At 37.1% G+C, this 517,756-nt stretch overlaps 4 protein-coding genes, 1 long non-coding RNA gene and 1 other non-coding gene across 12 annotated transcripts; 2 read left to right on the top strand and 4 right to left on the bottom strand.

The window, feature by feature from the left end:
• Window positions 1-22,708: 22,708 nt before the first annotated feature.
• Window positions 22,709-33,437, bottom strand: Pgap4 (post-GPI attachment to proteins GalNAc transferase 4). 3 transcript variants are annotated; one of them, XM_020179234.2, is made up of 2 exons: window positions 33,323-33,437; window positions 22,709-24,529 (listed from the first exon to the last, which is right to left on the bottom strand). In XM_020179234.2, exon 2 carries the CDS (start codon window positions 24,450-24,452, stop codon window positions 23,241-23,243), a length of 1,212 nt encoding a protein of 403 aa, XP_020034823.1. In that variant the 5' UTR covers window positions 24,453-24,529; window positions 33,323-33,437; the 3' UTR covers window positions 22,709-23,240. The 3 variants fall into 3 exon arrangements, with proteins under 3 accessions (XP_020034823.1, XP_073907457.1, XP_020034821.1); XM_074051356.1 differs by lacking the exon at window positions 33,323-33,437 and adding an exon at window positions 33,186-33,322; XM_020179232.2 differs by lacking the exon at window positions 33,323-33,437 and adding an exon at window positions 32,833-33,079.
• A 21,809-nt stretch (window positions 33,438-55,246) lies between these two features.
• Rnf20 (ring finger protein 20) lies at window positions 55,247-81,165 on the top strand. Of its 3 annotated transcripts, none has more exons than XM_020179226.2 (21): window positions 55,247-55,398; window positions 55,574-55,720; window positions 56,407-56,561; window positions 62,229-62,396; window positions 62,511-62,658; window positions 62,812-62,994; window positions 65,520-65,638; window positions 68,062-68,208; window positions 68,379-68,456; window positions 68,649-68,768; window positions 71,428-71,607; window positions 72,489-72,624; window positions 72,951-73,072; window positions 73,186-73,556; window positions 74,689-74,806; window positions 75,473-75,622; window positions 77,675-77,887; window positions 78,687-78,812; window positions 78,973-79,113; window positions 79,752-79,853; window positions 80,111-81,165. In XM_020179226.2, exons 3-21 carry the CDS (start codon window positions 56,433-56,435, stop codon window positions 80,285-80,287), a joined length of 2,928 nt encoding a protein of 975 aa, XP_020034815.1. In that variant the 5' UTR covers window positions 55,247-55,398; window positions 55,574-55,720; window positions 56,407-56,432; the 3' UTR covers window positions 80,288-81,165. The 3 variants fall into 3 exon arrangements, with proteins under 3 accessions (XP_020034815.1, XP_073907447.1, XP_073907448.1); XM_074051346.1 differs by having other exon boundaries at window positions 55,298-55,416; XM_074051347.1 differs by lacking the exons at window positions 55,247-55,398; window positions 55,574-55,720; window positions 56,407-56,561 and adding an exon at window positions 59,568-59,658.
• A 4,924-nt stretch (window positions 81,166-86,089) lies between these two features.
• On the bottom strand, window positions 86,090-252,527 carry Grin3a (glutamate ionotropic receptor NMDA type subunit 3A). Its single transcript, XM_020179227.2, has 9 exons — window positions 250,864-252,527; window positions 197,188-197,792; window positions 179,673-180,720; window positions 136,777-136,922; window positions 132,687-132,802; window positions 123,668-123,819; window positions 96,537-96,701; window positions 95,617-95,693; window positions 86,090-90,361 (listed from the first exon to the last, which is right to left on the bottom strand). Exons 1-9 carry the CDS (start codon window positions 251,560-251,562, stop codon window positions 90,019-90,021), a joined length of 3,351 nt encoding a protein of 1,116 aa, XP_020034816.2. The 5' UTR covers window positions 251,563-252,527; the 3' UTR covers window positions 86,090-90,018.
• Ppp3r2 (protein phosphatase 3 regulatory subunit B, beta) lies at window positions 107,107-107,619 on the bottom strand. The gene has a single exon (XM_020179228.2). The coding sequence runs from the start codon at window positions 107,617-107,619 to the stop codon at window positions 107,107-107,109; it is 513 nt and encodes a 170-aa protein (XP_020034817.1).
• Window positions 252,528-253,426: 899 nt separating the features above from the next.
• Window positions 253,427-506,312, top strand: LOC141415634 (uncharacterized). 3 transcript variants are annotated; one of them, XR_012440624.1, is made up of 13 exons: window positions 253,427-253,578; window positions 295,072-295,113; window positions 299,244-299,330; window positions 325,875-326,016; window positions 340,366-340,539; window positions 342,642-342,867; window positions 369,346-369,549; window positions 369,645-369,729; window positions 379,362-379,514; window positions 380,799-380,966; window positions 487,914-488,054; window positions 488,703-488,740; window positions 506,031-506,312. It is a non-coding gene; the product is annotated as an uncharacterized lncRNA (long non-coding RNA). The 3 variants fall into 3 exon arrangements; XR_012440626.1 differs by lacking the exons at window positions 487,914-488,054; window positions 488,703-488,740; window positions 506,031-506,312 and adding an exon at window positions 487,749-487,888; XR_012440625.1 differs by lacking the exons at window positions 487,914-488,054; window positions 488,703-488,740; window positions 506,031-506,312 and adding an exon at window positions 398,777-399,052.
• LOC141416055 (U1 spliceosomal RNA) lies at window positions 379,359-379,522 on the bottom strand. The gene has a single exon (XR_012440981.1). It is a non-coding gene; the product is annotated as a U1 spliceosomal RNA (small nuclear RNA).
• Window positions 506,313-517,756: the final 11,444 nt, after the last annotated feature.

Raw genomic sequence — 517,756 nt, 5'->3', positions numbered from 1 at the left:
ACATACAATATAACTCACCTAGCTTTAAAAGCTCAGAATTGGAGGGCGTAAATAGTTTTAAGCACCATAATGGGACTTGGGGACAACATAAGAATGGAAGAGTCAGGTTTGCCTTCCATTTCTTCATGGTAAATTTTTAGACACTACATTGCTGAGAAATCTGTACTCTACACTGTGAGAAGATTGGAGTACCTGTGTGTTGAAGTATCCAGGGTCAGTGAATTTAAGAGTATCCATATTCTAGGGCTTAGAGATCCCACCTCCCTCCATACAGAGACTGAAACGAAACATTGAAATGAAAGAACTCTCATAAAAAAGGCCACATCTGTGCAATGCAACTGGAAGAATCATGGCTGGAATTTAAAATATCTTTTCCAACTTGTGATACAGGTATCTCTTTATTATAATCTTCTTTGATGGTTGAAGAAGTTTCAAGACTCTGAAATCAGAAGTCAATTTCATCAAGAATTTGATGTTTTCCTTCGTCAAGAATTCATCCATGGAGCCAGGCACTGGTGGCTCTCACCTGTAATCCTAGCTACTCAGGAGGCAGAATTCAGGAGGATCCAGGTTTAAAGCCATTCATCCATAGGCCAGGCACAGTGGCTCAAGCCTGAAATCCTAGCTACTCAGGAACTGGAGATTGGGAAGATTGTGGTTTTTGCCCAGGCAGGGTAAAAAGTTTGTGGGATCCCATCTCGACCAGTGGCTGAGTATGGTGGCATGTGGCTGTCAGCACAGCTATGTAGGGAAGCACAAATAGGATAATGATGGTTTAGGTTGGCTTGGGCATAAAGCAAGACCCTCTCCTAAAAATAACCAACACAAATTTGAGGGTTTTTTGAGCAGGGCAGGATGGCATAGGCCTCTAAACCTAGTACTTACAAGGCAGAGGATGCTAAGTTTGAGGCCAGCTTGGGCTGCATAGCAATATCCTATTTGAAAGAAAGGCAAAAGGAAAGAGAGAGAGAGAGAGAGAAGGAGGGAGGAAGGAAGGAAGAAAGAGAAGGAAGGAAGGAAGGAAGGAAGGAAGGAAGGAAGGAAGGAAGGAAGGAAGGAAGGAAGGAAGGAAGGAAGGAAGGAAGGAAGGAAGGAAGGAAGGAAGGAAGGAAGGATTGGAAGTTTTCTTTATCTGAGGAAATGGGTCCATGCAGTTAGGATGCTATAAGAGCAGAGTGTCTAGGAAAGAATTTTAGAATTACTGAGGTACCAGTATTTAGCTGACAGGAAAGAGTTACACTATGGTCTTCAGCAGCCTCCAATCCCCATGTTCACATGTCCCCTCTTACTGGGTTATTTACCACCTTGTCAGTGTTCTCTCTTTGCCTTTTGCTCAATCATCTCAAAGTCCAATTTTTCCCTCACTATCTAATCAGGGTGTTGGTTACCTATGTCATTTATGACCCCCAGACTAATATTTCTTTCACTATTTCTTATCTCTTTGGTAAAACTGTTGGCTTTTAGTTGGAAAGGGATTGTGTGCTGAAGAAAAAAAAAAAAAGATGAGGAAACATGAGGTCTGGGTGCTGGGGCCAGCTCTGCTCCTGCCTAGCCAAAAGGACTGAAGAGTCACCTCTTTCTAGCCTCCCTTCCCTGGTGTGTAAAGTGGCCTAAAAATGTCACTCCTGTCCACCTTCACTGGGCTTTTGCATTGCTCAAATGATGCCATCTAAGTGAGTACTTTGAAAACTATATAGCCCACATAATTAAATGTTATCAATTTTGTTACTCCACAGACGCAGCTGCTTCTGTGCTCCTATGGTAGACACACACAAGTTTGAGAATCAGAAAACAAGATTCTTCCCTAACTCGGAATGACATTGCTCACTAACTAACTAGATGACATTGCTCACGGAAGGGCATTACCATTCCTTTTGTACCTACTCTTTACAGGGACTTCGCTGGGCACTTCCCATAGAATAAATACATTGTTCAATCCCCATACATCACCAGGATAGGCAATGTTATGGAAAGGAGGAAAATGATCTGGTATTTTGCCCAAAGTCACACCATCAGAAAGCCATAGGGCAAGGACCAAAACATAAGTCAGTGATTCTAAAGCCTACCTCTCCCCAGGCCATCTATGTGAAGGAAGGTTTCTCTAGTGATATTCTATAGCATTTCCCCTGAATCTGCATGTTTCTGAAGCACAAAGCTGTCCTAGAACAAAGAAAATCACTTAAGACAATAAGAAGCTTAGACTGGACAATACTTTATAAAGTATTGTAGGTATGGATCATGTACTGAGTCTTACCCAGAGATCTTCAAAATGTTGGCATACATGGAAGAAACAGATAGATGATTCTAACTTCTTGCCCCCTCCCATATACTCTTATTATTTATTTCTTTTTCTTTTTTTTTTTTTTTGAAGCAGTGTCTTGTTATATAGCCAAGGCTAACTTTGAACTCACTATATAGCCCAAACTGGCCTCAAACTTTTGATCCTCCTGCCTCTGCTGCGATTACAAGTGTGTACCATCACGCCTGGCCCCCTACTCTTTAGGTTTGCTTCTACTCTCCTCAGCACTCTTTAGGAATGAAGAATGCCAATCTGACCAGGTCCAGATTACATTTTCTTGAAAGGCTGAGTAGAAGACTCAGGCTGATGAGAGGCAATCAGTGGATGGCACAGGCAGTACTAGATCAGTCTTTTGTGCAGCGGCCACCTCAGTGCCATGCAGTCCTATTAATTAATTAAGTCTTCAACCAGTTCAACCCTCTGCCTTTCTAAAAGTCCAGCCATAAATTTTCTTGGCAAGTAAATATAACTTACTCATTAAGGAGTTAGACTTTGTTGGTTCAAATTCCAGCTCACAGTTTTCTAGTTACATTACTTTGGGAAAAATCCTCTAATTTTTGAGCCTCCACAGCAAAAGCTAATAGTAAAAGTTATACTACAATGTTGTTGGAGAATTGAGTTAAATAATGAATCAAAGGGTTAGGCAAAATACCTGTCAAAGGGTGTGAGCCATGTAAATAACAGGTGTTGTTGCCATAATCATCATTCCTTCCTCCTTTCCATATTTTCCAAATTGCCTTCTTCCTCTTTGCCACCAAAGAGGAACGTTTGCTCACACAGTACCCAGCCTTACTACCTCCTGTATTTTTCATCCAGAATCATCCCATCACAGTCCCACCCTCAAAAGATTTCTCCCTGGAACATGTAGAAAAAGTAAGCTGGACCCAGGCCCATCTCAGAGTAGCTTACCCTCCCCCGTGAAGAGGTACCTCCCCCAACTTGGTAGCAAGGGGCTGTAAATAAGAAGTCTACCACACAAACCACAGGAGACAGAAAGAGGTAGAAGCAGGCTTGAGGATAAGAAGAAAGTGGCCAAATTATTGGTAGAATGAAAGAAGGGAGATGAATGAAGAGATAAGGCCATGAATACATGCTTCTGAGTCAGACCTAGTGGTGGGAAGGGCCAACTTGTCAGGCAGACAGAGAAGCTGACTTCAGCAGCAGCACCCTGCCATGTTACTGGAGGTGCACGGCTGGGCTGCATGGGAATGTCATGTCCTCTGCTGCACAGCTGATGCCTAGGTGCCAACCCCCCTGCTGGGCTAATAGATGGAGGTGTAAACAACAGGCTGGAACAAGTTATCTCTGTGGCCAAGAGCAGGGAAGATTTGCTTCCAATCACTCGGAATGATCATGACCAGGCAGCAAACACCCTGGCTACCTTAGGGGAGTTTATTCTGTTTCCTACCCAGGTCCTGAGGCACTCCTGCCCTCTTATGCTACTTATTTAAGTGACTCTTGTTTGAGTCATTTGCCAATGGAGAATAGAGTCCCCCTGATTCCAGGGAGGAATGTAAAAGCTGTCACTTTAAAAACTGGGAAGAATAAAGAGGCAGCCATGAATACATGCTTCTTATCCTTATCCTTATTAGAGGATAATTATACTCTGGGTGTTGTATTCATAGAAAACAAACAGCAGTCTTATAAGCTCTTGCCCATAGTGGATGAAGAGAAATTTGCCATTTTTTCTAGTGCCTCGGCCCCTCCTCCAGTTCCCAAAGACCCTGTCTCTGAGATCTTTTTTCTCAAGGTGCTCATTCTCCCTCACCTGCCCTGAGGGAAGATGCCTGTGGTACTTCTAAAAAACATGAAGGTCCTCTTGATGCAAGTCTAGTAGGGAAGAGAAGGCAAGGTCACAAATGGGTACATAGCTCAGAGCTCAACTCTCTTTGCATTTTAGGTCCAGGGAAGATTGGTTCAAACTTGCATTTTAGAACTTCCAGAAAGTCCAATGTCTTCCCCCAATGGTAAGCAAATTTCTAGGAGCAGCATTACATTATTAAGATCACTCACTTTTTTTTTTTGTTTTGAGACAGTGTCTTGCTATGTAGTCTACAACTTGAACTCACAATTCTCCTGCCTCAGCCTCCCAATTACTGGGATTACAGGTGTGTACTACCATGGCTGGCCCTGGCTCAGAGCTCCTCATTTCATTCAGTCAGTTCAGTCACATCTGTGGGTCATCAACCCAGAACCATTACACTAGTCCTGTCTTTGCCATGATAGGAAACAACTCCTTCATTTGCTTTCCATAAAAAAATCTGAAACAAACTGGAATTTCATTTGCACAAATCTGTTGTGTAAACTTAGGTAAAGGTTTTCAGAGAGGAATGGGTGTTACATGATGGCAAAAAAGGTATTTAAAATTAAGCATTAGTCATCCCTATTCCTAAAGCTCCTTTGTCCCATATACTGCCGCAAAGTCTACTTCTTTCCTCTCCCCTCACAACTCTCCTCCTGACTTCTTCCTTCACAGATTTCCCTTACAGATCCCAATTGCTTGTTCTCTCTTAGGCAATACGGCCTAACTCAGCTCTAAACCTTGCATCTCCAAACGAGTAAGCTGACTGGGCCATCAGGCAGGGCCTCCTGCTCTGCTTTTAACAAGCCATTCACAGAAACCTTGAAACTTCCTTTGACATGATCCACTGTCCTTAAAAGACACTTGGTATTACATCCCAATTTTGGTTTCTTTGTAAAGTATACTCCAAGTTTGCATGGGGAGGGCCACAGGAGAAGCAAGGGAGAGCATTTTGAGTTCAGAGACTCTGAGACTGTGGGGAAGAATCAGAACAAGGAAGCTATGAACAGAGAGTTGGGAGTGTACTGAGTATTTCCTGCTCTGAGATAGAACTTTTGGCTCTCTCTCTCTCTCTCAGTCTGTGTGTGTGTGTGTATGTGTGAGAGAGAGAGAGAGAGAGAGAGAGAGAGAGAGAGAGAGAGAGAAAGAGAGAGATGGAGGATGGAAATAGCCACCAAGGTTTGATGAGTATTTCTTCCATCTGTCTGATTCGTCCCTTGCCCCTTTGCGCTGTGACTGGGAGTGGAACAGAACAAGGAAACACCAGAGCAGAATTAATAAAGTGCATGCGTTCCTTTATACCCAGCTGATGTAACTTCATTTTCGTAATCTAGATATGACCAAAAGTCACATATTGAGGTAAGTCGCAGAAGGGGCTACAAAATTTGTGAGTCCCAGTACAAGATGAAATTTGGGCCCTTATTCAAAAAGGAAGGGAAAGTTCCATTAAATATAGGAAAATATAAATTTTTTCTTTCTTCTATACTCTCTCTTTTGATTTCTCATGGTATTTTTACTGTAATTTAATGTTGTTCCAAGTAAAGAAAGCTTAAATTTTAAATCATTAGCATGACTCTTACCACTCATTTTTATATGTACAATCCTAGTTTAAAATGTAGAAATAAGAATATTTAACTTCTGTGCAGAATCCCCAAAATTACACATTTGTGTTTTGTAGTTCATAAATGCATGAGTATTTCATTTTTACCAGAAGAGTAGAAATGTTGCACAAAATAACCCAATGTTTGCATTTCACTTCTTGATAACACATGTTCTATCAACACTCTCTACCTTCAACTTGCTGATAAGCACAGAACTCCAGGTTGCTCCACCTCCCCCACCCCCCTTTTTTTCTACATCATCATTTTCAAGTTAAGTGGCTAGATAATACAGGGAAGTGACACAAGGAGAAGGATGTGACAGGGTTCTTTTGTTGTTCATGTTCCTTACCATTCTATTGTTTTCTTTCTGGAATAGAAGCAAGTTTTAGTTTGAATTGAAAGCTTGACCTCTCCAAACTGTCAGTGTCCTTCCCAAACCCTTACTTAAGACTCTGTCTGAACTCCCATCTGTCATGGGCCAGCTGGAAATCTGTGCTCAGAGAACATTGCCAACACTGTATGCAGACATGGTAGCAAGGAATGACAGACACACATACTATGTACCCCATTGCTTAAATGCATATTCTACTGTCGCATTAGATTTTATTTAACACAAATTCAAATACAAAATTACTAAGAGTTTCAAGATGGTGACAGCAGAGCATTAAACCAACTCTTGAGTCTTTCTGAGTGTGGGGGTCCTGTGTGACTACTCAGATCAAGCACTCATATAGCCAGCCCTGGATAGCAGAGCCCTAGACTGCCTACCTCCTGGATGTTTCATGAGGATGAAAAGCATTTCTACTTGGCTTAGGTTGTTGTATTTTGGGGTCCCTTTATTTCCTGGCTAATGCAAACACTTTTAGTTCTCAAAACACATTGCCAGACTGCATAAACAGTAGAGAATATCTGTGTATTTGGTTTGTACCCCATCAGCTGTGTATATCCACAATTGCTTCACTCTGCTTTTGCTCTTGTCATCATTTTGATGTTTTGCCAGTACGTCTAACTTGAAATGCCCCAAAATGAACATTTCACTTTCTACATCAAATATAGACACAAAACAACTAACAATTATTTAGCTTTAAACATGTAGCAAACATTTTATATATTTATTTTACTTAATAGTTATCATCATCATCATTTTCCAGATGAGATAATGGATGCTTAGACAGTTTATCTCACTTATTCAAGGTCACACAGAGCTGAGACATGATCCCAATATTTGACCCCAAAGCCTACATGCATAATCAGTTTTCTTTACTTAACCTTTCGATGATTGTAAGACAATTCCTATAGCAATGGCTGCGAGTATGATTGGGAAAAGAACTATCTTCCTTTTCATCTTGTAGCAAATCAGTGCCTATAATAAATCCACAACCCTATCAGATAAGTCTGTCACCCCTGCCAGTATCAACAAACACCCTGAACACTAGTGTCTTCAGCCTAGAAGAGTTTGCTCAGAGAAGTTTGCTTTTATCCCTTAGTGACCTCCTGTGGGTAGAGAATGCTCAAACATGGACTAGTGAAAACCGGCTTCAAGGGAAGAGGATAAGGGAAGGGATGTCACTTACTCTTACATATGCTGACATTCTTGGAAACAACCATAGGAAAAAAAAAATCATCATTCACCATTCCAACATGTGTTGGAATAAGCCAAGGAAATATGTAAGAACACTGGGTTTTCTGTTTCTTTGACTTGACTATTGTTTGTGTCTCTCACCATTGTATTGTTTTCTTTCTGGGATAAAAGCAAGTTTTAGTTTGAATTGAAAGCTTGGCCTCTCCAAACTTCCTTTTCTCTTTCTTAATTTAGGTGAGGAGAGAATGTTGTAATGAAGCATCAATCAGATGAGAGAAATAAATAATGCTGTAATAAGCCTTATGGAATAATAGTATGCACAAGAGTGTTGACTAAAGTGCCTATTTTAACAGAATATTTTTAAATAAAAATATTAATCAGTAGGAGATTTTACATGATTGTATTACCATTTACTCAATGCATCGAGCTACATATGAAAATGTACATAGATATACATACATATGCCACATTCACATAGAGTTAGTGTTTCATCACTGTGACAAACATCTAAGAAAATCAGCTTAAAGGGGGAAAGATTTGGTTTTGATTCATTGTTTCATAGGTTTCAGTCCATGGCCAGCTGGTCCCATTGCTTTGGCCTGAGGTAAGGCAGAATATTACGATGGCAGGAGTGTGTGGAGGAGGCTGCTCACATCTTAGTGGCCAGGAAGTGAGAGAGGGGTGCAGGGAGCCAGGGCCAAATATACTCCAGTGACATATCTCCTCCAACTGGGCCCCACCTCCCAATAATTCAATCAAGTTATGAATCCATCAAAGGTTTAATCCACTGATGAGGTTAGAGCCCCACTATCCAATCACTTCCCCAAAGCCCATCAGTCTTGGCAAGAAAGCCTTCAACATAAGAGACTTTGGGGGATCATTTCAGGTTCAAATCATAACAGGAAGTAGGGGTAAAGAAACCAAACAAAGACAATTTATATCTTGGTTTTGTAATGCCAGGTGTGGGTTTTCATGCAAACCGAAGATAATTGCCCCAGAATAGTATAGATTTTAAATGTTTTCTTGACATTTTTTCTATATTGTTATCTTAGAAGGTACATTTAAAGCCTATTAAAAATCTGAATGCTTGACCCCCTCTAAACCAATTAAGTCAGAATCGTTCCAGGTGATGCTAAGGTGCTAGTGGGTTTAAAATTCGGCCAGGTGATTATAATGTGCAATCATGTTTGAGCATTGGTGTTATTTTGTTTGGTTTTACAGTTACTGATCATTTTTATAAAGTAGGAAAAAGGGGAAGTCAGAGAAAGTTATATTCATTTTGCCAAATTATGTGAATGAAAATATATAGGCTGTCACAGACAAACTAAGGTTGGAGCTAGCAAAAAATCCAAAGGAAAGCAGTACAGTTGCCTAACTGATCGGGAAAACCTAGCTTTGTTTTTGTTGTGCTATGAACCATTGAGAAACTCACTTCATCTATTTGAATGTGAGTTTCTTCTCTAGGGAAGTCAGGCACAGATATCTGCCTCCATGGAATTGAGAGAATTAGGTGAAATAGTGCATGTCAAGTGCTATATGTGTTGCTAGTTATAATATAAAATGGGGGTAAAAAATAGAAGAGAGGAGAAATAAATGAGCATTGAAAGATAAAATACTGCCATTCCAGTAGTGTTAGTGATTTGTTCCTCATGGGTGTTACATTTCTCTATCAAACATAGTTGTTGCATGTCCATGATATCTGTTGCCAATAAATAGAGAAGACCTAATGATAATTGTGTTGCCCTCCAGGGGCTTGCACGTATAAGGAGATGATGAGCTGTAACACATGGTACAAAGTGGGAAATCCTGTCAGAGAGGTGTGCCAGTGCAGTAGTAATGAGGCTCCAAGCTTCAGCTGCAGAGTAGACACACCTGAAAACAGTGTGGCACAGAATGGGGAGGTGCTGCAACATGCTTTGTCCTCTAGAGGGAGCTCAAGGCTTACACCAATGATGACTGTGCAGGGGTAGACCCAAAAGTAGAACTGCATCCCTGTCTTGACAGTCCCTTCTTTTAGTTGCTTCTTACTGAGTTGCTTCCTTCTTTGCTCCCATGCAGCTGGTGCTGTAGGAGGACTCTATGTCACTCTCCCACTTGAAATGTTTGCTTTCTTCACTTAGAAAACTAAGCAAGAACCAGAGTGAAGCTCCACAGGCAGAAAAAGGACTCATCTAGGATACTTGCTCTAGCCTAACTCACAAGGACAGGTGACATGATACTTTGGGGGTGATTTCTACCATAATCTGTCATCTGTGCACATATCCTAAGCAGTGGTGCTTGCCAAAGTAGTGAGAGGAGGTGGAAGGATGGAGTATAGAAATTTGGGACCTTGATATACTTATCAAATTCTCTACCACTAACAGATAAGTATAATTCTTATTTTCATTAATATTTCATGACTGTGCTCTGGATTTGAAGTTTCAAGATACTCTTGAATCTTGGAAGGAAACACTCAATTTATAAATTTTCTAAAATTGCTCTTATTTGTCAGAGTAACTGTATTTCATTGGAAGATACTCCTCTGACTCCTAGGTTGATTCCCTTCTTTTGATCGCCTATATCTTTTATCATCTGTAAATATTTCCTTTGCACATTGTACAGAAGGTGGCCAAGGATAAGTTTCTGATTTTCTTGCTTAGAAAATTAAGGAGATTCATGGAGTTTACGTGATGTCCATATGAAGGGAGATATGCCATAGCATTCATTATAATGTAGTTTTCCTTTGCCAGGTAGGCATCAAACTGTCTAGGGATAGTATGGGAGGAGCCAGACCCAAAGGCAGCTGTGGCTAAGAAATTCATTTGTATACCAAAAAACTTTTATTTCTTGCTGCAGTTTCTTGGAAGTAACCTGGTCCATGCTTTTATTCTTTGTATGGTAAGGTTGACCTTGTTAGATACCAGTGTTCCGAAATAACTCAATCACAGTTCATGAGAACTGACCTCAAGATGCCATGAGATGGAAAAGAGGCAGACAGATGCAGGCTCACACAGAGTATAATATTGGGGAGACTTATTGACAAAAAGGTGGAAGCAAGAGCAGGTGATTCTTTGCAGTTTGGGTCAGGAGAGATGAGTATATTTGTTAGGATAAAAGTGTCTTCATCCTAGCCATAATGCACCTGGTTTCTCATAAACCAATATCAAAAGTCACACATATTCCTGGTGCCAGAGTCCACATACCACTTCAATGGTTTTTTTCTATTTATAGCTCACTATGAAACTATGCAAGAAAAACTGACTGGAGTTACATTGGGACAATCATGGCAGTTACAATTCAAGATAGATTCTTCACGTCAAGTTGAATCCATACAATCAGCCAAGGTAGTGCCTTGGATATTTGCCAAACATACTGTCAGGCATGCTGACAGTAACTGATGCTGGAAGAACCTGCTTGAGGTGGGTGTTCACAGGAGGGGAGATTAGGTAAGAATGTTGATGGTAGATAAGAATGTTCCCAGATGTTTTCTTCTGAGCCTTAGTGGAGGATTCAGAAAATTTCTGCATAGCTTCCCATCACACTTAAAGTACAATGTCAGCTCCTTAAGGTGACCTAAAAGAGCTTCCTTCTGCCATCTCATCTCTGATCACTTCCCCTTTCTCATTGTACTCCAGTCATATTGACCTATGGTTGATGTACTTTCTGTATAAGAGTGAATGTAGAATTTTTAAATCTGTTGAAATTACCATAAGAAGAGGACTAATGTAGAAAGGAGAAAAATAGAGGGGGTGAATTAAGTTGGATTAAAATGCATATATACATGGAAATGTCACAATTTTCAAAAATGGAGAACAGGCAGGTAAAAAAAGTCCTGTATGGGAGCTGGTACCAGTGTGGGGGGGGGAGGATATAATGAACAGATAAAGGAGGGTGAATGTAGTGGAAATATTATGTACTCATGTATGAAAATGGAAAAATGAGACCTGTTGACACTATTACAGAAAAGTGGGGGGGATAAAGGAGAATGATGGAGGGGGTGAATTTACCTGATATATTGTAAGAACTTTTGTAAATATTACAATGTACCCCTAGTACAACAATAATATGATAATAAGAAGAAAAAAAACAGGACAAGCTTGTGTCCATCTCAGGACCTACACCACTTGCTACACTCTCTGCTTTAATCCTAACACTCCAGGTTTTTACATAGCTCATTCATAATATTCATGGCCTTGCTTAAATGTCAGTTTAGAGACACCTTCACCATACCTTATCAGAAACTGACCACACACCTTCTACACCCTTCAACAGCTTTGCTTTTTCTTATAGCACTTACCACCATCTGACTCATATTATTTTTAAATTTGTATACTTTTCAAGAATTTGTTTTTCTTGCTACAATATTAGTTCTATGATATCAGGGACTCTCATCTATTTTGTTCCTTGCTCTCCGTAGAACAGTGCCAGGTATTTAATAGAATTTTATTGAGTGAATGAATAAATGAATGAAAGTCAACTCACATTTTTAAGAGTTAAGCAGATTCTGGCTACAATACCAGCATCAGGTAGTCTTTGGAATCTGGGAACAGAGAAAACCCACATTGAGAAAGCTGTCTGGCATTTTTGTGTATTGCGTTTTCTTTAAGGAGAGTGCTCTTGAGACTAACCCTGGTACTGACACCACAACCTGGCCACCTTGGTCTTATGGAAGGGCTGGCCCTAAACACCCCTTTCCACATGCCAACCCATACTGAAATTGGAACATATGAGTAGTGTACTTCGAATGTATTTCTTTGGGTTTTCCCCCTTAAGAGCTTTTAAGAAAAGTTAGGAATATGGTGATTCTTTTGTTACTGAGGGGCTGGCAGACTGGCTCAAGCGGCAGAGTGTCTACCTAGCAAACATGAGGCCCTAAGTTCAACCCCTAGTACCACCAAAAAAAAAAAAAAAGGAATGATTGTCTTTTGTTACTGAGAGTAACTATCTCCAAAGAGATAATATATTACAAAATCCCTTACTAACAGAATGTTAGATCCATAAAATGTAATAGCTAGTGGGCATTAATGATCAGCTGATCCAATGGATCTTAAAGCCTTTTCCATTTTTTTTCTTACACCTGGCCTTTTTTGAAAACATTCTTTAGGGAAACTGTGAACAAACCAGTAGTGACAGCCACCTATCACCATGGGCAATAGATAACCCAGCATGCTCACTCCTCTCTGCTAACCTGAATTTTTTTTTTTTTTTTGATACTGGGGCTTGAACTCAGGGTCTACACCTTGAGCCACTCCATCAGTCCTTTTTTTGTAATGAATTTTTTTGAGGTAGAGTCTTGCAAACTATTTGCCCAGGTTTGCTTCAAACCAAAATCTTCCTGATCTCTGCCTCCTGAGTAGTTAAAATTACAGGTGTGAGCTATCTGTACCCAACTTGACCTTAAACTTTTAAAAAAGCTTTTACAGAGTAATTTGAAACTTAATCAAAAGATTCAAGCAAGTTTTTTCATCTCTAGTTGGTATAAAAACACTATAGAAAAGTCTTATTAAGTAACAATTTTATGACTTATAAGATGCATATATATGTAAAGCATAAAATTTGATAACTTTTGACACTTGTACACTTGGGATGCCACACTTTATCAAGAATTTAGGCATACTAATCATCCTCAAGAGTTTCCTAATGTACCTTTCTAAACCCTTCCTCCCTACCTTACCTTACCCCATGCTTATCTCCAGGCAACACTGAGTTGCATCCTGTCACTATAGAAATTAGTTTGCATTTTCTAGATTTGACATGAATGTCGTCACATGACAAACACTCATTTTTCTGTCTTCTTTTACTCAGCCTAATTATTTTGAGATTTATCCATGTATTGTATGTATCAATGGTCCCTTCCTTTTCATTCCTAAGTAGTATCTCATTGTATAAATAGTCCTCAATCTGTCCATTGACTGCCGATGAACATTTGAGTGGTTTCCAGTTTGGGGCTATTAAATAAATCCCTATTACTATTCATGTACAAGTCTTCATGTGGACATATGCTTTCATTTTTCTTGGGTAAATACCTAGGAGTTAAATGGCTGGGTCTGATCAAATGATAGATGTTTAACTTTTTGAGAAACCACCTATTGTCTTTCATGGTGGCTATACCAATTTATATTTCTGCCAGCTGTGTATGACAGATCTGGTTGTGTCATGTTCACCAACACTCAGTCTGGTTAATTTTTAAAGTGTTAGCCATTCTAGCCAGTGTGTGATAGTGTCTCATTATGGTTTTAATTTGCATCTCTCTAACGACTATGATGTTTTGCATCTTTTCGTGTACTTACTTGCCATCCTCCATGAAGTGTCTGCAACCATAAATTATGTTTCCAGTTGCCTCAGGTTTTTTTCTCATAAAGATTCTTCTGTAGTGAGAATGTTTTGAAGCATCATGTACTCTCTTTGTCTATTCTAAAATTTGGTTGACAAAACCACTAGATAAACAGCACCAGTAGTTGGAAATGAAGGAGATCTATATTAATCTAACAGGGAGCTACCTAAACAAGCTGGTATTTATGGCATAGTTAGAGACTATTTACACCTATTTAGGCTGACAAAAGTGACAGTGAATGGGGGAAATAATGGTGTAAAATTAAGCAACAGTAGCACAGGCTAAAAGAGGCCCAAGAAAGATTCCTTATTTTTATTTTCCATAAAAATACTGATTTAGTTCCATCCAAAGTCTTTCTTATCACACTCTTTACAGCATAGTCAACCATTCACAGGCCACCATCCCCCACCTTAAGTTTTTCTTTTCATTATTATGGTTGAACTTTTTTTTTTCATGAATAAAAGATTTAATTTTTTTTCTTTTATTCATTTATGCATACAATGTTTGGGTCATTTCTCCCCCCTTCTCCCCGCCCTCTCTCTTCCCCCCTGCTTCCTCCCTCTCCTCCCTTACCCCCTCGCTATCAGGCAGAAACTATTTTGTCCTTATCTCTAATTTTGTTGAAGAGAGAGTATAAGCAATAATAGGAAGGACCAAGGGTTTTTGCTAGTTGAGATAAGGATAGCTATACAGAGAGTTGACTTGCATTGCTTTCCTGTGCATGTGTGTTACCTTCTAAATTAATTATTTTCAAACTAACCTTTTCTCTAGTTCCTGGTTCTCTTCTCCTATTGGCCTCTGTCACCTTAAAGTATCTGCATTAGTTTCTCTGCATTGAGGGCAACAAATGCTATCTAGTTTTTTGGGTGTCTTACCTATCCTCATACCTCCCTTGTGTGCTCTCACTTTATCATGTGATTCATTAGCAAACTGTTAATGAATGGATACTTTAGCTTAGCAGTAGTGGTAAATTGCCAATAATTTTCCACAGTGGGCTACATGATCAGAAATCCATGTGTTGGAAGAAGAAAGTTTATATAGATGCTAATATTAATGTATAGTGAGTTTTGTATTAAAAAGAAGACAATGGACTTTATGTGTACAAAAATACAGCTATAACCTAGAGTTTGAACTTGTCTGTCAAGTAAGCAGGTGTAGTAGAATGAGTACACCAGTGTAGACTGGGGTACTAAGAGGTGGGTTTGTCATGGAGTGGAATAGGCATGAACCTGGGAAAAGGACTGAAGAGCTGAGGCAAAAGGGGAATGAAGATTGCACTCAAAGTGAAGATGAAGAAGGGCAAAGCACTAGCTGTGTATGAGGGGAGGAGGAGATGGAAAACTGTCAGCCAGCTTTCCTTCCATTTCCACTTTGGCCTATAGTGGGATAGGCATTTCACTCTCCAATCTGTCCCATTCCCACCCCTCTATCTACTATCCTAAATAAATTCTTCCAGAGGGAGAAGTTGCTCAAGTGCTCAGAGCACAGGAAAATTACCAAAGCACATTTTACCACAGGAGAGTGTGGTCATTGTCTGCATATGTACTGTGTGTGTACATTGCATCTGCTCATTTTCAGACCTTTCTATCACCCGGAAAAGAAGTGATAAAAGCCACCTTTAGGTTCTAGGCCTAACTATCATAATCTGATTTTGTTTAACAAAGATCTCTGTAATGAAAGATAACTGGATACTTACTTATCAGTTAATAAAAAGGTATTTTATTTTCCACTTGGTTATTGTTTTCATGTGCATATTTCTCAAATCTGAATCTCTGAAAATATCTGAGTAATAGAGTTTTAGCTCTTAAAAGACTCTGATATTCCCATTAATCATTTTTTTATCCAAAAGGAGCCCAAAATAGCCCCCCAAAATTGTAGAAGAACTGCAAGTAGGGTCAAAGTGACAGAAGATCATAGAGTAAATGAAAATGGAAACTTTTGTTGCATCATCTGCAGGTAGAAAGGAAACCATCACCCACCCATCCATCTCTAGAGAGAGTTAGAGATTGGGATAGATGCTACATTTTCTCCCACCATTAGACCATGTTGAAGCCCCAATGGAGATAGAAATTAAAACTAAACAATAGATCTTACGCATAGAAAATCTTTGAGAGTGGGCATAAGTAGTTCTGATTTGAGGATCAGGTGACAAAACAATGCCACAGTTAGAAAGAAGGTTGTTGTTTTCACTTTTTCCTTGAACCCAGTAATGATCTGTAAAGTAGGTATTACTAATATTCACCAAAATCTGTTTTCCTTCCCTTTTGTGTACTTGGAAGGCCTCTTGCACTTTTTATTCTCTTGCAGTTAGTAGAGCCAGGGTGATCAGTTCTGGCCATTTGCAGTTTAAGCAAAGAGCTTGTGAGTATCCATTATGCTCTTTTAGCCCTGCTTGGTTGACCATGGAGGCTTCTTGCTCCTAGTGAAACAGCTGGAGGACAGTTAACTACCCCTTAGCCTAAATTGATGAGTTACTACAATAAAAGCAGTTGCCGTAACAAGTTGTCTAGATCTTTTTTTAGATTTTTGTGGCAGTGAGAAATAAACTTTGTGATGGTAAGCCACTGAGATGTTGGCATCTAGTCTTGATGCATCTAGCCTAGCCTGGAGAACTGGTAGCTGGAGAAGCATTGAAAGAGTCTTGTTGAGGGCTGCGGGTGGTTGCACCCCTATTATACCCCTATCCCTGTGGTCATAGGTAGGAGGATATGGACAAAAAAGCACAAGGCCCTATCTGAAAAATAAATAAGGCAAAAAAGGGTAGACTCATGACTCAAGTAGTAGAGTGCTTACTATCAAGCACAAAACCATGAGTTTGAAATCCCAGTACCACCAAAACAACAACAATAGCAACAACAAAAAGGCCTTTTGTCATAGGCAATGGTATTCTCAAAAAGGGTTATGAACACTTTAAGGTTACTTTGCAGGAAATATGGAGCCACAGATGAAGACAAATGCTGTATGATAATTGTAGTTAGCAAGGTTCTTTATGAGTACAGACATAAGGTGCCTTTTTGTAGACTCCCAGAAATATTTGAGTGCAGCTTTTGGGGCTTTGGTGCTGTCAAGATGGTAAGTCACCTACGAACAAGTAAAGTTCTTTGGGAGTCAACTGCTTCTGAAAATAAATGTCTGTGCCAAATGTTTCCTTTGTTAGCAGGAGACTTCTTCAGTGTACCATGTTGTCCTTAGCAAAAGAGGAGTCGAAATGAAGTTTAGAAAGTTTGGGCAACTTAAAATTTCAGTATTTTGGGGAAATTTATAGATAGCACCCTGTGATGCTGATGTCCTAGGATGTATCCCTGCCTCTACTGGACACCACGGTTCTGAAAGGAAGAAAGCAGGTGTTGTCCATGCACCTTTGTATTTCTATCAATCAGTATAGAACCTACCACCCTGTAGACACTCAGTAAACAAATTGATATGAATTATAGAACAAAATAAACTTGTCCTATGGGCCCCTGAGATGCAGTTGTAAATTTTACTGTGTGTCTGCCTTAGAGAGAATTAATGTTTTAAGTGTCAGGGCAGTTTCACTGAAACAGTTCTTTTCTTTCTGTGGTATTATTTAGTAAAATGAAAATGTGATTTAATCTCTTCAAAGCCTTTTCTGTTTCAAATATAGGACTTTGTTTCTGAAGAGTAGGGCATGTCAGCTAATAATCCAACAAGATTAAAAAAGAAAAAAGCTGAACTCATCTGAATGAATGTCACTAACAAGACTTAGGCATTCATTAAGATGGGGATAAACTACTAAATTTAAATTTATTTATGATCATTTGATGTATTTCCTTACAGAATAATACGTGATCTATAATTTTGAATGTGACACAGACACCATACTTTATTTATTTATATGACTTTTAAAATTTAGAGGTTGCTATGATTTGGATCTTAAATGTCCTCCGAAAGCCTGTTTGTTAAAGGTTTGGTAACCAGCTTGTGGAACTTTTTTGTGGAGCTTTTAGGAGGCGGGGCCTAGGAGAAGAAGATAAGTCACCGAGGGCATGCCCTTGAAGGGTATATTGGGACCCTGGCCTACAGTGCCTTCCTCTCTCTCTCTCTCTGTCTCTCTCTCTCTGTCTCTCTCTCTCTCTCTGTCTTCCATTCCTCCCCAAACTGCCCCCCACCATGCCACTGTTACATTCTGTGCCACTACAAGTCCACAGCAACAGGATCAACTGACCAAGTACTGAAACTGTGAGCCAAAATTAAACACTCTCTGTTTAGTTATCTCAGTACTTTGTCCCAGTGATGGGAAGCTAACTTCTGCCTCTCTTATCACAGACCTCATTAGAGGGGGAGCCAGGCTTTTGCAGAACCCTGGAGCCTATGGATTTTAGGTATATTGGGATTAGAGAGGAGTTTGGTTGTGAAGAACAAGTGGAATTGCACAAACATGTTGCTAGAAAGAAATCCACATAGACTAGACGACTTGAAAATAGACCTATCAGCATTGTCTTGCCCTGCTTCAGGTTAAAAACTATAAAAAAGGGACCCCATCTTTGTGAATAACATGCCAATAGGAAAAACATGGAAACCCCTGATTCTGTGTATTTCTTTTTAGGGGGATTCAAATAGCAGCTGAAGTTTGAAGAAAAAAATACACACATAAAAGGGGAATTAGATATAGTAGTTTGCTTCAAAATTGATAACTAATTTTGCTGTCTCTTAAATAGAAATATTTAAAATGCACACTCTTTTTGTTGTTATTTAAAAGAAGATGGTGGGAATACTACAGGGACAACCAAAGAATACAAATTTGACCAGCTCAATATAATTTACCTTAGATGTACTCCTCACTTCGGAGGATTTATTTAATTGGTAACCTAACTGGGATGTAGAGGCATTTTTAATTGGAATTGATTACTGTGGGACTTTTATTACGCTATGCTGCTGTGCTGTGAGTTACAGCACCACATGATATAAAATTGGATGACTTTAAGCCATAGAACAATTGGATATTTTTATCCCTAAGACAATGGAATTTGCTGAGAAATGCTCATTAATTGAAACTATTTTCTGGGCTGAATAGTGTTTGGAAAACCTTTGGAACTTTATCAATGATAGTTGAAAATTTAGTATAAATGAAGGCAGAAAAACGTACTTCGTATATTAAGAACGGCGATGGGGATGTGTTAGGGCTTACATGTTACCCTGGGAACTGGCCTGCAGCATTGCTGTGTATCATTACTCTGCAGTGAATGGAATTATTTTGCTTAGAATTTGACAAATTTTCCTGCTCTTTTCCTAGCAACAAACAGACAAATATGGGAAAATTAACTGACTAAAAAAGAAAAAAGCACCTTTGGATAAAAAAAATACAGATGAAAATCCATAGGCAAGTGATGAATTTTTCAAAAACAAAAAAACCAAGAACAGATGGCATAAATATTAGGAATGGGGTAGCTAAAAGCTGTCAGAAAGGTGGGGGAAGAAGGCAAAGATGTCCAGTGATGCTAAGAGTCTCCACACTTGTCACCTATTCTCATGTATCACACTCTTCATGTCTCTTAGGTATGACCGACTGTTATGAAATCTTTACATAATCAGCCTATGGAGTGCAAAGGAACTAAACAATGTCATCAATATTCCACAAAAATAATTCATTAACTTTCTGGAACTTGGCTTCCCAATGCATTCAGAATAAAATTCAACTACCTTCAACATCACCCAGGCCTAATGTGATCTGAGCTCTGCACATTGACTTGTCTTACCACAGCCCCTCACACTTCAAATTCCAGCCAAATTGGATTCCTTTCACTTCCTTGGACTTGATACTTTGGTTCTTATTATAAGGCCTTTGTACCATCTGTAATGTTTTTCCTTTGGCTGAATCTTACCATACAATTCAGGCCTAACTTCAATTTTAATCTCCCCTGCGAGAGTTTCCATCCTATCTAAAGTAGCAATCCCTGGCCCTGCTCCCAGGTGCATTTGTGCCACTTCCTTCAAAGCTCTTATCATTGTTTAAAATTCCTTTGCTGTTTTGTTTTTTCCCCTCCATTTTCTCCCACAGAACATAAGCTCCAGTGTCAGGGGTCTTCTGTTTCTTTCACAGCTCCTCCCCAACACCTTAGAACAGTACCTGACTCCTAAGAGGCTGTGGATGAATGCATGAGAAAAAGGTGAAGGGACCCAAGTGACACTGCCTAGAAAAAAAAGAAATTTGAGAAACAGAAATGAGACTAACGGAGAAAATTAGGAAGAATGAAGAGTGAGGCTCAGGTGGTAGAGCTGGTAATGGTATACTGTTTTGGAAGTTTTTTATACACATTCCATGCAGACGGAGTGAGATGTGCAGAGAGGAACTTTCACAGCACCAAACATGGCTACTTTTCCCTTTGCTGCTATGATTTTATCTTCAGTGTTTTGGGGGTCCTGTGTTTCACTCATGGGAAGGCTAAGATTTCTCTTTTGGACTACAGGTGATGGCCACATCTATCTTCCTGGTGCTCCACACAAACACCACTTGTGAGGGCCTCACAACCTATTTAGGACTTTTAAGCTAAGAGGCAGGTAAGAGAGTGAAGGAATGGATCACCACAAAGTACGAAGTTTTTGTTAGTAAGATGGTTTGGTGGTCCCCATTTTGTTTATATCCAGAAAAATATGTAAGCCCTGGCATACAGTGGTTGCTTGTACAGTCAGTATTTTGTTGCGGGGGGGGGGGCAGTCCTGGAGTTTGAACTCAGGACTTTGCACTTGCTAGACGGAGGCTCTACTGTTTGAGCCATGCTGCTAGTTCCTTTTGCTCTGATTATTTTGGAGATAGGGTTTCACTTTTAGTGCAGGCCAGCCTGGACCACTATTCTTCTTTTTCATGCTTTCTGCTGAGGCCAGGATAGGCCACACTGAGCTTTTTTATCAGCTGAAATGGGGTCTCACAATTAGTTGTTGTTGTTGTTCAGAGTGGTCTGGAACCAAGATTCTCCTTGAGCAAGGAGTATAGGCAGCCAGCCAGCATCCTGTACTTTTGATGGCTACCTTAGGACTCTACAACTATGTGTATGTGTGTGGGGAGTTACTATTTGCCCCATCAGAAAAATCTATCCATAGAAAAGAGAATGACAGAAGTCTTCTTAGGAAACCTCAGCAGAATGGGTGCTTTTATTTTAACTAGCATGTTGATGCAAATACAGTCACAACAGGGAGCTTCTTAGGCCTGACTATAATGTAAACTCTGAAATGTTAAGTGAGATTGTCAGAGACCTCCACCATCATGGTAACCTATGTTCCTGGTATGGGAATGCTATTTCAGTTCTCCTGCAGCCTCTTGCTCAGGACTTAAAATGACAGCTTTGGTATAAAGCTACCAGATGCCTGAATAGAGGATGATAAAAGTTAGATTCTAGAAATAAGGAATAAAATGGAGGAGGGTCTAAAAGTAGATGAGGATAAAAGGGCAGAACTGAGCCAAAGATGGCAGACCTTGGTTAAGATAAATGGGAGAAAGCGTCTTGGGTGTAGGCAGAGAAAGTGGACAAGGATGGTCTGAACCACCCAAAATGGAAGACATGAGGAGGGATATTTACATGTAGTGGACAGCTGAATTAGGAAGAGCAGAAATGTAAGGCAGCAGTGATTTACCATCTTGGGCCTGGTTAGTGTACTGACTCTTGTCAATATTCACAAACTTTCCATGTGGAGAATTCCAATCCGGAGGTGGTTCAGTTCTAAAACCTGAGGGCACACCAGTTACTGGGGGAGAAGGAATGATGGAGCAGAATATGGACATCATAATAAGTCATCTAGAAGCTCTGATCACTTCGGACATTGCTGGGATACATAACAGCTCACTACAATAACAGAACACTTACTTAAATCTATTTGCTTCCTAAGACTAACATAAAAATGGGATTTCTAGCTTACTTCTCAGACATTATTTAGTCTAGGTTACAACTGGATTTTACAAGGGAGTTTCACCACATAAAATTAAAAGTACAGGGGCTGGAAGTCAGAAGAGCTACATTCCCATCCTGAATGCTGTTATTAGTGAAACTGCTTAACATCTCTGGGTCTTGTGTTCATCTGTAGAGCATGGGTGACCAATCCCTACATTCTCCCACTGTTCTGGAGTAGATTTCAAGGAGGTAGCTCATTTGGGAACTTTACAAGCATTGAAACAAACTACACAACTGCTTGAAATGTATGATATTATTGTCCACTCCCATAAAGGGATTTGCTGGCCACTAGTTTGAGAAGTATTGTCAAAGGACATTTATTTGTAACCTTTGAGAAAATTAATTTTTAGATGCTAATCATGAAATAAGTTAAATAGGTATCTCAGTTCATTTCCAGTGTGAATGAACAATTCTTATTTTTGGCTTATTGGAGGTAGGTAGGGATCAATGATAGCCGAGCTGTCCAACCTTTTAAAGCCACAATAAAAAGCCAGGCTTTTTTTTTTTTTCTAGCAGTATTTGGTCTGGACCAGGTGCTATACAAGCATCTGGTCCATGTCACCCTTTAAAAAACATCACTAATATCTTTATCCAAAATACACTGGGGATCTACATGCTTATTATAAGAGAGAGAAAAGAACACCTGCCAAGCATCCCTTGTGGGCTAAGCATTTGCTAGGTGTTCTAAATACATTGTCATTTAATCCTCAGGGTAACTTTAAAATACAGGTACTACTGTCCTCATTTTACAGATGAAGAAATGGACATGTAGAGTGGTTATATAACATGTCAAGGTCATATCATTTGGGCATTGAAGAGATCTGAAATAAAAGTCTGGGTCATCTAATTAGTACCTGCCCTTTCTTCTATCATTATGCTATCAGAAGGAAAAAAAATGAGGGTGAACTGTTAGCCAGCAAAGTTAGGGAAATGAATATGCTATTAGTACACAGCTCACCTATTTGGCATCCTCCTGAAATGTCCAACTGCCAAATAACCAGACTATGACAGAAATATTCAGTATTAAATCATTATAAGCATAAGCAATTGGACTGTTATGATTCAGAAAGTTCTTCTAGATTTTACTGTGCCTTAAATTCCTCACTAACAATATTGACAATTGGTGCATTTACATACATATGGGAAAAGAAAATGCTAGGTCACAAAAAAGTCAGATCACCTGCCTCCAAGATGCCAGGAACTACATGGCTTTTATCAGGTTTTTATTATGTCAGGTCAAGGAAACATCAGAATACATCAACATGGTCCTGCCTCTCTGGGCATAGATTCTAAATATACATTCATTTTCATAACCAATGAGAGAGACCCATTCAGAATGATCTCATCTTTCATCAAACTCTACCCTTAAATCCTAAAACAGTCACTTATCACTGTGCACAAGATTTTTAGCAGTCACAACCTCTATTACAGGGCAGAGCTCACAAACAACTGGAGAATATAAATGGTATTTAAATACACCCTTATTGGGTGGGGAGGACTGCGTGAGGCAGTGTGGCTGTGTGGAGGGAGAGAGGTCTGGACCTGGAGCAAAGTGCTGCTCCTGTCATGGGTTACCAGAGCCCAGGCTCTTGACTTCTGTGTGTTCCTCAGGTGACCCAGTGCCTTTCCTCCTAGCAACACCAAACAATGGAATATCTGCAAGCAACCATGTCTAAATAAAGAGCTCAATATGTGAATCTCCAGGAAGTGGCCAATCTCAGAAAGGCATGTCTTGGCACCCTAGAGCAGACTGGGATGAAAGTTGTACCGGAGGCTGGAGAAGAGCCCAATGTGTTTCACAAGGTTGGGCTCCACCACATAGGCCCGCTCTCCCTTGGCCCTCAACAGTGAGTACAATGCCATGTCCTTGCCAAAGCCCTTGTGGCAGTACACCTGGGACAGGTAGGTGAGAGTCCGACGGGCTGCAGGGGCAGGGAAGAGCATGGCTGGGGTGCAGCACTGAGAGGCAGGAACCACACTGTACAAGGAGGGACTCAGGCGCCTCAGTTCCAAGAAATAGTGCCGGCCTACCAGCTCTACCAGCCCCATGCTATACAGGGAGAAGAAGAGCATGACAGGCCAGCTAAACCCTGGACGGCTGGCAAACCTCATGTATATCCAGGTTAGCAAGGGCCCTAGCAGCATGCCCACACCAACCCACTCCAGGATCCGCATGGGCTCTGGGTTGATGTAGTGCTGGAGCCTCTCAGGGTGATAAAGCTTTAGATACAGAGCATCTCGGAGGTGTGGCTCAGAGAACCGGGCCCGCAGTAGGTGTTCCAATACTGGGAAGATCTGCTCTTCTGGAATAGCATCATCTTCCACCATCAGGACGTAGTCTGGGTTGTAGGTCTGCAGCGATGACTCCAGGCAATAGACATAGTCCTGCTTCTCTTTCTCAAATGAGTTGGTGGAAGGGTCATCACCATAATCATCCTCAGTGCCCTCATAGCGGTTAGCCACGGGGACATACTTGGAAAGTAGCTTGGCGTCAAAGTGGCTCACACTGCGCTCCACATTGCACAGGAAAAGCTGGTGGCCCTCGCACTGGGGGCCACACTGCTGCAGAAGCCGGTGAAATTGGGACACCACCTGCAAGACATAGTGGAAGCCAGGCTGCCTGTCCACAGTGATGATGGTGATCACAAGCCAGGGGCGAGGGGTGGCCTGCCAGACTATGGGCACAGAGCCATTGGCAGAGGGCAGCTCCTCAAAATAGTGGAGGGCAGCCTCCCCTTCCTTCAAGTTTTGCTGCAGGAACTCTTGGCTCATTTGATTCAGATGCCAATTGCGCAGGTAGAAGTAAGAGTGCAGAAGCCGGTGACAGGCCAGGGGAGCCAGCAGGCCAAATGTCACCACAGTTAGGATGAAGAGTTGGACAGCAGTGCTGCCCCAGGAGAGTCGCCGCAGCCTCCGGAGGAGCATGGCAGCTGGAGAGGTTGGTGTGCTCATGAGGTCAACTTTTGGTCATGTCTGGTCCCAAGAACAAATCATCCTGGAATTCAGGCCAGAATCATTGCAAGTCAAACCTAAAGCGGGAGGAAGTAGAGAATGGTAAAGAAAGTTTTAAAAAAATGCAAAGACTGAACCCAGAACATATCCAACCAGAAATTAGAGTTCAAAACGATGTAGTTTCTAGAGACTTTACAGTATTTTCTGTAGTGAACTGTTCTTTGGTTGTATCTGCTAGTGCTCTCTGGGATACTCTTATTACATCCGTAAGTAGGTCTATCTTAGTGCATTCAACCAAGTCTCCATGCCCAAAGATGCTTAGGTCAGGTTTACAATGTGCTAGAAAATCACCAGCTAGGCTGGTGAGATCATTATTTCTATTCAACAGCTATATAGACACAAATGTTAAAACAGACACACATAAAAGACAAGGCTTGATATAGAAAAAATGCACACATTTAGAGCAAGGTGCAGCATAAGCACACAGTAAGTACTTGTTTATCAACTATATACAGTAATTTATGAAAAGTGTCTTTTCTGCATACTTCAAACAAGAAAAGCAATATTTAGGATTTTCTAAAAAGAAATATTTATAATTCTGTGTTATTTAATATCATCTTCCATTCATATTTCTCTAATCTCATGTAACTATACTTCAAAATGCATATTCATTTAGTCCTGATTGTTCTATTTTATTTTTATAGAACTATCATCAGAACCAGTGGGAGAAAGTACTTCCAATATGCAAGGAATAATAATATGGTGAATATTAAACAGGTTAGTAGTGTTCAAACTCAAGCAATATTTTAGGATTACTGAGGTCTAATGTTCTGATAGAAAACAGATGGGTACCAAACAACAGTATTAAAAGCCATTATAAAACCAGTAAGGTAAATGCAATACTAGGTGATGTCTGTAGACTTGAATATAAATGTCTTGTCTTAGAAGTATGCTAAAATTTGGACATACTTGGAAGAAAATGGACCAGCTTGCAAGTTACTATGAAGGAAGAATTGTCCGGGTCTCACATGAGATTGTGGTGGTGCAGTCTGCCCGTGCTCCCATATCCATCCTCTCCCCTTCTCTGGCATACAGAAAACTCATTTCCTAACCTGCCTCCTTCCAGGCAGAGTCATGTGACTAGCACTTGCCAATAAAGTGTAAACAGAGTGACAGGTGTGACACCTGGGCCAACGTGACGGGGAGATGTGCCCTTTCCGCTTTCTCCATTCTAACCTGCCATCCAAGTGGAGAGCCTCTGGGGATCTAGAGAAGGGTGGAGTCACCAGATAGTGAATGCCTGGATCCTTCTCACTACCCATCAACCCATACCCTCCCAAATGAGTGGTCTGTGTTGTGAGAAATACACAGACCATTGTGTCCACTCGCTGATGATGTTTGGACTTGTTTACTACAGCTGCTACCCTGCCCAGACTTCTACAGTCCTATAGAATACCAAACATCTCTTTATAGTATAGTGACATAATTCAAGGCAGCAGAGAGACAAATCTGGTTTCAGTGACAGAAATGGATGATACTCTGAGGGACCCCAGAGGTGAGACAGACTATTCCAGTACAAGTAAGAGACCTGGAGAGTACTCAGAGAAAGAAGGGAGGAGAAGTTTGGACAGTATGTAACCCCAGGCTTCTTGGTTTGTGAACTTCCAGGGAGCTACAGACTGGTTGTTTCTGTGATCTGCTCAGGTCAATGGAGTTAATGAATCATGGGGCTGGGTTTCACAGTGACCTCACCAGTTTTACATCATAACTAGTGGGCCCTAAATACTAGAACTGAGCTGAACTCATGCTCCTGGTACAGTGGCCCTGGGAGCAGGGACATTTAGGTGGCTTCCTGCTCACACTAATCTGACTGCCCTTACTATTAGTCAAGGGAGGACCCATATAAAGGACAGAACTAAACAGAGCCAACAAGATCGGGAAGGCAATTTAGAAAATGCCTGGTACACAGTAAGTGCTATGTGCTTACAATGATAAGGCAGGTAGGGCAGAAATGGGAGCACCTAGATTGACATAAAGAAGACCTTTAATCCCAGGCAATTTTCCCAACTAAGGGCAATAAAAATCATTAACATCTCACAAAGTTCCTTACTTAAAAACTGTGGCTAGGTGACTGCTATTTCACTAACAACCAGGGAGGGGAGGGATTCAGTTCAGAGGCCCCAGGGTCCCAATGAGCCCCAAATCTTCATAACTTACAATAATGACATGCATTTCTTTCGCACATTCTGTGAATAGATGTGGCCCAGCTGCATTCAGGACCAGAACAGAAGCAGGAAGCAGATCATTTGACCTGCTTCTCCTTCTGGATCAAAGTGCAGATCCATGCTCCTACACTGGATAGAAGCTGAGGCCACATCAAAACATGCAGATATATTTACAACCTTGCTTTAAATGTGAGACAAATCAAGTCCACTCTTCAAATCCGCTGGCCAGAGCAATGGGGCAGGGAGATTCAATCCTCCCCACAGAACCAGGGAAGTTAAAACAACAACAACAACAAACCGCCTAAAAAGCAACAGGCCAATTTATAGTCCCCAAGAAGAAAATAAAGAATCTAGCAATCTGCTCAGAGAAATATCTAATATGTTCACAGGGCATAAGACCCAGACCGCCCCCATCATTGTACACGGTATGAGTCAGAAAGGGATTCAACAGTGATTACAAAATCATCTGGATTATAAGAACCATGGTGGTTCTTTTCATTTTGTGTTTTTAAAGATGTGACAAAAGAAACAGTTAAGGTACCTGTGACTGCAAGAAACAACAAATATCTTATTTTAAATAAAGAAGAAATTTTAAAAACACATGATAGTGTGGTTATATTACTTATATTATTAGTACCATATTATCTTACATATATCACTTATCGTTAGTCTTATCTTACTATTGATTCTTAAATATAGTCTAGTCCTAGAGTACATATTAATTACTTCAAATTTTTTTTAGGTGTATACATGAGCAGAGAGAGAGATATCAAGAGAGACTGGGAGAGAGAGAGAGGGAAAAAGAGAGAGAGAACATCCATCCATTTCAGAAGCAAACTATCTAACAAATAGATTTATCTGCTCACATTGATTAAGAATAAAGAGGGAAAAACTCTTTTTCAATTCCTACAACCCCTACACAATATATTGTTTTTTCTTTCTTTTTTTTTGTTTCTGTTATTTAAGATCCAAGGTTTAATTCTTGCTCACGTTATTCACCCAATTGTGCCTCTGTCCTGTGAATCTACAAGTTACTTTCAAAGCTAGTACAGAAGAGGCTGTGTCTACATGATCACCAGTGATACTGTGGATTGAAGAGTGACATACATCATTTCCACTCACATTCCACTGGCCTGATCAAGTCACCTAATTACTCTCCAATTCAATAGAGCAGCTTTGCGTAATTTTCCGCAGAAGAGGATAGCAAAGGCCTGAAGTCAACGATCAGAAACATAACATATCTCCAGGGAGAAGCAGAGAATATTTTGAATAACAATGTACCTAGCACACCCATCTTGGACCATAGGAACTGGGATTTCATCCTTCATTCAATGATTGCATGACTGGTTTGACAAAACCCATGAGTCATGTAAGCATTAAAGAGTATGTTCTTGTTTGCCTTTTAAAACATTTTCTTAAAAGATTTAAACAATTGCTGCACAGTGGGGTGTGGTGTCCACAATCACCTCTCATTTCGTTTACTTTGCTGATCTAGTTCTATGACAGCTGGCCTTAGAGGAACAGACATAAAAACATAGGATTTTTTCCACTGGTAGTTTGGGGAGAAAGTTCTTTGCTCACCTCCCACTTATAGGGGTAGTACAGAAGAGGCTGTGTCTACATGATCACCAGTGATACTGTGGATTGAATGCATCTGTAAGTTGGCCCAGTAGCAACTGTACCAATTCTATGGAATATCACTTACTAAGCTCTTATCTATTCCTTGAAAGTGCACCTTTAAACACAACCATTCCCTAAACTGGATTCTGCCTATTGCCATGTCTAGGGTGTAGAACCCAAGGAAAACAGTAAAGGACAAAGGCTCTGGGAAATACACATGAACTAGGGCCTGCCTGAATAAATGGAACGACAAAGACAGTCACATTTTATGGCAGCTCCTGAAAACTAAACTGAAGGAGCCATAACGGTACCTAGCAGAACACCAGCTAGGTGTCAGAAGATAAGCACCTGAAAACTGTCCACATTTCTCAAACCCTCCCTCCTTCATGACACCACCTGCGTCTCAACCAACCACCTGGGTCTAAGAGACTGGCAAGTTCTGACTACACCTTCCCTCCAGTCGCTTCCCAATTCCACCTCCATGTTCTTTTTTATTATGCCTTTCTTTATCCTCCTTCCCAGGTCTGCCTCATTGCCACACCCTGGCTATTCCTCATCACCTCCAGCCAGTTGATTTCAACAAGCTTCTATAAGTAGGCTCTAACCAACAGCCTGAGGGACAGATTAGAAGTAAAACAAAATCTGTGTCCAATTCTGGTTCCCATAATCTTAATTAGACTAATTTGTATGAAGAAGTCATTTCTTTCCCTGAGCTTATTTTGTCTCTCTGTGAAATAAGAAAATAAAAAATATCTCATTAAGGAGACATTAGATAAAAAGAGACTGGCAAACATTGCCCTTCGTCAGACACCAGACACTGTGCAAATGATGGTAAGATTTTACATTACCCTCTGATACTCTGAAGCCCAGGTCAGAACATGGCACTCTTTTGTGTATAACTGTTCAATGATTCTCCAATGACTGTGGGATGAAGTCCAAATTCTTTGACGAGACTCCTCACAGTCCAGTTCTACCAATCTTTCCAGCACCATTCATTCCCTTCACACATGCTGACTCAACCATGAAAAATCAAATCAAAAGGCACCTCTTCTGAAAGCCAACCATGATGTTCCACATCCAGAAATGAGCTCTTGTGTTCCCACGTTTGGGGCTCTTTACATAAATCCCTTCCCCTCAGGCATTTATTTGTTATGTTCTACTTGAGATCACACACCTGTGGCTCAGAATCCATGGAGGTTTGGTTCTAGAACCTCCTACCCCATATCCAAATCTGAAGATGTCAGCATCCCTAATATAAAATGGCACAGTATTTGTATATTATATATACTCATCCTCCTGTATACTTGAAATCATCACATAATAAAATGTGAATGCTAATAGTAATTATATTGTATTTTTCAGGTAATAATGACAATAAAAATAGGTCTATACATGTTTGGTACACATGCAATTCTTTTTTTTTTTTAATATTTTTGATCCACAATTGGTTGAATCGACAGATATGGAACCTAAGATAGGGAGGACTGAATGTATATATTTATACTCATCACTTACTAAGCGCCACTACATATCCTAGAGTGTGCTAGACCCTTGAATCTCTTTCTTCTGACCAAATTAGCAACTCTCAAAGATACTAGAAAATCTAAAGCAGGAAACTAAAACACAGGACAAGTCTCAGAGCTCATGTGTGACTGAATTTATGACCCCTGACTTTTGCCCCAACAGGACTTTCAAATCCCTTCTTAGCAGATTCAATGTGACTTTGATATCGCTCTCCCACCGGCACTCTATGCATAGAAGAGGTTGAAGGATTGTTAAGCAAAAAAAAGATCATAATACATTCAGTCTTTTGACCTCTATGGGCCTTAATTCCTTTGCTTTAGAGTAGGGAGTATCAAAAGAGCCTGATAATGTGTGGAGACCATCTTTTTTGTAAATATTTGCTGGCATCACTTATGTGCCAAACACTGTTCTACATCTCATTGATCCTTGTAAAACGTCTATGAGAAGTTATTATTCCCACTTGATAGGTGAAAAGCCATTTGCACCCAAGCTTAACAAAGCTTTTAAGTGGAGTGGTAAAACTTGAACCCAGAGAGGCTTAGAACCCTGTTGTCAACCAACATATACTATTGCCCAAGAAAATCAACTGAAAACCATTAGAAATGGTAAAACACTTTGGGAATGTGGTAGGTAACAGATTTAATATAAAAAAATGTGTATATACATTATCATTCTGATTGCCTAATTAAATGCATACACACTATATACTTGTAATATACATAAACTAAATGCTTTCATCTAATCAATAAAAAGTTAATTTATGTAATAAAATATCTCAGTAAAAATGGAAAAATAAAAACCCAACTAAAACACTTAGAAATAAAGTTAAGAAATATGCAGAATATACACAGATACTACAAAGGGCATTTTAAAAGTCATGAATAAATGGAGAAAAGAACATTCCCCAATCTGGAAGATTCAGTAACAGAAAGTGGTGCAGGGGGTGGGGGAGAGGCTTTCTCTAAAATTAATGTCCAAAACAATTTCAATTCACTTCACTTCAAAAGGGAGTATGGTTCAATAAATGGGCATTTGAGTATGAATTGGTGCCATCTTTGGAGGTACTGCTAGAAGCATCCCTCAGACATAACAATTCTACTTCTAGGACTATATCTAGCAGAAATGCCAACATATGCTACCAAGGATGGACAAAGTATTTTCACTAAAGTGAAAAGATGGGGAGAGGAATGGAGGGATGGAGGAAGGAAAGAAGGAAGAGAGGACATATAGAAAGGAAAGGAAAATATGTCAATGCAAACTGTAGAAAAATGTACATGGTATGACCATTTTATTTTTTAAGTGGAATATAATTTAGTGAGAAAAGATTAAGAATATGGGGGGGGGTCCTGTTGTTCTTTTTAAACTTCTGCAAAAAACACATATTTCTTTTATGATCCTTACTCAGCATTCAATTCAATGAATCTTGTGTCAGGCACTGGGATAGTGAATATGACAGGGAGCCTATGTTTAATTTTTATTACTAATTTAAATCGTTACTGCTATGATATATTAAATTATTGTATATTTGCATGCTTGAGGATTTAAAAAATATTTTATTTATGCATGCAAACATATATACAGTATATATATGTATATTTACTATGTAGTGCAGGTTGGCCTGGAACTCTATCCTCCTGCCTCAGTCTCTCAAGGACTGGGATTACAGGTATGCACTATAATGCCCAGCTCCTTGTGGGATTTTTGTATCTCTGTGTATTTTGGTGCCAGCACCACATTATTTTAATTACTAACGCTTTGTTATTGAAGGTTTTAATAACTGGGCAGATTCTTTCTCAGGCTCCAGCATAATTGTCCTGGCTTTTTTTTCTAAAATCAACTTTATATGGCATACTTTACATATAATAAAATTCACCATTTAATTTCAACTAGTTTTGTCAAATTTATGCAACCATATAACCACATCACAATTTAAATATTGATGAAAGTATTCTAAAGATTATCCAGAATTAGAAGAAATAAAAACTACTAAGAACTCTCTCTTTGGCACAACATGTAAGACAGATAATCACTACTTTAATGTGTCATACATTAAGAATACTTAAAAACGAAGAGAAAGACACTCCAATTGAGAAATGGGCAAAAGAATTAACAGTCAATTCACCCACATAAACGCCAAAGCCGAATACACAGAGGAATAGGTATTGTTCCCACGGGTAATCGAAGACCTACAAATTGAAACAAGATACCATTTTTTGTTCATGTTATTTATTGATCTGAAACTTCAAATGTGTGTAGGTAGAGAAATATTTAAGAAGATATCCAGAAAATCTTAGCCATCTAGAAGATGGAATTTTAAGTTATCTTCATTTTCTCTTTTTTATGTTTTTGGGTATCTTGAATGTTTTGTCCTTGAAAAACAATTCTAGTAATTCTCCTTATAGGTGTTAGGCCAACATAATGTCATCTCAGCTCATAAAATATCTAGAAGTGTAGCCCTAAAACAATTATTTGCCTCTACGAGGTTTGGGGGGGTCTCTTGGAGGAAGAACACATGCTCGCACACACGCACACACCTCCAGGTTTTGCGGATGGTCCGCATAGTGAGATCATCATTGGAGCCACCCTGCACTCCCTCGGGATGAGCGTGGCGGAATCAGGAGATGCCCGGGTCACACCGACCTGCAAAGGCCGGCACCGTGGGCGCAGTGCGACACCGCCTATAACAGGGAAGGGACAAGACCCACCCAGGGGTCCTCATTATCGCTCCCAGGGAAAGAACCTGAATGGAAGACCAGAGACCCACGTCCAGCGTCTGCCGCTGACCTTGGGCCTCAGTTTCCCCACCCGAAGGCGAGGTCTCCATCGCCTGGCTGACCCCCTTCAGCGGGTGCTTCCGGTAGCCAGGTCACCTTCCCCGGTGAATCCGAGAAACCGAGGCTGCAGTGGCGCCCTGGGCGCATCCGGCCGACCGGAGGGGAAATGCGCGGCGAGGGTCCAGGGCTCGTGGGCGGCCATTAGGCGGCCGGCCCTTGGCTCGACAGGGGTCTTACCCAGGCTCTAGCATGTGCAGCCATGTCCTTCTGTCCCAACAGCGCGGCCGGCGCTGACGAGGGTTGGAGAGGGGCATCACCATGCGCTGCCGCCGGCAGGGCCTGGCGCGCGGGGACCGCCCCGCAGCGCTCGCTGCAGTCCCCTGGCAGGAAGCGGCCAGCGCAGTGGGCAGGGCGTCGGCGAATCCAGCAGGCGGGGGCGCACGCCCTCCCAGGCTGCGCCATCCACCCCTGCCCCCAACCCCATTGCCTCTCCCGGTACCAGCCTTGGACCCCCACACCCCTCGCTCTGTGGTTTCTGCGCCTAGGTGCTCCGACCACCGTGCCAAAAAGGCTGCGCAGCTGAAACCTACCCGGCGGAGGCCGAGGCCGCCGCTGGTGTCGCCCGGGCTGACAGGCTGGCTGGCTGATCTGGGTGGAGGCGCCATCGCCTGACCCCAGGGTTTGGGAGGAGCAGGCTCAGCATTGCTTGGGTGCGCCTGAGCCTCACCTTTTCCTACGGCGCAGCTCCAGCGCAGGGTTCCCCTCGCTCTGGCAGGCCATGTGACCTGAGAGCTGCGGAGCTACTGCAGCCCCCAAACCTGGCTTGGGGTGTGGGGGGAGGAGGAAGGAGGATAGCAAAAAGCGCCAACTGATGGGCAGCAAGGGAAAGGCAGGGGTAGCATCCAACTTGGGGGATCATGGTGAGCGTGTCCCTTTAGTGAGGGAAAGAGAAGCCAACATTTTATTTCATGAGGTGGGCACATGGAGATCGATTCACACTAATGAAACATCTTTGAGTGTCAAACGCTTTCTATTCAAGTGGAAATGGCCCAGAGGGAGAGAGCAAGCCAATGGAGATATGAGAAAAATATGTGCATTGGGCTAGAACAATCTCTGAAGAGCAACACAAAAAAAAGATACGCAGTGACCCAAGGGAGGAAGAAATGAGCATGTTGAAAGAAAAGGAACAACATTCTAATCCCACCTTCTTGCCAGGATTTTCACAGCTCAGTTTTGTTGCCTTTCTCATTGCTTGTAAATTCTAGGTCAGTTTGCCTGTTTAGGCCAGGACTTACCAAATTAAAAGAATATTTTGAGATGTGAACATTATATGGAATTTTAATTTTGGTGACCATAAAGTTATACTGGAACACAGTTATCATTTACATATTGTCTATACTGTCATTCAAGAATAGCAGACTTAGTTGTGACCTATAACTCAACAAAACCTAAAGGATTTACTATCTGGTTTCCCAACACCTGCTCTAAAAGGTCTGTTTAATAGTCAGAAGGGGAAATATTAAAGTCAGCAAATGCTCGTATGATTTCCCTTGTGTATGTTAGTATGGTATGTTAGTATGTGTTGGTCTATCCACCCAAGCATCTGTCCTCTATTCTTTCAGCCAGCTTTTCTTGAAGAATTGTTCTGACATAGTCAGCACTCTAGGTAAGAATGAAATGTGGGTCTTGCAACTCAGGAAATTTATTTTTAGGAATGTTGAAAAGCCTATACAAGTCAGGGTAGCAGGAGAGCTGAATCTGGCACAGGAAGGGAGCTTAGAAAGGTGTTCCCATTTCCTGGAAGACAGACTACCATTCTCATGCTCAGAAATCAAAAGATTATGACAAAATCAGGTCCCTACCAATGGCCCAGTGCTGGTTCCAATCTATTTACTGGCTATGATAAACTACTTCTTTGTGCCTTGGGGTCCTCATCTGTATAACAGGGATAGTGATATGTCCTTCATGGTTTATTTGAGAGATTTTCATGAGATAATATACATATATTATATATAAAAGGTACGTTAGCATCAGGTATGCTAAAATATTTAACATTCAATAAATGGTTGGTAGCTATTCATTTGTTTAAGAAAAATTTATGGAGTACCCATTTATGATGTACCAGGCAATATCTACGCTGTCCAATCTGGTAGCACTAGCCATATACAGCTATTAAATTTAATTAATTAAAATGAAATGAAAACTTAAAAACCAGTCACATTCCCAATGCTCAGTACCTACCTGTGGTTAGTGACTACTGTATTAGATGGTGCAGAAATAGAACATTTCCTTCATCACAGACGTGCTGTTCTAGACACCAGGGATTCAGCAGTGAACAAAATAAAGTCTTTGCCTCTAAGGAAAGACTTTACATTGCATTGACTATAGATAATGAACAAAGAAATGCATCATCACTCAGGTGCTAATAAATATTTTAAATAATGAAATCATTTTTTAGAACGTTCAAGAACCCATGTTCCTGCAGGTATGGCCACTTTGTACATGGGCCCATTAAGAAGCAGTGAGATTACTAGAAGAATCTAACATTACAAGTCAGGTCATATTGTTTACCTGATTCAGGTAAAAATATTCTCAAACTTTTCTTGTAATTTTTTCCTTAACATATATTATTTAGACATGTGTTTTCAACTTTGTGAATATTTAGAACTTCTCTACATATCTTATTTTCATTAATTTCTAATTCTTTTGAAATCAGAACTTTTCCTATCAGATTTTAATCTTTTAAATGTGTAAAGACTTTTTTTTAATGGTCTGAAATATAAATATCTTGGGGAATGTTCCCTGTGTACTTGAAAAGACAGTTCATTCTTCAATTGCTGGTGTTTTTTATTTCTTCCTTTAGTTGTACAAGCTTTTGTTTTGTATATTTTGTTGCTTTGTTATTTTAGGCATACATCCATTGATGATTGTTCTATCTTTAGTCACTCCAGCTTTCTTGCACTCCTTTTTTTCCCCATATTGCTATGGTTTGAATATGAAATGTCTCCAACAGGCTCATATGTGGAATGCTTGATCAACTAAGCATCAGTGATCACTTAAGCATTTCAGCAGAAACTATACTCCTCTCTGTGTTTCCTTGCTTTTGTAGTTTCCCTCTCTAAATTGCAATCTGCTCATCTCGTTCCAGGTTCTGACCTCTGATACCTCAAACAAGTAAGCTTCTATGTTGAGCTGCCTGAACTGTGCACACTCAGACCAAAAAATTACAAACTTATAAATCTCAGTCAGTGCAGTTTTAACTTTCAGACCACTGTTAGTGGAATCTGGAACTTAGGTATTTTATAACCACTTCTATTTCACTCATATGTCATACAGGCAGAAGGTTATGCAGATAATGCTTGTAAGTAGCATATTTAGTAGCTGATAACACTACTGAGCGGTAATTGTCATTTTTTAATTTGTCTGTTTCCCTTGTTCTTCTACAAACTGAAATATTTTTCTAAAATATATGATTTACTTTTGATCCAGATTCAGATCAGAAAGAAAGCTTCAAAATATTCACTGAGAGTAGAGATACCAAGCTTTCATAGGATGATACTAAAAATTTTAGTATACCAATGATTTTAAGGACTAGCAGTGTGGATATACTGAATTAGACATAGCTGTCAACCACTAAGAGGCAAAAGTTGATGATGATGCTGGAAATAGGGCAGAGTTAAATTTCATGTAGGCCACCTGGTAAAGGAATAAACCAGTAGTTCTTCATTTAGATTATAATCGCTGTGGTTCCTAATCATACACATCTGGTATTTCTTTCTGGAAATAAGAGGGTAACTACTCAATATGCATCCAATGGAATGGCAGGGGGAGAAAGCCAATGAGTTTTAAAGCAGATTGTCTTAATAGCCCACAAAATGCAATGAAGAAGCAGTCTCTGGGATCTACACGTACAAATCTGAGACTCCAAAATGATGGCCAGTATCACTGATGCTGTTTGTTGAAGATAGAAGAGACTTGTGTATTAATAACGGGGTTCAGTTACTATGAGCCTTCCTCTCTAAGTAGTCAAAAAGGATCATGTCATCCACTGTTTTCATCACCCAGGTTCACTTTTCTTGCAGAAGCAGGTGAGAAACAGTTTACCTTTACAGGCTGGCAAGGCTGGATCTGCAGGGAAAAGGAGAGGACAACCCACCCACATGCTGACAGGTGTGCAACAGAGGAGGCTGTGGGGAGTATTGCATAGGATTTTTTATGAGCAGAGTGCAAGTATAGGCCAGGAGACCTGCCAGGCCTTGGTAAAGGCTGCCAAAAATCATAAAACTGCTGGTTGCAATCAAATTTCTGGTGAAATCACTAGAAGATCTCGCTGCATTTGATGCTGTTTCAAAACATCATAGCTTTGAGGCTAATATCTAGATTTCAATATATGTAGCTTTTTATTTTTAATTAATTTTAGACTTAAAGTAAAATAATAAAAAATTTTAAGTCTAAAATGTTCCAAATTCTCCAAAAGCTAACATGTTGCCCTGTTTGTGTTTTCATTCTATATCTACATATACATTTTATTAATATCTGTGTGTGGGAGGTGGCTCCCTCAGAATAAGTTGCAGACATTCTGTCTCTTTATCCCTAAATATTTCCATGTCTGTTTTTTAAACACATAAACATTCTGTACAATCCCAACAGAGTTCTCAAAATTAGAAAATTAACATAGTACAATATTATTAATCTAATTAGCAGTCCTAATTTAAGCCTTATCAATCATCTCACTAATATTCTTTTGTTAGAAAAAGGGGGGAGATTCTAGTTCAGGATGAAGTCCAGAGTCATAGTTCATATTTATTTGTTTTATCTCTTGAATCTCCTTTAATCAAGAACTGTTTTTCTTTGTATTTCTTCCTACTTCAGCCATCACAAATTATCACAATTTTAGTGTCTTAAGTGCACACACACACAAACACACACACACTTACAGTTCTGGAGGTCAGTAGTCCAAAATCAGTCTCAATAAGTCAAAGTCAATGTGTTGGTAGGGCTGTTTTTTTGTTTGTTTATGGATGGTCTAAGAAGAGAATCAGTTTTCTTAGATTTTTCAGTTTCCAGAGCCTACACACGTCTTGGCTCATTGACTCCCTGACTCCCTTGGATTTTTTTTTTTTTAACTTCCATATGTTATTACTAACTCTGGCTCTCTTGCCTCCTTCCTACAAGGCAGTTTGTGGTTACATTGAGCTCACCTGGGTAATCCAGGATCATCTCACCTTCTCAAGATCCTTAATCTAATCACATTTGCAAAGTCTCTTTTACTGCGGAAGGTTACATACTCACTTCGAGGATTAAGAATTAGATAGGCGGGGTGGGAGATTAGAGAGTTTACCATAGTGTTCATGATACAGTATGATTTTGTGTCATTGTAAATCCATTTTTCAAGAAGGTAGAAGGAAATGAAAGGAGAAAAAAAGACAATGAGTGGGGAATTTAGAAAGGCTCAGAGGAGAAAGTAGACTGGGAGACACTGTTGGGAGTCTGGATTTCTAGTTTGGCAAGTTGCTCAAGATGTAGGTCCCTATCTTGATGGGGGGGGTAAGGAAAAAGAAAAGCTGTCTTTTTCTGGACCCCCTTTTTAAGTGCTTAAATTTAGCAAAAAAGTTTGATGCTTCTTTTGGAATACTTGTCATGAGGAAAAGTGAATTCTGCTTGACTAAATTCTATCCCAATGTATTGATTGGTTATTTTCAAAGAATATACACAGTGTATTTCTATGCTTTTTTGTTTTAACAAACCTTATTTCCTTCACAACTCAATATACAGAAAGTAACTGATTTATGTGGAGTAGAAATTGAAGCTCAAAAAAAAAAACCCAAGCCAAGCATGGTGGTTGGTGCATGCATGTTTTCCCAATCCTTGGGAGACAGAGGCAGGAGGATCTGGAGTTTGAGGCCAGCTTAGGCTACCTAGTGAGTTCCAAACCAGCCTGAGCTAAATAGGGAAACCCTGTGAGAGAGAGAAGGAAAGGAGGGAAGGAAGAAATTCAACCTTTTCTCTCCAGGACAGCCATCATGAAATAACATGACTATACTTCCCTGTTTCATCTATACATCTGATGTTCTCACAGGATGCGGTTTGATTCTTCTTAGGGTTTTGCAGTCTGTACCATAATTGTTACCATAGTGATGCTGTAGCAGCAACAGCAAAATGTACTGTTAGAATTAGAAAAGGTTCAGTGTCTGAGCTGAGATGAACCTGATGGCTGAACCACAGCAGTACCACAGAAATTGAAATCCATCCTCAAGCTGGAATAAGAGTCACAAGAAAAGAAGATGAGCTCTCAGATTTCCACATTCAAGTTCTTTGAGCATCAAGCTGGATAAGGATATTTAGTCTTGGATCACAGAGCAAGACACCCACACAAATTAAACAAGATTCTTCTTTCTCATTCCCATCTGTCTAGCTCAGAACTTCCTTATTTTACAAATATCAAACACATCTCCTAGTATCTCATTTCTTGTAGTCCCTCATGTGTGTAAAATCCTTGGTTCTTCAGATAAATTCCAGATGGGTTGGGTCTTGTCCATTTTATGCTGTAAGAAGAGAATGCCAGAGACTGGGTAATTTATGAAAAACAGAGATTTTCTAGGTCTGAGAAGTCTAAAATCCAGGAGCATTTGATAAGTGTCTTCTTGTGTCGGGAAAGTAGAAGGGTAATACAGAGAGAGAAATGGAGAGAGAGAGAGAGAGAGAAGGGAGGGAGAAAAGGGGCCAAACTCATCTTTTCATTAGGAATCCACTGCTGCTATGCTCTACCTCATCCTCCATAAAGAGCCCTCATAACTTATCATCTCTTAAGGGCCCTGCCCCTTACCACTCTTGCATTGGGGATTAAGTTTCCAGCACATAAATTTAGGGAACACATTCAAACCATTGCAGGTTGGCTTGGAGGCACCTTCCTTATAAATCCTAAATAGTCTGCTGTTGCTCTTAATCTAGAGTTTTTCAAGGTGAGTAGGAAGCAATATGTAAAATTTCATACCTGTTTCAAGTTTGAACAGCTTCCTGTTAAGAAAATACACCTATCTCCAGTGGAGTATTCTTTCTGGTTTGGGGCATTCTAGAAGCTCCAGATGATGAAAACTGTAAATGGCTGAGTTCTAGTGGAAATTAAATACTTAAAGCAGCTAAGATGGAGGTTATACCTCTGTGATTGCAGTGAGGAGAATCCTCCCTCCTCTCACAACCAAATACCTCCAATAGCTTGCAAAGTAGGGAATGAGATTGGATATTGTGAGTTGAACTATAAAACAAATGTCACCCCACCATCCCAACACCACAAGAAATCCAGTCTTTTAATAGAGAATTAGGAAACCATGATGAGTGCAGAGGATAAATTGTCTGTCTTTACATTTCCTACTAGGGCATCTTTCCATCCCCAGAGAGTTTTCTTTGTATGTCCCTTTCTCTTATCTCTCTGTTATCTTACCAGTGTTCAGGCCACAGCATCCTATGGGTCAGAGATTGGAGGTGTTAGCTTCTCCAGGAAAGAGCATCTAGAAGAAAGACAGATACCTCTTTTTACCTGTATTGATGACTTTTCAAAGTCATAGCTTTGATGTATAATGGGCTAAAAGTTCCTTTTATTCATGAAGAGTGGAGACATGAATGGGTAAGAATAATGGTGTGGGTTGATAAAAGTTTTTTTTTTTTTTTCAGTGTTGACCAGCATAAGACTGCTGGGGGTCGAGCCAATAACTACTCCTACTTTTCTTGTTTGGTAAGAGGTCTCAGAATGAAAAACTATGTTACCCATCACTTTTCCTGTAGTAGTGAATGAGATATAAACTAAAGTAGCTCTGTGAGTTTCCACGGTAACTTGTCCCTGATGCCTGGAATACAGAAATGAAGATTGAAACTCCTCTGGCCATCGTGAAGCAAAAAGGGGTCTTCCATATTAAGATGGCAAAGTAAGTAATAAGTATTCTGGATCCCTGATCACTAGGGAGCCACCTTGCCAATTCCAGACCTCCTTTTACATGGGACTGTTAAAATTTTTTGAAGTTATTGTTTAATTGTATGCCACTAAATTTAATCCAATATAGGTTATGAGAAGAAAACACAATTATTTGAAGCTGTTTCACATTCAGTTTATTAAAATGATATAAGGTTCTAATTTCCATATTGGATAATAGTTTCAAGAATGTTTATTGTTATTACCTTATATGGCTGTTATTATGCATATATAATAACTATTCTCTGCCACAGGAATAAAAGGGAGCCAGATTATTTTAGATTAAAACCTAAAGTAGTAGGGACATCAAGCTCCCTTATAAAAGAAAATGAACTGAGAAGTTCTGGGGGAAGGTAAGAGGGGCTGTGACCTGGGAAAGCCTGGGAAACTTCCTGAGAAGACAAATTTGTAGGATTCTGGTTCTCATCTGCTAAGCCTCATTTTGCATTCTATCCTAGCCACCTCCCTTCCCCCAAAAATTCCTTAGGTTACCACTTAGAAGAGGGAGGTGTGTTTCTTTGTTTTGTTTTCTTATGTTTTAAAAATTGGAGATTTTAGGATGTTAAATATAATTTATAGGAGGCCACTGTTTTGGACTGGACTCCTGTAATAGTTCCAACATAACAAACTAAAATGGAGTCACTCATGCCAGGTGCCATGTAATCAAACTGAAACTTTAGCCACAAATGGTAGTGCATGCCTGTAATTTCAGTGCTCAGGAGGCTGAGGTTGGAAGATATGAGTTATAGCAAAACCTTTGTCTCAAAAAAGCAAAACAAACAAACAACATAAAAACCAGAAAACCTCTGAAACATTAAGGAAAAAAGAAAATTCTCAGAGAGATCAGTTTTGCCTAAAAAGCAAGAAATTTGCAGCAACCAATCAGAAAGGGCCCAGTTAACCTGAAAGTAGCATGAAAAAGATGTTGTTTGTTTCAAGCCTTATATGAAAGTAGCATGGTATTCACCAATCCTTTTTCTTCTTCTTTCTTTTTGAGGGGTGCTGGTGGAGGTGGTATTATCTTATTTTCTTGTTTCTGCTTAAGCTACCTTACAAAAACCAGCAGTTGTTCTAGGGGCATGGCTCAAGTGGTAGAGACCTTAACTGACAAGCATAAGACCCTGAGAACAAACTCCAGTACTGGGAAAAAAAAAAATCCAACTGTTCTGCCATGTTCAACAGGGTTCCCTCTATTTCTAGATGAATTCTTTATTTAAGAATTGCTAATAAAAGCCAAGTATATCTTTAAACTAAACTGATTAATTTTTTATTTAATAGGGCACAGAAAGAAATGAATCATAATTCCTTTTTATTGTGCTGGGGGTATAATCATAATTCTTGATTCAGAATATTCTCTTATCAAATATCTATGTAAGGACTTCTCTTAATAATAATGTCAGTAGTAATGTAATAACACTGTTAAAAACTGCTCCTCAACATACAGCCAGAACCCTGACAGTAACTTCCACCTCTCTATGTGGCCCTTACTCACTCCATTCTTGTGGCTGTCAGGGGAAATATTTGCATCCCATTCTTTTTTTTTTTTGGTGGCACTGGGGTTTGAACTCAGAACCTCATGCTTGCTAGCCAGGTGCTCTACCACTTAAGCCACTCCACCAGCCCCATCATTCCATTCTTTTAATGGAGAATGAAAAGCAAAGCAGCTTGGTGGGTTTTCCATCTTTCAAATGACTGAGAGTTTTTCAGAAGCTTCTAAGGTATGACTTACCTCTTGAGGACTGAAGCAAATTTGTAGGAGCACTAACCATGCATATTGCCTGCAAACTTCAGTCTCTTTGAACAAGAGAGCCCTGTGGCTGCATTTGTCACTTGTCATAGGCAGAAACATTTTCATGAGATAGGAAAATTTTAACTTACTTTATTAAGACTGTTGTTTTACCAAAATACTAGGAACATTTCATCAAAGACACACACCTATATAGACTGTGTTGAGAATTCACAGTAACTTGCCTGAAAACCCTTGGTTTCCTTCGTTATCCACAGTAAGAAGTATCTCAGTTGCTCATCTCCCTAAAGCTGACAGGACACTGGTCTTATGGTCTTTCTCTCTAGCTATCACCTAATCTTGTGATTCTTCCCATTCACAAAAGAAAACAACCAAAGAGCAGAGACTATTGGGTAAGTCCAAAAGCAGACATTCCTACCTATTTTTGTTATGGTAAAACTTATTAACCAGAACTAACATTCTGAATTTAGGAAGGTTATCAGAGTTTTAGGGCAAAAGCCCTAGCTCTGGGAGTCCCAATGGACTAGTCTCAGTCCCCACCCCAACCCCACCCCAATGCACCAATCAAAGCAAGGAGCAGTGGTAAAGGGGCAGAAAAAGGAATTTTAATCAATGAGGTCACATTGGGAAAAACAAAAAGGTTCAATAATTCCAGTCTGTTTTAAGGCACTGACAGGGTTTGAAGAGCTGGGGATTTGCTGAAAGAGCAGGTAATCTTGGTCAGGCCAGTGATCTGATTATTCATCGTATCTGTGGTTCTGGAGAAGTTATCACCGAGGGAGGCAATCTGGTTCTCATGAGATGCTCTGGGGTGCAGCCTCACGTTTATTCATAGGGTAATTAGTCCCACTTGTGGGCGATCTCATCATGGGATGATAAGCAAGGCTTATCATTGGTAATTGTGGTTCCTTGTCAAAGATGTTTATTGATCAATCCTATCATTTCTAGAGTCCAAGGTAACTGCACAATAGTGATTCAGGAGGAAAATAAAAAGTTAAAGAGGCAAAACAAAGCCTGAGAGGGATAGAATGAGTCAGTTATGTCAGGGACTTAGATCTCCTTTAGGAAGATCCAGTCCACTCACCTCACTTTTTGACAGAAGAGCATAGAGAGGCAAGGATATCATCACTCACCTAGTAATTATCTCCAATCTCATGCTTTTTAGCTTTTGGTGTCTAAACACATCTTCTAAAGTCTACCCCAGTGAGTTTTCTAAAATGTAAACCAGATGAGGTTCCTCTCCTGTGTTGAAAACATTCCTCTAGACCAAAGGTTTGAACTTATTTGCATGACATTTAAAGCAATTCATAACCTGGTTTCTGCCAATAGCCTGGCCTCCTTGCAATATTACCTCCCTGGAAAATGTACTCCATGTAGGTGTGGAGATAACTTGTCATACAGCAGGTACCTATTATAATGGGTGTTTTTGAATGAATAAGCAAATGAAGTTGATTTTTGTTGTTGTTGGTTTTCAACAGTACTGAGGGTTGAACTCAAGGCTTTGCACTTGCTAGGCAGGTACTACCTCTTGAGCCTCACCTCCAAGCATAGTTATTTATTGATTGATTTATTTACTTTTGCTGTGGTTATTTATTTATATAATCATTTTTTGGTCATACTGGGGTTTGAATTCAGGGCTTCATGCTTGCTAGGCAGGAGCTCTACCACTTAAGCCATTCTGCCAGCCCTGCTGTGGTTATTTTTGAGATAGATTCTCACTTTTTGCCTTGGCTGGCCGGGACTACAATTTTCCTATTTTATGCTTCCACTGTAGCTGAGATGACAGGTGCACAACACCACACCCAGCTTTTTCTGGTGAGATGGGGTATTGTGAACTTTTTGCCTTGAATCACAATCCTACCGATCTCAGATTCCTAAATAGCTAGGATTATGGGCTCGAGCTCATATGGGCTGAAGGTACCTTTTTAAGTAGCTTCTGAACACCACCGATTTGAGGTATCCTTGATCAGGTAAAATCTCCAGTCGGTTTTTTTTTTTTTTTTTTGGTGGTACTGGGGCTTGAACACAAGCTTCATGCTTGCTAGGTAGGTATTCTACCACTTGAGCCACTCTATCAACCCATTTTGTGTTGGGTATTTTCAAGATAGGGTCTTGCAAACTATTTACCTGGGCTGGCTTTGAACTGTGATCCTCCTGTTCTCTCTGCCTCCTGAATAGCTAGGATTACAGGAGTGAGCCACTGACATCCAGCTCCAGTTGATTTTTGACATCTGTAAGCTATAATTGCCTAACAACATGTTACTGAGTAACAGCTTGCTGCCTGATGAACATACTATGGTACCGGTTTTTTTGAAAAAAAGAAATTTTATTGTAGGGAGACATACAAGAAAATAAGAAACATTCTCAAATCTGTCTCCTCGATCAGAGGTAGTAAAGGAATTTAGCTGGCCCCAGGTAAGGGCAGGGAAAGTAGAGAGCTGACTGGTCGTAACTAGGAGTCTTGGTGGAATAGTTTCCACCCTGTAGGCAGGACCAGAGGGAACCTGTGGATGATTCCGGTGGGCCTGCAACTGTTCACTGCACCCCTCACTTCTAATCTAGGTCTGTGAGACCATGTTTTTGGCCCCCAGGTTCTGCTCCATGGAGACTTTTGGTCCTGGTGGACTTTCAAGGTCATTTACATCAGGTCCTAGGGTTCTGTGTCTGTGTCTTGAAAAACACTTCAACAATTTTGGGGAACAGAAATTTCCTGTTTATGGCTCAGTTTTAAAAATACCTGCTGGTACTTTTGCTGGAGGTTTAATTTTAAATTGTACTTACTGCTTGATATTTTTATTGGTCTGTCACCAAACTCAGTTAAGTCCTCCTCATGGTGGGAATCTAATCAGAACACCCGGAATAGCTGTCACATAGAGGGAAGTTTTATTTGTAGCAAATGAGGAGACCTCAGCAACTGCTCTCCAAACATGACTTCCCAAAGCTAGGGCACACTGCAGTTTATTTGGGCAGCGAAATGTACACTTAGCAGGGGGAAAGGCGTCATGACAGGTGTGGGTAGGGACGATCCTGCAAAGGCAAAGCCTGACAAGTGCTTCTTCATGCTTCCTATGTTTTGGAAATGAAGTGTTAACTCTTCCCTGGGTGGAGATTTGGCAATATAATGAAGTAAAGTTCGCCTTTTGATCACCTGCACATAATAGTTTAGAATAGCTTGGGGAACACTATTTCTGAAACACAAAGGTATGGAAATTTGTTTGGAAGCTCAGGTACTGAATGGGAGAGACAGTCTGCACCCTGCTCCTCTGCTAACAGGTCCAATTTATTTTACACCCAGAGTTCATGGGTGATAACTTATTCAAATTTCTGGGAGGATATCAAACTTGATTGGCACACATTTTTCTCTTAAAAACTTCCTGTTTAAATAGCTCCTATCATTACATTTTTAAGATTAGATTTTGTTTTATTGTTGCTTATAAACAACAATGTGGTAAGTTTTTTATGTTGTTGGGAGATAGCTCAGCTTTTGTGGTTAGGAAGGGCTTTTTACAGTCATGTGGATTGAATATTAATAGTCAATGTATTAATTTTGAAAAATTTTAAACGTACTTTTTCTTCAACCTATATAATTGTTATAAACCTATTTTTCTATTTATAAACCTAGTAATTTTATATGAAGACAAGCAGTTTCACTTTTTTAATTGATTTTAAATTGCATTTGTATATTTAAGTATCTTTACTTACATTTTTTCACTACCTTAAACTCAAATAAGCAAAACTGTACTAAGCACTTAAACAACACTTGAACATCTAATGCATTTCTGAGTAGTTGACTCTCGAACAATTCAAGAGTTAGGGGCACCACCTTACACAGTAAAAAAAAAAATCCACAGGCATCTTTAGACTCCCTGAAATAGTAAACAGGAGGTAGACAGGAAATTATTACAGTAGCAAAGTTTGTGCCACAAACCTATTACTTGGCAGCCTTCAGTACATATTGTTATGTCCTCTACCTGTGCAGATGTGAAGTATCTCAATATTGTTGACTATCATTCCTTTCTACTTTCCCTCCTCCCCTGGGTTCCATAGTGTATTTCCACTATTGCCAACATATTCTACCTGTAGGTGTGTGTATGATCATGTTTGTTTTTGTGTATATGCTTATCTTTTGGATCTATCTTCCACATATGAGAGAAAATATGTGGTCTTTGTCTTTCTTAACCTGGCTTACTTCTGAACCTGGAGATATTTTTATAAGCCCTAAACTGGTAACACATTGGTTGTAAATATATTTTAAAAAATTCTTATAAAAACAATTTCCATGCATATATTCCTGTAACCTGCTTAACTTACACAGCAATACATTATAAGAATATCTCAAGGTCAAGAAATACACTTCTGTAACAATTTTAGTGGCTATGTGGAATTCATTATGGACATGGTATGATTTAAGTTTATTCTAAAATTTTTTAAAGATAACTAGTACTACAATAAACATTTTTCCACAGTCATATTTAAACAATTTGATCCCATTTTCTTCAGGACCATTAGATATGACATATTTTAAGGTTTTAGTATAAACTAACAAATTGGCACTCATTTAAAAAGTTGGATAGTCTTCATAAGACGAAAAAATATAAAACAAGATATTCTTAGTACTCCAGATATATTAGCAGTTAGCAGCTTGAGCCTGCCCATCTCTTTGATGTTATTCTAAATGTTAAGTTCACATTTCATTAGAAGAGAGGAATTAAAATGTCTCATCAGGGATGTAGCCTAGCATGCACAAGGCCTTGGGTTTGATCCACAGCACTACAAAAAAAGTAAAATAAAAATAATTTTTACAAATTTTAAAAAGTTTTACCTACAAGAAATAATAAAATTTTAAAGTGATGGAAATGAAAATTACCTTGAGTTGATCACTACCTGATGTATATGTGAATCAAAATACATTATGCCTCATGAAAATCGATAAATATTATGCATCAGTCAAAAAATAAATAAGCCAGGCATGGTGGTGCACATTTGTAATCCTAGAACTCTGAAGCCTGAGGCAGGAAGATCACGAGTTCGAGGGCAGCGTAGGCTAGTTAATGAGAAACTGTCTTTAAAAATAATCAAAAAAAATTTTGGTTGGGGTTGGTGGAGTGGCTCAAGTGATAAAGTGCCTGTCTAGCAAGCATGTAGCCCCAAATTCAAACCCCAGTACTGCAATAAATAAAGAAATAAATAAAAAATAAAGGGCCTTATGTTTGCTAGGCAATCATCCTACCACTTGAGTTACATCCCCAATAAAAATATTTGTTTTTTTATAAAGACAAAAGATTATATTTCAGTCATGATATATCAGATTAATAAAAGTGTACACAAGTGAGAAAAAGAGAATCTGGATTTTTTTGAAAGAAACTAGTTTTCAAAGTTAACTAAACATTTGAAATATCAATATAATGTCAAAATTTGCTCCATGTCTTAGATATATTCAGGTAAAAGTATCTTCTCTATCTTTTAAAATCCCCATTTTTCTTGATACCCAGTAACTTTTACAGCTTTATTCAATTATAAGTTTCAAATGAATTCAGTTTTTAGACTGGTGCATAAATTATAAGGTTTTAGTTCGGTAAGGGGACATATGACTTCTTCCATTATTCCATGGTGAATGTTCCCAACTAGAACTATGCTAGCTTGGAAGAACTGGAAAGAATTGTCAGGAAAGCCCTGAACCCTTTCCCACTAGTTCCAAATAAGAAATGTAACCTACTTCATAAATGCCTTCAACAGAAGATATTATGTCATCCTGCAATAAAGATCAAGCTTCAAATGTGAACGAGCTGCCTGCAAGAATCAGGACATCGACTTGAATTCATAGTGTGTTAGTATATGTACATTTAGGCTAAAGTGTTTCCTGAGGTTATGATAGTGAGAAGAGAGCTGGCTGAGTGCCACAGGTATCAGGGGGCTGATGGGGATGGCAGCCCACAAGAGCTGAGAAACTAGAGGCAGTCTCTGATGATTTCACAGTCTTATAGGTAACTATGTCAGTTACCTATAAATGTAAGCAGTCTTTTTCTTTGCTCTGAAGTGGAGAAGGGATTCTAATGAGGGAAGATTCCAAGCATTCATGAGTTCTTGCCCATACACTTCAGCTTTAAGATTTTCTTTTAATTGATTTTGCCATATGCCTTCAGACATCAGAAATTCATATCTAAAGACACTGGAATGTATGAGTAATATCTTAATATGTGTACTTGGTTGAAATACATAAATGTTTAATTGATATAAAATATTATACTGATATCAATTCTCCCTTATTGATCCCATAATAATTTAAAAGATAAGGAACGAAAAGACTAGACATAACAATCATGAACCACATAAGACAAGATGCATACAATTTAGTAATGTGGTTTTCAAACTTACATACAGACCCCTTTTTAAGAAATATAAATCCCACCTGGATCTTTTAGTGCTTACTTAAATTATTTTCATTATAGTGCTAGTTAAAAATATATGAACATAAACTTGGTGTAAATGCCTTATGTTTATACTGCTATACAAATCAAGACATCCTGACAAATTAAATAGGGAACAAAGTTACAAAGCCAAATAAGATTTAGTGTGACACAATGTTATCTTGCTTAAATTAAGACCCTACTTGCAGTATCAATACAGTGTGATATACATTTTTAGAGTTTGATGATACATTTCAAAACTTTTGACTATTGGGAAAGATGCCTGATCTCTATCCATGTGGAATCTCTTGAGACTCCTGTAAACTCCAAGAGTAACTGAAAGGGGTCATGGTAATCTAATCAATGGCTATTGTCCTAAATCTGTCCTCAAAAGGATTGAACTAAGCAAGAATAATTAACCAGAGCTGGGATAATGATTATTGAATTTTTAAAAATAAAGTGAGGTCATGGGCTTTGCCCATGGCTTCTGTAGACCTTTCTTGTTCTCTTTAGTCCTGGAAACCTCCTTTCTAAATGCTTTCTGGAATTCCAAATCAGTCAGCAAAAATATTTATACCAAAGTTTGAGGCAATTTTCTTTCAATTCTCTTAGTGTTGGGAGTAGTTATTTCTATTTTAATTGCATGGGAAGGGACCTCCAGTATGCACCCTCCCTGGTATGCAAAGCCTCCCTGGGCTTTGTCTTTGTCCCTCTTGTCCTTCAAGGCAATGAAAACCTAAATTCTCCATTGTCCAGTATGAAAAATGTTTTTAAACTGAAACTCAGCCTTTGAATTTCTGAAAGAATCAGTTTGTTTTTTGAAATATAGTCATGCAACATTGCTGGGATGGAAATTTTAAGTTTTACCGTTGTTGTTATGCTTCATCCCACCACCCTGTTGCTGAATGCAAGCATTTCATGATGTGTTTTAGCAAGATGGAAAAGTGAACCTAAGTAGTGAGAATTCACAAAGACAACATGGCTTCTGCTTTCCAAATTCCATTGTTTCATGAGGAAGTCACAGCCAGCACAAACACATAATGGGAATAAAAAAACAAAAAATTAGGAACCTAAACATAGAATGTGTCACAATATAAGAATATAAAAAGACCAAGTCCTGACTGTAACATAAACACCTCTCAGCTTGTTAGGACAGTGTAATATCAAGTGAGGCTCCTTTAGAACCCTCTTACACTGTTGGTGGGAATGTAAATTAGTACAACCACTCTGGAAAAAAATTTGGAGGCTACTTAAAAAGCTAAACATTGATCTACCATTTGATCCAGCAATACCACTCTTGGGGATATACCCAAAAGACTGTGACACAGGTTACTCCAGAGGCACCTGCACACCCATGTTTATTGCGGCACTATTCACAATAGCCAAGTTATGGAAACAGCCAAGATGCCCCACCACTGACGAATGGATTAAGAAAATGTGGTATCTATACACAATGGAATTTTATGCAGCCATGAAGAAGAATGAAATGTTATCATTCGCTGGTAAATGGATGGAATTGGAGGACATCATTCTGAGTGAGGTTAGCCTGGCCCAAAAGACCAAAAATCATATGTTCTCCCTCATATGTGGACATTAGATCAAGGGCAAACACAATAAGGGGATTGGACTTGGAGCACATGATAAAAGCAAGAGCACACAAGGGAGGGCTGAGTATAGGTAAGACACCTAAAAATTAGCTAGCATTTGTTGCCCTTAATGCAGAGAAACTAAAGCAGATACCTTAAAAGCAACTGAGGCCAACAGGAAAAGGGGACCAGGAACTAGAGAAAAGGTTAGATCAAAAAGAATTAACCTAGAAGGTAACACACACACACAGAAAATTAATGTGAGTCAACTCCCTGAATAGCTATCCTTATCTCAACCAGCAAAAACACTTGTTCCTTCCTATTATTGCTTATACTCTCTCTTCAACAAAATTAGAGATAAGGGCAAAATAGTTTCTGCTGGGTATTGAGGGGGTGGGGGGCAGAGGGAGGGGGTGGAGTGGGTGGTAAGGGAGGGGGTGGGTGCAGGGGCAAGAAATGACCCAAGCCTTGTATGCACATATGAATAACAAAACAATAAAAAGAAAAAGAAAGACAAAGAAAATGAGGAACAATCGGAAAGGAAATTAAAATGTATGATGCTAAATATTTAGTTCTAAGGTGAGTTGCATTTTCATATTAATTGAAAAAAAAAGTGAGGCTCCTTTACAATTTGTGACTAGCCTGTCAGCTCTCATGTTTCCATAGACCTTGCTGGGACTCCTTGTCTTCATTCTCCCAAGTTCTAGCTCTCTGATCTCCAGAAATCTCACAGTAAGAAAGGGGAGCATAGTGTAGCATAGTGGGCCAGGTGATCTGGGGAGGAGGAGGCAAGTTCTTGGAGATGGAGAAAGGTGTGGTGAGTGGCTATAAGATAGCAAAGACTGAGGACAAGAAGAAAAGGTTGGCTTCTGTAGAACACTCTCAGTTGGAATGGACATCATCACCTAGAAGAGTTCCTCAACTGTGCCCAGAAAGAAAGCATAATACAAAAGGAAGAACTTGCACTTCCAGAAAGCTTTCCTCTGGAGGTTCTGATTCAGAGTCTAAGGAAGGATTAATGGAATCTGTATGTTTCTGTTTAACAACTGATTTCATGCTAGGTACACTACAACTTGCCTAAAAATAATGATAAAGAACTTCCAGAATTATGTTTAGTATACAATTAACTCAATCCAGAGTTCATGAAATATTGGAATGCCTGGAGGTAGAACAACAGAATTATACGAGAACTTTTGCAGGGAGCATAGAAAAAATGGTAAGTAAAATTCCAAAATATCTTAATTTTGGTCTTTATGAGAGCATTAAGTGCACTCTAAGTAGTTGTGCAGATTTCTAAGAGTCACGGCATGATTAATGAGTGAGAACAGTACTCTCAACCAAAGCTTTAGTAAAGGAACTGGGGCCAGGTAGTAAAGGAACTGGGGCCAGGCATGGTATCTCACACCTGTAATCCCTACTACTTGGAAGGTGGAGATTGGGAAAATTGAGGTTTGAGGCCAGCCCAGGCAAAAAAAGTCAGTCAGATCCCATCTCAACCAATAAAAATCTGTCATTTCAACTACATTCCAGAAGTGCACATAGTGGGGAATCATGGTCCAGGCCTCCCTGGGCGTAAAAGGGAGACCCTATTGAGGGTGGAGTTAATGAAAGTAAAAAGGGCTGAAGGCATGACTCAAGTGGTAGAGCATCTACCTGGCAAGAGCTGGGGAAGGAGACATGTCACGGGCTGCCACCTTGTGGCAGATTGTGTAATTAATGATGATAGGTGGAAGACGAAGAACCTGGGTCCTTTTAACAGATATTAATAGTAACTTGGGAAATTGCCTACTTTACTATCTTCTTAAACAAGGGATTATTACTATTTTACTGCAATTATAAGGTTGAGATAAGCAATAAGAGCTTTAAAAGAAAAGTGAAATCAAATGTTAAGTACTCTTTTAGCATTGCTAATGTTGTTCTATCTTTTAAGTGAGCGGAAAACTTAATTGTCCTAGGGTTATTTGTTCATCTCTTGACTAAGATGAAGAACAGGTAATGGCTGCTCAGAAATGGAGAATGTGGTCAATGAGAGAGATCGCTATCATTTTTCACGTCATCTATTCCATGTTTACAATTCTCTAGCACTACCTTCAAATCAGGACAAGCTACTGTGAGGATGTCAGTGTCACTGAGGCTTTTAGTAAAGGCTGATAAAAGTTTAATCTCACCAGTATCTGGAGAATTCAGTTACCTATTCTGATGGTTAGTTTTCTGTATTAACTTGAGTGGATCATAGTGCCCAGACATTTGCCCAAATATTATTCTGGATGTTTCTGAGGTGTTCTTGGGATTAGATTAATACTTACATGGTGGTATAAAGCAGATTGCCTCCTGTAAGGGAACTAGGCCTCATCAAATCAGTTGAAGACCTTAATAGAACAACAATGGATACCCTTTCCTTCCTGAGAAGAAATTTTGAGAGCAAACTCCTTTTGGCCTCCAATTGCAACTCTTCCCTGGGTCACCAGTCTGCCAGCCTACCTGAAAAATGTGAACTTATCTAACCACTACAATTTCACAATCCAATTTCTCAGTCTCTCCCTTTTCTCCTTCTTCCTCATTACACATATCACACACACACACACACACACACACACACACACACACACACACACACTGTTGGTTTTCTTCCCTAGAGAAACTTGAGACCTGTAAAGGAGATGACTAGTTGTGACTTCTGAAAACAATAATCTCACCAATAGCTGGAGAGTGTGATTATCTATGTGGTGAGAATTGTAAATTTCTAGGAAGGTCTTATTTCCTAGCTTCTTCTCTAGCACACTGAAGTGAGGGTTGAAGTTGACGGTGACCTAACTCAGTTCATCTGGTTCCATTTCCCTGAGATTCTCTTGGTTCTGACCACCCCTGTGTGTTGGCTCCATTCTTAAGAATGGTAGCAAGAAGGCTCCACAGTTTCAGATGTCATACAAGTAATATTTTCCAGAAGAAAACTGCTCAGTCCTAACATCCTAAGAGATTCACCAGATTAAACTGTCCATTGCTGAGATTAGGATTTTGGCTTGGGTAATAGAACTTATTATTTATATTAAGACAATCTTTGGAGCTTCCCCAAGACATAACCAAGAGGGCTAAGTGGATACATGAATAAAATCCTGGTTCTATTCTGAACCAAAAGGTGAGGGAAGGGGAATGGATACTGGGAAGGGAACCAATTATGCCACTGGACACCTAGTATAGGTGATTAATTTTTCACAATACAATACACAGTCAAATGAAATGCAACCGGTACTAGGTAACTGACAAGGAATATCAGGAATAATGATAACTACAAAAACATGACTCATGAATAAAAGAGGAAGGTGCTACTCTTCTCTAAGTAATGTGACCATACAAGGACATAATCTTGATGTTGCTGGATTGTCAACATTTTTGAGAGAAGTTGATAAGATTTTTATGTAAAATATCTGTGTTTTAAATGTTAGTAACAAAGTCAGTTTCTATTCTTGTTTTTCACCATTCAGGATAGCTAATACTATCCAAAAAACAAAGTACATGTCTGTTGGCAAAATGCAGCCTGGGAACTTCTAATTTATAAACTTAGAGGTATAAGAACCATTGCTTACTAAGCAGTGGTTTTTGTGGATACAATGCTTGCCAAAAGTAGAATAGTTGAAAGAGGAAGATCAGAGAATGAGCCTTATTGCCTCTTCCGATGCATTTCAACAAGTGGGTTATCATACAGTTCTCAGATTTCTGCATCACCAAATGGAATGTGAAGTCAGTTTATAGATAATTAATTTTTTCTGGGAGAGGCAAGTTATTCTGGTACCAAGCACCATGAAAATTTGTTTTCTCATTACTTCATGTGCAGGTAAGAACTCGTAGGTACAGGGACACATCAAAGTCCTCACACTACTACAAATCCAGTGTGGATTAAGTTTGCTTTTCTCCAAACATGCCTACATTTCATTGCTTTTTAAAGGTACAGCCATCATTCTTCTATTTCTGGACTTGTATCTGATGTCATTAGGCAGTTTTTCAGTTTTGGGAGGCATATAGCTTTTTACTGATGGGTTGGATTGATCATCTTATCATTACACATTTAGTTTAACTAAATGGGAAATAGTTTATTGTTAACTAAAAGATCAATGGTTGATTAGCTTAAAATAGACTAATATTGAACTCAGAGACACCTAATTAATTTGCGCTTCTCTTTTCCCTGGTCAATTTCTTGTTCCCACAAAGCACCAGAGCAGCAGTTGTCAATCCTGTTCGCATGTTAGAATTTAGATGGTGGAGACAGGTGGGAGGAGGGCTTTTAAAACGGAGGGGATGAATTGAATCGGCGTACATTATATGTATATATGGAAATGTCACAACAAAATTCTCTGCACAACTATTATAAACTATTAAAAATGTTTTTAAGTGTTTTTGTCCAGGCCCAGTCCTAGAGGAATTAAAACTTCCCAGATGATTCTAAATTTGTAGAGTACTAAATACCGGTTTCCCGTAAAAAATATCTACAAGACTTGAAATCCATTAAATCCCTGATTTTCTCCAAAAGTCGACCTCAGCACCAAAGGGTTCTAACATTTTCCTGAGGCATCAGCTTTAGCGCCCGCCTACCGGAGATTGACAAGACCATTAGCCAGTCGGCAATCTGTACGAGTTTCGGTACGGTATAACTAGTAACGGGCTACACAACAAAACGCTTTATCGTTGCAAAACCACTTCGCAGTAGAACTGGGCAAGTTATCTTACTGCTTGAGCCACTCCACCAGCCCTGGCCAAGTTATCAAAAGACAAATGTCTCTCGGTCCGGCGTCTGTGAGGCTCGGGTACTCCGAGAGGTCTTAAGTCTGTAGAAGCTCCTGCTTCTCCGAAGTGTGGCTGTTACTTACGCAGGACGGCCTGCTCGCCTCGCGTCACTTCCGCCCGGCTACAGATCACGGTCTATCAGGCGGAGCTGAAGCAACTTCCGTTCTTCGTACCCTTCTTCCTCTCCTAGACCCCGCCCTCCGGAAGTTGATTCCTTCTTTGCGGCGGGTCAGAGGTGAGGAATGGGAGGCCTAAGCCGGCCTAGGTGAATAACTGACGCGAGTTGTGCTCCCCCGCTGTGCCAGTCGGAAGAACCAGGTTAGACTGAGGCTTAAGGTACTGCAAGGCAGTGCGTGCCCCGAGGACTCTCCTCCCTCCCCGGCTCTGGGGCTCCATCTCCCGGCCTGAAGTTAGGCACGCCGGAGGCGGGGGTCTTTGGCCCCTTTGAGCCGAATTGCGGCTCTTGCTCTGCTCCGGTCTCCTGTCTTTACAGGCGCGGTTCGACCGGGTTTGCTGCCATCGACCTGCGCTCCTCCTGCAGCCTGCAAGGCTCGGCGATGGCACGGCTGCTTCCTGAAGCTGCAAAAGTGCTTTAGCCCCCATTCCGCCTGCTCTTGAGCTCCGACACCCCGGGAATCAGGTAGGGGGGACGAGAAATGCATTTATTCTCGGCTGTACTAATGAGGAAACAGAAGATTAGGCGAACTCGCTCATAAGACCTCGTAACTGGGGTTCACACCCAGGGATGACTTCTCCAGGGTTGCCACCCGCCCCGCCCCGCTCCAGTAGGGCGAGAGCATTTAGGAATATGGAAGGAACTGCAAACATTACAGGGAGAGCTGTTTAGCGAGCATTATGTCAAGTCCTTTTTGTACGTATATCAAACATTTCTTACCATAGGCATATTGCTCCTGGTTTAGAATCGGGTTCTGAAGTAATAAATGCCTATTCCAGTATTCATGACAGATAAACAGCTTTAGAGTTAGCCTCTGTCGTAATCAAACTATTTGGGCATTTCAAGAAGTGAAGTTCCTGCAATTTATTCATAGCCTCTTTGCCCTTTCATTGCCTTAGTTCTTATTAACACCTTATTTAAAAATCTACAGTGGTGTCAATTCAGCTGTGATTCTCACTCCACGGTTTAGTTTTTTTCTTTCTGAAGGGGAGTTTGGGGAGAGTATTGCTTGATGTGGAATTAATGGACCCAGGTTAAAGGGTTGGCCAGAAATATTTGTAGTTCTTTTATCGTAGATGGTTTCTCTTTATTTTTGTTCTCCTTGGATATCCTATCTCAGTTTCTGCTTTTTTTTTCCCCCTCCCCTTCAGAAAAAGCACTATCATCTTATGCCAAAATGTCAGGGATTGGAAATAAAAGAGCAGCTGGAGAGCCTGGCACATCCGTGCCTCCAGAGAAGAAGACAGCTGTTGAAGATTCAGGGACCACCGTGGAAACAATTAAGCTAGGGGGCGTCTCTTCAACGGTATGAGGAAGCAGTGCTGTGAAAGTGAACTTTTGTTCTGTCAGTTGCCTGAAAGTAAAAATTTTTAAAGCCTTCTGGAGTAAGGGGAAACCATTTGAAAAGAAGTGGGAAATAAAACAGGTGGAAGTAGGTGAAATGTAGTGGGAGTTCTGGAAAATAGGTATATTGACATTTGATCTTTGTTCTCAAGGTTGGTGCCTGACACAGCTTTGTGTACAGTTATTTAGTGATGGAAATATGAATATAGTAAGCCTCTTTATTTGCAGATTTATTACATGTAGTTTTGACCAGGTGTGGTAAAAAAAAATTAATGAATTAAAAATCAAAAGAAATTTTGGAAACAAAAATTTTAAGTTCTTTCACACTCAATACACAGCTTAGTTGATGTAGAGAAGGTTATAGTCAGTCCCCTGTTACTGCAAGTTGTGTTTAAATTGTTCTGTGATCTGCTGAGTGTTTCCCTGCCCTTAATGTTGTGAAAACACACCTCACAAAAAGCAAATGGTGCCTTAAAAAAGCGTGGTAAAAGTTAATGTGCTTAATTTAAGTGATACAGTGAAAATTTTAGCATTGTTGAAAGGCAGTATTAGGGGAAAAATGAATCAAGCATCCCCAGTACAGTACTGAACTCCATGCCCACTGAGCATCTGTGGTGCTTTCCTCTCCTGGGAGCCATACACTCGTGGTTACAAAGGGTCTACTGTGCGTTTTTCATTCACTGAAAATTTTGATGTCAAGTTCTAAGAAACAGTATAGCCAAATTGTTGAGAGTGTCATGAAGAGTGAGAGTCAGAGACCATACTGCTGGGGAATTATTGTCAGCTGCATCTCTTCCTAGCTCTATGGCCTTGTGCTATCCTTCCTTTGCCTCTGTTTCCTTGTCTGTGAAATGAATATATAGTAGCTATCACATTGGGTTATCATGAGAATAAAATGAGAGTCCCTGTTAAGAATGAAAACATTACTTTTGACATAGTAAGTACTCATAAAAGTGAGCCATCAACAATTATTATTGGATTCCATAACATAATAGTTAACAAAATTGGCATTATCCTTTTATGGAGTAAAGGTAAATGTTCATAGTGATCTTATATATCATATAGACATTGGGAACTTAAGAGTTTTTAATCTAGATCAAGATTCATGGGAATGCCATCTTTCAATGCTTTCCATTTGTTTTACTTCTTTATTTTGAGGCTGAGGTTCAGAGAGGTTGATTTTTTTTGTTGTTGTTATTCCTATTTTGTCCAAATAGGAACATTCATAGTAAATTGTTGATGAACTGTCATTTCTGGACTGTCTGGGATTCTAGTACTCCATATAGCTGCCAGAAGGTGATTTTTAACTTACCACCGCCTCACATCATGCACCCCAAAAGCTTTTATTCAAATACACAAATACAGTTATTTGTTGAGCATCTGTTATTTCCTGGGAACTGTGCTTCTAAAGATAACCTTTGGAGTTCAGTTTGTAGTGTGGCACTGACCCAGGAATAGACCGTTAGAATGGAGTGTGATATATGCCACTGATAGGCACACATCCTAGCTTGGACTTTATCCAGAGTGCAGAAGAAGCCATTGGAGGGTCTTGTAGGAGAGTAATATGTTCTCATTTACATTTGGAGAATAGACTATATAAAAGCAAGGGTATAACAAGAATCTAGTTAGCAAAAGGTTCCCTTGCTCTTTCTCACTCTCTCCTCCCTACAGCTCCATCTCTCCAAAGAGGTTCCTATTCCTGCCATATTTGATTGAAGGTTATTCTTATAAAGACAGTAACTCCATCTGTGCATTTTGAAGTTGCTATAGCAAGCCAGCTGAGATTTGGGGGACAGAAAAAATGAGATTCCAAAGTATGAAGTGGAAGCACTTGGCAGTAGGAATGGAGCTGTCCAACACAGCCATTCTGAAATCTGGCAGGCCTTCTGAACATGACACAGAAGTATTTGCTACAGGAGGCCTTTGTAGTAGTTCTAATGAGGGATCATGGTGGTATGAACCACTGTGGAAGTAGCATTGACAGGATTTGTTGACAGATTAGATGACACATAGGAAAATTGGAGGCCTTTGTAGTAGTTCTAATGAGGGATCATAGTGGTATGAACCACTGTGGAAGTAGTGATTTTGGAATTAATCAAGTTTCTCTTACTGAGCTAGGGAGGAGTAGGAGAAGAGCAGATTTTTGGGAGCTATGGAGGGTGAATCATGAGTTTGGTTCTTGAAATTTAAGATACTTATTAGACCTCTAAGTTGGTAGGTAATTAGATATAGAATCTGAACCCTGGAGAGGTCTGGGCAAAAGTTATACATTTGGGAATCATTATTTTGTAGATGGTACTTAAATCTGGGAGATAAGAGATGCTCCCTTGAATAATAAGCATAGATTAAAAAGAGGTCTGAGGACATCTTGGGGCCTGGCAGCATGTTCACATCAAGGAGACAAGAAGGGACTAATTAAAGGGATTAAAAAATGGAGGGGGAATAGGGGATGGGAGGAGACCAGTGAGGTAGAGGGAGAACAAGAAAAAGTCAGGTCCTAGAAACCAAGTGAAGACAGTTTCTCAAGTAATTGTTGATCAGAACTGCTGATGGGTTGAGTAGAGTGAGTGAGTTTAAGGCAATATGAGAGGAGAGAAATTAGGGAAAAGAGAGTAGAGGCAACACATTGGAGGAATATTGCTGTAAAGTAGAACAAAGAAGATGGGGGCAGAGGGATATGTGGGATCAGGGAAAGTTTTTTTTAAGGCTGGAGACTGCAGGATATATTCCTATTGATTGAAATGATTTGGCAGAGAAGATAAAATTGATGATATAGCAGAAAGAGGAGACAGTTACTGGTGTGATATCTTTGAGTAGGTGAGAGGGACTATAATGAATTAACCTAAACCAGGAGCAGAGACAGTTTATCCATGGTAACAAGAAGGAAGGCAGAGGGTATGGGTTCAAATGTAGGTAGGTCATTATCTGTGGCTGTGGGAGGTTGGTGTGGGCATTCTCTTCTGATTGCTTCTATTGTTTTTTCAGTGAAATCAAAAGCAAGACTCATCTGGGAGTGAGGATGGGGGGCCAGTTTTGGAGGTTTGAAGAGACAGGAGAAGGTATGAAGTAGTTTTGAAGAGAATGGACTAGAAAGACAATAGTGAAGCACTGGGGGCCCACTTGAATTTATGCACATGAGTTCAAAGTATGGTGTTTCTTTTCTAGTCACATTTAGATGCATGGGTCTAGGCTTGGAGTAGGTGGAGAGTTGGATGTTACCAGAATTGGGGTTTTCACTGACAAGTATGAAGAAGCAAGGAAGGAGAAAGATATGTAAAAGCTGTTGATTATAATGACTGATCATGGAATTTAAGTTTGATAAAGAAGGAGATGAGGATAGGAAAGAAATAAAGAACAGAAAGGTATAGGAGCAGTGATTGTAAATTCTGGAGGGGTTGAGGTAGGGAACTGGAGAGAGTGAGCTGGGAAAATAGGTGGGAGTAAGGGAGAATAAGCTTATGAAAGAACTCTTCATTTTTGAAGAGTGAGAATAACTGGGAGTGGGTGACTGAGAGGTAATAGGACAAGATCATTGATGGAGCGGAGGTCAGTGACTCGATTCAAGAGCAGAATGATCATCAACGTGGAAATAGAAATCGTTGCAAATGAGAAATGTGGGGAAATGACCTGAGCCTTTATAGATGAGTTCAGCAAACAGGATGGTAAAGACTAATGGCATAATCTGTAAAAGTAGGCGTTTTTAGGGAGGCAGGTGGGATAATGGCTTGGAAGTGGCAATGGAAAATAAGGAAGATACCATTTGCCTCCAGGTTAGGGCTCCAAAGACCGGGAAACAACTGCCACTGGAGAAGTCTACTGGGAAACAGTATTCTTATGCAGGTTTCAGTTAAAGCAAGAAGAGGAAGGCAATGTTCAGAGAAGAGACTGAAGATATTGAGTATTAGTAAACTATATGAACTGATTAATGGAGAAACTGTAGACTAATTTGGTTAACCAGATTGTAAGAAGGGAAGTAAAAGTTGGATAAGAAATTGGTGCTCTATTATAAACAATTCTTGCTTTAAAATATTCGTTTCATTCATTCCCAGGTAAAGTGAGAATGTAAACCTTTTCATATGCTGTTTCTTTGCCTGTGATATTCCATCTTCCTAGCCTCTTCCCAACTAGAGAGAGGTTAAAGATAATGAGATGGGTGTAGATCTGCTGATGGAGTGATGCTTTTGCAGAAACAGAAGAGAAAGGATCCCAAGCAAAGGTTGAGGTTTTAAGAATGTGTGCATAGGTCAGTGAATTGTGTGAATTGGATCATGGAGGTAGGAAATTGAGGAATTTCCCATCTGATGACTTGTATTTTCTTGTTAAAATAGGAAGCAAAGCTATCCGTTTAATGTGATATGAGAGAGGGCAGGGCTTGATGGAGTTTGATATTGCTTTGATGGAGAATGGGAGCTCACTTGTTAAAGAAATGTTTCTGGACGAATTACAAGATCTGTTCAGGTCAGGAATTCATTTTGTGAAGTCACCAGTCTTCTCCCTGAATGATTTTTATCTGGAAGTCTAAGCATTACTAGGTATAGGAATGGAGCAGTCAAATGTCTGGATTAATTTAGATTGGAGTTTGTTCACAGAAGTAGAATAAAAAGATTAAAGGCAGAGAATTGAAGAGTCTGACAGGCAGGTGTTTGAAGGAGTATACTGTAGTATATTATCAGAACATAGAAGGTAGTGGGTACAGAAGGAGATTGATCAAGAAGAAAGGAGAGAATTCAAAATTCTGAAGGTCTAAATGAAATGAAAGGACTAGTATGATGGTATAAGGACATGAGATACCTGAAAAGATACGGTTTTATTCAGGGAATGGGAATTTAAGGTTTTAGATTGAGCAGAGTTCCAGATAATGACAACAATGTAGGTTTTGGAATGCATGGTTGATTTGAAGCAGTGTGAAGGAATAGTCATTTGGCATTAGAGAGTTCAAAATACTGGAAGCTTAGATGCTAGAGGATTAGATGGTTTGTCCACACAGTATATTTAAGTCACCAGATACATTGTTAGTGACTGGGATAGAGAAGGACCCAGGTGCCAGTGTTACATGAATGAATGAAGGGTAGTACTTAGGAGATAGAAGGCAATGTCCTGGATAGTGGAGCCTCAATGTAGCATTACTTTGTGAAGTCCATGTGAGTAGAAAGAACAGTGAGATGGGTGAAGTTGAGGTTCTGGTATATTTGTGTTATTTGTGTGTTATTCTTTTCTCACATCATCATACACTTATTCCTTTATTTCTTCTACCATTTTTTTTTCATTTTTATTAGGATTTATTCGTTGTATGGGGGGATTCATTGTGACAGTTTCAAATAGGCTTACATTGAATATTGGTCAGATTGTTGATCTACTTATTTTTTTTTCCTGTTCTTTATTTTTTTCCCCCAGTACTGGGAATTAAACCCCAGAGCCTTACACTTGTTAGGCAAGCATTCTACTATTTGAGCTATGCTCCCAGCTTTCCTGCTTCTTATCTAATTATTTGTTGTAGGATTTCTTAATTTTTTAATAAATACCTTTGTTCATAAGAAGTAATCATTGAACTAATGTGACCTTGTTGAGTTTGACAGCTTATCTGTCTAATTTCTTTGTGGAAACTACTAATACTGGTTTCCTGGGGCAGGAGGAGCTAGACATTCGAACACTTCAAACCAAAAATCGCAAGCTAGCAGAAATGCTGGATCAACGGCAGGCCATTGAAGATGAACTTCGTGAGCACATTGAAAAACTGGAACGACGACAGGCCACTGATGATGCCTCACTGCTGATTGTCAACCGGTACTGGAGTCAGGTGGCCAGCTTGTTTGTTCACTCAGATTTGTATGAGCATTTTAGTCGTTAGTACTGTTTTCTTTCTAAAGTTATGTCTTTTTCTTTTTTCGTAATTCTCCGTACACCTCTCCAGTTTGATGAAAACATCCGTATCATCCTTAAACGTTATGATCTGGAACAGGGTTTGGGAGATCTACTCACGGAGAGGAAAGCCCTTGTTGTGCCAGAACCGGAGCCTGATTCTGATAGCAATCAGGAACGCAAAGATGACCGAGAGAGAGGCAAGTATTTGTGAGAGATTCTGTCATATCATGTTATCTGGGTTTTCAAAAGTGAGCCTTGTTTTGAGGCTCTCCATTTGAGGGGAAAAAATGGATTTTGATATTTCCAGTTTTATAATTTTGGAGGGCTTCTTTTTTCCCCCGTGTCCTCAGGGGAAGGGCAAGAGCCAGCTTTCTCTTTCCTTGCTACTTTGGCCAGCAGTTCCAGTGAAGAGATGGAATCTCAGTTGCAGGAGCGTGTGGAGTCCTCTCGTCGAGCTGTGTCCCAGATCGTGACTGTCTATGATAAATTGCAAGAAAAAGTGGAGCTTTTATCCCGGAAACTAAACAGTGGAGGTGAGGCAAGAACCTAGAGGCTAGAAGCAATGTACATAGAATAAGAACCTACCTTTTTGGGGCTTGGGGTACAGCTGAGTGGTAGAATGTGTGCTTAGCATATATGAGGCACTAGTTCAGTCCCCAGCAGCAAAAAGAAAAACAAAACTAACTTTTGCATGCTGATTTGTAGTTTGCAAATTTACATATTTACTTTTAATTAAATTCCTTAGAATCTTAATCTTTATTACCTATAATGTCATTACTATGGCATTTTAGTATTTTAAGATCATTCACAATTTGAGCCACATGACAGTTCTTCAAGATTCCAAGGAAAGATTTTATCACTTCATTTGGTAATTGTTATTAATTAGATACTTTCATAGTATCAGAAATAATTTTGACTTTTGACTTCAAAGAATCAGTTTTTAATATGTTCTTATTTTTTGTTTTTCTTTTATCTTTAATGTTTTCAAAAAGTTGGCTCAGGTTTTAGAGTTGTAAGATGATTTCTATACTTAAAGAAATAGAAAATATTATGTGGATGGAAAGGTGCTTAAAATTATTACTCGGTTACTTATTTTAATGAGTGTTAATATACAAATTAAATTAAAAGTGATAAAATACAAATTAAAGTTAAAATTAAATATTTGTGTAGTTACATTGCATCTTTAGTCATTTGTGACATAGATTTCCTGCTCAAATGCAAATAAATACCTTGATTTCACGTTTTCAGTAACTTCCCTGATTATCATTAAGATAATTAACCTTTCATCTCTGAAAGAAATAATTTCATTGTAATGGAGGTTGGACCATTGAATGGGCAAGTCAGAAGTATGTTGTTCTGTAATTTTATTTGGTCTCAGTAATCACCAGAATTAGGAAGTATGTATAAGACTTGAAAAAATTTTATGGTCAATTATTTCTTTCGCTATTCTGTTAGTGTTTTTGTGTATTTTTGTATTTTATTGTTAGTATAAGAAATCAGTGGGGAATGAATGGATATGAATCATCCCTGTTACCTATTATAAAACAAGCTGTGTGTTACTTCTCTCTTAGCTCTTATTGAATAGTTAGAAGGTTTGATAAATCCTGATAATGTAATATATCACATATAGAGGCTATGTTCATGTTAAATTTGATATTTCAAATGAAGAGCAAGCAAAGCAATGGCGACATTTGTAAAGGAACAAAAATGAATAATATATCAATAATACTTTAAAATAATTCTTCTGGAGGACATGAATTTTAAGATTGGGTTTAAGTTAAATAAAACATTTATTACAAATTATAAATAGCTAAGCTATTATTTCTACCACAAAAGGAAATTGTCATCTATCAGCTGAACTTTCTAAGAGAGAAAGATATATACAGAATGAATTGTAGTATCAACTAACTTTTTTGGGAGTTCATTTTTACCCCATCTATATTTGGTTTTTGATTCCAAAAACAGTTGCATTTATGGCTTATTTGTCAACTCACTGAATATTGAGCTCTTATATTCTAGGCTGTTTTCACAGTGCTTAGGATATGGATAGAACTAAAATTTAGCCCTTAGTTTTTAACTTGGGTTGTGAATCAGTCACTTCATAGTTTTCTGAGGTATGCTGTTTTTTGACCCTGCCCATGGAAATTCTTATTTAGTAGATGTGTGCATGTGTCTTATGGAAATGTCTACTTTAAAAGTTCCACAACTGATTCTGATGGGCAAACCTAGATTGAAAAACCATAGAAACCCACCACATGACTAACTTGTTCTGTGTTGTTTCTAAGAGTGATGACTATAGGTGGTATGGGCCATTTTTTTTTTCTATAATGACTGCAAAAGGTATTGTATATCCTGAGAGTACCTGATTCCATTGATAACATTTGTATTTGAACTATACTAGTTGGGACTCTTAATTTTAAACACATGAACTTGTAAATTATAAATGCTGAACTACCTCCTTTGTAAGTAGTAGTATACATTTTGGTTTTTGAGCTTCAGGAATTCTCTAGCATAGTAAGTAAATTATGTTCTCTAGAATATGGTAAGTGATTTTATACTCTTGTCTTTGTTCTTCATGATTTTATAGGTGCTTATTTGAAGGTGGAAAGTCTCCCTGCCCCTCCTCTGTCCCTTTTTCATGTTGGTGTTAGTTAATAGTGGGAATTCATGATAGCTTTATAAAATAGAATTAAATTGTTACTAATTCTGATACTGATTAGAGATCTTGTCTTCAATTCTAAAATGTAGTTTGTTGGGAGATTGTACCATATATAAATAAAATTATATAACTTCCATTTCTTTCTTAAGGCATTTTAACTTTATACAAAGGGATGAAGTTAGGTGACCTATGCTGCAAGTTGACTCATTTAGTTAATCAGGTCACTTAACCTTTGGCTACTTCATCTGTCACAGGAAATAATTGAAACAGGTCTCTTACTTGAAGTTCTGAGGAAAGTGAAATGAGGTAGCGTGTTAAGGCTTTGGTGGTAGGATACATGGTTTTAATTAAGATTTGGCACTATAGATACTAAATTAAAGTGGAGCTCTTCTTCCTCAGATAATCTGATAGTGGAGGAAGCAGTGCAGGAGTTGAATTCCTTCCTCGCACAAGAGAATATGAGGCTGCAGGAACTGACGGACCTCCTCCAGGAGAAGCACCGCACCATGTCTCAGGAGGTACTTGACCAGGATGGAGGGATGGCTGTTACTAATGGCTTTGGCAGGCATTGACTCAGAATTTGGTTCTACAAGGCCTTTTATATTAGCACTCAGGATAGGGTAAAGCAGCCAGCTCTGAGAAATCAAAATCTATGGAAAGGTTAGGGGAAGAAAATATTTGAATATTTCTCCTTGATTGTGCCTCTGTTTAAACAGATATTTTAGGATTTTTATCTTTAGGAGGAGGTGCCATTCTTTTGGATTTATTTTACAAACACAGCAAAAGTTGCAAACCCCCAAACAGTGAACTACACTAAATGTAGAAGACTATGAGTAATGTTACCAAGAAATAGCTTAATTAAAATTCAACAGGTAACTATGGGAACTCTACTGCATTCATGATGTCCTAGGAACTTGAGGAATGTGAGTTTTTAGTCCAAACTTGGGAATAAATAGTGCCATGACCAAACCATACCAAGATTTGGGCATTTATTTATATAAAATGCATATGATAAGTGGTAAGGGTTCTTAAAAGACTCTTCTGATTTTGGTTTAGTTCAAAAGATCTCTATTGGAAAGTGACTTACCTTGATTTGGCCATAAGTTTTCACATTGATTAGTGCCTAGCATGAATATTATCACTAACAGTAAAATAGCTCCTGCTTTATTATTAGACAAATGAATGAGAAGCGGTTAGCGATTTATCTGAAGGGAGATGGCTAGAAAGTAATTGAGTCATACTTTGAATATAAATCCGTCTAATCTCAAAGCCATGTTCTTTGTACAGTCTTGTTTCCTAAATTCTAGTGATAAGGTGCATGCAAGTCTGGTTGCATGAGAATCATCTGGGGAGTATATAAATACATGTCAGTTTTCATGTACCTTCAAAGGGTCAAGGTTTAGCAGTACTTATAAATAAATTGAAGTATAGTAAGAAGATGTAATAACCTGTTGTTTTTTGTTTTGTTTTTTTCTGTTTGGTGTTTTTTGCTAGTATTGGGGTTTGAACTTAGGGCTTCATGCTTGCTAAGCAGGAGCTCTACTGCTTGATCCAGGCTTCCAGTCCTTTGTGCTCTGGTTATTTTGGAGTTAGGGTTATCACTTTTTGTCCAGGCCAGCCTGGACCATGATCCTCCTCTAGTTTAGCAGGTGTGTGCTACTGGGCCCAGCTTTTTCCATTGAGGTGGGTCTCACAAACTTTTTTGCCCAGAAGTGGACTAGACCCATGATGGAAATGTCTTTATAGCCCTTTCCCAGATCTCAGCATTACTAAGCCAGAGGGCACATTGTTATACTGAATCGGGTTCATTTGCTGTTGGAAGCACAGCTTAGTTTCTTGCTAGAATGCCTGTAGGTCACCTCTCTCTCATTGCCAGTCTCACGGTAGTTGGATTGCTTACATGGAAGCTGAATTTTTCTAGTGAGCATTCTAAGAAAATCAGGCATAATCTACCTGACCTTGCCTCAGAGTTACATAGTATTATTTCCACTGGATTACTTAAGTTGACCCAGATTGACAAGGAAGAAACCATACCCCCCCCTTTTTTTTTTTTTGTGGTACTGGGGTTTGAATTCAGGCTAGGCAAGTGCTCTACCACTTGAGCCATGCCTCTAGCTCTTTCTGCTTTTAGTTTAAGTTTATTTTTTAGATAGGGTCTCCTACTTTTGCCTGGAGCCAGCCTTGGACAATGACCCTCCTACCTCCCACATAGGTGGGATCAGAGGCATGCACCTGGTCTGGTTTTTGAGATAGGGTCTCTAACATTTTTTGCATAAGCTGGCCTCTAACCAAGACCCTCCCATTTCTGCCTCCCACATAGCTGGAATTATAGATGTCTACCACTATATGTGGTCCTAGTTCCCACCTTTTGATGGGAGGACTGTCACAGAACTTGGGGGCTATATTTTAGAACAGCTTTATGTATAGAGTAATGTGAATAGTCTTATAATTAAAATACTAAGTAGCATTAGCTGGCATATAGCTCCTAAACAGAGAAAAACAAAGATTTTTGTGTCTTTATAGTATCTGACTCTAAATTGTTCTGGGGTCAGCTTAAAAAAAAAATGAAAGTTTTCATTTTGTTCCATATGGATCATCATTTGTGGGAATGTGGGGAGAGAAAGTTGGAGGTAAAAATAATTGTCTTTGTTGAATTTTTATTTTCAGGGGTAGAATATTTACTGAATCTTAAGTGATCTTTTCCTTGTGTACAAGTTCTTATGGACTTCTACAGTTTTCATGATTGTAACTAACTCAGAATTGTTAAAATTAATCTGTGGCTTCATTTTTACACGTGTTTGTTGAGTAATATTTTCTATAATTGTATATAAACAATGGTTAATATTGTGGGATTTGGAACTAAGCTAATGATGTAAGGTATTTCTTTTCTAACTTTGCCTTTTTTGCTGTGTTTTTCTGGATTTCAATTGTTGGGATTTAGTTCTCCAAGCTGCAGAGTAAAGTGGAAACAGCTGAGTCACGAGTGTCTGACCTGGAGACCATGATTGATGACTTGCAGTGGGATATTGACAAAATTCGAAAGAGGGAACAACGACTCAACCGGCACTTAGCAGAAGTCTTAGAACGGGTCAGTGCTGTTTTATTATAGGCTTGAGACTAGAGTCATCTTAATGAGAATTCAAAAAGGATTGCTTGGATAGTGGTGTTTGGGGAAAAAAATTGATCCTTTGAAAGTATGTTGGTCATCAGACTGAAAATTTCAGGTCTCTCATTAAAGAATTTCTATCTTTTCTGTAGGTGAATTCAAAAGGTTATAAGGTATATGGAGCAGGGAGTAGTCTCTATGGTGGCACAATCACCATCAATGCCCGGAAGGTAAAGTTACTCACTCAAGATGCGGTGTTTGACTGGTGTCAGGCCTTGGGCATAGGGACTTGGATTGGTTCACAGGTGACAAAGGTTTTGTGAAAAGAGTGGATCAGTGAATATGGAAAGCTTAGAAATGGGAATAATCTAAGAAGAACTCTTATCCTTACTCTAATTTGCTATTTTGCTGCTTCTGTCCAGTTTGAGGAAATGAATGCAGAGCTTGAGGAGAACAAAGAGTTGGCTCAGAACCGCCACTGTGAGCTAGAGAAGCTCCGGCAAGACTTTGAGGAGGTCACCACACAGAATGAAAAGTTGAAGGTAGGAGACACGTCTCTGGAAGAGTGGTAAACTAGACTGTTTTGTGGATATATATACTCATACTTGTAAATCCATATAATTTATGAAGGAAGATAAAAATATAGACAAAAAGTCAATGTCATTTCATGATAAAACTCAACAAATTAAGTATAGGAGAAATGTACCTCCACATAAAAAAAGGCTATCTACTACAAGCCCACAGCTAACATCAGACTCAATGGTGAAAAGTCGAAAGCTTTTCCTCCAAGGTTAGGAACAAGACAAGGATAGCCACTCTTGCCATTTCTACTCAGTACAGTACTGGAAGTCCAGCTAGATCAGAAAAGTGTAAGAAATGAAAGGCTTCCAAATTGGGATGGAAGAAGTAAAGTTGTCTCAGCAGATGACATGATCTGACATATAGAAGATCCTAAAAAGTTGTTAGAATTATAAATGAGTTCATGAAGTTGCATGATAAAAAATCAACATGTTTCCAAATATGAACAGTAAATTATATGAAATAGAAATTAGGAAGATAATCTCATTTTACAATAACATCAAAAAAGAAAACCCAAAAAACTTAGAAATAAATTTAGGTAAAGATACAAGAAATTTAGGTAAAGGTACAAGATCCACTGAATGGATCAAGAAAATGTGGTAATCAGATGGAGTATTATTTGGCTTCTAAGGAAATCCTACTGGATGTGGTGGCTCATGTCTGTAATCCCAGCTACTTGAGGCAGAGGTTGGGAGGTTCTTGGTTTGTGGCCAGTCTGGGCAAAAGGTTAGCAAGATGACCTCCCTCCCCGCCCCCCATTTCAGCCCAAGCATAGTAAAGTGTGTATGTGCTACCAGCTACATGGGATACTCTAGACAGGAGGATCATAGTCCAAGGCCAGCCCTGGGCAAAAATGTAAGACTCTACTTGAAGATTAGCTAAAGCAAAAACAGACTAAGGGTGTGGCTCAGGTGTAGAGCTTCTGCCTAGCAAGTGCAAGGCTATGAGTTCAAACCCCAGTACCATCAAATTAAAAAAAGAAAGAAGAAATCTTGTCTAATGTGACAGCATGGATGGACCTAGAGGACATCATGCTAAATGAAGTAAGTCAGACATAGAAAGACAAATATTGCATGACCTCACTTAATGTGTGGGATCTAAAACAGTGTAGCTCATAGAAGCAGAAAATAGAATGATGGTTACCAGGAACTGGGGAAGGGGACAATGGGAAGACATTGGTCAAAGGGTATAAAGTTTTTGTGTGGTCCGAGTAAGTTTTGAAGATTTCATGTATGGTGTGATAACTATAGTTGATAATTCTGCATTGTGAAAATATATTGTAAGAGAGTAGATCTTAATTGTGCTCACCATTCAAAAAAGGTAACTGTTGATTAGCTTGTTTTATCATTTCACAGTGAATATGTATATCAAAACTTGTACAGATATGTACATCTTTATTTGTTAATCATACCTTAAAGCTGGAGGGGGGGTAGAAAAATGTATCTTTTGTTGATAACACTATTTATTTACATATTTACTTTTTTTTAATCTGAACTGTGCCTTTTTTGAAAAAAACTTTAAAGCAATGTATTAAGATTGACAGACTAAATCAAGGTATTCTAACTTGGGAGTTGTTGAGAAAATTGAAGAGGGTCAGAATTCAAAATAGATATTAAAAATGATTGTTTATAAGTTGTGTGAAAGGAACGTATATATACTATGGGAAGAGAAACCAGTACATGTCATTTTTTGCAAAACTGGGCCACAGGTTGGGCTCTCCATTTTCTTGCTGCCAAAACAAAGGAAGAAACATCAATGATCCACTTGGTTTCCAAACCTGCCCGTTAGATTTTTCCTGCTCGGGGTTTTAGGGGAAGAAAGAAATTCTAGAAGTCTTCCTTATTCCTCTTTCAACCATAGACACCTGTCTTTTATAATTTAATTTATTCCTAGGTAAGTAAATAAGAAAAAAGATGTTTGAACTAAGAAAACAACCTAAATTAAATCAATTAAGATGTTGAGTAATTAAAGAAAATAGCTGCTTAGGAGAAGTATAATTATTTTTACTATCATGTCAGAAGAATTTTATGTGACTGTTAATAAAGAAATTAGTGACTGAGGTCTATAACCATGTTGGTTTTGGTGGAGGGGGTGGTACTGGGGTTTAAACTAAGGGCCTTGCACTTGCTAGATAAGTACTCTACTACTTGAGCTATGCTCCTAGACCTTTTTACGTTATTTATTTCCTTTGAATAAGGTTTCTTCTTGTTACCCACATCAGCCTGTGTAGTTGGAATGACAGGTGCTTGCTACCATGCCCAGGTTTTTTTTGATTGAGATGGGGTTTTTATCCCCAGGCTGGCCTTGAACTGCAATCCTCCAGACCTCTGTCTCCCAAGATCCTGACAAATTTCACAGAACTCTTCTAGCAGCTCTTCTAATGTGTTTGGCACTTGGTTGAAACAAAATACATATCAAAACAGTCCTTGGTAGTCTTTTTTAATTGGGGGTGGATTTTACATAGAGGAATAGGCAGATGGGTTTCATATTCTTCATAATGATTGTTTCATTTCTCCAGGACAATTGAATTGTGTTCAATATTTTATTTCCTCTTTATCTAGCACCTGTGGCACATATGCTAGGTTTTGCTTCCAACTTGCTTTGTCTTTGGGACTTCCTAAGGTGGAGTTGAGGAGTGCAGTGGAAGAAGTGGTTAAGGAAACTCCAGAATATCGCTGCATGCAATCGCAGTTTTCGGTCTTGTACAATGAGAGTCTTCAGTTGAAAGCACATTTGGATGAGGCTCGGACCCTGCTTCATGGCACCCGGGGAACCCACCAGCGCCAGGTTGAACTCATAGAGGTAACAGTCTTGCTTTGTTTCTGTTTTTCTTTATCTGCCTCATAAATTTTATAATTTTACTCTCTCACAATGCAGTCATCCACAAACATCTTTGGAGTGACTGTGAGTCTTTACTCTGTTAGATAGTGGCCATAACAAAGATGAGACAACAGAATTCCTGCAGTTGACTGGGAGAATGGTATCCATTAGAATTCAGTGTGGTTAATAGCAGTATATCCAAAAGGTGTGATGGAGGGTATAAAGCTTCTGATTTAACTGTGGACCTTCCTGATTTCATTTGATAAAATGAAATGTAAGTTTAAAAGATAAATAAAAGTAGGAAAAGTGCGTTCCCAGATCTTACACCAACATGTGATATTTACTGTAGTTGGAGTGTATGTGTAGGAGAGAACAGTGAGTGGAAACTACATCACTACTTATTTGCTATTAGGCACTTAATAGCACCTGTAGATAGAGGCAGAAATTTTTATTCCTGTGTTCCATTTTGTATCTTCCATAATCCTTAAGATGTTTATAGTTGGTCTTTTCATATATGTCAGCCAAATGAATTTAATCTTTATAGGTATGTATATGTTGTTTTATGGTTTAGTTCTCCAACTAAATTGTATTATTCTCAGAATTAGAGGCCATTTCACTTCTTTCTTCAGTCTCCTGCCAATTTCTGAGTCAGTTTTTCTAAACTACTGTTTCTAAATCTGTATCTAGTATTCATTAAGTTTTGAATGAAGTAGAAATTTCCAGAGCAGTCCATTTTTCTTGGCATATTCTTTTCTCTTTTTTTAGGTCTTTACAGATCAAATTTAGGAGACAGAATACTAGAGTATGATTATATTTTCACATTTTGATAAAGAATTTTTTTTTTGGCTCTTTTTTTGATGTAGCGAGATGAGGTTAGTCTTCATAAGAAGTTGAGAACTGAAGTGATCCAGCTGGAAGATACGTTGGCTCAGGTCCGCAAGGAGTACGAAATGCTGAGGATAGAGTTTGAGCAGACCCTTGCTGCCAATGAGCAAGCAGGTATAACCTCCTCATCCTGTAGTTCTTCTGCTGGAAGTGCCTTTCTTCAAAGATACAACATGATTCCTTGGATTTGTTGACACTAACTTGAACTCAGAGGACCCTAAATTCTATCATTCATTTTGGGTCACAGCCCAGACATTTGTAATTTAACTCAGGTTGATCAGTTTCAGTTTTTATCTTCTGAGAAAAAAGATTTCTTTTGGTAATTCTCCTTGTTTGGGATCACGTTAATTGAGGAAGCTCCTTATGTGTTCTCCACTTCCTCTCCTTTTGCTTTTGCCCTTATCATGGTTCCTCTTAACATTGCTATTGGTATATTTAAGGCCCTATAAACCGGGAAATGCGCCACCTCATCAGTAGCCTCCAGAATCATAATCATCAGCTGAAAGGGGAGGTCCTAAGATATAAGCGGAAATTGAGAGAAGCCCAGTCTGACCTGAACAAGGTAAGCAGGAGGAGTAGAATCAGCATTATTTGCTGTTACGTTTGTAAAGCTGTTTTCAACTGATGTGGTTCCCAGAAGTGATGTGCACCTTTCCTTTCTTTATTCTCAACTAGACACGTCTGCGCAGTGGCAGTGCCCTCCTGCAGTCTCAGTCTAGTACTGAGGATGCTAAGGATGAACCTTCAGAGCTAAAACAAGATTCTGAGGACTTATCCACCCAGTCCTCAGCATCAAAGTCATCTCAGGAAGATGTCAATGAAATTAAGTCTAAACGGGATGAAGAGGAGCGAGAACGAGAAAGAAGGGAGAAAGAAAGGGAGCGAGAAAGAGAAAGAGAGAAAGAGAAAGAGCGAGAACGAGAGAAACAGAAACTAAAAGAGTCAGAAAAAGAGAGAGATTCTACTAAGGATAAAGAGAAAGGGAAACATGATGAGGGAAGGAAAAAAGAAGCAGAAGTTATCAAACAATTGAAGATCGAACTCAAGTAAGAGCAGTATTTCAGTGTTTCTGATTCACAACCTAGGGTTTAGACATGATGAGTGAAATGAAATGTTCGGTTCATGGCATGGTTCATCTGATTATTGTATCTTAGATGTAACTAAATGTACAACTAACGTAGTCTCAAATCTTGATCAAATATATACAGCCAAACTGGCCTTCCTGGCTATTTGAGTTCCTAGTCTACGTGAGTAGTTAGAGTTCAATAAACCACATGGGCATAGCTTTATTCTTCATGAATCCAAATGAAGAGAAAGAAGAGCTATCTTACTGAAATAGCACATTGAAAATTATTGGAAATTAACTACTGCTGGACTTTATTTGAGCTGGACAAATTGCTGGCATTAGTTGTAGTTTAAGTTATACTAAGTAGAGTATGTATCACTGTAACTTGAATATGACTAATTTGTGGGTATGCCAGATCAAATTAAGATTTCTTAGGTTTACTCCTGTAAAAACCCAAACTCATACTTTTGTCAGAACCTCACATGTTGCTGCTTTCTTGTGCAACCAAAAATTTCTCTGGTAGAACTAGTTACTTCTGGTTCCCCGTTTTTCACTGGTGACTTTGTTGATGGAAAGGTGGAATTATAAGATGGAATTATAAGAGATTACTGAAATTAAAATACTTAACTACAGTAAATGCACTTAAGAGACTTAATAATGTAATAAGAGGTGAAGTGTTAGTCTTTGGCCCTGATGATTAATCATTCAGTTTTTAAGCCTAGGATTAGCAGTATGTTTTAAACTTTCAAATTTTCCTCCCCCTCCTCCCTTCTTGATGTCTTTAAGGCAAACTTGGTTGTCAAGTGTAGTATTTTTCTGAGTGATTTGTTTAATTATTTCTTTGGACCCAGACCTGCCGAATCTTTGTGTCTGATAGTGGGACCACAGAAATTTGCCTATGTAGAATTGCCCAAACTTTATGCTGGAGAACTAAAGAGAGAAATGATTCATTTGTTCAGGTTATTTTTCTGTATTCTCTAAGTATATTACAGAAGTCTATTTTTCCTTTTAGGTATAACATAGAATATTCAGTGCAACTCAAAATTCCCTTGTTCTGATGTCCTTTATTTTCTCATTCCATCATTCCCCTCCCCCCTGCCACCCTGTCATAGGAAGGCACAAGAGAGCCAAAAGGAGATGAAACTATTGCTAGATATGTACCGCTCTGCCCCAAAGGAACAGAGAGACAAAGTTCAGCTAATGGCAGCTGAGAAGAAGTCTAAGGCAGAGGTAATCCACTCTGCCATTGCCTATCATTGTGGTGAAAATCTTTATTTGTGGGCTTTCCCTTCATACTTCTCAAGGATGTAGTTTCTTTCTTTATTTTTAAAGGTAGTATTTAATTTAGCAACATTTTGTACCCTTTCCAAGACCATCTGGAGATTTAAATATTCTCTGCAAGATTGTAAAATACATCAGAATTACTGGCAATGGGATTTTTTAAACTTGTAATTCCCCGTGTTTGCCATATAAAGCATTGCTTGTGTGGTTCTTTTTATATCAGAATTACTGGCAATAGGATTTTTTAAACTTGTAATTCCCCAAGCATTGCTTGTGTGGTTCTTTTTCTCTGATTACTTTTGGGAGAAATGTCTTATAATCTTAAAATTTTGAGGCCTAGAGGGAAAAAAGGTGGAAACCTGTATTCTAAAGAAAGGCATATGTGTAATTGTCAAAAATGTTGCTCATTGAAGCACAATATGTAGAAATGGAGTGATGTCAAAACAGTGTTGTAATATATATTGTTTATAATTATTATGCTATTTATCTTGTCCCATAATTTCTGTATTCTTTTGGTGTTATGGGTGCTCCATCTGTGCACAGTTTTAATAGGCTTTTGAAAAGGTATTGTAAGTTTTTAAATTTTATTTTTATGTGATTCTTTTCCTTTTGTAGTTGGAAGATCTAAGGCAAAGGCTCAAGGATTTAGAGGACAAGGAGAAGAAAGAGAACAAGAAAATGGCTGATGAGGATGCCTTGAGGAAGATCCGTGCAGTAGAGGAACAGATAGAATACCTGCAGAAGAAGCTGGCCATGGCCAAGCAGGTGGGCAAACTTACTTTATTTGTATTTGTTTAAGTAAGTGTTACCTAACAAGTAAGTTACTGTCAGTGAAATTTGTTCTTTCATTGTAGTCTTTTTATTGTTTGTATTCGCTCTCTCTCTTTCTCTCATTTGCTCGTTTACTTGCTTTTATATTGAAGTCTTTCATCCTTCCATTATTTTATTAGTGTATTGAGAGGCAGAGAATTTATTTTTATTTTCAAATGGAAATAAAACATTGTTTATTAGGGATCAGTTCTTTCTCTGCTAACTTGGAATTAGGGGATAATGGAAAAAAGGATACAAGATTTTATAATACATTATGATTATAAATTTGTGAAACTAAGAAATATATGTTTCCTAAATAGGTTATAAATAATCAGTACTGGGTCATAGAACTATAGAGAGACTATGCTTCTTTTTATAATGCTGTGTTCCTATCTACTCTGGAGGATCCCAGTTCAAGACCAGCTTGGGCAAAACAGATTGTGAGACTGTCTCAACTGATAAAAGCTGGACATGGTGGTATGTGCCTATCATCCCTGTTATACAGGAAACTTAATAGGAGAATTGCACTCCAGGCTTGCCCGGGCATCAATATGGGACCCTATCTCAAAAATAACCAAAGCAAAAAAGGACTGGAAATGTGGCTCAAGTAGTTTAGAATGCCTGCCTAACAAGCACAAGACTCTTAATACCACCAAAAAAAAAAAAAAGTTAATTCTTTCTAAGTTAGTGTATAAATTTACTGTGATTCCCAACAAAAGTACTATTTTTTTTTTTTTGCTTTGTTTGTTATGCTTTTGTTTGTTTTGGTACTAGACAAATTTTTCTTCAAGTGGAAAAGTAAACAGGAGTGATTAGAAAAACTAAAAACAACAGCAACAGGGTCTCTTCTAGACACTAAAACATAAAGTTTCAGTAGGTAAAATAGCTTGGAACCATTGGAATGACTATTAGAACTAGATAGGAAGGTTCAGAAATAGCTCAAAGTACACATGGGTTTTTAATATACACTAACACTAACAATGTGGTTTAAATCCTTTGGGAAAGGAAACACTGCTGAATGGAGTGGGCAAAAAACCCAGAAAAAAGTAGGGTATATTCTTGAACATTTCACTAGTATGATTTCAAAATGGATCATAGGTGTGATATTAAAAAGCTGAATCTATCAGAATGTGAAGAGAAAGTAAATTCCTTTGTAAATTTAGAGTGAAGACGACTTTTCTATTAATAAAAGCCTGGAGGGCTGGGGGCATGGTTCTAGTGGCAGATCATCTGACTAGCAAGCACAAGGCCTACAGTTCAAATCCCAGTTCCACAAAACAAACAAACAAAAAAGGATAGAAAAATGTGAAAGAAAGATTGATAATTTTAAGAAAAACAATGTACAATTTCTACATGGCAAAAACATTTAGCAAAGTCAACAGATTAAATGACAAAAAGAAAAAATTACTTTTATTACAAAAGTGCTTATCTTTCCATAAATTAAAACCTGAAAAATATAGGAAAAATCCAATAGAATAGATAAAAGATATGAATAGTACACAGAAAGGAATTCAAATCACTCTTAAACATGAAGAGATGCTCTTATTAGACAAGTGTAAATTAAACCCATTGTTATATACTATTTGACACCTATCAGATTGTTATGGAATTTAAGATATTGTAAATGCTGATAATTCTATAAATTATATTCAGTATAATTGTGAACAAGTAGGAGAAAATGGGACATGATGATATAAGTTCTCTTACCCAACTGCTACTTGGTCACTTTGCTAGTTTAAGGTATGTATAATTATTGTTTGTTTTAGCAGACTTCAAGTATGGATGAACTCATGAGTTTCAGAGCAAGTGGTGTCAAAGCTTAGATAATAGGACTTCTATGTTCTCAGGGAACTCAGTGACAAAACTAAGCTTAAAAAATCTTATTAAACTAAGTCTCTCTGTAAGTAACTAAGTTAATTTACATGTAAATGAACTGTGGCAATATTTAATCTCCTATGATTATTCTTTGGAACTAGAAGAGTCTACTAATAGGGTTCCTTGTTTTAGGAGGAAGAAGCTCTCCTTTCTGAGATGGATGTCACAGGCCAGGCCTTTGAAGACATGCAGGAGCAAAATATCCGTTTGATGCAGCAGTTGCGGGAGAAGGATGATGCAAATTTCAAGCTCATGTCAGAGCGTATCAAGTCCAATCAGATCCACAAGTTGCTTAAAGAGGAGAAGGAGGAGCTAGCGGACCAGGTTTTGACTCTAAAGACTCAGGTAATTAACATGAAGAGAGCTTTCCATTTGGTTGAAGGAGGTGCTTTGTACATGAAGATGTGAACATGACCATCATGGCATTTTTTTGTGATAGGAAAAAACCCTACAAACTAAATTTCTGTGATTAGGGCACTACTGGTAAATAAATCACTCATGCCTACAAATGAGTGCAGTAGAGGTGTTAAACACATGGATTTCCTAACGTGGAGAAACATCTAAAATATATCAAGTAACTTATCCATTTTGTGTTAAAATGAGAGTATGTGTGTGCTAAATTTCTGGAAATCTGCGAGGAAACTATGAGTGATTTCCTGGTTACTTCTAGATTTTGGCACAGGAAGTTGTAGGTGAGGGGTTAGGAAATGGATGTGTGATTTACTCTTTAATATTGTTTGATTCTACTTTGTGCATTAATTTTAGGAAAAAGATTACTTGTTCTTCTTAGCCATTCTAAAAGAGATTCACTTGGACATTTGTTTGAGTCAAAATGTGTATGTTCTAGTAGGAATTGCCAGGTTTTAAGAATTCATATGACTGTAGAAGGTAGATATCTATAAGTGTAATCTCCTTTGTTCTTGGCAATTGGAAAAATAATCTTTCCCAGACCCTTTAAATCACCCTTGATATTTAATTTGAAAAATGAAACTTTAAATCATAATCTTGGATTTTGAAGAGTTCATGGGTAAAATCAGTAATAGTTTGAGGTTTCTAATGTACTCTATTTTTGTGGGCCTGTGACTTAAAGCATAACCAATTTTGTCTTCCTATTTATGTTAAAATCTGATTTCTTCCTCCAAAGGTTGATGCACAGTTACAGGTAGTAAGGAAACTAGAAGAGAAGGAGCACCTGCTGCAGAGCAACATCGGCACAGGGGAGAAGGAGTTGGGTCTTAGGACCCAAGCCTTGGAGATGAATAAACGCAAGGTAGGATGGATTACTTTGTAATCTAAAGTGACTGTCAATCGTGAGGAGCAAAGAAGTAAAATGTGGATGAGATTTTAAAGTTCATTTTGCTCCTTGAACTTGGGTTAACATTTTTGGATATAAGGAGTGATCAGATGATGTTTTTTGTACATTCACATAGGCAATGGAGGCAGCTCAGCTTGCAGATGACCTCAAAGCACAACTGGAGTTGGCTCAGAAGAAGCTTCATGATTTTCAGGATGAGATTGTAGAAAACAGTGTCACCAAAGAAAAGGATATGTTTAATTTCAAACGAGCTCAGGTAAGAGCAGTTCTCTTATATTTCCTTTCAGGTATTTTCTGAGGTCTAAAGTAACCTATGTAATGAGTAATGAATGTTACAGACTACTAGCTTGAGTTCTTTGTGACAAGAGATTAAGTCTGTTCTCTTCAATGTCATATTCCCATAATCTGTTGTGCCTGCCACCTACTTAGCATGAAATATTTGTTACATAAAAATTTGTTAATGAATTAGTGAATTGCTAAGTAGCAGCCTAACAGAATTTCTTCCAATTATAGAATTTCTTATATAATTTCCCTGTGTTTTATTATGTCATCTGTTTTCAGAATGCTTTTTTATATTTACTCATAAATTTGTAAATTGTTTTAATTTCAGTTTATCCTTACCTTACTACAAAATAAAGTGGCCTATTCTTTAAGTTTTCAGATTGTGTTCCACGGGCCTGAATTGTCTATTATTGATACAGTTTAAATTTGGGAATTTGATTATGGTTGCCTGTTTTGAAGCAAAAGAGAACATCTTTTGAAGTACTCTACATTCCTAAAGATAATTGTACATAATAGGAGATCCTTTGTTTCTATAACGGAATATTCAAGTTGGAGGAATTATTTCCCTCAAAACAGAGAAGAGTGTCTAATGAGTCTGCTATCCTACCACAGGAGGACATCTCTAGACTTAGAAGGAAGCTGGATACCACAAAGAAACCAGACAATGTACCCAAGTGTGATGAGATTCTAATGGAGGAGATTAAGGATTATAAGGTTAGAAAAACTGCCTTAGTGATTTCTCTGTGTATTTTGTTAAGGCTTGAAGTGTTTTACTAGTATACCAGAAGGATAAACACTGAATTTTTTTTTTTACAGGCAGGGAGATAACCAGAGAATGGTTTATTTGAAGGGGATGGAAATGATACTCTTGTCCTAGTTTTTGTGCTTTTCTTTTTGTTTGCTTACATACCATAGACATTTGGCTTGTAAACCTTTATGGTTGCTCAGACTCTGACTTCTTTCTTTTTTAGGCACGACTGACCTGTCCATGCTGCAACATGCGTAAAAAGGATGCTGTACTTACCAAGTGTTTTCACGTTTTCTGCTTTGAGTGTGTGAAGACACGCTATGATACTCGCCAGCGCAAATGTCCCAAGTGTAATGCTGCTTTTGGTGCCAATGATTTCCATCGCATATACATTGGTTGATCCAAGTCAAGAGAAGAGGAGCTGACTAGACAAGCACTTACTTATTAACCACCAAACTTCTACCTCTTCTCTTCTTGATAGTCTGTCAACTCCCTTCCTCCACAGACTTTATGTCCAGGCTCTCTGTCCTCCCCAACAGCTAGATGACTTTAGGGAAAAAGACTGGTAAATGTAAGTCTTGGGCTTTACAATGAATTAGAAACTACTCATATTTGTCTCCCTACCAGCTTTGTTTATTTCCTGCTTTTAGACCTTTCATCATTATCTTCTTTGGGCCCATTCTGTACTCTTGTATTGTTCCTCCTAAAGAATTCCAGTTGATATTTTACAAAGAGTAGAATAATGATATTTTGGGGGTAGGGGTCACCTTTTGGAAGTAAGCTATATATGGGCCCAAAATTTTCTTGATTTGGGTACTATATTTTTTCTATACTTGGATTATAATATGGGTATAATTGTGCTACTCTTTCCTGGATGGTTTGAGGACTTAATGAAAGTATATCCAGGACAATTCAATCCATTTCCCATTTACTAGCAAAGTAGCTTCAAAGGCATCTGGATTTCTAATTAAACTTATTTAAGTTCTGAAAGTTCAGCTACTTAAACTCTTTAAATTTCTTGAGGCCAGAATAATTTCAAACAGTATATCCCCTGTTGACTTCTAATGAAATAAAAATTGGACAAGATGAGGAATGAGACTGAGATGGTGAAGAATCTTCTGGATACTCTGGGAACTTGCTAAGAGAGCCTTGGTGAACTATGAATTACTCTCATCCTCTCCACAGGAGTTGTTGTGATCCCTCTTTTCCAGAAGATTCTCTGTAAAGCTTCTGTAGAACTTTATACCTCTAGCTTCAATTAAAGCAGGATTCATTTTGTTTTTGTGTTTGCGGTTTTCTTTGAAACTTTTTTCTTTGTTACAACCAGTCAGTTTTATACCTGCTGTTCTAGAATTCTCTTGAGCAGAAATAATGAGCTTAGATTAAGAGGCTGGCTATGTTTAAAGTATTTTGTTCTTTGATTAATTGAAGTAGTTTTCTCCCAGTGGTTTTATTGACTCTGTGTTGAGGAGAGACTATGCCTAAAAGATGTCAATTGATTTGCCCACTCAGTTCTCTCCAATAGTTCCCCATAAGGTAAGAGACTGTGATTTGTTTCTCAGGGAATATAACACTGCCTGGTGCTTGAGGCTGAAAGTTCTTGAATTATTAGTTTTATAGTAATCATCATACCAGAGATTGTCTCTCTCTAGTAAGGTGTTGTCTAAAGTGAATCCCGCTTGATCAACACCTGTCCTAGACAGTGATTAAGGGCAAATTCTATGTCATTTTGTTGTCACCAGCTATAACTAGTAGGACTTACAATGAATTCCACAAAGTCATGTGATAAAGGATTTAAGAAATGAATGTAATTGGGTGATTTTACAGGTCATCCGGAGAGGTCACAGATCTGTTGATCCTGCTGCCCAATACACATATACAGAGCCATGGTGAAATTAAGCCCTCCTCCTAGACACAGTACATTTGCATTCAAAAACAGGATACTCTCCCCTCATGCTCTTCTTACAGAGCAAGTGTGAGCATAGTTGTTGATTGAGGGACGGGTGGTCTACTTGGCACAGGTGGTCTGTGAGTAACTATGACAGTTGGCTGAGAGCTGCCCTGGGCCGTGAGACTGTGGGGCCTGTGGGTTGTTGTGGAGGAAAGCACTAATCCCATGGGAACCTCCTCTAGATGAGAAGTTGCGGGTCCTTGCTTCAGAGACATTTTCAGATGATTACGAAACGTGGAGGTGAGTTTTTGGCAGTCCAGTTTCTCTCCCAGAAGAGGTCAGTTAATGGGCTTCAGGAATACCCTCAAATTGCACATTAAATTTCGGTATGCACATTGTTTCATTATTTACAGTTTTTTTCAAATCCTTGAAGGAACTTAGAAACTTCTCATTTGAAATCATAGCTCTAGATCCAGAGGATCTTTGAAGAGTAATCTCTTTACTGGAAACCTTCTTAATTTAAAGTAAAACATTTTTTATCTTTAGGGATTATCTCTCTCTCTCTCTCTTTCTCTTTGTTTTGTGGTTAATGAAAATGTCTTAGTGATTTTTGCCAAAATTAAGTGTATTCTAAGGCATGTATCTTAACTACACAACTTAGCTCTTTTTGCTTATTATACAGATGTTTTTTCAAAGGTATTGTGCTGTTTGTTATCTGTTGTGTTCTTCATGAATTTTCACTGAATTCCTTGTTTTTTCTTATTCTAAAGGAGCCAGAGGTATCCTTTTTCTTCAAGGACAAGAGTTCTGTACTTACAGAATAATGTGCATGCCACTGGAGTGACGAGTGTAATTTGATATTGGGAAGACAATAAAGAAATGATCATTTGTCTTCTATACCTACTGGGATGGTGATGTTTGTTCTTGTAGGAAGTGATATGGTTTCTGTTTCCGTTGTTATTTGCTTATATGAAATGCTTTAAATTTTGTTCCTTAAGGTTTTTTTATTTTTTATTTTTTTTAGGGCTATCAGTTGATTGATAAATCCCAGTGGGTCTGCATAGATTTTGACTAGTTATTACTATAAAAAGTCTTCTTGATTGACTTATGATAAGAGTAAGTAGAGATTAAGTAGAGAATTGGTGGGTTGTATGTGTGTTGAATTGGATTTACACAATGAGAAATCTCTGGCCTAGAAATACTTGAAAATTTCCTAGCTCTTAAAGCTTAGAATACTTAATTGTCCCATCACAAATTAAAATTAAGTGTTTCCTTTTGGGGATTTTTGCCTGTTTGGTCCACTCCTTAACATTAGCTATTGAGGTTTTATATGTAGTATACTTCAAAATTACTGAGATTAGGATTTGGAGAGGACCATGTTTTAATAAGCTGATCACAATATCTAGCAGAGGCACATAGTACTCAATAAAGGTTTCCATAACTAAGTTATGGAAAACCTAGGGTATTTAAGTTAATTTAGCTGTATGTTTCTGTTGTCATAGGCCATTATATGAATTCAGATCTTTTTCTTACCCCTAAATTGAAACAACCGTTCCTTATACATTCAAGTAGATCTTCAAGTTTGAACTATCCTAACATTTATGACTGAAATTTTAATTTGTGGTGGTAACAAAAGGAATTATGGATTTTGACATCTCTGCAGAGGCAGCCCATTACTGCTGAAGGTTATTGTAGGTTAACATTTTTTTTTTTGAAATAAGGTGTAGATGAAATTGGAACTGAAGGACATTCATATTAATAAAATGCTGATATGCTCAGAGGATTTCAAGTTGCTGAAATCTGTGTAGTGGGATGATATGAAAGGTAGGATGTAGCCAGTTACATTGGCCCATACCTGGAATTACAGCACTTAGGAGGCTGAGCAAGGATTGTGACTTTGAGGCCAGCATGGGATACATAGACCCTGTCTCTTGAAAGCAAGCGAGCAAAAGAAAGCCAAAAAAAGAATGAAAAGTAGGTTGTGAGAATTGAAAAGGAATCTCAGTCCATGTTCTTATTTTAAAGATGTGGAAATAGACTTGAGGGTCACTCAGTTTTCTTTTTTTTACTCTTAAATGGAGACCTGTACTAGTAGTGCTTGTGATCAGGGAGATAAGTGAAGATAACTTCTGAGTCTTTCTGAAGACTTACATAAACCTAGGATATTTAAATCTGCGCAGATGGATTAGGACTATTTTTTTGTTTCTGTGTTCATAGAAAACTTGTGGTAGCACACCTTATAGAGAATTGGATCAGAGGGATCTTAGATTTTTCTCTGCTCTCCCAATCTCATTATGCGTTTGATGAGTGCTTATTGTGATTCTAGGTACTGTGTTAAGCATACTTCTTAGGAAGTCAAGACGGCTGCATACAGCTCTGCCACTTTACTAGCAAGTTACTTCGGTACTCTGTGCTTCAGCTTCTTCATCTGTAAAATAACTGCATCATAGAGTTATATTGAGGGTGGAATGAATATGTAGGAAATATTCAGTACTGTGCCTGGCATCTAATAAATGCTTAATAAAATACTAACATTCATTATTGCAAGTAAAGAAACTAATAGGTTAATTTTTCTTTCTACCTGTATTTTCTTTCTATTTCTGGGGGAAAAAAATCCACAATACTGACATCCTTCCTAAAATCTATGCCCCATGTGTTTATCTATGCCTGTCCCCACCCTGACTGTTGTGGTTAAGTATCGTGGCCAAATCATTCATAAAAAGCAGTTAGCTTTTTATGCTCACTGTCCGACAAACGGAATGCATGAGTGATAGCCAGATCCTTAGTGGTAAGGATCCTGCCTTTTAGTATGTCCCTCTGGCACTTAAAATCCTTGAATGTAAAGTTCGTATAGCCTTAGGGACGCAAATCCAATTTAACATGGTGTTACTGTTTGTGCTCTTCTCTTTCCATTCCTTATAGCTTACTTATCACCTGGTGCGCCTTGTGTTTCTGTCATATTAAAATATGTGAAGTTCCCCAATTCCTTGATTGCCATGAACTTTGAACATGATGTTTCTTTTTCTTGAGATACTGGTTACCGGAATTCCAATACACACACACATACAGTGCCTTCTCTGCTCCTTGAGTACTTGATGCTTATTGCTTCTTCAGAATATACAACACATTGTGTTGTCAGTTAGTGTCCCCCAGTTAGACCCAATTAGACTGAGCCCCATGGGTCCACGAGATCAGAATCTGCTTTTATCTTTCTCCAGCAACTAGCCTGCCTGGGTTATAATAGGTACCCATAAATTAAGACTGAATGATGCAAAACATCTTTGGATAAGTTGACAGTTGAGTTAGATTATAGCAAGCTCATGTTTTTGAGAGATTTGACTTGATTATATTTCAAAAGAATGTGAATGAAGAATACATCAAGGTAGCACATTCACAAAGGCAAGTTTGCTAGCACCTCTAACGGCCTGGATTGTCAGAAACTGTAGGACTGATGAGTGGTTTTCAACTGTGTTTGTACCAATTCTTGGTAGGGCTAGAAAGCAAAAAGAACAAATGCTGAAACACTTTTTGTGAGACTGAAGGGTCTACAGCTTTGAGTTAAATGGACAAGTAAAAGTAGTTATCAGCTTCCCTTTCTGCTTTGTGGAGTTGTGGCACAGTCAGGACAGTCAGGAGGCAATAGGACAGAAAAACTAAAGGGGTATTAGAGGAGGAAGAGGAAGGCAGTGACAATATTGAATGTTTGTAATGTTGGCACACTAATCTCTGCTACCACTGTTAGTAGCTGTGTGATGTTAACTAAGTTACTTAATCTCTCTGACTCAGTTTTTCACCTATAAACTACAGATCTTGTTAGCCTACTCTCAACTACATCTGAAGTTCCTGCCTCTTGGTTGTAGTCTTTAAATGTGATCATGGTTTATAATAAGTGCCCAATAAATGTAAGCCACATTTTTGTCTTTTTATAGGTTGCAACAAGACAAATTGTGAGGTCACTGAGGATAGAGACCATACTTGCCTTTTTCACTATTTGTGTCTCTAGCACTTGGCACATAAATGGAAGTATTTAACAAATGTCGAGTTGAATTACCAAATGAGGATGAATAGAACAGTGTTTAGAGAACTGTGGAGAGTGTGGTGTTTTTCAAAACTATCTCTCATGTAAAACCACTTCCTTTCCACTTTTAGATGGTGGGCTTCTGAGTTTTCCCAGTATATCTTGTGCTATTTCCTTAGACTGTACTAAAGAAATAAGCATAAATCATTGCATTAATGGGTCTCCTATTAGGAAGGAGCTGATATTTTGTCAACATTTGAATCCCCAAAGAATGCCAGGAGGACATCCAAAAGTGAAGTTTCTATCTGAACATTTATTTCACAGTCATAGAAACTGAAGATGGAAAAGACCTGAGGGCATCTAGTCCATCCACATTGTTGTACAAGAAAAGTGGCTGGAGCAAAACAGCCCATTCACTTCATGCTCACAAGACAGCATTTCGGTTCTTCTCGGAGTGGAGCAATTGCAAACACATCAAAATGAAGACACAATGCAAATACTCTTCACAAACCTTAAGAAAATACTTAGTCCATTATTTTCATAAATGATTATTAACTAAAAAGAGTGTGAGAATACTAGATTGGATGGATGGCTTAGGTGGGTGAAGGAAGGCGTAACTAAATAGTGTACATAATGAAGTGGTTTTAATGACTAGAAAGCAATTTCTTCTGAAGACTGGTTGGATTTTCTGGTTTGCCTATCAAAATGAATTGGAAGGAAAAGAGGCTCTAAAGTAGTTCTTTTTCCTTCATTCTTTATTCACACCAAGGAAGTGCTTAACTTGCTCCAAGCCTCAAATTGACCCAGCACCAACACTGACAAGTGTTGATACAGCTCCATTCTGCATGGCTGTTGCTGTACTTACCACTTCTTGGGAGGGAAGGGAATCAGAACTTCTGTGTAGATTTTGTACAACAGCAAGATTCATGAGTGGAGAGTTACCTCCGAGCACAATAAAGACCTAGGTCTGTCTCACTCAGCTGGCCCAGACATTCTTCCAACTTGTTTTTATTTGTTGGAGGAGTCCCCTATCTCTTCTACATGTGGCATATGCACTGGGAGGCCCTGTTTGTTATTTACAAGAACGAAGTAGCTATGTCTGGCTTACCCAGTCATATTTTGTGTGTTACCTGTGCCAGGAGTTGTCCCTTGGATAATGGAGTGTGGGACAGTTTGCCATATTCCAGGTTGCCCAGCCCCACAGCTTAGAAGAGAATGGAGGCCTTCCTGATCTCATGAAATGGAAGTGCATGAGAGAAGGCAAGGTAGTATCTTTTAGCTCTTTATAAGTTACCAAAACACAGCTCTCCACCTGAAGATCCATCTTTTTGTTGTTTTGAGCCGAAGGGGGTAGTTGAGAGAACAGAGGTGGAGCAGAACAGAAAGGAGGTTTTGAAGGACCCATCCTTTCATGAAATCTTTTTACAAAACACAGCACACTGTTTCACAAATTGCAAAACACTGTTCAATTACTACCATTAAAAAAAATAGTGCTATTTAACATGAAGACTGCTTCATTTCACCACAAGCAATTATGGTTTTTCTTTATCCAGGACATGGAAACATTTCAAGCAATGTTGACAGCAGTAAGGCTGCCCTTACCTCCTGCTGCTGCTTGCTGTATCCTGGCCACAATTTTGGTCAGGTGGTTCCTCAGAAGATAAGAGGAGTGTTCACTGGTCAGCCGTTCTGGAGAGAGAGGGTGGTCTGGAATGTGATCACCACTGCTCAAAAATGCCTCAGTAGATAGAGAAGCTTAAGGTAAACCCAATATACAAAAATCCAAACTTACAAAACAGATACATTAAGGGATAATTAATTGCATTACAAAAGGGTTTTTTACAAAAGAATTCACCTCTAGGTTCCCTTAAATCGTCAGCTTCTCAAGTACAGTTAGAATATGAGTTTAGTTACAAAAATGTCCATGTACAGCAGGAGCATGGCTGTTATGTGAATTGAGGTACACCTGTACACCAGCCTTGCAGGTTGTGCAGACATCCTGGGTGCTCAGAGCATGGTGGCAGAATCTCCAGGGCATCCTCAGTTGCAGATGGGTGGGAATGGCTAAATGGTATAATCTTCCAAAGGCAGCTGCAAACTTACTTTGGGTCCTGGGGTGAGAATATCTGTGTATTGGGTATTTCAAAGCAATTGTCCTTTTCTGTTTTCAGGGCTCACTTGTTTCCTGGTTGAACTGTTTCATCTGTAAGGTTGATGAAGTCTAATTTTAGAGCCCTTCTCCCTCCCTTATCTCTTGAGTTATCTGCACTTCCAGTTTTTCTCAACAAACTAATCATTAAGATGTTAACTAATCACAGCTTTAACATGCTATCTTTGGGAGGTCTAGGAGGGGGTTTCTTAGTAGGTTTTGGTGGAAATGTAGATATTATATCCAAAAGTAGGGAGAGAAATACTGTGATTGAGACACGTTCCTGATAGTCTGCATACTGGTTGGCACAGTCTGAGCTCATCGTGGACATTCACAATGACAGGTAGAGAAGGGAGTACTGGGAAGATGAAGCAGTAATTGATTAATTGGGAAGTTTACATGGTGTCGTGGGGTCAAGGTGGGAGTCTGGAAGGGGAATCAGCCAATGGGTGCTGAAGTTAAAGAGGAAAACTCACTTCATATCACAAATTGCAGGAGCAGTATTTCTCCAAAAGTAATTTTAGAACCCTGTATGGGTTCTAGGGGTGTTGGTTAACACTAGGTTGCTGAACTCACTTCAGACCCTTGCCTTGCCTTCAAAATCTCTGGGGGAAGGACCCTGATAACCAGCACTTGGATGAGTTCCTTAGATGATTCTTTGTTTGGTTTTTGTTTTTTGGTGGTACCAGGGTTTGAACTCAGGGCCTGTGTGTGCTAGGCAAGTGTTCTACCACTTAATCCACACTCCCGGCCCCCTTAAGTGATTCTGATTTGTGCTAACATTTGGGAACTGAAGTTCTAGAGTTCTAATTTTTTTTTTCCTTTCTAGAAACCCACACAGTTGCATGCAGGGAAAAGAATGCCTAGTCAGAGGGGAAGCTAGGTTACTTACATAAGTTTTTTCAGAGTGACCTGGAGAATAATCAGGGACCAAAACCTGTTCATAGCTCCTCAGAGATGAGTGGGTGAGGGTGTGAGGATGGTAGATTGACCTGGTGATTGTCTGTATTGATATACCAAGCACAGGCAGCTCCTGAATGTTGAAGCTTGTGATGTTTATGTGCCCAGCTTCGCTTTTGGAGTTCCTAGGGCTCAGAAATAGGTGTCTACTGCTCTGATAATGGCCTTCTTTTTTGTGTGCAGAACATTGCACTTACCCTACAGTGCCAGCTCATGAACCCTGTTAAAGGCAATAAGCAGGGGTATTCTAGGTTCATCCCAAAACCAGGTCTTGCTTTATTTTCTTTTGTTTCCTTTATAAAAGGCACACACTATCATAGAGATGCTCAGTTATATTAGAAGTATAGTCCAATTCATGCCTTATTATCTTTGTGGCTCAGAGCTTTTGTTCTAAAAGCACAGTGTGCATTTTTAATGCCTCTTCTGCCTGTCCTCTCTTCCCACTCACCACATCCCTATCCCCTTTCATAGTGGCATGTAAACGTGTTCCTATTAAATGTTAGTCATGATGGGGTTAGTGACCCAAAGTCTTCTCAAGAATATGGCTCTTGCCTGGTGCAGTCAATCCTTGCCTGCAGTGATTCCGAATCATTAAATCTTTAAGTATCCAATGTCCCCCAGGTTTTACCTGCTCCCTGTTCAGAATGTAGGTAAAACTCTAGATTGGGAAGTTGTTCAGATCTTACAACCATGGATAATCCTGGTCCAAAATAAGATTAATAACCAACCCAGTAAGACACAGGTATAACTGACAATTTTTATCTCTTGGTGAAGTGCAGAGAATGGGTTAAAACCCAGAAATTTTTTTGTGACACCAGGTGAAAAGGTAACAGGAGCTGGGGTTGTCTGGTTGTTCACAGATCTCTTGCATGGAGTTTCCTCTTGACTAACCTCAGACTCCTGCTTTGGAAAGATTCCTACCCTGGAAACCTAGGGAGTGAACAAGCTTGGGAAGAGCTGCTGCTGCACGTTAGGTTGGGGAGAGCAAACTTGACCTCTAGAATACCTAGACCTCAGCCTCTCCACACCTTTGTCATTCATTACAAAAGAGCATTATAAAATGTCTCAAGGGCTCAGCAATGCCAGGCTGAGAAAGGGGAACAGCGTGATTGTCTACGACTCACAAGTCCGATTTGTCCTTTGATACTCCTCCAGCTCTGTTTTCCTGCTCACAGCCAACTGCAGCTCCTGGCGGATCACCTGAATCTGCTTCTCGAGCTCTGAGAGTTCTTGCATCACTGAGTTCCGAGCTACATTGAGGGGGTCTGCTTTCCCATTGGTGGCCAGCAAAGCAGGGAGCTCTCTTCTCCTTAGGGGCAGAGGGATGTCTTGGTGGGTCGTCTGCATACCCAGTTGGTTTTGTCCTCCCTCATCACTAAAGATGTATTTTTGTTGGTTGTCATGACTCAGATTGGAAGTATTCCACACCATGAGCTGACGGGGTCCCACATTGGACCTAGAAAATAAATAATTCAGATTGATTTGTCTTCTATTGTACATTCCATCTGTTGGTCATTTCCTGCCTGAACAATAAGGAGATAGGTAGGGACCAACTTAAGTCTTAACAAATCTTTAGTACTTGATTTTGGAGATAAATGCATCTAAGCCACAGGTTTCAGTGAAGTGTTTCTCACTATAGGGATGACTTTATGTGGATTGACAATGACAGGTCAAGTTTGAAAAAAATACAATCCCCTCAACCAAGAAAGCCCCTACATAGGTTCTTGCTGGGATTATGGGGAGTCAAATAGAAATAGATGTGCCATTCTTTCAGGCTTGCATAGTACCATCTACTACCACTGTGGAGAAGTGGCTGTAGAAAGTGCTAGATAGGCACAGGAATGAGGTTTTTTTTTTTTTTGGGAGGCTTAAACAATGGAAATTTATTTTCTCACAACTCTAGAGGCTGGAAGTCCAAGATCAAGGTTTTGGCAGGGTGGGTTTCTTCTGAGGCCTCTCTCCTCGGCTAGCAGATAGCCACCTCCTCACTGTGTCCTCACAGGGTCTTTCCTTGGTGTTTGTGTGCATTTGTGTTCATGTCTCATCTTTTTTTTTTTATTGTTTTATTCATATGTGTGTACAAGGCTTGGGTCATTTCTCCCCCCTGCCCCCACCCCCTCCCTTACCACCTACTCCGCCCCCTCCCTCTCCCCCCCATCCCCTCAATACCCGGCAGAAACTATTTTGCCCTTATCTCTAATTTTGTTGAAGAGAGAGTATAAGCAATAATAGGAAGGAACAAGTGTTCCTGGTTGAGATAAGGATAGCTATACAGGGAGTTGACTCATTAATTTCCTGTGCATGTGTGTTACCTTCTAGGTTAATTCTTTTTGATCTAACCTGTTCTCTAGTTCCTGGTCCCCTTTTCCTGTTGGCCTCAGTTGCTTTTAAGGTATCTGCTTTAGTTTCTCTGTGTTAAGGGCAACAAATGCTAGCTAATTTTTTAGGTGTCTTACCTATCCTCACCCCTCCCTTGTGCGCTCTTGCTTTTATCATGTGCTCCAAGTCCAATCCCCTTGTTGTGTTTGGCCTTGATCTAATGTCCACATATGAGAGAGAATATACGATTTTTGGTCTTTTGGGCCAGGCTAAGGAATGAGGTATTCTTGTTTCTGAAATACACTTTGAGAACTAAATGCAATGAGAAGAGCCATGAGAGGAAGGAGGAGGATTATGATGACCTTTGCAATTTACCACAGGGCAAAACAATAGAAAAACCCTCTTTAATCCTTGTGTTTTTGTTCCCATTCACAGAACTGAATCAACTTTATTGCTCACTCTTACTTGTTCAGGAGAGAAGGGGAGACTGCAGGGGAAGGACAAGAGAAGGGATAATGAAATCTTGATGCAGTACATGGTTGAGAACAAAAACACAAGGACTTAGTAGGATGATTCTATTTCTCTGTGCCCAGTGATGCATTGCGAAAGTGGTCCATTGCTTCCTTCTTTTTATCCATTCACCTCTATAATGTGACTGCCACTCATCCCTATCAGGGATGCCTATCCTCTTTCTTGAATGAGGACTGGTCTTATAATTGTTTTTGGCCAGTAGAAAGGGTGGTGCTTTGAAGCCTAAGCTTTTAAGAAGGCTTGCATGCTGCCACTCTAAGCCCGTTCTCACCACAATGTGAACAAGTTTACATTAGCCTGTTGGAGGGTGAGACCATGTGAAGAGAGTCCTCAGGCCTATTAGGTGATTCAGCTGAAGCCAATCATAGATCTCACAACCTTTAGCTGCTTTCCCTTTCCCCCCGAAACTGACTGCAGACATGAGCAAGCCTACTCAAAATCAACCAAGTCTGGCTTAGATCAGCAAACTGCACAGCTGACCTACAGATTAGTAAGTAAATCTCTGTTGTTGAAAACATTAAGTATTGGGATGATTTCTCACACAGCAAAACCAACTAAAGCATGCCCCAGAGCCATTAGAACACCCAAACAATGCTCCAAACTACCCCCATGGTTCTCCAATATTTCTCTTGGTTCAATATCATATAAATGAGCGAAGGGCACGAGAGCTCAGTTTTCCTATGACCTGAGCTGAGTGAAAGCTCTATAATTAACTTACTTATAACTAACTGCTCCACTGAGAGGGAGAAGATACAGTTTCAATTGTTTTTCTAGCCTTGTAGTCTCTTTAATGTTTTACAGTGAATAAATCAAGAACTATACACAAAGTCTTTTGCAATCTCCACTATTTTCTCCACATTAAGTTAAAAAAGGAGCAACATCTGCCTCTGTACTGTAGCCCCAAATTTCACCAAGACTTTCCTCAAGCTCATATGTTAATAATTCATTTAGTCTTTCATTCATTCAATACATGTGCAGCATAGAGGAGGAGGCCAAGCTGTAGCAGGCACAGGTATTTGCATATTCTTCTAAGAGGGAGAGAGCATTTTCAAGCCAGCAAATGTAACTCTTGTGCCATAGAATGATCGATAGTGGGAAAAACCTGGGAGTAGAGCATCTAAACATTTTCTTGGACCGTCTAGGCAACCATATTGATCAGGTAAATAGAGACAGACGGTCTGGTTATCCAGAGCTTTGAATATCTGGGAATATAACATAGAAGAATAAGCAAAAGCTGGACTGTCTTGTGACAAACTCTAGTTGCTATTATAATCTGATAATCGAGGTGTGGTTCGGGCCACCTATGGATGCAAGGTGACAGATGCTAAATGTAAAATACAGTGTCTAATTGGGAGGAATGAGTGTGTTCTACTGGCCTTAGTAATTTTTGGTTGTGTTTTGTATAAGACTTCCTCAGTCTTAGGACTATATTAACACGACCAGTGAGTGAGAAGTATTTAACACTTAAAAATGAACAAAACTGGCTTCTATGGAGCAATTGTGTAACACTGAAGAGACACGATGCTGTAGTACCTCAAACTGATTGTGTTTGTCAGGTTGCAGGTGTTAGGTTGTGGGGAGGTAGACACTGAAAATGTGGGCCCAAGACACTCACACTTATCATTCATAGCAAGAAAAGGGGACGGGCAATATGATTCTTTTTCATGGCTTATATCTCCTCTGAGGCTGCTGCAGTTCCTTCTACCCAGGTTACATCTAGCTTGTCAGAATCATTGCCATTGTCTCTAAGACTCTTTCTAGTCACAGATTCCTCCCCTCACCCCTTCTCAGTATGTTGTGTCCCATGTCACAGTGCAAGTCTCTTAGTGACAAGTCATAGACTGATAGGTTGTAGCCACAAGGACATGTTCTGTGTTAGCTCCTCAAAATAAGGAGTTCAGGAAGTGAATTTGGCAAGAGAAGGGTAAGTTGAGTAAACACATTCAGCTCTCAGTTGAAGTGATATAGATGTAAATAAGAATTATGCCACTATTGGAATCACTGGGCTTCCTGCTTCTATTATTACTGGAAAATAATGTTTTGTCATAGTAAGACAAATCTTTGCTACTATGTCTTCTTGTGTCCCTCTGGTTAAAATTTTATGTTAAAAATAATTATAAAAAAATCTCTGTAATATGACATGGAACACCTGTGACCTGATTAGTCTGTGCCTTGTCACCGACAGACTTGCACTGTGGCATGGGACACCACAGACAGAGAGTAGGGGGGAGAGCTCTGTGACTAGAAAGAGACACTTTAAGAGACAATGGGAATGATTCTGACAAGCTAGCTGCAACTTGGGGAGAAGGGATTGCAGCAGCTGCAGAGGAGATAAAAACCACGAAAAAGAATCATGGTGTCTGCCCCATTTTTCTTGTGTTATGAATGAGAGGTGTGATTGTTAGATTTCAAAACTACTCAGCCCCTAGAGGTTATGAAAATTACAATGAATGCCAATGAAATCTAGAATATCATGGGGAGCACTTTGAAAACTTATATTGTAACTGAAAAATTCAGAAATAGAAATTTTCTTGATGTATTTGACCTACTAAAATTGAACTAAGAGGATATAAACCACTTAAAAACCTATAACAAGCAATGAGATCGAAGCAGTTATAGTCTGTCAACAACAAAGAGGCCAGGACAAAATGGATTCACTTTCAAATTCAACTAGACCTCATTACCTCCATTGTCTTCCTTATTTCATTCAACTGTTTATTTGAATTCTTTTTGAGTTCATTCAGCTGTTTATTTGTATCCTCTTTGAATTTATTTAGGTACTTATACTTGCCCTTTTTAGTTTTGTTGATCATTCTTACCATTTTTTTTCATTATTTTAAATTTCATCTGCTTCACTATCATCCAAGTCCTTTGTTGTGGAATTATTGACTTTTGGAGGAGATACATTGCCTAGTTTTGTTTCATAGTACTTGTATTTCTACACCGACATTTATGCATCTGAAGCCAAGTCATTGGTTGGAAGTTCTAATCACTTGTCTTTCAGTTAAAATAGTTTCAGTGTTCAGGCAGGACAGTGTAGTGACCAGGCTGAAGTGCTATTTCTTATCTTACCACTGGAACTGGGTGATATAGTTCAGTAGCCAAGCACTCATTCACATTCTCAGAATTCTGGGCCTGATTCCTGGCTTGGCTAAGATCAAGGTAAGCTAGCTGGAGTTTCTTGTAGAGTGGCCGGTTGTTCACTTTTGGGCTGTTTTCACTACAGAAGCTTCTTTTCTTTTTGTATTGGGGGCTGCTGTGGACTGCAGGGAGCTTTACAGCCTGTGGGATGAGCAGGTCCCACTTGTTCCACATACCCTCCTAGTTTGCATCTCCAGAGTCAGCAAGAGTCCAAGCCTCAGGGTGACCCTGAATGCATCAGAGAGTAGGGAGAGTAAACAGAGCATTGATTCTGCACTGTTAGGGGGAATGGGTGGGGAGAGGAGAACTGAGGAACCTAATATTTCTGCCTGCTAGTCTCAATGCTTACAGACCCTGTCCAGCAGTTCATCTCTCTGTAGGAAGGAGGAGGTTGTGGAAGCTTCATGACTCTGGGTCCTTCAGTCCTGACTGCCAGCACACGCACATAGGGATGCAGTTCCCAGGATTGGGTTTCTGTGATTTCAGGCCCTGCCTGACAGTTCACCTCTATGGGGATTGGGGAGAGGAGACTGGATGTGATTTGGAGGGTCTGGGCCCAAGGCTCTGACCAACATAGCAGTCAATGCAGACAGCCAGGGGGCTGTTCATCAGAAATTGTTCTGGTTTGATCTGAGTAGTTATTTAAGTATGCAGTTTCAGTCTCAGTCTAAACTTTTATTTTAGCAAGTACAAAGACAGCTAGTATTGGTTTCTTCTTACCTCTTTTCCACACGTTTGGTCTTGAAACGCTGCTGCTTTTCCTCTACAAATGATGTGTTTAATGCTCTATGCAGTCTCTGGTAGAAAGAACAGATTGCCAGGTAGAGATTATTAGAAACACATGGGGCAGGGGACAAAGTATTGCCTTGAGATTTAATGGAGTATCTAGTTGCTACCAACCTTGGTGTCTTCAACAAAATTTCGAGGTATGCTTGAAAATAGATCAATATTCAGCCCCAAATCCCAAGATGACAAGAATTATAATTATAGATTATTATTCTTCCTGGAGAAAAGAATAGTGATTTCATAGAAAGCTTATAAATGCTTTGGATTTAAAATGGTATAAGACACCTTCTGACTACATTTTGGCTCTCTATGACAATTTCCTATAGGGAGAGATGTGCAAACAAGTGTGCCTGAATGGTCAGTCTGTCAACAGTTTCAGTTGTGTGTTGGTGTGTGGCTTATATGAAAGAATTGTGGTCCCGTGAACCTTGATTCTGGTGCTTTGAAAATCTGGACCGGAGAAGAACAGACAGACCAGGGGCAAATGGAGTCACCTTAAGAAACTTCAAATTCATTTCATGGGTTTCAATTTTGGCAAGAAAAGAATCTGTGGGAAACAAATTTTTCATACCATCTCTGATTATGAAATCTGTTTAAAAAACAGTCCTATTGCTTCTATTATGAGCAGTAGTGGAGTATTATAGGAAAGGTAGGAACACTGTGACATACTTTAATTTTTGAGGAAGGTGAATTAATGGACTAGAGGGAGCGCCATCTTCTAATTCAGAGTGCTACACCACCCTCATTCTCTTGATAACTTGCTGTTTGTCAGTCAGACTTTTGGCTCTGGATCCTCCCATCACTGGGAATCCTGAAGTGTGAGAACACAGGAGCAAGAGACCTGCGGCACTCACCTGACTGGTATGTAGCCAGTATTGAAGCTTGGATTTGTTTTTGATTCGTGGTAGCAACAGCCTATACACGATGTGCTCACCAATGGTTGTCAAGATGGATAGGCCAAATCCAATGCACAGCAGCACGAAAAGTCCAGAGAAATGTTTGATGCCCATTTGCAAAGTCTGTGACAAAAGAAGAAAGAGCGTGCTTATTTCCTTCTTTTTTTTTTTTTTTTTTTTTACTTTTCCAGAATTCTGGGTTTGAACTTATTTGCCTCATGCTTGCTAGGCAAATGCTCTTTGACTTGAGCCATATCCCTAGCTCTTTTTATTTTTTTTTATCCTCTTACTTATGCTTCTGCACAGCTGTGATGACAGGTGTGTGCCACCACACACAACTTTATTGGTTGATATGGAGTCTTAACTTTTTGTTTGGGCTGGCCTTAAACATCAATCCTCCCAATTTCCACATCCTGAGTAGCTTTTTTTTTATTTTTTAAGACTCAGATTCCTTTTTCTTCCCAATCCAAAGAAAGCTGGAGACTATTTGTCCCTGTGTTCTCAGTGAACTTCACTGTACTTCACTTCAGTGTACTTCACTGTACTTCACTTCAGTGTACTGTGAAGGAATCAGCCAGGGCAGGACTGAAGGTTGCCTCAGAGCACAATCTCGAGGGTGCTGTTCACATATTAATGTCACTGCAGGAGTAATCCCTGGAATTGTGCCATGGCCCTGGGTCTGGACCATCTAGTATATTAGAGACCAAGTGAGACAGAGACAAAGAATTGAAATGATTTAATATGTTAAAACATTGAATAACTATGAAGGAAAGAACCTCTCCCAGGGACAGATAGTGAGTGAATTTAAGGGGAAAAGATGATGAGGTCAGTAATTTTGGAATTTAGATCTGGAGGGAATGTGGAGATCACCCTAATTCAATGCCTTCGTTTATAGATGAGGAAATAGACAAAAGAAGTATAGTAAGTTGAGCCATGCCACAAAGCTAGGCAGCCATAGAGAAGAAAGTGAAGGAACTTAATACATTGACATCATCAGGGCTGGAGGTGTGGCTAAAGAGACAGAGTGCCTGCCTAGCAAGCATGATACGCTTAGTTCAAACCCTAGCACTACCAAACCTACTAACATTCAGCAAAGCACTAAGTAGATGGGCATTTCTTTCCTTTTCTTTTTCTTTTCTTTTTTTGGCAGTACTATGAGTTGAATTTAAGGACTTGTGCTTGCTAGGCAGGGGCTCTACCACTTGGGCCACTTCACGGGTCCTTTATGTGTTGGTTATTTTTGAGGTAGGGTCTTACTTATGCTTGGGTCTCCTGGACTGTGATCCTGCTATTTGCGTTTCCCCACATAGCTAGGATGACAGGCATGTGCCACTGTGCCCAGCCATTGGTTGAGATTGAGATCTCTCCAACCTTTTGCTGGGCTGGTCTAGAACTTTGATTCTCCTCATCTCAGCCTCCCAAGTAGCTAGGATTACAGGCTTGAGCCACTATGCCTAGTTAGGGCATTATTTTCTTATATAACACTGTCAAGATGAGAAAGAAAAATAAAACTTAGGGTGAGTTATCTTGCTTTAAAACTCATGACTTCTCCCTCTGTTTTCTTGTCCATAAAAATAGTCTCATTTTCCTCTTATTACCTCAATAAAAAGTAGGCTGTATTAAACTTACACATTTTTCTCTTTAAAGTTCTGTTGCTTATACCACATACTAATAGACTAATAGAAGTAGTTATATTTACTTTTAAATTAGGCATTTAATATGCATGCCAGACACCATATAAGATCATAGATGCTATTATGATCTCATAATAATCTTGTAAATTAAGTATTATTATCCTTGTTTTATATTTGAGGGAGTGGATGCTCATAAAGATTAATCACATTACCCAAGATCAGGCAAGCTAATATGTGGGGGGAACCAGGCTGTGGAGGCAGGCCTGTGTGATGTCTAAGCCTGCACGTCCTCTCAAGCAAACACCATCTGCAGGTATCCCTTGCTGTCTGGATTTCACCTGTCTATTCACTATAGCATCTTGCAAAAATTTTTATTCACAAACTCAGCATCTGAATCAAAAATCCACTATAATCTGCCTGTGAGCACCACACAAAATGTTTAAGTTATGTCTGAGTTTGAGTGATAAGATGTACAGCTGACATAACTCAGTCCTTCTCCCCCAGGATCGTGTTCTTTAACTGTTTTATGCGTTAGATATACACATCTACTCCATATCCTCAAGTGAATACTTTTAGTCTAACCAAGCGGAACTTTAAAATTCATCATAGGTTAGAGGAAGAGGAGGAGAAATGATTGGTCAGTGTCAAATCTTGAAAATATATTTAGGTTAGGCAGACAAAATGATAACTGCAGTTGCAAATGACATAAATAAAGAACATTCAAAAATAGGATAAGCCAGTCTCATGTTGTTGAGAGCCTTTTAAATGAGAGTAAAAGAATGCAAACAAAAACACATTTTGAGTTTTTTTTTTTTTTTTTTGGTCATTCCATTGTTTTACTTGCAGTTTCACTTGGTAGCTCACAGCTTCACACTTCTGGAGTCTCAAGGAGAGAAAATTGTTCCAGGATTTAGCTATGGACAAACCTTAACCATTAGGGCTTCACTTAGTCCTTCAAAGTTTCCTCCAGGAACAGGAGGGCTGAATACATCTTCTCTGGGAGGGGGGTTCAGTGGGAGAGGGGAGAAGGTGGGGAAAGAGTGTGGGAGGATGAAAACGGTGCAAAAACTGTGTAACATGTATGTAAATGCAAAAATGAGACCTGTTGTAACTATTCCAGGAGTGGGGGAGGTGGATAAAGGAGAATGATGGAGGGGGTGTATTCAAGTATATTTGTTATATTGTAAGAACTTTTGTAAATGCCATAATGTACCCCCAGCACAACAATAAAAAAAAAAAGTCTTCTTCCAGCAACCCAGTCTCGCTTAGGCAATTCTCTGATCAGTAAGTAACCATTTAAAAATTGCCTTGCTTAATTATTTTTCTAAATACTATTTATACTCATTATGTTTAACATTTTTGTTAGTTTAATTTACATTAATATGTGTTGCATGTGGGAGAAAAACAGTTTGTATCAGATACTGTACTGTGCATGCTGCACTCAGGAATACCCATGAAATATGGCATTTAAAATGCTTTATATTCTGTGGATCATTACACAGAACAATCCAGGCATTGTGCATTAGGTATTAATGCCTATAGATGTCTAACAGTATTTTAGTGGTATTTAAGAAAACTGGTTGCAGTTTTTGAATGAGGCGGGAATAGTTTATTATTTTTCCATAAAAAAATAATGAAAATCCCTCCATCTGGAAATTCACTGGCCAACACATTTCTAGGAACAGATTAGATTCAAATAAAGAGAGATGCTTGTGCTATCAAATGTGTGGCTTCTGCCCAGACCATCAATGCTTCTAGTAAAATGTAGAGGCCAACATCTCCAATTTTATTGTTGCCCAAACCTTGCTTTGCATCTTTCTCAGATGTGGATACTTCAAACATTCGATAGCTGGCTGGATAAGTGAATGGTTCTCAAGCCTCCAGCAAGAAATGCAGTTAAAGCATTTCACTCATTTGCCTTAGATGTTATGAAGCAAATCCTATGCAATTAATCTTCTGTTCTTCCCAATACACACCCCCAACACATAGCAACCATTCCATTTCTTTGGTTGTCTACACAGTGGTCTATATTCATTACTTCCAATTCTTCTCATTCTCTCTTTGACCAACTCTAATCAGACTTTTGTTGGCCCCCTACTCCAATCACCTATCAAACAACACCTGTCAGTTGTCAAATTGCCAAATCCAGTGGCTAATTTTTTATTTTTGTGTATCCACAGTTTGGACACGTTTGACGTCACTTCATCCTCTTTGGTATATTCTCTTCAGCTTGTTTTAGAATACCTCTCTCCCTTTGCTCCACCTCAATCTCTGTTGCTGTTCCTGTTCTTCTTTCTGGTATGCTTTCAATTCTTTGCTATACTCATTTTCTCATATAGATGTATGACTTTAAATTCCACCTATTTTCCAGTGGCTCCCTGAAATTGGGAACTTTTATTTCCCAACTCTCTACTCAGCCTCTCTACTAATAGTAGAGAGTATCTAATAGTCCTCTCATACTTAACACAAAGAGGGAAACTCCTAATTTTCTCCCTGAAACCTCCTCACATAGTCTTTCTCATAACAATGAAATCCCATCTTTGCAATTGCTCAGGCAAAAACTGTAGAGTCATCTTTGATTCATCTTTCTTTAGCATTCTACACTTTGTGTGTCCTATTACTTTTCTGCAGAGGGAAATGACTACAAGAACCCAAGACAGTCATTTTATTTTTCAGTGACTAGTATATTAAACTTTGTACAATCTCCTCTCTGAGTTAAAAAAACTATTTCTAATGAAGAGATAAAGGGGTGATTGAGGCATAATGATTTTAGTCACAGGTAAAGAAAATAATGACTTTTGACACTTGGAAACAGGAAAAGTAAGACTCAAATGCTGTTTCCAATATTGAAGACATTTTTTCCCCTTTTGTTTTCCCTTGAAGAGTGGTAACTCAGAATTTTCAGATTCACTATTGAGCTTATACATATGGCCTGTGGGCTCCAGAAGTACCAAGACAGTTTCCAGAGGAGAAGCATTTGCCTCACTGAAGAGGAGAGGATGGGGTAAGATTGTGCGATATTATCATTTGATTTTGCAAAAATGTAAAAAAGCGAGGAAGAGGTTCATTCAGAAAATTGGGAATTGTTTCATTGGCCATGACAGAGTGAAGGATCACACATAGCAAAGGAAAGAGATGACTTACAAAATCCGGGAGACAGTGCATGAGCCCACGTTAGCGGTACTTACATTTGGATAAGTAGATGCGTTCAGACAGCAATTAAGGGCTGTCAGAGGTTCCCGTCAATTCCAGCCCTGGATGCTGGGTCAACTCTGCTTTCCTTCATCTAGAAATTGTTTAGTGGCACATTAATGTGGACTGCCTAGGTTGCTGAGATGTCTCCCAGCTCCAGTTCTCCAGGTTCCTCAAGCTTTCTAAACTTGGAATTGTCTTCTGTGCTTGTAACTGATACTTCCTTTGCTGCATTAGCTCCATTGTGCACATTTGAAAATTTCAGATTATTATTAAAACAGCTCAGAAAAATATTTTTAAAAAATTTGATATTCCTCACCAATCTTTTATTATAAAACAGTGACTGAATTCTCCCTTTTCTCTTCAAACTATGACTATATGCACTTATAATTTGCATGGTGATAAAAATTATACAGTGTGCTTTTTAAAACCTGCTATTTCCTAACATATTTTAATTATTAATTCTGAAAACTATATTTTCTAAAAATAATCAATTATTAATTTCATTGGATTAAACATATCACTCATTGTCTTATGATTGACTTGACTACTCCCAACTGTCAGTTGTTTAATTGGCTATTACAACTTATTATATATAATAAATACTGCTGTAGTTAAAAAACTTTGTGTTAACATTTAAACATATTATTTTGGATTATTAATTTGAGATCAATATTGACATGGATATGGTAACCAGGCCAAAGGATATAACTGATTTTATGACTGGTGATGTGTGAAATAACCTCTGAAGAGGGCAGAAGCCATTCCCAATGTCCCCCAAAATGCTGCAAAGCATCAAAACCTCATATTCTCACCAACCTTGTTTTGTAATAATTTTTTTCTGGTTTTAAAGTATTTTTTTCTTGGTTCTGGGGATTGAATCCAGTGACTTGCTCATGCTAAGCAAATATTCTACCACCCAACCTATTTCTAGTTTACATTTATTGCATGACTGAGGTTGAATATTGTTCCATGTTTGTTTCATCCTATTTCCCTTTGTATGAATCATATATTTATATTTTTGCATGCATACTCATGCATTTCAGACATGATAAGACTTTTAATTGGAAAAACCATTGACCACTTTCCTAACATGTTATAAAAGTTTTTGTATTTTAGATTTTCCTGTTATTGTTTTGCTAGATTTTATTCTATAGAAATTTGAAATTTTACATGGATATATTTATTTTGCCTATTAGTCATGCTTCTATTTCAGTATTATTTGTTGGGACAAATGTTTTGTGTGAAGTGCTGTATTGCTGAAAAATAGTGAACAACCGAGTCCACCTGGAGCTTTTATGCTAAAGAGTGGAACTATATTAATTTCTCTTCATGCAGGCTTTTAATTTTGTTGCAATACTTCAGAGACCCAATAAAAGACCATTTCCATCCTCGGGTGAACTGCTTCCCTCCTGCTAGTTATAATTTTTATTTAAAATTTTTGCATTTTTAAAATCATTGACAAACATATAAAAAGCACTCTCTTTGTGAGAACAAAGCCTACCACCACCAAAAAAATGCACATTTGTGAGTTAAACTTAAATTTTGAGCTATCACATTGTGTCCTTTGTTCTGTACAGCTTTATTGCTGTAACACTGCAGTGTTATGTTTTTCATCAAAATTGGCTAATTCATTTAAGGTAATGTGACACATGGTTTATAAACAGTCACAGTCACTGGACACTGGCATAAGTATAGTAGCCAATGGAACAGAACAGGGGTGTTCAGAGCTAGGAGCTAGGGTATAGCTCAGTGGTGGAGGGCTTGGGTAGTATGTGTGAGACTCTGGGTTTGATTCCCAGCACCACACATGAAAAAAAAGGAGCCCAAGACTCTCATGCTAGTAGCTGCACTCCTCTACCATGATGCCACCTTATTTTTAAAAGCATCTGAGTATGGTGTAATCCCAGCTACTTGGGAAACAGAGATCACAAGGATTGTGGTTTGGGGGCCAATTCAGGCCATCTCAATGAGAAAGCTGGTGTGGTAACATGTGATTGTCATCCCAGCTATTTGGGAAGCTTAAGAAGGGGGATTGCAAGCCAGACCTGCCTGGGCCAAAAAGATAGGAATCCTTACCTGAAAAATGCTAAAGCAAAAAGGGCCAGGTGTATGGCTCAAATGATAGAGCACCTGCCAAGCAAGAGCAAGGCCTCTGAGTTTAATACCCAATACTGCCAAAAAAAAAAAAAAAAAAGCATTTGAGCTTCTTCCTTTTCAAATCATGCAAATAAGTGAAACCATAGTCAGACTATCCAGAGAGAATCACTAGCATAAGTGAAGGATGGAATTTGTACTTTGTTTTGTAATGTCTGGAATATTTTCTCTTAAGGATGTTCCTAAAGCATGATAGACTTAGAATATAAACCAACTGTGCTAAAGCCATATTTTTTCCCCTCTGTTTCAAAAAGAGTGTCTAGTGTCTTAAAGACTGCAACATATGGTAGAGAGCAGACACAATCCATTAAGGTGGATTCAGAACAACATATTGTTACTAATCTCTGTCTCCCTCAGAGCATATTGGTGACTGTTACCTGTTTAATCTAAGTACTGTCCCTGTTTCTCAAGATGAAATGAAGGTGAAAGAAGGTTTAAAACTGTCTTGTTTAACATATCTGTTTCTTTGAAATGTGCAAAACCAGAAAAGTGGGGACTATGCTCCTTGACGAGCAATTCAGTTCTTTAGGCCTCAGATTCCTCTTTTGTGAAAACTCAGGCTTGATCTGATTACATTCATAAGTCTACCAGAAATAATTTGAGACAGGTAGATATAGGAACCATAAAAAATAAGGAGAATGCAGTGAGGCAGAAACAAAGCTCAGGGTTTATGGTCAGAAAACCTGGTAGAAATCCTTGCTTTGCCACTTTCAGTTGGGTGGCCTTGGAGATCATCCTTGGTCTCTCTACAGCATCATTTGTAAAGCCAAAATGATGGCTCCATCTCACAGTGTTGTTGTGGTGATTAAATGACACAGCAGAAGTTGGGACAATTGCCCAGCCAATGTTAACTGTTACCATCTTAAAGAGTGGTAATAGAACTGAATTTGTTGGCAACTGACCAACTGGGAGAAAAAAATAAAGCATTCAAACTTGGAAGTAAATGGGACTCATTTCCTCAACTATCTGGTCAGATCTTTCCAGTACTGAAATCAGAAACAAGCTCTTAGTTTAAGGTCATTGCCACAAAACTTCAGTGGCTCTGTTAGGTAGTTTGAGCAATTAACTTAATTTCAGCCACTCCAGAAGTTGAAACATTTTTATTTTCCTTGTTAAATTTGAACATGTAATCTATCAGGCTCCAAACCCTTGGTCATAATTTTAAAATGTACATATTTAAAGTGTGTATTGCAAGGTCTGTAAACAATCTCTCTTCAGGAGGCGTTGTTGGCCAGTATGACACGTGCTTACTTTGCTCATGTAAAGTTTCCTCACAGAGCCAGACATGTTGGACTACAGAACAAGAAATTCTCTAAAACGGTCTCTAGTTCTCAAGTCTATTGTCCCTGCTGCAAATGAGGGGGTGGGGAGGACCTTGACATTGTTCCCATTGTTTCCTTTCTGGGCTAGGATTACGCAAGTGTCCAGTTGACTTATAGCAGGTGTGGCTATGTGTTAAGTGAGGGTCCAAAAGAAACCAGTAGGCCTCATGTCTCCTTTATATGTCGATCTTGTAGAAGGTAGGGTTAAGGGACAGGAATTAGTAATGACCATATTGCATTCTAGGTGTTTTACAGATTTCATTTTTTGAAATCCTCAAAATAACCTTGGAATGGATGCTTATTTTAATTAGATGGAGATACACAGAGAGGCTAGGTAAAGGAGTTGTTCATACTCACACACTGGTCAGTGTTCAGAATAACCTTGTCATAACTGAATCCGCACCCAGATGTGTTTGAGTCTTGCAAATGTAACTACCATGTATGGCTATCACACCACAAGACTGGGATTATTTGCTGATTACTTACATTTTTAAAGGACTGAACAAGAATTAAAGGGATAGGGATTCCTTTTCTTTGTGGTTCCTAAGTAATTTATGATAAGTGCCTTGGTTGATGGGTGCCTACCTACCAGTGATTAAATTGATACACGTTTCTTCCTTTCTCCTCCCTTTTTTTTTCCATTCCAGACTAACTGCCATCTTCTTCAAAATGTAACAATAAGTCTCCTAGAAATAGGGGACACCTGAGTGGTGTCCCTTGGCTAGGTAAGTGTGGGAAGAGTACATTTCATCATTTTATTGTTTTGAGAGCCTTAGGCACCCTATATGGGGAGGGGTCCTGTGTAAGAAAGAGGATTGGTATGAAGTGGCAGATGCTGGACAAATACTTGTCCTGTTATTCCGAGGACAGCTGATACTCTGAGAACTGACAGTTGCATGAGGGACCTCAGAGAGCTCATAACATTTAGGGTGCAGGCAGTGATGTACTCATTGTTAAAATGACTCTCCAGAACAAACCAAAACTAATAGTTTTTGTTGTTTTTCATGTGCCCCTCCCACCAAGGCTGATGTCAGGCTACCAACATCACATAAGTGAGTTGGGGACAGATCCAAAGATCTCCTCTAGAACCAGCAGGATTCAGTACACCTATTAGGATGTGAGGAACTCTGGGTTAAAAGTTGCATTAGGGAAAACGCTTTCTGGGATGAGACAGAATTCTCAGATTCTCTGCTAGCTTCCCAGATCTGGCTTTCAAAACCATGTTTAACCAGTGCTGCTGCCAGCATTCACCTCTGTTGCAGAGACGTGTGCACCAATCTCTGCATCTCTGAGCACCAAGAGTAACACTGCTTCAGTATCTCTGGGAGAGATTTGGCTTGAATCTTTATTGCCCCTGCCCTGTGGGAAGACTGGCTATGTATTTGTTCCATTCCTTCCAACTGTGGTGTGCTAAGTGTTGGAGGAGAGGGCACTTTCTAAGAAGGTCTGGGACAGTTCCTATTTGACTGGAAAACCCCTTTTCTGAATAATACTGGAGAGGGTAGCCAACAACGAAAATTCACTGCCACTGAGGCTAACAGTTGGGCTGGACACTTGATCCAGGCTTAGCATTTCTTACATGAGCCCTGAAGCTAGTTTTTATTGGGGAGCTGGAGCAATGAGACAAGATTTCCCCAAACTGGACTCCTACCTATCAAACATGCTGAGGGATTTCTGGATGTATTGTGAGGCGTGGGGCTGTGACCTGCTGCAGAGGAAAATGGGGTTTGTTGACCAGAGAGTGATTAAAAGACATTCAGCAAAGAGAAATATATTTGTGCCTGTTGCTCCAATAGGAAGTTAATCTCAAAGGTATCTGAATGTCACCAATAAAACAGTTTACCTAACACCTAATGCAAACTGTACAGTTTCCTCCCATATACAAAACCATGAGAAAGGCAAACATGTAGATTTTCTTATTTTTGAGTTCTTCTTGAACTTGGTCTCTGAATCAAAACAAAGAACAAGACATTTAAAAATGCCATTTCCTTTTCTTTTCCCACCATGCTTTTTCCCCTGGGTCAGGTGTTATCTTGAATCATTGAGAGGAGAATGAATAACAGGGAATTGGTGATGAACCCCATGTCAGAAATGTAGCTTGGCAAAGAGAAATACTACTGGGTTAGTCATAGAGAGTGTTGCTGGACGTATTGAGCAGATCTTGAGAGACAAAGAGAAGACAACAAAAGTTGCTGAACGGTGGTCTTTAAAAAGGCGGGGGGCTCACACAACCACTACCAACTTCTTGTGGATCTCCATGCCTTTGACTACCGCGCAGAATTCCTCAAAGGATATTTTCCCATCGCCATCTTTATCCAGGACGATAATTGTTTTGTCAACGAGCTGCTGCAGCTGCCAGTCCTTGAGGTTGTCCCCCACCATCATCTTGAGCACCTGGAAGAGTTCCCCGTTGGAAATGAAGCCATCTTTGTCAATGTCGTAGATGCGGAAAGCGAACCGCAACTTCTGGTCCTCGTCTCCTTTGACGCTGAACTGGGAGGTTCCCACGATGAACTCCTGGAAGTCTACCTCGCCATTACCGTCGGTGTCGAAGACATCGATCACTCGCTTCACCAGCGGGTTCTGCTGCAGGTAGGGCAGGGACATGAACTCATCCACGCTCAGCGCACCAGACTTGTCCAAGTCGATCTTCTTGAAGCTCTTGCCCAGCCTTTTAATCTCATCGTGATCGAAGTGGGAGCACATCTCCGAGGGATAACTGGACTCATTCCCCATGGTGGATGTGGCAACGGCTGGCAAGGCCACAGGGTGGAGGAGGAGGGAGCGCGCGCTGCGCGGGCTCCTGGGGACAGTTGAGCCTCCAGCGCGTATGGAGACCAGGAACTGGCACAGGAGGGAGGGGAAGGAGAGGGGGTCAACAGGGTGGGGAGAGAGGGAAGCGGTCAGAGGTAGGGGAAGGGGTTAGAGGTGGGCGTCAGACACAGAGGATGGAATTAGAGGGAGGAGGGGACAGGAGGGAAGGGTAGGGGAGTGTGGAGCTGCTGTTGTCCAGGGGAGGGGAGAGGGGAAGAGAGACAGAGACTTTGGCTGTCTGCCTCTTATCTCTTCTCTCAAACTCCTTGGAGTTTTCCATTACAACCTGGAAGTTATTTTATCTTTTCATTTGCTTCTCCCCCAGGAGAAAGTGTATTATTCACTGTCCCCAGCATGGTGCCTGATATGCAGTATGTGCATAGATAGAGTTTATCTATCTATCTATCTATATTTTTTTCCCATAATTGTCTGGGAGTAGAAGCCAGATTGCCATCTTTCCAGACCTTTTTTAGGATGTGGGGTTCAGAGTGATTGTAAAAGATCACCCAGATGTCACACAGAATTTCAAACATAGATAACCTACAGGCAGTAACATATTCCTGAGAAATACAGTTCTGAATTTGGGGCATTTTTACTCTTATTACCTAGATCCATGTCCTTGTTGTGTGGTGGCTCGCTGTCCCGAAGAGCCTGTTGGAGATTTGCAATGTGCCCAGAGAAAGCTTCTGTGTGTGTTGAGAGTGACAAAGGTCTCTAGACTATCTTGCTTTCTGCCTTTGCTTCCACTAGTTTTCTTCTTTTTGTGAAAGATTTATCTTATAGGCTCCCTCATGTTCTTTCTTTTAGGAACAGCAGATCAATTACTTAATGCATAAGAAATAGATGTGGTCCAAGAGCAATACAGTTCAAAGGGGCTAGTGGGAAGCTCAGGCCACTAAATCAAACTGAAGGGGGCAAACACTCCCTCACTTTAAAACTCCTTGCATGTTCTGTGTTCTTTACTTCAGCCAAAAGATCAGTTTGATGGTTACCATGTGAAATTGGCACAGTTTCACAGGCACCTTATCATTAGGCTGGCCATTTTTATTTTCCTCTGTAAACTAATGATAATTCATTGACTCGTTTTTTAAAAGCTGATCATGGGTATTAAATAAAATCCTTGTCCTCAGCCAAGCTGTAATAGTATACTGGAAACATGTTTCATCTTACTTTTCTGCTTGCTTTCCAATTACTGAGAAAAATGAACAGGGTACAGTTTAGGTTCAAATCAGTCAAATTTTCAGTGTTAAAGGGATTACCTTAAATTGTATTACAAGATGTCTGAGATCAGTGCTGGTCTCTAAATGCTACCAATCACTGTGATCTATGTCCTTTCCAGAGCACAGAGACCTTTCTAGACTCTGGGAGGGAGAATCACAGGCCCTGGAGGTTCCTGATATTGGTTTTCCCATCTAAAAAATGGGGCTAACACATACTTTGTACTGTTTTATGAGGATTTAAGTTGAGATTACTCAATATAATAAATCATTGTCATTACTAATTTTGCAATTTAAAATCTTAAAGCAAGAATACTTGGCAGTCTTAGGCATGTAAATATATTTGTACGCATTTAACAAACATTCTTTGGATGTCTGTTCCAGTCTGCTGCAGACTGTTCCAAATACTTTACCAGCATTAGCTTTGGCTCCTCCAGTTCAGAACTCCTTGAGGACTGATTGTAGACTTCCTGTCTTAGGCTTGAGGACCCCAGCAAGCACCATCCCTAGTCCATTAGGTACTCTTACAGATTCCTCACTGACTTTCTCCTGAGTAATTCCCTGATGGTTGTTATTTATAATCTGTTAGTGAGCTGTATTCTTCTATGTGAGTGTGATATTAGGAGCTAGCAAGGGAGTGGTAGTACAGAGAGCACAGGACCTAAATAGGCCTGGTTTAAGTCTCAGATGTAGATGCTTGGTGAAGTTATCACCCTGCCAACCTCAGTGTCCTCATCTGTAGAGTTGTGTGCATGTGATTTACTGTAAGAGGTGTATGAGGTAGTATAGATAGAAATGTTTATGAGAGAAATCGTGTTATAAGACTTTGGTAATTTAATGATTGGACAGACACTATTGGGAAGACAGTGATACTTCATTGAAATACTTCCAGTGTGCAGAGGAAACATTTTATTCCTGTATTGTGAAGAATGTAACATGATGCTGGAGTTGAATTTTCAGTCAATGTGAAGTTGAGTTCCCCATAGTCTACATTTCATAAACTTTGTAGTTTGGCATTATAATGGGACTCAATATCATTGTTTCAATTTTCTCTAGCCATTATTCTTAGTCATTTGCATGGAAAACTCTATTTGTTACTGTTTGTGCTTATCACTGTGGAGGGATGTGGACTGTAGGATATTCATTGCAGTAAGTTAAATGGGTTGGTGGACTGATTTGGAAGAAACCAGAAGTTCCAGAAGCACTTCTCCATCAGCAAGGCATTATTTTTTCTCCTCAAGAATTTTCAGAGTAAGAGCTATGAGATGGTCATGTGCATAAATAACTGAAGTTGGAAAATAAAACCAACAGAAATGGAAGTGATGAGACCCGAGGCTTTGTCAAACTTTCTCTTTGAAGTTAGTCAGGAAACAAGTTTCTGAGCAAGGTCGCATGGCCAATTTAGAGGCAATCCAGGCGGTCCTGACCTTCAGCTGGAAGTTCTTCCTTTCTGTGGTGCTGCCTGGAACCATATTTAACATCTAACTCTACTGACAATAGCCACAGTGTAGCTGGAGGAGCTACACAGCCCTGAGTTTAAACTGTTTGAGAGCATCAGTTTCTCATTTATAAAGCAGGAATGACATGATGATGTCATAGCATTATCGTAGATATATCTAAGATTTTATCTCAGCTAAAAGTATTTTAAAAGCATCTACAATAGTGCTAGCACACAGTAGGTGCTCAATGTTTTGTATCCTGTCTCATTTTCACTTTTTTTTTATTTGCTTTCTCTGAAGCAGAAATTTGGCACTGGCCATATGTGTTTTATCTTCTTACTTCAGGTTTAAATCCATTCAACAAATATATATTAAGCACGTCCTATATGCCAGACCCTATGCCAGATAATGGAGTTTGCTGTGGTGAATAAGGCACAATCCTTTTGTTGCAGGAAACAGAGAGGGAAACAAAGTCACTGGGACCATTTTCATAGGAAGCAGGGGAAATAACTTCTCAAAGCCTTAAGCCCTGATCTGTGTCAGGAGCTTGATTAAATACTTACAGAGTTTGTCCCCTACCCCCTTACAGAATGTGGTCAGAGTTACAGGAAACACTCCAGAGCTAGCTGGAGGCTTGCAACTTTGCAGAACTAGTAGAAAGCTGCTTGTAAACTCAGAGTGGAGAAAACAAGGTGAATACCAGACACAGTAAATCCCAGGAAAATAGCCAAGCCTGCCCCAACACTGGGAAATATAGTTTTGATATTAAGAAATCTAGTTTAATAAGCAGTATGGCTTTACAGATACAACATTATTTAGTTAGTCTTTTATGTTCATCATGTATATTCAAAAGGATTAGGAAAAATATGCTTGGCTTTCTTTTGTAATTCTTGTACAGTGTTTAATATGAGTTTTGGAGTGTGTAGTTTTAAATCAAAGTTTTGCTATTTAACAAGTCTGTGACCTCAGGCAGAATTAATTATCTGAGTCACACTTTGCTCATTTGTAAAACAAGGGCAATGATTGCTAAATCACAGCCTCAATTCCAGGATTAAGTGAAATAGGACACAACTGGAGAAGCTAATACCTCCTAGCACATAGTAGGTACAAAAATGGTACAGGTTGTAATTATTGCTTACTTTAGGCTTCTCAGAAAATTCTAATAAACTGAATACATATATCCAGAGACACATTGAGCTATTCATTTCTTTTCTCAATAAATATTTATCAAGCATCCATTAGGTGAGAGGAATAAAATAGTTGCCTAAAACTTTCTCTGATGCTTCTGTCTCATGGAGTTTACAGTTTTGTATGGAATACGGGTATTAACCAAATCATTATGTAAAGGAAAGATGTAAAGGAGCCTGTGTGTTGAGTGTTACTGATGAGAGGAACATGGTGCCAGGAGAGTTTGTAAAGTAGGAAACCTATACTGGGAAAGTAATTTTTTAGCCGAAATTTCAAGGAGTAAAAGAAGTTAACTAGATATTCTGGGAAGAGGTGAGTGCTCCATGCAGAAGAAATCCCATGTGCAGAGGCACTGGGGTAGGAAGAACAAAACAAGTAGGAGAATTTAAAGAAGGCTGTGTGACTGGAGCAGGGATGACAGGGAAAACAATGCTTATTAGATGAAATGGAGTGATGGTTTTACCATGTCCCATACACTGAAGAAAGGGTATTTATTTAATTATTTCTTACAAGGTATCATTTAGTCAATCATGTTTCAGTATATAAAGCATTGAGGGCATTCAGAGATGGTCTATTGAGAAAACTTAGGAACTTCTGAGGGAATTAAAGCATAAAAGAGTTATCAATTGCAACTGAAGATGGAAAATTAAAGATGTCATCAGAGAAGTAAGGGTAAAGAGCTGTAAAAACTCTTTTACATGGGAAAAAACTCTTTTTTAAATGGGAAAAAACAGGACGTTTTTTCTTTTTTTAAGGAATGTTTGCTCTTGATGGAGACAAGGCAGACAAGTAACCATGATCACAGAGGTGGGAAAGTGGCTCTCAGAAAGGTGATGTAACATGTGGCTGAAATACTTGAGCAAAGTATCAGAAGGTGGGCTTTAAGAAACCAGATCAAGGAAGGTGTCAGATGTGTGACTAAGGCATTTGATTTCTATTCTGGAAGATAATCTGGCATTGGGAAGTGTGGATTGAGCAGAGGGGAGAGATCTCAGCTGGCAGAGTGACAAAGGAACAAGGACAGCTACATAGGCTTATCTGGAAAGTGAGGAGCTGAGCTAGGATGCTAGAGGTGCGAGGCTGGGCCTATGAGGTTGCTGGGGCTGTGGTAACAAAGCACTAGAGATGTGGTGGCTTAATAAATAGAAATTTATTTTGTCTTAGGTCCAGAGCCAAGAAGTCTAAAATCAAGGAGTTTGCAAGGACCTGATTTCCCTGAAGCCTGCATGGCAATCCTTCTTTGCCTTCTCCTAGTTTCTGGCGGTTTGCCAGCAACCTTTGGCATTCCTGGTATAATCATTTAGCTTATAGTGGATCTGGAATGTTCCACAGAGGCCTATGTGTTAAAGGCTCGATCCCTGCCTTGGCACTTTTGGGGAATGGCAGAGATTTTGAGGTAGAGCCTCAGAGGAGGTGTTCTGGTCATTGGGGAATGGGCTCTTGAAGGGATAGGTTTTGCATCCCAGTCATGAAGTGAGCAGTTCTGTTATGACAGGCATTCTCCATCATGCCGTGCTATCTTGCTATAGGCCCCAAAACAATGGGGTCAATCTATCATGGACTGAAACCTCCAAAATTGTGAGACAAAATGAAGTTTTTAGTAAGTTTATCATATCAAACATTTTGTTACAGTAGTGGAAAGCTGGGAAGCACACTTGACTTGTGGCTGCAAAAATCCAATCTGTGCCTTCATCGTCCTGTGGCATTCTCCCTGTGTGTGTCTATTTTCTCATGGTAGTTGTCATCTTACCAGGATACCAGTCATATTGAATTTGGGGACTACCCTACAGTAGTATCAACTAATCACGTCTGCAAGGATCCTATGCACCAACTAGACCACATTCTGAGACCCTGGGCTGAGTACTTCAGGAATTCAGCATCTTTTTTGGGGACAAAAGCCCACAACACTAGGCTTGAAGTCTAATTGGCTAGAAGAATAGAGGGGGGATGCAAAGGAGAGGCTCAAAATGGTAACGCACTGGCCTCCCTGGCCAACCAGCCCTGCGCTTAGTTGCAGGAAGCCATTCCTGTAAGGGCCCCAAGGCTCCCCCAAAATGCTCAGAAATTCCACCAGCTCTCAATGTTGGATGGGGAGAAAGTGTCCTTAGAAGCCTAGAGGGGCAGTCGGGACAATTTCTCATGTTTTTACATTTGGTTAATGGCACGTATGAGGAACAAAAACTGCTTTTCTGCTATTCTGTGACACCTCGCTCTGGAGCCGCTAGATGGCAATCTTCACCCATTTCTATGCCTGGTCTTCTTTAGGTCAGTACTCTGCATAAGGAACAGAGATCAGGGAGGAGTCCCATTTCAAGAGATCCCCACAGACTTAAGTGCATGGAAGACTGAAAAATGAAGAAAGGCTCTCTCACAACAGTCCTAATCAGTTTGAGCTCTATTCATTCCTTTTAGTTGCATAGTAAGTTGCATTTCATAAATATTTATGAATTCATTGAATTTAACTAGGAGAAAAAAACAAACCCATTAACAGTATGTGGTTTTGGGAGCAATTTATGCACAAGCATCTTCAGGATGTAAAAGAGGAGACCCTTATTCCATGAGACCTGTTTACTTGCTCATTAGCATCGGGGTAGGGGACACTAGCTGGATTATCTTTCCTTGTGTCAGAATTCAAACTTCATTCATTTATCAGAGAGCAACAGAGAAACAGTTCTAACTTTGTGCTGATATGGGGTGAGGGGAAACAAGACTGGAGAATTGTGGGTCCCTGTCCTGCCCACATAGCAATGGGACTTTGAAATACTATTGGGCACATTTTAGGTGATAGTTACTGCTTTCTCTTTAAAGATCAGTTTTAAGGACCACCTAATGGTTTCTGTAAGTCTTCTTCACGTTTTCCCACTCAAACCTAGATGCTGAATTGGAAGAAAGAAAAAACATACTATAAAAACTAGTTTTTAGCACTTTGCAAAATAGAAAACTCTAGAATCATGGATTTCTCAAGTCCTTCTCTCAAAATGCTTTCAGTTTTGTAACATGTAAGCAGTAAGTAAAAGAAAGCTTCTGTTGGAATTATAAGATGTTTGTAATGATATGATGCTCCTCTCCTGCTTTTTTGGAGATGGGTCTAAATGGAGCCAAGAGGGAAGATGTAACAACTATAATTTCTTGTGTGTTGTTATTATTTACCAAATAATTATTCTTCATTGTACACAGTTCTATACTTGGGGAAAGAGGGGAGTATTTTTTAAGCTAGGCATTTTCTATAAACTATTTCATTAAATAGAGTTCAGACTTTCAAGCAGTCCAAGCCTTGGTTTTGAGGGCAAGGTTTGGACTTTCAGAAGTTGCATAGACACACAGTGATGAGCTGGGAGTTAACCCTGGTTGGTCCTCTTCCAGAGCTGAAATTCTTTGTTATTCCTGACTGTGTTCCATATGAAGGCTAGAAAAGACATCCCTACCCTTGAAGAAGTAATAGGGAGGCTACAAGGTAGAACCAGGAAAAGTTAAAGGTCCTTCTCATACTTGCCCTGGGGTGGAGTTTCCCCTACAGAAGGTTACATCCTCCAGGAAGCCTGCTCTGATTTCTTCCTGCTCTTCCATGAGTGAATTGTATCATTGTTTGTGTCACTGCCTTCCTTGTATCTTCTTCTATTGCTGCCCCTGTGGTGGTGTGGAATGGGGGAGGTTGTTCTTGAGTCTGTCTCTTCATTCCTATGAGCTTTGCTTTCATGGCTGCATTGTCAGCACCTTGCACAGGGCCTGGCACACAGGAATTCAATATATGTTTGCTGATGGATGGATGAATAAATTAATGCATAAGGCAGAGGAAGGTGAGGTCTTTTTAAGATTGGCTTCCCTAGCTTCTTGCCCAATTCTACTATACCTCATAAAAGGACACAAGTACATCTTTGTGCTTCTTCAGGTTTCCAAATAGCACTACCTGGATAGGTCTCATCTGACCTTATGCTTGGCTTAAATATTAAACTTAATTACTTAGGCTATTCCAAGGGAAGCACTCAGCTGTCAAGGTGACTCCTGACATACTCAGGTTTTCGATTTAAAGAAATCTACAGTCATTAACTCTCTTTGCTTCACCATAACTTTCATCAGGTTGAGTGGCATTTTAATTTGAAAAGGGAAGGTGAAGAGATGAAAGGGGAAGGAGGATGTTGTGATGTGACTTAGCTGTCAAGAGCAGAAAAGACTGCATTACAACCCGCCCCTCTCCCACTGCCCTAATCACTGCCCTTGGGCTGTTAATATGAATTAAAGATAAACTGGACAGAAAGCTGGCATACATGTTTCAGGTGACTTGTGTGATTCCCTTTGCCTTTCACACTATTTTTCTCCCTTGTCCCCTCAAAAAAATTAACAGAGGATCTGCTGTGGGAAAACTGTATTTGTCTTAGTGGATAAATACTAATAGGTGAGCAAATATTAATATAGAAGGCAGACATTTTGGTGGTTCTTGGGAGTCAGTCTGGGGCAGTGGTAGGGCATAGAGAAGCCAGACTGGAAGCCAATGAGTTCCTTGTCCTCTGCATTCCTTGATCTGTATCTTCAGTTAGTTAGGCCAGGATTGGTCTAAGCAAATACATCTGAGAAGCAAGTAAGCCATGCTGGCCATGCTTCATGACTCTTTTATTTAAGACAGGGAAACAAGTTTAGAAACATTAAGTGATTTGCCAAAGGACATGCAATTGGTTCATGGCAGAATCAGGACAAATATGATAACTACTAAATACATAACGACTATGTGTCAGACACTTTTATGTACATTAAAAGTACTCTTTATTCTAAGCCAGGAACATAAATTATCATCTCCATTTTGAAAAGGAAGGAACACAGAGAGGTTAAGTAATTTGTGTTCACAACAATTTAATGTGCCATTTTGATGTGCTTATTTTGATATCAGGGTTATTTTTACTTTTATACCTATACAGTTCTTGTAAACAACAAGCCATTTAAACTTCACCTTTTAAAATTGCCTCCTAATGAGCTTAACAGGCATTGTAACTCCATCTGTACTGTACAGTTCCATTCCTTAGGGTATAAAGTTCAAGCCTGAGGAGGGCCAAGAATAGGAAGGGTCAAAAATGGATGAAAGTCCAGGTTGGGGTTGGTGGTCACCCTATGGGTGAGATAAAGGATGAAATAAGTTCAGAATGGGCCAAGTTTCCTATTATGCCCTTTCCTTGAAAGGCCATACTAAGAAATTTAACAATTTACTTTTCTACTGTTTCAAAGACTATTTCTTTTCCCCACCCCATGCAAGTAAAGCTTTTGGATTCCTGTGATAGAGCTCCTTTCACTCCAATGTTGAGCCTCTTGCTTCGTACTTTTCTTTTCCTTTGATATTCAATAACAACCCAAGGAAACCCACCACCACTTCAATGAGAAGCCCTTGTGACAACACAACAAGCTATGTGTTCACTTGAGGCTCAGAAAGGTTAACTTGAGGCTCAAGTATTTAGAGCTGCCTCTTCGCAGTGAAGGCAGAACCAGGGTCTCCTGACTCCCAAGGCAAGGATCACTCCAGTGAACTTGGTTGTATTTCCCTCTCCTTCCTGACCAGGGCAAGAAAGGATCTCTCTTTCTGCAGGATGGACCCCTGTCTGAAGGTGCAGGAACTGCACATTCTCAGATACCCAGGGCATCTGAAGTGTGGACACTCTCCTGAAGGGACACTTTTCTGTCCCTCTCTCATCTGCCACCAGTGGCTGTGCTAGACATTCTTTTCTCATCCAGATCCACTCTCTGTGTTGTGCCCTGGGAAGTGACCACAAAGGAATACATAAGAGGCTCCCTTTCCTAAGGCAATGGTAGAAGATGGGAGGCAAGGTATGTGTATGGGTGTGTAGACTGAGATAAGGTATTTGTTCTCTTCTGGTGAGCTCAGGAGGAATGGCTGTGCCTCAGCTCTTAGAAAGCCTTTTTCTATACCTGTCTGGATTCTCAGAATGGCTCTCTCCTTTTTTTTCCTTTAGCCTACATGTGGGAGTGACTACCTCACTTTACCCACTGGGAAGAATATGCTACCTCTATTGATTTCCTTAAACCATACATCTACAAAATGTTCCTTAAAATTTTCCTCTATCTCTTTGAGTATGCTGTCTGTTCCCTGCCAGGACCAGTTTCCTCTTCTTTCTTACCTATTCTCTTTTGTTAAAAAGTGCAATTATTCAACCCATTATTTAAAGGAGACTCACAAAAAAGAAGTATAATCGTATGTCTTAAAAATGCCTTAAAGATTTGGGGAGTCTGCTAAACTGTGATCTGCTGTCTTCCTTTCCTGGTTTGCGAATAACAGATTTCACAAAACTATTGCCCTGGAGCTCTTAAATTCACTCAGGGACTGGAAAAAAAAAATTACATTTTTTTTTGCTGAGTCAAAGGAAGATGAAGGAAATTTATACCTGCCATATGTTTTCCCCAGTGGAACTGATTGACAATGAGTCCATTGTGGCAGAGGCATTCTTGTGCTGGTAGGATAGTGGGGAAACATCTGAGGTCAATTTAAAATTCCTCTCTGAAAATTGCCACAGTCTGCACTGCAGAATTGGATCTGCAATTTCTGGGGTGACTCTGGGGAGCAGATTAGCCCTGTTTTTTTGTTTTTTTTTTTAAATGACTTTATCCTCTAGAGAAACTGCAGCCAGACAGCTCTGGGGTTTTGAAGAGATGGGAGGTGAATAGATCAATGTTCTCACATGGGGCTAAGTATTAATGTCCAACTGCCTGAAATGGAAGAAGCATCGATCATGATTTAGTATAGGTGACCAAATAATTCATTATCCAGATTAGGATGTTCTTTGGATTGAAAGAGGGTGTTTAATTGCTCTGTAGTAACAGACATACTTTGGGATTGTATCTGGAAGGTAACGTGTAATGTAAGGTCAGGAATCAACTGAGGAGTGTCTTTCCCAAACTCAAGAGTATCTGATGGTTACAGTCCACAGCATACCTACTTCTGTGGCATTATACCCTGTGCACTCCCCCTGATGGAGGCAGTAGGAAGGAGAGAAGGGGAAGGGAGAGGGCCATGTTCATTAAACTGTCATCTTATTTACTACTCAGAAGAGCTACCGAGAGCTGAAGATGAGGCTGACCTGGATGAACTAAGGTAACTTGGTGATAGGGGTAAGTTGATGATCAGCCTGAAGTATGGCTTGTCTGATTACAAAAGCCAGCCCTTGTTTCTTTGCACTAATACAGCCTAGAAGTGCTTGACATTTGAGGCAAAGGGAAGGCAAGAAAAGCATAATATGCATGCTTTCTTTTTCTGACCTCATCTGAAGAAAACTGAAAACAAACAAACAAAAACCAAAGGAGGTGGAGATTTTATGTATTGCTGTACTGAGCAAAGGGAAATTCAGCAGTCAGACAGATAGCCTTCACAGAGGAGATCCAGCTCAGCTAATGAACTGGAGATTGGTTTCATTTGATTACACTTTATCTTTAGGTACTGTGAGGATGATGAAGACAAATCTGCCAGTCAGTGCACACCTATATGCTGTTTAAATGCACATAGGTCAGCATCATTATGGAACAGTTTGTTCTTAAATATGCCATGGTGCTTAAAGATATGCCATAGTGCACACCACCATCCCTGAGAAAGAACAGCTCCATGTGTATTGACAACATTCCTGAGCCTGGGGTTGCCCTCCTATCTCTACACACAGATGTTAGAACCTTCTTTTATTTCTGTCTCTGGAGTTCTAATTAAGAACATGCCTCACCTCCATACTCCTCATTCCTACTTCTCTCTTCCAAATTCAGCTGACCTGGGAAGTGGACTCAGATTGTCTTAACCACAACTTGATAACATCCTCTAATTCAACACATTCAGCTGACATCAGATTTCCCAAATAGCCTCTTCACCCAATTTGGCCTGTTAAAAATCTTGGTTGAAAACAGTTGGATGTATATATCATCTGAACAGTCATGCCTTTGCTGATTATTTATTTTTCAAAATCTGTCTCTTTTTTTCTATTAATTTGATTTTGTTTGAAAATGTTGAGAGGCTAAGGCAGGAGGATTTCGAGTTTGAGGCCAGCCTGGGCTACATAGTGAAACCCTGTTGGAAAGATAAAAAGAAAAAAAGAAAGAAATGCTGATAAATCCATATAGCCCTGGGACATTTATAGTGAACCTCATAATCCTTAGAAACATAAGTAAGTTTGGGGTTATCATATTGGTTAATATGCCCAATATTTTAAAAGCAATAATTGATTCAAAATTTTTTGCCATAGTCTTATAAAGTATATATTACTTTTCCCCCAGTTTTCAGAAGCTCAGGCTTAGAATGGTCAAGTGATAAGTCCTGTATCAGATAATTGATAGAGCTGACATTCAAATCTAGCAGCATCTCTATAGACAATGTGTTTAACCATTATTCTATACCAGATAGAGTATTACATATTAAATATTCTTATTTCAGGGTGAAGTTAAAGGAAAACAGGATCACTATGGGAAGGTCCTTTGCAGATGGTGAAATCCAAATTCTTCATTGTGAGTGGAGGTGGGTGGGATGAAAGAGGAAACAACTTTCCCAAGTATACAGAATGGGTATAGAAGAGGCTCCTGGCTGCCTGTCCAGCATCCATTCTCCTGTCTTCTGCTTTCTAGGGAATCCTAATTTTGCTCAGGTCTTCATACTTCCCTATGAGATTATGTGTTTCAAGGGAGGCTGTCTCATTATCAGTCCTAAAGGATGAGTTATGGTTGACCAATTCTATCATGGTGATCCCATTCCCTTACTAATGCTTGGTTTAGATCCGGGCAGATAACATAGTTTGGCCATAAAATATGAAGAAATATAGTGGAAGGCCCCTGGAAATCTTTCTTCACTCTTAGGAAAAGCCATAGGTAGATACTTGAAGATATCTAAGAAGCATAAGAAGATGCCTCTAGATGGAGGGAGAGGAAGAATTAGTACTTCTATTATTTACTACTTACTGCAATAGGTTTCTTACTAGATGCACCTACAAATGATCTCTTATTCTCAGAAAAAATGTCAAAGTTGATTTTATCATAGCCATTCACAGGTGAGGAAACTCAGACTCAAGAGCAGTTCTAGTCATTCAGCTATTAATTGATAGAACCAGGATTCAGATCCAGAAATGGATATTTTCAAACTTATCATGCATAGTGTTACTTTCACATTGGAATAAATTTGTCCAGATTTTTGTTAGTAGTTGTGTTAGCTGGTCTCCAAAAGTATGTTCTCTGCATGTTTAGGCATAGTTAGGATCTGAGTCTGCAGAGCCCTGGGTATGAAGAGGCTTGGCTTGGTAGTCAGGTGGTCTCTTCAGCTATCTTTGTGTCATGATCCTCTGAGATAGCAATAGAGTGTGCATTGGTCAGGAAGGTGACAATCATTCAGTAATACTGGCTGGGGGACATGATTGGGAGGCCCTTTTGGTCTACTGCCTTGCTGTCAATTTTGAATCATTTGGAAATTTTGGCTTGAATCAGCCATGCTCACTATAAATGAAACAATACACCAAGTGATACTTTGCACAATTTAAATAATTGATTCATTTGCTTCCTTCTGAATTTACTCAACTGACTGGTTTACTGGGATAAGCCCAAGTTTATCTCTTATAGGAAAAAAAACTCACAAATCTTCTGAGTAGAGTTTATTTTATGAAATATTTTTATAACTTGAAAATATTACTGTTATTGTGTCATTTTTGAAAATAAGAATTAAATTTTAAATTTTTAGGTAAAGCTTTTCTGGTTAAAAACCTTTCCATACCGTATATATATACATAGACTATGTAGTCCAGGTTGGCCTTGAACTTGCATTCCTTCTTCCTCAGCCTCCTGAGTGCTGGGATTACAGCTGTGTGCCACCACACCTCTTCCAACTCATTTTATATGCCTTTTTTGTCATGGCTCCTAGGAATATCATAGGTAAACTTAAAGGTCAAGGACTTCACTGGCTTATCTCAGCTTCCTTTAATCTCTATCTATCTATCTATCTATCTATCTATCTATCTAATCTATCATCTATTGTCTATCTACCATCTTCCTTTAATAGTTTCTCAGGGCTGCTGTAAAAATTACCACAAACAGGATGGCTTAAAACAACAGTCGCATAGTTTAGGAGGTCAAAGCCTGAAATCCAGATTTTAGCAGGGTTGCTTCCTTCTGGGTGCTCTGAGGGAGAATCCATTTCTTGCTTCTCTACTAGCTTCTTGTGGTTGCTGGCAATCCTTAGCATTCCTTGGCTTGTAGCTGAATATTCCAGTCTCTTCCTTTTTTGTCCTATGGTCTTGTTCACATGGTGTTCTCATAAGGATACCAGTCATTTGACTTAAGGCCCATCTGAATTCAGTATGGCCTCATCTTAATCAATTACCTTTTCAAAGACTCCATTTCCAAATAAGATCATATTATCAAGTTCTGAGTAGATGTGATTTTTTTAGGGAACACTATTCAGTCCAGTATACTGTTAATCTCTCTCCTGCTTTATGTTCTTACCTTCTGCTCCTTGATGTCTATGTGTTTTAAAATGTTAAAATTTATATTATGGCCAAGTCTATGAAATAGCATGAGATGTATGAGATCACAAAGGGAGACATGACTGGTCAGTTTCTATCAGGATCTGAAAAAGGAGACGTGAGCCAGGAGTTTATAATACAAAGGCATTAGCTGAGGAAATGTCAGGGGAAGAGTATAGGGTGGGGGACGCAACAGCATGTGTAGGGACCCCAAAGCAGGGGAAGCCACTGGTATACCTTCATCTAAAAAGCTTATTGTGGTGTAGCTGTGTGCCACAGAAAGTGGCAGAGAAGAAAGTGGCATGAGAAGTGGGCAGGGGCTGGCCTCACATGTCACTGTAGGCCATATCAGCATTTCAGATTTTGAACTAATGAACATGGCTGGTCACCGTGGACTTCTAGCAGAAGAGTGAGCTGCCATGTGAAGCACATGTTAGATGAGGGCAGGGGTACAAGACCATGTAGGACTATTGTAGTTGTCCAGGTGAGGGATGACAGCTGGGATTAGAGTAATGACAATGGGGATGACAATAAATAACATATTTGAGACATATCTCTTATTATGTTGGTGGATGCAAAAGGTGAACAGGGGAGACATTAAGGATTCCTGCCAGTTTCTAGAATGGGTAACTAGATGCACACAAGTATCATTGCCAAGATATGAAGCATGGGGGGAAAGCATATCTAGGAGAGAAGATCAAAGGTTCAGTTTTTGACAAGTGAACCTGAAGATGCCTGAAGGATATTCAAGAGGAGATATACGTCAAATAGGAAGGTGGGTATGTGCTCTGGAATTGAGCTGAGAAGGGGCAGGGTTGAAATAAATATTTGGGAATTCTTGTTAAATAGAGACTATTTGGAATCATTATTGACTTTAGATGTGCTTTTTTTTTTTTCTTGTAACTGTAACATCAGGATGACCTTGTACTTGTTAATTTGGCTCTTCTTTTAAAATATTTGGGCCTGTGGCTCTGGTTACACTTTTAAGTCTCCTATTTTAATAATCAAATTCTGTTTTACTTTGTAGGCTTACTTTTAATTACATTGTAATGATATAGTATTTCAATAGAAAAAAATAGATTTTGACAATATGCCTTAGGCAAATCACTTATTATCTCATAAAAGAAGGGAATTGGTGGTTTTCAGATATGAAAAAATCTACGGTTCTGTAATCTAACAGTTATTGTTTAAGGTATGTCGAGTTTTTAAACCCACAAATCACCAGATAGTCACCATTGGGAAGTTAGCAAAAGTTTCATTCGATTTTAAGGGATATTGTGAAATTCATATCATGACCAGCAATTAACAGTTAAGCCAAACACTGTTATGTTCAGTTCCAGCTATTATTGCTGTCATTTAGAACAGTACTTCTTTTGCACTTGTGGACCCAGGGTTTGGGGAAAAGTAGAAACTGAAACTTTTACCTATCAAAATAGCGTCACATTTAAGCCTAAGATAAACATGTTTCACTGGAAATTCATACAGGAATGGGCACATTTTAAGCAAATTTAGAAGTAATCCAAATACCATGGAGAGATCTAATAAATTAAATTACTTGAGTTATTGATCATGAGGCACAGTAACAGCATTCCTTATATTCTTCAAGATAAAACTACATGAAGTGTCAACATCATCATTAGTCTTTCCATACCTCAGTGACAGCGAAACTTCTCTTGCCACAGGGAACCACCTTGTACCACTTGTCATGCAGCACATCCATAAACCCATGGGACTTGTATTGACTGATTAGCTCAGATATGTTGGACGTCAGTGGAGAGTTGGGTGGGAGACCAATGCCATATCCTAGAAGAAAATTTAATCCCATGTGAGTTTTTCACACCATTCCTGAGAGATAGCCACTATACTCATGTAATATTGCCATTAGATCTGGTAACAAGGGCAAGATGACTTTGCACTATTTAAAGGACTCAAACCTGTTCTTAGATATGATTACCCTTAGATCAACTGCATTGCTGAGTAGATGAGTCTGAAGAGGAGAGAGATGAACTATGTATAGTGTACTTCTGGAACATTTTAAGATAATCTGTCCTTCTCTTCAAGATCTTTCTTAGAAGCAATCTTTGAGGTCTTTAGCAAGGCTAGAATTTCTTATCTGCCTCTTCCAGAACCTATCCTATGGGTTTTAAGTACACAAATTTGGGTTAGTCATAATCTTTGGTTTATCTTATCATTCTTAATGCATGATACTTACTTTTTGATTTATTTTTAATAATGTAATAAGACCATGTGAACATATAATATAGCATGAAAAGTAAAATATATATAAGGACTTGTAACAACTAACTTCAATTGTCAAAAAAGTGATAATACCAAATGTTGGAGAAGACATGGATTAATAGAATAAATCTACATTACCTGTTGAATGCAAAGTGATATAGCTGCTTTGGAAAAAAATTGGCATTATTTTGCACATTGAGCATTTATATAAAGACCACTAGTTCTGCTCCTAAATACAATTCCAAAGAACTACTCCACACTCACACCAGGAAATATGGTCAAGAATGTTGGTAGAGGTACAGTTCATAATAGCAAAAATTGCAGACAACACAAATGTTCATTGACAAGGGAATAGGTAAATTGTGGAATACTTACATAATTGGAATGTTATATGATGTAAATGTATGAATTAGAACTAAATGCAATGATATGGGGGACTCTTAGCAATATACTATTGAATGAAAAGCATCAGTTCCAAAGGATACCTGTGGCACGAATGCATTGGGCAAATGTAAAAACATTCAAAACAATGTATTTTTAGGAATACATATGTACATAATGAAACTGTATTTAGATAAAATCAAGGAGATGAAAAATTAAAGATACAGGATTTTAGCTATGTAGGGCACAACAATCAGAGGAAGGGATGGAGAAAGAGAACAAAGATGGATATAATTGTTGTCAGAGTTTTATTAGTCAGCATCAACAGCATTTTCACACTGTGTGTCTTCACTCACTTCCCACATTGTTAATGTATCTTTGATGAGGCATGTGAAAGAGGCTAATTAGCTACATCTTGGCTTTAGCTATTGGACTTCACAGTCAAAACGATTTTTCTTTTGTCCTCAAGATGATTGAGGAAGATAAATTAAAAATGCGTGAGTACCTTTTTCACAGACAAAGACTAAAAGGCTGTCAAGGATCCAAAGATAGTTAATGGAAACAAATACCTGTGATAATTATTCTGTCTTACAATTCAATTTCAAAGATGTTAGCTTGTTCTTTTTTAAATGCAGACACACAAATCCCTTTTTAAAAAAATATGAGGCTTCAGATGTGTATATAATGAATAAAAAAGAACAGATATGAATAATACCAAACAACTTTTGAGTTTTAGAGTTGTATGATTTTTTTCCTGATAATTTTGTTTGTTTCTTAACAATGCAGAGTCAAGGTAATGATGACAATGTCAAAAACTTGATCAGAATTTTCCATTTAAAGAGTGATTTTTGAGGCCTGTTTTTTGCTTAGAAGTTTTCGCTTGAAAGTCAAGACTGATAAGAAAAGAATTTGATGAGCAGATTTTTCTTCTGCTGATGTTATCATTAAGTGACATTTTTAAATAATGGGTAACTTTTTACAAGGAAGTTACCAGTTTTCTTTAGAAACTTATAATGAGTGTGATTACCAATTCAGTTGCACAAATATTTAGTTAGTACTTATTAACATGTCAGGCACAATACTAGGCACATGTATAATAATGTTCAATGATTTCCTGACTCACACATTCATTCATTCACTCACTCATTCATCCATCCAACAAGTATTTCATTGAGTAAATAGGCATGGTGCTTAAGTCGTTAGTATTTAGCATTGAGAAAGGTAGATATGGTCTCTGTTGTCTTGGACTATACACTCTACCAGGGAGACATATTATACAAGTGCACTGCAGAATGATTACCTTCATCAAAGTTGAGATAGGTGACATGAGGGAGAGAAGCTGGGGCATGAAAGAACTTAGTGTAGGAGGACTTGGAATTATCTGGTGGGAGTGGATTGATCAACAGGATGATTAATTTGGGCCAGGTTTGCTGAATATTAATGTGTTTCTTCCCTATAGCAATAGTTTTTGTCAAGGGCAGTATTTTCTAATATGTATTGCGGACTTACTGTACTCCAAGAACTGCTCTCAAACAAACATTTTTCATACTTTATCCCATTTTGTAAATCACACACTGCTAGACCAAGATTGTGTGGTAGATTGTAGCACACAGTTTGGTTACTCTGGAATGCTAACAAAAATTAGGACATTCTGAGTCATACTTTGTGCTAGACACTATTGCATGTTTCCCTCCATGGACCCATGCAAGAGTATGTATTAAAGAGACTTGGAGATAGAAGAAGTAAACTGACAATGTCACACAGGTAGTAGCTGGCAAAACCTATACTTGAAGGTGTGTTTGATTCTAAAATCAATGCTTTTTCCACCATATCCATTACAACAAGTCAAGGGAATGCATGACTTACTTCCTCCCTTCAGTATGGGCCAGATTTCTGTAGCTATATTGATGTAATTGCTCCAAATCAGGTAACTCATTAAAAAGTCACAATCATTAAAACTTGTGGTTTGTTTTCAGCAGACAAAGATAAGTTGTTCATAGGCAGATTTTGTTTATAAGCTTTTCAATAAGTGGTGTAGAGTCTGTAAGAACAGCCCTAATTTATATGATTATATATGCCGGGAAAGTTACTACAAGGTCTTTCACTAATGATATAATTTTTCCTAAAACTCCTGCTAAAGCTTCTAATCTCAAACCCACATAGATGGAATAATGGAAGAACAGTTTCCATTTTTCATCTGATGAGCATTATTACATATCTATTTGTTTACTCACTAGTTCCACAAATGTGTTTCATGCTTATTCTGTGCCAGGCACTCTGTCAAGTGCTATGGAGTTTACTAAGCTATAATAGACATAAAGCCTATCCATAAGGAGCTTATGGTGGCATGTGGAGATATGGCATACACCAATAACTGCACAACACAGTAGAAAGTTGTATGACTTTTCCTGGAGAAAAAGATGGGTGAGCCACCAATCCAATAGAGGTGACATATAACAACTAAGACACAATGAGGAAGACAGAAAACATTCTATGGTGGTTCAGAGGAAAGAGAGATTATTACCAAATGAAAGAAAATGAGAGGCTTCTTAGATCAGTTCTTTTTGTTGTTAGTGTCTTTGAACTCTGGGCCTAGCCCTTGCTGGGTAGATGTTCTACCACTTGAACCACACCCACTGCCTTTTTTTTTTTTTTCCTTTAGTTCTTTTTTCAGGTAAGATGTTCTGTTTTTTGCCTGGGGCCAGTCTGAGACTGATTCTTCTTCCTACAGCCTCACACATAGCTGTGACCATAGTACCACTACACCTGGCTTGTTGACTGACATGGAGTCTTGCTAACTTTTTACCTGGTTAGCCTTGAACCTAGCATCAAGGATTACAGGCATGAACCATTGTGCACAGCCATTGGATTAATTCTTGATAGTGACATTTTTTGGTAGACGAAACAAAAATACATGACAAAATTTAAAAGTTTGAAATTAACTCATGATAAATCTACATATTATAAGAATAGAATTTTTGTACTACAGCAAAAGTATTAAAATTCTTAAGGAAAAAGCTATGTTGAAGTTACAGAGACATTTATAAAAAGTTGCTACACACGAAATAATAAATATTAAATTACTGTACTCCATCATGCCTAGGTTAATTTGCAATTGACTGCTAAAAATTAGATTACTATTCTTTCTAATTTTCCATTTTAACACATATATTAAATATTGACAATAATTTTTAACATTAATAGTAATAATTATTGTTAGCTAAATTAAGTAAGTATGCATGTATAATGAGGGGAGAAATAAAAAAAAATTTGTTCAAAGACATGAAAATTCATTTCATTCAGAAACAAAATGGTAAAACCTTGAAGGTTTTATTTCCATCCTTCTATCAGTTGCTTTTCAAATTTGCTTGTGTTCATTGGTCAAAGAATTTAAATTGCTGACTCAACTTAGTCTGAGTTGCTTTCATTATCATTAGAAATGTGGCTTTGCAATAAAGACAGGGTTGACTATTTCGTGGTTGACGGATGAAGCAAAATGGAATCCTTCAACCCTAAAGATGAAGGTGTCAGGCACCCTGGAAATTGGATACAGCTTAATAGCCCAAGAGAACAATTTTCAGAATAGAATCCTGATCTTTTCCCCATGGATAAATCAGCTTTACTCAGCTATGAGTAGTGGAAATATATTTTGGCTAGCAAACGTACAGTTAGAAATCATAGACTAAAAGAGTTTTCCTGAAATGTGGCTGGAAAATAGACATTTTGAAAATAAGATCTCAGGTGGGGTTAAAAAGTCTTCAGGTAGAAAGACTCATTCGGTTTTACAGTGTGTCCTTGAAATACCATAGCTAGCTATTCTGGGACAGTGATTGAGAGCATTCTTACTATTCCTAATTGCAAAGGGCTCTTTAAAAATGTGTTCCCCTTTCCCTCAGGCAATGAGATTGTGGAGAGAAGTGTCTGGGAGAAGCTGATATCTATGAAGGCTATCCTGGAAGAATTTTGTAGTTCATAGTCCTCAATTTGTTAATTTAATATACTGAATAGAAATAATTTATTGAGGAGGGCCTAAGAACTTTACATGTGTTATTTTACTTAATCCCCACAACAATTGTATCATACATGTATAATTCATGTCCTTATTATGCAGATGAAGAACCAAATGGGAAGAGCAGATGAAGATATTTGCCAGTTAGTGACAGCAATTGTATGCTAATCCAAGCCCCCAGCTTCCAGGGCTAGTGCTCCAGTCACTGTATTAAATAATTATTGGAAAGTAAGTAAAAGAACAAGCTCAAAAATAGGCAAAGGTCTTTGGCGAAATGGTCACAAGTCATTATTGTGCAGTTACATTAGTCTTTCTGTTTGTTTGACCTTTATTGTCAGGTAACTTCAGTGCATAAATTTGGGACTTATATTCATTTATTTCAACACTTTTTTTTCCCCACAAGCACAATATGTCTTTGTGCTCCTGGTGGATGGCGTTTAATTTGACTAAAGACTTTCAAAATGCTCTTGAATTGTTAATAGTTTTGATCTGTACTCTTTAGTAACAAAAGAGGACTTATGAAAGGGTTTCAAACTCAATGTGGCATGACTGTCTCTCACTGACCTTATTTTTACTTTTTAATTCTAAATAAATGCACAAGCGTAAATTTGGGAGTGTGTTTAGTAGTTATCTTAGTCTGTTTGGGCTGCTATAACAAAAAATCCAAAGGCAGGGTAGCTTATAAACAATACATATTTGTTTCCTCACAGTCCTGGGGAAGTCTTGGGAGGTTCAAGATCAAGACATCAGCCACTTCAGTGTCTGGGGAAGACCTGCTTTCTGGTCATAGATGGGTTGTAGCTGTGCCCTCACATGGTAGAAAGGGTGGGTGAACTTCCATAGGCCTATTTTATAAGAGCACAAATCCCATTTTATAAAGATGGAGCTCTCATGATCTAATTATCTCCCCAAAGGCCCCACTTTGGTTTCAATATGAGAATTTTGGGTGGATGCAAATATTCAGCCAATAGCAGTAGTCACACAGAATAAGTGTGATATCATTACTATATAAAGTGAATGGTACATTCAGCATGAAGTAGACTTTGTTTTCCCTCCAGTCTAAATTCCTGAAATACTTTAAACACAGAAAGTATGTGTAAGTTGTCAGGATGTATTTGCACTTACATTTGTAAGTGAATTATGTACTTATTTCAAATTTAAACTCAGTTATCTAATTGGTAATAAATACATCATTTGTTGCACAATTGTTACATGCCTAGCATTGTCCTAGACCCTGTGAAGGGATGTAGATAGGCACATGTAATGTTCCTGTAAGCTAAACAGGCCAGAAAGTTCTTCAATGATTTTTTTTAATACCTATTCAGTCTACTTTGATAATAAAGCTTATATTTTAATAAGTTAAAAAAACCTGAATGTTATTAATGAAAGCATATATTTTTTAAAGTTTCATAAAAATAAAAGAAAAACTCGAAATATTTTCCTAAAACACCCTTGAGATTAACATTAAAAACATCACATACTAGAAGAACATGTACTAGTCTTTTTGTGTTTGTGGTGCTGAGGATTGAACTCTGGGCCTTATACACACATGCTATGCAGGTGATCTACCGCTGAGCGATGTCACCAAGTCGTTTACTAATAATTATCAGACTTTTTTTTTTCCTGTTGTGCATAATTTATAACTATCCTCCCTTTGTGTTTTTTACAGTTCTGTATAGTACTTTGGCTATTAAATGTTCCCTCAAAGCCCATGCATTAAAGGCTTTGTCTCCAATGCAGAATTATTCATAGGTGAGGCACTGGGAGGTGGTTGAATCTTTAGGGCTTCTATCTCATGAATGGATTAATCCATTTATGAATTCATATCTTAATGGGCTATTGGGTGGTGGTGGAAACTTTAGGAGGTGGGGCTAATTGAAGGAAGTAGGTCATTGGGTGCATGCCCTTGTAATCTGCCCCTTCTTCTCTTGCTCTCTGCTTCCTGGCCACCATTTATGAAGTGAGCAGCTTTTCTCTACCATGTGCTCTTTGCCATGATGTTCCCTTTCAACACAGACTCAGAAGCGGCAAAGCCAAGTGACCATGGACTGAAATTCTGAAACTGGGCCAGAGTAAACATTCCTTCTTTAAAAAGTGTTTATCTCAGGTATTTTATCACAATGATGGAAAGCTAACTCATTCTGTGAACTTGTCGGTGGGGGCAGTATTGAGTAAAATTGTCTGATTTGCACCCCCTCTGTTCTGAGACTACATCAATAGTGATGATAATGCTTTATCCTTTAAATCTTCAGACTTTCTGCTTTCTTGTAGGGAGAGTTCTTCCATGTGCCATTTTTGAGTTTATTCTCTTTGAGAACAATGTAGTGTCTAGAGATGTTAGGAAGTGCAAAACACTAAGTCTCAGAAGCACAGATGGAAATGTAAACAGGAAACCAGTGGGGAGCTAATTGTGTGGCATCTGGCACTGGGGTCCAGCAGAGGCAAACAAGTCATCTTACCACTGTCTTTTGACAAGATAGGGTTACCCCCTGAAGACAAAGGTGGAAAATGGACCGGACCCCCTCATTCTCATGCCCTCTACAGATGATTCATTGTTAGTAGCTACTAATGGTAGGAGAGACCTCAATTACCCTGTACATTTAAGACAGAAATAAAATGTCACTTCCTTTCCATATCTCCAGATGCCATAAAAATAGGAATTTTTCCATTATATACTGAAAGTATACTGAGCATACACTGAATATTCTTTTGTTTTTCTAGCTTCTCTCTCTCTCTCATTCTTTCTTCTTCTTTTTAGTGCTTTTGCTGCCTTAGATTGTAGTCTTAACACAAAACTACTATTACCCCTATTACTATATCTCTTCCTGAGTTCCATTCTTGGTTCAGGTGGGGGTCATTTTGATTAGAGAGGAGACTGATTTCTCCTAAGAGAAGTCTCTAAGAAACAGCATCAGCTGTTCCACTCTCATTTATCACAACAAACAAAGCTGAAGCAAAAAAATCTGTTGATGTATTTAGGGGAGACAGAGATGAACTATGGCTGGGAAAACGGAATCAGAATAGTCTTGATACTCTAGTAAATGTACAGTAAGACAGATTTCTGGAAATAGGACTTGGGCACTCCCGTGAGATTGTTTCAAGTCAAAGTGTTTTGTGACAAGTGAGTATGGCTGTCTTGAGAGCTAACATGTACTGTCAGGGAGGGGAAGCTGGGAATTAGGAGCTGTGAAATTAGCTGGTTCAAACTATAAGTTTTAAATATCAACTGTCATTCAGAAGGAGAGAAGGTACTGACAAAGCAATCTGTCTTTGGTCCTGAAGTTTGATTGATGGGTTGATCTAGCTGGAAGCAAAAATTGCTGCCAATGGGAAAAGGTAAACCTGGGGTCCCAAACAAAGTTTTGTTTAGGATCCTAATGGATACTAAATCTTAGGATGAAGTGTTTTTTCTTACTTACTTTGTAACTAATGGAAAACATTTATTGAGGAACCATGAAATTTGGATTTTAATCCCAGTATTGTCATCTAATTGTATGGTTATGAAAATGTGATATAATGTTCATACACTTTCTTGTGTATAAAATGAATAGATTGGCTTAGATCAGAATTGGGGCTCTTCTAGTCATAAAATGTAATTTTTCTAGTTTTTATATCAGATTCATTTTGGCCATTCAAAAATAGATTAGGGGCTGGGGATGTAGCACAGTGATAGAGATTTTGCCTAGCATGTGTAAAGTCCACATTTAATCCCCAGCACTGCAACAAAACAAAAGCAAAACAAAAATACAAATACAGATTAAATTAAAATTGGACCCTCATGGCCACCATTTCCAGACATCTGAGTCAACATCATTTGGGAAACTATTTTTTGTCCTAACAATTGCATAAATAAATGTTTGTTGAGTTGGTGAAAAATAAATTCCTAACTTCAGCAACTTAATAGCTAAGTGCTTATGAGTTGGAAATGAAAACAAGGGAAGATGAATCACTTTTTGCTTCTGACTTTGGCATTTGCGACTTGCTAGGTTAGCAGACTGAGCACATCCTGAACAAAAGTGAATCAAGAGTGACTGATTAATACCTTCTATGGCAAATGGCTTCCCCACGGTTAGAAGCTTGCAGTCAGCATCTATCGACACTTCATAATCCAGAAGGGCTTTGTCCATGATGAAAGCGTCTAGTTTCTCTGGATCATTCCTATATTTAAGAAAGGAAATGAAAATGATTCATTAATGGGCAGGAGGCTCTAAGCCCAACAGTTGGCTTTTGTTTAGGGGACAGAAACCTAAATATTAAGGGCAGCACAGCTTGCTAGCTGATGACTCAGCTTTGTGGGCATCTCATTGACCAGTATAGAGCAGGAGAAAAAGACATATTTATAAGAAAGCATTAAGTCTTTCCCATGGGTTTATCTACCAGTCTCTTTCATAAAGTCTAAATCCAACATCAAAACCAGAGTGACTCTGAATTGAATAGAAAGGTGCATAGGAAAGGCTACTTCTTTTTTTATATCATCAGAGTGACTTTATTTTTAGTATTCTTTATGTTAGGTATTGTATTCACTGTCCTCAACTTTAGTTCAGGAAATAGATTCTCAGAGAATTGAAGTAACTTGATCACAGTTACATAGGTAGTTAAGTGCTGGAGCCAGGTGGTCTCATCAATCAGGTATTGAAAATTTTATTTCTTTTTGTCATGATCGCAGTCCTAGTCTTCAGAGATAAGGTATTATTTCATATTTAGGAGTAGATATTAAGGAAATACTTAGAAGAGATTAGCACTCTTGGGGAAAAGGAAGTTAGGGTTTCTTTAAGTCCTTGGGTTAGCATTCAATAAATGGAAGAGGAAGCTTATGTAAAGGATTTTAATGACCTAATTTATTAATATATTGACAGAGATTCACATTTTCCTCTCATCCCAGTAGATGATCCAGGCAAAAATAATTTAATGTGGGTGTCCCAGGGCTGTAGTAGTGAATTGACAATGGACTCAAGTTGTCATCAGCTGCTTTTTTTTCATTAGTGCATATTAATTACACAGAATTAATGGGTTTCATTGTGATATTTTCATTCATGCATATAACACACTTAGATAATATCCACCCTCCTATTATCTTCTCTTACTCTCCCTTCCCAGTCTTCTTTCTCTTCTCTAATAGTGTTCCATCTACTAAGAGTCTTTTATATGTTCAGAGTTGTCCAAAAGCTTTGTAAAGAAAACAACTCTTCTCTGTTCCATCTGGCCTCAGTCCTTTCTTTCTTAAAAACCAGGACCGAGGTTGTTTAAATTCAACACAGAGAAGTGGCCTCTAAACTCAGAAGAGAATTTGGCTTATTAAAACTTTAGAAGCGAAAGGCATCTCTAGATACCTGTAAGATTCATCAGTGGGCAGGAAGCACACTTTCACATGAACGACCTTATCTGGACCACACGTGTACAATAGTAAGTAGGTTAACATCTCTTTTCGGTGTCATTACAATTGCTTCCTTTTCCCATGCTTGCAGGAAGTGAAATAAAAAATTCAAAACACAACCCCTTTTCCAGAGTTATTGAATTTAAGTTACAATAATGCATATGTTTAACCAAAATGAAAGTAACTCCCAGATGCATAGCAGAAGGAAACTTTAAAAAATGGGTGGGATATGTGTGAATTATCTCCTGGGAATTGATACAGAAGCAAGAACCTTAATTGAATTTTTACAATGAGGTAAGAATCCAGCCAAAAGATATTTCTCCAATCAGTTTGATTGCCACAGTAGCAGAATGTACCTTGTGAGAGCCACACAGCAACAAATTACTATTTGCCGATATTTCATGAATATTTGTGGTAGCAATAGGGAAATAAAAATATTTGAAGTTGACTCAGTTTTTTTGAACCAGTAATTTTTGCAGCTTAGTGTCACTGGTATCCTTAAGTAACTACTCTTAATTTTGAGCTGCAAAGTGCAGTTAGCTATGATGTATTTCTATTGCACAGGAAGGCAAGAAGCAACAAGCTCACAGACTCCCATGGGACCCTGAGTCACTGGGGTGGAAGTGGCGGGGTGTGATCCAGGCATGAATAGTTCTAGACTGACTTAATCAGTTATAGTTGGCAGGACCTCTAGCTCTTTCTCCTATTGTAGAATCATGTTCTATTTTTTGAGCATTCATTTAAAAAATATTCACACATCACAAAATGTTATATACTAACATACTAAAAATGAACATGTTAATAGGGATTAATTTATTATAAAACTCTCATGTTAGAAAGCAGGGTCCTGAGATAGTAGGACAAGACCTAGGGGAATTTTGATGGGAGAGGGCAAGGACAGGTTTATACACAGCTACCCATCTTATACAGAAGACTTTGGGTGTTGTGCCCTGAAGATCATAGCTCTGGGATGCTGGGGTGTGTGTGTGGGGTAACATGAAGACTGTGGTTACTTAGAATTGTGCCTATGAGCAGCAGTGGTGATTAGGTCAAAGGTGGAGACAGAAGGCTCAAAGAGAAAAAGTGAGAAGACATTAATGATAAGATCTGTCTATATTCCTATTTCATATCAATCAGTGAATTGTCTGGGGAACTTGTTAAAAATTCAGATTCTGATGTAGTAGTTTTGGGCTGGGGCCTGAAATTTTACATTTCTAAATGCCAGATACCACTTGGAACATGGATGCTGCTGGAACATGGACTTTTCTTTGAACTTTCAGGTCCTACTCTTCCATTATGGTTTCCAAATCAGTCTGAAAAAGTGGCTGGAGATCAGAGATCTAGTTATAATCTTGACTGTGCCACTTGTCAGCTGTATTACCATGGAACAATTACTTCTTCCAGGACTTCTTTATCTGTGCTTGCTTTTCTAATGACTGCTTCTTTCCAGGCTAGGGTAGAGTCAACACTGATCATGAGATGAGAACCTTCTGAGGTGAAGCCATTGGAATAAATGAATGCACTGAGTGGATTGGAGCTATAGCAATGGTACATCTCATCCTTGTCACACTGCCAGCAGAGCTGAGTTTGCAGACATTGATATCTATTGGGAACCATCACCATCTCCCTAAAATCTTATTCTTTCCATGCATTTGCCTGAAGGAGCGAATACAGAAGAGAATCTAGGGGGACAACTGAGCTCTAAATGCTGTATCAGAGAGGGATTCTAACTTTTTGTTGTTCTTTCAAAATTGAAAGTGCTATTTCATAGTACTTAAACATCATATTTAATTTTGTAAATCTAAGAGCACATGACTTTCTTCTCCAAGCTCTAGTAAAAAGTTCATAAAGTTGTTTAAGGGGCCTATTACTAGAGCTCTTAAGAAACACAAAGCCCTTATGTCCCATGAAATTCCTTATTTATTTCCTCTCCTTCTTAGAAAAGAATTTGAGGTGGCAGGAATGAATTGATCTCCCATAGGAAGATTATTGCAGCTGACCACAAGTTTCCTGCTACTGACACTTGTAGGGACTGGAGGTTTGGACGTCTTTTATTGCCCTGATGCCATTAGGCAGAAGAGAGAGGACAGCTCACTCTCAGGCAGTGGTGCTTGTCGGGAGCCATTCATTCCCTTCTTTCAGGCAGACTAGACAAACAGACCCGTAACTGCACCAACCTCCTTTGCATTCAGCTTCACTGAATTAAAGGCTCTGATGGTCTGTCATGGCAGTGTGATTACCTTTGATTGCTTCTCATAAATTCTGACGAGAAGGGTGCAGACATGGAAATCACTGCCTTTTATATTTCTTTTCTACAGGAAATCTCTAAGATAAATTCCATTTCCTTGAGTCAAAAGGAGGCATTCCATGTGCTTAGAGATTCACTGTGAAGGAAAGGGTTGCTTTGGGACACTTTATTCTCTGGCCACATTCCCTGTGTGTTTGATCATTTCAGCACCATTGTTTTCTCAAGTGATGTCAAGCCATCATTTGCCTGTCCCACCATCTGTTCCACTAATGATCCTACTGGCCATTTGAGCAAAACTACTGCCAATTTGAGACTATGAAGGTAACTAGTAATCTAGGTTGCTTAAATTAAATGAACGCCATTCCACACTGCCACTTGCATCACACAGGTATGAGGTATCCCTAAACCCACAGTGGGAATATTTGTTATTAAGAAAATGAACAAAATTGTCAGTTGCTAAATGTCTTTCTTTTAGTGAGAACTTTTAGTATTCAAGAGGTTGACACTCACTTCAGATACTGTACTCCATCTGGAGTGGCTGGTACATTGTACCTTCTCATATACTCATGCATCTCTGGGAAGCTTTGCCTTACATAATCTTCAGCACTGCTTTCCCGGACAGTTCCAAAGCGGAAGCCTTGGGAAGGATGATGCAGCTATGAGGGAGAAAAAGAAATTGTTTTAATATATATTGCTCTCAACATTATTTAATATTTTTCTTTTTGCATCATTCTTTGGAGCCTAGTGATAATTTGGAACTTTTCAAACATCCAGAGGCATCAGCATGTACCTAAACATCTGCAGATATAAGACATGTTCTTCACATCCCAGTTTTCACATTACTAGTTGTTCTATCTTCAGAAGCAAACAGAGGGGAACAAACCAAAAATACAAAACAAATTATTTTGATTTATACTAAGAACATAGTAGAGTTGGCATGTATAATCAGCATCATATTATAAATTGCATACTAAAATATATAATTACCATCTTTCTTTGTTAGAACTACACAAAGGGCAAATTAAAACTTTTCACCCTGAGATTACAATATACCTGACCCTATGTTGTGAATATATCCCTTTTATGTTTACCAATCTTAATGCTATATTACATATTAAGTGTGTTGAATTTATTTTTTGTAGATTTATGAAATAGTCTCTTTCCTTTAAGTATCTGAATTATTCTGTAATGAGTCATGCTGTATATTTTTCAAAAGGAATGGTGTGTCAGACGTCGAGGTGCAATGGAGAGAAGGGCTAGCAGGAGTAGCCCTTCAGGACTACTCAGTCCTTCAAGACTCAGGAATGTAATAGGTCTCCAGGATGCAAGCCTTCACAGTGAGGAGAGGCGGGGCACTGGCATTCCTGCTGAGGCTTCCCATCACTAGGGTTAGTAAAGATACACCATCTGAAATATTATTCAATGAAAGTTGCAAAGAAGCATTAATATGGAATCTAAAACTCAGACTTTTTCAAGTGTAAGAATGAACTTGGATTGGGCCATATTATGAAAACATAAAATATTCTACAGTCAGCAATGTATTAGAGATTATATAGTAATCATTAAGAAGATTGTTACAGTCAAGTCTTTGCACTTCTTCTTTCTGCTTCATATTGACATACTTTATATCATTGGTTCTCACATGAAGTCCCAAGGAAAAGGGTCTACGGTTGGATTTTATGGAGTTTATAAGCCTCTTGAAATTTTAGGCAACATTTTATGTAAATATGTGTTTGTAATTTTCTTCAATGGAAGGAGAAAATACAGAGTTCTTAAATAAATATATTTTCCTTTTAAAATTTCCTTTATTCATATGTGCATACAATGATTGGGTCATTACTCCCCCCTTCCCCCTCTCCTGTCCCTTTCCCCCCATCGCCTCCCTCATACCCCCACCCCTTCATAAATAGATTTTCATGATGTTAACCTCCAAAAATCTAAAAACTCAATGAATATGGTAACAAATGCCATGTATTTGAAGATGCATTAATTTTGACCCACACTGAAAGTCTAATAACATGAAAACAGTTAAATGAACTGCAGGACACATTCTTATGGAATGTCATGCAATATATAAATCATGTTCGGAAAATATACTTAAAAATCAAGGTAAATGCTCTATGACAATATAATAGAAATATTTTATATGACATAAATAAAATTAAACATGTTTGTACTTGATAAAATACTATGATTCCCCATAAATATCATATATGTACACACATGCATGTATGTATATTGGAAGAACATATGTTAAGATATTAACAATGGTTGTCCTACTGGTGGTAAAATTATAAATGTATTTTTCACTTTATAGATTAGCTCCTGAAACATGCTTCATGTTTGTAAGTAGAAAAACATTGTTTAAAAATCAGCAAAAGAAATCACTCATCATTTATTCAACATTATTGAGGTCCTACCCTCAAAGTAATGGAAGCCACAAAAATACATATCTGTAATCACTGTCATATGGAAACTCTGATCACCTGGTTGTTCATGATATTTCTTTGGGTGCCCCACTGTTGAGGAGGTAATATGGTTTAATTAACCTGTGTTTAATAGGTTTAATCAATGCACTGAACAAATTCTAACATTTTGTGACAGTGTAATCTTAACTAGGCATAAACAATAATAGCAACAGGTAACATTTATTGAGTGATCATTAGGTGCCAAACATGGTACTTAGCACTTTACATACATTATCTTGTTTAATCCTCATAATGGCTTCATGAGGAAGACACTATTACTGTGTCCTTTAAAAGATTACTATACTGAAGCTCAGTGAAGCAGAGTAACTTGCATAAGATCACACAGCTGAAGTAATAGGGACGGAATTAGAACCCAAGCCTGTCTGATTTCAAAGCTTATGCTGTTATCTGCCACATCATCCTGCCTTCCAGCTGTGGGAACAACTGGAGTGAAGATTTTTATTGGAAGGAACCACCATCCTTTCCTTGATAATCTCTTGAGCCTGTAAGCCCCTAGCAATTTTCATAATAGCAGTTGCTGCCCTATGGCTTGAGCAAAACAAATTTATCAGCATTTTGTCTACCTAATACCTATTCATTTTAAAGGCCTAGATCAAGATTTTCTACTTGAAGTCTTTGGATTTCTCTAATTTCATCCTCCTACTGAGTAATAACAAAAAATAATTAACTTCTTATTTATTTGTGCAGATACAGCATCTTGTACAAACAACATATGTAGCCTAGATATTTATTTAAGCAATTGTTCACATTTTCTATGCATTATCTCCTTTAATCATCCCAAGAAACCCATAAACTATGTATTTCCATTATCTTCCTCTTACAGATAACACCCCCAAATATTAGAGAGTTTGTTATTTACCCAAGGTCACAGAGCCTATAAATGTTGCACCTGGGGTTTTAACTCAGGACAATCTGACTGAAATATTCACACTTTGGCCCCTGCAGTTACTCTGTACTTGTTCATCAAGTTAATTCCTTTATAACTATTCCCCTGTCTTTCTTCACACATTAACTAGTATTCATTTTTCTACTCTCTGTTCAGTCATTACTTCCGTAATTTCTTATCTAGATCAGATCCTCCTTTCATAAGACCTCATAGCACACATATGTTGCAGTTTTAAATTTAATTGTTTGATTAATGTATAGACTCTCAACTCCTTCACTGAGCTGTAAACTCTATGTAAATTAGAATCATGCCTTTCTTAATTCATCAATATATTCTCAATGGCTTTCAGCATGTAGTGACTCAATAAAATGCTAGATGATTGATTAGTTGGTACTGTCCTTTGAACCCAGAGGGAGATGAGAGCTTTGTCACCACATTTAGCACAAAGAGAAGATGGCCTATAAGCCAACCTTTCTAAATGAGCCTTGCCTTAAAGATAGAACTGTAGGATCATTAATCATAGTACTTTTGCCTTACATGTGGAAAGAATCTCTTCCTGGGATGCATTTCCTTACATTGTGCTGTGGCCATACTTTTATGGCCTTTGATCTGTTTCTAGGCAAACTCTGCCTTTCTGGGCCTCATTTTCTCTGCTTAGTGCTTCAGGACATTCTTTCTTTCTAAGGCACTGGAAGGAAGTGGGAGCCAGGAGCCCCAGGTTCAGAATTCCAGTATAGGACTGACTCTTGGACTTTTGTCTGCCATGTGCTCATTGGCTCCCACATTGGCCTTATATAGCTTTATGAAGGCGCTGGTTTCCAGATTTTGAGAATGGAAATTTCCTTTAAGCATTCACAAATGACAGTGACCCACTCTAACTTAGAGGTGTTTTATACGTGCTGCCACTGTCCTAGTCTAAATTACCATCATCTCTGCCCTCACACATTCCCTATCTTCCCCTTCCAACTCACTCAGGAGATCTAAACACTCAAATCTGATCATGCTACTCATTCCCTTAGCACTCACCAAGGGGAGACTTTACTTTTACTTTGGGTTTAAATCCACACTCCTAATACAGCCTCTGAAGTTCATGTGACTTTGCTGCTATTTTTTCTCTCTAGACTCACCTCTCCACTCCCTTGACCCTCCAGGATTTAGTGAGTTTTCTCAGTTATTACGTATACTCCTTGCTTGATCAGAGCTCTTGCATAAAGTCTTCACTGCCTGGGAAGATCATTTTCTTTACCCCTACTTTTCTTTGTCTAGCTAACTCTTAGTTGTCACTTCCTCAAGGAAGCCTTCCCTGACTATTAATATAGGTCAGGCCACATGTAACATTTTCCTATTGTGCCTAAAGTTTCACATAGCACAGATAGCACTTGGAATTATTTGTTAAATCTACCTTCCCTGCCAGATGTACATTTCCACAAGAGTGGGTGGGGACCATGCCTTTCTCATTCATGCATCATAAGTCTTCAACAAATGTTGGCTGCTATCATCATCATCCAAACACACCATGCTTGGCACATTAGAAATGCTTGGTAGATATAGGGATAATCAGTGAATCATCATTATTAACTTGAAATTCTCTTAGATTTGATGCATTGTGAATTTCATACTTTCATCACGTCTCACGCTACCTTTCCCTTAAAATTAATGTTTTTCTTTAATTGTCACTTTAATTCTTTCAAAATGATATCTTTTTTATTTCTGCATGTGACATTCTAAAAATGTAATGGGCTAACTCAGCAGTCACAGAATAATAGAATCAGAAAGAGATCTTATGTAACCCAGTGGGTCAGCATAATTCACCCTGTGATAACTCAAACACCAGGGATGTCAGAAAGTCTGCATCAAGGAGGGAGGACGGAAGTATACAAAGAGCTAAAGGACTTAAGCTGTGTTACAACCACCACCAGGAAATCCCAGGGAGAAAAGCATTTCTTTAAAGTTGCTGCTAAATACTTCCACCAGCCTTCCAATTCTGTTTATGTTTGTAGCAACCTCTCCAGGCCTTGGGGAAATATCTAAGGTTAAACACCATCTATTTGTAAGTGAATTTGTTCAGTATTAATGGAATACTGAACTATACCTAGAGCACATGGAGAATAATCAAACAGACATTTCCCAGAAAGCAGAGAAGTGGCTCAAAATAAGTGCAAGCAAATTCAGGAAATAAACTTCTGTGTCCAAGGTAGATATGATGGTACTTCAGATTAAAAGCAATTCCAGTGCTGTGTATGTTCATTTAAGATCTACATTTGTACCTATCTGTTATTGGTACATAAAATCACAACTGGAATGTATTCACTGGACCTGATACAATGCCCTTTGGAGGTGAATGGAAAGGACCATTTTTAAACTTGTCAAGTGCAATGGGACATAGTAGCTATTGAGGCCATAGATCCTTCCATGACATTATTTTATCCACTTAAAACCTATCGACTCTATAATATCAAGTGGTCTTAAGTCCAAAGGACTTTAAATTATTGATGTACTCTTATTTTTCACTAATGTCTGAATTCTTTATAGCAAGGTTAAATGTACCACCTGGATTTTCTTCAAAATATGGATTCTCACTCTAGGTCTATGTTGGAGCCCATGATTTTGCATCAACAAGCTCCTACTTGATGCTGATGCCATTGTTCATGGACCAGACTTTAAATAGCAACTTTTATTTATAACATTAATTTTAAGTGATGGTAAGTCTGCTTGAATATCACCAGTAACAAGGAATTAATTCCTTTTAGGGGCATAACTTCTGCATATGAAAGGTGACTTTGTGACCCCACTCAGCCAATTTATTCCATTTAAATGTAAAATAAAAATAATGACAACTAATATTTTAAATATTTACTATATTCTAGTATATTAAAACCCAGCAATATAACTTTTGTTATTTATTATTTCATATGAAGAGCTGAAAATTAGGAATTTAGCACAGTGTCTAAGACCCTAAAATTCAATCCCAGAATTGCATTTGAATTTGAGTTTTTCTAACTTGGAACCCATACTTTCCCTTATCTAGTACTATGTTCTGCATTTACAGATTTGTGTTATTGTTCAATTTTGGTGAAATGTTAAATAACATATACCCATTTGTGTTACAATTTCAAAATCATTTTGGTTACTATAGTTGTGGTCATCTAATGGTCATTGCAAATGAGGACATATCTTCAAAAGTGGGCACTGTTGATACTTATACAGGGACACCAGGACTGTCTTTGGCAAACAAGAACACATTCTTGTTCATACTTTGAACATTAGAATATAGGAGAAAGAGTTTGAAAGTGTTTCTGAGCCCTTCCCTGTGTTTTTCTAATGTGCATTCTAAGTACCTCCTATGTTCCAAATCTTTTCTCCATGTTCACTTAATTATTTTCCTGTACAAATGCTGCTTTCTCTATTGCAAGTTAAACACTTCACTGCCTCTCCCTTCATTGTCAGTCTGAATCCTTCTATGTTAGGTCAGCTAATCACTAGTCAACAACATTCTTTGACATCACGCTTGATTTATGTGAGTTTTAGCCAGGTCCTTCTGACAATTTGAGTCATTGAATTAAATACATGTTAGACTTGGGGTCAGCAAACTACCACCTGGGCCAAATCCAACCTGCTACCTGTTTTTGTAAATCAAATTTTATTGGCTCACACCCATGTCCATTCATTTATAGACTGTCTATGGCTGCTTTTGTGCTGCAACATTAAAACCGAGTTCGTGTGAAAAAGAACATCTGACCCACAAAGCCTAAAGTATTTACGATCTTGCACAAACAGAAAATGTTTTCTGGTCCATTGCATAGACAATACAAATGTAACTAGCTCCTTGATTCTCATATTTCAGATTTTCCTTTATTCTAAAATCCCAAAGGAAGGGCTACATGTGCAGATGAATGAGGAGAGGTAGGTGTGATACATCTCAGCACAGGCTACCTGGCACTGACCAGATTCATTTAGTATGATGATACACCTCATTTTTAGCTGGATTGGGGCATGAATCTTCTAACTACTAAGTTCCTTTGTTTCTTTAAGCTCTGGTAATAGGAAGGCTCTAGTCACAAAGCTTCAAATTGAAGCAGTGGTGTGACATGTGGACTAATTTTAAATTCTATCTTGGGAGAGGTGTTTTTGGAGCAGCCTCCACAGGCCTGAGGTTATGGGAACTTGCCAGTGGCACACCTACTCATGTTAGCTGAGTTATTTGTTCTTTCTGTCTCTTTTGCACTTTCCTCCATTCCTCATCCTTTTGATCCAGTCTTTATGTGTCTGCCATCTCTTCAAAGCTGGAGTTATTTATCATTTCTAGGTCTTCCATTATTTCAATAATGATAATAGTTAGCCCTTACTGGGTGCCTCATTCATTCTGGCTGTATGTCAAGATCTTAAATTCATCATCTGTTTAATTCTTATAACACTGCTTTGTAGGATATACAGTCACTATCCTCATTTTAAAGATGGAGGAACTGAAGCTTGGAGTGTTTAAGCAACTTGCTCAAGGCCACACAACAAGAAGTAGAAGATCAAAGAAATAAATCCAGTAACCTGAGAACTTGTACTATTAATCTCTACTTCACTTAGCTCTAGTACATATTATCTCTAGTGTATTATTTTGTATTTTTCCTCTAGTGAAAGCTGCCCTCAGGGAAGGTTTTTTGAGAAACTAGATAAGGTGCACATCCCTCAAACTTAATGATCAATTTAATCCAAATGACTAGTGCCAGCTTACAGAAACAAGATGAACTGCTTATACCCTTTGGGTTTTTAAATAAGATGTTTGTCACAGTTATACCACAGCAGCAACAACAGCAAAATTTGAACTGTGCTATTTACAAAACTCAATCATGCATATTATTCCATTCATGAAGCACAAGAAGCCTTATGGTTTCTGTGTTATATTCAGAAAAGATAAAAAGCAAGCTAAATGGATTTGCTAAGTTCCCTAAGATGAGATATTCACTCTGTCCTGTGGGGTTCAAAGACTTGTTTTCAACAATCTTAGCAGTTGGTGTATGACTGAGCCCTGCTCCTTTCTCCCTAAGACACACATTACCTTGCCTCCTTAATGTACATATTTTCACACACATTTTTGTTGCTATACTGGCAACCTTGAAGTGTTTTTTTTCCATTCTACTTAGTTTACAGATGGCTAGGGAATGAATTACAGGAGAAATGCTGAAGTTCAGAGTCTGTAACAATATAGAGTCCCAACTGGTGGATATATAAGTAGTTGGAGATGATGTTAAGTAATCATCTCGTCCATTCATTTATTTTTATAGATAACAATACAGGTAGCTTCCATTTATTTAGCACTCCCCATGTGTCAAGCATTGTGCTAATACATTAATACAGATTATGTGATTTAAAGCACAAGACAATTATTACTGACTCTCACATAGGAAACTAAGGCTGTAGTTTAAATGACTTGCCCTGGAGAATTCAGTCAATAAACACAAAGGAGAGTTATTTATGCATTTGGTCTGACTCCAGAGCCTATGTATCTGAACATTACACTGTGCTACTTCCTGATCTATCTAAGGAAATTTAGTTCCACAATGAGAAAAGTGAAGAAGGGAGTTGCTTCAGGTCACACATATAATGCAAATGTAAACTTGAAAAGTTCTAACTCAGGCCCAAATAGTATCTGCCACCTCCCCACATGAATGTGGCTAATAAAGTAATTATTCTTTATAATATCCTATGTTCAATAATACCCTCATCTACTATTAATGAAACCATAAGTTTCCAGTCTTTATTTCATTCGGTAAGGAATAATTTCCGGAATTACAATTGCTTAGCAATATCTATGGAATATTATAGCTGTGCTCATTCATTGAGCTTCTGGAAGTCTAGGATATTTCTGTTTTACCTATAATAGTACAAGATTAAGGCCTATTGTCATAGTCTCCAAGTGAAGTGTTAGACAACAGAGAGATTAAACCCAAGAAATACAGAATTTCTACAAAGGCATCATTGCTATTCTGCTGTGAATATTCTATCTACCCCTTTGTTTCCTGTTCTTCCCTTTCTTTCATGCAAGTCATTTTGTTTTGCTGCTTCTCTGACTCTGGTTCTAATGTCTTATTCTTTCCATCCTTTTCAGCTCACTGAGCCACTTAAAATTGCCTTACTGAAAATCTCCCTGATATCCCATTTAAAACTGACATATAGACCACTGGAACAAAGCAGGAAGCCCCAAATAAATCCATGCATTTACAGCCACCCAATTTTTGGCAATGATGTCAGGAACACACAGTGGGGAAAGGACAGTCTCTTTAATAAAAGGTGTTAGAAAAATTAGGTATTCAGACACAGAAAATGAAATTAGTCTTTACCTCATACCAAATACAAAAATTAACTCAAAATGGATTATGACTTAGATATGACTCAAAACTATGAAACTACCAGAAGAAAGCATAGGAGAGAAGCTTTGTGACATTAGTGTAGGCAGTGATTATTTTGAATATCACCTTAAAAGGACAGGCAAAAAACCAAAAACAGACACATGGGATTCTATCAAACTAAAAAAGTTCTGCACAGTGAAGAAAATAATCAACAGTGTGAAGAGACAATCTATAGAATGGGAGAAAAGATTTGCAAACTACCCATTTAATAAAGGGTTGATATATAAAATATATAAAGGACTCAACTCAATAGCAAGAAAACCAATAATACAATTAAAATGGTCAAAAAATCTGAATAAACATTTATCAGAAAAAGCAGAGATATGGCCAACAGGCATACGATGTGGCCCCAAGAATGTATACACATGTGAGTCAATGTAAAAAATGATAAAAATAAAATTAAAAAAGAGCAATTAATCTTTAAAATAAGATTTGAAGAAGCATGGTAAAACTAATCATGGACATAAGGTTAAGTGAAACAAACCAGGCACAGAAAGACAAAAACCTTGTTATCTCACTCATTTATGGAATCTAAAAATGTTGATTTTATGGAAACAGAGAGAAGAATGGCAGTTATGAGATTGGGAAATTGGGATGTGGATTAGAAAGTTGGTGGACAAAAAATATGAAATTACAGTCATAAGAGGGATAAACTCAATAGATTTGTTAAACAGATAATGTGTAACTGCACTGGAGACTATAGCTAATGATGATACATGGTATTTTTGAAAAATGCTGAGAGAGTGGTAAGTGTTCTCACCACAAAAATATGTGAGGTAATGCATAGCTTAATTATCTAGAAATATCAATTCCACAATGCGTATATACTTTAAACCCTCATGTGATATACAATAAAATACATGTGATTTTATCTGTTATCTTAAAAATAAAGAAAAAAATTCAGGAAGAATTCCATTTTATTCTTGATAATCTTATGCAACTAAATCCATTTCTCCTTTACATTGCAGGTTAATTGTTTCACTAACAGTACTGCCACTACTGCTTTTCCAATGAAGCATGGAGTAGTAATCACAGTGGTGATGATGATGGCCTCCCCTTGTGCTAGGTATGGTGTAAATGGTTTATACATATAATTTAAAAAATTCCCTCTTCAACAAATGGTGCTTGGAAAAGTGGTTATCTGCCTGAAGAAAACTGAAACGAGATCCATGCCTGTCACCCTGTACTAGTACCAACTCAAAATGGATCAAGGACCTTAATATCAGACCTGAAATCTTGAGGCTGGTACAGGAAAGAGCAAGGAGTACACTGGAAGCAATAGGTATAGGCAAGGACTTCCTCAGTAGAACTCTAGCAGCTCAGCAACTATGGGCAAATGGGACTACATATAACTAAAAAGCTTCTGCACAACAAAATAAATGGTCTTTAAATTGAAGAGACCACCCACAGAATGGGAGAAAATCTTTGCTAACTATACATCAGACGAGGGACTGATAACCAGAGTATACAGGGAGTGCAAAAAACTAAACTCCCCTAAAATCAATGAACCAATAAAAAAGTGGGCAACTGAACTAAACAGAACTTTTCAAAGGAAGAAGTCCAAATGAAAAACACATGAAAAAATGCTCACCATCTCTGGCCATAAAGGAAATGCAAATCTAAACTGCACTAAGATTCCATCTCACACTTGTTAGAATTGCTATCATCAAGAACACCACTGCCTTGTTCTTTTGACTGAGTGTTGCCTTGGCTATTCGTGGCCTCTTGTGTTTCCATATAAATTAAACGGTAGATTTTTCAATCTCTTTAGTGAATGTCATTGGAATTTTGATGGGAATTGCATTAAACATGTAGATTACTTTTGGGAGTATAGACATTTTTACTATGTTGATTCTACCAATCTATGAGCATGGGAGATCTCTGCACTTTCTGTAGTCTTCCTCACTCTCTTTCTTCAGGAGTTTATAGTTTTCCTTGTAGAGGTCATTCACATCTTTTGTTATGTTTACACCTAGGTATTTGATTTTTTTTTGAGGCTATTGTAAATGGAATTGTTTTCATATATTCTTTTTCAGTTTGTTCATTATTAGTGTATAGAAATGCTAATGATTTTTCTATGTTGATTTTATATCCTGCTACCTTGCTGTAGTTATTGATGATGTCTAGAAACTTCTGAGTAGAGTTTTTTGGGTCTTTAAGGTATAGGATCATGTCATCTGCAAATAGGGATATTTTGACAGTTTCTTTAGCTATTTGTATTCCTTTTATTCCTTCTTCTTGCCTAATTGCTCTGGCTAGGAATTCCAGTACTATGTTGAATAGGAGTGGGGATAGTGGGCATCCTTGTCTAGTTCCTGACTTTAGAGGGAATGGTTTCAGTTTTTCTCCGTTAAGTATAATGCTGGCTGTAGGTCTGTCATATATAGCTTTTATAATGTTGAGGTACTTTCCTTCTATTCCTTGTTTTCTTAGAGCTTTTATCATGAAATGGTGTAGGATCATATCAAAGGCTTTTTCTGCATCTATTGAGATGATCAAGTGGTTTTTGTCTTTGCTTCTGTTAATGTGGTTTATTGCGTTTATTGATTTTCATATGTTGAACCACTCCTGCATTCCTGGGATGAAGCCTACTTGGTCGTGGTGAATAATCTTTTTGATGTGTTGTTGAATTCAGTTTGCCATTATTTTGTTGAGGATTTTTGCATCAATGTTCATTAAAGAGATTGACCTATAGTTCTCCTTTTTGGAGGTGTCTTTGCCTGGTTTTGGGATAAGTGCAATACTGACTTCATAAAATGTGTTTGGCAGTTTTTCTTCCCTTTCCATTTCATGGAACAGTTTAAGGAGGGTTGGTATCAGTTCTTCTTTAAAGGTCTAATAGAATTCAGCAGAGAATCCATCAGGTTCTGGACTTTTTGGGGAGACTCTTGATTGCTGCTTCAATTTCATTTTGTGTTATAGATCTATTCAGGTGATTAATTTCCTCTTGGTTCAGTTTTGGATGATCATATGTATCTAGAAATCTGTCCATTTCTTTAAGACCTGACTTCAAACTATATTACAAAGCAATAACAATAAAAACAGCATGGTACTGGCACAAAAAACAGACATGAAGACCAGTGGAACAGAATAGAGGACCCAGATATGAAGCCACACAACTATAACCAACTTGTCTTTGACAAAGGCACTAAAAATATATGATGGAGAAAAAGCAGCCTCTTCAACAAAAACTGCTGGGAAAACTGGTTAGCAGTCTGCAAAAAAACTGAAACTAGATCCATGTATATCACCCTATAACAATATTAACTCAAAATGGATCAAGGATCTTAACATCAGACCACAAACTCTAAAGTTGATACAGGAAAGAGTAGGAAATACTCTGGAGTTAGTAGGTATAGATAAGAACTTTCTCAATGGAACCCCAGCAGCACAGCAACTAGAGATAGCATAGATAAATGGGACTTCATAAAACTAAAAAGCTTCTGTTCATCAAAAGAAATGGTCTCTAAACTGAAGAGAACACCCACAGAGTGGGAGAAAATATTTGCCAGCTACACATCAGACAAAGGACTGATAACCAGAATATATAGGGAACTTAAAAAACTAAATTCTCCCAAAACTAATGAACCAATAAAGAAATGGGCAAGTGAACTAAATAGAACTTTCTCAAAAGAAGAAATTCAAATGGCCAAAAAACACATGAAAAAATGCTCACCATCTCTAGCAATAAAGGAAATGCAAATTAAAACCACACTAAGATTCCACCTCACCCCTGTTAGAATAGCCATCATCAGCAACACCACCAACAACAGGTGTTGGCGAGGATGCAGGGAAAAAGGAACCCTAATACACTGTTGGTGGGAATGTAAACTAGTACAACCACTATGGAAAAAAATTTGGAGGCTACTTAAAAAGCTAAACATTGATCTACCATTTGATCCAGCAACACCACTCTTGAGGATATACCCAAAAGACTGTGACACAGGTTACTCCAGAGGCACCTGCACAGCCATGTTTATTGCGGCACTATTCACAATAGCCAAGTCATGGAAACAGCCAAGATGCCCCACCACTGACGAATGGATCAAGAAAATGTGGTATCTATACACAATGGAATTTTATGCAGCCATGAATAAGAACGAAATGTTATCATTCGCTGGTAAATGGATGGAATTGGAGAACATCATTCTGAGTGAGGTTAGCCTGGCCCAAAAGACCAAAAATCATATGTTCTCCCTCATATTTGGACATTAGATCAAGGGCAAACACAACAAGGGGATCGGATTTTGAGCACATGATAAAAGTGCGAGCACACAAGGGAGATATGAGGATAGATAAGACACCTAAAAAATTAGCTGGCATTTGTTGCCCTCAATGCAGAGAAACTAAAGCAGAAACCTTAAAAGCAACTGAGGCCAATAGGAGAATGGGACCAGGAACTAGAGAAAAGTTTAGATCAAAAAGAATTAACCTAGAAGATAACACACATGTACAGGAAAGTAATGTGAGTCAACTCCCTGTATAGCTATCCTTATCTCAACTAGCAAAAACCCTTGTTGCTTCCTATTATTACTTATACTCTGTCTTCAACAAAATTAGAGATAAGGGCAAAATAGTTTCTGCTGGGTATCAAGGGGGTGGGGGGAAGAGGGAGGGAGCAGAGTGGGTGGTAAGGGAGGGGGTGGGGGCAGGGGGGAGAAATGACCCAAGCATTGTATGCACATATGAATAATAAAACAATAAAAAATAAATAAAGTGACCTTGAGGGCTGGTGTTGCCCCCACTATAAAAAAATAAAAAAAATAAAAATGCAAAAAAAAAAAACCACCACCGCCAACAAATTTGGTGAGGATGTGGGGAAAAAGGAACCCTTATACACTGCTGGTGGGAATGTAAGCTAGTACAACCAGTCTGGAAAACAATATGGAAGCTTCTTAAAAAACTAAGCATAGATATGCCATATGATCCAACAAAACCACTCTTAGGAATATACCCGAAGGAATGTGACTCAGGTTATTACAAAGGCACCTGCAAACCCACGTTAATTGCAGTACATTCACAATACCCAGTTTATGGAAACAGCCAAGATGCCCACTACTGACAAATGGGTTAAGAAAATGTGGCATTTATACACAATGGAATTTTATTCAGCCACAAAGATGAATGGAAATTTTGTCATTCACAAGTAAAAGGATGAAACTGGAGAACATCATCTTAAGTGAAGTTAGTCAGGTTCAGAAGGTCAAAAATCCCATGTTCTCCCTCATATGCAGATTATAGACCTAAAACAAATGCAGTAATATTATTGGACTTGGGTCACACACTAAGGGGAGACTGCACATAGGAGGAATAGGGAAAGGGCAGGAAACCTACAACTTGAAGGTGGTTGATGTGCTCACTGTATAGAACAAATATAGTAATCGTAAACTGGCAGAGGCCACTATGGGAAGGGGACCAGGAGGTAGTGAAGAGGTCTGGTAGAGATGAACCAATGTGGGTGGTAATACACATATGCATGGTAATGGCACTAGGAATCTCTTTGAATAGCTGTCTTTATCTCAAACTAGCAAAAACACTATGTTTTTCTTATTATCTCTTATGTTTTCAACAAAGAGAACAAGAGGGCAGAATAGGTTCTGCCTGGAAGTTGGGGGAGGGGTGGCCCAAACAATGTATACACATGTAAGTAAATATAAAAATTATAAAATAAGAAGTCCTTACAATAATCTTATGAATCTTTTATTATCATTATACCTATTTTATTGCTTATTTGAAAAACAACTTTTTATGTTGGCCAGGTTGTTCTCTAACTCCTGGGCTCAAGTGATCGATCCTCCTGCTTTAGCCACTTGTGTAGCTGTATCTACAGGTGCATCCAATATGCCTGGCATTATGGCTGTGTTATAGATGAGAATCCTGAGGCACAGTGTTGCTAATTTGCCTAAGCTTGTGGAGTCAGTGAATAACAGAGTTGGCCAGCTTTGTGTGGTTCTAATGCTTATATTCTGGATCATGAGTATACAGTAGAAAAGTTGTTGGCTTTTCCACCTATTCACTTTACTTTTGTGAGCAAGACAGTAAAGTGACTAGTCAAAAGGGTTCAGCCACTGTGCATGTAGCCAACAGCCAATTGTGGCCGTTTAATTGGCCCCTGACAGTCTGTTAATACTAGCATCTACCATTCATTGTGCTGATTATGTACTTGGCTCTCCACATTTGTCATCTCATTTCAGCTTGCTGTGCCCCTATGAGGAAGGTTCTGTGGATAACTCCAATGCATTGATGAATGGAGGAAGTAAAACTCAGAGACGTGAAATAGCTTTCCCCAGGTTCTCCACCCATGCTATTGCAGTGTTGCTGTACATATCAACAGTGCTGATTCTAGAATCCAATTACCACATAAAATATTGTCTTACATGAATTTTCTTTTTTTTTTTTTGTTCAATTGATTTTTTTTTCAATTTTCTTTTATTATACATATGTGCATACAAGGCTTGGTTCATTTCTCCCCCCTGCCCCCACCCCCTCCCTTACCACCCACTCCACCCCCTCCCTCTCCCCCCCCCAATACCCAGCAGAAACTATTTTGCCCTTATCTCTAATTTTGTTGTAGCGAGAGTATATGTCTTACATGAATTTTCACAGGTGATTGTGAACCTAATACAGTTACTTTAGAACCATAATCACCTTTAATCTGTAATTCTATGGTCAGTGGCTGAATTGGGGTTTATACCAGGTCAGCTTGGGTCAGAACCGAGGTTATATAGCCTCCTACAGAAAAAAAAGAAAGGATGTCTTTAAATCCATGTGTTAGAATAACTCTGGCTTTTTGTTTATATAATTGACTTGCTATACAGCCAAATCTTAAGGTGAAAAATGACCTGTGGACTGTGTTACTCAAACTCACTTGAGTCATTGCCCATCACCAGCAGTGTCTGCAGACTAAGCAGGCAGTAAGGTCCTTGCTGAACCTAGAGTCAGCTATTCTGGCCTGATTAAATGCAAATGAATGAAAACAGCTATAAATTTACCTCCAGTCTAGTGATATAAGCCTTTTGGCACAACTCTACCCACATCCTTAGGGTATAGGACTTTTTCTAATGTCAGTTTTTATTTCATTGTATAGATGAATTAAATATCAAAGCATGTCCAATTTGACCTTCATTCAAGGTGGGTTGTATGTAAAAGATAGGAGGTTTAGGGTATAGGTCAACAGTCCCCTAGTGTAGACTCTAGGAAAGCAGTCTCAAAGGGAGGCTGATCAGAACAAACATCAGACAAACAGAAAAGCAAAGTACTGAATAACTGTAAGAAGAGAAATCCTTTGCTCTGCTTTATTTTTCTCTTAGGGTAGCTCTTGGGAGTGATTTAGCTGTATCTTATAATTTCATTTTCTGTGGCTGAGTAGTCTATCAGTCCTTTCTCTAGAGTGTTCAAAGAATTAGTGATCAAGCCATTATAATGGAGGGGCCCTCAAAGATTCAGGCATCTAGTCTGAGTAAGAGCATTCAGGAGAGGACTCCTCTTCTCTCTCCATCTCCCCCATGGCAGCCTGCCTGGAGCATTCCTCTCAGCTTTTCCACTTGAGACCATCTTCTGGTTTATGACTGAGCTGATGTTTGCTTATCTTTCTTTTCTATTTAGCACATTTGCTTCAGTTAAATGAATCACAAGAGCAGCACTAGTAAAGTGGTACTTGCTTTGTGAGCCAAGCATCACAGGGTAGCAGTTAGCTGAGTTAAAAAGGCATTTTCTTTCTCCTCCTCCTGCAAATTTGAGTAAGTTTTCAGGCAGCAATAAAAAAATGCAATGATTCATAAAGTTTGCAGTTGAGAAAAATGAGGATCAGTGAGATTAAACAATTTGGTTAAGATTAGATAGCAAATGGAACTATGTCATAGACATACTTAACATATTGCTCTTGTGAGATGCCTCTGGAACTTAAACTGAATGTTAATTCTGTTTCCACTTGAATAATCCTCACAGCACACAAACTAGGAACATAAAATGATGTGCAGAAACTGGCTAGGTAAAAACTGTAAGAGAGACTAGATTCACAATCTATCTCCCTGTTGGTTAGGTAGTAATAGTAGGTGCTTACTAAGTGGTAGGTGAATGAATATGACCATAATGTAGAGAAAGGAAAAAGTAAAGTTGACTCGGAGCCTACTAACTCATGATGTGAATTAATTCATGTAATTACACAAGTTAAACACACTCCATTAGTTTAGAAAACTAATGTGGGATTGGGGGTGTAGGTCAGCATGCTTAGCATGTGTGAGATCCTGGGTTCAACCCCCAACACCAAAAGCAGAAAACATTTTATTTTATTTTTTTTCATTTTTCTTTTATTATTCATATATGCATACAAGGCTTGGTTCATTTCTCCCCCCTGCCCCCACCTCCTCCCTTACCACCCACTCCACCCCCTCCCTCTCCCCCCCTCAATACCCAGCAGAAACTATTTTGCCCTTATCTCTAATTTTGTTGTAGAGAGAGTATAAGCAATAATAGGAAGGAACAAGGGTTTTTGCTGGTTGAGATAAGGATAGCTATACAGGGCATTGACTCACATTGATTTCCTGTGCGTGGGTGTTACCTTCTAGGTTAATTCTTTTTGATCTAACCTTTTCTCTAGTACCTGTTCCCTTTTCCTATTGGCCTCAGTTGCTTTAGGGTATCTGCTTTAGTTTCTCTGAGTTAAGGGCAACAAATGCTAGCTAGTTTTTTAGGTGTCTTACCTATCCTCATCCCTTCCTTGTGTGCTCTCGCTTTTATCATGTGCTCATAGTCCAATCCCCTGCAAAAAATATTTTAAAAAAGTAATTGTGAATTGGGTAACTATTTGATCATTTTAACCATCACTTTTATATCAAATATTTCATTAGAAAATAATGAAATGTGTTTTATTAAAAAACTTGATGATTTTGGAACTCCCAAAGACCCTTAGTAAGTAAAGCAATCTTGAGAAAGAAAAACAAAGCTACAAGCAGGCATCATACTACATGATTTCAAAATATATCATTAAGCCATAGTGATCAAAACATAATGGTGTTGGCATTTAAAAGCCAGACTCATAGATCAATGGAACAGAGTAAATAACTCAGAAATAGACCCATGCGTATATGATCAGCTGGCTTTGATAAAGGTGTGAGTAACACACGATGGAGAAAGGAGTGTTTTTTCAATAAATGGTGTTGGGAAAACTGTGTATTCACATACCAAAGAACAAAATTGGATCCTTATATGTAGAAATCATCTACAAATAGATTACAGACTTAAATGTAAGACCTGAAATCTTAGAAGAAAACATGGGGAAAGTTCCTTGACACTGGTCTTGGTAATAACTTTATGAATATAACTACATAAGCCAAGCCAACAAGAGGAAAAACAAGAAAATGGGACATAGCAAAGTAAACAACTTACAAAGTGAAAGAGCACCTTATGGAATGGGAGAGAATATTTTCAAAACCAGATGCCTCATGTGGGGCTCATATTCCAAAATATGTAAAGAATTCATACAATTCTATGGCAAAAAGCTAACCAGCCTAATAAAAAATGGCTAAAGACTTGAATAGACATTGTTCAAAGAAGACACATAAAAGGTCACTAGGTATATGAAAAAATACTCAAAAATCACTAATCATCTAGAAATGTAAATCAAAAACCACAATGAGACATCACTTTACAACTGTTATGACAGCTATTATCAAAAAGCCAAGTGATAAATGTTGGCAGGGATGTAGAAAAAAAGGAACTCTTATACACTGTTAGTGGGACTGCATATTGGTAGAGCCATTATGGAAAACAGCATGGATTTTCCTCAAAGCTAAAAGTAGAACTATCACATGATTCAATAATCCCACTTCTGAGTAAATATCTAAAGGAATTGAAATCAGGAACTTGAAAAGGTATTTGTTCTATGTGCTCAAGTAAACTGCAACATTATTCACAATAACCAATATGAAAGTAAACTAAATTTCCATCGATAGAAGGCTGGATGAAGAAAATGTGGTATATATAAAAATAAAGTGGAATATTACTCAGTCCTATCCAAAAGGGAAATATTGCTATTTGTGACAACATGGATAAGCAAAGAAGCTATTGAATAAAGTGAAATAAGCCAGATACATAAAGACAATTACTGTATCATTCCACTTTTATGTGGACTCTAAAAAAAATGACTCACAGAAGCAGAGAGTAGAATTTCAGTGTTGCCAGGGCTGGGCTGGAAAGGTTGGGGAGACGTTGGTCAAAGGGGACCAGCTTTCATTTACAACATGATTAAGCTCTGGGAACTGAACGTATAACATGGTGACTATAGTTGATAATACTATATTGTATACGTGGGATTTGTTGACAGTAGAGTAGATCTTAAATGGTCTTCGCACATCAAAAAGTAGCCCTTTGAGGTTATGAATATGCTAATTGTGGTAAAAGCTTCACAATGTATACAATATATTAAAACATATTATAAACCATAAATATATAATTTTTGTCAAAATAAACAAAAATTAATTTTAATAAATTTGCTTAGTTAATAAACTCTGATTCAACTCTTCCTTTTCTTTTTTTCTTTTTATCATATTCTGATAATTTTGAGATAAGCTGGCTCATTTGCAAATTGACCATTTCTTCTCAGAAGTATAGAAGAGTAGGCCTAAAGTGACATTACAAATTAATTTTAAAACCTTAATTTAGAGATGAAGAGACCAGAATCGAACAAGTTAGATTGACTTATTGAAGGCCAAAAAAGTTGACTATGGCAAGGGTGGAATCACAAGTTATGAAATAAAAATAAAGTGTAAATTAAGGGGTTGAATAGAACCCCTTGAATTGGACAGAAATAACCCTGAATACATGAATTGATGTTTGAACTGTTGAAATGGGAATCATGGAAAAATCTAAGTAGTTTCACTTCATGAAAATACTTAAAAAACATATTCATTTATTTAATGCCACAAGCAATACACAAACCTATTCTCACTACACACTCAAAACAGAAGTTTTGTGGCATAAATGAATATGGTATTATCTCATTTTCCTTTCTGATTCCACTACCTTTTCTAGCAGAAGTAAAAAAAAAGTAGCCATTATTGATGTTTTAGTGATTACTATGAGTATTCCTGAGTTCATCTCACTCTCCATGTGCCCTTCATTTTCTAGGGCAGAGTTTGGTATTTAGATTTCCTTTTTGATTGTAACTTAGAAAATGTATTAGCTTTGTTTGACACTTTTATTTTGTTTTAGGAATAGGGAATAGAAATCTAAGTTTAAATATGTGATTAGCTGGTATATAAACTATAAACACAATGACAAAAGTCAGATTTCCATGATAACTTTCTTTGGTTGTCTACTTATTTTCAGCTAAAGAGCTCCTGAAACACTTTCTATACATTTCCTCCCAACATTCTGGAATATCAGGAGAGAGGAATTGTTCTGTTCTCCATTTATAGGAAAGGAAACCAAACTCTAGAGAGATTAAGAGGGTGCAATGGAACAAGTTTTGATTCATTTCCTTTGGCCTGTCACTACGAATGCCCTCTCTATATAATACTGGTCCCAGCTAGGTGACTTGCTTTGGTCACTGTAATGTTAGCAAGACATGCCAGCACAGTCTTGGACAAATGTTTGCACTTTTCTGTTTGTGCTGCGGTCTCTGCTATCACCATGAGAAGGACATGCCTGGATTAGCCTATTGGAGGTTGAGACCTGTCAAATAGAGCCACATCACTCCAGCAAATTATTGAGGCTATCATGTATCATCCAAAAGCCAGCTGACACTCAAGTGTGGACTAGATTAGCTGAACTTGGCATATTTTTGAGCTACATAAGAGGTTTTTGACATGTGCCACTGACATTTCATGGTTGTTTGCTTTATGGTAGGAACAGAAAAGTGGTACAGTAGTAATGACTCCAAATGAGGATTCAGAAACTGGACCAAGATCTTCACTCACTAAGCCCAGTGCTCATGTCATTTGACCCAATCTTATCTTTTGGAAGTCACGTGCATGCTTACCTTTCCTGGAATTTCCCTTCCCTGTGGTCTCCAGGCAAATACTAATCATACTTTAAAACCTAACGAGGTTCTCCCAGGAAAGCTAACTATCCTTGTGGGCATCGTGTCTCTATTTTACATATTTTTATTATTTCAGCAATCACAATGTAGTATAATTGGTTGTTTACTTGCATTATTTCTCAAGGAAATATGTTTCTCCAAAGTCCTTTGGGGCCTATTGCATTGCCTCTTTTGGCATTCTATTAACAGGTAGAAAAAAGATTTTGGAAAAAGAAATGAATGGATTCTTTTTTCATGGTACTGAGGGTTGAACACAGGGTCTTGCTCTTGCTAAGCAAGTGCTGTACCCTTTGAGCCACTTACCCCAGTATTTCTTGCTTTTAGTTTGTTTTTCAGATAAGATCTCATACTTTTGCCTGGTAGGCTTTGGACCATGATCCTCCTATTTCCACCTCCTGAGTAGTTGGATTATACAGAAGTGCACCACCACATCTGACTTGCTTCTAAGATAGGGTCTTGGTAATTTTTGCTGGTAACTTTTAGGCTGGCTTTCAACTGTCTTCCAAGCAGCTGGGATTGCAAGTGTGCACCATATGAGCAACTTTTGATGAAACATTTCAAGTGTATTTCTGATTGCTATTACTTGCCACCTTAATTAGGATTTATAGATAGGGAATTCTTTGTTCACTAAGAACAAAGAATTAATTCAGTGAATGTATATATATATATATCTATATCTGTCTATCTATCTGTATACATATATACATTTGTATTGAAGGGAAAATGGTATGACATGATATCAAGCCAGGTAAGAAAGCTACTTTTGATCTGGTAAGCAGGGATTCTGACATATTTATTGGATGTCCAAAAGTGAATTTCTCTTCCTAGTTTTATTGCAGTATTTTAACCTTAACTCGATTATGCATTTTCTAGGATAAGTGTATTGTGCGTTATTCTTTGTATCCTCCACAGATTCTATACATACAGAGCTTTTTGGTTGATTTACTATTATGATGAAAGGTGCAAAAAGTTCACTATGTGTGTGCATGCATATGTGCATGTGTATGTGGTGTCCTTTAGATTTTTAAATTCACGCTATTTATTGTAACTCTGTAAATTCTACAAGTCAGTTTCATATTCCTCAATAATAATTCTGGACTTCTTCTGAGATTTCCCATTTATAAATGGCTACAAGCTTTAGTTTGAAGATGTATGTCCAAGCATAAATCCTAAGTGGCATGAATGTGGGCTGTAATTTTTCCTGGGGGAAATAAAGGATGCACTTGGCCTATCATTAGAGGGATGATAAAAAATAATTAGAGTGGGTCTTTAACCAACTCTAGTTTGATATAACTTCTCCTTTGTTCAGCTGGTCACTACAATTCTAAGATTATAGGAAAAAGGAAAATTTGGATTTAACAAATAATTTCAGAGCATCAACATAGATCAGCCACCATCCTGAAGATTTATAATGTATGATTTCATAATTGTCTAAGAACAGTGCTGTGTGTGGATATTCTTTTCATTTCTATTTCTGGGGAATCTGAGTCCTAGAGATTAAGTCATGTGCTCAGGGTCACAACATCCAGTGATGTAGCAGAGACAAAATTTAAACCCGAGATTCCTGGCTTGAAACAGGAGTTAAGGATGTTCCTCCCTTCCCCCTCCCTGCCCCCCCCCCCGATTTTTTTTTTAAAGGAAATGTTTATCAGATGGCATGCTCTGTATTAGGTTTTGGAAATAGAAAGATTGATCCACAAGTCCTGCTGGGGGAGTTCTCATGAGGTGCATTCCATGATTCCCTGTGAACCTCAGAAGAAGAGAGGGAGGAAAGTGGAAGAAGAAAGAACAGTGGGTTTGAGGTAGTCTGGGTAGCAGTTTGTCTATTTAGAAAAGTGACTTTTGCCTTAAATTCTCTGGAGAACTAGTTGTTCCCAACTTCTTCCTCCCACCAGTGACAGAGTTGACAGAAATCCCAGGCTGTAAGCTCTGTACAGTCATCTGAAGCTGTAGTTTTCACGCTTTTTGAACTTCTTTGGACCAGGGGCACCTTGGAATATGCAGCCTAGTTAGCTTTTACATTTGCCTCAGGCAGACCCAGTCAGTAAACTTGCCTATTATGAGGCTTGAGTTTCCTATCAGCATTTAGTTTTCATGTATTCAAACTTTCCTCTAATACACCTAACTGCTGAGAGAAAAAGGCTGTAGAGGAGCCATGAATTATGGCTTTTAGGGGAATGAGCATTACAGTTAATGTTGCAAGATGGATTCCATTATAATTTTCTGTTTTCACATCCCTGCAGTTTTTCTAGGTGGGGGATGGTGTGGGGAGGAAGAATTTTTCTTTGAGCTAAAATTTTCCATGGTTTGACTCAGCCCAAGGTGACTTTTGAAAATGAAACATTTGCACAAATATCTCCTTTTATTATTGTATTTGAAAAATGCTGTTTATTTTACTCCAAGTATTATTAGTGCATAAAAAGTTCAAGTATCAATGACTTTTAAAACTTTTAATCACGTCTCTTTGTCTTAGGAATAGCATCCAAGTCAGATTTTAAAAGAATTGTAATTCCCAAAGGCTAGGTTCTTTCTTTTTGTAACTGTATTAAAGGATTTAGTGCAAGAATGACTAAAATATTTAATTATTTTTAAAGTTTCATTTGTAATACTTGCTTAACACATAGCTTTTCAAAGAAGAATAAATATTTAGATCACTTAATATTTTTGCATTTGTGATGAACTCTAAAGTGATAAAATACATTAAAAATTTCTGTGCTTTTTTGAGCTATGTTAATCAAGCTTTAATTTTTTAGGTCAGTATAAGTGTATCTCTTATAAATGGCATACTGTTCAGACTTTCTCTAAAAATTTTATGTTTTTAGTGAAGCTAACCTTTGGGGAACAGAATTACCCATAATTACGAGAAAGTCAAAACCAATTTTTCCCTACATCCAAGGATCTCTATTTAGAACTTGAGGCACATATTTAAGTAAGTGCTTTGATCTATCATTTTGTGTTTCTAATTGGTTTTCTTCTTCTACTTAATATGACATTGATGTTTGAAGCATAATCTTTCTTGTGTCTCTTTCATTTCTTCTGTATGACTTTAGATGATTTATTTATAGTTGACCATGCTAAAACTATACTGTCAGTATATCTACTAACTAAATTAAGAAAATAAATGATATTATAAAATCTGATACAAAGGAAAATTGTGTTATCACTGAAAATAATAATATGATTTGGTTGTTTGAAATTATAGTGAATTATTATTGACAGATGAATTCTGTGGCCAGTCACTTTTTCTGAGCTATTCCATTTGGTGACAATCTTTGTATTCACCTCCAAAATGAATTACATCTTCACTAGGTAAATGTTTCACATTGAATAACCTCTTGGTCTCTTAGAATTCTGTACCTATTGTTCTATTCAATATAGTATTTTTTGACCTTATCCGATTTTGTCATCATAATTACTCTTTGAATATTATCTCTACAGCCTTTGATTCTTAAATTATTCTTTTTTCTGGTGATTATAAATGAGGCATCTTATACAAAATGGCTTGATGGTTTATCATTGCACATTCTTCTCTGGCACATGCACATACATATGTATGTGTATTCACACATATAAAGTTTACATGCCATATCCTATATTATATATACTTTATATTTCTCATTTTCTTTTTTGTTTTGTTAAATTTTTGTTTTGTTTTGTTTTTTGAGATGGTCTTGTAATCTAGCCCAGTCTGGTATTAAATTCACTATGTAGCCCATGCTAGCCTCTAACTTGTAATTCTTCTGCTTCAAACTCCTGAATACTGGTATTATAGACATGACCACCATATCCAATTTACTGGATTAATGTCCAGGATATACATATATATATATATTTTTTTCTTCTTCTTTTATTCATATGTGCATACAATGTTTGGGTCATTTCTCCCGTCCAGGATATATTTTCTGATTCTTTTCTACTTTTTCCTCTAGCATATCCACACAGCTCTTCCTATCAGACGTCGGATATGGGATCTTTGTGTTCTCTTTTGTTTCCCTCTCATTTATTTTACCCATAAAGAATGAACTTTCTTCTTTTCCTTCATGATTCTGATTAATCATTCAGAGTTCAGTTCTGTGTTCACTTCCTTAAGGGGGCCTTCTCTGACTGTCTTCTGCCTCCTCATCCCTGAGTTGGTCAGTTCCTGTTAATGCATTTGGAATAGCATCTAGTCCTCATCAGAACACTCATCTTATAGTTATGGTCATTTCATGTCTAATTCCCTTGCTAAAATGAAAAATTTAGGATGAGGTTAGAGATCTCACTTGTGTGCTGTTTTAGTCCTAGCCTTTATCTTTGGCCATAATATATGGTGACATATACATATTTATGGAGTAAATAGATGAATGAATTGCCTGCCTGCCTGCTATGCTCATTTAAAAAAATAATTTCTATATCTAAAGTCATTAGTCATATGACTAGGCATTTAATATATTTTTTCCCTATAATTGCTATAGAGGACAAGCTAGTTATGGTACTCAATGGCTGAAAGCCTTTCAACAACTTTTGCCCATGGGGAGCTATAATTTCACCTTATGATATCATAAACCACTCAAGGATTTCATGTAGTTACCAGAACCTTGAGCTGAAATTATAACCCTGAGAGCCCTCACTGCCTATTACTCATTTGGTACATGACACAAAGCAAAATATATTCTACGTTCTTGGACTTCAGTTTGGCTCTCATTGTATTGACTGCTTGATTTCACATTTGAGCTGAAAAATATTCATCCTTGAAATTAGAACTATCTAAAACCTACAATAATTCACAAGTACTGATGTACACTGAGCAGTAATTAAATACACATATTATGAGTTTCCTGTTTGTTCTGATAATTATTTTTCTTAAACAGCATTCTTAAAATGCTGAGCAAAGCTTTGGGAGTTGTGAGCATTCTTAGCATAGTATGTTTAATATCTCTTTCAGACATCATTTAACAGGAAGCATTGCATTCTACTGGAAATGGGGATACATCTGCAATTAGGAAATTTGGTAGCAAATAGCAGCTTGAACCACGGAAAAAATTACTTCACTCCTCTAAGCCTCAGTCTTCTTCACTTTAAATACCCTTTCTGCCTCACAAGATGTGGAGAATCAACTGAGGTACTGCAGTGAAGGAACTTGGGAGGCAATGAAGGGCTTTACAAATGGAGTGTGCCATTCATTATTAGTTATTTTTCCTATTAATGAAGCCAAACCTCAGTTTTCTAAAAGCATGTAAAAATGAAAATTATTGCATTGGGATAAAAACTTACATTTCTGGCATGTAATACTTTTTCCCTTTTAACACTCAATTGCAGACAAGAATCTGTGTGACAGTGTGCCAGATGGTAAAATTAGGGAATACAGAGACAGTGCCTTGCATTTCTCCAGAGAAACTGGAAACAGTGGTTTGTCAGCTGTTTATAAGGTATGATGAGCAGGATAAGAAATGGGTTAGTAATGTTTCAACAAAGAAGCTGATAAAGCTGGTTACTGTCTCCACAAAGGAAAGAGCAAGAATAAAGAAAGGCTCACAAGAGGATTCTTTTTTAAATTCTTTATAGGATGGACCTGTGTGTTGTTGATTTGGCTAGAAAGCACACAATAAGACCCATCAGGTTGGTAGTGGGATTGGAAGAATACTGGGTGTACAATGAAAAAGAGATTGCTTAGGCCCATTATTAAAGATGTCAACATCTTGGCTAAAATGGTAGCTGGAAAGCTAGGTCTCACATGCTGGGAGAGGGCCAGAGCTAAGCAGGATCACAGCATGGAAGTCACCGGAACATTGAGCTTCTTAATAGGGCATACAGGCAACTCAAAGGTAGTAAGGTAAAGCATAGTCCTAGAAAATGTATCAATTAAAGGCAAAAGATTAAGAGTGGAGCCAGAAGCAAAAGGAACTCAATGTGGGGTCATGTAGAAACTGACCAATAGCAGCCCTTCTGATTGTATTGTACAAATGAAACTCAGGGATATTGATGAAATGCAGATTATTGTTCAGAAGGTTGAGAGTAGAGCCTGAGATCTATCCATCTTTCCTCCCTCCTTTTCTTCCCTCCCTTCCTTCCCTCCTTTCCTTCCATTTTTTAAGACAGGGTCTTATTATGTAGCCCAGGCTGGACTCAAACTTTCAATCCTCCTGCCTCAATTTCTTGAGTACTGAGATTACAGTCATGCACCACCATGCTCAGCTTGAGATTCTGCATTTCTCACAAGCTCTTAAAGATACTCAAACTGCTGGTCCTTGGAAAACACTTCTGAGAAGAAAGTATTTAGACAGAGCATCTTAAAGTCTCCTGAGTAAGAATAGGGTTTGAGCCTGGTTGGTGGGGGTGGGGAGAAAGAAGATAAGAAACAGAGCAGTGCTTGAACCTGAGAGAGAAGCAGCCTTACCTATGAGAGGCAGAGAGTGACAGGGAACTTAGTCTTGGCTGGGAGCTGTGCTGGCTGCCTCTTACTTTGGTCTCTTTTCCCATAAATCTGATGATCTGTGTTTTCTCCATAAAACTCATCAAACTGTTCAGTGGTATGTAGCCTCTTGATCTCAATGTAAGCAGAATTATCCAGCCCAAATTAATGGCCCATATAGGAAACTAACAGGAGTGCCACCTCTTTCAGAGAACATTTGTATATGTAGGGGCTTGCTAGAGGACATTTTCTTCATATAAGGAAATGGCTGTTAGGGAATTTCCAGTCTATGGCAGGAAGAGAGATTCAAGGTGACTCTCATTATATTCTAATGGTGACCATCTCTTTACATGAATGACATATCAATAAAATTAAAAACATTAGTAGGATGTTTTGTTTTCACCTCAGATTATATATTCATATCTTGCATAAGCCATGTTTTCAAATTTGTTCAATGTTTTAAATAGCAATACTATATTTTAATGAAGGAATGCACTCTACTTTATGCAACAAATATCTTGATGACTACAGATTATTTTTGGTCTTCCTACAGTACAGGCAATATCTTGATGCCCAGGGAATGATTTAATGCTCTGAACAAAGCTGGGGTGAATTAGTAGTTGGAGAGAACAATGAGGAGCTTAATTGACACCAGAATTCCCACTCAGGTGCTCAAGCATCATTTAGAGATGTTGATGTGCTGGGGTGGAGAAAAAGAGAAGGAAGCTGCCATTTCACAAAGTGGTGTCCAGGGAGTAGGACAGCATCTGAGAATGTGACAGCATGTCACAGCGGTGGTGGATAGAAGACGTTAAACAGATAAATAACTCTTTCTTCTTGGTTTATGAAGTACCCATAAGAGTATATTCCTGCTGCAGTACTACTCTGGGCAGGACAGCAGTGACAGTGATGGTGGTGCTGGAGAGATAGGAGTTAATTGTTCCTGGGTCTGTTTTTCTTGATTTTTCATCCCATAGTGAATCATATACTGTATGTTCACAAATTCAAATGTCATAGCCTCAGCAGTAGTCACTGCCCTTGAATCTTCTTTGTGGTGTGAGCAGTTTTCTCAGCTTAAGTTCAGGGATGGATAATGGACTGTTTGAAATAAATCAACCGGGGAGGACATTCTTATTGCATATATAAATGAAATGCTAAGTAGGAATAACTCATAGCCAGATATTGCTGCATGTGAATCCTCTATATCATTTGTTAGCTACATGGCCTTGGACAAGTTACCTGATTTCTTTTATCCCTGTTTTCTCATCTGTATGGATACGGTAAAGTTTAAATGAGAAAAAAATCATTGAATTAGAGAGCATAGTCCATGCAACATAGTAGGTATCCAACAAATATTTTAATTGTTTGTTGACATTGATATTTATAGTTCCTGTTCCTGAAAGTATATCTAAGGTCTCATTGTGAAGCTAAGATAGTCATGTATGACCTTTGGGATGGTGACTGGTTATCATTTTAAGCACATAAAATCACAGGAGATATATAAACTTCTATATCTATTTATGTCTTTTATGTCTATAGATTAATCTTTATTAATTCTGGGTCTCCAGATTATGCATGTCAAAAAAAACTAGCTGAAATATAATTTAAGGAAACATCTACAAGTTCTGTTTTTGTTGGTATTGTCAAAATTTTCTTTTGTTTTGCATTGTTTAAGCAGCAACTTTCTGATAAAATGCCATGATGAGTGTACTTGTTGAATATGAAAAATATTAGTTGATCTGTCTTCCTGATCTTAAGCTATGAATAACACATATACATCTGTACAATTGGCTAGAGAAAGCTTGTATATAGTTGCAGCTGAGAAAATTGAGCTCTACCTGGCCAGATTTCCCAGACTGAGTTCACAGTGGAGCTGAACTCAGTTAAGATTCCTGACTTGGCACAGAATACACCAATGGTCAGATCATATTAGTTCCTGATCTCATTAAAGATCAAAATATCCAACTGAGGCCAAATCAGAAAAATTCAACATTCACCTTAGTTTACACTGTTTGTGGAGCTAAAACACATTTTTTAGACATGAAAGAAGCCCTTTGGGGAGGCTGCCTACAACTTCTTCACACACACATAAGTATTTATTGGACATAAAAATAAGATTATTCACAGGGCAAACGATCATTAACTTACTTCTAATTCCAAATGTGTGTGCCCATTTAACCTGCATTCACTTTTAAAACAGTATGTGTATCTGTATTTAAACAGTCAATAGACAATGTATGCTGGTAATTGTTAATAATCACATAAGATATATGTGAAAATTTGTAGAAATCCTAGGACATAATCATTAGTATGGAGAGTATTTATGTGTAGAAATAGTGCTTGCTAAGAAGGTTAATAATATAAACAAAGTTATTAGCTAATTTTCTCCTAATTTAAGGGAAGGGCTTGCAAAACACTGGCATATTCTCTGTTTGTATTCAAAGGGAGGAAATGATCTTAGGCATTCATTAAAGCAAACTCAGCAGGACATCTAATTGAAAATACTTTGCTGCAGTTAGTATGAATTACTGTATCTATTTAAAAGTAATGAAACTGCAGTTATTTAAAAAATTCTGTAAAGTTGTCATCTCAAATTGTTGTAGAAGTAGGTAAGGAAATAAATAGATCATATGCTCATTCATTCTCTTTGCCATTTATCAACCAATATTAGCAAAGACTTGCTGGTTTTCTTAAAGTTCCTTGAAAAGAATGGAAATACCAAATTTTCAGTTCTTCTTAATTTTCATGTACTGTTCATCTGAGCCATACTGGACCATTACATAGTTCTGACCCAACTCAAGTGCCAGCAAGCAGACCACCTGGGATGGGGTAACACTGCCTGTCTCATATTCCCTGAGTACCTTCCTACTCAAGTATCCAACATCTCTGACCCTTGGCTCCACTATGCAGATTATGCTCTTAGGTTTTCTTTGCTTTGATGATCTGGGTCATATCAATCTCACTCAAACATCCCAAGTCCCTCTTGGGAGTGTAATTTGTAACTCAGCTGGCTATACCCTTCAGGTGAGAAGTGTTCTCACTCTCTGCTTCTATCCCACTGAACTCATGGTGGCCACCCCTTGTTAGTGACATCTGTTTATTAACCCAACACTTAGCTAAATGTGTGGTTGCCATATACTTAGGCCTTAGAGTTACAGGTACATAACAAAGACGTTTTTCTCTATTGTTATGAAGTCTATAATCTAGTGGTGGGGGCAATGTGAACATCAGCTGGATATTTCACACTCATAATTTCCTTTAATTCTCGCAAATGAGGACATGAGAGGCTCAGTAACTTGCCAAATTTTACCTAACATGTAACTGACTCAGACATCAAACAGATTTGTCCAACAGAGTTGAGTCCTTTGTATCATACTACATTGTCCCCCACTGAGGATTTCTTGCTATTTGTTCTATAGCATCTGATATGAGACTGTTTTTGAAAAGTAATATCATGAGCATTGATTTCAAAGTGGTCACCACAGAATACTCTGCCTTTATACAGTGATGCCACCATTTTATTAATTGAATAACATTTATGGAATACTTACTGCTCACTCAACCCTGGTAGGTTCTAAGGATACAGTGGTAAGCAAGACAAAAATGGAGTAAAATTAATGCACAAATAGATAACATGACAATTACAGATTGTGTTAAGTCCTATGAAGGGAACAGCAGGTGGGAATGAAGATTTGCTTCTGAAAGTCTCTGTGGACAGTCTAGGTATGCTTAAAATGTACATATTCTATTACGGGAATGGCTGTTCATTGGGGAACTCATCATTCCTACCCTCCTTGGACCTGGAAGTTTACAGATAGCAGCAGCCCATATGCAACAAACATAGCTATTAACATTATTGTTGTTGTCACAACTGTTGTCTCATGTCTAAATTATTCTCATTCTCACTTCGTTTATTGAGTACTTACAGGAACACTGCAGAAAAAACACAACAAATATTTCCTAAAATTATACTACGCAGATAATTCATGCTGTGATATTTTATATTCATTGCATTATATACATTCTTTTATATTTCCTTTTAATCATCTCTTCATATATTAAAAATTGGAAATGTAGTATATAGCTTTGCTTATAATTTTTTCTTTAGCATTATATTTTAATTTTTTGACATCATAAGGCTTCTCAATCTCTATTGTCTGCATTTTATAGCACATAGGAATATTACAATTTATTACTTGTGCTATATATTGAACAATTACATGGTTTCCAAGTTTTTGCTAGTTTGACTAAGGCTGCAGTGAATCTTTGCACTGAATTGACTTAGACATGGAAGTCAAGGATGAAAGGGCATGAACCCTCTTAAGGATCTTGATAATAAATGAACAGATTGATTCATGAACATAACAGAAACTTACCTTCCAACAGTGCTATACGATGATGTTTATCTTACTATGCTTCCACCAAAATTGAGAACTATTAATAAAAATTCCTATTTTGATAGGTAAAAATATAACCTCATTATTTTAGTCAGTATTTCTTTGATTACAAGTAAGATTTAACATTTATTGGTGAGTTTTATTCCCTTTTCTGAGTTGCTGTATTACTTATTTACTTGATTTTAATATTATTTAATATATACCTTGCTTCCTTCTCAAAAAGATTTAAGGCAGTTTGAAGGACACAGGAAAAATATGAGACAGCATAAATTAAAATAAGGTGAGCTAATAAACAGAAACCATAGGAAGTCAAGAATGGTGCTTAACAAGAATACCACCATGGGCAATAAGGCTCCAGTCAGTGACAAAAATTTTGTCTGCAAGTTTCTTTCTGGAACTTACACCAGAAAGGGACTCTTTTTGATTATTTACCTAGGTCACATTGCCAGTGTTTGTGTGTGTGTGTGTGTGTGTGTGTGAGTGTGAGAGAGACAGAGAGAGAATGTATGTGTGAGAGAGTGGTGCAAATTGTTTGAGATATAATTAACATTAATAATTAATATTAAAATATGACAAGACTTTTAACTGTTATTATTGTTTTGTACCTTCCAGGTGTCAGATATCATGCAAGGTACATTACTTGGTTTTAGGGCTTGAATACTAAATGTCCTTCCAAGGCTCATGTGTTGAAGGTTTGGTCCCAGCTGATGGTGTTATTGGGAAGTGGTGGAACATTTAAGAGTGGGTTTAAGTCCTGAGAGGAAAGTTTATAGCCATGAGTGCATATATTAAAAAGACTGAAAGATCCCAAATCAATGACCTAATGATATATCTCAAACTCCTAGAAAAACAAGAACAAGCAAATCCCGAAACAAATAGAAGGAGAGAAATAATAAAAATAAGAGCTGAAATCTATGAAATAGAAACCAAAAAAACCATACAAAGAATTAATGAAACAAAAAGTTGGTTCTTTGAAAAAATAAACAAGAACAACAGACCCCTGGCAAACCTGACTAAAATGAGGAGAGAAAAACCCCAAATCAGTAGAATCAGGAATGAAAAAGGGGAGATAACAACAAACACCATCGAAGTCCAGGAAATCATCAGAGACTACTTCGAGAAACTATATTCAAATAAATTTGAAAATCTTAAAGAAATGGATAGATTTCTAGATACATATGATCATCCAAAACTGAACCAAGAGGAATTAATAAACTGAATAGATCTATAACACAAAATGAAATTGAAGCAGCAATCAAGAGTCTCCCCAAAAAGAAAACCCCAGGACCTGATGGATTCTCTGCTGATTTCTATCAGACCTTTAAAGAAGAACTGACACCAACACTCCTTAAACTGTTCCATGAAATAGAAAGGGAAGAAAAACTGCCAAACACATTTTATGAAGTCAGTATTGCACTTATCCCAAAACCAGGCAAAGACACCTCCAAAAAGGAGAACTATAGGCCAATCTCTTTAATGAACATTGATGCAAAAATCCTCAATAAAATAATGGCAAACCAAATTAAACAGCACGTCAAAAAGATCATTCACCACGACCAAGTAGGCTTCATCCCAGGGATGCAGGGGTGGTTCAACATACGAAAATCAATAAACGTAATAAACCACATTAACAGAAGCAAAGACAAAAACCACTTCATCATCTCAATAGATGCAGAAAAAGCCTTTGATAAGATCCAACACCATTTCATGACAAAAGCTCTAAGAAAACTAGGAATAGAAGGAAAGTACCTCAACATTATAAAAGCTATATATGACAAACCTACAGCCAGCATTATACTTAACAGAGAAAAACTGAAACCATTCCCTCTAAAATCAGGAACCAGACAAGGATGTCCACTATCTCCACTCCTATTCAACATAGTACTGGAATTCCTAGCCAGAGCAATTAGGCAAGAAGAAGGAATAAAAGGAACACAAATAGGTAAAGAAACTGTCAAAATATCCCTATTTGCAGACGACATGATCCTATACCTTACAGACCCAAAAAACTCTACTCAAAAGCTCCTAGACACCATCAACAGCTATAGCAAGGTAGCAGGATATAAAATCAACATAGAAAAATCATTAGCATTTCTATACACTAATAATGAACAAACTGAGAAAGAATATATGAAAACAATTCCATTTACAATAGCCTCAAAAAAAATCAAAACTAGGTGTAAACCTAACAAAGGATGTGAAAGACCTCTACAAGGAAAACTATACACTTCTGAAGAAAGAGATTGAGGAAGGCTATAGAAAGTGGAGCGATCTCCCATGCTCATGGATTGGTAGAATCAATATAGTAAAAATGTCTATACTCCCCAAAGTAATCTACATGTTTAATGCAATTCCCATCAAAATTCCAATGACATTCATTAAAGAGATTGAAAAATCTACTGTTAAATTTATATGGAAACACAAGAGGCCACGAATAGCCAAGGCGATACTCAGTCAAAAGAACAATATTACAATATTAAAAGAACTATATTACAAAGCAATCACAATAAAAACAGCATGGTACTGTCACAAAAACAGACATGAACATCAGTGGAACAGAATAGAGGGCACGGATATGAAGCCACACAGCTATAACCAACTTGTCTTTGACAAAGGCACTAAAAATATATGATGGGTGAAAAGACAGCCTCTTCAACAAAAACTGCTGGGAAAACTGGTTAGCAGTCTGCAAAACACTGAAACTAGATCCATGTATATCACCCTATACCAATATTAACTCAAAATGGATCAAGGATCTTAACATCAGACCACAAACTCTAAAGTTGATACAGGAAAGAGTAGGAAATACTCTGGAATTAATAGGTATAGGTAAGAACTTTCTTAATGGAGCCCCAGGAGCTCAGCAACTAAGAGAAAGCATAGATAAATGGACCTCATAATGCTAAAAATCTTCTGTTCATCAAAAGAAATGGTCTCTAAACTGAAGAGAACACCCACAGAGTGGGAGAAAATATTTGTCAGCTACACATCAGATAAAGGACTGATAACCAGAATATATAGGGAACTTAAAAAACTAAATTCTCCCAAAACTAATGAACCAATAAAGAAATGGGAAGTGAACTAAACAGAACTTTCTCAAAAGTAGAAATTCAAGGCCAAAAAACACATGAAAAAATGCTCACCATCTCTAGCAATAAAGGAAATGCAAATTAAAACCACACTAAGATTCCACCTCACCCCTGTTAGAATAGCCATCATTAGCAACACCACAAACAACATGTGTTGTCGAGGATGCAGGAAAAAGGAACCCTCTTACATTGTTGGTGGGAATGTAAACTAGTACAACCACTCTGGAAAAAAATTTGGAGGCTACTTAAAAAGCTAAACATTAATCTACTATATGATCCAGCAATACCACTCTTGGGGATATACCCAAAAGACTGTGACACAGGTTACTCCAGAAGCACCTGCACACCCATATTTATTGCAGCACTATTCAGAATAGCCAAGTTATGGAAACAACCAAGATGCGCCACTACTGACGAATGGATTAAGAAAATGTGGTATCTATACACAATGGAATTTCATGCAGCCATGAATAAGAACGAAATGTTATCATTCGCTGGTAAATGGATGGAATTGGAGAACATCATTCTGAGTGAGGTTAGCCTGACCCAAAAGACCAAAAAATCATATGTTCTCCCTCATATGCAGGCATTAGATCAAGGGCAAACACAACAAGGGGATTGGACTTTGATCACATGATAAAAACGAGAGCACACAAGGGAGATATGAGGATAGGTAAGACACCTGAAAAACTAGATAGCATTTTTGCCCTCAATGCAGAGAAACTAAAGCAGATACTTTAAAGCAACTGAGGGACCAGGAACTAGAGAAAAGGTTAGATGAAGAAGAATTAACCTAGAAGGTAACACACATGCACAGGAAATTAATGTGCTTCAACTCCCTGTATAACTATCCTTATCTCAACTAGCAAAAACCCTTTGTCTTCCTATTATTGCTTATACTCTCTCTTCAACAAAATCAGAGATAAGGGCAAAATAGTTTCTGCCAGGTATCAAGGGGGTGGGGAGAAGAAGGAGGGGGCGTGGGGGGAGTAAGAGAGGCTGGTCAGAGAAGGGGGGAGAAATGACCCAAACACTGTATGCACATAGGAATTAAAAAAAAAAAGAGTGGGGCCTAGTGGAAGGAAGTTAGGTCATGGAGACCATGCACGATCTTCAAGGGGATATTGAGACCTGGCTCCTGTCATGACTCTCTTTACCTCTCTGCTGCTCTGAGGTGAGCAGCTCTGTTCCTCTGTGTGCTCCCCACTAGGACATTTTGCCTCACCACAGGCCCAAAGTGATGGGGACAAGTGACTGCCACCTTTGAAATCATGAGCCAAAGTAAATATTTCTTTCTTTTCGGTTGTTTATCTTAGGTATTTTGTCATGGTCACAGAATGCTGAGTAACATACTTGGATTATTTTAATTAATCTTTGTAATTATTTAATGCAGGGAAGATATATTAACGTCATTTCCAATAGTGCCGAATGGTTATTATTAGAAATATTAAGTATTTTGATTTTTATTAGAATTTCTTTTTGACTGTACTGAGTTTGAAGTTGGACTTGCACTTGTGTTCTACCACTTGAGACATGTCTCTAGCCTTTTTTTTTATTTTTTGCTCTGGTTTACTTTTTAGGTAGGGTCTTGTGAGTTTTGCTCAGGTCAGCCTTGGACTGTAGCTGCTTGCCACAGAACTGGTAGTTGGAATTACAGCATACGCCATTACACCCAGATGATTAGAATCTGTTTAAGCATATAAACTAACCAAAGAAACTTTGACAACTTGGAATATCCAGTAATGTGGCCATTCATTTTATCAAAACCATCTTTTCTGTCTTAGTACATTAAATATTTTTGTCTTGACTAAATTCTTAGAGGACACTTCCATGATCTATTATGAATTTTTGTTGCTGAAGTGAATGGAATGTTTTTGCTATTCTGTTTCTGTCTGGAATTATATGGGGCCCATGGGAAGTCCAGCTCTTCTTTACTATGGTATTTAAGAAATTTTAAGAAATTTTCTCTCTAGGATGTCTGGTGATCAAAGTTCTCTTATCTTGTTACTTGTTCTATTTTTGTTCTTCTTTCTCTGGCTTTCGAATCTCCTAGTTCATGATGGAGGTCAGAATTGTAGCCTCCTCTCTCCAGCTTCAGGACTTCTGCACATGCCACCCCATTACCTTAAAATGCCCTTCTCTAACACCCCACTTAACTCCCCTATAATTCAATGACCTCCTTCAGGCCTTTTCTCTGGCTCTCCATTCAGATCAGGTCTCTTACAAGCAAGCTCTCAGATTATGCTGAATTTTCCTTCACAATAACTTATTACAGTTGAAGCCATTAGATAATTTATGCACTCCCTTGATTAATGTCTTTCTTTCCCACTAAATTCCATGTTGCAAGACATTGTCTATTTAGCTTATTACTAAATTCACAGTCACCTACCAAGGTCCTTGGAATAGATTTTGTTAGTGGATGAATTAAAGAAAACATGAATGAATGGCTTGATGCAGCTTTTCCCCTCCCCTCAAGCTACATTTTCAGTGTCTTGTTTGCCTTGAAGTCATGGCATTCCTTCCTTTTTCATGACCAGCTTTTACTACATGAATTCACGTTTTATTGGACAGCCACATGCTGTTATATGAAGATCAATAAAGGTGGTTTTTATTATTTTGGGATATGCTTCTTATTTCTTACTAGGCTATGCCAGTGCCCTTTAATATTTCTGGTTAATGTTGTTCTTGCCCTCACAGCAGGTGTATTTAATTTTTAATACTGCCTTGAATGGTCACCAGGATTGTTTTTCTAAAACAGTACTGTCATGTGCCTATACAACAATGACACTAGCCTGGTAGTTACTCTAAGGAGCCGACTTTTTCTCTTTTTTTTCATATTAGAGAATCGGGGATAAAAGGGGCATTTTATGTGAGAATCTGGAAAAGAAGAACTAGAAAGTTCATTAAAAATCAGCAAATAGCTCATTTTTAATCCCCACGTGTCCTTTTAATAGAGCCAATTCAACTCTATGAGGGCAGGTGAGGGTTTTTCACTGCATTTAATGATATATGATTGCCTCATTCTGTCTTATATCCCAGCACACTGGATGTCAACTCCTGGAAGTTCCTAAGAATTCTCAGGTCCACTTAGCCATAAACCCAAATGAAGACCAGACTGGATAAAAAAGATGACTAGGGTTTCTATCCATCTATCAGTCATCCCAAAATGCTACAAGAAAATGACTTTGGATGAGGAGGCAATGGGTGCTTGCTTCCATCCATCTACTCTATTTTCTGCATCACCTATAGAGAATAGTGCTAGTTTAATGTTGTGGGAAATACCTAAATAAGCTCAATTAAATATGTCACTCATAAATTCATGTTATTTCATGTTCTTGTGCGTTAAGAGCCTATCCACATTGAAGCATGGCGCTTTCTTACCAGCAGAGTCAGTGTGAGAAGCTACATGTGTTGCTTTTAGTGTAAAATAAATTATTCTGTCAAAAAAAAGTTAAGTGAAGATAGAACCATCCTCTTGAGTTTCATTTGTCCAGTAGGCCAGTTCTTCTCCCTTTGGGTTATCTGTAGAAGCAGCCAATAAGATTATTTCTTTCCTCTGATCTTGTATCAGGGGCAAAAAAAATCCAACCTCCTCTGGCTGATGCAACATTCAAGGAATTATAAATTGGTCTGTCTTGTATGGACTTTTGCTTTTAATTTTATTTCTGATTTACAATGGTTGGATGTAGCCAATAAAACAACTCTGAAGTGGTAATAAAATATTCACCCTCCAAAGTTTTATTAATTGTGCTAAATATATAGGTTGCATTCTAAACAATCATAATCAAGAAGAAAAATGGAGTCATTACATTTGCTGTAAGTTATCTGTTATTAGGGTTAGACATTTCTGTTGCTAAGACTTAATTTGCAGATGGGGTCTATATAAACAAAGACCATTACAAATCCTCCTTCTTAAATTAATTGATTTTTGTTTAAGCACATTTTCCTACAGAAATATTTTGTAATTCTAAGATTGGTATTAGAAAAGCAAACCATAGCCAAAAGTTTGGGCTATAAAAACAAACTGGCTACACAAAAATACAAAAAAATTATTATATTTTAAAACATTTTATGTATTAGAAAATCAATTTAAGGAAAGGGTATATGAAACTCTTGGTAGTTCCTTTATTCAGATTTAGGGTGCTTAAGTGTTCTCTTAAGAGCCATTTTTCAGAGAGGGCTGAAGGGAAATGAGACAGAAAGTGAATCAGAAGTAGAAGAATCTTCAAAGTGTGACCAGTAATACATATAACAAGTTACCTCCAGTTCAGATTTGGGTTATTTTCAGCTTACTGCAGAAAAACAAATGTTCCATAAGAAATCACCAGAGACCAGTGACTTCTATGTAAATGGTAAGTTCTTCATCATCACCAAAATGCTATAAAGTGAATTTGAAGAATGAAAACAGTGTTTTTAAAAATACTGAAGCAAAATCAAATCATATACACCTATTTTTATCAGACATTACTGCGCACACACACACACACACACACACACACACACACATTCTTCCTAATTCTCCCGGTGTGGACTGAACACTGATCCACCTCTGTCTTCTCTGAAAACACTGATCAGAAGCTAAGTATTGCAGGTAGGACAACAGAAATCGTCTCCTTAAAAACTCAAGATTCAATCTACAGAATGGCACTCAAGGGCCTGAATGACTTTGCTAAGGGCACTTTTTCTTCTTTATCTTGTACCTCATCTCTCCACAATTCTTGTCCCACACTGTTGGACTCCTTATTCCTGGTGCTTTCCTTCAAACAGCGATTTCTCTCTCTCTCTTACCTTCTCCCTTGGGGATCTCATACTCCCTTAGGGCTTTAATACACAGTATTAGTTCTCCACTCAGGAATCCCACTAGGTTCAATCTTACTTCTAAACTCTGGTTCCATATTTCCAAAGGTCTGCTAGATTTCATCTGTGTGTTCAAAACAGATTTTAAAATGCTGTGAATGAAATTGACCTGGGCACTATATTTTCTAGTCAATAAACTGCCTTTTCTGCAGTTTATTGACTAATAGTGGTGGTACTTGAGTGGTACCACCATTTTCTCAGACCCTCAGGACTGTGACTTTGAATATGTGACTATTTGTTGTCCCTCACATTTTATTATTTGCCAAGTCCTTCTGATTTAATCACTGCAATCTTCCTTCCTTCCATCAGTGATCATAGCTGCTGCTTCCAAAGAAGTCATTCCGAATGAATACTGCTCCACTTTGCTATTCCATTGTTCATAATTGGCAATGGAGCCCTGTTGTCAGAAGTCTACTTTTCTTTGCTTGACATCCAAGAGCCTTTGTTACTTCAACAAAACTTGCTTTTCTTCAGTCTTGGAACTCACCTCCTTCCCCTGCTGTAATACATGCTGTGTTAAATTGAATTCCTTATGGTTTCCTGAATTCACTTCATCCTTTCCATCTCTATGTAGCTCATTCTGCTTCTATGTTTGGACCATTCATTCCTCCTTGCCTGAAGGACACAACCAGATTCTGATCATTCTCCAAGAATAAGCACAAATTCCACCTGGTTGGTTAAGCTTTTCCCTGATTTACTGAGTTGACAGTGATCAACCTTTCCTAAACTTCTGCAATACTTGATCTCTTTCTAAACTTTGGTGTGTTTATAACTCTCTTAAATTATTTCTCCTTATGTTCATGTCTCTTCTCTCCTACTTGACTGTAGCCAAATTATTTGACTTATTTACCTCTGAATTTCTCCACATCACTTTGTAGAAGAAACAGATGGTGCTCCTCTCATGGGATTTATTGTTGGTAGGAGAGACAAACGCTTTCATGAGTAAGTATGATATACTTAATAATGAATGCTGAGTGACCAAGGAGTATGGAAATTATTTCTTTTCTTACCTCTCTGTGGGAGCATGAAGACATTATGTAGTGTACATGTTACTAAATGAAAACTGAAAAATTCTTAATAGTGATATTTTCTTCCAGATGTTCAAGTGCCGTATATGGCATAACAAATAGTCTGCAGATGGGATATTTTTAACACAGAAATAACAGTAGTACAGAAATATACATTTTTATGAACTTGGTTGGAAATTCATTCATTATTTCAAATTGAAAGTGGTTTAGATTAGGCTTTGCTCATTTAATTAAGAATTGACCTGCTGTAACAAAATTAACTTTGTTTTATTTTGCATACTTTTTCTTGTGGGCTGGGTTAGTTTTCTAAAAATTCCAATTCTTTATTTTGGTGGAGTGAGAGATGGAATGACTATTCCTTTTTGCTTAAAAATTATTTTTCTGCTGTGTATTGTTTAGGACTGATTTTCTTTTTAATTTCCCGAAATAGCCACTGCTTCAGGTTTTTCATGCATAGCATCCATGACTTAATTTTGGCAATTCTACTTTTGATGAATGGAACTCTATTCTTATTGTATTCAGCCTTTTATATAAGATAATGGTCTGGAATCTGCACAGCAGGCATATATTAGATTGTTTTTGCACTAGAATGGACTGAATGGTTTCCAATTTGAGTTTGTAATTTAGAAGTCACATTGACAAGACTTTGCAAAAATCTGCATAAGTCTCTAGCAAGACTGAATCTTCAAGAGATCTACAGGACTATTGGGAAAAGGATAAACAGAAGCTGATAATACTGCTGCAGAGTGTGAATGCCTAGTATGTCACCAAAATCTCTCTTTGGGGTGATGCATTTATTTATGCTAAAGTACTTATTTGCATTCACTGAATTCCAGCTCATAACATAATGCCCTGAGTATTTATTAAGAAGCAACATAATTTCTTGCCTAGTCAGTGAAGCATTGTTAACTACATTGTTTCTTGTGGTTTGTATCACTTATCAGGAGATTTGTAGTCAGGTCTGAGTGAAATTTTCATGTTCATCCTAATCAAAACTGTCTATGAGAATTCTCAGAAGTGGCCACCAGTCACCTGGGCCACATCATCAGTTGCTAAAAATAGTTGCAGATGTGTCATTTGTTGATGCTCTATGAATTTAATTTTAAACGTTTAATAAAAATTTATAGTAAATGTTGCCTGTTTTCTTTCATTCTTTCTTCCTTCTATTTCAACAGTCAGATGTCTAAGATATCAAAGGCAACTTAAATAGATACAATTTTATTGACTCTCTGCACATTCTGATGCGATGACCGGAACCCTCTCCTCAACCCAAGGTGGCCAATTTTAAAGTTTTTCTTGCTCTATAAGGACATTCTGTCCTTAGCTAATCCTATACTTGTTTAGTACCTGTTGAAATTCCTAGCAGCTGACTTTGGTGTATTTATGATAAAATGTTAGTTCTTTCTATTTTATTATTTTTAATGGAGAAAATATGTTTTACTCTTTAAAATATGGATCCTTTTACCTATCCCATTATCAAGAGAAGTGATTTTTCTCTCATGGGTAAAAATGCTTTAGAAGACTATTCCCTGATAGCTTTTCTGGCAGATGGTCTAATGACATTAAAAGCTGCACTAATAGATGTTTCTATAAGGAATACTTTCTCCAGAATAATAACCCCCTAAAATCCCTCACTCTTTTGCTTCACGTAATAAAACAGTAAAAAACATTTAGTTTAATAAGGCAACAGACTTTTGAACTAGTCTCTACAGTTGGCTGAGAGAATATTCTTGCATTAAATTAAGAAGGTAGGCATACTACAGCATAAAACACACCATATGGTGTCATAATTGGTGATTAAGAAAGCCAGCGTAAAATGAAGTATTACCTTAGGGTCATGTATTCCAGAAAGTTCTTCATAGATCTTCTCACCTACCATGACAGCAGCCAAGTTTGCTGTATATGTAGAAAGGCAGAACATACAGAAAATGGCCCAAAGATTCATTAGAAATCTTCCAGTCCAGCATTTTGGAGGTTTTATGGCTGCTGTTCTACCAAACAGAAGGGCATAACAGACATTCAAGGCTGAAGAAAAAGAGAAGACTTTACTTCTATTCCTCCCCTTGGGTGTCATGCCAAAGGGGCTCTTCCATTCATACAGAGTGAGAAAGATGGCAGTGATGTGAAGAGCCACAAAAATCCCCAGCCACATTGTCCAGTGGAGTGGCCACATGAAGGCTCCAATGGGAGCTGCTGTGTCTCGGGTCCTCACTAAAATGCCCAAGCTGGTGGAGAAGAAAGGGCTGGTGAAATCTATCACCTGACTCCTTGCAGTATTGATGCTGAAGGAAGTAACTGCCATGTGGGCAATCCCACTCAGGAGATCACCAACCAGCCCCGTCCAGTGACCATTTTTCCAAGCTCCATACTTTCCATCTCCAACAATGTAGAGGTCAAAGTCAAAGTTCAGGTCTTCTGCTAGCTGTTCCAGCAGATCAATGCAATACCCATAGCAGCACTTCTTGAATTTGATTGGCACTGTATCATTACTGCTATGGAGGGTACTAAATAGACTGTCCAGTATGGAAGAGTCATTAGTCATCGGGTCTAGACAGAGTTGGCCAGCTGGGCATAAGCCTTCATCATCTACCTCCCTTGTGAAGACAAATGGGTGCTCAATCAGGGTCACCACTCTTAAGTGTAGCTTACTTGGGTGCTGGAAGTGGGTTTTGTGCCTCTTGGTCTGCTCTGGCCATATTCCATAGTCCATGACAATTTTCCCCTGCTGCCAGCTGCCCAAGCGAGTCCACATTGGTTTTCCCATAGGGTCATGTTGCAGATTCCAGATGAAAAAGTTGTTTTCTGAACTGATGATGGTGGAACCTTTCACTTTAATGGAACCACTGAGGCCTCTGAAAGTGGTGTTGGCCAGAAACCTGGAGCAAAGGCAAAAAGGAAGAGAGGTTGAGGCCAAAGGCAAGAAGCACTGATCATCTTTGCTTCTCTGTCTTAATAAAAAGAAAACATTTTTTACTGAAGGCTCAACACTTAAATGAGGAGTACACCATAAAATAAAAAGACATTGTCTATGCTTTCTTTAAGAATTAATAAGCTAGACTCTTTCTAGGGGAAGAGTCCTATTTCACTTGACTAATGATATCTGCCTCCCCTCCAGGTTCTAACAGCCTGGCTATGTACTTGACATTGGTTTTACAACAAATCTTTTAATTTATAGTTAAGAGATGTGTATATTGTTTTCTGTTGTAAACTGCTACATATTTTTACAGCTTTCTAAATTTATGGAGGTTCTGAAAAATCTTTAACATATCCCATTTCAACTGTTCAGTATATTTAATCTCAGTGAAATCTGCTCAATAAATATTTTTTGGTGTGGGAATGAGTTTTAATAAGTATACACACACTTTTATAATTGCATAAGAATTACATTCACAGCATTAGGGAATAGCCAAATCTTGTTACCAATGTTTCTCCTTACAGAGTGGAAATAATTAGCATATCTCTCCTTAAGGGGCCAGTCAAAGCTGCATGTTGGATACCATCCATGGAACAAAGAAAAAGATGATAAACACACTTGGAGTTCTCAGGATAGCCTCAGGCTACCCTCCTTTGTCATTAGATGAAAACAACTGGCCCTGGATTTAGAGAGAGCTTCTGCCAGCAGATAAAGAAAGGAAAATTACTAACTAAATATTTGTTTATAACCCTATGAGTTAGGGGATTTTCAATATATATTGTGATACGGACTAGACAAGAAAATGTTTGGTACTAACCTGTCTTTCTTAAGCCTGGGATGATAGGACAAGCAGAGGTAACATGCTTAAATTTCTGGTATCTCTGTACTCTCAATTGTGATCTCATGTTAGAATAAAAGTCCAGACGTTTTCATCATATATATCTTCATTTGAATACTGGCCCAGCCACCTGCTAGTATTGACCGTGGACAGTTTATTCTACCTTCGGCAAAATGGGGAAAATAACCCTTCCTCTATTACAAGGGTTGGAAATAATGCATATAAAGCAAGTAGCATACTTTCTGATATGGAACAAATATTCTAGATATGGAACTGTTATTTAATATCATTCAAATTTTATTTTAATCAATTTTGTTTTAATCAATGCCATCCCCAAGTCACTTTTCCAAGTCTTTTATTAGAATTTTTCTTATTGGACAACAAATACTGCATTATGACAAGCCATAGAAGTGGCTCAAGACACAGTTCTAATGAAAAGGGATTAAGTTGAAATGTAGAATGTAACACAGTACGTATTTTGAGGAACCAGAAGATTCAAGACAAGATTCTCAACAAAGCACATTAACCAATTTCTTGTCACTAACACTGCTTCATAATTTACAAATGCAAATAGAGGTATTAAGAAATTAGTTGCCACAGAAGGGACATGGAAAAATCAGAAAGTATGAAATATGTACTAATTTTCATTAGAGATGAATGTAAATCACTTTGAAGATGCTACTGTTTCTAAATGTGATAAAACTATTCATTTTGGTAGATTGCATGTAATAGCAATTACTCATGCTAGTGTTCCCCAGTGGGACTCTAACTTTAAAATAAATTTTATTTTGTAACAAGCAATGAAGACTCAGCTACATAGACTTTAAAAGAGTTTTCTGCTTCTTTAGACAAGCAGGGAGCCAAATCATTAAAATATACAGATTAATCAATTGATAATTACCTAGATACTATAAAGGAAGGGTGATTATGATTGTATTTCTGATAAGAAATCTAAACTACTTTTAGATATCTTAAAACATACAAATTTGCTGACATGACCTAGGGAATAAAAAAAGGTGGTAATAAGTAGGTTAATTTCATTTGGCCGATTTTGTGATTGGGAAGTAAAGTGAAAGTTGTAGAAAGAGGAGTCTTCATTTTTTAAAGAATATTTGGGGCTTAGTAATCATAGATTTTTAACTTAAGAGATTTTGTCTAAATATATACTTAAACCATCTCAGAAAAAAGCATTAGAAGTCTGCAGAAATTTTTCACAGATTATTCAGCCTCCATTTCAGTAAAGCCTGTTTCTCATTGTTAGAGTTAACACTTAGAATGGCCATGGCAGAAGGACAATGCTCAGTATCATTGAGGGAGGCATTTGTCAAAGAAAGCAAATTAGTCAGGATTTGAATGTTTCTAACTTTCCTAGCCCAGAAAGCCTAGTTCTTATTTCAATGTGCAATTGACACTGAGAAATATGGCCCCAGAGAATCCCCATTCATGACAGATTATTTGTGTCTATTTTATTTCTGGTCTTAGAGCAAGGATAAATTAAAAATGACCTTATTAAAGCTTCTAGTTATACTTATCCTGACTGAGTTCTTTATAAAGTAATGACAATGCATAGGCCAGTATGAATGCTTGTCCTACTAGTTAACAGATTAAAAGGTCAAAATTCTGCTTTTGCCTTAATTGAATTCTACCATTTTCCTTTCTATCTTGCCTAGGACTTTTCTTGAATGAACAAGGAATAATTTCGTTGGCAAGATAAAGTGATATAAATATTTGGTACTTTCTTAGCACTTATGGTTACAGAGATGAAAGACAACCTCGTTGGTCTTGAGGAACTCAAAGTCTACTGTGGGGACAAAGAAAGTAAATGAGCAATTCAAACAATGTGGTAAGTGTGATGAGAGAGGTAAAGCTGATGCTAGTGGAAGGGAGACCAGAGAATCTGTACATTCTATTCTAGGGGTCCAAGGAAGGCTTCTTAGAGGAGAAGGCAACATAGCCACATCTTAAAGAAGAATTACAGTAGTCCAGGAAAGAGAATCTGGAAAATGACACTGTCAGCTCATTGAGACATGTATAAAGACCAGAGATAGAAAGTATAAGCTGTGTGACCATAAGGTGAGAAATAAGGCCAGAGATGAAGGTAGAAAATGAGTGACATTAGATCTGAGACCACAAAGAAGGTAATAGGGAGCCTTTGAGGGGATTTTGTCTAGGGAGGGACATAATCATTAGATTTGATTTAGAATGTTTTTTCTCTACTTGGTAGCAATATAGGACATAGTATGGAAGAAAGAAGTTGAATATAATTCTACATGTGAAAAATAATGCTGTTTCTTGTTTCTCTCACTTCCTGTCTGCCTCAACCTCTGCTTGTATCACAAGTAGCAGAAGTGGGGAGGAGATGGTGTGAGAGATGTATTTAGTCCTTGAAAAGAAAAAGGAGCCAAATGATCAGGGTTGTGCTTAGTTCACAAACTATATTGAAAATGTGTGAAACTCAGCTTGACAAAAGGTCACATAAATAAGACCTGCAGAATTTAGTAGAATATACACTTGATGTAATTCCAGAGAGCACTGTGGGCATGAAAAATGAGTGGAGTAATCTTAAATTATTTTAATAGATATTTAGAGACTGTTTCCAACTTCTCAGGCCTGAATGTGCACTCTAAAAAACTCTAGATTCAGTAATTTTACGTAGAAAGATTAAGAAGATGGAAAATAAAGAAGAGGGTATTAAGCACAACAATCTGATTGAGAGAATGTAGAAAAAATAGAACATAATATAGGGAAAACAGGTTGCAACTAGTCTACAGAGGCCTCTCACACCTGCTTTATGAGATTGGATTTTATTTTAATAGTAAAAAGGGAGCCATGAAGATTTCTGAACAGTGTAATGACACAACCAGAGGTCTGCACTAGAACTAGTGACCTGGATGCAAGTAAAATGTTATATAGCAAGGAAGAGATGGTGTCCCAGAGACCACTTAGAAGGATATTACAACACCTTTGTCACTGTGCAGGGGTCTGAATCAATCCAGGAGTGAGGACATAGTTCAATATTCTGCCTTGCACATGGTAATGCTTAAGAAAGCAGTCTAGCAAACCTCCCAAGATACTATTCTGCTTAAAAGAGTGAGGCTCGTTTGTTAATTTTACTTTATTAAAAGCTCCCAATTATGTTGCTAGTGAAGAATAAGTGCTGATTTGTATAGCAGCTGAGGTAAAAATTTTCACTTTAAAAATTACTGAATATGATTTTGAGACAGTTCAAAGTACAAGCATGATCAATATTTAATGTTTATGATCTATTGTAGAAGCCATATTTGCACACAAAATCTTTACATACTAATGAAAGAATTTTCATATTTATTAAAACAAATAAGCAAAGATGTTACCAAAACAATACAGCATCCACTCACATTTATCCATTCAACAATACTCACTATATGCCAGGCACTGTTCTGGAAGCTAGATAGATAGTGAATGAAGACAAAAATCTATGCAGCTTATATGTAATTTATATTTTGTAGAAAGCGACACAAAATATATGCTAAATAGGAAATATGTATAAATACAAAGGAAGAAAAGTAAAGTAGGGAAAACTCTCTCTGACAAGATATTTTAAGTAAAGAACTGAAGAAAGGGAAGAAACTAGGAATAAGGAAATGTAGGTAAAGAGCATTCCACATAGAGGGGAAAAAGTCCCATGTCATTGAAGTGGGAATGTGTCTGGCATGTTTGAGGAGATGATGAGGGTAGACTAGTTGAAGGTGAGGTCAGAAAAAATTGATAGGGTGTTGGGATTGGGAAAAATAGGCTTTTATAGGTCATTGTTAAATTTTTTTTCCTATGTGTGACTGGTAGATATTGAATGAAGTGTGATGATTTATGCTTTAACAGGATTGTCACATTGCTGTGTTATGAATGGAGTAAAGTACAAGGAAGAAGCAGAAAGACTAGGTAGAAAGCTGCTTCACACATCCAGATAAAAGGTGTTGATGATGTGGACTGAGAGGGTAGCTATGGTATTGGGGAAATTAGTTGGATCTTCATGTTTTGAAGCTGGAATTGACAAGATTTGCTTGCATGGTTGTTAGGGAAAAAAAGAGTCAAGAATGTCACTGAAGTTTTTGGTCCTGAGCAACAGAAAGGATAGAGTTACCTTTAGTCAAAATAAAGGAAACTATACAAGAATTAGGCTTGAGGTAGGGGGGAAGTACCAGAGGCTCAATTTTGTGAATGGTAATTCTGAGATGATTTATAAATATTCAAATGCAGATGTCAATGTGGATCACCTGGAGTTCAGGAATGAGTTCTATGTTGGCGATATTAATTTGGAAACCACCAACCTATACATGATATTTAAGAACACTGAGTGAGACCACAATGGGAATAACTGTGGTGTAGCTAAGTAGAAGTCCATGGAATCATCCTGGAGCACTACAATATTTGGAGGTGGCACAGGTAAAAAACACTAGTCAAAGACACTGAGAAGAATTATTTCTTTTGACTTGTGACAATATATTTAATTTTCTAAGATGACATTTAGAAGTGGATGGAACCAGACTTTCTGAAAAATTTAAAAAATAAACATCTGTTGGAAATGGACCTCTATTCCTGAAAGACAATGATCATTTGGGGTTAAGGATAGGCTGCCTCTTTAGGTGCGGCATGACCTGCTCCCATCCTTACACAATGGGTACATATATACTTATGCCAAATTCTATTCGTTAGTATTATGCAACTGACATTTCAGTTTGTGGCCACTACTTAAGGTGATCATAATATTTAAATCAATTGTGGTAATGTACAAAAGTTTCTTGGCATGGTGTTTAGAACAAATATTTAGTATATAACAGCAAAAATTGCTCTTAAATAGCCTTGAATTATGAAGCAAATACTCTTAGGCATAGAATCAGGTCAGTTGCCATCTTTTTTTCTATCAGAATAGGGCTTATCATTGGAACTATTGGTTTCTTAACAATTCGAAAGACTTGAGCACTGAATCATCCAAGTTAGGTGTAGCTTTGTGATTCTTTGTGCGGTGGTAAACAATTTGAGAATATGTGTTTTAGTTCATTTTTTATCTATTCAAATTTTCTACTTATAAATTTTAGCATTTTGTGTTTTAGTAGAGAATCCTCCACTTTGATATTTCCAAATTTACTATTATTATGTGTATTGTTTCAGTATAATAAAAATCTATTTTTATGTATTATGCTCATTTTCATATCAGCAATCTTGAAAATGAGGTTTTAGGGGATTTATCTATTTTAAATATTTCCTTAAAAGAAGTAGCCATTGGATTTCTTTGATTTCATTATTTTATGCTTTATTATATGGCTTATATGTTGGATCTTATTGTGTTAATCATAAAATTTCTCAAAAGGTTTGCGTCACCTGCTGGCAAGCATGAGGTGCTGAGTTCAAAACCCAATACTGCAAAAAAATTATTTCTTACTATTCATATGTTTATTTTTTCTTCTTAGAACTTAATTATTGAAATCTATCCATTTAACCATGATTATTGCTTTAGTTACATGTAAATTATTTTGATATGTTGAGCTTTTGCTTTCAAAATAGCTCATAACTATATTAAGAAAATGGTTTGAGCTTTGGTTTAGTGTACTTTCACATATAAAAATTTGCTACCTAAGTTTATAGACTATTTTGAAAGATAGAATACTGTCTTTTTTGGGTAAATATTCTATGTTCTAATTGAAGTGAATATACATTCTCTTCTGATTAATTACATTATTCATATTTTACTTGATTTTCACTTATTTACTCAATTTATACATTATTCAATTTTTACTTTTTGTTAACTGGATCTAGAATTTACTACAGCTAAATAAAAATTTCCCACTATAAATAATGTTTTTTTTAAAATAAAGATTTTAAGAACTGCTGTCCCCTGATTTTTCTTTTATCTTATTTGGTATGTAAAGATTTACTAACATGTTTATTATAATCTATATTCTTCTTGTCTTTGAAATAGTTCTGTACTAGTCCACTTGTTTTCAATCTTCATTGGAAATGTATTAATCTAGTTTTGTGTTGTTTAAAGGCATCACCATTGTGAATCTTGTTCTATACCCTAGTTGTTTATAGGTTCTGTATGTATTTCAACTTTGATCTTTTATTACTTATCAACCTGTCTTCTTTGTATATCAAATTTTCCCACTTGTTTTCTGTTTCTTTTAAATTGTCTAATTACCTTTGCTTTTCCCTCCAGCTGTTGCCTTCCATTAGCCATATCTGTTCATGTGACTATCCATCTTTCCCTGTAAAGCATTAAAATTAATTTTCCCCTTGGGAAATTGTACCATTAAACAAAATCCATATCCTCACTCTCTTTTATTTTGAGAAATGAGCTGAATTTCTTTTCCCATGATCACCTCATCATAGTTAATATTTTCCCCCTGAGGAATGAGAGATTTGCTCATCCTCTGTAAAGCTCTATAAATTTTCTTGCCTGTCAGAACTTGATTTTGAATTTTTGCCTTTTCCTGATTAGAAATCTTTGACATACTCTCAAACTCTGCTCCCACCAGCACCACCTAATTCTTGTTAGGTTTATTGTATTCAGTAGCCAGGTTTATTTGTTCTTATGCCATGAATCTAAATATTTATTTCTTGTTTCATTTTAATGCAGCTCCAGCTATACCACTCTTGATACATAGTAGAAAACCTATATGACTAAAATCTTTTCATAGGAGAAAAGGGATATTCTTTAACTTCTCTTCTTTTTCTGGGATAGGAAGGCAAGTTAGGAGATCTATGCATTTTTTTTCATATGACTCATATGTACAGTGGATCTTCATAAAAAAATACCCATATGCTCCAAAGTTCTACATTGTTGCATTTTTAACAAGCTAACACAGTTGTTTTCTGCTCTTTTTCACCAAAGAGGCCCCAATTACTCTTTCTTTGGATATCTTTTAGAAATCTTATACTTACTTCTAGTATTTTACAATCTCCAGAAATTTCCAGTTGTCTGAATACTAGCTATTTATATTTTCTGTTTGTATCTTAACCTATAAATATGATAGCCCTCAGCTTTCCAGGGTTTTTCCATATTCTTTCCTGCTTCCTTAATTATTCTCATTTCCAACCTCTTCCTCAGACTCTAGATTATTTCCCCTCCCTCACATATTTTTAATGTTTCTGCCATAATGAGATAATCTGTGATTATTCAGGGCCTCACACTTGCTAGGTGCTCTACCACTTGATCCAGCCCCCAGACGTTTTTTTCTTTCAGTTATTTTTCAGGTAGGGTATTGCACTTTTTGCTTGGGGCCAGCCTCAGATGGTGATCCTCTGACCTATGGTCTCCTGTATAGTTAAGATCATAGATGTGGTGACACCTGGCTTTATTGAGATGGGAGACTCACTAACTTTTTGCCCAGGCTGGCCTTGAATCAAGATTCTCCCAGTATTTACCTCCTGAATTACAGGTGTGAGCCACAGTGCCCAGCCTGAGGTCTTGTCTTAAGTGACTGCTTAACCACTACTACCTAACTATTTTTGTTATCTAATTCCTCTCTGCTACTCTCTGAAATCTATCTATTTTCTCCTTTTTATTTATTGTTTTAAAATTCTGTTTTATCATCCTACCCTTTCTTCCAGCCCTAGAGGACCGTTCTCTATTTATATGTCATTTGTTACTAGTTCAGCTCGTTGTGGTTTCTTTCACAGATTCAGACCCCTGTGGCATCTGCTTCCTTATATGATAACATGACTCTAGCCATTTTAGCCACAGGACTTATTTATTGCCCAACATCTCTCAGAAGATATTGCTTTGATTTTGTTCTTCATACATGTGGACGGGTCTCCAAAACAAACATCAAATGTAAGTGATTTAATGATGTACATGGAAAGTAACTTCTTGTATGTTCTTCTAATTTTCCTTCCTAGCCTGAAGTATAAGGATTTGGCAGGTGATTAGCCTCATTTTTGACTTTTATAGACTTCAAGATCCTCAAAGTTGTGTGCTATTTTTTTTTTTGACATACTTCACATTTTAAATGCAGCTTCTTCACAGAGTTGCTGTTAGGAATGGGGAAGTCCTCCATTCCCCACTGCTCTGCTTCACACCACTGCAGACTGCTAAGCTGGAGAGACTTCAGCATTCATATAAGCACCAATCACATGAATCATCTTTGAACCTTAGGTACAGTACAGGGCCTGGCCAGGGTAGCTGTTCAGTAGTACTTGTGAAATAAATACAATTAAATACATGTCTTATGCTCACATCACATCTTTATGTTTCTTATAAAGAGTCCATATCTTGCCAAAAGAATGGGTTCAATCAGCCAGGAAGCATTTATACTTGTAATTTATATATTGTTTGAAGCATTAAGATTCTAATATAGTTTTCTTTTGAATAATGTGTAGCATCAAAAGTAGAAATTAGCTCAATAGTAAACCTCTCTGATGATAAGGAATTTGATAGAATTGGAAATGGCTAAATTTTGAGCTTCAGAGCAGAGGGTGCCATAAGCTGTCATCATTGTCATCTTTTAAAACAACACACAAGCCCCATCTTCAAAAAAGATTTCTACCAGTGCATAAGTACTAAAAATACAGAAATATATGTACACATATATGAATCATTTGGATCTACATTTTGGCCATATCTGTAAAATTCAGTTATTTACAAGTACAACTATAGTGGAAGGAGAGCCCCTCACAATCTTGATTTATTTCTAAGAGGAGAAAAATACTAATTTAGTTGAGTGAGTCAAAATGCAATACATGCTTTTATCTGTGTTACTAGTAGTGTGTGTGAGGAGGTGACTTTGTCAAGAACTCAGGTGGATATGCCATCCTCTTTTTCTTGCTTCTATGTGTTCTACCTGTCAAGCTGGCACCATTTCCTCTCCCAAATGTCATGTTTCTTCTCCCAAATGTCACACAGTAGATCTGTTCCATAGCCCTACATCTTTGTCTTTCCTCCTTGTGTTTTGGTAAGGACCTTGACTCTTTTTCACAACTGTGGTCTGTGTGCCTCTTGAACTGCTCTTGGTACTTTGTGTAATGCCCCAAATTAATTCATTCTGGCTCTTTGAACCTGACCCCAGCTCTATTCCAGGTGCTGAAATCCCTTCCAGTAGTGCTATGGCATAGCCCTGGCAATGGGACCTTCCACAGTGTTTGCCAGTCAAATTTGGATATTGAAGTGGTCCCAAGACATACATCTGGAATTCAGAGTAGAGCTGCACCATTAACTTCTATAATTTCACATCTTTTTTGGCATATTTTCAAATTGCACAAGGGATGCATAGAAAGGGAAAACGTCAATGAAGAATCCAATTTCCTCTCAGACAAATAAAAGCTTGGAAGATCCATTAAGATGGAAAAATTCTCCACTTTAAAACCTGCTGGATCCTAGATTGAGTAAATTTGAGTTGAATTCATTAAAATAAGGTCCTAAGGAAATAATACACATTTTCCAGTGTACCTTAATTTAAGTCTCTATCCCATGATTTAGTAAGAATTTTAGACTCAACTAAAATTGTGGGTTAAGTGACTCAGAAGGAGGGAAGAATTCAAAGAATTTCAGCTAACTAGTCTAGTGACAGGGTTTCTTAATGGAAGCATCTAGAAATACAGGCCTTACATGTTGATTCTTGAGATTCACGACACCACATATGTATTTTCTAGAAGCATCAACTCCTCAGGAGCTCTACCAGAGAAAGTTAACCTAGGAGTAACAGCTGGACATGAGAAGTCATCTACAACTAATGTATTTTCCTACAGTTCCAGGGATCCAGTGTCGAATTTCTGTCTTCCATAGCCAATGCAACTGTATTTCTTTTAAATACACATTAAAACCTATAGGCTAACCAGTTTGGTTTGGTAGGATGCTCAATCATGAGCAATTATGCCTCCTAGCTTATGACTGAAAAAATATAAATTACAAAGTCATAGGATCTCAGTTACGGTAGTGTTCCTCCCTCACACTCCCAGGTATTGGGGATTGAGCTCAGGGCCTTGTGCTTTCTGAGCAACGACTCTACCACTTGAGCTATGCCCCTAGTCCTCTTATTAAAAATTTTTTTTGCTTTTAGTTTGTTTTTCAGGTAGGATCTCATGCATTTACCCAGAGTGGCACTGGCTTGAGATCTTCCTACTTCTATCTTCCAAGTAGCTGGGGTAATAGACATATGCTACCACACCAAGAAAAATTTATATTTATTCTGAAATGTGGATTTGGAAACTAGTTTAAAGCATCCCCCAGAAGGTACTATCTGAATGACTTTAGGCATACTACTTAACTTTTTGAGAAAGGTATCCTTATAGTAAGAAAATTAAGGGTTATAGAACTTAAATACCTTTACTAAGGATACAGTGCTGCTATATATAGTTATGGTAGGCAGGAATATACAAAATTAGAATTATGTCATCCAGCCTCAAATTCATCTGGAATTCTTATATCTAGGACTGGATTGGGGGCCATTATTAATTTATACATTGGATTTTTTGAATGGGTATTTGTTTTAGTCTTTTTTTTTTCTCCCAGAAGTTTTCTAGTGCTTCACCATTGCTGGCACACAATAGTTCAAGTATAAAATCAGTAATTAAAGCATTACTATTAATACAAGCCCAGTGAACCTCAGTATTGTTTGATCATATAAGGTTACAGGCAAACCTAGCTTGAAGGAGAAAGAGGCTTTAGTGTGTAAGGATCATGCTTCAGGTTCAGCTGAGAAGGGGACTTAGAAATGTCAGCTAGTACCAGACAGTAATCACTAACAGAATGAATGATAGTTTAATGCAGACTGATTATTAAATAGCCAGGCCAAGGAAAGTAGATATAAGTATGGATAATTAAATGTGTCTATCCTCTGCTGGTGGGAAAATAGAAGAAAGGAATTTTAAGATTCCTGAGAGCAGGGCCCTCTATGTTCTAATTCTTTGTGTCTCCATCCAGGGGCTTGACTTAATATTAGTAAAGTTCAACAAATAAATGAATTACTGCCTACTTGATAGAATTCTTGCAGAATAGATAAATGGAGTACAGAAGTTGTTCATAGAAGACAGGATTCCATAGCCCATTTTAAAGCTAGAATAACTACCAGGCCTATGATTAATTAGCCAAAGGGTCAGGGACTTAGGCCAAGGGAATTAAGATTTCTATGACTGTTTAGACTCTTGGAATTCTTACAGGATAATTGACTTTCACTGGACCATTATTATTAAGCCCTGGAGCTCGTTCTTCAAGAACACTAGATTTATTAGCACATAGGGCCTTTAGGTAAGCTTGGACAAGTCCAAATCCTAAGAGTACCAGGTAAATCCTCAAATTCTTGTTCACTTTCACCAGAGTCTGGTGTTCAGAATGCAGCAAAGGAGGAAATGTAATAACTTTCTGTATCCTAATGGTTTTATAGAATTACTTTCAAGGCATTTATACTGTACTACTTTGACTGGTTAATTTGTCATAGGCTTGTGATTTTATAAAAATGTCATGGCTTCCAACTGACATCCATTATGCATATACAATTCAAACTTCTTAGCCTGGCATAAAAGCCATGTGTGGTTTGTTACCAAATTACTTCTCTGGAATTATCTCAAATATGCTTCATATATAATTAATGCTCCAGTTGTACTAAATTCCTTCCCCAGGTCTTGTAAATTTACATATGCTATTCCAATGTTTAGGAGTTTGCTCCCAACTCTTACTAATTTATCAAGATCCATTACCAAATCTCTGAGACCTGTTAGTGATTTCTTTTTCTGTATATCTGAACTTATCGCTATTCTTAAAAAATACAAACATCACCAGGTGTGGGGGCATGTCTGTAATCATAACACTTGGGAGGTAGAAGGAAGGAGGATCACAAGTTCCAGTCCAGCCTGGGCTATAAAGCAAAACCCTGTCAATAGACAAAAAATCAAATATTCCACCATTTTTTATCCACTTACTTATTTTTTTAACCTTAATACATTAGACTATCAACTCCAAAATAGTAAAAATCAAGTCTTCATTTTGTTTACTTCACTTTAGTTCAACAAATAGTCATTGGCTGGACAGAAATGCCTAGATGTATATATGTATTAATGGAAGTTTTATCAAAAAATAATGACAGCTATAGTTGCTTCAAATAATTAACATTTAATAAAACAACTTGCAAACAAATTGTTAAAGATCATACAAGGAACTTGTCCCCAGTGCTTTTGTCTACATTTAATTATGATGGACATATGCTCTGGGATGTAGAGAATTGAGAAAGAATAAAATCCCTTACACCTGTAATTATGTCTATGTAGTCTGGCATGAGAACTGATTTTTCTACTGTAAAAGCCTATACTGCAAATGCCATGTTTTTGGTGATTTCATTAACATTTAAAAATGTTAACAATTCTGTCAGCCCAAACTGAAAATGACTGTGTGAGAAATGAAAGCTTGCATAACTCTGACACCCGCTAGTCAAGGCTCATTATCCTCCTGGCTTTTACTATGCAGTGAGGAAGTAGGGTCAGCTTTGCAAAATTTAGGAACAATTAAGAAAATTACTATATGCAGATGTGACTTATGGACTGAGAATAACTAACTTTCTAAAAGACTGAATTAAGCAAAAATAAATAAGTATGATGAAAAAACCCAGAGATGTTTTATGGTAAGAGGCAGCTTTTTAAGTTATTCATTATAAAGACTCCTTCCAGGGATTTGCCCACTTCCTGTGACCCTTTCCTGAACACTTTGAAACTTTCTCTTTGACTGTATTCCTCAGGGAGTTGAAGAAGTCCTAAGCATATTGTCTGAAATTCTTTGAGTTCATTTCTCAAACACATCCACGGGGATGAAAATATTGTCCCTGACACTTATACATTGTGAATTGCTGCTGGGCTCCAAACCTCACATTCTTCTTTTACAACTTCAAAGTATGTGGAATAAAAATGTGGAAACAGCCATGAAGGGTAGAGGTTATCCATCAACCTTCTACCCTCCAAAAAAAAAAGTGAGAAAAAAATGAAAAGAAGAAAACTAGACTGTAAGTATCTAGGTAAATTAAAAAAAAATACTGTTCTTAATTTTGGTGTTATTTATCTGTCAACTACCCATTTTTCTTCTACAACAACAGATAATAGAGGGCATAAACAGAAAGTTTTCTTTCTTTTTATGTTGATAAATTCCAATAAATATCTATTAAGTGCCTGCTGTATGGTAGGCTTTGACTTGGCTGAATGATACTGTCTCCACATAATGTAATTTATATTTTAGCTCAGAAGTCAGACACATAGACAGATAATGACAGTAGAATAGGCTAAATGCCATCATAAAATTTGATGCATGATGCGCCATGGGATCCTTGTGGAAGAGGCATTTAATTTTAATGTAAATTAAATCACAGGAAGCCAGAAAGATCAGTTGATCTTGATAAAAGGAATCCCTAAGGTACGTACAACCTAAGTCAACAATATTCCTCCCTGCAGTTTCTCAACATTTTTAGGATCCAAACAAAATGATTTTTCTTGTGCTCTCCATTTTCCATGAGACAGAAAGATACTAAATACCTTCATGTAGTTTTCACAGTGGCTTTTCCTGCCAGCTGTTTATGACTGTCCTTCTAAAATAATGATCGTTTGAAATTATAAGTCAAAGCTTTGCTTATATGTTTCTTATGAAGGAGACTATTTCTTGTTTTAGATAAAATCTTGGGGCTCAGTTATGCTTTAGTACACAAACAATAGATTGAATCTGGGTAGAGACTGTAAAACAAAATAAGCATAGTTTGATTTTTTGAAAAGTCTAGTGTAGTATAGGAAAAATGGAAAGTTCAAATGATGATCGAACATCTAATTTTATTATGAATAGATTTCTAAAATACTCGAATTATTTTCTACTTTGTTAACAACATCCTTTAAGGAATTTATAATTTGTGCTTAGTCTTTAATTATGGCATTTAACATGTTGACTTGCACAAAGTAGGGTGCTTAAATCAAATGTGCATATTTAAACTTAAAATTGTAAGGATTCCCTGAACTTTTACCAAATAGTTCTGTTTTTTTTTTTTAACTGATATTATTGTTGTATTGGGGGTACACTGTAACATTTACAATAGCTCTTACAGTATATCATAGTTGAATTCATCCCCTCTACCATTCTCCTTTAAATCCCCAATTCCTGGAATAGTTTCAATAGGTCTCATTTTTCCATTTTCATTCTTGAGTACCTAATGTTTCCACCATATTTGCCCTCCTACACCCTTTCCTTATATCCTCCCTCCCCCACTGGTACCAACCCCCAGAAAGGACCTGTTTTACATTTTTGAAAAAAGGCATTTTTGTTTGTTTAAGATAGCTCTACAGGGAGTTTCACTCTGACATTTCCATGTATATATGTATTAGAACTTGAAGAGTTTCATCCTCTCTATTTTTTTCCTTTCAATCTTAGTCACCTTCTAAAGGTAAGACACCATAAAGTTTCTTCAATATAGTCAAATGTCACTGTTCAAAGAGGGCCACCTAAAAATGGGATCTAGTTTCAGATAAGCTTTCACCTCTGAAATAGCAATAACTTTTTGACTTGGCCTCCCTGATCATAAGGTGGGCCTTTTCCAGGGGAACATCTAGTTCCCTACAAAATATCCTTTAAAGATAATTCCCCTTTTCCCAAAGATTATGAAAATCATTTCTGTGTAAGGGGATATTCTTTACTTTAAATGGGCTTTTTCATTCTAGCTTCTCAATCAGATTTAGGTATTAACCAGGAAGATGCCTAATTACAGTTATTTAAAATGTAATAATACTGTTGTGAAACTTTTAGTTATATCTAGTCATCTATTCTATCTTCTATCTATCTATCTATCTATCTATCATCTATACATCTATCTCATCTATCTATCATTAAAATTCCATGAGTGATAGGATGTACTTATATCCATTTTACATAAATAGATAAAGAACATAGGAAACCAAAACTCAGAGCAGCTAAGTACCTTTTTATTTTATTTTATTTTTATTTTTAAAATACCTTGGGTGTGTGACTGGGGTTTGGACTCAGGGCTTTCATACTTGCAAAGTAGGCACTGTACCACTTGAGCCACACCTCCAGCCATATCTAAGTATCTCGACCAGGTTATGCAAGGATTAAGTGGCAGAGATAAAATTCTAATCCTGATGCCTTAACCATCAATCAGTCACTTCCTGTGTGACTGTTTCTTTCTTTGTATATATTTAGCAAGATTTGTTCAAGACTATTGAGATGGGAAAAATTAGGGAGAGAAAGTTATTGTGCATTCACTATTCACCAAGCATGGTGTTAGATACTTTTTGTACATAATTTTACGGTATGTTTACTGCAATATATTCTTCTATATTATTCTGATTTACTAGTTAGAAAACTGAGACTCAGAGCTTTTAAATAACTTGCCAAGATCACAACAAGAAGTAAGGAGCTAAGCCGGGCTGAGTGCTCTCTCTTTACCATGCACTTACAAGTCTACAGATCAAAGTACAGATCATGAAATGCTAGCCCTATGCTGTTCAAAATCCTTTCAGAAATTTTATTATAGTTTAAAGCCACTCAAGACAAGAATTCTGCAAAGGAGAAAGATAGGAAAACTTTTACTTCCTGTCAGAGAGCCCTATGGATGAGAATATAACCCAAGCTTTGCATCCTACCTTGATAGATATTGTCCTGATGTGAGATTTGTAGTCTTCACTTCCATACAGTTCATTGTGCTGGGAATGAGAGCAAGTTCTGGCTGGATCATGGTGGCTGTGGCTACTGCTCTTGCAACCAGCTCCATGGCATCTTGTACGTAGTACTCAAAAACAGACTGTGTTGTTTTTCCATGAGCAATGAGCCCTAAGGGCAGACCTTCCGTCCTCAGTTCTTCCACATTCTGCGAATCTCCCAGCACCCAGTGAAGCTCGAGGGGTGTTACCCCAAACTGGGTGGAAATTTCAAAAATCTTTCGAATACTCTCCATGCTGCAGCCGAACATCACCATTGTGGGTATGCTGTTCTTAACACTCTCAAGCTGGACCTGTAGGAAGCTTAAGAGATCCTTGGTGGAGGATAGGTTAGCAGTGATGTTGATGATAGACCCGAGGTGGAACTTGGAATTATTCTGGGTAAGGAGAAGGAAGTCGGTGATGTTCCAGTCTTCCTGGCAGAGCAACAAGCTAAAATTGTACCAGTTGTTCATGGTCAGGATTGAGACAGTGACATCAGCATCAGAACTTAAGGAATTTTCTAAACTCAGTTGTAGGTGAAGGGGATTCTGTATTTAAAGATATGAAAAAGAAGAATTAAAAAGCATTAACCAAAGGCAATAATATAGGGTACTTTTGTTCTCTTATGAGGCTGAATCTTTATTTTTCCTCATGATTTTCAAATACCTCTGGGGTAAAATTCCTATACTTTGGAAAAATATGCTTTCTATCTAATTGACTACTGATTCTTTATCATGATTTCCTGATAATTTTTGCTAAGAATACCAGAGGGCAGATGGCTCTTGGTGTAAATTTGAGAGGTGACTTAGCCATACATTTGTTCTTAGATTTTTATCAGGCTTGTCTTCCTTACAAATAGTTTCTTTGTGCATCCCATTTTTTAGGTTGTGGTTAATAACTCATTTGTTAAACTTTCCATGCAAGTAAAATAATTGAAAGAAATTATTTTTGCTTTAAAAATTAATGGCAGAAAAATCTTAGCACTGGTCTTGTGCAAGGAATTGTAGAAGACAAATAGATCTTAGTTTCCTAAACTTCTAACCCTTTGAGAAAGGCACTTCTGATATATATGGAATAATTTGCAATATATACATCAAAATTAAGTGTATAGTTCAGGGTTAAAGGCTTGATTACATTTCTGTATCTACTGATCCTGGATACTTGCTATAAAAAGTGTACATTAAACACATTTATGTAACTTAAATCACAATTTAATCTACACATGGAACTCAGCAACTCAATAAAGGAAGACCATCTTACTTTTAATGTCATAAATTATTAATCATATCAGTGGAATGTATGTAGGCTTCTGATATTGAAGAAGATGATAGCCTTGAAACAGGGTTGTAAAACATGGTAAACTGTCAATTAAAAGCTGTAACCTCGGACAGAGCTGTAAGGAGTTGCCCATTAGAGCCATGCAAAAGTTTGGGACCAAGATGAAAGGCACCATGCAGAGATAAGCACCCATTCCTGCCTTCCTTTGTCTCCACTTGTAAATAAACTTTCCAAAGCAGGCCTCCCCCACTGCTCTTATCTAAACCTTAGGTCTCTAACCCACTACTAGCCCTACTTTATGGGAGAGCACATTCCTTGTAACCTGATACCCTGCACTGCCTTTTAAATATCCTGTGAATCCTTTGTTCGGGGCTCAGACACTGGTACACGTCTGGGCCCGCTAGCATAAAAATTAAAATCTGAGTTCTCCACTCCTCCGAGTGTTGCTTGGTTTCTTCTCTGACTATATCGCCACAACAATATTAATAAATTTGTCATTTATTCTTATCAGCAGACACTTGACACATTTATTCTTTAACAATGATATCCAGAGAATGTTTAGGCTAATACCTTGTACACATTAGTAGCACAAAAAATATTGATTGAATTGAAGTAAATATGTCCCAGTTGGGAATTATTGAACTACTTTTGAGAGCTTGCCAAATATTCAGGTCAATAATATGTGTCAATCAGTGAGAAGATTAAATTTCAAATCCTTGTATAAAATAAAAGAAAGAAAGAAGTGTGGGCTAGCCCAACTCACCAAAAAATGAGTATCAAGAAATAGGATTTGAAGGGTTGGGGATATAGCTCAGTGGTAGAGCACTTGTCTAGCATGCAAGAAGCCCTGATTATGATCCACAACACTACAGTAAAAAATCCAAAACAAACAACAGCACATGATAAAAGCGAGAGCACACAAGGGAGGGGTGAGGATAGGTAAGACACCTAAAAAACTAGCTAGCATTTGTTGCCCTTAATGCAGAGAAACTAAAGCAGATACCTTAAAGCAACTGAGGCCAATAGGAAAAGGGGACCAGGAACTAGAGAAAAGGTTAGATCAAAAAGAATTAACCTAGAAGGTAACACCCACGCACAGGAAATCAATGTGAGTCAATGCCCTGTTTAGCTATCCTTATCTCAACCAGCAAAACCCCTTGTTCCTTCCTATTATTGCTTATACTCTCTCTACAACAAAATTAGAGATAAGGGCAAAATAGTTTCTGCTGGGTATTGAGGGGGGGGAGAGGGAGGGGGTGGAGTGGGTGGTAAGGGAGGGGGTGGGGGCAGGGGGGAGAAATGAACCAAGCCTTGTATGCACATATGAATAATAAAAGAAAAATGAAAAAAAAAAAAAAAACAACAGCACAAAAGGATTTGAGGTGAACCTTGAATTTTTTTGAAACATTGAAAAAATTCTTTTGACTTAATAAAGAATGGGATTCTGATAGCATTTACAGAAGGAAAATTATGACCACAAACAGGAAACAAGAGCACCCATGATAGCTGGCAGAATGAAGTCTTAAAATTTATTGAGAACTTCATTTTGTCCTTTTAAATTAAACTTTTGTGTGACACTTTCAATGACAAAAGTAGAGTTTGGGGAAGGTCATCTAGGGACAGAATCTAACAAAAGGAGGGATCTTGATTATGTTCTAAGAGTTTGAACTGGGAGCTTGTGTACTGGTAATAGGAAGGAGGGCAATAAGAAAAGGCTTTCAAAATCAAGAAGTACTTAGTGACAAAATCAGATGTAAGAGGCAAAAGAGAGAAAGATGTCAAACAAATGGGACAGTATTCAGTAGCTAGCTCCTGCTTTCCAGGCTTGAGATGCCAGATGAGCGCTCAAGATGAGAGGAACGGAAGCTTCAGCTACTCATTCCTCCTTCTGATGCATAAAAATTGCTCCAGATAGTTTTTTTTGTCTTCCTTTTTCAGCTTTCTGCCTTTCCTTTTTTTTTTTCTCCTTTGCCTTAACCATCTTTCAGCAGAAAAAGACAAAGAAAGGTATACTCTACATTTAGTTGGCAGGAACAAATTATTCCCAGCTACTGTTTCTTGGCTTCAACTCCCCATTCTTTGGCAGTTTTCTTTCTGAAACACAAATATGACCTATCATTCTTCAGCAACACAACCTCTGAATTACCCATTGGACAAATTTGAAAATCAGTAGTAGGGCTGAAGAGGTCATTCCTAGCTTACCCAACACTCCACACATGCCATAGAAGAGTAGAATATGCCAGCCCAAAATATGGCCCTTTGGCATAAGTATTATTTTGGATGATTATTTTGAGAAACTGGAGACAAAGGAAGTGCTGAAAATAGAGTAGGAATTATTTTTCTGTAAGGGAAGTTTACATCTACCAAGGAAATCTTCATTTGTGAGAGTATCTCTTTCTGTGTACCAGGAAGAGAAGGAAGACTAAACCACTAGAGAGTCTTGTCAATAGAGAAGGCATAAATCTGCATTACAAAGATTAATTATGTGTACTGTGCTTTTTCTGGCTATCTCCCCATTACTGGTGTTGCCAGCATCTTTCCTAGTTACAGTTGAAAATGGCCTTTAAACATAAACTTGAAGTCCCCTCTTGGAGATTTACTAACTTTTCCTTGGCTATCTCCCAACTACACATGAGGTACTCAAGATGTTAATTTTCTGTTTTTCTCATGTTAATCTGAATTTTTTTTGTAGAGATTGTCTCAACTAAGAACTATTAAGGATAAAGAGAAAATTAATTTTCCTATCCTACAATGTATGCCAAGTCATACCAGATGATTTGTTTTTCTTGAACCAGGGAAAGTATTTTCATGGCCCAACAATTTAATTATCCTATCTTTTCACCTGGAAATGGATTTGCCTGTGTTCATATTCATCTTTCCAAGCTCAGCTCTTTCATGAACGTTTCCAGAAACTATCTTAGTTGCTGTGAACTTAAGTTCTCTGAAGAAGTTGCATTTATATTTGAGTTCCTGCAGACTGCATGACCTTGTCTTATTGGAACGTTATGATTGTGGACAAAAATGTAGGTTGAGAGCCAAAATTTTCTTGGACTATCTTAGGTACTAGCCATTTACCTTAAGTTTTATATCTGACCTGATATTCTCATGACTATTAGGTAAATTTCTCAGAAAGTATCACTAAGCTTAGTGATCTCTTGACTCCACTAACTCTAAAGCTAAGAATGATATAATGTAACATCTGAAACCTATAGAAAATATTTTCCTGCTGTTGTGGTTTGAATATAAAATGTTTTCCATAGCCTCATAAAATGAGAGCTTCGGTGCCAGCTGATGGGTTTTGGGGAAATGATTGGATTCTGAGGGCTCTGACCTAATCAATAGGTTAATCCTTTGATGAATTCAAAATGTGATGGCATTATTGGGGAGGTAGTGAAAAGTAGGAGGTAGGGCCTAGTTCAAGGAAGTAGGTCAATGGCGGCTTGTCCTTAGGGGTTATATCTTGCCCTGTCCCTCTCCTATAATCCTCCTCCCTGCTTCCTAGCTGTCATAAAGTGAACTGCTCTTTTCTGCCAGCCTTCCCTGCCATGATGAACTGACACTTCTGAAACTATGAGAAAAATAAATCTGTCCTCCTTTAAGTTGATTCTGTCAGATGTTTTGTCACAGCAATAAAAGTAGCTAATATACCTATTTTGCTTTAGCCTGCTTATCTAATGCTCCCACTGATATATTTGTTGAATGTATTGATTTATGTCCTTCTTTGTTCTGTGGGAATAAACATTCATGTAACCTCTTCTTCTGTGGACTATGTCATTCAAGGTAATGTGAATTTATATCACTAGGTCTTGGTAGCTCATGTTTGACTCAGAATAAATCCTTACTTCCTTTGAACCAGAGGTGTTTTTGTATTGGCACATTTTTGCCCTTTTGACTTCATGCACTGGTGAGTTGGAGTTTTGATTATTTGATTATTCCTCTGCTGATGAGGCAGAATTAGTAGTCTCATGTGTGTGCCATGCTGTTTATCTCTTTATTATAGAACTCTTCACACTACAGTGTAGCAAGTGGTTGTTTATCACATATAATAGACTGGAAGCTATTTATTAAACCAGAGGTAGTATTTGCCAAATGGAACTTCTCTTTTATTCACCACAAATCCTGGCCTATGATCATAGTCTGAAAGACTGAAGAGTAAAAGACTAGGGAGAAGACCATTTCTAGCAAAGTTTTAAGACCCATTGTCCTGAGTTGTAACAAAGGCTCTCCCACTACTTCCCATAGATGAACTCATTAAATTGGTGTGTGAGGAAAAAGGATTTTATGGAGGCAAGGATGAGATTGTCAGTCTCTTGTTTTATAGGAAATAAAATTAGCTAACCATATTAGGTATTCAGTACTACACAGAGAAATAAATGCATTTGGCATGAAAGAGCAATATGAGGTTGAAATAAATACCTCTTTTTCTCCCCACTCCCCATGGGTAATTATTAATCTATATAATCACACTCATCCTTACAAACAATTCTACTGGGAAATTCTTGGTGTTGAAGTTAATCCTTTACAGAAAAGTAATAGTTTAGAAGCATCTACTGATATATTACTTATCTAGTAGTCTTACATGCAGCATCTTGCAATTTCTCCCCATGTAATGATAAGGTCTCCCTCACTCTGACTCTCCTTCACACACAGCTATGAAGCTTTGCAACACTAAAATATAAGCCTGAGAGTATAATTTTTGTCAAAATCTGTAGTAAAAAATGAGACAACTCTTATTGTGATAAATTAAGAAAATTTGGAAAAAGGAAAATGGGAGAAGGATCTTGTCTTACAGAATACTAGAGCACATTGGAAAATGCAATTTTTATAAAGCAAGAATAATTTAAACAGGGGATTGTCAACAAATGGATTAACATGGAAGTAAATAGAAAAAATATCAATGTATGTAAAGGGGTCCATTGATTCAATATATTAAATAAATATATCATGCATGAAGAATCATAAAGAAATATAGAAGGAAAAACGAGATTAAGAGTTGAGAAAGCAGACCATTTAGGAAAATAATATGATTTAAATATCTAATTCTATCACATTCAAAGTAAATTTCAGACCATTGGTGAGCTAAATGTACAATATCAAATCATTAAGAATAGACCAAATAGGTAAATATGTCTCAGAAATCATAATGATAAAAAGAAATACATTAAACTAAGTATTATAACACATAATTTCTGGCATAAAGCACCTATCATAAAAAATAAAGGAATGTGAAATAATGAAATATTTGCAGCAAATCTAGTTGACAAAGAGTTTATATTTACAAAATATAAGGAACATTTACTAGTCAATAAGGTAGTGGAATCCTTTACTGAATACACATCCAATCCAGAAAAATAATTTTAACCTCCTACTGTGAGCTGTGCCCTCTGCTAGGCATTTCCTGTTGCCTATGCTGTGAGTAAGAGATAAACAATAAATAAGTAACTAGACAAATAAATGCTTCATATAATTATAAATTATGGAAATTACTATAAATGGAACTAATAGGGTATGGCAAGACTGAGAGACGGAGAAGAGTAACTCAGAAAAGGTTAGTAGGCAGATGAGGATATTGGTACTGTGTAAGAACTCTTTAGAAAAAAGTAAGTGATGTAGTTAAAAACAACCCATCACTTTATAGGTAAACATATATTTGATTTACTATGAAATGATTTATGATGAAAACATAAACATGTCCTTTGGACCATCCATTATTCTTTAACAGTATTATCTTTCTATTCTCAAATAAATGATGGGATCCACCACCCACTTCCATATTCTCTGTTTAATTTTGCAGTGATTTCTTCAGTAGAGTCTATAGTGTTCTCACTTTAAGTCCCAAACTGTCCTTGCTGGTGGAGCCATGGCCCACTGAGTTTTTCTCTTCTCTTCTGAGAGGTATGATAGTGGTTAGGATTCAGTAGTCAGGAGGATCTATGCTTAATTATGTCTCCATTATTTATGATACATGTAGCCATCTACAAGTCCTTCAGCAACTCTTAGTCATACATTCCTCATAGCTAAAATGAGGACAATACCACCTCCTTCCTTACAGATCCATCATAAGAATGAAAGGTGAAAGTATGATAGTACATGGAAAATGTCTGGCATAGAATGAAGGTCCAGTAATTGGCAACTCTTGCAATTTGCATATACAATTGCATCCTTGTGTTGGAAGTGTCTGCAAAAGTGACTGAAACACAGTACATTTCTTTGTTTTGCTATTTCTCCTATCTCTTTTATTTGCATAGTAGCCTCAGTAGTAAACATCTTTTACAAATATCAATTATACTAACTCCTTTGCAAGAAGACAGAAGCAGTCTCTCATGCTGGGAGCAGCTGTTTATATGGAAGATATTAAGTCCACAGCAGAGTCTCCACAACCTCTCTCAAACTCTTTCTTTGGCAACAAGTCCTTGTGTCACTTCACAAATTAAGGAAGTTTTGGCATTGACTGTTGGAAAGCCCCATCAATCTTTTTTTTTTTTCTTTCAGAAAGGAACAGATTTATCTATTTTCTGGGTTAGTAGATGTTTCTGAAACAGGATTGCTTGCCAGACATCTTTGAGATACTACCTGACAGAAGAAATGAAGCTGGTCTACTTTAGGATTGGAGAAAGATGACATCCTTTCAGCTCTTTCCTAGGAGAGCAGACCCAAGTGAAGTGAACCAAAGCTCAGAAAGCTCAAGTGAGCTCAATATTTTCACTGCTTTCAAAAGAGATGAACTAACCTTCCTTTCACAAGCCTGCTGCAATTAAATAAATATGTCAGGGGGGCTCAGAATAGACTTTCCATGCTGCTATCATTTCTCCTCAGCCAAAGAGGCCACAGGAGGTTTTATGTTTCTCATTATTTTATACCTCATTTGACCTATATTATACAGAAGGCCCTTTTTTTCTGAAAATTAAAGCTTATTTTTTTAGAAGCCCAGGCTTTTAAATAAATTAACTGTTTTTATGACTGCATTAAGGATTCAGGCAAACACAGGGCAAATCCCTGCCCAGAAATTATAATCTAATAATAATTATCAAAATGAAGAGCTAATACCTATTGATGTTTCAAGTACATCATGCATATTGTCTTATTTCATTCTCACAAGGTCCTCATGAAGTGACTAGGAGGACTAGCTTCCTTAACAGATGACAGAATTGAGGCTCATGAAGAGTGAGGAATTTTCCCAAGGTAGCACAAATACTAATAAATACAGGCTGGACCTAAAACTCGGATTTGTCGGACTTGGAAAGCTGTTCTTTTAATCACTGCACTATATTGTTCCCTCAGCTTGATAAGAACAACATGTGATATAGGCCCCTGACATTTGTGGATTTAATATTTGCAGGTACAATTACTTAAAAGTAATTCTAATAGCCCATGGAATGAAGTCACTTTTAAGATGTGTCATGACATGCATTTGAATGATGTGCTCTGTGTCACTGGGAGCCCATCTGCTACCCATTGTAAACATAGCCTTACAGTCATTTTCTTCACTCACTGTCCTATGGACAGCATCTCTTGTGAAATGACAATAACAATAAAGACAGTTGCAATATTACCAACATCAGTTTTGTGTTTGTAGAATAAGAAAGTATGGAAAATCTCACTTAAAATTACATTTAGATTCTATTGGTTTTTTTGGACAAAACTATAATCTATAATGGTATTTACATTATTGTGTATGGAGAAGTCAACAAAGGTCTTGGGACATATCCTTCAGCATTTTTAAGAATCTGATATATAGAACACTACACATCAGAGTCATATAATACAATGAGTGCTTCAGAAGGTAGAATTATGGGTGCATGGTGCAGTTGGATAATATAGCTGAGTGAAGTCTGTTTTATTGCAGTGGGGTGGGAAGGGCCAAAGTTGGAGGACCCAGAATGGGGCTCACATCTTGGAATGGAGTAGATGGTAGAGTGGTCCAGTCCCAGTTAGAAGGAAGTGTTGGTGTACACAGCACTTCTGTCTTCAAAGACAACTGTATCTTTGTTGGATGTGCTGAATGCCATTGGAAATATGAGTGTTTGATATGAGGAAAAACTATCAGTGAGAAACAAGGGAATGAAGGAGACGAAGGTGAGGGAATATGGTTAATGGGCTTGCTTCAGATACATGCATGAAATAGAATGATGAAACTTCGTGCGATTGCTTTAAGTGGAGTGGGGAGGGTGTTAGGAGGGGAGATGGTAGGGACAATCTAACCAATGTACAATGTAAGGCTATTGGAAATTGGCACAATGAATCCCCCTGTGTACAATGAGTATATACTAATAAAAATGGAAAAAAGAAACAAGGGTTCAAAACCTTGGTTTGGGGTTCTGAAGTTCTGTGCAATTCCCAGGAGAGTCAAGAGGAGAGAATATAGGGGCTTAATTTGCAGTTGCTCAGATCTTTGAATTATGGTTCCATCATTTATCAGTTGTGTGTGCAGGTGACTTTGTGAAAATCATTTTATCTCACAGTTTCATGTTGCCCTTCATGTGATGAAGTGGATACTACCTACTTTACAAGGTTTGTGAGGATTAAGTGGTATCATTTGCACAAAGCACCAGCACACAGTAAATCTCCACTATCACTTGCTGATGGAGATGATGCTGGTGAGATTAGGAATGTTACCCTAGGAACTGAAGTGTAAAAGCTAGCTAAAGGGGTGATGCATTTAGTTTATTTGGCAAATACTTGAGTACCTATTTTGTGCATGCCATCAGGTACTGATAGCTGAGACTTCAGTAGTAAATAAGGTCAATATGGTCTTTTCTTCAGGCTTTTAAAACATAGAGGGTAATATTATTGGGGCCATGACTCAAATTATCTTGCAGTAGAAAAGAAATGGGGCCCAAAGTTTGAGCTAGAGTTTTAGATTGTGAGTCAAATATGTTAACAGCTTTACTTCTTACCTGTCATTTGGACTAGTTCTAGTCACTGGAGCAAGACTAAGTCTGCAAGTGAAGATCAAGAGGTCAAAGATGAATGGGATGAGAAGAGACTGGAAGAGGATGAAATCTGATGGTTAGAGATGTTTACCATACAACTGACATATTTTAAGTGCTTGGTAAATATTAGCCTTGTTATTACTATCATTGATAGTAATTATCACACCTTTTTGATCAGTCATAATGGACCCTTTCTTTAAGATTCATAGTATTCTGATGTCAACACCAGTCATGGTGCTTGGTGGCAGAACCATGATTTGCTAGGGTCCATAAAGACAGCTGATTTTCATGTTCACTGAACCAAGTGGAGCTGAGCTTGTGGCAATGCTGGAGCTCTTGAGGTTCTTTTGAAAATGTGTTTACTGTTTCCTACCAGTGTCAGTAGCTATTCTTCAGTTTACTCTGTCAGCATGCCAACCTTCACTAATTCTTTGCAGTTGATTTGAATAAACTTTGAGCCAAAATCTGCCACCCCCTCCAAAAAAAATAAAGGAACCTAAATAGCATGCCGCAATTTTGTCTCAAATAAGAGTAAAATACATGAAGGATCCTCCTATGAAATATGAATCAGATTTAACAGTGTTGAGAAGGTCAAAGACTGGCTTTGAGATCAGGAGTCTTCTGGAGAACTTTAGACTTCCATTTTTACTACTGTGACAGGAGAATAATGTTATCAGGCAACCACTTCAGGGCAATGAAGGAACTACCTGCTATGCATATTAAAGTGCTTTATGAAGTGGGATAAAGACAAAAGATATAAGGTGTTTGCCAATCTGTTTCCTGGATGAAAGGGATCAGTAACCTAGGAAGGAATAAAGAGGAATTCTACAGTAGGATATTGAAACTGGATGTGATTTTCAAATTATCTGCCAACTTTTCAAGTTCTACATTACAAAAGACAAAATTATTTGTTAAATTTTAAGAACTTTTGGAGTAAAGATGTTGCTTTAATTTAATTTTAGTTCCTATTTCACCACTTAGGTTTTGGTCAAATTTAATAATATTTGAAGGAACGTACACAATTATATGTATCAGTGGGCAGATGATTTAGAAGATAATTAAAATTTATTGAATATTCAAACTATTGTTATAGGCTTTCTCAGTGACAAACTCGAGCATATTTTCTTATAATGGGAACTATTGAAATATGCACCAAATAATTAATCTGTCTAGCATGCAAGTTAAATTTCCTATGGAAATTTGATTACTTCATGTCAATGCAGCCTGAAACTATTATTAAAAGATGGCTATGTCACATGCTAATTTGTTTCACTGCACTAAGAATGAAAACTCAACTAACTGCTGATTATTTCTTTTTTAAAGTCCCTCTAGAACTCTTACCACAGTTGACATAAAGTTTTTTCTCAATTCTGTAAGTCATTTTTTATTGATACAAGCACATATTTCTAACATTTTTATTAGCATATATTCGTAGAACAAGGGGATTTCATTTTGATAATTCCATAGATGCATATTATGTAACAAGCATGTATTTTATATTTAAATGACGGTTCAACTAATTGTAATGTAATATGCCTTTTATTTATTCTGGTTTACCACTGCATATTGATTTTGTGATTAGTTCAGTTTAATTGCATAATGGCTTCTTATTCTATTTGAGATGCAAAAGATTGTTACTGACTCACATTCATCACTTGCCACTTGCCACTGACCAGTGTAATAGTAGAAATTGTATTATCATGCCTTTAAACAATATCTCTGTACATTTCATTTTAGCACTTATTTCAGAACTTGTGATCTACTAATTATGATTTAGTTTTGCTGCAGTGACATTTTATTTCCTTTGAATTGCTAAGAGAACATTAGCATAATTAATTCTTTGTACCTTTCAAATCCTTGCTCAAAGTAAGAAGGTGATGAGAATGTTGAAAGCAGTTCTGAAAGTCTTTGGTCACAGTTGCAGTACTTTCCCATGAGCACGAGTTACAGATGAAACTCCAAGGCTCTGTAAGCAGTCTGGTGACCTCAGGACAACAAATCCTGACTGAACAGGTCTGTGTTCTCTCAGGAAGGTTTATATGAGCACTGTCTAGAATATGCAATGAAAAAAGGCCCGATTGGCTAGTTTTCAAATTTAAAATTTTGATTGGATCTGTCCTTGCTGTGAACTCGCTTGTCAAATCATTCCCCATATCTACTCAAGTCCCGTAGAATCAGAGCAGAAAAATTCAGTTTGAACAATCTACCAGATGCTAATTAATACACTTATGATTTTATCATTTGGTTTAGAAGGAAACTTGAAGCTCACCTATCCTAAATTCCTGTATGGTTTATAGAATGCCACAAATTAAGGACAGGAGTGAAGCAGAAGCATTTTTCTTTCTATTAAAAAGGCTAGCCTGATTCATGCCTGTAATCCCAGCACTCAGGAAGTAGAGATCAGGAGGATTGTGGTTCAAGTCCAGCCAGGGCAAAAAACGAGTCAGATACCATCTTAAATAAGCTGGGCATAGTGGTGTACATCTGTAATCACAACTATGTGGAAGTCATACGTGGGAGGACTGCTGTCCAAGGCCAGCCCTGGGCAAAAATGTGAGACCCTAAAGCAAAATGGTTGGGGGGCATAGCTCAGGTGGTATAGCACCTGCCTATCGAGTGCAAAGATGTGAATTCAAACCCCAGTACTGCCCCACCCCGAAAGGTTAACATTGTTTAATCAAAGTCATCTGTTCTCATATTTTTTAGCAAATATGGATAAATTTTATATGTATATGTTACCTCTTGCATTTTATGTTTATTTTTATTTTTACCTACTGACTTTTAAAGAAAAGATCTGGCTCAGACAAAACTTGCACACCCTATCACCTCACTATAGTGCCCAACCCTCAAATAAATGCCCTTTATAAAAGAGGTATAACTGATTAATGAATTTACTATTTTCTTCTCCACCGAGACAAAAATATACAATCACATCATGTGAGCATAGAAACATTAATTACTAATATATTTAATGCAAAAAGGATTAAATAAAAATGAATTTTCTGAGTTTACAATTTACTATAAGGACTCTGGAATTAACTCTGGAATTATTTACTGTCCATATATTAATTTTTGAACATTATTTAGCATTTGTTGGCTGATTATCTTTGAAATTCTTGCATAATATGCCAAAAGCTTTTAGGCTTCAAAATGGGAGGAATCTTCCAAGACCCTTAATATGTTTCCTAAATCAGCCTAGGGAGCATAGGCCCAAAAAGAGAACAGGGACCTTGAGGGGTCATTATTATTTCCAGAAAACAAACAAAACAAAAACAAAGAAAATTGCTTACCAGTGTTTACATCATAGTCTACCATCTCAAAATGCTAAATTCACAATATGGATAATTTTTAAGAAATCTTCTTGCTTCAGTCCTGGATAATCTTGAGCACTTGGGATCTCTTGCCTCCCTTTCAGATTACATAAGACCCATCAGAGAAGATATGTATTCTAGTTCTCACATGTCCATTGCCTTTGAAGCACAACAGCAGTGTTACCTTGTCGTGTTTATTCAATTATGTAAATATATTTTATCTTCTGATTACTTTGGAAGCAATTCCAAAAAAATGGGGATTTTCCCCAGTGCTCCATTCCTCGACTCTACTTCTACAGGTAGGAAATTTTCTTCACCTGGTGCACTCTTGACTTCTTTCTTTGTATGGCCAACTCAGTCACCTTTTAGGCCTGTGTTCAGATTTCTTATCTCCAGTTAAACACCCTATCCCTGACCTGCCTCACTCCCAAACTGTATTATTTGTGTCTCTTTTATCTGTTGCCCTACCACACTATACATCCATCCCTAAATCATTTATTGCATGGTATCATCATTATTAGTTCATTTATTTCCTTGCCTGGGTTGTTTGGAGGTAGAGATGCTGTTTTGTAATAGTAAAGTCCCGAGTAATGGTAGTCAGAAAATAACAGACTCACAGTGAAGATGTGATTGTTGAATAAATAAATAAAAGTATGTGTGGTTTGGATTTAGACGAGAGGACTGACCTTTGACTGAGATGTATGTCTGTTTTTTATGAGTCATTTTTCTTCCGATTTGACTAATGTGGTTTCTTTCTACAGACAAGAGTAATTATTATCTGCCTTTCCATAAAATCCTATTCTTTCAGGTGACACAAATCTCTGATGTCAATCAGAAAAGTGGCACCTGAATGTGGAGTGATTGACAGAACTGCTCAATCCAATGCGAGCCTGAGGCGCTCTTTAAAAATACAAGTGAATCATGATATGCACAAACTCAATGCATGTCAGTCATTTCCTTTGCACTAAAAGTTGTTGAGGAAAATATTTATGGTGCTTTATGAATTATTTATAACTGATTTTGTTTAAGTGCTCATCATTAATGTATTTAAGATGCGATTCAATATAAAAAGTTATCAATATTGTGTCAACCTTTCAATTATTTTCTGTTAACTAAAGTGAGGTACCCTTGACCTGGAGACATGACTTTGAAATCTCAGTGACCAACCAAGAATGGCATCCTAATGAAACAGAAAATTGAGGGTGATGGGTGTGTGTGAACATTATAAAGTGCATTTTATATATGTATGAAAATAGCATAACGAAAACCACCAAAAACTGTTAAAAAGAAGTGGGGAGGAAGGAGGGTGGTTAAAAAAGAGTCCTGTAGATAGGGTGAGTTTGATCAAAATACCTTGTATACATATTGTAAATATCACAATGAGACCCCTTTACACAAATACTTTATGCCAATAAAAAAATTAAAAAATGACAATGATAGTAAATAAAGGCAACATTAAGAGAAAGAAAAACATAAGTAAAGGAAGCCATCAAAAGTTTTATCAGGATTTTGAAAGTCAAAATAACATACCTATTATCATTACTCATAAGTAATCAGGCTTCTGCTAACTTGAGTTCTGAGACACAAGTCATGGAAAATGGGGGAAGGAGATCATGGAAAACTACAGTATAAATGCTCCCCTCCTCTTGCCTTGGTTAGTCTGGTTTACCACTAGGTGTATATGTCAGAAATGTGAAGATGCTTATTCTTTTTGTTACTGTTGTTGTTTCCTTGAGACAGGGTCTTGCTGTGTACCCCAGACTAGAGCTAGCCTCAAATTTCCCACCTTCCTTCCTCAGAGTCTTTAAGTGCTGGAATGATATCTGTGAACACCACGTATGGCTCGAATGCTTATTCCTTAACAAAAAAAAAAAAAACAAACAAAAAGTTTACATTGCTTTAAATCTAAATGTGGTGGGTCCCAGAATTATTTTCTGAAGGGGCTGGCAACTTTCAATTTTAACAGTGATTGAGAGTGTTTTTGATCTCTCTCTTTCTTCCCAATGCTCTTGTTGTATGACCTGCACCAAGTTTCTCTCTCTCTTCTCTGAGACCTCCCATCAGCTTCCAAATGTACTAAATATCATCTACTCATCTCTTCCAGCTACTCTTACATATTTCATTACTTCAGTTTAAGCCTCCTTGATTTACCACCTGGACTAAGGTTGTCACCTCACTGGATGCCTGCCACCACCACTGCCTATTAAGTAATCAGTTCAGTACACAGACAACAAGCAGCATGATATTTAAAAAAAAGTCTTGACTGGGGATATAGCTCATTGATAGAGCGCTTGCCTAGCATGCATGAGGCCCCCAGTTCAGTCCTCTGTACCACACACATATAGACCTAAATTCACATTTTAAGCAAATTCTTTGCTTAAAACTCTTCAATAGCTTCTCATTGCAACTGAAGCAAAATGTAGGCACCTTCTCCTTTGTCCAAAGTGATCTAGTCCTGCCTACTGCTCTAGCCTCACTCATTCCACACACATGGTCTCAAAGCTGTGATGGTTAGTGTGCTCTGGGCTCAGGGCCTTGTAGTTGCTGCTCCTGACTGGAATGGCCTTCCTCCAGGTCACCACATGACTAAATCTTTAACATTTAGGTCTCAATGCCTATTTCAGAGCTGTCCACCTGACACAAGCAACCTTCCACTACACTTCCCACCATCTTATCCAGTGTGTTCTTCACATGACACTATATTATCTTCTTTAGAACACTGGGCAAATAAGTTATCTTATTTGGTTCTGCATGAGTTTATTGAATGATTTCTCACTATTAAAATGTAAGCCCCTAGGAGACCCAACCACTGATTTCTCACTCTATTCCCAGCACCAAGAATAATGTCCCATAGTGGTGGCTCACTCAGCATGTCTTTGTACAATGTATTATAATTTATCTTTTTTTTTAATATTAAAAAATTTTGGGGGTGGCAGTGATGGGGTTTGAACTCAGGGCTTTGTGCTTGTGCCAGTGCTCTACCACTTGAGCTACACCTCCAGCCCTTTTGGCTTTTGTTTTTTTTCAGATAGGGCATCATGTTTTTGCCTGGACTGGACTGGGACCATGATCCTCCTACCATAACGCCTGCGTACGTAGGGTTATAGACATGTACCACCACACGGAGCTTGGTGAGATGGGTTCTCACTAACTTTTTGACCTGTCTGACTTTGAACTTTGATCCTCTTGAGCTCTGTCTTCTGAGTAGCTAGGACTATAGGCATGAGCCACTGTGCCTGTTTAAAATTTATCTTTGTACTGGAAACTTCAAGAGTTCATGTCTTGACTGATAACATACTTCTCGGAAATGATAGCACTGGAAATACTTTGAGTTTATTATTAATTAGGGTTGGTCAACTTATAGAAATATGTCCATCCATGCCTGCCTGGCACTCCCTCTGCTTTCACTCTTGCCTCTTTGTCTAGCACCATCCGAATCTTGATCTCTGTCTCTAGTCTCTGAGTCTCTCTATCTAAACATTTTCCTCCTTCTTGGATCTATTTCTATCTTTGTCTCTTGCTTAAACACAAGGCAAAGGGCCTCCTTTAAGATGTTCATTATAATGGCAAACAACTGTTTGCCATTATAACTGAGCATTAGAAACCGTTATCGTTATATTCAAACTGCTTGCTGCATTAGCTAATGTCTTTAAAAGATGAGACATTTTGTCTATTCTTATTCTTATTTTTTTAAAAAAAACCTAATTATGGCAAAACTCTTTATTGCAAAACTGGATATCCTGTGGACCCAATCATGTCTCTTAAAATGTTCTCACATAGAATTTCCTTTTGGAATAAGGCTAGCCCATTCCAGACCTTAAAGTCATGTTACACAGAGACACAACTTAAACCTTTGACCTTTGAGGTCATAGTCACTTCTAGAGTAACTCATATTTCTAGACATTTTATTTTAGATTTGTTGATTTATTCTGTGCATATTGACTGAATCCCTAATATGTGCCAGGCACTGTAACATGTATTTAGATGTGCAAATTCCTGTCTGCAAATAGACATGTGCTCTGTCTTCATGGAGTCAAGAGGGAGGCAGATATTAATAAAATAATGCATTAATAGAATTGTAAACAACAGGTATTAGGTGAATATTTATGGTGTGCTAGGCTTGTGCTAGGTGCTTTATGACTGTTCACTCATTTAATGCTCACAAAATTTCTATGGTATAGTAAACACTAATAGTCCCATTTTACAGAGGAAGAAACTCAGCCCACATGACTGGAAAGATGTCAAGATGAGATTCAAAATCAGGCTTTAGTGACTCTATTTTTAATTGCTATATTCTACTGAGACTTTCTTAAAAAATGAGAGGCAAGAACCATTTCTAGTAAACTTATAACACTAAGTTCTATGAACCTTAAGTAAGGAATATGAAGAGAGTCCACTTCAGAGTAATCTAATCTGGAGAATCAGGGACAATTTTCTTAGGTGTTAACACAGAGATCAGAATGATTTAATTAACTTATGTTTCATTTCCTCTATCTCTGTTTTGCCCTGCCTAATGCTATGTGAACCTTCCTTTCAGAGGAAATGGATAGATGCTCTTCACTGACAATTTGATGGTTAATGCATATTTCTGACCTTCTACTACCACACAATCAGTCTTTATTGTTCAACACAATCGAAGTCAGAACAAATGAATATGGGTTAGATGCACGTAAACCACTCCTGTAGGTGGCCGTGGTCTGTCTTCAGGATGAATGTGAGTTTCTGAGACCTTCAATAGTAACCTTAAGACACGAATATCATTTGGAAAGAGATTAAAGGTGTTTAAAAACATCTTAATCAGATTATGCAATCAGGGCTCTGGAAAGACTAACATTATTGTATTTAATTTACAACACTTCTACAGTGAACCACTTCAGGGAAACCATGCCTCCCCTTTTAAAGCTGGCCATTAGGAAAAAACTTCCTCCCTGTGCATTTAGCAGAGCACTAGAATATACTGCCAACGAAGGGAGAAGGTCATCATAGGTTCTTTTAAAGTAACAGCTCATTTAATTCCCAGATGGGCCAGAAAGCTTCAATTTGTTCCTGGGACAGATTTCATTCTTCACCCTAGCAGTTATCTGAAAATGTAGAATGCTGCACACAAGGGAGACCAGGAGAAAAAACGAGTATGAATGTACTGCCAAATGGCCAAGTTTTATAGTCTTTCAAGTCCAAGTAGATTGATCTTCTTTTTCTTTCCTCTTACTTGCAGATGCAACTCACAAATTTCCAAAAAGAAATCACAGACTTGTAATGAGTTGGTGAGACTAAATCAGCAAATGAGAAGCAAGAAACATCCCAATAGCAATTATTCAACAGCAGCTAAAATTTGCAAAAGATGCCAGTGTCTCCCAGGAGAGTAAATAATCATGACATTGAAATGCCAACTGTGGAAATAACAGGTTAAAAATGCAGTGCAAAGCTTCCCAGCAGTATATTTTGTCTTATGGAGCATAGCATTACACATAGCAGTCCATTAGTAGCTCCAGGGCCACAGCTACATCAGCAGAAAAGTTGTTTCTCTATCCATGGCACTTGTGTATAATGAACTGAACGAGGGACACACTGGATAGCTTAATTTATTATCATCATTTATTGTTTATGTCTGATAAAGGTAAATGATGGAATTTAAACCAAACTCTTTTATGTCCCCATTTGACTGACAAAATTAGTGATCGAACTCTGAGTCTTGCATTTGCTAGACAAGCACTGTACTACTTGAGCCACACCCCAGATCTTTTGCTTTTTAGTTTGTTTTTTTCAAATAGAATTTCATGCTTTTTTGTGCCTGGGCAAGCCTCCTAAGTTAAACTCCAAGTAGGTGGGACCACAGTTGTGCGACATCATGTCCAATTTTTTTTTAACATTTAATTAGTATATGGTAGTTACACATGGGGTTTCATTGTGACATTTTCATATATACACATATCATACTCCAAGTTGGTTCATCCCTTCCATTATTCTCCCTCGTACCCTACTCTCCTTCTTAAAATAATTTCAACAGGATTCAATGTTCCATATTCATTCAGGTATAGAAAGTTCATCAACCATACTCATCCTCCTTTACCCTCTTCATTTACTTTCCCCCTCCCACTAATGCCCTTTCCCTAACATGACTTGTTTTACATTCCTGTCCTTCATTGTTTAAGTGACTGATCATTGTTCAGTGGGGATTTTGCCTTAGTAGTTTACCTGTAAAAATATTGTACTTAAATCAGTCTAACTCCCTCTGTTACTCTTCCTTCCCCTTTCTCCTCTACCCTGTATTGTTCAACAGCTTTCAGTGTGTTTCCTTGTGTCTGTTCCTACACAGGTGTGATGTATTTTATTGTTACTCACTCTATTATTCTTTTCTTCGTTTCCTCCTCAGTCTCCTCTGACAGTCCCACTTTTGAAAGCATGTTCTGTATATATTCATATGTGTATGTGATAGTGCTTGTATTTGTATTGGATTTATCTTCTACAATGAGAGAAAACATGCTGCCTTTGGCTTTCTGAACCTGAATAACTTCACTTAAGATGATATTCTCCAGTTCCATCCATTTACCTGCAAACGACAAAATTTTATTCCTTTTTATGGCTGAATAAAATTCCATTGTGTATAAATACCTCATTTTCCTAATCTATCATCAGTAGTGGGGCATCTTGGCTGTTTCCATAGTTTACATATTGTGAATAGTGCTGCAATAAACATGGGTGTGCAGGTGACTTGCTGTAACCTTACATTCCTTTGGTATATCCCTAGGAGTGGAATTGCTGGATCATATGACAGTGCTATTTTTAGTTTTCTGAGGAGTCTCCATACTGTTTTCCATAGTGGTTGTACTAATTTACATTCCCACAAAAGCAGTATATGAGGGATAATTTTTCCACCCACCCTTGCCAACATCTGTTGTTGTTTGTGTTCTTGATGGTAGTCATTCTATCAGGAGTGAGATGGAATCTTAACGTGGCTTTGATTTGCATTTTCTTAATGGCCAGGGATGGTGAATATTTCTTTTTCTTTTTCCCCTCTATTGTTGTGCTGGGTGGAGGTACATTGTGGCATTTACACAGGTTCTTACAACGTATCAAATATATCATACTTGAATTCACTCCCTCTACTGGTGTTTTTTGGCCATTTGGACTTCTGTGGTTTTGATTTGCATTTCATTTATGGCCAGGGATGTTGAGCATTTCTTCATGTGTTTTTAACCATTTTCATTTCTTCCTTTGAAAATGTTCTACTCAGTTCATTTGCCCATTTCTTTATTGGGTCATTGATTCTTTGATAATTTAGTTTTTGGAGCTCTCTATATATTCTGGTTATTAATCCCTTGTCAGATGTATAGCTGGAAAAGATTTTCTCCAATTCTGTGGGAGACTGGTAACTGTTTCATGTGTAGTTCCATTTGTCAATTCTTAGTTGGAGTTCTATTTTGAAGTTATTGCCTATGCTTATATGTTCCAGTGTATTCCCCTACTTTTTCCTGCATTAGTTTCAAAGTTTCAGGCCTTATATTAAGTGGTATTTTATCCACTTCAAACTGATATTTTTATAGGGTGAAAGACATGGATCTAGTTTATGTTTTCTACATGTGGATATCCAGTTTTCCCAGCAACATTTGTTGAAGAGGCTGTCTTTTCTCTATCGTATGTTTTCTGGGCACTTTTCTCAAAAATCAGGTAGCTGTAGCTGTGTGGACTCATGTCTGAGTCTTCTATTCTGTTCCATTGGTCTTCATGTTTGTTTTTGTACCAGTACTATGTTGTTTTTTTATTGCTATGAATCTTTAGTATAGTTTGAAGTTATGTACTGTGAGACTTCCATTGTTGCTCTTTTTGTTCAGTATTGCCTTGTTTATTCATGTTCTTTTGTGCTTTCCTAAGAACTTGAGGGTTGATTTTTCAATCTCTGTGAGAAATGTCATTGGAATTTTTATGGGGATTGCATTGAACATATACTGTTTTGGGTACTATAATCATTTTTACAATATTAATTCTGCAAAGCAACGTGTCTAACTTTTGAAGTAGGGATTCTTAAACTTTTGCTCAGGGATTGGCTTGAACTGAGATCCTCTGTCTCTCAAGTAGCTGGGATTACAGGCATGCATCCACACCCATCCTTTTTTTTTTAAATTCATTTATTCATATGTGCATACATTGTTTGGGACATTTCTTCCGCCTGCCCCCATCCTCTCCCTTTTCCCCCACCCACCTCGCTTCCAGGCAGAACTGTTCTGCCCTTTTCTCTAATTTTGTTGAAGAGAAGACAAAAGCAATAATAAGAAAGTCATAGGATTTTTGCTATTTGTGATAAGGATAGCTATACTGAGAGATTCCTAGCATTGCTTCCATGCACAAGTGTATTACAACCCAAATTGATTCATCTCTACCTGACCTCTTCACTACTTCCCGGTCACCTTCTCATATTGACCTCTGTTGTTTTAAGGTTACTTTATTAGCTCCTCTGCAGTGGGGACATCAAACACTTTCATATTTTGGGTTTCCTACCTATCTCCATACTTCCTGTATGTGCTCTCCCCTTACCATGTGACGCAAGTCCAACAACATTGCTGCATTTGCCCTAGATGTAAAGACGGCATATGAGAGAGAACATATGATTTTTGTTCTTCTGAGCCTAGCTAACCTCGCTCAGAATGATGTTCTCCAGTTCCATCCATTTACTTGTGAATGATAACATTTCATTCTTCTTCATGGCTGAGTAAAACTCCATTATGTATAAATACCACATTTTCTTAATCCATTCACCAGTAGTGGGGCATCTTGGTTGTTTCCATAACTTGGCTATTGTGAATAGGGCTGCAATAAACATGGGTGTGCAGGTACCTCTGGAGTAACCTGAGTCATGTTCCTTTGTGTATATCCCCAAGAGTGGGACTGCTGGATCATATGGCAGATCTATGTTTAGTTTTTTAAAGAAGCCTCCATATTGTTTTCCAGAGTGGTTGCATAGCTTGCATTCCCACCAGCAGTGTACAAGGTTTCCTTTTTCCTCACATCCTCACCAACACCTGTTGTTGTTGGTGTTGCTAATGATGGCTATTCTATCAGGGATGAGGTAGAATCTTAGTGTGGTTTTGATTTGCATTTCCTTTATGGCCAGAGATGGTGAGCATTTTTTCATGTGTTTTTCAGACATTTGAATTTCTTCTTTTGAGAAAGTTCTGTTTAGTTCAGTTGCCCATTTCTTTACTGATTCATTGATTTTGAGGGAGTTTAGTTTTCTGGTTATCAGTCCTTTGTCTGATGTATAGCTGGCAAATATTTTCTCCCACTCTGTGGGTAGTCTCTTCAGTTTAGAGACCATTTCTTTTCTTGTGCAGAAGCGTTGACTGTTCTTTATTATCTGATTCTTTATTTCTTTTCCATCATCCAGAAAGGCTTTCCTTTACATTGACCTAATGATGCCCTTTTCCTATGTCTCCTAAAATGATCCAGCTTGGAACTTCCTCAAAAATAAGAAATAGATACAAATGGAAATCATACAATTTAAAAGTAAACTAACTTTGAATAGATTTATCTCACTAGTATAAATGCTGCTTTTGTTTTAGCTTTTTACAATTGCTCCCCATAATGACAGAAATATTTCTAACACTACATATGTCTATAATTTTAAGACCTTATTGAGACAGTTGTTTTCACTCTCAACTGTGGCCAACAACTCATTATAAGGATTCAGGATTAGTGGATAGTGAATTTAAGCTTCCTTCTTGGAATACCAGTGTTACTAAATATCTGCAGGGGTTTGGTTCCAGGAGTCCATGTGAAACCAGTATCTCCAAATGGATGCTCAAAAGCCCTACATAAAAATGGTGTGGTAACTGAATATAACCTTCTCACATTCTCCTGTATTCTTTAAATCATTTATACATTATTTATAATACCTAATATGAAGTAAATGCTACGTAAATAGTTGTTTTACTGTATTGTTTAGGGAATAATAGTTTTAAAAGTCTGTACTTATTAGTACAGACATAGGTTTTCTCAAGTTATTTTTGATCTGCAGTAGGCTGACTCTACAGATGCTGAAACCACAGATATGGTGACTGTACTTACTCTTGGGAGCTACTGGGGAAAGATTTTGTTCTACAATTCTTCATGTATAATGTCTCTTTGGGGGAAGGGAGTGAAAGGAGCACAAAGTCAGAAGTTTCTCAGTTTTCTCTTATAATTCCTTTGCAATGCTCTTCTATTAAATTTGGCCAGTTGTACCGTGTTGATCATCAAGTGAATAAAAAGGGAGTCCTACATGCAAAAGGTTGGGGGGATAATCTATGGAGGTAATATATATATATTCACATATATATACACACATATATACAAATATATTTATATGTCAAACTTAGACTAAAGGAGAATATGAACAATATTACATTTTGGATGGAGCACATAAAATTAGTCAGCTGATGAGAATAAAATATCTTTCATTCCAAAGGATTCTGAGGCTGTGTGAGTACGCAAATGCTACTAGCATCTACTCACTAAGTAATAAATGTAATCTGATTTTAAGACTTGAATAGCAAATTGTATTTTATGATTTCCAGAGATTTAAAATTATTTATTAAGGGCAATGTGTTGTTCAAAGTTGGGAAGACTGACATCATCTGTCTTCTAAATATCTTTCCACACAAGATGGTGTGTTTTTTCTGATTGTTTTATAAGTAGAACCAATTGAGGCATGTTTTCCTCTTTTGGCACCAGGGGGCTATTTGGGAATATTCCTGACCCATAGTTGGAATAGAAAGCGCTGCATGAAAGAAGAGATGGGGTATTGTGATATAGTCCTCCAAATGAGCTCAATGTCATAGATATTAATGTCTTAGATATCTATTATGATGAGGTTCTGTCTATATTATAATTAATAATGGGTCATTTTGGCTCAGAGATTGAGCATCTAGCTCTCACATTATGAGGTCTATAGTAATGTCTCCCAGATGTTTATTAAAAGTCCTCAAAGTAACTTTGCAGAATCTCATACAAAAATTTGCAGTAAATCTCTAATATATGATTATGTCATAGAACATATTTTATGAATCTCACATAAGGCTAGAAAGCTCAAGATTGAATTTTTAACTGTTGTAAATGTTTTCAAAAACCATCGAAAAGGGTCAGAAATGATCATAATACACGGGCAAGTTCAAAATGTTCCTATGACCCTTGGCAATGAACTCCGTCTTTTAACCTCATGCTCACATTTTCCCAGCCATAATCTATCTTTTAATTCATTAAGTAATTTTTTTCTCTTTGAAATGAATTTTTCCTAAGAAGATGGGTAGCTTAACATTTCTGGAACCTGGACATGAGTAAAAGAAGTAATAGCAAATACACCAATATGTCTTCAAGGTCAAATAGGTCTCAGAAAATCCAAATAACCTTTTCAGTAAGAAACAGGGATCATTATCCGTCACACATTTTAAGATGCTGAGGGGTAATCGAAAGGCAGCTTTAAAGAACATACCATTTAGTAAAATGGCACAACTTTCTGCTTTATGGCTTCTGGAAGAGCATCCCTGGTTTAGTTGAGACAGCAGAGCCTGATAGTCAAAATCTCAGGATCTATGAATTCTGAAGCTGGTGCTATAGTTTCTTACACAGTCTCCATCTAAGCTCTCAGAATTAGCGGGAGAGAGGACTGGATTTAAGATCAAACAATTTCCTTTTAATACTTGCTTGCTAAAATAAACTACCTGAAGTTTAGTTCCTCCATTTGTAATTTGGGGGAGCATTATGGTTTGAATGTTATTTGCTATTATCAAAACTTACCTTGAGGCTCAGACCACAGTGTGACAATGTTGGAAGGTGGGACCTAGTAGAAGGGTGTTTTCATGAATGGAAGAGCCCTAATGAATGGATTAATGCCATTCTCCTGTGAGTGAGCTCTTACTCTCATGGGACTGATTTAGTTACCACAAGACTGGGTTGTAATAAAGCAAGGTCATTTCTCATGTTCTCCTCTTTTGGTATATTCCTGTTTGCCTTTTCACTTTCCACCATAAGGTGATATAGCACAATTCCCAGACCTGATTTTAGACTTCCCAACTTCCAGAACCACGAGGCAAAATGATCCTTTTTTTTTTTTTTTTATAAATTATCTAGTCTCAGGTATTCTGTTATGGCAACAGGAAGTGGACTAAAATAGGAAGTAATATCTTCTTCCTAGAGTTGTAGGTTGTAGGTTGTTATGTTTATGTGATATTATGTTACTAAAACCACTTTACAATTTACTCAAATTCCTTACCAAATTTGAGGATTTTTTTTTATTATTATAGCTGTATCCTAAATCCCAAGGGAATGAGCCATTCAATCTACCTTAACTTCACTCTGCTTTTATTCCTCAATGAATAACAGATGAAACAGATGAAAGCATCTGTTTGAGAACATAGAAATGGCATTTTAATGACATAATGTAGTAATGTAAAATGTATTTCAAAAAGTATTATTTGGATGCCTCAAACCTATTCTATATACTATTTATCTCTTTTACTATTATTCTTCTAAATTGATTTTCATGGAAATCCTTTGTTTTAGAGAACTCAGAGTAAATCCCAATGAGAGATTAGATTTCAAATACTAGGAGATCCAGTCCACATTTTAAAAACTGAAGAAGAGCAAAGAGCAGAGTGGTAGTGGAAGCATGGTAAACCCATAATCCAGAGATCGATGGATCAAAACCATGTTGGTGAAGTGGGTCAAGTGGTAGAGCACCTGCCTAGCAAGTACAAGGCCCCAAGTTTAAGCCCCAGTACCAGCAAAACAAAACAACAACAAAGAAACTGGAGGTATTTACAGATAAATGATAATTTGCAATCTAGGTAAAGTGGGTGTAGGAACTAAGGAGCTATATAATTAAAGCTTTAAATATAAAAAGATCTTAGGCTGGGAATGTAGCTAAGTGGTTTAGTGTTTGCATAGCATGCATGAGGCCTTGTGGTTGATCCCCAGTACCACAAAACAAACAAATAAATAAATAAATAAAAATAAATATAAAATATTTATTTTTTATATAAATATAAAAAAATCTTGAATGGCAGCAAGATTTTTGTGTTCCAATAATTTTTTCTATTGGAGAAAATGCTTATTATGGAATCGCAGTCATAAATACAAATTAGGACAAAAGTTCATTTATTGTATGGAGAACACCAAACAAATATGGAAATATTAGTCTTTTGAAGACACTGGTGGATATATTAGGGTTTGGGAGATAACTAATGCCTAAGTCTATACTTAAAAGCAATAGTTCATTTTTTGGACAGAGACCTCTATAGATCTACAGTAGGCTAATACTTTCCAATTTCCACCCTGTCTCATAGATCCATGTTACAATCAGGGTTTTCTATTTATAGCAAAGTTGTAAAATCAGTTTATTCCAGTTGCTTTCCTAAGGAAGGGGTTACTGAGGAGAGTCAGCTCTGGTGATTCCTTTCCTAAGGGAAGAATTGTGCCAAAAATAACAAGGACATTTTCCAGCACAAAGTCAACTGGCATTGTTCCAGTCATCCTGAAAGACAACAAAGATGGCTAAAGCAAATAATTCACATTAATATAGTTTTTCTAAAGTTTGAATTGTCTGATTTGACTGTCTGTTTAGTTCAGATGAATTGGAAAAATGCCCAGTTTCAATAGCTATAAGCAATTATGTACCCATGCTTAATGTACTAAATTCAATTGTGAAATAATAATTTTATTGAAAATAAAACAAAATCAAACAATTTTAAGCAAAGACAGATCAATTACTTACAAATGCATCTCAGCATTAAAGACACAATAGCATCAATACCAGCCACTGTAGGGAGCAGAGCTGTGTAGAGGCATTAGAACCACAAAAATAGACCTTAATTTCTTGGCTGGGCCTCTTACTAGTTGTACAACTTTAAACTAATCAGATTCTTACTTCTGCTCTTTAAACCAATAATATGGGGTAAAAATAGTAGCTGCTTGAGGAAATTTAGTAGGAATTAAATGTGATAGTTAAATAATGATGCCTAGAATACAGTAACGGTGCAAAGAATTAGGACAATTGTTAACTACTATTTCTTTGATACTCTGTGTCAGATGTGTATATAGTCTTTCAGCTCCAAACTCAACTTTCTCTTTTCTACTTTGGGATGCTGGAGCTAGCACTCTCCATACCACATTTCTGCCTTGTTAGGTGGGTCCTGGTAAGATCTGCCAGTAGAAACTATAAGGAGGAGACTGCAGGAGAGAAAGGGCTTACTTCTTCCTGTCTGTTTTCTTGTGGGGTTTCTGTTTGCTTGAGGTTCCTATCACCATCATCCCATCAATGCATCTTCTCTCTCGAGCTTCTTTTCCAGAGCAACAGCTAGATCCAGCTTTTCTAGTTCTTGCAGAACTACTTTATTCTGTCCTCTCAGATATTACCAACACCAACTAGCTGGTTTGAGAAGTCTGGTCCCAGGCTGTGAGGACCAGCTTGGGCCTCAGAGATCCATCATTAGATGAGAAGCACCTTTTTTTCTAAATGTCAAGTTTCAACTTTACAGGGATCCCCCTCTAAGCTTCTACTGTTACTTCTGGTCTCTTACTGTTTTCTCAGTTCCATGGATAATTGGCTTGAGAATTGGTATCTTCATTATACCATAGAGTTCTTCTCACTCTTCCAGTTATCTAATTAACAACTGTGTAGCTAGTTAACAATTCTTTGCTTTTTCTTTTCCTTAGTACCATTAAGTTTGAGCTCAGGGACTCATGCTTGCTAGGCAGGTGCTCTACCACTTTGAGCCACACACGCAGTCCTGTTGCTGTAGTTGTTTTTTGAATAGGGTCTTATTTTTTGCCCTAGCTGGCTTGGGCTGGTGTGTGTCACCATGTCCAGATTATTGGGATCTTGGTAAATTTTGTCCCTAGTTGGTCTCAAACCACAGCCCTCCTAATCTCTGCCTCCTGAGTAGTTGGGATTACAGCTATAAGCCACCTTGCCCAGCCCAACAATTCTTTACATTGAATTTTCTTTCTTCAATAAGTAACTGGCCTTCATTAATATACTTACTCTCTGACCATTCATTTAAACACTTGGGCAGCCTAGAGTGAGCTTAGTTTTGAGGTAAATTTCTCTCTTGGTGTCTATTACCCACAATGGCCTTTGAATCACAGAGAACAACTTTCTTCCTGTACTCCATTAGCTTATCCAATATTGGCATATTTCAAAACAAGCTATGAGTTTAGTATACTTCAGTGTCACTCCAAAGTTACAGAACTAAATGAAAGGAGAAATGAGGTAGACAAGGCAGCCAGTAGGAAATGGCATGAAGGCCTGGATAGAAATGAAGTGAATGACTTCCTGTTCAACCCAAAACTACAATGATGGATCACCATTCTAGATCTTATCCATAAACTTCTAACAAAATACAGAAACTAATCTATGCCATCTCTCAACTTTCCATTAAAACACCAAATCTCACCACTACACAAACCTGTATTAACAATCAACGTACTGCTATCATGGAAAAATGCTGCACAAACTCCAAGCTGGTGGAATTAGAATATAGAAAATGTGAAGTGGATATTGTCTTTAAAACTGATAACAGGTAATATTTCTCGACCACAATGTAAGCCAGCCAATTATTAACACTCTATAAATTATTTCTTAAAATTCAATGAGATTGTTCCTAATATTCTCATCATATAGATAAGGAAAGGAGGACATAGAGAAGTTAAGTACCTTACCCCAATGCATTTAGCTAGTAACTGGCAAAGGAGGGGTGAAAACCAAGAAAATCTGGGTCCTCTGGCTCTTAATTCCTCTAACAATGAACATTCCTTTCCTTAATTCAATTGAAAGAATCACTAAGGCTCCTCAACTGCATGTGTCTGCTTTCTTGAGGCAACCTCATTTTTATTCCTAAATCTAAACAGAAGCTACATCTCTAAGAAGAGTGTGAGAGGTTAAATTCCCTCAAGAAAAGTATTATAGGAAGCAGCAAAATAAGACATTAAGGAATTACTGAAGCAGACATGCAAAATGACAGCATTTTAAAACTTAAATGAAGTTAAGTCGTTCAGCTCCATGGTCTGGGGATGTAGGTCAGTGGTGCAGCATTTGTCTAGCATGCACAAAGCCTTGGGTTTGATCCTCAGTACTTTAAGAAAGCAAAAATCTTCTCAGAGTAGTGATTCCTAACCAAGAGGGCACATCAGAAACAGCTAGGCAATTACATACTCAACCCTAATATATCCTAAAATTTTGAGACAAGAGATCCAGGATAAGGTCCAGGTGTATGTTCTGAAAAAGCTGACCAGGTTGAGAAATTGATTAAGGACCTAAGATGATCAGAAATCATGCAGTAGGAGAGTAGATGCCTGCCTGGTTTAGCAGTCATATCATGTCTCTGATGACTGATACAGACTGGGATTTGGTTTAGGTGATGTGCACAGAAACTTAGTGTCCACGTGCATTTATTAAAAGGGAATTCAGTCAGCACACAAGTGTATCCAAAGGAAGGCAATTAACAATCCAACTAATCCAATTGTTGGCAAAAAAGAGGGTATGGATAGATTTTTTAGTGTTCTAGAGTAAGATCTCCTCCCCTCAACCCCTATAAACAAAACAACATGGGCCCTTTATGGGCTTTGGGATACAGAATTGGATGAAACAAAATAAAGTCATATTATGAAAATGAGTTGCTATAAAAGCCAGAAGAAAATTGGAAAACAAAAAGCCTGGCATTTAAAACCGAGAAGGTTAATTTGACATTTATGAGACGTGAAAAATTCTCAAGAAGAGGACATACTGAAATAGACAATAATGGGATGGAAAGAAAAGTCATAGTGGTATATGGAGAAAAACAGGGAAAGTAAGAAACAATCCTATAACAGATTTCAAATTATGCTTTGGCAGTATAAACAGCATGATAAATATTGTAAAACACTGAATTAGTGAAATGGGAGACAAAATGATGTAATCATCTAGGATACAGAATAAAAGGATCAGGAACTACATATAACAAGAGAAATGATGGGCAGAGTGGCTGTGTGTCTCAGTCAGTACTCAGTTTCTGTTTTTATGTCTATTGACTCATTATTAATAGCTTCCTGTTTTCTTTTTCACAGATTTCCCAGTTTGAATATAAGAGATTGAGTTACCAGGCATGGCTAAACAAGAAAGTACCAATTTAAGAATTATATGTACCTAAGGAACAAACCATAGTAACAGAAACGAAAGCACTAATCAAAGATTATCTGCAGAAAAATTTTCTAGGATAAAAATACCTCAATTTGATGGACATATCATTCTTGACAAAGTCAATAAAAATGAACTATATTTAGACATATCTGGCAAAGTCTTTTAATAAAAAATCTGTCAAGCATTCAGAAAGAAAGAAAATTAAAAGGGTAACCTTCACAAAGATAGATATGAACACCATAGGCTTCTCATTTCTGCTACATTAAATGCCCAATGATGGTAAAGAGATATCTAACTGAGCTTGTTTGGGAAAGAATTTTATGCACTGTCAATCTGTCTTTTATTTGTAAGAAAAATAGCAAAGACATGCTAGGATATGTAGGGATGCAGACAATATGCCACTGATGGACCCATGTGAAAAGGACCCTTGGAAATACTCCAATTAACTAGTATTTATTTTCCCCTTCCAGGAATCTGTATAAAGGAAAAATTCTGCCAACTGCTGAAATTGTTAAAAACTTAAATGTCAACATTTCAGGCAATGAAATGCAATTATATGAATGTAAATGAAATTATATGCAATAGCCTGGGATACTCTGCAGTTAATGAATATAATCAAAGCCTATTAAATGCATGTATGTAAATATTACAGTGAACCCCCCATGTTGTACAATTAATATGCAATAATAAATATGTTGAAAAAACAATAAAAATTTTTATATGTTAATTTAAAAATGGGAACAGTATGCTTCCCATTACATGAGAACATACTAGAATACCATATTAAATGAAAGGATCTGAATAGAATTTCCCCATGCTTAAAGAAAAAAGTCCTGCATAACAAATGCTGGGAGAAAGTGTCTCAAAAGCTAATAGTGATTTTTTTCTGAATAGTGCAATTCAGAAATTTTTTCTAAGATGTCTCATTTTTCAGTCAGCAAAATGGGTAAATAAGTATGATTTGTTTGGACTCTGTGGAGACTTATAAGTGTTTCCTGACATAATGATATGAGAAAAGCAGAATACAATTTGATCATACCTATTAATTTCAGAAGTTCATTCATTCATCTTTTAAGCAAATATCTGAGTGACCACTGTGCAAGGCAAAATGACAGCGCCCTGGATTATAATGGTAAATAAAACAGAAAACAGTGATGTCACAGAAATAAAAACACATACAGGAGGACAAACATTAGAAGGAAATGTATGTTAAGGTGGTGAAACATCACTATTACATTGTTTTCATATCAAAATTAATTTTTAAAAAAGTCAACATATAATATAGAGCAATAAAATGAAGGCAGCCTTACTAGGCCAGTCTGACCCAGACTATTATTTGCCTTTTCAGAACTATCTGCAAAAATTGTTCACTTGTTTAGAAACTTTCTTTGCAAGGATTTGGAGTCACTGAAAAGTAGAGGGAGGAAACCAGTAATGGTGGGGAGGTATTCTTGTATTTTAAAATTGCATTTCTTATGTGAGGCTTGGATCACTGCCATCACTATCTTGTTAGTTATCTCATTGTAGAAATGTTAGTAGTTTTCTTAAACACACACACACACACACACACACACACACACACGAAAATCAAGTGTTTATCATCTTTTGGCCACAAACTTGCCTCTTTTTTTTTTCTTTTTTTAGTACCTATGGAATTTCAGTGTGAGTAAACAGAGGTCTGAGAAAAGGGAAAAGAAAGGAGCTAGCATTTATGTCATTAATTTGTTTTTATAGTATTGAGGCTTGCACATGCTAGGCAAGTGCTCTACCACTGAGCTACATATGCCCTCACCACTAACATTTTTCAAAAACTGAATACACACACACTATATGTCAGATGCTGTCATTAATACACCTGAAATAAATTATTCTATTTAATCAATACCTCTAGCGCTATAAGTAGTTGTCATATCATTATCTCTACTTGTGAGTAAGGTTTCTCAGATTCAGTTATGGGCACACCTGGGATGGATTACATTCATTCATGGTCTTTCAGCACCTTTTCCTCTTTGATATTCTTGCCCCCAAACGTGGTGTTCTCCTCTCCTTTACAGTATATACTTATTCTAGCACTTTCCAGTTGTACCTTAAAGGCATGGTGCTTGTTATGGCTACAGGCCTATGTCACCCTCTATTATTTGGCCAGGCACCGAGGCACTTGTGGTTAATACTTGTCTGATGCAAATGCCTTGACATTCTCTAGACCAAAAATGTTTACTAGTGACCCGCCTGTGCCAGCCGGCCTGAAGTTTGTTTTAAAAAAAGTGACAGTTGTCAACACTTAAATTTTACATTAAAAAAAAATCCAATCTGGCTTCTTTCAAAAAGTCAGAATATCTGGCAGATTTCTGAATAGCTGCTGTTTGCAGCTGAGTGGTGGCTAGCTGCCTGCTTTAGAAAGGTCAGGGACTCTTCTGTAACCTAAAATTTTGCTACTTCCTATTGTATTATTTGGGACTTCTTTTCACATTTCCATTACCTTTCTGGTCCCTATAAGTCATCTGAATTTGAGATCTTTGAACTGGGTCATTAGCTCCCACACTGAACTGTGAATACATGTGCCACTTGGGGGAGTTTCATTTTAAAAATACAGATTTGAGGCCATAGCAGATAACTTAGTGGAACACCGTGAGGCTGAGGATCTACACTTTAAAAATAACCAAGTGTAATTTTGTTTTAGGCGATCCCTAGTTACGTTTTACAAATGACATTAGATGAGACTAAGGAAAATGTGGACACAATCACCTATGAAATTGTTTTGTAGACAAATTTCTGTGTTCTGATTTCATGGGCTCTGACGGGATGAATCTGGAAGTTATCTGGATGCTGCTAACACAATACCACTTCTAGGGGTTAAAACCTAAAGAGTTATGTTCAGTGACAGACAAGCAGTGGACAATGTAGCAGTCCCATAACATAAATCAGCCCCATGACATCTTAGGAATGTGGAAGCACCCACGACCTGGGGGAAGCAGATGAACCAGCTCAGCCAGAGGACCAGGAGGTACAGGAGGCCCATGAAGGCCAAAAATGGACCTATAGGATTCTACTACAAACTGTTCTTTAGGTTTGGGTGGAAGCAATATATATTATATATATACATATATATTAACCCTTTTCTACCAATAAAATCTCTTTCCTGCCTGTAACTCCAGTGCTCCAGCCTCTTATTTTTGACAGTGTTCTGAGAGCAAGAACCCTCTAGTGCATCTGAGGATTCCCCCATGACATCTTGTGCCTGTGATAGCAGGATTAGCAGCTAGGAATAGAATGGGGATATCATAGCCAGATCTGAACTCTTGTCTGATTTCTTGATATTTTGATTTGACAACAGATGACAAGATAAAATACAATTCCAGAATTTTTATTTTCCACTGATAATGATTTCCAATAACTACTTTTCATCAACTTTGACTTGCTCTAATTTGAAAGTCAAGAATCTTTTAAAGACACAATAGACTGAAATTGGCTGACAGGCAGGAATGAGGGATCCAGAAAGCAATGGCTGAATGATATGAGAACAATGCCACTTTTCTGACACTTGTAGTCCACAGGAAATTAAAAAATGATTTGGGGACAATGGAGATTGCGTGAAAAGTTTAACAGGGTAGTCAAAGTAGGTTTTCTGTTTCCTATGAAATCAATTTCTCCTGGGAGGCCTTATTGTCGTAGCTTTGTTCTGCATGTTGTACTAAATTCTGGGTGGTCATAACTTATATTCACCAGAATAAGTCCTTTGTAAGACAATGCATGCTGTTAAGGTCACATAAAACTACCCTGAGAGATGAATTTTCCACAGATGTTACTTAGCTTTTTTTTTAAATAATGAAAGGGATGGAAATGAACCACCAATTCAGTTTAAGGAATAATCATTGAATATCTATTTTGAGCCTCATTCTGTGTGAAGAGCTTAGAGTTCAGTCTAGTGCAGGAGAGAGACTCATGATAACAAATAATTACACATTATAACATATAGAAAAAAGGAACATACAGGTAGAAAACTCACATTGAAGTGAAGGAACTACTTGGAGAGGGTGGGCAGGGCCCCAAGCACAGACGAGGTGATGTTTGAGCAAAGCTTTTAAAGTTGGTTAGGAGTTTTAGGCAGACCAAAAAAGAAATGACAAGTTACGCAGTGAGAGATGCTTGTGGTAAAGCATGGAACAGCCTGGCACATTTAGGCATCGCTGGAGAATCAAGTGCAAAGTGTGAGAGCTAGTAGTAAGAAGAAATGAGCAGAAGAGTTAAGCAAGGGTCAGGTAATGAAGCCTTGAATTCCATACCAAGCTGCTTAAAAATTCATCATATAGGTTAGTGTTTGGCAGAGTGTAGGTGGTTCATGGGATAACTTCAGGTTGTTCAGGGACCTGACATTAAATAACACAGAATCACAGAGTGATTTTCAATTAGCATTTAACCCGTCCATTTAGTCAAGGAGAAAGTGTTAGAGTCAGTGTGTCTCTAACACTTGTTTAGCACCTGGAAATTTCCTCTTCTAAAAAGAGGCTTAAGTTCAGACCTCTGGCAGCAAGGACACCTAGCCAGAACAGTTTTGTTTTCATTGCATACTTGTTTTTAGTTAACGTCTATTTGTGGCAGGTCATTCTGGACCTTCATTAATGTTACAATGAAAGTATTTTTTAAGAAGCAATTTTATTTAGAATACTAAGTTAATTATAAAAATAGGAATAGGTGGTGCAGAGTTAGGCCAAAAATTGATGAAGGTGTACATCAAAATGACATGCTGTTATTTTGGAAGAGTAGTGAAGGGGTGTAAGCAGCTAGTACCTGGTTTTCTTTCAGATGACAAATTGGAAAATAGATGGGGTGGTGGGGGAGGGCAAGAATGGATTCAGAGAAATCAGTTGGGAGGCTTTTGAAGTACTGTAGGTGGAGATGATGTGGCCATGGCTAAGCTTGCTGATTTATTCCTAATTTTGATGGTACTGCTCTTTCTACTGCAGTTCTAATGGTTCCCTGGGTTCAGAAGTAAATCCTGAAGTGGTTCTGAAAGCTGTAAATACAAAAATCTTTAGTGGCTGCTGCCCTGCAAGTGTTAGAGGTAGACTTAGATGAAGGTTAAGATAGGATTTGATCATTTTCAGTACCCCAACCCATTATGAAGTATTATTTAGAAAATAATGCAATCAAGTTTTAGCTAATGTTTTCGTGACTATAAATTGACTATCTTAGCTTTAATACTTATGTGTCTGTCATTCTAACTTGTGCCCTCGTCGTCAGCTCCTTAAACTTCTTTCTTGCCCGTAGGCCTAAGGTAGGCAGCTGAGTTCCCTGGTTGCCTCTCCTTCACTACAGGAGCATTTTAACATAGTTTTAAGGTCCTGTTTGGACAAGTGTGAAACCATACTTTCTTTGTCTCCTTTCTATCCCCTATCCAGCTGCTGCTGATTAGGTAAAAGTGACAGTGGTCTATTGCAGGAGGATAGAACAAGGGTAAGTTGCTCCTATTGCTGAATTAGTATTGATTACTGATTAGTATGCTCTGGAACTACAATTTGAACCCAAGTGTCTAGTTCTTCTCCTTGCTTCATATCTTCTTCATCTAAAACAGTCTGTTACAGATAGAGTTTAGCATCTACAGAACTATTAATATCAGAGTTCTGCTATATTGCTGTTGTGGCCTGGTCTGAGGTCTTAACAGTCACAGATAACAGTGTTTCAATGGTAAAATGATTCTTGAATTAGAAAATCATTTATCTGCAAATTGTGATAACTTGGGTGTATAGCTGTCTTTCCATATAGATATATAATAGAGAAGTGCTTTTTAATATGGCAATTTACATTTATTGATTTAAGAAATTCTGCATGCACTTTAATTCTAGAGATCTTATGCTTTATGAATATGTCTCTCAACAGAATGACAAGAATTGGGAAGACTTTGTTGCACACACTGTGGATCACCTTGAGGACCACTTGTGTAAGTTTGTTGATGACTATTGACTTGAGTTTCTCTGGCTTTAGGAGTATCATATTGGAACCCTGGCATTTCAGTGGGGGATGGAATGCTGTTTTGATTTATAAGTGCCCATAGACCCTGGAGAATCTGATACATTTTTTCTTTTTTCATGCTTTAATTAAACAATTGGGTGGGGGGGCTGAGAATGGTGGCACATGTCTGTAATACCAGCTCCTCAGGAGGCAGAAGTGGGAGAATTGTGGTCCCAGGCTAGCTGGGCAAAATCATGAGACCCTATCTGAAAAGGACTGGGGATGTGCCTCAAATGGTACAGTATTTGTCTAGCAAGTGTGAGGCCCTGAATTCAATATCCAGTACAAAACAAAACAAGACAAAAACTGTATGAAGTAAGGATTTTCATTATGATATTTCCATACATGAATATAATATCCTTTGATAATATTCACTTCCTGCTGTCACTCTTTGTTATCTCCCAACCCCCTTTCTCCTTTCACATTCCTAATAGTCCCCCTCTTGATTTCACATCCTCCCACCTCCTGGATTCCACATATGTGAGAAAACATGTAACAGTTGTCTTTTTGAAACTGGTTTATTTCACTGAACATTATGATCACCAGCTCCATTCATTTTCCTGTAAATAACACAATGTCATTCTTCATTATGGTTGAAAAAAACTCCACTGTGTACATATACCACATTTTCTTTATCCATTCATCACTGAAGGGCACCTAGATCGATTCCATAACCTGGCTGTTGTGAATAATGCAACAATAAAAACGAGTATGTAGATATCTCTATTGTATGTTACCTTTGATATCTTTGGATATATCTGGATCATATGGTAGTTGTGTTTTTAGTTTTTTGATGAACCTCCATGCTGGTTTCCACAGTGAGTGCACTAATTTACATTCCCATCAACACTGTATAAGGATTTCTTTTCCCCATCACATTCCCACCAGCATTTGTTGTTGTTTGTTTTTTTGATGATAGCCATTCTGATTGGGGTTAGATGGAATCAGTTTTCATTTACCTTTCTATGATGGATAAAAATGTTAAAAATTTTTTCATGTATTTATTTCCGGCTTATATTTCTTCATTTGAAAATTGTTCAGTTTATCTGCTCATTTATTGATTAGATTATTTGTTCTTTTGTTTTAATTTTTGAGTTGCTTATATATTCTAGATATTAACTGCTCATTGGGTAAAAGTTGGGAAAGGTTTTTCTCCCATACTGTAGGCTGTTTTTTCACTTTGCTGATTGTTCCTTTTGCGGTGCAGAAGTTTTTTAATTCAGTGCAATCCCATTGTCAATTCTTGTTATTATTTCTTGAGTTATCTCTTTCCCAGAAAGTCATTCCCTATGCTTAGTTCTTGAAGTGTTTTACATATGTTTTTCTTTAATGGTTTCAAAGTATCAGGTCTTACATTAAGGTTTCTGATCCATTTTGAGTTGATTTTCGTAGTGTAGGAGAGAGGAATGTAGTTTCAATCTTCTATATGTGAATATCCAGTTTTCCAAACACCACTTGTTAGCACAGTCTGTCTTTTTCTAATATGATATATTATTAAGGGCAGTGTTCCTCACTGCAACTTTGCAAAATACTGTTGTAGCTTATTATCAAGGTGTGTCTCTCATTGCACTGGCATGTTGAAGCATGGAAAAAGAGACCATTGCCTAGTAAAATGGTTTTGGACAGGTGGTAGCATGAAGACTAGTGCATTATACTTAATAAATCTTCTTTCTTCTTTTTTTTTTTGTGGTGGTAGGACTGGGGTTTGAACTAGGATCTCACACTTGCTACGCAAGCACTCTACTGCTTGAATCACTCTGCCAGCTATGCTTGATAAATCTTAAACAAATTAATCAAAGTTGCTTTAGGAAAATTTGTCTTAACAGCAGGGTGCAGCGTGGTTTGGTGGAAAGAAACTAGAGTTTACAGTATATTCAAGAATGTCAGTGAGAAGACACGGTATGAAAATAAGAAGGAAGAATAGGAATATTTTATATGTTATGAAAAGTTTAAGAATAGATGAGAGGGAACACCTTTTTAGGATATCTTTAAATATTTTGAATTTAAAGTGAGAACTGGAGAGATAACTGAAAAACTCTAGTTAAGGATTCCTGGTAATGCTACATGCAAAGAGATAAACTTAGGAGTTGAAACCATGGGAAATGCCTATATGGGTGCACCAAACTAGGTTTATGCCTCATTGTTTACACCTTCTTTGAAATTATGTCTACCAACAAATCATGTCATAAATACTAATAGGTTTAGCCCATTTATTCAATATTGCTGTATTCATCCCTATCTCAGAGTCTTTGCACTTTTTGCTCTCTTGACTTATACTGTGCTTGTCTCAGAAACTGCATGGTTCACTCTCTGTTCAAATATCACTCCTTGGCAGGCCTTACTTGACCAAGTAGAGTCATTCTCTAATCCTTTACTTTGCTTTATTTTTCTCCAATGTACTTATCTCTACCTAGTAGTACCATGTTTCATATTTATTTACTTGCATGTCTTACTGTCTGTCTCCCTGCTAGAATGCTCTTTGAGAGAGCAGGGCCTTTGCTGTTTGATTTGGTGCTAGATTCTAAGGCTTATATCAAACACTTAATCCAGGAATCTGGTCATTGCTTATTGGACAAAGGGAGAACATATGCTTGGGATGAAGGGGGACCAGTCTATGTGGGTTGAGTCCATAGATGTCTAGAGAATTTTAACTATCAGATATAAGAAATGTAGTCAGTTTGAATTAGTCAGTAGAATTATCAGGTCAAATAGAGTTCAAAGTGTTCTGTGATGATAATCACATTCATGTAGATGTTACGGAAAGGCAGGAGTAGAAACTGCTATCCAGAGTGGAGGCTAGAGTACATGTAAAGTGAGAAGCCAAGAGAAAGCCAGGGAAGGGAGACACAAAGGAAGAGAAAAAGAAAGATTCATATCACTTCCAGTAGTACAGCCCAGCTCACCTTATACATGCCTGTTCCTTATTATTTTCTTGTATAATTTTGGCACAAAACCCATGTGTTAGTCAATGTTATCATTGCTGTGATGAAATACCTGGCAGAACAACTTAAGGGAGGAAAAATTTATTTTCTTCACAGTTTCAGGGAGTTTAGTGCATGGCTGATTGGTCCCATGCATTTGGGCAGAATATCACGGTAACCCATGAAATGTGGAGAAGGCAGCTTTTCAGCTCATGGAAGATAGGAAGCAGAGATACAGACAGATGGGCTGGGCACAAGATATAGGACTTAAGGACACACCCTCAGTGACCTATTTCCTTTAGTTAGGTCCGGCCTCCTAATGTTTCCAGAACCTCCCAAAATAGTGGGAACCTAGGCTTTAACATATCTGTAATCTGTGGGGGAAAAGTTCATATTCAAACCATAATACCCACTGTTTCTAAGCTTTTGAGGGGTTTCTCTTCCTTACAACTGCACATCCTTTGGCAGCACTGTCCACGTAACTTTCTATGAAAATGGAACTGCTGTTGTCTGTTTTGTCCAGTACAGTGGACACCACCCATGTGCAACCAATGAATATTTGAAATGTGGATTCTTCACTTGAGCTACAGACTTAAACTTATGAAATTTTGGTTATTTCAGTATAAGCATCCATATTTGAATATAGGCTATTGTATTCGTCAGAATAGCACTAGGGCCATTATTTTCAAGGGTCAAGACAAAGTCATAATTGGCAAAAGATAATGAAAAAGCTAGAGAAAATGAGCAAAACCATGATGGTGCCATGGAAACCAAGAGGATGTCCCACAAAATAAGCAATGACAGGAATGTTAAGAAAGACCAATTTGGCAAAGTCCTATTAGTTACAGTGTTCCACATTTTTTAATGAGAAAACCTGATTTTTTAAAAATTGTTTTATTATTCATATGTGCATACAAGGCTTGGGTCATTTCTCCCCCCTGCCCCCACCCTCTCCCTTACCACCCACTCCACCCCCTCCCTCTTACCCCCACCCCCTCAATACCCAGCAGAAACTATTTTGCCCTTATCTCTAATTTTGTTGAAGAGAGAGTATAAGCAATAATAGGAAGGAACAAGTGTTCCTGGTTGAGATAAGGATAGCTATACAGGGAGTTGACTCACATTAATTTCCTGTACATGTGTGTTGCCTTCTAGGTTAATCCTTTTTGATCTAACCTTTTCTCTAGTTCCTGGTCCCCTTTTCCTATTGGCCTCAGTTGCTTTTAAGGTATCTGCTTTAGTTTCTCTGCGTTAAGGGCAACAAATGCTAGCTAATTTTTCAAGTGTTTTACCTATCCTCACCCCTCCCTTGTGTGCTCTCGCTTTTATCATGTGCTCCAAGTCCAATCCTCTTGTGTTTGCCCTTGATCTAATGTCCACATACGAGAGAGAACATACGATTTTTGGTCTTTTGGGCCAGGCTAACCTCACTCAGAATGATGTTCTCCAATTCCATCCATTTACCAGCGAATGATAACATTTCGTTCTTATTCATGGCTGCATAAAATTCCATTGTGTATAGATACCACATTTTCTTAATCCATTCATCAGTGGTGAGGCATCTTGGCTGTTTCCATAGCTTGGCTATTATGAATAGTGCCGCAATAAACATGGGTGTGCAGGTGCCTCTGGAGTAACCTGTGTCACAGTCTTTTGGGTATATCCCCAAGAGTGGTATTGCTGGATCAAATGGTAGATCAGCGTTTAGCTTTTTAAGTAGCCTCCAAATTTTTTTCCAGAGTGGTTGTACTAGTTTACATTCCCACCAGCAGTGTAAGAGGGTTCCTTTTTCCCCCCATCCTCACCAACACCTGTTGGTGGTGGTGTTGCTGATGATGGCTATTCTAACAGGGGTGAGATGGAATGTTAGTGTTGTTTTAATTTGCATTTCCTTTATTGCTAGAAATGGTGAGCATTTTTTCATGTGTTTTTTGGCCATCTGAATTTCTTCTTTTGAGAAAGTTCTGTTTAGTTCACTTGCCCATTTCTTTATTAGTTTTGGGAGAATTTAGTTTTTTAAGTTACCTATATATTCTGGTTATCAGTCCTTTGTCTGATGTGTAGCTGGCAAATATTTTCTCCCACTCTGTGGGTGTTCTCTTCAGTTTAGAGACCACTTCTTTTGATGAGCAGAAGCTTTTTAGTTTTATGAGGTTCCATTTATCTATGCTATCTCTTAGTTGATGTGCTGCTGGGGTTTCGTTGAGAAAGTTCTTGCCTATACCTACTAACTCCAGAGTATTTCCTACTCTTTCCTGTATCAACTTTAGAGTTTGTGGTCTGATATTAAGATCATTGATCCATTTTGAGTTAATATTGGTATAGGGTGATATACATGGATCTAGTTTCAGTTTTTTGCAGACTGCTAACCAGTTTTCCCAGCAGGTTTTGTTGAAGAGGCTGCTATTTCTCCATCGTATATTTTTAGGTCCTTTGTCAAAGACAAGTTGGTTATAGTTGTGTGGCTTCATATCTGGGTCCTCTATTCTGTTCCACTGGTCTTCATGTCTGTTTTTGTGCCAGTACCATGCTGTTTTTATCATTATTGCTTTGTAATATAGTTTGAAGTCAGGTATCGTAATATCTCCAGCATTGTTCTTTTGACTGAGTATTGCCTTGGCTATTCGTGGCCTCTTGTGTTTCCATATAAATTTCACGGTAGATTTTTCGATCTTTTTAATGAATGTCATTGGAATTTTGATGGGAATTGCATTAAACATGTAGATTACTTTTGGGAGTATAGACATTTTTACTATGTTGATTCTACCAATCCATAAGCATGGGAGATCTGTCCACTTTCTATAGTCTTCCTCAATCTCTTTCTTCAGAAGTGTATAGTTTTCCTTGTAGAGGTCTTTCACATCTTTTGTTAGGTTTACACCTAGATATTTGATTTTGTTTGAGGCTATTGTAAATGGAATTGTTTTCATACATTCTTTTTCAGTTTGCTCATTGTTACTGTATAGAAATGCTAATGATTTTTCTATGTTGATTTTATATCCTGCTACCTTGCTGTAGCTATTGATGGTGTCTAGGAGCTTCTGAGTAGAGTTTTTTGGGTCTTTAAGGTATAGGATCATGTCATCTGCAAATAGGGATATTTTGACAGTTTCTTTACCTATTTGTATTCCTTTTATTCCTTCTTCTTGCCTAATTGCTCTGGCTAAGAATTCCAGTACTATGTTGAACAGGAGTGGAGATAGTGGGCATCCTTGGAGAAAACCTGATTTTAAACAACAGGATGAGGTAAGCAAATCATGAAGTATGGAGCCATTAAAGTAATGGAAAAATATTAATGACATGTGAAGATGTTTACAGTGAATTAATAACTTAAAAAGAAAATTCTTAAAATTGTATGACCCCCAAATTTACAATACACTCATATGTCTAGATCTTTGGTGGATTTGTGGATACTTCAAATTTAATTTCTGGTATTTTATTAACTTTCAGAATTATCCACAAGGAACATTGTTTTTACAGCAGAAAGGAAAAAAATAAATTATTCGCTTAATCTAATAAAATGGCTGCATTAGGAGCCAAAGTGATTGACAATACAGTTACTAAAAAAAAGTATCCAGTATATGTTTCCAAAGTTAATAAGAGTAGTCTTGCATATTTTTCTTTCAATGGTTCAGACACACACTTTGAGATATCTTACTTCACAATTACAAATATGCTGGCAGAGCAGCAGAGGTTGTTGCATGTTCTTCTTAGCAGAGGCAGAAAAAAGTCTTCTCTGTGATGGGTTAACCTAAACTCTTCATAGGCAAAAGACCAGGAAAGTAACAAATAGTTGCTTGGAATCCTTTCCTGTCTTATTACCATGAATCCTTAGGATGCTTTTACTTATAGCTGTATTTCAGAGACCACTAGATGGCTCCCCGTGCCTGTGACCAGGTGAAGGCAGATTGGATTCATTCAGGTATGAATTTATCATTTCTTTTTAGGTACACATTAAAGCATTTTTTTATGGGTGCAACCCAATGCATGGGGAGACTAAACTTCTATTGCACCAACACGATAGCTTCTATACACACACACACACACACACACACACACACACACACACACACACACTCCTGGTCCTATTACATCACAATAAATAGAAGCAAATTGCTTAATGCAATCCCCATTGTAGACCCTGTGACTGGAATAGAACAAATAACATTCGACAAGTGAACCAGGTTGTGATTCTATTCGATAAAGACATATTGAGCATTTAACTTTGTTTATGGAAGCAAATATTATTTTTAATCTGAGTATATTGACCCAACCTTTGTTTGGCTTCTAGTTAAAACTTTTGCTAAAAAATACCAATAGATTGCATGCAGGCTGACAGCCATCAAAGTGCTACTACCACACTAGTACTAAGTTCTGCTAATGACTCCCACTACATGAGAGGAGAGCAGTGGCAACCTATTTCTAAGTCATTCCTCAGAGTGTTACTAAAAGGAACACTTGGAATTATACATTCTACCACTACTAGAGTCATGAAAATACAAAGACAGACTACAACTCCACAGGCAAATTCCATCTTTAACATAGAAATACTATTAACTCAAAATGCCCAAGCTTCAACAACCAGGCTAAATCTGAATTTTCAGAGATCTATTCTTTAAATTGACTTTCCTTTACTTCTTTCTCCTGTTCTTTCATGCCAATGATTACTTAGAGTAACAACAGCTCTTCTTTTAATTCAGAGAATTAAGTACATAAAAATGTTACTCAGGGTTATCTGTGGACGCGCATGGATAACAGTACATATAATCAAATAAGTGACTGCATTTGCAAGGTCCCTCAAAGTTATGTGCATCAAATAGTTTTTATACAGTCAGCAACCAATAAAACAAAACAAGTTGGCTTTATGGATGTCCCTTTTCTATATGACTCAGAATGTAACAGTGCTATTTACTATACCTTAAACATTGGGCTAATGTAAGCTAGCCAATTATATTAATACAGATAAAGTCTTTAGGAAAAAGAAGAAATGTCTGGATCTTCAATCCATGTTTCATCAGACTCTGTCTTTCTAGTAAAAATCCTGAAACATAAATTGAGTCATGGTTACTAGTATGTAGAATCACTATATCTTAGAGGATGGGACCCTGAGTTTGACCTCTCTCAAACTTTTCCTCCAGCTGCAAAAATTATAAGTTCAAATAGAACCTGCTTTACCAGGCTAAGGTAGGTCTCCTATCTCTTTTTCATTTCTTGTCTACACATGAATGTGTGGGAAAGCATGCTAGTTTCCTATTGTCATAATAACAAATTACCAGAAACTTAGTGATTTAAAACAACACAACTTTATTCTTTTATTACTTATGACTGGCTGTCATAATCTGGAATTGTTTCAATGGTTTAAAATCAAAGTGTGGACAAGGCTGTAATTTTTTGGAGCTTGTGAGGAGAGAATCCGTTTCTTTGCTTTTTCAGTTTGTAGTAGCTGTGTGTACTCTATTTTTGGAGTGTACATACAAAATGTACACTTATGGCCCCTTACTCCATTTTTGAAGTATATCACTCCAATCTCTGTTTCCTTCACTACATCATTATAATCTCTGACTCTTTTTGCATCTTTTTTGGAGGACTGGCAGTACTGGGGTTTGAACTTAGGGACTTGTGTTTAGTAGGTAGACGCTCTACCCCTTGAGCCACATCTCCCAGCCCTTTTTGCTTTGAGATAGTCTCTTGTTTATGCCTGTGCTAGCCCAGGTCATGACCCTCATATTTATGTTTCCCATGTAGTTGAGGTGACAGGCATGCTGCACTATGCCCAACTTTTATTGGTTGAGATGGTCTTGCAAACTTTTTGCCCAGGCTAGCCTCAGACTGTGATCCTCTTTATCTTTGCTTCCGAAATAGCCAGGATTATAAGCATGAATAACTGCACTTGGTTCTTCCTGCCCCATTTTTCTAAAGACTCTTGTGATTTCATTGAGTCCAGCTGGAGACTCCAGGATAATTTCTTCATCTCATAATTCTTAACATAATTCCATCTTCAAAGGTAATATGCTCATTTGTTCTGAGATTCAGGTGTGGCAATCTTTGAGAGACCATTAGTTTGCCTACCCCAGAAAAATGGACTGGGTCCATTCATCTTGTCCTTCATCTCTCAGTCATTTCCTTCTTTTATAGGTCAGATGGAATCCACAGTACCAATTTAGAATTAGGAAATGCCATACAACCTGAAGTCTAAGTTATATATTCTACCTGGTACATAAGAGCTATGTACCAGGACACTCAACATTAATACATTAGCTAATAAAATGAGACTGTCATTTCCCTTCTATTGTCTCTTGAGTTTCATTCCTCAGAGCAACCTATGAGAAGTTAGGGTAGTAGGTAAGGAGACTTGTGAGTTCTTCACCAACATTATCTAACAGACCACAACATCATTCTCAACCATTGATGTAACTACTCCAGAAATTCGACCGTCTTGAATGTCTACAAAGATGCTACTAGCTAAAACTGAACCTCAATGTTCATTTCATTGCTGACCAACTCTGTGATACACTTTAATTGTGTATGTATTCACCTAAAACTCTAAGTAGTTTCAGAACAGCAGATTTCTTAATTTTTCTCAGGTTTGGTTTACTAAAGAAGTGTGTTCTAAGCTTGAATACTATTTATATGTTGAAAATGCACACAGAAGATCTCTCAAGAACACACTAGAATCCTTGACTTAATATCCTGATGGGTTTCTTATTCACCTTACTATACCAACAAAAACAATTGTCATCAGCATGATTGATACATGCTGTGCTCTACGTACTGTTGCTTAGTGTGTTGCACACACAATGTAGTTCTTACCATAAACATGAAAATTCACATTTCGTGATTCAAGAAATTGAAGCATGGAGAGGTCAGGCATGTTTCCCAGGGTAGGATGTCAGGAAGTTGTAGAGCTAAGATTCAAATACAGATTGTGCATAGTCTCTTAGCTCATACTTTGTATTTCTTCCATTTATATGCTGTTGTTGTCTCATTTTCCTCATTTGCATTATAAAAATCAGAATATTTGTCCTGTACACATCAAAAAGTAACTGTGAAGATGAATAAAATGATAAAATACATGAGAAAGGACTTTGATAAATTTAAATGTACTCTACAATTTATTTTCCTGAAATCTATGTTTCATATTTAAGTACTGAATGCATGGATAAGGAAGTAGGAAGTTATCTTTATTTTTCCTACTTTTTAAATTGTGTAGGAAGTATATTTGTATTTTTATAAAAATATAAGCATGGAGAGGGGCAAAATGTGGACTTCTACCATCTAGTTATAGCCACTATTGACATTTTTAAAAAGTCCCATTCTTCACCTTTTTTTTAGAAATAAGGTCATGTTTTGCATATATTTTTTTGTAATTCTTCTACTTTTCTGGTTCAAGAAATGCATCCTCATTTAAATGACTGCACAGTATTCCATATTTTAATCCAAATAATTAAAATTCCCATTGTTGCACATTTAATATTCTCTTAGCAACCAAAGCATGCTTTCTCCCTCTCTTTCTCTTTTCCTTTCCCTCTCTCCCTCATCATTTCTTTCAAGATATTACAAAAGGAATGATGAATCCAGTCTGGTCTTTGGTTGTAGGCCAACAAATATACTAAATCCAGAGACTGCTGTTAGTCTTCCTGCCCCCCACCCCCACATGACTTCTCACTTCCTACAATACACAGCTCTTTCTTTTGTTATCTACCTTACAAGGCTGTTCCAATGATAGTACAAATACCTTTGTGATGAGACCTGAAAAAGCACAATTGCTACAAAAATACATAAGATTAAAATTTTTCCTAAATCTATAAGTAACAATTCAGCCTGACTGAAAAAGGAGTCATTGTGCTTAGTTTTTTATCACTTGAGCCCTTGAAGGATCATCTCCATTACTAGACCAGCCCTGGCCAATGAAATACCAGCCTTTCCCAGTCAGGGTTACTACTGCCGACATAATAGCAGCCCAGGTCAGGAATCAGCCTGCTTTCTCAATTCAGGAAATCACACACAGTTAACAATATCTATTGACAATGCATGAATCTTACATATATTTAAAACTGTTAAATTTGGTTGGGGCTATAAGTTGAGGGACTAGGTGAGAATTGTCTTACTTTTGATTTATTTTCCCCCCACTGCTCTCTTCTATCAGCCATGAAGGAACTATCAGGGAAAGACAACTGAGTAGTTTTAAGATTTCCATTAGTTTGTTATTCATGTATTCATTCAAAAAGCATTGTGGTAGATGCTAAGATGTTATTTGTTTTCTTGCCTAGATTTATAGGTTCAGCATCACATTTTTAGTGTTCTACTATGGCAGTAGCTAGAGTAGGCAGGAGAAAAGACAAGGGGATATTTCATCTCTACATTCAGCAGTGCTATTAACATGATCAATATCTTGCTATAGGAGCCCCATATAGTTGCCTAGGGTAATGGTACTCAAAATAGCTGGGTTGCAAATTGTTATTTTCCCATTATGAGACAAGGAACTTGTGCCAGCTTGAACAAACACACTGACTTCTTTGTCAAGAAACACTTGCTGTAAAAATGTGTTGCCAACATGATAAAGCGAGAACACACAAGGAAGGTATGAGGATAAGTAAAACACCCAAAAAACTAGATAGCATTTGTTGCCCTCAACGCAGAGAAACTAAAGCAGATACTTTAAAGCAACTGAGGCCAATAGGAGAAAGGGACCAGGAACTAGAGAAAAGGTTAGTTCGATAAGAATTAACTTAGAAGGTAAAACACATTACAGGAAAGCAATGCGAGTCAACTCCCTGTATAGTTATCCTTATCTCAACTAGCAAAAACCCTTTGTCCTTCCTATTATTGCTTATACTCTCTCTTCAACAAAACTAGAGATAAGGGCAAAATAGTTTCTGCCTGGTAGCGAGGGGTTGGGGGGGTAAGGGAGGGAGCAGTGGGGGGGGGAGTAAGGGAGGGAGCAGGGGGGAGGGGGGAGAAATGACCCAAACATTGTGTGCACATATGAATATAATAAAAAAAGAAAAAATATGTGTTGCCAAGTAGTATGCATAAAGATATAGTTGGTGGAATAAAGGTGGGTAGGGTAGAGTCTGCTTTGCCCGTAGTCTCTTGAATGGTAAATTTGCCTGTAGAAAAAACTTCTGACCAATGTGAAAGACCAAGATTTCTCAAAAACCTTGTATATTTTGCTGCAGTATCTATGACAATACCTAAGGTTCTAGAAATTGTGTTAGACATAACAAAGGTAAAAATTCCCATTGATGCAGAAACAGTACTGTAGCCTGTCTTCTTTTCCCAGGCAAATGTGCAACTTACTTAAGAACCTAGTTTTCCTTCTTCTTTTTTTCAAGAGAAGAAAATGAGGGAATAGGTAGGAGGAAGGTAGGAGATGGAGGCATGTTATACTATGAATCACATCTCATATTAATCACTAATTTAGAGTGAGTTAAGCATCAAGACCTTTTTTTTTGAGGCAGGTCTCACTATGTTCCCAGGCTGGCCTTGAACTCACTATCCTCCTGTCTCAGCCTATTGAGCAGCTGGGATTACAGATGTGTACCACCACACCTGATCACAAGACTTATTGATTCTTATCAGATCATGATCAGCACTTTTCCACTAGTTATTTGACTAAAACTATAAATTTATTCAAAATACTTTTCACTTATAAAACAACTCAGACTGGTAAGGAATATTCTCTTGACTAGTAAGAGTGGGTACTCAGAGTCACTTGCCCAAGATCACATGGCTAATAAGAAAGACACAAAAGTGGATTGGAAATCTTTTGATCATTATTTCATACAGTTTGAGTTGCACTGTGCTTCTTTTAACCAATGTGGTCAAAACTTGACTGGGAGTATATGTGAAATAAAATCTAATTTGACAAAATCCATGGAGTCTTCTCCAACACCAGAGAACACTAAGGATTTAGACACTGAAGTTGGTATATATAGCTAATTCAATCATAAATTAACTCCAAGACATAATGGTCAAGTAAGATCAAAAACAAATGACACTAATCACAAAGAAAAGTGGGTGACCAATAAGTGGTATGTTCTAGTTTCTTCTGTCCTCCTTATCTAGAAATTAAATAAATGATATAAACAAATTACCAAATTAAAAGATTTCAAATTAAATGTCAAGAAATACAAAACTTTTCCTAGCAGTGATCTTTTCCAGGTTCCTCTTGAAGAACACAGATCTTGGATTGTTTGCAAGATTTGCATTTCTTGACATTTAATTTGAAATCTTTTATCTTCAAGTCAGCAACAATCAGCTGTTCATCACAAGTTGTAGAAAAATCCTTTCCCCACTGAGGACAGAGAAGTGTGTTTTGCATAGAACAAGTTAAGGAAAACCAACATAGTTGAGAACAGATACTTTAAAAAATAAATGTCCTTTACTGGTACCCGCGTGAGGCACCCAAGTCTGTAATGGTTTCATTATTCATACAAATGTTGTGCTGTGCTTGCCAAATTCTACTAAATAGGCTTTAGTACATGCTCCCGTATTGCCAGAGAAAGCGGACCATCTAAAGCAGTTATATTTGCATGGAGTAATATCATATATTAATTAGTACATACAGCTTATGAGACTGCAAACCTGTGGTGGAATTACATGGGTTTGGATTTAAGCCAGTTATATTACTCCATTAACTCTGCCTAATGGAATCAATCTGGAATTAAACATGACATACATATTTTAGTAAAAAGGTGTATCTGTCACTACCTCAGCAGGAATTAACTTTGAAGAAACGATACAACCCCCTAGAATATAAAGTAGCATGAGAAGGGAACACAAAGAAAGTATAATTTATGGAACTTAATGTAACTGAAATGTATCTGGAACTAAGCTCAAGTGCTGCATCACTATTTGAAGGTCATATGAATGGAATTTAGAATGAAGAAGCGGTTATTGAACGAAGAAGTGGTTATTTAAACAAAATGGGTGAGCCTCAGTTGGGGATTTGAGTGTGTGTTAGTGAAGTCAGAATTTTTAGGATGGAAATGTGCTTTGACCTATTCCATGTGGGTAAACTAACTTACTCCCCCCCACCCCTTATACTTGCTAAGCAGCCATTCTTCCACCAGTCCTTTCTTATGTTGGGAATTTTTGAGATAGGCTCTCAGAAACTATTTCCCTGGGCAGGTTTTGAACAGTGATACTCCTGATCTCTGCCTCCCAAGTAGCAAGGGTTACTGCGTGAGGCACCAGTGCCCCCTAACTAACTTACTTTGAGGATTTTCTTGCCTGAAGGAAGTTAGTTCCTCCCAAGATGAGGACTAGCAGTTTTGAATGAACGGTATGTTGAAATAAACTATTATGCATTTCTCAGGGGGTTGATAATCTCAGCGGTATCTCCTTCCATTCAAGAGCTCTGGAAGGATATTACTAAAACCATTATTTGTTAATTAAAACCTTCATATGAGAGAAATTAACAGACCAAAAGAAAGTGAGTGAAGACAGCTGTTGCTGCTTCTACTCTAAAAGCAATCTCGATTTGTTAGAATAAGGGACACAATTTTATTTTACTTGGTTGTATATGTAAGTCCTTTTCTTCAGAATACTTTATTCATCCAGGCACTGATACAATCAACAAAGTAGGTCACTGGGCAGTAGATGCCAAGGATAGTGGCTAAATTAAGTCAATTTTATTTAATGTGTAAAATGACTTTGACATCACTTTATATTTAGAAGGTTTAAGAAAATCCTATCAGTGTGTTAGAGAAAAGCCCACTTTTCAGGAGAAGCAAGGAGAAATATCAGTTATTAATTTTGCTGAAAGCACATTGTGGTCATATCCTAAAATTACATATTACAGTGATTTGACATTGAGCAGGACATCTTAAATATAAAATATTATAGATTGACTTTTCAATGTAATACTAAAAATAAGGTGAGGCAAGTTAGGTACGTTTGAATTTAAAATACAAAGAGAGATGAAAGAAAATGTCCTGAACAAACAAAGTCTGATTAATATAATTATCACTCCCTTCCAAAATGTGTACCATGAAAGTATCAGTGACAACAGTGATTTAAAATATGGCTCTGAATTGAAATACAGAAGGAAATGGGCTGAGCAGAGTATTTATTTTTAGTCAGCTTGTAAGTGTTGTCCCTGGAGGACGTCATTCCCCCACTGGCTTTAAAGCTTTGAAGTTTACTGATTCTAGATTAGATGCTGCTCCATGGTTTTTTTGTTCCCCCCTCTGGTAATGTGCTGTACACTGCACACATTCATCATGGAACACAATTTCCCTTCTAACTAAGGAACACTAATTTTGGGAGAAAATTTTTTCTATTTAAGCCTCTTGCCAAACAATCTGCAAATGGAAAGGAGTTTGGAGACTGTGACTGCTATTGGCAACTTCTGAAGTATTAGGTAATAAAGAAGCAGTGATGAGAAGCGAGCAGTGCTGACTCTTGCATTTCATTAGGTCTGATTCTGCATATACATTAATAATGATGCACCCTATGGATGCAATTTCATGTTTATAACACTTTGGCCACTGGCAGCATTGTGCACCTGTGTTTTCTATGCCTCCCCATCTGCTGCCTGCAGCCATTCGGATTCAGGTGACAGAAATATTTTAGATAAAATTTAATTAGCCTACACTCTGCAGATCAAATCTCTACAGCGCATCATTAAACAAGACTCTTTCAGGCAGCTGCTGAAAGTAGTTTGTACTTTCCCTTCCTAAGATTAAAAATATAAGATTTGGTTTTCTAGAAAAAGAGTTTTTTAGTACTCCCTTGATATTTTATGCACAGATCCTATCAAACTTTTCATTTGTGCATTGCCCTTACTCATTTTAGTTTTTATCTCTTCTTTATATATAATACACAAGCACACAATCTCGAAAGCAGAAGAAGAGAGGTTAGAACTATTTTGTCAATTAAAGGTGTAGAGTGAAGATGATGAAGAATCATAAATCCTCCAGGGTTTGAATTCTTTTACTAACTAGTATACTGACCAATGTTCATCAAATCTCAGAACTTTCCTTAGTTTTTCAGTCTTTAAAATGGGTACAGTGCCAGTTATCCATTTGCTTCCTAAATAATTTGTGCAAGGCTGAATATAATTTGATACAATGATAAAAGTAATCCATAAAATGCAGAAAACTTCTATAGCTAAATGCTATGTATCCTCCTTGAATATTTATCTCGTCATTGTTACTTGTCCACAGTTAAGTTCACAAATTGCTTCTTTTATTGAAAATATAGTTTTTTTAATCCACAGGAAACGAAATCATTAGATTCCTATTCATTTTTCTTAAATAATTACAGCAGTAATAGGCTGAATACAGCAATTGCGTACCAGCGTGTGAACCCACATCACATAGAAGGAAGGTAGGGACAAAGAAACAATCCCCAAATGATTCTCACTGTCAATTTTACGTGACCAGATACTGTTTCTACTGCTTTCCAGTACCTAAGACTACTGATCACTCTTCTTTACGGAGGCTTCTGTACGAGTTGGAGATTTTCTACTTACTCAAAGGAATTCAGAGGGCTATGTTTTCTTCCTTACACCTTGCGTAAGGCTCAAGCGCACCTCCTCAAGAAATGAAAAAGGTCGGATACTGCCTTTTCTGTCACAGGCTCTCAGAGTTCCTCATGGGAGTTCTAACACCACAGCCATCAGGGATCCCCACACCCATTCTTGCTTTAGTCTCCAGACCCTCGATCACTCTCCGGGGTCCAGAACCTCTTCTTTTCCTTCTGTCACACATCCACTAGATTTCTCCAAGCTGGTCAAAACACATTTTTTTTTCACGGATTCTCCCCACTTTCTTCCTTCCATCCACTACCCCCACCCCAATTCTCATTTTATTCCCATTTGTGCTTAAAATACTTCATTCTACTTCTACTGAGGTCCTTCTACCTGCGTTCCAGTCTCTGAACAACATCCAAGTTTTAAAGCCCCGAGTCCCTCCAGAAGTCACCCAGCCCTTTCTTTCCCCCTCCCCCACGCCGTGATCCTGACTCCCAGCAGCGCACGTCTCCACTCCACGCTCCCGACTGACTCCTCTCACCTGACTCTCCCGCGGAAACTCGTGGCGCACGATGCTGATTACTGGAATGTGCAGGACTGAGCTGACCAAGTCGAGCTCCATCATCTCGCCCTGGCTCTGGGGGAAGGCCAGAAGTGCAGATACCCCTTGCACCACCACGGTGTGGCACACACTCTGCAGAAAGGAGAAAGGGTCACTGCTCCACGGAGAGCTAGGGGAGGAGAAGGACAAAAGCGGGAGATCGCCCAGGCCTGCCTCGATGGCCATCACCACTTCCAAAGAGAGGTTGTAGGGCAGCAACCCTTCCACGCGGTTCAGGTTGTCCACGGCGAATAGGAGGGCGTCCCGCGGCCACAGAGTCTCGGTCCCCGCACCGTCGCCGGGCTTGCGGGCGCCAGGCAGACCCCGGCCATGCAGAGCGCTCCCCAACCAGCGTGAGCCCTGTGAGGGCACTGGGGGCCGCCAAGTCCCTGGCTCCGGCTCATCCCTCTGGACACCTGCCCTTCTGCCATCCGGAGTGCGGCTGGTTGCGCGTGGGGCCGTGGTCCAGGGCTGCAAGTGCACGGCGCCCACCCTTACCGCGTGCCCGATGCGCTTGAGGATCTGGCAGGGTTGCGGGTGCGAGGAGGAGCCGGGTACCCCGGCCAGCACCAGTGCGCAGGGCGGCGGCAGCAGCAGACAGACCCTGCTCAGCAGCCACCACAAACTCAGTCTCCTCATTACTGAGACCCGCAGGGAGAAAGCGCGCCCCCTTCTGCGCCCGGCTTGCCCCTCTGCAGCCGTCGCCTAAGGTCTCCGCCTCCAGGTCCGGAGTGCAGCTTCACTAGACGCGGTGAAGCGGACCCTGGAGCTGGAGCGGTCTTTGGAGCTGTAGAGGTCTCCAGGCCATCCAAGTTGGAACCTAGTGCTCCCTGGGCCGTCTCAGATCCCACGCACAGGTTCCTCCGCCTGTACCTTCTGCCCGCCCGGTCCCTGAGCGACGGTCCCTGCAGGCGGGCAGGCCACCGCCTGTCACCCGCGGCTTGGGCGCCTGTTCCCTGCCCGCCCCATCTGCAGGGCGCCTTGGGCACTGCGTCCAGCCCCGAAAGGAGGCTGGGCTGAGAAGCAGCGGGAGTTCCAAGGGGACAGCGGTGACAGAGGAACAACGTTCTCACTTGGATATATTCTTTTCCTTTTCAATTCAGGCAAGACACACTTATTTCCTGGGGTCGCGTAGGAGAGGGCGTTCACTCCTGGGGTGTGGAGAAGAAGCAGTCAAATCTGCCTTCTTCCACTGTCGGCCACCTTCTCGCGGGCTCCCCCAGCACCAGTTTCATTTTCCTTCTTCCCTCGCTGCTTCCTCTTTCCTTCCTTATCTTTCTTCCCAGTTACCACCGCCGCTTGCTCCCTAGGAGTCGAGACGCGACTGGCCAGCAAAGGGTGGTTCTGCTCCGAGCGCCAAAGTTCTCCCCGCGTCAGCCGGCGCCTCCCTGTTGCTGTGCCCTGGCGCCAGCCTGTCGCTTGGCTGCGCTAAACGCCCACTGATGGAGAGATTCCCCGTGGCACAGCCCGCGCCCCTGACAAGTCCTCTCCCCTCAAAGGCTGAGAGTTCATACCTTGCAAAATTCCGAGACCTGCGAGCGCAAAAGGTTAAGTGGCAGACAATTCTGAACTCGGAGTGGTGCTGGAGGGACCTGGAATCCAGTGGTTCCTTGGGATAGGTTGAAAGAGTCTGTGACTTTAAGAAGCTTCCTGTGGATGTGCGGTTTGCAAGCTTTTTCTAGTTAAGGGTATTAAAGCAGGAATTATTTACACATTTAATCTTCCGCATCTTTCTTCTCTATGGCAGGTGGGCCATTGCATTTTTAAAGGATTCTTATGTTTTTAGGTTCTCAGAATTAAAACAAGGTGTATTCAAAGTAATTATTTGTTGAAGAAATTAAAGTGCTTGCGAATACTTTTAGAGTTTGAAAAACAGCCCACACTAGTTCTTAGGATAGACCAAGAGTCCCTGGGTGGTAGTTTCTACTAATTTATTTTACTGGTATGGCAATGCAGTGAGGTCATTAACGGGTTTATGATCCAATCTTTTCCGCCATGGTTTGAATAATCTGGCATTAGAAGGAAACGAAAGGGTTAAGAGAAGGCTTGTGGCTTCCACACATACAATAGGTTAACTTTATGTCACAGTATCATTTACAAGGAGAGTGGGAGAGATATACATGGGGCAAGCAAGCACTGGGGCTCAGCAATTCTGAATACAATACCACTTCAAGAGAACCAGGACCTTGGCAATTTATTTAACCTGACCTTGTCTTGCTGTTCCCATCTGCTAAGTTGTTATGCAGATACAGCTATGTTTTAGCTCTGGACAGTTGTTTTGGTGCATGAGCTAAAGCTTGCGTCATGCTTTAAATCCTTGAGATGAAGTCGCTCTAGCTAAATTAAAATAACAACCACAACAAAAATCCCAAGATGCTTGAATGAATGCTGCTTTCCTCAGCACAAAATAGTTTTTGTAAGACTGAGGAGCTAGAGAAAAAAGGACTCCCATGAGGGTGAAATGAAAATCATAGTAGAGGCTAACTCAGGAGAGAAAAGGGCCCCCTGTGGCGGGAGAAAACACCCCACAAATAGGAGAAAGCCTAACAGCAATTCCTCTTATTTCAAAGGATGCCACTACTTGAGATCTGAGTAAGAATCCTGTAGAATCTGTGGTCCACAAGTTGCTGGAAGATTAAGGATCTAATCTGTGTGGTAAGGAGGTGTATTTGTCTGTGTTTGAGCGCTTATGTATGGAAGAGTATGACACTTCTGGTTTCGATCATGGCTCAGAGTGGTGATCTGGGTACTTGGCATTACACATATGTTCAGGTCAGGTTCCTAAGAAAATAGAGGGTGATGGAGAGTAGTTTGATCTGATCATGAATTGCATCCTGGAGTCACTATGTGCTTTAGGACTGTCACAAATTCACCATGACCTTGTGACCTCATTCATAACTGAAGGAGTTATTCACAGAAGAGGAAGATGCTCCCCAAATTTCGGAGGATAGTACTGCTCCAGCTTATGATAAATCTAGAGTTAAATCTTGTGAATACTGAGTGAACAGGGAAGAACAGCTCTTCCTTTGTGTTTCCTCTTATTTCTTTCCTGGACTTTTTTGATTATGATACATTCATTTCCTTTCTGTATTTTGCTGCTCAATTCTCCTTTTCCATGTCACTGACATGATTTTTCTGTCTCCTTTCCCTATTTCTTTCCTTCCCTTTTCTCTTTCTCTTTCTTTTCTTCCTTTCCCATGCTTCAAAGGTCATAATTTTCAAAGCTCTTTGGGTTCAGTCGTAGGGTCAACAACGAATTACTAAGCTCTTCCTACATGTACCAGGCACTGCTGTCGGGCTATCCTGGGAAGAAGAGATGGCTAAACTTTGTTTAGGAAATTTCCACTAAGCCACATAGTGAATACCTCAACAAAGTTCTGTCATTGAGCTTATGTCCTAGTGGGAGAGACAGACAATAAAATATACAATTAATTGTGTGTAGGACATGTTAGTTGGTGCTAAGGAGAAAAATAAAGGAACCAGGAAATATTAGGAAGAAGGCAAGTTGTAATTTTAGATAGGAAAGTTAGGGAAAACCCTCTCAGGTAATAACTTAAATAAAGAGGTAAAGCAAAGTGTGATTCATGTAAATATACAAGGCAAGAGTTTCCAAGTGAGGGAAATAGCAAGTGCAAGGGTCCTGAGGCAGGATTGTTTCTGGAATAGTTGAGGAATCGTGAGGGGTTCCAAAGTGACTGGAATCAGAGGATCCAGAGCAAGAGTGATGTCAGGTCAGTCAGGTCAGAGAGGTAAGCCAATGATGAACTTTGACCACTCTTCTGAATGGGATGGGAGGCATGAGAGCAGGGGAGTGAGCAGAATAATGTGGGGCTCATGGTACAATAGGGCCTCTCTAGCTGTTCTGTTCATAGCAGACAGATTAGAGGCAAGAGGGGAAAACAGCAGATCAGATGCATGTGAGAGATAACATTGCTGTCAAATCATAACAACTTTATTAAGCTAACATGATTACTCCCATTGTAAAGAATAAGAAACCAAATGTGAGAAAAGTTGCAGTAAGCACAAAAATCACCGTACAGTGAGTAGTAGTGTGGCTTCAAAATTCTAAGTTCATACCAGCTGCATTGTTGGGTAGCAAGAATCAGTCACATTTCAAAATTGGCTCACCCAGAGAAGATGAAGTTTTGTTTATTATCTGATTAAAAATGAGAACCACTGATCTAAGAACTCATGTCAGAGAGTCACACAAGCAAAAACAAATCCAAATGCTCAATTTAAAATGTGGTTTTGTGCACATCTGTGCTTTCTGATACCAGCAATGGCTGGACTAAGAGCTGCGACATTCTGGAAGTAGCCCAGGAAAGGCTCCAGTGAAGGATGCCGTGGGAATTAGGAACTTGGCTTCTCTTCTCAGTACTGTTTCCCTAAGGGTCTGACATTTAGCCTCTCAAGGATTGAGCTTCCTTTTTTGTACAGTGGTTGTGGTGACAGCTCTTGACAATTGTCTGCATATACACAGCAGTGTGTAGACTCCTGAAACCTTTCCAGGGAAATGGGAGGCTTCTTGGCAAGTATTTATAATGGTTTGGGAAGCCATTCTTTCATTCCTCCGATGCCCTGAGCGATTGTTGTACTCATATCTGGCTATATATATATATATATATATATATATATATATATATATTTGTAAATGGCAGTGATATTAAATGTCATGTCCCCAATTATGGAGCAATCTTTTATATGTTAGTAACTATATAGGTTTTTATTAATATTCAGATGAAAAATGTGCTCATCCCCAGCATTGCCCTAATTGTGCCCTCTCCTACATCAACCTCTTCTCCCTATGCCACAGACCCTGTTTTTATGGGAATTTTTCTGGATACAAACAGACAAAAACTAAGTGGAAATCATAGAAAATCTAGGGTAGCAGACTTTTAGGAAGAAATGAATCTAGAAAGAAAATCAGATCAGCTTAAAGGAGGAGATCCTGAGGACTCATGTATTAAAAGCCTAATTGTTCTTTCCTCATTTTCCCAATTTAAAAAAATGCTATATTGACTTCATACCTTGTGATTCTGCCTTGATTTTGGCAATGATCTTCCTCATTTAAAATGCAAGTAACTTTCATGATCATGGGACTACCAGCCCATCATACATTAGAATAAATTATTTTATCATACTTATTGTAGAATTGATACCTTGTTGAGAAGTTTTTGGGGGGAGAGAGAAGGAAAAGGAGTCCATTATACATTGTACAGGAATTTGAGGATATGGGAGACTTTAAGGAAGACTTACAGAAAATATGAAGGAATTATGAAATTGTTATTTTTGAGCTTTTATTTTGAATGAATTCTTCATGTCAGGAACATTGAAAACATGATCTGAGGAGGTTCTCATTGAAGGAAATTTGGATGGTCTGAGGGACTGGAAATAGGAGAAAAAGTACATCAGAAACCAAGGAAATTGGGTGAATACATAGAAGCAAAAATTTAGTGTATCTTGCCCAATCCAATCTAGGCGTTGCCTTTATGCTGGGAAGCATAAGGAAAAATGTCTTCTCTTTTATGCTATATGTTCTCCTACACCTAGGAAACCAAATTCAGGCTAGGGCTATTACCTGTCTCTAAATTAGGAATTGCCAATAGTAGTTTGCTTTTCTGCTATGACAAAGAACATTGTGGTGTCCTTCTTGGAGTTATTGTTTGGGGATGTTATCACTTTTGACAAGTGCTTGATCTTTTCAACATCCACCAGGATTATTAGCTGAGTGTTTGGGTTTCCTAATTCCTTCCCTAAATCCCACCACAGAGAACTCAAGTAGGACTTTGTAAGGCTAACATGGCATCTCTCTCTCTCTTTCTTTCTCCTTTGTGATTATTATTCCAATTCAACATTTATCTAAGTGACTTATGAAATAAAACTTTGCCCGTCAACGTGCAACAGTTTTTAAAGGACTTTTTCTTGCCCAGTTTGTAATATTAGTTTTATAACTGGAGCCAAAAGAATGTGGAACTTTTCTCAAAGTTCTTTGCCTTCATGGATCTCACTTATGAGAAATGGCCTTTACATTGTTGGAAAGAGATTTTAGGGAAGACTTTCAGAAGATGTTCAAGAATTACAAATTGTTCATTATTTTAGAGCTTTTATCTTGAGTGACTTCTGCATGCAAAATACTTTGCGTACATACACTTCTAATTTCACAGTCTGTTACCCTTGTTTTATAGATGATGAAACTCAGTCTCAGATGATGAGACTGAGTCCTTTGGTAAGAACTGGGATGTAAACCCACATTTGCTACTCCTTCTCCCAAGTCCGTTTCTTTTCATCTCCACTTCCAGCATGAATGGGCTAGCGGAAAGCAGAATCATTATTTGACAGGAATAAGCAGAACCAGAAAGCTATTATTTATCAGAATATATAAGTAAAATACTCCAAAAGTTTTAATAATTAAGGGGATCTTAGAGAATGGTTTCCTTGCTGTTTAATGTTACACATAATAGAAACAAATCATTATCATTTTCTGTTCCTTTATTGGGTCACAAAATGTCATATGTGAAATGATTTCTACCATGGCTGCAATTTTAAATGTCATTGTAAGTATTGCATAACTCATTATCTTTCAAAGAGTCTTTGTGTAGCAATCAAATACTCGTAATATCAAGAAATATTTTCATATATGCAAATCTGGATGATTTTGAATGATGTGTCTGGAATGTTCTACCTGGAAAAAGTTCCATTCTCAGTGGAGTCTTTACTTTCTCAAAGGCAGAATGGAGCCTTTTTAAATACTCTGATCAACAAGACTTCCATTTTTATCAAAGAATTTGCATAGTATGAGTTAGCTCACTCAAAAATGAGTTTGGATGTGTTTCATACCTTTTGATAAAGAGTGGTCCTTTACGCCGTTTCCTGGTGCAACTATTGATGTAGGGAGGAGAAAATCTCGTAAATGCCTTGAGTCTCCTGGAAGGTGAACCACTCTTTGAAATGAGGGCCAGTCATGTAGATATTGTTATTGAACAAGAATGACTTCTTCCTGAATTGGGAACACTACTTTTTTTCTTTTAGGATGCTATTGTTAGGTTAAAAATTCCACAATCCATCCCTTCATACACACAACAGCACTATCATTGCAGTATCTACAATGGAGAGAAAACTGAGCCAGATAGCTTATGACCACGTGGAATTCTACCAGGAACTCAATGGGAAACGTTTTCACCCATTAAAAATGCTGCTGTAGTGAGACTGATTTGGATGAGGTAGGATGTAAATAATCATAATCACTATATTCAGAAATGGGTTGATACCTCTCTTTTGAAGAACATAATGTAATTTTGCGGATTGTTTCCCTCATTCTCTCTAAGTTAAGAAGAGGGTAGGCATGTTAACATATTATATAGTTTTAAACCAGTTATGAGTAGCTGATGCCTGAGGCAGAGTCAATAAGTGAATTGTCCAAGATTTCATAGCTGAAGGCAAATGCAGAACTTAAATCTCACCTTTTTTTTCTTTTTTTACAGTAGTAAAAACTGGAAAGTCACATTTACTAATACTACTAGCAGTGGAGGAGTGGGGGCTGTGTAGGCTGTTTTTTTTCTCGGATCTGCTCCCAGGCAAGACCCTAGTGTTCTGATGTTTCATGCTATTAAGCTGAGGACTGAGCTTCTCTGATAATGGAGATACTCACCACCCATTTGTTTATACAGCTACCTTTATCTGCATTCATATTTTCTAGCTGGGAGATTTGCAACTTTCTTCAGGCTTGGTATGGTTTCTTCTTGGAAGTCCTTCCATCTGGTAGGCAGTACTGTCATGTTTCTGTGGAGTTTAGAAAATGGTCTTTGGCAAAAGCAATCTTCCTTTTCTATTGTACCAGCTATTCAATCTTCCTCTGTAAGTGTCTTTACTAACTCCCTGCTGCTTTTTAAATCAAGCTGTGATTTTCCTTGTTTATCAGTCTCTCCATCATGGGGTTTAAATTTGCTATTACAGATTTTTTTTAAACTGGCATTTTTTTCCCAGTGCCAAAATACATTGCCTTCTCTCCAGAAGTGGCCAGGAATAGGTACTAGGCACCATCTCCAATTAGCATTGTAGGCCTTGATAGGTTTGTGAGATATCAGATACAGGAGGTTGCCTATAACTTTTCTTTCTTTTTTTCTTCTCATCCACTTTTCAAATGACTAATAAGTCTATAAACTATGCAACATTTCATTTTGACTATGCCAATGTTAGCAATTCTTATATATCTGCATAGTCAAGGGATATGGGATATGGTTTAAAGAGATGAGACTAACCAATGTAACATTTGGCCATATTTTTCATAAGATCACAAATAATGATGATAATGAGAAAAATCCTATGAATTTATTAGGACAGTTTTTATCAATATATAGTACAAAAATATGTAGTAAAAATGTAATTTAGCAATACATTGTTATTAGTGATCAATTATTAGTCTCAATTCTTTATTTATTCCCCTCAAGAAGTAAAATAACTTTATGTTAAGAGTATATATCACTCCAGTCCCCGACATGGAGCTTGGTCAACCAATTGCTTTGACTAATGGATTTTAGTAGATGTGATGCAAACAAAACCTTGAAACGTACATGCACAGTTGGGCTGGCTTTCTTGAGCTCCTGCCTTTCACTCAATGAACATTCTTTGGATTTCTGCTGGCCCAATGAACATAAGAGGCATATAAAACAGATTTGGATCCAACTTCAGCTTGGAGTCAAGTCCAACTGATCCCATTGAACAATAGCCTAGGAAGTGAGAGATAAGTTCTGTATTTTATGTCATCAGATTTTGTGGTTATTTATCATGTAGTAAAGTGAGTAACAGATATGTATAAATTTGTAGGACAAAACTTTAATCAGATGTATCTTATTCACTTTTGTGGAAATATTCTGAGAAGAAATCAGATATTTATGGGTTAAAAAAACTCTATGATATATCCAAGATAGTACATCCTTAGTCCAAGTGTTATGATTTATGTCTACAACCTTATTTAATGAAGATTCATGCTGTTTTTATAATCAAGCACAATGAAGATCACAAACTATCAATAAATGAACATATTTAGTATGTTGTATTAAAAAGGATTCCATACACTCATATAGTACCTAGAATAAATGGTAGTAAGCTTAAGATGAAAATATCCAGTCACAAAGTAATCTTAAAATTGCAGATCATTATTTTCACTTTTCAAATAGCATTGAGATATAACACGGTAACATTAAACTGTTTTTTTTTTTCATTTGTTCCATCTGTTTTCTTTATTCATTGCAATGGCTTCCATATTTCTTTCTTTCTGAACTATCTCTAAAATCTTCAAACCTTTCTCTATTTGAAGATTTCTGCAGGTATAGTCTATAGCTTCCCAGTTTTATGTCTAGCTTTCTTCTAGATTTTACATAATAAATCTCAAGAGAAGAGGGTTGAGACTGTTGACAAGAGAACGAAGACTTCAAGCCAGAATCTCCTTCAGTAGTCAGCATTAGAATCAGGGTGGGGATGTTAATAATTTAATTACTGTTGACTCACAATTGTAGAAAATAAATTGTCTCTGTGATGGGGACATGATAGATATTTGGTGTTGAATGTAGAAATAAATTCCTTTTTTGAGATCTTACTAGTTTAAGGGAATTTTGTTAGCCCCACAAAGCATTAAAAAGATATGAGAAATAGTGCTTGAGATAGAAAAAAACCTTCTGTAAGTACAATTGTGTTATTTGAATAAACACCACACATAAAGGAATAAATGAAAAAATATTGGACAATAGAAAAGTGAAGTGTCAGAAATCAGAAAATGTGACAATAGTCTGATAAAGTAGAGGTTAAATAGACTATTAATAAAAGTATGTAAACATGTAAATGTACATTTTCTACTTGTTATTGTAAATACATGATTTCCAGAGTAGAAATCATTTTATTTTATATGGTCCCCAAGTGGATGGCATTTTTGGATTGTCATTTTACCTCTATATAACTAAAGTTTTCTTTGGATGTCAAATTTTATTTCTATAATGGTGGAAAACTTAAGTTATTTTAAAGAAGTTTGGTCAATGTGCATTGTATACATGTATGAAAAGGTCTTTTTTTAAGAAAGTTAGAAAAGATGGAGGGTGGGTGGGAGGAGGGATAAGAATGTACATGTACATCAATGTACATTATATGTATGTATGGGAAGTATCACAATGAAACACCTCATTTTGTACAATTAATATATGCTAACAAATTAATTTCTAAAAAGTTCTTGTAACCCTTTCAGTGATGAAACATTGCATTCAGGCCATGGTCACTCATATTTGGCTCAGACTAGGCTGTTTTTTTATTTGAAAGAAGAAATTTGGTCTGTTTTGATTAAACCTAGTCCCTTAGTGTTCTTTATTTTCCATTCTCTTTTTTCCTCCAGGAAGTGGGCTTATGAATTGTCCTGGTGTTAGAGAAGGAAGTTAGCTTTTTTTGGACACCTCTCCTCTCTTCTGTGGCCTTTACTGGTAGCTTCTGATGTGGACCTGCATCTTCTGTTGATGCCCAAGGGTCACATCCTTCTTGTTCTATCTGACTTCTGGTTTCTTTGGGTCATTGGTTTTTTTCAATCATTCCTGCATCTTTTAGGGGACTAAGATCAGTTTCTGAGACACCCATGCAACAGTGGGGCATGTGGAATTTGAGGAGGCTTCCTCAGACCTCTATTTAATCATATCCCTCAGCTTCTGTTCTAATCCTCAGGTGCCGTGTTGGACCTGAGGCCTCTCTTCAAGGTCTCCAAGGCTTCCAGTCACACAGGCAATGCTCCAAGTTGCTAGAGAGAAGCTCCTTCTGCTGTGGGATCCTTGTCATCTAATTGGGTATTCACATAATTTGTCTGTTTCCTCCTTGTGGATTTCAGCCCTGTACCCCCTTTCTATTGGTGGTGTTAACATCTGCTATAAAATTGGCAGCTGAAAGGACCACACATATATTATCTCATCGTTTTGGGGATCAGAAGTTCAGGCATGGCTTGCCTAAGTCCTCTTTCTCATAGTCTGTCAATCAGTCTATTAGCCAGGCTCATCTAGGTGCTTCACAGGGGAAGAATGTTCTTCCAGGCTCATTCAGGTGTTGGCAGAATTCAGTTTCTTTGTCTTTTTTTGGGCTGTTGGTTGCTGTTCATTCAGATCCTAGAAACCACCAGCAGTTTCTAGAAGCCACCTGCAGTTTCTTTCCATGTGAACTTCTCCGGCATGGCTTCTTACTTCATCAAGCTGTCAAAGACAGTATCTGCTAAGAGAGAATCTTATTTAATGTACCGTCATCACTGGAGTGACATCCCTTTACCTTTGACATAACATAACCTAATCATGGGGGAAAAAATCCTGTTAAATTGCCATATTCTATGGTTAGAATCAAGCCATGAGTCCTGCTTCCACTCAGAGAGAGGCATTATTCAAGGGTAGGTATTAAGGTCTGGAGATGTGACTCACATGGTAAAGTGCCTGCCTAGGAAGCATGCAAAACCCTCAGTTCAAACCCCAGTCCTGATCCCCCCCCAGAAAAGGAAATTGCATTAATCATATAGTTTGGTTGGAGATGTTGCTTCTGCAGTACAGTACCTACCTAGTACAAAGCCCTAAATTCAGTCCCAGTACTTCCACAAAGAAAAAAAAAAGGGTAGGCACACAAGGAGATGTGACCCTTGGGACCCACCCTGAAGTCTGCTCACCATGAACCCTCAAAAGAATTGGAGAGCTGGCTCTTCCAGAGGCCACCTGTAAGAAATGTTGTAGTTATATCCTGTCAACTTAGCCAACTCTTATATAATTTCCAGTCCATCTATGGATAAAATTTATAATCTTCCCAAGAGTTGAGCTGTAGATTTTCAAGGATTTTAGAATTCCAAAACAAAAATCAAACAAAAATGTTTTCTCTCACCCCTGCCTCTTTAAAAATATGACCTTCAAGAATGATTGCTTTGGCTATGATTTTGTAAAAGTCTGTTCAGGAGCTAAAAAGTCAAGAAGGCAAACCTATTCTTTCTGTTCTCACTCAAGTTAAATAATGAACCTCATTTGTTCTCTCTAGTTTTAATTGTAGACTATTGGCATAATTCAAAACAAGTTAGTTATGTAGAAGAAAGACCATGTATCAGGTAATATTTCACAGTACAGTTCTTGTCCCTGAACATAAAAACAGTGGAGAATGCTTTTATTTAGTGACTGCTTCTTGAAAGCTTTTGTATCAACAGTGAGAATGCTCACTTTTTACAGAATAAATTTCAAGTAGATTAAAGAGCTAAATATAATCTCATAAGAACATTAAGCAAATATACAGTGTACGTTGAATTTGAAGAAATATGCCTAGTTGCTATTAACTCATATAAACCCAAGTTACCAATCCATCAACCTATTTCAGCTACCTATTTATATGCAGGGTCACACAACTATTGATTCTTTTGATAAAATGATACAATTTATGGGAATTAATACTAAAAAACCCCCAAAGAAATAAGGAAAGGATAAAAGAAAAACAAAAGTATATTCAGGTAAAGATATTTGTAGCAGTGCAATGCAAACATTGTAGAGAACTGGAAAACAATATAAATACTTAACAGTAGAGAAGTAATTATTTATGACATATTAGTTCTATGTAATTCCATTAAGCAGGTTAAAAGAATAAACATGTAAATTTAGCTTTTGGTAAATCACCTATGAAAAACATCAAGCATGGGTTGCATACACTTTGAATACAATTCTATATGTAAATTTTTCACTTACATGGCAACATAAATTGCAGATCTGGATAGTATTAATAGAAAAATAATGGGTATCTTCTAAAAAAATTAGTTGTGATTAATAACTAATCTAGCTCATAGTTACCCAGCTGCCTTTCATATTTGAAACATAGGAACCAGAAAATAAGCAACTATATATCCAAGATGCCAAAATAGATATTGGAGTGTCAATGTTCTGAAGTTCCCACATTTTATTTATGGAAAAAAACCACTTCCAACTTTTAGTCAGAGCATTCTAACAAAACTGATTCTTATATCATAGCAATTAGAAGCAGTAATCAGAAGAGGAGCAAAAATTAATGCTAATAAAATCCATGTAATAGCTTCTCTTGTATAAGTGCTTTCACATAATGCTATGGTTTGGCTATAGTTTGAGCGTGATATCCGCGCGTTCATGTGTTAGGGGCTTGGTCACTAGGTGCCAGTGTTGAGAGGTGGTAGGACTTTTAATTTGTAAGATTGCCTCCTCTCCCTCTGCTTTTGCTTCCTGCTTGGTGATAGGGTCTCTTCCTCTCCCAAAGGCTCCTTGTGATTATGATGCCATTCACCATGAAATCCATGACAGAGCTGAAGTGATGCCAGTGCCATGTCATTGACATCCAGAACTTAGCTAGTTAAATACTTCTCTTTTCTTTATAAAGTTACCTAGCTCAGGTATTTTGTTATACTTGATTCATGTGCAAACTTTTCTTGTATTGTGTCTATCCACATCTCAATACATGTGGTTAAGTATTTTTGCCAAAGATCATACAACTTAAGCATGGTGTTCTAAATTAAAAATTCTTACTCTTTCTTTCTTTTGGGTGGGAGGGAGGGGCAACAACTTGCTATATATCCCAGGCTGGCCTCAAACTCTTGATCCTCCTGCCTTTTCTTCCTGAATTCTGGGATTTTTGAATCTCTTCACCTGAATTGTATCCTGTAGCTTTCACACTGGATAGAATACTTCTTATTGATTCATTTTTTATTTGACATTATTTTAAGGCAAAAATGCCTGTAAAGTTCATACTGTTGTATAAATGCTAGCTTCTTTCATTTAGAACATCCTTGCTATGCTGAATCTTTACAGTTCTGTCAGTATCCATGGATCTTATTTAAATCATGGAATAGAAATTTTGGTAAAACTGTTTCATCTTTTTTTCATAGAAAAGCACCAATTTTCATTTCAAATTTAATAAGTGGAAATAGCCAGAATTCTACTTAATGTGGCTTTATATCATAGATTTTAGAAAAAAGATAAAGCTTTGAAGAAATGGACTTCAAAAAGCTTATCATGAGAAAAGGCTTTTGTGATCTATAGAAACCAGTGTCAAATGGTGATTCTTTGAAAGGAGTTGAGACAGCACAGTATTCTTTTTCATGTTGTCTTTTGGCTTCACATGATACTTGGGGTTTTCTAAAGTACTTTGGCCAGGTTAATTGGAATTTTCTAGGTTACCTGGGACCTCTGCAAATACTGCTCAGAGAAATAGTTTGGGTACTGGTAAATTTTTTTGACATAGACTAAAACATACACAAGCACACACACAACACATTCTTAGCATTTACTGTCTTAAATGCATTGCATTGCAGTTCTGAAATACCTGTTTTAATAAGTGGATATTTGAACCTAGGGAAGTGGATCTGATTGTGTGTATAAAGAAATAATAGAGTTGGATGCCAGTGGCTCCTACCTGTAATCCTAGCTACTTGAGAGACTGAGATTGAGAGGATTGTGGTTTGAGGCCAGCCCAGGCAAATAGTTTTTGAGACCGCCCCATCTCCAAAATAACCAGAGCAAAAAATGGACTACAGATGTGGCTCAGGCAGTACAATGTCTGCTTTGGAAGTGCAAAGCTCTGAGTTCAAACCCCAGTCCCACCAAAAAAAAAAAAAAAGGTGAAAAAGAAGAAGAAGAAATAAAGGAATCTTTTCTTCCTTGGATGATACATAAAGTTTAACTCTTTGGTATCTTCCTGTACTTGCTTATGATACCAAAGAGATGGGCAAACTCAGACTTCTCTTCTGCCAACAATCTAGGTAATACCTAAACCACATTTTCCTTGTTTTCTAGCAATTAGAGTAGGTCTATCACAGACTTGGACCCAACATGAATGCATGTATATGAATAAGTGCAGCTAGGGGTTCTGACTCCAGTCCTCTTCCACTTTCACCCTGTGGTCTGCAAGAATATAAAACAAAACAACAAACAATAAGAGCAATGATAAAACAAAAGTCCTAACCCACAAACAAAGGAGACAAAGAAGCACCTGGAAAAAGCTGCTGGGATCAAGACATACAGATGTCAACAATCTTTATAGAATGACAGTGTTTGTTCTCCCTTTTGTGATACCCAGATGTACTTATTATTGTGACCAAATAGACAACTAAGCCACAGCCAGGACCTCATCTTAGGTTGAAATGTTCTAATAATTTTCTTGTGTTAAGAAGATAAGTGATGTGGAGTGTTATTGTTGTTTATGGAAAATTCAGAAAGAGAAAATTAACCCATGTGACATGCAGAGGAGAAGGAATGGATCAAATATCACATCAGGATCCATCATCTGAGTAGGAGAAAAGGCTCTAATTTTTGAGCAGAGATACCTTTCTGAACTAGTGAATTGCCACATTGGCACTTAGCAGACACTTAGCACACATTAAATTAATGCTAACTATTATGATTGTAATGAAAAACAGAAACAAAACAGGCTGAGAAGTATAGGGCTTCAGTCTATAAGTGAACTCTGTCACATAACTCAGAAGTCTTTGAGAGCATTGCTGCATTTCAGTGGAGGACAGAGATCAGCTCATTCTCCCTTTCAACATTTGAATTGCATTAGTTTATTCTCTTGAAGATTCTCACATCAGAGACGCCCACACCCAGATGGCTTGGGAAGACACGGACAAGGTGAGCTAAGTGGTACGCAGTACTCCCGCAGACAACCCTGGGCCAGATCAGCATAGCCCCCTGGACAGACTGACCCCCCACCTAGGGAAAAAGAGAAACTGAGTAATAAGCAATAAGAACAATAAAGACACATAGCAAAGAGGGTGGGTCGCCCTGAGAACCAAAGGGGGTGGAGGGGAATCCCTCCCGGAACTGTAAATAAACAAGCCGGGCCTGGCCTGAGAGGGTGGAAGCAGCGGCACGAGCCCAGCAACCAGGAGCGAGAAAGCATGTGAGAGTGATGAAGGGAGGAAAACTCCACAAGAGAGGGGGGAAGACCCACCTCCCACGTGAACTGTAAATAAACATGCAGGCCTGAGAAAGAAGTGTGCTTGGAAAGGGGAAAGCTTGTAGCAGTGGCTAGCACACTGGAGAACTCTGAGTAAACAAAGCCTGGGGGGCCAGGAGCGTGTTAAGCTCACCCCTGAAATCTGCATAAATAACGCCGCCAGCAACAGCAGGCTGACGGCAGCGGGCAGGTGAGCCACAGCCACAGATAGCCATTCACAGACCTGTCTCCAGACTCTTTTTTTTCTCTTTCCCTACCTTTGATGAGAAAACAACCGAACTACACCTGCATGCTGAAAAACTTACTGAAACGGTATTGCATTTGAACTTGGGACACTTTGTGGGGTTTTTTTGTGTGTGTGTGCAGTTTTGTTCTACTTTATGTTTCCCCTTTGATGAAACAACTACAGAACAACATCTGAGGCACCATCTCCAGGATTGGAGGCTGAGGGACAAACACCAAAATTATTAAGACTGAAACTTATTGCATTTGAACTTGGAGGTTTATATTTTTAATTTTTTATTCTCTTTTATTTTATTTTATTTATATATATATTTCTTTCATTTACTTATTTTTTATTTTTATTCTTATCTTTATTCTTTTTATTTTTTATTTTCAATCCTCTCTGTTTCTCTAATGCCTTTTCAGCTTACGGTTGATTAGTACACTGTCTCTCCCTGTTTATATCGTTGAAACTTTGTTTTTTTTTCTACTTGATTATTTGTTTCTTTTCCTTTAACTTCTTTGCTTTCCACCCCCTCTCACCCTTCCATTCTAAATATCACTAATGCTATTATTACAAGCCAGAAAATACTTAATTGCACACAGCACAGGGAAAATAACAACACCAAGGGCAATGAAGGGAAGACAGAAAAAGCAGGGAAACCAGTTTCCCCACAGCAAAATATTAGTACAGGAACCAGAGGGAAATGAAGAAAACAGATACTCAGATCCAGACTAAAACAAAATGAAGATAAACTATGCCAAAGAACACAATGAAGCCCACAAGAATAACTTAAAAGAAGACATACTACAGGTACACAATAAAAATTTTATAGAGATGATACTGGATAGGGTCAACCAAAATGTACAGGAGACACACAAAAAATTCCAAGACAACAAAAGTAGAGAATTTGAAAAAGCAAAAGAAGAAATAAAGGAAACCATAGAAGCACTGTATAAACACCAAAGTGGAACAGAGAACATGACTAATAAAGAGATAAATGAACACAGGACAAAAATAGACAACATTAAAGAGGAAACGACCCAAGATACGGAAAAACCTTAGAAAAAAGAATGAAACAGAATTGCAAAACAAAATGGAAGGCCAATCCAGCAGAATAAAACAAACAGAAGACAGAATCTCAGAACTCGAAGATGAAATGGTAAGTAAAGGAAAAACCAAAGAACTATTAATTGAACAACTCAAGACCTGTGAAAAGAAAATGCAAGAACTCACCGACTCTATCAAAAGACCAAACTTGAGAATCATGGGCATGGAAGAAGGAGAAGAGGTGCAAGCAAAGGGAATGCATAATATATTCAATAAAATAATAATGGAAAACTTTCCAAATCTAGAGAAAGATAGTCCCATACTGATGCAAGAAGCCTCCAGGACACCAAACAGACCAGATCAAAATAGAAGTACCCCATGACATATCATCATTAAAATGCATAATATATTCAACAAAATAATAAAGAAAATTTCTCAAATCTAGAGAAAGATATTCCCATACTGATGCAAGAGGCCTGCAGGACACCAAACAGACCAGATCAAAATAGAACTACCCCATGACATATCATCATTAAAACAAGTTTAGAAACTAGGGAAAGAATATTGAAGGCTGTAAGAGAGAAAAAACAAGTAACATACAAAGGTAAACCCATCAAAATCACAGCAGATTTCTCAACAGAAACATTAAAAGCAAGAAGAGCATGGGGCAAGATCTTCCAGGCACTGAATGAAAATAACTTCAACCCCAGGATACTCTACCCAGCAAAACTATCATTCAAAATAGATGGAGCCATAAAAGTCTTCCAAGATAAGCAGAAACTAAAACAATGTGTGACCACAAAGCCACCACTACAAAAGATTCTTCAAGGGATTCTGCACACAGAAAGTTTAATCCAACATAACCATGAAAAGACAGGCAGCACCAAACCACAGGAAAAGAAAAAGCAAGAAAGTAGAGAATAACCTCAACTTAGGTACATACAATCAAACCTTCAAACAACTAAGACAACTAAATGACAGGAATCACCACATACCTATCAGTACTAACGCTTAATGTTAACGGACTTAATTCACCCATCAAAAGGCACTGCTTGACGAAATGGATTAAAAAGGAAGATCCATGTCACCAACAGAAATAAGCATAGGCTTAGGATGAAAGGCTGGAAGAAGATTTACTAAGCCAATGGCCCCCGAAGACAGGCAGGAGTAGCAATACTTATCTCTGACAAAGTAGACTTCAAACCTACATTGATCAAACGAGATAAAGAAAGACATTCCATACTAATAAAAGGGGAAATAGACCAAAAGGAAATAATAATTATCAACCTATATGCACCCAATGTCAAACACCCAATTTCATCAAACATACCCTGAAAAACCTAAAAGCATATATTAACTCCAAAACAGTGGTTGTGGGAGGCTTTAACCCTCCATTATCATTAATAGCTAGGTCATCCAAACAAAAAATCAATAAAGAAATACAAGATCTAAAATATACAATAGATCAAATGGACCTACTTGTTATCTACAGAACAGTTCATCCAACTTCTACACAATATACATACTTCTCAGCAGCCCATGGAACCTTCTCCAAAATAAATCATATCCTAGGGCACAAAGCAAGCCTCAGCAAATATAAGAAAATAGAAATTATACCATGCATACTATCTGATCACAATGCGATAAAACTAGAACTCAACAACAAAAGTAAAGACAAAAAACATGCAAACAGCTGGAACCTAAATAACTCATTACTTAATGAACAATGGGTCATTGATGAAATAAAAGAGGAAATTAAAAAGTTCCTGGAAGTCAATAAAAATGAAAATATGACCTACAAAAACCTATGGGACACAGCAAAGACATTCTTGAGAGGAAAGTTTATAGCCATGAGTGCATATATTAAAAATACTGAAAGATCCCAAATCAATGACCTAATGATACATCTCAAATTCCTAGAAAAACAAGAACAAGCAAATCCAAAAGAAATAGATGGAGAGAAATAATAAAAATAAGAGCTGAAATCTATGAAATAGAAACCAAAAAAAAAACAATACAAAGAATTAATGAAACAAAGTTGGTACTTTGAAAAAATAAACAGGATTGACAGACCCCTGGCAAACCTGACTAAAATGAGGAGAGAAAAAACCCAAATTAGTAGAATCAGGAATGCAAAAGGGGAGATAACAACAAACACCATGGAAGTCCAGGAAATCATCAGAGACTACTTTGAGAACCTATATTCAAATAAATTTGAAAATCTTAAAGAAATAGACAGATTTCAAGATACATATGATCATCCAAAACTGAACCAAGAGGAAATTAATCAACTGAATAGACTTATAACACAAAATGAAATTGAAGCAGCAATCAAGAGTCTCCCCAAAAAGAAAAGTCCAGGACCTGATGGGTGCTCTGCTGAATTCTATCAGACCTTTAAAGAAGAACTGATACCAACCCTCCCTAAACTGTTCCATGAAATAGAAAGGGAAGGAAAACTGCCGAACACATTTTATGAAGTCAGTATTACACTTATCCCAAGACCAGGCAAAGACACCTCCAAAGAGGAGAACTATAGGCCAATCTCTCTAATGAACATTGACGTAAAAATCCTCAACAAAATAATGGCAAACCAATTTCAAGAACACATCAAAAAGATTACTCACCACGACCAAGTAGGCTTCATCCCAGGGATGCAGGGGTGGTTCAACATACGAAAATCAATAAATGTAATAAACCACATTAACAGAAGCAAAGACAAAAACTACTTGATCATCTCAATAGATGCAGAAAAAGCCTTTGATAAGATCCTAAACCATTTCATGATAAAAGCTCTAAGAAAACTAGGAATAGAAGGAAAGTACCTCAACATTATAAAAGCTATGTATGACAAACCTACAGCCAGCATTATACTTAACGGAGAAAAACTGAAACCATTCCCTCTAAAATCAGGAACCAGACAAGGATGTCCACTATCTCCACTCCTATTCAACATAGTACTGGAACTCCTAGCCAGAGCAATTAGGCAAGAAGAAGGAATAAAAGGAAAACAAATAGGTAAAGAAACTGTCAAAATATCCCTATTTGCAGACGACATGATCCTATACCTTAAAGACTCAAAAACCTCTACTCAGAAGCTCCTAGACACCATCAATAGCTATAGCAAAGTAGCAGGATATAAAATCAACATAGAAAAATCATTAGCATTTCTATACACTAATAATGAACAAACTGAGAAAGACTATATGAAAACAATTCATATATTTTGTTAGGTGTAAACCTAACAAAAGATGTGAACAACCTCCAGAAGGAAAACTATAAACTTCTGAAGAAAGAGATTGAGGAAGACTATAGAAAGTGGACAGATCTCCCATGCTCATGGATTGGTAGAATCAACATAGTAAAAATGTCTGTACTCCCAAAAGTAATCTACATGTTTAATGCAATTCCCATCAAAATTCCAATGATATTCATTAAAGAGATTGAAAAATCTACCGTGAAATTTATATGGAAACACAAGAGGCCATGAATAGCCAAGGCAATACTCAGTCAAAAGAACAATGCTAGAGGTATCACAATACCTGACTTCAAACTATATTACAAAGCAATAACAATAAAAATAGCATGGTACTGTCACAAAAACAGACATGAAGACCAGTGGAACAGAATAGAGGACCCAGATATGAAGCCACACAACTATAACCAACTTGTCTTTGACAAAGGACCTAAAAATATACGATGGAGAAAAAACAGCCTCTTTAACAAAAACTGCTGGGAAAACTGGTTAGCAGTCTGCAAAAAACTGAAAGTAGGTCCATGTATATCACCCTACACCAATATTAACTCAAAATGGATCAAGGATCTTAAAATCAGACCACAAACTCTAACATTGATACAGGAAAGAGTAGGAAATACTCTGGGGTTAGTAGGTTTAGGTGAGAACTTTCTCAATGGAACCCCAGCAGCACAGCAACTAAGAGATAGCATAGATAAATGGGACTTCATAAAACTAAAAAGCTTCTGTTCATCAAAGAAATGGTCTCTAAACTGAAAAGAACATCCACAGAGTGGGAGAAAATATTTGCCAGCTACACATCAGACAAAGGACTGATAACCCGATTACATAGGGAACTTAAAAAACTAAATTCTCCCAAAACTAATGAACCAATAAAGAAATGGGCAAGTGAACTAAACAGAACTTTCTCAAAAGTAGAAATTCAAATGGCCAAAAAACACATGAAAAAATGCTGACCATGTCTAGCAATAAAGGAAATGCAAATTAAAACCACACTAAGATTCCATCTCACCCCTGTTAGAATAACCATCATTAGCTACACCACCAACAACAGGTGTTGGCGAGGATGCGGGAAAAAGGAACCCTCTTACACTGCTGGTGGGAATGTAAACTAGTACAACCACTCTGGAAAAAAATTTGGAGGCTACTTAAAAAGCTAGACATTGATCTACCATTTGATCCAGCAATTCCATTCTTGGGGATATACCCAAAAGACTGTGACACAGGTTACTTCAGAGGCACCTGCACCCCCATGTTTATTGCAGCACTATTCAGAATAGCCAAGTTATGGAAACAGCCAAGATTCCCCACTACTGACAAATGGATCAAGAAAATGTGGTATCTATACACAATGGAATTTTATGCAGCCATGAAGAAGAATCAAATGTTATCATTCCTTGGTAAATGGATGGAGTTGGAGAACATCATTCTGAGTAGGTTAGCCTGGCCCCAAAGACCAAAAATTGTATGTTCTCCCTCATAGGTGGACATTAGATCAAGGGCAAACACAACAAGGGAATTGGACTTTGAGCACATGATAAAAGCTTTAGCACACAAGTGAGGGGTGAGGATAGGTAAGACACCTAAAAAATTAGCTAGCATTCGTTGCCCTCAATGCAGAGAAAACTAAAGCAGATACTTTAAAAGCAACTGAGGCCAATAGCAGAAGGGGACCAGGAACTAGAGAAAAGATTAGATCAAATAGAATTAACCTAGTAGGTAACACACATGCACAGCAAATAAATGTGAGTCAACTCCCTGTATAGCTATCCTTACCTCAACTAGCAAAAACCCTTGTTCCTTCCTATTTTTGCTTATACTCTCTCTTCAACAAAATTAGAGATAAGGGCAAAATAGTTTCTGCCGGGTATTGAGGGGGTTGGGGGTAGAGGGAGGGGGTGGAGTGGGTGGTAAGGGAGGGGGTGGGTCCAGGGGCGAGAAATGACCCAAGCATTGTATGCACATATGAATAATAAAACAATAAAAATTAAAAAAAAGAATTCTCACATCATAGTTACTATTATACTCTTGTCCTTTATTGTAGCTGCTATAATAGTATTTGCCAAAGTATTTTACTGGAAATAAGGTTGAAGATTTTTCTCTGCTATCTAACTTACCCCTTGTATAAAATTTCTATGAGCAATTATTTTCAAAATAAGTTTATAAAAAAATATAGTTTTCCTTTAAGAATTATGATACACTCTTCTTTCTAGAAATGAGAAATATAGTTGGTCGTGGTTACTTCTGTCCCTGTTTCTACCAGAAAGCACAGTGCCACCTTAGAAAAAATAGTGTCTACGTACTTCCTTCATTTAGCACACATTAAAGTAATGTTAGCTATTATGATTGTAATGGAAAACAGAAACTTTTATGTCATTAAAAAGAACACATCAATACTATTTTTTATTGAATCCTTTTTTTATTAATTGCTTGATTTTGTGTTTTACATCTATATATATTCTGCTGTTGTATTTCATGTATTTTAACTGCCATTTGCCTCAAATTATTTGAGAAAAAAATACAAGTTCAATCAATCAGTATATCAGTTCCACTCTGTTCTGTGTATTCTATTTGGGTTAAGAAAGAAATATGCAAATAAAATATTATGCCCTTATCTAGACTTATTAAATTTGATGAGGGAAATTCTCAACCAGAATGCATAAACTAAGATGTTAGACCTCTAGTGTTGGAAGGACTTTGGAATTCCCCTCCTTCTGCCTTCAATCTGCCCCTTAGCTTTTGCATTCTCACTGACATCACGTTGGGAAGATTTTGTCGCACTTAGTATGTAATTATTCCATCTTCTATCTTGTAAATAAGCATATAAAACATCTCCTTTAAATTAAGGTACAAATGCTCAATAATGATAAAATGTGCATCACAGCATATGAAATAATTTTAATTAAAAGTATTTTGATCTCTTTCCTCATAATTAATGCACTTATAAATATCCTAAGATTGATTTAAATCCCTTTTTTCTGTATAATTTATATTCATATAAACTGTAGTAGGTAAGAATAACATGTAATTTATGTCTTTCTAACGTTTTCTAAGACTATCTGCTTTAAAAAAAAAAAAGGGAAAGACATTTATTTAAATTTTGGCCTGCATGCAAAATGTAGTCAGTTTATAAAACGCGGAAGCTGGGCAAACAGTGACCCATCCCTTCCCCCGACCCAGGAGTTTGTGTACTTTTAGTTGTAAAGAACAGGAAAAAGCACATGGTGGTTTTTAGTCAATCACTTACATTCACCTTCCCCTTACTCAGTCAGGTTATAGGCAATTTGGAAAGATTATTTAATGGTCCTGGAAACCTGAGGAACTGGGGACATCTGAATCATCATAAAAGCAGTTGCCAGTGAAGATAAAACTGCTGTTTAGGGTTGCTTCTGTGTACAAATGGGCAGTCAACACAGCTGGGTTTGCTGGACTGTGTTGAGAAGAGACTCTGTTTGTTGGTTTTGTAGAATCCTGCCCTTTGAATCTTGCAATGCCTGGTTCAGTGAACCCCTACAAAGCAATTGCCGTGTGGGAAAACTTCTTTTTAAGAAACCTTGAGTCTTGTGTAAATGGTTGTGAGTGTAAATGGTTATGACATTCTCTTTCCTTGATAAAGAAATACAGAAAGATTCCACTCATTTGTTTTGGGTAAAATTAAACTCTTCCTCAGAGAGCTCCTGTGGGTGCTTAGAGTAGAGCTAGCAGCTGTGAGAAGTCTCTGTAAAATGTTCCTACATTCTCCAATTTAAATATACACCAGTTCCAAAAATAGGCTGAGGTGTACCCCCAGTGGAAGATCATGGGCAATATTTCATGGGCAAATGCCTGCCACATTTCCTGCAAGGATTGCATCTTGAGATGACAGCTGTGTTTGCTCTTTTCCTTCCCTTAAGTTTGTGCTTCATTAGTACAGTTTAGCACATCACATGTTCAGTGAGCCCAATTAGTGTAAAATTACTTTATTGTCATATGTCTTTAACTGTAGATAAAAACACACAGCCTTTTTGTTTTCAGAATAATAACAACTAAAGATCACTCAAAAGTTAATTTTCTGATCAGACTTGATTGGAATTGATTGATTGTCAGGTGTGACAATATCACTTGCCAGAGTAGGTCAACCCACATAAATCCTTAGCCAGAATGAGAGTGCATCATTGTGTTTTTATGCACAGGCATTGAAGAATAGTGAAACTTTTTTCCTAGTTAATTCCATTAGTCTCTACACAACTCTGTGTTATCTGTGAAGGATGTATATTGCTGGACATAGGTCATAGAAGGTCAACTCAACCAATACAGAGTTTATAAAATTGAAGTCTTACTTGAGATCCACATTAGTGAGATACAGATTTTTTTCAGTACAATTTAGAGAACTTACAAATGTTAGTAATTTGACACATGTGTTATATATATATATGTTTGTCTGTCTATCTATCTATCTATCTATCTATCTATCTATAATCATTTATCTTTTGGTGGTTCTTGTGATTAAACTCAGGGCCTTGTGTTTTCTAGCTAAGTGCCCTAGTCTTTCTACTTTTGTTAGTTTGTTTTTTAGATAGGGTTTGGTGCTTTTGCCTGGGCTGGCCTATGACCACAATTCTCTTATCTCTGTAGCTGCAATTACAGACATGTACTGCCATGCTCAGCCAAGGGTTGATATTTGTGTATAAATCAAATCAGGATTACTTCAAGGATGATACTCCAATTTTGACACCAAAATTAAGAAACAAATATAAGGATATTTAATCTTTAAAAAATTATCTCTATATTTATCTATAGATATATTTTTAGAGTATTGGGGATTGAACCCAGGGCTTCATGCATGCTAGACAGACATTCTACAGCTTGAGCCATGCCTCCATCAAATGTATGGACATTTTATATTGTATAAAAATTTAGATTTTCTTGGATACTCTAATTAGAAGATGTTTTAATGTTTTTTATTTATTTTCCTAATAGTAGATGAATTGATGCTATACTTATCAAGTAGTCTTATATACTTTTATCAGTCGTTCAGTAAAAATGCTTGTGGTAGAGTCAGCACAGAAACAGGAGGTTAGACAAGGCATGTATCAAGGAAAATGTTTGGCTAGAAATGTAACAAGGACAGATGATGTCGAAGAGGGAGCTCATCATGGGAAAGTCCTATGCTCTGTGGTCTGTAAGAGATCTGGGATACAATTCTATGAGAAACTGAGCATCTCATGGCTTCAGGAAGTTGTTGTAAAGTGGTAATGAAGTCTTCTGCCATGGTCTTAGGTCAGGTTTTCCAGAAACAAGCACTGACAAAGACTTGTATGCAGGAAGGCATGTACATCTGTTGCTAGGAGAGAAGGAGGGAAGCCCAATCAACAGGAGCCTCAGCAGATTCCACAAGGAGTTCTGGAGCAGGGTTCGCCTTTCAGAGTTATCTCAAACTGGGGTTAGAATACAGGGCCTTAATGCCTTTATCCTTAACTTTTCCTATCAAACAGACATTGGAAGAAGGTTGGCACAAGAGGATATGAAATGTGGGTAAAGTTGTTCCCTTTAACGGAGTGCATTTCTCAGAGAGTGACTTGTTCATGGGTTACCAGCCATTAATACTTTTAGGGAACTGGGTGTGATGGTTAACTTTCTGTGACAACTTAACTGGATCATTGGGTACTCAGATATTAGGCTAAACATCATTCCTGGGTATGTCTTTGAGAAGGTTTCTGGAAGATATTACCATTCAAATTGTCAGACTGAGTAAAACAGATCGCCCTCCTGAGTATGGATGTGCCTCAGCCAGTCCGTCAACAGCCTTAACAGAATGGAAAAGTGGACGAGGGAGAACTTGATCTGTGTTTGACTACTTTGATTGGGACATAGGTATTCCCTTGTCCTCAGACTGGTACCAGTGTCTTTCTGGTTCTTAAGCTTTGGGACTCAGACTAAACTATATCATCAGTTTTTCTGGGTCTCTAGTTTACAGAAGGATAGTCGTGAAACTTCTTTGCCTCCATAATCATATGAGTCAATTTTTCTTTACAAATCTATCATCTATCCATCTATCTATCTATCCATCTATCTATCTATCTATCAGTCATCTATCTAATCTCTCATCTTATTGACTTGACTTTCCTGGAGAACCCTATTGAATATACTAGGATCATCAGGTCTTTTTTAAAGAGGAATTTGTGTGGCTTGACTATAGCACTCCCTGTGGTTACCATGCACCATTAAATGAAAAAGGCACAATTATTATGTTACTATAATTATTAATGATCAGAACTAATGTTTATTGAGACTTGTTTATGCATATTATTGAGATTTCTTTATGCATTGAACATGGTGCTTAATGCTTTGTAAGGCTTGCCACTTTAAGCGTGGCTACTCTGTGAGACAATATAAAAACTAGATGCAAACATAGGTTTTGGAGTCAAAGTGCTTAGATAAAATTCCAGCATGGCTTCCTGACTTCTAGCTGTGTAACCCACAGCAAGATCTTTAAGTTTATAGAGGCTGTTTCATGGGACATCTGGAACACTAAATGAGTTCAATTGTAAAATGCACTTAGGATGCAGTAACACACAGATTTTCATAAAATTCATGCCTAAATATTGCTATAGTTGTTGTTTCATTCATTTTTCAGGTGAAGAAACTGAGGCTTGGAGAAGTTACTTAAGTGCCGTGGGACAAGAACTCAGGCATTTGACTACTGAGTCTAGAATTTACTTTTATTGAACGAATTCTGTAATAGCATGCTAAGTAATTGGCAGGTAGATGAACAGAAAGTTGAATAGATTGTATTGCCTATACCTTTTGAATAAGAGGGTCAAACCAATTAAAGATTAACTTCATAAAGTAATATGGGTTCTTCTGACATTGTAACAAGGTTCTAAATTTAAAGAGAATATAATCATTTGCTTGCTTTTTCATTCATTATTCAACAAAAATCCTTGTGGTTAGGCTGTTGTGTTCAAGAGAAGAAATGGTTAGCAAGACAATCACCATTTCTGCACTTGTGGACCTGTGATCAAAAAAAGAAAGCAGATTAAATTTTATAAAAGAGAAATTAAAGTTGCATTCTAACTAGCTGCGTGATACTGGGGAATTCAATTAACTTCTCTATGCTTGATTTTCTTCCTGTGTAAAATGGGGATAACCTTATAACATAGGTTATTATGAAGATTAAATGAAAACATATACAAAAGCCTTACCTCATAGTTTTACTGAGCCATATATGTGGACATGAATAGAATCATGAGCCTCAAATTTATTTAATACTTAAGCTCCTACTAGAGTTGTGGCTAAAATCACCACTTTGATATTCATAAGTTACATGAATCATTGATGGTAACCTTGTCTCCTTCAATGCTTCACGTAGTCTCACAAGTGCTCAAAAGAAAAGTCAAAAACATAAAAATTATTAATGTAGGTTAGGCATGTCACTTAATAGCTATGTCCCCCAGTGAGAGTATGAAATGGGTAACAATACTTTGCTGTTCAGTTGGTTGACTTCAGTCTCCATTTACTTATAGTAAGAGCACTTTATTGAGCTAGGTGTGATTTTTATGTTAAAGACTTCTTCTCAAAAACATGGGCTCTATACATAAACTATTTCATCTGTGCTGAATTGAAGAAACAACAATCTGTTTAAATTCAAGAGGAAAAATTTTTTGTGTTGAACTTACTGGTCTCCTATATAGTATAGAATATAATCACACATGACACTTGATCTGTGTTTAAATGGACATTTAGTGGTAGTTTTGATGAAATGCAATTTTTGCCTTATGTTTAGATTTTAAAACTTAGAAGACTCCAAAATAAGGAGGCTCCTTGTAGTATTGCCTATACTCCTATAAGATTGCCCTTATGTGAATAGATCCTGAATCAGGTAAACTTGTGCTTAAACCAAAGTTGCATCATAACTAGCTGTGTGATGTTGGGGAATTTAATTAAATTAGCTTATCTATATTTCATTTTCTTCTTCTATAAAATAGAGATACTCCGATAACATTGATTATTATGAAGATATACAAAGCATTTAACTCAGTGTTTTATTGAGTAGAAGTCTGTTAAGAAAAATATCCTTATCAAACATAGAACTTTCTAGAGTTAGGGTTGGCACAATAGCTAGAACTTTACTTTGTGCTGACATGTGTATTAGGACCCAGTAAAACATAGAAGAAAGAAGTATATAAAATTTACATTTAGTTTTGTATTGCTGGGATTGAAACTCCACTTACTATACTAACAAGCTTTGTAACTTTTGGCAAGTTTGTTTAACTTTTCTAACCTGTTCATCTATAAAATGATTCAACTAAAAATTCCTATACCTACTAACTCCAGAGTATTTCCTACTCTTTCCTGTATCAACTTAAGAGTTTGGGGTCTGATATTAAGATCCTTGATCCATTTTGAGTTAATCTTGGTATAGGGTGATATACATGGATCTAGTTTCAGTTTTTTGCAGACTGCTAACCAGTTTTCCCAGCAGTTTTTGTTGAAGAGGCTGCTATTTCTCCATCGTATATTTTTAGCTCCTTTGTCAAAGATAAGTTGGTTATAACTTTCTCAATGAAACCCCAGCAGCACAGCAACTAAGAGATAGCATAGATAAATGGGACCTCATAAAACTAAAAAGCTTCTGTTCATCAAAAGAAATGGTCTCTAAACTGAAGAGAACGCCCACAGAGTGGGAGAAAATATTTGCCAACTATACATCAGACAAAGGACTGATAACCAGAATATATAGGGAACTTAAAAAACTAAATTCTCCCAAAACTAATGAACCAATAAAGAAATGGGCAAGTGAACTAAACAGAACTTTCTCAAAAGAAGAAACTCAAATGGCCAGAAAACACATGAAAAAATGCTCACCATCTCTAGTAATAAAGGAAATGCAAATTAAAACCACACTAAGATTCCACCTCACCCCTGTTAGAATAGCCATCATCAGCAACACCACCAACAACAGGTATTGGTGAGGATGTGGGGAAAAAGGAACCCTCTTACACTGTTGGTGGGAATGTAGACTAGTACAACCACTCTGGAAAAAAATTTGGAGGCTACTTAAAAAGCTAGACATGGATCTACCATTTGATCCAGCAATACCACTCTTGGGGATATACTCAAAAGACTGTGACACAGGTTACTCCAGAGGCCATGTTTATTGCGGCCCTATTCAGAATAGCCAAGTTATGGAAACAGCCAAGATTCCCCACCACTGACGAATGGATTAAGAAAATGTGGTATCTATACACAATGGAATTCTATGCAGCCATGAAGAAGAACGAAATGTTATCATTTGCTGGTAAATGGATGGAATTGGAGAACATCATTCTGAGTGAGGTTAGCCTGGCCCAAAAGACCAAAAATCGTATGTTCTCCCTCATATGTGGACATTAGATCAAGGGCAAACACAACAAGGGGATTGGACTATGAGCACATGATAAAAGCGAGAGCACACAAGGGAGGGGTGAGGATAGGTAAGACACCTAAAAAACTAGCTAGCATTTGTTGCCCTTAATGCAGAGAAACTAAAGCAGATACCTTAAAGCAACTGAGGCCAATAGGAAAAGGGGAACAGGTACTAGAGAAAAGGTTAGATCAAAAAGAATTAACCTAGAAGGTAACACCCACGCACAGGAAATCAATGTGAGTCAATGCCCTGTATAGCTGTCCTTATCTCAACCAGCAAAAACCCTTGTTCCTCCCTATTATTGCTTATACTCTCTCTACAACAAAATTAGAAATAAGGGCAAAATAGTTTCTGCTGGGTATTGAGGGGGGGGAGAGGGAGGGGGCGGAGTGGGTGGTAAGGGAGGGGGTGGGGGCAGGGGGGAGAAATGAACCAAGTCTTGTATGCACATATGAATAATAAAAGAAAAATGAAAAAAAAAAGACAACCCAATTTAAAAGTAAATAAATAAATAAATGAAAAAAAAAATAAAAAAAATAAAAATTCCTGCATCACAGGGTTGTTGTGAAGACTAAATGAAATGATCCATGTAATCCTATGACTCAATTTTGGGTGCTCAGTGTGCACTCCAAAACGTTCGCTTTTGTTATGGCGAAGTTTCACACACTAGAGCATTTTAATTCTTCCCACAGTTATTCATTTTATAAATACAAGAAGGAAGTCCAGTGATTTGTCTCTTTAGTCAGTGGTGATACTCATCTCCATTGTAGATCTTTTGACTCTAAATTTTCTAGAGCCTGCTTCTTGTCTATCCCACCCTTCTCCTCGATGGGCAAGATACTTTTAAAATTTATGCTGCTGATACAATTTTATAATTGCATAAACCTGATGGCTCAAAATTAAACCTATAATTAAATTTAAAGTCATAGAAACTCCCTGCAAGTTTGCAGTAACACACAAAAGTGTCAAATTGTGAAAAGTCACAAACCAGAAAAAGTCTCCAGAAACAATACAGAGAACGTATAAGGTTAAGTGTCAGGACACGATTTTGCAAAGAAAATGAAAGATCTCTTTCTTCAAATACAAAGCATAGACTAAAAGTGGTAGGATCAGGACATAGAAGCAAACATTTTATTGTACTTTTCTTTGCATTAGGTAGAATTCACAATTATTTTACTTCCTGGACTAGGAAAAATACATCTCTGATTTTCTCATTAGTGTCAGAACTCTCTTATTTTAAAGACTTTAAAAAATTATTTTAATGTGCATGTTATCAACTGGGGTTTCTCATTGAACAGAAGAAATAAATCAATGTAGAATGTCCATTGTTTAGATAACTAATAAAATTGGTTTATGTCTGAACTCTAGGCTGTAGTGTGATGAGGAGGTATTTACCATCATATTTAGTGCAATTAGAATCCTGAGTGAAGACTGTTTGCTGTATATCATATCTTTTATACAAAGGAATACTATAGAAATTCAAGTTAGTAATGGTTTTAATATAGTTACTCTAGGTCATGGTAATTTTATCTGCACTTGGTTGGAGTGAAAGCCTCTATCCTTTGTATTTAAGTCTGTCTAGAAAGCACTCACCCATAAAAGCAAGGCATGTAGTTCAAACAAGATTGATGCAATTTTTCCCTTCCCTCTTCTTCTATTGCATCCTGTTCTAATTCTGACTCAATTCCTGTCTAATTCCTGGCACTGGGCTTAGTCTCTCTACATTGTGTCTGAGGAGCTCAGAATCAAGGATATTGGTTTGATTTTTTTTTATTTGCTGTCACTGCTTTTAATGCCCTCTTGTAGGACACTCAGTACTAATTGGCTCCTCCCCACCAACTTACTTACCTGCCACTCAGGAAGATTAATATAGACAACACAGCAGATTAGAAACACCAGGTAGACGTACTAGATACTTGTTCCTCTTGTGGGGATTTCACAATCATTGCTTGCTGTACCAATTCCCTACTAACATAAGAATTTAATATGTCTAGATACATATAATTATTATTATTATGTTATGCTCACATTTCTTTTCTCTAAAGATAATTCCTTGGAAATTATTTATTTTTAACTAAAATAATAATTGTGTGTGATTGTGAGGCAAAATGTGACATTTTGATCTATGTTACATTGTTGAAAGATTTGATCAAGGGTGAGCATGGTGGCTTAGGCCTGTGATTCCAGGTACATGGGAGACCATAGGTAGGAAGATCAGTGTCTGAGACTGACTTTGGGTTAAACTTGGGGGTATGGCTCAAGTGATAGAGCACCAGCCAAGCAAATACAAGGCCTCAAGTTCAAACTTTAGTACTGCAAAAAAAAAAAAATTTAAAAACTAATTAACGTGTACATCAACCTCATTAACCTGCCTCTTGTGTGTGTGTGTGTGTGTATACACGTGCATGCATGTTTGGGAGCTAAGAATAAGGCAGTCTCATAGAGGGGTTAGAATAGGATTAGAATAATGATTACCAGATGCTGGGAGGTAACGAGAGAGGAACATGGGAAGGTAAGATGTTGATCAAGGGTACAAAATCTCAGTTAAACTGGAGGAATGTGTTTTGGCTTTCTATTGCACTGCAGTGACCTCAGTTAATAATAAAGTGCATTTCAAAATTTCTAAAGTAATAGATTTTTAAAACATTCTTGTGCTGCTTTTTAAATCACTATTTTAAAACATAAATTTCATTCAAGTGTACATGTGCAATGATTTATTTATACAACTCTCTTCCTGGACATCATAATAGTAATTAATACTTATGTATTAAGTAGCACTTTCTATATTCCAGAAATTATTCCAAACACTTTATCCATGTTAAATTCATTTTGTATTCAGAGCAACCTTATAAGGTAGGTAATAGTGTCTGCATTTTACAGATGAGATAACTGAGCTTCAGAGAAGTAATTTCTCAAGGGTTGCTTAAAAACTATTAAGTGAAATTTCTACAACATACTATCACTCTTACATTATGCATTAAATCTACTCAGGGACTGATGACATTGACTCTGCTTAGCCCTAAGTGGGTACAATATTCAGCAATATTAGAAAATTCGTCTACACCATTTCTCTTTCCTTCCCTTGAACTTATTTCTCTGTTGAAGTATCATTGTTCCCTTCAAAGCCTCAAAGCTCATTCTTTCAATTTTCCTCTCAGGAGAAAAGCCATCCAAATAGAAGACATAAAATAAAAAGTAGCATGACTCAGAGAAATAAATGCAACTGCTTGATAAACATATGAACAGATACACAACCTTAAAAACAATCATGAAAATGCAACTAAATCAGTAAGGTATCTTTTTAACCAAACACACTGGCAGAATTTTAAATATTAATAATTGTGAAGAGATAAATGATAGAGAAGATATATTTATGCTCTGCTTCTGGATGCACAAATTGAAAAGCTTTTTAGATAGCAATTAGGCAGCATTTAATAAAAACATTCATATGTGTAATCTTCAAAACAGCAATCCCTCTTCTAAGTATCTTAGAGGAATATTCAGATGTGGACATGGTAAGTAGAAGGACACTTACCAAAGCATTGTTAGTAAGAGCAAAAAATCTATTAATTTGTAATTGATTGAGTAAATTATGGTGGCTGCATTGGTAGAATACCATGTATGCAGCAATTCCAAGCAATCAGGTAAATATACATGCACTGACACTTGAGGAACCAAAAGATATAATTTGTAAGTCAAGCTTTAGAAAAATAAATTAAGGAACCAATTTACTTAAAAAGAGACACATCCCAATGCACTTCTATATAAACATGCATCCCATGCCCTTATAAATCAGAGTAGCGGCTATCTTGGGAAAAGCATATGAAGAGGGGAGAGTGGCGATGCTATCACTTGAAGATTTTATATATTCATATACAAATATATTCATGCAATCATTTTTAATGTACATTTACAAAATCAAATAAATCAAATTATTATGAAGAGTTTGTGTCTTGCTATGTGCCAGTGGATACTCAGGAGGCAGAGATCAGGAGGATTGTGGTTTGAAGCCAGTCTGGGCGAATAGTTCATGAGGCCCTATCTTGAAAAACCCTTCACAAAAAAGGACTGGTGGAGTGGCTTGGGATGTAGATCCTGAGTTCAAACCCCAGTACTGAAAAAAAAAAAAGAAAAGATTTCGTGTTTTCCCCTCCATGCCTTCCTGCTTTATTTGCTTTAAAAGAGGACTATAGAAATGGGCTAATCTACAAACCTTTTCTGTCTCCATTATTCTATGTCCAAGGGAGATGAATGTCAAGGACTTCCTGGTATTTGTACATCACCTCTAAGAAAATGTACACTTAAGTGATGGGAGATAGCAATAACCATTTAACAAAATTCAATGAAATGTTCCAGACCCAACTTCATTGTCCTTATCTATATTACTGAGCTGCCCAATATTGCTGTCTAGTGGTCCTCTAAATGTTGGATTTTTTTCTCTTCCCTTTATTTGCCTTTCTCATTGATATGACAAATAGGCCTAGCCCTTGGATTTTAGATGCTCCAATCAGCTCTTTAATGGTTTTAAATGCTTCCTCTAATGAGCTTACCTATATCCCTCCAATTGTCCATACTATTGAATTTAGGGCCTCAGACTAAACCATGATCCTAAAATGTTCCAGGAAATTTGTGAATACTGTGTACTTCCAAAAGCTATTAGGAAGTACCCTAACTACTTGGAAAAAGAGCACTAGTCAACTGAAATTGAGAGGAATGGGAGGCCAAGACATGTGATGAAACCAGTGTACTGTACATTAGTTCTGTATCCAGGAGCCAAAGAGGGTTATAATGTGAGAGGTACTTCCAAGGTCCCAGGCCAGAAGTTTTCCTGATTGGAAAAAAAATTTCTAAACACAGTGAAGACAATGCCAGAGATATGGGTGATGGAACACAAGAATGTTTGTGGTAGTTAAAAATAGTAACATGAGATCTGGTTGCTACAATGACCTCATTCTCCTAAATGATCCAGACATGTTTTCTAGACTAGGTGTGTTTGTGGCACACTGTTTTGCAGACATTGTCCAGAATCTTCTATTGCTGCTCCATTAAGTCCTCCATTATGGAATCTCTTCCTCCCCCTAACCTCAATATCATGACCAGTTTTTGGCTTTGGTTACAGTGGGGTTGTTGTGTTTGAAGGCATCATAGCCTGCAGGTCTCCTTTCCAATTCTGGAGGCACTGGAATCTGTCCAGGTTCTCCTGGGTATCCCGTATTGTGGGAACAGAAGAGACTTGACAGCATCATCTTGTTGGGCTTGGTATAAAAGGAGCCAGGGAGAATTCTGGCTGAAGACTCTACACCTTTATCTTGTACAGTCAGGATTTTTGAAATATCTATCCTGCTCAACTATCTTAAAGAGATAGAAGAGAGGGGTTGTCATCCACTCCTGAGCCACAGCCTTAATGGATGGGTTATGCAATTTCCAAAGAAAGGTGGAACTTAAGAGAACCAAGTTGTAATCACTTGGTTCTGTTTTCACATTCGTTTTTGAGATGTAAGCATTGGAGGTTCTGGGCTCAGTTTTGAGATATTTTTTCAGATATAGCTGTCTGTAGAAGAAGAAATTTCCTCACCTTAGGGGTGTTCAACCAGATGTAGGAGACTGCTTCTTAAAGTTGTAGAGAAACTTAAGAATCTGATAAAGGGGGAGCCCTAGGGAATACCACAAGAAAATTTATAATCTCAGGATTTAGAACCATGAAGTCATAAAATATACTGTAGTGTACTTTGAATTTTTGGAAAAAGCAATGTGACAGATATTCTACCATTAACTTGGGGGGTGAACCATCAACTAGTTATTCCGTTGACTGTACAATTACCCTAAAATCTCCCAACCATTCAAGTTCAATAGAGGCAAAAGTTTTTACACACATGTCTTCTTAATTGTGAGGATCTCTTTCTAATAAAAGAATTTAAAAATCAACATTCATGCACATACCCAATGAAGACATTCTTTGTACTTTTCAAGCCAGTAATTTGAGAACAATTATGTATAAAATATCTTCACATTTTTTGTGTGATCTTTAAAATATCCAAAAGTATTTTAAACAGGGCATTTGCAGTGTTTGTTTTTCTAGCTACAGTCAGTGAACTTTGCTTCTTTTCTCATTTAGATTTATAAGATTGGCCCAGCACCCAAGTCTGTGGGTGCACATGTTAACACGATTTGGATGCAGTTGAGTGCTTAGAAACCATAGTGATTTGTGTTGTTAAAACAGATTTTTAAAAGTAATAACAACTCTTGAACTTAAGCTCCATTCTGACAAAAGCTTGATTAGAAAGAAAGCATTTGCAGTTTGAAAATCAACTTATTATTTGTGCTCTAAGGATAATGAAAAGAAGCACTCAGCATAACCAACCAATGATTTCCCAAACTCGGTAGAACAGTGTATACAACAGTTATGTAATGTATCATGTTCCTGGAATTTAAAAACAGTGAACATTCATTGTTCTTACAAAATATAACTTGTTTGGTCATCCTCTCTGTGTCCTTATTGCTTCTGTCATCCATTTACGGCACCATTTTCCAAGGCAATCTTGAGGATAAAAATGATTTTCTAGCCCCAACTACATTTTAGCCCTAATCCAATTATAATGTAAGATAATTTGCTCTTTGTACATAGTTTATGTTGTAGCTTTCTTAATATAATGTGAAAAGCCTAGCTTGATTGTTCGCTGTGGTATCATATTTGCAGTCCAATGATAATAAAAAAATAATAACAAACATGGATAATATTTATTGAGTGCTTACTGTGTGCCTATTACTCCCACTTGTAGAAAAATATTTATACATGAACACAGTGTCAGAAGAATGCTATTAAAGATAAATAGTGTTGCAGTGTTTGAGTTATCTGAAAAATTCTCTGTACTCACCCTTTTCTTTTTTGATGCTTTCTTTCTCACTTTTATGGCCTTTCTGTTCTGTCTTTCTAATAGGGCTACCCAGTGGATCACTTTTTTGATTTTAGCAACTGACTTTTTTTGGTAATAGCTTGTAACTTGACAAAGGTTTTTTTTCCTGGAGATTTTCTCTTCTTAAATCCAGACTGGGCTACATCCATTTCTTGGCTGGGTCCCAGAAAGTTGAAAGATTAAACATATGCTTATCATCTGTTAGATGATAGGACTGTGTTACCTATTGGAAGTTGTGATGATAGCAATTACAAGTGGTCACTGCCCTCCACAAATAGATGCCCTGTGTAAGGAGGACATACAAAGCTAGCATATGTATATCACTGTGTATTCATATGGCTATTTAATTGTCTATCTTCTGGTTAGATAACAAGGATGAGTTTGGAGGCCACTCTATGTCTCCCAATGTTGCATATCAAAATGTTAGTATATTGCTTAGCTCAATAATAAATATTTGCTGTTACTGATCTAGTGCAGAATGATAGAGATATAAACATGTAATAAATAATATGGGAACAAGAAGGAGAGATAGTACTGAATATAGAGATTGAAGGCCATAAGTATTACCCTTCTTCTTTAATATATTATGGCAACGTGGTAGATTTCTATTGTTATGTCTTAATTTTGCTAATTATAATAATTGATGCTATAATTAATATAATTATATAATATTATAATTAATGTTTAGGTATTATAATACCTGAACTACAACATGTGACTTTTAACCTTTTAAGGAGCTCTCACAATCCATGCCTCATTTAATGATGATAAGGTATCAACTAATTTTCTGTTACTATAACAAAATACCCAAGGATGGATATCTTACAAAAACAAAAGTGGTTTATTTACTTCACAGATTTAGAGGCTGAAAGTCCAAATTGTATGGCCCTGGGCCTGTTAAGGGCCACTCTGGCTGCATGTCCTCATGGAGATGATGTCATAGTGAGAGTCCATGGAACAGCAGGAGATTTCATCACTAGACAGGAAGCCAGAAAATGATTTAAGCATCTCACTCAAGCTTTTGTAATAACTCACTTTTATTAGAGCTCAGGAATCCCAGAAGCATTTCTTTAATCCTTCCTAAGGGCAGTGCCCTCAATGACCTAAGGACCTCCCACTAGGCCCCACCACCTCTTAAAGGCCCTACCACATCACCACACTGGGTACCAACCTTCCAACACATGAGCCTTTAGCCATATCTAAATTGTATCATATAACTTCTTTTCGAAGGAGGTAAATGTGGTACTGCTCTCATGTAGCAAATGGCAAAATTGAGGGAAAACTTGGTTTAACCACTAATATAGTTCTTTCTAAGCAACGACATTATTAATATAATTTATGTCGAATAGTCCCCTTGGAAGCAATGTGTTTTGATACCAGGCTCTAAGCTCTTAGAATATGGTTGATAATATTAAGGGATGACACTGATCCAAGACTAGCCAATCAATAAACTGGACTGATGCAAAAGACAGATGGAGCCTGTCAGATTCTATCTCTAGAGAATACTAAGAGAAAATGGCCATGTGCAGACAAAACTGTGGGAGCAAAAGCCATGGGTAATAGACCCTCAGTGCCTACTGTTCCCGAGGCCTGAATGTGCAGGTTTTCATGTGTCACTCCTGTTGTTTGCAGGAATCTGAATAAATTGCTGCTTCTTGTAACCCCAAAGGCACTAGAAGAGTACCAGATAGGTACAGAGATTTGATGACCAGCTTAGGGTCATTGCCAGAACTGGGCTAACCTGAGGCCGAGCAGACCTGGGTATTGATAGGAGATCTAATTATAAAATTGTGGCAAGGGGAACAGTGGCAGATGACCTTTGTTAAGACTGGAAGAGACAGGTTGGACTTGTGACTATGGGGATGAGAGTGGTGTGAGTCAACAGTGACACCACACTACCAGTCCATGGGAAAGTGGGTCTCTGCCTAGGGCACCTCATTCTTTGAGACCAAAATCAATGGTGGCTTCTAAACCTAGGGCGAGATTGAAATAGTTGCGGAGATCTGAAATGGATCCACTTGTATTTTCCCCCTCTCCTCATTTTCCCACACTTACCCATTATACTTTCTAGTCACATTGTACTTTTTTCCATTTCTTTTTTTTTCCCGTTTATTCGTATGTGCATACAATGTTTGGGTCATTCCTCTCCCCTACCCCCTGCTCCCTCCCTTCCCCCTACTCCCTCCTTCTCCCCCACCCTCAGACCCCCTCACTTCCAGGCAGAAACTGTTCTGCCCTTATCTCTAATTTTGTTGGAGAGAGAGTATAAACAAAAATAAGAAGGACAAAGGGTTTTTGCTAGTTGAGATAAGGATAGCTATTCAGGGAGATTCCTCGCATTGCTTTCATGTACATATGTGTTATATTCTAAGTTGATTCTTCTCAAACTGACCTTTTCTCTAGGTCCTGGTCCCCTTCTCCTATTAGCCTCTGTCACTTTAAAGTTTCTGCATTAGTTCCTCTGCATTGAGGACATCAAATACCGTCATGTTTTCTGGGTGTCTTACCTATCCTCACCCCTCCCGTGTGTGCTCTCGCTTTATCATGTGACCAAAGTCCAATCCCCTTGTTGTGTTTGCCCTTGATTTAAATTTCACATATGAGGGAAAACATATGATTTTTGGTCTTCTGAGCATGGCTAACCTCACTCAGAATGATGATCTCCACTTCCATCCATTTACTTGCAAATGATAAGATTTCATTCTTCTTCATGGCTGCATAAAATTCCATTGTGTATAAATACCAGATTTTCTTGATCCATGCATCAGTGGTGGGGCATCTTGACTATTTCCATAACTTGGCTATTGTGAATAGTGCCGCAATAAACATGGGTGTGCAGGTGCCTCTGGAGTAACCTGTGTCGCATACCTTTGGGTTTATCTCCAGGAGTGGGATTGTTGGATCATATGGTAGATCAATGTTTACCTTTTTAAGTAGCCTCCAAATTTTTTTTTCCAGAGTGGTTGTACTAGTTTGCATTCCCACCAGCAGTGTAAGAGGGTTCCTTTTTCCCCTCATCCTCTCCAACACCTGTTGTTAGTGGTGTTGCTAATGATGGCTATTCTAACAGGGGTGAGGTGGACATAGTGTGGTTTTGATTTGCATTTCCTTTATGGCTAGAGATGGTGAGCATTTTTCATGTGGTTTTTGGTCATTTGAATTTCTTCTTTCGAGAAAGTTCTGTTTAGTTCACTTGCCCATTTCTTTATTGGTTCATTAATTTTGGGAGAGTTTAGTTTTTTGAGTACCCTGTATACTCTGGTTATCAGTCCTTTGTCTGATGTGTAGCTGGCAAATATTTTCTTCCACCCTGTGAGTGGTCTCTTCAGTTTAGAGGCCATTTCTTTTGTTGAGCAGAAGCTTTTTAATTTTATGAAGTCCCATTTATCTATGTTATCTCTTAGTTACAGAGATGCTGGGGTTCTATTGAGGAAGTCTTTGCCTATACCTATTACTTCCACAGTGTTTCCTACTCTTTCCTGTACAAACTTCAGAGTTTGGGGTCTGATATTAAGGTCCTTGATCCATTTTGAGTTGATACTAGTACAGGGTGATAAACATGGATCTACTTTCAGTTTTTTGCAGACTGCTAACCACTTTTCCCAAAAGCTTTTGTTGAAGAGATTGTCTTTTCTCCATGTATATTTTTAGTGCTTTTGTCAAAGACAAGTTGGTTATAGTTGTATGGATTCATATCTGGGTCCTCTATTCTGTTTCACTGGTTTTCATGTCTGTTTTTGTGCCAGTACCATGCTGTTTTTATTGCTATTGCTTTGTAATATAGTTTGAAGTCAGGTATTGTGATACCTACAGTGTTGTTCTTTTTGCTGAGTATTGCCTTGGCTATTCACAGTCTCTTGTGTTTCCAAATGAATTTTAAGGTAAAATTTTCAATCTCTGTGATGAATGTCATTGGGATTTCGATGGGAATTGCATTAAACATGTAGATTGCTTTTGGTAGTATAGCTATTTTTACTATGTTGATTCTACCAATCCATAAGCATGGGAGAACTCTCCACCTTCTGTAGTCTTCCTCAATCTCATTCTTCAGGGGTTTATAGTTTTCCTTGTAGAGGTCATTCACATCCTTTGTTAAGTTTACTCCTAGGTACTTGATTTTATTTGAGGCTATTGTAAATGGAGTTGTTTTCATATATTCTTTCTCATTTTGTTCATTATTAGTGTATAGAAATGCTAATGATTTTTGTATGTTGATGTTATCCTGCCACCTTGCTATAGCTGTTAATGGTGTCTAGGAGCTTTTGGGTCTTTAAGGTATAGGATAATGTTTCTGCAAATAGGGATATTTTGACAGTTTCTTTACCTATTTGTATTCCATTTATTCCTTCTTCTTGCCTAATTGTTCTGGCTAGGAATTCCAGTACTATGTTGAATAGGAGTGGGGTAGTGGGCACCCTTGTCTCGTTCCCAATTTTAAGGGAAATGGTTTCAGTTGTTCACCATTAAGTATGATGTTGGCTATAGGTTTGTCATATATAGCTTTTATAATATTGAGGTACTTTCCTTTTATTCCTAGTTTTCTTGGAGCTTTTATCATGAAATGGTGTTGGATCTTATCAAGACTTTTTCTGCATCTATTGAGATGATCAAGTGGTTTTTGTCTTTGCTTCTATTAATGTGCTGTATTACATTTATTGATTTTCGTATGTTGAACCACCCCTGTGTCCCTGGGATGCAGCCTACTTGGTCATGGTGGATGATCTTTTTGCTGTTTTGTTGAATTTGGTTTGCCATTATTATATTGAGGATTTTTGCATCAATGTTCATTAAGTATATTGGCCTATACTTCTCCTTTTTGGAGGTGTCTTTGCCTGGTTTTGGGATGAGTGTAATACTAGCTTCATAAAATTAGTTAGGCAGTTTTCCTTCCCTTTCTGTTTCATGGAACAGTTTAAGGAAGGTTGGTATTAGTTCTTCTTTAAAGTTTGATAGAATTCAGCAGAGAATCCATCAAATCCTAGACTTTTCTCTTTTGGAAGACTCTTTAGTGCTGTTTCAATTTTATTTTGTATTATAGATCTACTCAAGTGATTAATGTCCTCTTGGTTCAGTTTTAGGTGATCATAAGTATCTAGAATTCTGTCCATTTCTTCAAGATTTCCAAATTTATTAGAATATATGTTCTCAAAGTGGTCTTTGATGATTTCCTGGATTTCCATGGTGTTTGTTGTTATCTCCCCTTTTGCATTCCTGATTTTACTGATTTGGGTTTTTTCTCTCCTCATTTTAGTCAGGTTTGCCAGGGGTCTGTTCATTTTTTCAAAGAACCAACTTTTTGTTTCATTAATTCTTTGTATTTTTCTTGTTTTTATTTCATTGATTTTTAGCTCTTATTTTTATTATTTATCTCCTTCTGTTTGTTTTGGGATTTTCTTTTTCTTGTTTAGTAGGAGTTTGAGATATAACATTAAGTCATTGATTTGAGATCTTTCTGTCCTTTTAATATATGCACTCATGGCTATAAACTTTCCTCTCAGGACTTTCTTTGCTATGTCCCATAGGTTCCAGTAGATCATGTTTTCATTTTCAATAACTTCCAGAAGCCTTTTAATTTCCTCTTTTATTTAATTGATGCCCCATTGATCATTAGGCAATGTGTTGTTCAGTTTCCAACTGTTTGCCTGTTTTTTGCTATTATTTTTGTTGTTGAGTTCTAGTTTTAATGTATTTTGATCAGATAGCATGCATGGTATTATTTCTATTTTCTTATATTTGCTGAGGCTTGCTTTGCACACTAGGATATGATCAATTTTGGAGAAGAATTTATATTGTGTAGAAGTTGGATGAAATATTCTGTAGACATCAGCTAGGTCCATTTGATCTATGGTGTCATTTAGTTCTAGAATTTCTTTATTGATTTTTTGTTTTGATGACCTATCTATTGGTGATGGGGGGGTATTAAAGTCTCTCACTACCACTGTGTTGGAGTCTATATATGTTTTTAAGTCCTTCAGGCTATGTTTGATGATATTGGGTGCGTTTGTACAGGGCTTCTATGGTTTCTTTTATTTGTTCTTGGGTTTTCTCTATTCTCTATTTTTGTTGTCTTGGAATTTCTTGAGTGTCTCCTGTACATTTTCGTTGAACATATCCAGTATCATCTCTATAAAATTCTCATTGATTACTTGCAAGATTTCTTCTTTTAGGTTGTTCTTGTGGGCTTCATTGGGTTATTTTGCATAGTATCTTTGTTTTGTTGGAGTCTGGATCTGGGTATCTGTTTTCTTCATTTCTGTCTGGTTCCTGTACTAATTTGTTATTGTGGGGAAAATGGTTTCCATCCTTCTTCTGTCTTCCCATTATTCAACTAGGTGCTGTTACTATCCCTGCACTGTGTGTAATTTAGTAGTATCTAGCTTGTAATAGTAAAAATAATGATATCTATAATGGAAGCATAAGAGGAATAAGAAAGCAAAGAAAGAAAAGAAAAAAAAAACTGAGAACCAAAGAAATTAACGGGGAGAGATAGTGCACTAATCAACCGTGAACTAAGCAAGCATTAGAGAGACAGAGAAAAAAGAAAAAAGAAGAGAGAAAAAGAAAAAAAGAAAAAAAAAATCCCAGGTTCAGTCATTCTTAATAGTTCTGGTGTTACTCCTTCAGCATCCAATCCTGGTGTTGATGTTTGAGTAGTAGCTCTGTCATTGTCTCACCAAAGGAAAAAAAATAAAAAGAAATAAAAATTTAAAAAAAATAGAAAAGATATATAAAACTATAAAAGAATAAAAATTTCAGGTCCAGAAACCATGACATTTCTGTCTTAGTCGTTCTGGTGTTGCTCCTTCAGCATCCAGTCCTAGTGTTGTTATTTAATCAGTAGCACTGTGGTTGTCTTGCCAGGTGTTTGGGTCAGGAGACACCTTTGTGACCCGCTATCTGCTTTGTTTTAGGCTGTGGCTCACTGGACCCCTATTGCCAGCCGGCTGCTGTTGTAGGCTTTATTAATTGCAGTTCACTGGGGGGAACTCTCACACCCATCTACTTCCACAGCCTTTGTATATTTAGAGTTCTCCTGTGCGCCTGACCCTCCCCTCTTCTCTGGTGGAGAGTCCTACAATCCAGATGTAGTTGCAGGCTTTGTTTTCAAAGTTTGCGTGGGGAACTACCCTTCCCCAATTCTCTGGTGGAGCGTCCTGCATGCCAGCCACTGTTGCAAGCCTTGTCCACTCAACGCTTGCTGCCACCTTCTCTAGCAGGCTTGTTTATTTAAAGTTTGTGTGGGTGCCAGCCCATCCCCCTTTCTCTGGTGTGCTCGAGGTGCCCTAGGTGCCCTGCCCCCTCTGCTGCGTCCTTTTCAGTTTCTTGTTTATTATTCAGTTTTTTGTTTGTTTGTTTTTTGCAGGAAAGGGGTCAGCTCACTTGTTGGTCTGCATTTCCCGAGCAGGTAAGGATCTGGCATCTGGCTGCGCAGGAGTCCTCCTGGTTTCTCCATATAATGTGGCGTGGAGAAGCTATGTGCAGGCTGGGGGTTTGGAGGTGTCAGAGTTTTGCTTCTTCTTGGTGTTTTTTCCTGCCAGGTGTGTCTCCAGCATCTCAGCAAGAGTTTTGCTGTATGGAGCTCATGCTATCTGCTTCCTCCCTCTAGTTGCCAACTTGGAACATATCTCCATTTCTTAAATATTACCCTACTTCCCCCTGAACCTCACTCTCCTCTTTATGTCTACTCATTCTTTAGGTGTTTGGTTAAATGCTCTTTCCTTTAAATGTCTGCCTTGACTAATAATTCAAAAATACAACACTCCTTTACTTCAGAAAATTGTAGGTTTTTTTCAGTGCCCTTCACATAATTTGTAATCATATATTCACTTGTATGCTTATATGTTAAGTGTATGTTTTCTCCACTAGCCATGTAGAACCTGTTTTGTCTTAGTAATTTCTAAACCCTAACACCTACCCTTGCTGCCACATATTAACTTTTAATTACATTCGATGAATGAATGAACACATACATGCAACAAAGAGACTCAAGAATAGGGAGAGTTGGGTGGATCTTTATTGAATCAAGTGTTTGTTTTCCTTCAATATAAGATCATTACAGTTATCTGATAATAATTTTCTTTTTCCTTTTTTTTATTATTTTATTATTCATATGTGCATACAAGGCTTGGGTCATTTCTCTCTTTTTACTTCTTAACTGTATTCCATTTTCAGAGATTTTAGTCTCTTTGAGTGCCTTTTTAAAAAAGCTTATTATCAAGGAAATTTCTTTTTTTGGGTGAATTTTCTTGGTATTCTGACTAACTGATAACAAGTGATACTGTTAACGATGGTCTTAAATTGCTGCCTTTTAAATACTTTTTCGAAAAGCTTTCCAAAAGAAAGCCTTAGAACCCTCAATGTCACTTAGGTGATGTCACTCTTTCCTTAAAATGTTTTGTGTTTGTTGATTTCAATTGGAAACACAAGTGTCATGAGCTGGAGTGACTCAGAAATTCTTGTTCTTTTACAATGAGAACCTAATCCTGACAGCCTAGTTTATGCTGGTCTTGTAGAATCCAGCATGTCAAGAATAATTTTATCTATTTTTCATATCAGAATCTATACCAAATTCACAGTTGGATCTAGCAGAAGGGAAGGCAAAGATGTCAAAGAAACAGATGTTGGCATTGCAAAAGCAGATGCTCCATGCTTTGTTTTACATGCCAAAAAATTCTATTATTAAAATTCAACATCTGTCTTTTTAGAGGAGTTACACATTCTCAACCAGGTTGAAAGTAAGCCTTAGTATTCAATTACAGGAGGGTGTTTTATTTGACTCAGAATGTTACCTATTTGAAAATCAACTCAATAAACTAGATATAAGACTCTTCTAAAAGTAGAAGGCATTCACAGTGATGAACACAAGTAGATTGAGACAAGAAAAGTTTCTTATATAAAATGTATCTAATTTTTGCCTGCTGAGCACTCCCTTCTCTCTTGCAGAGTTTGGCAAGGACAGGGAAATTGCTTTAAGACCACCTTTTAGAAGGAAGCATGACAAGGCAGCTTTGGTTTCTGAGGAGCTGAAGTCTGAGCCCAGGGGTGTTCCTGGGGAGACTTTTGATCAGCAATGAAGGGAGACCTATCTAAGCCAATGCTCTGAAATTCTGCATCCTTGATAAGGTCAAAGATACAGAGCAAGTTGCCCTAGGAACCTAATTAAAGCCCTGACTCTCTGAGAGAAATTAAACTTTGGCAGGAAGGAAGGTACCAGCAGCTGTCAGGAAGCCATTTCTTCAAGGACAGCTGCACCTTGACAGCACTTTAAAAGTGTTTTCCTCATCTGCTCTGAGAACTCCTAAAATTGGTCCTTTCATCTGATTTGACAGCTGGTCCTGAATAACTTGGTGAGGCTGTGCTGCTTTTCCTATTTAGGGAAATGTGTTCATGCAAAGGCCTTCTCATTTGTGGCAATTCAAAGCCTACAATGACTGAACAATGAGGCAAAGATCCCCATTCATTAGGAGACAGGTGAAGGAGAAGCATCATATGAATCAAGGAACTTGGGTAATGAACTCCTAATAAATTAGAGTTTCAGTGTAGCTTTTTACTTGGTTTTTAAGGAAGAATTGGAGAATTTCTTTAACCCCACTGAAACTGGCTGGCAAGAAGACACTTAGGCACTCAACATGTGTTGATTTTGTTTTCAGACATTCTGCAGGCTTGGAAGAAATGGTGCGACGCCATGTAGGTTTCCATAATACTGCCCAACATGGGTTCTTGTGAGTTCACCGTGACTCCCATCAGGAAACTTCAGAAGGAAATTGCTTTTTGCTTGTGGTTTTGGCATCTAGATATGGATGCCTGAAAGAAGGGTTAGAGTTGAACAATGGCTAAGAGATGAGAAAATCCACAAGGGAGTATTCTGAGGATAAAAGAGAGAAATCAAAAACTTGTTGAGAAAGTCAGAGAAAATGTGCTTCTGCTAAAGAAATCATCTAAAACATATTTTACTTCTTGCTGAAGACTGAATTTGAAGTTGGGAATAACAAATTTTACAAATATGTCAAGATACTGTTATACTTGAAAGAAATCAATTTGGTAATGGCTGTCTGGGCAGTCTTCTTTCTCAAGACTAGTGCGAAGGTTTAATAAGAACATCTGCAGATATCCAGGATCCTGGCTATCACACAAGGCTGAGATCAGCATTAAAAGCAAGCAACTGACCAACCAAGTAAAAAGTTATTACCTAGGTGTTTCTTTTAGCATATGACAGCTTACAAAACTTTCCTTTTAACTTCTTTATGTTGAATTTTAGGATATATTTGTTCTAGCAGGTTGGTTTTGTACACAAATTATTATGACCATTTGTAAAGGCCAACTGATTCTTTCATCCAACTTCACTTTGAAGAGAGGGACTTAGTTGAGACAGACAAACAATACCAGTCAGTGTGTTCTCCAGTATATGAAGAAAAATAACACAAACAGCAGAGGTTCACATTATTCTTTGATCTCTCTAAGGATAGTGACTCTGATAATTAGGTGTGTCCCCCTCTGATTCCATGGGATTCTAGAGGAAGAAGCACTCAGATTTTCCTGGATGAATGAGAGAAGAATTCATAAAGTTGCTGATATTTTGGCTGATGTATAAAGATGAGCAAAAGTTTGCTGAGGGTGTAATATAGAGATGCATAGGCAAATGTGCTGTACCCAGGAACCCAAAAGTCTACTATCTTTGTTCCCTATGATTCACTCTTTTCTCAGTAGCCGCAGTACCCTTTTCAAAAAGCATACAAATCTGACTGTGCCATCCTCTGGTTGGTGTTTTGCAATGACAAACCTCTTGTCTGTCCCAGTCTACTATGCGCTGCCCACCATCCTTCAGATGCACTGGCCTTTCTGTTCCCTGACCTGCTAACTTCCTTCTTTTTCGGAGCTTCATACCCTTGTTCCTCCTGGGAAATTCTTCCTTCAGGTTTTCAAAATTTGACACTCTAGGCTTTTCCTGAGCACCTTCCCAACCTTGTTACTCTCATAATGCTTTTCTAATTTATTTTATTCATAGCATTTATCTCTCTCTGAATACATTAATTTTGTTATTTATTGTCACACTACAGAGACTTTCACCACTACGAGAATGAGGAAATCATCTAGCTCTAGAAAATTTCTTGTTGTTAGAATCGTTGCCTGCTAGTTGAGTAGAGCAGGGAAGAATGAAAGGAAGAATAATTTGTAAAGAAGAAAAGTAGGGCATACACAGTGTAGGGGGATACTCAGGTTCCTAGCAGAACCTGTTGAGAACATTTTGGGAAACATGGAGGAGAACTTTGGGCATCTGATAAGGAAACTACATAAGGATAGTATAGCTATTTGGATTAGTAACAGAGGGGCATTAACAGCACCCCTTGTTCTATAGGGGAAAGTTAAATAAGTTAGATTAATATTTAGATGAAGAGAGCTGTGATGAAAGGGCTACCTGACAGGATCTATGTCTTTTGGGCAAGGGACTTAGTGATTGGTGTTTGCAATCTCAGAAGAGGAGAGAGTCAGGAGGACAAGTATCCATCTTATTCTTTGTCTTTATTTTCTTCCTAGTGTTTCCCGTGGCTGAAACAATGAAAATCAGACTGCAAAGGAGCCTGGAAAATAGTCCAGTATATGTTCAGTCTCCTGGTGCACAAAGTGAGTTTGATAGAGGTAGTGGTTGGATTGGGAAGACAAATGAAAGGTAATTCAGAAGGAATTTTCCCCATTTAATTTTTTTCCTCATGACTATTTCTAGGCTCACAGGAGAATTCATTTTCAACTTGAAATACTTTATGAATCTTTGTAAATAACCTAAGGATATACACATACTGAATTTGTTATTTTTATTATGTACTCTGTCACCATTTTCAATGGTAAAGGACATACAACTCAATTGCTTTTCCACTTTTGTTAGATGAAGACTTAATAACCAATTATAGTAGATTATTACAAACGTGCTACTTATTTAAACAATAGAATTACATGTTAACATTACCTCCTTTCGTCAGCTTTACGTGTGTATTCCTCCTACCTTTGTCCAACAAACTCACATTTTCATGTGAGATTTTGGAAAAAAGGAATGCAAATTTGGTAAAATGTGGTATTTCTCTAAATCTTGTATTTTTATTTTAGCCAATTAATTTTAATTGTTGACCCCTTGCTTTTGTAAACACTGAAAAATATGAATGGCATTCTGCCCATCATTAACTTTAAAGATTGTTTTGAAATAATATGTGTATGGTGCCAAACTAGTAAACTTCTAAAATAAAAAAAAAGAAAACTAGTGGAAGTGATGGGATATGTCTTGAGAGGAAGACATAGATCAGATGATAAGGGGTGTATACTATACTAGGAATCTTCGAGAGTTTTTTCTGAATGAATATGGAATTATTGAAAATAATTTTGAAAAGGAGGGTAGCATTAATAAAAAGTGTAATTTGTCTTCTGTGTGGAGAGATGGTAAGGGAACTGGGCTGCAAGTGAGATTAGCTGGATGAATGTCCTAGTAACCTTTGGAGGAGGAGAGATGGAAGAATGTTTGCATGGTGGTGAGTTACATGACTCATGAAGTCATTCTATATGGATGTGAATCATGGCTTCACATTTTTTCAGCTGTGAAATCTTGGAAAGTTGCTTACATTATCTGAGGAGTACATGAAAATGTGCTTCTCAGATCTTTGTCTGCAGCTGCTATGCTCTGAAAATCTTTTACTGCATTCCTCTGAGAACACATTTCCCTGAACTACTGCTCACCGGTGACTGAGCTTGGAGTAGACAGTAAGGCAGGTGCTGTCCTGGGACATGTGGGACCCTCTGCATAGTGGACTAAGTTTGAGGATTCCTCATCTGCTTTTTAAGCTTTTTTAGGACTTCACTGCAGTCTAAGAATTTGGTGCTCAGTCACGCTTTCTTCTCTTCCTCCTGTGTAGAAGTTAAACCTGCATCTTTTTCTAATGTCTCTCCCAGCCTGCTCTGGCTCCCATCCTGTTTTTCTTTTCCTGGGGTTTTTCCATTAAATTTCTTGCTAACAACCCTGAGTTGATGCCTGTTTCTTGGGAACTGGAATGAACACATTTTTCAGTCTTAATTTTCTTATTTGTGAAATGGGAACAATTAATACCAATGTGATAAGTCAATGAAAAAATATTTTTGTAATGATAAGAGTAGATTATATATTGCTTTTTTTAAAGATTGCCAGTCAATTAGAGAGACAATAGATAGAACTTTGTGATCACCTGAGTGTTTGTAATGAAACAGAAGGAAGAGTATCCTCCCATGTTTTTACTTGCTCAAGTAACTGAGGTCAAAGTGCTACCATCTACAGAACAAGGAATGTAAGAGAAGAAAAGGGAAGGAAAATGAATTTTGTTTGGACATGTTACTCTTGTGCCCCTTCAGCACATCCTGAATAAATGTGTAGTAGGCCATTTGATCTGTGGTAATGAATATCTGAGAAAGAGTTGGACCACTGACTTTGATGTAGGTGTCATCAAGGCAAGATCCACAGTGCATCCCATTCGAATGGATAATGCAGAGGGCTGAGGTGAGCCTTACAGGAAATGGCAATTTTTAAGATGTGTTGAGTAGAGGACGTGTCAGCAAGGAGAGAGAACAGAAAGCAGGTATCAGATAATTTGCTGGAAAGTTACAATTAAGTTCAAAATAGAGATGTGGATCAATGCAGTAACATAGAAAGCTCAGGAAATAACCTTAATATGTATAAAAAGTTTTGAAAATTTGACAATATAGGAGTACCAGAAAAATTTTGGAAGCCTAGAAAAATACTTTGAATTCACACATTATAATGCAAACTTTAAGTATATGTGCAGATAGATAGATGAAATAAGTATACAAACCAAGAAAATCTATATTAACAGCCAGCTAGTTTTGATTAGAGTTGAATATAATTATTAAATTTTTCAAAGATGATACTTTTCTGAATGCTATTGGAAAAATACATTCAGCCAACTGCACAAACATTTCAGACACTTATAAAATTAAAATGAACATAACCCAAGCAAAGTGGAAATCAAAAAAATCTGCAATATAGCAATATTTGTATAAAATGATAGACAAAGGATTGTTTTAATCTTATCTACAAAATAAGCCCCAGTTGCAGATGCAGCCCAGCTGCTTTTCCTAAGTTGTTCAGAGAAGTAGGAATGCAGGTTTCTCTTGTTACAATGTCACACCCCTCCCCAAGAACTGTTGCTCCACCTCCTTGTTTACCTCTGGATATAAAAGACTTGCTGAAGGAGGACATGAGGTTTTTGATAGGAGGTTTTTTGATGGGGAATTGGATTGATTGGTGGGCTGCTTGCAAGAATAACACTGCTGGTGGGCTGCTGAGTTATGCTAGAGATTAAAGAGAACATGGGACAATGCAATTCTGCATCAAGAACTTAATACATAGGCTTTAGAAAAGCTAAGCTCAAGAAAAACTAAAGAGAACATGGGGCAGTGCAAGTCTAAGGACGACTTTAAGAGTTATGCTAATGCAGTTTTTAGACATGGCTGCTATTGTCTGCAAGTCTGAGCACTGAGATTTTAAGAAAGCTAAAGAGAGAACATGGGAGAGTGCAAGTCTGAGGGCAAAGACCTTAAGAGAGATTATGCTAAAGAAAAGCTAAGAGAAAACATGGGACAAAGCGAGTCTAAGGAAAGAGACTTTAAAGAACAGAAAAGAAGACTTTAGAAGCAAGGTTTTTTTTTTTTTTCATTTTTCTTTTATTATTCATATGTGCATACAAGGCTTGGTTCATTTCTCCCCCCTGCCCCCACCCCCTCCCTTACCACCCACTCCGCCCCCTCCCTCTCCCCCCCCTCAATACCCAGCAGAAACTATTTTGCCCTTATTTCTAATTTTGTTGTAGAGAGAGTATAAGCAAGAATTGTATAGGAGTAAGGCCTTAAAGAATAGAGATAGAGAAAAGAAACAAAGTGAAGAGAAGAGATTAATAGAGATAAGAAGCAATGAGGCTGTTGTGCATCTCCATCTGACCACCCAGCACACCTGACCCCAACTTTCTGCACATCTGTCTGTCTATCCTTTGTCCTTTCTGCATCTCCCTTTGCCCCCAGTTAGCCCCAGTTAGGGTCAGTAGTAATAGGAGCAAGAGACGGCTCGCTCCAAGTCACCACCTCCCTTTTCTCCCGTCAGTATTGCCTCAAGAGTTTAGTCATTCTTTACTTCTTGCTTACGGTAGTAATATTCTCCATTTATTGATTTCATCTTATTCCAATCAGTTCTCACCAGAGTGATTTTTAAATATAAGCTCTTGTGGACTTCATCATACATGTCAATGACTACATAAAATATGAAGTTTAGAATTGTGCTTTTAACTTAATTTTATTATTATTAATGAAGTGGACATCTTCTCATATGATTATGAGGCATCTGTGGCTTTTTTCTATGAAATGCTATTCAAGTTTTTTCCCCAGTTTCCTCCACTTAGTTATCTTTATCATAATGATTTGGAAATCTTTGTCTTCTATGCCTACTAATTCTGTAACACCCAATTATTACATGTGCATACATATATTTTCTACCTTATTAGTAGATTTCTTAACTTTAATTTCAATGTGGTCAAATTAATCAATCTTTTCTTTTTTTTTTACTCTTCTATGAAATATTTTCCTATCATACATTCATAAAGATAGTCTCCTATATGGCTTTCTAAATATTTTATGAGTTTGCTTCTCGCATTTCTTTTGATCTTTTTAGAATTGATTTTTATATATAGGGTATAGTAGAGCTTGAATTTCTTTTTATTGTGCATGTGAATATGCAGTTGTTCTAACACCATTTATTATGCAGTCTATGATTTTTTTATTGCTCTGCAATCCTATTTCTGTGATAAATCATTGTCTATATGTATGTGAGTCTGTTCTAGGGTTCTTTATTCCATGAATCTATTTCTGTATCTCTCCCTTGCTTTAATTACCTACAGCTTTATAATAAAAGATTGGGGGTATGTAAGAGAAATACTCTGTGACCTCAGGACTGTCTTGTATAATTCTGGTTCCTTTTCTCTCATATGAATCTTTGAATCACTTGCCCAGTTCCATGAGAGAAAAAAAATCTGTTAGGATTCTGATTTGAAGTGCATTGAATCTATAGATCATCTTGAGGGAATCAACATCTTTATGATTTCCAGTCTTTTTATCCAAGAACATAGTTTACTATTCCATTTGTTTGGGTTGTTGTTAATAGCTTTTAACAAAGTTTTATAGTTCTATCTACAAAGTTTCTATTCATCTTTTGTTAGATTTTTTCATAGATACTTTATATTTTTGTTGCTAGAATCAATGGGTATTTTTAAAAAACCATATTTCCAAACTTGCTGGTGTTCAGATACACAATTGAGTTTTTGTGTGTGTTGATTTTACATTCAATAAATTTGTTAAAATCTTTCAGCTTTTTGAAAAATTTGTCAATGATTTTAGTTTTTTGCACAGAGCCAATTATAGCATTTGCAAATACTGGCAGCTTGGATATTTTATTTCTCATCCTTGTAACTTTTATTCACTTCCTCCTAAACTCTGCACTGCAGAATTTCTAATACAATGCTGCATAGAATTAGATGTAGTTTCTGATCTCATGGTATAGGGAATGTTTTCAACATTTTGACAATTAGGTACGATGTTTGTGGCAGTTTGGTAACTATGATAGATAAAGTTAAGGAAGATTACTTCTTATCTTGTGTACTTTGTCCTTTTGTTTAAGGATAAAAGGATAATGGCACTTTCAAGAACAATTTTCTCATCTATTAAGATGATTTTCCTGCTGGAATCCATTCATGGTACATTACATTATTGGATTTCTAATGCTAAACTAGCTTGCAGTCCCATGAAAAGTGATTTGTTCATGATTAGTTTTATCCCTTTTAAACATTATTATTTGATTTAGTTTACTGGATTTAAATTTTTGTTTGTGTGTATATTCATGATGGAATTGCTATTTTATTTCCTGGTGCTGTCTTTGTTAGGTTTTGGTATCAAGGCTATACTAGCCTCTTAAGTGAGTTGGGATTTCCACTTTCTAATCTTTGGAGTAGATTGTATAAGATTAGATTAACTGTCTCTGCATGTGTGTTAGAAGTTAGTCACATTTCTATCTAAACTTGTTGTTTTCTTGAGTGAAAGATTTTAGCTGGCTGAATCTCATTGGTTATATAAGGATATTCTATTTCATTTTGAATCAGTTTTGATAAGTTATATTTTAGGAATTTTTCATTTTACATGTATTACAAGAAATGACCATAATGTCTTATTATTGTCTATTTAGTCTTTGCTACAATTAAGGTATGTTTCACTTTTCTTTCCTAATATTTTCATTTTTTACATGCTCTCACTTTCTATGATTAATCTTTCTTCTCTGTTTTATTCATATCTCCCTAAATTCAACACTTTGCTCTCATGACCTCTTTATGCCATGTGTGATTGCCAGTTCATTCTGTTTTTCTCTATTTGTTTCTTTCTGTCTGCTTTTTTTGGCTTCATTCTGTTCTGTTTTTCTAACATCTTACTTCATGTGCTTAGACAACTTACTTTGAAATTTTTCCAATTAAAGTGATCAAGGTGGTAAGTACTACATTAATTTTATTCAAGTTTTAATATGTCATATTTTCATCATTGTTCAATTATAAATGTTTTCAGATTTCCATTATGATTTCTTCTTTGACCTATGAGTCAGTTAGAGGAATGCTTTTAAATTTCCATGACTGTGTATGATTGCCTAGCCATACTTTCATAACTAATTTTTAAATTTATTGCATTGAGATCAGCAACTGTAGGCTGTTTGATGCAATTGTCTGAATTTTATTGAGGCTATATTTGTGGTTCAGTGGCTGATCAATCTTTATGAATATTTCCTCAGTGCTTAAAAAGATCTGAAGGCTGTTAATTGTTGGTTGTGACATTCTATAGTGCAATCAAATCAAGTTCCTTCATTTTACTGTTCACATCTTTATTCTTACTGATTTTGTCTTACTGTTTTCTAATTATTGAGAGAGATACTATAAATTCTCACACTATGCTCAGTTATATGGTTGATTCTAAGGATGGTCATAGAAAATGCAACATGAACCTATATAGCATCTTATATTACTAGAGTCTAGAAGTGCTGAAAACACAAAAGCGAGGATGAGTGTCAATAGGACACAGGGGCTGCTTAGTCAATAAGGGTTATAATAGAAGGCCAGAGCATGAGTGGTTTAAACAACAAACATTTCTTCCTCACAGTTTTGGAAGCTGGAAGTCCAGCATCAAGGTGCCAAAAGATTCAGTGTCTTGTTTACAGATGGCCATCTTCTTGTTCAGACCTCCCTCACATGGCAAGGAAGGACAGGGAGCTAGTTTTATTCAGAGAGCTCTTCCTTTATGACATAATCACCTGCCAAAGACTCTACCTCTTAATACTGTCACATTAGGGGTTTGAATTTTAGCATATGAATTTTTCCGGGACAAAAACAAAATTCAATTCATTGTAGGGACCAACTTTAAAGAGCTCCTAATGGCACATCTTCCTCACAGAATTTCATACAACTTACTTAGATACACCACCTTCAGGAGATGAAATTTAGTATCTCTCTCCTCAGCACCCCTCCCCTTCGATGGTATGGACAGCATTTGGCATCTTACTTCCAAAGAACAGAGAATGAATGGAGTAAAAATTGCTAAGTGGAGACACCTGAAAAACTACCTTAGCCAGGTAAAGAAAGTGAGAAGTAATGAGGTACCCTGTACACTTTACCATGTACTATCTGCAGTTACAGGCATTGGAGATGTGCCAGTGAACAGTTCGTGCATTTATGGTGCTTATGTTCTGTTATGAGGAAATGGGCAATTTTATAAATAAGTAGATTACGTAGAATGGAGCTAAAAGCTAAGTTGATAAAATTGGGGAAAGAGAAGAAAGTGCTGTTGCAATTGTAAACACATCAGATATCATGAAAAGGTGACTTTTGGGCAGGCACAAGGAAGTAGTGGAGGAGCAATGCAAACATCTCTGGGAATGGTATTTTATGTAAAGGAAACAAAACACAAAGGCTCAGAGGCAGAGCCATGCCTAGCTATACAAGGAGTAGCAAGTAGGTGAGTGGAGGAGATAGAGTTCTATTGGCAACTAGGGGACAGAAATGCACAGGACAGCCATGACAGACCCAGACAACCCATCCTCCATTTCTCTTAACTACATCTCAGCTTCAAAATTATTGCTTATTATTATCCATCTCTAACACTTGTAATCCTTTTGTGCTGTTTTCATCTAATATCCCTTGGGTCATTAAAACTCCATTCTTGAAAATCTTAGTTCTTGATTCACTGTCATTCTCTTTAATAATTCCCATTTACAATGACTACAGTGAAGATCACCCCAACAGTCTTGGTCTCTCAGTTCCTTGTCTTGGCTTTCTCCTCTGGCACTAGAGGTGAATGTTCAGAACACCACAACCTAAGGCCAATCCTTTCATTTAGAAACTGGATCCCACTTAAATTTTATTTTATATTTTCTCTTTTGGGGGAACTTTCATTTTATGTCTACTTGTGAATTTCTAAAAATTTTCTGGACTTATTGAGCTTATGTGATTTATGGATGATGTCTTTCAATAATTCTGTTAAATAACTTCTGATATTATTTCTTGGATGTACAGAAAACATGGATAATATTCTATTTTCCACACAGTTTGGGGTTTTTGGTTATTAGTATTCATTGTCTGCCCTCCAGTCACTTAATGACATATTGATACTTTTCTTCTGTTTACTCTACATTCTGAACAATTTCTTAAAATCTCCTTTACTGTTAGTTTAATCTGCTGCTGAACTCTTTGAGTTTTAAATTTCAGTTTATTAAAACTTTTATTTCCTACATTTTTTTGTAACCTGTTGGTCATTTTTTGCGAGTTTTTTCACTGATTTATCTTGTTTTTCAATTTCTTCTCTTTTCTTTTTCCTTTTTTTTTTTTTTTTTGGTGATACTGGGGGTTGAACTCAGGGCCTTGCACTTGCTAGGTAGGTACTCTGCCACTTGAGTTACACCTCCAGCCCTTCTCTTTACTTTAAAACCAATAACTCTACTTATCTTTTTTAAATGTGAAATTTTTATAATAAGAACTCTTTTTGTTTGATCTATTATTTGCTATTTCTGATTCTCTTGCTCATTGTGACTTGTTTATTTGTCTATTTTATGAATTATTTTATTATGAAAAATTGTTATTTCAATTATTTGTTGAAATTCTATGCATGAGAATTCTGTTGTGTTAAAATATGGGCTCTTCTACCAGGAAAGATTTGTGCTTGTTTCTTCCAGTCACCTAATTTAGATACGTAAATTACAATTATTAGCTTGCAACTTTGGGAATCATCTGATGCTCTGTGGTTAGGCCCAAAGTTACCTAGGCCTTTGGTGCTCACAAAGTCCCAGAGAAAATTATTTTTTGTTTGTTTGTCTTCACGCAGACAGAGGACTTGACTGCCAATCCTTCTTGCTGAGTGTCTTGCATGCTATTTTGTTTTGCTTTTTGTTTTTCAGTTCCCCTTTTCCCTGAAGATCTGGCCTTCACTGCAAGCGTTATGTGAGTTGGCTCAGGTTTCTACTGTATGTAGACTGAGCATTATAGCCAGGACCAGCCTATTTTAGGTACCCAAGGATTTGCATTTTTCTCTAAGATATCCTAGTGGCTTTGATGGTAGCTTTTTCCTTGACTTCTTTCTCTGAATTCTTAACTTTACTGGGTTTCCTCTTTTCTTATGGGATCATTCAATTTTTAGAACTATTCTTCTCTCCCCAACCTGCTCCTTTTAAGTTTTAGGAAGCATTTTGAGTTGTTAACCATTGGAACATTTTTAGCATATCTATGATACCCTATTGTGAGAAAATAGAGCTCCCATAAATTTCTTTCCCATAAACAATGTTTATAAAAATTTCAAAAGTTCAATAATAGAAAAGAAATTCTGTAAGACAGGGATTAGCAAACTAGGCCCATGGGTCAAATTGAGTCTACTGCCTCTTTCTACATGGCCTGGGAGTTAAGAATTATTTTCACATTTTAAAGGGTGAAAAAAAGTCAAGGAAGAATAATATTTCATTATGTGAGAATTGCACAGAATTCAAAATTCAGTGTCCATAAACTTTTATTGGGACACATTCAAAGTTTTATTAGAGCACATTGAAGTCCATTTCTTCATGTGTTATGTGTGTATGGCTGCTGTAACACCAAAGTGGCAGAGCTGCATTATTGCAATAGCGACAGTGTAGTCCACAAAGCCTAAAATATTGACTATTTAGCCATTTTCTGAAAAGACCTGTCCTGTAAAGCAGCATTCTTCAGGTTTACCCAACACAAGTTGTAGAGAGACAGAGTTGCTAAGAAAGGGATAGTTCCTTTGTAATGCATGAGTGCGGGGATTTATTTACTTTTAAGTGTTTTTCTTGTTGGAACAGTACTCAGATCGTCTTGGCATTGGTGATCAATATTTTCAAGGTACAAATCACATTAGTTTACTACTGCTATTGCCCAGATATGTGTTACTGAGATTACCTTCACTGCATGGCAGCCAACAGAGTTCTGCAATTTCAAACTGTGTTGTTTCTCCTGTTTACATTTGCCATTTTTAAACCAGAAGTTGCCTTACTTCCATACAGTGTAAGAGTTTTTCCATTTACTCTGCAAAGCATGTGGTATGAGAAAGAAATGAAGTCTACAGCTGATGCACATTAAAGCAACTTTCTTTATTTCTGGGATTTAAAAACGATTTTGCCAAATAACTTAAAATAACCTTCTTTGTTTGGCAGAAAATGGACTTCCAGCAGCCAGTGGAGAAGCTGTTATCTAGAGAAGGGAATGATCAGTACATTTATTGTATAACATTCACAATCATCAGCCCTGCTGCAAATGTGCCCAGGATTTTCCACAATCTTTCACTCAGCCTAGTGAGATTCCTAAGTCAATTTGTGCTGAAAAACATAAATTGGAGAAATTAAATAACCTCTTTTCCCACACATTTTGGTTTTTCATTAAACAATAACAGTGGTAATTTAATAAGCTACCTCTGGTACATAGATAAGATTCTGCAGGGATTCTAAGCCACCTATGTTTAATAGGGACCCCACATTCTTCTGCACTTTGATTTAGGATCCCATGAGAAAGATTAATTGGAAGAGGCTCCTTTCTGGAATGAATGAAGGTTAATTAAGCAGTGGATCAAGGATAGAGGAGCCAAGGACAGAATGGATTTGCAGGAAAGAGAGCAACATTGCAGATCCAAGCAGCAAGAGGTAAAAGACATTTTAGAGAAAGAAATAAATAATCCCTTGGATGTTCACAGAAAAGATTGTGGGAAAAGTCATGCATCTGGTGTGGTCTGCTTTGGGGTATTTTGTATAGGTGTGAGATCCAGTTTTCTGCTTTTTGGTTTTTGAGCCTGCATGATTTAAATAAGGTCTATTCCCATTAGCCAGAAAACACTATGATCGTTCCAAAAGTGAATTATAATGGGATCGCTAGTAAAAGTTAGTGTCTTTCTTGGCACAATCAGAGAAGGAGTAGGACAGGAGTCCTCTTGACAAAAGCCCAGTAATGACTTATTTTCATTGAAACCATCTTTCTTCCATGTGTTTATTAAAAATACTTAGCCTTATTTATATTGTTGGTTCACAACTTTGGCTGCATGGCACCTTAGAATCACCTGAAGAACTAGGTAATGTGTGCGTGTGTGTGTGCGTGTGTGTGTGTGGTGTGAGTGTGCATGTATGTATATGAGCAATGCACACCAAATCAGCGTTGAGAACTATTACCTAGATCAAAGTTTCCAGTCTCAGAAAGGATGGCATATTGAACCAGATTGTTCTCTGTTGGGGAGATGTCCTGTGTTCGGTGGAATGTTCAGCAGCATCGCTGCCCTCTTCTACTCGATACAGTAGCACTCCCCATGTCCCCAGTTGTGACTACTAAACATTTCTCCAGGCATTTCCAAATTCTCCTGGGGAATAAAATTGTCTCCAGTTGGAAACCACTGATCTAGACCAAAAAGATTAGGAGCAATCAGATAGGTACTTTGAGATGCATTCTAATTCCTTCAATAAAATGTCTCAATAAATTCAGATACATTGTAGAGATCAAATGGACTCATTTAATCTGTAAGAAGCTAAAAGGTAGTTTTTCAGTTGATGATATCATCTGAGACTTGGCTCATTTGATATAGCATAGTAATGTGGAGTACAGGTAAATTTGGGAAAAATTAATGAAATACTAAAATAAGCATCACGTATTTGATTTTATTTGTACTATGTTGCTTGTATAGTATAAATATAGAAAGAGAATTCCTAGTTGTCTATCCTGTGGGTTAAGAGATCATTTTCAGTATGCTTTATAAAGAAAGCTCAGCAGAGACAGGTCAATGTAAGTATGGGAGTTATAATTTCACACTTCCACAAAGGTTTTGGGAAGCAAAATGGGACATTGTGATGATAATGATTATAATGATGATGACTGATACTTTTATGTGTCAAGAACTGGGCTAAACCATTTATATGTTTTATCTTCTTTAAACATTCACAAATAGCCATAGGAGGGTTAGTACCATCTGATAGGAAGTAAGTCCACATTTGCAACCAGTTTGTCCTGTTGGGAAGACACTGTAGTATGAGAAGAAAACCTTTTGAATTAGATAGACATGGGTTTGAATCCCAATACTACACCAATTTGTAGACATGTTCTCTTGGGTATGTTATCAATTTTGAGCTTCTTTTTCTAATTCTTGAGAGTTAACTGGCAATGGATGACATACAATAAACATTATATTTCTTTCTCCTTCCATTTTACTAAGTGCTAGCTGTGCATTTTTTCTTATTTAATCCTCATAACAGCTGTGTGAAGAAGGTATTACTAACTTTATGTTACACTTGAGGAAACAAAGGTTTAGAAGAATTAAATAACTTTTCCAAAGATGAATGCTAAATCACAAGGTCAGGATTTGCAGCTAGACAATCACCTGTGCTGGATAACTGTCCACCTAGTAGTGTCATTAAATATCATCTAAACACACATGTGCACTAGTACTTTCTATTTGTTGTTTTACTGCTGATAACTACTACTGATACAGGGTATCATACACAGAAAAATGGGAATAACTGGGGACTAAAAACATTTCAAAATTGTATCTCTTATTCAGTTATAGACTCCAAATATCAACTCTACACTCAGTTTTTCTTAGTCTTTTTCTTCACTTGGCTTTTAGTTTATTCACTGGAAGTCCTCTAAATTTATATTTTTATAAATTTGTTTTTAAGGAGGGTAGAAAGAACTCTGTTTCTCCCCATTTTTCATTTTTGCCACAGAATCTCTTGTGCTTTCTCAAAGAAGAGAATTATAAGTATGAAATAATGGTGATTAAGGATAGACTCCATGCTTGATCAAAATTCCACTTTCTCTTAGTTTTTGCAAAAGATAGGATTAGTCCAGGTGGGCCAGTAAGTTTCAGATCAGTGATCAAATTAATCTAAGTCCTGAGAATAAATCAAGATGTTGTCTAAAGAGAGCAATTCCCAAGTAGATAATCATATCTCATTATGATGTTGTTTAATGTCAGAGTTCATTAATTGAATATCATAAAACAAAACAGAAGACAGTTAAAGATTCTCACAAAAATCCCAAATAAGCACTAAATGAAAGCAATTTTCCAAAACCCACAAAAGACTGAGAAGCAAGCAAGTAGAAGGAGAAAAGATCAAACATGCCATGGCTTCCTAGTTTATCTCAATGCAGTAGGAACATACTGCATTTTTACCCATTTAATTACTGTGGAGCCTTCTGTCCCTTCTTAGTAGTCCACACTGCACTGATGACCAGAGTCACTTTCACTAGCAGAGTTTGGGTTTTGACATAAGGTCAGATATTTGGCTTCCAAACCTATTACATTCTGTCTGTACATTTTGGAAATATTAACATAGAATATTACCATAGAAAATAATTGGCATAGATTGAATTAGTGGTAGAAACCAGAGAGTACGTGGTGATGTACTCTCTTAAAAATAATTAAGGTGTTTTTCAGTAGATTTTTAAGAATGAAGTTTCAGTATATCTATGTCTCTCTCTCTATATTTTCCCATTTTTATTAGGATAGATTCATTGTGAAAATTCCAAATAGCCTTACATTGTACATTGGTTAGATTGCCCCCCCCATCTGCTCCCTCCCCTCCAACCACCTCCTCACCCCACTTAAAGCAATTGTAAGAGGTTTCTTGGTTCTATTTCATATATGTAAATGAAGCTTGTCAATCTCACCTTCATCTCCTCCATTCACCCTCTCCACTGTTCCTATTTTACACTTCTGTCTTTCAATATTAATTCCCAAGTCAAGGTTCAAAGAGGTTTCCCAACATATCCCTGCTGCAAGTATACTTTACTTTAGTCAGTTCAATCTCTTCAGTTACTCTCCCTTACACCTTCCTTCCCATCCCACATTATTCAACAGCTTCCAATACACATTGTTATATCTGCTCCTTGCACAGATGTAATATATTTAAATATTATATGTATTTCTATTTTTTCAGAAAGTGAAAAGAAATTAATAATAATTAACTTTAGGGGAAGTACTGAAAAAGGATGGAAGTTTGTTTTTGTTTTTGGTGGTGCTGGGGTTTGAACTTAGGACCTCGTCCTTGCTAGGTTGGTGCTCTACCATGTAAACCACTCAACCAGCCCTTTTTAGCATTGGAGATCTGGTCTTGTGAATTATTTGCCCAAACTGGCCTCATACCATGATCCTTCTGATCTCTGCCTCCTGAGTAGCTAGGATTACAGACATGAGGCACTGGTGGTGGGCCAAGAGTGGAGGTTTTGAAGGGAAAGAACAGAGAAGGAATGCTTAATTATTTGAGTTTTTCTTTATTGTTTAAAATTCTTATCCAAATGGGTGCATTAGTTGTTTATATTAAAGTTCAGAACAGTAGAGTTAAAATGTTCTTTAAAATATGTTAAAATAACTAATTGGTATGATATTGGTAATTTTTCATGGTTAATCATAAATATGCTGTAGAAATCTTATATTTCCATGTAACAAAATTTGTTTCAACTTGATTAAATTCATAGAATTTTTCTATGTTTGGGACATTTGTGGGAGCAATGGGGTATTTTACAATAGATACCATATTGACTTGAGAAACATCTGACAAGTTATCTGACACAATGATTGCAAGTGCAGACTTAATGTTGTTCACTTATAATTAACTTACAGCTTCGTGAAATCATTCTTACTACCTTTATGGTTTGTATAACACAACTAGACCTGGAACCTGTGCTACCATTGACACGCTAACAGTCTTGACAGAAAATCTGCTTGTCTCTGAGGAGAATAAGCATCACATTTAACTTTATATTTGTCCCATGTGGCAGAACTTCACATTCAAGAGTGCCATACTAAACCCCCCACTTTCATAATATATCTATGAAAATGAGTTTTTGATAGTAGAAGTTGGGTTTATTCAATTCACTTCCAAACAAGTCTATGGAACAAGGATACCTTTCACAGTTGCTTAGAAACAATTTGGCAGAGCTGTATGAAGGTTAAAAGATTTGGCTTTGGGGTTAGACAGAGTTTGGCTCTGTTCTCTACCACTTAGGAGCTGATTAACCTTGAACAATTTATTTAATCCCTCTGATTTTCAGATTCTCTACCTATAAAATGCAGATATTACCTTACTTTATAGTGTTGAACTGAAATTAAATGGGTAATTAATTTAAAGCACTTATTATCAGCTGTTAATATTTTCATTGCTCTATACTTTCTTGATATTTATGAAAACTTATTTCATACAATGAGAAGGTTTGCATAAAAGTATAGCCTAAGTGACTCAAAATTCCAATAATAATAATAATAGGTAACATATATTGACCTCTTTCCAAGCACCACTTTTCTTTTGTTATCTTGTTAGATTTTTCATAGCATTGGACTTCCTTTGGTTAAGATGGATGAGATTTACTCTTCTGCCCTAAACATTGAAAAAGCAAACATACAAAAATCAGACATAGTATATGAGCAGTTTTCACAATATTGTACATGAAACAATTAGGAGATGGGAAACAATTTACACAAATCTTATCACTTCTGAAGCTTATTGAGCTTTTCCATGCCATGGTACAGAAAGGGAGGAATCCAGGTGTACTCAGGAGGCTTCTTGAGTTGAAAAGCAGATGAGAACGATGAGACCGAGGCTGCTAGGGTTCACAGAGCAGAGTACCAAAGAGAAGGGAGAATTCTGCCCAGAGAATTCTAGAGTCTGCAGTTTTCTCCTTTGAACCTTCAGCACAGTATTCATCAGCACATGCTTGAGAAGAAAACTACTTAGGCCCCAGGTATGGGAAGGACAAGTTGAAAGAATTTAAGGGACTTGTAGATTTCATAGGCACTCACATGACATCGATAATAGTGCCTGTTTCCACCAGCCAGACCAGAAAATCTTAAAATTCATGAGGCATCAAGTAGAGAAAGGACCGGCTTTACTAGTGAAGAATCATGAACCCTAGATTACATACAGTTCTGTGGCTTCTAACAAATTTTAAAATCAAAGCCCCAAGTGAGCAAACTGTTGCAAAGTGTATCCTGGAACAAAATTTGAGACATTGGCATAGAAATATCTGGCACCAGGCAGGTTAAAATTCACAAAGACTAGCATCCCATAAAAATTATCAGGCAATACATTGTATAATAATAATAAAAACTACTGGATCGAAACAGACTCACAACTGATACAGACAGTAGAATTGACAGCTGATGACATTAAAAGTTGTAACTACATGTTCAAAAAACTAGAAGAAAGGTTGAACATTAGAAAAGACATAGTGCCTGTGATGAAAAGTCTATGAGATGAGAGCAGTGACAGAGTAGACATTGTAGAAGAAACTTCTTGTGAACCTGTTAGGAGAAAAGGAATGGTTATATGATAATGATGATAATAATAATGAATAAGCAACATTTGTGAGCTGTGGGAGTACTTCATATGATCTGCTGTGCACAATTGGAGCTCCTGATAGGAAAGGAATAGGAAAGTATTTGAAAAATTAATGGTTGAAGTTTCCAGATTAGATCCAAGAAACTCAGTGAACTGCAAGCACAAGAAACATGAAAAAAATTACACTAAAGCATATCATAGCAAATTTCTCAAAATCAGCAATAAAGTGAAAATGGAAGCGCTGACAGAGAAAAAGTTTTACATTATGTATGGAGCAACACAGAGAAAAACAACAGCAGATTTCTTATTGGAAATACTACATGTGAGAAGAGAGTAGAGGAATTCTAATGTTTTGAAAGAAGATTCCATCTGAATGAATAAGCTTGGTATGCTGTATTCTGTCTAACTGCCTCCTGAGGAAAAACACAAGACCCTACATGAAAAATAAGTGAAGCTGACAGGACTGGAGGCCTGGCTCAAGTGATAGAGAGTATGCCTAGCAAGCACAAGACCCTTAGTTCCAACCCCACTACCACCTTCTCTAAAAGTTAAACTATGAGAATAGAATTTTGTGTTCCTTTCAACCACAGTTGCTCAGGTTTTCATAAGGTGCTGTGAAATTCATGGAGCTTAGCCAGCATAGTGCATTCTTGTATCTTTTATGGTATTGGGCTCTAAAGAGTTAAACAGCAAAACTCCTGAGTGAATTCATGCAAAGAAAATGTTTAATAGTGAGTTGCGCAGGAAGAATAGTAGTGACCTTATTTCTTCTCAATGTGTTATCCATTTTTAGTTCAGAGTCAAACTTGAAGTTCTTCTTCCTGCCAGAAAGAAGTGGGATAGCCCCCTGTCTATCACACTATTGAGCAGAATACTGATTCTGCAGCACACAGGCAGTCAGCCAAAGAGCAACAGAGAACAGAATTTGCTCAGCTATGCTAGGAAGGAACAACCAGAAAGAAATCCCGTGGAAAAAGTAATTTACAGTAGATTTTGCTAGATGGTGTTGGAGGTTTATAAGCACTCTCATACATAAAGTTAAATTTTATTAAGTAGTGAACATAGGCAAAGCTTTTCTGCAATTAGCAATGAGTATCCTGATGCTTGCACCATCCTGTTAAAGACTAGCATGAACCAGTAATGGGTAGTTCACAAAATCAGAATCAGCCAAAAATGAATGAAAGAGCAAAACCTAGAACAGACCAGAATAGGAAATATTGTCTTCACTAAAAAAAGTTAGAGTTTTTGTAGTTCATTGGGAAAATGTGCAAATTAATCTCTGTCATTTATTTAATCATTTAACACATGTTTTATGAGCAAACCTGGGCTGGATGGTGGAAGGAAAATAGAACAAATCCGATATTGTCCTTCCTTTTTTGGAGATTACTAAGGAAGGAGTCAGATTAATAAAATAATCAAAATGCAGACTTGAAATGGTAACTGTGAAAAATCCTGCCAGCCTAAAGTGTTTGCTCCAGCTGTTCCCTCTGCTTGGAAAATGCTTCCACTAGCTGTCTGTTTAATTGTGTCATCTTTTGCAAGTGGTTGCTGAAATCCTGTCTTCTAAATGAAGCCTATCTTGATACCTTATTAATATTAAAGCCTCCACCCATTTCCCTTTACCAGCACTCCCAACCCCTTTTCTTTCTACTACTGTTTTCCAAGAATGTATTATCTTTTGACATACATTTTGATTTACTAATTTACAAGTGTACTGGTGCTATCTGTACACTGCTACGATATGAATTTCTTGAAGGGGAACTCTGCTTATTTTTTCTATTAGGTTTATATCCCCAAGTACATAGAATAGTATCCAACACCTACCAGGTGCCCAGTATTCATTAATTGTGTGAATATGTAAGAAACTATCAGCATGTCTTGCAGTGGTCAAAATGGTCAAGGTTGTTATACTTGACTTAACTCTACTGTCAATTGTATATGAACTTTCTTCATGTAATTCACTCAGGTTTTCCATTTTCTCAATGCATTTTATGGAGTCAGTCCCATGAATTATTTAAAAACAGCAGCAGAAAAATACCTCCCAAACTCAACCCAAAACTCAAACACAAACAATATGACAATCGCTAGCTGACTCTTCATTTCTAGTATTCAGATAGTCCCAATTAAGAAAGTAGCTTCCTTGTAGGATGTCTTAACATGATTTTCTTTTAACTCTAAGAGTGTCACATGTTATACACATTCAGCATTACCTAGACACACATGACATGGGTTAGTGTACATCATTTTTGTAATAATGTTTCCTTGATCTCTGGTTTCTTAAATTCTTTCTGTTTATTTTATTTTAGCACACATAATTTTATTTCAGTGCTTACAAACTTGATCCCTTCAATTACTATTTTCATCGAACTTGCAAATTATGGAACATTTCCATAGTTTACAGAGGAGAATATCAGAATTGTCCTGGGCACTACCGTATGACAGACCTTCAGCATACAGCGAGGCATTGATTATGTGCTGGTATCTGGGAATTTAAAAATGAGAGGACATAGAGAATCCTTAAGGAGTTGCTTGACTCTATTAGCCTTAGAATTGAGCCATTAGAAATGCTTCATTGAAGCCTAAATTTTGGCCCAATCACGTGTAATTGTTGTCATAATTTAAGGAGCCTGGTGAAACAAAAATTCTTGGTTAAATCGTTTTTTTCCCCTTCTTTTCCTTAGTGGTCCTCTCAGGACTTTCTAGAATTCTCTGAAGTCAAATCTAGGTGTAACTATTTTTATTCACACAGCCTGAGTTCATTGACATAGGTTTCTTTAGACAGGGAGTCTGCTAGTTTTAGATAAATGCAGTTATAATTTTTCATGAAAACTGTCATTGTCCTCTCACCACATTGTTCATCTTGGCTGGGGATTCTGGGCTCGAGGAGAATGAGTGATGAGGTTGGAGAGTCATTGAGGAACCACAGAGGACAAATGTGTTAGGTTACCTTGGGCATGTGAACTTTCGTCACTCCAGAGGAATGGTGCAATCAAAGGCATATCTGAACAATCATATGGACAGAGCATGAAGAGTAGTTTGGAGGTATATTATAAAAGTGGTAAATGGAGAAGAGAAAAGTATCGAGATTATCTTCAGGTTGGTATGCAGAGGAGCTGGAAAGAGAGGAACAAAAGATGAAACCTGTATTTCTGGCTTGAAAACTCAGGGAAAATAGCTCATCCATGCACATACTAAATATAGATTCCTGTGGGTTATCAGAAAGAATGTTAGTTCTGGCTGTTAGGTATGTGTCTCTAGAGATTAAGATTTGGTATTTATTAGCACCTAGATGTTAATTGAAGCCATAGTTATAGATAAGATTTATGAGGGAGAGGGTCTGGAGTGAGTTTGCATGGATCTCGAGTTCCCCAGTCTAACAGCAGAGTGGCGAAGAAGTGTCAAGTTCTTTACTTTTATTTTTTTATTGTTGTGCTGGGTGAGGGTACATTATGGCATTTACAAAAGTTCTTACAATATATCAAATATAGTGTACTTTAATTCACCTCCTTCATCATTCTCCTTTATCCCCCCCTCCAACCATTTCTGGAACAGTTTCTACAGGTCTCATTTTTCCATTTACATACATGTGTGCCCAGTGTTTGCACAGTATTTACATATTCACCCTCCTACACCTTTCCCTATCTTCCCCCTCCCCACCAGACAGGATCTGTTCTGCCCTCCTGCTCTTCAATTTTGTAAAAGAAAAAAAATGACATTTTTTTTTGTTTAAGATAGCTACACAAGAGTTTCCTTGTGACATTTCCATACATTTATGTATTATAACCTGATTTGGTTCATCTCCTCTCTTTTTCTCCTTTCTGCCTTAGTCCCCTTCTTATGGTGATTTCAACAGGTTTAAAAATTCTATATTCATTCTTGTATAGGAAGTACATTAACCATATTCACTTTCTTAAATTCATTCTTTTATCCTCCCCCTCTTATATGTGACCTCCCCTTAGCATGGCCTGCTTTTCATAATATTGCTGTATTCGTGTTAGGTCTGTTTTCACATATGAGAGAGAACATGCGGCTTTGGCCTTCTGAACCAAGCTAACTTCACTTAAGATAATGTTTTCCATTCCACCCATTTACCTACAAATGACAAAATTTCATTCTTCTCTGAGACTGGATAAAATTTCATTGTATATGAATATCACATTTTCTTAATCCATTCACTCATCAGTAGTGAGGCATCCTGGCTGTTTCCATAGCTTAGCTATAGTGAATAATGTTGCAATAAACATGGGTGTGCAGGTGTCTTTGTTGTAACCTGACTTACATTCCTTTGGGTATGTCCCTAGGAGTGGAATTGCTGAATCATATGGCAGATCTATTTTTAGTTTTTTGAGGAGCCTCCATATTGTCAAGATCTTTAAAGGAGGAGAATATTTGGGTGATAGTAGATGATGGTGACTACGAGGGAGAGTATGCTTTGACTTTGCCACATGCTTCCCAGTGATCAGAACAAAGAATTCTTTGGGTGTGAGACAATGAGAAACCTTTTGAGAGGGCTGCAGGAAAACAATATTTTGAGAAGAGAAACAAACTTAACTTATTTGAAGAACGAAGGGACTATTCAGTTATAAGACTGTAAATACTGGGAATTTATAGCTAAGGATTTGGTATAGTAAAAATGTTTGGGACCAAGAAGAACAACACAAATTGTATCAAGTGGAAACAAAGCAGAGTATTATGGGGTGGTGATATGGGAAATAATTGCAAATAAGAAAGACCTTCCTGTGACATTATCTAAAGGTAACATACTAGAGGTAGGTAGGTTTAAGTGTTGGTAAAGTTTCTACTTGGTCTTGGTTCTCTTCTGTATGTGAGTTCTTGTGTTTCTTAGGGAGTTATATTGGTCAATGGATTTCTACCCTTTGATAAATGAATATATGTAGAAGTGGGAATAAAGTCTTGATTGACATGAACTATGTGAGTGACCCAATTTTCTGCATAGTGGCTAAGCAATGTTGAATTCTATGTGCTAGCCTTTGAACTACATTGAACACCTTACACCCCCATTTTCAGATTACATCTTGAGATGTGAAGACTTCTTTATCCCTTGTGTCACAGGTGATTCATTTAAGTGTTACTACAGTATCATGTGATTTTTCCCATCATAATACTTGTCAAAATTATATTATTGCCATTTTATATAGTTACATTCCCCACTAAGCTATACTATTTAAAAGACATAAATTTTCTTATCCAGTGATGTATTTCCAGAATCAGGTATGGTAACTGAAATATTTACACACACACACACACACACACACACACACGTTACATACAAACATACTTTGAAAAACTAAAGTGTGTGGGTACAAGTGTTGCACCATCTGTCTGTAGAACTGTTTTGTGCCTTTGCTTAGGTTCTGTGGTAAGGTGGTGTTCTGCCCTAGGTGTCTAGGCAGATGAGTGGTGCAGAGGAGTTAAATTGCTTGTCAGCAGTGTATGTTGATGGTGGCCTAAAGAGGGCAGCAGAGAGTAACAGATGAGAGGTGATTTGAAGTGGAGCAGAGTGGGTCAAAGAGAAAACCAAATCAAGAGTGAGAATTTGGGGAGCAGGGGACAAAAGTAGTGCTCTTTACAATGTCAGTCTGGGTGTGTGGGGGTGGAGGTGGTTAGTAAGGACAGAGTTTGGAAATCCTCATGTCTAAAGAGACTACTGAAAGGAAAACTAAAATCTTTTTTTTAAAAAATAAAACCATATTTTATTTTCTCTTAGGAAGCACAATTTACTATTGATAATCATTTAAAACATATATTAATTTTATTAAAGTCTCTATTTCTACTTTTTTCCTTCCTATCTCCTATTCTTTTAGACCACTAATTTTTAAAAATAATATTGAACTGGCTTGAATGGTGTCTTCCAAACATCTTTATCCACCTGGAAGATATGCATATGCCTTTATTTGGAAATAAGGGCATTCGCCCATGTAATCAATTTAGATGAGGTCCTTCAGGATGAAGTTTGACCCCAAATGCCATTACTGGTATCTTTATCGGGAGGATATTTTAAAAAAATTTTATTATTGTTGTACTGGGGGTACATTGTGACAATTACAAAAGTTCTAACAATATATCATAGTTTCATTCACGCCCTCCATCAGTCTTCTTTATCCCACTTGCTCCCACTCCTGGAATAGTTTTCAACAAATATCATTTTTTCATTTACATACATGTGTACGCAGTATTTGCACCATATTTAGCCTCCTACACACCGTCCTTACATCCTTCCCCCTTCCACTGGTACCAACCCGTTTTGCTTTTCTGGTCTCTGTTTTTATAAAAAAAAAAAAAAAAAGACCTTTCTGTTTGTTTGAGATATCTACACAGGGAGTTTCGTGTTTTTCTCTTTTCTAACTTAGTCCCCTTCATATGGTGATTTCAACAGGTTTAAAAGTTCTATATTCATTCTTGTATAGGAAGTACATTAACCATATTCACTTTTTTAACTTCCTTCTTTTTACCCTCCGTCTCTCATATGTGACCTCCCCTTAGCATGACCTGTTTTTCATAATATTGGTTGTATTTGTATTGGGTCATATTTCACATATGAGAGAAAACATGAAGCATTTGGCTTTCTGAACCTGGCTGACTTCACTTAAGATGGTGTTATCCATTTCCATCCACTTACCTGCAAAGACAAAATTTCTTTCTTCTTTGTGGCTGGGTAAAATTCCATTGCATATACATACCACATTTTCTTAATCCATTCATCAGTAGTGGGCATCTTGGCTGTTTCCATAGCTTGGCTATTGTGACTAGTGCTGCAATAAACATGGGTGTGCTGGTGCCTTTGTAATAACCTGAACTTACATTCCTTTGGGTATATCACTCGAAATTGCTGGATCATATGGCAGTTCTATTTTTAGGAAAACTAGAGTCTTAAAGTCAATAAGGAAGCAGGAGTAAGGCATTTGCTCCTTCGTTAAGAGTCAATTTTTAATTGTGTTTTTTTGCTACCAAGAGTGTCCTTTACCAGGCCAACCCTGTACTCTTCTTATGTAACCAATACCAAAGATTGACCCAGGAAATATGGCTTGCCAGTCACAGAAAAGGGGTAGGAATTGGGGAAGCTCAAAGAAGTGAAAGAAAGCTATGTGATGTACAAGAGAGAAGCTTCCAGGAAACACTGGAGTTTCTATATGTTTCTAGTGGACTAAAGGGAGAAGAACTGAGACTAATGAGTGGCCATGGCAAGGAGATTGAATTTAAAAGGAGAATTTTCTACTTCCCTTGTCTCATCTTATGCTATTCTCTTCCTTTGTCTGTTCTGCTCCAACTGCACTGGCTTCTTTTCAGGTCCTCAAATGAGTCAGGTTCACTTTAAGTTGGTTGAATTTTTGTCATCCCTCAGGACTTGACTTACTTTTTTGTTTTGTTTTGTTTTAAGTCCCCGATATAAAATGGTTCAGTATTTGCACATACCTACTGACATCTTCCTGTGTACTTTAAATATCTCTAGATTACTTATAATACCTAATTAATGCAATATATTCTATATAAATGATTGTTATGCTGCGTTGTTTAGGTGGAAACAATAAAAAAGTATGTACATATCTGGTACAGATGCAGTATTTTTTCCAAATATTTTCCATCTGAGATTGGTTAAACCAAGCCTTGTATGCACATATGAATAATAAAAGAAAAAAAAAAACCCTAGTCCCATCAAAAAGAATGACTTTTGGCCTGGAGCATAGGTTCACACCTGTAATCCTAGCTACTCTGGTGGTAGTTACTGGGAGGATCATAGTTTGAGGCCTGTTTAGGACTTGACTTAAATGTGATTTCCTAAAATAGTCTTTTGCTCTTTTCTATCACTACCTGTAGAAGAACACTCATTACCATTTGTAAATATACATTCAGTTTTCCTTTCCTGTTTATTGTCTACCCACCCTTGAGGGATAAGGATCAACTGTGTTTTATTCCCCATGGTATAATACCCAGCATGGAATAGTATATCCTGAGTTTATAATAGTTGTTGAATCAGTTTTTCTAGAAAAATATATTGAATAGGTTGCCCTTGGAGGGAGGGAATTACACATCATGGAAGGTACTTACTGTGGATTGGACAAACAGTTGGCCGAGATAGTACATAATGGATAAGAAGATCAGATGGGTTGTTCCTAAAGTGACATTTGAAATTCTTTTCTATCATTCAATTCTATTTTTCCAAGAAATGAGAAGTATAAAATTAATCACTTTAAAATGGAAGCAGTAATGAATCCATTGCTCATCAATATGAAAAAGAAAGAATAAATGTGGATGACTAGAGACTAATGAAGATCTTGCCAAAGCCATTATTAAAAGTAGACAGGATAATATGTGAAGAATCTGGGCCTTGGGTAAGTCAGTAGATTGGAGTAAGTTCTTAGGGAAATAGTTAGAACTGAATACCAAAGCAAATCTTAAAATGGCTCCTTCTTGTTGAATCTTTAATTACTGGCATAGTATCTGATGTATAATAAATGATCAACAAATAGTTGTTGGATAAATAAATAAGAAAACTATCCATCTGTATAGCCTGCCTTAAATCATCTTTGCTCTGTATAATTTTCTCATTTACAGCTTTATGTGCGGTCATGAAAATAGTCTTGTTCTTCATTGTTGGGCAGGGGTACAATAACAAACTTGCTAAAAACATTTTCAGTCTTCTGATATTGACTATGAGCTGCTGTTATATTTTGTTATTCATTAAGAAGACATGCTTTAATTAGCTTTCCTTAAAGATTTTTAGCATTTGTATTACTATCAAACATTAATACTACATAATGTCTTATTTATTTTAATGATAGCTATTTTGTTGAACAGACCTTAAACTAGCCCCTGTGATTCTCAACTCCTGGTATTTATGAGCTTATATTATCATCTCTCTTGAGTTGACGGGGTCTGTGACTTTCTTGTTATTAATAAAAGATGATAGAGCTGATGGATTGCTACTGCTCTGATTGGGCTACGTTATATAAGACTTTGTCCTGCTAATAGACTTTTTCCAGAGTCTCTCTCACTGTTAGCCTTGAAAAAGAAAGCTTCCAGGAACCTTCTGCATGCACAAGAAAATGAGTTCTGCCAGCATCTTGAAGAATTCCCTGGTTCAGCTTCCAGATGAGAAACTGTCTGGCTGATAGGTTAGCAAAGGACTCAGTTAAGGTACTGAGACTCCTGGCCATAGAGATTGTGAGATGATGAAAGTGCATTATTTTAAGTCACTAAATCTGTGGTAATTTCTTAGGAAACATCGAAAACAATGTAGCTATGAACACATATAGCAAAATATCCCAGCACTTGTGAGGCTATGGCAAACTCTAGAGTTCGGGCCAGTGTGGACTGTATAGTGAGAACCTGTCAAAAAACCAGTAAAACCCAGAAAAAGCTATTTAGTTAGGCTTCACAACAATGTGTTAAAACCCCTCAATTTAAGCTACTATTTCAGACTCTTTGTTCACCCATATTTCATGTCTAATTATTACTAAAGTTCTGCTTGATGGTCTGTTCCCTAGACTCACTTGTATCTGATAGCTGTGTTTCCTCCCCAGAGTTCTTACAGTCTTCCAGGTGTCTCCGATTGCTATAAATGAAAAGATCCATGATTAAGATAAGGTTAGGACTTTTTACTGCAGTTTGTTAGCTTTGCAATCGGTTTATAACTTCATTTCTCAACTGTGAATCAGATTGCCACTGGGACTAACAAAGACATATTTTAAAATTTGGAGGGAAATACAGTAATAGTTCACTTCTGTCATGTGAACTACTTGGTCAATGTATTTCAGTTACAGCATTAGATTGTGCTGCATTTTTTCTGATGATGGCATGGCTTTGTGGAGTAGAGATTTGGGGAATTTTTTTTTTGTATGAAATGTACTGCCTGAACAGCAACATGGAACAAAACATGAGAGTGGAGGTGTCCAATCTGTTTTTAAGGTTGGAAATTTCAAGTTTTGAGAATTCAGGAAGTGTACAACAAGCATGTTAGTGACTGTGGTTATTTAAAAATCTTTCCTATGTACATGTAAATATTTGTATATGCACAGATATGTGCTTTTAAATGGTTACTAAATAGGACACAAATACCTATTATATTATTTGTACTTGACTATGCAATAAACAGAACTGGTGTTTTTTGCAGCTTAGGGATGCTATGAGACACGTAAAGGTGTTGTTAACTGAGAAAGTTTGGCAACTTCTCAGGAAGTGCTTAAATAATAACATTCAACAATAATCTTGGTCATCTTTTTTTTTTCCAGCACTGGGGCTTGAACTCAGGCCTCACACTTGCTAAGCAGGCTGTTACCACTGGAGCCACTCCACCAGGCTCAACAATAAGCTTATTGGAAACTCTTTTTCTCCTAACAAAACCCAAAAACAAATAAATAAATCTTCTGGATGGTAAGATTTGTTGTTAAGTTTCTGTCTGTGTATATTATTTTTTTAAATTTAAATTAAAAAAATTATTTTAGTTGTGTGAATTAATGGAGCTTTGTGATAATTCAGTACATTAACTGTCATGATCAAATTAGAGTGCTTGACATTTCCACCTTTTTAAACATAAAAATTACTATTAACAATTGTTAATGCATTATAATTGTACATGGTAGCTAAGATTGGAATCAATGTAGAAGCCCATTGTTATAGTTTGAATCTTAAAGACCCCCAAAGGCCCAGGCATTGAGGGTTTGGTTCTCAGCTATTGTGGAGCTATTGAGAGCTGGTGGAACCTAGTGGAAGTAAGTTAGGTCCTTGTGGGTATATCCTTAAAAGGGATGCTGGAAAATGGAAAATATAAGTTGTATAAAAGTATTTTTAGAATGTTCTATTTTAAATAACAATTATCTAGTATTTTTTCAGAACACAGACAGAACGATGTTATTTGTGAATACCCCTGCTTTTCATAGGGGTTCAAATAATTTTTATTTTCCTACATCTTCTAAATTTGATAAAATATAACTACTATATTCATAGGAAAATGGAAAATGGTAAATATCTAAGGAGTCATGTATTTTTGGAAAAAAAAACTCTGGGTTTAAAAACAAAGTTATAAGAGATAATGAGGTATTTATGTGGATGTTACAGAAAAGAAGTACTTGTTTAATTCTTCACTATTACTGCATTCTAAAAACTGCAACTGGTATGCAGATAAATTTTATTCAAGAATCACATTTGATGAAAATCTATGAGTTTAGAATATTACTGACTACAATTACATAATGCCTTCCCAATGTGTTTTTATTTTGTTTTGTTGTTTTTAGAACCCTGTGGTTATTCTTCAATTAATCCTGTAAATATTTTAGTTTGGGGGTCTTAGAGAATCTTAGAGCTGGAAAGAACTCTGGATCATTTGGTTCAATTCTTTTAATTTCACATCTGAGAACACAGGAACATTATATGACATCCTCAGTGAAACAAAGACAGAAGGCAATGGTAGCCTTTTATTCTTCCCCTCTTCTATAATGTGCTATGTATGTCTTTCTGAAGATTATTCTGTGAACCTATCCAATAGCTCTTGCAATTGAATAGACAAATTCCCTGTGGTTAGAAAAGAATATTATACATTTTTTGCCCAATGGGCTATGTGAAAACTGAAATATACTATATGTCAACCCACTTATTTAGGACCTTTAGCTAATATGGTCTGATTTACCTGGGCACAGGAGTTTTTTGGGGGGTGGAAGATATAAGATCTTTAATATTGTACTAATTGCAGAAAATTCCCAGTCTCCAGCAGTAATTTCTCAACTGTGTCTCTAAATGAAGTACTCATCAATTCCTTATTTAATGCCTTTGCTTATTAAATTAGAAATTGAGGTGGTTCATTTTCCTTTGACACAAACTTTGAAAAATTCTTACTGTAGCTTCCTTTGATCTAGAATGGTTTCTTTCTCATGGACAGATATTGGCTCACTTGAATCTGTTGCCTTGTAATCGCTTTTGTCTGAAAATGCACTGACTATATTTGTGTAACTAGTCCCTCTCTGTAGGCTACCATGTCTACTTTTCATAACTCTGTCATATTTTTAAACCTTTTTAAAATGTTTCACATATGAATCAAATGGTCTACACTCTAGCACAAGATACAATTTTATACAGTGTGATAGCTTTTGATTAAATGAAAATAGCTTCCAGGTTTTTTAGTGGCAAATATTTTGCATATGGTGCAAAAATGTTGGCTCCATGTTCCTTCCTAATTTATTATTAAACACTGCCTTCCACCTTAGGTAGAAATACTTGACATTTAACTTAAATTATGCATGCATATAAATTACTTTTTACTTAAATTCTTCATGATTTACTAACTACATATGCCTCATAATTGTTAATGTGGTGAACATCTTTTAGTTAGTATGCAGAATAAAATATTATGAAAGCAAACAAATGAAGTTTGGAAGGCAAGCTGCACTGATTTCCCAGGTTTATGATGCTGGGATTTCCTCTAGGGACACTGGCTGCTGCTTATACGAGACATTTAGAGATATAACCAGTAATTGAGTAGCCACATTTCAGGGTCTAGTCCTTACCCTTGCAAGACCAGGAATTTAGTCTTATCAGAGCTCAGAGATAATTAGGCCCTAGGAAATTGCTTCATTTCAAAAAATGGAAGAAATGTATAAACCAGAATATTAATTTACTCACTTGTAATGAGAAATAGAACTATATCTAGAACTGAATTACTCTTATCAGCAGATCGTCATATTCTTTCCCTTTAGGCAATGTACAAAGTCTGTAACATTTAATCAGAAAGGCTCATATCATGTAAATAAATTTTTTTTAATTTTAAGGAGTGGCTTTCCTAAATTAAGGTAATATTAATTTAAGACTACAAAGATGTTCTTACTCACTGGAGGACAGATATTAGCTCACTATTGAATCTGTTGGCTTGTAATCTCTCTTCTCTGGAAATGCACTGACTATATTTGTGTAACTAGTCCCTCTCTGTAGGCTACCATGTCTACTTTTCATAACTCCGTGTCATATTTTTAAACCTTTTTAAAATGTTTCACATATGAATCAAATGGTCCACACTTTAGCACACGATACAATTAATCTGATTTCTTCATTGGTCACAATTGTACAAGTTGTTGCCTAAGTAAACATTTTTGACAGCATCTTCTAAGATATTTCACTATATATTTTATATAATCTTTTAACAAAACCATAAATTATATTTCCTAGATAAAACAAGTCTAGAGGTCAAACTAGATTCCCAATTGTAGTTACACATACATTTTTAGATTTACCTTCACTGACTATTGAGTTTTCAATTCTTACATGCCTGAAGCTTCCTTATAACTATTTTTGGATGTGTATCTCCAGAGACTTCCAAAAATTCTTGCAAGGATGCCCATGAAAGAATGCATGCTGCATTCAGGAGATGCACATCAATGTGGACCCTGCACAGTGTCTGTTATCACTGGCATTGGTTCCTGCCCTCAGCATGTGGTCTTCTGCTATCTGCATGTGTTGTCCTTCACTGCAGTGAGGGCTGGGCCCCACTGCTGGAAGAGCTAAGGCTAATTAGTCTTGTTACTATGGAAACAGCTGGATAGGCAGTACAGAAATAATGGGATATATCATGATAAATGTCAACACCAAAATAAGAAATTTCCAAGTAAAGTCAGATTCTAAGGAAAAGGGCAAGAAAATGGGTGACAACTTAGTTTGCATTGGAATAGAAAAGCATTTTATAGATGGATAGAGAAAGAAGTGAAGAAAAAGAAAAGAGGTTTGGGTATTATTGTAGGAGGCTGGTATAGATTTAATGTTAGCTCATAAGATTCTAGCAGGTGAATTTGAATGGGCTTCCCTTGTTCTCCAGTTTCTCCCCAGGAACATGACTTGAAGAGTAGAATGAAGGCTAGATTTCTTTGTCCTTACACCTCCTTGGCCAAGTGCATTTACACAGGGCACAAATTGCACAACTGTTTAAATAATTGGAGATATTTAAAAAGAATATTAGAGAATGATAAAAGTAAAGAAGACTTAATATTTTAATTCATTTTTGGTTGTCAGCAAAAATAAGAAGATGAGTTTTAAATATTAAATGTAGATTAGATTATTGTTGGTTGTCTAGTTTATGTTGTATTAATTTAGTGACTCCCACTCCCAAATACCCAAATAATCATAACATAATGAGACAATGCTGAATTTTTTCTTTTCTTTCTTCTCCTCCTCCTTCACCTCCTCCTCCACAACTTCCTCCTTCTCTTCTACCATCTTCTCCTCCTTTTCTCCTTCTCCTTTCTCCATCTCCTTCTCTTCCTTTCTTCTTCTTCTTCTCTCTTCCTTCTTCTCCTTCCTCTTCTTCCTCTTCCTCCTCCTTCTCCTCTTTCTTCTTCTTCTTTCTTCTTCTCCCTTCTCCCCTTTTCCATCTCCTGTCTTCTCCTTCTTTTTTTGAGATAGGGCCTAGTGATATACCTCAGACTAGCCTTGAACTTGGGATCTTCCTATGTCTGCCTCCCGGGTACTGGGATTGCAGGTGCACCACCAATCATGTTTACCATGCCTGGTTTTTTGTTCCTGTACGATATTGCTTTCCCAGCACTTGTGGCTGGTATTATGTTTGGGTCATGACTAAGATGATTGTTTTCTCATAAAACCACTTGAAATAGAGCTTCTGAGTTATTTCTCATTAGTTTTCAGTTCTCTATGTTTTGAAGATATTGGGATTTAATTCTACCCAGAGGCAGGATAAGAAAATGCTGCAAACTTTTGATTGTGTTACTTTCTTGAAATTTTCTAGCATATGAATGGCCATGAGTGTACATGAACATATTTGTGTATATAGTTTTTCCCTTTGCTTACAATGGGATTATGTCCAACTTGACCCACTGTAAGCTAAAAATATTGCAAGTTGAAAGTGTACTTAATACACCTCATCTACCAAACATCATAACTTAGCTTAGTCTACCTTAAACATGCCTGGAGCACTTATTATAGCCTACAGTTGAGCAAAACAATCTAACACAAAGTCATTTTATAATGAAATGTTGAATAACTCATATAACTTAATGAGTATCTGTATCCAAGAAATGTTGGCAACACAGTATGCTGGGAAGTGTTAGTTGTTCACTTTCATGATCTAATGGCTGACTTGGAGCTGCAGTTCATTGTCAATGCCCAGATGGATGAGAGTTTAGTGGTACCACATATTACTAGCCTGGAAAAAGATGAATATTCAAATCTCAAAATACAATTTCTTCTGAATGCATATTACTTTTGTGCCATTGTAATGCAAAAAATTGTAAGTTGAGTCATTATAAGTTGCAGCCCTTCTGGTATTTCTTCTTATGTGCATGGACATATGTGCATATAGATACATGTACATAAGAGTGTGTATGTCTGTTTATCAACAGATATACATATGTCAGATTTGCTATATAGAGCTCAGAATTTTAAAAATAAATATAAGGTTTCTCATCATCTCCCCATGGGTTGTTGGTTACTTATAGAGGTGTAGCATCAGTGCTTTGCAAATTCAAACTGTGAATATTTTCATTTGAGGCAAAATTCAGAGTTGGTTTTCATCAGAGTACACTAGAAGTGTGACATATGGGAAGTTCCTGGAGGGAAGACAGTAATGGGAAGATTTTAATGTAGATGCATGCAAAAGATAGAGTGGTAAACCTTGGAAGAAAAACAAATAACTTCACTTTTCTTTCCTACTTCTTCCTCCTCCTTATCCATGATGGTGACCAAACTCAGGGACTTGCACATACTAGGCAAGTGCTTTGCCACTGGGCAATATCCCTAGTCCTTTATTTTTCTAATGAACTGATTTTGTGTACTCATTTCAAATCAACTTTTAAAATTACTATGATCATTTGTAAGTTATCTGGGTTGCTCTTCATGCTTCTACTCTCAAATTTTCTCCAGCTAAGTCTACCTGATTTTCAGATTTAGAGCCTTTTTTTCTATTCTTCTTTTCCTTGAGTTGGTTTATAATCCATTTTACTCATTGGATATCTGCTTCTCCAGCAACTGGCTATGAAGTAGAGCAGACTTACTTTCTTGTCATCCACCAAAATATTACGATAGCTGCTTTTGGTTTTAATAACTCAGCTGTTGATTAAACAGAAAAGAAAGAAAAATAAAAAGTATTACATGTGAAGAAGACATAATATTTATGAAAACTTAAGAAATTCTTGTAGAGGGTTTTCCAAGATGGTGATTAGAGGGAGGAAGCAGATAGTGTGTGTTCCTTAAAGTAAAAATTTTCCTGAGATGCTGGACACATACTGGATAGGAAAAACCACAAAGATGAGGCAAAACTTAGACACCTCCACACCCCCAGCCTGCATATATCTCCCCCACATCACGGAATATGGAGAAACCAGGAGGGCTCTTGCGCCACCAGGCACCGGCTCCTAACCCCCTTGGCAGAACCACAGGTGAGCAATAAAGCAGCATGCAGTTCTCCCACAGCCACCCCTGGGAAAATCAGCATAACCCCCTGGATAGACTGACCCCCACCCTGCAAAAAAACCCAAACTGAATAATAAACAAGCAAAAGAAAAAAAGGACATGTAGCAAAAAGGGCAGGGTGCCCTGAGCTCCAGAGTAAGGGGGGGGCACTTCCCCATGTGGCATGCCCCACTGGAGAGTGGGGGCAGGGCACTTCCCCAAGTGAACTGTAAATAAACAAGCCTGCCAGAGAAAGCAGGTGTGGCATAACCACCCCCACTGTGGAGAGGGGAAGAGTGGGGGAGGGCACTTCCCCAAGCAAACTGTAAATAAACAAAGACTACAACTGCAACAGGCTGGTAGGGCCATGCACTGGAGAAAAGAAAAGGGGCAGGCGTCCAGAAGAACCTTAAATAAACAAAGCCAGCTGGACTAGGTGAGTGTGATGACTCATCCCTGAGAACTGTAATAAATAAAGCCTGCACCAGCAGCCAGCTGACAGTAGGTGCCAGGTGAGCTGCACCCTCAAGCAGAGCAGATAAAGGTTCACCAAGAAGTCTCCAGATCCGATCACTTGTCAAGATAACCACAGGCTACCGATTAAATGCCACCACCAACACCGGATGCTGAGGGAACAACAGCACAACTATTAAGATGGAAACAGCATGGTTTCTGGACCTGAAACTTATTTTTTTATAGTTTCAGATACCTTTTCTATTTTTTTTTTCCTTTGATGCGGCAACGACAGAACTACTACTCAAACACCAACTGGATGTGGAAGAAGTAACACCAGAAACAGAACTACTAAGACTGAAACTATTGCAATTGAACCGGGGATTTGTTTTTTTTCCTCTTTCTCTGTCTCTCTTAATGCCTGTTTAGCTCACTGCTGATTAGTACACTATGTCTCCTTGTTTATTTCTTTGGCTCTGTATCTTTTTTTCCTTCTCCTTTCTTTTTTCCTTACTTTCTTTGCTTTCTTTCTCCTTTTACCCTTCCACTCTAGATACCATAATTTTTATTATCACTAGCTAGACAATACTAAATTGCACACAGTACAAGGACAGTAACAGCAGCAAGTGGAATGATGGGAAGACGGAAAAAAACATGGAAACCATTTTCCCCCCAATAATAAATTAGTACAGGAACCAGAGAGAAATGAAAAAAATAGAAGCCTAGATCTAGACTCCAATGAAACAAAGACAAACTATGACAAAGAATCCAACAAGCCCACAAGAACAATCTGAAAGAAGAAATCCTGTAAGTAATCAATGAGAACTTTATGGAGATGATGCTGGATATGGTCAATCAAAATGTACAGGAGAAATACCAGGACAACAAAAATAGAGAATTTGAGAAAGCACAAGAACAATTAAAAGAAACTGTAGAAGCACTGTATAAATACCAAAGTGAAACAAAAAACACCATAAAAAGGGAGATAAGTGAACTCAGGATGAGAATAGACAATATTAAAGAGGAAGTGACCCAGGATATGGAAATCCTCAGTAAAAAGAACAAAACAGAAATGCAAAAGAAAATGGAAGGCCACTCCAGCAGACTAGAACAAGCAGAAGACAGAACCTCAAAACTTGAAGATGAAATGGTAATTAAAGAAAAACTGAAGAACTACTAGTTAGACAACTCAAGACCTATGAAAGGAACATGCAAGAATTCAATGACTCCACCAAAAGACCAAACCTGAGAATCATGGACATTGAAGAAGGAGAAGAAGTACAAACAAAAGAAATTTGTAATATATTTAACAAAAGAATAACAGGAAATTTCCCAAATGTAGAGAAAACTATACCCATTCAGGTACAGGAAGCCTCCAAGACACCAAACAGACTTGACCAAAATAGAACTACCCCATGACATATTATCATTAAAACAACAAGCAGAGTATAGAGAAAGAATATTGAAGGCTGTAACAGAGAAAAAACAAGTAACTTACAATGGTAAACCCATCAAAATCACAGCTGATTTTTCAACAGAAACCTTAAAAGCAAGAAGAGCATGGAGTGAAGTCTTCTGGGCACTGAATGAAAATAACTTCAACCCTAGGATACTCTACCCAGCAAAACTATCATTCAAAATAGATGGAGCAATAAAAATGTACCATGATAAGCAGAAACTAAAACAATATATGACCACAAAGCCACCCCTACAAAAATTTCTCCAAGGAATTCTGCACACAGAAAGTGAAAGCCAACATAACCATGAAAGGACAGGCAGTACCACATCACAGGAGAATAAAAGGCAAGAGAGTAGAGAGTAACATTGGTTTAGGTACACACAATCAAACCCTTAAACAACTGAGACAACTAAATGATAGGAATCACCACATACCTATCAATACTAACACTGAATATTAGCAGACTTAATTCTCCCATCAAAATACACAGTTTGACAAACTGGATTAAAAAGGAAGATTCAGCAATTTTTTGCTGACAGAAGACCCATCTCATCAACAGAAACAAGCTTAGGCTTAGGGTGAAAGACTGGAAGATTTACCAAGCCAATGGTCCCTGAAAACAGGCAGGAGTTGCAATACTTACCTCAGACAAAGTACACTTCAAACCTACACTGACAAAACAGACAAAGAAGGACATTACATACTAATAAAAGGGGAAATACATCGAAAGGAAGTAACAGTTATCAACCTATATGCAACCAACATCAATGCACCCAATATCATCAAACATAACCTGAAGGACCTAAAAACATATGTAAACTCCAACACAGTGGTAGTAGGAGACTTTAATACCTGCCTATCACCAATAGGTCATCAAAACAAAAAAATCAATAAAGAAATCCTAGACCTAAAACATACCATAGAGCAAATGGACCTAGTTGATGTCTTCAGAACATATCATCCAACTTCTACACAATATACATTCTTCTCAGCAGCCCATGGAACCTTCTCCAAAATTGATCATATCCTAGGGCACAAAGCAAGCCTCAGCAAATATAAGAAAATAGAAATAATACCATGCATTTTATCTGATCATAATGCATTAAAACTAGAACTCAACAACAAAAATAATAACAAAAAACATGCAAGCAGCTGGGAACTGAACAGCATATTGCTTCAATGACAAATGGGTCATTGATGAAATAAAAGAGGAAATTAAAAGTTTCCTGGAAGCTAATGAAAATGAAAACACGACCTACCAGAACCTATGGGACACAGAAAATGGAGTCCTGAGAGGAAAGTTTATAGCCATGAGTACATGTATTAAAAAGACAGATCTCAAATCAGTAACCTAATGTTATATCTCAAACTCATAGAAAAACAAGAACAAGCAAATCCCAAAAGAAACAGAAGGAGAGAAATAATAAAAATAAGAGCTGAAATCAATGAAATAGAAACAAAAAAAATACAAAGAATTAATGAAACAAAAAGTTGGTTCTTTGAAAAAATAAACAAGATCAACTGACCCCTGGAAAACCTGAATAAAATGAGGAGAGAAAAAATCCAAATCAGTAAAATCAGAAATGCAAAAGGGGAGATAACAGTAAACATCAGGGAAATCCAGGAAATCATCAGAGACTACTTTGAGAACCTATATTCTTATAAGTATGAAAATCTTGAAGAAATGGACAGTTTCTAGATACTTATGATCATCCAAAACTGAACCAATGACCTGAGTAGATCTATAATACAAAATTCCCAAAGGAATGTGACACAGTTTACTACAGAGGCACCTGCACACCCATGTCTATTGCAGCACTATTCACAATAGCTAAGTTATGGAAACAGCCAAGATGCCCCACTACTGACAAATGGATTAAGAAAATATGGTATTTATACACAATGGAATTTTACTCAGCCAAGAAGAAGAATGAAATCTTATCATTTGGAAGTAAATGGATGGTACTGGAGAACATCATCCTGAGCGAGGTTAGCCAGGCCTGGAGGACCAAAAATCGTATGCTCTCCCTCACATGCAGACTTTAGAGCAAGGGCAAACACAACAAAGGGATAGGACTTTGACTACATGATAAAGCAAGTGCACACAAAGGAGATATGAGGATAGGTAGGTAACCACCCCCCCCCAAAAAAAAAAAACAAGATAGCATTTGATGTCTTCAATGCAAAGGAACTAACGCAGAAACTTTAAAGCAGCAGAGGCTAACAGAAGGGGACTAGGAACTATAGAAAAGGTTAGTTTGAGAAGAATCAATTTAGAAAATAACACATATGTACATGGAAGCAAAACTAGTACCCAACCCCTGGTCCTTCCTCCTTATTAATGTTTATACTCTCTCTTCAACAAAATTAGAGATAAGGGCAAAACAGTATCTGCTTGGAAGTGAGGAGGTGGGGACTAGACGGAGGGGGTTGTGGGAAAGGAAGGGGGAGGAAGGAGGGAGTAATGACTCAATCATTGTATGCACATATGAATAAAGGAAATAAAAAAAAGTAATTCTTGTAGGCATAGTCTTCATCCAGAGATGGTACCTAATGATCCAGGTGAGCACCTGATATTACTATCAGCACCTCCACCTCTCTGTCACAATTGTTTGGCCAACTCCTCCCTCAATGGTAACAAAATACAAGGGTAGAAACTATTATTGCTCATGTGATCAAATGAATGTTGTAATTAATCGATTATCATGATGGCAAATTTTAGATATCAACCTGACTGAGTTAAAGGAGACACAGAGAACTGGTAAAAATATTATCTAGGAGTATGTCCTGAGGACATTTCTAGAAGAGTCTAACATTCAATCAGTAGACTGTAAAGAAGATTGGCATTCACTTAAGTGTATGTGGTGGGGGTGGGGGGAGGGGGGAATCATCAAGTACATTGAGGATCCAGATAGACTAAAAAGAAGGAAGGACAAATTTTCTCTTTCTTGAGGTGGTGAAACATCATCTTTTCCTACTGTTGGACCTCAGAACTCCATGTGCACATGCTTTTAGATTCCAGTACTATCATCAATTAGCACCTCTGCCCTCAGTTTTTCAGTTTCCCAGTTTTTCAGCTACAAACTGAATTATACCACCTACTTCCCTGATTATTCTACAAGCAGACAGCACATATGAATGGTTAGACTATTTATTGTCCATAATCACATGGGATAATTCTCATAATAACTATTCTTTTATATATCCCTTTATATAATATTGGTTCTATTTCTCTGGAGAATCATGACTAATACAATTGGTATCTTGTTCTTCAGATCTAGGCAGTCAAAGATATTCTTTTCCATGTTCTGATTTATTGATGTTCTTTTTTTCCTATTTCTGGAGCTAGACTTCAGGTGCATGACTTTTGTTTTGAATAGATAGAGTAGTAGAAAAACCATGAAACCCTGGGTTGGAAACTATGGGAAAAATTTTTTGGAACATCTTTTGGCATCTATGAGCCAAAATGTCAAGTTTATAATTTCCTGCTGATCTCCCTTTCTGTCTCCTCAAGACATTCAAAAAATATTACATAATGATGGTAGAGCTCTAAGTTGCTTATTTTTGTAGAACCAAACTCCTTGAGTTCTATGGCCCACATTAAAATGAAATATTGAACATTTTCTTGACTATCAGATATTCATACTTCATCCCACTAGGCTTGAGCTAATCTATATCATTCATCATTAATTTATGAAGATGCAACTTTTGTTAATCTTCAGCAATGAATATCATTTAAGACTAATTTAGTATTTTATTACTAATAAGGGTAAACTGTCTTCACAAGATCTGTGCAACCGTGACTTTATAAAAAAATCACAGAAATTATATAGTAGCATTTGAAGTATTAAAACATTCTTTTTCTATTGTTTCCCTCTAAGCAGTTAAAATGGAAACTAGAGACTTAAAATGATATTGCCAAGGTGGATCAAATAGTGGATGATTTTTCATAGTATTAAATAACGATGAAAATTAGCATAGAGAATAAATTAATGCATGATGAAAAGGAGAAAAAGTAATGATGAACTCAACTGTATGGTTTTCCAAAATCCATAGAGAGAAAGGTTAATGAATCCCAATGGTAGAAGGTTAGCAGTCATATTATCCAAACACTTACTGTGCTGAGAGAAAACCTTGACAAGAGAGTTTATAACAGTTTTCCTAAGGCTTATTGGTGGCATTTAGGGATGAAGCACACATTTCTTCTAACTTTCAATCTGAAAAAATTTTATTAAACTATACTGATTGTAATCATTACCCTCTGAAGTTTTGGGCATCATTTTCAACTTCATCATTATTACATAACAGTTCTGGTGGCAGCAAGTTGTAATCATTTAAAAATATATTTTGTCATTATACATTTAAAAATTCTTCCAGGAAATCTCTTTGTTACAATTTACAAAAAGTTGAAGGAAAACGTACTAGCTTTATGATTTTGTTCATGTTATTCCACAGTGAGATGGCTCCTGCTGGTGCATTTCATGCCAGTGTTGCTGTAGAGAGAGGGAGGTTTTTATTTTCACATTGCACACTGGAAAAGATTCTTCTTGGTGGTTATTACACTGTCTGTTTTCAGCAACTGACATTGATTGAGACTAACTGAACTCAAAATTCTAGTGTATAACAGCCTATTGTTAAAAAATAATCTACTATTGAATTCAACAATAACTCAAAATTTTGTGTAGTAGTTTGTTTCACCTGTCACTATCAATGTTTCCACACCTGTACCAATTCAGCCAATGTCATTCTTTGCCAGAAGGATATAGCATTATCTGCAAATGTTACTGCACAATGTCTAAGAAATACACCTATTTATGGGTGATGTGGAGAATTCTTCACATTGATAACCACTTAATTGTTGTTTTAATGGTGAAGTTAGCCTTGACTACAGATTGGATCCTTCTGATATACTTATGTATGAGAAGGACAAGTTCTCTTTTTCAAGGATTTGGAGGTACCAAGATACTTTGACTTGGCTTTAAGTTGTCCCAAAATGAAGATTTAAAACTCAAGATTAAATAATTTGTTTCTACCAAAATCTAAAATTGAAGAGCAAATCTTTCAGCACTGTAGAGTTTTTCCATTACTTTTCTCTACAGAAAGTGTTGTTAATGGGAACTAAACAACGTGCATCACCTCATGTTTTCCTTTAAAACTAACACCACTAAAAGAGAATGACATGTTCAGAGTTTTCATAGAAAATTATTACATTACCTTCTTGTTCCCTTCTTCCATTTCCTGATCATGACTCAGACACAGTAAAAGGGGTAACATAACTTAGCCATAAACAAAAATATTAGGCAAAACTTCACATTTCTTTAAATCTTCACCTCTTCTAGGCATTATAAAGTTATTGAATAGCAAAGCTATTGAGTATAGAGGGTGACATTAACTATCACTCAGAGCAAAGCAAAAAAAATTGAATTTGATTTTTGTAATTGAAAAGTGAGTACTTCATTGAAACCACCACTTGTGATGGTTATTACTCTGGATAAAAGAACTAGTTTACTGATTTGCTCTTGGCAGTTCTCCACAGCTGATTTTAATCTCTTGAGTCAGAGTAAATAAATATAAGGGAAATAGTCATATATATTAGCTTGTATTAATATTTTGAGCATAAATATAAACATATTCTTTTGTTCTTTCCTTATGTAAGCACATCTCTTACATTTTACTTAATTCAAGGTCAATTTTCATTTCTTTTAATTTTCACTTATCTGCAGGAAACTTTATCGAGCTGACATTGTGTTCTTTTACTTTTATCCGTCAAGTGGCATGCCTACTTCTTGCATAATACCGTGTCAGGCACTCATCATACACTGATGTGAAACATGGGGGTTCAGTCTTGCAGAAGGTGGCAGCTTAGGCAGAGCAGCAAAGAATGCACATGCAAGGGTTCAATAGCAATTTGATAATGCAAAACAAGAGATTAGCATGAGTTAATTAGGCTTAAAATTTATCCAGTTTATAAAAAGGTAAGTAATCCAACATTCTGATTTTTGTTTGTGGGATTCCTAGTTATCATAGTAACATGAAACGATTCTATCTTTCCAGAGACAATAAATTCAACTTCTGTGAAGGGAAGCAAACAGGCCACAAATGTTTAGAGGAAAGAACATATTTGGAGTCAGAAGATCTGAGTTTCTGGCAAATTCCCATGGCTGATTCACTTGGAGGAAATTAGCCTCTTGGAGTCTTGATTTTCTCACCTGTAAAATAATGAAAATAATAACCCCTACTTGCCTTAGTTTGTTTGCATTAATGACTATAATTAATTTTATCTCTATAGCAATATCTTTACCTTCACCCTTTGGGGTTAACCGGGTGATTTGCTTTGAGCAATGGGAAAGTAGCAAATCTGAGGCAATCTAAGACTTGAAAAAGTGTGTCTGCTCTTTACTTTGCTCCTCCCTTTGTCACGAAAACAGGCCCAGACCAGGGGATGAGGCACGTAGAATGGAGTCAAGACCATAGAAATGTGAAATAACCTAGTTGAGGAAATTGAACCTGCCCACTGACCTGCATCTGATCACAGATGCATGAATTAACTCTGCTGAGCTCAGCTGGATAGTGCAACTGATGCTACCAACTCATAAGCAAAGGTGAACAAATACTGTTTTATGCTCCCGAGGTTTTTAATGCTACTCTCTTGTGCAGCAATAGCTAATGATAAAATAATTCATTGTTACTGTGGGAATTAAGACAATGTATGTGAGTGCATTTTACAAATTATGAAATAATATACAAACATGAGTTTACAACCAGCAAAACCCCTTGTTCCTTCCTATTATTGCTTATACTCTCTCTACAACAAAATTAGAGATAAGGGCAAAATAGTTTCTGCTGGGTATTGAGGGGGGGGAGCGGGAGGGGGCGGAGTGGGTGGTAAGGGAGGGGGCGGGGGCAGGGGGGAGAAATGAACCAAGCCTTGTATGCACATATGAATAATAAAAGAAAAATGAAAAAAAAAAAAACAACAAACAAACATGAGTTTAAAAATCCTTAGCCAGGTGTGGTAGTTCACACCTGTAATCCTAGCTACTTAAGGAGGCAGAGATCAGGAAGATTGTAGTTTGAGGCCAGCTGGGGCAAAAAGTTTGTGAGCCTGCATCTCAACCAATATAAACTGGGCATGGTGCAATGCACCTGTCACAATAGCTACACAGGAAGCATAAAAAGGAGGATCACAGTCCAGGCATAAACATGAATTCATACCTCAAACAATAACCAAAGCAAAAGATACAGGACATGGCTCAAGTGGTAGAGCACCTTCCTAGGAAGCTAAGGACCTGAGTTCAAACCCCATGCTGCCATAAAACAAATCCTTAAGATCAATGGCTGATTGCATATAAGCAGTCACGAGATGTAGATTTTAGTCATTTCTAGCATCCATTAAAGTATTCAAATTATTCAATTTTTTTTAAGACTGATATACATATATATTGATACGTACATATATAGGGATTGACCTGTTGGTCTAAGTGGCTTAGTACTTACAAATGATTACCAAATAAATAAATAAATGGAATTATAGAGAAAAAAAGCAATGCTAAAAACTAGGTATGGGAAAGGTCACCAGATTGTGTTCAGTTCAATCATTTAAGTACAAACTAATTTCATTAGCAAGCAATCAAAATTTTTTCCTTAGCAAGTTATTAATAGTTTGGCTTGACCAAAGCCAAAGTTGAGAAAAATTCATGAAGAAAATTATACATATAACTTTAATTTATGGAATATTTTTACATTGCTGAAATACAAAAAAAAAGATGCTGCCAACATAAATAAAAAACTAATCTTGGATTTCTGAGTAGACTTTGTTCTGAAAGTTAATTTTTAAAGTAAGCCTTTCAAATTTTGAAACATATTTTCCCAATAGCAGTGATGATAATTTCTGAGAATATCTTAAAAAACATATTTAAGAACAAAAATATAATGAATATTTTCTGAACCTTATGTGGGCTTGGTTCTGTTCTAGGTCATCAAGTTGTACAAGTGAACAGAACAGAATAAGCCATGTCTTCATGGAGCTTACATTTTATTGGCAGAGGACAAAAATTAGCAAGACACATATGTAAATAGGAAGCATGGTATCTGGCAATAAGTGTTGTGAAGAAAAACAAATCAGGGAAGGGGCATACAGTGTATTGGTGGGTTTTGATTTTAACTAAGTATTTTTCACTTCAGTACCCGGAGGGCCAGCAGCTGGGAGCAGAGACACCAAAAGAGCAATGTTTTGAAGGACTATTTCTGGTAGTCTGACATTTCATCTCCTTTATTCACCCTTCATAAGGCTATAGTTTGCACCCTGGATTTGGTGAGATTAAAAAATAGAGATGAGATGGGAATGTGTGAGGAGGGCACAAAGCCATGCACAAGCTTGTGGAGGGAGAAGTGGAAGAAAGATGAGAGGGAAATACAAAGCAATGGCTACACATCCACTTCCTGACAGAACTGGTCACATTAGGATAAATGATAGGAAACAGTACTTGGAATTTTCTGCCATGTAATGTACTTGGTGTCTCAATGCTGTTCCCTCCTTTCAGAACTTACGTTAGTGGAAGGTAAGAAATATGTATGTGCTGGGAGAGAAAAAGAGAGGTTTACAGTGAGAATATTATCTCATAAGAGGTGACATAACCTTTTGTAGCTGGTGCCAAAATGTAATGTCTTAGAACAGCAATTTTATTTGCTCCTGATTTTGTAGGTCAAGAGTTAAGTTCCTGCAGGGCCAGAAGATCCATTTACAAGATGGCTTGCTCACAGGGCTACAAGTTGGTGCTGACTGTTACCTGAGAACTCAGCAGAACTTCAGCCTGGGCCCTCAATACCTTACTATATGTTTTTCCCTATGTGGTGGCTTGGGTTTATTCACAGCACCACCCCTTTTCAAGAGGAGCTGTCTGTTTCATAAGACCTCGGCCTACAAACAGGTAGAGTATCTGCAGTGTTCTGTTCCCTGAAACAGTTACAAAGCACATAAAAGAAATCAAGGAGCAAGATCATAGACCCTCATGTCTCCATGGTTAAAGCAACAAATCAAAATGTTGAATGGAAAAAAAATGTGGCATTTCTATGAGATTGTCAAGAATTTTTTAATTTTAAGACTTTGGTTTAAAATATCTAACACAATGCCTTAGGTTGTCACTGATAAAATTAATTTATCGAGTTGAAAAGTGATTTTATTTTGCTCAATATATTGGGGTAAGTATGAAAGATATTTCCCCAAATTGAGAGAGAATAAATTATTTGGGATCTTCCTTATGTCAATTGTTTTTACTCTAAGCAGTCCATGCTACTTCCCCAAAGCCATTTTCTGTTCATTGCAGACATGCTTGGCTGACCAACTAGCACTAGCTGTAAAAATCAGAGGAGGAGAAATTGCTTTAGTAGATTCAAAGTCAGGAAAGAATGTTTCCTTCATTGTGAGAGACAAAGCTGCAGGTGCTGAGTGATGCTGCTTGTGGACAACCCCGAGCAAATCTCATAGCCCAGAAAGACACGACAAGCTTAAGGCCAGGCTCCAGGGTAGAATTGTCGGAAGAATTTTAAAAGTGAGTCATGCAATGTTGATTTTAACTCAGTGTTGTGCTTAGGTATGGAAGAAATCATTTGTCATTCCTTCATTGATACATGGTGCTCAGGGCCAAGTTGGAATATAGCCTTAGAAGGCTCATGGAACACCTGTAATTTATCTTAGTCTATATTGGTTAATGCAATTCTGAGAAGGGGTTTCAGAGATTAAAATTTTGTGTTTTGAAAAACAGAGGTTGATAAACATGTCTGAAACTGATAGCTCATGATTGTCTAGAGATGGAGTTCTGTATTCCCTACAGAGTGTGGTAATTCTTCCTTTATCCCGAGGAAGGTCAGGAATAATTTTCAGAGTGTAGTAAGTCCTCAAATGGGTTCTCAGATTTCTGGACAAAATCAGGAAAGTCCTGTCCCTGCAAGCTTAAAGAACATTTGCACTTTAAAAACATTTTCCTAACTGTATCAGAAGTTACCATGATGAAAATGGAAGCTGGGAAGTAGACACTTCTTTTGTTTTTTCATAAATGATTCTTTTCTTTTCCCACCAGCAAGGCAATTTAGTGGTTGAAGTTGGTTCATCTCAGAGGTATGGTAAAAAAAAAAAAAAAAAAGTGTTAATCATGAGGCTTGCAATAAGTAGTGTCTTTGAGATCTTGGAATGTTAACCTTAGGAGAATATGGAACCTGAAAAGGGGCAGAGAGGAGAAGCACTGACACCTTACTTTAACCGTTTAGGTTCCTTCAGTCTTTCTGGATTCCTTCGTCACCTGTGGTCTTCCTTACTGACTGATGTGTTATTTTCTTGCCTTGATTTTGCTTGCAAGCTACACTACCCCTTTGCCAGTTGGCCTTTCTCTGACATTATTATTATGAGTAACAAGACAGAAATTAGGAGGCTGAGGGAGGCAAAGGGACTTGCAGCTCTACTTTGTTTCCTGATCCTGTCAGGGACACTCGCAATGGCATGTCACTCTGAAGGCAGCCACGGACTCCAGTAGCAGCAGGTGGCTCCACTTCCAATTTCCTTTTTCATGTTCCTTGTGCCTGCCTCACTATCTTCCAGTAGACTGCAGTAGCCAGACGTTGCTTGATCTCAGAGGTCTGGTCCTAGCTCTGCAGGGCCAGTTACCCTTTTAGGAGGGGATAATGTACAGTTCCTCAGGACCTTCCTTCAAACGTCTAAGTGCTTAGGACCCTAGGGTAATAACTACTTCTTGTGTTTACTGTTTCTATGGTCCCCGACAGCTTACTTTTTGCCTTTTACTACTTTTGTTCTATTCATTAATTCTATATATTAAAACTTTAAAAATCACTCATGTGCATGACTGTGGCTGACTCATCTATTTGGCAGAAATGTTTTTGGTGGGCCCCAGTGCTACAGTGATTTTGCCATAGAGATGGCAAAACCTAGAAGATTTCCTGTTATTCCCACACTGAGGCACAGTGATTTACCTTACTTTGTTTTGCTTTCTGCTGTTTCACTTACTGGGACTCAGGTGTGATCTGAAAATATTATTTGTCTTGACTCTTTCAAGAGAGAGAGAGAGAAAGTCACAATCACATAAATTTTATTACAGTATATTGTGATAATTGTTCTGTTTTATTAATGTTATTAATTTGTTTTTGTGCCTATTATAAAGTAAATTTTATCATAAATATATAAGGTGTAGTAAAAAACATAGTATGTGTAGGGTTCAGTACTAGCTGCTGTTTCAGGTAACCACAAGGGTTTTTGGAATATATGCTGTGATGACAACGGGAGTCCATAGTTACTAAAACCCACACACTGTGAGTTGTTAACACTGTAACATTTTTAAATTAAAAAGTTAATACCATGTATTAATCGTATACAGGGGTTTCATTGTGATATTTCCATATAAGCAGACAGTGTTCTTTGATCATATTTTCCTTCTTTATTATTCTCTTATTGCTCCTCCCATCTTCTCCTCTTTTTAAAAAAATTATTTTTTTAATTTTTTTAAAGATTTTTTTGTAAATAATTTTTTTTATTTATTTTATTTTATTATTCATCTGTGCATACAAGGCTTGGCTCATTTCTCCCCCCTGCCCCACCCCCTCCCTTACCACCCACTCCGCCCCCTCCCTCTCCCCCCCACCCCCTCAATACCCAGCAGAAACTATTTTGCCCTTATTTCTAATTTTGTTGTAGAGAGAGTATAAGCAATAATAGGAAGGAACAAGGGTTTTTGCTGGTTGAGATAAGGACAGCTATACAGGGAGTTGACTCACATTAATTTCCTGTGCATGTGTGTTACCTTCTAGGTTAATTCTTTTTGATCTAACCTTTTCTCTAGTTCCTGGTCCCCTTTTCCTATTGGCCTCAGTTGCTTTTAAGGTATCTGCTTTAGTTTCTCTGCATTAAGGGCAACAAATGCTAGCTAGTTTTTTAGGTGTCTTAACTATCCTCACCCCTCACTTGTGTGCTCTCGCTTTTATCATGTGCTCAAAGTCCAATCCCCTTGCTATGTTTGCCCTTGATCTAATGTCCACATATGAGGGAGAACATACGATTTTTGGTCTTTTGGGCCAAGCTAACCTCACTCAGAATGATGTTCTCCAATTCCATCCATTTACCAGCAAATGGATGTTCTTGATGGTAGTTACTCTAACAGGAGTGAGGTGAATCTTAGTGTGGTTCCCCCCCACCAGTGGATTCTAATTTATTTGTTCCTTCAACAAGAGTAAGACTTTTTTATTATTATTATTCATTTATTCACATGTGCGTATATTGTTTGGGTCATTTCTTCCCCCTGCCTTCCTCCCCCATCCTCTCCCCTCCTCCCCCACTCACTTCCAGGCAGAACCTGTTCTGCCCTTATCTCTAATTTTGTTGAAGAGAAGACATAAGCATAATAAGGAAGACAAAGAGTTTTTGCTAGTTGAGTTAAGGATAGCTATACAGAAAGATTCCTAGCATTGCTTCCATGTACAAATGTGTTACAACCCAAGTTGATTCATCTCTAACTGATCTTTACACTGGTTCCTGATCCCCTTCTCATGTTAACCTCTGTCACTTTAAGGTTTCTGTATTAGTTCCTCTGGAGTGGGGACATCAAATGCTTTCATGTTTTGGATTTTCTACCTATTCCCACACCTCCCATATATGCTCTCCCCTTGTCATGTGATCCAAGTCCAACTACATTGCTGCATTTGCCCTAGATCTAAAGTCCGCATATGAGGGAGAACATATGATTTTTGGTCTTCTGAGCCTGGCTAACCTTGCTCTGAATGATGTTCTTCAGTTCCATCCATTCACCTGCAAATGATAAGATTTCATTCTTCTTCATGGCTGAGTAAAATTTCATTGTGTATAAATACCACATTTTCTTAATCCATTCATCAATAGTAGGGCATTTTGGTTGTTTCCATAACTTGGCTATTGTGAATAGTGCTGCAATAAACATGGGTGTGCAGGTGCCTCTGGAGCAATCTGTGTTGCATTCCTTTGGGTATATTCCCAGGAGTGAGATTGCTGGATCATATGGCAGATCTATGTTTAGATTTTTAAGAGGCCTCCAATTTTTTTTTCAGAGTGGTTGCACTAGCTTATACTTCCACCAGCAGTGTACAAGGGTTCCTTTTTCCCCACCTCCTCACCAACACATGTTGTTGGTGGTGTTTTTGATAATGGCTATTCTAACAGGGGTGAGGTGAAATATTAGTGTGGTTTTGATTTGCATTTCCTTTATGGTTAGAGATGGTGAGCATTTTTTCATGTGTTTTTTAGCCATTCAACTTTCTTCTTTTGAGAAAGTTCTGTTTAGTTCACTTGCCCATTTCTTAATTGGTTCATTGATTTTAGGAGAGTTTAGTTTCTTAAGTTTCCTGTATATTCTGGTTATCAGTCCTTTGATGTATAGCTGGCAAATATTTTCTCCCACTCTGTGGGTGGTCTCTTCAGTTTAGAGACCATTTCTTTTGTTGTGCAGAAGCTTTTTAATTTTATGAAGTCCCATTTGTCCATCCTTTCTCTTAGTTGCTGAGCTGCTGGGAAGTCCTTGCCTGTACCTATTAGTTCCAGAGTGTTTCCTGCTCCTTCCTGTGGTAACTTCAGAGTTTCAGGTCTGATATTTAGGTCCTTGATCCATTTTGAATAGATACTAGTACAGGGTGATAGACATGGATCTAGTTTCAGTTTCTTGCAGACGGATAACCACTTTTCCCAGCAACATTTGTTGAAGAGGCTGTCTTTTCTCCATCGTATATTTTTGGCAACTTCATCAAAAATGAGGTGGGTATAGTTGTGTGGATTCATATTCAGGTCCTCTATTCTGTTCCACTGGTCTTCATGTCTGTTTTTGTGCCAGTACCATGCTGTTTTTATTGCTATTGCTTTATAATATAGCTTGAAGTCAGGTATTGTGATACCTCCTTGTTCTTTTTGTTGAGTATTGCCTTGGCTATTCCCAGTCTCTTGTGTTTCCAAATGAACTTTAGTGTAGATTTTTCAATCTCTTTGATGAATGTCATTGGGATTTTGATGGGAATTGTATTAAACATGTAGATTGCTTTTGGTAGTATAGCCATTTTTGCTATGTTGATTCTACCAACCCATGAGCATGGGAGATCTTTCCATCTTCTGCAGTCTTCCTCGATCTCTGTCTTCAGGAGTTTGTAATTCTTCTTGTAGAGGTCATTCACATCTTTTGTTAAGTTTATTCCTAGGTATTTGATTTTTTTTTGAGGCTATTATAAATGGAATTATTGCCATATATTCCTTCTCAGTTTGTTTGTTGTTGGTGTATAGAAAAGCTCCAAAAAACTCTACCCAAAAACTCTTAGATACCATTAACAACTATAGCAAGGTGGCAAGATACAAAATCAACTTACAAGAATCATTAGCTTTTCTTAGTGTGTTTTTGATTTGCATTTCCTTTTTGGCCAGGGATGATGAACATTTTTTTCATGTATTTTTTAGCTGTTTGGATTTCTTCCTTTGAAAAACTTCTGTTCAGTTCAGTTGCCCATTTCTTTATTGGTCATTGATCTTGGAGAGAGTTTAGTTTTTTGAGTTTCCTGTATATTGGCTGGTAATCAGCCCTTTGTCTCATGGATAGCTAGCAAAGATTTTCTCCCATTCTGTGGATGGTCTCTTCAGTTTAGACACCATTTCTTTTGTTGTGCAGAAGCTTTTTAATTTCATGTAGTCCCATTTGCTCATCCTTTCCCTTAGTTGCTGAGCCACTTGTGTTCTACTGAGGAAATCCTTGCCTATGCTTTCCAGTGTATTCCCTGCTTTTTGTCTGTATTAGCGCCAAGGTTTCAGGTCTGCTATTAAGGTCCCTTTGAGTTGATACTAGTACAGCCTGATAAATATGGATCAAATTTCAGTTTTCTGCAGGCAGATACCCAGTTTTTACAGCAACATTTGTTGAAGAGGCTGTCTTTTCTCCATCAGATGCCTTTGGCACGTTTGTCAAAAATTAGGTAGGCTTAGCTGTGTGAACTCATATCTGGGTCCTCTATTCTGTTCTACTGGTCTTTATATCTGTTCTTATGGCAGTACCATGCTGTTTTATTGCCATAGCTCTGTAGTATAGTTTAAAGTCCAGTATTGCAATATTTCCAGCATTGCTCTTTTTTGCTCAGTATTTCCTTGGCTATTTGTGATCTTTTGTGTTTACAAATGAATTTTAGGGTTGATTTTTCAATCTCTGTGATGAATGTCATTGGGATTTTGATGGGAAATGTATTGAACATGTAGATTGCTTTTGTTTGTATATCCATTTTTACTATGCTGATTCTGCCAATCCATGAGCATGGGAGATCTTTCTATCTTCTGTAGTCTTCAATTTTTTTCTTCAGTGGTTTGCAGTTTTCCTTCTAGAGGTCATTAACATCCTTTGTTAAAGTTATTCCAGGTATTTGATTTGTTTTTTTTTTTTTGAGGCTATGGTGAATGAAATTGTTTTCCTATATCCTTTCTAAATCTGTTCATTGTTGTTGTGTAGAAAAGCTACTGATTTTTGTAAGTTGATTTTGTATTATGTTACTTTGCTGAAGCTGTTTATGATGTCTAGGAGTATTTTGGATCTTTTAGGTATCAGATCATGTCATCTGTGAATAGGGATAGTTTGACTTCTTCTTTACCTATTTGGATTCCTTGTATTTCTTCTTCCTGCCTTATTTCTCTGGCTAGGAATTCTAAGACTATGTTGAAAAGGAATGGAGAGAGTGGACACCCTTGTCTCTTCCCTGACTTTAGGGGAAATGGTTTCAGTTTTTCCCCTTTAAGTATGATGTTGGCTGTAAGTTTGTCATCTAAAGCCCTTATACTGTTGAGGTACATTCCTTCTATTCCTAGTTTCATCAGAGCTTTTATCATGAAATGGTGTTGAATTTTATTGAAGACTTTTTCTGCATCTATTGAGATGATTGTGTGGTTTTTGTATTTGCTTTTATTAATGTGCTGTATTACATTTGTTGACTTGCATATGTTGAACCATCCCTGCATCCATCAGATGAAGCTAACTTGGTCATGGTGAATATTCTTTTTGATATGTTGCTGGATTCAGTTTGCCATTATTTTATTGAGGATTTTTTTACATCGATGTTCATTAAAGAGATTGGCCTGTAGTTCTCTTTTTTTGGATGTGTCCTCATTCAGTTTTGGGATGAGTGTAATACTGGCTTCATAGAATGAGTAGTGCCTGTCCCTTTCTATTTCATGGAAAAGTTTAAGAAATGCTGGCATTAGTTTCTCTTTAAAGGTCTGGTAGAATTCAGTGAAAAATTAATCAGATCCTGGGCTTTTCTTTTTGAGAGACTCTTGTTATAGATCCGTTTAGGTGGATAATATGCTGTTGGTTCGGTTTTGGATGGTCATATGTATCTAGAAATTTGTCCATTTCTTCTAGATTTTCCAATTCATTTGAATTATTTCTTTCTCTTGCCTTATTGCTCTGGCTAAGAATTCAAGCACTATATTAAATAAGAGTGAGGAGAGTGGACACCTTTTCCTTTTTTTTCTGGTTTTAGTGGAAATGCTTTCTGTTTTTCCCCATTTAGTATGTTGGCTATGGGTTTGCCATAAATTGTCTTTTTATTTCATGTTGAGACATGTGCCATCTGTTGCTAGTTTCTTTGGCACTTTTATCACGAAGGTATGTTGAACTTTGTCAAAGGTGTTTTCTCCATCTATTGAGATGATCATGTCATATTTTGCCCTTATTTCCATTTATGTGCTTTATTATATTAATTGACTTATGTATGTTGAACCAACCATACTTAACTGGAATGAAACCAACTTTACCATGGTTTATGATACTTTTAATGTGATGTTGAATTCATTTGCAAGTAGTTTATTGAGAATTTTTGTGTCTCTATTCATCAGGGAATTTAATTTAATTTTCTTTTTCTTTTGTGTCTTTACCTGATTTTGTAATCAGGATGTGTGGCTGGCTTCATAAAGTGAGTATGGTAGCATTCATTCCCTTTCTATTTAATGGAATAATTTGAGGAGCATTTGATGTTAGTGCTTTAGAGGTTTAGTAGAATTCAGCAGTGAATCCATCCAGTCCAGTGATTTTTTTTATTTTTGGGGAGACTCTTTGTTACTGCTTCAAGCTCATTGCACATGATGATGTGTTTAAGTGGATTATATACTCTTGTTTTAATTTGGTTGTTTTTAGGTGTCTATAAATGTACTGATTTCATCAAGATTTATTGGAGAATAAGTTTTCAAAATATTCTCTGACTAGCTTCTTAATTTAAGTGATATTAGTTACAATGTCTCCCTTTTCATATCTAATTTTATTAATTTGGGTCTTCTCTCTTTTTTGGTTGGTTTGGCTAATGGTTTGTCAATATTGTTTCTGGTCAAAGAACCACCCTGGTTACATTGATTCTTTGTACTTTTTAAAGTCTTTATTTCATTAATTTCTGTCCTGATTTTTAGTATTTCTTTCCATAGACTGTCTTTGGGTTTGGTTTGTTCTTGTTTTTCTTTGTTTTACACATGGAAATAAAAGATTTATTTTATTTTTTCATTAACATATTATAGTTGTACTGTGGGTACATTGTGACATTTATAAAAGTACTTCTAGTGTATCTTAGCTTCACCCCCTCCATCTTTCTCTTTTATCTCTTCTCCTCACTCCCACTAGTACCAGTCCCCAGAAAGAACTTGTTTTACCTTCCTGCCCTTCTTTTTTATTTTTTTAAAGACATTTTTGTCTGTTCATGATGGTTATACAGGGAGATTCATTGTGACATTTTCTTATATATATGTTTTATATCCCGGATTGGTTCAACCTCCTCATTATCCTTCTTTCTACCTCTTTTTGTGATAATTTCAAGGTTTCTTATTTATACTTGTATACAAAGTATGTTAGTCATATTCACTTACTTAACTTTCTTCATTTACTTTTCCCTTCCCATTACTGTTCTCCCTTTAGCGTGTCCTGTTTTACATTCTGGTTCTTCATTGTTAGGTTTCTGTTCATTGTTCAGTGTGACTTTTGCTTTGGTATTTTACCAGTAAATGTATTGTGGTTAAGTCAGCCTAACCCCCCTTCACTGTACTTCCTTCATTTCCCCCATCCTGTGTTGTTTAACAGTTTTTAGTGAGTTTCATTGTGTCTTGCCTCTATACAGATGTGTCATATGTCAGTATTGTTCACTAAGTTTCTTTCTTTTCTTCCTTCCTTAGTCTACTCTACCAGTCCCACTTTTAGGTACATGTTCTGTGTATATTTATATTTGCATATGATATTGCTTGTATTCCCACTGGGCCTATATTCCACATATGAGAGAGAGCATGTGGTCTTTGGCTTTTTGAACCTGATTAATTTCATTTTGTTCTTGTTTTTCTAAGAGATGAAGTACATCATTAGATTTTTGGTAATAATCTCTATAAACTTCTTTTAGCACCACCTTTGCTATATCCCAAAGATCCTAGTAAGTTGTGTTTTCATTTGATTCATAGGAAATTTTTAATTTCAGTGACCTACTAGTCATTCAAAAGTGTGTTGTTCAATCTCCACGTGTTTGTATAGTTTCTTTTGCTATTAACTTCTAATTTTATTCCATTGTGATTCATTGTGATAATTACAGGCAATTATTTTGATGTTTTGTATTTGTTAAGATTTGCTTTGTGGGTTAAAATGTGATGGGCAGTTGAGACATCCACAGCTGTGGATGTCTGTATCATGCTAACCCACAAGTGGTGCCATAGCACTGTTGATAATCAATCAGTTTGCTATACTAAAGGAAGGAAACAGCTTAGATTATGCAGAGGGGTTGATTTTTTTTTTTTTTGCATTACTGGAGCTTGAACTCAGGGCCTACACCTTGAGCCACTCCATCAGCCTTTTTTTGTGACAGGTTTTTTTCAAGATAGAGTCTTGTGAACTATTTGCCCAGGCTGGCTTCAAACTGCAATCCTCCTGATCTCTGCTTCCTGAGTAGCTGGGATTATACGAATGGGCCACCTCAATTTTCAACTTGTTCAGAACTTCTAGGCCCTACCAAATTCCCAAGGGCCAGGAATTTCTCTCATCAAGTTGAGTATAATCTTTTTACTTTCTCCCAGCCCTATGCTATGGGTGATTCTTCATGGTGTATTGCCTTATGTGTGACCCTGAGAACTTCACTATGTCCTTGATTCCTATTGGGGCTCTTCTTCCTATTTATGGATGGGTAAGTGAAGTGGAATAGACAGTAAGAGTGGGCATGAATTTCTCAAGTGATTGCGGTACGGTGCCATTAAGAAAGCATGGGACAGGATGTCCTGAGCACAGACTAAAGGCATATAACCTACAATTATATGCTAGAGAAATCTTCCTATGAAGGTACATATGATGACCTAGAATTAATAAGATAAAAAAGGAAGAGGATATAGGTTGCTAGTACTAGGTATGTCCAAAAAAGGGAGCAAACCTGGAACATTTTGGCACATCATTGCACAACAGATGGGCAAAAAAGTCAAGTTGCCTTTTCTGCTACATCTGTTTTTCCAAGCCCAGAAAGATTTGCTGGGAACTGAATATAGAGGTACTTTTATGAAGGCATCAGAATGTATAGAATTTTAATTCACTTCATCGAAGTACATCAATACTTCTCAATTATCTTGAATAGACTTATCTAATTTTCTCATTTAATCTTTAGGTAGAGATAGTGCTAAGTACTATTTTGTATCCAGACCTCAAAACTTTAGTGGCACATAGCAACTTAGTAGATGCATATGGAGTTGATAACTGAAAAATATAATGAAAAATTTAAAATACTGTGTCATAAAAATGGTATATTGAGAAAAGTATTCTTTCTTGGAAGAGAGGATGCTTTTCTTCCCTTCTGTAATATTGATCTCAAAAGGTAAGAAATGTATTACCTCATCCAAAATCCTCAAAATTTCCTGATTTAAATTCTTAATACAATGTGAATATAGATTTGGTTATTGACTGATTTTAAAATATAAGAATACATTATTTTTTACCCTCACTGAAACATGACTGTCTTAAAGCAGTAAAAATACAACAATGTTGACTTTGGGCCCACAAAAACAATGTTTCTGTCTTTAATTTCAGCCATCTGTGACAAGTTTCCCACTGAATACAAAGGTTTTTGACAAGTGTTGTGAATGTCTGCAAGTGACACATGCATTTGCGATGGGTATTCCAGGTTTTCCCCAGTGCATGTCATGAGTTGTCCAGATGGTGCCTTGATAGCCACTCAGCAGAGTCCTTTAACGATAACGATTAACAGCTAATTACATTTAATGCCTTGAAAGGAGTCCAGTCGCATTCAGCTTATCAGAAATCCATCCCTGGGTAGATCCAGAAGAGAGAAAGGAGTTCCAGCATGGCCATCTGTACATTCTTTTCCCCCTACTCCTGCCACTGAAGAGGGTTTAGTCAGGTCCATGGCTCTTTTTGGAGTACAAATTATGCTTCTGGAAACTGTTTAAAGAATGGGCCTTGTAGAATTAAAAGTAGAAAAATTGGCTTTTGTCCCATCAAGGAAAGAATAAAGTTGGATGAAAATTCTGTTTGGATGGAGAGGATACAAGAGAAAGCTTGGAAAACCTACCCTAGACATTTGTGGTGGTTCTACGAGTGAGGACATAACAAAAACTATGCCAAAACAAAATTGGAACACAATGACTGTACTGACGGATTCCAAGAAACATATGTTGCTTTTCCATAGAAACACAACTTCTCTTCATATAGCAGGTACACAGAAAATTAACATTACAATAAAACATGATCAATTGGTAGACTCAGTTTATGGAGAATATATTTTTGAATGGAATTTACTGTCTTATTCAATGATAACACTGCTTATCTGACATGGATACATCATGCCATACTCATCCTCAGTGGAGACAACTGAACAGCATGGAGAAGTCTTCCATCTAGCAGCCATGTCTTGATGTCACTATGAATAGAGTCCAGTCTCTAGCCTGTTCAGTTAATGTAGGCAGCAAAGGCCCAGGAGTGAAATGTAATATAATCTCAACTATTTTCTTATAGGAATGGTCTCAAAGTATAGAGGAGTGTCCTCAAATCCTAAGAGATTATGTCTGTGTTGTTGCATCACACATTTTTGGTCAGACAGCTGATATAAACTGGGTTTATTCATTTTATTTATTTTTTTGGAAATTTCTGAATCTTGAAAGGAGACAAAAAGACTGAATTTTGGGACTGGATCTCTTTAACGGAGTTATTTTAGACAAAAGATTCTTCTTGTGTGTTTTTATGTGTACTTAAAGCATGCCTTTTTAAAAAAGTGTATGTTTATAGGTTCTGATTTATACTATTTTGTTACAATTTTTTGTTGATAGTCTATAATTTTCATTCAGACATTTTTTTCAATCTAAAAGTTTGTATCAGTTAACTCAGGATAGGCTAACACTAACTCCATGTTCATGGTACATGTTTGTTAGGATCATTGGGATATGTGCTGCATGAATCCTCACACAAGCTTCATGGAATGTTGTCAGTTACTATAGCACACCTTTAGATGCTTCTGCTTGTGTTAATTCTACTCACATCAGCACACACTCACTGGTGTAGAGAAATACAATTTCATTGTGTCCTGGAATGACAAAAACCAGGAACACTGGCAGTACTGATGAACAGTCCTATCAGTTGCAGGACTTTTGTTTCTTGGTTTAATTATGATCAGAGAATCTTGTCTACAGTTTTCACTGTTTTTAGATTTAGAATTTATTGAAGTTTGATGAGTAGGTGAATATATGATCACTTTTTGTAACTGTTTCATGGACATTTTAAAGAAGGCATATTGCATATGTTCAGTGTATAGAATTTTATATATATTAATTGCATCTGCTTTTTATTTATGATACTGACTTTAAACATGTTTTCTGTTCATTTGATTTGCCATGAACTGAGAGAAGGTAATGAAATCCTTTATTTTTAATATATTTTGCTTTGATCTTTGTATCTTCTGTGATTTTTGCTTTATAAATGTTCAGTGCCTATATTCATAATTGTTATGCTTCGCAGTGCTTCTTATGAAGAACTATTTTTTCTAAATCTATGTATTTTGCATTGAACCCAAACTTATCATAATTTCTTTATTATTATTATTATTTAATCATCATCATCATCACCAATATTATGGTTGTTAGGCAGGGTCTCCCTATGTAGCCCAAGCTAGCTTCACACTCTCAACCTCTGCCTCCTGATCACAGATGTATGCCATCATGCACACTAAATTTGTTGGCATGTTCTAAGGTTCACTCCTTGGAGCTTTTGGCTTTTCTCTTTCCTCACTCTTTTGGCTCATGCTTTTAACTTGTGCTTAAATGCCATTGATATGGCATTAGTGAGAGTCCAGTTAGGAGACAGAGATCAACATAAATTCACTTCAACATAAAGGATGTAATGTGTAGAATTATTAAGTATACATAAGTTTGTTGACTATATCCACAAATTGTCACTCTGAGATACTCTGTTGGCTAACATTTTTAGCAAACACAGTTTTCAAATTTCAAAAGGCTATCAGCTGTCATTTACCTATGTAACTTTTCTTTGTCCACATATGAGCTACAGTTTTGCTTGAGGCGGTTCTGACTATGTCCCATATGTAATCATGCTTTTCTTTTTATTTTCACTTGTTCATGTACTTTTGATTATTGCATGCGGTAGAGCGGTAAGAGCACAGATATTTGAATTTGACCATTGATGTAGAAATAAGCAGAGTCTTTTGTCTACTTTGGTTCTAAGCCTCTCACAATCATTTGGATAAGGCAGAAGATGCTGTTTGCAAGGTTTAACAGAATTCTCTCTTGAAGTGTGGAAGAGGTGTAGCCAGAAAAGATTATGTTCCTTTCCCATGATCTGTTCTTGTGTATTCATATAATCCTTAGGACTTTGCCTGTCAAAAGCAGAATTAACTATCTATCTAGTTAGATAGATTTGCATCCTTTAACCTACATTTTGCAATGTTTTTGTACAATTAAACAGAAGCAAATACATATGACAATAAGAAACTATTGAATTTTTATTGTATTTTCTCCTGTCTTGATATGTGATTTTATTACACTCTTTTTAAGAAGTATATAACCATTGTAATTTGTTCATTTTTTGTTTATATTTTTGCTTTCTTCATTATCAAAATGCAATTGTTTGCAATTATTTACATAAACATGGATAATTAAAATAAAATACTGGCCAAAGAAATATAATGCTACAATGTTATTAACAATTTTTTTGGAAAGAGTCTTGCCATGTAGCACCAGCTGACCTCAAATTTACTACATATTCCAGACTGACCTTGAACTGGTGATTCTCCTTCCTTAGTCACACTAGTGCTGGGATTACGGATGTGCCCCACCAGGCTCAGCTCTTTATATTTTTAATTTATGACAAGGTCTCTGTTCATAGCCCAAGCTGGCCTTGAACTCACAATTCTGCTTCAGCCTCTTGGGTGCTGGGGTGTGTGCCACCATGACCATATTTTTTATTAATAACTCTTAAATGCTTTGTTGTATATTCCCCATTTGGTCCTCACCACAGTTTCATTAAATATTCTTGGCAAAAGCTTTCCTCTTGATTTTGCAGTCAATGTTGCTATGATCTAGAGATGTTAAGTGACTTGCTCAAGGTCGCAGTTTAGTTTTTTAAAAATCCTATTGTGGGTCCTGAGCAATGCATGCTTCTTGTTAACAGCTTCCCTTTTGTTATTCAAGTGGATGCTGAGAAGCTCTCAGTGGATAGATTATTTTTATTTCTGTAACAGTAGAACAGAGTTTGACCCACTGCCTTAGCCTTTCTGAAAGTTAATGAGAAATTAAGCTACCCGGCAGACTTAGATGAAAGATTTCTTTAGGCCTTTACATAATATAAACATACAGCAGACAAGGACCAGAACTTGTCTTTGCACATTGTGAGGTACAAGGGAGGGAGTAATAAACACAGGAATGAATTGCCTGCTGCGTACTTTTAATGTATAAGAGCTTCCAGTAATCTCAGTTCTGACTTTACTCCCGTCAGGTACATAGTGCATGCTTTGGTCTCTAATCATCCTCTGTTAGGGATTACACACCTGTAGTTTCATAGGAGGTTTAAAAGGGAGCAAAACATATCACTTACTAGGTTCAGAGCTTCTTTATTGTCTCTACTCATCAGTGTACTGCTTCAAATTCTCTAAGCTGTTGGATTCTGTACCTACCTTGACCTTCAAGATTCTATTGATCACTCTAGCCTTGCCCAAAACCGTGGAGTTACCCACTTCTTGTTCTCTCTTGACCTGGGGTCTTTGTCTCAGAATTCTCAATTAGCAGGACATGTTGAGTTCTTGGCCCATGGCTTCTTCTGACCTCACATTCATATCTGAATGCTCAAATCTGTTTGGAATCTAAAAGTTCTCATTTTGTCTCTGTCTGATGATCCACGTCCCTGTCAGTGATTTAATTTGGCTTGCTACAATTGTATTAATGATTCTTCATTATTGTTTTCTGGAGTTCTCTATGTTTGTTGCTTGAGAATGCATATGAAATATGCAGTAAGCCTCAAAGTTATTGAAGCCATAGAAAGTATTTATGGTCTGACTAAGGAAGAAGCATTTAATAAAAGATTTGTACTGCCTAGGGAATTAATTTTTCAAGATAGAGTTTACATTATGTTTTGATATGGGAAATATACCTATTTATCAAAATCAAGAGTGACTTTTCAGATTCTTTCTCATAACCTGACTAATAATGTTTTAAGGGGAAGATCCTAGAGACCCTGCACAGGAGAGGCAGAGGCAAAAGTCAGAGAAGTGCTTCAGCACCACCAGGTAGAAAGGACAGCTTTTCTCTAAATATCAGTTCCCCAAATCTGGGGAACTGGACTTTGACTTGGGAACTGGAGATCTTACTAAAGTAGGAATTCACGGGTCTCATCTAAAATATTTTATGGGAGCACAGACTGAAATCTGAATTTTTAATAAATTCTCAAAATGGTTCTGATGCAACAAACCAAAAAACTGTATTTGAGAACTACTTCTTAGTAACAGGTAACAATTATGAGGATCATAACTGAGAGTAAGAAAAATCTTCTGAGATACAGTTGACAAAGGCTCTAGATTTAGCTCAAACAAGAGAGAAATTGAGAAGAGACAGAGAATTCTCTGCAATTACTATTAAAGTCCTTGATACAAGAAGTTGAGCAACCTCCAAAATTGTTAGACTTTGTGACTTGGAAGAAGACAGTGAGAGAATCATCATGGTGAAATAAAAATAAAAGACAGACTCTAAGAAGCAAATTTCCCTTACCAGGTGTTGTATATTACCCAATATCTTGCTAAACATTGTACTAGTTTTCTACAAAAATGAGTGGAAAGCTAAGGTTAAATGCACAGTGTTTTGGAGTTTGTATTTTTAAAAAATTGTTCTTAAGCTTCATTTTTATAGATCTTTCTTTATTGCTTAGATTTTCATTGTTTTTAGTTCATATGTCAGCTCATCGTGGGTGATGTTATAGTTTGGATATGAAGTATACCTCCAAAAAAGTTCATGTGTTAAAGGCTTGGTCTCTATTGGGTGAGCCAAACCATTGAGAAGTGGATTGGACAATGAGGGATTAAATCCGTGGACAAATTCATAATTTGCTGGAATTATTGGGGGGTGGTGGAAACTTTCAGAGGTGGGGCCTAGTTGGAAGAAATAGGTCACTAGAAGCATGTTGTTGGAGGTTATATCTTGTCCCAGGTCCGTTCCTTATTCTATTGCTCTGTTTCCTGGCCACCATGAAGTGAATTCTTTTGCTTTTGCCACCATAATATTCTGTCTCATCTCAAGCAAATGCAGTGTATTCAGTCAGCCTTGGACTGAAGCCTTCAAAACTGTGAGCCTCCTTTTACATTGTTTCTCTCAGGTATTTGTTAAAGTGACAAAACACTAACTGACACAGTGTCTTCTTTTTAAGAATGAGAAGTTCCAAGGTAACATATCCGTCAGTGCTTTTTATAGGCAGGTAAATCATTACTGAGTATATCCTGAGTGGCAGTTGTCAAGAAACTGATATTCTAAATACAATTATCGGAAAGCAGCTTAAGTTAAAATTCTAACGTAACAAAATGTGCTTTTATCTGGTTGTGATTGGGATGATATTTAAAATATCACAACAAAATCTAAAAATTCTGTGATAATATGAATTAATACATGAATAAAATGCACGTTAATTCCTTTCATTCTCTACATTAAGTATACATACTTAATATATGATTTTTGTATATCTAAAATATGAATATATAAAATCATACAACTGCTTACCTAGTGTTCTGGTTTGGACACAGACTATAACCCGAAAGGTTTGTGTGTTTAAAGATTGGAGATTTGGTCCCCAGCTGCTTAATCCAGTCATTGAGAGGTGATTGGATCATAAGGGTACAGCCTCATCAATGGATTAATCTATTTATCGGTTCATAGCTATTAGGAAGTGTAGGACCTTGTTGGAGGAAGTTGGTCACTGGGGGTATAACTTTACATGGTGTATCTTGTCCCCTGCCCCTTCTTGTCTGTCTGTCTTTCTGATTCATTCCATCCGTGAGGTGAGCACCTCTATTCTGCCACGTGCATTATGTACTGCCTCACAAATCCAGAAACAGTGGTGACAGCAAGCATAGGATGAACCTCTGAAACTGTGGCCAAAATAATTCATTCCTCTTTTAAAGTGTTTCTCTTAGGTATTTGTTAGAGTGACAAAAAAGCTAACTAACATACCTTCTGACATAAATCATTAATGCAATATATAATTTTCAAATCAGTTGTTAATTTTCTTAGTTGATTATTTGTTTGCCATGGCCTTCACTGACTAAGTGTGGCCTCTATCTGAGGTACAGTATAATATTGGGGACCACATAATACCATCCCAGTGACTTCTTCATTAAATGGCTATTGAATAGGCTCCTGGTACCTGTACTTTTTATGTTGGAGGTGACTGGCTGCCCTTCTTCTTGTGCATGTCTGGAGAGTCTGTGTTTCAATCATTGATGATAATGTTGCTGCCAGTGCTATTGCTCCTGCTAGTTCCTCTGCCACGTTGTCCTTGCAAATCTTGGAATACTCCAAAATAGCAGGTGGAATCAGTAAATCCCACTGGCACCATGGTATTTACTGCACCAGCAACTTGTTCTACTCAGCAGCCACCAGGGATTGCCCGTAATAGTGCTAGCAGGTCTCACAGGCTCAATGTTCTGCCTCTATTGCTGCTATGCAAAAAAAAATTAGATAGACTTCATCTCAATAACTTCATGGAAGAATTTTGTATTTGTTTAGCCTGGCCATTTTGGTATAAACTGGTTGAATAGCAGTTCGGGAAATATCACCTGCACCAGTAGAATGAAATTTAGTTACAACAGCAGGTAGTTTAAAGAAGTCATGAGATTATGTTTCTTTTTACATAAACAACTCTGGAGATAAGCAGAGCAGGGTTAGAATAGTCCTAGTGGCTTGATTGGTCTTAGGAATCTGGGTTCCTTATCGTTTGATTTACTGCTATACTTAACATTTTGGTCTATGGTCCAAAATAGCTGCTTAAGCTCTAATCATCATAAGGAAAATGGAGGGAAGATTGGTGTGGCTTTTTCTTTAAAAAGACGTCATGGAACCCAGTATAAAAAAATTTTACAGCTCTTTTTTTAGTTCTTAACTATGCAGTCACATGCGGGACTAAAACGTAAAGAAGGCTAGAAAACATATTCTTTAGGTCAGGGTACCAAGTTCTAGCCTATTATCAAGATAATGGCTAAATGCTGAATGTTGGGGATAACTTGCACTCTGCCACATCATACTTTAATTTGTTCCTCCCATTTCCTTAAGGGTTGTAGAAAAATTATAAGAAAAAAAAACAGATGGGAAACAAACAAAAGAATTGGATACCCATTGAAGCTATAATTTGAATGTTTTTGGATTCCACTTATGAGCTTTTGAAAACATGTGCCAGGAACAGCTTGTTTCCATTAGTGTTCTAAAGGATCTGCACCCTATGATCCTTCTCTTACAGAAAGATTTGACCTGGACTTGGATGCTAATTATACTAATGACAATATCTTCAGTGTATGCTTTAAGAATTTAAGGGAAGGAAATAGAGACCTTCCATTTTGGTTACTGCTGACTTTGTTCAATGTGCATGAGACAACAAAACTGAGTAGCACTGAGTATACAGTTCTTGATCCAGACCCATTACTCTACTCACATCTAATTGTGAAGGATATATAAGAAATTACATACTCCCAATACCTCTAGACCAAGGAGTATAAGAAATTTTATACATGTTTCTTAGTAATTTCTCATTCACTATGTTGGTGAGAGGTGGAGTCCTACCAGAAGGTTGTAGCATTGGCTGGATGCAAGACACCTGACATTGCAAAGATAACAATAGCAGTTTATAAGTCACATATACTTGTGACTTCGAAAAGGAGGACACTGTATGGCATGTAGACCTGCACAGGGTTTGGATTTGGAAATAGAGTGAATAACCAGAGGCTGTAGCAAGCAGGCTTTGTAGTACTAAAATGGTTAGGTGTTCCTGATTTTCTGTTGTAGGATTTAATTGGTTTGTTTGAATAATTCTGTAAGTTAGCAGGACATTGAAACTCAATAGTCAGGGATAAGCAGGAGTTGTGCCTGGTGCCATTGATAAGGAGAACTGTTTGATTAGGAGATGGAAGATGGAAGGTGACCTTGAAATTTCATCATAAGATGCCCTTATGAGTTTACCAGATGTCTAGGAAGCATGTAATATTGACCTTTATTTTCAGGCCCTATATCATATACTGAAGAATTTGTTGGGCTGAGATATATCACTCTGGTTCTAATTGAAGATATCAACAAGGAGTCTTGAGTCCTTGATATTTTTACAGGGCTTGTTTAAATTTTATTTTCTTTTAAAAGTATACTAATATTTATGAGAAAAACCCAAGTTGTAGGGCACAAGGGCATAATGCTGCATTGGGTAAAAGGAAAACATAATATGGCTATTTTTCTCAGAGAGATCAGCAACAGGACAGCCCTTATCATGACACATGCAGGGAGTTTTGTAACGTGTCTAAGAAAAGAAGATGGACTGACTTAGGGACTAGCTTTAGGATGATCAGACAACTCAGCTACAATATGCAAAATTATAGTGTGAACTCAGACATAATTTAGAACTGGGAGTTACATCCTTGGTAATAAATATCAATGGTAGTTTCCATTATGGGTGGATAATAAACTCAGGCAGGTAAGTTGACAATGGATGATTAAGTCAGTGGTTCTGGCAAAAGAGAAAAGTCCAGCCACAAGTGGGTTTTTGACAGTTTTGGTATCGAATCAGAAGCACTGCTTCTTGTCCAGCAAGGAACATGGAAAAGCTCAACCATTGGGCATTGGATGATCTCATCAGATAAGGGACAAAGACACTTCATGTGGATTTGAGCGTCCAGATTTTATTAGAAACTAATTTTAGAAAAATAAGTAAGTATCCCTCTCCTTACATTTTGTATTTTATTATATCAGTGATGCAAAACATAACTACATAGAATTTCTTCTCTATAGTTCAGTTCTTAAAAATAAATCTGTAAATTGTATGTGGGAAAATTCTACACTTGTTCAGAGCACAGAAACCACACTAAAATAAGGCAAATATGATAATGAATATTAATTGATTGCTTATGTTGTACTACGTGCTAAAAATTTTACACCCAGCACCAAATTATATAAAGCAAATGTTATTAAGGAAGAGATAGATTCCATTACAATAGTAGAAATTTCAACACTTTTTTAATCAATAGGCAGATCATGCATATAGAAAATCAACAAAAATACGTAACAGTTGATCCATACTGTACAGCAAATGGACCTAATAGACATTTATAGAACATTTCATCAAACAACAGCACTGTACACATCTTTCTCATTAACAGATGGAACACTGTTCAGGTTAAAAAATCAGATCTCAACAAATTTCAATAAAACAAAAAATCATGACCCATATATTCTCAGATCACAGTGGAATAAAACTAGAAATCAAGAATAAGGGGAACAGTGAAATACTTAGAAACTGAACTACTTATTTCTAAACAACTAATGATCCATTGAAGAAATTAAAGGAGAAACCAAAATTTTTCTTGGAATAATTGAAAATTATGAGACAACAAATCAAAATTGGTGGGATGCAAGAAACACAGTATAGAGTGGGAAGTTTATGCATACATAAAAATAGAAAGATTTTTTTCTTTTATTATTTATTATTATTATTATTACTGTGCTGGGTGGGGGTACGTTGTAGCATTTACCAATCTTCTTGCAAAATATCAAATATATCATAGTTGAATTCACCCCCCCCTACTGCTCTATTTAAAATAAACAAACAAATGATGGACTTCAAGGACATTGAAAAACAAAGAACAAACTGAGCCCAAAATTAGTAGAAAGAAAGAAGTAATAAAGATCAGAACAGAAATAATCAAAAGCAAAAGAAAAATCAATGAAGCACTATGTTTTCAGAAAAATAAACAAAATAATCTTTAAATAGACTAAGAGAGAGAATCCAATTAAATAAAATCAAATGAAAAAGAAATCACAATCAATACCACAGATAGACCAAGAATCATAAGAAAGCATAGAAGAAATGGCTAACTTTCCGTAGACATACAACCCGCCAAGATTGAATGAAACATCCTTTGTCCAAAACTGTGAGAAATAAATTTTGTTTTTAAAAAAGAATTTTGTATTTTTTTTTAAAAACAAAATTTAGATTTTTCCAAATAGACTGATAGTGATTAATGAGATTGAAGCAGTAATTAAAAGTTTGTAATCAAAGAATATTATAGAACCTGATGGATATATACCTAAATTCTGAAAGACATTTAAAGTACTAGTTCCAATTCTTTCCAAAGTTTTTCAAAAAATTATAAAGCAAAGAACTATACCAAGTTCTTTTTACATGGTTATTATTGCCCTGTTACCAAATGCAGACAAAACTAAACTAAATCAAACCAACCAAACAAACAAAACTACTGACCAATATGCCTGAAAAACATTCAGGTTAAAAAAAATCTCAAAATACTAGAAAATCAAATGCAATAGCACATCAAAAAGATGATCAAATGGGATTCATTCCACAGATAAAAGCTCGTTTAACATTTCCATATCAATGAACATAATACATCACATCGACAGAATGAAGAACAAAATATATATGATTAGTTCAACAGATGCAGACAAAAGCATCTGATAAGATTCAACTTTCCCTCATGGCTAGTACTCTCAACAAATTAGGCATAGAAAAGACTCTTAAAATGCTAATGGCTATGTATGACAAACCCAGAGTCAGTATCTTCATGAACTGGGAAAATTACTTTTTAAGTAAGTTAACTAGTTGCTATGAACAGGATCAATTAAAGGCAATCATGAATAAACAGGTGATAAAACAAGGTATATTTATTTGTTGGTGCTACTATAACAAATTTCTACGAAGTTAGTAACTTAAAACATCAATTTATTATCATATAATTCTGGAGGTCAGATGTCTGAAATGGATTACACTGGGCTGAAATTAGGATGTAATAGAGCTGTTTTCCCTAGATGCTTTGGGAAGAACCTGTTTCCTAAGCTTTTCATCTTCTGGAAGCTATCTGTGCTCCTTAGCTAGTGACCCCCTTTCTCCATCTTCAAAGCTAGGAGCATAACATCTAAAAATTTTTATGACCTTCCCTCTCTGGCTTTGATCTTCTAAAAATTTTTATGACCTTCCCTCTCTGGCTTTGATCTTCTAATCTCCCTCTTTTAATGATCCCTGTGATTACATAGGACCCAGCTGGAAAATTTATCATAATATTTGCATGTCAAGATGATTAATTTAATCATACCTGCAAAGCTCTGTTGTCTTGTAAAGTAATATAGTCACAGATTCTGGAGATTAAGACATGGCCTTCTTAAGGGGCCATTATTCTGCTTACCACAGAAGACTATGATAGAAATTCATTTATGAAGAAATGAACTAGAATGGTGGCTATGTGATTGGTACCTTCTGCATCTCCCTTTGTAACTCGACTGCTACCTCATCCTCTTTGTGGTCCCTTGAAGCTATTTGTTTCCTACTTTTCATTCCTCTGCACCATTCTTAAATTTGCCATTTGTGTATTTGCTAAAACTTCACTTCATATCAATCAATGATTTCCTGTATTGTCCTTTGCTAGCCTGATTTTGTATGTTCATTGTTAAATTGCATTTCATTTTGTGGTCAAACTGAGATGAGCCATGTTTAGTCTTTCTCCTTATTCTACATGACTTCAGTTGAATTTTCATTATTTGTCACTTTATAAGAGTATTAGATTTTTCCACAAACATGGCAGGTGATTGAACTAAGTTTACTCATTGCAAAACACATGGCCAGTTTTATCTTACTAAAATAAAACTTGAGCAAATATCATTTCAAATCATACTTAACACAGAATCTAAGTTCTAAATCATTTTTGATTGTTCCCTGTCTCTTTTGTTCCTTCCAGGCAACAAACCATTTTCATCAAAACAAAACGAAAGAATACTAAAGGAAAGCTAGTGACATTTCCTCATTTTAGAAAGGAAAATCTGAGGGTCAGAAATTTCATGATACAGTCACTAAATTATTAGATGGCAAACTAAAATATTTGAAATCCATACTCTTGAATCATTTTTATACTGAAAATCTTGCCATGACACCATATTATCTGAAGTCTAGATCACTGAAAATAAATTCTATCAAGGAATTACTTCTTTCAAATATTTATGAACAAATTGAATTTATAAGAATTCTTATTTTTAAATTTTTAGTCATTTGTGCTGGTATTGTAAACATAAGTCCCAATATATAAAAATGTTGACAGGAAACATGCTTTACCCTGTTACTTCCTTTCTAGTGAGCATGTACCTCAGGATATGGGGCTGCTGGAAAGCAGCAATTTGACGTCATCCTTCCTCCTACTAATCAAAACCCTCAATATTTGCCACTGAAATAGGAAGAGGTTTATCAGATTTATCAGAGTCAACATTTGGGGTTAGGTAGTCTGTGGCTTTCCCCATCTGTCCCTCATACCTAATGGTGTCCATGTCCAGTGGTCAGTCTGGACCATTTCACAGAGCAGATAACTGATCAGAAAATGCGTCTTTGCTGGTGGGGCATATGGATATCATCCTTCTTACTCATAGATAGGTTTTAAAAACAGATCTAGTTCCACAGTTCTGCAAATTTGGGAGCTGACTTTTAAAATTGCTAGTCTAAAGTAAAACCTTAGGCTAGATTCAAACCTGTAATCACAAGATGCATGACAAAGGATATTAAGTCAAGTATTGGGTGAAAACGGGCATACTGTAAAACTCACATTCTCTTTGAGGAGACACAAAGGGCAGTAAATGCTTAAAAGAAATTGCCTGAGAGTGTCCACAGTTTGTTATTGGCAAATATCTTCCAGAACATCTCTCTCATCATGGAAACATGATCAGTGGACTTGTAAGGCACTGAGAAATAAGGTTAGCTGTGACCTTTCTATATATTTACCTCTTTATCACACCTTTTTGAAGTTTACTCTTAGTCTGGATTATGTGACATTCCCAGTAACTGGGTTTCAGATGCAAAGGAAATGGAAAAGTATAGAATTTAAGTGCTATGTCGTATTTCTGGACTGGTGTGTGTGTGTGTTGTGTGTGTTAAATCCTGAAACATTGCTCTTGAATTACTGTACTATGTTCCACCCTTCACAGAAAGGACAGCTATCATAGTGTGTCTCTGTGAATGTAACTGTAGAGTTCAAAAGTACAAATTATATAGCCAAAAACAATGGGTTATTTGGAAGTGTGTTTGGGAAATCTTTTAAGATTGTAGCTGTCCACAACTCTGCCTACAAGGAATTTTCACTTAGGTTCTTTCATATCCCATAAAAGACCATTTAATCCTAAGTGGAGAAACAATTGTTCTGATATGGAATGATTGCATTTCAGTACTCAGTATGAGAGCAGGAATAAACAGGTAAGAAACTAGTAAATCTTCTAGAGGATGATGCTTTATTTCTCGAAATACCTACCCTAGGCTAGCTTCACCCTAAATCATTGTAGTAAATGACCACAGAAAGTCAAAAGGAACAAAAACTTACTGAACATTTCAGTACCTATAGCTAACACAATATTTTAGCTGACAAGAGGCTAAGCATGATGAAGTGTAATTGTGACAGCTCCAACAACTTTGCCATCCACAAATTCTGCTCAGGTAAATGCAGACCCACTGTATGAAGTGAAATAAATGACAATTCAACTGTGGCAAATATAGCAGGACTATACTAAAGTGATAAACTATGGCAGAGGATGGAAAACTGAAGGAGGCTTTAGAAAATCCATTGGTACTGAGAAGTGACTTGGGAGTCATGAAAATCTAGGAAGGAAAGAAGAAAAATGACAAGGCAAGCACTTTAAAGTAATTAAGCAGTACTTCTGGCTCCACCGTAGAGGGGTTGGCAAGTATGAACCTTGGGTGAAGAGGAAGCTCCTTATTATTATTATTATTATTAAGTGTGGCCTGTGTTTCACTAGATGTGAGCCTATCACAACCCATGTGTAACTAAGAAGATGGTTCTGGTACGTGCAGAAACAGATGCTGAGGAAAAAATATTGTCATTTTTACATGAGGGAGAGTTCTAAAATATTTCAACATTAAACAAAAAAGCAGGTACAACCAATGCCTTGTCATTCACAAAAAGGACTTAAAAATCCATGGCTGCTTATGTGGGTTTGTTTCTGTATTATTACTGTTGTTATTATTTTGATACAGGGTCTTGTTATATCGACCAGGCTGGGCTGAAGATTTTTATCTTCCTTCTTTAGCCAAATGTGGGATTATAGTCATGAACCAAACTTGGGTGACTCTGTCTTGTTCTTGTATGTACTTTCAGATAAAAGTAATACAGAAAACATATTTAAATAAATATGGGTAAAATTTTTATATTTATAAACTAAAACTGATTAGAAATTCCTTGTTTGTAAGCACATTTGAAACTGGGTATTCCAATTCTCTGATAATACCTTTCTAATGCAGGTGATGATGTGTGTATGCTTATAAAGCATATATATTTTACATATAATTGATAGAAGTTCTGAATGGGAAGGACTGGAAAATCATTATCTAAGCAAAGATAAAATGTGTGTTTATAAATGTACTGTGGGAATAGCTAAGATGAAATTATGATTACGTTAGAAGAGGTCTGAGATGGAATTTTGAGAATTTATCACAACTTGAAAAATAAAGTAGTTTGTGAGGGCTCAAATAATGAAGAAAATAATTCCAGATAGTTTTTGTTAGTTTCTATATTTGGCATCGATAAAAATGTATAATTATGTCAAAGTCCAAGGAGCAACTCTATCTTGCCACAAGTCATTGCCTGTTGTCTTCATATAGTTCTAAAATAAAATAAAGGCACAAGGAACTATCGCTCTACAATCAGATGGATTTTTATTCCTCCAATGTGGAAAACTGTGCTGATGAATATGCCTTCAGGGTTCCTACATAGCATCCCTCTCCAAACATGGGTCTCGCTGGCCTCTGGGCAAGTGTGGAAAACAACAGGAGAAAGGAAGACCTAATAGAATCTATTCAGAGAAGGCAAGTATTGAAATCTTACTTTCCCAGCAGTGACAAAGAAATTCTCTTTGTATCTGTCTGATATGATTAATGACAATTCTTTACAATATGTACAGGTTGGAGCAAAAATGAGAAAGAATATAAGGAAGGAAGGAGACTGAATCCACTCCACCCTTATTGGCATACAGTTCTTGATGAAAGGTAAGGGCAGACTTAAATTCCAATGTTGTATAGGCACAGAAATAGATTCATTCATTACAACATGCAGAGTTAGGAATATTTGAATGATGACTTGATAGATTTTAGGAGAAATTTCTAGTTACCTTTACATCAGTTTGGTTCTGGGACACAATGAATGGTAGGTCAGACAGGAAAAGAGAATAATTGTCATCTCTCTCCATTTAATGCATCTATCACAAAGATATTAATTCTTAGTCAACCAAATGTCAGAGGCAGCTGGAATGAAATTATCCCCACTCTCATGCTAGTGTCTAAAGTGCTTAGTAATTTCTGCCTGGGGGAAAGTATCAATATTTTTTATTATTCCGGGACATGAAGACATTTGTGAGAAACAGTGATCATAGGCAGGTTGCCCTTTGTTAGCTCTGATTTTTTCCCACTAATTGTGCAGGAATATGTGTCCATTTGCATATTAGTCCTACCAGATATGAGGACAGTAGCCTGCTCCTTAATCCAGCAGAGACACTAGATAAGTGACAGCTAAATACTAGGGAATATACAGAAGAATACTAGAAGTTGTGCAGGACCATTGGGGTGCCCATATTAAAAGGGGATTTTAAACAATTACGATATTTATGAACAGATTCTGTGGTATAACAGAAGAGCATTTAAATGCAGATGCAAACATGATGATAATGTGTTGTAGTACATGGAAACAAATTAAACATTTTGTTTTATAATTTCAGTAATTCAAAACACGAACACTACAAAATAATACAAAGAGTTTAATGGGTGAAATAAGGCAAAAGACTGAGATGCAAAAAGAGGCAGACAAAGCAAGTAAATAGTAGGATCATGCTATCTACTACCAGCTAAGAATTAAGATATTCATCAGAAAAATGATGGCAAAAACTGACACCACAGAAAAGGATCTCAGTGATGTGAGGCACACATTAGGGAAGCATTCCTAGGACATAGGGTAGAAGGATGAAGATATGAAGATGATGACAGTGAAGATGAAAAGCAATAGACAAAGGAGAATCAACACAACAGATAAATGGATAGAGATCAAAACAAATGGTAAAATAATTAGCAATCAAAGTTGTGTCTGCAGAAAACTTTCCTAAAGAAAGTGTTGAGTCTGCAGAATGAAAGGGTCTCAGTGAGAAGCAAGCAACATTAATAAAATGAAGTCAATATTTAGACACATTCTGCTGAGATATCTGAATTTCAAAGGACATATAAAGAATAACCTACAAATACTCAAGTAAGAAAAATCAGGCTATTTTTGATGAAAAAATTCAGTGAGTTTAGGGCATCTTCATTATTAGATGATACGGTAATATGTACAGTGGTTAGAGAGACAATGGGAATGTTGTGATTTAAGATCCCACCTACAGGCATAATGCCTTTCTTGTGCAGTGTCAACAGAAGGACATTCTACAATATACACATCTCATAAGATGTGCTACACAAGTTCTATTCCTGATTATATGACTCAGGGATATTCTCTAACTGGCAATGAGATGAATGAATTAAAAATAACCCTTGAGAATTGTGAAGTTGTATTATAGAAGCACTGGTAATGAGTCATTAGAGCTGTTAAATGAAAAACATAAGTAATTATAATGATTATAAACATAATCAAAATATAAATTTCAGGAAAAATTAAAAATAGTAACATAGTAAATTATTAAAATGTAATAAAAATCTGGGTATAAAATTTCACTTCAGGCAGTGAGTAGAGGAAGTGGTAAGTACTATAAGTATAAACAGTAGACATATTGAATTTTACATTCATTCAAAAGTACTGAGCCACCTTGAAGATGAAAAGTTAATTAACTTGTACTTTTAAGTGCACAGTAATTTTATCTATAATTGCTCATAATTCTATCTTTTCCTGCACTCTAGTTTTTTCTCTTAATTTTTCTCTTTCCCTAGTTTTTGCAGAAACAAACACAATAATGTGCTTTTGCTGCTAGAACCAGCCAGCTATCTCTTCATTCCAGAACTCCTGGATACCAGCATTGGCTCAGTCTTTACTTTGCTGTCAGGCTTGGCCTATTATAATTGTTACTGGCAGAGCTATTTCTTGCCTGTAGGATCCACAGCAGACTCCTAACGCTTGATTTCCTAGGACTTAGAAGTCATTCAGATACAGTCATCTTAGAGACCACTCTGTAGTAAAAATATTCTCTTTGATTTTTTTAATTACTTCTGTAACCTACATTAACAATGTCAACCAAGCAAAGTCAATGTCATTTCAGGAATGCAACTGTATTCTTTCACATCCTTACTTGTTGATTTTAGGAGCATGTAATGGTCACTGTTACCTTTGTCTATGAGTGACACAGAGCTAATTAGGAACCAGACTATAAATTTAAAACAGCAGGAGGAAAAGTCAGACTGGTCCCCAAGGTAATTTTGCAGTGGAGGCTAGTCACCTTCTTTATTCCAGCCTGTTGTCTAATCAGGGGACCTTGTAACTTCTGCCCACTTGTGTTTACTCTGTGTTCTGCTGCATCCATGCCAAGCAATTAAGTCTCTCCTCTCCAGTTATAGGCACTGTCATCTTCTCTGAATCCAGACTTGCAGTTACCAAGCTTTGCTCTTTCATGAGTTGTGATGTGTCCCTATCTGTTCTCCATATTCAGATACCTGTAACTGAGACCAATTAGCTTCCAAACTTCAGTGTCAATCTGCCTGTAATTCTTATAGTGAACTCTGTGACCCTTCCATATGCCCAAATTCTCTTGACTGGGATCCTAGTCATATAACTAGGCTTGTTTTGGTAATCTGTCATGTTCCTCAGGTAATAGAATGTAGCCTTGCTCTCAGGATCCTTGTCCTAATCCCTTTCTGGTATCTAACTTCACTTTCCTAACTCTTAATGGCTACAGGTCTCCCGGGAATCCCTGTCTCTGTGCTTTACCAACCTGCTTATATACTTTGCTTCTTCACTTTGAAGCATTTCTGTTTAACACACATACAGATTAGTACTAGAAATTATCATATCCTTCACCTCTTCTTGATGGGTTTGCTCTTTGTCCCATAGCATGGTCCTACTCTTCATGTGCAGGTTTTGGGTGTCTCAAGCTAAATGACCATGGTGATTATCAAGAACTCACTAGTTCATTTGAGTCATAACTCCAAAGATCCCCAGAAATATACAACATTAGATATCTCAGTTCTGTTTTTGACCCCAGAGCCACTGCTTTCTGTCAGGTCCTGCAAAATTTTGCCTCGCACATATGTAGCCTCTAAAATCCTCTAAAAACTCAGAGAAAAATCCGTGCCTCTTCTTTGTGTCATTTCCTCCTTTCAGCCACCTCAATACCCCACTCTACAATCTCTCCCTCCTCTGCTCAGTAAGATTATTGTTTCTTGCTGGGGCTTCCATGCACGACAGGGAAACTGCTTCCTGGGAGAACACTAGGCAAAATGTCCCCACATTCAATCATGCACTTTCCTGCTGTCAATAATCACAGTCCTATAAGCAGCTTACTACCTGAAAACAGTTATTTCGCATATAGGTTTTCAATAATATGGTTATTTTTTGTGGGAGAGTAATTCTGAATGCAGCTATTCTGTCATGGCTAGAAGCAGAGAAATCTGCAGTTTTGTTTTTAATGCTAACTTTTAAAGAAAAGTTTCTGGCAGTTTGTAAACTTATCATTGATCATGTAATATATTTTTAGGAGTTGCCAAATTTCAGAATTTCTATGTCAACTTATATGTTCATATAACCTTTGCAGATGAACTAAATGGTCCCTTTGTTAGGATGATACCTACACTAACATTACCAGACAGGAAGCAAATTGTAATGGAGGAAGTCAGAGGGTGGAGACAGAAGCCTTAATTGACTACTCATAAACTGTCTTACTTTTGAAATACCTCTTCTGAATACAGTGTTATCTTTTGCCTCGACTTTGGGAGAGACTTTTGCAAAGGAAGTGCTTCTATGTTGTATTAACTTCATACCTGGAAAACTGGGGGTGCCTCAGTTTCTTTTGGCATGTTCTGCCTAAAGATTTCTGCTTTCCTATTTGCCATATCTGTGGAGCTGACCTTCTGTACAGACTTTGAATCTTGAACATTCCTGATTTAAAAAGAAACTGATTGTTTTCACTGTATTTTTTATTTTATAATTTTTACATTTACTCACGTGTGTATACATTGTTGTGCCATCTCCCTCACCCATTTCTTCCGGGCAGAACCTGTTCTGCCGTCTTGTTCTCAATTTTGTTGAAGAAAAACACAAGAGATAATAAGAAAGACATAGCATTTTGCTAGTTTGAGATGAAGATAGCTGTACAGAGAGATTCCTAGCATTGCTTCCATGAACTTGTGTATTGCATCTCTTCCAGACCTCTTCACTACTTCCTAGTCTCCTTCCCATAGTGGACTCTGCCAGTTTAAGATTACTATATTTGCTCCTCTACAGTGAGCACATCAACCACATTCAAGTTTTAGGTTTTCTTCCCTTTCTCTATTCATCCTGTGTGCGTTTTCCCCTTAGTCTGTGACCCATGTCTAGTAATATTACTGCATTTATTTTAGGTCTATAATCCACATGTGAGGGAGAACATGCAAGTTTTGGCCTTCTGAGCCTGACTAACTTCACTTAAGATGATATTCTCCAGTACCATCCATTTACTTGCAAATGACAAAATTTCATTCTTCTTTGTGGCTGAATAAAATTCCATGGTGTATAGATACCACATTTTCTTAATCTATTTGTCATTAGTGGAGCATCTTGGCTGTTTTCATAGCTTGGCTATTGGGAATAGTACTGCAATAAACATGGATGCCTTTGTAATAACCTGAGTTGCATTCCTTTGGGTATATCCCTAGGAGTGGGATTGCTGGATCATATGGCAGATCTATATTTAGCTTTTTAAGAAGCCTCCATATTGTTTTCCAGAGTGGTTGTACTAGCTTACATTCCCACCAGTAGTGTGTGAGGGTTCCTTTTTCCCCTGCATCCTTGCCAACTTTTGTTGTTGTTGGTGTTCTTGATGGTTTCTTCTAACAGGAGTGAGATGGAATCTTAGTGTGGTTTTGATTTGCATTTCCTTTATGGCCAGAGATGGTGAGCATTTTTTTCATGTGTTTTTTTTGGCCATTTGTACTTCTTCCTTTGAAAAAGTTCTGTTTAGTTCAGTTGCCCACTTCTTTATTTATTCATTGATTTGGGGGGATTTTAGTTTTTTGAGTACCCTGTATGTCCTGGTTATCAGTCCTTTGTCTTATATATAGTAGCAACGATTTTCTCCCACTTTGTGAATGGTCTCTTCAATTTAGAGATCATTTATTTTGTTGTGTAGAAGCTTTTAAATTTCATGTAGTCCATTTGTCCATCCTTTCTTTTAGTTACTGGCCATTTGAGTTTTACTGAGGAAGTCCTTGCTTGTATCTGTTGCTTCCAGAGCATTCCCCACTCTTTCATGTACTAACTGCAAGGTTTCAGGTCTGGTATTAAGGCCTTTAACCCACTTTGAGTTCATACTAGTCCAGGGTGACTGGCATGGATCTAGTTTCTGTTTTCTGCAGGCGGATAACCTCTTTTCCCAGCAACAGACAATTCACCCAAGATATTGGCAGCTTTGAAAGGAAACCTTTTTCTCTTAGCTTGGAAGTACAGTGTGACACTGTGATAGCTGGAAAAGCTGCATCTTATTACTGTGAGGAAGAGCCTGAAACTGCCTGCTGAAGGGAACAGGGAACACTGTGGAGACCAGGGATGGAATCAACACCTTAAAAGTTATAAATAAAATATGAAGAGAAGTTGAGACTGAAGACATGTCTGTGCTGTAGTTTGCTTTTCCTGAAGCCAAAAGTATCTGAACTTTGGAGTCCTTATGCCAGTGCATTTTATTTAATATTAAGACTGTTAAAGTTAGTTGTAAGTTGTTGCTCATAATAGGAAGTGACAGACTACTAGATGCAGTTGATGAAGCTAAATTTGAGTGAAAGGCAAAAAGAAACTGAATAGACATGATTATGAGTTAACCAAATGACAGGTTAAATGGTCATTTCATTGTACTTGGAACTTTAAGTATTCTGATTAAGTTGTAGCTTTAGGAAATTTGAAATATAAAAGTTCCTAATATTGGGACAAGTTATCCCATTTGTTGATATATGGTTCTATGAAACAAGAGCCAAGCTCAGGGTGAAGCTGGTTTGTGTTAGCACAAAAATGGAGCAAGATCATTTCTGCCTTCAGTCTGCAATCCAAGGAGATAAGTCAGGAATACCAGAAGGCGGAGGTGAGGGCAACATAGGAAACAAATTGTGGCTTGGAAGAAGCCTGATTCCTTGGGGAGGGGAGGGAAATTAGAGACTTCTAATGGAAAGAGGCCATTGTTCCCAAGAGAGCATGTGGACAGAGTTCTGAAGTTAAAAGTGAGTGCTTTAAAGCCAATTGAATTCTAGCTAGGCTATTTACTAGCTGAGTGACACCTCAGTATGCTTCAGTTTTATTATTGGTAAAATGGGGACGATGATAAAGGCCCTGTTTCACAGGTGGTGAAAAGTGAGTAAAATGTGTATGAAGTGCTTCAAATAGTGCCTGGTACAAAGTAAGTGGTACACATATGTTAATGGTTACTATGCAGCTGAGATATAGTTTATAAACAGTGGATGGATAAGTGATGCCTCCCTCCCCCTTAGACAAGGTATATTGAGGTAGGTAAAGGATTAAGAACCGAGACCTGTAGCATGAAACCTGCATAAGAGGCTCTAGATAAAGGTTCAAAATTTTTGGTTACTTTGCTCAGGGAATTTCCCAATATTATTAATTGGAAAACACATTTTAAGGGAATTATATCATCAGGTAAATTCCAAGCCTGGTTTATAATGGTCAGTTATTGCTTAGCCCTAAGGAAATTCCCAAGATCTCATTCCTGCAGCAGAGGAAACAGGCTGCTCAGAGTTCCGATCTCAGAAGGGGACTTCTTTATCTAAGCCCCACTGAAGTGGGGTTCATGGACAAAGTAGATTTTCTGAGATAGAACAAGGGACAGACAATTGGATGACCAAGAAGTCATCATTGTTATGTCCAAGAATTCTTATTACAGACTATGGATACAGCTTGAGCATCCGTAACCCAAATACTCAAAATCCAAAACCTTTTCAGCACCCACAGGACGCCACAGTGGAAAACTCACATCTGATCTCATATGATGACTTGTAGTCAAAATACAAGAGCACTAGCAATAGGGCACAAAATTATCTTATGACTAGATATGGCATATTTAAAGAGTAGGGAGGTGGGTTAAGGGGTTAAGAGCAAGACTCTGGAGCTATGCTACCTATATTCAAATTCCATACTAATCAGTTGTGATGTCTTAGGAAAGCTAATGCCTCTATTTCTCAATCTTATCCATCTATACAATGGAGATTAGACTATATCTACTTCCTAAGATTGTAGATGTGTATCTATCTGTATGTATGTATGTATGTATGTATCTATCTATCTATCTTATATCTCTTTATAGCTCAGTCTAGCTCTCTGTCACACTATACAACATACAGAAAGTACTAAACAAAAGTTATTAACTCATGGTTGTGTGAGCTATTTTGAGTCATGTCATCTGTCATTTGCAGTTGAATAGCATTACAAACCTCAAATTTATTCTTTCTATCCCAGCTGATAATCCCTATAGAAATTGCATTTTGAAAAAAGACAATTTTGGAAAACACCCTATCAAGACACTTCTGAAAGGTACAATTTTATGAGTTAATTATACATTTTTAAAGGAGGGTGAGATTTCACTATAATATCCTCACCATTATCCTGGTCCAATGAATCATTTATTTCACTCTATTCTGCAATTTTTGTCAGACATGGATACAAGAGCTCATATCCATAAGAGTTAACTTTTAACATGTATATTTAATTAAAACATGTAAGGAGATTTACCTTCATGCTAACTCTCACAGGTATTATCAATTCTACTATTCATAGTGATATGTTGTAATATAAAAGTCCTTATGTCTTAATTTAAGCATCTTGAGAATAAGATTTAAGCATAGCACGTTCTGTGCTCCTCAGTGACCCAAAACAACCTCTAGTTGAAGGACAGTTTATGTACTCTATTACTGAGATAAGAATGGTATGTATATTTCTATCTTCTGACAGGAAGAGTTCATTCTCATATGCTTCTACTTGCTTCAAAACACAAATAGTTTTACCTTTTAATGATTGACAGGAAAGTGGCTGGAGAATATCTGTTTTAAAACCCCAAATCATGCTTTGAATTTACATTTTTTTACAATTATTTGACTAACAATGAACAATTCTATATATCAGATTGTCTTTCTACTATGTGCAAATACATTTTGCAATTGCAACTAATCTATCTTGAGGGATCATCAGGATATTTAGTTGCTAAAATTAGATATTCTTTGTTTGATAAGTTGAATGAGAAACATGAATAAAAGGATCAAATGAATGAATAGCCAACATTCTCCAAAGAATTCTCTAAACATAATGCATCAATAGCTCTTTGTCAACCCTGTTCCAATCTGGCTTCAGTCTCTAACGTTTCCCCAAAATAATTCTTTTTAAGGTTGGTGACACATCCCTGTTGCCAGGTCCAATATGTGACTTCTATACTCCTCTTACTTGTCCTCTTAGCATATATGACATTGAAGATCTTCTTGAAGCTCTCTTGTTTTGGTAACCTCTCTCTTTTCTAATTTTCTCCCTGTCCATTTGGTCCATTCTTTTAAGTCTCTATTATTGATTGCTTCTCTTCTAAGATATCCTCTAACTGTTTGAGTTCTTCAGTGTTTGGTAACAGGACTTTCTTTTTTCTTATACAGTAGATCTTATATGTTCCCACAAAACTAAGTATCTTCAAGATGTTGGTGATTTTCAATTTGTGTGTTTAGTGCCAAACTTTTCTAGCTATCTAATCTTATGTATCTAATTACTCATTTGACATTTTTATTTATTAATAAGGTTTTCTTGCTTACTATTTTTATCTCCCCACTACAGATCTAAATAGATATACGAATATCTAGGTAGATGTTGAATATATATTTGAATAGATGTGAGGTTTTCCCTTCTTGTATAATCAGCCCAGATGATTAAAATAGAGAGAGACTGACCAAGTACATTGGCTGATAATTAGATTTGGGAAACGTAAGGGAAAAAAAGCAACTGAAACATGAAGCTTGAGAATAACATTGTTGACCTGGATTTCTTTGCTATGTAATAATATATTAAACATAATTTTAGCTGATTAGATACTACTTATTTAAAGTAGAGACAATAATACTTGTCTTGACTCAAATTCTAGGCTTCTTGTGGAAATAAATAAAATATATAATAGTTCTTGAGGAAAGACAAGATATAACTTTAAGTTTATTCTAATGTAAAAGCAAGTAGAGACGAAAGTTCACGCTTCCTGCTCTACATTCATTGTTGAAAGTATGTTTTATGAAAATTTAAATATTTATCTTTAGGGCTTTTAAAAATTGCATTAACCGAACACATCTTGAACACCTGCTTATCATGTTCAGGCCTAAAGAGCATGGAATGGTTTGGACCTTAAGGTGTTTACAGGGTAGTACTGGGGATAATACATGCAAAATAACTATACTAAAAGGTTGTGATAAATATTATTAATTATTATTTTTAACAGGGGAGAGCACAAACACAGTCCCCCACTACCACAAATTATGCAGTCAAGTTTCCCACATTTGGGGAAATTGCAGGGGTCAGCACATCCGGAGTGCAATGGATAAGCCTTGCCCTGGGAAAACCACCTTCGTGATCATGGTATCTCCCCTGCCAGGTAAGTATTAAATATGGAAAGCAGTATAGGAACTCAGAAAAGGGTGAGTGCTTGGAAGCTTTCCAACAATAGAACTTTCTTGTCTAATGGAGACAATAATGCTATTGATCATATTATACTGGACCTAGAATATCTTGGCATATTGTAAATCCTTATTAAATAGATGTTGAAGGAATAATGTATTGAAAAGTAACCTGAGCATTTTAATAGAGAAAAACCTTGGTTCCTTTGGAATCCTCACACTGTATTACATTCCATATTCCTTTGAGTCTCATTTCCTGGTTTAGTACCTTTTCTTTTCTTTTGTTTTTTAAGTTTACAATCCCAGTTGAACAAGATCTATGAAAAATCTGGGATGTGAGGAGCCAAAATTAATGTTGAAAACTACATCATTTCCCACTTTAAATATCTGAACCAGAGCCTAAAGTGAAAGTGCTTTTCCCCTCCAGACTTGTAGTTAAGCCTTTTTGCTTTTATTACTACTTTGTTTTCTTCACTACTGCTATTCTATTTTCTCTGTGTTCCTTGGTATCTTGGACCAATTAGACATCCAAATGTTTTCTTTTTGTTCTCTATCTCATTTCTAGATTATTCTCCATTAGTTTTGCAATTGAAGTCACCATTAAAATTGGTGTATCTTTTATAAAATGACAAGAAAAATGATAGGTTGATTTGACCTACCTATCACAACTTCATGAAATTATACCACTGGCTCTTTGAGTAAAACTCTCTTTCCTCCATTTGCCCCTCCAAAAGTAATTTAGATGAAAAACTCATCTGTAAAACAGACAGACAGATGTGTTGCTGCTCTGGGGGAAAGGAGCTAGAGAACTAGAATCCCCAACTCTTTGGCCTCTTTCTGCTGCAGGAGAACCCTATGAGTTCTCTCAACACAGTCTGAAAACAGTTGCACTGTAATAATGATCGGTTATTTCAATGCTATGTGGCCTATCACAGGAAAGCCATCCTACTATGAAGCTGGGAGAAAGGTAGAAAATTTCTATGGAATTTTGTTCCTGAAACAAGTCTCAAGTAATTTAAACATTTCTATAATTGACTTTTTTCTATATTTTATAAAATAGAATTTTATATGTAGATTACAACATATGTATCCAGTAACTTTTTTCTATATATTATGAACATTGAAGGACTCAGAAAAATGATCTAATAGTAATTTTTTATAACTTATAATAACTCTCATTTGCTATTGAGTATAAACATTCATGCAATATTATTTTTATCTTCTAAAGTTACCACAGTATATTCCTTTTTCTCACCTCTCAGCTGGCTGCAACTCATATTCAACTGTCAAATAGAATACAATTGTGAAATAAAGTTCATTATTAAATATTGAAAATATTCCAAATGGCAATAACATAAATGACCCTATTCTCCCAGGAGCACAGCTCATATTTTGCACCAAGTAATGGAAGGCTCATGATTGCAGCTAAGGTAAGTGAACACTTTCCTTTATCCTGGTATTGATACTGAACTCCAAGTGCTTTTTACTTGTTTGGAAAGAAGTTATGATGACTTTATTTTCTTTCTAAGTCAGAGTGCTTCTAGAAGAGAAAAAAAAAAAAAAAACCCTGAGCATAATAAACCTTTGCAAACTTCTCCTTTTCTCAGAGCTATTTATGTAGTGAGACTAAAGTAATTAAAAGCAATTATTTTTATCAGTTTGATATGCTACCCATAAGGTGAATTTTTGAAAAAAGATCAGTATTTCACCCAGTGAAAATGTTATGGAATGAGATATAATAATTGGCATAAATAAATTACTTCTGTAATACAATCCAGAGAATAAAAACTCTCCCCTATAATCATCAATCTTTCATTTTAGTGAAAGTGATTGTTTAACTGAACTGACTACAAAACATAAGTCACACCCCTCACTTCAATACATGAAGCCATCAAGTAATATTTGAGAATCAACTGGCTTATAGGGACCACAACGGAGCTCAACAAAGGCATAATTTCTGCATTCAAGGAATTTATCTTCTGTGGGACATACCAGGCCAAAAATTATAAGAATTTACTTTGCTTTAGTGGCAATTCCAAAAGAGGTTACAAATTACTGAGCATTGGTGTTCATTGTCCCCACTTGGAAAGCACTCTTGGGGCAGGTGCTCAGAAGTTTAGGCAGTTTAATAGCTATGCTCCTGAGCCCAGATAGGTAGCAACAATTTAAAACCCTTTCTTGACAACCATTCTTCAGATTCTTTTGTGGGTCCTTACACATAGCAGAAAGAAAAGAGTCACTGGAAGGCAGAAGGCTGTGTCCCAGCAAATTGATACCCTGTCAGTAAGGGGGTACCACAGCTCTGTCTGCTGAATGCCACTGAAGCAGCCACAGAGCAGAAGAATCCAAGTCTCTACCAGCAGCTCACATTTAGGGGCTACTGGAGAATTTCCTGTTTCAGTTGCTGTCTGCAAGGAGAGGGGGCTCTGTTTGTAAAATCAAACAAAATGAGAGATGCTGTACATAACCATTCCTGAAGAAATACTTTAAAAGAAAAATGATGCTGCACAGATGTCTTTATTCTAGCATTATTCATAATAGCAGAAAAATATAAAGGAAAATAAAAGATTCAGCTAGAGTGTTTAAGTACATTATGATTTATCATTCCAGGATGCTATAAAATGGCTTCCAATACAACAATAATTATGGAAACTACATACTGACAGGGAATTTCTTTAAATGCATAAAGTAGTACACAGCAAATTGTGTATTTTATTTAAACTGTATTGAAAAAAATTGATTGTCAATAGAGTCAGATAACTGAACATACTGACCTGACCTTAGAGTCAGAAGATCTGGATTTCTTATGGTATTCTTCATTTGTGTTGTACACTTGAGCTAATTAGCCAGTCCTCTTGGACTTCAAAATTTTAAACTGGGCATAATGATATCAAATTTATTCTGAGACTGTATCATCTAGGATGAATGTCTATCATTAATATACAGTACAGTGAAGAGGACCCAGGCTAGCCTACTCAAACTACCACATTTTATTTATGAACTGTGCATAAAATAATTAAGGAAATCTCAGGTTACTTCCTGGGATGTTTTAGTGGTTGCAAAAGTGGTGTGAGACCCAAATGGTTGGGTTTGATTTGACTGTTTGCTGGCTTTGACAAATTATGTAACTTCTGTGGACTTCAATTCTCTCATTTGTAAAATGAGGATAAAAACAATACCTACTTCACAAGATATTCTACACATAATGTGATTAATTTGTATAAGAGTTTCTAGGATGATACCTGGCACACAGGAAGTCTTAAATAAATATTAACCATTATTATTCAGAAGAAAGTCAAAACATTGGAGTTGAAGCTGATTCTGAGTTTCAATAGGAGTTGAAAAGGAAGCAAGACAAATAGAAGCTAGTGCAATAGGATCGTGGGGATGGGAACTTATCTTTTGTTTTAGATTACTTTATTGCCTCTTCAGTTTTTTGTTTGTACAATAAATCATAATCCAAGATAGGGAAAATGAGCAAAAACTGGCCTTGTGTGCCATTTCCCAGGCAATGCCTATTCAGTGATAAACTCATTTGCTTTGTAGTATCAATGACTAGTAATGGGTTTATATGCTACTCCTTTAAGGTAATACATTTGAATTTTAAACAGGCAACTTATGTTGGGGAACTACACGATGAGGGGTAGTAGGGACTTGGTATAGATTGGTGTGAGGAAGTTTTTGATTCTAAGAAGCTTTGGGCACTGCTGCAGTCATTCACCTTGGTATATGAGAATCACACAAAAGAAACATGGATTCTGGAGGGTTCTGAGCTACCCACAGCCATCCTTTATCTGATCAATGAGACTGAAGTGAGTCTTATGAGCACCCACCATTCATAGGCATAAAACAAAACAAAAAACCAAAAACATCCCAAACTCAAAAATACAGAATCACTATGCAGACCCCCTGGATCTGCTATTGCAGAAATCATGCCTGGCCCTCACCTTCAGTGCTCTGCTCTCTCCAATCCCTGCAGAAGGAGAAAAGCCTCTTTTAATGAGTTAACACAAACTAAATTTATCTGTCCACAAAATAAATAGAACCCATTAATTGGTGTCTACAAAGTTATGCCATGAATATTTTAATGATCAAATTGTGGTGGTTCAAATACTCACTGAATGAATTGATGGCAATCAGCCTCTCTAAAGATATCCTGAATTTATTCCATAAATATTTATTGAGCACCCACAAAGGGCTAGACACAGGGGATTGAGCAGAAACAAAATTCAAGTTCTTGCCCAGAGTTTACTTTCTCACGGGATAATTTCTGAGAGTTACAGAAAAGACATGTAGCTGTGCCTGCCTGTGCCTGGCAGTCACCTCTATGCAGCCAACATGCTGTGTGTCCTCTCTCCTGTTCTGGGTCCCATTTCCCTTCAGCTGTCACCCTCTAAGTCATTTGGCTCAGAAACATGCCTTATTGCCATTGCCTTCCCTGAGAACCCCAATGGCCTTGCTAAAGGCACTAAGTCTAACTGCTCTTAAGATTTCCAATTCTCAGGGGATCAGACTTGTGAGTTTCCTGCAAACTGCTTAAGAAAAAAGATCTGTCCTTGATTATGATTCCATTTTGTCACCAGTGCTCTCAAAGAAATTCTCCTGTTGTTAAAAATCCCATGTGAGTGATGAGTCAGATTCTGGCCGTCCTCATTGACCAAAACCTTATTAAGGCAGGCCGATGACTTTCAGTCCCCCACCTCTGTAATCAAGAATCTCAAACACAGATAGTAATTTGCTGCTATTCTTGCCATTTCTCTCCTCAGTGTTTCTCTCTGAAACAAATGTCTCTATTCTCCAGTAACAAGCAAATATTTCCCATTTATCGTAGTAAAGAATATTATATACCAACATGATATGTTGGCCTCATTACAATCAGACTAAAATGCCCCTATGATCTCCTTAAGAAAAAAATGATGGAGGATTACAGATGAGAAAAGTGACTTCAGTATGACTAGCAGAGCACCAATTCCGGGCATTAAGGCTAAAGCAATGTCTAAATATGACATCAACAGCAGCCTCTTTGTTCCTTTTGAGCACATCTTCATTGTCCATGTAAGGTACTTCCCAGTCAATGTTTTGATGAGCAGAGCCTGACATACAGAAATAGAAACCTGTGTCCCCTGATACATTATGACACCAGATATTTCAAAAGGGAATCATTTTGAGTGTACTGTTGTCCCAGACTGTTGTATATTTGGAATTTACAATTTTTTCATGAAGAAGGAACCAAAAACATGGTTATATTTTCTGATTCTCCTTATTGTTTCTGGGAGTCAGTTCCACATAAGGTAAGGAAACAAAGTACTGCTGAAGTATGAATAGACCACATAATAGGTAATCTCTGGTACAATTCTGTCGATACTAGCTTTTGTTTCCAATGTTTTGAAGGGTATAGTGACACTAGCTCTTCTTTTTTGGTCCTTTCTCCAGAGCTCATGTTTGGACTGTCAGGCTGAATCAGGAAACAATCTTAGGTTCAGGCACTGCTCTGGGCTTAGAATCCATTCTTCTCTTCATCTAAGCTCCTCACTGACCCATTACACCCAGATCATCCCGAGTGACTTATAACACTTTTTATTTTGTGCATAAAGCTTCTAAGTCCTTCATGTTATTTGATCTCTTGGAACCAGTCCTACCAACCCCTCAGAAACACAGCCCATTCTAAGTCTGGGATTTATGTAGTAATGGTGTTGAAAAAGTCACATTGGTGCTTGGTTGGTAGAACTTTCTGATGCTGTCTCTGCTTCATCCCCATGCTTTCGCCCACCTCTATACCTCAAACTAATTCTTTCACAAAGCATATCATGGAGATATGCCCTGAAGGAAATCATGGCAAATTATATCTACACATGAAAAATGAGTGATGCCTGTTAAGTCTATTAGTTTGAAAAAGACATAGATTGAGTAGTGTGTTGAGGGTCAAGGATAGAGTTCTTTTCTCTAATATATAGAAATGCTGATACTCTCTTGTGGGAATAAACATTATAAGCAGGATGAGAGAGAACCAAAATTTCAGGTTAAATGTTTTTACATACCACACTGGCACATGGGATTCCCTTGACTAATTAAAATATTTTACATGTTTTTGATGAATTTTTTTACTTTCTCTCTAAATATTTGCTCCCAAGTACAGTGAACAAATACATGATTTTCGTTGTTGTAATGACCTGCATAAATATTTCTGTATCTAATTTGAGAGGTAAGCTTCATCTATTCAAAAAAAAAGGATTCTAATTAGTATAATTCTCTAGGGATTTTACCTTAGGAGTATACTAAACTTTTATTGTTTTATCATCCTCTGAACATCTTTTTATGCTGCTCTGAGGCAACTCCTTTACTCTGGTATCATTCTCCTTTACTTATATTATTCATTACTACATGGTCTAAGTAAATGTGGGATGTGCACATTTGAAAGGATCCTTATTTATATAAAAGTAGGAACAAAGACAGATGGTCTTCTATAGCAAAAATATTCAATGTTATTCTTTCCCAATTATTTCTGTAGTTTAAACAATGCCTTCTTTAGGTAGAAAGTCTTGTTACTATAACATTTATGAATGCTGGAAATTTCTTGTGTGATTTACCTTCTCTACCACTCTGTAATTGGTGTAGAATATTTTTTAAAAATTCTCTTGATAGGGAAAAAGGAGAAAAGAAATCAACAATAGCCAATTATTCTGCTGTTTGAAACCAAGAGGCAGCCTGAAGTCTTCAGAAACAAAATCATACTCTTTTAAAGAATGTTATGTTCTGCTTTTATATCTGAAAGATATCTAGCTACAAGTTTTTCATATGACCCTGTTCATTTCTGCTTGCATTTAAACCTTTGCTCACAGCTTTGGGAATCAAGCCAAAATCAAAGTCTCTCAGGAAGGAAAAGGAAAGAGGAATGTATAATGTGTGCAGAATAGCTATACCAAGTCACTTGGCAGTTCCTCTAATGAGCTACATTCTCTCTACTTTCCTGCCTTTCTACAGTGCTGCCTCCTCACGTGAAACGTTCTTGCTGTCATATCCTGGGTAGTTCCTGTTTCTTTTTTTTTTTTTTTTTTTTTTTACTTTTATTCAATTTTATTTATTTATTTATTTTTTCCATTTTTCTTTTATTATTCATATGTGCATACAAGGCTTGGTTTATTTCTCCCCCCTGCCCCCACCCCCTCCCTTACCACCCACTCCACCCCCTCCCGCTCCCCCCCTCAATACCCAGCAGAAACTATTTTGCCCTTATCTCTAATTTTGTTGTAGAGAGAGTATAAGCAATAATAGGAAGGAACAAGGGGTTTTGCTGGTTGAGATAAGGATAGCTATACAGGGCATTGACTCACATTGATTTCCTGTGCGTGGGTGTTACCTTCTAGGTTAATACTTTTTGATCTAACCTTTTCTCTAGTTCCTGGTCCCCTTTTCCTATTGGCCTCAGTTGTTTTAAGGTATCTGCTTTAGTTTCTCTGCATTAAGGGCAACAAATGCTACCTAGTTTCTTTTTCAGGACTCAACTCTGGAATTGGCTGAGCAGGCAGCCTTGCCTAGCCTCTGGAGTATAGTTATGTGTCTTCCTTTACGATTTCTGCTGCCCTGTGTGCCTCCATCACAGAAGAGCTCTCTGTGTTGTGATTGCATCTCTGCCTCTGTCTTCTCCAGATGTAACCCTTTGGTGTTCTGTCTGCTTTTCATCTCTGAGATTCCAGACCTGATCAGTGCTTGTCATGTGTAATTTGAATAAATTAAATGAATGTGGGCAATGTCCTCTGGTTCTGCAAAAAGAAGAAGGGACCCCTTCAGAGTAAAGACTGAGTTCTGGAATATTTTGAAGTTATGGTAAAATAATTTTCCTTCACTTCAGTTATTATTCAGAATCTTTCCATGATAGTGTAAAATAGAGTTAGTGGAAAAAGAGAGGTTCTTCAGAGTTTTATTCTTTGAGGAAAGCTCAGGTGTCAGGGAGGTGTTTTATTTTTTTATTTTTATTTTTTTTTCATTTTTCTTTTATTATTCATATGTGCATACCAGGCTTGGTTCATTTCTCCCCCCTGCCCCCACCCCCTCCCTTACCACCCACTCCGTCCCCTCCCTCTCCCCCCCCTCAATACCCAGCAGAAACTATTTTGCCCTTATTTCTAATTTTGTTGTAGAGAGAGTATAAGCAATAATAGGAAGGAACAAGGGTTTTTGCTGGTTGAGATAAGGATAGCTATACAGGGCATTGACTCACATTGATTTCCTGTGCGTGGGTGTTACCTTCTAGGTTAATTCTTTTTGATCTAACCTTTTCTCTAGTACCTGTTCCCCTTTTCCTATTGGCCTCAGTTGCTTTAAGGTATCTGCTTTAGTTTCTCTGCGTTAAGGGCAACAAATGCTAGCTAGTTTTTTAGGTGTCTTACCTATCAGGGAGGTGTTTTAGATGAGTGTAACACAGGGCAAAGAGTGCAATGTTGTCAGAGGTGGCTTGCGGGATGTGGATGAGGGCTGGGAAGCCCACTAAGGTTCTTTTGTGATGTTAATGCCAAGCTGAGAGACAATGGGTCTGCCACCAGCTTGTATGTTGAGGAGGTGGGTGGTCACTGTAGCAAAGTCCAACATGGTTTGCAAAGCCAGTTGAGTACATGAAGTTGACATGAGGCTAAGCCATTTTTTTTTTAATTCCAAGTCCCAACCAAGATGAGTGAATCCAAATCAGGCATTATACCAGCACCTAACACATCAGAAGTTAAGCTCTTGTAAGGAGATGTGAGCCAGTGCAAGCCCAAGGATAAACTCAAGGTCAGGAGGCACTTCTGACATCTTTCTCCACTCCTGGCAACTTTGTCATATTATATCTCTTCCTTATATATTTGATATCATCTTGGGAAAAGATCTTGGGAAGTGGAAGCAGGTTACCTGAGAGATTAAACAGTTTATTAAGAAAATGCTGAAAATTACCTCTAAGGACTATTTATAATATTAATCATTTTTTCAGGTTTAAGGTAGCAAATAAATTTATTATTATTATTACCATTTTCACTAAGGTTGGGGCTTTAGATAACAATAAATTAGTTAAAATTATATATTACTATAGATCCAAGTTGAAATATGAGTTAATTTTGCAAATTTATTACATATTTATTTTCAATTTAGTTGTAAATTAGTATGAAGTAAGAGTTCACTTTTACCAGATAAGGCTTGCGTGTAGTTTCTACTCCATGATTTTTGACTTTGATATTATATATAATGTAACATAGACTGTACATGTAACAAAACCACTGTAGCTGCATTACTTTCTTAAGATTTTGTTAATTTGCTCGCAAATGAAATCACCAACCCATGTGAGTGTTATGTAGGTACATTTACCAACATCTCCCTTTTGTACATGAAAACTAAAGAACCTAGTAGCATCATGAAGGACCACAAAACTTCTACTTTTATGAAAAAGTAAAAAGGAGAGGGTGTCAATTGTCTCAGTTATGCAGGAAAGCTATCATTTTTGTCTATTTATACACAATTTCCTTTTAAAAACATACACACGTTTGGCTAAACAGACAACAGCTGTCTTCCTCCCACCTGTGCCCCATTGAAATTCTCATGGATTTATTATGCCAGTGTAATTTCCCCAGACAATGCATATTCCTACTTTTCACTGAAATTCTCTCAAAGCAAAATGGAGAGTAGATGAGGGAAGAGAGGGAATAAATGTGTTTACAGAAGACTTAAAGTATTCTGCTGATCATTTCCTGCCTGGTTTATAAAAGCAAAGTGAAATAGAATATTAACACAATTATCAAAAAACCTGGCTACTGTCTTGGGCCCCATGTCTTTGCAAAGAAGGAAGGCTGAAAGGTCTTTGTTTAGGATATTTTAGGTCTCTTGGATTTCTCTAAGCTCTTGTCAGAGCACAAGCTTGACTTCTGTAGATGCACTAAAGTGAACCATGGACCTTAATTTGAAATCCTGGATGAGAAGAGGTAAGAAAGTCACCTTTTCATCATTGCATGTGCTTCTGGAGCAGCCAGTACCTAGGAATACACTTTTAAAGGCTCTGTCATGTTTTGAGGACTCCTGCATTCTAAGATTTTCCAGAGCTGTGCATGTGCTGGTATTCTCCTCACCACTATCCTTATTGAAGTTTAATTGATGAAGAGAAATTGAATGTGCTGGTATTCTTTGCAGTTGGACAGTAATGACCATTCCAAATATTATTTTCCATTTTGTAGTGCTTTGGAATTTATAAAATGCTTTGTCCATTCACTCAATCCCCATATTTAGAGCTCTATATATGGTTTGAACTTTCTTCCCTCTACCATCCCCAATGTCATATCTTCTACACTTTTAGAAGTGCTTGAAATTAAGACATACCTTTTTCTTTTGCATCTTTATGGTTGTGTACATACTATTTCCTCATTGTTATATGTCCCAGTCTTTCAAGACTCTTTTCAGGAGTCTTTTCCATGATGTTCTCCTGACCTTGTCTCCTTTTCCTACTCACCCCAGAGAAATGTTCCATTCTCCAGGAATCCAATAACTACTATGGCATAAAAGTAGGGCACCCTCGACTCAGAAATCCTTTGGGGGTATGGTCTTGTCCCATTTATCTTTACACACCAAGAGCTACAGCATTGCCTATGCAAATTAGGTTGCGCCATAAAGGATTTTTTTAAAATAACAGATGAGGTGGATGGAATAAATCTCTTTTAATGATGAATTGTATCCTTACTTTTGCACAAAGAATTGGAGACTTGCGAATTTGAAAGTTTTCCTCAAGGGTTTAAAGCTGACAGAGGGAGTGGTGGGAACTTGGAGTTTAATAAATGTGATTCCAGGAAGAATCGTTTATCCACCCAGGGTCTCTACCCATTGAAGGAAGTCAGACATTCCTAAGTTCCACCTATCTGAAATTAAAGGAGGACATGCTTTCACTGATCTCTCTACTAGTTGGATATTGAAAATGGAAAACATAACACATGGAGGTAAAAAGCATTGACTGCAGAGATAACCTGCAGGTCTTTCCTGCTACAGGTGCCTAATTTGTGTGTGTCTCCCATGTAAAATGGAGATAAGATACTCATCTCTTATGGTGCCAAAAAGGCTAAATAAGTTAGTGTAAATTGTTAGGATAGTGTCTAGCACATTATGTACTCCACACATTTCTTTTCATTATATATGTTGTTACTAAAAAGTGAGGAAAAAGAATTCCTTAGTTAATGTGACATTTGACAGATGAAATTTTTTAAATCAAGGAGTTAAATAATAATAGTGTCCTAGTGAAGAAACAGTTGAGAGTCATTTGATGTGTTGTTTGTCCTTCTGGTTGAACTTTAAAGATCATCAAGTGAAATCAAATACTTCATGCAGTACACAAACAGAAAATGTCTCCTTTCCAGGGAGGATACTGATGGAGAGGTACAAGCAGATTTTCTAGTTGCTGGGAGCAATTTGGCAAAGAAATAATATAAGCAGACATCATTTGGAGTAAATACTCCCTTTACAATAGTCACTGAAAAGCTATTAAACTTGCCTCCAGATCAAAATTTACAGCAGAACCCACAGATAAGATTCACAGCTTTTTGGTCTGGAAGGGGCCTCCTGTGGTTGCACAGAGAATATTTACAGAGCTCTTACTTTGCAGCACTATGCGTTATTTAAGTAATATTGCAGGCTAAGGATTGTTTTGAAATGCAATGGAAATAAAACATAAGAGTGATACAATAAAATTCAAATGAAACGAAGTAACATGCCAGTTTTGGGACTCATCAGAAGATATTGGAGTCACACTGGTAAAATAACATGTCCAGATTAGGCAATTAAGTCAGGGTCTTCATTAGAGAATGTGAAAATATATGAAGGGAGTAGCAGTATTGAATGATATTAAATGGGGTACTGCTAAATCCTGTTGTGTGTTTGTGGGATCCCTGAGTAAAAGGATTAATAAGGTGAATATCCTCAGGATCAAAGATGAAATTGAGACTGTCTATTGTTGATAGTTAAAGGCAGCATGGAAGAGGAGAAACAGCATCTAATGAAAGCCAGAAAACCTAGTTCTTGTCTGAGTTCTGCTTGTTCTGAGCAATGACTTTAAGAAGTCAGGTAACATCTGAATGCTAGTCTTTAAATTGGGGGTTGTAACACTTGTCTACTTTGCAAGCTGTGAAAAATCAAATGAAGCGAAGGATGTGAAAACATTTTTAAAACCTTAAAGTGTCAAAAATTTCAAGTTGTTCCCAGAGACAATTTTTAAAGCAAACTCCAAAGGCACTTATTTCCTGTACATAGAGACTGTGTTTCTTATTTCAATGGAGATTGAAAATGGGCTGCTTATTTGCATAAAAGGGATAAAGTACAAAAAGTAATGGAGCTAGGAACAAAATGGTTAGTGTTTAACAAGTGAGCAAAAACAATTGTGTTCTGTTTTTCCCTAAAATGTATCCTGGGAGGCAATATAATTGAAAATTTCTGACTCTCAGATGAGCACAGACTATAATTTTTGAAGAGGCCTTACTTAGCATGTGTTCTTAGGATTGCATTCTTTAGGCCTTCAGGGAAAATTGAATGGAGGGCTTAGGGTTCCATTAGGAAGCAATTTTCCTTTGGCTGAGTAACTCTGGATAATACCGCTGTGACAGTAGAAACCTTGCCAGCCACCCCGGTGGCGCTGTAAGAAGATAACTGAGCTGTAGGGCTTCTTTTGCAGACACAGTGCGTCTGAATAAATTAGGAATGGGGCTAGCAACCTCACAATCTAAGTTAGCCAGTATTATTTTTCATCCTAAATCAGAAAACTTAAGTCCCTAACTCATTAGGTCTGTTTGACACATGCACATTGAGGGCGGGGTAAGAGATAGATGTTGGATTCCCAGTGTAAATTATAGACATTGCTTCAGATTTGAGTTAACTCATTTCATTACAAATGTGTTGCTTCAGATACAAGTTAATTTATTTCATTACAATAGATACACTGAAAATCTTATGGGAAAGATAGCAGGGTAAATAGCTTTTATCTGTTAACTGAGTAAATGACCAGCAAGAAACAATGATATGGAAGAAACCATATATAGCAACAAAACTGGAGATATTGCAAATTACAAACATTTTAATACCTTTGCATTCCTCCTGCCTCTGCTTCCCAAGAAGCTGGGATTAAATATTTGTGCCATCATGCCTGACCTACAATTTATATTTTTTAGTGGAAGCCATTAGTTCCTGCCCAGATACCCTTCAGTGATTAGGTGCAGCCTTCTCCCTGTTGTTGTGAGTGTTGGCTGCCAAAGACTCACAGCTCCCCTCTTCATCCACATCCTGTCCTCACCTGAGAAACCTTCCCTGCAGGATAGCTGGTGACCAAGTACTGACTTACTCAGGCAACTAAAGGCTGGCTACCTGGCCTAAAAATGGCATCAATTCTGAAGTGCAGTTTTGCTTCAGAAATTCTGAAAGGATCAGGATGAAAGTGAGCCTCCAGCTGAGAAACTATATCATATTTAGCTTCCTTGATTTCCCTTCTGTTCTACTTACTGTTTTCTGGAGAACTCAACACTTTAATGACAATCCCCTTCTCAGTCTCTGCTTCTAGAGAGCTAGACATTTCAAAGACACTTTATAAGAGTGATACATTTTTGTGGTATGCAGGTGGAAAAGACTCTGGAAAATTCTGCCACTATCCCTCCCTTTTGGAGCTCTTACCCCTGTGATAAGTGTATTATATTCCAAAGCAACAATAGTTAAATAAAAATTACTTTTTCTTCCCTGAGATGGTTTTCTAGTAGCACTGCTCTCATTCAAGAAGGAAACCTATTGTAGTATTTGTTTATTCCTGAAAAACAAATGTAGTGGCTTAAAGCAACATAAATTCTGTGGGACAGGAATCCAAGCAAGGCTCAGCTGGGTCTTCTGCTTCAGGGTTTCTTACATTAATCAAGGTTTCATCTGGGCCTGGGATCTCATCAAAGGCTCAACGTGGGAGGATCTATTTCTGAGCTCATGTGGTTGTTGGCATTATTCAGTTCCTTGTGGGCAATCAGATTAAGGGCCTCAACTCCTTGCAGCCTGTTGGCTGGAGGCCACCTTCAGCTTTTTGCACGTGGCCCTCTCAAGATAGAAGTCTACTTCCTCCAAGCAGCAAGGGAAAATATCAACAGAGAGGTCTGCTAGCACGAGAAGAGTTGCTATCTAATGTAGCATAATCATGTGAGTGAGATCACTTCACTTTTGTCTTTTACTAGACCTAAGTCACAGATCTGGTTCACACTCAAGGGGAAGGATTACAGTGAGAGTTGGGTATGTTGGGAGCCCTCTTGGAGTTTGTCTGCTGTCATAGCCACGAATGCAAAGCAAGGAAGTCTTGAAATGAGTTGGAATCACTGAAAGGATTCGAGAGTATCCTTTACAGAGCCATTAGGCATTTGTAGATCATTAGTAGTAAAATTATTAATCAAGGAGAAAACATGCAGTTTTGTCATTGAAATCTCTCTCTCTCTTTTTTTTTTTTTTGGTGATACTGCCGTTTGAACTTGGGACCTCACACTTGCTAGGCAGGCACTCTACCACTGGAGCCACTTTGACAGCCTGAAGTCTGATTTTGTTTTTTCCATACAAGTTCTTGCCTATGTGACCAACTGAATTAAAATTGCAAGAGAATCAAGGGCCCATGTGATGGGGAGGGATTTTGTCCAAACTTATTTGAGTTGGGTTCCATGCAATGGATTTCAATAAATACATTGAAAATGCCTTCAGGAAAGTGGATCTTTCTACAGTGCCAACTCCCTTCCACATTCTTGAAGCTCAGTTCAACAGTTTTCACCTGTGAGAACATCACAGTTGATTATATCATCTTCTTTCTGCCTACTTTCCAGGAGCATACTTTTCAAGATGTCAGGCAAAAATTTAAAAAGTTAAAGCCATAGAAAATGTCTGGCTATTTAAAGATGAGTAAAATGGAATCCATTATACTAAACCCACCATCCTCCTACCCTGGGAACAAATGGAATGAACCCATTCTACAAGAGTGCACAAAATTTTAGTAGACGAACAAGTATTTGTAAAAGATTCATCCAAGGGAAAAGTAAAATTTTAAGTAATGTTTGGGACTAATATTAAGATTGATTTGCTATCTGGAACTAACATAAAAGTTATATCACATAATGAGCCAGAGGAATTTTTAAGAGACTAAATAAATAAATCTAATAAAACAAATAATATTATTAAAGCATTCAAAGTAGTAAAGAGAAAACTCATCATTGTAAAGAATTGAATCATTAAGACATAGTTGAGAAAATTACATAGAAAAACAAAGAAAAGCTATAAAAGTTTTATAAAAGTCATTAAAAAGTTATAAAAATTATTACAAAGAAGAATATCTAATGGTAATTAAACATACCCACAATCTGTGTTTCTGGAAAAGGGAATAGAAAAGAACAGAAGAAATGAAAGAAAATAGAATGCAGAAAAAATACAAAAGAAATGTCCTGAATGAAAGATAGAGCTTCATTTCTCTATCTATAGGGCTTTCCGTGTATCAGGCAAAATTAATGACAAGCAATCAACATTGAGATGTATTTGATGTGGTTATTATATTTTAAAAACTAAAGAGTTTCACAGGTGTCTAGAGGGTCAGGAATCCATTGCCTACAAGGGAAAATAAACTTATGACTGCTTCCAAGTCACAAAATATGCTATAGAAAAGTAGAACAGTGTTTTGAAGGAAAATAAAAATTTCTACCCAATATAAGTTTGTATTCAATATAAAGGCAATACAAACTTATCACTCCTGCAACTTTTAAGGAGGGCAAAACAAAAAGAAAAACAAAAAGTTTGTAGATACACTCTGATCAATACAATGAATTCATAAGTGAAAGTTGAGATAAAGTAGCAAATAGTTACAATTTTGAATCTGTTTTAATAAAAATTTCTACCTAAATTGTGTGGGCTTACAGATGAGTACAAAGACATGGTGTCAGGAGGTTTATCTGCTACTATTCTTAATCAAAACACCCAATTTGTGACATTTTCCACTCTCATTCATTTAGATTTAACTCTATAAGATCAATTGCATATCATTGTATTCTCATTTTTATTTTTGCCTTGAAGTATTTGTTCTGGATTGGCAATTTGTTTATGATCTGTTCTCCACTATTTTCTTCAGATGTGATACCTCACCTATGGTCGTTTATTTTCCTATGAAGGTTTGTTTTCTGTATTCTTGCATTTACACAGGTGAATGATTTCTTATTTATCTAAAAAGTCTAACATTGCAATCTCTCAAAAGTCTATAGAAGTTAATCCACCAAAGTCTGGCTTCTAGTTTTTCAGATGAGATGTTCAATACTTTTTTGTATGTTAGAAATTTCTGTTTCCACTGAAAGACAGGAAATTTTTGTTTGTTTTTGTTTTAAATTAGGATTTATATGCCTTGGTGTATGTTCTTATATCCTATACTGAAATTCAGTCATGCCATTCAGTTTTTAGCTTCAAAAACTTATTAAACTTGGGAAAATTTAATCTTTTGTTTATTAATTTTCTAGCAATTTTCTTTCACTAATACTCAAGATCTTCTGGATTTGTAATCAGTGTTAGTTTCTAATCACTCTAATTCTAACTAATCACTGCTCACTTGGTGGCTTAAAATAACAGAAATTTTTTCTCTAGCAGTTCTGGCACTAGAAGTCTGAAGGCTTAGTAGGGCCATGCTCTCTTTGTAGTCTCTTGGAAAGAATCCTTCTGTCACTGAATTTGAGTCACCAGGTCTGGGTGGGGAGGAAGACAAAGTTCTTGGTCTTGTTAGAGAAAGAATTCAAGGAAGGACACAGAGGAGACTTAAGGAGGAGGATGTTTGTTAATGCAAAGCAAAGGGAAAGGAAAGCAACAGTGTACTCTCCAGATGGGAGAGTGGGCAGGCTCAAGAACTTGTGCTGCTCTAGAGATCCCAAGATCTCAGGCTTTTAGTTAAGTTTGTTAACATGGTGGTAGTCAGTTCTGGAAGACTGAGGTAATATGTCCTTAATTTCTGGAGACTAGGTTACATGTCATCAACCTCCCATATGTTGGGCAGGGGAGTTCTGGCTTTGAATGATCAGAATGGGGCATTTTACATGAGCTGTGGTGCTTTGGGTCAGCAAAACCCTGCTCTCTGTCACAAGTTATTCCGTAACATCATTTGGCAAGGATGTGATTTCTTATCAACTAAGCCATCATTTTCAGCTATCAGGTTTCCTAACTCCACGCCTAACACATCATTCCCCCATCAAGGAATGTGGGCCCTTATAAGGGAGGAGGGCTGCAGGTTTCTTTAATTAGAAACCACTTCCTGCTGAGCAGGGGTATTGGCTTTCACCTTTTCTTCAGTGTCTATTAGAGGTGATGGCTGAGACTGAGGTGGTGGGATAGAACAGTGTGGCAACCTGACTTAGAAGTTGTGGTTGTTGATGATGTTCATCTTGTGATATTAGTTGGAAATTCTGCCATACCATCATTAATAGGTGAAGCTTTTATAAAGTATAACACTTGGATTAGTTGTGGGTTGTCACTGTAACTACCACACAATGCAAGAAGAGGTTCCCCTTGACATTGGTTGGCAACAGCAATAATCTTATAGGGACTGATCTCCCATCCCCATTCCTTTAGGTGCACTTGTATATTCTCTTCATTTTTAAGAAATCAAGATCCCAAGCCATTATACCATGGCAAATGGTAGGACTGTGTACGTAACCTTGGAAAAATACTCTGAAGTACCATTGCTATTCATTCCAGGTGAATGCGAAATGCTCATGGGACTCAGCAGTTAAATAATACTAAAGAAAGCATTAGGGAGATCCCGTTTAACAAAAAATAGCTATGGCTTCTCTGCTGGGGCCTATGATTTTCCCAGTCATAGGTTTCTGTCCTGCCCTACAGTATCAAACTGCATGCAGTCTGCTCAATGTCTAATTGGAGTGTGGTTGGTTGTACCCCATACAAGTTGTGCCACTAATGCATGGGTGGGTACATCTTGCATGGATGCTGATAGTGGAGCACATGGGACCCCTACTGGAGCAGGATTGTTGAGGACAATTCTTCATGGCAGCTTGTATAATGACCTCTGGCACTATGAATGTTACCAGTAGAGAGAAAGCTTCCAGTTTGGTCACAGCTTGATTTCTCCATGGCCTTTAACCAGAGCATGTGGTGTCATCAGCAACAGGGATTTAGTGTCCTGTTGTGGCATGCAACAAACTGTAGTAGCAATGGTCTGTATAATAAGTGTGTGTGTGTGTGTGTGTGGTCTCGGGCCTCCCTAACCAACACCTCTTAAGAAGGTAGCCTGCCTCTGTCACTATCATTTTTATTTAATTGAAATAAAATTTTATTTAATTTAAATAAAATTTTATTTAATTACCTGTGACTTTGGGAAGCCCTCTTTTTCATCCATGCAGGGTGCCTTTATTTAAGCTCTTTATTTGTTGCTCTAAGTACATATACCATGATTTTTGTAGACTGTATTTGGATAGTAGTTGTGATTTTTAAAAATTGCCTCTGGCAGTCTATACTGCTTAGCATTAATTACCCTGTTTAGGGTACATTTTTTTTATTGGTTTTTATTTTGCCCAGTCAGGTGTCATTGTCTTTACCTTTTGTACCTCTAGGTGAAATTCTCCAATTATGGTGAGTGGGGTTAGCCCTAGAATTACATCTACCTTAGTATAGTTTTTGTAGGGGAGAAATATTGTGTATTCTTGGTGAGGATAGTTATTCACTATCCAGGCTTATTCAGAATAAGTGTGATTTTTTTCTTACTTGTATTGTCTTGTCCCCATATTCATCTATATCCCCATATTCATTGTCTTCTGTGTTTGGGGGATTGCTGTGCATTAGGGTACATTCTGTCCTGGTGTCTATTATATCCCATGCAATCTGTACATTAGTATGTACAGACCAATATATTTACAGCTCATTGTGGGACCAATATGTTTACAGCTCAATGTGAGGTCTTTTGGGGTCCCCTAAATCATCTTTTAATGGATCTTCCAATGTGAATGTGGAAGCATAATAAATTCTACATTGTTTTTTGAGTTTAGGATTCTAGTGTAACACTATCAAAAGTTGTACACATGGAATTTTTTATTATTTTCTTTGCCTTTTACAAAATAGGTTTATATATAGTGTTAAATTTCAGGCCCCCATTTATAGGCCAGATCTCTCCATTTTCTAGTTTATAGAAACTAGAATTTAGCCATGCATGTTGCAGAAGATGGACTTCTTTTTCTTTTTCCTTAATCTGTCTTTTTTTTGACAGTCCCAGTTCTTTAATGCTAATATTACCCATCTTGTTCAGTCATGCACTTTGCCTGGAACAAAAAGGAAGAAGGAAGGAAAGAAAAAAAAAAAAAAGGTGAGTATAGCTGCTTTAATTCTCTAGAACTCCCCAGGTGCTACAATCTGGAGGGGGCATCCCTTTCTCCCAGAAAGGCACCCAGTAAACATGTTTTTTTTTTAATTTGGTAAAAAGTTATTTTGTGCTATAATTGAATCTCCTTAAGTGTTCCAAAGCCTTTTGCTAGAAGCTATCTGTTCTTGCTGTTCTGTTTGTGCTACCTTACTTACTATGTCTGTTTTTCTTCATCTACTCACATATCACATTTTGAGCATGGGTTGTTGATTTATGTGGAGATAGGAAATACAGCATTTTCATTCCCTGAGGTCCAGTAAATTATGTAGGAGGTGATGATATGTCAATCTTCCATTTTTCACTTCTCAATGGCAATACTGAGGGCAGAGGACTTCAATTTGTCTGCACATAAGAATTACATTAGGAGTGTTTAAAAATTACCAAAGTCTAGTACTGATCCTTGGCTTAATTAGTCTGGATTCCTAGTCCTTGTGCTGCATGTAGAACTTTTAATACTTTCATGTATCCATAAATCCTTGGGCATTTTGTTGAACTACAGATGATTCAGGGTGTTTGGTAGGGTTTAATTCACCATTTCTAACAAGTTTTCAGCTGCTGGTGCTACTGTCAAAAGTAGCTAGAACATTGATTCTCAAATTTGGCCATACATTGAAATCAACTGGTAGATAAAATACTAATGGCTCTATCCCATCCCTGAAACTGAGTTAATTGGTATGGGGTTTGGTCTTGGCAACGAGACGTTTGAAAGTTCCCCCAGGTGTTTCCAGTTTGTAGAGACACTGAGCTAGAGCTTTTCCAGCCTCAGGGCCAGAATCAACTCAGCTGCTTTATTTAGTTTTTCTGAAATCCCTTCAGAATTTTCCTTCCTCTCAGGATCACTGGCTTTCAGAGAACCAACATTTCTCCTGGCTGCTAGTATTATACTTCATGTCCCTGAATTTTTTGCTGCTATCCCCAGGCTTGCCTCTATCCTGAAGCAAAAAGGATGCAGGTCTGTTCTCTCCATCTTGACCCCAGCAGAGCTCATGACTTTCCTTATTATTGCCAGGCTCTGCCTGGCACTTCCTGTATCTAAAATGTAGATCATGGATTGAAACTAGATGGCAGGATAATCGTGACTCTCTTCTCCAGATCCAAATCTTTACTTTTTCAGACATCTCTTATTTGATTTATTTTGCTTTTATAATGTAGTGTTTTGTTTTATAGAAGGGGTATCTGTTTAAATGTCATTGAGGACTCTAACTTGAAGGTCTTTGTCATTTTCTTATTACTTTTTCCAAAGGTTATTATTATTATTTTAAATCTTGGTATTTATTTTGCATGCTGCAGCCTTTTCTCAAATGTCTCATTTGTTCACATTTAGAGTTGGGTGATAGGAAGTCAGACTGCTTGATCTATGGTGTAGTTTAGGTTTATTGACTGCCATGGCTTTCCTTGGGATATGGGCAGAAACAGGTATTACGAGAGAAAACATATGTTTTAACAGGATGAGAAATTGTTTATCAGCACTAACACCCTGCCTTAGCTGCCTTAGTTCTTTAAATATTTTTATGATAAAGTCTTATTTTTATTTTTCATTAATATGTAATAATTATAAATATTTATGGAGTACATGTGATATTTCAGCAAATGTATACAGCCTGTACTCGTCAAATCAAGATAATCAGCATGTCTCCTTGTCATTTCTTTATTCCATGTATAGCCCCCTACTGTGCTGTGGGACACTACAAGTTACCCTTTCTATCTGACTGGGGTTTCGGTATCCATTATCCTATCTCCCTCTATCTTCCTCCCTCACTTTCTCAACCTTTAGTAATCACTATTCTATATTCAGGTTGACTGTTTTAGCTTTCACATATGAGAGGGAATGTAGTATTTGACTTGCTTCACTTAACATAATATACTCCAGTTCCATTCATTTTGCTGCAATATTTGCCTGGATAGGGTATAAAATTTCCTGTCACTGGAGGCAATAAAAGAGGGAGACAAATTGTTTAACAAATTTCTGTAGATAGACTTTCATCTACTGCCCATTTTAAGATTTTAGCCCTTATTGAAAATTAGTTGTTTATTTTTTTACCATATTGCCTTTTACTGTTGTACTTGCTGGTGTATAGTTTGGTTTCTTTACTGATGCCCACATGTGAGTTCCAGACTGTGCCTTCCTTTGCTATGCCTCATCTACAGAAATTCTTCCATTTACCGCTCAGTGTTTATTGCTGGTGACTCTCCTTTCCTCTTATTTGTTGTAAGCTTATATCTTATAAACATTCCTTTACTATCATACATCTGAAGATGGACAGTAATGCCTCCATTATGATGCCGCAGCATCATTTAATGGCGGTACAATACTCTACTTTTCGGATACCTTATGTTTTCACTTGTTTTATGAATGCTCTGTTGTTGGGATTCAGTTTCTTTCCAATGTTTACTAGCAACTGCACGAGGTAAAATCTTAGAATAAAGTCTTATTGCAAACAGCTCAGATATAATTATAAAAATATAGTTGTTAGGTCAATTTGCACACATCTAAAATGTGTTAATAAATAATTATGCCCACAGCCTTTAAATATAAATTACATTAATTTAGAGTGTCAATTCTCTAGTGCTTACTATTACCTGGGAAAAATAATTATTTTCTGAATCTTTCTTGTATAATTTTATCTCACTTTGAGATTAAACCCCCTGTTTACATATATAGCATTCTTTTGTGCAGAGCAGTTATTCTCTTCATTGTTTTGTTTTCTTCATAACCCTTACCTAATATGAATTTATTGGTCTCTCTAACTTCTTTTTAAGCTCCATGAGATCAAGGGTGATAACTTCATGACTGTATTCCCTGAATTTAGGAAAAGTACCTGTAGAAACTTAGCAAATATTTTCTCAATATAAAATTGGGGAAAATATATTTTTGAAATCATTTTGAGTATTTAATTTTTGCTCTAATTTTCATAACCAAAACCATTGTATAATCTAGTCCTTAAATTTGAGTATAGTTATAAATAAAACCAAGCACCATGAATACTTATAAAGTAAGGGACCCTTCTTTGGTAAAGAGGTTTGTTTTATGTCTATGAAAGCATAAAGGACCTTCTGGTAATTACCAGATATATCACAGAATTTGTTCTCATAGAACTGATTTCATTACAAGAAAATGGCTACTTACCCTATATTTTGTCTTTAAGTTCTTTAACCCCACAATGATCTTAGGACTTCTTTTCCTGTGATTTTACTGGTAGAAAATGGAAATGACAATTATGTACAGATGTCATAGAACCACACTTGCAGACAGCTGGAAGAAACAGGTGTATAGAAATCTAGGGACTATTAACATATCTAATTGAATAAGTGTTGGTAGTTACAAAAGTAATTAAGAATAAAAGAAAGCCTCATGAAGCGCCTAACAAAAACACTGCTGGTAATCACTGCCAACTTAAAACTCATTTTGCAAAGCTTTCTAAAAAAGGGGGAGCATTTTATATCGAATATTACCTTTTGTCTTGTAATTTACATAGGTATCTTTAATGAACAGCTCATTTATAGTTCACTGAGTCTTTCCTGTGTGTTGCAGACATCTTTGAAATAGCAGTATCAGCAAATTAGAGTCTGCAGACTTCCTTCTGAATATTTATAGAAAGATTTCAAAAGTACACTTACCAGTTTTCAAGTTGTCTTTGCAAAATCACCATGCTTCTCCTATACTAGAAACACTCTTCTTTTAGAATAAGAAAATAGGACATTTTTCTAAGTGCTTGATTATTGTAAAGCAAATTAAAAACAAAGGAAATCATTTAGATAGAAAATAAATCATTCATGATTCAGCCAAGTCTGACTATAAATATTTCTTTTGACTTTTGTCATTGGTTTGTAAATAGCCATCTTTTCTCGGGTCTTTACGTGGTCTTCCTTCTGTATGTGTGCATGTTTATATGATAATCTCCCACTCTTATGAAGATGTGATATTGAATGAGATTCCAACTACTAAAGAGCATTTTAATTTCTTTTTTTTTTTTTCTTGTAGTGCTGGGGATTGAATCCAGGGCCTCACTCATGCTAGGCAACTTGCTCTACCACTGAGCTACACACCCTGTTAAAGATCTTATTTTAACTTATTTTTTAAAGAGATGCCATATCCAAATATGGTTCAGACAACCACTGATCTACTACATGTTAGTTTGAATTTTTTAGAATTTTATAAAATGGAGTCATACAGCATATGCTCTTTCTGCACTTGGTCATTCAGCATGATTACTTTGAGTCATTCATGTTGCACTGTAGATGTGGGACAGGATGGGGTACATGATGGATCCCTTAATTATCAACACTAAAAATGAAAGCACAAATTAATAACTATTCTAGAAGATTAAGATTAAACATTATATGCAGTTGAATGATGCTCATACTTTTGGTGTTCTCTCTAAAGGCTTTTAAGCAGGTAAGTAAATGAACCATGTATGTAATTTAGAAAATATCTCTGGTGGAAGTTTGAAGGATGAATGTGTGTCAAAGAGCAACTAAGGCAGGGGGTTAGTTATTTAAAAATCTTAAAAATTGTTCTTAGATGTTGGGTTTGCATAGAGTTAGCATGTTAAAATATTTCTTATGCAATTGAAAGCATGAACAGTAGAAAGAATGATTTAGGGGAAGGTGGACAGGTGAGCAGGAAAATTAGAAAGGGGAAAATATTTCCTAAATCTTTCTGTGAAGTTAACAAATAACCGGACACATGGAAGATGGGAAGAAATTGGCCATCAGAAAAACAAACAAACCAATCATTCATTCCCTCTATCCTTAAGACCTGTATGCCTTTGTCTCTGTTTCCTCGGATTTTTTAAAGATCTTTTTATTGCTTGTGTTTCCTAATTTCACAATGACGGCTCTAGTTATGGATCTTCATTTCCTGTACTGGGAAGAATTGAAAATTGGTGGTAACTCAGCACTGTAAAATTCTTGTCTGCTGTCTTTGTAATTTTTTTTCCTTCTCTGTCATCTATAATATGTTTTTGGAAATCTTATTACTTGGATAGTGATATTGATGTTTTTGACTTGAATTATCTTTGTATTTGCTCTTATATTTTTCATTTCTGTCCACTCTTGGTGAGGTTTTCTTAATCGTATTTCCCAACTTGACTATTAAAATTATAACTTTGTTAATCTCATTTTATAATTTCCCAAGGGCTTTTACTGATTTTTTTACTATTATTGTTTTTATAGAAGTCTGCTCATAATTTATGGAAATCATATTATCTGCGCCTTATCTTAAGGTACTGATTGGAATATTTTAAACTCTTCTTTATTTTATCTCTACTTGCTGTCACCTCCTTCCCTTTTGTTTGTCTTGTTCTGGTCTTTTTTGTTGTAATTTTTTTCCTCAAATATCTGTGGATTCCCAGCTGCAAATTTACTTTTAATAAATTTAAATATTACATTAATAAATTACAGCCAGTGGCTCATACCTGTAATCTTAGCTACTCAGGAGGCAGAGATCAGGAGGATGGCGATTCAAAGCCAGCCTGGGAAAATAGTTTCCGAGACACTATCTCGAAAAAAACACCCATCACAAAAAAGGGCTAGTGGAGTGGTTGAAGGTATGTAGCCCCTGAATTCAAACCCCCCATACTAAAAGAACAAAACGAAACACCAAACGAAAAACAAAACAAAAAAACACCTGTTTCTACCACTTCTTAATTGGGGATAAATCCTCCCCCTCGCCCGGACACACACACACATCTTGACTGTCTGTGAAAGTGCTAAGCAGGGGTTAAAAATGATGGAAATAACAGTTCTGTAGAGGGTAAGTTTATCTTCTTTTTAGCCTTACTTCTAAATTTGGTATTATCTCCTGGACATGTAGGTCTGAATAAATGCCTTCTTTGCTGTGTTCTCCTCATATGTATTTTGATGTCACAGCACTCAGCCTTGTACCTCAGTGCACCAATATCCATCTTCCAAAATTTTGTTGAAATCTATATTCTGCTAATGATCCTTTTCTTGTTTTCTTTTTAATGTTGTTTTGTAGATTTATACATTTTATTGCGTTTTTGTATTCTTTTATCATTTTATGGAATTAGCTTGAACTCAATTTATAATTTTGAAGCCTACAAAGAGGAGCAATACTGACCAGATTAAAAATATTCTAAGGAATAAATAATATCATGGATGTAACATTTATTATTCACTAGTTAATACTAGTATTCACTACTAATACTAGTTTCAACTTCACCTTATGTGAGAATGTCTTCTAACAGAGATGGCCTACCAGCTAACTCCATAGCATAGGTCACAAAACCACATCCTGTATAATATTTGATTTTGGACTTCCTTATCACAAAAAGTTGATATATTTCTTGACCACTTAGAAGAGGATTCTGTAAGTTACGGATGTTTTGGAAGCTAATCCCAGTTCTTTTCTTTCTGATGCAGTATCCCTTCAGTCAATATTCTGAATCCTAGCATTCTTTCCTCTAAAAACATATAGACAAAGAGACATTTAAATTGTGGCTCTTGGGAAAAATGTTTTGATCTTTGGTCAAAGGAAAAAAATTCAACATTTGATCAAACTTTAAGTCCATTCAATCAAGAAAGGAAATGATGACCTCAGCTCAATAACTGTGAGAAACTAGATTTTGCCAACAACACAAATCTGGTGGGAAGTGGATTCTTTTATTATGTCTTGGTAAGAACCCAACTGGCCAACACCTTGATATTAACCTGTGAGATTCTAAACAAAGAATCTTGCTGAGCCCACCCAGATATTTGATCTACAGAGCTGTAAGAAAATAGTTGTTGTGTTGAGTTTCTAAATTTATGGTAGTTGGTTATAAAACAGTGAAACAGTAATCAGGAAAACTAAATTATATTTGTATCTACTCTATACCTTGTTACCTACAGTAAAGGTGTTGTGTCTTGAAAGTCTTTAGTAATTAAAAATGGGTAGTTGCATATTTTATTATATTTTCAAACTCCATATACCTCACAGTTAATAGTCAGTAATTAAGTAAAAATATATTAGATCTGTGAATAAGGCTTTGGTAGATTTTATTCTTATGCAAGATATTTACTGTCTGTCCTTGTGGGAAGATTACCCTGCTTTGTTCTACTGGTACAAGGCTAGGTCTTATGCTGTGATCTGAATGTTTGTATACCCTTGCCAAAAAATTTATTTTTACTGGATATCTAAGCAACAATGTGATATTTATGAGGAGGCGAGGATATTGGGAGATGATTATGTAATGAGGAGAGAGCTCTCCTGAATGAGATTAGTGCCATGCTTTGAGAGCCCCAGAAAGCTGCATTACCCCTTTTACCATGTGAGGACATAGCTAGATGACAACATACATGAACCAGAAAAAGGGCCTTCACCAGACACTATTGAAGCCTTTATAGCCTCCAGAACTGTGAGGAATAAATTTCTGTTGTTTACAGACTCTTTGGTTAATTTTAGGTGATAAAGTATCCCAAATAGACTAAGTCTTGTAACTATTTTGGACAATGAAATATAAATAGAAGTGACATATAACTCTTTCTTGCAGAAGCTTTAAGAGGAATTTTCTGTACTGCCAGTCTAGCTTTTCTTTTGCCAGAGGGCCTAGGTGTGTGGATTAGACTGTCCTTTTAGCCTGGGTATTGGAATAGGGTGCAATGAAGCAGAACTGAAGGTGACCTGTGATAGACATGAAGGATGAACAATAAATTAATGCTTAATTTTGTAAGCCAATGAGAATTTTGGATTGCTTTTTACTTAGGATTACTTGCCTAAGCTTACTGAGTTAATTCTTCATGCATCAAGTGGAGACCTGATCTAACAAAAACTGGAAATATGTGATATTAGTTTTAAAGTGAGAAATGATGAAGAATCTATTTTTGGAAGATTGAAAGGTGGTAACCCAAGTTATGCAATGGTGTGATATTTGAGATGAAAATTTGTGCAATAACATGGAACTCATAGCCTTAGGCACAGATGTAAGAAACAGAATATTAGTAATGCTTGCTGGTTATTATGACTGAATATAACAGACCATTTAACAGTGCTTTTCGTCCTTGGCTAGAAAATGGAATCAAATATGAAAAAGAAAAGGCTGATTAAAACTCAGTTTTTTGATAAGGACCTACTGAAAGATTTGGCTTTCCTGTCCTTTGTTAAAACCTCTGAACATATTGTGATTGTGCTAAGTAAATAACTTCAGCTGGATGCAAAATCTCTAGAAAATTAAGGGTGTGGTATTCGTATAGGAGTCTGTTAAACTCAAGGAATTTGGAATCAGGTCTGCTATTGACATGCATTTTTGACTTGAATCAAATAAAAATTTCCCAGTTTCTAAAAGGGTTGAGTTACATTACTAAAGATTTATCAGTGTAGGCTTTACACAAAGGAAGAAGACAGAATGCTCCTCAGTCTTTTATGTCCATGTAAGTGGTGACCAAAGAAGATAATAGAAGAACCTCCCAAAGGTAAAGCCAGGGATCAAGAAGGACAATGGACTGCAGAGCACTTAGGAAACAGAATTGTTCCTCATTAAGCAACATTTACTACCTCAGTAGAATACTCAGACCCTTGCCTCACAAGATTGCAGAATTGCTATGAATAGTGATATAGTAAGTCTCTTTTCAAAATGGAAGTATTTATTTTGGTTTCTCAGACTTTTCCTTGTCATTTGGATATGTAGGATGCCAGTAGTCTATTTTCAGTTCACTGATCTCTGAGTCAAGCGAGCCAACAACTGGTTCTAATGAAGAGGCTATCATGAATTCTTGAACTTTGAGTATGAAGCTATGATTGTGTGAGACTTTGGGGTTTTATTCCTTGAGGAGGCTTAACCTTGTGATATAGTATGGACTGAATGTGAATGGGAGTGATATAAGAAACTTGCAAGCAGATGCTTTAAGTATCATTGCATGGTCCCACTGTTTTTCTCTTTTCTGTTTTCTATGAAACCTAGCCATGGTCCGGGTTGAGGAAGGGTGCTTTTCATCTAGGTACTAGAATGAAGAAGACATAAAGTAGAGCTAAAGTTGTCTCACAGTGAACATGTAGAATGAATAAGAAACAAATTTAATACTGAGATTTCTTGCCCTTCTTCCTCCTCCTTCATATTTTTGTAATTGAAAATTAAGCTTAGGATGATAATTTAAGCCAATGGATATGAGTGGTGGTCATTTTAAGTAAACATAATAAAATATTATCACACATATAATCTAAAAATAAAACTGCTGAGTAATCCAAGATCGTTTCATTTAAAAAGGTTAATTTTTAATAAGAGCTGATGAAATTGACCTCAGGCATATCTCCCAGCAAAGAATCTTTAATAAATGAGAGACAATCTCTAGAGTGCCTAGAACACACATTGGAAGGGATAAAATACTATTTCAATAGGTCAGTAACTTGAGGTACTTGAGAGAATGAGGCAATAGCTAGGAAGTAGAGTGCCTGGGTTTTATTTCTTTAGTACTTTTTTTAAGTACTTCAGTACTTTTCATTCATTCATATTTGAAAGATTACTGATCATCCAATTATAATTATCCATGGAACTTACCTAAAGCGATAGTTCTGTTCTTAATGCTTAAGTAGGATAAAATCAAAGATCTGAGTGAGCTGCTATAAAGCCCAAAGTAGTATCATCTTTTAAAGGAGAAAAAAACAAATGAAACCATTAGTTCCCCGCCCCCACCATAAGAAGGATACCATTATATCAGTGCAGTGAATTTGGATTTTATATAAAATAGGGTAAGTCAACCCTCACACATAAAGTAGCACTTTGGTTAGCAACAGAGTTAAAGGTCAATGGCTGTCCTACCTGTTGGATATGTGTATGTTAGTGCCTAGAGATAGCCAAACTGTGAGGTTTAAGGGCACATGACTCCTCTCACTTCAAAAACCATCTGCAAGGTTGGAGAGTTTCCAAAATCACCATTAGATTAGAGAAATTTCTAGACAGAATTACAGAACTCACTGCACTCTACTGTACTTATGGTTAACATTTATTATAGGGGAAAAGTGTAGGTAAAGAAAATGCATAGGAATGGTGGGAGGTAGGGAAGTTGGGGGGTGAGAGTAAAGGGGGTAAGAAAGGTTTTTCCAAATGCAAAGTTTCTGCTGTAGCTGTACTCTCCTGTGGAATTAGACTGTGTTTCCTCTCTTGGCTTAGGTGTGACTATGCATGAAGTATTGTTAACAAGAGAAACTCTTTTGACCTTTGGCCCATAGTTTTTATTTGGGTGTCATTATGTAGGCATGATTGATTGATTACCCATATGGCTGAACTCATTCTCCACTTTAGCTGATAATGTATAAACAAAAAACCCTACCTCAAATTACTTTGTCCATCTTTCTGGCATGTCCAGCCTCTACCCTAAGATTATCACATGCCTTAAGATCCAGTGTGGCAGCTTCACCTAAACAAAGACACTCCAATCAGGTATGACAAAAATTACTTCTCAGAAGCCAATGGAAAATACCAGACCTCTCTTTACTGCACATTTGTGCATAAGAAAAGACACTATTATATTTCAGGAAGATAGACAATAACTTGTGGTGCTCCCTAAGTGCCTGAGAGAAGATAAGGAATAGGAGTGTAGAGAATGAGTTTTCTTTCATCCAGTTCCAGGGCTTAAAATCAGTAATTAAGAGCCTGCTTCCTATGACCAGCATGCAACAGGAAGAAGACACCTTGTGTTGACCACATGCCCCACTTTCAAATCACCTTTTCGACTAGATGCTTTACCTCTGGCATCATACTTCCTATTTATGGTTAAAATGGATTCTTTCTGGACTTGGACTTGGAATCTGTCACCCAATGGAGTAAAACTTTCTTTTTTTTTTTTGTATATATCTCTCTCTATATGTTGTGTATATATATATAATATTTATTATTGTGCTGGTTGGGGGTATATTGTGGCATCTACAAAAGTTCTTAAAATGTGTCAAATATATCATATTTGAATTCACCCCTTCCATTGTTCTCCTCTGAAAGGAGTTTTTTTTTCTTCCTCCTTTGTTGGAGTGAACTTTCTGTCACTCCTGGTTATTACTGAACCTAACTGGGGCCTCACTGGGGGTGAGTGGAGATTCAGAAAAGACAGAGGATAGAAAGACAGACAGAAAGTGGGATCAGGTGTGTTGGGTGCTTGGGGGTGGAGACACACAACCTTCATTGCTTCTTTTCTTATCTTTATTCTTTAAGGCCTTACTCCTTTGCAGTTCTTTAAAACCTTTCTTCTAAAGTCTCCTTTAAAACCTTGCTTAAAAATCTCTTTCCTTAGATTCGCTCTGTCCCATGTTTGCCCTTAGCTTGTCTTTAGCTTAATCGCTCTTAAAGTCTTTTGCCCCCAGGCTTGCACTATCCCATCTCCCCTTAGCTTTCTTAAAGCCTTGGTGCTCAGACTTGCAAGCAACAGCAGTGTCTAAAAACTGCATATGCATAATTCTTAAAGTCTTGGTCCTCTATCTTGTACTGTAAAAGTCTTTCTTTGGCTTTTTTTTTAGCTTAGCTTTTCTAAGGCCTATGTTAAAGTTCTTGGTACAGACTTTCAATCAACCCCATTTAACAATCTTTTCCCTTCAGCAATCTTTTCCCTTCCAAATGCTTCCCACATTAAAAAGGTAAAAGCCTCAGGGCCCAAAGCAAAAGCCAAAAGCCCAAAACCAAAGCTGAAGCCAAAAGCCACATGTCCTCCTTCAGGGGTCTTTTATAAGCAGTGGTAAATAGTGTGGAGTAGAGGCTGTCGGGGAGGGGCGTGACATTGTGGAAGGAGAAACCTGCGTTCCTACTTCTCTGAACCCAAACAACTTAGGAGAAACAGCTGTTCTGCTTCCAGGGCTGTGCCAATCTTGGAAAAGCAAGTGAGCCGCATCTCGCCTTGCTTGTTTCCAGTTCTCATAGGCTTTTCATAATCTGCTCTTCACATTCTCCTTTATCCCCTTTTCCCTCTCATATCTGGAATAGTTTTAACAGGTATCTTTTTTCCATTTACATACATGTGTACACAGTATTTGAACTGTATTCACCCTCCTACACCCTTTCCCCTCCCCTTTTACTGATTTTGTAGAAGAAAAAAGAAAAAAATGACATTTTTGCTTGTTTAAGATGGCTACACAGGGAGTTTCCTCATGACATTTCCATGTATATACGTATTATAACTGGAATTGCTTCATCTCCTCTATTTTTCTTTTCTTTCTTTTTTTTTTTGCAGAACTATGGTTTGAACTCAGAGCCTACACCTCAAGCCACTTCACCAGCCCTTTTTGGTTAAGGTTTTTTTTTTCGTGATAGGGCCTCACAAACTATTTGCCAGGGCTGGTTTTGAACTGTGATCCTCCTGATCTCTGCCTCCTGAATAGCTAGGATTACAGGTGTGAGACACCAGTACATGGTTTTGTTGGGGTCCGAGACCGGCCACCCTCTGAGAGGACAAAGGACACTTGAGACAATGCAAGCTACAAAGTGAGGTTTATTTCTAGCTAGCTAGGGTCCGAGTATCCGCCCGGGGGTTTCAACAAGGACCCTGAATGCAAAGTTTAAGCAGGTCTTACACTCTTTAAAGCATCAATCATTGTCACATAGGAATTCCTCATGCCCCTGGGGTCACATTTTCCTGACATTGCCCACATCCTGGTGGTGGGGTAAGATTATTTATTGGGAACTGGAAAAACACCAGGCGTTTACTTATCAGGTTTACCTGTCAGGAACTTGAAAAATACCAGATGTCTTAACATATTGACTCACATTCCATTCAGCATGATCAATCAGAAACACTCCCTGTTCCCAGAAACCGTTTCACCTCCCTTTGTTCCAGGGACTGGGGCTCGAGGTTACCCAAGGGTCATGCCAGTTATAGCTGATTTTTAGGCTAGGTGGGCTGCAAGTTAAAGTATCCCAACATTCCCCCCTTTAGATGTTCATAATGAGGAATCATGCTCATTTGGGTGATACGCATAAACATGTCCGGGGCTAGGTAGCCCTTCATATTGCTGTCTCAGGACCATGAGTTGGACTGTACTAACTCAATCTTTTATGAAGGTCACTAGCTTATTCAGAATGCATGGACCAAAGGTTAAGATAAGCAGCAGTATGACCAAGGGACCCACCAAGGTGGAGACCAAGGTAGTAAACCAGGGGGACCTATTGAACCAAGCTTCAAACCAATTTTCTTGGGCTTCTCTTTCCCGCTTCCTTTTTGCCAGTCCTTCCTTCACTTTAGACATAGACTCCCTAACTACTCCCGAATGATCAGCATAGAAACAACATTCCTCTCCTAGGGCTGCACATAGCCCCCTTTGCTGAAGGAACAACGATTCTAGGCCCCGTTGTTCTGAAGTACTACTTCAGACAGGGAGGTAAGGGATTTTTCTAGGTGACTAATGGGGCTTCTATTCTCTCTATGTCCTCATCTATGGCCATGCGCAGTGAAGACGTCCTGCTATGTTGAGTGGCTAGGGAGGCTATGCTGGTTCCTGCTCCGGCTACTCCCAAGCTGAGTAGGGTAGCAATGGTTATGGCAGAAATAGGCTCTCTTTTTTTCCTCTCACCTGTCTTTATACTCCAGTATGAGTATAGGCTGTCCTCGGAATGATAGATGATGCGGGGTAGCACAGCCACTAGGACACAGAATTCTTTAGAGTTGTTAAAGACCTTAGTCGATAGGCAAGGGGTGAGCCTGGATTGTGAGCATATCCACCACCCATTGCCTTTCGGAATTATCCATCTGACATCTTTTGCCCAGATGGGGTTGTTATCTATAGTAGTACATAGGTCCTGTTTTTCCCTCAGCACCTTCCCTAGGCAGGTTCCTTGGCCACTCACTTGTTGTATGGTCAGACCTCTCTTATGGTCTCCCCAGGAACATTGGGTGGGATTTTCACGGGTTAAGGCATTGTAGGTAACATTTAGCCCTATCGCCTCATAGAAAGGGGGCCTCACATCATAGCACAGCCAGCAGGAGGTAGTCATATTAGGGTCAGTGTGGTTTAATGTTAGGAATGCAGCATTTACCAAATTCCAGAGGGGATCTGGGGCCCCAAGCATGGCATGGGGGTGCCTTTCCCGGGGAGAGCCAGTGCTTAACAGTCCCAGGGTTTTAACATTAGCTTTTGTGCGTGGATGGGGAGGGGCTGAGGTGGTGCGAGATTGGAGAGGTGGTTGGAGAGGCAGCTCTGCATGGGGTGGCTTGAGAACTTTGTTGCGGCCTACCGTCTTAGGTGGTGGCCCTATGGGCTCAATTTTTAATCTGATTACTACAATCAAGCCAGAATGTCCACCATATTTATAATACACAAGCCCCCACCTTCTACCTTGTATCCACCTGGGGGTGTCCCCTTTGCCACTGTCAGTGAAAGTTACCTTGATTCTATCTAAGTCAGTGGGTCGGCATTCTTGGGTGGGTAATGGCCACTTTTTAGTTCTCTCATTTCTCGCACAACCCATGTCCGAGTCAGATGAGTCATGGCATCCTTGGTAACTCCTTATTTACAAAGGCAAATTTAACCAGGTCCGGTCTTGTCACCCCCCATCTCCAATTACCATCATTAGATGTAAAACATGCCCATGACTTACAGAAGAAGTCCTGCATCCCCCCACAATCTCTACTTATCTTGTGGCTGGGGCAAACATAAAAACCCGGGCTTGCTCCGGGGCATCAGACTTGTAGGGAGAATTGAGGTCTCTAAAGCAGAATTTAAGCTCTGCCACCAAGTTTCTGTAGGGGCAATGTGTGTGGTCTCATTAAGAACGGTATGGGTTTCCCCACTGGTGATTATCCAGGTTTGCTTATAGGGCTGGTGAGGGTTGGTTTCTGTGAGGCTCTTGCTCTGAGCAGTGAGCAAGACCAGAGTGACCAGCCAGCCCATCCGTGGCTGTTCCCAAAGACTTTGCATGTTCTCGGGGTCGCAAGAACTTCAGCTTCAACGGGTTGTCTGGGTGCTGCCGTGCCATCCAGTCTCTGGCGTTTCTCTGTTCTTGTTGACTGGCTTGACGCACGTGGGAATGGTGGACCCAAGGCCTGACACCGTCAACCTTAAGAGCAGTGGGGGTAACAGAATGACCATGTAAGGGCCCTTCCATCTTTCTTCTAAAGTGCGGGCTCTGTGTCTCTTTACCCATACCCAATCCCCTGGGAAGATGCCATGTTCCAGATCTGATGCATCTTTGGTCTCATACAAGGAGTGCACTAAGGGCCAGATCTCTCATTGGACCTCCTGTAGGGCCTTCAAGCTAACCAAGTAATTTGGGGCCGTACTGGGGTCTTAGTTTGGTAGAGTTCGGACAACAATGGGGGGCGGAACCCCATATAGAATTTCAAAAGGTGTCAACCCATGTACATATGGTGAATTTCGAACCCGGAAGATGGCATAGGGTAGGAGGGCCACCCAGTCTCCGCCAGTCTTGATGGCTAATTTAGATAAGGTCTCCTTCAGGGTCTGATTCATTCTTTCTACCTGCCCTGAGCTCTGGGGGTTATATTCACAATGCAGTTTCCAATTAGTCCCCACTGCCCAGGCCAGTCCTTGTAGGACATTACTGATGAAAGCCGGACCATTATCAGAGCCTAGAGTTTCGGGGATGCCATATCTGGGTATGATTTCCTCCAGCAAAACCTTAGCTACGACCTGGGCAGTCTCTCGTTTTGTAGGAAAGGCTTCCACCCAGCCTGAGAAGGTGTCTATCAGAACCAACAAATACTTATACCCATACCTTCCTGGCTTCACCTCAGTGAAATCCACTTCCCAGCTCCGTCCTGGCGCCCTCCCCCGTACCCGTGTACCTGTATGTAGGAGTCCCCTTTTGCTGGGTTTCATAGCCTGGCACCCAACACATTGGTCCACAGTCTTTTGAATCTGGGCTGTTTGATGCGGGAACTGGAGGCAGGCCGACTGAAGGAGGGCGAGTAGTTTCTTCTTGCCTAAATGGTTGGCTCGATGTAGATTGGAGAGGAGAAATAGTCCTAGCTTTTCAGGAAGGATCAGCCACCCTTCGTCATCATGATACCAGCCTTGCTGATTGGACCCCGGGCATCGGTGACCTTGGATCCATTGTCTGTCTTCCGAGGTGTACTCGGGTCATGGTGGCAAGCAAGGAAGTTCGGGCATGGGTAAAGTCAGCGCTAGGGTCGTGGAGACCAAAGCAATGTTTCGGGCCGCTATGTCCGCTCACCGGTTCCCCATAGCTTCCGGAGTCTGGGCAGATTGGTGATGAGGAACGTGTACTACCACCACAGCTTGGGGCTTCTGCACCGCAGTCAGTAGTCTCTGGATCTCCGGGAGATTACGTAGCTCCTTTCCTTTCACTGTAATGAAACCCCTTTCCCGGTAGATGGCACCATGTACATGGATGGTCCCGAAAGCGTAGCGGCTGTCAGTATAAACAGTCACTCGTTTTCCCTCAGCCCGCTCAAGTGCCTCTGCCAGCGCGATCAGTTCGGCTTTCTGGGCTGAGGTCCCCGGGGGCAGCGGGGCACTCCAAATTATGCTCCCACCTTGGTCCACCACTGCTGCGCCCGCCTTACGCACCCCATCCAAGACGAAGCTACTCCCTTCTGTATACCATACCAGCTCACTGTTGGGTAGGGTTGAGTCCTGGAGATTGGGGCTCACTTGGGTGATTTCAGCTATAATCTCCTGACAGTCATGTAGAGGGGCTTCCAGGTCCAGATTTGGCAGCAAGGTGGCGGGGTTCAGAGGGACTGGTTCGGAGAAGAGGATGTGGGGGGAATCCAGCAAGAGCCCTTGGTAATGAGTCAGTTGGGCTTTGGTCATCCATCTACCTGGAGGGTGCTTTAGGACCCCCTCTACTGCATGGGGGGTTACCACCTTCAGATGTTGCCCAAAAGTGAGCTTATCTGTGTCCTTTACCATTAGGGCAACTGCCGCTATGATCCGCAGGCATGGGGGCCAGCCTGCTGCAACTGGGTCTAACCTTTTGGATAGATAAGCAACTGGGCACTTCCAGGGCCCTAGGCACTGCGTTAGTACCCCTTTCACTATTCCCCTCCTTTCATCTACAAAGAGGGTGAAGGGCTTTAGAGGGTCTGGCAGCGCCAGGGCTGGAGCTCTTAGGAGGGCGGTCTTGAGCTCAAAGCCCTTTTGTTGATCTGGCCCCCAGACCCACGGGGCCTTATCTTTAGTTGCCTTGTATAAGGGTTTTGCCAGTTCAGCATACCCCAATATCCACAGCCGGCAGTAGCCCACCGTCCCCAGGAACTCGCGAACTTCTAGAGCTGAGGTGGGGATGGGGAGTCTGAGAATAGTTTCTTTCATAGCATTCATTTACCATCTGGTTCCCTCTTTTAGTTCATACCCCAGGTAGGTGACTGTTTGTCTACAAATCTGAGCCTTCTTTGCACTGGCCCGATAGCCCAATTTCTCTAGCTCCTGGAGGAGGTCTCCAGTGGCTTGCTGGCACTCAGCTTCAGATGCAGCTGCCAGAAGCAAGTCATCTACATACTGCAAAAGTGTGATGGAATTGTGGCTCTGGCGATATGAGTCCAGATCCTGATTAAGAGCCTCATTGAACAGAGTAGGGGAGTTTTTGAAACCCTGTGGGAGTCTAGTCCATGTTAACTGTCCGGGGGTTCCCATATTTTCATCATGCCATTCGAAGGCAAAAATGTGTTGACTGTTGGGTGCCAGGGCTATGCTAAGAAAAGCATCTTTCAAGTCCAAAATGGTATACCAAACATGGGAAGGGGGCAAATGGCTCAGCAAGGTATAGGGGTTGGGGACTGTGGGGTGGATGTCCTCGACCCTCTTGTTTACTTCCCTTAAATCTTGGACTGGCCTATAGTCTTTTCCCACGGGTTTCTTAACAGGGAGGAGAGGAATGTTCCAAGCAGAACGGCAGGGTCGTAATATTCCAGCCTCCAGGAGACAGTTAATGTGAGGGGCAATCCCCCTCCATGCCTCGGAAGACATGGGATACTGACGGACTCGGATGGGCTGAGCTGAAGCCTTGATTTCTACTATTACCGGGGATCGATGTTCTGCTAGTCCCCAGCTGCTATTCTGCCCAAGCCTGGGGGTAGGTTTGAATCCAATAAGCCATTTCAGGGGACCATTCAATAGGTTTTGGGGGAGGGTCCCGCAAGGAGAACAAGCGATGTTCATCCTCGAGAGACACAGTCAAGACTTGGAGGGGCTGTCCTTGTCCATCCGTCACTTTGATACCATCTGGCTCAAAGTGAATGTGAGCCCTCACCTTAGTTAGCAGATCGCATCCCAGAAGGGGGGCAGGGCATTCAGGAATGACCAAAAAGGAATGGGTCACCTGATGCCGGCCCAAATCCACCTAACGCTTGCTAGTCCATTGATATGTCTTGGACCCAGTGGCTCCCTGCACGAGACTAATTTTCTGAGACAGTGGCCCAGTAGGTTTATTTAGAACTGAATATTGAGCCCCGGTGTCTACCATACGTTTCACGGGCTTCCCCTCCACATATATGGTTACCCAAGACTTGGGGAGGGGTTCTGAGTCCTGTCCCCTCTAGTCATTGTCCATTTCGGTTAACGGGACCCGGGTGTCATTGTTGGGCCTGCTATTTGGCCTCGGGCGACCCTGGAGCTTGGGACATTCTCTCTTCCAGTGTCCATATTCCTTACAAAATAGGCACACTGTCCCTGGCCTAACCGGGGTTGATCTCTTTGGGGATGGGGGGAGCCAGTCCATCCAGAGCCCGGTCCAGCCAAACCTTGGACCCCTGCTAGCAATATTTTAGCCATTTCCTTCTGCTTTTTGTTTTCCTTACTCTGGTGTTCCCTGTCCTCCCTCCAAATCCTTTCTGGTAGTTCCTGATTTTCTTTCCTGATTCTATCCTCTTGCTCTTCTGGGGTTTCTCGGGTATTAAAAACTCTTTCGTCTACTTTCATCAGATCCTGGATACCCATTTCCCCAAGTCCTTCCTGCTTATATAGTTTCTTCCTAATATCAGGGGCAGCCTGATTTATGAAGGACATTATCACGGCTGACTGATTCACCTCCACTAGTGGATCTAGGGGGGTATACTGTCTGTATGCATCGTAAAGGCACTCAAGGAATGTGGCCGGGCTTTCATTCTCCCCCTGCACTATCGTCTTTACCTTAGCCAGATTGGTAGGGTGGCGAGCTGCTGCCCGGAGGCCTGCCATAAGAGTCTGGCAGTAGACCCAGAGACACTCCCTACCTTCTGCATTCCCATAGTCCCAATCGTGTCTGTTCAAGGGAAAACGGTCATCAATCAGGTTAGGCAAGGTAGGCGGTCATCCGTTGTCACCAGGGACATTCTTTCTGGCTTCAGTGAGAATCTGCTCCCGTTCCTCAGTGGTGAATAGAGTTTTAAGGAGCTGCTGACAGTCATCCCATGTAGGACTATGAGTATGCAAAATGGACTCAAACAGATCGGTCACGCCTCTAGGATCCTCAGAAAAAGGAGGGTTCTGGGCTTTCCAGTTGTACAGGTCACTACTTGAAAAAGGCCAATACTGATAGGTGCCTCCTCCATCAGGACTAGCACCACCCAGAGCCCGCACCGGGAGGATGGGGGGGCAGTGGAAGTGGAGGAGGGCTCCTCTTCCGGAATTTCTTCTCGCTGCCTACGGAGCCTGAGTCCCCTCGCCAGTCTGGAGACCAGGGCAGGGGGTGCAGATGGGGAGGCTGATGAATGAGGAGGTTCTGGGGGGCAGCTGCCTCTGGCTGGAGCAGTGTGGCAGCAGCATATGGCGGGGGACTTGCCTCAAAATCTAAGTTTATCAAAGATGGATGGGAAGTCAGTTCTTCCTGCAGAATAGGCTTCTTAGGGGAATTAACAGGAGTGGGGGTGTTCCCCGACACGGTCAGTATCAAGGGCCGGTCTGTAGATGCCTCATGGATAAACGGCAGCAGCCAGGAAGGAGGGTCCTCTACTAAAGTCTGCCACATAAGGACGTAGGGATATTGATCAGGGTGGCCATGAAGACCAGGTTTATTAATGACATTGCGGACCTTCTTAATTGTGTCCAAGGAGAAGGTACCTTGAGGAGGCCAGCCTACATTAAAGGTTGGCCATTCCACTGAGCAAAGGGCATCAAACTTACCTTTCTTAATTTCTACACCATAATTGTGTCCCTTAGTGCGGATTTCTGAAAAATGACTCAGAAGAAGGGTCTTAGGAGTTACCTGAGCCTGTCCCATGATGATCAGAAGAGGTGGACAAAGGAGACATCAAAGAACAAAAGAGACAATTCCAGCAGACAAACAAATTCGCACAGGACTCTCCAACATACACACGTACCAGCTGGTCAACCAGACTACTCTCACAGGCACACTTCCATTCACACCAGATTCAGGATCCTTACCCAAAGACTGCCCAAACGGTGTCCACCGAGGATGTCAGCGTGGTTCCTGACTGTTGGGGACGTCTCCCACGACTTCCAATAGTGAAGCCTCCAGGGCTGTAACCTTTTCCCTCCACTCAATGAGAATTCCCAACCAAATTCAGATGGGGACTCCAGGTCCCTCCAAATGGAGGTGGCCAATCCTCCTTCTGCGGTCTTTCCCAAACAAACCTTGGTGTCGGAGGCCATTTGTTCCTCTCAGGGAAGGTCCTATCTCACTGGGGCCTCCAGATGTTGGGGTCTGAGACTGGCCACCCTCTGAGAGGACAAAGGACACTTGAGACAATGCAAGCTACAAAGCGAGGTTTATTTCTAGCTAGCTAGGGTCCGAGTTTCTGCCTGACACAGCGGGTTGCAACAAGGACCCTGAATGCAAAGTTTAAGCAGGTCTTATACTCTTTAAAGCATCAATCATTGTCACATAGGAATTCCTCATGCCCCTGGGGTCACATTTTCCTGACATTGCCCACATCCTGGTGGTGGGGTAAGATTATTTATTGGGAACTGGAAAAACACCAGGCGTTTGCTTATCAGGTTTACCTGCCAGGAACTTGAAAAACACCAGATGTCTTAACATATTGACTCACATTCCATTCAGCATGATCAATCAGAAACACTCCCTGTTCCCAGAAACCATTTCACCTCCCTTTGTTCCAGGGAGTGGGGCTCGAGGTTACCCAAGGGTCATGCCAGTTATAACTGATTTTTAGGCTAGGTGGGCTGCAAGTTAAAGTACCCCAACTTAGGCTAGGTGGGCTGCAAGTTAAAGTATCCCAACAGTTTATTGCCTCTATTTTTCTTCATTCTACCTTAGTTGCTTTCTTATGGTGGTTTCAACTGGTTTAAACATTCTATATTCATTCTTGTATAGAGAGTGCATCAACCACATTCACTTTTTAAATTTCCTTCATTTAGCTTTTATCCCTCTCACATGTGTCCTCCCCTTAGTGTGACCTGTTTTTCATAATATTGCTGTATTTGTATTAGGTCTGTATTCCACATATGAGAGAAAACATGTGCTTGCAAGCTCTTTGTCATATATTTATGAGGGCACTTTCTAGTTTGTTTATAGATACAACTTTGGAGAGAACAAACCAAGGATATTCTTTGATATTACATTAAAATGTATTTATATGCAAAGTTAGGGGATCTTTGTTCAATCAGTTCTTATTCTACTTTCTTTGAAATTACAAGAGAATTAGACAGAACAGAAAAAGCAATTGCATTCCTAGCAACTGTCTTCTCAGCCTATTACCCAAGATTCATAGCCATGGGTATATGACCCTGAAATTTTTCATAATTCTATTCTTTTTGAAAGGCCCCAGGACTACAATCTTATATTCCCTTCAGATTTTAGCAGCCAAAGGCAAGAACAAGATAGCTATATGTTAAAACTCTACCCAGTCCCATTTATTGTTTGTATTAGTGGAATCATAAAAATAGCTTTAAATAGATTTATCAAACCCACATGGCTCTCCAAAGATTGTCCTAATATGCGTTATTTAAAAACTCTAAAAAATGAGCCATAAAAAATAAAATAAAACTCTAGCTATTCATCAGAGATTATCAAAGTTGAAAAGATAACCAATGTGTTTGATATTTGTCTAACTCGCTATCGTAGTAATAAAGAATGTTGACAAAAGGATAATAAAAATTAGCTCCTACAGATTTTTAAAAAATCATTGCATATTCATTAAACAGCTTTGTCTTAGAAAAGAACAACCTCTATTTATTAAAAGATCACATTGGTAAACCTATTAGGCTAAGTTAAGTATATTGCCTAGTTGTTTATATTTGAGGACATTCAGAAGGCTTCCATTACAAAAAAGTTATCAGAGCAACGTGAATTAAAGAATCTTGACTGTATTTTTATATACCAACTATACTAGCAAAAATAATGATAAAATTCAGTGCTGATGGGATTATAGAGAGTACATTCATTGCTGGTGGCACTCTTAGAGGAGTTGTTTTAATCAGCTAGATATTTTAAAAAAAAAAGTGTTAAAAATTGTTTGTGTTGTTTGACCAAGAATTTACCCAAAAGGGGAAAAAGTCTAATTTTAAATCATTCATTGAATCACAGGATTTTTTTTTAATAATGAAAAAGTAAAAGCCATTCAAATATTATGGAGAATGAAATATGACACACAAGCATCATGTTGTTTTGAATGTTAGAAAGGGGCTTTAGGGTAGCTTGCATTTCTTCCCAAATCTAGCTGCATATCATACTCACCAAGTGAACTTTTTTATTTCCTTGTCTGATGAACCTTCTCCATAGAAGGTGTTTTTACCTGGAATTTGTAACATTGAAGTGATAAATGGGAAGGGGAGTAAAATGGGATGATTTGCAACCTTTGCCCTTAGGGGTTTTGTGGGAAACTGGACCTCAGTGGTAGTGTTTTTGGTATATAAAGCTTCCCATCATAAATGCACATGCCTGCTGTGCTCCATCAGAATTGTATTCCTTTCATTAAGCTTCTTAGTATGGTGAGAAAAGACAGTAGGCTCCTATATAGAGTCAAAGAGTTGGACACCCTGGTGGTGGCTAACTCTACAAAGCCCATTTCTCCACTCCCCAAATAGTTGGGTTAATAGTACTTAGTACAGAAAGTATGAACATTGTGTCTTTTTAATCTTTATCTTCAAAAGTGGTAAAACAACAGAGGAAGAAAAACTGAGCTCATATCTGAGGGCTTTCTAGAACTGAAATTGCATAGCAAGACCATTCTATTTCATAATTTCTTCAAGAAATCACAACTATGTATTGCAGCTACACATCCTTCTCATGTCAGAGACGAATAGTAGCATGTTGTTGATAATATCCTTAAGCTAGTACTATTTAGCAGAATGGTTGGTTTTTGATCAGTGGAGAGTCCGACTGCTTCTTCACTCTCTAAACCTGATTTCATGGATTTATGTGTCTGTACAAGAAATAGAAAATATCTAAGTTAGAACTAAATATCTCTGGGAGAATCCCTAGGTACTGAGGAGATGTTGAGTTAAGCTGACTATGGTGTATAATTCTCCCATTAAGCTCTTTAATTGCATTTTAATCACTCACCACTGGAAGGCGCGATTAAAATAGTTACAAGAAGAGGTACCTTGAACAAAACACCTGACCATCATTGGCAGCTAGGCAAAGTTTGGAGGAGAGGTAGGAAGGTAAGGTGAAGTGAGATTGGGGGTAGGTGAAGAATTGGAATCAAGGGAGATTGGCATTGAAATATATAGTGTTCTTTTCCCATGGCTAATGAAGTTTGCTAGTCCTCTACAATCCAGTGATCTTGAGTGGAGGTGAACTTGACTTGTGTTGGCTTCAGAGTTGTGCATCCAGCAACAGTTCACAGTGGAGTTCCTAAAATCTGAACTTGTTTAAGGACAATAGCTGCAATTTATCTTTCAATCGATGCTGGAGGATGTGGTTATAGGTAAGCAGAATTCTGGAGCAGGCTAGGGTCAAAGGAACTGCGTCTTCTCATGGGAGCAGCAGGGAGGTTTGTGGCAAGGGATGCTGCTATTGAGCAGGTAAGACATCTCTCTTCAGGGTGCAAAGACAGTTCCCATGGGTGGGTAAGGCACAAGAACTTGAATCAAAGTGAAGGATCTGAAACAATGATCAGACAAAAAGTTGTGAGAAGAGAAACATTGTGAAGAGAACTGTGTTATTGCAGTGACTTCTAATTAACACAAGCTTGGAATATGGTTGATGGGCTTCATATACATATATGAGCTAGAACAATGAAAACTCTTGCTATTGCTTTAAGGGGGTTTGTGGGGAGCGGAGATGGTGGGGGGGGGTGATCTAATCAATGTACAATATAAGATTATTGGGAATTGGCACAATGACTATCCCCTGTACAATGACTATATGCTAATAAAAATGAAAAGAAATAACAAAGTAATTAAAACAAACATAATTTTGATGAGATAAGATGCAAGTTTGTTTTAGTTAAAAGGGAAGATTCAAGCTTTAAGATTTTTTTCTCCTTTGTAAAATGTAAATTTAATTTTATCTTAGGTGTAGATTATGTCTTTACTTTGAAGAAGCCAAAATATTTTTTGTTATGTAAAAGTAAAATGGAGATATTGTCCAGACTTGAAGATTTCTGAGGCACTGTGATTTGGCCTATGAGATGGATAGTATTGTATCTTTCCGAGAGGTAGGTTTACTATAAATTCAGATCTAGAGTAAACTGTGCCTAAAACCTGCTGCAGGAAGATATGTAGCAAACTTGTTCTTTACCTTGAATTATAGAAAAGAACAAGGGTTAGTTTGAATTAGCTCAAACTGTAGTGGCATGTTAATGTCTGAAACAAATGAGTTCAGCCTTTACTGATATTAGATTTTTGGGTTCCAGTGTAGCTCAGGGTCACAAGGCTCACCCCCACGTGTGAGTGAGAAGAACTTGGGAGTTACATTTTCCTTTGAAGGGAATATATTAGTATTGTCAACCATCCCTGGAAGAAACTGACCCTGGGATAGGAAATGAGAAGAGGTGGGTAAAGGTGGGATAGAATGAAGGAAATCTGACCTCTCTGTATCATGGTGACTGTCCAGGATTGCTTGGGCCAGACATTCTTGAATATAGGACTGTCCAGACCAAAGGATAGTCATCCTCTAAGAAGAGATTTACCTAGTAATGATTATAAGTTACTCTATACTGTACAGTATTCTTTTTCTCAAACTTAATGGTAAAGTTCTGTTAAAATTACAGTAGTGCTGTTCATCCTTGGGGCAATGAAGTGTGAGAAAGAGCAGTGGACATTGAAGGGAGATGGTAATCCCAGCCCTTTGGCAATGAGCTACAGCAGGCTGGGGATTGAGGGAACAGGTGGTGACTGGATGTCTTTGTGGAACATTTAATTTCCCTCCAGAGATTTTTGGTCATATTTGGGAAAGGGCAACCTATTAAGAAGCGAGATCCTGAAGTTAAGCAGAACGAGGCTTAAATCATTAGTAATAATTAAGCTTTTCAGTGGCCTCACACTGGAGAAATTCATAATCATAATGGATGCCTACAAGGCACTCTTCAACTTCAGCTCAGGTAATTTCTTGTTTATTCTGTTTTTGCCACCCTGGCTTCATTCAGCTTCTTGATAAAGTCAATTTCTCTCTAGCTTTGAGGTCTTAGCCGTGGTGCTACCTCTGTGCAAAAGACTCTTTTCATCAGCTCTAGTTCCTCAAGCCTGGTTTCTTTTTTTTTTTTTTTAACTTTAATCTCAGCTTAATTGACAACGCCTCCAATTGCTCTTCCTGCTAGCAGTACTCAAGCAATTTCTCTGTTCTCCTTCCTTGCTTTTTTTTCTCCCATAGCACCCTGTTCATTTAATTCATAGCACTTCACAATTATAGATACATAGCTTTTCATTAATTACCTATATTCTCCACCATACTGCAAAATCCACGAGGTCAGAGATGATGGCAGTTTAAATGAACATGGCATAATGAGTCTTAACTCAGTTCTTTGATCATAGTTGGCCCTTAATAGAAAATTTTGAATAAATGAATAGTGTGCTTATTAAGAAAGTGCAAACTCGTTTTACTTGTCAGACTGACAGAACTAAGATAATTAAGGACATGAAATTTATTTCCAGAAACTTTTAATAAGACTTGTATGCCCGTATATTTCTTATATCTGCCACAAAACCATACTCTGAAGAGAAACCTGCCAACCAATTTGTCACATACCTAATGACATAAAGATAAATCCCATCCTTATCGCTTAGCACTTTTGAAACAATTGAATGGGATTCTTCCTACCTTACTTCTGTTGTTCTGTGGCTGTACTTTTGTTTCTGCCTGCTTTTAGACTTGGGCTTCATCTGCCAACTTCAAATCCACCTGTGACCCCAGCTTTGGTGTTTGCTTTTGGTTTTCTTAACTTCAACTTTTAGTACTCTCTGAGGACTTTGATTTTCACTCAACCTCTGCCTGTTTCTATTTCTGGCTCTCTCAGGTTTATTTCTTTGGCTTAGCTATGGTTCAGGACCTGAACTGCAGTGCCTCTTGTCTGATCCCAGTTTGATCCCTTACTATGTTGATTGCCCAGGTGAGGATGGCCAGACATGTTTCTTGTTCTAGAGTTGTGGAATCTGCAGCAAGTAGCATATATCATAATTATGTCCTAGGGGTCTGTATTATGATGATGACACTGTGCTCCTCATCTGCCTCTTTCTCTTCTGATCTGTGCTATAGTCATACTAAATATCCTGCATTATTGTACTTGGATAAGGCACAACTCTATGGGACAGGGGGTTTGGCTCCTGAGATATCTTAGGGGACTGGATAATGGAATGTTAGGGTGCAGGAGAATTAGCTCTTCATGGCAAGACATTGTGAAGTGAGAGACAGGTAGAAGCATCCCGAACACTACTCTAAGACTCACTTCTTCCTTGCAACCCTTCTTGAGAGAAGTACTGCCTATTGAATGGATGCACCTGTTCAGTGCTTGGCTGTGTCATTTTGCAGGTTCATGTGAAGGGAAAGCGTGTGCACATTGCAATGCACAGCATGCTATGCCTCCCTTCATTCGTTTACTTCCCTTGTTTCTCTTACACATCTCCCCCTGTGCTTCTGCTTTCTAAGTGAAGTATTAATAACTTAATCTTCTCTTCATTCAAGTTTAAATTGCATAGTGTCCAGAATGGGTCAAAAAGGCAGAATTCCAGTGAGGAGTAAATAAAACCAATAGATGAAGCTAAAATGGGGAAGTGGAAGATCCTGAAGTGTGATTTCAAGGGAAATATCCTAGATAAACTTCATGTAATGACTGTACATACTGCCTTTTTATTACAGTGGGACTTGCAATAAGTGTATATGATTCAGCTATTAACTTTTAAAATACAATTGAGTTTTTTAATAAATATATAAATAACATTATGGATAGCAGAGAAAATTGTTGCACAATTTGGACTGACTGACAATTTGAAATTGTTTTTTCAATAAAAATAACACTTTCATTAGCATATAATAGAGTATATTAGTTGTACAGGGTTGTGACATTTCCATATTGCTTATGATGTGCCTCGGTTAGGTTTACCCCACCATCATTCTCTCTCAACCCCTTACCCCCTACTTAAATCCATTGCAACTGCTTTCATTGTTCTATTTTCATATAAGTATATAAAGTACATTGACCATATTCACCCTCTTTTATCCTCTCTATTCACACTCTAACAGGAGCTGTTTTACATTCCTGTCCTTCATTATTTAAAGTGTATATTCATTGTTCACAAGGGTTTCACCATGGTATTTCACCTGTGAATATACTGTATGTTAATCAGATTAACCCCCTTTATTACTCTCTCTTACCCTTTACCCCTATTATTCAACAGCTTTCAGTGTGTTTTGTTATGCCAAAAATAATCTTCTTTTTGTTATAAAGGATTTCTTTTAAATAAAGTTGTCATACAAATGTTGATTATCAACTGTTTATGTTCAGGGGCAGCATATTATTTATTATTATTATTGATGAGCCTCTAATTCTTAGGATATGTATCCTAAACAGTGGAACTCCAACTTCCTAATGAAAATATTTATTATGATTCTGGGGCATTTTTGCATGAGACAGGAAAAAGATGATAAAAGGTGCTTTTGTGAAGACCAAATTATATCATTCAACTAGGTCTTCCCTGAATATTAGTAGTTATAAGTCTATTTCTTGTGCAAATAATGATTGACCTCCATTAGTCTACTCCCTGTGCCTGAAATGCCTTATCTATAGAAGCATAATCAAAATAATTGCCTATGTCCCTAGAGTTCTGTGGAAGTTAGATAATGTCAGCAAAAGTGCTTTTAGCTGCTATATGACCTTTATTCTCCACTTATTTTGGTCTAAAAATAGTTCCATGATAACCTCTCATTGAAATTTTTGAGTCTGTTTCAAGCCAATAATATGGAAAGAAAGTAGCCATAGACCTATTCACTAATAGGTAAAGTTTAATGACAGGAAAAGAAAAGGAGAATTACAGAAGAAAGTTATTTAAACTTTTGGCATAAAAGTTGGCTAGGTTGTGGTAAAAGTTATATGTCAAATACATTAGAGTTTTCTTCCTTCCTTCCCTCCTTCCATGCTTTCCTTCCTTACACATTAGTTATAGGACAAATGTACTTACATACAGTTGCAACAAGTCTTTGGCTTTCTTTGCCCTGAAAGGAGATTTTTGGAGAAGTTTTCTTCAGAGCAGTTTGGTGGGAGTATTAGAAATAAGAAAGCAGCAAAGATGAGTGAAGAAAGTGCTAAGGAGAAGAAACTTGTTTTTTAAAACAGAAATTATTCATGTTGTCATGGGTGTGAGATGTCATGGGGGAATCCATGGATGCACTAACAGGTCTTGGTTTCAGAACACTCTCAAGAATGAGAGGCTAGAGCACTGGAGTTACAGGCAGGAAAGAAACTTTATTGATAGAGAAAGGCTGAGCAGAGAGACGCACAGCGGGGTCAGAAACCTGGTGCCCCTTCCTAGCACTGGAGTGGGGGGGATACATATATGTAAGGCTTCCACCCTAACATAAAGAACAGTTCATAGTGGAATCCTTCAGGTCCATTCTTGGCATCTAGGGCCTCCTGTACCTCCTGGTCCTCTGGCTGAGCTGGTTCCTCTGCTTCTCCAGATCACGGGGGCTTTTGCATTCCTAAGATGTCATGGAGCTGATTTATGTTATGGGACTGCTACAATGTATACCTACTTTAGTGGGTAAAAAATATAAGTAAATAATTTGAGCTGTTATGAAGTTACTTTTTGGATGAGGAATCATGTTTCTTGAGCTATTGAGGGTTTTTCTTTTTGAACTTAACGTTTTTACAATGAGTTAGATGCCAAGGAAACAATGTAAAAGTAGGCATTAGAAAGAGGAACAGACACATAAACAACAGAGAGCATATATCATTAACATTAGAAATACATACAGGGTCCTTTGGAGTCAGTGAGGAGGGAGACATCATTTCTATAAGGATGGGAGTGATTAAGAGATCATCACAATCCAGTTCTAAAACGTAAAACATATAGGAACTTTTTTTCTGTTTTATATCAATGAAAAAATATCATACAAGCATTTTAATGTTCTTAATTATTGTGATTAAATTATTTTATTTCACTTACTAACATTTATGGGTGCAGAGCAATAAACATTTATGTTAAATAACATTTATGAGATTGCAGAGTTGTTTTTAAAAAGTTTTCTTTGAGAAATCTTAGTTTTTCCAGCATCTCATAGCAACTACATAATATGGAATTATTTTAGAAATGAATCACTGGATCCTGACCACAGTTATTTGCTATTGGAATGTGGAGCAGATAATATCCCTCAGCTCATGGGATAGACTCTACATTTTTAAGGTGCATTTTAATTAGTAGCTATCAGTGAAGGCTGACCTAGAAGAGGCTGGGTGTATTCTCCCAAGTGTTTTCAATAAAAACCACAGTCACCATACAAATAATACCTTTTGATCAGAATTTTAGCATTGAAAATATTACATCAGTTAAAATATAGTTACTATAGAATTATCAGTTGTCCCATACCACTCTGGTGGATGATGAGAATGGTAGAGGCTATGTATATGGGAAATCTCTATCTTCCTTTCAATTTTGCTGCAAGCCTAAAACTTCTCTAAAAATCTGCTAATTATTTTTCTAAAATTATTTTCAACAACTGCATTGAATTACATTGTATAGAGGAACCATAATTTACTTAAAAATATTTTGCTGGTGAATGCTAGACTTTATATATATATATTTAAATATATATTTATATATTATAAATGTACTCCTGTACTTTAACAAGACATGATGTTCTCATTCTTTGATGACTTTAAAGCCAATAAGCACAACCAGGAGAAGAGTGAAGGGAGTAAGTAGGGAGCACAGTGGAAACAATTCTCAAAGCAGTGCCTCCCTGAAGGAAGAAAGTGAGGGGCTTTTATTGTGGAAGCTTATACATATTCATGTAGGAAAGATGTAGAGGTGGGCATGTTCTAGAGCATGCTGGGTTTGAGGTTATGCATCATATGTTCAAAATATGACAATAGGAATGTTAAGGGCAGAAAATTAATTATAAAACAATACAACGAGAAAGTTTATTGTAGTTCACTTAAAAAGAGTATCTTGGTGATTTTGGCTGGATAATTGGTTCTCTGGAGGGCCTATCTAAATAAAGAAAATAATTTTGAAGGGGTGATAAAAGTCACTTAAAGGGGTAGCAGCTTTTCTCCCTATAACTACGGGTGATTGTCCCTAAAGGTGGCTGCATAGCAGCTAACATATCTAATCCTAGTGTTTGAGACTAGAAAGAATGTATAGAGTCTCTTAGATTTTCCTTAGTAAGCAACTGTTTGCTATTAGGATTTTTCCTTCAAGTTAGTTACAATTTGAAGAGCTGAAGGGTATAAGTAAAGTATGCAGTATTAATTCAGTGTTTGAATTTTCAGGGAGAGAAGGATCTGAGTCTGATATTCTTCTAGGACTACCCGTGCTGTTTCTTCAAGCTGCTATACCAGGACTTAGTTTTTGCTCCCAGATTCCTGTTGTCAGACTCCAGACATGTTCAATCTGCTGTCCTATCACCTATTTTATACTATCATCATCTTAGAGACAAAACTCCACTGTTTTTCTGGTTGGGATGTATGCTATATAAATCCCATGATCTTCTATCATCCTTTCTTCAAATGCTATTGACTACAGAAGTAAAAAAGAGTTCAAGGGCATTTGATGTCTCTCTAGAGCATGGTATTTCTATGAAGGATACCAAGCAGAATTTCTTCAAACTTGTTGTAGTTTAGATGATACGTTTCTCTAGTTACAGTGGCTAGCTAGGAGTTGACCTATTTCCACTGCTGGGTCATTTTAGTGGAAATCTGAGAGATAATCCTGGTTGATTTATCCATCTTCTCCCAGTCCTCTACCATAATATTTAAATTTTGCATAGAAGAGTTTTAGTGACAGTAATTGAAAAACAAAGTCATTAGTTTTGACTTGAGGTCCTCAACTATTATGTGATTGTTAGTCAACAATTTATAGTCCTATTGCTAAATACAAAGTGCTGTATGGCCTTGGGCAAATCTCTCATTTTTAAATTTAAATCTCTTGCTCATTGAAGGGTGATAAGATTACTAAAGTGGTAATGTAATCTAGAAATTTACTCATGGCTTTCATAAACATATCCTTGAACCTGGTGGGAAGCACTTGGGTGAAGAGTGTAATTCGTTGGCCTTGTGGAGCTCTCAGGCTGAAGGAAGAAGCATCCAGATCTAAGACCCATTATAACTCAACATTGAAAATGCTGGAAGAGATGAGTTACCAAATCATTAAGGGAGATTATGTTTTCTTATCACACAAACATGTACAGTACAGATGAGGTAATTGCCCCTCAAGTTCTGAGCTAAATGGCTGTATTGTAAACATAGCCCCTACAGGCAGATAGCAATATATTTGAAAAACTGAACCAGAATAGCTGATACTGGTAAAGCCAGTTTCAACGCCTTTCAGCCTTGGGTTTCCTCTTTTGAAAAAAATCAAGATACTTGACACTCATTTCACATGGCTCATAAATAGGCAAACAACGAATTCTAACAATCTTAAGTTGTGATAAGAGCCAGGAAATAAAGAAATTTATAGAGAGAAAGTAAGGGAGTGTCAGGGCGGGAGACTTTAGATGGGTTGGCAAGAGAAGGCCACTTAAAAAACATGAAAGTTAAGCAAGTCCTGAAATGTGAAGAAACAAGGCAGAGGAATACAGACAAAAGGAAAAACATTTGAGTCAGAGAACAAAGTTACATGTCTAGTTCCTCTTCCTCTTTTTTTTTCTTTCTTTCTGGTACTAGGATTGAGTTCAAGGCCTCACTCCTGAGAGGCAAGTGCTCTTCCAGCTGAGATACACCTTCAGTCCTTACTTTTTGCTTTTAGTTTATGGGATGGTGTCTCACACTTTTCCCCAAGCTAACCTTGGACTGTGATCCTTCTTTCTCCACTTCCCAAGTAGCTGGGATTATAGGCATTTCCTACCAGGCTCAAATGAAGGGATCATCATTAATATTTGAGGTCTTCTCATACTCATGTTGAGATATATATGTGTGTGTGTTCAAATCCAAACTGTTTTCAGTGGTTAAAAGTGAAATGAATTGAGTATATAGGGTGTTCTTTCAAACTATTACTGAGAGAAATTTTAAAACAGGTTTTTATTTTGAGTCTGTTATTCTGAGTAAAGACAAAGATACTGTAGTGTTTCCCAATATTTTTTTACTTTTGACCCTAACTTCATGACTTACAAGGTATTAGCTACTCCAAATTGCATTTATTAAATACTAACTATGTTATTTTTTTCTATGTGTTACTAATAAAAAGCACTAATACCAATCATAGTTTTGGATCAGATCTTATCCCTAAATTGAGGAAATTCGAATTGAAAGAAGAGTTTTTATTTATTCTCTGTATTCTGAGGAAGGGCACATAGTTTCATATGGCATTCTGTTATATAAAAATAGCTCAAGGATGTTAGTAGTATACTTGAGGACCTTTGGATCTCTGGAGATGTCATAATAAGCCCCACTAGTTTTGGAGAAATAAACTGCTATGATTTTTGTTTTTTATTTTTCTTCAAAAAGATGTCTGTATATGATTTTGGACAGTTCTTTGAAAAAACTGCATGTTAATTTTCCATAATAGACATTCTACTTTGGGTTTGGGGCTGTTTGGCATTTGCATTTTTTCATGTCCTATATGACACCTTTAACCCACTAGTCTAAATTTCCCTTGTTTCTCAACTAGATTAACTCCTTAAAGACAGATTATATCTATCTTTCTTATAACTAAGTCTCAAACATATAGATTAGTCTATATGTGTAATCAATATTTTTATGGTTCAGAAAATTATGTTACCACCCTCTGACTCAGATTATTGTGGTAATCTGTAGTGTACGCACAAGCACCACCTGGGACTGGCCCTTTTTGAAGTTCCCATTTTGAAGGATCTTTCCATCACCCTGTTGCAAAACAGGTCAAATTGCCTTCACTTTATGTCCATTTATCATGTAACTTTTTTATCATTTTCAATTCAGAAGTCTAGCTTTCCTTGACCTTCAATGAAACATTTATTATGGTAGCATTTTAATATTTAATGTTTTATCTTTTGGGGTTCTTTTAATTCATTGGCTTCACATTTTATTGGAATTTTTCAAGGAAATGAAAAAGTCAAAACAGAGGTTGTGATACCAGGTGACCTAGATAAGAGGCTCTTTTTTTCTTTCTTATCAGCTCCTTAGAAATCCTCTTAACTTCTTACAGAAGATGTCCCTTTCAAGTTTCAGGGGATCAAATGTGGGATAGGCAGACAGATATCCTGGCTTTTAGGTTTCTTAAGTGACCTCCATTAAACCAATTTAGTAAATTAACCCATCTTAACCATTCTATCTTACAGGACCCTGATGGATCAAGTATTAGGCTAGTGTTATCCACTATTACTGATCTCACCTGTTAGATTATTTATTGAGAAAAACCCAGTTGTATGTATTTACAAACCTTTATAGTCCAGTTACTTTTGCTATTGCAATTTTATAATGCCATTCATATTATATAAACTAATGATATATAAATGCAAAAGGAAGGTGATAGATTTTATTATATTCAAATTAAAAGGTCTAGAAAGATTAAAAAGTCATATCACTGAAAAATTAGCTGAGGATGACACAGCTGTAAAATATTGGGAAAATCACAAATTTACAGAGTCCTGCTTTGATAGCTTCAAAAATATTGTGAAATCCTCTATTCACTTGAAAGAATGTAGAGATTATAGATGACATACTTGGTGCAAATGAAACAAAAATGGCAATGAAGCTTCACAATTGGACCAAAGAAATAAATAATAAAACAAAACAACCTGTGGTCCTGCCATAAAATATTATTATAGATGAATGAGTATGTGGGTCCTTTAAATTAAAATATGAGCAAAGCATTTTAAAGTTATTTTTACTGATTGGTCAATTAACAAAACTTGTCTGGGTAGGAAAAGAAGGTTCTTTTGTACAAATTCCTGGGAATCCAGAAGAATTCTGGATTTAAAAGAGGACAATTACTTTCCCAGAGCTGGAGCTTCTAGACAGTGTTATTTCCTTGTTTAGATTTAGCTAATTATTTTTAAAAATGATTTCTTAGCTTGTAGTACAGTAAAAATACTAAGAAATTGTGACTAAAACAATTATACTACGTTAACAGTTTCTGACCTGTACAGAACATATGGTCATGATCAAGTTGCTTAAATGGATAAATCTTAATTTTTTCAGCTATAATATGTAGATGAGCCTCATCCACATGTCAAAGAATTACTAAGAGGAGTAAAAGAGATGGTAGACATTCAAGTTATTTCTGCAAAGATAAACCATAAAATATACTTTATACTTTGAAATAACACTGTTTGGTGCATGGTTCTTAAATTCACTCAGATTTAACTTATCTACTTTAAGTTGTAGGAAAGAAATCAAAAGTAAGCTAAAGCAGAGAGGATCACACTCTGAAATCTTGTCATAAATGTAGCTAACAGATGGAAAAACAAAGGCCAGCCTGGAGATCCTGAATATCTTTCAGTAAGTTATCACAATCCTGTTTGCAGTTATGGTCTCTAGACTACACTTTAATTTCTGTCTGGGTTAGATATTTAAATGCACTTTCTGTTTAGCAATCCCCAGGTCTCTTTTGTAACAGAAGCAAAACAGAAGCTGGATTTTCCAGGATATTTTTGAATAGCATCTCCATCCTGTGTGGAATTGTGCCCTTGCAAAGTAATTAATTGACCACATTAATTAATCAGACAAACCCCAAATCTTTGCAGCTAGTCTTTGAGTAGGATCTGTAGGACACTGCAAAGTCAGGGCATCTTTGCAACTCTAACAAGGCCAATAGCTATTCTTTCATCAAATTCTTTCTTAACTACCAAGAAACTATTGATGAGTTTCAGCCTGCTTTTTTCTTTTTTCTCTAGAAGCAAACTGTGTATTATTTGATATTTGAGGATACGGTACCTAAGAAGAAATTTGTCTTATTCAAGTGACTTATATGTATTTACTCTTGGAGTGTCATATTTTAAGATGAATGTGTGAAGTTTATTTTTATTTTAATCTTAGGTGTATGAATTTCAGTAGGAATGATGTTTTGTTTTGGTAGTAGGTTAATAAGCCAAGTGAATATATAGTATACTTTTGAAATGAGAGCCTTTTAAAATGCAGGAGTTATTGAATTCATCAGCATTTGTGTCTGGCACAGAAGACTTTGGTTTTGGATAATAAAAGCATAATATTTTTGTAATCAAATCAGTAATCCTTTCAAGATGAAAGTAGGCCTTCTGGCTGGACAAATATGAAAAATAAATACCCTTTACCATTTATTGGAATTTTGAAAGTATTGCCAAGGAAAGGTAATTGACACTACAAGGCTGCTTGTTTCACAGAGTGCTATCACTTTTTACTAAAGTGGAAATGTGTTGCTATTCCAGACTTGCCACAGTATGTAATGTATGCAATTATGTTATTTCAATTTGTCTTCTATCTAGGTTATAAAGGTATGTAACCTGGTTCTCGCCCTGGCAACTGGCTATCTCTGATAGGGAACTGGATATAAGGAAGTTAGTTTTTCAGCCTCAATCAGTCTAGGAGCAGTACGTTGGTCTAGTCAAAGCACCCTCTTAAAATTTGGGGTCAAGATAACAAATTCATTCTTCAAACCACCATAAAGAGAATGTATTTATGGATCTAGAGATATGCTCATTCCAAGAAGGGGACTCAAGTCCCTTATAAGTGAACACTACTGCAGTCATTTTAGAGGACACAGGTCTATCTCTGCCTGATTTCTAACTGCATATCAGTTATGGAGGCCTGCTTTCTTTTTTCCTAAAATTTGAGTGTCTGCTGGGATGAGGAACTCTCCTCCTTAGAGTCTATGTTATATCATCTGCAAGACTCTAATCCCTGTTTACTGATCTGGCACCTTCATTTTTCTAGATAATAGTAGGAATATTTATTACCGTAAGAAAAATGCAGGGGGGAGAAATGGCCCAAACAATGTATGCACGTATGAATAAATGAATAAAAAATTTTGTATTCAAAAAAAGAAAAATGCTTCCCCAAGTGATATGGAATAGCAATGACTTATTCCATGTCAACTGAATTACCCCAAAAGAAAAAAAAATTAACTATAAAGAATGTTTCCCAAATTTTGAGTTATTTAAACCAAAAAAGATCCATCTTTTTTCCCCTTTCTTTTTATGGTTATTTTCCAAGGAGAGCTAGAGGGAAGGCATGACAATTTTCCTATAGCATTTCAGGTCTTCATTCCAGAATATCATTGGACAATTTGCATTTCCACAGGAATATGCAACTGTGTGCAGGTACAACACAAAGTTAAGACACAACTGTTTCTCCAAAGAGTAGTCAATACAACCCGTACTGCCAAAGCTCAGGGGGCTGAAGTATTAGATTGACTTCAGAAGATAAAGAAAAGCTTGTCAAAATTGATTCCTAGGTCCCATAGGCAGACTCTCTTTGTAGGTATTCTGTGGGGCTCAGAATTATTCATATTTTTCAAAAGTGCCACAGGTGGTTTAAAAGCCAGCCAAGTTTAGGAAAAAACAGTTGATGACCTTTTACATTGTCACACAGAGCCAATTTCACAAATACATTACTTCTAGATATCTTTCTTGGGAATTTTCTTATTATAAATGATAATGCTGCAACCAAATTGAATTCAAAGCTCCTCTCCCTACAAAACAAAGCATGTCTTAGTGTGGCTTTAGAATTGATTTTGAGGATGGTTCTTTTTTAATCTTTATTGTGTTTTAAAAATTTCGAGACTGTGATTGTAAATTCCCTGGGCTTGTCATCTTTACATTTTCCTCAAATTCTCTTAAGGAAAACATTTCCCAATCACATGTGCTAAGAAATGTAGCTCAGTCATGAGATGAACGCAATCCTTCTGCACTGTGAATTGTGTTATTAGATTTATGTTGTTATGAAAATACTTGTGCATCATACTGATGCACATTTTATTTTCACTGTTCCTACTTTGAAAAAGTCTTTCGGTCACACTTCAAGATTTTAATCTTTTTTTTTTTTTTTTGCTAATTAGTGGTAGGGGAGGTAAATTCATGTAATATATAATTTGATACATTGTAAGAACCTGTGTAAATGCCACAATGACCCCACCTAGTATAATAAAGGGAAAAAAACTTAAAACATAAAATGAATGGAAAGTTGAAAGGTAGAAAATATGCATTTAACAATAACTGAATGGTGGCTAGAGGTGTGGCTGAAAGGATAGCACACTTATCTAGCATGTATGCATGGATGAGGCCTGGGTTCAATTCCCAGTACCAAAACCAAAATAAATAAATGGGAAATAAAGCCTTATCAAAATTCATTTAGGTAAATTCTATATATTGTTAATAGATTGAGAAATACACTACTTTGTTCTTAAGACTGCTTTCAGCTTTAAACAATATTATTATAAGACTAAATTTTTTCTGTCAAATATTTAAAAGTAACTTCTTTAGATTAATTCAATAGATAAATGTAATCCATTTGTTTTTACAGGCAGATTGAATTTTAGAATGAGAGATTGGATACACTAGTGTTTGCTCTGCTGTAGATGTGTGTGATGTTGAAGTATTTGTGATTCCCTGAATTTCTTTCATTTACTGAACAAACTTTTTGAATGACCACTGTGCATGCCAGGTCCTGTTCTAGGTACATGAGACTTTGGTTTTTCATGTGTAAAATGTGAAGATGTAATCCACTTTAAAACAATGCATCTAGGAGACAATTCATCCTTTCTACTCACAAGAACTAAAAAGGCAGTTAGGATTTTCTCTTGAGAGCTGAATTGCAATCAGATATTTCAGAAAAGATGTGAAAGAAAGCAATAACTCTTCTAGAATTGTTGAAGATTCTTTGATGATTGTAATGGAAAACGAGTCAAATGGCATTTGGAACTTGAGGGAGATGTTTAGAGAGGAAGGTGCACCCTAGGGCTCACTTCCACACAGAACAGCAAATTGTTGAGAGTTGTCACAGCAACAAAAGCAGTGGCAATTCCCTCCCCAGTATCTAACACGCTGAACTCACAGAACCTGAAGGAGAGGAGCCTATGAGTGAAGACACACACACATACAAATTCTGTATGATGGGAGAGCCAGCTCAGGCTGATTTTTTTTTTTTTTTGATTTTTGAAATTGTTTATTTATTTCTTTTTTCTTTTATTATTTATATGTGCATACAAGACTTGGGTCATTTCTCCCCCCTGACCCCACCCCCTCCCTTACCACCCACTCTGCCTCCTCCCTCTCCTCCCCACCCCCTCAATACCCAGCAGAAACTATCTTGCCCTTATTTCTAATTATGTTGTAGAGAGAATACAAGCAATAATAGGAAGGAACAAGGGTTTTTACTGGTTGAGATAAGGATAGCTATAAAGGGAGTTGACTCACATTAATTTCCAGTGTGTGTGTGTTACCTTCTAGGTTAATTATTTTGATCTCACCTTTTCTCTAGTTCCTGGTCCCCTTCTCCTATTGGCCTCAGTTGCTTATAAGGTATCTGCTTTCGTTTCTCTGCATTAAGGGCAACAAATGCTAGCTAATTTTTTAGGTGTCTTACCTATCCTCACCCCTCCCTTGTGTGCTCTCACTTTTATCATGTGCTCAAAGTCCAATCCCATTGTTGTGTTTGCCCTTGATCTAATGTCCACATATGAGAGAGAACATACGATTTTTGGTCTTTTGGGCCAGGCTAACCTCACTCAGAATGATGTTCTCCAATTCCATCCATTTACCAGCGAATGATAACATTTCGTTCTTCTTCATGGCTGCATAAAATTCAATTGTGTATAGATACCACATTTTCTTAATCCATTCGTCAGTGGTGGGGTATCTTGGCTGTTTCCATAACTTGGCTATTGTGAATAGTGACACAATAAACATGGGTGTGCAGGTGCCTCTGGAGTAACCTGTGTCACACTCTGTTGGGTATATCCCCAAGAGTGGTATTGCTGGATCAAATGGTAGATCAATGTCTAGCTTTTTAAGTAGCCTCCAAATTTTTTTCCAGAGTGGTTGTACTAGTTTACATTCCCACCAACAGTGTAAGAGGGTTCCTTTTCCCCCACATCCTCGCCAACACCTGTTGTTGGTGGTGTTGCTAATGATGGCTATTCTAACAGGGGTGAGGTGGAATCTTAGTGTGGTTTTAATTTGCATTTCCTTTATTGCTAGAGATGGTGAGCATTTTTTCATGTGTGTTTTGGCCATTTGAATTTCTTCTTTTGAGAAAGTTCTGTTCATTTAGTTCACTTGCCCATTTCTTTATTGGTTCATTAGTTTTGGGAGAATTTAGTTTAAGTTCCCTATATATTCTGGTTATCAGTCCTTTGTCTGATGTATAGCTAGCAAATATTTTCTCCCACTCTGTGGGTGTTCTCTTCAGTTTAGAGACCATTTCTTTTGATGAACAGAAGCTTTTTAGCTTTATGAGGTCCCATTTATCTATGCTATCTCTTAGTTGCTGTGCTGCTGGGGTTTCGTTGAGAAAGTTCTTACCTATACCTACTAACTCCAGAGTATTTCCTACTCTTTCCTGTATCAACTTTAGAGTTTGTGGTCTGATATTAAGATCCTTGATCCATTTTGAGTTAATATTGGTGTAGGGTGATATACATGGATCTAGTTTCAGTTTTTTGCAGACTGCTGATCAGTTTTCCCAGCAGTTTTTGTTGAAGAGGCTGCTATTTCTCCATAGTATATTTTTAGCTCCCTTGTCAAAGACAAGTTGGTTATAGTTGTGTGGCTTCATATCTGGGTCCTCTATTCTGTTCCACTGGTCTTCATGTCTGTTTTTGTGCCAGTACCATGCTGTTTTTATTGTTATTGCTTTGTAATGTAGATTGAAGTCAGGTATTGTGATACCTCCTGCGTTGTTCTTTTGACTGAGTATTGCCTTGGCTATTCATGGCCTCTTGTGTTTCCATATAAATTTAACAGTAGATTTTTCAATCTCTTTAATGAATGTCATTGGAATTTTGATGGGAATTGCATTAAACATGTACATTGCTTTTGGGAGTATCGACATTTTTACTATGTTGATTCTACCAATCCATGAGCATGGGAGATCTCTCCACTTTCTATAGTCTTCCTCAATCTCTTTCTTCAGAAGTGTATAGTTTTCCTTGTAGAGGTCTTTTACATCTTTTGTTAGGTTTACACCTAGGTATTTGATTTTTTTTGAGGCTACTGTAAATGGAATTGTTTTCATACATTCTTTTTCAGTTTGCTCATTGTTAGTGTATAGAAATGCTAATGATTTTTCTATGTTGATTTTATATCCTGCTACCTTGCTATAGCTATTGATGATGTCTAGAAGCTTCTGAGTAGAGTTTTTTGGGTCTTTAAGGTGTAGGATCATGTTGTCTGCAGATAGGGATATTTTGACAGTTTCTTTACCTATTTGTATTCTTTTTATTCCTTCTTCTTGCCTAATTGGTCTGGCTAGGAATTCCAGTACTATGTTGAATAGGAGTGGAGATAGTGGGCATCTTTGTCTGGTTCCTGATTTTAGAGGGAATGGTTTCAGTTTTTCTCCGTTAAGTATAATGCTGGCTGTAGGTTTGTCGTATATAGCTTTTATAATGTTGAGGTACTTTCCTTCTATTCCTAGTTTTCTTAGAGCTTTTATCATGAAATGGTTTAGGATCTTATCAAAGGCTTTTTCTGCATCTATTGAGATGATCAAGTAGTTTTTGTCTTTGCTTCTGTTAATGTGGTTTATTACATTTATTGATTTTCGTATGTTGAACCACCCCTGCATCCCTGGGATGAAGGCTACTTGGTCGTGGTGAGTAATCTTTTTGATGTGTTCTTGAAATTGGTTTGCCATTATTTTGTTGAGGATTTTTACGTCAATGTTCATTAGAGAGATTGGCCTATAGTTCTCCTCTTTGGAGGTGTCTTTGCCTGGTCTTGGGATAAGTGTAATACTGACTTCATAAAATGTGTTCGGCAGTTTTCCTTCCCTTTCTATTTCATGGAACAGTTTAGGGAGGGTTGGTATCAGTTCTTCTTTAAAGGTCTGATAGAATTCAGCAGAGCACCCATCAGGTCCTGGACTTTTCTTTTTGGGGAGACTCTTGATTGCTGCTTCAATTTCATTTTGTGTTATAGGTCTATTCAGGTGATTAATTTCCTCTTGGTTTAGTTTTGGATGATCATATGTATTTAGAAATCTGTCCTTTTCTTTAAGATTTTCAAATTTATTTGAATATAGGTTCTCAAAGTAGTCTCTGATGATTTCCTGGACTTCCATGGTGTTTGTTGTTATCTCCCCTTTTGCATTCCTGATTCTACTAATTTGGGTTTTTTCTCTCCTCATTTTAGTCAGGTTTGCCAGGGGTCTATCGATCTTGTTTATTTTTTCAAAGAACCAACTTTTTGTTTCATTAATTCTTTGTATGGTTTTTTTGGTTTCTGTTTTGTGATTTCAGCTCTGATTTTTATTATTTCTCTCCTTCTATTTGTTTTGGGATTTGCTTGTTCTTGTTTTTCTAGGAGTTTGAGATGTATCATTAGGTCATTGATTTGGGATCTTTCAGTCTTTTTAATATATGCACTCATGGCTATAAACTTTCCTCTCAGGACTGCCTTAGCTGTGTCCCATAGGTTCCGGTAGGTTGTATTTTCAGTTTCATTGACTTCCAGGAACTTTTTAATTTCCTCTTTTATTTCATCGATGGTCCATTCTTCATTAAGTAATGAGTTATTTAGTTTCCAGCTGTTTGCATGTTTTTTGTCTTTACTTTGTTGTTGAGTTCTACTTTCACTGCATTGTGATCAGATAGTATGCACGGTATTATTTCTATTTTCTTATATTTGCTGAGACTTGCTTTGTGTCCTAGGATATGATCTATTTTGGAGAAGGTTCCATGGGCTGCTGAGAAGAATGTATATTGTCTAGAGGTTGGATGAAATGTTCTGTAGACATCTACTAGGTCCACTTGATCTATTGCATATTTTAGATCTTGGATTTCTTTATTGATTTTTTGTTTGGATGACCTATCTATTAATGATAATGGGGTGTTAAAGTCTCCCACAACCACTGTGTTGTCAGCCTGATTTTTCTCTTTGGCTGATACCCAGGTCCTCCAGAAGGATACCTTCCCTAAGTGTGGATGTCCTATTTGTCACCAGCAGTCACTTCTCCAGTTATCCCTTTCAGGACTCAAGTATCTGCTCCTCCAGGGTTGACTATTTTTTTAGTGGTATACCATATGGTCAGAGAATACCCTGCTCATGGAGGTGGGTCCAGAGTTCTCATACTAAAGAGAAATGCCTTGTCCTCATACTTTAGCTGTGTCATTCAAGATTGCACAGGTAGAAATCAGTTTGATCAAGGTAAATCCTCTGTTTTTGTTCCTACACAACAAATCTAGTGCTGTCTGTTGGTTCAGTGTTCACAAAGATGAAGAGAAATCTTCTAAACTTGGAAGATTTCTTTGGTTAGTGCAACAGAAGTATGGCTTAATTGTGAATATTTAACCCCTGTGTGGGATACGCACATTAAACTCAAACTGGCAATCAGGATTCTAGTAAGAACTTTACATATAATTCAAAAAGTCTGAGTCATTACCACTTAATCAGAGGCCTGAAAGATTGAAGAGTTTGGTATAACATTTGAAGGAAAATTTTCCTAAGCAGAGGAATAGCAAGCACAAAGACCATGAGTCAAGAACAAACTTGCATGGTCAAAGAACAGAAAGACTGCAGTGTTGGATAGATTTAGTAGGTGTGTAGCAGCATGGTACAAGATAAGAATGTGGGGGGTTGGATGAATCCATTAGCAATGGAAATACTAGGGGAGAGATCACTGGTGAAATGATTACAGTTGATGAGAGAAAAAGAAAAAAGGCTAGTACGTAGGTTATCAGCTTGACTAATCAGAAAGAGGGTCATTAATGAAATGAGGAGAGACAGGTGAAGGGAGGGAAGTGGACATTATATTTTGACAGCACACAGAAATCAAATAACCATGTGCAAGAGAACTGAGTTCTTGAAATAGTTATAATAATGTGTAGAAAATTAATAAATAACAAATACACAATTTCAATAATGTAAGAAGAAAGTATTGACATGACTGATTACACATCAGGAAAACAATAGGACAAAGTCCTTTCTTATATCACAAAAAATTATTATTTATTCTTTTTTATTGTTGTGCTGGGTAATAGTACATTATGCATTTACAAAAGTTCTTAAAATATATAAAATATACAATACTTGAATTCAACCCTTCCACCATTCTCCTCTATCCCACATCCCTCTGTTCCTGAATGGTTTCAACAGATATCATTTTTCCATTACATACATGTGTACATGGCATTTTTTTTTCCTTTTCGTTTATTTATATGTGCATACAATGTTTGGGTCATTTCTCTCCCTACCCCCCTCCTCTCCCTCTCACCCCCTTGCTTCCAGGAAGAAACTGTTTTGCCCTCATCTCTAGTTTTGTTGAAGAGAGAGTATAAACAATAATAAGAAGGACCAAGGGTTTTTGCTAGTTGAGATAAGGATAGCTATACAGGGAGATTCCTCACATTGCTTTCATGTACATATGTGTTACATTCTCAGTTGATTCTTCTCAAACTGACCTATTCTGTAGTTCCTGATCCCCTTCTCCTATTGGCCTCTGTCACTTTAAGTTTCTGCATTAGTTCCTTTGCATTGAAGAAATGAAATACTATCATGTTTTTTCGGTTTCTTTCCTATCCTCATACCTCCCTTGTGTGCTCTCGCCTTATCATGTGACCAAAGTCCAATCCCTTGCTGTATTTGCCCTTGATCTAAAGTCTGCATATGAGGGAAGACAAACGATTTTTGGTCTTCTGAGCCTGGCTAACCTTGCTCAGGATGATGTTCTCCTGTTCCATCCATTTACTTGCGAATGATAAGATTTCATTCTTCTTCATGGTTGCATAAAATTCCAATGTGTATAAATACCACATTTGGAATCCATTCTTGATCCATTTTCTTGATCCATTCATCAGCAGTGGGGCATCTTGGCTGTTTCCATAACTTGGCTATGGTGAATAGTGCTGCAATAGACATGGGTGTGCAGGTGCCTCTGGAGTAACCTGTGTTACATTCCTTTGGGTACATCCCCAGGAGTGGGATTGCTGGATCATATGGCAAATCTAGGCTTAGATTTTTAAAAAGCCTCCAAATTTTTTTCCAGAGTGGTTGTACTAGTTTGCATTCCCACCAGCAATGTATGAGGGTTCCTTTTTCCATACATCCTCACCAACATCTGTTGTTGATGGTGTTTTTGATGATGGCTATTCTAACAGGTGTGTGGTGGAATCTTAGTGTGGTTTTGATTTGCATTTCCTTTATTGCTGGGGATGGTGAACATTTTTTCATGTGTTTTTTGGCCATTTGAATTTCTTCTTTTGAGAAAGTTCTGTTTAGTTCACTTGCCCATTTCTTTATCAGTTCATTAATTTTGGGAGAGTTTAGTTTTTTGAGTCCCCTGTGTATTACAGTTATCAGTCCTTTGTCTGATGTGTAGCTGGCAAATATTTTCTCCCACCCTGTGGGTGATCTCTTCAGTTTAGAGACCATTTCTTTTGTTGAGCAGAAGCTTTTTAGTTTTATGAAGTCCCGTTAGTCCATACTTTCTCTTAGTTGCTGGGGTTCTATTGAGGAAGTCCTTGCCTATACCTATTACTTCCAAAGTATTTCCTACTCTTTCCTGTACCAACTTTAGAGTTTGGGATCTGATATTAAGGTCCTTGATCCATTTTGAGTTGATACTAGTACAGGGTGATAAACATGGATATACTTTCAGTGTTTTTGCAAACTGCTAACCACTTTTCCCAACAGGTTTTGTTGAAGAGGCTGTCTTTTTGCCATCATATATTTTTAGCACCTTTGTCAAAAATAAGTTGGATATAGCTGTGTGGATTCATATCGGGGTCCTCAATTCTGTTCCACTGGTCTTCATGTCTGTTTTTGTGCAGTACCATGCTGTTTTTATTGCTATTGCTTTGTAATATAGTTTGAAGTCGGGTATTGTGATACCTCCAGTGTTGTTCTTTTTGCTGAATATTGCCTTGGCTATTCACAGTCTCTTGTGTTTCCAAATGAATTTTAGGGTAAATTTTTCAATCTCTGTGATGTCATTGGAATTTTGATGGGAATTGCATTAAACATGTAGATTGCTTTTGGTAGTATAGCTATTTTTACTATGTTGATTCTACCAATCCATAAGCATGGGAGAACTCTCCACTTTCTGTAGTCTTCCTCAATCTCATTCTTCAGGGGTTTATAGTTTTCCTTGTAGAGGTCGTTCACATCATTTGTTAGGTTTAAACCTAGGTATTGAGATGATCAAGTGGTTTTTGTCTTTGATTCTATTAATGAGCTGTATTACATTTATTGATTTGCATATGTTGAACCACCCCTGCATTCCTGGAATGAAGCCGACTTGGTCATGGTGAATGATCTTTTTGATGTGTTGTTGAATTCGGTTTGCCATTATTTTATTGAGGATTTTTGCATTGGTGTTCATTAAGGAGATTGGCCTATAGTTCTCCTCTTTGGAGGAGTCTTTGCCTGATTTTGATATGAGTGTAATACTGGCTTCATTAAATGAGTTAGGCAGTTTTCCTTCACTTCCTATTTCGTGGAAAGTTTAAGGAGAGTTTGCATTAGCTCTTCTTTAAATGTCTGATAGAATTCAGCAGAGAATCCATCAGGTCCTGGACTTTTCTTTTTTGGGAAGCTTTTGATTGCTGCTTCAATTTCATTTTGTGTTATAGGTCTATTCAGGTGATTAATGTCTTCTTGGTTCAGTTTTGGATGATCATAAGTATCTAGAAATCTGTCCATTTCTTCAAGGTTTTCAAATTTATTAGAATGTAAGTTCTCAAAGTAGTCTCTGATGGTTTCCTGGATTTCCCTGATGTTTATTGTTATCTCCCCTTTTGCATTTCTGATTTTACTGATTTGGGTTTTTTCTCTCCTCATTTTAGTCAGGTTTGCCGGTTGTCTGTCCATCTTGTTTATTTTTTCAAAGAACCGACATTTTGTTTCATTAATGCTTTGTATGTTTTTTTTCAATTTCTATTTCATTGATTTCAATTCTTATTTTTATTGTTTCTCTCCTTCTGCTTGTTTTGGGATTTGCTTGTTCTTGTTTTTCTAGGAGTTTGAGATGTATCATTAGGTCATTGATTTGAGATCTTTCTGTGCTTTTAATATATGCACTCATGGCTATAAACTTTCCTCTCAGGACTGCCTTTGCTGTGTCCCATAGGTTCCGGTAGGTCATGTTTTCATTTTCATTAGCTTCCAGGAACCTTTTAATTTCCTCTTTTATTTCATCAATGACCCATTGATCATTGAGCAATGTATTGTTCAGTTTTGAACTCTTTGCATGTTTTTGCTATAATTTTTGTCGTTGAGTTTTAGTTTTAATGAATTGTGATCAGAGAGCATGCATGGTATTATTTCTATATTCTTATATTTGCTGAGTCTTGCTTTGTGCCCTAGGATTTGATCAATTTTGGAGAAGGTTCCATGGGCTGCTGAGAAGAATGTATATTGTCTAGAAGTTGGATGAAATATTGTATACACATCATCTAGGTCCATTTGATCTGTGGTATGACTTAGATCTAGGATTTTTTTATTGATTTTTTGTTTGGATGACCTATCTATTATAGATAGATGGGTATTAAAGTCACCCACTACCACTGTGTTGGAGTCTATATGTGCTTTTATGTCCTTTAGTGTATGTTTGATGAAGTTGGGTGCATTGATATTGGGTGTATATAGGTTGATTATTGTTATTTCCTTTTGATGTATTGCCCCTGTTATTACTATGAAGTGTCCTTCTTTGTCTCATTTGACCAATGTAAGTTGAAGTCTACTTTGTCTGATAAAATATTACTACTCCTGCCTGTTTTGGGGGGCCATTGGTTTGGTAAGTCTTCTTCCAGCCCTTCACCCTAAGACTATTCTTGTTTCTGTTGAGGCAATGGGTCTCCTGTAAGCAACAAATTGTTGGATCTTCCTTTTTAATCTAGTTTGTCAATCAGTGTCTTTTGATGGGGGAATTAAGTCCATTAACATTCAGTGGTTGTATTGATAAGTATGTGGTGATCCCTGTCATGTAGTTGTCTTTGTTGATTAAGGGTTTTATTGTGTGTAACTGAATCAGTGTTACTCTCTACTTTCTTCCTTTTCTTCTTCTGTGGTTTGGTACTGCCTGCACTTTTGTGGTATTGTTTGCTTTTTACTTTCTTTGTGCAGTTTTCCTTGAAGAATCTTTTGTAGTGGTGGCTTTGTGGTCATATATTGTTTTATTTTCTGCTTATCATGGAAGACTTTTATTGCTCCATCTATTTTGAAAGCTTGTTTTGCTGGGTAGAGTATCTGAAATTATTTTCATTCAGTGCCCAGAAGACCTCACCCCATGCTCTTCTTGCTTTTAAGGTTTCTGTTGAGAAATCTGCTGTGATTTTGATGGGTTTACCTTTGTATGTCATTTGTTTTTTCTCTCTTACAGCCTTCAATATTCTTTCTCTATACTCTGTGTTTGTTGTTTTAATGATAATATGTTGTGGGGTAGTTCTATTTTGGTCAGTTCTGTTTGGTGTCCTGGAAGTTTCCTGCACCTTAATGGACATAGTTTTCTCTAGAGTTGGGAAATTTTCTGTTATTATTTTGTTGAATATATTATGAATTCTTTTTGCTTGCATCTCTTCTCCTTCTTCAATGCCCACAGTTCTCAGGTTTGGTCTTTTGATGGATTCAGTGATATCTTACATATTCCTTTCACAGGTCTTGAGTTGTCTGACTAGTAGTTCTTCAGTTTTCCTTTTAATTACCATTTCATCTTCTAGTTCTGAGATTCTGTCTTCTCCTTGCTCTAGTCTGCTGGAGTGACCTTCCATTTTGTTTTGTATTTCTGTTTCATTCTTTTTTCTGAGGTTTTCCATATTATGAGTCACTTCCCCTTTTATATTGTCAATTTTCATCCTGAGTTCATTTATCTCTCTATTTATGGTGTTCTTTGTTTCACTTTGATGTTTATACAGGGCTTCTATGGTTTCTTTTATTTGTTCTTGTGCTTTTTCATATTCTTTATTTATGTTGTCTTGGAATTCCTTGAGTGTCTCCTGTACATTTTGGTTGACCATATCTAATATCATCTCTATGAAATTCTCATTGATTATTTGTAGGATTTCTTCTTTCAGGAGATAGTTGTGGGCTTCATTGGGTTCTTTGGTTTAGTTTTTCTTTGTTTTGTTGGAGTTGATTCTGGGTATCTTTTTCTTCATTTCCCTCTGGTTCCTGTACTAATTTGTTATTGGGGGGAAAATGGTTTCCATCGTTTTTCTGTCTTCTCATCATTCTACTTGGTGCTGTTATTGTCCCTGTACTGTGGGTAATTTATTATTATCTTGCTTGTAATAGTAAAAATAATGAATGATATCTAGAATGGAAGGGTAAGAGGAAAAAGAAAGTAAAAAAAGAAAAAAATAGAGAACCAAAGAAATTAACAGGGAGACATAGTGTACTAATCAACCATGAACTTAACATGCATTAGAGAGACAGCAAAAAGAGAAAAAAGAAGAGAGAAAAAGAAAAAAGAAAAAAATCCCAGGTTCAGATGCAGTAGAGTTTCAGTCTTAATAGTTCTGGTGTTACTCCTTCAGCATCCAATCCTGGTGTTGGTGTTTGAGTAGTAGCTTTGTCATTGTCTCACCAAAGGGAAAATAATAATAATAAAAAGAAAACAAATAATTTTAAAAATTGAAAAGATATATAAAACTATAAAACAATAAAAATTTCAGGTCCAGAAACCATGGCGTTTCAGTCTTAGTAGTTCTGGTGTTGCTCCTTCAGCATCCAGTCTTGGTGTTGGTGGAGACAACTGTGGTTGTCTCGCTTGGTGATTGGGTCAGGAGACAGCTTTGTGAACCACTATCTGGTCTGTTTCAGGCTGCGGTCACCTGCCACCTAGTGCCAGCTGGCTGCTGCTGCAGGCTTTATTTATTGAAGTTCGCTGGGGTAGCCATCACACCCACCTACTCCCACAGGCTTTGTTTATTTAGAGTTCTCCCGGGCACCTGACCCTCCCCTCTTCTCTGGTGGAGAGTTCTACAAGCCAGCTGCAGTTGCAGGCTTTGTTTTCAAGGTTCATGCAGGGAACTCTGCCCTTCCCCAGTTCTCCAGTGGAGCGTCCTGCAAATCAGCCACTGTTGCAACCATTGTTCATTTAAAGTTCACTGGAGGTAGCTGCCAAATTCACCTTCTCTGGCAGGCCTTGTTTGTTTTGAGTTAGTGCAGGTGCCTTCCCTCCCTCTTTCTCCAGAGCTTCAAGGCACCCCTCCCTTTTTGCTACATGTTCTTTTTAGTCCCTTGTTTTTTATTCAGTTTTTTTCTTATTTTCTTCCCAGGGTGGGCGTCAGACTGTCCAGGGGTCTGTGCTGGTTTATCCCAGGGGAGGCTGTGGGGATACTGCATGCCGCTTATTTGCTCACATGTTGGTCTGCCTCTCCCAAGCAGGTTAGGAGCTGGCCTCTGGTGGTTGGGGAGCCCTCCTGGTTTCTCTGTATAATGTGGTGTGGAGAAGCTTTGTGTGGGCTGGGGGATCAGGGGAGTTGGAGTATTGCTTCTTCTTGTTGGTTTTTCCTGCCAGATGTGTCTCCAGCATCTCAGCAAGATTTTTGCTTTATGGAGCTCACACTATCTGCTTCCTCCCTCTAGTTGCCATCTTGGAATCTCTCCTGTACACAGCATTTGCACCATATTCACCCTCCCACATCCTTTCCCCAACTCCTCCTCCCTCCCACTGGTACCAATACCCCCTGACAGGACCTGTTCTGCCTTCCTGACCTCTGACTTTGTAAAAGGAAAAAAAATTTTTTTTGTTTGTTTAAGATGGCTACACAGGTGGTTTCCTAGTGGTACGTCCATGTATATGTATATTATAGCCCAATTTGATTCATCTCCTCTAATTTTCTTCATTATACCTCAGTCCCTTTCTTAAGATTGTTTCAACCAGTTGAAAAATTCTATGCTTATCCTTGTATAGAGAGCACATCAACCATATTCACCTTAACTTTCTTCTTTTACCATCCCCCTCTCATATGTGTCCTGCTCTTAGTGTAAACTTTTTTTCATAATATTGCTGTATTTGTATTAGGTCTATTTTCACATGTGAGAGAAAACATGCAGCTTTTGCCCTTCTGAACCTGGCTAATTTTACTTAAGACAATGTTCAGTTTCATTCATTTACCTGCAAACAACAGAATTTCATTCTTCTTTGTGGCTGAGTAAAATTCCATTGTATACAGGTACCACATTTTCTTAATCCACTCATCATCTTGGGTATATCCACAGCTTAGCTACTGTGAATAATGCTGGCAATAAACATGGATGTGCTGGTGCTTTTGTTGTAACCTGACTTACATTCCATTGGGTATAATCCTTAAGAGTGGAATTGTTAGATCATATGGCAGTTCTATTTTTAGTTTTTTGAGTAGTCTCCATACTGTTTTCCTTGGTGGTTGTACTAATTTACATTCCCACCAGCAGTATACGAGAGTTCTTTTTCCCAACATCCTTGCCAATATGTGTTGTTGTTTGTGTTCTTGATGGTAGCCATTCTAACAGGTGTGAAGTGGAATCTTAACGTGGTTTTGATTTGCATTTCCTTCATGGCCAGGGATGTTGAACATTTCTTCAAGTGCTTTTTAGCCATTTGGACTTCGTCCACTGAAAAGGCTCTATTTAGTTCATTTGCCCAATTCTTCACTGGATCATTGAATTTTGGGGAGTTTAGTTTTTTGAGCTTCCTCTTTGTTCTGGTTATCAATCCCTTGTCAGATGTATAGCTGGCAAAGATTTTCTCCCATTCTGTGAGTAGCCTCTTCAATTTAGAGACCATTTCTTTTGTTATGCAGAAGCTTTTTAATTTCATTTAGTCCCATTTGTCAAATCTTTCTCTTAGTTGCTGATCCATTCAAGTTCTATTGAGGAAGTCATTGCCTATGCCTATTAACTCCAGTGAATTCCCTGCTCTTTCCTGAACTAGCTTTGAAGTTTTAGGTCTTACATTAATCCACTTTGAGTTGATACTTTTACAGGGTGACAGACATGGATCTAATTTTAGTTTTCTGCATGAAGATATCCAGTTTTCCCAGTAACATTTGTTGAAGAGATTGTCTTTTCTCTGTTGTATGTTTTTGGCACCTTTGTGAAAAAACAGGTGCATATAGCTGTGTGGCTTCTCCACTGTTCTTCATACCTGTTTTTTGCCAGTACCATGCTGTTTTTATAGGTATGGCTCTGTAGAATAGTTTGAAGTCATGTATTGTGATATCATCAGCCTTGGTCTTTTTTGCTCAGTATCGCCTTGGCTATTTGTGGTCTTTTGTGCTTCCAAATGAACTTCAGGGTTGATTTTTCAATCTCTTGAGTTGAAGTCATTAGAAGTTTTTTTTAGCTTTCACCTATTCACTTTTTAAAAATTAGGATATATTCCTGTACAGGGGGGATTCATTCTGACAATCCCAAATAGGCTTATATTATATATTAATTAGATCACCCCCACCTTCTCTACCCCTCTACTCCCTCCATACCCCACTTAGAGCAATTACAAAAGGTTTCTTTTTTCTCTTTGAAATATGAAGTTCAGCGACCAACTACTTTCATCTTAATCTCCTTCATTCATTTCTTCCCGTCCCTAAAGTACCCCCCACACACACTGTAATTGCATTAAACATGTAGATTGCTTTAGGTAATATAGTCATTTTCACTATATTGATTCTACCTATCCATGAGCAGGGGAGATCTCTCCATCTTCTGTAGTCTTCTTTAATTTCTTTCTCCCATAATCTGTAGTTTTCCTTGTAGATATCTTTCACATTCTTTGTTAAGTTTATGCCTAGGTTTTTTTTTTTGAGGCTATATTAAATGTAATGATTTTTCAATATTCATTGCCAAGCTGTTCATTGTTGTTGTTTAGAAAGGCTACTGGTTTTTGTAGATTGATTTTATATTCTGCATCTTTGCTGAAGCTGTTTATGGTGTCCAGGAGTTTTTGGTGGAGTTTTTCAGATCTTTTAAATATAAGATCATGTCATTTACAAATAGGAATAGTTTGACTACTTCCTTTCTGATTTGTATTCCTTTTATTTCTTCTTCCTCTCTTACTGCTCTGGCCTGAAATTCCAAGACTATGCAAAAATCCTCAATAAAATAATGGCAAACCAAATCCAACAGCGTATCAGAAAGATCATTCACCATGACCAAGTTGGCTTTATACCAGGGATGCAGGTATGGTTCAATGTACACAAATCAATAAATGTAATACAGCATATTAATAGAAGCAAAGACAAAAATCACTTGATCATCTAAATAGATGCAGAAAAAGCCATTGATAAGAGTCAATGATAAAAGCTCCAAGAAAACTAGGAATAGAAGGAAAATACCTCAGTATTGTAAAGGCTATATATGACAAACCTATAGCCAACATCATACTTAAAGGGGGAAAACTAAAACCATTTACCCTAAGATTGAGAATGAGACAAGAATGCCCACTCTTCCCACTCCTATTCAACATAGTCCTTGAATAAACTTAACAGAGACCTAGGAATAAACTTAACAAAGGATGTAAATGACCTCTACAAGGAGAATTATAAACTCCTGAAGAAAGAGATCAAAGAAGACTAAAGAAGGTGGAAAGAGTTCCCATGCCCATGGACTGGTAGAATCAACATAGTAAAAATGGCTATACTACAAAAGCAGTCAACATGTTCAACGTAATTCCCATTAAAATCCCAATGACATTCATCATGGAGATTGAAAAATCTACCCTAAAGTTCATTTGGAAACACAAAAGACCACAAATAGCCAAGGCAATACTGAGCAAAAAGAGCAATGCTGGAGGTATCACAATACCTCAAACTGTATTACAGAGCCATAGCAATAAAAACAGCATGTTACTGGCACAAAAACAGATATGAAGACCAGTGCAACAGAATAGAGGACCCAGATATGAATCCATGCAGCTATGCCTGCGCTATTTTTGACAAAGGTGCCAAAACATACAATGGAGCAAAGATAGACTCTTCAACAAATGTTGCTGGGAAAAGTGGTTATCTGCCTGCAGAAAACTGAAGCTAGATCTATGTCTATCACCCTGTACTAGTATCAGCTCAAAATGGATCAAGGACCTTAATATCAGCCCAAAATTCTGAACTTAGTACAGGAAAGAGCAGGGAATACTCTGGAAGCAATAGGTATAGGCAAGGACTTCCTCAACAGAACCCTAGCAGCCCAGCAACTAAGAGAAAGGATGGACAAATGGGACTACATGTAATTAAAAAGCTTCTGTACAACAAAAGAAATGGTTTCTAAACTGAAGAAACCTCCCATAGAATGGGAGAAAGTATTTGCTAGCTATGTATCAGACAAAGGCCTGATAACCAGAATATACAAGGGGTTCAAAAGACTAAACTCCCCCAAAATCAATGACCCAGTAAAGAAGTGGGCAACAGAAGTAAATAGAACTTTTCAAAAGAAGAAGTCCAAATGGCCAAAAAGCACATGAAAAATGCTCACCATCCCTGGCTATAAAGGAAATGAAAATCAAAACCATGCTAAGATTCCACCTCACCCCTGTTAGAATTGCTACTATCAAGAACACCACCACCAACAAATGTGGTGAGGATGCAAGGAAAAAGGAACTCTCTACACTGCTGCTGGGAATGTAAGCTAGTACAACCATTCTGGAAAACAATATGGAGGCTTCTTAAAAAAACTAAACATAGATCTTCCATATGATCCAGCAATATCACTCCTAAGCATAAACCTAAAGGAATGTGACTCAGGTTATTACAAAGGCATCTGCACATCCATGTTTATTGCAGCACTATTCACAATAGTCAAGTTATGGAAACAACCAAGATGCCCCACTACTGATGAATAGATTAAGAAAATGTGGTATTTATACACAATGGAATTTTATTTAGCCACAAAAAAGAATGAAATTTTCTCATTCACAAGTAAATGGCTGGAACTGGAGAACATCTTAAGCGAAGTTAGCCAGGCTCACAAGGCCACAAATTGCATGTTCTCCCTCATATGTGGATTATAGGCCAAAAACAAATACAGTAATATTGGACATGTGTCACACACTAAGGGGAGAATAATGTGCACAGGAGGAATAGGGAAAGGGAAGGAAATCGAAAACTTGAATTGGTTGATGTGCTCACTGTAAAGGAGTGAATAAAGTAATCTTAAATTGGCAGAGGCCACTATGGGTAGGAGACTGGGAAGTAGTAAAAAGGTCAGATAGAGCTAAATCAATTCAGGTTGTCATATGCATGTGCATGGAAGCAATGCTAGGAATCTCTCTGTATAGTTATCTTTATCTCAAACTAGCAAAAATGCTGTCTTTATTATCTCCTATGTTTTCTCTTCAACAAATTTGGGGAATAAGGGGGCAGAACAGGTTCTGCCTGGAAGCTGGGGGATGGAGCCCAATGTATGCACTTGTGAGTAAATGTAAAAATGATAAAATAAACAAATAAACAAATAAATAAATAATAATAATAATAAAAGAAATGAGATTCACCTGTAATTCTCAATTTTTGTTGTCTTTGTCCTGTTTTGGGATGAGTGTAATACTGGATTCATAGAATGAATTTGGTCATGTTCCTTCCCTTTCTAGTTCATGGGGAAGTTTGAGGAGTGTTGGTATTAGTTTTTTTAAAAGGTCTGGTAGAATGCAGCAGTGACTCCATCAGGTCCTAGGCTTTTCCTTTTTGGGAGACTCTTTATTGTTGCTTCAATTTCATTGTGTGTTATATATCTGTTTAGATGATTAAAATCCTCTTGGTTCAATTTTGAAATGGTCTTATATAACTAGAAGTTTATCCATTTCTTCTAGATTTTCCAATTTACTACAATATTAATTTCAAAATAGTCCCTGCTGACTCCCTTGGTATTTTTTGTTATCTCCCCATTATCATTTCTAATTTTATTAATTTGGGTCTTTCCCCTCTTCATTTCAGTCAGATTTGCCAGGGGTTTGTCAATCTTGTCTATATTTTCAAACAACCAGCTTTTTGTTTCATTGATTCTTTGTATGGTTTTTTTTTTTTGGCATCTATTTCATTGATTTCAGTCCTTATTTTTACTGTTTCTCTCATTCTGCTAGTTTTGGGTTTAGCTTGTTCTTGTTTTTCTCAGAGTTTGAGATGCTGCAGCGCTAGTTCATTTATTTTAGATATGTCTGTGTTTTCAATATATGCACTCATAGCTATAAACTTGCCCCTTAGGACTGCCTTTGCTATGTTCCATAGGTTGTGATAGGTTGTACTTTCATTCTCATTAAGTTCTAAGAAGTTTTTGGTTTCCTTCCTTATTTCTTCAATGATCTACTGATCATGGAGCAACAGGTTCAGTTTCCAATTGTTTGAGAATTTTCTGCTTCTTTTGTTGTTGAATTCTAGTTTTTGCCTTGTAGTCAGACAGTATGCAGGGGATTATTTCAATTTTTTCATATTTGTTAAGACTTGCTTTTTGGAGAATTTTCTATTGGCTTCTGAGAAAAATGTATATTGTGGTGTTGCAGGATGGAATACTCTGTAGACTTCTGTCAGGTCCATTAGATCTATGGTGTCATTCAATTCTATAGTTTCTTTGTTGATTTTTTTTTTGTGTGTGGGTGATATCTATTGGTGATAGAAGAGTATTGACATTTCCCACTACCACTGTGTTGGGGTCTATCTGTGTCTTTAGCTCAGTAGTGTATATTTAATGAAGTTGGGTGCAACAATATTGGGTGCATAAAAGTTAATAGTTATTTACTCTTGATATATTTTTCCTTTTATTAGTATGAAGTGACCTTCTTTGTCTCTTCTGACTAATTTAGGTTTGACATCTACTTTATGTAAGTATTGCTACTCCTGCCTGTTTTTGGGTGCCATTAGCTTGATAAATCTTTTTCTACTCTTTAACCATAAGGAAATGTTTGTTTCTATCTGTATGGTGGTTTTTTGTAAAAACATTGTTTGGTCTCCTTTTTTAATCCAGTTTTCCAATCAGTGTCTTTTGATGGGGAAGCAGCAACCATTAACATACAGTGTTAATATTGAGAGGTATGTGATGATTCCTGCCATTTAGTTGTTTTTGTTGTGTAAGGATTTGAGTGTGTGCAACCAGTGCTATGTTATTCTCTGATTACTCATTTGGTCTTCTCATGAGGTTTAGTAATCCCCATCTTTTTATGGCTATGTTTGTTTTCATCTTCTATGTGTAAGATTTCTTTCAGGATTATCTGTAGTGATGGTTTAGTGGACATGTATTGTTTTAAGTCTGTTTATCAAGGAAGATTTTTATTGCTCTGTCAATTTCGAATGATAGCTTTGCTGGGTAGAGTCTCCTAGGATTGAAATTTTTTTTCTTTCAGTGCTCAAAATACTTCATTCCATGCCTTGCTTGCTTTTAATGTTTCTGTTGAGAAATCTGATGTTATTTTGATGAGTTTACCTTGACTGTTATTTGATTTTTCTCTCTTATAGCCTTCAATATTCTTTCCTTATTCTTTGTGCTAATGTTTTTACTATAATATGCTGTAAAGAGATCCTATTTTGGTCATGTCTGTTTGGTGTCCTGGAGGCTTCCTGTACCTGAATGGGCATCTCTTTCTTGAAGTTTGGGAAATTTTCTGCTATTATTTTATTGACTATATTATGAAAACCTTTTGGCTTGCATCTCTTCTCCTTCTCTAATGCCTGTGATTTGTGGGTTTGATCTTTTGATGGAATCACAGAGTTTTTGCATATTCCTTTCATAGCTCTTGATTCTTTTGTCTAAGGATTTTTATGTTTAACATCTATTTTGTCTTTGATTCCTGAAATTCTGTATTCCACTTGTTCCAGTTTGTTAGTGTTGCTTTCAACAGTATTTTTTATTTGATTTAAGAGGCTTTTTATTTCCAGATTTTCTGTTTGATTTTCTTTTCTGAGATTTTCCAGATCTTTGTTATATCCCTCTTTCATACCTTCTGTGGTCTTCTTTATTTCATATACATCTTTTTTTTTAAATAGCCTTCTTAGTTTTATTTTGGAGTTTGTTGAAGTCTTCTCAGTTTATTTAGTTGTTTATTATCTTCTTGAGTTTTTTATCTGTGTTCTCTTGATACTCATTGAGCTGTTTTTGCATGTTCTCTTTACGCTCCTCTTTAAGCTCATTGAACATTCTTGTCATCATTCTTCTGAGGTCAGCAACTGGGGATTTATTCCCTTCACTTTGCATCAAATCTTCTATTGTGTGATTGTTAGTCTTTTGAGGAGTCATATTCTCCTGCATTCTTTTTCTCCCCATGTTTCTATTTTGTGTTTGTTTGTGTGCTGTTGATTAGCTAGCTGGAAGTTTTAAACACCTGTTTTCTTTCCCTTCACTTAATTTCTATGCTCTGACTACCTTAGTTGTTAGTTGGTTGTAATATTTCTATTTCCTGACCTGGAGGTATAAACTGGCATTAAAAAATTCACAAATTCAATGCCAGACCAGTTATTTACATAATATATAAGAAATCCATTGGTAATATTGTCTACCAACAGCAGGTATTGTGGTGAAAACAGTTGTTTGGATAAAGATGGATACTTGGGTAATTTAAAAGATGGTGCTAGAAAAGGGAACAGAGAGGAGAGTTGGGGCAAAAGGGAGAACAGGTGTGAAATGTGGGGCCTATAGCTTAATGATGCCCTAATATGTGCAAAAGTATAATTTAGTCATGGGGGGAAGGTCCCATTGTCAGGTATTGCAGAGAGATAGAAAGGATGAGAGTAATGCATGAAGTTGGTGTAACGGACTATTCAGTGAGTGATGAGTGTGGAGGAGGTGGGGTAATGGGGGAAAATGTATGGGGAGGAGAGGAAGGAAAAGAGAAGAAAGGAGGGCAGAAGAAAAGAGAAGAAAAATTTGGGGAAGAGAAAGGAAAGTGGGGCAAGAGAGGACTGAGCAAATTGATATTTGGACAGAATGGGAGAGGGAGATAGGTACCAATAGATTGAAAAAAGAGAAAAATGGAGGTAATAAAAATAAAGATAAAATAATAATAATAAATGCTAAATAAAAAAATGAGTTCTCTGAAATTTCTGGTCTCTTCCCTCTGATTTCAAACCCAGGTACTGACTCTTTTGACAGGGGCTTTCAGTGTCGCTGTCCCTTCTTAAGGTTGGTTTGCTGGGCTGTTGGCAATGGATGTTGCCCCTCACTGTCAGACAGGTCTGGGGATAATTGGCTTAGGGTGTTTGAACCCAAGTTTTCTTGGTGGGATGAGCTGTCTGGTGCAGGTGGATTCTCCGAAGTGGTCCTACCAGCCACTAGTTTGTGAGCAGTCACCAGTCCTTTTTGCCCAAAGGGCAAGCCTGTGAGCTAGAATTGACCTTTTGGTTGATCAGTTTTCAGCTCACTACCAGTTTCTCTAAAGTGATCAAATGTGGTGTCTGTTTTCAACAGACTGCACTGAGTTGCCCTGCTCCCTCTCAAGCTGGTCAGGTCAGCATTTCTGCCCTGCCCCCATTAGGCAGAGGTGAATTGTTCCCTCTGTTTATTTGGCTATCAGTTTTGTCTAGGGAGGTTCAATCTGCCCACCAGCTGCAATGTACCCTCGAGAACAGGTAATGTGTCAGACTCCCCTGGTGGGGTTGCAGATTCACTCCTGTGGAATTGGGTCAGCTCCCACAAGGTGCAGGTAGGCAGCAGTCCAAGGTTCTGTGTCCATGCATTGTGGTGGGCCCAGGATGTCCCTGGTGCTTGCTCAACTTGTTCTGCAGTTCTCTGTGTTGCAATCTTTGCTTTTCCAAATCAGGAAAGGAAGCTAGAAAGAAAAAAAAAAAGGGAAAAACAGCTTTCCAGTGTGCTAACCAATAGCTCTGCTGGTCCCAGCCTGCTCTGGGACCACCCTGCTATTTTAAGGGTCAGTCATTGAACATTATGTGCATTCTATGTATTGGTGGTAACTTAGTTGGCAATAAAATCAGGGTTACCTGATCCTTACTACCATAAATCTGAAGTATTTTTCTGAATTCATGGAGTTCAGATCCTCTGGGTCCCTCAGCTATCTGCCATCTTGAAACCTCTCAAAAAATTAATTTTAGGTATATTAACAACCTACCAAATGATACTAGGATACCAAGCCATCTATGTGAGAAAGAGAACCTCAACCCTCACCTTATCCCATATACAATTCACTCACAATGGATCAGAGACTTCAATGTAGGACTAAACTATTAAAAGTTATAAAAAAAGATAAAATTTTGTTACATTGATTGAAAGATTTCTTAAATATGACATAAAAGCCAAAAATTTCAAAAAAGATAAAATGTTTTTATTAAAATTAAAAATCTTAGCAATTTGAAAGATACAGTTCAGAAAGTAAAGTCTAGATAAGAAATGCAAGATAAGGACAGGGAATGGGAGGGTGAATGTGGTAGAAATATTATGTACTCACTCATGTGTGAAGATGAAAAAATGAGACCTGTTGAAACACTCTAAGAATTGAGGGAGAGGAGATAAAGGAGAATGTGGAGGGGGAAATTCTGCTAATGTATGTTGGAAGCACTTTTGTAAATGTCACAAGTATATAATAAGAAAGATAAAATTAAAAATAAGAAAATATCTGCATAGCATTGTTCTGAGAGACTTGCATTTTTAATACATACAGAATACTTTTACCCAATGGAAAAATTTAAACAGGCACTTTTCCTAGAGTAGCAAATACATGCTCATGAAGAGGTGTTTGACATCACTAGCCACCATGGGAATTTCATTTTGAATCACAATTATAGACCACTGCACATCCTTTGAAAGACAGAAATTGTAATGCTTAACAGTACCAAGGGCTCTGGAGAATGTGGAACAACTCTACATGGGGACCGGGGTATAGATCAAGTGGTATCAAGTTGTAGAGTATCTGCCTAGCAAGCCCAGGCCCACATTCAAATTCCAGTATTGTCTAAAAAGAGTGGGGCTAGGCATAATGGCACATACCTGTAATCCCAGTTACTCAGGAGTTGGAGATTTGGAGGATCATGGTTTGAGGCCATCCTAGGCAAATATTAGTGAGACCTAACCCAACCAACACGTCAGGATAGTGGGACATACCTATTGCAACTACACACTTGGCATCAGTAGGAGGATCACAGTTCAAGGCTGGCCCTGGGCAAAAATGCAAGACCATATGCCAAAAAAACAACCAAAATATGAAAAGACTGGGGGTATGACTAATGAGCATGAGGCCCTGAGTTCAGACCCCAGTACTGCCAAAAAAAAAATGAATTAAAAAATAAAGCAAAAGTAAACAAAACATTAAAAACCTTAAGAGACAATTTAGGGTACTCAAAGCATTAGGATGGGGTGAGGCAGCTTCCAATTCAAAAGAGAAAAGGTCAAACATATTTGCCTACATAAAAGTTTTAAACATGTATTACAGTTTGAGGCTGATAGGAAATGCCAATTTACATAGGAATATTTGTGACACATGTGATCAACAAAGGGTAACTATCCATAATAAGCACCAGGATCATGTAAATTGCTTTTCATAAAAAAAGACAGCAAGGTAGAAAAAACCTATCGAGAGAAGACAATGCCCACTGGCTAATGAATGCATGAAAAATGGCCAGCTTCACCAGAAGTGTGAGAAATGGACACTGTAGTACAATGAAACCATTTTCACGCATTAGAATAGCAAGAATTAAAAAGAGTGATGATGAGAATGCAGGGTAATTAACCATTTCACACCTCTGGGGAAGTTCACCTGGGAATATTTGTTACAATTAGAGGGCACATACATGTTGCAATTAGAGTGCACATAGAATGTTTGGGAATCTAGCTTGTTGATATAAAGTAGAATATATGTACAATAGTATGTGTTGAAGAATTATAAGAAGTGAAAAAAAAGAAAGCTGGAAGTTGAGTGAGGAAATGGCTAAATAAATTGCAATGCATCTATACTATAGATTACTGCACAGGTGTATAGCAAAGTGGAGATTTATTAATTATACAAGATATCCATAATGTACTTTAAATAAGAAAACCAAGTAGGATACTATGATTTTAGCTTTGTAAAGCTTGCCACAACAAAACCCTACACAGCAGCATCTATTATATTTGATAGTTCTCCCAGGTTTGGGAAAGGATTATAGCTGATTGTTAATGTTGGTAACCTCAGGAAATGGGAATGGGGCTAGAAAGAGATTATTAGCTTTTCATTTATATGTCTTTTCTTGTCTTTATCTTTGCAGTTATGTCAAAAGTATGGCTTTTGTAAAATCACAAGTTAAATGTAATAGAGAAAATTCTTAAAGAATGCATAGGATATTCTTCAATTTTAAGATACTATACATTTTGGTATGCCTATCAATTTGGATAAAAGGTTTGTAGAAAACCATAATAACATCACAGTAGATATACTTGTATAATTATAAAGTGAATACCTGTTTCATGAGGCTTGCAAACAAGGAAAGAGAATTCAGCTTAATGTGAAAAGAAAACGTTAAAAAAAGAAAACAAAACCAAAAACTGGTGCTTGCCTCACCTCATCTTTCCTTTCTAAGGGTGAATCTGTTAACTATCTTGTGTTTCCCAAGTGTATGCATGTGCCACACATGCACACACAGTGATCCTCAGCTTATTGGCCATTTATATACTTTGAAAAAAATTGAAATTTGGGTATGGTTATGCAAATTTGAAGGATCAAATTTCTCTGGGTAAGAAAGGGAAAGTAATAGAGGAGGGAGAACAATCAGAGAGGTTAGAGGAGTCTGGAAAGAAGAGGTTGAAGAGGTAAAAGGAGATTTGGATGCCAGTTGGAAAGAAATAGTCTTGGTAAGTGATTGCCAATGAAGGTTACTTACACTGAAGTAAAAATGCTGTACTTTGTCTCATATAAACCCATGTATAATAAAGCCATTATAGTTCACTAGTGCTTTGGGGGGTGATTTGTTTTTGAGAAATGATATTTGCTTCAAGACAGATGTAGGATGAAAATGGAAACTGGCCATGAGTAGCCACTTATAAGAGAATTTGTGGGACCCAGGTCCTACCCCTACTGCATTATATTCTCTTATTGAGGTAATGGACGTCTTCAGAGAAATCTTGGATCCTGAGTTTACAAAGTTACAGAAATATGATGTATAAGTAATTACCACATGAAGAATTATTTGCAGATTTAAAATTGTGGATTAAGGCAGGAAGTAGGAGGAAGAAATAATCACTTGAAAGTAATAATATTGGCTTCCAAATTGAATTTCTAAGGCTAAACATGTAATTGAGTAATTTAAGGTGTATCTGTTCCCTCTGATACCTCTTTATTTCATGAGGCAACAATTACTAAACAAATCCAATTTGAAGGTAGTTAGACCACATTTCCTAAAACTCCAGTAAAAAGTAAAAATAATGGTGAATTTGATTATTCTTGTTTATATGTTCAGTGACTTAAATTAATCATTAAATTATAACTTTTAGTTTTGTATCTTAAATAAATTTTTGTTGTTTATTTCCATAATTATAAAAGCAATGTGCATCTAATATCCAAAATGGGAAAACATAAAACATGACAGGCTACAAAAGGAAAATATCTTTGCTGTTTTATTCTCAGCTTTTGTCTTTGTATAATAATATCTGTTTTTATTTAAAGTTACTATAACAAAATATCTAAAGTTTAAATTTTTATAAAACAAATGTATACCCGTTCTATAAATACTTATTAATGTTTGCTATGGTGTCAAATTTGGTTAAGATCATGAATAACCATTCAGATAGACAGAAATAAAGACAAAAATTATCAATGTTCATCTCCAATGAAAGGGTAAAATTATTTATAACTATTCATTCTCCATGCACAACTGAAAAACAATTATTGTATTTATGGATAGCTAATGATTTCCTTTATACTTGATATTTCCTTACAGTGGAGATGAGAATTTGAGGGCATATATTATAATGCTTAATGTGTAGATGCTATAACTTTCAAATTATTTTATTTTGTATTCTTAGCACTTTTATTGCCTTTTAAATTGAGTCTGTAGTCATTCAATAAAAACAAAAACAAATAAGAAAAGCCTCACCACCTTTTTATCACATTTGATTTTTATACATTTAATTATGCAAATGATTTACAGATTAATAAATGAATATGAATCAAATGCATGTACATATCCAGAAATAGAGTGGGAGGGTCTCCATAGACCTTGAAACTACTCCCCCTGTTTCCCACCTCCCATCCTATCCAACTCCCTCTTCTGTGTATAGTTACTATACCAACATTTAAGGTAATTTCTCCCTCTGCATTTTCACATACACATTCCACCTGTATACCTATTCTTAAATGAGATAACTGATTTAGAACTTTATATTAATAGAATGACATTGCAGTTATTTCTTTTCTTAATGCTTAGCCTAATGCTATATTCTCCAAAAATCATCTATGTTTAATATGTGACTGCATATCATAGACCGTGTACATCTATAATTCTGTTTTATTGATATATTCCAGTCTATCCATTCATTATAAGTAGGCATGAGTTTTTCCCAGTTTTTACCAAATCAAACTAAGTAGTTGTGAACATTCCTATGAGCACACATCCTTGGCACATATGTACAAGCATTTCTCTAATGCTTTGGAGTGGAATTTCTGGACCAAATGTATGTTCATCATCTTTTGGAAAATGCCACCCTATTTTCCAAGGTCGTTATACTTATTTCTGCTCACACTCGCAGTGTTCCATTGCACTGCCAGAAACACAACATGGTGCTCTGACTGCCTCTGTTTCATTTATTTTCCTCATTTCTGGAACACTGAAGCACTGCTAAATTGACAACACCAATTAAGATACCAGTATATCTACATATACTATATAATTGACAAAATAGCTAGAAGCCCTGAAATCAGATTTATGATTCTTCTAAACTTAGCAATATTTAGTTTTATCAGACATTCTAATTTTTAGCTAGTCTATGTAATCGAATCTTATTGTGATTTTAATATGCATTTCCCTGATTGCCAGTGAAGCTGATTACTTTTCATAGATTTATTTTCCAATTGAGTTTCTTTCTTATTCAGGCCGTTCAAGTGTTTGACTCATTTTCCTAATGGATTGTCTGCACTTTCCTTATTGATTTTCATAATTAAATTTTTTATTTTGAGATGAATGTAGATTCATATGCATTTGTAAGAAATAATATAGAGGAATCCTATTTGCCGATTAATCAGTTTCCTCCCTTGATAACATCTAGCATCACAATATCACAGAAAGGAAATCAAAATTGATAAATTCCAGTATTATTCTGATTTCCCATCACTCACTTCTGTGTGTGAATGTGCATACATGCAGGTGTGTGTGTGTGTGTGTGTGTGTGTGTGTGTGTGTGTGTGTGCATTTGTGTGAGTTTAGTTATGTGAAATTTTGTCAACATCATAATCAGGACACTGACCAATTCCACAACACAAAGATCCTCCCTACTTTGACCTCTTATAACCACACTTACTGTTCTCATTCAGCACCCCCTCTGGAAAACCATTAATTGTTCTCCATCTCTATAATTTCATCATTTGAAGAATGTTATATTAATACAGTAAGATAGTATGAAATCTTTTGTGATTAGGTTTTTATTTCTGCAATTTCCCTGCAGATTTATCCAACTCATTTCCTGATCATGTTTTCTTAATGTAAAAATACCCTCAACCATGTGGCATTCCCTTCTAAATTTTCTCCATTGTGATTTAACATTGTATTTTTCCAATACTATCATTAGGAATATTACTAGTTTGTATATACTGCCTTCCTTGCCCTTGGGATATGATGAGTACCTGTTCATATTTTTGCCTAGGTCACAGCTCTGTGATATTGTTGCATGTATGTATATCACTTTGGTAAGTGCCCTGGAATACAAACATTTGGATTTGAATTTAATGAATCTGCATTCAGGCATAGTCATACCAGTGTTCTTTTGGAATTAAAATTTGAAAAAAAAAACTTCATCAGAGTGGGATAAAGTAACTGGATAAAAGAACTACTATTCTAAGGGGAATGGTAGAGGGATGAATTCATCTATGATACATTTGATACATTGTGAGAACTTTTGTAAATGCCACAATGTACCGCCACCCAGCACAACAATAAAAGTTGTTTCAAAACACTTTCTTTTCTAAAACATTTTTATTGGTATATAATAGTTATACAGGGGATTTTGTTGTGATATTTCCACATATACATATATTGTACCCCAGTTTGGTTCCTCCCCTCTATTATTCTCCCTCTTCCTCCACAGGGGAATGACTTTGACAGATTTCAATGTTTCATATTCATACACTTATAGAAAGTACAACAACCATATTCACCTTACTTTGCCCTCTTCATTTAAAAAATTTTCTGTTTCTTCTTCAAATATTTAAATTCATTATATGAGTTTTCAATTCATTGCCTTGCTGTGAATAAAGATTCCCATGATTTTCATTTCTTTCATTAATTACTATCTTATTTCTTTAGAGCACCTGTGAGTAAAACAGTACTAACAACATTTATTTATTAGAATATATTTCTCTATTACTTCATGAATGGTGGAGCAATGACGATTGCATTGACTTTATTCCTTCATTCATTAAGATATCTCTCACTTGTTTTCCAGGTTCTGGGATAAGCATAATACCTTACAATCCTTTAAAGTTTGTTGATAGACAGACCTTTAAAGAAGAACTGATACCAACCCTCCTTAAACTGTTCCAAAAATAGAAAGGGAAGGAAAACTGCCTAACACACTTTATCCCCAAACCAGGCAAAAACACCTTCAAAAAGGAGAACTATAGGCCAATCTCCTTAATGAACATTGATGCAAAAATCCTCAATAAAATAATAGCAAACTGAATTCAACAATATAGCAAAAAGATCATTCACCACAGCCAAGTAGGCTTCATCCCAGGAATGCAGGGGTGGTTCAACATATAAAAATCAATAAGCATAATAAACCACATTAACAGAAGCAAAGACAAAAACCACTTGATCATCTCAATAGATGCAGAAAAAGCCTTTGATAAGATCCAACACCATTTCATGATAAAAGCTCTAAGAAAACTAAGAATAGAAGGAAAGTACCTCAACATTATAAAAGCTATATATGACAAACTTACAGCCAGCATTATACTTAACGGAGAAAAACTGAAACCATTCTCTTTAAAATCAGGAACTAGAAAAGGATGCCCACTATCTCCACTCCTATTCCACATAGTACTGGAATTCCTAGCCAGACCAATTAGGCAAGAAGAAGGAATAAAAGGAATACAAATAGGTAAAGAAAGTGTAAAAATATCCCTATTTTCAGATGACATGATCCTATACCATAAAGACCCAAAAAACTCTACTCAGAAGCTTCTAGACCATCAATAGCTATAGCAAGGTAGCAGGATATAAAATCAATGTAGAAAAATCATTAGGTTTTCTATACACTAATAATGAACAAACTGAAAAAGAATGTATGAAAACAATTCCATTTACAGTAGCCTCAAAAAAAATCAAATACCTACGTGTAACCCTAAAAAAGATGTGAACGACTTCTACAAGGAAAACTATAAACTTCTGAAGAAAGAGATTGAGGAAGACTATAGAAAGTGGAGAGATCTCCCATGCTCATGGATTGGCAGAATCAACATAGTAAAAGTCTCTATACTCCCAAAAGCAATCTACATGTTTAATGCAATTCCCATCAAAATTCCAATGACATTCATTAAAGAGATTGAAAAATCTACTGTTAAATTTATATGGAAACACAAGAGGCCACGAATAGCCAAGGCAATACTCAGTCAAAAGAACAATGCAGGAGGTATCACGATACCTGACTTCAAACTATATTACAAAGCAATAATAATAAAAACAGCATGGTACTGGCACAAAAACAGACATGAAGACCAGTGGAACAGAATAGAGGACCCAGATATGAAGCCAGACAACTATAACCAACTTGTCTTTGACAAAGGTGTTAAAAATATACTATGGAGAAAAAGCAGCCTCTTCAACAAAAACTGCTGGGAAAACTGGTTAGCAGTCTGCAAAAAACTGAAACTAGATTCATGTATATCACCCTATACCAATATTAACTCAAAATGGATCAAGGATCCTAATATCAGACTACAAACTCTAAAGTTGATACAGGAAAGAGTAGGAAATACTCTAGAGTTAGTAGATATAGGTAAGAACTTTCTCAACAGAACCCCAGCAGCACAGCAACTAAGAGATAGCACAGCTAAATGGGACCTCATAAAACTAAGAAGCTTCAGCTATCAAAAGAAATGGTCTCTAAACTGAAGAGAACACCCACAGAGTGGGAGAAAATATTTGTCAGCTACACATCAGACAAAGGACTGATAACCAGAATATATAAGGAACTTAAAAAACTAAATTCTCCCAAAGCTAATGAACCAATAAAGAAATGGGCAAGTGAACTAAACAGAACTTTCTCAAAAGAAGAAATTCAAATGGCCAAAAAATACATGAAAAAATGCTCATCATTTCTAGCAATAAAGGAAATGCAAATTAAAACCACACTAAGATTCCACCTCACCTCTGTTAGAGTAGCCATCATTAGCAACACCACTAATAACAGGTGTTGGTGAGGATTCGGGGAAAAAGGAACCCTCTTACACTGTTGATGGGAATGTAAACTAGTACAACGACTCTGGAAAAAAATTTGGAGGCTACTTAAAAGGCTAAACATTGATCTACCATTTGATTCAGCAATACCACTCTTGGGGATATACCCAAAATACTGGGACACAAGTTACTCCAGAGGCACCTGCACACCCATGTTTATTGCGGCACTATTCACAATAGCTAAGTTATGGAAACAGCCAAGATGCCCCACTACTGATGAATAGATCAAGAAAATGTGGTGTCTATACACAATGGAATTTTATGCATCCATGAAGAAGAACAAAATGTTATCATTCACTGGTAAATGGATGGAATTGGAGAACATCATTCTGAGTGAGGTTAGCCTGGCCCAAAAGACCAAAAATCATATGTTCTCCCTCATATGCGGACACTAGGTCAAGGGCAAACACAACAAGGTGATTGAACTTTGATCACAAGGTAAAAGCGAGAACACACAAGGGAGGTGTGAGGATAGGTAAGACACCTAAAAAATTAGCTAGCATTCGTTGCTCTCAACGCAGAGAAACTAAAGCAGATACCTTAAAAGCAACTGAGGCCAATAGGAGAAGGGGACCAGGAACTAGAGAAAAGGTTAGATCAAAAAGAATTAACCTAGAAGGTAACACACTTGCACAGGAAATTAATTTGACTCAACTCCCTGTATAGCTATCCTTTCTCAACTAGCAAAAACCCTTTGTCTTCCTATTATTGCTTATACTCTCTCTTCAACAAAATTAGAGATAAGGGCAAAATAATTTCTGCCAGGTATCGAGGGAGTGGGGGGAAAGGGGAGGGGGTGGATTTGGTCATAAGGGAGGGGTTGGGGGCAGGGAGGAGAAATGACCCAAGCATTGTATGCACATATGAATAATAAAAAACAAATAAAGTTTGTTGATAGAATGAATATAATTTTTAGATTGGGTTTGTTGCTTAACCAGAAACCAGAGTCACAAAAGTAAGGATATATTGATTAGCACAAGTGCTACTTACTGTTATTGACAGGTTAATATATATGGCCAGATGTCTAAAACCAAAGACTAGAAATCTAACATGAAACATAAAGGAGATGACAGAAAATTCTCTGAAGCAGACAAACAAATCTGTTATTAAAACTTAAGAGAATGAAAATATAATCTTCCTTATTGGCCTCCTGGTTTAAGTATCATTTCCCTTTTATTATATCTAAACACTTACGTATAAATACATCATTAGTCACAAGGAACCTGAGAGGCACTTTGGAAAGCTGGGTAGGGAACTGGGGACAGAATTCCTTTAGTGTATTCTAATGAGCTAACAGCTGTGACACATAGATCATTGACTGCAGGAGTTTGAAGGCACCCTAGGGGTCATCTTCTCAAGTCCCTTAATGGTAAATATGAGAAAAAATGAGATTGAGGAAAGGTCATTGACTTATCGAAGATATCCCACTTGGTAGTGGAAGATCTAAGTTCAGATTTCATATGGTTTATGGCATGTCAATGTTGGTTTATTTGACACAAATCAAGGAATGTTACCCAGAAAATGCTTTTCCTACTCGCTCAGCAAATTTCTTTTGGTCACCTAGTGTATCAGGCAATGCATTGAACTTTGTGTAGAGGTGGATAAGGTCTTACTTGTTGTGAAACTTGCCACTTTCTGGGGAGTTAAACAAGTAACAAGATGCATTACTGCAGACTATGTTAAATGTTAGTGCAAAGACATGCACAGAGGGCTGAAAAGCCACTGAGGCAGTACTAACCAAACTCTGTATTGCAATGCATTTGTCATGTCTCTCCAAGTCACTGAACATTTATTTCAAAGCAGAGGGGTATGTCACATAACCTGCTTTAGATCTGACCAAAATGACCTTCTTGTCCAGAGTATTTCTAGTTCTTTTACAGTGCATAGACCTGTGGATTAGTGATTACTTTTGGTTTTATAGCTTAAGAACTGAAATAATAACCTTGTAAAAATAATCTTTGGTGTATATCCAGAGATGTAGAGCAATTTGAGTGCTTGACAAATAAAGGAATTATAGGCCAAATATATTTCATTTTCATAGGGTGGAAATCAGAGAATTTCCAAATATGTATTGGAGTAGCATTTTAATTTGCCTCCCCAATATGTAAAGACCCATACCTTTAACTTGTCCGTAAAGTTTTCTAAAGTGAAGATCATATCAAATAATGTGCCGTAGTAGCCTCCATTTTCCTTGCCTCTTTTTCCTCCCCACTAACAAATTGTAAAAATATGAAACCAAACATTGTTCTCTTCACTTTTCTGTCTCAAGGTCGCATTGCAAAACATTTATTCTTGCAATTCCACTTTCCCTCCTTTTATTTTCCACTTGGGGATATTTTAGAGCTCCGTGTCACTTCCTTCAACCCACCTCTGATTTCAACTATAGTTGTGGTGGATGGTTCCTAAGTATCTTGACAAGATCCCATCTCAAACCTTTGCTGTTTTTCTCTTCAAAACCTAGAGAGCTTTCAGAAATCATATACAGTTAGCCAAGAAGTGCAGGAAGTTTAATTCTGCCCAGGATACTCTCAACCAGTGAAGGAGCTTGTTATCTCAGCTACTTCTTTTTTGAGGGGAAAATTCCAAGAGTCATTCCACACAGCACTTGAGATGGACACCAGAGTGATCCAAGTAACAAGCTGTTCAATAGTGGTATTATTATTGTTTTCTTTCTCCTGCCTCTCATTTTTGCTCCTGCCCTACAGGTGATCTCTGTCTTCGTCTCCCAAATAATTTACCTGTATCCAAATCCTTATCTTGACTTTGCTGTGGGGAACCCAAGATTAAGATGTTTCAAAATTTTGAACTTCTAATCATCATTTATACCCTTGGTCATTATTGCTTTGATAATAGGATAACCTTCTTTGATGTGTTCTTTATATTACACCATTTAAAATAGTTTATGTCCAAAATTTGCTAATCCGTATATTATTTTTAAGTAATGGCTAAATCGGTTAAATGACATAGTAAATAGAAATAACCCAGCAGGAAAGTAGACCAAGAAAACTGTGTGAGCTGATCTACAACTCAGCTTTCTGCACTAAATTTTGCCTCTCCAGAGGGCTGTATTGGAGAGAGTGTGTGGCACATTTGCAGTAGGTCTACTTGTATTACTGCTCAAACAGTTTATTGCCTCCAAGTGTTTGTTTAGAAACTGTCAGTTATAGGTGAAGTCTATTTTTTCCCTTTCCCTCTTAGTCATAGAAGTACTAAATGTTCATTGCAGAAAACATAGAAAAGACAGAAAACAACAAAGCCAAAAGTAGTAGTCTTACATAATTATATATACCTGAGTTAACCACTATCAATATTTTACTAAATAGTGTTTTAGGTTTTAGAATATATAAAGAAGGAAATAATGAAGGTGGGAGAAGGAGAGAGAGGAAACTGTCTCTATTTCTAGTTTTGTTTCCTGTTTTTCTCATCTAACAGCATTTTATAATATCATTAAGAAAACATTTTTACTGATATCCTTTCAAAAGCCTAGAATTTATTCTTAATATTAAAATTTCCAATTTTCCTTTCTTATACTAGCACTGGGACAAATACATTTTGTATATTAATATGGAATTGTTTATAGTCCCCATATTTAGAGCCCTGGAAATAGAATAAATGAGAAAATGAGTGTGTGGATAAATAGTAGTCCTGGTGGTTATTGCCAGAGTACTCTATGTGTTTAACAATTTACACTTCCTTGCAGGGCTCACTTGTGGGCATGTGATCTGTGCAGTTGCACTGGGATCCATTATTACATGCATATTATTCATGCTCATTGATGTTACCATCTTGAAATTCTTAGCAATCTTTAAAAATGTCGTCCCTCAAACTGGTTAGCAGTCTGCAAAAAACTGAAACTAGATCCATGTATATCACCCTATACCAATATTAACTCAAAATGGATCAAGGATCTTAATATCAGACCACAAACTCTAAAGTTGATACAGGAAAGAGTAGGAAATACTCTGGAATTAGTAGGTATAGGTAAGAACTTTCTCAATAGAACCCCAGCAGCACAGCAACTAAGAGATAGCATAGATAAATGGGACTTTATAAAACTAAAAAGCTTCTGCTCATCAAAAGAAGTGGTCTCTAAACTGAAGAGAACACCCACAGAGTGGGAGAAAATATTTGCCAGCTACACATCAGACAAAGGACTGATAACCAGAATATATAGGGAACTTAAAAAACTAAATTCTCCCAAAACTAATGAACCAATAAAGAAATGGGTGGTAAGGGAGGGGCTGGGGGCAAGGGGAAGAAATGACCTAAGCATTGTATGCACATATGAATAATAAAAAAATAAAAATTTAAAAAAAAGAAAATAAAAAAGTGGTCCCTCATTTTTGTTTTGCTCTGAATTCCACAACTTATGTAGCTGAAATTGCTTGCATGAGAAAAGAACAAGAAGGTATCATGTTAAGAGAATTTTGTAAAGGGAGATTACAGAAAGCAACGATTCAAATGGAAATATCATTTTCTCCAATGTCTTTTTCTTTGTTCTCTAATTATCATTGGGTTATTATCCATTAAACCATCAATCCTTTATTCTCATGTTCCATGAGGAAAATCAAACTGTTTTAGCATTGTAAATTTAGAATTGTGACTCTGACCAGAAAAAAAAAAATGTAGCCATTTCTTGCCTCAGCTGTTTCTTGCAGTTACATTAGACTGTGTCACTAGCTCAAATGGTTGACTAGCATAGTTTTTTTTCTGTGTTGGCAGTTAATTTACTTTTGTTAGATAAGAAATTATGTCCATATGTAACACTTTATCTTTAAAAGGGATGCTGAAGATGGGAAATTTACAACAAGTTTGGGGGAGAGGCTGACGGAAAATGATATGGTTAAAATAGCATGCCTGTAAGAACAAATTGAGATATTTATCTGTATGTCTACAGTCATTTGTGGAAACTCATGTCTTTTCCTAGTTAAAAATTTTAACATATTAATATTTAGAGTAGTTTGAAAAATTTAATTCAGTTTTTAGTACATTTGTTTGTTTTCTCAGATATATTTTAAGCTGTTTTTCTATTATTTTTCTGATTTTGCTTTAGCCAGTTGTGCCTGATCTGATTATAGATGTTTTTAAAATTTAACAATTTATATGGGGTTCAAATGAATTATTTTAACAAACAGTTGTTGTTATTGGTCTTCTTCAGTGACATAAGATTCTTTTACCATGCTATGTCCTGCACAATGCTGGCTGCATGGCAGTCTCTTTTTTGTTGAAATTTTATAATTTGTTTCTTTTACATGTCTTTTGATGAAGCATTTTTCAAGCCATTCTATTGCATTTTCTAGAGCTCAACTTATAGTGTAAGCCTCAGTTAAAATTAGGTAATGTATTGACTGGTGAAAGGATTTATGCATGGTTCTTGTGTGCTGTCTGTCCATCTGTTATGTCATGATGTGTTTATTCACAGGTGAGCATCAAAAAGGAGGGGATGCTGGCGTATAAAACACCATGTCCACTTTACTGAGCAATTCAAGTCCAGCATTATTTTCTTTCAGGAATTTGCATTGAAATTATCTTTCTCTTGACTATAGATCTAAGTCTTAGCACATAAAAATATAAAATAGTGATACTATCTGAACTGGAGTGGCAGTAGATGTAAAAGGGGCTTGAGTGTAAAGGAAACACAAAAGTTCATAAAATATAGCTCAATATATAAAGTTTGCCTTGCTTGAAAAGATGCAAGATGCATTAAAATCAAAATAACTTCAGGAAGGGATCCTGAGGGGTAAAGGGGATAGAAGTATGCTATATATATATTCATATGAAGATCATAATGACACCCACCAAACACTTTTTGAAAAAGGGGCAGGAGAGAGCAGGAAATTGGAATATAATGGAGGGGATTAACTTGTTCAAGATATACTGAACACATGAGTAGAATTACAACAATGAAATCCTCTCTTATTGCTAATGCATGATAAATCTAAAATAAAATTAAAAATTTTTTTAAACAATAAAAAATTAAAAATAAAAAATAATGTAGGAAATGGCCACCATTTAACAACTGAACAAAATTACCTTAGGCACATGAAGTTTAAAAATACTGCTATTTACTTGAGTAAACATTAAATCATTTTAAGAATAACTGACAACAAATTTTACAAATTCACTAAAGAACTGCCAAAGAATGAAAGCATATTTGATAATAATGCATTTAAATTATTCAGAAATTCAAAACAAGCAAGAACTGCTTCAAATTTTGAAAGAAAAGGAAATGTTTAAGTTTGTAGAAGTTGGTGTACAACAGTTATATATTACTTGAAAATTATGATTATATAAAATTAAGTGATGGGGAAAATTTATTTTTAACCAACTCAACATTTTGACCAATTTTGTTTTAACCACTCTATTTGCAGTCATTGAACACAAGCATAAGGCTTAAAATTAGAGAATGGTAGTGATAATATATAATAAATTTTCCAGAGTATTAAAATTCCTTAGCATACATCTACTTTGGTTTTTTCCTCCATTACTGTTTGGCAGGATGTTAGAAATTTTCTCTATCATAAACTTTCTTTTAGTCAGCCTATTTATGTTGATGTAATTGTGTTGGCTTGTCTCTCTGTTTTCCTTCATTTTTTGTTCTTGCAATTCCTAATGGAAGGTTTATCTGGTATATTTGAGGCTATACATATGGACTAATGTCCAAATTCAGTTCCTTCATGTGTAGAAAAGCTGAGCAAAGAGCATATAATTTTATTTTGTTGTAGTATATGTTTCACTGTACCCTCCAGTTTTTCTGTAGTATTGAAAACATTTTTAAATGATGCATCAAAAAGAAGTCATACTCTTCTGTAACTTGACAGAATTACACTTGCTTTTATTGTTGTAAAAATATTTTTACAGTTCAGGTTTGTACTTCCGAAAAGATGTTGTAGATGAATGTTTCTCTATTCCTCCTCTAAAAATTCTAGACTATATATACCAGTCTGGCTAGTGATATTGAAACCTAAAGAACAAACAGTGGTGAGTTCCCTGGGCTTTTTAAACTCTCAGATGCCCCAGACTTGATGCTGAAAAATCTAGCAACCCAGAAATCCCAAAGGGTGCAGATGAAAGACAAAAGCTCCAAGAAAAGCTTATTCTTTCTAGCCAGACAGTCAATAGCAGTGTAACCAGAGAGAAAAATGTTTGGATCATAGCTATTTTACGCAAGCTTAACAAAACACACGCAAAAAAGGAACCAGACCCCATCTTTAGTCATCAATAAAATATGGGCCTCACCTGCACAACCATGTTTATTGCAGCACTGTTCACAATAGCCGAGCTATGGAAAGAGCCAAGATGCCTCACCACTGACGAATGGATTAAGAAATTGTGGTATTTATACACAATGGAATTTTACTCAGCCACAAGGAAGAATGAAATTTTGTCATTTGCAGGTAAATGGATGGAACTGGAGAACATCATCTTAAGTGACGTTAGCCAAGCAAAGAAGGCCAAAAGCTGTGTGTTCTCTTTTATATGTGGAATATAGACCTAAAACAAATTCAACAATAATATGGACCACAGGTTTCATTAAGGGGAGGTTGTGCATGGGAGGGATAGGGCAAGGGAAGGAAACTAAAAACTTGAATGTGGTTGATGTGCTTTCTATAAAGGAATGAGTACAGAAATCTTAAAGTGGCCGGGGCTACCATTGGAAGGGGACGAGTGAGGAGTGAAGAGAATTAGAAGAGATGAACCAATTGGGGTTGTAATATATAAATGCATGGAAATAGCACATGGAAACTCCCAGCATAGCTATTCTTATCTCAAACTGGTAAAAACATCATGCTTTGGTTTTATCTTTTTTCTTCACAAAATTGGAGAATAGGAGGGTGGAGGGTGGAGCAGGTCCTGTGAACAGGGTAAGGGCGCAGAAGGATGCATATGATGCAAATACTGAAATACTGTGTACACATGTATGTAAATGCAAAAATGATAACCTGTTGAAACAGATCCAGGAACTGGCGGGGGGGGGGGGGGAGTAAAGGAGAGTTGTGGAGGGGGTGAATTTAAGTACGATATATTTGATACATTGTAAGAACCTTTGCAAATAACGCAATGTATCCCCACCCAACACAGCAATAAAGAAAAAAATAAATAAATAAAATAAAATGGGGGCCTATACTTATACCCTTGTCAAGCTATAATGAGGTACTCCAATGTTCCCTTCCAGAGATATGTCAGAGAAAGTAAAACGGAGTTGAGACTTTCATTTCCTCCAGACGGTAATGAGCCCCTCATATAAGTGTATCCCTGTTGGGATGATGTAAAATGAAGCTTACTGCACAGTCACAGCTTTCACCATTGCCAAGCAGTAATGAAAGCAGCCTTAACATAGTGTTATTGGAGATCACATAAGCAGCTAGAACTTCTAACAGTGATCAGCAATAATGAGGGGTGCTAACAAAAGCTAGGTAGGGAACTCAGATTTCTGTCTCTATGCAGAAGTAATAGGTCAGAGTTCATCCCCCAGGGATCTAAGAAAACCATCTGGACCTGAGGTTTATTTAAGATCCAGACTTTTATAACATCAAATTCAAGTGCTGAGATTACAATCAAAAGTGCTCATCATACAAAGGACATGAACAATCTCAAAATAAGTGGAAAAAAGATAATTGATAAGCACCAATGTTGGGATGACATAGATGTTAGAATTATCTGCCAAGTAGCCATAATTAAATGCTTCAATGATCCATTTTAAACACATTTAAAACAAATGAATAGAGTCAACAAACAAAATGTCTTAGAAGGTAGGTTGAATCTAAAGAAACCCTTGTTAATATGAAAGAATTAAATTTCTGAAAACTAAAGCCAAAGGAAAAAGTTCTTCTTGTTCAGATCCTTATACCTCTATGAAGACAAAATTTTGGAATCTTAATCTTGTACATGAAAGGACATAGCACTCTAGAAATCAGAATGAAAGGAGTAGTTCTACTAGATGAGTCAAATATTGGTTCTGACATTTTTATGAGTTTTACTTACATAGAATTTTTGACTTTAGAGAACTACTGAAAGCACAGCCAGGGCTAAACAAAGCTGAGCTTTCTGTGTTAACAGATCACTCATTTCCTGATTAACCAGTATATTCTGAAGTGACTGCTTTACATGTAGGGAATGACGGACTGTTCTTGGACATGTTCTTGAAGTGATAGATATGATATACTGTCTTTTTCAAAGTAGACTGGGCATTTATCCTCTTATTTCTACTGATTCATTTGGTAGTGGTGGTTTCACAAGATTATGAATGTCTTGAAGACAATGACTTGCCCTTTAATTTCTTAGTGTAAAGAAGAATGAGTGGATGATAGTCACACTCAGCTTGTTTATTGCATTAGTTATGTTTGTGGAAAGGAAGTAAATACATATTTTTCCATGTGTTAAATTTCCATTGCTTTTACAAAATATCTAAAGTAAGGTTTATTTTTGCTCAGTTTTGGAGGTGTTAGACCATGGTCAGTTGGGTTCATTGCTTTCGGGCTTATTGGGAGGTATCAAATCATTTTTGGGTAAACTGCTCCTATGTAGCCAGGAAGCAAAAAGGGACCAGAGTCTCATAACCCACTCAGTGATGTAAGCCCTTTCACTAGGCTCCAGCTCTTAAAGGTCCCACCACCTTCCACTAGTGCCAAGGTGAAGACCATGGTTAGCAGTCTGCAAAAAACTGAAACTAGATCCATGTATATCACCTTATACCAGTATTAACTCAAAATGGATCAAGGATCTTAATATCAGACCCCAAATGCTAAAGTTGATACAGGAAAGAGTAGGAAATACTCTGGAGCTAGTAGGTATAGATAAGAACTTTCTCAACGAAACCCCAGCAGCACAGCAACTAAGAGATAGCATAGATAAATGGGACCTCATAAAGCTAAAAAGCTTCTGTTCATCAAAAGAAATGGTCTCTAAACTGAAGAGAACACCCACAGAGTGGGAGAAAATATTTGCCAGCTATATATCAGACAAAGGACTGATAACCAGAATATATAGGGAACTTAAAAAACTAAATTCTCCCAAAACTAATGGACCAATAAAGAAATGGGCAAGTGAACTAAACAGAACTTTCTCAAAAGAAGAAATTCAAATGGCCAAAACACACATGAAAAAATGCTCACCATCTCTAGCAATAAAGGAAATGCAAATTAAAACCACACTAAGATTCCACCTCACCCCTGTTAGAATAGCCATCATTAGCAACACCATCAACAACAGGTGTTGGTGAGGATGCGGGGAAAAAGGAACCCTCTTACACTGTTGGTGGGAATGTAAACTAGTACAACCACTCTGGAAAAAAATTTGGAGCTACTTAAAAAGCTAGACATTGATCTATCATTTGATCCAGCAATACCACTCTTGGGGATATACCCAAAAGACTGTGACACAGGTTACTCCAGAGGCACCTGCACAACCATGTTTATTGCAGCACTATTCACAATAGCCAAGTTATGGAAACAGCCAAGATACCCCACCACTGACGAATGGATTAAGAAAATGTGGTATCTATACACAATGGAATTTTATGCAGCCATGAAGAAGAACGAAATGTTATCATTCCTTGGTAAATGGATGGAATTGGAGAACATCATTCTGAGTGAGGTTAGCCTGGCCCAAAAGACCAAAAATCATATGTTCTCCCTCATATGTGGACATTAGATCAAGGGCAAACACAACAATGGGATTGGACTTTGAGCACATGATAAAAGCGAGAGCACACAAGGGAGGGGTGAGGATAGGTAAGACACCTAAAAAATTAGCTAGCATTTGTTGCCCTTAACGCAGAGAAACTAAAGCAGATACCTTAAAAGCAACTGAGGTCAACAGGAAAAGGGGACCAGGAACTAGAGAAAAGTTTAGATCAAAAAGAGTTAACCTAGAAGGTAACACACACGCACAGGAAATCAATGTGAGTTAACATCCTGTATAGCTATCCTTATCTCAACCAGTAAAAACCCTTGTTCCTTCCTATTTTTACTTATACTCTCTTTACAACAAAATTAGAAATGAGGGCAAAATAGTTTCTGCTGGGTATCGAGGGGGTGGGGAGAGAGGGAGGGGGCAGAGTGGATGGTAAGGGAGGGGGTGGGGGCAGGGGGGAGAAATGACCCAAGCCTTGTATGTACATATAAATAATAAAAGAAAAAAAAAAAGAAAAAGAAAAAGGTGAAGACCATGGGCTTTTGGGAGACCTTCCAGATCCAAATTAGAGTAGTATACAAAACAAAACCTGCATAAAATACAACCTAATTTATATTTAAACGTGGGAGATGGCATGCATATTTTTATTATATTGCTTTTCTATGTAATTTTTCTCTTCTGAACAATTCTGTCATTCTGTATAACTTTCAGTTAAATAGGCTTGATAAACTGTGAAAGCAAGTAAGTGTGAAAGAGACATATGACTGCCTTGTGATCAAAGCTCTCATTAAATAAACCTCACATATGAAAGCTAAAAAGAAAGACATTTTATAACTGGTCAAGCAATGAATATTAGCAATTTTTAATTTTTCAATTGGAAAGATGTCACACAATTAGACACTGGCATAATTATGATATTCAAGGCAGAAGACCAAAATAACATTACAAAAAATATTTGTTCATGTTATTTTCTATTATTTCATTATATTAATTATAGATTTTAAAATTTTTCACTAAATCATACACATTAATTTAAAATATTTTTGCAAGTCTGAAACTTCTAAAGTGATAGAACATAGAATCAATAATTTGTATTAATGAATTTTGAAACTTTTTCTTAATGCATTGGTGTAGGTTAGTGTGTGTGTATGTGCATGTGTATAATGGAATAACTTTATAAATATAACACACACCATGTAATTCATCCACTTAAAGTGTACAATTCAAGTATTTTGTGACTGGTTTCCTTCAAGTAGCATAATATTTTCAAGGCTCACTCATGTTATAGCATTTATCTGTGCTTCATTTTGAAGTCTCAAAGAGCCACATACTTCATTGTAGTTCACCTGCTTTAGGATTAAAATTTCAAAGAATAATTCCTCTCAGCTTGATTCACCATACTTCTATGACTTGTGAATTAAAATTATGACCCATGAACACAGGCACGTAATCTGTTTGCCAACTAAGTTTATCACTTCTATTATATTGCTTGCCACATTACGTTGAATATCTATCTATGCAATATGAGTCCATCTCTATCTATCTACCTGCCACTCCTTGGTAGTACTTGGAAGACGATATTGCCTCATAAATGCTGAATGAATGAGTGAATAGCAAGATATAATAAAGGAGTCGACTCTAAAGTTGCCCATCTCTATCAGTTGCTACTAGAGTTCATGATAGTTAGAGACAACGCCATTGAGTTACTTGAAATATGCAGTCAATGATAAATTATTACAATGAAACAAAAACATATTTAGCCAATGTTAGTAAAAAAGTTTTAACTTCATAATTTAAAGACTAGTGGTAGCTAAGAAATTATTCTTGTTTTTCTAAAACCATGTATGGCACGTGAACAAAACTTGCCAATCAAAGAATAGTCAAAACAAATGAGAGTAAATGGAAAATTACCAAAACACACCAGCAAGTACACTAATGTCTACTTTCATGAGTGACCTGCCAGAAAACGAATTTATCTTGATGAATACTGTGAGAAGAACCAGAATTTTCACAGCGAGGCTCCTGTACCTGGATGGCCATTACATTTTTCCATTTCACACTCTACTGGAACATAGAGGGCAGAGCCAGCTGTGTGAAATAGTGGAACCACTGGGAGATCAGTGAAATGCAATTCAGACAAAGCGAACAACCTTCTAAATACTGCCAAGGGTCTTAAGAAGATGTCTAATACAACAATGATGCTTTCAAAGTAGGATAAAGGCTGATGTATATTTTTAAGGAATCAGAAATCACTATAAAATTAAAGTCTTGACAGAAGCCCTGCTAGTTCCAAATATTCTGCAATTCTACTGAGTTGTATTTTTTACCTTTTAAAGTAGTGTTTGTACTGAAATGTTAGAGGGCTGAGAAGTAGTTCATGTTTGCTTTGTGGATAATTTGGCTTCCTTTTGTTATTTGCCTGGGGAACACAGGTTAAGACTTGTGGTTAAGCTTAAAGGCAACACTAATTTGCATGTATAGTCAATAATCTTTATCAAAAGTGCTTTCAAATCTAATTTTCAAACCAAAATTACTAAGAGGAAGGGAAAGAGTATTACATCACTACTTCCTTGGTAGAAGTCTTTTAAATGACTAGATTTGAGTAAGTCTACTTTTAGATTAGTTGCTTTAGAATTAACTAAATTTTAGAGAATGCAAATAGAGTCGTAAGTTTAACATTATAGTTTTACAAAGCAGTACTATAAGTAAATTCAAAATATTAATGTCCTTATCATAAAATTTTAATTTATAAATATCTAGATAATGTCCTTATCATAGAATTTTAATTTATAAACAGCTAGAATCCAATTATAAACATTGCAATTGGGTAAACTATACCTATAAATCTTCCTAAAACCATAAGATATTACTATAATCATTGTAAAAGTACAGAAGGTTTGGATAATTTAGCTCTCGATTCCTTAATTTCATACATTCCATCATATCTTGTAATTCATAGTGTCTCACAATTGTATCACATAATCTCGTAATCTCCTGAGTATCTATAAATACAAATACTCCTGAATATTTCATAACACAGATTTCATAAATTTGATCTCATAATTCTATGAAGGAATTATGCTTTTAAAAGTAATACTAAATAATATACTAAGGATATTAATTTTGTAGTTTTTATGCAATTCAGTTGTATAAAACTATTGTTTCCTCCTATGTGCTGAAATCTCTTCTAAATTTAGTACCTGAAAAATGATTGAGACACAGACCTATGCTCAACAAGTTCCTAGTCTTGTAGGGAAGATAGGCACATTAATAAAGGATGCTATTCTGTGATAATTGTAAATAAATATATACAAGGAGCAGATATTTCTCAGGGAACAAAATAATTAGCAATGCATGGATATTGGCCAGGGAAATTTTATGGAAATTTTTTTTTTTTTTGCACTTTTCTTTTTTTCTTTTTTTTCATTTTTCTTTTATTATTCATATGTGCATACAAGGCTTGGTTTATTTCTCCCCCCTGCCCCCACCCCCTCCCTTACCGCCCACTCCACCCCCTCCCGCTCCCCCCCTCAATACCCAGCAGAAACTATTTTGCCCTTATCTCTAATTTTGTTGTAGAGAGAGTATAAGCAATAATAGGAAGGAACAAGGGGTTTTGCTGGTTGAGATAAGGATAGCTATACAGGGCATTGACTCACATTGATTTCCTGTGCATGGGTGTTACCTTCTAGGTTAATTCTTTTTGATCTCACCTTTTCTCTAGTTCCTGGTCCCCTTTTCCTATTGGCCTCAGTTGCTTTAAGGTATCTGCTTTAGTTTCTCTGCATTAAGGGCAACAAATGCTAGCTAGTTTTTTAGGTGTCTTACCTATCCTCACCCCTCCCTTGTGTGCTCTCGCTTTTATCATGTGCTCATAGTCCAATCCCCTTGTTGTGTTATGGAAATTTTTTGATGAACTGTAACAACTGATTTGACAGACATGTAAGGAGGGAATGACAAAAATTTTTCAGAAAGTGGCCGTACTCTAGGCAAAGTCAAAAAGCTTGGAACATTGTAATACATTCTGGGAACCAGGAAATTATAGCCATTTCTATCTGAGTTGTATCTTTTTAAATATAAATAAAACTTTTTCATGTAGCACAGCCATTACTTTGGCATCTTTCAAAACAGTACAGACTAGGATAGCCTAATTTTTAAAGATGCTACTAGGTTCATATCTTACAAAAATATAAATGTTTCTTTAATAGATTTTTTAGAAATATGAACAAATATATATCTACTGTGATTTAAAAAATAGTGCTCTTAAGAGTGTAGCTTACATCATTTGTAATCCTGTAGTTTAGAATGAAAGATGCATTATGCTTTTCAAATTCTAGTGTCAACACTTAACAACTATGTGACCATGGGCAAATCACTAGCTTCTAAGCATGTGTGAACTAAAGGTGCCAATGACAGTCTGGGCCTGACTATACCTTCTTAAAGGAGACTACACAGAACATAGCCTCTCACTTGGGTGGTCATCTTTTGTATTATACTATATGACATTTCAAGTTTACCTGCCACCTAAACTGCTCTTAAGAGAATATTCCAACTATTCCTATGAAGCATAGATGGTTAAGAAAGTACATATTGCATTATTCACCTCATGCATAAATAAGAAATAAATAATTACACAATATTTTTTTCTTTCCCAAATAAAGAACTTTTGAGCTTCATTATAGAAAGTTTAGGTACTGATTCTTAGAGTAGTACATTATTTGAAAACTATGGACCTTGGGACTTGAGAGGTAAATTTTAAATTATATCCCAATTATCATTGACCTTTGTGGTCCAGACAAGCTTCTTCATTTATGAGCCTCACTTTGTGAATTTGGAAAGTGAGCAATAATACTGGCCTATTATTTTTGCCTCCATATATTGGATGTTCGCTGTGTGTACTACACTCTACTAAGAATTTTATTGCTTTCTATTTGCTTAGATCAACATTATAACATATTTTCATGCCCATTGACAGAGGAGAAAAGTGAAATACATAGATGCTAAATAATTTGATTATCTCTTAGCTAATGAGTGACTATGAACTCAAGTGAAGTTGAGTTCAAAGCCAGTGCCTCTAACCACCGTATGTATTGCTTCCATAATTTGCAAGTTGTCGTGAAGACTGAAAGAGCTAGTGTATATAATGAATTATGATACTCTCTAGCAGAGTATCATTACCTACAAATATCGGTACCCTTCCCTCTTTCCATTCTTTTCTCATATTTTGTTTAAAGGACCTATGAGTTGAAATGTATTCATGAACAACATATTTTACTAAAAAAATTCATACAAGGGCAAAAAGATTTTAATGGACCATGGAACTCATTTCTATGATGTTAAAAAATATGATTTCCCTTTTGGTCTCCAAAAATTGAGTTTAAATAAAGTCTTAAAAGACTTCAAAAATTAATTTTCTTTATGCCAAATTTTTGATGAGCTGCTAGGCTGATTTCCTAAAATTTATCAGTGACTTCTCTATAATTCTCCCAGAGTACTTGACTGGTGCTCAGGGACACCCACACACACTAGTAAGGCCTGATTCTCTGGGGGGAGAAAAAGAGCTTTGCTACATAGGATGCATTAATATAAAATAGTTATGAAAGAATAAGAAAAAAATGTGTTGCTTCACTTATTGTTCAACTTTTCTGAATTTAAGGTTCTGTAGTAACTAAAAAGGAATGAAATGTTAAAGTCCAGAAACCTATGTGAATCAGCCATCTTTGCATTCTTTTAAAATAAAAATAAAGCTATGCTCATGTAATGAAACACAGCTTAGCCCTTATTGTGCTGTGTGGACTGCTGTATTTCTCATTTGACTCAGATGTGCAGTAACATATTAAATAAAGCAGTTGCCATATTTTTTTGTTACTCAAGAGAATGCAGTGTGATGTGAGTTATAACAAAGAATGACTACTTCTCTTTGTTCTACCAGGGTTCATCAACTCCATAGTTTAGCTGTAGCCAAGATCAAAGTTTGGACATAAAATATATATTTAAATATGCCATCAAAGCAATTTTTCTTAAGTAACAGGGAGGAAATCTCAGTAGCACAAGGAGAATTATAAGATAACTTGAGCAACAGTTTTGACCAAGACTGGTGGTGAAATGTGGATGAACAAATTGGCTGAGCCAGTCTTACAGCCTTTACCTATCCCTCTCTGCAAAATCCTTAGTCAATGAGAGCAGACATTATGTAGTGAGGCAGATTGAAGCTATAGAGACAACCACTTTTGTTTCATGCAAATAATACACTTAGATTAACTAAAAATAATATACTTTCCTACTTAATATCAACATAGGAAATATACTCTTTTGGAGAATACTCTGTCATGGAGAAACTATTTGGCATGTTAGTCAAACTTAGCAGTCTTTCCCCAAATTTCTTCTGACTTTGGTACTAATGAATAGATATACTAATAGTATACTTCTCTATTCTTTTCATTGTTTAACTTTTTAAAAAATTCAAATAATTGACCAATGTAGAATTTATTTTCTTATGGTATTTGATAAGGACCTAACTTCATCATTATCTTTCCTTCCACTGAACATTTAGGCATTTGTTCTAACATTGTTGATTAATTTTGCCAGTTTTTAAATTATAAATTTAATAATTCCACTATTTGTCTTTCCAATTCTTGTCTAAAATCTAATTATACTCCAATATGATTTATTTGCTTTTAAATCCACATTTTTTGTAGAAAAATGTGCAAGATGTGCATATACTCTTTTAGAGCCACGATAAATACTAATGTTTGGTGAATAATTGAGCATATTTATACCTTCCCTATTGAATCTCAACCCATGAATACTTTTCGCAATCACACTGACCTTTTTATGCTTTCATAATTAGAGCTGTTCTAAGAGATGGAATAAGGGAGGTTTCCTGTGAACTTGGGAAAGTGAAACCCAATGTTGCCTTCACATAGCACACATCATTTCAAGTTTCAGTTGTTTTGCAAAAGACAGTGACCTCTGTCCTATGGAATTTTAATTCAAAGAGGACCAGTGCTGGTTAAAACAAATGATACTAGGTCTAAATCGTCTAGAATTTGATATATGAACTAACTGAGGCTTGGTGAGTCAACCATTCAGACCTATGCCTCAAATTTAGACAAACCATGGCCAATATGATAATAATACCAGTGTTGACTTTAATCAACTCTGTTGTAGATTCTCTGTTAAGTGTCACTTGAAATTCTTGAAATAACTATAATATTATTTTGATTTTAAGCAAGAAAACTAAGGTACAGAGAATGCAAGTGACTTACTCATATTTATTCAATCAGTCAGCAGCATAGCTGGGAGGTGGGATTTATACCCTGATTGGTACAATTCAAAGTAGAGACTGATGGATTTTTTTCCCCTTTTCCTTCTACATCAGTGTTCAATAACAAAGAAGAGCAAGCTAAATATGGTAATTGAAGAAATGTCTTCAACTGAGAATATCTGTACTCACTGCCAATACTATCAATTCAGTTTTGTTTTCTTGCTACACTGCAAGGACATAATAAAGCAAGGCTATTTTCTGAGTGACTATTTCTGTTTAACAATGATGGCCCTATGGGTGAAAGGTTTTTGCAACTATTTTAAAAACATTTTATACAAACTTTTATACTTACCTTTAATTAGGATTACCTTGATGATTTTATCACATTTTCAGTTTTTAAATTTTCAAGATAAGTTTGAATTCTGTAAGTGAACACTATCTTTCATTGTTTAATAAGATAAGAATATTTTATAGTAAGAACTTCATTTAAAGGAACAGTTTGAATATGCTGGGTATGGCTGTGATGTCACTTAATTTACAGAAAGCCTCTTTCATTTTTCTCTAGATTTCACCCTCATAGTTCAGTTTAGCAACTGAAAAGTAGGAAGCCTATTTACTGGGCAAAATGAGGGAGGGGAAAGTAGGTGTAGCCAATTGCCCTCCCCCTAATTTCTTCTCTTAGGTCCCAAAGTTAAATGTTATAGCCAGAGATGTCACTGCTGTTACTGTTTCTCTTGGAGCTGTGCTGCTTTAGGGTCCCCCATCTCAGGTTGTTTGGTTTGGTTTGATTTGATTGGGGAAGTTGAGATGCATTGAGTTGGACCTTAAGTTTTCTGGAGAAGAAAACCATGTACAGTAGCCACTTCTTTCTTTGATCATGCTTTTTCTCCTTTAAGATGCTGTTCAGAAAACTAGGTCTAGAACTTAATTGCACTCTTCCCCCAAGGCTGTCAAATCAGGAATGGAAGCAGGATGGAGTGGCTTGAAGTTTTGTCCCACCAATGGATTATTCGGCAATTTTAGAAATTAAAACATTTTGGCTAGATTATGATGACTAGTAGAAAATTACAGCTGATTAATTAATGAGTTTAAATCTAAAAGTAATTATTTAATCCCTGAACAAAACATTGTTTATATTTCTATTTTAAAGAAGATAAATGTCATTATTTGATTGTTATTCAAATAACATAATATTGAAAAATGTCCAATATTTTACTCTTTATCCTAATTTTGATTAAGCCTTCACAAGCATAACTTTAAGAAACAATCTTCTACAAAATGAAAGACATTTTTCCTACATGGAGAAAATAATGTGTTTTATTGGGACAGTTTGGTCCTTCACAAAACCCAAGACAATCCAATGGACTTGTCAGATATTTAACAAGGAAGTGAAATTATTGTGCTATCCTATACTAGGTGAAAAATTGAGATGAGAAATGTAAGTATCATTTGTTGCAAACTGTTCTCAATATTTGACTTCTCAGAGAAAGGAAAAATGCAGCCCAGAGCCAACACATTTCATCACTTGAGTTTCATTATAAAAATGACAAAAACTTACTGGCTTGGAAATATTAAAGCCAACATGATGGGATGTAGGATTCTGTTAATAGTTGTCAAATCTAGAGAAATTTCAAGCACAGGAAGGGGGGCGGTGCAAGTGGAAATTTTCTGAGCTCTTAAAAATACAGTCTTTATAAAACTGCTTCCCATGTGGCTCTCTCTGTGTTAAAACCTCTTCTCCATTTGGAATATTTTTGCATTCACATTGTGATAACCCCCAGCAATTACTGTACCTTAAACAAGCCTTGTTACACTAACAATGTCAGTTAGACAGGGTCCAATTGCTAAAGAAGTCATGGGACCCAGAATGCCAATGCTTATAAATCTTCAGTCTGTTTCAAGAAAAAGATACACTATAGCAACATCATTAAAAAGAATATGCATGACAGCCAAAGGCTTTCTCCCAGCAAAGGGTCCAAGGAGGCCAGATGCAAACTTCAGTTGTCTTCCCTCTCAGAGTTATATGGGAAAGATTTTTTCTCTCACATCAGAAAATCCTGACAGGGGAATAGAACGCCTTGGAATCAGGGAGCTCAAAATAGAATCTCATAGTCCATTGGTCAAGTAGGCATATTTTTGTTACGTATGCAAGAGGAACTAATGCCCTTGTAGCAAAGGACCACTCCACCCCCTGGCCATGAAGGTCTTGCCAAGATCACATATAAGACACCAGTTTCACTATTATCAATAAAGAATGCTGACAAGATGGTACAAATGACCTAGGAGCTCCTGAGATTCATGATTACAAAGCAAGTTTATTAATTGGTATGTTCCTTGCTTTGGCCAAGGATCAGTAACTTACAGGTACTTTAACAAAACTGTCCAGGTGAATTCTAGACTTGATGGAGTTAACCTTCACTGTGCAATTGTTATAGACTTATTGGTTCAAAGAAACTGTTCAGAAAATGTTGATTTATTGCCTGATAACTGGAATGTTACTAGTTGAGTAGATACATGCAGTGATGCTTTAGGATTTATAAACGCTAATTGCAAAAAGTGAAACTGTTGTGTTACAAGAGATATCAGTTTTGTCTTTTACTTTAACCTAATATAAGCTAAATTCCATGGTTCTTCTAGAAAATAGCATCTTTTTAATAGTGTGAAATGTGTATGTCACTGCTCTTCAGGAGACTCATATTCTTTCGACAATACATATTGAAATTTGACACCTTAAGTGAAAGTGAATATATTACTAGTGTGTTCAACTTGAATATTGGCGTATGAGATTGTGTCAGCTAAATTTATTGCCTTTTTACTCCAAATCTACCCTTCATTGCCCTGCTTATGACATTGGAATATTTCTTCCTTTCCAGCTGGCACAATGCTAACTCTGCAATGTTAGAGGAACACTGAAGGAAGAAGGGGCTTGTCTTCGGGTCTGGTGTGCTTTGCTTCTTCATGTTTTTATGTGTCTAGGCTGGTATGTAGGACATCCTGTGGAGTTCACTTTTGATGAGTTAAGCATGTGACTTCTTAAGTTTCACAGACACTACAGATGACTTCCTAGAAGGTCATCTCAGCTGCTTGTTGAATTCTGTGGATATCACAGCTCTTCTACAGGAAGTGTTCCAAGGCGATTCCAAGTTGCTTCCTGGATCCTTGCCAGTGATAGCCTTTGGGTGAGTTTCTTTCTGGTATCTTCATGATTAGACCAACTGATGTCCCAGCTAGCTTCCCTTCCAAAATTCAACAGCAACACTAGTGTATAAGTTCTGGAAAATTTTCTGATCATCCTGGCAGATGATTCTCCACTTTTACCCTTGACCCACTGACTTGGAACAAACTGTGGCATAGGACAACCCAGAAATTTTCTGTCATCCAGTAGACTGAAACTTTACCTTCTTCAATGAGATCTGGGTCCCCACCCTATGAGGAACCTCCTCTCTTCTTCTTCCAAGTTTGTTCCTTCCTCAGTCCTAGAGTATTTGAGGGTTTCTTTGGATAAGTCAATAATTATTTATGCTAAAACTTCCCTATTCAAATTACTAGGTGGTTTTTGCCACATGCATCCATGACCATGGCAGAAAGAGAGAAACAAATAGACCATAACCTGTATAGTGTCATAGTGTAGTATTTGGGGGAGATTTTATTGGTATCTTGAGGTTAAGGAGCCCCATTCAAAATGGCAACGAGATATTTCAGTTGAACTTATCAGAAACAGCTACACCTTGTCAAAAAATAATATGGAAAATGAGCTCATTAAAATACTTAAAATTCTTCCAATTTTATCCCCTCTTCATAACATAAAATTTCACTTTGATTGACAGGGAATGGAAGAAGGACATTAACTAGAGACTTAAGAGGGGTAAGTACTTGATTTACAATATAAAATTTACACACACACACTTGAAGTTTATCCCCACATTCTGCTCTTTGTAAAGTCTTAACAATGTTTAAATCTTACTCCTCCCACAAACGTTTTACTAGGTATTTGATACCAAGGGAATATATAGCCTGGATCATTTTTATTTCTGGCATCACTAGATCAATGCACCAAAATTACTAAGATGTTTAATATAATCAAGAGGAAAGGTTTAAAAGCTTTCATATGAAAATAAAAGAAAACATATTATCACTGGGTGGTTCAGTTGGAAAAGGAAAGAAAACTAGCTAGGCTGGCTGTAACATTGCTTAGTACAAAATACTGGAGATTGAAAACTTTCCTGAATAGCAATAAGAGATTAAACTTTAATAAGATCATTTTGACTGTTTGGATCCAGTTGTTGAGTCTCCCTTCAAAGAGTCTGTACCTTAATGGAATATAATTCTGAAAAGGAAAGAAATGGACACAAACATTTGATCATTGTTTAGAGAGCCAGAATAGAAACAACAGCCTGAAACTGCAGTCTAACTGATGCAATTTTAGGAGGAACCTATAATTCCTCCATGTAAATGATGGCTCCTTCTGCAGGTAAAACATTTATTCTTTACCTAGAATTTCTCTGCTATATATATTACAGAACAGGACTTCTCAGATTGCTGCCTCTGGCAGGCAGAAAGGCACGGTTCTCAGACCAAAACTATGCAGACATAATTACTCCTAATTATTGGAACATTAAAGTGGAGTTCTGATGCACCATTAAGGTTTTCCCAAGAGCCTAATTTTACTCATTTTTGTTCCTCTGGAGAAAGAGCAATCAGGGAGTCAGCTATCAGCAAACCATTAAGTATACATAGTCCACAAAGAAATGTTAATCAGACTGGAGCTGAGATAGTTTGCTTCCTGTTTCCCTTCCTATTTCATTCTTTCCTCCCTCTCAGAGAGTAAGGAAAAGGGTCATCTTCCTTGTCCCAGATCCACCTTACTGACCTGAACCTTGGATTTCACCATTATCCAGTTCTATGGATATTTGGTAGTCATGCTTGTCTATAAATGCCTTCATTATTTTCATATGGTAATAGTTTTCTCATTTGTCTGTTTATCTTTGCCTAGCTTCATTTTGAAGAAAACCATTTCTCCTACCTTGCAGTTTCCTCTTTTGTTATCCATTAGTAGAACTTTTCACTTTCTCATTCGATTTTCTTCTTTCCTTAAACATTATGGTTCCTCTCTTCCTTCCCCCGTCCCTCTCTTCTTTTCTTTTAGCAGTCTGGCCATTGAACCCAGGGCCTTGTGCAAGCTAGACAAGTGCTCTACCACTTGAACCACACCTCCAACCCTTTTATTTATATTTTGTTTTGAGATAGGGTCTTGCTAAATTTGTAATCCTCTTGCCTCTGCCAACACAGCCTATATTTCTTTCCAAAATGACTATATGTAATTTTGTTAGTAAAATATCAAAATGTTTATTTCTCTGGGTTCCTGGTAACACCAGATATTGTTTTTTGAGTTTTGCTTAGCCAATGTGTGAAAATTTCTATGTCATATTTACCCTAATTAATTTTCTTTTGGCTACAGTCCTGATATTGGTGATTTGTGTTTTACTGTCTTTATCATTGTCCATCTTGCTAGAGATTTATCAAATTTATTTACTTATTTTTAAATAACCAGTATTTTTAAAAAATGATTTTTTCTCTATTCTTTTCCTGTTTACAGTTAATTTTTGGTCTGATCTTTATTATGTTCTTCCTATGGTTTAATATACTCTTCTTTTTTGCATTTTTAGAGGCAGAGATGTGGATTTATTGATTTGAGAGCTTTCCTCTTTCCTAACTTAAGCATTTGATGCTACCAACTTCCCTTAGTACTACTTTAGATACATATCACAGATTTTGATATGTTGTCTTTTCATTTTTATTGAATTCTATGGTTTTTAAAAAATTTTTCTTCTATACATTGATTATACTGTGGTATGTTTAATTGGCAACTTTTTGTTGATTTTCTAGTTGATTCTTTGCTACTGACTTCCAGTTTTAGTTTGTGATGATCAGACGACACTCTGTGTGATTTCAATTCTTTTAAATTTATGGCTCAAACATGGTCTGTCTTAGTATTCCATGAATGCTTAGAAACAATGAATAATGAGTAGTTCAGTCTTTTTTTTACATTGACATTTTTAATTTTTGTGTTGGGTGGGGGTACATTGTAGCATTTACAAATGTTCTTACATTATATCGAATATATTATACTTGAATTCACTCCATCCATCATTCTCCTTTGTCCCTGTGTCACCATTTCTGGAATAATTTCATCAGGTCTCATTTTCCCATTTACATACATGTATACACAGTACTTGCATTATAGTCACCCTCCTAATATTTCCATTTTATTGGTTGGAGAGTCCCATGTCACTTAGATCCTATTGGTTGTTTTGCTTAGTTTTATATCCTTGACAGTTTTATGTATTGTTCCATTAACTGCTAGTTCTGCACTGTAGTAATCCTACTATTGCTGAGAGTAAAGTTGTTGAAATCCCCTCCATGGTAATGAATTTATCTATTTCTTCTCTTAGATCTATCAGTTTTGGTCATAACTATAGAAGCTCTGTTTTGCATGTAACCTTTAGAATGATTATGTAACCTTAGAGACTTCTCTTTTTACAACTACGTAATGTAGCTTTTTGTAACTAGCAATTTTTAAATTCTGATGTTTACCTTATTTGATACTAATGCAAATACTACTTTTTTATATTTTAGGTGGTTAATATTTATATGTTCTATCTTTTCTTATCTCTTTATTCCCATCCTACCTCAAACAGTATATTTGAGGTGAGTTTCTTATACACCTCATATTGTTGGATCATGTTCTTTGGTTTTTTGAACCTAGTTGTTAGTCTCAATATTTTAGGTGACATATCTAGACCATTTGTATTTAAAGTAATTGAAGAATAGGATATATGTATGTTATTTTATTTTTGTGTTCAAGTCATTTCTTCTATTGATGATTTCTCTGTTTCTCTTTTATTCCCATCCTGTGGGTCATTTGTACAATTCTTAGGATTCCATCATAATTTGTTTATAATGTTCTTTGGTGAAATGTTTGCATAACTTTCCCAGTTATTGTTCTAGGAGTCATACATGTAACACACACAGAAGAAATATTGATATTGAGAGTTTAGCATTTCAAGTGAAATGTATAAATCTTCCATTTTGTTCTTTTTAATATCCTTACTTTTATCATTATCTTGAGCATCAGATTGTATTACAACTTTGCTTCCTCTATCAAATATGGTTTACAAACTCCTGACATTACAGGTGATAGGGAAAGTGAATACAGAATATTCACAACTCTTACCACCTTATGCAATCTTGTTGATGCTGGGTGACTCTTGGGGTTATAAGATCTGTTTGGTTTATAAATACTACAACCCATGTAGAGAAGAGGAACACAACCTGGATCTTCCAGGCAGGGGATAAAAGATTAGTTCCCTGCTCTGATACTGGACTAGCGAATCAGCAAACTGAATGCTTCTATGGGGCAGGAGAATAGAGTGGAAAATCAGTTCCCTAGTCAAACCATGGGAACAGTGTGATTTTTCCATTCCTATTCCTGTTTGGTAGGTGTTGGGCAGCTATTGCTAAAAATATCTTCTGTTATTCGGTCATCCTTTTCCATGTCCTTTAAGGACACAGACTTTTCTTGCATTATTATTATTATTTTGTTTGCCCCTTTTTGCAATAACAAGTTGGAGGCTTCTATGGTGCTCTGTGAAGGATAAATGAAATTAACAAGGTAACTTAGGATCTCAGTACCATTTGATTTCCTCAAATCCAAAGGTCTCTAGATAGTCAGGGGCTTTTCTGTCTTTTCTGAAATGGGATACCTTCATCCACTTTCATCCTATTAAAGTTCCAATATTCCAGGGACATTACAATTTGCTTCTGTTTCTGACATAGATTTTGAGTGCCTCACTTTCAAAACATCCTAGTTTGAAAACACATTATATAATTTCCTTAGCATACTGTTCAGCTCTCTCTACACTTTATGTGGGAAATGTGAACATATCACTTACTTCAAATATGTCCTCAGAAATATGTCTTTGAAAATGCTTTTGACCACGCTCCACTGACAAATGTATATTTACCATATAGATCTTTCTAATAGGACATTTCATTGTCCTATCATACTTTACATTTTCCCATAGTATGTCTTCCTGTTGTACCTTTTATTCCTGCCAATGCTGTACTTACAGTTCTCTCAGTTCAGTAGAGAGTCATCTAAAGATGATTTAAAAATAACTCTTAGTGAAACCTTGGAGTAATTTTTGACTCCTCTGTCTCCTCTACCGTGATTTCTAATCAGTCTACAAGTACTGTTGATTCTTCCCTGGAAATGACTTAAGCATCATTGTTCTGATTTCTTCCTCTTCAATCATTTTTGCATACCAGTATCAACTTATATTATGAGAATGATCCTCTTGTTTTCTTAAATTTTAGGTGAATCCAAATTCTTTTAGGATAATGTCTTAATACCTCTGTTTGCTCCTTGTCTCTCTAAGATTAATTCTCTCTGTTTTCTAACACAAACCTTCTGCCCTAGCTAGACCTATTGCCTTCTGTTCCTTAGATTACAAACACAATAGTAAATCAATTAGGATCTTTCAGCAACAAAATTCAGGATTCTGATTTAGAATTGTATAAGTAAAGAACAAGGTAAATCAATAGATCATATGATGAAGGATTCAAAAGTAGATTTTCAAGCAGAGATGAATCTAGGTTTCATGTTATGTCAAAAGCTACTCTGTTTTTGTTGTTGGCTTGTTTTGGCTTTACTTTTTTTAGTGTAGGCTGTACTTAAAGACTAATTCCTTCTTCTTGAAGGAAAACTGGCCACCAGAAATTTGCATCTTCCAACCTTAATAATTCCTACATAATTCTTTGAATAGTTTTAGCAATTACATGATTGTCTTATTATGAAATGACTTAGTTATGACTATCTCAGGAGCTGGGAGTGAAGTAGTTTCAAAATATCCTAAATGATCTTATCTGTAAATAGCAGAGAGTGAATCCCTAAGGAAAACTGTGGCTCTATTATGAGAAAAAGAGAAAGAATTGGTTGGGGGTATGGCTCAAGCAGTAGAGCACCTGCCTAGCAAGTGTGAGGCCCCAGGTTCAAACTCCATTGCTGCCAAAAATTAGACAAAAAAAGGCAGAATGTAAAATGACAGATGTCCACTACCAACTTACGTGTTTCTGGAGAGCATTGAGTTTGCCTTAATGATTACTTTTCTCCTGCATGGAGTCTAGTGCTGGTCACATAATATGTTATCAATAGACATTTGATAAAGGACAGTTAGTTTTCCATACCCAGGCTTCCTCTATTACTGTGCTCCTTCTTAGAATGCCTACCACTCTTCTATGTCCTAATTCTTTCAAATCCACACTTGATTCTTGCCTTCCATTTATTTCATTTTCATACTACTCCTGCTGTTAAGAAACTCAAGACATTTTCTGTCTTAACACTCTTGTGATTTTATACAGGGGTGTATTTTGTTATTATTTATATGTCTTGCACTTATTTTTTGCATGCATGTGTCTGTTTACAATAATTAAATTTAAACACTGTAAAGATAGGAAACTGATTTCATACTTGGATGATATCCCCCATGGTAATTAGTGTTTTATTCTTCAGTTTGGATGCAAATATGTTTATGGAAACATGTGTAGCCATGATTAAAGTAATCTAAATGATGTGTATTTTTATTAGTGCACATTCATTGTATAATGTGGAGAGTTTCATTGTGATATTTCATACATGCTTATAATGTACTTTGGCCATATTTACTCCCTCTTTTACTCTTGCTTATTCCTCTCACTACCCCTTCTTTCATCCTTATTGCAATACTTTTAAAAGGTTTCATTATGACCTTTTCTTATATGCATACAATGTACTTGCATTTATTTTCTGCCCTTGCCCTCTCTTATACTCCGAACTCCTGCAGACCCTCCCACACTAGTTCCCTTTCACATTCATGTCCATTTCTTTTTCTTTAGATTTAGCTTCCACATATGAGAGAAAAGATGTGGTGTTTGTCTTATAATACCCACTTAATTCATTCATCTGCTGATGGACATCTAAGCTTATTTCATAATTTGGTTATTGTGAATAATGCTAAAACATGAGTGTGCAGGTGTGTCTGTTATGTGTGACTTGCATTCCTTTGGGTATACACCCAAGGATGGTATAGCAGGATTGTATGGTAGTTCTATTTTTAGTTTTTAAAGGAACTTCCATATTGATTTCCATGGCAGATAGACTAATTTACATTCTCATCAACAGTATATGTGCTTCTTTTTTCTTACTCTTTTTTGAAGTATTAGTTAGGATTTATTTTAATAAAATAGGGTAAATTAGGGAGAGGGAGGAAAGATAGGGAAGAAATATTTCCTGCTACCCATGCAAGAAATGGAATAAAGACTCCATGTGTTTCTTTTCCCCACAAAATGGTGTTTATTTTATAGTAATAAAGAAATTAAGAAATATTAAATGCTATTTAGATATTTATACAAATATTATAGCAAATACAATTTAAAATAGAGAAGTAGAGAAATACAAATTTGCTCTTGGGGGTTTGAATATTATTAAATTTCAAAGTAAATTTGTTTATTATAATAATATTAGTTAGTTGATAAATGCATAATGTTTTCTCTGTATAAAATATATTATTTCTTTATTGCTTGTGGATAGCTGTAATATTTTGACTGATATATTTATTTGATGACTTCCTTAGGGACACTTATGTTTATGTCAGATCACCATTCTCTGATTTCCATATGTTCTTTTTGCCACAGTTTAAAAAATATTTATTCTTAATGTAAAATAGAAATTGTTTTTCTAAACCCTGAATACTATATTATCTGTAATTTGTAATGCCAGTCCCTTTTTGTTCTTATTCACCTACCCCCTTTCAATAAGGACATGGATGTTAGAGGAAACATATGAACTACATGGATCTAGTCCCTTCAACTGAATAAAATAAGAATGAACTCATAATAAAACATTCACTACAATATGTTTTATAATAAAAATTCTTAAACTGTAGTTTTACACATATGCATAATACTAATATAATATAAAACAGTGTTATGTATTTTCTCTCTTAAATCTTGGCGTTGCCATCTTGCTATTTGAATTTGTCATTGTAAACATTTGTGTTGTACACTTAAACATGTATATATGAAAATTCATACTTATACATTATTGATACAGTCTTTTTTACCTTAGTACTTCCTGCTGACCAATTATGAATTTTAGAGTTAGCTAAACTATTTAGACTAGTACCATTCTGTACTGGTAGTTAATGACAGAGAAAAAGGAATAAATAAAAGAAACACAAAAGGACTTCTAGAAGTCACTGTAATCCTCAAAGAGAATACGGTATGTTACACATGCACCTCTTTCATTTTGGATGTATTCCCCTTAAATGCAATTGTTTATTAGTTGTCTAAGAAGTACAATGATTTTAATCAACATAGTATTCAAACATACTTTTACAATCTCATTTGTGTTTAGAAATGTAAATCTTGGTTCTATGTCGAGTGCTGAATTGGGCTTATTTTTATGATGAAGCTCACTCACCTTTTAATTAGCAGTGCTTCAATCAGTCGCATGTTTTTAATGTCTACAGGGAATTAACAAAATCTTGAATAATGTTTTGTTCTTTCACATCTCCAATTTTAATTAGAACAACTTCATCTTGCACTTTTCTAAGGGAATGTAGCATATAAACTTCAAGTTACAGACTATTAATAACTTGTTATTCTCACACCCCATATGCATAAATTGGGAAAGAATCAGGAACTTTGCTAAGCTTGACTTGCTCCTTACTGGTTTTCTTTTCATCTTATTGGCCTGTTTTAAAACTGTAAGTTGATTCAGATTTCTGCTCCATTGCTGAAATCTGTCTTCAGTTAAGTTCATGAAGGGAGCATCCTTGGTCCTGTAACTGTAAGGTGAGATAGGTCTCTCACTAATAGAGCTATCTTAATGCAGCACTAAGGTTCTCAGTGTAAGGTTCTGTCTTGATTCAGATATATTTTCCCCAGAGACCACTGTAAAAGAGCTTTCTTAAAGTAATATCTCAAAGACTAACTGAAAGTACCCTCTGGGCAATTTTTTTTTAAATCATCATCTGGAGAGTAGATCAGGAAATATTCAAATTTTATCATTGTCATGATTTAAACTTTGCACTAGATATCCAGTTACTATAGTTTCACCTAAAACAAATCAGCCAAGGGCTTTACTTTTAGGCTTTTAAATCTTAATAGGAAATTCAGAATAAGACACTGTGCAGACTTGAAATCTTGTCAAGCTTATTCATAAGTTTTCCTAAATGACAACTCAACAGGTAAATTTTGGAATTGCAAAGACAAATTCTTCCTATTATGTGTCTCATTCATGAGACTGCATTTAAGCCAGTAAAAGGTCATTTTTAGCTTTTTAATTGATGTACATTAAAAGTAATACCAGACAAAGCACGTTGCACAAATCAAGAAGGCATCACTGGGTGTGTATTATAATACAACATATTTTAATTCTTTAGAACAATTTTTAACAATCTCCTTTGGAGGACAGCTTGCATTCTACCAATGATACTGATTCAATGATTTATAAACATTAAGCATTCATTATAGCAAGGAACTGGCACTATGGTTCTCAACTCCAGGAATAATAAGCAATTCTTAATAAACCAAGCTCAGAGACAGGCTACCTAATTCTGAGCATCAGTAGTTTGCTAGCCTCCATGCAGGAATATATGCCATTTAGTGAAATGTTTCTCCTTGAAAAATTGAGAAATTAAATACAATATAACAAGTTTAAAATAAACATCTTAATTTAGTTTGAAAGACTATCTTTTATTATAGCAAAATCTCATAGTAATGAGTTTTTTTACCTATATTTTATTTACGAAATAATAGTAACAGCACAAAAATGTTTTATTTTCATGATTTTACTTCATAAAATAAAAATTGATAACCCTGTGCTATTTTCCTAATTATTTTAACAAACTTGTTGAGGTATAATTAAAACATGTTAAAAGCAGATGCTTCTTATTCTCATGAGGTCAAATTTATCTATCTTTGTGTGTGTGTGTGTAATCTCTTCCAAACTTATGCTCATGAAAATTTTTCTCATATATTTTCAATAAAATTTGCAGTTTTAGTTTTTTCATTTATATCTATATTCACATTTGTGCTAATTTTGCTAAGGTGTGAACTAAGGATGAAAGTTTGTATATTTGCATATGGTTAATCAATTGTTCCAAAACATCTGTTGAAAAAAAAATTATCCTTTCTGCACTGAATTGCGTTTGTACCTTGTTGAAAATCAGCTGTCTGTACATGTGTGATATATGTCTGAATTCTATTCTGTTTCATTGAAAAAATTTTTATGTTTTTCCCCTAACTTGTCTTGATTTATTATACCTTCGAAGTCACATGGTGTTATTCCTCAAGCTTTGTTCTGTTCAAAAATTGTTTAGACTATGCTAAGTATTGGAATTCTATGTGAAGTTTAGAATTTTAAAAGCATTACCTAGATTTTAACTTAGAATCTACGTATAAGATTGACTCTGTAGGTCAATTTGGTGAGAATTGTCGCCTTACCCATTTTAATTGTTCTGACTCATGAGCACAGTATATATCTCAACTTACTTAAGTCATTCTTAATTGCTCTCCACATTGTTTTATAATGTTCAGTATATAGGTATTTCACATATTTTGTCAGATTTTTTTTCTGAAGGATTTCATTTTTTTTTTTTTGTGGTTGAGCAGAACAGGATTTCCCTTTATTTATTTTTTTCTTTTATTATTCATATGTGCATACAAGGCTTGGGTCATTTCTCCCCCCTGCCCCCACCCCTTCCCTTACCACCCACTCCGCCCCCTCCCTCTCCCCCCCACCCCCTCAATACCCAGCAAAAACGATTTTGCCCTTATTTCTAATTTTGTTGTAGAGAGAGTATAAGCAATAATAGGAAGGAACAAGGATTTTTGCTGGTTGAGATAAGGATAGCTATACAGGGCATTGACTTACATTGATTTCCTGTGCATGTGTGTTACCTTTTAGGTTAATTCTTTTTGATCTAACCTTTTCTCTAGATCCTGGTCCCCTTTTCCTATTGGCCTCAGTTGCTTTTAAGGTATCTGCTTTAGTTTCTCTGCGTTAAGGGCAACAAATGCTAGCTAATTTTTTAGGTGTCTTACCTGTCCTCACCCCTCCATTGTGTGTTCTCGCTTTTATCATGTGCTCAAAGTCCAATCCCCTTGTTGTTTTGGCCTTGATCTAATGTCCGCATATGAGGGAGAACATCAGTTTTTGGTCTTTTGGGCCAGGCTAACTTCACCCAGAGTTATGTTCTCCAATTCCATCCATTTACCAGCAAATGATAATGTTTTGTTCTTCTTCATGGCTGCTTAAAATTCCATTGTGTATAGATACCACATTTTCTTGATCCATTCGTCAGTAGTGGGGCATCTTGGCTGTTTCCATAACTTGGCTATTGTGAATAGTGCTGCAATAAACTTGGGTGTGCAGGTGCCTCTGGAGTAACCTGTGTCACAGTCTTTTGGGTATATCCCCAAGAGTGGTATTGCTGGATCATATGGTAGATCAATGTTTAGCTTTTTAAGTAGCCTCCAAATTTTTTTCCAGAGTGGTTGTACTAGTTTACATACCCACCAACAGTGTAAAAGGGTTCCTTTTCCCCCACATCCTTGCCAACACCTGTTGTTGATGGTGTTGCTAATGATGGCTATTCTTACAGGGGTGAGGTGGAATCTTAGTGTGGTTTTAATTTGCATTTCCTTTGCTAGAGACGGTGAGCATTTTTTCATGTGTTTTTTGGCCATGTGAATTACTTCTTTTGAGAAAGTTCTGTTTAGTTCACTTGCCCATTTCTTTATTAGTTTTGGGAGAATTTAGTTTTTTAAGTTCCCTATATATTCTGGTTATCAGTCCTTTGTCTGATGTGTAGCTGGCAAATATTTTCTCCCACTCTGTGGGTGTTCTCTTCAGTTTAGAGACCATTTCTTTTGTTGAGCAGAAGCTTTTTAGTTTTATGAGGTCCCATTTATCTATGCTATCTCTTAGTTGCTGTGCTGCTGGGGTTCCATTGAGAAAGTTCTTACCTATACCTACTAATTCCAGAGTATTTCCTACTCTTTCCTGTATCAACTTTAGAGTTTGTGGTCTGATATTAAGATCATTGATCCATTTTGAGTTAATATTATATAGAGTGATATACATGGATCTAGTTTCAGTTTTTTGCAGACTGCTAACCGGTTTTCCCAGCAGGTTTTGTTGAAGAGGCTACCTTTTCTCCTTTGTATGTTTTTAGCACCTTTGTCAAAGACAAATTGTTTAAAGTTGTGTGGCTTCATATCTGGGTCCTCTATTCTGTTCCGCTGGTCTTCATGTCTGTTTTTGTGCCAGTACCATGCCGTTTTTATCATTATTGCTTTGTAATATAGTTTGAAGTCCGGTATCGTGATACCTCCAGCATTGTTCTTTTGACTGAGTATTGCTTTGGCTATTCGTGACCTCTTGTGTTTCCATATAAATTTCACAGTAGATTTTTCAATTTCTTTAATGAATGTCATTGGAATTTTGATGGGAATTGCATTAAACATGTAGATTACTTTTGGGAGTGTAGACATTTTTACTATGTTGATTCTACCAATCCATGAGCATGGGAGATCTCTACACTTTCTATAGTCTTCCTCAATCTCTTTCTTCAGGAGTTTATAATTTTCCTTGTAGAGGTCGTTCACATCCGTTGTTAGGTTTACACCTAGGTATTTGATTTTTTTTTTGATGCTATTGTAAATGGTATTGTTTTCATATATTCTTTTTCAGTTTGTTCATTATTAGTATATAGAAATGCTAATGATTTTTCTATGTTGATTTTATATCCTGCTACCTTGCTATAGCTATTGATGGTGTCTAGGAGCTTCTAAGTAGAGTTTTTTGGGTCTTTAAGGTATAGGATCATGTCGTCTGCAAATAGGGATATTTTGACAGTTTCTTTACCTATTTGTATTCCTTTTATTCCTTCTTCTTGCCTAATTGGTCTGGCTAGGAATTCCAGTACTATGTGGAATAGGAGTGGAGATAGTGGGCATCCTTGTCTGGTTCCTGATTTTGGAATGGTTTCAGTTTTTCTCCGTTAAGTATAATGCTGGCTGTAGGTTTGTCATATATAGCTTTTATAATGTTGAGGAACTTTCCTTCTATTCCTAGTTTTCTTAGAGCTTTATCATGAAATGGTGCTGGATCTTATCAAAGGCTTTTTCTGCATCTATTGAGATGATCAAGTGGTTTTTGTCTTTGCTTCTGTTAATGTGGTTTATTATGTTTATTGATTTTCGTATGTTGAACCACCCCTGCATTCCTGGGATGAAGCCTACTTGGTTGTGGTGAATAATCTTTTTGATGTGTTGTTGAATTTGGTTTGCCATTATTTTATTGAGGATTTTTGCATCAACGTTCATTAAGGAGATTGGCCTATAGTTCTTCTTTTTGGAGGTGTTTTTACATTCTTAATTATTATCATTTTCTAATTCTTTCTTGCTATTGTGCACAAGCACAGTTGACTTTTTGAATTTTTATTTTAAAACCACCAATGTTGTTAAGCCCACTTATTACTCCAGTCATTCTTTATTTCATCAGGTATTGTATACAGATGATCATGTTTCAGTGGTTCAGGATTGCTGCAGTCTGGATGAGCTTTCTTCCTTTTTCTTTTTCATTGCATTAACTAGAAACTCCACCACAATGTTGAATAGAAATGTTTAGAATGGCTGCTCCTGCTTCTTCCTGATATTGAAGGCAAAACATTAACTGTTTATAATTTAATGTCATGTTAGTGTAGGGTCTTTTTTTTTTCTTTTTGGTAGGAATCTTTAATCAGGGTGAAAGCTGCCATTTCTATTTCTAGCTTGCCAAAAGAATAATTTTTTAAAATCAGGAACAGATACTGGTTACTTTCAAATGCTTCTTCAACATTTGAGATGTTCATATGTTTTCCTTCACTTTTAGATTGTTTATATAATGAATATCCTTGAATAATTGCAACATGCCAAAACAACTTTACAGTCCCGTTATAAACTCCGCTTGTTTGTGACTTGTTATATTTAAAAAATAATAGATTTATTTTGCTAAAATTACTTTTTAAATTTCTGCATGTGTGTTAATGAGAGATACTGGCCTGAAGTTTTCTTTTCATGTATTGTCAGGTGTCAATATCAGGATAATTCTGGCTTCATAGAATGAACTGAGAAGCTTCTTTTAAACTTTCAATAGTTTGTGTAGAATTGATATTATCTCCTTCTTAAATGTTTGATAGCACTTTGTAGCAAAATTGTCTGGGCCTGGAGTTGGAGATATTTAACAACATGTTATAATTTCTTTTTCTTCTTTTTGAGGTACTGGAGATTGAACCCATGGCCTCACATGGCATGCTAGGCAAGTACTGATACCCCTGAGCTATATTCCTAGACCTTAGCATGTCTTTAATGGATTCAGGGCTATTTGGATTATCTATTCTTTGTGTATGAATTTTGGTAATTTGTATTTTTCAGTAAGTTTGCCATGTCATCTAAGTTGAGCTTATTGGCATAAAGCTGAAAATAATATTTATTTTATTTCTGAAGAACCTATAGTTCTGAAGAACCATCTTGTTCTTCCTGATATTGGTAATTTGTCTATTATTATTTCCAGATTTATGTGCTTTAAGGTTATTAGTTTATGAATTTTCTCAAAGAACTGGCTTTTGATTCCATTATTTTTCCCTACTTTGTAATTTTTCTATTTTATGTATATTCAATCTAAACTTTACAATTTCCTCTCTTCTGCTTCTTTGGATTTAATTTCATCTTCATTTTCTTGATTCTTGAGATAGATGCTCAGTTCACTGATTTGGAAACTGTTATATTTTCTAACATGAATGGCTATAAATTCCCCTAGGTACTATGGTAATGACCTCCCACACATTTTGATATGTGATATTTATGTTTTAGTCAGTTCAAAATACTTTATAATTTCACTCACCCTTTCTGCTTTGACTCCTGGTTTGTTTGTAAATATAAAATTTAAGTTTCAAATATTTGGGAATTTTCTAGATATCTTTTTGGCATTCAAAGAACATAATTTGCATCACTTGGATAATCTTAAATTTACAGACTTGTTTCCTGGCCCTAACTATGATCTATCTTGGTATTTTTCAAGTAAATTATAAAAGGTGTATATTCTGCTGTTGTTAACTCTTAAATTCTTAAATTCAATTAGATCAACTTGTTTAGTAGTTTTGTTAGAGTCTTCTCTATTTTTCTATGATTTTGTATATTTTTCTTTCAATTATTGAGCAAGGGGTATTATATCACAATTGTAGATATGTTTGGGTTCTTTTTTTTTTGTTTTCAGTTTTTGCTTCATGTATTCTGAAACTCTCTTACTAGATACATAAATGTTTAAAATTGGTATTTACTTCTGATTCATTCGTCCCCTTTTCATTGTGAAATGATTACAAAGAGATCTACTGTTTGTAGTATTACTCTTGCTCTTTCTTCCAATGCATGTTGGTATAGTTGGTACATATCTTTTTATTCTTTTTGTTTTAATCTCTCTCAAAGTATATTTCTTATAAGCATTGTATTTACTTTCATATTTTGGCATAAGAAATTACCACAATGACTTAAAGTAACTTGCATTTATTATTTCACAATTTTGTAAGTCAGAAGTCTAAACAGGCTGGGCTGGATTTTCTGCTAGAGTTTCACAGTGCTGAAGTCAAGATGTTGGCCAGGCTAGCTTCTACCTGGAGTTTCTAAGGAAGAATTTGTTTCCCTGGTATGGGCAGAATCCTATAGTTTGTAGCTGTAGGTCTTAGATTCCTGTTTTGTTACTGGCTGTCATTCCTGGGAGGTCATCAGCTTCTTCAGGCTGCCTGAAATCTTTCTCATGTATCTGTCTGCAGCTTCAAACCGACAGCATTACAGTTTTTTTTAGTTTGAATCACTGCGAATTCCAATTTGTCTTGCTTATCTACCACCTGTTGGAAACAGCTCACTGATTTTAGGCACTCATGTGATTAGATTAGGCCCACCTCACTGAGAAATATAACAATATAACTGTGGGAATATTTCATATTCACAGATGTGGGGGTTAGGGTGAGACCTCTTTGGAGAGGCCAGTTTAGAAATTTTGCCAACCACAGGCAGCATATTGTGGTGTTTTGCTTTAAAAATGAAAAAATCAAATCAACCAATCTCAACCTGTTAGTTGGGGGTTAGTCCTTTGATATTTAATGTATTATTTAGATGGTTAAATTTAAAACCATTATTTTGTTGTTGGTGTGTGTCTTTCTTATTCTTTGTTCCTTTTTTTCTTCTTTTTCTGCATTCTTCTGTATGATTCTGTTTTATGTCTATGTTTTGCTACTTCATTGGCTGTTTCATGTAGTACTTTAAGCAATATTATACAACTGCACTGTAACAGAATCTTATATTTCCATTTCTTGTCTGAAAGGAAGGCAGAAATCTTTGTCATACATTTCATTTTAACATGTCATAAACTCCACAATACATCATTAGTATTTTTGATAAAAATAATATTTAGACAATATGTTTAAATATTTAGATGAAGATATTTATATAAAAATAGAAATATTCAGATTAAGGTTATATATTTATCCTATCATTACCATGGTTTTCTTTCTTTGTAACATTCCATATACATATTACTATCTAGCATCCTTTTCTTTCAATTTGAAGTATATTTAAACTATACCTTTCATTGCTAACTCTTCTGAGATGAGTTTTTTAGTGTTGTATGTCTGAAAAACAAATTATTTTCATTTTTTAAAAAAGGCATTTCTGGGTAATCTAACATGCCTTTTGTTTTTGTTTTCTTTAGTACTTTATGTTGCTTGACCATCCTCTAATTTACATTGTCTTTATATAAGAAATCTGTTCTTCATCTTGTTCTTGTTCCTTTGTGTATAATGTGAACATGTATGAATAGAAAATGTTTTCTCTTTGTTTAGTGATTTGGAGCATTTTAATTACTATACTCCCACATGCAATTTTCTTAGAGTTTATTGCACTTTATATTCACTGAGATTCTCGAGTCTATAGGTACATAGTTTTTGTCAAGTTTTGAAAAATTTCGGTCATTACTTCTTCAAATATTTTTCTGTTACCCTCCATCTTCTTTGGGAATTCTGTTACACATATTTTAAACCTCTTTAAAATGTTCCAAAAAATCACAACTTTCTTTTAATTAAAATAAAATTCTTTTTTTCCATTTTGCTTAGTTGTTTTTCTCCCTACTCCTATGTATTCAAATTTATTAACTTTTTTCATAAATGTCTCATTTATCACTAATGCCATACATTGTATTTTTCATCTCAGAAACCTGGTTTTTTGCATGCCTCATAATCTTTGTTTGAATGTGGGGCACTGGGATTTTTTATTTTGTTGGGTGCTATTTTTTTTAACTTATAAAGGTACTGTTGGGCATTGTTCTGGACAGTCAAGTTACTGGAAGTATTTTTCTCTTTTAAGATTTTTGGGGTAGGATAGGAGTGATATTCAGTATAGTGCTTTTAGGCCTCCTTTAATTTTTCCCCTGTAGATTAAGAGATTATACAATCTAGTTGGTAGAAACACTGTGCAAATTGTCATGGGAATAAGTTTTTAAAGGTTGTTTACCAGCATGGGCAGTATATTCAGGGGAGATCCTCTGAAGACCTAGAAATCTCTGTGTTATTCTCCTTTCCAGTCCTCTGTCGTGACAGTTCTATCTGGTTTGTTTATGGACTCCCTTCACAATCCTCTCAATGTACATAGATCACTAGGTTTCTCCCTGTTCTCTTTCTTTGCACTGTGACATGGAAACTACTGCAAGGCAGGATTCTAGGACTAGGATTCTAGGACTCACTCATTTTCTGTTTCTATGGCTTCACTGTCTGGTATGGTATGAATGTGTTCTCCAGAGTTCATGCAGTAGAAACTTGATCCTTAATTCAGTAGTGCTGGGAGAGGAGGCCTTAAGGGGTAAGGAGACCCTATCCTCATAAGTGTATTAATGCTGTCATCAAGGGAGTGGGTTTCTTCTTGAAGCATATTTGTGGGAGTTGTTTCCTCATAAAAGAGTGAATTTGACTCCTTTGTGTTCTCTCTCCCTTTCTCTCTCTCCTTCCCTCTCCCTGTTCCAGTCCCCACCATAGGATGATGCAGCCAGCAGGCCCTCACCAAAAGCTAGCCTCTAGATCTTGGATTTCCCAGCCTCTAGAAATGTGAGAAATACATCACTTTTTGGGGGATAATTTACCCATTCTGTGGTATTCTGTTAGAGAAATATGAAACAGTCTAAAACACGTTCCTTTGTTGACTAATTTCCAAAATTATGAAATTTGTTGCTTCATACATATGTTAATTTTATTGTTATTTGTGTATTATTTCAGGCTGGAACATAAATTCAGCCCCTGTTACCCTAATGCTCTAGGTTTTAAATGTGAATGATTGTGAATTTTATTAAATTCAGTTACCAGTAAGCTTGACATGGACCTCTCATTCTTATTCAAATGTCTCTCCTTTCCAACTTTTTAACATTCTTTTAGTAATGTAAGCTTGAGGTTTATGTAATTATTGAAACTTCCAATTACATAATTAGAAGAAATATAAACACTTTTACTTTCCCCCTTTTTTGTAAAAATTTCAGTTGATATTTTACTTAACTCCTTTTGAGATATTCATTTCATTTATTGCAAAAAGTTATTTTTTCACCCATTTATTAATTACATATTTATTGAGCAACCCAATGTGCTGGGATAATACTCATATGAAAACAAACAAACCAAAACATCGTGTATCTTATAGTTTAATAATAGAAAAACTTCAGCATTTCTTCTTTTATGAGAATGGATAGTATTTATACCATGCTAATATTGTCATACTTGTCCAAAATTCAGAGAGAAATTAAGTACTTTTTATAGCTGCCATAGTATAGAATAGTTAACTTCTTCCTTTCCATGATCTTAATTGTTAATGTGTTTGAGAAAAATATGCATTGTTGTTGTTAGCTTCCTTAGAGATCTTCATTTTTTTTTCCCTTTGGGAAGATAAAAAAAAAAAAAATATTCTAGGAAGTCAGATGCAAATGATGGGGCACAAAAATGAATACATAGTAAACATTTTATATTTAAAAATGAATGCATATTATAAAATATTTAATATTTACATATTAAATATTTATATATTGGAACACACACATATATATTTATATAATTCAAAGCATATTGTTGAGTATCATTAGATATCACTAAATGTGCTGCCAAGAGAGAAAGAAAGATCAGAGGTTTCCTGATCAAGATAAGCCCAGGAGGCAAGAGGACATGAAGGAATGCTCTTAAAGCAGAAAGTTGCTTGAAGCACAGTTGAATGAGCACAGCTTTAGAACCAAAAACATATTTGTGGCCCTGGTTGTAGTAATTAATAACTATGCGATACTGTTTTTAAACTCTTTGAGCCATATTTGACATATTTTTAAATTGTGAAAACAATATTCACCTTTCAGAATTGTGGTGAAAAGTAATAGTGATATTGAAAGTGTTTAGAATAGTACTTGCCATGTATACACTCAATGAAGATTTGTATTTACGGGTGTGTATGTGTGATATCATATGTGCTCTAATAAGCTTATTCTTTATTCAGTAAACAGGATTGCTTGGTGGTAGAGTAGACAGAAGAAGAGGAGGTAGGAAGAATCATGGAGACAGGGGAAAGATAATATAAATATGACAAATAGAAAATGAGTGGATATTTAGAGTTCCCAGAAGCCGTGGGATTATAAGCATACACCTCCATGCTTAGCTTAAGAGTAAGATTGGATATAAGAAACTTTTAAATGGTGCACTAGGGCTAAGGAAGAGTTCTTAAGGAAGGCTAAGTCTGGAAAAGCTCGGATCTTCATGGGGAAGGCATGGTTTGGACCATCAGGTAACAGAGCACTTGCTTTGTTCAGGCTGGTGTGTAGTTGCAGTACTCCAGAATTCCCAAATGCAGGTGGTACGGGTGATCAGGAATTGGTGGCATGAATGTGCAATGAAAACCTGGGTGCTAGTGGGATCATATGGACTATGTGCTGGTGGGTCTATGAGGCTAAATATGGGTGCACTTCTTGGGAGCTCCACTTCCATGTAGAGGAACAGTTTGTGGGCCTATGGCCGGTGGCAGTGCTGAGTTGGCATCTTTGTATCGACCCCACTGTACCTGAGCACGTGTTGGAAAATGCAAGAGAGTCTTTTCCCTTTGTTATGTCCCTCAGACACCTTTTACATGAACTTCTCACCAGGTTCACTTTAAAGTGATGATACTTAAAGAAATTCCATAGCTTTTCACAGAGTATATATTAAAAAGTGCACTTTAAGGACAGATAAAATAAATTGATAAATGACATACTGCCATGTGGCGATGCAATGTTAAGGAAGACAGGATTTGGGATTCGATTTTTATGATTGAGGAAAGTCCAAGAAGGCAAACAAGACTTCCATATGGGTTGCTGCAGTTTTCTGTTATGGGAAAAAGATAAAGCAAATAAGAATAACCTAATAAAGAGCAATTTCTTAGTAGGACATTTCTTAATTCTAGAAAGTCAGGGTATTCTTGAAGCTAAGATGTTTTTAAAAGATGCCCTTTTCCTGTTCTTCTTTAGAAAACTTTCTAAATCATGCTTTAAAAAAACATTTATTATTCTGGGAGAAAAAAATAGTTCTTCCCACACTTAATTTCCATGTTGACCAAAGGGCATTATCCTAATTATATTCTAACCAGGATAGGCCTATTCATGTAAAATTTGTACTTTAATTTACCCCCACATCATAGATAGAGGATTACATTTTAATTGAGGCCATATCCTATTTCAAAATATGCAAGTGAAAATGGTACTTTAAAACTGTGAAGAGATTTGCTTGTTTAGATGTGTCTTTTGAGGTAAGGCAATGAGGCTTTAAAGCATTTCTGAGAATGGCAGTGGTTCAAAGTTTATTAGGCTAGTTATCTGCAGACAGAAACCTGGGAACAAAGACTTTGCTGTTCCCCAGGTCCTTCACTGCATATAATTGGCAGGGATGGAAGTTGAGAGAAGTGTCATAGGAGGACCCTGAATAGCTACATGTAGAGGTGAGCTTCAAGAAGGTGGAGCAGACTCAAGAAGTTTACTATAAATATAGGGATATGTTTGAGAGCATGCTAGGGAGCAAGTTAGTCCCACTTCTGTCATAGATCTCAAATTCAGGAGTGGGTTCTTTTTTGTAATATACATTGTAAATGATTTACAAATGTTAACCATGACATACTTACTGTTGCCAATAAAGTAGAACATCTAGGTGATAGTTCATGTTTCTGTGTCTCAGGAAATTATTTCAACAAGCAGATGAAGGGTATTATTTTATTCTGCCAAAAATAATGCAGTTGATGAAGACAGCTATGAGTTTCTGCCCCTGCCAACTCCAGAACTCAAGGTAAATTAAATATTGTTGATATAATACACATGAGGTTAAAAAATGAGATAAAACAACCATTCTGTATGCAACAAAAAGATTCTGACCTTTCCAGTTCAAGAAAAAGTCAACATGGACAGGAAGCTTTTATGACTGATTTGCCTTTGCATCTTAACCCCTTGAGAACCTGAGTGCAGGTAGGGCACACTGGTATGGACAAGTGCCCTCACTCTTGATATTTTTATTCTTGAGTGCAATTTTGTAAATAATTTTCTCATAAAGCCAAACTCCAATTTTTTGAGAAAAACCTGTGGATTTTTACTCAACTGTGCATTTAGCCCCCATCTTCTACCTTTTGACCTACTGATGTTCTGCAGATAGATCTCTTCATTCTAATGGTTGTACTGTAGTTGTCTGAATTTCTCCCACTGGGCACATCCCACCCATTTCAGTATTTTGTATATTCCCAGATATTATCAGCATCTCTATTTTGGTCCTAGACTCAAGAGAAAGAATAGTAATAAGTGCATTTTTCTCAGTGGTCCATTATCAAGGACCATTATAAGCTACCCCAGTCCATCATTTCAAGTCTCAGAAGAAAAAAATGATCTCAGAAACAGATAATAGAAAGTGCATATAAAAGTAAATTCCTAACCTCAGGCTTCTGAGATCTGACCTCTTCTTCAACTGTTGCTTCAATAACTGGCAATGCTATTAAGAGCTGTCTCTCCTTGAAAATGAATTCCATATCCAAGGACATGCTGTTCTGCTTCTAGCAAAGCACCAAGGACAGAACAGGCATTGGACAAGAAAGGGACCATGATCTTTAATTCTGTCTTCATCATTTTTTTGCTTTTTCATTATATACATGTATATATATATATACATGCATACATTTATGTGTATATACTGTCCACTCACATGCATATATAACGTATGTTTATCTTTGTTTCTTAGCTTCATGAAAATATTATACTGCATATAATCATGCCTCCATATGTGTGGGAGATTGGTTCTAGGACCCCATGCAAATGGAGAAATCAGCAGGTGCTCAAATCCCTTCCATAAAGTGAAAAAGTATTTGTGTATAACCTATGCACATCCTTCCATACACCTTAAACCATCTCTGAATTACTTATGCCCAATAGAATGCAAATGCTTGGTGAATAGTTGTTATATTACATTTTAAGAGAATAATCCCAAGAAAAAGTCTATACAGTTTGCAATTTTTGTCATGTTCAATACTGATATAATATTTTTTCAAATATTTTAAGTTTACCATTAGTTAAATCCAGAGATGTGAATTCCCCAGATATGGAAAGGCAACTGCATCATCTTCTGAACCTTGCTTACATGCCTGAGACTCATCCACAGCTTGCACGTGGCTATAGTTAATATATCTAGTCTTCTGTAAGTGACATTTGAATTGGTTGTATTTTGTTCCAGTGATTAATACCAAGAATGGGATTGCTGGGTTTTTTTCCACTCTTCAATTAACTACTATCTCTCCACTCAAACTGATCTTACTAAAGTTGTCAATTTGTTTCTTTTTTCTCTAGTTTTATTTTTTATTTACTTATTTTTATTAGCATATATTAATTACACATAATTAATGAAAGGTTTTACAATTTTAATGAATGCCATTATTCTATTTCCATACACGCATATAATGTACTTGGGTCATATTCACCTTCCTCCTCACGCTCTCCCTTGCTCTCATCCCTCCCACTGGTATTCTAATAACTATATGTAATAAACATTTTTTCTGCATTGCATATAATTGATACTATTGGTCCTTTTTCTCCTTAATACTTTCTCCTTTCTTGGCATTGATACCACGTATTCTGGATTTTCCTCTGTCCTCTTTTGCCAGTTTTACCTCAGATATCTTAGAAGCTTCTGTTTTATTTAGTGGCCCTTTTTATTTAGTGTTTGACTTCTATTCTGGTTATTTATTTTTATATAACAAACTACTTCAAAAACTGAATGGAAATGTGTATAGATAGTCACTATTTTGTAGGTCAAAAGTTCAGGCAATGCATGGGTAGGCAGTTTTTGTGACACATTGTCTGAGGCTACTCTGGTAACTGGTGCCGGCTTAGGTATGGAAGGTCCAAGGTTTTTTCCCTCAAATGCCTGATACCTTGGTAGGAAAGATGAATGTTGCTTGAGTTAGGACCTTCTACTGTGGGGCCTTTTGATGTGATGTCTCCAGCAGAGGGACAGACTTCTGATATGAGACTCAGGGTTCAGAGACTAACATCAAACCTGTTCATCCTCTTCAAGAGTAGAGTAGAAACTAGCTTAGTGTTGCTCTGCTGTATATTCTTGGTCAAAATTATTTAGTTGGTAAATAATGTTTTACCATCATTGTTTTAATTTGAGAGTCCTTGACTATTATTGTGGTTGAATTTCCTTTAGTATGCTCATTTAACCAATTACTTTGCCTCTTCAGAGATTTAGCTGTTTGAATATTTTGTCCATTTTTTGATTATTTGTTCATTAAAAGGTAGCTTATCAGCTATCCATTAATCTTTTACTTATTATATGTTTTTATAAGTATTGTCTTTGTACTTATAACAATTTTAATTTTATTTGAGGTGTACTTTGATATACTAGCATGTATCAAACATGTTAGTATAGTCAAGTTTTCTCACCTTTCACACCTTTTAAATTTCCTGTCTTACCTGGGAGGAATTATCTAAAGATTTGTGGCAGTGCAGTTTGCTAATAGCATTAAAAATAAACATACCCTCTGTAATGTTCTTTAAAGTAAATAAAAGAATCATAAACATGTCACCATATTGAATTCAGTTTAGAAAAGTTCTATTGCAATGATAAACAGACAGTAACTTGGAGGACTGATTAGCACAAGAAACAGAAGCCTTCATATGAACAGAGCTTTAAAAGAGATGTGGTTATCCCTTGGGACTTTAATTAAACCAGACAATTCCTGGTTTATATGGCAGCCACATGTCTTGTTCTCTGTTTAGGCAATGTGTATCCACAAGGGAAAGCCCCTTTCCTCCATTCTCTGCTTACTTGATGTAGGTAGATCTTATGTCGGGTGCTTTGGGAGTAGCACAATCCCTATGCAAAGATCTATCCAAAGGCCTGCATTCCCTCCCTCTATGCTCTAATTCCATCCTTGCTTTTGATATTGGTGAATTTACCTTTAGTGAAGTCTAGCCCCCTCCCAAATTGATTCTGCTTCAGGTCAACAGCTGTAGGCTTGTGTCTGTCCCACTGCTGTGCTTGCTGGGCCTTTGGCTGGAGTCGGTCTTTTTGCTCTCAGGTTGTATCCTTATTGGTGGTCACTGCTGGTAGTTTAAGGCTTTGATTTTCTCCAGTTTCACTTTGATTCAGAGCCCTTTAGGGAAGTGCCAAAAATAAACGCGTAAGGCCAGCTTTGGAATACTGATAAATGCAACTACCCAAACACTGCTAACTCTCTTTTTGTTAAGAAACCAGACTAGTTCCTGGGAAGCTGAAGTGGAAATACTCACTGGGAAGTGACAAGCTTTTCCAGAACTTTCTTCCTGGCCATTACCCAGAAAGCATGGTCCACAACTATCTCCTTCCTGTAACCATTCTCTCTGTCCTGGACACATATTGTGTATGTATGTATGTATGTATTTTTACTTATTTATTTTACCTCTGCATGTTTACAGTAAGTTGCCTAATAAAGGGCCACCATTGTATGTTGGCTGAGGTCAAGTCAACTAGTCTCAGCCCTGCTTCTTACAAAGTCACCTCACATGCCTATTTTAATGACTAGGAAATATTAACATAAATTTTATTTATGTTAACATTTAACATATATTGCAATATTATCATGAAAGTTATCCAAAATGGTACTTGACCCATTGTTAAGTGTTCAATAAAATGGCAAATGTAATGTGTTATATTTGTTCAGGGCATCTTAATCTACATATGGGGACATGACTATGAGAGACCTCCAAGAAATATCCCTGCCATTCCAGACTGCCAGAGAAGAAGAATGTAGAGTAAGGTTCAAAGTCTGTTATAGGACATGTGGAGTTTTATATTGTGCATCTCATATTCTTTGGTCTACATTGCTAAAAATGTGTCGAGTTTAAATTTATGAAGATATATTAAGTTTTCCTTATTCCACTGTAGAACTTGTACATTTGTCTGAATCTAAAAATCAGACAAAAGTGTCTTATATTTTTGTAAATTCTTTTGTGACGTTTATCCTTTATTTATAGGTGAATTTTAGGAAGGTAGGATATAATCACTTAAATTACAAATTTAGGTCCTTAGCTGTCAATCCTGAAATTCAGTGAAATGTCCTAATCAAATTTTAATGTATACTTCTTTGCCCAAACTAATATTAAGCTAAATATGATGAGGGAAAATAAGGTATCAAGAGATAATTTATCAAAACATACTATATGACTCATTTCCTTGAAAGATGCTGATGAACTTTGGTCCTAAAGTTTGTACCTCTAAAAAGTTCAGAAATGAAACAGACACACTTCCTCTGCTGCACTGAGGCCTCAACAGAAGCATGGATAGATTCTATCTCTATTCTTCCCAGGAACGTCCTCCCAAATGTAACATCAGACATACATTGCCCATTTTCTGTTATTCTTGCACTTTGGCCTCTTCAATGCTGATCATTTTATTTTAATTGCTTGATCCTTAACTGTAATTAGTACTACCAGCTGTGCCCTCTCCTGGGCTTTCTTAGCATAGCTAAACCCATATGAACACTAATTAGAGATTCTGGGATTGATCGCATCTTCTTCCCTACACAGTTTCAGTTGTTGCATATAAATATCCCATTACACAGAAGGGGTAGAGAGAGAAGACTGATGAATATTGCTTGCTCCACTGTCTGTTGTTACAGGATGCAAATTTCTGGATTAAGTGATCCAAGAAGTCTAACACAGTCAATAAAGAACATGACCTAGGACTGATCTGCCCGGTTTTACATTTCCTACACTTTATGCATAGTTGATGCCTTAGTTCCTCTCAGTATTGCATGAATGTGTCCTTACTAGTTTTAAATTGTTTGGGGATGACATTACATATTTTTGGTGATGTCCCTATCCCCAAAGTGGCTTAATGTTTTGATGTTGAAGGTTTTAAGATAGATTAATATAGACTTATACAAATATTCTCTCATGATTCTAAATTATTTGTTTTCTATTATTGTTTTTGCCATCCCCATTTTTAAGTTAATCATTTGTTAGTCTTTACTTATATTTGCAAAAATTTGTTTTGTTCTGATTACAACTTTTAACTAATAAATTAACTATCATATCTAATATAAACTAATATCAATTAACTAACTGTTATACTCATGCTTGGATAGTAAAGTCAAGCTTCTCCTCTGAACATGTGTAGTAGGTTTTGAGTTCTTGTCCTTTCCCATTGTTGTTGGAAGATGCAGTGCCTGTGTTTGTTCATTTTGAATTTTCTGAAGATTTTCTTGTAGCATAATATACTATGATTTAATCAAAATCTCATATAAATTTAATTATTTCCCTATTTAATCTGTCAAATATTAACATTCTCACTGTGGTTATGCCACTTCTTTTAGTACAGAAAATTTTACTTTATGATTTGAAGACCGTTTTTTTCTATGTATTTCAGTAAGTGTTTCCTAATAACAAGAACATTTTCTTACATAATTTCAATACTGCAATGTTCAATACCAGGAATCCTAACAGTGATAAGATACTATTACCTAATCTGAAGTCTGTTACCTAATCTGAAGTCCATGCTCAAATTTAGTCAATTTCTTCAGTGATACCCTTTATAGCTCCTTTTTTTCCTGGTTCAGTTTCTCGTCCAGAGTTACCCTGTTGCATTTACTTGTCCAGTTAGTCTCCCTTAGTGTGAAACCTTCTTTGGCCTCCTGTCTTTGGTAACCTTGACACTTCTGAAGAATACAGGCCACTGTGCCACTGTGTGTGTTCCCTCATGATTAGATCACGCTTATGCTCTTTTAGCTAGGATATCACCAGTCGTTCCATATCTTTTTCAATCTGGTGAAGAGCCACTTGGTTTTGAGTTGTACTAACACTGGTGATGTAAGATTGTTTTCACTTGGTTAATATGGTGACAGTCAGACTTTTATATTGTAACTTTACTGTCTTTCTCTTTGTATTTAATTTAAAAAATTGTGGAGACTGGGAAAAATGGTTACCCGTCTGCAAGGAACTGAATCTAGATCCATGTCTATCATGCTGTACTAGTCTCAACTCAAAATGGATCAAGGACCTAAATATCAGACCTGAAACTCTGAAATTAGTACAGGAAGGAGCAGGAAACACTGGAACAAATAGGTATAGGCAAAGACTTCCTCAATAGAACCCCAGCAGCTCAGCAACTAAGGGAAAGGATGAATAAATGGGACATCATAAAATTAAAAAGCTTCTGCTCAACAAAAGGAATGGTCTCTAAACTGAAAAGACCACCCACAGAGTGGGAGAAAATATTTGCCAGCTATACATCAGACAAGGGACTGATAACCAGAATATACAGGGAACTTAAGAAACTAAACTCTCCTAAAATCAATGAACCAATTAAGAAATGGACAACTGAACTAAATAGAACTTTCTCAAAAGAAGAAATTCAAATGGCCAAAAAACAGATGAAAAAATGCTCACCATCTCTGGCCATAAAGGAAATGCAAATCAAAGCCACACTAAGATTCCACCTCACTCCTATTAGAATAGCCATCACCAAAAACACCACTAACAACATGTGTTGGCGAGGATGTGGGGAAAAAGGAACCCTCATACACTGCTGGTGGTAATGCAAGCTGGTGCAACCACTCTGGAAAAAAATTTGGAGACTTCTTAAAAATCTAAACATAGACCTGCCATATGATCCAGCAATCCCACTCCTGGGGATATACCCAAAGAAATGCAACACAGGTTACTCCAGAGGCACCTGCACACCCATGTTTATTGCAGCACTATTCACAATAGCCAAGTTATGGAAACAACCAAAATGCCCTACTATTGATGAATGGATCAAGAAAATGTGGTACTTGTACACAATGGAATTTTACTCAGCCATGAAGAGGAATAAAATCTTATCATTTGTAGGTAAATGGATGAAACTGGAGAACATCATTCTGAGCGAGCTCAGCCAGGCTCAGAAGACCAAAAATCATGTTCTCCCTCATATGAGGACTATAAATCTAGGGCAAATGCAGCAATGTGGTTGAACTTGGATCACATGACAAGGGGAGAGCAAGTACGGGAGCTATAGGAATAGGCAGAAAACCCAAAACATGAAAGCATTTGATGTCCCCACTCCAGAGGATCTAATTCAGAAACCTTAAAGCGACAGAGGTTATCATGCAGGGGATCAGGAACCAATGTAAAGGTCAGTTAGAGTTGAATCAACATGGGTTGTAACACATGGGTACATGAAAGCAATAGTAGGAATCTCTCTGTATAACTATCCTTAACTCAACTAGCAAAAATGCTTTGTCTTCCTTTGTATGCTTATGTCATTTCTTCAACAAAATTGGTGATAAGGGCAGAACAGGACCTGCCTGGAACTGAGAGGAGGGCAGGGTGGAGAAATGACCCAAACAATGTATGCACATGTGAATAAATGAAAAAAAAAACCATGAAAAAAAATTGTGGAGAGATTATTTGAGACTATGCAAATATACCACTTCTCCTCAAACTTTTTCCAATTACACTAGACACTGATAATTCTCTATTATTTGTTCTAGATTTATTATTTGGCACTCTACTATAGGAAAGAACTTTATCTTCTATTAATTAATATTATTATGGACTTATAGGTTATTGTTTCCCCCAATGGATTATAATCCATCATTATCATTATTTGTTTTAATGTTCATATTTGGCCAGTGTGGGCCTCTGGGAGACAGAGGTGGCTCTTGTGTATTGTGTGAGCACTTTATTCTGACTGATACAACAAAAAAAACTATTTTATTTTATTTGGCAAGCAAAGTCAAAAGTTTATTAGAGGGAGATAGAGGGCCCTGTCTTTATGTGGTTAGGGTTACTCTGGTAGGCAAGTCTGGGTGGTCTTTGCAGGAGAGACTATGGTGATTGGCAGATTTGATTGACAAGGTCTTGTTATGTAATGTACATTTTACGCATGCTCTGGTGTGATACATAAAGGATGGAGATGATGCTGTTTTTCTGTGGATGTTGTATCTGTTTTAACTTTTATACCATCTTCAGACTTTTTGTAATGGAGTTTTTATTATCAATAACAGTACATGCCTTCTTTTGTTTTTTTTTCTTTTGGTGATGCTGAGGTTTGAACTTAGGGACTCACACTTGCTAGGAAAGCACTCTCCACTTTAGTCAAACCTGTAGTTATTTGTAAGATACGGTCTTGCACTTTGGTCCAGGACCCTCCATGACCATAATCTTCCTACCTATGCCTCCTGTGCAGTTGGAGTTACAGATGTG

This window comes from Castor canadensis, chromosome 13 (genome assembly GCF_047511655.1).
Source record: "Castor canadensis chromosome 13, mCasCan1.hap1v2, whole genome shotgun sequence".
NCBI lineage: Eukaryota > Metazoa > Chordata > Mammalia > Rodentia > Castoridae > Castor > Castor canadensis.
Note: the sequence above shows the minus strand (reverse complement) of the source record. Positions and strands in the feature narration are given on the sequence as shown.

Coding starts and splice junctions, on each gene's coding strand:
- Rnf20 (XM_020179226.2), top strand. CDS start 56,433: ATGTCAGGGATTGGAAATAAAAGAGCAGCTGGAGAGCCTGGCACATCC. Junction 73,073..73,185: donor CCCAGTCTGACCTGAACAAG/GTAAGCAGGAGG, acceptor ATTCTCAACTAG/ACACGTCTGCGCAGTGGCAG. Junction 75,623..77,674: donor AGCTGGCCATGGCCAAGCAG/GTGGGCAAACTT, acceptor TCCTTGTTTTAG/GAGGAAGAAGCTCTCCTTTC.
- Ppp3r2 (XM_020179228.2), bottom strand. CDS start 107,619: ATGGGGAATGAGTCCAGTTATCCCTCGGAGATGTGCTCCCACTTCGAT.
- Pgap4 (XM_020179234.2), bottom strand. CDS start 24,452: ATGAGCACACCAACCTCTCCAGCTGCCATGCTCCTCCGGAGGCTGCGG.
- Grin3a (XM_020179227.2), bottom strand. CDS start 251,562: ATGAGGAGACTGAGTTTGTGGTGGCTGCTGAGCAGGGTCTGTCTGCTG. Junction 132,803..136,776: donor GATGGAGTACAGTATCTGAA/GTGAGTGTCAAC, acceptor TCTTAAATATAG/GAATGATCCAGAGAAACTAG. Junction 96,702..123,667: donor GAAGTTTCGCTGTCACTGAG/GTATGGAAAGAC, acceptor CTTTTGTCACAG/ACTTTGCAAATGGGCATCAA.